This window comes from Leopardus geoffroyi, chromosome X, assembly GCF_018350155.1.
Source record: "Leopardus geoffroyi isolate Oge1 chromosome X, O.geoffroyi_Oge1_pat1.0, whole genome shotgun sequence".
Lineage (NCBI taxonomy): Eukaryota > Metazoa > Chordata > Mammalia > Carnivora > Felidae > Leopardus > Leopardus geoffroyi.
The window spans coordinates 112,949,458-113,443,008 of NC_059343.1; the positions used below are offsets into that span (position 1 = coordinate 112,949,458).

The window sequence follows — 493,551 nt, forward strand, 5'->3', positions numbered from 1 at the left end:
AAAAGTAGAATACATATTCTTTTCAAGTGCCCATGGAACATTCACCAAGAACATTCAGAAATTTGAGAAAATTCAAATCATACAGTGTGTGTTCTCCAGCCACAATGGAATCAAACCACAAACCAACTAGAAAGGAAGAACACAAAGATAAAAGGAAAATCCCCAGTGCTTGGAAACTAAGTAACACACTTCTAACTAATCTATGGGCCAAGAGGCTCAAGGAAACAAAATGATACATTCCAAGAAATGACAATGAGAGTACAACACATCCAAATTTGTGGGACACGACTACAGCAGTGCTGAAGGACAATTCACAGCACTAAGTTCACACATTAGAAAAGAGGAAATGTCCCAAGTCAATAATAAAAGTGCCCACTCAAATTGAAATGTGCATCCAACGGAAGATGCACTGTATACCCATCGTAATCAAGACAGCGTGGTAATTGGTGGAGAGATAGACACACAGACTGGTGTTTAGCTGGAGTGGGGCAGATATTGTCAAAAAGGTTTTCTCTTCTTGTGGGCCACCCTTCCTCTAGTCCTTTGGGTAGAAAGAGCAGGCCCTTCTTGGAGAGTTTTTCATCTATACCTGTTGGTTGTTCCAGGTTGCAGGCTTCTCCAGTGCCCATTCCAGATATATGGGCAGCAAAGGGAAACCCAGAGAACTCACTGCCGTGTCATTCCTGAGGTGTTGAGGTCCCTGGCCAAGTCTGCCTTCTTCTCTACACCTTTTAGAGTCTTCATATGTTTGTTTGTTCTGTTGTGTCCAGAGCTTTTTAGTTGCAATAGCTATCTTATTGGGACGGGAAGTCAGATTTCTTTTCAGGTTGTTTTCTTTTTTTTTTTTCCCCTAAGATTTTATTTATTTATTTATTCATTTTTTTTTTGAGAGAGAGAGAGAGAAAGATACATAACATAAGCAGGGGGCGGGAGGGCACAGAGAGAGGGAGACACAAAATCCGAAGCAGGCTCCAGGCTCTGAGCTGTCCACACAGAGCCCAACGCGGGCTTGACCCATGAACCATGAGATCATGACCTGAGCTGAAGTCAGATGCTTAACTAACTGAGCCATCCAGGCACCCCTAAGATTTTATTTTTAAGTAATCGCCAAACCCAACATGGGGCTCAAACTCACAACCCCGGGATCAAGAGTCGCATGCTCTCTTGACTGAGCCAGCCCAGTGCCCCTCAAGTCTTTCTGAAACCTGATTCTGTCATGCGAGGTATTTAACCATCCCTTGCAAGGTGTATGCTGCCTCCATATACAATTAATTTTCCCTCTAGTCTGAATTCCAGTTACTGATTAGAAACGTTGAGCAGGACAAGAGGATATGGAGTCTGCCCCATGTTTTCTTTCCCTTGTGGTTTATTCCCAGTCATCTCTGGCCTCTTCCAGTTTCCTGGCTGGTATCCCCAATTATATATATTGGTCTCAATTTGTCTGTTCCGTGATTATCCCATTTCTGTCAATTTATTCCTGGTGCACCAAAAAACATCCCTGCCAAGAACCCCTATTTACAGAGAAAGTATATGAAAGATCCCTTCTTTACATGAACATAGTCTGGCTACGTATATTCACATATGGGAACACATTTGACCTAGAAGATTTTTTTCTTCCTTCTCACCCCTTTCTTCTCTGAAGTCCGGTTAGGCCTGGAGCACGGAAGCAGCCCAGACTGCCGAAGAATACTCATCATTGGGATATATTTTTTTTTATTGATTTTTTTTCCCCAAATGCTGTCACTTGTGATGGATTACCGAATGCCAGACACCGTGCTAAGAACTTTGCATGTACTCTCTCTAATCCCCATTGTAGTGCTGGGAAGCAGAAACCAAATCTGAAACAATTCTGCAGAGAAGAAAACTAAGGCAGAGAGGAGATAAGTAACTTTTCCAAAGTAACACGGGCAGGATTTGAACCCAGGTCTCTGTAAGTGGAGATCCCAAACTGTTAGCCCTGATGTTACATTGCCTTCCCTGACCACTCTGCTATAAAGGAATTTATCCTTGACTTGGCATGGCCAACCGACCTAACTGGCTGTACCGATTCATACTAAGGCGTTGCCTCCCACTGCTACGCTAGCAAGAATTCTTTTTTCGGGTTAGGCCAAACATGGGGCAGGGCCATAGGGAACAGGGAGAAGGTTTGGGGAATCGATTATGAGGACCCAGGGAGGTTGGTGCCACCGGGATAGGAAAAGCCCGGACTATGATCCACAGTCCTGGGGGTGGTAGGCTCTATAGGGACAAGTGCAGACTGGGGATAAGCATGGGAAGAGGACTGAGCAGGGGTGAGCGGAGCTCAGTTTTCATCTCAGCTGTCAATAACAAGCTGTTTGACTTTGGGAGAATTGCTTGGCCTCTCTGAATCTCAAATTTGTTTTCTGTCATTGAGATGGTTGGAGTATCACAGGGTACATACACACAAAGCAGCAGATGTGTTGTGTTTGGGGAGCTCAGTGTTATTAAAAAAGGGGGGGGGCACCTGGGTGGCTCAGTCTGTTAAGCATCTGATTCTTGGTGTCAGCTCAGGTCATGATCTCGCAGTTCGTGAGTTCAAGCCATGCGTCGGGCTCCACACTGACAGTGCAGAGCCTGCTTGGGATTTTCTCTCTCCCTCTCTCTCTGCCCATCCCCTGCTCAGGCTCTCTATCTCTCTCTCTCAAAATAAGTAAATAAACATTTAAAAAAAATATTTTAAACACCTTTAGGCAAGATATGTTTTTTTTCCAGATCAACGCAGGCTCCATTCTGCTGTCTGTCTCACCCCCAGGCAGGGCTCTCTTTGTTCACCTGCCAACTCCTGAAGGCGTTTTGGGTCTTGACCACTGGCCTGGCTCCTCCATTTGACTTCCTGAAGAGATGGTCAGCCTTAATCTTCCATGGATGTTACATTCATTGCAAAATAAACTAAGTCTACCCTAGCAGTCCAAGTCTGGTAACATGGAACAAATACTGGCCTAGGAATCAGAAGGGTTCAAGAACTCCACCTAACACACACCACTGAGCGATCTCAGGATGGTCAGCTAACTTCTCTGCCTCTGTTTGCTCACCTCTGAGATAACACGCTCTGCTACGCTCACAGAGTCATTGAGGAAACCAAATAGTGTAAGTAATGTGAAAGAAAACTCTGAAGACCAGGAAACTTCTGGAACGGGATGGACTAATGACCAGTTACTACTGATTATGCCCATTCGGATGGGTTGGTACCTGCATCAGACCAGTTGTTAAATATTTTGAGTGTCGCCCCAGTGGCTGTCTGGAGTGACGGACGAGCACACGGTTGTCGAAATACAAACCTATTGGATTTACTTTCTGATACTTCAATGCAAGAATTCACACACACCTGATATTACCGTTTGCTTCCTCCTTTGTAGGATCTGAGGCATTTGAGAAAGACTGAGATTCAGGAGGAGTGTGGGGGCCCAAATGTGGTCGGGATGGTCATTGGAGGACTATGAATCTCTTAATGTCATGTCACCAGCTGTAGCGGGTTGAATGGTGCCCCCCCCCCCAAAAAAGATATGTCTACCTTCTAACTTTCAGAACCTGTGAGTGTGACCATATTTGGAAAAAAGACCTTCACAGATGTAATACGTTAAGGGTTCCGAGACGAGATCATCCTGGATTATCCAGGTGGACCCTGAATCCCATGACAAGTGTTTAAGACAGATGAGAAGCCACCGGGAACCGGAGGAGGCCAACCAGGACTCTGCCCCGAGAGACTTTGGCCCTGCCCGCCATCTTGGTATTGGACTCCCGGCCTCCAGAACAGAATAAATTTCAGTTCTCGTAGACCACCAAGTTTGTGGTCATTTGTCAAGGTAAGAACACCATGGCATCACGCTCCTGGTGTTTCTTGTACTTCTAAGTTTTAAACGGTATGCCGTGCCCTTTTTTATTTTTAACCATTCAAGCTATGCGAATGTTTCATTTCACTCCCCGAGTCAGGCCGTGGCATTATTCGGTACTGCTTTTCGGCTATAAGGATACATCCTGCAGTCAGACGGGCCCAAGTGCTGTTCCCCCCTGTCCTACCTATTATCTTAGTGACCTTTGGCAAATCACGTAGACTTAGTTGCTTCATGTGTACAATTGGGTTAACACCCCCTCCCTGGCAGGGTTATTGTGAGCATTAAAGATAATAAGCCCATGGCAGAGGTGAAGTAAACAACGGCTCTTAATACTCACGAAATGTTATTCTGTGTTGGGTGCTGAACATGCGTGAAGCTCCCTGTCTTCCCTAGTCCGTGACCTTTATTTTTTTTTTAATGTTTATTAATTTATTCTGTGAGAGAGAGAGAGTGTGTGTGTGTGTGTGTGTGAGCAGGGAAGGGGAGGAGAGAGAGGGAGAGAGAAAGAGAGAGAGAATCCCAAGACAATCCTCGTTGTCAGCGCAGAGCCCAACGTGGGGCCTGAACTCACGAACCAGGAGATCATGACCTGAGCTGAAATCAAGAATCAGACGCTTAACCGGCTGACCCACCCGGGCGCCCCAATCTTCTTTACTTTTGAAGGTTGTCCAACTCAAAGGCTCAGCAATGCCTCCCACCACCCTCCTTACTCATACTGCTCCAGCCACGCTGACTTCCACACGGTTCCTCAAAAATGCCCAGCACATTCTATTCTCATGGCGTCTGTGCTTGCTGTTCCCTCTGTCTAGAACACTCCAGGTACCTGCATGGCTTGGTCCCTTCCTTCCTTCAGTCCTCTGCCCAAACGTACCATCTTACCCAAGAGGCCTTTCCTCACCGCCCTCAATAGCACACCTCCCCGCCCCTCCCTATCGCCTTGACTTGATTTCTGTTTAAAGTCCTTATCATCACCTGATATTATGTATTTGTCTAGAGTGTGTCTCCCTCCATGAGAATGTAAGCTCCAAGGAAGCAGAAGCAGAACGTGTGCCTTTTGTGTTAACTGCCGTATCCCCGGTGCCTAGAACAGCAGGTGCTCAACAAATATTTGAGGAAATGAATAAATATATGAATAAGTGAATGAATGAGTACCTGGTCCAGCTGGGTAGACGAGTAAACATTCAGTCACAGTAGGGTGTAATCAGTGCGATGACATGTTTGCATAGAGTGTGGTGGGGGGCCCCTCGTCAGGCTGGGGGGGGCGGTGGACTGGGGGTAAGAATTATTAATGGAAGCTCTTTGGAGTATATGTCATCTCAGCGGAATCCTGCAGAAGGAATAGGGGTTTCCAGGTCTAGAAGGTAGGAAAACGATGGCCCAGGAAGGTGAAACAGTGTTGCAAAGTCCCACAGACCGGAGATTTCAGAAATTTCAGATAGTTCAGTGTGACAGAAAGAAAGAAATGAGGGAGAGAAGAAGGGACCGAAGGAGAGAGGGAGGAGAGAAGGGAGGAAGGAAGGAGGCCTATGCTTTTAAGGAGCTCACAATTTAGTACTAGGGAATAATAAACGCAATTAAAATGCAGTGTAATAAGACCGGTGGTAGAGAGAGCTTCAGGAGACTGTGGGAACCCATAAGAAGAGGTCCTCCCGGGGCGCCTGGGTGGCGCAGTCGGTTAAGCGTCCGACTTCAGCCAGGTCACGATCTCGCGGTCCGGGAGTTCGAGCCCCACGTCGGGCTCTGGGCTGATGGCTCGGAGCCTGGAGCCTGTTTCCGATTCTGTGTCTCCCTCTCTCTCTGCCCCTCCCCCGTTCATGCTCTGTCTCTCTCTGTCCCCAAAATAAATAAACGTTGAAAAAAAAAATTTAGAAGAGGTCCTCCCTCTGTGAAGGAGGCAGGAGCTGTGGAGAGAAGGAAAAGGCTTACCAAACTATCGCTCCCCAGGCGGAGGGGCAGAGGCCCCTTTGAAGAAGGACAAAAATGACTTGCAAAGACGTAGAGCTGGGAGAGAGCGCAGATTGTGGGGCGGCTGGGTTGCGGGGCTCACGTAGGAAAGAGCGCTGTTCAGAGGCTTGTAGGCATAAAGACCGATGGTGCCGCAGTACGGGATCTAGGTTGCATTCTAAGAACACTGGGCGCTCCTGGGAAAATGTAAGTGGAGAGAGACAAAGAGAATGTTACAGACCCAGGATTCACGGTAGTGAGATCGAGCCCCGTGTCGGGCTCTGCGCTGACAGTGTGGAGCCTGCTGGGGATTCTCTCTCTCTCTCTCTGCCCCTTCCCCACTCGCTCACGTGTCTCTCCCCCTCTCTCTTTCTCTCCCTCCCTCTCTCTCTCTCTCTCGCTCGCTCAAAATGGATAAATAAACTTTAAAAAAAAATGGAGAAGCATTCATTGTCCAAGACTAAACAAGGATGGACAGGAGAGCGTAGGTATGAGACAGCTATGAAGGTAGAAGTGACAGAATTTAGCATCAGATGTAGTGATCCCTTTTAAACGAATTCATTTCTCCATCTGCTGACATTTCCCCCTTTTCCATCAGCTAAGGCTCCAAGTGACCGCACACTCTCCTGGATTGGGTCCCCACCACAGCTGAGAAGCTGGCCTTCATTTTGGGTTTGGAGTTGTCTGTGGACAGAAAGTTGGTTTCTTTCCAGGAGTCACAGCAGATGGCCTCTTACGCAGCTCAAAATCAATAAAATGTAAGACAGAGCAGTGAAGGATAATCCCACACTTTTTTTTTTTGTTTTTGCCAAAGCAGATTTAGACTCCAGCTGTTTCAATAATTTCTTTAAATCTCCTCAAAGACAACAGTTGACTTTCATTTAAAAGCACTGGAGGGGAGGGAGGAATTGAATTACCTTGAGGAGTTTTGAAAGGGAAAATGTGATCTCTTTATTCCCGTGGCAAAGCAGAAAAGGCATCCTTGCTTTCATTGTGGACACGTATGTGAAAGTCAGGAGGTCATGGGCTCTACCAGTGCTGTTGAAAATGTGGGGAATGGTGAGTGGGTTGATGTGGACATCATTAAATAACAGAGGATCCAGAGAAGGTCCTTCCCCGTGAATAATAATTCCCACGTGTTATTTTTAGAAGGAAACTGACTTCACCCATGAGTCAATATGTTTATTCCTGTTAGATTGGGATGACAGTCACTTCAGCTGCTGACCTCTTGTTTCTCGGTCCTTTAGAAACTCCAAGGAAAGCTGTCAATGAAAAAACAAAACAAAACCAAACAAAGAGTGGCCGCCATTAGACCATGGTAGAAAAACATGGGACTCCTTACTGAGTAACTTTGTGTGAGGGGGAACTTATTCAGGCACTTAATCAGCAAATACTTGTTGAATGCCTCCCAGGTTCAAGGCATTGTGCTAAAAGGGCTCTTCGCTGCAATCAACAGAAACTGACTCTGGTTCACGGAAGGAGAAAAGGAATTTACTGGCAGGAAATCAGGTAGCAAACAGAACTGACAGGAAAACCAGTGAACCAGGCTTGGAAACAATCTGGGACTGAGCGGTCAGAGTCTCAGCCAAGCTCACACCACAAAAACAGCCTGGTTAGGTGCCTCTGGACTGGACACCAAATGCTGACACTGTCACCGCCAACCGCTGCCGGGGACCCCTTTGATGCCACAGCTGCTGCCATCAGGACGAATTCAAAATTGTCCCTTGCTTCTTTGTAACACTGGCTCCAGATTCAAAGTCCCCGACGGGAGTCCTAGGGCAGCTGAGCCTCGCTCACACATCCAGGCCCCGGCTGCGGGGGGTCAGGGAAAGTGAGTGTCTGGCAATTTCAGTTTCCCCGGTGGAAGTCAGGGCCTACCTCCTGACACACCGATGCCCCCAAACGTCTATGTCTTCCCGCCCCCCCCCCCCAATTTCTGTTTCTAGCCAACATCTGTACTGAGCTCCAGATTCATGTGTCTGCATGCCTGTGTGATGTTTCCATTCGAATGCCTAGTCGACAATTCCAATTTATCATGGCAAACAAGATATTCTTGACTTTAACTATTATATATAAACCATGAGCTATTGACCATTAAACCAAGGTATGAGCAGGCTTAAGAAAACAACCAAAAGGTCTGAAGCACCAGCAACCAGCACAGGAGCTTCAGCAACACAGCCACGGCCAGGACCTGGTTGAGGAAGAAAGGAAAGGGGGCAAGAAGAGTGACAATGAGGACCCCGATGTCTCCTCTCTACCTTCTGATCCCCTGCCGGTGCCTGCCATTGGCCAAACGCAACAAGAAACCAGCCAGCAAAGGAGCCCTGAAGATTCTATCTACGGGGTTCAGCGTTCAGGGTCAGAGAAGGCAGAGAAGGTAATGGGGTAAGAGGTGAAGAGGTTAAGGGGAAAAACCAGTGCAGCCTCTGACGGGTCACTTTGCTTCCACTCTTCCCAATCTACTCTCCACAGAGCAGCCGAAGCGATCCTTTGTTATGTAAGGCAGACCGTGGGCGTGTTTGGACCCCTCCAACGGCTTCGCATCCCACACAAAACAAAATCCAAGCTCTCCACCATGGCCCTACAGTTCTAGCCCAACCTCTTTGATGTCCTCTCCCACCACTTCTCCCTTGTTCACTAAGTTCCAGGCATGTGGCCAGATCATTTCTGTCTTAGAGTCTTTGCATTTGCTTGCCCTCTGTCTGGAACATTCTTTCCTCAGCTCGCTGCATGGCTTCCTAATTACCCAAACTAAAATAATCCCTTGTCCAGTCATCCTCCATCACATGACCTTATTTTATTCTCTTCATGGTGTCAAAGGATTTTGAGACTACCGTTCAATACCCGAGTTCCATTTGAGATGCCTGCGTAATCATCCAAGCAGTGCTGCCAATCGAATAGTTGGATAAAAGACGTGTTTTTGTGGCTGTTTCAGGCTCCGGGGCTTTATTTTTAATTTTAATTGCATTTTAATTTATACTTTTAATTAAATTTTAATTATACATTTGCAAAAATTCATTAATCTTAAGTTCAGTGAGTCTAGACAATTATAAACCTCTGTGTAACCAACGCCCCAATCAAGCCATAAAACATCTCCATCACGAGCACTGAATAAAGTATGGAATTGTCAAATCGCGATATTGTACACTTGAAACTAATATAACACCGCATGTTAGCTATATTGGAATTAAAATGAAAAACTTAATGAAAAAAATCAATAAAACATCTCCATCACTCTAGAAAGTTCTTTCATGCCCCTTACCCCCACCTATAGATTAGTTCTGTTTGTTCCTGGACTTCATATAAATGAACTCATAATGGTATACACTCTTATGTCTGGCTTCTTTTGTTCAACATTGTATTTTTGAGATTCATCCGTGCTGTTGCATGTATCAGGAGTTTGTTCTTTTTCCTGGTGACTGATACTCCAGGATATTGATTTACCACCGTTTGCCCTTTCTCCTGTGGATGTACATACGTTTTGGTCCTCTACTCCTGGTTTTCGACTACATGACTGACTAAGGCCACTGGGAGTCTTCTTATGTGAGCCTTTTTGTGGCCATAAGCTTACGTTTGTTTGGGATAGATGCCCAGGTGTGGAAGTGTTAGGTCACAGGCAAGATGTATGTTTCACTTTATAAGGATCTGCTCGACAGGTTTTCAAAATGGTTTACCATTTTATATTCCCCCCCAACATCGTGTGGGGTTTCCCGTTGCTCCACAACTTTGCTAACATTTTATGCTGTCAGTCTTTTTTATTGTAGCCATTCTAAATTTTTTTTTTCAACATTTATTTATTTTTGGGACAGAGAGAGACAGAGCATGAACGGGGGAGGGGCAGAGAGAGAGGGAGACACGGAATCGGAAACAGGCTCCAGGCTCGGAGCCATCAGCCCAGAGCCCGACGCGGGGCTCGAACTCACGGACCTCGAGATCGTGACCTGGCTGAAGTCGGACGCTTAACCGACTGCGCCACCCAGGCGCCCCTATTGTAGCCATTCTAAAGAGTGTGAAGAGGTATTTCGCTGCAGCTCTAGTGTGCATTGCCCTGATGACCAATAGTGTCAAGAACCTTCTCATAAGTTTATTGTGTTTCCTTTCTTTTTTTTTTTTAAGTTTTATTTACTTAAGCAATCTCTACACCTAACACGGGGCTTGATCTCACAACCCTGAGATCAAGAGTCAGATGCTCTTCTGCCAGAGCCAGCCAGGTGCCCCTATTGTGTGTATTTTCATCTATCTTCTTTTGTCAAGTGTCTGTTTAAGCCTTTTGCCCATGTTCCTATTGGGGTTTTTGTCTTCAGTCCTTTGTCAGTAATGTGTATGGTGAATTTTTTTTTTCCCAGTCTGTGACTTGATTGTCCATTTTCTTACTGGTGTCTTTTGATGAAAAGAAATTTTTAATTTTGATTAACATTTGATTTGTCTTTGTTTTTCTTTATGTCAGTGATTTCTTTTTTTAAAAAAAAATGTTTGTAACTTTTTTTTCTTTTATTTATTTCTTTTCTCTTTATTCTTCCTTTTAAAGGAATCTCTATACCCAACGTGGGGCTCAAACTCACAACCCCAAGATCAAGAGTTGCACGCTCTACTGACTGAGCCAACCAGGCACCCCGTGTCAGGGCTTTCTATATCTTGTCTAAGAAACTGTTGCCTTTCCCCGGTTCATGCAAATATTCTTCTAAAAGTTTTATAGTTTTAACTATACCTAACTGCATTTAGGTACATTATGCATCTGAGATTACTTTTTTTCTTTTTAATGTTTATTTATTTTTGAGAGAGAGTGAGACAGAGTGTGAGCGGGGGGAGGGCCAGAGAGAGGGAGACACAGAATCCGAAGCAGGCTCCAGGCTCCGAGCTGTCAGCACAGAGACCATCGCAGGGCTCGAACTCACAGACCGCGAGATCATGACCTGGGCCGAAGTCGGACGCTCAACCGACTGAGCCACCCAGGCGCCCCCTGAGATTACTTTTTAAGTAAGCAGTGAGGGGGTGGCAATGTTCATTTTTTTTTTTCCATAAGAATATCTAGCTGTTCCAAGTACCATTGGCTGAAAAGGCTATCTTTTCCCCATTTAATTGCCTTTGCACCTTTGTTGAAAACCAATTGAATATATATTTTTGGACTCCCTACATTTTCTATTTACCTGTCTGTTTTTATGCCAGTATCACACATTATTAGCTTTAGAATTAAGCATTAATTCAGATACTGTGCAACATCCACCGTTTTTCTTTTTTAAGATTGGTTTGGGGCGCCTGCGTGGCTCAGTCGGTTGAGCGTCCGACTTCGGCCCAGGTCATGATCTCGCGGTCTGTGAGTTCGAGCCCCGCGATGGGCTCTGTGCTGACAGCTCGGAGCCTGGAGCCTGCTTCGGATTCTGTGTCTCCCTCTCTCTCTGCCCCTCCCCAGCTCTCGATCTGCTTCCCTCTCTCTCTCTCAAATATGAACATTAAAAAAAAACTTTTTAAAGAAAGATTGTTTGGGCCAGATCTTTTGCATTTTCATATAAATTTTATAATCATCTTGTTAATCTCTACAAGAGGAATTTGCTGGGATTACAAATGGGACTGCAATAAATCCATAGATCTACCTGGGGAGAACTGACATCCTACCCTTATTGATACTTCCAGCCCATCAACATGATGTGTCTCTCCATTTATTTAGGTCTGTTTTAATTTCTTTTGGCGATGTGTTTTATTTTTCAATCTAGAGATCTTGAATGTCTTTTATTAGATTGTTTTCTGGGTTTTGAAGGCTTTTTTTTTTTTTTTTGATGCTATCACGAACAATAATGTGTTTTGATTTTTTATTTCCCGATTTCTCATTGCCAGTATATAGAAACACAATGAATTTGTATATTGATCTTATACCTGTGACCTTGCTTAATATGCTTATTACCGTAGTTGTTTTATTTTTGTAGATTCCTTAAATTTTTTTTCTATACACAATTATGGTATCTGAATAAAACTAACTTTTTTCCTCCCCAATTTGTATGCCTTCATTTCTTTTTCTTGACTCACTGCACTGGCTAGAACCTCCAGGATGGTGTTGAATAAAAGTGACAAGAGTAGGGGCGCCTGGCTGGCTCAGTCAGAAGAACATGCGACTCTCGTTCTCGGGTTGTGAGTTCGAGCCCCACATGGCACGTAGAGATCATTTAAATAAATAAAACTTTTTAAGTGTTTTATTTTTTAGGTTTATTTATTTATTTTGAGAGAGTGAGAGCAAGTGAGGGAGGGGCAGAGAGAGAAGGAGAGAGAGAATACCCAGAAGGCTCCACATGTGGGGCTCGAACTTACACTGTGAGATCATGACCTGAGCCGAAGTCTGACACTTAGCAGACTGAGCCACCCAGGGGCCCCAATAAAACTTTTTTTTTTTTTTTGACGAATACACTTATCATGATAAGCGCTGAGTAATGTATAGAATTGTTGAATCACTATATTGTACACTCAAAAGTAATAGAACACTGTATGTTAACAATACTGGGGTTTAAAAAAAGTGACCAGAGTAGACATTCTTGGGGCTCCTGGCTGGCTTAGTTAGTAGAGCAGGAGACTCTTGATCTCGGGGTCGTGAGTTCAAGCCCCATACTGGGCACAGAGTTTATTTAAAAAAAAAAAAAAGCAGATATTGTTGCCTTGTTACCAATCTTAGTTACTCAATATATCCACCAGTGAATATGATGATCTATAAGTCTCAAAAAGAATACTCTGGAGGTGCCCGGGTGGTTCAGTCATTTAAGAGTCCGACTCTTGATTTCGGCTCAGGTCATGATCTCACAGTCGGAAGGTCGAGCCCCACTTCAGGCTCTCGGCTGTCGGCACGGATCCCACTTCAGAGGCTGCTGGAGACTGTCTCTCCCTCCCACTCGGCCCTTCCCCTACTTGCATGCGCATGCTTGCTTTCTCTCTCTCTCTCTCTCTCTCTCTCTCTCTCTCTGTCAAAAAATATTCTGGCTACTGTGTGAAAAAAAGGGTTCAGTGGATAAGAAAGGCTAGAATTGGAAATTTGTGATTCATAATTAGGTGATGGCATTTAAAGCATGAGTCCTGAGGAACAACAAAATTCAGAGGTTGGATAATAACTTAAAATAAGCGTAAATCAATAGCAGGACTGGAAAAATGAAACAGATGACACAGGAACACTAGAAATAATAACACGTACCATTTATTGAGTGTTTACTATTTACCATGAACTTTTCTAAACACTTTCCATGCATTAGCGTATTAACTCTTTGCAAGAGCAGAGGAAGAGGGGGATTTAGCAAAAGGCACTGAAGGAGAAGCGTGATGAAAGCCAAGATGTGGGATGCCACCAAAACCAAGAAAAGAGATAGTCCTAGGAAAGAAGGATTGACGTCTGGATATTGCTGAGAGGCTACATAATAGGACAGAAGAATGTTCCTTTGCTTTGCCAGCGTGTAAATTGGCTGCCTCAGCAAGAGTGGTTTCAGTCAAGTAGAGAGTGAGGAAGACAGATCAGAGTGAGTTGAGGAGTGGATGGGGGCTGGGGACGAAGAGGCGATGTGAGGAGACGAATCTTTGGAGAAGTTGCGCTGCGAGGCAGGCAGAAAAGGAGAGTATCCGAGGGAGAAGGCTGTGGGGTCAACGGGGGAAGTTTCCTGCACCCGGCATTCCTGCTGCAGTCTCCTTCCCTTAGTTCTCCCCAACTTGCCTCTGTCCACGCTGTTCTTTTCACGTGCCAAGTTCTGTCCCCACCCTCCTCCACCCAAGACGCTCTTGTCCTTTAAGATCCATCCCGGGGCGCCTGGGTGGCGCAGTCGGTTAGGCGTCCGACTTCAGCCAGGTCACGATCTCGCGGTCCGGGAGTTCGAGCCCCGCGTCGGGCTCTGGGCTGATGGCTCAGAGCCTGGAGCCTGTTTCCGATTCTGTGTCTCCCTCTCTCTCTGCCCCTCCCCCGTTCATGCTCTGTCTCTCTCTGTCCCAAAAATAAATAAACGTTGAAAAAAAAAAAATTAAAAAAAAAAAAAAAAAAAGATCCATCCCAAATGTCCCCTCCTCTCCGAGGACTTCAGTAAGTCAAAGTAAGGTGAACCCCTTTCTCCACCGCATCTCTGGGCACCTCGTACACGCTTCTATTGGGGCCCTCAGCACATGGATGATAATGACACGGTTTTGCATTTTTGCTTGTCATCTGTCTCCTCTACTAGACTATGCTTTTCTCCAGTGCAGAGGATAGGTCTTGCCTATTTCTTTTTTTTTTTTTTTTTTCCGCATTTCTCGTTAAAAATCCTCCATCGGAGGGGTGCCTGGGTGGCTCAGTCGGTTAAGCGTCCGGTTCTCGACTTGAGCTCAGGTCACGATCTGACAGTGCGTGAGCTCGAGCCCCACGTCAGGCTCTGGGCTGGCTGTGTGGGACCTGCTTGGAATTCTCTCTCTCTCTCCCTCTCGCTGCCCCTCTCCCACTCACACTTTCTGTCTCTCTCAAAAGAAATAAACTTAAAAAAAAAATCTTCCGTTGGAAATGGCTAACTGGTTAGGCAGGTGTGGTCAGCTTGTGAAAATTCACCAAGCTATACACTTACACTCAACAAAAAAGTTGGTTTTTAAGGAAAAAAAAAAAACCAGGAAAATAATAACTCTTTCCCCACCCTAGCATCTTCGGGTTAAGACCTTCTGGCCTCTCTGTCCCTCTCCAGCTCTTAGTCTGTGCTGGCTGGAGTCTGGAGAGATCATAAAATGTCCTGGTCGAGGACTGTGGGCTCCAGAATGGTCAAATCCTTGCTTGACCATGTAGAATACTTTCCAAGGAGTGCAAAAAGGCCAGATAAACAAAAAGGATGAATTTATGAACATTTCGGTCTGCCGAATACACTTCTGTTAGTGTATTCTGGAAAATAACAAGGTCTTTTGCAATAATATCCTCATATGTCACATTGCGCTCTTGAGTGATCATCTATACATCCCCGTTGGACCAACGCGATGGTACTTTTCCCAAGTTCAAAAGAAAATGTTCGTATGCGTCTCCAAAAATGAAGAAGCAAACATCTTCTTTTTTTCATTTATAGCTTTGGAGTGTATTAGTCACAGTTAATCTGTGCTTAGCCATCTGACATGGGGCCTTAAGGGCGTTTGGATTCCTGGAGCCCTTTCACATTTCCGGACTTCAATGGAGTGAGATGTACACACTACAGGAGTAGCCATCTGTAAACAGGGAGAAATGAACCCATATTAAGCAATTCGAATCAGAATATGGCTTGGGTAGCAGTCCAGTTTTGAAGTCTAGCCCTGGCCAGATGTCTGCCTTCAGCTAAATTGTTCAGTTTCCCTGCTTTTAGGTTCTCCATCTTATCAAGTGGAACTAATACCGTAATCCTTAAGATTAGCAATTAGAAGGAATATGCTAACAATTATAGAGCTGTTTGCTAGGAGAAAGTACGATTACCCACGTGAATCACTTTATCTGAAGGAAAGATAATACTTTCCCCCGATTCCAAAACCTCCTTAGGTGTTCTTATGTAGAAGCCTTGCGGAAGACCCAGGGACACAGGCAACTGTCACACGTCACACAGGTGGATTTGAGGGCGCCTGGGTGGCTCAGTCGGTAAAGCATCCGACTCTCGATTTCGACTCAGGTCATGATCTCCCGGTTCATGAGATTGAGCCCTGCGTCGGGGCTCTGTGCTGATAGCTCGGAGCCTGGAGCCTGCTTCCGATTCTGTGTCTCCCTCTCTCTCTGCCCCTCCTCCGCTCATGCTTTCTCTCTCTCTTTCAAAATAAATAAATAAACTTCAAAAGAAAAAAAAAAAAAAAAACCCAGGGGAATTTGAGGGCTCCTGGCTGGCTTGGTCAATAGAGTGCAAATCTTGATCTTGGGGTTGTGAGCTCCAGCCCCATGTTGGGTGCAGATATTACGTAAAAAAATAAAATCTTAAAAAAAAAAAAAAAAAGTGAGAGGCGCCTGGGTGGCTCAGTGGGTTAAGTGTCTGACTTCGGCTCAGCTCCTGATCACGTGGTTTGTGGGTTCGAGGCCCATATGCTGCACAGTCAGCACAGAGCCTGCTTGGGATTCTCTCTCTCTCTCTGCCCCTCCCCCACTTGCGCTTTCTCTCTCTAAATAGATAAACTTTAAAAACTAAAATAAAATTTTAAAAAACAGGTGAATTTTGCGGTATGTAAATGATACCTCAATAAAGTTGCTTTAAAAAACAAACAAACAACATAGGTGCACCTGAGCAGTGTCCCCAGTCTAGAAGGACCCATGAGAGACATTTCTCTCAGGCTTCCATACCAGGAAAAGCTGCACTTATCTTGAGCAAAACTATGGTTTACCTTATAGACATTATGAATTTGGTCTTGCTTCCTTCTTTTATTCGTCTACCAGACAGCCCGTATCTAGGTTCGTGAACCACTTGTAGAATTCCAGCAAACTATTTTGACTTTCTTCCCGGTTTCATGTTTTTTTCCTACCCATATTTCCCCTTGGTCATGAACTTTATCTATCGATCAGTTTTGATCCTGTGGTAGTACATGGATTTATGCGACCCACTTCATATCCCCTTTGGAAGGAGGCAGTATGTTACTGACCAAACTGCTACTTCAGTTACTTACTAAGAGAGGAAAACGGTATGAACATAACAAATATCACTGCGTGTTAGAAACACTGTCCTTGCTAGCCATTTTATTAAGTTTATTTTTATTTATTTTGAGAGAGAGAAAACAGGCATGAGTACTGGGGCGGGGGCAAAGAGAGCTCTCTACCCTTGTCGGCACAGAGCCCAACGCGGGGCTCAAACCCACGAACCGTGGGATCATGACCTGAGCCGAAACCAAGAGTCGGCCGCTCAATGACAGAGCGCCACCCAGGCCCCCACCCCTGCTAGACATTTTAAAGAAAGTGAAGGGGGAAGAGACTCAAGCTTCACTTGGCTTACCAGGTTGCTGGCCATAATGGTCCAGAAGGATCGGTCTGCCTATAACCACTGTCTTTGAATATTCACTTGGATATCTATGGGCTGTTAAAGGCCAAGGCTAGCTTAGTCTGCTTTCAAACATTTCACATTTCTCACTGACAACCTGTGCCCACCTGCCCCATGAAAGTTTACAGAGAAAGAGCCAGTGTGGAACAGAAGGCCAAGGAACGGTACACTATAAGCGGCTTTTTCATTTTCTCAGTGCAGTTTGAACAAGAACCCCGCTCTTCACTGCGGGCTGGAGCTGGTCTTTGTGTAACTCTTCAACCTTGTTTCTTCCAGTCTGCCTTTTGTTCGCTAGGCCACACTGGTCTCCTTTCTGAAAATGACCTGCTTTCCCCCATCTTAAAGACTTCCAATTTTCTGTTCCCGCTGCTTGGAATGTTCTTTCCTCAGCTCTGGGCTCGTGGGTTCCTTCTCCCCCACGAGGCCTCAGCTGAATTAGCACCCCCTGGGAGAGACCTTCTCTGACCGCCCTTTGTTTCTTTGTTTGTTTCTTTTGTCATAACCCGCAATTAGGTTCTTTTTTTTTTTTTTTTTTTGGTCTACTTGTTTTTAGTCTGTCTCCCTCGCTAGACTGAAAAGTTCTCGGGGCAAGGCCATCATAACCAAAAGGAAAATGTTGAACCTCCATAATAGTCCTCCCCCACCACCGGTGACCCTTACCATACCTCCCTGTTTATGTCCGCCATAGCTCTGCTCACACCCTGAAATGCTCTCCCTTTGTTTTCTTGTTTCGGGTCTGTCTCTCCCTACTAGACTGTGAGCGTGATGAGAGCAGGGAAGAGACCTGCCTTGTCCACTCCCATAGCCCCAGGACCCAGCACAGGCCCCAACACTGGATGAATGACAGAACCTCAGCGTTTAGGACAAAACACCACACTCGCTTCTTCTTGAGCAAACCCTTCCTGCTTTGAACTGTCTGGTCTAGAATGGCGATGGTGTTGGCTCCCGGTTCCCAAGATGCCTTGGTCTGTTTGGGCTGCTAGAACAAAAGACCACAGACTGGGTGGCTCTGTGAACAGCAGAAATGTATTACTCACAGTTCTGGAGGCCGGAAGTCCAAGAGCAAGGTGTTGACAGATTCAGTGTCTGGCGAGAGCCCGCTTCCTGGTTCACAGACAGCCATCTTCTTGCTGTGTCCTCATATGGTGGAAAGGGTGAGGGAGCTCTCTGCGGTCTCTTTTATAAGGTCACTAAAGCCATCGTGGGGGCTCCACCTCATGACCTCATCACCTCCCAGAGGCCCACCTCTTAATACATCACATTGGGGGTGAGGCTCAAACATAAGAATGGAAGGGGGCACGAACATTCGGTCTATCGCAAAAAGGAATCAGAATAAATGGGAAATGATGTTTCCTGTTCCTATTGTGCACCTAAATCGTGGGGGACTTCAGCAGAACTTTTGAATGGTATCATGGGAATGCAGAGGCACATAAGCAAACATTTAGGAGACTGGGAACCTGGCTGCGTTACTTAGCAGCTGCAATGTTGAGAGACATGTTTTATGCCTTGTGCCCATGGTGAAAATACAAACGGTCTCTCATTCTTGAGCATTCTCCCAACTTCTAATTTAAAAAATATTTTTCAGGGGCATCTGGGTGGCTCAGTCGGTTAAGCGTCCGACTTCGACTCAGGTCATGATCTCACGGTTCGTGAGTTCGAGCCCCACATCAGGCTCTGTGCTCACCACTCGGAGCCTGGAGCCTGCTTCGGATTCTGTGTCTCCTTCTCTCTCTCTCTACCCCTCCCACTCACTCTCTCTCAAAAATAAATAAACGTTAAAAAAATTGTTTCAATTATTAAAAAAGTATTTTTCATATTCTAAAAGTAGCAATGAACCCAAACCATATAATACAAGCTGCATCGACTAGCTTAGAAATTCCAGAGATTAACAGGACTTAGCAGGGTTAACTGCTACAAGTTAGAGCAAACTGGGACGATCCCAAGTTTCAAGGGTGAAATTCTTTGAGGTGGAACAGCCCTTCAGGGTTGGGGCAGAGTGGACCTGGCTGGGATATTGAGAAATAGATGAGGGCAAGGGGGCAGGGAGGGATGGAAACCAAGCGCAGTCCGCACCCCGCACCCCAAAGCCACTGTCCTGATTCTCGTCTTCCTCCCCTGTAGCTGGCTTCTTGCCTCGGTAACTTGTCTTTGTGCAGCGAACAGATATTGTTTAGTCTGTACATACAATATCATGACACACTCAACTAATTAGACCCTAAACTTAAATGTCTAGGGATTTGCAGCCACCACACATGGCTGAATTCACTTAATCTATAACCTGCCTGGCGATTGCTCAGATGGCAGGGCTTACGTACAATCTAATCGTGCTGGCGTCTTTTACCATCAAAACCTCTGCTTCGAAGGGAAATCTTCAGAGTTCCAAGAGGACTCGGGAGGAGGGCTTGCAGACTAAATATACACTCGGTTGTGTGCAACCACGGGGTAACCAACATCTCTGTTTCTTATTTTTTTAATACTTTGATGCAGAGTTCCTTGGGCACTGCTTCTAGACGGTTGTATAACTCGATAGAATACTTCTCAGGCACTTAGCCTCTTGAACCATGGCTTTCTCAAATTCCGGGAAAGCTTGTGGGGCTCCTCTACACAATTCTATGAAAACACCCTGTTTGGAAATATCTGGATCTTCAATTCTGCATTTGATCAGAATCTATTTGCTGAAGATAAAGAGAATGGAATCTTGGGCAGCCTCCAGCTCTTGGGGGCAAATAGAACAAGGGTTATGCACCCTTGCCTGTAACCTTCTACCTGCGAGCTCACACATCGGCGTTACAGTTCTCTGCGCTCCTGAAGCCAGCTGTCACCCTGCTTTCTGTCAGATGAAATGGCTCCACCCTCTTTGGTCTTTTCTTGGGATAGGAGAGACGAGAGAGAGAACATTGTGATGAGACTCCTGACAGAAGAAGGTCTGGATGAGTGTGAATTGAACAAATCTGGTTGAACATTTGCTTGCCTAACCAGCCTAGTTCGGGCCCTTAATATCTCTCTCTCTCTCTCTTTTTTTTTTTTTTTTTTACATTTGTTTTTCAGAGACAGAGAGACAGAGCACTGGTTGGGGAGGGATCTTGAGAGAGGGAAACAGAATCCGAAGCAGGCTCCAGGCTCTGAGCTGTCAGCACAGAGCCCGACGCGGGGCTCGAACCCACCAACCGTGAGATCATGACCTGAGCCGAAGTCAGACGCTTAACTGACTGAGCCACCCAGGCGCCCCAGGCCCTTAGTATCTCTTGTCATGACTTTCATACTATCCTTCTCGTTAGGTTTCAACTGTCTCCAGGTGAAACTTCACAGCAGATCCACAGTTAGATTTTTTTTTTATAAACACATCATTTAAAATATCTGTTAATATATGAATACTACAAAAAATTAATTCAGAATCAAATATCACACAATGCAAAGCCACAGTTCCCCTACTCACCTTTTATCACACCCTAGTTCTGTTCCACAGAAGCAACCACTTAAATACCCTCTGCTCCTCCTTCTAGTAATTATGACCACATTTCTTTACAGTATGATTTTGTTGGTATTTCTGAGTTCATCGTTTTCAGACATCATCTATCGATTTCTTGTTATGCTACGAGAGGACTACATAGATGAAATCTAACAATCTTACACTATCTAGTTGTAAGTAATTATACTTTAAAATAAAACAAGTGTTGGGGCGCCTGGGTGGCTCAGTCAGTTGAGCATCCAACCTCAGCTCAGTTGAGCAACCCAACCTCATGAGATCAGGTCATGATCTCATGGTTTGTGAGTTCGAGCCCCGCATGGGGCTCGCTGCTGTCAGTGTGGAGCCTGCTTGGGATCCTCTGTCCCCTCCCTGTCTGCACCTCCCCTGCTCGCTCGCTCTCTCTCTCTCTCTCAAAAATAAATAAAACATTAAAAAATAAATACAAAATAAACTCAAAGAAGTGTCGGTGGCTCCCCAACAACGTAAAATAAACAACATAAAAAAACATAAAAAAACATTAAAAAACAACATAAAAGAAAATAAAATATAAAAGAAAATAAAATGAAAAAGGGTTTATACCATTACCACTATGTTAATATCGTTTACTGTGGAGTCAAGTAATATGATGTTTTTCTGTCTTGGAATGTATTTTTTCCTGGAACTTCTAATTACCTTTTGCTTCATTTTCTTTTACCTTATATATCATCCACATACCCTAAATTCCTCCTCTTGCAACCCACCCGTAGCTTCAGAGAAAGATACACGAGAGACAAACTATGCCTATTGTTCTGACCGTTCAGCTTCGTCTGTGCTGAGCCTGGTGTCGGGTCACAAGCCTCTCTAGTTCACTCGCTCAGATCTCTCGCTGGAGGACGAGATGTGCCGTTGACAATGTGTGATTCAGGGCGAGGGTGAGGGTGATTCAGGCTGGGGTGCAGGGAGTGTGGGGGGCAAGGGTAACCCCCCTGCTCAAAAGCCTTCGTGTTTCTCTCTTGCCCAGGGAGGCAAGTCCAAACCCGTGAGCGTGGCATTCAATGCTCTCCAGGATATGACCCAACCCGCCTGGGCTGCCTTAGGGTGTCACTACATCCCAGGTCTTACCTCCAGGTCGACTGGGATGCGTGACATCTCTTAAACACAATAGGTGCTTCTCATGTCCACTGTTCCTGCTGGGTGTTGCTACCCCCATCCCTGCCTCGCCACCCCACACACAGAATGCCTCTCCCACTGAACTATACCTGTCAAAATGCCACTACCCTTCAATACCCCAAGTGGTACCTCCACTAAGAATTTATCTTGGGGCGCCTAGGTGGCTCAGTCGGTTAAGCGTCTGACTTGATTTTTGGCTCAGGTCATGATCTCACAGGCTGTGGGATCAAGCCCCACGTCGGGCTCCCCACTGACAGCACGGAGCCTGGTTGGGATTCTCTCTCTCCCTCTTTCTCTCTCTCTCTCTCTCTCTCTCTCGGCCCCTGCCCCACTTGTGCGCACACTCTCTCTCTCAAAATAAACAGACTTAAAAAGGTTTTATAAATGAACTCAATAAACTCTTTATTTTAATTTATTTTGAGAGAGAGAGAGAGAACGAAGGACGGGCAGAGAGAGAGAGGGAGAGAGAGAATCCCAAACAGGCTTCATGCTGCCAGCATGGAGCCCAGCGTGGGGCTCGATCCCACAAACTGTGAGATGGTGACCTGAGCCGAAAATCAAGAGTCAGACGCTTAACCGACTGAGCCACCCGGGTGCCCTTAATTAAATAAACTTAAAAAAAAAAAAAAAAGAATGTATCTTACCCTCATCATAGCTTTTGGTATCTCTTTGGTTCCGTCTCCACTTTCTTCAATGCATTATAGTCACTGATGCCCACACATCCTGTACTGAAAGCTCTTTGAGACAGTCCAGATGTAAAATCTAGCTTTTTGCCTCGAAAGGCACCTCGCACAATGCAGGGCATATAGTAGGTGCTCCATCGATGTTTGTGAAATAAGTCTGTGATTTCTGTAGATGCGGCAGAAGATTTTCATGTTTTAATAGCTTTATTGGGATATCACCCACATACCAAGCAATTCGCCCAGTTAAAGTGTATACAGTTCGGTGGTTTTTAGTATAATCACGGAGTTGTGCAATCGTCACCACAATCAGTTTTAGAACGTTGTCATCACCACAAAAAAGAACGCTGCAGCCATTAGTAGATGCTCCCTATTCCCCCCCCCCCCCCAAACCCGCGCTCTAGGCAAACATTAATCTACCGTCTGTCTCTATAGATCAGCCTATTCTGGACATTTCATACTAATGGAACCGAAAGTATGAAAATATCACCTTTTACTTATCCATTCTGCACTTGAATAACGTTTAGTTTGTTTCCGCGTTTGACTGTTATGAACAATGTTGCTATGAACATTTTTATGGAGAAACACACGTTCTCGTTTCTCTTGGCTAGGTCCCTAGGGGTGAAATCGCTGGGACATATGATAACGCCACGTTTAATTTTTTGAGGAGCCACCAACCTGTTTTCCAAAGTGGTTGCACCATTTTACAGCCCATCGGTAATACACGAAGGTTCCAGTTCCTCCGCACCCTCGTGAATACTAGCTATTGTCTGTCTTTTTTATTATAGCTATCATAGTAGGTGTGAAGTGGCGTGTTTTTATGGTTGGTTTTTTTTTTTTTTTAAGTAAGCCCTGTGCCCAATGTGGGGCTTGAACTCACAACCCTGAGATCAAGACTCACATGTTGTACCAACCAAGCCAGCCAGGCGCCCCCAGGTCATTATGGTCTTGGTCCCCATTTCCCCAGTGGATGTTGAGCATCTTTTCACATGCTTATTGGCCATTTGTATATCTTCTTTGGAGAAATGTCTATTCAGATCCTTTGCCAATTTAAAAAAAAAAAATTGTTTCTAATTGTGTAAAATACACATAACAGAAAATTGGCCATCTTAACCACTTTTTAAAAAGCTTTTTTAATGTTTTTATTCACTTTTTGAGAGACAGAGAGATGTTAGGCTTTTTTGTGACTGGCTTATATCGCTTAGCATAATATCCTCAAGGTTCATCCAGGTTGTACGTGTATCACAATTTTGTTTCCATCTCTTGGCTATTGTGGCTAAAGCTGCTATGAACATACGTGTACAAGTATCTTTTCCAGAGCCCGCTTTGAATTCTTTTGGGTGTATACTTAGAAATGGGAGCGCTGGATCATATGGTAATTTTACATTTAATTTTTTCAGAAATTGTCTCTCTTCCACAGTGGTTACGTCACTTTTTACAGTCCCACCAACTGTGTACAAGGTTTCTAATTTCTCCGTATCCTTCTCTAGCATTTGTCATTTTCTTTTTTAGATGATTTTTCACTTTATTTTTTCCAGTTATCTTCAGATATAGTTGGCATATAACATTGTATTCGTTTAAGGCATATGACATAATGCTTTGATATATGTACACATTGCAGCATGATTAGCACAATGGGTTTAGTTGACATCCATTACCTCATGTAGTAACAATTTTTTTTTCCCTTGTGATGGGAATTTTTTTTAAGTTTATTTATTTAGGCAATCTCTACACCCAACATGGGACTCAAACTCATGACCTCAAGATCAAGAGCCACATGTTCTACTGACTGAGCAAGCCAGGCGCCCCAAGATGGAAATGTTTATGATCTCCCCTTTCATTGTGGTTTTGATTTGCATTCTCTTAATAATTAGTGATTTTGAGCATCTTTTTATGGGCTTATTGGCCATCTGTATGCCTTCTTTGGAGAAATGTCTATTCGAGTACTTTGTCAACTTTTTATTTGGATTGCCTTTTTATTATTGAGTTGTCAGTGTTCTTTATATGTTCTGTATACAAGCACCTTCTGAAGTATATGATTTGCAAATGTGTTCTTACATTTTGTTGGGTTGTTTTTTCACTTCCTTGATGGTGCCCTTTTGAAATACAAAAGTTGTTAGTTTTGATGAAGTCCAATTTATCTATTTTTTTTGTCACTTGTGCCTTTGGTGTCATATTTAAGAACGTTTTGCCTAATCCAAAGTCACCAAGATTTACTGCTATATTTTCTCCCAAGAGTTTTATAGTTTAGCTCTTATGTTTAGGTCTCTAATCCATTCTGAGTTAATATTTATATATGGTGTGAGGTAGGGGTCCAACTTCATCCTTTTGCATGTAGATATCCAGCAAAATGGTGGCTTCACCACCATTTGTTGAACAGACTATTCTTTCTCCACTGAATAATCTTGGCACCCTTGTAGAATATCAATCGATCATAGATGTATAGGTTAGTTTCTTAACACTCAATTTCATTTCGTTAGTCTATATGTCTACCCTTATGCCAGTACCCCACTGTTTCTGTGGCTAGAGCTTTGTAGTAAATTTTGATATTAGGAAGTGTTAGTATTCCAACTGTATTTTTTTTTTCAGTATTTTTTAAACTATTCAGGACCCCTGTGATTACATATGGATTTAAGAATGGGCTTTGCCATTTTTGCAAAAGAAAAAAAAAAGACTTGAAATTTTTTTTAATGCTTATTTTTGAGAGACAGTGAGAGAGACAGAGTATGAGTGGGGGAGGGGCAGAGAGAGAGAGGGAGACACAGAATCCGAAGCAGGCTCCAGACTCTGAGCTGTCAACACAGAGCCCAATGTGGGGCTTGAACCTATGAACCATGAGATCATGACCTGAGCTGAAGTCGGATGCTTAACTGTCCAAGCCACCCAGCTGCCCCAAGACTGTTGGGATTTTGATAGGGATTGCATTGAATTTGTAGATAAGTTGGGGCATGTTACCACTTAACAATATTAAGTCTTCTCCTTCCATGAATGTGGAATATCTTTCATTTATTTAGGTCTTCTTTAATTTGTACAGTGCTTTGTACTTTTCAGAGTACAAGTTTTATACCTCTTTTGTTAAATTTATTCCTAAGTATTTCGTTCCTTTTGATGTTATTTTAAATGGAATTTTTCTTTTTTAAATGATTTTTAAAAGTAGGCTTCTTGCCCAGCATGGAGCCCAAGGCAGGGCTTGAACGCACAACCCCAAGGTCAAGACCTGAGCTGAGATCAAGAGTTGGATGCTCAACCAGCTGAGCCACCCAGGCACCCTGTAAATGGATTTTTTCTTAATTTTATTTTCAAATTGTTACTGTCACATTTTTAACTTCTTTTTAATTTTAATTCCAGTATAGTTAACATACAGTGTTATGTCAGTTTCAAGTGGACAATATAGTGATTTCAACACTTCCATACATCACCCAGGGCTCATCATGACAAGTGCACTCTTTAATCCCCATCATCTATTTCACCCATCCCCCACCCACCTCCCCTCTGGTAACCATCAGTTTGTTTTCTACAGTTAAGAGTCTGTTTCTTGGTTTGTCTCTCTCTCTCTCTCTCTCTCTCTCTCTTTTCTTTGCTCATTTGTTTCTTAAGTTCCACATATGAATGAAATCCTATCGTATTTGTCTTTCTTTGACATTTTGCTTAGCATAATACTCTCTAGCTCCATCCACTTCATTGTAAATGGCAAGATTTCACTATTTTTGATGACTGAGTAATATTCCATTATATATATATATATATATATATATATATATATATATATATATATCTCACATCTTCTCTATCCATTCATCAGTTTATGGACCCTTGGGCCACTTCCATACGTTGCCTATTGTAAATAATGCTGCAATAGACATAGGGGTGCATGTATTGTTTCAAATTAACGTTTTTGTATTTGGGGGGTAAATACCCAGTAGTGCAATTACAGGATTATAGCATAGTTCTATTTTTAACTTTTTGAGGAACCTACATACTGTTTTCCTCTGTACCAGTTGGCATTTCCACCAGCAATGCACAAGAGTTCCTTTTTTTCCACATCTTCATCAATACTTGTTGTTTCTGTTACTGTGACATTTTGAATAAGAGGTTAAAAAATCACCACAATCAACCTCTAAGTTTAAAATCAAAGGTTGGTAATATGTTTAGGTTGCTGTTTTCAGGGGTCCCAATGTTTTGCAATCGTCTGCTGAGTAATAAAACTTTTTAAATTATCCTCTTAATGTGTTTCGGTAATAGGGAAACAATTGACTTCACTAATGGATTTAATATTATAAAAATTCTAAGCCAACCCCATCTTATCTGAGAAAAGTTAATGTGAAACTGCTTATTTGGTTCTTCTAGAAAGTTGTACGGTGATAGTTATTTAGTATACTTCTCAGACGAGTGGGTATTTCTATATCATTCTTCTAGAGGACATGGAAAATTCCTGGGTGCTGGTATTAATCTCCTCCTTTCTTTAATGAACCGAGAATCTGATCCAATGTGATTACAATTTTCTCAAAGACCAAGATCAAGACTCTGCAATTAAAGTTTTGGATAAATTTTGGGTTTTGCACTAAACATACATTTACACCAGCCTTTCACCTACCGAGCCTGGTCCCCATTTCTTCTTCATCTTGGCTTTAAGACATCTCAACTACTTTGTTTTCTTCTTTCGATCTAAAAAAAAAAAAAAGGTTCCTATGCTAATCAGGGTTTTAAGATGTTTACCCAGATTATGTGTCTTTAAAAAAGAAATTTCATGGGCTGGAGGCATTTGAGAAGTTGGAAGGAACTTTAGAAAGCCAGGGCAGGAGACCGTGAGCCAAGTTCAGCCTGTAGACATGTTTTATTTGGCCCCTGTGGTATTTTAAAACTATTTAGATTAGTTGCCAACATTGAAAAATCAAGCGGTTTCACCTAAAAAGCTGGATTTCTGGATTTTCTTGAAAAAAACAAACAAACAAAGGGGGAAAACCTGGCCGTGTCAGGCCTACACTGCTGCATGCATATACGGGGGCCGCAACTCCAATTTGTTGGAGGGGCGTCCCTGCAGGAGCTGCCTGTCCCCCACCGCCACCCCCCCACCCCACCCCCCACAGCAGGCCTTTGAGTCTGACTGTGGAGCACATTCAATCCTCTCCTGAGGTTTGGAGCAATCATCACTGCTCGAAATTAGCCAATAACTGATTAGTTTTCAATTTCTCAATTTGTTTTGACTCAAGTGCCAGACGTATTATTTATAAAACAGGGCTAATTATCCTAAAATTTCAAAAGCTTTTTTTTTTGTTCCATGGCATCCCCCTGATGTCTTTAGGCTTTTTAAATGTGATTAACTGACAGAGGAGCCACAGATAATCACATCGAAAAACAATAAAATGCGCTCTGAGTCGTCATTTTTTAAAACCTATCTCCCAGTTGAACTCTGACCTCCTCTTTATTGTTTTATTTTTTTTTATTTTTTTAAGTTTATTTGAGAGAGAGAGAGTGCGCGGGAGCAGCGGAGAAAGGCTGCAAGAGGGAGAGAGAGAGAGAGAGAGAGAGGTTGAATCTCAAGCAGACTCCACTCTCACCATGGAGCCCAACATGGGCCTCGGTCCACACGACCCTGGCATCATGACCTGAGCTGAAATCAGGAGTCTGATGCTCAACCCACTGAGCCACCCAGGGGCCCCTCTGACCTCCTATTTAAAATTTTCTTTCGTTTCTCTCCTTTTCTTCAGAACCCCTGTGATTTACTCACGTATCTGGGTAACAAGCAAGTTAGCGCTTTATCATTCAGTCATTCAATCAATGTTTATTTCAGCACTTGCTAGATGCCGGGTGCTGTTCTAGGTACTTGGGATAGCACAGAGAACAAAAGAGACAAAAATCCCTTGTGCAGCTCACATTCTCGTGGGAGAAAGAGACAATAAGCAAACGTTCAAGTCCACTTCCCATCGTTACAGACTCTGTGAAGATATAAAAGCAAGATCTGTGACAGTGACCTGGGGGTGGGTGCTATTGAGATAGGGTGGTTAGAGGAGACTTGATGGCAAGGAACGAGCCACATGAGATTGTGGAGGAAGATGGTTCTGGGCAGAGAGAAAAGCCAGCGCAAATGCCCTGAGGCAGAGATAAGCTGAGTGTGTTCAGTGAAGGAAAGGCCAGTGTAGCTGGAGCCCAGGAAGAGGGGGAGGCTGGTAGGTGCTGTAATGGGGAAGGGAGGAAAGGGCCAGGCATGCAAGGCCTTATAGGTCATGGCAGGAGGTTCAGATTTTATTCTGGTCTAGAAGCCAGTGGAGGGCTTTCCACTACATAGTCCTGCCTTAATTTCCTCAGAGTCTTTTGCAGCAGATTGCACAGTGCTAGGCATACAGTAGTAAATAAATACTAATTCATTGCCCAATTAATTATAATAATATTACAATATCATGTAGTGACTATACTTATCGGGTGAGGATTGAGGAATGCATAGAATTGATGAATCACGATGTATGCCAGGCTATGGTCAAAAATTCCCCCGAAATGATGATGTAAGTCAATGGCAAATCATGATCCAACACCTCTAAAACACATTATACACGATGGCGAGGAACACGAAAATGAAAAGAAGTCTATCTATGCCAGCGCAGTGGAGTCAGAGAGCCCAGCCTTGAATATTCAAAACCCCTCTTTTTAAAAATTTTTTTAATGTTTATTTATTTTTGAGACTGAGACAGACTGTGAGTGGGAGAGGGGCAGAGAGAGAGGGAGACACAGAATCCGAAGCAGGCTCCAGGCTCCGAGCTGTCAGCACAGTGCCTGATGCGGGGCTCGAACTGACAAACTGCGGGATCATGACCTGAGCCGAGGTCGGACGCTTAACTGACTGAGCCACCCAGGTGCCCCTCAAAACCCCTTAATGACTGTGTGACCCTTGGAAAGTTGTTTAACTTCTCTGAACCCCCAGTTTCATCATCTATGAAATAGGATAATATAGTACCTCCTGCATAGGATTACTGTAAAGTTTCAATGAGATTATACATGTAAAGTTCTTAAAACGATGCCAGACACAGGGGTGCCTGAGTGGTTCAGTCGGTTAAGCATTGGATTCTCTTTTTTTTTTTTTTTTTTAACATTTATTTATTTTTGAGAGACACAGAGAGACAGAGAATGAGTGGGGAAGGGGTAGAGGGAGAGGGAGACACAGAATCCAAAGCAGGCTCCAGGCTCTGAGCTGAGCTGTCAGCACAGAGCCTGACGCGGGACTCGAACTCACGAACCGTGAGACCATGACCTGAGCCAAAGTCGGACACTCAACCGACTGAGCCACCCAGGCGCCCCAAGCATTGGATTCTTGATGTCAACTTGGGTCATGATCTCATGGTTCGAGAGATCGAGCCCCATGTCGGGCTCTGCGCTCACAGTGTGGACCCTGCTTGGGATTCTCTCTCTGCCTCTCTCTCTCTCAAGATAAATAAATAAACAAACATTTAAAAAAATGCCAGAGTGGTCAACAAACACAAACTATTTTTATTTCTTTATTTCTGCCATGTTTAAAAAAAAAAACATAGAATTAAGACAGTTTCCATTTGTACTGAACTCACAGCAATTAACGATGTGCTGTCTGAGCAAGATATTGGGGGTGGGGGACCCAGAAAAGAAAAAATATGACCCAAACTAACGGTAACTTCAGTCACTGGCTTCCCCTTTGCGGCTGTCCTCGCGGTGAGCTTCACAGAGAATCACTTCTTACCCAATTCCCAAATATAGGCCTAATCTCGACCAAGAATGGCTCTCACTCCTAAACTATGCCAGTCTAGAAAACAAGTCAAGAATTCACTTGCCCGCATGTTCGTCCAATGTCGCCAAAACCATAAATCAATGCCCAACATAAATTACCTGGCTCTTTGGGATTCAGCTGCTTCATATTCAACTGACTCGAAGCTTGGGGAGCCCAGGCCAGGGGTACACATATTCGTACCATAAGCACACATGGTAGAGTCTGGACTAAGAAAACAATTACACTGATATGATTTAACCCCAGACAGAACAACCCTCCCAGGCCTAAGTTGGCTCTGCCTCAGTAGGTCTCTCTGGCTCCCCTTCGCCCTCAGCAATTCTAAAAAGGGAACGTTAGCCTCTGATGTGGGTGAGATCACATTTTGGGGGGAAAGGAGTGCAGTTATCAGTGGCTTCCCGTTCTGAAATGGCAGAAAAAGGGTTGACTCTTGCATTTAACTATTCTGAATAGGCATGCGCTTTTGGTTGGTGCTTTTTGCACAACGATATTGTTGGTGCTTAAACAGTGAACAACTGAAATATTAATGGCTGAAAAGTAATGTTTAATTAACTTGCTTTTATCAGACACTATGTCCACTGCTATATTTAGCAACTGAACTAATGCAGAAGGCTGCTGCAGAATTAGTCAGCACATCAGCCTGTTAAATATCAAAGAGCAGAGGAGGCCTTTTGTCTCAGCATTGAACCAGAGACTGAAAATGCCTCCAATTTTAACATTTCCAGAGAAGGATAAAAAGACATGAAACACAGCAATCAGGAAAAATGTCACGCACGGCGTCAGTACACATCGGTCAGCCAAGAAACGTTGGGAGGGTGGCCACAGAAGTAAGAGGTCTGCCCGGAAGCCAGAATTCACATCAGCAGTGAATTCCTTAAAATAATTTACCATTAAGGGGCGCCTGGGTGGCGCAGTCGGTTAGGCGTCCGACTTCAGCCAGGTCACGATCTCGCGGTCCGGGAGTTCGAGCCCCGCGTCGGGCTCTGGGCTGATGGCTCAGAGCCTGGAGCCTGTTTCCGATTCTGTGTCTCCCTCTCTCTCTGCCCTCCCCCGTTCATGCTCTGTCTCTCTCTGTCCCAAAAATAAATAAACGTTGAAAAAAAAAATGCTCTATGATTAAAAAAAAAAAAAAAAAAAAAGAAGTCAAGATCCCATCTACATAAGAGGTCCTGGGGAGTAATACAGAGTACTGAGTAGGTGGCAGGGTTTTTTGTGTTTTTGGTTTTGTTTTACAAAAAAAAAAAAAAAAAAATTCACGTGGTCCACTTTAGCATTTAAGGGCTCCTGGGCATCCAATGGGAGGATTTAAGGAATAAAGGAAAAGCTTTTCTTCTCGGGGTGAGTTTTTACTTTTTATAGAAATGCTTTGCTTTTTTTAAGGCTCATTTATTTTGAGAGACAGAGACAGAGACAGAGACAGAGTGCAAGTGGGGAAGAGGCAGAGAGAGAGAGAGAGGGAGGAAGAAAGAGAGAGAATCCCAAGCAGGCTCTGTACCACCAGTAGAGAGCCCGATGCGGAGCTCGAACCCACAAACCGCGCGATCATGACCTGAGCCGAAGTCGGACACTTAACCAGCTGAGCCACCCAGGTGCCCCTCTATAGAAATCCTTCTTATTTTGAGAGTGTATATCCAGGTAGAGGTGAGGGAGGAGGAGGCGGGTGAGGTGAGCACTCCTTCAAGAGATCCTAGCAATCCTAACATATTTGAAAGGTTTATTGGGTTATGAAGGCAAAGTGCACATTTTTTAATAAACAAAGCATAAAGAGAAAAAAAAAAAGAAAATGTGAGCTTTGATTACCTATGATAGTTTCAATTTATGCTGGTGTCCCAAGAATCCAGACCTGTTCCTGGCACATAGTGGGTCTCAATAAAGGTTCATCGAATCAATGAATGAATCGTTTCATGTCAAGATGGTGAAGCAAACATGCAAAATTCTCCCCGTGCTATTTCAAACACACGGGAATGATCCATAACGTCTTTAAAGGTGCATTCAGAAGTACATAAAGAGCAAATGTGAGAGGAAAATTGGCATGGACCAAAACAGAGAAAGAAACTACAGTGGTGAGCCGTGAGCAGTCGGGACTGGGGCTTCAAGTCCATGGGGCAACGGAGCCAGACTTGCTGAGTATGTGCTCCAGGGCTGGGACTGCAAAGGCTGGAAGAATTCTGCCTACCCCCCAGGATGGGGCCAGTATCTCCTGCCTGCTTGAGGCAACCGCTGAATAGAAAACTCTAACATGGCCCCTAAGTCTGGGTTTGTGCCGTGTGGGCATGGGCGTTAGCACTGTGAAATCTTGCAGGAAGTAGATGCAAATGAAATGCAAGAGAGGCTCCTGGGTGGCTCAGTCTGTGAAGTGTCTGACTCTTTTTTTTTGACTCAGGTCATGATCTCACAGATCATGGGTTCAAGCCCCGCATCGGGCTCTGCATTGCCAGTGAGGAGCCTGCTTGGGATTTTCTCTCTCCTTCTCTCTCTGCCTGTCCCCTGCCTCTCAAAAAATAAATACATAAACACATACATTTTTAAAAAAGGAAACAAATGGAATGCAAGAAAGGGCAATGGGACTTTTGGGAGTACGTGTTTGTATGTTTTTCTGTTTTATATTTATATATAAATTTTTATGTATTCCAAAAATTGAATTAATGTGAGGAAAAAGCTAAAATTCGACACAAACAAATAAATCAGCCTAACTGCACACCACATTGAAAATATAGCTACACGGCAGAATAAAACACAATTTAGTCCAATAACTTTTTTTTTTGTTAGTCCAATAACTTTTTGACACTCTCACTGTCCACGTTCAGTGGGATACGTTATACAAAGTTCAAATATAGCTGTAAAGTAATCTTGGAGATTTTCAGTAAGTTTATTATTGGCAATATATTGCTGTAACAATTCTGAAGCCATTTTGTGTGTGCCATTAGATGGAGCAAATAATTCAATACATTGTAAATGAGTACATACATTGGGAGTTAGGGTTCTCACCGTGAGTAAAAGTAAACACAAACTGTATTATGGGGAAAGGAAAGGAAGAACCATGTGATGCCGGATTGAACATAGATACTAGCGTGAACTCATGACTTAAAACTCCATATCTGTCTACTAAAAGGGGCTGGAAGCAATGACATCCCAGTTGCAATGGGCACACAGCACCGAGATCTTGGATGCTAAGTACCACGCACCTCGGGTTGGGTTCCCTGGAAACAATGCTGGGATGGAGTTTGAAGTCCAAGATATTTACTAGGGATCGGCAATGTATGAAAATGGAGGAGGAAGCAGGATTGAGAAGAGAAAGGAGATTCGGAGCTGAGAAAGCTTCCGTCATCCCAGCAGGGAGCTCTGGAGCTGCATTTTGCCCTAACAGAGTGACCTGCATCGGGTTGAAAAGCTGGGCCTTCCTACCCCTGTCTCCCTCAGTCATTGGATGTGGGTTGCCCCAGCGAAGGCGTGCACCTAGCTGGGGTGGTTCTGCATCTGAGGCAGACCCAGGAGGAGCTGACAGCTGGGGGCTGCTCACTGACCACACTCCCGGCAGCTGCACCGCACGTCCTTTCCCGAAGGGTGATCTGGACATCTCCACGTCTACCCCACTACCTCCTTGGAGAACAGACTCATCTATGTCCAGGGTGAGGAAAGAATGATGTGAAGACATCTACTTATGTCAGAAAGCGAGGAGATGCTCACTGTATCCACTGAGAGACTATGTACAAAAAAAAAAAAAAAGACACAGGAGGCAGCTAGAAGGGGGCCTCACTAGACATATTTGGGATCATTTGAGCCTCAAAATGAATAAGGATAGGGAGGTATTGTGACACACTGAATAATGATAAATAAAGGGCCCATGAGTCCGTACAGATACTGAAACAAGTTCAAAAACAGTCGGAGGAGAAGGGAGAGCTCTTATTTATAGGAGAGTTCTAGCTCAGAAATGTGGAAGAAAGAACAGAAATAAAAAATCGTCATTTTGTAATCACCACCATAATAAGTGATTCAAGTGAAATTCATCAATGGGTGCTGAAACTATCAAGTGAAAGCATGTTGAGGAATAGGGTGTTCACGCGCATTCTCAAAATATCACTTCACAGATTCCTTACTAATTACAAGGGGGAAAGGAACCCTTACAATGGAGAAGTCTGCTGGAAACCACTGGAACCAAGTGATCAGACCTCACATAACTACGGGACAAGCTGACATCGTGTGCCTTGTGATATGATGCACTAAGAAGGACACATGTTGTATACTTGCCCATATATAATCCAAATTGAAGGACTTTCTAGAAGAATAAGTGATTTGGACTCCTCAAAATGCCAACATCAGGAAAGCAAAAAAAAAAAAAAAAGGCTGGGGAATTATTCTAGATCAAAGCAGACTAAAGAGACACTACATGCAATGCTTAATTCTCAATTGGATTCTGATTTAAAAACAGCACCTACCTGGTTCAGTAGAGCATGTGACTCTTGATCTCAGGGTTGTAAGTTAGAGCCCCACATTGGATGTAGAGATTACTTAAAAATAAAATCTTTAAAAAAAAAATAGAAACAACTCTAAAGGATATTATTGGGAAAACTGGGGAAATGTGATTATGGATGCAAATTCAATGATTTAATATTAATGTTAAATTTCCCAAGTGTGATTATCATACTGAGGTTATGCAAGCATATGCCCTAGTTTCTAGGAAATGCATATTTATGGGTGAAGTGCCATTTCATCTGCAACTATAACTCTCAAATGGTTCAGATAGAGAAATAGATAGGACGGTATAGATATAGACCTCCATATACAGGTAAAGCAAATGTGGAAAGATATTAACAAGAGATGAACGTAGGTGAAGGGTAGATGGGTTTTCATGATGCCATTCTTGCAATTTTTCTAGAGGTTTGAAATATTTCAAAATAAAAAGTTGAGGAAAACAAAAATATAAACAAAAACACATAAATGTTCCAAAGATAAAGAAGGAAAATTAACGCATAAAATGTTAATCGATTATGAGGTAGGTATGTGCAATAAGAAATCAATTGAAAAAAAAAAGAAGAAACCAATTGGATACAGAAGAGAAAAACAATACAGCCAAATAAAAAGTCGTTTCTTTGAAAATATCAATATAATTCACAAGCCTTCTGTGAGACTGACCAACAGGAAAAGAGAGAAAACTCAATTTACTAAAATGAGAAAAGAAACAAGGCACATTAGTATTGATTTTATAGAAATTACAAGGAATAAGTGAGTACTGCTAACAAATATATACCAATAAATTAGATAATATAAATGAAATAGAAAAATTCCTAGAAAGATACAAACTACTGACACTGACTCAAGAAAAAAATAGGAAATCTGAATGGAGCTCTAACAAATAAAAAGACTGAATTAGTAATTTTTAAATTTTGCACAAAGAAAAGCCCAGAACCAGATGGCTTCACTGGTGAATTTGTTCAAACATTTAAAGAAGAATTAATATCAATTCTTCACAAACTCTTCCAAAAAACAGACCAGGAAACTCTCCCTAACTCATCTGTCAGGCCAGTGTACTGATACTGATGCCAAAGCCAAACAAAGACACCACAAGAAAACTATAATCAATATCGCTTATGAATGTAGGTGCAAAAATCCTCAGCATGATATGAGCAAACTGAATCTGGCAACATATAAACATATAAGAAGCATTATGCATCTGGGCAAGTGGGATTGATCCCAGGAATGCAAAGGTGATTTAACAACAGAAAAGCAACGTACTACAGCATATCAATCGAACTGATGTAGAATATCTATATCAATAGAATAAAGGACACATGGTCATGTCAATACACGCAGAGAAAGCATTTGACAAAATCCAGCATCCCTTCATGATAAAAACACTCCAGTGAGTAATAGAGAGGATCTGCCTGTGCAAAAATCCACAGCTAACCTTAAACTTAATGGTGAAAACCTGAAAGCTTTCCCTCTAAGTTCAGATATAGGACAAGGATGTCCATTTTTACCGCTTTCACTCCACATTGTTCTGGAGCTTCTAGCTGGTGTATCAGGCAAGGAAAAGAAATAAAAGACATCCCGATTAGGAAGAGAGAAGTAAAAGTATCTCTACTTGTGAATGACAGGATCTTGTAATACTAATAAATGAGGTCAACAAAGTTGCAGGTACAAGATCAATATGTAAAAGTCGACTGTAATTCTACACACTAATAATGAACAATCTGCTGTTGAAGTTAAGAAAACAATTCCATTTATAACAACATCAAAAGAATAAAGCACTCGGGAATAAATTTAACCAAAAAAGGTGTAAAACCTATGCTCTGGAAACTGAAAAAAATTGTTTAAAGAAGGCCTGTGAAGCACCTGGGTGGCTCAAGAGTCTGATTCTTGATCTCAGCTCAGGTCTTAATCTCAAGGTCGTGAGTTCAAGCCCCATGTTGGGCTACGTGCCAGGTGTGAAGCTTACTTAAAAAAATAGGAAGAGGGGCGCCTGGGTGGCGCAGTCTGTTAAGTGTCCGACTTCAGCCAGGTCACGATCTCGCGGTCCGGGAGTTCGAGCCCCGCGTCAGGCTCTGGGCTGATGGCTCAGAGCCTGGAGCCTGTTTCTGATTCTGTGTCTCCCTCTCTCTCTGCCCCTCCCCCGTTCATGCTCTGTCTCTCTCTGTCCCAAAAATAAATAAACGTTGAAAAAAAAATAGGAAGAAAGAAAGAAAGAAAGAAAGAAAGAAAGAAAAGAAACAGAGAGAAAGAATGAAAGAAAGAAAGAAGAAAGAAAGAAACAGAGACAGAGAAAGAATGAAAGAAGGCCTAAACACACTGAAAGACATCCCAAGTTTATGCATTAGAAGACTTAATTTGTAAGATGACAATATTCCCCAAATTGATCTACAAATTCAATGCAATCCCTATCAAAATCCCAGCTGGCTTTTTTGCAGAAATTGACAAATATCATTAGTCATGGGGGGGGGGGCGGGGAATGCAAAATCTACAATGAAATACCACTTCACACATACCAGCATGGTTATCCTAAAAAAGACAGGCAGTAACAAGTGTTGATGAAGATGTAGAGAAATTGGAACCCTTATACATTTCTGTTGGGAGTGTAAAATAGTGCAGCCCCTTTGGAAAACAATTTGGCAGTTCCCCAAAAGCCTAAACATATAGTTACCATTGGACCCAGCAATTCTGCTCCTAGGTATGTATTTGTTAACTTTAAAAATAAAACTGCCAATTATTTTACCAGCAAACATAGGTGTATTCAGGAACAGCACAGAGTTGCAATTCAGAACAAACAAGTTATGGCAAAACCATAAGCAACTTAGGAAAACAAAGGACAGATACTCTCTTTTACAGAGAAAGAGCGAAGCTGGGAGCGCGGTTATAAACAAGAGGTCCGTTGGAGTAAACTGGGAGTTCCAGGTATAGTGGCTTCTCATTGGCTGAGCTGTGACTGTCTCTCATTGGCTGAGCTGTGACTGTCTCTCATTGGCTGAGCTGTGACTGTCTCTCATTGGCTGGGCTGTTTCCCGGGCGAGGAGGAAGCCTTCCTTCCTCAGGCTGGGGTAGTAAGGTACTATCCATGTGCAGGGTCCTTCTCTTCTTGTTGGGTCTGCAACTGACAATAACAAATGACTCCATTCCAAACAAGGTTTCCATTATTAATTGTCACATATCCAAGAGCGCTGAAACATGTCCATACAAAAAATTATACACACATATTCATAGCAACATTATGCATGATAGCTAAAATGTGGAAACAACTCAAATGTCCTTCAACTGATACATCGACAAACAACATTTCCATACAATGGCCTGTTATTCAGCAATATAAAGGATGAACCTTGAAAATATTATGCTCAGTGAAAGAAGCCAGACAGAAAAGGCCACATATTGTATAATTTCATTTATATGAAACATCCAGAATAGGCAAATTCATGGGGAAAGAAAGTAGATGAATGGTTGCTGGGGCGAGGACGGGGGGGGGGGGGGGGGGGGGGGGGGGGGGGATTGGAAATGGTGGAGAAACTGACTGCTAGTGGGGTTTCTTTTGGATGATAAATGTCCTGGAATTAGATAGTAGTGATGGTTGCAAAACTCTGTAAATACACTAAAAACCAATGAACTGTACACTTAAGGGTGAATTTTATGGTAGGTGAATTGTTTCCCAATTTAAAAACAAACAGGCATTTGCTAAGGCTACACTGGCCATCGTGTTGCAATATATGAATGTATTAAATCGACATGTTGTACAAAAACAGAACAAAGAACTGGAACGAAAATCACAAACAACAAAAACACCAAAGCTGGGGGTGGGGCGGGGGGGAGGGCAGAAATTAGGAGAAGGATAGAGATACGGATTACATTGGACTAAATGATATAAATAGAATGTATAACTTCTAAAATGATGATGGTGGGGTAGAAGGAGCGGAATGTATAAAACCACCCACGATATTGAGTCAACTAGACAAACAAAAATAAGTTGCAGAATGAAATATACTAATGATACCACTAATGTACATTAATCATAAAATCATAAAACAAAACCAACTCATAATAGTGGCTGACGTAAGAGAGAGAAGGGGGTAGGACTGACATCAGTGGCCAATATTAAATATTTACCTATAATATTTAATTCCTTTGTGTCTCAAAAGAGAGACTTAGAGTAAATATAAACTGTTATCAGCTGTTAATTCTGAGTAATGGAAGCAGGAGTGTTCGTTATACTATTCTCTGTATTTTTCTTTTTAAAACTGTCTGAAACTTAAAAATAATACGCCGGGAAATATCCTGAATTGGATTTTCAGCCCACTTTTATTGATTTCATGTGTCATCTTGGCCACATGACATTTTTTAAACACACTTTCCAGGCTGTAAAAAAAAATGATTATCAGTTGTACTTGTGTAAAAATGGGCATGTCAAGGTGTAAGGGTGGGGAAGGAACCTAGTATTTGCTAAATATCTACTGTGTGTCTGACATCGTGCTACGTGCTGTACGTGTGGTGTGTCATTTAATTCCTTCCTCATATTAATCCTGTGATTTAGGTAACGCCAGTCCCAAACTGCAGATGTGGAAACTGGGATGAGGTCAAATAAGTCAAACTAGGTTGCGAATATCAATGGGCATACATGAAGAATTGCCCGGAGTCCCTGGGCACGTTCAGTTGTAAAGAAATCAATTTCTGGACTCGCAACTTCCTAAAATTGATCTCCTGAGAATACCGACTCTGCCAGGTGGATTCTCTTTCTCACCTCCTCTGGCCCAACAGCCTTTCTCCCATTTTACAAAAGAAAGACAATCATGCACCCACCCCCACCCCCACTCCCCTCTGTCACTAATCTGACTTTGGTGCATAGCACACCCCCCCCCCGGGGGCGGGGGGGGGAGGCAGAAACCTCTGGGTACAAACAATGAGACCAGCCAAAATCAGAGTGTTGGTGTGGAAAAGTGAATGACCCTAATCATCGCTTAACAAGACCTTTTGCAACACAGGTGGTTTCTAATTCTTTGTTTTCAACAAAACTGCCGAAGGCGCTAATGGAATTGTCAGCTAATAAATCATTAAAATTAACTTTTGATGATAGATCGCAATGGGATTTTTTGTACATAACTCAGAAGAAATGCAGAGAATTGTGTGACAATGCTGTGAGAAAAATTTTCATTTCATTCTACCTATTTCCGTTGAACAAAGCTTCTTAGCGTTTACATTTTTAAAAAGTAAAAAACAAAAGGATCAAAATCAAATTGATACTGAATTCTGTCTCATTCTAGCAATGTTTATCCACAAATGCATGAACTAATTGAAAAACACCTCATCCATCTCTGGAGATACACTTTCAAAGATATTTGTTCCATTGTATATTTAAATTATTTTTCAAATCTTATAAAATATTTATGTTCTTTTGATCAATTGTGCACTAAGGATAATTCTATCCAGAAAACTTTCTATTTTTAGTACATAGAGCTTTATGGTCATAGGAAAGTTTACAAATTAATTTCAACTGCCCTGGCTATATTGGTGAGAATGTAAATTGGTGCAGCCACTATGGAAAACAGAATGAAGGTTCCTCAAAAAAATTAAAAATAGAATTACCTTATGATTCAGTAATTCCACTTGTGGGTATTTAAATGAAAACACTAACTTGAAAAGATATCTGTACCGCCACATTCATTGCAACATTATTCACAATAGCGAAGACATGGAAACAAGCTAAGTGTCCATCAGCGGATGAATGGACAAAGAAAATGTGGTATAAAATGGAATATATGGAATAAAATGAAATATCATTTGGCTATAAAAAAAAAGGATGAAATCTTGCCATTTGTGACAACACAGATGGACCTTGAGGGCATTATGCTAAGTGAATAGGACAGAGAAAGACAAATACTGTATGATCTCTTTTACATGCAGAATCTAAACAAACAAAAAACACCCCAAGCCCATAGATACAGAGAACTGATTGGTGGTTGCCAGAGGTGGGGGTGGGGGAGTGGTGGAGATTTTAATTAATGGTCACATTTTTGTTGCCGAGAAGTATGTAGAGTGATCAAAATTAGACTTATAAGCAAAGAACAATACACTGATAAGCGTAAAATATATTACATTAGGACAACATTCTGTGGGAGAAGTGGAAAGGAGAAAAAGGGAACGATGTAAAATTTTCAAGATCTTGATCATGTAGTTTTAAAATAGCTGATGGTGGGTATGAAGTGGCTATTGTATTCAGATTCAGTTGGACAAGCTCAAAAAAGTAATGTAACCATTTTATTTTAGGATGTCGATATTTACTATATACTGAAAATAACTTCCTTTGTAACTAAACGTGGGATGAAAACTTTGCGATACCAATTTACAGTATGTGAGGGGATTAACAGGTTTTCAAAATTATTTTAGGGAACATGAAAGCAAAATGTTTTTTTGGGTTTTTTTTTGTTTTGTTATTTTCCGTTTTACTATAGTCACCAGAAAAAACTTTGAAGACCTCTGAATTTATAACTCGCTCTGGGCCACACAACCATTAGGTGGCCAAGCTCGAACTGGAACCCATGTCTGCAAGGTTCCAAAGCGTGTGGTCCTTTCACCGTACTCGAGGGAGACAAAGGATTCTATGAATGTTGGTCTTAATTAAAGTCCATTCAGTGTAGAAATAATTTATTTGGTTGTTTAATGTGAGCAAGGTGCTGTCCTTGGTGCCACTAGATACACAATAGTGATTAAGGTGTATTACTTAACTCATGGAGCTGAAAAAGTTACAGGAAGAGATAAGCTGTCTTCACAAAATCCTTAATACAAGATTAAATGTAATAAGAGCAACAGATATTTTGAAAAATGTTATGAGGCAAGAGAGAGATTACTTTTAGCTGGGGGAGCTTGAATAGATTCTGGCATCAGATAGATGAGTCTTTTAGTGAAGACGTGTTAGTGAGAGAAGGTAGGGAGGATTCATTCATTCGTTCATTCATTCCTTCATTCATTCATCCAAGAACCATTAACTACACACATCAATCAAATATAATAAATGAAGCTTTAAAAATGTCCTGGGTGGGGGGTTGCCTGGGTGGCTCAGTTGGTTGAGCGGCTGACTCTTGATTTTGGCTTGGGTCATTCATGATCTCACAGTTCATGAGATCGAGCCTTGGGTTGGGCTCTGCGCTAACAGTGTAGAGCCTGCTTGCGATTCTCTCTCTCTCTCTCTCTCTCTCTCTCTCTCTCTGCCCCTCCCCCACTCACACTCTGTCTCTCTCTCTCTCTCTCTCAAAATAAATAAATAAACATTAAAAAAATGTCGTGGTTGGAATAAATAAACTGTAGAACACATTTGGGAGACAGGTGGGGAATTCTGAATCTTGACTAGGTATTTATTGATAGTAAGGAATTTTAGTTCATTGCTTTGAGGTGTGATAATCATGTTGCACTTATGTTAAAAAACAAAGGAAGAAAGTTGGGGAGGCTGGCTGGCTCAGTGAGTGGAGCATGTGAGTCTTGGTCTTGGGGTTATAAGTTTGAACCCTACGTTGGATGTAGAGATTACTTAAAAATAAAACCTTAAAAAGAAAAGAAGACAGTCTCTGTCTTTTAGCAATGAATACTAAATTATTTCTGGATGGAATATGATGTGTTGCATTTGCTTTAAAATAGCCCACTGTGTGTGTGCCTTGGAGGGAATAGGTCGGGAATGTAAATGAAACCAAACTGGTTATGTGTTGACGATTGTTAAAGCTGGGTGCTGGGTACATGTAAGTTCATTACACTATTTTCTCTATTTGGTATATGTCTTCATTTTGTCATAATGAAATGATTTTTAAAATTAATATTAATTTAATGCCTACTGTGTTCCAAGAAACTGGAAGTATAAACAGGAAAGATACATTGTCTGCCCTCAAGACGTCTATGATCTGTTGGGGGAAACAGACCCCTTGAAAGCATCAGGACTGTACATGATTCCCTGCTATACTAACAGTATAAATCAATTCTGCCCGACCTCACAGTTTGTGAGATCCCATGTAGGGCTCTGTGCTGACAGCGCAGAGCCTGCTTAGGATTCTCTCTCTCCCTCTCTCTGCCTCTCCCCCACTTGCATGTGCCCCCACTCTCTCAAAATAAATACATAAACATTAAAAAAAAAAAAAAGACTGTTCTCTAGGGGTGCCTGGGTGGGTCAGTCAGTTAAGTGTCCGACTTTGGCTCAGGTCATGATCTCATAGTCCGTGAGTTCGAGCCCCACGTTGGGCTCTGTGCTGACAGCTCAGAGCCTGGAGCCTGCTTCGGATTCTGTGTCTCCCTCTCTCTCTGCCCCTCCCCTGCTCCTGCTCTGTCTCTCTCTGTCTCAAAAATAAATTTAAAAAACATTAAAAATTTTTTAAAAAAAAAAAGACTGTTCTCGGCAAAGGAACTGCAGTCAAGTTTTCCAGAGGGGAGTGCACAGGATGTCTTTCAAGTTCCCCCTAGACCCCAGGCTGATGGTCCATAGAGTCTGAGAGGGAAGAAGTGGGAGGCGAGTCTGGCCAGAGAGGTAGATGTGCTCCCTGGGAGACAGATGCACCAGATTCCACCGTTGCCACCGTGTGTGATGACCACGAAAGGGGGCAATTGTCTGTCAGCTTGAGGCCCCCGTGGAAGAAGATACTTGAACTTCATGGCTTCCACTGATAGGAAAAAGTCACTGAGATGAAGGACTAGGCAGCACTTTGGAAACAAGAATCATTCACCAGAAAGAATCGGCCACTTTGGATGACCATAGTAAAGGTGATTAACTCTCTCCTCTTTCGTTGTTTTGGAAGTGGCGTATACTGGCTTGGACTGGGGGCTCTGGAGCCATGCTGCTCGGTGTTAAATCCTGGCTCCAGAGTTGCTTAACCTCTTTGAGCCTCAGTCTTCTCATCTGTACAGTGGGGATGAGAATCTAACGTAAAGACTAAATAAAATGATGCATATAAACTGTCCTGCATAATACCACGCTGGTACACCAATATACTCTCGATAACTTTGCAATCGTGCTTTTGGAAGAGAAAGCAAAGGACTTGATTATTTTGTGTGCTGATATGCGCTTCATATTTCCTTCTAAAGGTGTTTTAAATTCTGTTGAAACCTAAGATTCTTCCCCTCATGCCTATATTTCCTTACTGAAACAGAAATGAAAAAGATCCGATCTGAGATCATACCATCTGATTTTAGTCTGTTTAATTTATTGCTGCTTCTTAATGCTGAAAACATTACCAGAATGTAGCGCATGAGTTCACAATGTGGGCAGCCTTTTTTGTTTTATCCGTTTTGCTTATTCTGCAACACAGTCCCCCCACATATTTTAAGTGGAACAATGTGTTTCCATGACCCACAGACGTCGAGTTCAAATCCAAGGAGATGAAGTGTTAAGAGGCAGACAGGACTGGCCTTGCGTGTAGACCAAGCTGGAGCAATGTGGGAGATCGTTGCCTCGTACCCGCTAGGAATATCTGTGGAAGGGAGGAAGGACGGAAGGAAGCGGTGGAGGTGGGGAAAGAAGGGGGAGCAGGAAGGGAGGGGAAGGAAAGAAGAAAAGATGGAGAAAAGAAGGGGGTGGAGAAAGGGGGCTTCTGAGAAATGAACCACAAATAACGCTGACTGAGCGCCGAAGAATGACCAGGAGGTTCCAGGGAGAGGGCCCTTCATTCAGAGCCTTCCATATTTGGGAGCCTCTTGGCTACTTTGGGGCTGGACGCTGGGCTAGTATTTTACTAGGGGAGTTAGTTGCCTGTTTATCAGAGGCTTCTGGGATCAGGGTAGGGCAGATGGGCTTCTTTTTCTAGCGAGTGTAAAGCCAGTCTCTTCTGCCATCCACAAAGACCAAACTTCAGTGCTTCTGAGGGCGTGGAGCGGGAAAAGGGAAGGCCCAAGGCCACTGGTGCCAGGAAGAGAGAAGGGAACTTTGCAAGGACTTATGGTTGCTCCAGAGGGAGGCCAGCACCCATTTTGTGCACCTCGAGAGAAAAGAGAAGTCATCAGACTGGATTGGCTTGATCTATACACACAGCCAGCTACCCCCACCTGGCACCCTGATCAGCATGTACATCCATGGTCTTACAGTGGAGAATGCCTTTTAGCAGGTGGAAGGCCCAACCTCTGCGTGAAATCGAGCTTTCATTTCATCTTGCCTAGGCAGGGACGTTAGGAGGCCTTTCTCTCTCATCAGCTAATCCTCCCTCCTGCTTATTCCTAAACATGCTCTCATCTCTCAAAATTCAAAAGAGAGGAGGGAACCTTCTCTTCTCCCTTCTTGTCCCTCTCATTCCACTCGACTTCAGTTGCCCTGTACACTGAAAGCTCTCAAAACAATTGTCCACGCTATACTGTCTCTACTCCAATTCCAATTTCCTCTTCGATCTGTTCCATCAAATCCCAAGCCAAGCGATCTTTAAAAATATGTTTCAGATGGGGGTGCCTGGGTGGCTCAGTTGGTTAAGTGGCCGACGGCATCTCAGGTCATGATGTCACAGTTCGTGAGTTCAAGCCCCACATCGGGCTCTCTGCTGTCAGCACAGAGCCTGCTTCGGATTCTCTGTCTCCCTCTCTCTCTGCCCCTCCCCTTGTCACTCTCTCTTTCTCTCTCAAAAATAAATAAGCATTAAATATATATATATATATTTATACAAATATTTATATGTACATATACATATATTTATACAAATATACATAAATATATTTATATAAATATATATATAAATATATAAATGTGTGTGTATGTGTGTGTGTATATACATATATATAAATACACACACACACATTTATATATTTATATATATAAATGAGATATATATACATATATATACATATATTATATATATCTGAGATATATATACATATATATGTATATATGTATATATATATATATATATATATATATATATATATATATATATATCTCAGACCCAGAATACTACTCAGCAATAAAAAAGAACTATGGATACACACAACAATTTGGATGTAGCTCAAGGGAATTAAGCTGAAGGCAAAAAGCCAATCTCCAAAGGCTACATACTGTATGATTCATTTACACAATATTCGAGAAAAAAATTATAGAAATGAAGGGCAGATTAATGGTTGTCAGTGGCCAAGGACCTGGAGGACTAGGGCAGTGGGTGTGGCTATAAAAGATCAACAGGCCGGATCCTTGTAATGATGGAACTATTTTGTATTTTGATTGTGGTGGTGGCTACATGAGCTTAGACGTGTGATCAAATCGTATAGAATTAAACACACACACGAGTACAAGTAAAACCAGCCAAATCTGAATAAGATTGGTCAGTATTTTGTGGTCTTGGGCTATAGTTCTGCAGTGGGGTAAGCTGGGTAAGGGGTACATAACCCCTCCCTGTATTAGTTCTTACAAATGTATGTGAATTTACAATTATTCCGAAGAAAAACAAATGTAAAAGAAATATAAATGAGATCATGCCATGCCCTGGGAGAAAGCCATTCATTCAATGGCCTCCCCTTGTTTTTGGAATAAAACGGTCTGCCCATCGCCTACGATGTAGTATGAGATCCAGTTCCTGCCAACCTGTCCAGCTTTATATTATGCTCTGCACCCGACCCCAGGCCCTGCTGGTGCCAATCACAATCACCACCTCTTAATTCCAAGGCATCAAGAGTTGCCTCCTCTTTCTGGCCTTCATACATCTGCTCCCTCTTTCTGGAATGCTTTTCCTTGGCTCTTTCCACGGTTGCTTCTGGCGTTAACTTTCAGGGCTCGGCTTAAATGTCACCTCCTCCTCTCCTAACCACAGAATTTGCACACTCTTCTTTTCCTGCACCGGCATTATCCCAAATTTGATTATTTTCTCACTTCTTTATCATCTGTCTCCTCCACTAGATTGCAAGCTCCCAGGGAAGGGTGGATGGTGATCCGCATGACTCCGCACTCTATCCCTAGCACCTGGCACGGTGCTTGGCACGTGGTGAGGGCTCAGGAAACCAAATGTTGAGTGAATGAGTGAGTAGCCACGTGCCGCTTTGCCATCATTGCTCTCCTGAGTGATGTAAAGCCCTCTGCATGGTGGTATTGGGATTACGGAGAGAGCTTCTTTCGCTCTCTCCGGCTTGCTACCAAGGGGAAGGGTCGCCGGTGGGTCCTTCGGCAGCGTTTCGGACCACGGGGTTCCGCAGTCGGGACCGAAACCCGGCGCACCCCGGGGCCCCTGCCGCTTTGCAGGGAGTGCGCAGGTTAGCGGAGGCCCCTGGTGAGGCCACCTTCGCTCGCTTGACTCTCTTTGTTGCTCCCACCCCCTGCCCTGGCCGCGGCTGCCTGCAGTGACTCGTGACTCCCCGCCGGCTTCGAGGGCTGCAGCACTGGGGGGGGGGGGGGACCGGGCGCCCCCAGCCCTCCCTCCCTTCGGTCTCCTGGCCAGAGCCGCCCCTCCCGGGGAGCCCTCGCCCCCGCCTCCCCGCGGCCACCTTCCCCGCGCACCCGCGCCGCGTCGGCAGCAGGGCCGCTCCCGAAGCGGGGGGCACGTGGCCGCGCTGGGTGCGTGACACCCCCGCCCCCGCGCCGGGCCGGCTCCCGCGCGCGCGCCGCGCCCCGCAGCCCCCGCGGGCAGAGCCCGGGCAGCGCGCGCCGCGCCCCGCCCCCGCGCGCGCGCCCGCCCCCTCCCCGCCTCCCCCGCGCGCCCCTCCCCTCGCGCCCCTCCCGCGCCCTACATCCAGCGCCCGGCCCAGGGGGCTCAGTCCGCAGCCGCCGCCGCCGCCGCCGCCGCGCCTCGGCCTCGGTGCAGGCAGCGGCCGCCGCCGAGACAGCTGCGCGGGCGAGCATCGCCAGGCAGTAAGCCCGCTTTCTCTCCGCGTGTGCGTGCGTGTGCGCCTCCCGCCCGCCGGCCCCGCGGCCCGGGGGAGCGGCCGCCCTCCTGCCCCGCCGCCGCCGCCCCGGCCGCCCGGCCTGCCGCGGTCGGTACCTGCGGCCTCGGGCCTCGGCGGGCCGGCCGGCCGGGGTGGGGGCCGCGGGGTCCCCGCGGGTGCGTGCCTCGGCCGCCCCGGGCTCGCGCCACCGGGGGTGGCGAGCGTGGGGGCGGGGGAGCGGGCGTGCCCAGGGGGCTCCCGGTGCGTCCTCCGCGGAATGGTGGGGAGCGGGGCGCGGGGTGGGGAAGGAGGAAGGGGCCCCTGATTTTCCCACCGAGGCTGGAGGGCGGTGGGGGCGGGGCGAGGTGGGGGCACCCCTGGGCGTTCTCGGCCGGGGTGGCTGTGGGGCGCGGGCGGGTGAGGCTGGGGCCCCCCTCGGCGTGCTCCTCCGGGGTGGCGGGGATGGGAAGGCGGCGAGGGGGGGAACCTGCCCGGCTTCGCACAACGGAGAGGGCGGGGGTGGGGACGCGCGGGCGTGGAGGTGAGCGGGCTCGCCGGGCTTTCTCGACGGGGATGCTGGGGGGGCGTTTGGAGGAGTTGGGGGTGGGGTGCAGAGGGAGTGAGGAGGGCCGGGAGGGCCCGCAGCGGTTCTTCCCTCTTGGGGGGATGGCGGGGGGAGGGGGGTTGGCGAATGGGGGTGGGGACAGTGGGGATTTCAGCTCCAGCGTGGAACCTGGAGAAGCCGGAGGAAGGTTCTGTCACGTGGGGTGAGCCTTAGAAGGTGGATTTTCAAAACTGCAGGGTGTGACCTTTCCGTATCAAAAAGCGTGAAATCGCTCCAAGGTGCTGTCTGTTCTAGGTGCTGGAAGAGAGGTTTCTGCTTTCGAAGTTTCTGGTTCTCTTCCACTCCTTCTCTTCCTTTTCCATTCCTCCTCTTTCTTTTCCATTCCTCCTCTTTCTCTTCCATTCCTCGCGGCCTCTTCTCAGCCGTCCAGGACTAGGTAGAGGTTTGAAAATCAGCAAGGGAAGACTGTGTGTGGTTCGTGTTCAGTGCGAGATCATTTTCTGCATTGGGAACCGTGCGAGTTCCTCAGGTTTGTTTGGATTGCCCTTTACTATAAAACCCTGTGCCAGGGAGGCCCCTTGGGGAAAGAAGGGACCGAGGTTTATAAAGGGGACTCCAGGTTTGGTTTTTTAATTTCCTGAAGGGCAAGGGATACGTCGTTGTAGCATTTAGTTTGGCTTTTAGAAGAGGGAGAAACAGAAAAAAACGTATGCCTTTGCTGGAAGTTCCCTATATTCGTTTCAATGATCCCATCGGGATTATCTGAGCCCCCTTTGATTTGAATTTGGAATGGATCCAGTTTTCCTAATTGGAGCCATCATTTTGTAATTGCCTGTAATTCTTCCCTGGGTTATCAAATCTATGGCAAGCTTATAGAGCAGTAGGAATAATTTTTTTTTTTTTTAGTTATCTTGATTAAGACGGTTTTAATGTAAATTTGATGTTGTTCCTTGGAAATGCGAACCTTTGCAGAATAGCAGAAGTTTAAATTATGAGTCCCTTGGAATTTTGTAAAGTCTTTCCCTCCCCAGCTCATCTTCTCTGGGAACAGAACCCTCCCCCACTCTTCACACTGAAGAAGCAAAGGCTTCTGGGATGGTAGCTTTGCCTTTGGAAACTCATGCTCATATTTGCTTGAAGAAGAATACATACTAGAAAGGCATATGCCTTTAATGTGGCGAGGCTATATGTGCTTTCCCATTTCGGTTACATAAGGTTCCAATCTACTTTTTACCTTCAGTCTTTAAAAATGGTTATTTAACATTTTTAAGAGCAAATATAATCTTTACGCAACAGGAAATTGGTTAGATAGGCCATGATTTGCGCAAACCGCCTCACAATAAGTATATAGTCTAAGGCTCCCATATAGGTTCTGTAACCATATATGGTTTTTGAAATTCTATGCTACCATACCCATATTGAATTTTTGGAGAAGAAAAGCTGTTTTTTTCGACCAAGTCTGGATTTTTGAGTGAAAGTTGAAAAGAAAATTTCGTATAAGATTTAAACTGGTAAAATTCCTCTTGGAGGATACCAATGCGTTGGAGCTAATTTAATGTCTACCAAAGGAATGGACCACTTAAATAATTACTTGATTTATTTACTGGAAATACTAAACTGGAAATGTTTAAGTGAAAATAGAGATTTTTGGTCTCAGGCAAAAATGCGTTTAAGTAAGCACTGTTCTGTGCAGCGTTTCTATGTTACTCCGATATACATCCTGTATGCTGGCGACAAAGAATCTAAAACGCGTGCATTTAGGAATACAATTTAAGTCTGATTGTTTTTTCTCTTATGAATAGACTGTTAGGAGTGGTCAAATCTTACAGAGGGAAATGTGTTGATGGGTAGTGGGGACTTAAGTTCCTGTAGACAAAAAGAGTAAATGGGTGTCTTTGCCCAGTTTTTGGAGAACGTGTTGTCTGCCCCACGGGACTGGTGGGGGCGGGGGGGAGGGAAGATGAAGAGATTTGAGCAATTAACAAAAATGGTCAAGTATCTTTCTGAGCACTCTTGAAGATTTTGCTTATAGCCATTTGAAGAATGAAGCCTTTGTGGAGGAAATTGACCCTCACTCCTAAAGTTTTGACATTAAAAGAAATACCAGTTTGTTGAGGGAGTGGAGGCTGACCTACCGAAGCTGAGCCCTGTTTCCCTGCTTTCCACCTCCGGGTTCCCTTCTGCCCTGAACCCCTCCCTTTCCCCCTTCGGTGCCAGCAGCATTGGGAGTTGAACAAATGTTTGTGCTTGCTTGAACTTTAGGCCTTATCTATTTGGCTGCTTTCCCCAACTTTTGCCTACAAAATTTTTTTGGTTCGTTGGACTCTCCAGTTGTTTGGATTTGGGGTAAAAGGGAGTAGACTAATTATTTTCTCTTGGAAGATCTTTTCTTTCAGCTCCTGTTGGGACAGGAGCAAAAAAAAAAAAAAAAAAAAAAAAAGTGGGTGTTTTTTTTTGGTTCTGTTTTGTTTTTGTCAACGGAGTACTTAATTAAGCAGAATATATGGGCATCCATTTATTCAGCCAACATTTACTGAGTTACCGCTTGTGCCAGAGGCTCTGTGCTAGGTTCATACCCAGTAGGTAAGAAATGGTTTCCACCTTCTGGGGGCAGTTACTAAAACAGAGAATAGACAATGAATTTGTGGTACATAATCAGGAGGTGGCCAGAGTCTTGGACATTAATATAGCACTTTGTATACATTAAACATGCTTTGACCACGCACACAGTGGAGTCGTTTCTTGCCAGGGCATTTATTCATTGTCTACACAGTACCTCCTCTTGCCAACTAAGACGCGCTTTTTTCATTTTGGGTAATATGGTTTGTAATTCGTCTTCAGGATCTTAAGGTCTACGGCCTTTTTAAAGAAGATACGTTTTATGTGAAGTACATAGGACACAGCGGACTTCCTGATATTTAAGTTGGGCATTTTATAGCACTGTGCGGAGTAGTGAGGACGCAGCGGCCGGGCCAGCAGTCCTTCCTGTGACTTAAAAGCATCTTCTGACGGCAAATGGGGCCAAACAAAATTACTGTTCTGTGGTCACCTTTGAATTATGGATGACGGATGATGAAGCCCAGAAGAGTGTGAATGATACTGAATAGTAGCTGGAGTAAACCCTCGCCCTCCTGCAGGGTTACCTCCTGAGATCTTTGCACGTCCCTCTGTTTGTGGATCGTGCCCGCCCAGTGGTTTTTAACTAGGGCAGTTTTGTCCCCCACGGGGCATTGAACAATGTCTGGAGACATTTTTGGCTGTCATGAATTGGGATGCGGCGTGCTGCTGGTGTGTAGCGGGTGGAGGCCACGGATTCTGCTTAAACATTCTCTCCACCACAGGCGGCAGGCCCCTGCAACAAAGAACGATCTGCCCCGAAATGTCAGTAGCGCTGAGGTTGACGTAATTCCCTCTACAAGATGCAGTAAAACGTAACCTCCGGAGACTAGAAAACAGGAACGGTGTCTTGATGTGATATTTCACGTTGGCTGAGCTCACTCGACTGGTCTACAAACAGATGAGTCCATTGACCTGAATAGTTAAAGACCAGCGAGAGCTACCATCTACGGTCCCTACTCTAATGCCAGGCACTGGTATACGTTCAGTATTCCCTTCATTTTATAAATGAGGAACCAGGCGCAGAGAGGCAATGTGACTTCTCGAGGCCTTACAGCTGGTCCGGGTTGGAGGCAGACATCAAAATTAAGATCATCTTACTCCTCAGAAGTTCGTGGGTTTTGAGCACACCGTCATACTGTCTCCCTTGTGGCAGGCTCCATTCACAATCTTACTTAACAAAATTAAAATTACTACATGTCCTATATACCATTGAGCTTGCTTGAGAGTAATTAAAGCCATGAACGTTAAATCTGATCATACTTGGAAGTAAGTGGCCAGGAGTAGGGGGAGAAAGGGAACTGACATTACTCGAAGGCCTGCTGTAGTTCTAGAAAATACACTAGTTGGACTCACAGCCGTTATGTAATTGGATCCTCACAGCAGCTCTGCAAAGTAACGGTGCACATCTCGCAGATGAGGTTAGCAAAGTAACCTAAGATTGCACAACTAAGTGGCCGAGTTGAGATTTGAACGTAAGTCCCATGACGAAGCCGGTGTCCCTTGCTGCTTTCTCTAAATTTTGGGGTTGGTGAAGGATGTGGGGCGGGCGGGAGTTGAGCAGGCTGCAAAAAGGTGAGTAACGGGTCCTGGATAACAAGTGATTTCAGAGGTCACATGTCATAGATGATGGGTTATACTCAGGTAGAGAATGGGGAGGTGAATCCTTGTACTTTCTTCCAGTGGGGAGAGCTGAGCTCGACTGAGAACTTGTGCTAGAGATCTCCCCAAACTAAGCCCTGTAGTGGTCATTTTGGAGAACTTTGTTTTCTGTCTTTCTTGAATTTTTCCAGGCACTGTTTCGATAACCATGAAATGGGAGGTTACCGAACTGTGTTTATATCTTTCTGCGTCTCATCCTTCTACCTTTCTTAGGACTTACTTAGTCCTAAGCTTAGTACTGACAGCATTCAGTTTTGTCACCTCCTTAAACAATTTAGACATTTGTTTTTGCTATGGAAATTGTTTTTAAATAAATGTCATCAAACTTATACTTGTGTTTTCCATATGGGGGGTGTGTTTTGTTTCAACAGCTAAATATTTATTTTAACTTTTGACGTGTTGTATTTTTGAGCATAACAAGAGGAAAAATAAAAACCAGCCCAATAGCAATCATATTTTGTCTGGCAAGCAATTTTGTGTGTGTGTGTGTGTGGGTAGAAGGAGGACTTCATGTTTCATTTCATTTACTTTAAATTGGAAAGGAATTTTAACCATGATTCTCAAGGGCCAAGATGCTAGGGGGAAAAAAAAAAAAGAAATGTTATTTAGATAAAATGCATGTTTTGATTTCCACATAGGTCTGGGAGCCATAGATTCTGAGTATAATAATTATGTCATGACTCCGCAGCAGTCAGCCCCTCGGGTGATCAACCACTGGGTATGGGCACGCATTGTGATACTGATTTTGGACCCTCCCCCCCAAATGATTTTAGAGTAGAACTGAGAGATCTGATGAAACTTGCAAGAATGCACTAATCCTTTCAAAAATCCAAGCTTTTAATGATAATAGTGGTACTTTCACATTGTTGGGGAAACTCAGAAAATACAGCAAAGCCTAAAGAATGTAAAAATCAGCTGTAACCCACCACCCAGAAATTGGTGACAGTGTTCTGTATGTCTTTTTAAAATGTAGTGTTGGTTTTGTTTTTTGTTTTTGTTTTTTTTTTTCCAATGGTGGACTCAAGTCCATTGCAAAATCTCCAGCTTCTAAATGTAGTCTAAGTTGTTTTTGTTTTTGTTTTTTTTTAACTTTACCAAAAGAGTTTCTGAATAATCGTTGCATCTCTAGAGAGAAGTCCTGGTCATAGAAATGAAATGGGAATAGTGCCGGGGAGTTAGAGAACTATCTGGTGGCCTCATCATGTGAGCTCTTTAACATGTCTCCTTCTCCAACTTGAGTAATAGAATTTCCACGCCAGAGGAGCACCTGGGTGACTCAGTCAGTTGAGAGTCCAACTTTGGTTCAGATCACGATCTCTATGGTTCGTGGGTTTGAGCGCCCACATCAGACTCACTGCTGTCAATGCAGAGCCCGCTTCGGAGCCTCTGTCCCACTTTCTGCCGCCTGCCCCCAAATCGATGAACATTAAAAAAATTGCCACACTATAAAGGGCTGTCAGGACCCACTCCCCTTCATTTTATGAGGCTCAAAGAGTTCAAGCATCTGCCCCTCAGGTCATATAACGTGTTAATGTTGGAGTTGCAGTTTGAAGCGTTAGGTCCTACATATGTAGGCAAGTTTTTATTTCCTAATTAAAAACCCTTCACAGTCACGAACTTTTTGTTGGCCTGTCCCTCAAACGAACAGACTTTTGGGGGTACCTGGGTGGCTCGGTCGTTTAAGCGTCTGACTTTGGCTCAAGTCATGATCTCCCGGTTCGTGAGTTCGAGCCCTGCATCAGGCTCTGTGCTGTCAGCACAGAGGCCCCTTGGGATCCTCGGTCTCCCTCTGTCTCCAACTCTCCCCTGTTCACGCTCTCTCTCTCCCTTCCCCCCCCTCTCAAAAATAAACATTTAAAAAATAGAGAACAGACTTTTATGGTGGAAGTATATTTACTATTCTAAAGGATACCAAAAAGGCCAAGTATTTCCTAATTTCATATCAAAACAGTTGAGAGAAGGGGCGCCTAGCTGGCTCAGTCGGCGGAGCATGTGACTCTTGATCTTGGGGTTGTAAGTTTGAGCCCCCCACAGAGTAGAAAGATTACTTAAAAAAATAAAATCTTTAAAAAAATAACCAGCTGGGAGTAGTACAGGAATTTGTCATCTCGTTTGCTTTATTGAAATTGAGCGTCAGTGGTGGGGAACCTCTTGCGTGCATCTAGCCCTCAGTTTAATTTCCCCTGGCCTGTGGGGCAAGTGGCAGGGCGTGTCAGACTGCCTGTGGTCACAGACACGAACAGTGGCTTTATAAGAATCTTTCCAAATGCTCGTCTGGAAGACCATGATCACAGCTATTGTTGCATATGAGTATTTTTTACTTCACAAACTGGGATACCTGTTAAAGTTTGGGGAAGGAAGTTTTAAAGACTGCATCTGCTTCCAAACTTCGGTAGGAAGTAAGCAAATTGTAGCAGATGCTGGCAGTATGGCGTCATTAAAACAATTTTAGTATATGTGCTGCCGAAGCGAGCACTGGCGTCATTAAAACAAAACACGCACACACGGTCATTCTCACCTGGCAACATTAGATAAATTCTTAAGCTTGTTTCTCTCTGCGCCCTTGTTCATTTCTTCATTCCTCGTTTCTTTGTGTGTCCGTTGCCTGTGTGTCTGTGTCACTGGCAGGGTCACTCTTCTCAGTCCAGTTGACTCTGCCCACATTCCTTTTTCTGGGCTCTGCGTGTATCCACATCATCACGTGCATCCGCCACCGTGTCTTCCCCTTACCCGGTTGGCCGGTGTTAGGGTTACCCCAGCCTGGACCGGGCCAGGTCTTTTCTGCCTGGCATGGGCAGGGAGGCTGCTTTCCAGAGCCCGTGTGGGGTATGGAGAGCTGGTGTTACTCGATAGAGAAGGGCCACCGGTAGAACAGAATTAAACAAGATAGGTTCAGAGACCACGTGGGCTGCATAGACGCGTAAACCCGTGAACACGACATCGTCCCTTCCCTACAGCCAGGGCCCCAGCAAAGCTAAAGCTACGTGAAACAATGAATATGGATACACATTGCCAAGGGCTTACCATCTGAACAAATGAGAAAATTGTACCCTTGCCTAGGGGTGTGTTCTTAAGTAGTCTTTGCTCCTGTTTCTTATTATCGCCTGCTAATGTCAGACAGCGGCCAGCTCTTCCTGGCTTCCTGCAGTATTCGGTCTCCCGAAAACCGGGCCTCCTGTGTATTTAAACTGGTGAGATTTGCTTGCACTTCATTTTTGATCTAGTAGAGCTATAAAATGCACAGAAGGTACACGTGTACTGGTTTTTAAACGCAGCGAAACCTAGAAAAAGAACCATCAAAATAAGTCTTTGTTGTCAGTGCTTCCCTGCTGTAGAAAGAATTCATGTTTTACGGGGGCGCCTGGGGGGCTCAGTCGGGTGAGCGTCTGACTGTCGATTTCGGCTCACGTCATGATCTCACGGTTTGTGGCATCGAGCCCTGTGCTGGGCTCTGTGCTGAAAGTGTGGAGCCTGCTTGGGATTCTCTCTCTCTCTCTCTCTCTCTCTCTCTCTCTCTGCCCTTCCTCCGCTTGTGCTCTCTCTTTCTCTCAAGATACGTAAATAAACTTAAAAAAAAAAAGAATTCATGTTTTATTTATCCACATAAAAACACTCCAGATCATATATATATATATATATATATATACACACACATTTATATATATGTTCATGTATATATATATAAATAAATATGTTTATATATATATATATATATATATATATATATATAAACATTAAAAAAGCCCTTCTGGATATTATAAATTCTTGTGATTATGCCTGTGTAACATTTCATGTCTTGGAATATATATATATATATATATATATATATTTTTTTTTTTTTTTTAATGTTTATTTATTTTTGAGAGAGAGAGAGAGCACGAGTCGGGGAGGGGCAGAGAGAGAGGGAGACACAGAATCCGAAGCAGGCTCCAGGCTCCGAGCTGTCCACACAGAGCCCGATATGGGGCTCGAACCCATAAATCATGAAATCATGACCTGAGCCAAAGTCGGATGCTCAACTGACTGAGCCACCCGGCCGCCCCTGTAATATCCATGGGGTTTTAAATTTATTTTTCAATACTAAGAAAATGATAGCTGGGCACACACAGGTTTTATCGTCAAGGTGATTTTGACGAGGATAGTACAAAACTAAATTTCTGTATTTGATCAATTAAGTCTTGTTATTCAGTTTCAGTTTTAGAGTGTGGATAAGATCGCTTGACTCCTGTCAAATTTGAAACGTGTGATTTATTAGGAAGACATCAAGGATTGGTTTTTCAGTGCCTCTCTGCCAGGTCTAGTTTTACACATCAGTCTTGTTCGTGAATCTGATTGCTCGTGTCTGCCTGGGCATAATCAGTCATCTGCACTTTCAGGTGTCTAGGCGAAGGGAAGTAATAGGTGTCCCCCCGCCCACCCCCACCCCCCGCCAGGTTTCTTAGAGACTACAGAGCACACACGGGCACACACATACACATCATGAAGTCTAAACATTTCTGTATCCCTGAGCTATAGTGGTGGATTTAGGCATTTGAATTAACACAATTTTATATTTTTCAACAGTTTCTAAGAAATAGCCTGTAAATAACTAGTTTCAAGTAATTAGAATGATAAGTTCCTCAGCAAATAGCTTGTGGAAGCTAAGGAGCCTTTTTAAACTCCTTGTCGATGATTCAACATCTCCACATGCCAGGCTCAATTCAAATTTTCAAATTCTAGGCCCTTTCCTTCTAGGCCACAAGAAACTCTGCCTCTTTTTTTTTTTTTTTTTTTTTTTTTTTAGTGTTTATTTTTGAGAGAGAGAAAAAGAGGTAGAGAGCAAGCAGGGGAGGGACAGAGAGAGAGGGAGACAGAATCCCAAGCAGGCTCCACACTGTCAGCATGGGGCCTGATGTGGGGCTCGATCTCACAAACCGTGAGGTTATAACCTGAGCTGAAACCAAGAGTTGGATGCTTAACCGACTGAGCCACCCAGGTGCCCCGAGAAGCTCTGCCTCCTTTAAGGAAGGAATTGGGAAGGAATTGTGCAGTGTAGTAAGCACACATAACCACACTAAGGAAAGAAACCGAGCAGCCAAACTAATAGGAGGTGAAAGTTTATACCCGCATCTACGGATAAAGCAGTGTGCCTTTGTTAGACCCCCTTTTTTTTTTTTAGCTAGAGCCCCCTTTTTAATATCCAAACTTTTCCTATTTTATTAAGGAATCATTAACAAATATAACTGTGAATGTTTAAAGAGTACATGATAATGTGATATACATGTGCATTGTGGAATGATCAAGATAATTTAAACTCCACTTCATTAAAATCCACTGTATTGAGAGGCACCTGGGTGGCTTAGTCGGTTAAGCATCCGACTTCAGTTCAGGTCATAATCTCGCAGTTTGCGGGTTCAAGCCCCACATCGGGCTCTGTGCTGACCGCTCAGAGCCTGGAGCCTGCTTCGGATTCTGTGTCTCCCTCTCTCTCTGCTCCTCCCCTGCTCATGCTCTGTGTGTCTCTCTCTCTCAAGAATAAATAAACATTTAAAAAATTTAAAATGAAATAAAATCCACTTTATTGAATATCATTTATATACGATAAATTGCATCCACTCAAGGCATATGGTTTGAGGAGTTTGGGCAGATGTACATGCCCATGGAACCACTGCCACCAGCAGGATGTAGGATATCATTATCACTCCCCCCGAGTTTCCTCATGCCCCTTTTACTGTACATTCTTCCCTGTGCCCCCGTCCTCAGGCAACCACTGGTCTGCTTTTGCACGAGAGCCACTTGGCAAGCTGACATTTGCAAGTTGGTGGATCCTTCTCTACCCAGAGACCAGATGTATATCTGAAACACAGTTTTCTTCTCATTTAAGATAAAATAATATTACAGAGCGATTCCAGGTCTGAGTTCTTAGAATGTTTTCCCAATTTCCTAAAAATGAGCACTTAAGAATTTTGCCTGCAAGTGAACGACAGCATCCTTATTAAATAGACTCCTTACATGTTTGGGTCAAAGGGAGATTCCAGCTAAGAGAGAAAGGATTCTGATGAAACAAATGATTCTGATGAACAGAAAAATGATTCTGGTGTTCTCCTGAAGTAGTTACAGTGAGATGTCAAATCCTCCAAGAACAGGACGCATCAAATCATTTGAGTTTTGCTTCACACTTATTCATAAAGTAAAAATGAAAAAGATGAGAGTATTTTGCATCTCACCATATTTATGCCTCTAGCTAGTGGGTGTATCTAATCATTATACAGGAGCAAAACCCTATCCCTTGAGCCTTCCAAAAGATTTGAAACAGGTTTCAGAGGGAATTTCCTGTGGGTGGAAGGTGTGCCATCTTTACACACTTATGTGCAAAGCAAGCTTTCCATATGCAAAATGGTGGTTTCCCGTTGACACGTTGAGTTGGAAGAATCATTCGGCAACTTAAGGGTCACGGTACTGAGATGGAATTTGGCCCTTCCTCACTTAGCCCCTCATAAAAAGTCCACCTCACTTTTCTCTTATGTGTAGCTGGCTGTCCATTGCAGTCGCTCTGTCCATCTCATCTCCGCATGCCACTCGTGATTGTGACGGTGCCTGCCCTGCCCCGTCTTCCTTTTCCCAATTTTCTTCTTCCTCGTCTTTTCTGTCTCCTGATGCTGCTTCTCTCACGCTGCTCTGCTGTCTCATGGCCACGCTGCTTTTATAAACCTCTCCAGTCTGAGTTGTCCGCAGACCGACCAATTGCAACTCGTCAGGTGTCTTTTTGGAGGTGGTTTTTCTTATTTTTCGCTTTGCGGTCCAGCAATTTCTTCAGACCCCTTTCAAGGTGGGAGGCGTGCTGGAGGTTTGAGAATCTCGAACGGTTGGTTTGCAGGTGATCAAAGTTGAATATGTTTGTGGGCTGTGAGGGAGCCGGTCTTTGAAACCAAGAATCATTAAAAACGATTTACATTATAATCCTACGAAACTTCCTTTTACAAAGCTAAAGCAGTTCGAATTGTCTTTTTTCTTAATTTAAAAAAAGAAATTTTTAATGTTTATTTTTGAGAGACAGAGAGAGGGACAGAGCACGAGCGGGTGAAGGACAGAGAGAGAGGGAGACACAGAATCCGAAGCAGGCTCCAGGCTCTGAGCTGTCAGCGCAGAGACCGATGCCGGGCTCGAACTCATGAACCGTGAGATCGTGACCTGAGCCAAAGTTGGACGTTCAACTGACTGAGCCACCCAGGCACCCCCAAAAGAAACCCATCTTTTTTTTTTAATTTTTTTAATGTTTTTATTTTATTTTATTTTATTTATTTTTTTTTTTTTAATTTTTTTTTCAACGTTTATTTATTTTTGGGACAGAGAGAGACAGAGCATGAACGGGGGAGGGGCAGAGAGAGAGGGAGACACAGAATCGGAAACAGGCTCCAGTCTCTGAGCCATCAGCCCAGAGCCTGACGCGGGGCTCGAACTCACGGACCGCAAGATCGTGACCTGGCTGAAGTCGGACGCCTAACCGACTGCGCCACCCAGGCGCCCCATGTTTTTATTTTTGAGACAGAGAGGCAGAGCATGAGCAGGGGAGGGGCAGAGAGAGAAGGAGACACAGAATCCGAAGCAGGCTCCAGGCTCTGCGCTGTCAGCACAGAGCCCGACGCGGGCCTTGAACGCACAGACAGTGAGACCATGACCTGAGCCCAAGTCGGACGCTCAACCGACTGAGCCACCTGGGTGCCCCAAACAGGCTTCAGGCTCTGAGCTGTCAGTGCAGAGCCAGATGCGGGGCTCAAACTCACAAACCATGAGATCATGACCTGAGCTGAAGTCAGACGCTCAACCGACTGAGCCACCCAGGCACTCCCTAGAATTGTCTTGAGGTAAGGTAACTTATTGCTCTTCAGCACGTACTGTAAAGGGGGAAAACCTTGGACGTTTGTTAAAATCTCCACAACACAGAGTGAACCCTGATGTGAACTGTGGACTTGAGTGAATAATAACTTATGAATATTGGCTCCTCCGTTGTAACAAATGTACTGCAGTGACCCAAGGAGTTCATAGAGAAAATCTGGAGGGGGATGTTGAGGAGGTATGTGGAAAATGTACCTTCTCATCAGTTTCTCTGCGAACCCCAAATTGCCAAAAAATCCATTTACAAACCCTTTAGGATTCAGAAATGTAAAGGATACATCAGGCACTTTTTATGACTTACTTGCAGATAAAAGTGCAGCGTTTGTTGTTAAGCACTGGTGAAATAAGAGAAGTGCTCTCCTTGAATGATGTAACTGGTACCCCGGGCCCCCTGAAAAGTGAAAGGGTGAGCTTCCGAGAGAGGCCCAGCTCTGCTAACCAATGTCTGGTTGCACAATAGTTACTGGGCAGGCCTGTGTGGGCATTGGGTTGGGGCTTTATTTATCTGCCACCGTTGGGGGGGGGGCATGCCATCTTTGTGGTGGAGTGGGGCCCCAGCCTTAATAAATCCCCAGCCCTATAATCCAGTGATACCTTGTGTTTATGGTGTCACTAGCAACAGTGACAATTGGCGAGCTGATACCAAGTCTTTGAGCCAGTACCCAGGTCAGAGTTTGATTGCTTTGGCCCAAAGGCTACTGCATGGCTCGTAGTAGCATAGACCTAACACTGGAACCTCCATGCAGTTATTCACTGTGGCCAGCTCTTCGGTAAACCCGTGTGAAAAGATCAGGCTTTTTAAGGTCTGATTGTAATTTGTTTCTATACATTGAAACTGGGTGATTATTATGAGCAACTGGAAGCATATGTTGCTTTCTTGAACTGGCTGTAAAAACAGAACATTCTAGGGGCACCTGGCTGACTCAGTTGGTAGAGCGTGTGACTCTTGATCGCAGGGTCATGAGTTCGAGCCCCACGTTGAGGGTAGAGTTTACTTAAAAAAGAAAAAAAACTCAAAACATTCTACGGTAGATGGTAGTAAGCAGAGGTGAGGGGATGGGTTCTGAGAGGGGCATTGTGACTGAGGGAGACAAAAGGAGAAAGAGAGACCAGAAGAGAAAAAAACAGATAAGACATCAAGGATTAGAACATAAATGAAGGTGGTCACCCAAGGAATGGATGCCTTGGGGGATATGGTGGTTCACAGGATGTGTCCCCTCGAGTCTGTGATTAGACCCAGGGTGAAAAACTCCAGAGTTACCTGAAAAAGTACGAATAAAGGGGGAGAGTTGGTTATAGAACTCACCTATTTAAAACTTACTTATTTTGTGTATCAGAAGGAATTTTTATGTATGGGTCTGTTATGGGTAGTCATCATTACACCTGTTACTAGATAAACCGTTACACATTTTTTTCTTGATTTCACTACTTAGTTTCACTGATCGACTATACCTGTGGTCCTACCTCTGCCAGAAATGGCAGATTTTAACAAGGGGGAGGGGACAGAAATAACCTCTCCCTTGAGTCACAGTCCATGTGGAGGCTTGGGGATTCCAGTTCAGTTGCTAAGATCACAGGGTACCCTCTGCCAGTGGCGAACCGGATGGAGGCACAGCCAATGCATTCCTTGTGGTCACCGTCCCAGTTGATACCGAGTTCTGCAGCTGACTCGATTGTACAGAAATCTCTGTCCATCGTAGAGATGGCAGAAGTAACCATCTGACCGCATCATAATGTATTTGCATCATAGGTATAGACAGGCTTGGTCAGTCGCGAGGCTAGTCTTGCTCCCCCTGCTCAAGCTGCTGGAAATAGCTGGAAGGCCTGGAAAGGCGTAGGTGGCGATGGCATGCGGGGCAGGTATGTGACATCCTCTTGCCCCTTACTGCTTACCCAGGTGCTTCTCGCAGCCTGTTGGCACTCCTTCTTCTTCCTCTCTGTTTCCTCTTTGCCCTTAAGTCAGTTACTTGTGAATTTTCCCCTAAGTAACAAGGCGGATGTCAGCACAAAAAAAAGTTGGGGGACTGTTGGCCTAAGCATTCAAACTACGAGAGCAATGTACTTTAGACTACCCTATCTGCCAGGTTTTTACTGCCACACTGGTTTGTTAGGTATAATAATGGAACTTCGAGGGACTTTGTGAATGTTTTCTGACGTACAAGTTGAAAGCTGAATTGTGGCACCTTATAAAGTTATCCGTCCACTTTTAAAGCCCCTATGATTTTTCTTTGTGTGTTCATTCTTGTCCCTGTAGCAGATTCCAGCAGAGTGCGTGCTGATGCGAAGGATTTACTCTGTGGCTAATTGATTGGAGCCAGGCTGCCCGGTTGCCCACGTGTAAGGAGACCGTTCACGGAGTGCCAGACACGGCTTAGAAAGTAGCAGTCATAAAATGAAATCAACAAACGTTTATTGAGTGCTTACTCTATGTGCGAGGCACTTTGCTAGGCTTGCTAGATGCCGTGAGGGGTTATTAAAAACAAAAGCGATCTCTTCAAGCAACGAACTTCCATTCTAATTGGAGAAGCTATTAAAGACACAGGAAGGGTGTGGTGGAGAGGCTTGAAGTGAGGGGGAGGAGGAGAGAGTTGGGAGTCTCGAATCCTAGCCCAAGTTTGCCTATAACCATCTGATCCCTTGGGTAAATCACTTTCCCTCTTGGGGTCTCGGGTTCGAAAAAGAGAACCAGACTAGATAGTCTCTAAGACAGTCTGTGGATTGGCTCATAAACAAATGTGTTAAAAAGTTGAACAAACAGTACAGAGCAATAGTAGAAGAGATTCCGGAAGATGGTACATTCTCTTTCACTAAATGAAGTGTACGTATGACGGTTACTGTTGTATGTATACGGTACGCATCTGTACCATATAATTATACTAATTCTAACTCTTGACCAGTGTTTCTCAAAGTGGGATCCTTGGGCCTGCAGCATCAGCATCACCTGGGAGCGTGTTAGAAATGCAGATTCCTGGGCCCGCCCCAGACCTACTGAATCAGAAACCCCGGGGCTGGGGGCCAACACCTCGTGTTTTAACAACTCCCGCTCTCCCAGGAGATTCTGATGCCCACTAAACTTTCACAGCCACGGACTGTAGGAATTTGGGGCAGTGGTTCTCAAATTTAGTTGTACATTAGATTCATCGTAGGGAATTTGGTTGTGGGGGGACACCCAGACATCACTAGTGGTTCTGGGTCTGCAGGTGCAGCCAGAGTTTGAGAATCACTGGTTTAGGGGAGGGTGGCATGAGCCGAAGCACCTGTTCTCCGGTGGTGACAAAGCCCAGAGGCCGGGAGTCAGCAAAAGCCAGAGTTGGGTATGGGGGAGGGTGAAACGTGGGTCTGATGGGGAAGGCCTTGGATGTCGTGCTAGAAACTTGGTCTTTAGATTGCAGTGGAGGAAGGTTTAGGGAAAAGTGAGTGATGCATCAAGGTGGCACATTTGAAAAATTAATCTGAGGGGAGCATGTGTGATGAAGTAATCTAGATGTGAAGTGATAATGGGTCAGATTGGGATGGCAAAAATGAGATTGTAAGGAAGAGAAGGTCTGGAGGCTCTTTTGCGGGACAAACGGACAGGATTTGGTGATGGTTATGGAGTGAGGGCAGTGTTAGAATGTCTTTGGCCCAGTACTGCCTCTCAAACTTCTGAGACAGCCAGCATGCTCTAGATGCTTCTGTCGGACTTGTCACATTCTCTGGATCTGTGCTCATCCTCTGTCCCTCATCACTTTGACTTAGGGAGCGGGTATTCCCCAGTGAGTTATGTAAAAATATACAGAACTGTAGTCACCCAGAAAGCTACCCACGGTCATCCTGGCAGGGGAAACAAATCCTGTTTCTTAACGAAAGAATGCTTGGAGTTGTGGGAAAGTTGTAAACTTGGCAATGACTAATTCGAGCCTATCAGTCAATTAAGTGGATTTTTATTTTATCATTTGTTTTAGTTGGGAGCTGTTGTACTAGTCATTGAAAGGACATCCATCTTCATATTTTTAAAACACAACAAAAATACCATTGAACATTAGGGCAAAGGACAAGAATTTTAAGGTTTTACCTTTTGACTTTAGCAAATATTTGCCACTCCATTTTTCTTGCTGGATTTCGCCATTTGTTTTGTTTTGTGTTCCCATTTGTTCCTAATGCCTGATAATTTTAGTTTCCTCTACACTGTTACTGATGGCTTTTTTTTGTTCTTAAGTATTCTTAAAGTTTTATTATGTTGTTTTCGTTTTCTACTTTATTCTCATAAAGCTCTTTTACCAGCAATTATGCAATGATATACATGGAAAAATAGCTCTAGTCTTTGTTTTTTTTTTTGTTTTTTAACCTTTCGACCCCCTTCCTTCCACCCCTGACCCTCTGCCTCTGGCAACCACCACTCTTTTCTCTGTATCTGTGAGCTTTTTCTGTTTGTTTGTTTAAGATTCCGCATATAAGTGAGATTGTTTGGTATTTGTCTTTCTCCGTCTGACTTATTTCACTCAGCATAATGCCCTCTGGGGCCATCCATGTCATTGCAAATGGCAAGATTCCATTCTTTTTAATGGCTGAGTAATATTTCACAGCATGTATAATAGCATCTCTTCTTTATGAATTCATCAGTCAGTGGACACTTAGGTGGTTTCCATGTCTTGGCTATTGTAAATAATGCTGCGGTGAACATGGGTGTGTATGTGTGTGTGTGGGGGGGGTGTATTGTGTTTTCAAGTTAGTGTTTTCCTTTTCTTTGGATAGATACCCAGAAGTGGGATTGCTGGATCATATGATAGTTCCGTTTTTAATTTTTTGAGGAACCTCTCTACTGTTTTCCGTACAGCCGCACCAGTTTACATCCCCACCCATAGTGCACAGGGGTGCCCTTTTTTCACATCCTCACCAACTCTCGTGTTCTCTTGTCTTTTTCATGATGGCCATTCTGACTGCTGTGAGGTAGAAACTCACTGTGGTCTTGATTTCCATTTCCCTGATGATGAATGACGTTGAGCATCTTTTCACGTACCTGCTGGCCACCTGTAATGTCTTCTTTGGGAAAATGTCCGTTGAGATCTTCTGCCCATCTCTTAATTAGATTGTTTGGTTTTGGCCATGGAGTTGTATGAGGGCTTTGTATATTGGATACTAGCCCCGTCGGATATATGATGTGCAGATATTTTCTCCCCATCCAGTAGGCTGCCTTTTCATTTTGTTGATGGTTTCCTTTGCCGTGCTCAAGCATTTTATAGTATGATGTAGTCCCACAACTTTTGTTGTTGTTGGAAAAGTATTCTTAACGTTTTACTACTCCAGCGAAAACATTTGTCAAGAGTAGTTTGACTTCTCCACGCTGCCAGCGCAGAGCCCGATGTGGGGCTCAAACTCCCAACCGTGAGATCATGACCTGAGCCCAAGTCGGACGCCTAACCGACTGAGCCACCCTGGCGCCTCTCATCTGTATTTATTTTTACCAGTAAATTATTTTGCTGAACGAGAGCCAGTTTATCAGTTCTGCTAAAGGTACAGAGACGGTGGCCAGCTCATCTGTATTTATCACATCTATGGTAACATTTAAAATGTGTTTTGAACGGTACATATGCCAATGTTTCTGACTACCATAGTAGTGTGAGCACTTGAATAAAAATAGGAAAAATGAGACTTGTGAGCCACCCGTTGCCATCCTAAGTGTACCTAATTAAGATATTTGGGGTTGGGGCGCCTGGGTGGCGCAGTCGGTTAAGCGTCCGACTTCAGCCAGGTCACGATCTCGCGGTCCGTGAGTTCGAGCCCCGCGTCAGGCTCTGGGCTGATGGCTCAGAGCCTGGAGCCTGTTTCCGATTCTGTGTCTCCCTCTCTCTCTGCCCCTCCCCCGTTCATGCTCTGTCTCTCTCTGTCCCAAAAATAAATAAACGTTGAAAAAAAAATTAAAACAAAACAAAAAAAAGATATTTGGGGTTCATAGGGGTGCCTGGGTGGCTCAGTCGGTTGTGTCCGACTTTGGCTCAGGTCATGATCTCGAGGTTCGTGGGTTCGAGCCCTGCATTGGGCTCTGTGCTGACAGCTCGGAGCGTGGAGCCTGCTTCGGATTCTGTGTCTCCCTCTCTCTCTGTCCCTCTCATGCTCATGCTCTCTCTCTCTCTCTCTCTCTCTCTCTCTCTCTGTCTGTCTCAAATGAAGAAATGTTAAAGAAAATTAAAATAAAAGATATTTGGGGTTCACTACTCTTTGGTTTCTTAGGTTGGAAAAGAAGATTCTGAAGGAAAAGAGTATCTTACTGAAGGAAAGAAGAATATCTTTTCTGAAGGAAAAGCATGATAAAGGAATGGTTACCATGACGATCACATTTCAGAGAATTTAGAGAAGACTGAATCTGTGGGGTTCATCCATTTTGATTGATTCAACTGGTCTTTTAGTTTCGTTCAGACAGCAGCTGTCTCTCGATTTTATTTTTCCACATAATTCACCCAATCGATCAGTGACTTGGGGGTCGTGTAAGCTTGGCTGTCAGTAGTGACAGGGTCACCAGTGTCTGTGGCCACGATACTGTTGCCAAACCTGAAGGAGGATGATTGTGTACGTTAAATGTCACTAGATCGTATGTAGCTCCTGGCTTCTTCTGCAGTCACACAAAAGGTTTGTCTAATTTGACTTATTCTGTCAGGGTGCGATAAGATTCACGTGATTTATTTTAAAGCATGGCTGACCGTAAAGTGTTTGGGTTTTACTTGGCTGTCATCACATTTTACCCAGTGTGTTTGGCTGCCGTTCGGTTTTTATACTTTGACTTGTGCAAAATTGTCGACACGGTGTGTGCCCCGTGTGGTCAGAGGCGCGGTTCCACGTGCACAACTGTCCCTGCACGAGTGTCTTCTTCCTCCCAGCCCCGACTGAGTGTGACGCGGGACGCACTGGCACCAACAGTAAAGTGGAGCTACAGGTGCTGCGGTGAAATCTCGCTGTACGTTTTTATCACTCTTGGTGGTCTAGTTCTTGACAGTGAAAGCATGAACCGTGGAGCTGACCTTGGCGGGGCCCCGGGTCGGACCCCCGTATGTGAGCTCCGCCCGCTCAGCCTTTGGGCCTTTCTCTCTTCTGCCCTCTGGAGGGTGTCTGGGGACATGACATGCAAGGGTTTCCTACGAAAAGGAGAGCCCCAGGGGTCTTGGTTTTGGTTACGAGAAGACCAGCCTCTTGCCCCTCCGCCCCAGCCCCTCGAAGTCTGAACTCGTAGAGGTGGGGCGCAGACAGGGAAGGCACGGAAGGCACTGGCAGGGTTGGGGTGTTAAGGGGGCTGCGATCCCGGTTCTTTGAGTACACAACTGATTCCTTCAAGTAGAGCCCGGTATGTACTGAACCCCACCTCCGGGAAAAATGATTTCCAGAAGGGGGAGCGAAGTGAAATAGCACGTTAAGGCTAGCGTGTGGCGGATTCAGGTTTGAAGGTTAAGCTGGATTGAATCTAAACGGGTGTGTTTGGTGCCAGAGTTTTGTGGCAGCACGTGAGCTCCTCCTCCGAGTGTGAGAACACTCACACTCTGCGCCTGCTGGAGTAAATGGTGATCTCTGTCTCTCTCTCCCATCTGGCGAGTACCTGCTGCATGTGGGGCACTGTGAAGTGCTCTGTTTGCGCCGCCCCCTTGTCACCTCACAGCCTGTCTGTGAAGTCGCTTACCATTGTGAGGCTCAGCTGACATGAGGCAGGGCCGGTGTTCGAACCCAGGCAGTCTGACTCTTGCTGTGAACATCTGTGCCGTGCCGCATTCGCACCACGGTTGCATGCCAGGGTGTGGCACCTTCTAGAAACAGTGAGTTCCGTGTGAATGGGTTGTGGGTAGTGGGAAAAGAGACCGGGCGAAACCTCTTATGTATACGTGCTGTGCTAAGTACTGTGAGGAAAGAAAGGCGGGATTTCCATCCCTGCCACCCAGACAAAGACACTTTAAGTTCTGTGGAACAAACGAGACGTAACATGAAACCAGTAATATGTATTCATAGGGCAGAATGTGAAAATATTATCTCTAGTTAAATAGGGGTGGGAAGAGGACGAGAAGGTGTTTCTTTGAAGTCTGTCACTTTTAGACGTTTGCCTTTGAAAGCTAGCTCTTCGCTGCTGGCACAGAGTCCCCTCCTCCGGGCTTTTGATCTGGCAGACAAGAACCTGTCTGTCCCTGTAGTCAGCACACTTGTCCATTTTGAGTTCGGAAGAGTTGTCTTGAACGTGACAGTTGTCATTAAGATCTCTAAACAGATGAACCCATTAGCCTATTGAGCTAACCGGACCAGCGATTTATTTTCCAGCACGTTAATATTAAAAAAAAAAAAAATCTCTAACCCCTGCTTGTTCGGCGATCAGCCCGGAAATGGTTGCTTGGGGGCGGAAGAGGGGCAGTTATGAGCCTGGTTAGAACCCATGGTTTAGGTTTGCCCTGCTTCACTCCATAGATACTTCTCGAGAGGCTCCTGTGTGGTAGTCAGGCACTGTTCTGGGCACAGGGATAGAGCAGTGAACAGAACAGATGGGGGCCCTCCTCACAGGGAGCGATCTTTCCCTCAGATTTCATTTGCTCGTGTACATTTCACAGCTGATATAAAAGTGCTCTTGGTATGAGTTTCAGGATTTCACACGCCTCCTTTCTCCCACCCAGCCCTTTGAATGGGGGGGGGGGGAGGGTAAGGCAGTGAGATGCCTCTGGGGAGGTTGCAAGGGCTCGAGGAGGGCGGCATGTCAGGGGACTGTCTCTGCTTGGGTGATGGGAACAGCACAGAGCACACCTGTTTCCTGGTGATGCTGAGCCCTCCGCCCCGGGCAGGGATGAGCCTGCCCGCCAGCCTGCATCCTGATGCTGTTGTTGATTGGAGATAACTTCAGTGGTCACACGGCACCTCGTCTCCATGGAAACACCTCTAAATATTCCTCTGGTGACTTGTGCTCTACGTTCTGCCTGGATCTGAGCCCTCCTGTGGCAAAATATTCTAAAGATGTTAAGAGAGAGGGAAAAAAAGGCTCAACTAATAAATCTATTCTAAACGACTGAGTCATTTGTTTTGATTACCCGGGTGATTGCCAAATGTTAATTTAAAACTGAAATAGGCCATGAGCTCACTGTGCTAACAATGCTGAGTGTTTGAGCTAAGGCAGCCTGATGATGAGGGGCTAGACCCGGTGCCGGCACAAATGTTGTAGGATAAACAGACACTGGGGAAGTATGCGGAACATCCTGGCGGTTTAACTTTTAAGGGTTGTAAATATAAAGTAGAATGTGTTACCGTGAGGCATTTCGAAGGAAGTAGGCTTTGGGTGGGTTTTTTTTTTTTGTTTTTTTTTTTTTTGGAATTTCTAACTTTTTTTCTGAAAAGGTAACTTTGCGTCTCGCTTCTCATTTTTTCCTAATTAGGCACGTTGGAAGTTGTTGTCCACCGTGTCCAGCCCTTGCTGAATACATCCCAGTCACCACACGTCCAGCGTGAGGTAAGTTTGACTGATGGCCACAAGTTCGTACACCGACCTTCAGCCTTCCAATTAGTGGTGTTGGGGTTGACACTGTGGAAAAAAAAAAAAAAAAAGCTTTATTTGTACAGTAGACTGAACAGGATTCATTTTAATTGACCCAGCAAATATCCCTGCTTATCCTAGATATCAGCTTTCTGGGGACTGGCTTTTCAAGGGGAAAAACCAGTCTCATTTGCTTTTAATTTGGGGGCATGAAAAGTGAAGGTGCCAAGCACAACAGAACTGTTAGAAGGTCTGCCCGAAGATAAAGATGTGCTCATGCCCCCGCGTGAACAGTAGGGAGCAGGAAAGCTACGCCGAGCAGCCGAGCAGTACTGGCATCGAGCAAGGAGACTGCGGGAGAAGGCGGGGCTGACCCAATCAGCTGTCGGGGAGGGATCTTTGTGCAAGATCTCGGGTAGGAACTCCAGAGAGGGCTTCCGTTGGGTTATGCCAGCGAGGGCCAGCCCGTTGTTTTCAGCTCAGAATCGAAGTTCAGAGTGTGGCTTCCCCCGGTGTGAACAGCCAGATCGAGCAACCCTTTCATTTAGCGCACATTGCACAGACGTCCTCGGTCGTCATTTAGCCACAGGGCTTATATACACTCCGTGATGAAGATTCAGGGTCACTCAGTGCTCTCCTTGAGAGACGGGACATTCAGCTTCGCAGATCTCAGAGAGGGTTCCTCCAGGCCCCGCGTAAGGGGCCCCAGTCTTGCTGCTCTCTGTGCCCCGCCATGCACACGTTTGCGGGAGGGGAGGTGACATTTGCCAGCTGCAGACCAGTCAGGATTCGCACTTCCGTCCATCAGAAGCTTGCTGCATTTTGGTGTATGCCCCGCCCCCCGCCCTCTGCCTCTGCTCAGTCTCGCTTTCGATGAGGGTCATTGCTTTCCGTTAGGGCAGATGCTCACTTAGCTGGCCAAAGTTGTCTCCGGTATCCCTGCTTGCTGCCACCTTCTTCACACATTTTAAAATACGTATATTGACACCGTAAAGAATAAAAAAAAAAAGGACAGACTTTTAGAAGTGTTTACTCGGAATTTTGTCAGTTTCCTCAAAGACATGGAAGCTGGAAGGTCTCCCCAGGGCCTGGGGCTTCGGACCGGCCCAGAGACCAAAGCCTTGGCCATTTGTCAGCTGTGAGAGACACACCCTGCTGGCTCGGTCTGGGCCCTGCCGTGGCTGTCATCCATAGCCTTTACCTAAAATGGTTGTTTTCAAACTTTTATTTGTTAACGATAGAAACCTGTCTTCAAATAAAATCTTAGGTCGTCCCCCACCAGAGCAGAACTATGACTCTCACTGTCCTCTGAGGAACCCGAGGGCGGCTTGCCTTTGTTTTCCCACAGCAACAGAGACTAGATGGTGGAAGGAGGTCCACAGAAGGGCATAGCCCGTCAGCCTGGTTAGAAACACTGGCTGGGGGTCGGGGGACCTGGGCTTGGGTTGCCCGTAGCCATCTGCAACCTTGGTACGCTTCATCAGTAGAAAACTTTGACGGAAGCTATGTGTATTCTTATAAATGAAACATTCTAATGGAAGGTTTTTGAATACATATCTGAAGTGGTTTTGTGATATTAAACCACTCCGGTGACATCTTTAATTTGACCAAAACTTAGCATCTTTGAGTTTCCTTTTAAGATTTTTTCTAGGGGCGCCTGAGTGGCTCAGTCGGTTGAGCCTCCGACTTCGGCTCAGGTCATGATCTCACGGTTCGTGAGTTCAAGCCGCGCGTCGGGCTCTGCGCTGATGGCTCGGAGCCTGGAGCCTGCTTCGGATTCTGTGTATCCCTCTCTCTGCCCCTCCCCTGCTCATCCTCTGTCTCTCTCTGTCTCTCAAAGATGAATAAACGTTAAAAAAATTTTTAATAAATAAAAAAATAAAAATTTTTTTAGTGCTCGCTTCAGCAGCACATACACTAAAATTGGAATGATTACAGAGATTACCACAGCCCCTGCCTAAGGATGGCACACAAATTCGTGAAGCATTCCATATTTAAAAAAAAATAAATACAATAAATTTTTTAAAGTTTATTTTGAAAGACAGAGCAGAGGAGGGAAAAGAGAGAGGGAGAGAGAGAATCCCAGGCAGGCTCTGTGCTGTCAGTGCAGAGCCCAGTGTGGGGCCCAAACTCACAAACTGTGATATCATGACCTGAGCCGAAGCCGAGAGTCGGACGCTTAACCGACTGAGCCACCCAGGTGCCCCATTTGGGTTTCCTTTTTAGAGCAGTGAGTTTCTCAACTTGATCAAATCTTTTTTTTCTTTTTAAATTTTTTTTTGATGTTTATTTTTGAGACAGAGAGAGACAGAATGCGAGTGGGGGAGGGGCAGAGAGAGAGGGAGACACAGAATCCGAAGTGGCTCCAGGCTCCAAGCCGTCAGCACAGAGCCCAACACGGGGCTCGAACCCACAAACCGTGAGATCATGACCTGAGCCGAAGTCGGACACTCAACCGACTGAGCCACCCAGGCACCCCACAACTTGATCAGATCTGTTAAATTCTGTGACTTAATCAAATCTGTTAAATTCTGTTGCACTGTGATGGAAATCTATAGGATTGATGTGAAGCAGTTCCAGTCACAATGTAGTTGTATCTTGTGATCTTTCTTCGCTTTTCTTATTGATGTCTTCATTCATTCAGCCCTACTACGTAGTAAGCCGGGAATGTAGGCGTGAACTAAAGAAAAAGGATAATACATTTTCATCTTGATCTTCTTCAACTGTGGGACATCCCTGGATGATTTTCCTTTTTGCAGATGGGGAAACTGAAAGTTGATTTTCCTTTTTTTTTTCTTTTAATTTTTTAATCTTTATTTTTGAGAGAGAGACAGAGTGCAAGCAGGGGAGGAACAGAGAGAGAGGGAGACACAGAATCTGAAGCAGGCTTCAGGCTCCGAGCTGTTAGCACAGAGCCCGACGTGGGGCTGGAACTCACAAACCGCGAGATCATGACCTGAGTCGAAGTTGGATGCTTAACCGACTGAGCCACCCAGGTGCCCCCGATTTTCCTTTTTACATTAAATTGCCCAGTATTGAGTAGGCCTGGATGGGTTCAGGGGTGCAGTTCAAAGTCCCTGTCTCCAGTCTGCTCTCTGAGACTGTGATGTCTGGCACCTCCAGGCAGGAATGCACAAGTAATGAAGTATACGGGCGTTGCTGGGGCACACCTGTGCCCAGAACCCAAGTGCCCCAAAGTGAAAGCAAATGTAAATTGTGTGTTTCGTACACCCAAATTATACACAAATTTGGTAAATTTGCTTAAAACACTTGAACACTTTAGGAAAGTAGTAAACTTTATCACAGGTGAACTTATCACAGGTAAACTTTATTTTCAAGAACCTGAAATTATTCCACTTGGCCACCTTTTCATTATAGAATTGTATGGAACAAAAACTTTTTTTAATGTTTGTTTATTTTTCTGAGACAGAGGGACAGAGTGTGAGCAGGGAAGGGGAAAAGAGAGAGAGGGAGAGGGAGACACAGAATCTGAAGGAGGCTCCAGGCTCTGAGCTGTCAGCACAGAGCCCGATGTGGGGTTCAAACTCACAAACCATGAGATTATGACCTGAGCCGAAGTCGGATGCTTAACCGACCGAGCCACCCTGGTGCCCTGGAACAAAAACTTGAACCCCACATAATTCTTTTTTTACTCTTTTTAAAGTTTTCATTCATTCATTCATTCATTCAAGCAACCTCTACACCCAACATGGGGCTCAAACTCACGACCCTGAGATCAAGAGTGGCACACTTCTCTGACTGAGCCCGCCAAGAGCCCTGAACCCAACATAATTCTTAACATACACATGAGCTGGGTACTCTTTGTATTTGTTTCTGTAGGAATGACAATGTTGTTAATTAAGAATTAAACATGTATTTCACATCTAGGAAATATTTGTATCACTGACATATGGTCACTTTAATTATTGATTTGGCAGTTTTTAATATTCACAAAACACAAATTTAAAGTATGGTAGTCATAGTGATTTGGTTTGTACCATTTATATCGATGTGACCTCTCTTCTTCGTGTACCAGCAAGAGAGCACGAGATTTAGCACAGATGGCTTCCACAAGCTTAAAGAATTTGGAAACCATCAGTCCAGAGCCAAGGTCTCAAACGGGTGGGCTGAATCTGGCACACAGAGGTGTTCTTTTAAAATTTTAAGTGAATTGCCAGCATTTAAAATTTGAGAGATTTCACATGTTTCAAAAATCCAGATTTTCAGCTTCTCTTGAAATATCAGAAGATCTGGCAACATTGAGCCTGTATTCCTTTTGGGCAACACTAGGCTGAACAGCCGGATAGCTCCCGTGCCTTTGGCTGGAGCGTGAACTCTGAAATTTGCCAGGGTCCCTACCACCCTCTCACCTCCTTGATACAAAGGACAGAGGTCCTTTATCTCAGTGTTTAATGTGGCCATTATCTGAATGTTTTACTCGTTTTTAAGACCTGCAGGGCTCTTTCAGGCAAGTGAGTTTTCAAGAAAGCTCATGTCTGGATGAAATTGAGGCTATAGACTGAGAGCCATCCTTTCTCTCAAAATACTAGCTTGTAATTTTCAGGTACATGATGTTTGGTGATACTCATTTTAATTTAAGGGCATGCATTAAAAGGGTTGAGAGTGCCTGGCTGGTTCAGTCAGTAGAGCATTCGACTCTTGATCTTGGGGCCGTGAGTTCGAGCCCCATATTGGGCGTAGAGGTTACTTTTTTAAGAAAGGGATGGGGATAAACATTTGAGGAAAGAGATACCTTCTGATGGTGTCTGATTAAGAGAAGGAGCATCGGCAGAATTTGGCAGGTTCCTGTGGTCTACCCCAGTGTTTCCTCAAACTTTCACTTGTGGATCCTAACACAGGAGGTCTGGGGTAGGGCCTGAGATTACACAACTCCAGTAAGCCCCAGATTGTACCACTGCTAGTCCGAGGACCTATGTCCCTTTGAGTAGCAAGGGGACTTGACCCTAAAGCAATCGTACGAAAAAGCAGTCATGCGGTGATGTTTTGACAAATCTTTTTCTTTGGCCTAAGAAAGAGAAAGAGATCTTAGGCAGGCTATTTGTGGTCAGATCTTCATAGATAAACCTGAGTTCACTTCTCATTGTGGTAGGATAACGTTTAAAAGCCAATTTAATTTTTTTTTATTTTTGAGAGAGAGAGAAACAGGATGTGAGTGGGAGAGGGTAGAGAGAGAGGGAAACACAGAATCCAAAGCAGGCTCCAGGCTTTGAGCTGTCAACACAGAGCCCATTATGGGGCTTGAACTCACGAACCGTGAGATCGTGACCTGAACTGAAGTCAGACGCTTAACCGACTGAGCCACCCAGGCTCCCTAAAGGAAGTTTTAAAATAAAAATTAAACTTCTCTTTTACACGGGCTATGTTGTATTAAAAATAATGGACTTTTGGGGGACGCCTGGGTGGCTCTCTCTCTGCCCCACCCCTGCTTGTGCTCTGTGTCTCTTTCTCAAAAATAAATAAACATTAAAAAAAAAAAAAACCCTGGCTTTAAGTACTTGTAGTAAAAAAGCTACATGTGGTAAAGCTCAGGAATCATGAAGTAGGGATTAGAGCTGTTAATTTTGTAATTATCGGAGAATATATTTATGAGACGCTTGGAAAATTTATGAATGAGACCATAGAAAATGGGACAGGTATCCAGTCCCTGGATAAATGATAACCTGCAAGCTATATAAAATGATAGAAGTAGTCAAGAAGAGATCAACAGACTCCAATCCATAAAAAATTTCCGAGGGAGTAGACCTTCAGTGCTCTCGCCACCCACACAGAAACGGGACGTCTCGGGTGGTGGGTGTGTTACCTAACTCGATTGTGGTAATGAACTCACAGAATGTACGTGTGTCAGATCATCCCGGTTACCTTCGATGATTGTACGATTTTCGTTAATTCAACCTCAGTAAAGCTGAGGAAAAAAATAATGAAAACATGCCAGGAAAGTTTGTGGCGGAGGTGATAAAATCATTCATTTCTATCTTCCGCACAGAGCCCACGTAGATTGTGAGGCCTGGCACGTGCCTGGCCTGTGGTAGGTGCTCCATAACCGTTGGCTGAATGAGTTCTCCGGTAGGTGGAGAGGCAAAAGACATGCGTGTCCTGTCAGAGTGAACAAGTGCATGGCAACATGCTCAGCCTCAGTGGCATCCAAGGATGAACCACGTCCCAACAGCAAGAAGGTATATTTTTTGCCTTTTAAGCCGACACAACAGAAAACACGTAGTGCTAATATGGTTGGTTACCTTGAAACTGAGAAGCGCTTACTGCTGGGAGCTCTGTAAGTTGGTCATAAGCCTTTTAGAACATTTTGTGGCACTTTGTGGCCCAAGTCACAGATTGGTACCCCTTGATCCAGTAATCCTATTTCGGGACGTGCGCTCCAAGAAGCAAATTGTTCTACGAGAAGTAAAGAAAAGCTGCATGTTGCGGGTATTCGTCACAGTGGTATTTGTATGGACAAAAAGTTAGAATCTAAACATTCGTGTGCTCAAGCAAGATTCTTGGTTAAGTAAGTAGGATACGTCCATGCAGGAGAATTCCATGAATCTGTTCAAAATTATAACCTTGATGCTTGCAGACCAATATGGAAGAATTTGTCTAATACGGCCGTTGTCTATGTGCTATGATGATAGCCTTGTAAAGTGCCAGCGTGCGTGTGGACGAGAGCTAGAAGTAACACTTCATTTGAGGTTTTATTCATATTACTTGTCCTGTTGTTTGCACATTTTACCCGAAGTCTACGGCTCGCTTAGAGGTCGAGACTCCTCAGCTTCTACCTTCTCGACCCCATGCCACAAGCCATTGGTGTTGTGTAAATGACCGTGGCTCGTGATGAGGACTCCCGCCTAGAGCCTAGACACGGGGCTGTCATGCTAGAACTCCTCCCTGCTGCTTCGTTCCATCACCCTGACCTCTCGGTTTTCTTCCTTTTTTCCTCTCTTTGCCCATGTTTCATCTGTTCTCTGCAGTTGGTCGAGAGGCCCCTTGGTGTCCCACGTGTTAAAGTAGAACTATTTGTCTCCGAGCTTTTCACTGCTGTGCGGCCAGGGAGCGACTCTTGATGTCTCAAGGCTCCCTGTCCACTTAAGCAGAACCTTAGCGCAGCCGTAGTGCAAGGGCAGTACCTGTTTCCCCTTCTGGTGGCATTTAGCTAAGTGACAAAAATCCCCTCTAGCGTCCCGAGCCTTCGTCCAGCATCCCCTCCCCTCCGGCTGTGCTCCCCGTGTCACATATACTTGTTTCCCTGCTGGAAGTGTGCGTTTCTCCTTTAATTAGGTCAGTTACTTCATGTCTGTTTTTCTTTTTTGACATGGTTTCCTCTGGCTTTAGCACCACATATTTTCCCCATATGTCATTGCCTCTGGAGCTCCATGTTGCAATCGCTTTTCAAGGGGAACAGAGAGCACATTACTAAGGGGGGTAGCTCTTGACTCCTTGCCTGCCCTTTGCCTGCATGAGCATTCCTATTTCTTTTGGGCCTAGTTCTGTTTGGTTTTGTCGTCTTCATCGTCAGTTATGTTTGGACTGAAAGATACTTAAGTAAAAATAATGGTAAGTCAGAGATATGTCTGGCAAAGGTGCAGCACATTTGTTAAGGTTACTGGTTTATTTATCTCCCCTGTCTCTATGGTGACTAAATCCGGGGCTGGGATTTAATGGACTTAATTTTGACCTCTTGTACATCTCCTAACTTTCCCAGCCTCCGAGATAGAAGGAATTCATTTTCACTGGAGGAGAGAAACTGCCTCACTTAGAGGAAGGGTCCTAACTGCACTCTTGGAAAGTGGAATTCCAGAGTCTGGGCTTCTTTCGGTCGTCTTCTATCAGAGTTCATATAGCACTTGGAGAGAAAGCTGGCAAGTCTTTTGGAGAAACACACACATGCGCACCACATTACTGATGGCCCCAGGAAATCATTTTCTTTTCAGTGAAATAAAGTATTGTGTAGTTAATGTGAATGAACTGTCTATAAGAAATTCTTATGAGGGAGCCATTTGTAAGAATATTACATCAGTGGGAACACTGATTGGATATTACACTTTTTTTTTTCTATTTTTAAAAAGTATCTTCGTCACAGGATTATAAGTTGGCACGCATATAAATGTCTAAACCATATTTCATATTTGAGCATATTAAACTGTGCCATGGAGGTCATAATAAAGGTTGGGTTTGATGAGGATTCCCATGGAAAAAGCCAGATTGTGCCACTGAAATGGAAGTCTAGCTTTCCACCTGTACCTGCTGGATGTGAAATGAAGACATGGGCTATCTGATCTCTAAGGTAGCTCGAGTCAAACCATCTGGGACTTCAGTTCGTTCAAATGACCCTTTAAAACTTTTTATCCTCTTCCATATGCTACTTTGAGACTTGGAAGGACACTCGGGTTTCAGAAAGTTTAATGATGTATCCAAAATCGAGTCAGAGTGCTTGACTTTATTTAAGGCTTGTGTATCCTGTGTTAGTTTTTCATGGAGAATTCACCTGTTGGCAAGTTCCTTCATCTTCTCTAGGGGCAGACTCATATATGTGAATTCTCTTTGAAACCACATCAGAGGAGGCGTTCCTGGGTGGCTCAGTTGGTTGAGGGTCCGACTCGATTCCAGCTCAGGTCATGATCTCGCGGTTGTGGGATCAAGCCCCGGCATCGGGCTCTGCACTGGCAGCACGGAGCCTGCTTGGGATTCCCTCTCTCCCTCTCTCTCTCTCTGCCCCTCCCTCCCGTTCTGTCTCTCAAAATAAATAAATAAATCTCAAAACCAAAGCAAAGGAGCCCATCAGTGATTAACAAGCATCGCACAGAGGCCGAGGAGAGAGGGGGACATGAGTGCGGCTGCACCCTTATTCACCAGTGAAATAACAGGGTTCGTTTCTGTTATCAAGTTTGGTTCAAGTCAAATAGGAACTTGTGAATACCTAATGTTTTTATGAAGTTCTTGTAACGTCATAAAACTCTGTGGATGTGGAAGTCGTTTTACGGCTTTCTCCATCATCACCTTGTCTATTAATAGGACGGAGACTTGAGAAGCCAACAGATGCTCGCCTGTAAAGAGATCCGTCCTTGGGAGATGAATGTTGGATAGTCACTAAGTCCTGGGTTTGAAACTTACTAGATTCAAGTCACAGCTTCACAGTGGAATCGTGTCCGTTTTTTCACGGTCCGTACAACAGGCACAGCTGAGGTCCCAGCTTTTGCAGACATCCAACCGTGAAGGCTGAAGCCCTTGACAATGCTTGCAAGAAAGAGTAGCACCCGCATCCTCCTTATGATCATTGTCACCGTCATTATCCTATCGTTATGGGCTGGGATCCCCGTGTGGAGAGCTGTGCTAATACTGGCCATAATTCATTTGATTTTTTTCTTTAATTGTTAATATCTCCATTTTGTTTAAACAGCTCTAGGCATCAAATCAATTCAACTAAAAAGGATGAAATCTGCGAAACGTATTTAGAACAGCGGCCCCCTTCTCCTATCCTATCAGCCAGATCAGCTTCACACTTGATACAGATACAGCATCTCTCACTGAGAGATTAAAGAAAAAATCAAATGAATTTCCGTACCACTTCTTCACCTACGTAGTAAAGCAGTGGCCCTTAGGTAGTTGGATGAGAATTTGTGGTCTTTGCGAGTCTGTCAACACCTCTCAAACCATGCGATACGTGTACGTGACGGGACCGTTTATATACGTTCTTCAGGACTGTGAATTAGTAATTTACTTAAGACATCCCAAGTGTCTCTTTTCCAGAACCAGTGGAGATTTTTCTGTGGATTCCGGTGATGGGTTTGTGCACGTGGTTGTCGGCATGTGTGTGCGTGCGTGTGGTAGGGCATTCACAATCAGTGGTGCCTTTTGCTCACTAAAGGGGTTCAGATGCTCACTGGTTGGAGAAGGTGAGTTCCACTCTTGGCTTGGGGCTCACATGACAGGTTTGAACCTGGAAACAATACAACGTGTTCCATTACTCTCAGCCCTTCCTTTAACGTTCCAAGCTGTGCCCTCTGTATCCTCAGTCCTTACAGACGTTCCACGGGCTCTTGGGCCAACTCCTTCGGTCCTCTCCAGGGTGTTTTCTGTTTTTATTACTGGGACAGTCGGAGGCACAGAGAGAGTCAAGCGTGTGGTTGGGGCCCCTGTCTTAAACTGGACAGTAGTTCCCCGTTACCTGTGCTTTCGCGTTCTGGGGTTTCTGTCACCGGTCAGCCGTGGTCTGGAAGCGGGTGGTCCTCCCGGTGTAGTGTCAAGATCAGAAGCCGCCTGATGCTGCGTCACAGTGCCTGCGTCATTCACCTCCCTGCGCCTCATCATGTAGGCATTTTGCCTCACATCATCGTTGCGAGAAGGAAGAGCGCATACACTAAGATATTGTGAGAGAGAGAGAGAGACCACACTCACATAACCTTCTAACAGGACGTTGTTATGATTGGTCTATTCTGCTAGTAGTTACTGTTGCTCATCTCCTGCGCCTGACCTATACGTTAAACTTTATCATAGGTGTGTGTGTAGAGGAAAAACCATAGTCTCTTGCAGGGTTCGGTGCTATCTGTGGCTTCAGGCATCCGCTGGGGGTCTTGGAACAGACCTGCGGGGGGGAAACAGACCTGTGGGGGAGGGGGCACGACCGTACTCTGCTTCCGCCGGGAAACTGGAACCTGTTTCGGAGCCGGAATACCGACCGATGTTTTCTGTGACGTCCTCCACATCGGTTACTAGTTAGTGGCAGCGGCTTTGCAAGCATTTACTAGAGAAACAGTTCATTGAATGAGAGGCATTTTATGAATTGGAACCCACAGATAGCATTACTGTGGTATTACCCAGGACTATCTGAGGATCTTTATCTGACTCCCTGTTCCTCTAACACCGGTGTTCCTGACATCGTTGGAGCATATTCTTGAACACAACAGGCCCTCCTGCCTCATCGCGGCACGGCATCGTGGTTTTGTAAGCATTGCATTATGCACGTTTCAGATAGGCAGAAAAGTTGAAGTTATGCAGTCAGTACTCACATCCCCACCACCCAGGTTCTACACTTAAACATTTCACTGCGTTTGCCACATCACATATCCGTCCGTGCGTTAGTCTACCTTCATTTTTGGATGCATTTCAAAGTAAACCGCCAGCATCCGTACACATAACCCCCCCAAACACTTGAGTGTGCACATCCTTCTGTGGTTTCAATTTTGACATTCTTAGAGCTGTTTTCAGATTTTTAAGGTTCTGGCATTTGTTTTGATGATGCCTAAGAAGAGATGGTAAGTTGAATGTGAAATGAGCTCCCTTCTCAGACTCTGGGGTGTTTGGTTTTGTAACTACAGCAAGCGTACAAACACGCACACATCACCGTCCTCTCTCCCCCATGTTACACGGTCACCCCATGTGTATTGTTGAGACTTGGAAGGCCAGCCAAGGACACAGAGTTGAGGGTCTTATTTATTTGAGGAAAACTGGCGAATTGGGGTTGAGGCTAGGAGGGCAAAAGGTTAGAGCTACGTGTGATAAGGGATGTGGAAAGCGGTTCAGAACCAGGAGGTTATGAGTGTGCTACCACTTACCCAAGGTCTGGGGAAGGTTTAGTGGCTGTTTATATTACCCAGGGGGAGGGGAGAGAGGGTCATAGATTTAATAAACACTAACAGTACAAATGCAGGATCCTTCCAGTTTTTTTTCTTTGTTCCAAGATTTTAAGTAATCTCTGCACTCAATGTGGGGCTCAAACTCATGACCCCGAGATCAAGAGTCATGCACCCCACCCACTGAGCCAGCCAGGTGGCCCATGGGTCCTTCCATTCTAATGGTTTTTCCATTATATCATGGGGAACCCTAGAATTCATAGAAATGTTGCAGAGCCTTCAACATTTGAATTAGATATTTCAGAGTGTGTTGAACTACTTAAGAAACTGACAAAAACCAATGGACACACTCCACCGTGTTTTGTGGTCAATTGAAACACACTGGACAACACTTAGCGATTGACTTGGAAATAAGTAAAGGTTATTAATGTCAACTCAAAATAAAATTTTGGATGACACCTATCTGTCATCCATCAAAGCCAGGGTAATATTCCTGTTATGGGAATAAAGACAAAAGGTCTTCAGCAAGACCGTTCCACTAAAGCCATGGTGTTAAGGTATCAGCCTGAGAAAGCTGAAGTTACAGTTTGGTTTTCAGTTACCGTGAGCGCTTAGCCATCTGTTATATTTAGATTTTTTTTTTTTTCTGGTACCTTTAGGAATCTGGAAACAGATGACTATATGCTTTCCACTCGAAACTGCCATAAAAGGGGAAAGGTAGTTCAGGGGTTGGAGGCTGGCTCCTGGGTCATCTCTCAGTTGGGGCCATGTCAATGGACTAGGGAACCTTCTAAAAGGTCTCTCTCTTGGCCCATAGCTCAGACTGCTCACCCGAAGTCTGAAGACATGTGTGTGCAATATTGCAGTTCGTTAGGAGATTTTTCGGGACTTCTTTGATTATGCCTGAGAAGCTTTACAATGGCTTTGGCAGATCTCTTTCAGATGGAGGCCGCAGTTCCTCACTTTCGTTCTGGATTGTACCACATTCTGTGTTCAGAGTCTAAAATGCCTTTTGGAAGCCAGCACCTGCTTGTGTGTGGCTTCAGTTTGTGTTTTAAAATGTTTGCTTAGCTATATTTTATTTTCCCCCAACATCTTATGATGAAGATTGTTAAAGTGGAAATGATTCCGTGGGGGAACACCTGTATACCCGTCATCTAGAGTCCATCATTAACATGTTATTTACTGTATCTGTTTGATCACCAGATCTACCCATCTCTCTATCCATAATTCCATATTATTTTTGGATGCATTTCAAACTAAATGCAGTAGATTTCACCAGTTAGGTAGCTTTATATATTTAACGCACTCGGAGTCTGGCTTTTTGAGCACCACACAAATGTGCAGGAATTGGCATAGAGTCCTATGCAAGATGTAAAATAAATGCTCAGTTTTACTGGGGGAAAAAAATTTGGAAGCCTTATTTTAAAAGTAACAGATTTTCTGGAATTCTGGCATGGAGTTGGAAAAGAATACTGGTGTATTTTTAAATCTGAACTTACTCGTGACTCAGACGATGCTGACCCCTAATAAGGGGGGGGGGTATCCTTGTAGGTTTTGTTTTCAGTTGTTGAGACAGGAGCCAAATAACTTCCACTTCTCATGGAGAGGCAGGCTCATCTTTAGAAGTGTTATAAACAGCAAGTGTTGGTCACTCCAACAAAATCTATTTTATTTGGAAAGCAGGGAGGAGCAGTTAACTGAGGACCAAATTGGTCTCTGCTGGATCCGATCCCGAACCATGGTGTCAAGGTGTTAAGTGCAACTTATAAAAAAAAAAAAAAAAAAAAAAAAAAAAAAGACATCCTCATTACAATTGGAACAGCGAGAGTGGGATGGAGGTGAAAGAGGTTAGTGCGTGGCTTCTGCCCCTCCGTACGGAAAGCGCTCTCTACCTTCTTGCAAAGCTGTGTTGTTGTTCCCTTCCTTCTCAATCCCCAGAATCATGTGCAAACACTCTCCCTTGGCCCAGGGGGTTGGCTGGGTATATTTCCTTCTGGAAGTCTTCACTTGCACTCTTGAGTTAGCTGGCAGATCCCTTAAAAGCCTTTCCAAGCAGCTTCTCCCCTTCCCCAGAGGGTAGAAGCAGGTCTCTGCCGTGTTTCCCATCTCCGACCTTCCAAGAGAGTGTACTACAGAAGACCGAAGAGTCAGGGCAGACGGTCTTTGGGAAAGGGAGTAGGTGTGGGATGTGGGCTGAACTGGGTGGTTAGATACATTTTAAATGTGTCCACAGAACACGACAACAAAATTCTGGAACACAACGACGTTACAGGGAGTTGTAGAAACTTTACCAGCCTCCTCAGATAGACGCGCTACCCTTTCAACCCCATAAAAAGTCCTCGGCACCCTCGAACTGTGTGTACTTTGGTCCTAGAAGAGACCGTTGGGTCGCAGAGGTCTTGATTCCTCTCTACCGCCGACTTGCTCTTTGATCTCAGAATGTGACTGGCCTGTTCCATGATGGTGGCGTAAGCACCAATAATACAGCTGATTAACTGCCCGTGGTCTGATAGGGCAGGTGAAAACTGTATCTGGCTTCCATTACAACTCAAGTGGTTGAGTTATTTCACTAACATTTAGGTATTACCATCAATCAGATTTAATTTTTGAAAAGAGGTGTTTTGCGTACACGAATACTTCATATTCCGTAGCCTGTATGTCTGGCACCGCCCGTAACTAAATATTTCCGTCGGTCCGCTTAGAAGATTCGTTCTCTCCCTGCAACACGTATGTTTAAAACACACAGAAATTGATTAGACTGTGTACTTATTGCTGGCAGGAAGGTGGACAGTTGTCTAGATTTATGGTCAGGACAGGTGACAGGACTTGCGTTTCTATTCTTAGTTTGACCTCGCCCCCCTCTCTTAAGGCGAGACACTTAATCTTTTTTAATGTCTCAGTTTATCCGTCTGGAACACCTGTAGCCTTCTTTCATGAAGACGGTACCTGGTTTATGTCTTGATGGCATTTGAGGATGTGCCACAGAACGTGGCAGGGGGGTTCAAATGACTGTGTAGAAACCATTTGAATGTCGAACGATGATCTTGACAAATTACTAATTACTACATTTAGAAAGTTACAGCTCTGGAGGGAATTGATATTTGATATTGTTGTCCTGTGTGTTCTAAGTTACCATCATAACAGTAGGAAAATAAACCCTGTCTTGGCTATGTTACAAAGGGATTAACTCACTTCTTCAAGTTGTTACTAAATCTCCAGCCCTTCCCACAACAGAAATAAAAAGTACTCCTTGTTTTCTTTAGTTTTTCTGGGATAGAAGTCTTCAAACTACTCTTGGCTTCAGGTTGTCTTCTGTTGGGTGTTTTCCAAATTATTCTCTTTGTGGAGACTGAAGGGTAAACTGTCAGTTACTTAAAGCAACTAAAATTGCCCTCTACCCGTGTGCAGAGGAGTATGCTTTTGATTTGTAGATCAAAGCGAAGAACCAAGAGTATGTGGGGCTTGCCTATTATACATTTGTCCCCAGCTCCTTGTGTCTCTGCAGAGAAATAGTAATGAAATACAAGAGGATTAAATACCTAGACCCTAAGTAAAAGCGAAAGACCCATATGACTGTTTCTAAATTCTCTCTCCTGGAACGTGTGGGCTGATGAGAGAGAGAATCCCTGTCACGGAGGTTGTCCGTCTTTTGCCAATGATCCGCTCCTAGATTTTATGATGCATGATAAATGGGCATATGTTTTTTGTGAAAATCGTGGGGTGTGAGTCATGCGAAGACTTGAAAAACGAGGACACCCTACCTGCTTCGGTACAAAGCCTGATATATGTATATATTTTTTTCTTCTTTTAGAAATCTTTATTTTGACATTACTTTTCAGTTCATACAGTGCCTGGGCACAGGTGACTTAATGTGGCTCCTAAAACAATCTGACAAGGAAAGCAGGGCAGGTATTAATGTCCCCATTGTATCGACAGGGAAGGAAAATGAACCAACAGAGCCTGGGACTCTTCGCTGGCATTTCTGACTCTATGTCTATTGCTCGTTCCTTGAGTTACGAAACAACAAAGTCGTCAAAACATTCCTGGTCTTTGCATTAAATGAAAGCTTACAATTAATTTTTTTTGTTTAATTTTTTTAACATTTATTTATTATTGAGAGACAGAGACAGGCCGTGAGCAGGGGAGGGGCAGAGAGAGAGGGAGACAACAGAATCCGAAGCAGGCTCCAGGCTCCGAGCTGTCAGCACCGAGCCCGACGCGGGGCTCGAACTCACGGACCGCGAGATCATGACCTGACCCGATGTCAGACGCTTAACCGACTGAGCCACCCAGGCGCCCCAAGCTTACAGTTAATTTAACTTGTATAGTGTTTTCTCCATTTTGACAAAGTTAGGTCGTAATTGGCTTTGAACTTGCTAAGCTCCTGAACTAATCTCTTCTCTGCTTGCTTCCTTGTCCACTGTGATCATTTATGTAGGCTTCAGCATTTATTTGTGAGGTTAAATGAGTAGACAGTTTGAAGTGAATTAAAATTAATGTGGTTTTGCGATATTTATAACGCTGCTGGTTTGCCACACTGAATCGCCACAACACTGTGATGGGGATCTCTGTTTTAACGTCGAACAAAAACAGCTGGTAGCCACACTTCCCATTCGATTTGCATATATGACGCCGAATTATTTTTTTTTTTTTAATTTTTTTTTTTTTTTCAACGTTTATTTATTTTTGGGACAGAGAGAGACAGAGCATGAATGGGGGAGGGGCAGAGAGAGAGGGAGACACAGAATCGGAAACAGGCTCCAGGCTCTGAGCCATCAGCCCAGAGCCTGACGCGGGGCTCGAACTCACGGATCGCGAGATCGTGACCTGGCTGAAGTCGGACGCTTAACCGACTGCGCCACCCAGGCGCCCCTTGATTTGCATATATGACGCCGAATTATAAACATCAGCCCCTTTTCCTGAAATCCAAAGAGTTGACTTTTGAAGTGTCTGCCGTGAGATGGGAGTGTGGTGCTGGTGACCTTTCTTTTTCTCGTTAGTCCATAGAAGCAGGGAGGTGCAATCTAAGTTGGTAAGTCAGTGATGAATAGAACACAAGCCACCTGGCCTTGGTTAGTTACGTGACCTCGGAAAAACCAGTGCCCATTTCAGAAAAGACCGACTTCTGAGACTGCAGATGACCAGCTACTCTTCTGCTGTCAAAAAGAAACACTCACAGGGTTAATGGACAACCCTGACACAGACAGAGTCGAGAAACCCCTAGCAGGTTTCTGTAAGGAAGGAAGATGGTGTTTTGTTTTCCCAGCAGGCCGTTTGAAGGTCAGACCTATGACTCAGAGCCGGGCACTTTGGTGGTGGCATGCATCAGTGACCTGTTGCCAGTCTAAGATCATCCAGCAGGGCTTGTGCCCAGGGCTTGTGCCCCTCCATTATAACCTCTAGCCGAGGCGCCACCTTTCGTCTTTAAGAATAGATAAAAAGGAGCACAGGAACATCTGAAAATCAGATACCATGTGGACCTTACAGCTTTTCAGCCTGCAGACTCGACGAACACGAAGTGCCTCCTTAATGTTGGGGCGTAGATCGTCCCTCGCCGCCAGTCTGCCACAGCGCGGCGCCGTGTGAACCTATATGCACTTCGTCCGGATAAGTGTTTTACTCAGTTTCTTGTTTTGTAATTCATCGCGAGGCGTTGTGGTTTGGTGCAAGGAGCACTAGACTTGGAATCAAAAGCCACTTCCTCCCTGGGTGGCTCATTGACGGAGGGTAGCCTTAGCATAGTTGGCACGGGATTTCCACGTGGTCTGTTCTCTGCCTGGACAAAACAAATGTGCCATTTCAGTGAGCTTTGGTGGGTGCTTGCCTGGGCCGCTTGAGATCCCTTCGTCCCTTTCCTTTTCCTCTCTCCCTTCTCCTGGGAGTCACGACTCTTTCATGCATCTGACCCTGCTGCCTGTCAGAGGAAGGCAATCGGATTAAATTAATTTACTGCTTTTACTAGTTGCTTCATTCCCTGGTGTTGAACTTTGCATATTTCTCACAGCGTCGTTTGTAATAACAGACTGGAAACAAATGTCTGTCGATAAGGGACTGATTAAGAAAATTGTAGTGCATCGGGGCGCCTGGGTGGCTCAGTCAGTTAAGCATCTGACTTCGGCTCAGGTCATGATCTCGCGGTTCGTGAGTTTGGGCCCCGCGTCGGGCTCTGGGCTGACGGCTCAGAGCCTGGAGCCTGCTTGCTTCAGATTCTGTGTCTCCCTCTCTCTCTGCCCTTCCCCTGCTTGCTCGCTCCCTCTGTCTGTCTCAAAAATAAACATTAAAAAATTACATATAAAAAAATTGGGGTATATCTACACAGTTGAATACTATATACGTCATAAAAGTGGATGCTCTTTCGGCACTAACAGGCAGAATTCGCTAAAATACGCAGAATAGAAAAGGCAAAGTATAGGAGAGTACGTGTAGCACATCACCATCGTGTTTTTAAAAAGGGAGAAAGAAACAATATAGACAGCTACATATTTTTCATATGCCCAGTGTCTCTGGAACCGTAAGGAGACACTGGGATCGTTGGTAACTAATGGAGAAGGGAAGTGCATGTTTGGGGACAGGCAGGAGAGGAAGACTTTTCAGTATGTAATCGTTTGCACCTTTAGAAAAAAACATTTTAATATTCTTTCAATGTTCATTTATTTTTGAGAGAGAGACAGAGTGAGGGGGGGAGGGCCAGAGAGAGAGGAAGACGCAGAATCTGAAGCAGGTTCCAGGCTCTGAGCTGTCAGCACAGAGCTGGATGCGGGGCTCAAAGTCACAAACCACGAGATCGTGACCTGAGCCGAAGTCGGACGCCTAACCGACTGAGCCACCCAGGCGCCCCAAAAACATTTTAATATTCAAAAAATAAAAGAAATGCATACACAAAAAAGAATGTTCAATAGTAGCATCATTCATAATGGCCGAAACGAAGAAACAGCTCGTGTCCGTCAGCAGGTGAGTGAACAAACACGGGGTGTATCCGTACGATGGAATACTATTCGGCAGTAAAATACAATGAAGTGCTGATTTATGCTACAGCATGGATGAAACTTGAAAACATGAGGTTTAATGAAAGAAGCCGGACACAAAAGATCACACATATTGTTTGATCCCCTTTATACAGAAGTGTCCAGAATGGGCAGACCCACAGACAGAAAGTAGATTAGTGGTTGCCGGGAGCCTGGAGGAAAGGGAGGGTCTAGGGAGTGACTGCTGATGGCCACAGGGTGTCTTTCTTTGTGAAGAAAATGTTCTGGAATCAGATGAGGGTGATGATTGCTCAACTTGATGAATATGCTAACAATCACTGGAGTGTGCGCCTTGAAAGGGTAAATTTTATGGTGTGTTAAGTTGTGTCTTAATACATAAAAGGAAAAAACAACTTGGAGTCAGGAACATGGAAACATGTTTTAAGAATCACTGTGAACACAGAAAACAAGAACCTTCTTACGTTTTCACCCATGAAATGTCTCCATTGGAAGATAGTTTACATAGGCTCACCGACAACACCAGAGGCCTTCATACCCTCTTAGCTACTTCCACAAACACGCGCCAGCGATCTTCCCATTTTGTCGGGGGATACCGTTAACCCAAAAGAAGGAAGGCTGGATTGATAGAATGTTCAGTATGTGCGATTGAGATGCTGTGGCTGTGGGCCTTTCCCGGTCCATGGCACTGGGAGAGACGGGTATGGTGGGTTTGGCCAGAGCCTCAGAGAATCCTTTGGACCAGCCCTTTCTCTCCTTGGAACTGGCCCCAGAGGGACCCCTGCCCCAGCACTGCCTGCCTCCTCCCGGGAGCCGCCCCCATTCCCTTTCTTTTATTTTCCTGGGTTGAGCTGAGTCACAGGGTTTCAGGAGCCCTTCCTGAAAGGAGGGAGACCGGTGGGCCTGACGGACAGACACAGTTCCTCTTCCAGGACCGCGTCACTGGCATATCGCAGGTGCCGTGGCCCCGTGAGCCGTCATCCAGCAGGACAGTGCCCACCGTCGCATCCGGCCTGTCCGTGGGCTGATCAGGTAACTGTTCTGTCAGTTCTCCCAACTCGGGTGCTTTAACCCGAATTCGTCTAGGGGTGGACGTGGGGGGATGACCACAGTGTGGTTTTGGGCAGCAGCGGGATAGACGATGCAGCTTTCAGTCGTGCTTCCCCTGAGACCTGACGCCTTCCTGTGCTTCGCTTAAGTCCAGTGTCCCCACAGGCAGTCTTCCCTCACGTCAGCTGCTGAGCCCTTCCTCTGCATGGCCTAGAAAGAGAGCTCTTTGAGATCCACGTCCTTGGCATTCATTCAGCATGAACTCACGTCAGGGGCGCCTCAGTGGCTCAGTCGGTTGAGCGTCCGACTTCGGCTCAGATCGTGATCTCACGGTGCGTGGGTTGGAGCCCCGCGTCGGGCTCCGTGCTGAGTGTTCGGAGCCTGGAGCCTGCTTCGGATTCTGTGTCTCCCTCTCTCCCCACCCCTCCCCTGCTCGCACTCTGTCTCTCTCTCTCTCTCAAAAATAAGAAACATTAGAAATAGTCACTAAATTCTTAGTGTAGTCTAATGCTTAACCAACGTGTAAAAACAAATCAACTCCCGTCATACATACAGAAGTAACCTACGCTCTGGCCAGAGCTACTGTTTCTGATGCTATAGGTAGTCTCTTTTCGTCGGTAGCCTTCTTGGGCCAAGTTGAGATCAGAGAGGCGGTCCACGGGTGGCCTGTCTCATTAAGGGCTTTCACCCAAGCAAGCCTTCATTTGTTGTGTCGGAAAGTGTAATCATCCATTGGGCTCACTAGGACCTTACTTGGTAGGAGGGATGTAGGAAAACTCCTTTCTCACCCCAAGTCTGAGCAGGTGACCTACACCTAGTGGGTCTTTTATTTTCACTAGAGGATCAAGAGAGCAGCCTTGTCTTTCCAAGGTGTCCCACCACCTGTCCCTAAACCGTCTACATCCATGTAGGATGTACAGCTGTCTTCTGGGCTGTTGTGCCTGCCAGAGGCTGATTCCTCTGAGGCCCTGGGACGTGTCAGATTGTCCTCCTGTTGACGCATCAGGCTCATAACCCTCACAGTTGGGCTGTTACCTGTTTTTCACGTGTGCCCTGTGAACTGGTAAATTCGAAAAGAAATTTTTCTTTTGCAGGAGTCTGCTGCTTGGGAATCCTCATTTTTAAAGCATAATTGAATAAATAGCAAAATGTGCCCACTGGGTGCCAGCCACCGTTGTGCAAGGGTTTAGCGCTTTATTTCTCACAGCAGCCCTATAAACCTAGGCACTCCTGTTATCCCCGTTCTGCACATGAGCAAATTGAGTCACAGAGACGTTAAGTAGAATTGGCTTGCACACAACCAGTAAGTGGTGGAGACCGGATTCGATGTGAGACGCTCTGGCTCCAGGGCCCGGGCCCTTTGCCGCTACGGAAGTCCCTTGAAACCGTATAAAATAGATCCACCCGTGTTAAACTCTGAGCACGCTCCACGTTGCTTGTCTTAGAACAGTGTTCGTTGTTCTGCCGATCGCCTATAAAATTAAGACTTGACTTTCTTCCGCGGAAGCCCTCCAAGATGGCCAGGGGCCCGGTGGACGCCATTTTGTCTGAATTCCACCGAATGCAGCGGAGCAGTCGGCCGCCCATTCCACACCTGAGACAGGCCGGTCTTCTTTACACGTGGTACATATTTACGTGTGTGTTCTCTTCGACCGTCACACTGCTTGAAAACGAACAAGAAACGTTGGGATTTGAGATAAATGTGATGTCCTCTTTCTGAGTGCGTGACCTTTGGTGGCTTCAGCCACTCTAGCTGCAGACTGCTTCTCGTGTTCTATTTGCTGGACTTCGTGTTCCTGTCATTCTATTCATGTACCCGCTGCCTGGCACGGCGCGCGTACTGCTTGACTTCCAGAGCTTTGGAACCGTTTGCTCGGGCTCCTTGGGCGTCAGCTGTTGTAGGAGGACCCTTTACCCCTCCATCAACCTGGACCTCCCCTCCCTTGCTCTGCGGCAGCTGCTGCGGCCCCACTGCCTCAGCTGAAGTTGATGGTATCTGAGGAGACTCTCGCCGTAGCAGGAGAGAATCTAGAGTGTTTTACCTGTCCCCTAGTGTCGAGGTCTGTGACCCGGACACCGGGCCTCTGCCTATTACTCTCTAAAGTCAAGGGACCATAAAGCACGGTCCCGACTCGTACGCTGCCGTGGGTCAAGAGCCGTCGCTGGAAGCAGCTTGATGTGGCACGAGGGACGGGACACTGGGGGTCCGGACCCTCTGGTTCTAGATCTGGAGCTGCTGATAATGCAGTGAAGCCGGTCATGTCCCATCTCTGGGCTTTAGTCTTCCCGTCTATGAAATGGGGTGGCCGGGCCGCTTGGTACCTAAGGTCGTTTGCAAATCTGCGTGACGACAGATGGGAAAACTAAAGCAGTCTTTGCGAAGGTGGCATCGCGCGTGGACCCCACCCGTTCTCCTCTGTCCCCACTGTGCACGGGTGGACAACACAAGCTATCGGTTGGGGCGGTCATGTCGTGGTAGGCCACCCACAAGATCACACTGGCCTTTACTCTGGTCTTCCTGTGGCGTTTTCACGGTATGATGCTCGTCCTTGCCAACAGAGTAGCTGTTCCCACAGAGAGCCATTCGCATTCGCGCTGTCAGACACGACTCCCTGGGGACCGCCACCCTCCTGGTCTGCCTGTGAGTGTGTGCCTCGAATCTGGCTTGTGACACTGCTCAGGCAGACAAATGATGGCCCTCGGAGCAACTTGGCAGGTGGGGACCGAGCGAGGCTTCCACCTTAATGTCGTTTCAATCCTCCAGAACCCTGGATTGCCCCCTCTCAGTCAGTCAGCCTATCACCTAACAAAATGGACACTTCCTGAGTGACCCCCAGACCACTGCTTTGTCTCCTTCCTCCTGTGCCCCCACTGCCAGCCTGTGCCCCACTCAACAAGGGTTTCTGACCTTTGCCCTGAATTCCACGGCCGAGCCGGGGCATAATAAGGCAGGGTATTAATTATAGTCTTTTGGTAAATGGAGACAGATTATATGTTACGAGGTGAGATCCCCCATCAGGAAGCAGGGCTCACGAGGCATTATGATGATGCCTCTGGTCAAGGCAGTCGATCCGTTAACAGCCTTAAGAATAAAGACTAGGGTCATGGAATGTTTAGCCCTCGAACATCTATCAGAGGCTTGAAATGTCCATAACAGGTGGGCTTGGTGAATGCCAGGACTTAGCATGATTGAAAGGGTGTTTTGAGTCACGGCACATGGCAACATGGAAATAAAACAGATCTATCACAAGTGGATGGTAGAAATAGACTGGAAGAGAATTCTAACACCTAAAATATGACAAAGATTTATCCCTACTAGCTTCTCGGTTTCATGAAACATTTATTTTCCTCTGATTGGAGATTCTGCATTTTTATTATATGTTTCCTTCTGAAACTCTTCCTGGTTTCTGTTTCTTTGTTCCTATCGTTTTTTTCTTTATTTTCTCTTTTTTAAGTGCCATTTCAATTTTTGTTTTTTTTTTTTTTAAATCTGAGATCACCATGGTGGCTTACTTTGAAAATCATTTGTTCAGCATTGTCCGCACTGGTGATTTCTGGTTAGAGGCTCAAAGATATCTATAGATAGCATGTGATTGGGATCATTCCCCCATCTTGGTGAGAGTCTAGGAACAGTATAAGAGGGGGCAGACTTTGGGGACAGGAGACCTTTGAAACTATTCCTGGGGTGCCTGGCTGCCTCGCTCAGTGGACCGTGTGACTCTTGATCTCAGGGTTGTGAGTTTGAGCCCCACGTTGGGTGTTGAGATTACTTAAAAATAAAATCTTTAGGGGCGACTGGGTGGCTCAGTCGGTTAAACATCGGGCTTTGGCTCAGGTCCTGACCTCACGGTTCATGGGATCTGTGCTGACAGCGCAGGAGCCTGCTTGGGATTCTCTCTCCCTCTCTCTGTGCCCCTCCCCACTCTCTCCCTCTTTCTCTCTGTCAAAATAAGTAAACTTCTAAAAAAACAAAAGCCAATGGGGGCGCCTGGGTGGCTCAGTCGGTTGAGCGTCCGACTTTGGCTCGGGTCATGATCTCACGGTCCATGAGTTCGATCCCCACGTCGGGCTCTGTGCTGTCAGCTCAGAGCCTGGAGCCTGCTTCGGGTTCTGTGTCTCCCTCTCTCTCTGCCCCTCCCCCACTCATGCTCTGTCTCTATCAAAAAATGAATAAACGTTAAACAATTTTTTTTAAAAAGCCAAAATCTTTAAGAAAATTTAAAAAATAAAACTATTCCTAATCACACAAGGACATTTTCCAAGATCCAATGGTAGAGGCCAAGGCACGTGTTTGAATTCTTAATCTAGGAGTATTACAAGGAACCCATCCAAGGTTAATCGTGAGATGCTGGTCTTCTCTGGAGTGAATTAGCATTTTCAAGGCACTTGACTGTTCGCAGGGCCCTCCATTTCCTGCATGTTCCCTCACTGGTGGCAGGCCCTCCCCTTTCGTGGGGCCCCTTTCCTTTGCTCTGCAATCCAGACACCCTCTGGGGAGGCACAGTTCTGGGGGCTCGCTTTCCTTTGGATCTTGCGCGATGAAATCGCCCCGCATGTGGTTCTAGGGGGGCTCCCTCAGCTGACTCCCTGACAGATACGCCCTGAATTGTGACATTTAAGCCATGACTTTGCACGATTTGCCTTGTCAGGAAGCAGAAGTACTCTTCCCACCCTAAAGATTAACAGGAACGTGAGATGGGCTGAAGCTGCACTGGCCGAGAAGTGCTCTGGAGGCCCGACGTGGACTCCCAGCATATCAGGGTGCATGACCGGGTGCCTTCGTCCCGCCGCTGGGGTCACTCAGTAAGATCGCTGGCCGGAGGGACGAGTAGCCGGGCAAAGTTCTGTTGAGGGGAAAAACCCTGCTGAGTGTATGACTTAGCGGCAGGTGAGGAGGGGGAGGAGGGTGGAGCGTGACCAAGATGAACCACAGGTGGGCCCACAAAGACTCCGTGGCACGTGCCCGTCAGGCCCTTGCCCCTGGCCGTGACTAAGGGCAGTAACTGAATAAGTTCGCAGCCATTTGGAAATTTCTTTGGTGAAAGAAAACTATGGGAAAGGGAGGAGGGTGACCACAAGCCAGGTGGCCGGGGCCGAGGAACCCCCGGGCATGGGCCAACTGGGTCACGGAACTTGCCGTGTCTGCCTCGTGCGTGAAGTGTGATCCTCCCGTGGGGTGCTCCTGAAGTAGAGCGTCTGGGACTGGGTTGCGGTGTGCGAGTGCCTGCACACGTGACTCCCCGGGGCCCTCGCAGTTTCGCCTGGTTCTCTCCTGTCGCGACAGCGACAGCCCGGGGCCGTCCCGTGAGACGGGGCGAGCCACTGACACCTCAGCAGAAGCTCCTCGTAACGGGCCAGATAAAGTTCCCCGTCATCGCCCTGATCGCTCAGATCCCCGACATCCAAGAGCCCGGCGGCTCCGTCCCCTCCGGTCCCGCCCCGCGGTGACCCTCGTGGCGCTAGCCGCCACCTGCGATCATTCGTTCGGCCTCCTCTGACGCCGGCAGGACCCTCGCGGGCTGTCTCCAGGCCCCCCGGACCCCCTTCCTCTGAGAGGCGCCCCTCTTACGGCCCAGTGGCCGTCCTTGTGGTGGCGTGCCCTTCCCTCCCGGTGTCACGTGTCCTGCTTCCCGCTCCCGGGCTCCCGCCCCCGCCAGGCCACGTGCTGCTTTGCTCACACCGCGCCTTTCCTCGGAAGGCCCCTCTTACCCGGCCTTCAGGGACCTGAGAGGTCACGTGTCATCACATCTGGCAGGTCTCACCAGCGCTCCCGGGCACACCCCTGCCTGCGATAAGGCTGGATGCCACCTTCCGTCTGCTGCGGTGACGGGTCATCTGTATATTGCTGCTGAGCCACTTGGAAGACAGAACCATATGGTACTCTGGACCATATGGTACCAGAAAAACCCCTTGGACCGCATAGTAGGACATCCGCCGTTTACCTTATAAAGTAAACGACGGCAGGGGATGGGGTCACGTACAGGTGGAGCCTACAAGCCGACTGCGGAATAGCTGGAAGACAAAAGCGGGTAGAGAGCCTCGGAAGCGAACGGTTCTCGGAGGGTTGCGTGCCAGAGGCAGCTTCGGGTTTTTGATGCCCGACACTCGCTGAAAAACCATCCTGACGCACGCCGCGCAGCGTGAGAGAATAGAAGGCCTGGAACATGGCCCTCAGACAGTAGAGAGACCGGTTCGCCGAACAGCGGCCAGCCCCCGGCCACGGTAGATGAAGGCGCTCTGTAAAAAACAGTGATTCTTGAGGAAACCACGAAACATCACGCTGTTACCGTGTAACGAACTTGGCTGAGACGCTCACGAGAGCCGCAGCTGCTGGGGCATCTGCTAAACGACCGCCAGGGTTTCTGGGCCACTGACCCCAGGCGGGGCCGGGTCACCGGCTCTCTTCGTGAGGGACGGTGTCTCACCTCATCCGGGGCCCCTTCTGCTCTGGTTTTCCGCAAGCTGCAGCTCTGGCACTCGAGGCCGTGGGCGGCGGGGGGACGCGTGTCAGAGCAGGCCGGGGTCAAGCCTCCTGAGGTTCGAGAAGGAAGGCGGGGCCGACCTGGGGTGGAGGTGCCGTCAGCCGCAGGCGGACTCGCTGCCGGGCTCCCGCCCGCCCGTGCTAGTCCTGCACCTGCAGATCAGAAAGGAATTCTCTGGGTTGTGTATTTTCTCCCGTGTTTTGGGCAAAATAGGTTTGTTTGCCAGCTGGATGAGGCCATCGGTGTGTCCATATTCTGTTGGGACGTTTCCAGATGCTAACTACTGCGCCTGCTGAGGGAACGCGCCCTCTCTTGCGGGGCTTGAAGCCAAAACTGGCTTCCTGGAGGAAGTCTCTACCTCGAAACGCACCTCGCTAAAATCTCGTTTCCGGTTCGTAACGGTCCATCATCTCCCACAAGACGCGCATGTCTGCCAGGAGACACATTGACCTTTATTTCAGGGGTGCGGCCGTTTCCCAAGTGGCCGGGCTCCCCGCAGCATTTCTCCAGGCCGCTGAGACAGGGGCCGGAGCGGGCTGGGGGGCACAGTGCCGCCCCCCCTTCTTGTCCCCGACCGACTCCTGGACCCAACACGTGATAAATTTGCCTGTAACATCCCGGCTTTTATTGTTCTGTCATTTTCCAGCTAACGAGAAGTTATAAGTTCAGCTGTTGGAATAACTGTTTCATTAAACGTTTGGAGAACGTAAGAATCGTAAAACTCGGCGCCTGCGTGGCTCAGTCGGTTAAACGTCTGACTTTGGCTCAGCTCACGGTCTCGCGGTTCATGAATGTGAGCCCTGCATCGGTTCTGATCCTCTGTCCTCCTCTCTCTCTCTGCCCCTCCCCCGCTCGTGGCGTGCACGTGTGTGTGTGTGTGTGTGTGTGTGTGTGTGTCTCTCAAAAATAAATAAACATTTTTAAAAAGAATTGTAAAACTCAGCCATTCAGATGCCTTCCTTGATGTTCAGTGGCCAAAGGCACTTTTGAGTTCCAGGTGGGGCCGTGTTGAGGTTTGATGGGCACGTTTTGCTTCTTTTAGTTCATTTTTCAACAGTTACTGTGGAGAATAAATCGAGGAAGGGGGTGGAGACAGGGGACAGGGAGCATGGTTGCAATTTGAAATAGGTCCAATGAGAGGCCACTGAAAGTGACTTGGAGCAAAAGCCTGGAAGGAGGTAGACAAGCAACTGTGAGAGGGCTCTGTGCGGGGGGGGGGGGGGGGGGGGGTTGCAGGGGACTGTGTCAGGGCCCGAGGCCGGGTGCGTCTGGAGGGTGTGGAGGCCAGCGAGGAGGCCAGCGTGAGGCTGGAGCGAAGGGCGCAGGGAGGGTGCCGGGGATAAGGCCAGGCAGGGAACGGGCGTGGGGTCACAGAGGGACTTACAGGCCATCCTCCAGCTGTTACAACACGTTAGGTTGCCCTCTTCCTTTTCATCCGTATTTTTACTTTTGTTGTCCCTGATGCCGAAAAGCAGATTTCATTTGTGGGACAAAAGTATCCTCCTCGTGTACTTGGCGGCTGTATATGTGTATGTCTCTCATCTGACATGAAGGAGATGTGTGGCTAGAATCGCACCTTCAGGATTCTGCTGGTCTCTGGTACATACCAAGGAGGACGTAGACAGGGCCCCTGACCTCTCTATTCCTAGTGTCCAACGCCTTTTAATGACACCGGTTAATATAAGTCTGTCTCTTACGGTTATTTCTGTCATTAGCAGCACAAAACACTTCGTAGGGCCCGAAGGAAGCTGTTTAGGCATATAAAGTGGATTAATAAGGGTGGCTCAGCGTTAAGCTATGCCAGAGCTGAGTCCAAATTTTATTCCGGTACAGGGATGACTTTCTATGTGGCCTCTCTGGCTCTGGAGCTAATTTGGATGCTGAGTAGCTCCACAGGTATTTATATGTAGTGTTTGGTATTTTTACTGGGTCCTATTCTTCTCCCTCGGATCACCTAAAATGGTTAAGAATTTTCTAGTGGGATTAAGGTTGTGATCTCTGGGGAGGGGTGGGCCATCTGCTCTCGGTTATTTTTGTGTTAGCCGCTTCCCCTTAAATGTATGTTCACAAATGAGCCACAGCCTTATCAGCTGAGGTCGAGGGAAGACTGGTCTAGGTGCCGCTCCTGAACTTGGTCTCTGAGCCATGGCTTCCCATAGACACTCAGGTAAAGCTTCATACTCTTTATCTTCCATCGAACACGGTTGTGTTAGGGCAGGGAATCCATCACTCGACTAAAAGATAGTTTTTGATGAACTGATTTTAGCCTTGTCTACATAATAAGTCCTGGCTGGTCTCTGCTCTGTCGCTGCCTTCTGCTGCTGTTTCCAACACTAAAGGCAGGTCGAGTGGCTTGTTCTTTAAAAATAGAAACTTATTACCATAGTTTACATGTTTTAGGACATCTTAGGAAACTGTAAAAGATAGTGTGAGGAACAATTTGGGGGGGGTTAGCAATTTTTATTATTTATAACATACAGATGTTCGTCGCGACTGCTTTAAATCGAATTTCAAGTGCTTAGAAAAGGTCAATTGAATATAGAGCTGAAGGGAGAAATACTGACAACTGAGAAAGTCCATAGTGACTTACCACCTCTTTCCTTTTCTGAACGATGTGCTTAGTCTTTCTGAAGAGAAGCAGCTATGATCCTTTGGATGTGACAAGTAGGGTGGTCATTGTTCTTATCAGAAAAAGGGGCAACGTTTCCGAACCTCTAGCCCGTCCTTAGCGTGAGAGTCGTCTTCTTGTTTTGTAACCTGGCACAAAGGAAGCCCTTCGGCCATGGACAGACACCCGGGGAACGGGCTGAAGGACTGAAGGACAGGCCGTCTCCCCAGAAAGCCCGGCTCTCTGAGGTCACCCGGCTGCCAGTCCCTCCTCCAAAGCCAAGAATGTCGCTGTGGCTCCTTTGCCCTCTGCCTAAGGAACGCTCCCCTTTCTTAGAGACAGGCACTGTGTCCTGTCTCCGGGCTTTCAGATTATAGGACAAGTTAATTTTGGGTGGCAGGAAAAACTCATTTTGAGAACTCGTAATTGCCCATCAGAATTTAAATAATGAGAATACTTTTAGAAAGTCTTCTTGGGTGTTTAAACACAAACACACTGCAATGGCATTCCCTGCTTTGGTGAATTAATATGCAGTGTTTTTCTTGTTCCCAAATGTTGAAGAGCTGTTTTGCCCCCCACCCCCCCAGGAGCCATTTTACAAACATGGCGCCACATGCCTGAGATTGTGGTAATTGGCCGCCACGTCCATTCTCCGGGTGCAGGCTGGCTATTCAGCTGTACTGGTTGTTCCGATGGGCCTTGAATGCATGTCAACTGGTAGAGTAACTCCCCATTTTCTTTACTTATTAAGTGACAGAATAGGAAAATACATTTAAAAGGTGACCTATTTACAGCACACCCAAGCCTCCAATTTTAAATTGCACAAAATCCTGACAGTATTCTTGCTTAAATAAATCTGGAGGCTATAACAGTGACTAAATGAGACAGATTATTGACACCTTTTAGGTGTTTTTTTATGTTTATTTTTGAGAGAGAGGGGGAGAGAGAGAGAGAGAGAGTGAGCGAGAGAGAGCATGAATGGCGGAGGGGCAGAGAAAGAGGGAGCCACAGAATCCAAAGCAGTCTCCAGGCTCTGAGCTTTCAGCACAGAGGCCGACGCGGGGCTGGAACTCAAGAACCGTGAGATCGTGACCTGAGCCGAAGTCAGACCCTTAACCGACTGAGCCACCCAGGCCTCCCCCACAAACGGTTTTTAAAACCAGGGACTATCATTTTGTATTGCATTTGATTTATAGGTCTGTGAAAGCAGAGAAGAGAGAGGTCCTCACAAAAAGAAAATCCACGTTGCCCCGAGATGGGCTTCGTATAGACAAATTAGAGGCTCAGGTAATTGGATCAGAATCCATTTTCAGTGGCCATCCATATACTGAGAGGACATTTTGAGGACAGGAATTTATATTTTTGTTATTGAACACTTTCAGTCTGCAAAGTTATGTAGATCAGTGCCTTTACCCTTGGCCTTTCGAGTTGAGGACCAGGCTGGGGGCGGGGGGGTGTGGATGGGGAGGGAAGTAAGGCCATCTGCCATATTATACAGCCACTAGTTCCCTTCACCGGCCACTGCCCAGTGGGTTGTACGTACTGCCCCAGGAGTCTTTTCTTGGGGCAGGGATGGAAAATGAAATGGTGGTGTGAGCGAGTAATCAAACTGGGTTGACTTCTTAAAATAACTGAAAATGGCAGCCAGAAGATTTGGTCAAGGGTGAAACTTGAACGTTGCATACTTGTCGTGACCACCAGACGACCGCCTGCTGCTTCCCCACCGCTAGGAAAACTGAAAACGCACATCCTGCTGCTGCCAGGTCGGAAGCACTCGTTTTCTGATACGCAAGCTGGAAGGTGCCCACATAACACGCGCAACATTAAGAAAAGCTTCGTATATGGACAGAGTAATGCTTGCATAGAATCTAGCCTGGTGGAAATCCAGGGGCACCTAGTTTTTGTTTAATAATCTCTATCCAACCCTCCTGTTACCGGGTATAATCTAAAACTGTTTATCAGTGACCCAAAGGAGATTTATGAGTTTTTCTCTGAATGTAGCGTACAAGTGAGGTTGCACATAGCATTGAATCGTTGCGTACGTGTTCTGTTTTTAAGGGAAAGGAACCCTTTCTGATTTTCTGTGAGATTCTATGAAAGACTGCTTTTCAGCCATGACTCATGAACTCCGTCTCATTGCAGCTAGTCAGGTATTTACTCCCAAACGTCTGACGACACCTCCAGGTGCGTTAGTGTGTCTGCCACACAAGCGTCCTATTCATCGGCCAAGGCTTCGCTCCATTTGTCAAACATTCTCAGGAAAGCGATGTATCCTTTCTTTAGAAGCCAGTATTTATACGCAGAGTGACTAACGGACTGGTATGTTGGACTTAGCAATTAACAGACCAGAAATAGCCCAATTTTTTTCTTCCATCCGGGTTGCTGTTCGTGGTTTACACTGTGCACCATACTCCTCAGGGAGAGCACATTGAAGAATGTTGCTTTGCTCGAAGATTCACGGTTTCCTTAAATCTTCCTATTTCGAACCACTCGGGCAGAAGGGGAACGATGGATATTAGCAAGAAATACATGAGAAAATACACCTAAAAACACAAGCAAGTGGGGCGCCTGGGTGGCGCAGTCGGTTAAGCGTCCGACTTCAGCCAGGTCAAGATCTCGCGGTCCGTGAGTTTGAGCCCCGCGTCGGGCTCTGGGCTGATGGCTCAGAGCCTGGAGCCTGTTTCCGATTCTGTGTCTCCCTCTCTCTCTGCCCCTCCCCCGTTCATGCTCTGTCTCTCTCTGTCCCAAAAATAAATAAACGTTGAAAAAAAAAAAAAAATTAAAAAAAAAAAAAAAAAAAAACACAAGCAAGATTATTAAGTACGAACTGAATCTTCTCTCATGAGAGGTTTATAGTTCTAGAAATGTCGCACCATCACGTTTCTCCTTCAATGTGCACACGAGGAAACCGAAAGCCAACACTTTTTTATTGAGATACTGAGGTTTATGTAGGCACCTCTTAGCATGTTGGCTGTAGTTCAGGAATTTTCTGGAAGAGGAAGCTTGTTGATTAAGGGAAGGATGATGTGTCTTTTTGAAGCAGGCATAGCAAGAAAGGCTACCATCTTGGAATAAGTATCTAAAATGGGATCACCCGGTCACAACTCCGATGCATTTGAACCCGCTGCATCCGTAAAGGACTGTGGGTCAGACATCAGCACCTTAGGGTGGCAAGAGCTGTGCCCTGATTTTTAAAAACAAATATTTGTTATAAAATGCTTTTGATAAAAGAGCTTTGGAGGAGCTTAGTGGCGGTGACTTGTCTCCCCCACCCGTCCATCCACAGGCACATACTTACTGTATGACGGGTGTACTCAGGGCCTGCGATTAGGTCCCCGGGACTCCTAGTACGTTTGGAACCTTCTTCTGTGATAGAGAAGCCTTGGCCCTGCCCTGCATATGCGCCCGGCTCACACCTCCACCTTAGGATCTGTCAGAGAGCTGCCGGAGGGCAAACGCGTGGTGACAAGGACAGGTGGGAAGGGAGGGAGCATTGTCATTCTGGGTATCCACTATTGCCAGTGATGACCCACGATGCCCTTTCCCAGATAACGGCAGGGGGTCCGGGGAGACAGCTCGGGATGCTGGGGAAGGGGAAGGTTAGGCGGCTTCATATTTCGCGGTCTGAGAAATGGCTAAGGGGATTAAAAACCGTATTCCCTATGAGATAAACGCCTTAAGTATATGCAATTCAGGAAGATTAAAGAGAGCCTCAAAGACCAGGTAAAACGCTACCCTCGTCCCCCCCCCCCACCCGTTATTTCTGACATCGGGGAAGGAAGGAAGGCGCCCAGCTTTTCCCGCCCCACGAAGTCGAGACTGCGCTGCGGCTTGTTTTGGTGGCGCCACGAACCCGGGCGCTCACGGTCTTTTAGGAGCCCGTGTGTGTGTCGGCGCTGTCGTCTGTACGCTGTTGTCTTAGAATCGGTAACTGCTCTGAAGATGAGTGGTAGCCACATCCCTCCCCGTTGCACACGTTCACATTTGACACAGAGTTACAACCTGGTACGTATCTCGTCGGCCGGAATCTAGTACTCCGACTTCCTCCTGGGCATGCTACGTGAAGGCTTGCCATAGTCTGGGACCAAATAATCCTAAATTGAGAAAAACATGAGGTAAGCTAATTCAGGTTGCCCGGAGTTCCACTTGATTGGAATTATTGCAAAAAAAAAAAAAAAAAAAAAAAAAAAAAAAGAACTAAAGTTCATGGGCTTGACATCGGCATTGCTAACATGCTTTAAGTATTTCCAGCCTGTTTACTTATTAGGCAATAAAGCCAACGCTCCCAGAAGTGCCTATTTTATCTTGACGAATACGTGTTTCCGCACACACGAAAAAGGCCCCAGTCCACTGTGGAAATCAGTTCTAAGAGGATATGCCCTTTGAAATATGTCCATGTGGGTGCAGCCTCTCTGGGTTTAAGTGTACGGGGGCGGGGAATGTAAGCTGACCCTGGGCTTCTCCTACGACAGGAAGGAAAACTAATAATAATGCCTAAAAGCCAGGACTCGAAAACACTAAGAAGCGGGACTCTCCATAGAGGCACCATTAACTTGGGGCGAGCTATTTCATGTTCCCTTTGCTTGGTTCAAGACCCTCTGCTATAGGGACGATAGCGTGGCGTGCAGCCGTGCGGACACGACTCCCATTTCCGACACACTCCGGCACCTTCCACGATCCGTGGTGAGCCATGGCTTATGTCATCGGCTGGATGCCTCGAAAGTGTGAGCCAGTCGTGTTCTAGAACTCTGAAAGTGAGCAGTGAAGAACTTGGCATTGGTAAGATGACAGGTTCTCAAAGTATGTGATTTTGAAGTGAGAAAGGCTTGGCCGGTATGCTCTCCCTGGTACCGTGAACCATAGTGGTTTCCCTTCTCTCCAAACCTCGGGCTGCCTGAACAGGACTCACTGTGTCGCCTGGTGTCTGTTTGCTGTGTGACGCCGGCGCCTTGATGTTTAGCTTAAAGCTAGGGCTCCGATATACCACCAGCCGGGGCGCCCGTCGGGAGGGACCCTATACGGGACTTAACGCTTAGAAGTATTTGGAGGTCATCTCCTCTTTGAAAGACATCGGAAGAGTGACAGGAAAATGAGTGCGGCCCAGAGTTGTCTTCTAAATAGAGACTTCGGTGAGGGAGGAGGAGGAGGGATGTTCAAATATGGTCCAGGAAGATAGTCTCCGAAGGGCTAACCCAGCCGTGAGTGCTCGCCGCGCAGGAAGCCAGTGCTGTCTAATCTTACAAATTCTAATTTCCTGCCAAATGGTATTTAGGAGCCACTGATAATTTAATTTCCTGGCATTACTGTTACTGGAGATTTATTTAGTTTCTCTGCTCAGCTCTTAACAAGAAAGTAAATGTTTGTCGGGTGCACGGTTTCAGTATGGAAGAGCTAACGACACAAGGGTTTTAGGGGACAGGTGAAGGGCCAGCAGGAATGAACGGAGGGTGACTGTCGGCGTGCGATCACTGTGACGGGCACTTTGTTTGCACGGAGGCCGATGGCAGTTTAAAAGCTACCTTACGTAAACGGTGCGCAGTTCAAGGAGACAGACTTTGGTTTCACTTGTGCCTCTACTTTTCGTTTCTAACCCAGTTTACGTAAGGGAACGTCCTGGTTTTCTTTGGGGGACAAGGTGCCAGTAAGAGCCATCCTCCGGTCCTGAGAAACCTCTGAACTGTGGCACAGCGGGCTCAAGCAACTGTCTTTGCCCCAGAATGCCTCCCGCTGGCCGCAGCGGCTCATTCCCAGGAGGCGAGGGGGTGTGTCCGAGGGTCGCGCGCGGGGGGGGGGGGGGGGGGGGGGGGGGGCTGAAGCCAGCCCCGAGCCGCCCCGCCCCGCCCCCCCCCCCCCCCCCCCCCCCCCCCCCCCCCCCCCCCCCCCCCCCCCCCCCCGGGCCCTGTGCCTCCCGGGCCGGCCGCGCGCTCCGCTTGGTTGGCCGCCTGGCTTCCGAAATGGACCCAGTTGTGAGTGAGAGTTCAGCAGCCTTCCCGAGGCGGCTCCGAGACGCAGGGTGTGGTTTCCTTAGCTCACTCTCTGCTATTTGGTTGCCGGTGGCAACAGGATCCAAACAACTCGGACATGTGTTTGTATAAAAAAACCTGGGACCGGGCCGCACAGTGGGAGTCTGGGGCCGCCGGGCCCGTGGAAGAGCTGCGGTGAGTACCGGGGCCTCCCGGCCGTCTTCCCTCAACTCGTCTCCAGATGACACTCTGCAGATGACACGGGGGCATTTGCTAGCACGGGAACCGCGCTTGTGGGGAGCTGGGAACAGCGTCTCCGTTCTGGTGTTTCCTGTGCGATTACATAACTGCTGTCTACGGAACCCACTTTCGTTCGGGCGGAGGGGGGAGATCGGCATATGTTTAAAGAAGTCGGGAGCTAATAGAAACCCCCATTTGGTACCTTTCTGGTGGCGGGACGAACAGAGCGCCTCGGCAGCGCCGCAGGCTTTGGTGGGGGGGGGGGCGCTGGGGGACTCGGGTGGCTGTTCCTGTGATGGCAGTGGGAGGGGTTCTTCGAATGATCGGGGCTTTGGTGGGGGGGGGGGCGCTGGGGGACTCGGGTGGCTGTTCCTGTGATGGCAGTGGGAGGGGTTCTTCGAATGATCGGCTTAACACTTTTTTTTAAGCGTGCCCCCCCACCGTAGATCCTCTTTTAAAGTTGCAGTTTTTAAAACAAATGTCCTAAGTCGCAAACTTGCTTGAACCAAGGGGGGAGTTGATGTGGGCACGCCCCAAACCGGCAGGTCACTGTGCCGAGTGTTCACAGTCGTAGACTTCGCCGGTCCGGGACGGAGAACGCCGCCGTTGTGAGAAGTCCGCTCTGGGGCCCCGGCTCGGGCCCCGGGGCCGTGAACTGCGGCAGACAGAACTCCTCGGGGTCCCTTCAGGGATTTAAAAGTGTTCTGGCGGATCTAAAGGAGGGAGCGAGGCCTCGGAGGCTGGCGAGGGAGGGCCTGGCGCGCCGTGGGCACCGCCACCAAGCAGCCCGCCTCCAGGATGCGGCCCGTATCCCCTCTTGTCCCCCCTACCCCCCCACCCGCGCCCCATCCGGCCCTCTCGTCCCGCCGGCAGGGCTCTCTCTCAAGGCGCCGGGGGCCGGTCTCTTCCCGGGTCCTAGTGAAGCGTGTGGGGTCACGGCGCCGCGCCCACCATCCTCCCGGGGCTCATTTGCCCGGCCCGTTGCCCCCGCAGGTCCCTCCAGCTACAAGGTGGGCACCATGACTGAGAAGTTCGACTGCCACTACTGCAGGGACAACCTGCAGGGGAAGAAGTACGTGCAGAAGGACGGCCACCACTGCTGCCTCAAGTGCTTCGACAAGTTCTGCGCCAACACCTGTGTGGACTGCCGGAAGCCCATTGGCGCCGACTCCAAGGTAACGGTGGCCCCGGCGGCGTGTGGGGGTTGGGAGGGGGGGTGGCCCGGACGGCAGTCCGAGGCAGGGCCTGCTTGTATTTCACAAACTCCTGGGCGCCCCTCGTGTTACTCACAGTGTTACTCACAGGAACGTTGGCCTCGGGCTGTCCCAGTCTCGGTGGGGGGCCACCGCCCCTGACACCCCCCCCCCCGGCCCCACCCCCCGGGCCCCCAGCACCACTCACGGCAGCCACCCCATCTGCTCGGTCCCCAGGAGGTGCACTATAAGAACCGCTACTGGCACGACACCTGCTTCCGCTGTGCCAAGTGCCTTCACCCCTTGGCCAACGAGACCTTTGTGGCCAAGGACAACAAGATCTTCTGCAACAAGTGCACCACTCGGGAGGACAACCCCAAGTGCAAGGGGTGCTTCAAGCCAATCGTGGCAGGTAGCGCCCCCTCTCCCTCCCCGGCAGCCAGGGAGGAGGCCCCGAGGGCGGAGATGATGCCGGGTGCTCGCGGTGGTGGGGTGATGCTGCTGCGAGCCGCGCTTAGATTTTAGCGTATATATGCACGCATATATATACACGTATATCTGCGTACACATATATGCTCGCACACACGCACACACTCGGCAACTAAAGAACACTGGAGAGAGCCGTCTGTGGCGAGAGAAAGAAGTGAAAAGTATGTAGCGCTTTCTCATTTGGGTAGAGTAAGTGATCAAAGCATGCGCCCTCCTGGGTGGAATTCTGGGCCAGCTGCCCCCTCTGCCCCTCCCCCCAGCGAGTCTCCAGGTCCAGTCCGCAAAGGCCGGCCGTGGGGGCGGGGCGGGGCGGGGATTCAGCCCCTCCCCCCATCCTGAAACACTGCTGCCGGGGTCCCCTTCCCCCGACCACGGGAGTCTGGGTCTGCACAACCCCAGCAGGACGGAGGGGAGAAGCCCTCCCCTCACCCCCCCACCCCCCGCCCCCCCCCCCCAGCCGTGGCTAGCACAGCTGGGGGCGAGCGTGAGGCCGGTAACTGTGCAGGGCCTGTGCGCCCTCCCCTCTGGAGGCCCTGGGGGGCGGGCTGAGCGGAAGCAGCCCCCTGCAGGGCCCTGTCAGCCGGGCTGTGGATGGCTTCCCCCGCAGGAGATCAGAACGTGGAGTACAAGAAGACCGTGTGGCACAAAGACTGCTTCACCTGCAGCAACTGCAAGCAAGTGATCGGGACCGGAAGCTTCTTCCCCAAAGGGGAGGACTTCTACTGCGTGACCTGCCACGAGACCAAATTCGCCAAGCACTGCGTGAAGTGCAACAAGGTACGCTGTCGAGGGAGCTCCGCGTTGACTCGTTTCTGGAAGTGTTTGACAGTTGGCAGAGCACTTGCACACACACTATCCCATTCCATCGTCACGACGGCCCTGCGACGTGGGAATTATTATTCCCGTGTTGCAGACGGGGACGCTGTGGCGGCAGAAAGCGGCGCCCGGGGCCAAGTCGGGCTGTCCGCGAGCGCCCTGGGGAGGCGCGGCGGCCCGGCTCTACAGGGCCCGCCTCCACCCCCTAATTGCCGTGTCACCCCACGCAGGGGCCCGCCTTCTCTGAGCCTCGGTGTCTTCGTCTGTAGCTCGGGGGTAATAATCGCACCTGCCTCCCATGGCCGTGGTGGCGATCAAATGAGATACTGTCTACCAGAGCGCCCAGCACAGTGCCTGGCACGTAGTAGGCATTCAACAAAATGGTTGTTGAATCTGAATCCGGTGCTACACTCCCTGGTCTAGGCCATCACATCTGGAGGAATCACTTACCAGGATCAGCCCTGGCATGCCGAGTGCTTTGTGTGTGTTACCTGCTCTAAGAAGCTGGCTGGGCAGCGTTTCACCGCTGTGGAGGACCAGTATTACTGCGTGGATTGCTACAAGAACTTTGTGGCCAAGAAGTGTGCTGGATGCAAGAACCCCATCACTGGTAGGCTAAAGAGTCCTTGCTAAGTCTGCCAGGCTAGGTCTTGCGCATGGTAACCATCTCTCATTTTCCTACGCCGTCGGTTTCATCCACAAAGGCCCCACAGAATGTCCTGTCCCCCTGCCATTGTGGTCCCGAAGGCCCCCCCCCCCCGAATAGTTTGGATTCTCCCCCAGGCCAGCTTAGCCTTTGCAATACAGAACACCTCCTGACTACTGCTGACTAACGACGCTGCCGGAGTTCACGAGCCTGAGACCCACGGCCATGGCCACGGGCAGGCAGGCACCGCGTGTGGCGGTGGGAGCGGGGTGGGGGGGTGGGGGGAGTCCGGCGGGGAAGGGAGAGGAAAGGGGGGCGGATCAGGCCGGCGGGAGTTGGGGGGGGAGGGGGGAGGGGAGGGGGGAGGGGGGGAGGCTGCGAGCGGCAGGCGGGGATTAGAGCGCCCCTAGCGGCAGGCTAGCTCAGAGGTGGCTGCGGGCAGCTGTTTGGCGATCAGAAGCAGAGCTGATCACTTCATTCCTCCTCACGCGGCCGCGATCCACGTGCCCCGGGCCCTTTCCCCGCCTCCAATTTTCCCATCTCCCCGGGGAGCCTTGAAATGTACATTTGAGAAGACTTTTGCCATCCTCAGGGAAAAGGACTGTGTCAAGAGTGAGCCACCCAGTCTCTAAAGCTAGGAAGCCCCCAGTGTGCCACGGGAAACGCTTGCCTCTCACCCTGTTTCCCAGCGCCAACCTCCGGGGCAGGCATCCGGGTGGAGAGAGGACTTGTCCCTCGTGGGTGGTGGTTCTTTATAGAAAAAATCGAAGCTTAGCAGCTCCTCGAGGCCCGGTAAGTGCACACCCCGCGAACAGCCCAAGTTTGCCTCCTGGTGGCCACTTTGATGCCATGGCCCTAAATCAAAGAAACTGGTTATGCTGGGAGGTCGGTGCGTGTCACAGGGCGATAGCGGTGGCATGGGAATGTGGGTTCGCGGCTGAGCTCTGGCATCTCCTCAGGTCCTCGCGAGCCGTAGCAGGGTGGCGGCGACGCGGGGGTCGGTGCGCGGCGGAGGGCGGCCGGGGGCCGGGCAGACGCTGCCCCCGCGTGCTTGTCGGCTCCGTGAACGGGCAAGGCGGCGCTCGGCCTCCCACCTGTGCCCACTCAGCGGCCTCCTTTGTTTTCTTTTGTCGTTTCCCCAGGGTTTGGTAAAGGCTCCAGTGTGGTGGCCTATGAAGGACAATCCTGGCACGACTACTGCTTCCACTGCAAAAAATGCTCCATGAATCTGGCCAACAAGCGCTTTGTTTTCCACCAGGAGCAAGTGTATTGCCCCGACTGTGCCAAAAAGCTGTAAAGCGACAGGGGCTCCTGTCCTGTAAAATGGAATCGAGTCTTGTTCTTGTGTCCTCGCCCTCTGCCCTGCACCACCCAGGGGGCCAGAGCGGCCTCTCACCTCTAAAGTTGCTTCCTCTGTCTTTGCTCCCATTTTACAGTATTACTCAGATACGGGCACGCAGTGGTCACACTAGGATGTCGCGGCGCGGCCACTTCTCCGCAGCTGCGGTGAAAACACACACACGTAGATAGGTTGACTCTTCTGCATGTTTATCATAGAGCAGAAACGTGCTCACCATTTAGCTGCTTAGTGACGTGAGCGAGAAGCGTAACACATAAAGCCCCCGCTGAGATGCGTCTCGTGGCTCAGCTGGGACCCACCGTGTCCTCAGGACACGCAAGAGTTGCGGCGGCTGCTCCAACTCGGCTGCTCACCTGTCTGTGAGCAGAGAGCGAACTTAACAAATTGCATGGTTGAACCTCCTCCTCGAAATCTTCCTGCTGTTCTTTTGTGCTCTCAAACGACTAATACGAATTTCCAGAAAGTTAACATTTGAACTTGGCTGTAACTCTAAACTGACCTTTCCCCCGTACTAACTTTCGATTTCCCCGTGTGGCGTGTTTTCTGAACGTTCCCACTTTCAAGCGGGGAACGTGCAGGTGATTTGGAAAGTGTAGGCAGACCTGAGAAAACGAGCCTGTTTCACAGGAACATCGTCACGGCGACTACTTCTGGACGCTTAACAAAACTAACCCAGCTGCCCTTTTTCTTTTTCTTTTTTAATACTCTCGTTTTAATTCATAGTAACGTAGTTTATGGGTTTGGAGACTTGCATGTCGATATTTTAGCCCCCTCAAACGTTCCTGCGGTTTTGAAATTCATCCTGCCGAAGTAATCATGACACTCTAGCGGGGGGTAGCTGAGCAGGCGCCAGGACTGTCATTGACACGGATAGGACATTTCCAAACAGCGGCTAGAGTGGAGTCCCTTGTAGCATAGTAGTTGTCTGCTCTTTGTCTGTGTGCTCAAGAGGCCCGCCAAGTCCCTTTTCTTGTGATTTTTAGGACTGTCCCTCAAGAGCTCAGCTGGATCTCTGGGGGAGCGGCTGCCACCCTCACAGGCACAAACGGATTTCCACGCAGTGCTTACCTGAGATGCAGGCTCACCTAACTTACCGTATTCTTATCAACATTGTTCTATTACATAGTATAATGAGACAGTATCAAAAGTAAACATGTAATGACAGTGCATATTAACATTCTCGTAGGAGTGGTTAGACAAGCCAATGCCTCATTTCTACATTTTGTCATTAGCTGTTATCCTAAAGTTTCAGTGTACCCTTACAGAAATAAAGCAGCATAAAAATAAACAACGCCTCGTCTCTTAATTCTGCCCATGGAGTTGCTGTAAGGGGACACCATTGCTCTCAGACCCTCGATGACCGCTTTCCTTCGAGCGCGTACTCTGTTCGGAGCAGTCGCACAGAACAGAGGAATTTAGAAGCAGACTGAAGCCCGCAGCGGCACTCGGGTCCAGTCAAAAACCACCACGCCCCACGCTGACCCAGAAGCAGCATTTCCCAGATGTTCACATCCCTTAAAAAGGGCCCTGTTTTCTTGGGCCAGGAGCAGGTGGGGTGAGAAGAGAACGACAGCTGAAGGGCTGTTGGGCTGTTCACAGCCCCCGTTCTGTTGGCCTCCCTCTCCGTGTGCCCTCTGGAGCACGGATCCACGTGGAAGGAACACTGTCAACCCCTGCTCCCTCCACCCTTGGGCCCGCGGGAGAAACCCGCTCCCCCTTGTGGCCACGGCTGAGCCAGCGGGGAGAGGGCATCGGGGCCTCGGTAATAAAAGCAAAGGGCGGGACCCCTGTGGAGCTACCCAGATCTTGTTAGCAGGGAACCCAAACCCGTCAGCAGGAAACCACGGGCGTTTTTATGAACAGGTGATAGTCCCCTGTGTCTGTTTCCCTAGAGAAATCGGCAGTTAAAACCACGAAGAGAGTGGTTGTCTGGGGCCCCGAGGGAGCAGGGGTGGGGTGGGGAACTGACACACCACCCCCTGGAAGCAGGCTGGGTTACTGAGATTGCGGCAAGGGACAGGGCCCAGAGGGGACGAGCCTGGGATGGAGAGGGGACTCCACTCAGGACTCCTCCTCAGGGAGAGACCACAGCACACTTCCAGTGCCCTCCACCCCAGCGGACTGTGGGCCTTTGGGCACCGTGGCTGCTCTCCTCTTCCCCTGCCACCCCAGATTCTGTGCTTGCCCTCCACCCTGTCACCCTTTGGCCTTCCTATCCCACTCGGCCTGCAAAACCCCAGCCCACACCAGGGCCGAGCTCTGCCGTAAAAAAAAAAAAAAAACAAACAAACAAAAAAAAAAACGCACCGCTAGCTGCAGCCACCAGCAACAAGAACTCCAGCCTCCACCCTGGCCAACTTGGCTTTGCCTTCCCTACGCCAGCACTCCCTGCCCCAGATACCTAATCCTCACAGTCAACACTGGCACTATCGTCCCCATTTTCCAGATGAGAGACGTTCAGAGAAGTTAAGAGGTCTACCTGAGGTCACACGGCTAACGAGTGACAAATCTCCAGCCTATCACTTATGACCCGACATTGCCATAGAAATGGTGAGCCCCCCAGGGTAGGGGCAGCGTCTGATGCATCACAGTGAGGAAACTGTCCGGTTTCTGCTCGGTATTTCATTTGAAGACTGACCCATTAAGACTCAGGAGGAAGGAGGGGAGATTCCTAGTTGACAACTTTTAATCAGAAAACGCTCTTCTCCCTCATAACCAGGGGGATCAGCATCTCCAGAATGCACCTACTTGTGGTCAACAGGGTGGGTTCTGGAGCAGACTGCCTGGGTTCGAATCCCAGCTGCTCTGCCATTTTCTATGCCACTGAGACCACAGGCAAGTTCACCTAACCTCACTCAGTTCGTTTCCTTGCCTGTAAAATGAGACCGAATTCCTACCTTCCAGAATCACACGCAGATTATACGGTAATAATACAAATGCCTAATAGGGCGATGGACACCTGGTCAAAGCACTCAAATAACGTTAGCAATTATTTTCATCTCCAGCCCCAAACGGCGTATTACCTACCATATGAACCACAAGACCCTTCCCACTCGCGAAGCAGGATGAGGTGTCGCCTCTACAATCAGCCTTGAATTTGGGCATCAGCTCTGCCTCTTCCTAGTTGTACGACATTGAACAAGTACCAATCTCCACAAGTCTGTGTCCTCCTAGGTAAAAATGGATACCCACCTTCACAGGGTTTTAAAAAAAATGCCTAATAAAGTACCTGGCATCATGGCACGCGTAAACGTAACTGCAGTTATTACAAGACTTGGGGAACCCTTGGATATACCCATCCAGGAACCCTGGAACTGGATTGGTGGAGAGGGAGACCAGCAGCAAGGTGGCCTCTCCAGGGCCTGCTTCAATGAGCCAGGTCTGCGGGGCCCGGGGCACCCAGCGGGCCACAGGGCACAGACCCCTGATGAAATGTGGCGGCCGGCCTGCCTCCAGGCTTCTGCTTCTTGGCACTGGCTCCTGCTCCTGTTCCTGCCTCGCCTCCTGATCCTCTGCCTCTTGCCCCAAGGCGTGATTCCACAGGACTAAAAGGGCACTCGGAGACCGCAGCACAAATTCACGTGAAAATGCACGCGAAGTCACACAGCAAGCTCACAGCCACCTCAGCTAAGACGCAGGACTTCGAGTCCATCTGCCACCCTCTGCAGCATCCCATACTGCACCGCGGTGGCTGCCAGGGGTCAGAGCTGTTCGAAGGCTTCGTACCTGTGCAAGATGACACGGGCGTAGGAGACATGCTCATACGTAGAACCCGCTGGCAGAAGTTAGGGACCTGTCTGTCAGGGAGAGAGATGCCAAGAGACTACCCAGAGAGGAAAGGAAACTTGAAGCAACCCTGTCCCCTAACAGGCCCGGGCACCAGCCCACGGCAAGGGGGTAAGGCTATGCCGGCGGCCACCACCTTGGAGCTGTAGACAGAGAGCTTTGGCCATGTTTCGGGTTGTGTGCACACCACACGACATCCTGCTTCAACAGCTCCGATGTGGAGCCCAACAATACGGAACGGGAAGTGGGGGTGGCTGCCACCATCTCCTAAGCGCCAGACCCCACAGACTGTAAACAAGGACCTCGCCCAATCAAAAAACCTAACAGACCAGAACGCGTTTCAAGATTGAAAACTAAACACTTACAGGCAGATCCGAACGTCCGTTTTAGCTGTGTACAGGAACAGCAAGGTCACGAACAGATGTGTAGAGAAGCACAATCACTGCCCGCGCGTGCACTCACTCAAAGATGTCAAGTGTTCCCCGCCATGGCAGGCACCAAAAGCGATGCCCCTGAAGGGGCTGGGGGAGAGGGGTGGGGAGTGAATGTTTAAAGGGTACAGGTTTTCTGAGGAGGAGATAAACGTTCTAGAACCAGGTACAGGTGGTGGTGGCACAACACCATGCATGCACTAAATGCCACCAGACTAGGACATGTTGTGAATTACACCACAGTAAACAGATGGTTGATAACTACTGGCCTCAAGTAGAAGAAAGAGCCACCACTGGCCAGAGTAACGAGCCCTGGAAATAGGTGCAGAATTTGAAAATTCACATCTAATGTCCCAGGAGTGGAGCTCTACCAAGTCACCAAGTGGCTGAAAAGGAGCATCAGAGGATTTGCTTACCTTTTATTGAACTGCCTCTTGCCCGTGTTCAAAGCTTGGTTAACAACTGGGGTCACCTTTACACCACGCAACAATATTTTTTTGTTATTATAATGAAAAGAAGACTTGCTTTATTTGCAAAGTTTATTTCACAGAGCACACATATGAACAGAAGAATAACGGAGTGTTCCAACATGTGACATTTGTGCAGAAAAATACCAGAAACTCATTTGTTAGGATGATTGTCTCTGCCTTCTTCATGAAAGAGCTAGTGTATAAAAATAGCTTTCAAATCTAAGGCACCGAGCTCTATCTGTAACACTGGTACAGTACACTGAATGGCAAAGAACTAAGGAATCGGAAAGAATAATTCTTTCCTTTAACTAATCCAAGACCGGTGGCTAGAAAGGAACATGGGCCTGCTTGAAACTTTGTGATTCACTACAAAACTCATCAGCAGTAGGACAACTATTGTGCTTCAAGTTTTAGTTGCTGGTTTAAGCAGAATTTGATGGATTTCAGGAAGCTATCCCAGTGTGCGTGTGTGTGCGCACATGCATGCAAACGTGTGTGCAAATGTGTACGTGTGTGTGTGCGCACGCGCATGCGCGCCTATCTATCACGGCAACCAAAGAAAGAATGGCCCTGCTCTTGTACTCACTTGCAGCCAGTGGTTAGAGAAGGCCGAGCAAGTCCGGCTCCACGTGTCAAGGCTGAGCGCAGACCGAAGGCAGGACTGGAGAGCACGAGGAGAAAAAGATGGCGCGCCAAAATCCACTGGGGGGATGACACGTGCCCCACCACACAACAGCCACATAGTGCTGCAGGCACAATAAAAACAGTGCACGTTTTTGGAAATAAACCCCCCCGTGCACTTCAAAAGGTAAGACTGATGATAAGCACGAAAGGTGCTAAACTGCCCCAAGACGACACTTTCTAGGACCCCTGGCTTTTGGGAGTGCCGGGGCCTGTGCACTCCGGTGATGGCAGAGCTAAAAACATACATAACATGGAACTTATAACTATATTTTGCAACCTCCCGTTCATTATAAACAATCTAGCAAAGCTCTTGTGAGCAATCCTGAGTTCCTCGCACCCCCCATCAAGTCGTCTATGAGATCAAATGTCAGCTTTGAATTGTTAAAGTAATGTAACTGTTAAACAGAATAAGCATTATTTTAAGAGAGAAAATTACTCCTTGGTTTAGAAACTCAAGAGTTACCACTTGATAAAAAGGCACCCTTGGTGTATACACTCACACATACCGGCTGGAAAACAAGAACAAGACAGCGGAGGTTTCTACAGACAAACAAAAACAGGTCTTTACTCAAAACCCTTGCTGTGGACAAGAATCAAGGTGGTATGCGCATCTTTTGAGACACGTGTTAAGGTGACTGATGTTTTTCTCCTTCTTGGATGGTCAGTTTCTTGGCCAGGTTCAAGTCAGAGGCAGAGAAATGTGGGGAGATGGGCCTAGCAATTGAAATCCAGAGCGGAGGATGAATCTTCCTCTGGGCTGCACGAGGTTTACATATCTGACCAGAGGGAAAAAGAAAAGAAAGATTAGTAGAGAAGATGCTGGTTGCACAGCCACTGGGCCTCAGCCTCCCTTCAGGGTGGGCCCCGGGACCCTTGGCAACCCCCTCCCCAATCCAAGTTGCTGACACACTGGTGCCCTTGTACTAAATATTCCCCATGACTCCAACTCCCAAATAGGCCCAAGCTGCCTCTCAATTTCAAAGACAGCTTCTTTTTTTCTTTTTTTTTTCTTTTTTTTTTTAATTTTTTTTTTCAACGTTTATTTATTTTTGGGACAGAGAGAGACGGAGCATGAACGGGGGAGGGGCAGAGAGAGAGGGAGACACAGAATCAGAAACGGGCTCCAGGCTCTGAGCCATCAGCCCAGAGCCTGACGCGGGGCTCGAACTCCCGGACCGCGAGATCGTGACCTGGCTGAAGTCGGACGCTTAACCGACTGCGCCACCCAGGCGCCCCTCAAAGACAGCTTCTTGAGGAAAGAAAAGCAAAGGCCTTTTGGTTTTGGAAATTCAGGGTGAGAGAGTGTCTAATTCCAAAGGCCTCACTAACCTCTGCCCTAAATGGTTACCTGTATGCTGTAAAGCAGCTTGTGGACTGGGGGCTGAAAAGAACCTATTTTATATGTCTGATAGGAAATTCAAGGCATAAAAACTAAAATCAAGTTATCTACCCTCTCAAAACCAACGTTTTAAGTTTTTAAGTATATTTATTTATTTTGAGAGAGAGAAAAAGTGCAAGTGGGGTAGGGGCAGAGAGAAAGAGAGTGGGAGAGAGGATCCCAAGCAGGCTCTACACTATCAGTGCAGAACCTGACATGGGGCTCGAACCCACGAACCGTGAGATCATGACCTAAGCCGAAGTCTGATGCTTAACCGACTGAGGCACCCAGGCACCCCATCTCTCAAAACCAACTTAATGGAAGCTCTTTGAGATCAACCTAGTGTTTGGATCCACCACGGTCTCCCGTCTCACCTCCGACGTTACAAGGTGCCAAGAAAGCCCTGGAAAAGCCAAAGCAGGAGGGTTCACGGCCAACTGCCTTTCAAACAATGTGAAGACAGGATGAGGCCTTACCCAATAGAGGAGGTACACATTTGTTTTTCTCGTCATCTAAAGGCATCTGGGGACTTTGATGGAATGTGATGGAACCTTTCAGGTGGTATTTTCGGCTATCAGGAGGGATACTGGACATGAGTGACTCTGCCTCATCTCTGATGTCAACAATCTTGTCACAGATCCACTCCTGTGCCTCTGGATGTACACTTTTGTTAGGTCCCACGGTGTTGCTGGTTTCACTTGCCTTTCTGGTTTTTGTTGCTCGGCTGCTCATTCTTTTGCTAGACGGTCTGGAAAGAGAGGTTTGGGTTAGAATCCTGACTGTCCCAGAACCAAGGCTGTGTCCTGAAAGCAGCTTTATCCTTTAATTAACTTCTAAGAAATGCCTTGGAAGTAACTTAACCTTCAGAATCCTGGAATAGGAAGGCTGGAAGGGACCCTGGAGATCACAGACCACACTGGTTTCCAAATTGTGTCCTGCAAAGTCCTAGGGTTCAGCAAACACTAAGCAGGGCTAAGAGCAGCTGCGTGTGCAGGGATGCAGAAGCCCCATCCCTACCTCACTCTGACCTGAGACACAACCATGCAGTGCAGTGAGGATGAACGTGGCTCTCCTAGCTCCAGCGCTCATGCTGGCCCGACACTGCGCCTCTCAGCCCATCGTGTTCCCACGGGCCCTGAAGGTTCAGTGTCTCTCTAGGGAATCCCCAGGGAGCCTTCCCTTCCAAGAATCTCTTCCCACTCTTCCAACCAAACTTCTGACCCTCAGTTTCCCCATATGTAAAATGACATCAATACTGAACTCAGAGTCACAATGAGAATTAAAATAAGCAGCAAAAGATGCCTGGTATGCAGCAGTCACTCAGTGCCCCCCCTTCCCTGATTTTATGAGAAAATGGTAACCAGTGTGCACAAAAGCACAGCTCAGAGTCAGATGTATCTAGTTTGAATGTGGGCTCTGCCCTTTAACGGTGGGATGTTGGGCAACTAAGACCTGTAATCTCTCCGTGCCTCAGTTTCCTCATCTGTAAAAGTGAAGATGATAACCCTTGCCTAGCAAGGCTGCCGTGGGGATTACTTTGTTTCTGGAAGTGCTTGGTACAAACTAAGACCTCAGTCACTAATCTCATGTAGGACTCCCACCGAGTGTATTCTGATAGGCTCACTGGACTCACCTGGTACCCTTCGCCTGAGTCAAAGGGTTTTTCGCACTTTTTTGTCTGAAGGTTTTCATGTCGCCATTAAAAAATGTTTTTGTCTCTCTATGGACTTGGCCAGAAGTGGCGTCTAAAAACACCAGCTTGGGAGTGTTCTTCTTCATGTTTTTAAAATGTGTTTTGAATTTTGTGGATGAATCCATGCCATTTATAAAGGCTTGGAAAAAGAAAGGAAGAAGATTAAAACTGGAGTTTCAACAATGCAGACAACAAGAGGCAAAGGCCATGATCCTGCCGGGCCAGAGTACGGCCGGCCACATAAAGGCAGGAGGAAGAGCCATGCAGCAGTATTCTGGGGTGTAAGCCGCCACCCGGCACACAGGCCCACTCTGGCCTCAAAGAACAAAGGGGCCACCTCTAAGGAACTTGCCCTCTTTCCTCTGCCGGGCAAGACAGGCCAGAGGGCAGAGGGCAGCAGGCAGCATGCTTCTTCCCCCTCCTCCTGACTGCCCACCTCGCCAACCCCGCCTGTTCTTTTAGTCTTGATGCCGGGGCTCCCTCTACCTTCAGCGCCCTGAGCCGACCCTACACCTGGCCCTGCTCCTACTGCTCACCGTATTCGGGCCGGCCAGCTTGTGGCAGGGTCACCGTCTGCTCCTACGTCTATCTCCCCACAGGCTCTCCTGGGGCCACACCTCCTCCTGTCTGTATCCCTGGTACCCAGAACGCCTGACTTGCATGTTCATATCCACTTGTGGGGTAAAACGTGGACAACAGTGTTCTCTCAAGTTCCTAGTACTGCTGCCATAAAGTGGTTCCTACTCAGAAGGGAATCAGCCATACATTTCAGAGAACACTCAGATCACGACAGGAATCCTATTTTTCTCAGTGAGGTGGAAAGTGGCATTCCACCTGTCATCAGTCACGGATGCCATGTGAGGCCCTGAGCTGTGACATGCTCGTAACCCTCACATTCAGTTACGAGCTACCACCTACACTGTAATGGCACAACCTGCAAAACAAGAACAGTCGCTGCTGTAGCAGCCTTTATTGCGAGTTTCCTACGTGTCAGGTGCTCTTAGCACTACATGGATTATCCCATTGCAGTCTCGTGCTACACTAGGAAGAGAACGTTCACTTCCCCTTTTTCAGGTAGGAAGACTGAGTACAGAGAGGTTCAGTAAGTTGCCCAAAGCCACACAGCTCAGAAGCAGAGGAGCCCCTGGATGAACCCAGGCAGTTAACTCTTAAATGGTGACGAACAGAACTCAAAAGGCAAGCAAACCTGATGGATGTAGGTCATCGAAGGAGTCATCGTCGCTTTCTGACTCGTCCTCATCATCTGCCTCGTCCTCCTCATATGTGTTGTCACCAAATGTTTCTGCAGCCTACGATGAGAAAAGAAGTCATGGTTACATCTAATCTTCCATTATCCTGACTTGGTTATTTCAAAGAAAACAGATTTCATGCCGGACTGCTGCCTAATTTTAATTAAGAGATAAAAAATCTAAACTCTTTGGCCCCAAAGAGTGGCCCTAGTTGTGGCCCTAGTTGTGTCTTTCAGTTAGGGAAAGACACTCGAGTGGGAGCCAAGGAACAATGCTTTGGGCTGGCATGTGGCCTCTCTGTGTGCTCCGAGCCCTAACTAAGCCAAGGAAGGGACGATTGATAAATAGCTAAAAAAAGTTCTTGGCTGCTGCTTGAGCCAGTGGGCTAAATGATCTTTCAGATGGTGACTCCCTGCACTTTCCAGAAATGACATTTCTATTCTGAATTTTCAGGATATGGATGACCATGCTGGGGAACTGTAAACAACCAAAATATCAATCTTGTTGCACAAAGGGTAAAGGGCACAGACTCTGGAGGAAAGGGGTCTTAGATGCATCAAAAGACAAGATGCTGGGGTATAGAGATAGACCCCCAAAAAGCATACCATAAATGAAAAAAATTACCATAAATGAAAAAAAAAAAACCACTGAATCTGAGCTCACTAAAATGAACTTCTGTTCAGCAAAAGGCATTCTGAGAGTACGAGGCGAACTACAGCAATACCTACACATTGACAGGGCTCATAACTCGAGCAGGTAAAAACTCCTACACATCAGTAAGAAAGAGGCCAGCCGCCAAACAGAAACATGGGCAAGGGACTTGATAAGGCGCTTCACCAAAGCAGATCTTCAAATGGCCAAAAAGCAGATGAAAAGGCACTCGACTCCATTAATCATCAAAAAATATTAATAGATTCAATAGTGTGCAAATTAAGAACTTCTATCCAATAGAAGACGGCATTAAGACACGCCACAAATAAACTGGGAGAAGATATATGCAGTCCATATAAGCAAGAAAGTAGTGGCATCCACATTTTAAGAACTACAAGTGAGAAAAAGACAAATCAACCCAAAAGTTTTGGGCAGAGACCTGAATAAGCATCTCACACAAGAAAAAACATGACAGCTAACTAAAGATAGGAGAACATGCTCAACCTCTTTAATATTTAATCAGAGACATGCGAGTGTGATACTTTAATTACCACCAGACTGGCAAGAATGAAAAAGTCGGCAAGAAGGTGAAGCAACAGGAATTCTTAGGCACCGCTGGCAGGAACGCATAGACTACCTGTGAGGTATTTGAATATGTCTTTCTTGTCCGCTTCATAATTTCCTCAATTCTCTAAAGGAAAATAAAAATTCAAACATGAAAACAGATTAAAAACAAAACAGTGGTCCTGAAGAAGTTGATTACTTCTGTTTCCCATAAGTGGACAGTGTCAGTTGACTGCTCCCAAGCCACAGACTTAGCAGACAAGAGACCCTACGGCGGCCACCAGAATCCTTCCAATCCCAGTTTCAGTCGGTCCAGAAAATGTCTTGAGTGGGTACTAGCTATCCTAACACACAGATCCAATGACTTCTCACTCCGAAGCTCATAGACTTAGACACCCATTACTTAAACTAAGCATGTATTGCTGCAAACCAGTGAGGAGTTTTTAATGTACTTTAGTCTGAATAGACCACGAGTGAAGCAGATACTAATGAAAAGATTGCACCCCACTGATGCGACACTATCAGAACTTTCTTGCTGGAAAGAGCACACACCCAGGAGGGAAATTTCTCCCTGGTGCACACTTCCTTCCCTGAAGGTGAGGAGAACTGTAGCTCTCTGGCCTCCTCAGGGCGACCTCCATCTCTCAACAGAGGCCTTGCAGCCTGGGCCGGGGCCTTCTCTGCTCCCAGATGAGCCAATTAAGTTGCACAAAGGGAGGCCCTACCTTACAAACAGCCTGTGTGTTGGCCTTTCAGAGAAGCCTGCACCCTTCGGTTTCCTTTGCTCAAGCTGCTGCAATTTCCAGCCTAGTTTAGAAGACACTAACTTCCATCAACCCCTCCCAATGACTGGAGTGATTCTATTCAAACGAACTCCATTTCCAGAGGTCAGTGAATATGGAGGTGTCACTGTAATGGTCACCAGTGGTCCATGATGGAGAGGTATGGTAAAAGAAGACCCTTCTATGCAGGAAGGGTGAGATCCTTGGATTAGACAGTTGTAGTGGGAAAACCACCAGAGGCTAGCGTACCACTTATTTGTGATTTTTGAAGAACACGTTTTGATATCATGTGCCCAACATTTTTCCAAAAAGAACCAAACTCCCAAAACAGAAAGAGTACCTTTTTTCTTTCTAATCTCTCCTGCAAATTCTGTAACATAATTCTCTCGTGCTCCTTCTTGCGTTTGTCAGCCTCCTCATCGGCTTTTATTTTGGTGTCCCCCTTCTAGAAAATTTGTATAAAAATACCATTTTGATCTCAATATATGAGTGATAACCAAGAACATCAGTTGAAAAAGTTATATAGTAAAATGTTATCTGGCATAAAAGAATGTAACCTTTTGACTGACAGTACCTATATGCACAACATTCATGAATTACCCATTTTCAAAGCATTAACTAAAATGCACAAAACTAGGATATTATCTTGAGGATTTAGAAGCCATGTCAGTCCCCTCCAGGACCCCACGGTTATCATTAGTGGTTACCAGGCCACTATAGTTTGAAAGTATGTGATTATGTAGCTATCCATGAACACGGCAACAGGAGTTGAAAAGTCTTACACCTTTCAAAAGCACCGAGAGGATCCTTAAAGGTAGTTCTTGAGGAATGCGAACGCACACAATCATTTATGTAACATATACCTGATTTTACTAAGGGATAGGCTAAAAATGGAATATAAAGTGGGCTATGTTAATAATTCAAACTGAGTACAGTCTGAGCTCAGTTTGTGGATTTATTTACCTAGTGATTTGAATTTGCATGGGTGAGACATTATTGGAGAATTGAAGGACTTTATTCTTTTCTAAATTTTGTTAAAGTTTATTTTGAGAGAGAGCATGCACTTGAGTGGGGGAGGGCAGAGAGCCAGGGAGTGAGAAAATCCCAAGCAGACTCCTCACTGTCAGTGTAGAGACCGACACGAGGCTCAATCCCATGAACCGTGAGATCAGGACCTGAGCTGAAATCGAGTTGGACATTTAACCCACTGAGCCACACAGGCGCCCCATGGAGGGCTTTGAACTTTTAGAGGTATTTGTACTGTTTATCATCTGTGCTGAAAGTGTGTCTGGAGTGCGGCTGTGAGTGTTGCCACAGAATGCAGGGTCAGAAAAACTCACTTAGGACATTTAATCTGTGAGCAATTTGATTTTCTGAAGCCAAGCTGCAATGTTGTTTATGTAGACAAAATAAAACACTACTAATCTATGATTTGCTGCTTTCTGCTTCAGTTGCACTGGGAGAATCTTCTAGGATTGTGCCAAGGGTGGCTGAGAATGACCTGCAGCAGCACCAAGCAACGGCTAGACTGTGCTGGAAAAATGCACCCAGAGAAGCCTGCATCTGGTCCTCCCTTTTCTTGGACAAAGGCTGCCTCAGGCTTCCACTGAATTTTAGAACCTGGTCACCCGCCGATAGAGTGGATACAGCAAACCTGTAGCAGCACTTTCTGGTCTTCCGGATCTGTACATCCTTTCTTCATTTCATCGCGTCTTTGTCCATCTTCGAGTTTTGAGAACTCTTCTCCTTGGGTGTCAACTCCTTTCTCTGCCATTTCCTTCACCTTCCTAATGACACAATATTTAAACAATTCTTAGTATTTGTCTCAGTCTCTACCACATAGAGGTTGCAGCAGTACATGCTTTTCAGTCACCTCTGTACCCAACGCAGGGCTTGAAATGACCCTGAAATTAAGAGTCACATGCTCCACCGAGTCAGCCAGGTGATCCTGGACATGCACTTTTATAGTGGAACTGCTTGTGTATAGGAACACAACTTACATTTTTACACCAGATTCGCTACATTTTCTGTGTTGTTACTGTACAAAATTTGCACAATTTCACCCTTTTTAAATGTGGGAAACCAGCTCTTGGGAGTAGAAAGATTTCTATCAAATAATGGGCCACTCTGCATTCTAAAATGAGAGAAAGAAAAACATTCCTTAACTATTTTAGACACATGGGACCCTCCAAAAGGCCTTATTTACACATATGTAATTTTTTTTTTTTAATTTTTTTTTTCAACGTTTATTTATTTTTGGGACAGAGAGAGACAGAGCATGAACGGGGGAGGGGCAGAGAGAGAGGGAGACACAGAATCCGAAACAGGCTCCAGGCTCTGAGCCATCAGCCCAGAGCCCGACGCGGGGCTCGAACTCACGGACCGCGAGATCGTGACCTGGCTGAAGTCGGACGCTTAACCGACTGCGCCACCCAGGCGCCCCTACACATATGTAATTTAAAGGAGGGTCTGATGGTGCCCAGGGGAAAGCCCCATCCACAATGACGGGTACGCAGGGGTTTTAAAACATTAAATTAGCTGTTTACATGAAGTGATGAATGATGGCCTTCCAGTTAACAGTTTTTGCTATTCACAACATCCCCTTCTCCTTTCTTCCAAACTCATTTAAAGTACACTGAAAGCATGTGACCGCATTTCAAATACTTATCACTTAAAAAACAACTCTGGACTGTAGTTATTCTTCGCAGGCAGTAGGCAGGTTTATATCCCCGAGCCCTAAATCAAGTGAGCTTCAAGAGTGAGGGTTGGGGTGCCTGGGTGGCTCAGTTGGTTGAGCATCTGACTCTTGCTTTTGGCTCAGGTCATGATCCCAGGGTCACAGGATCGAGCCCCACATCAGGCTCCACGCTGAGTATGGAGCCTGCTTAAGATTCTCTCCCTCTCTCCCTCTCCCTCTCTCTCTCTCTCTCTCTCCCTCCCTCTGCCCTTCCCCCTCTTGAGCTCTAAGACTGAGGGTAAAGAAACCTTGAGATGGAATCAGAATGAACACAACTATACATGAGGTTTGCTGCTCACAGGAAAGCCTTCCAGCAATGACTGAGGAGATTCAGGCGTCACAAAGGTCACTGGAAAGCACCTCTAGCAAAACATGAGGAAGTATACTTTCCAGGCTTACGAATTCTAAAGTTACAAGAGTTTTGAAACAAAGGGGTGGACTCCAATGAATGCCAACCGAAACAGTCTGGCGTGATCACCCAGGTGTTCCTGCCAAGATATGGGACCCCGACACAAGTTCTGGTCTCAAGCATCTTTACAGTACAACTTAATGACACATGATGCACAGATACTAAGGACAACTATACCATCTACCTACACACCAGCATCCTCTCTGCTAGACAGGCTTCCCACATTTGTTCTGAAGGCAAGGAGTCACTTCTGATTCATAGTAAAGAAAAAGTCAGTTACTCGTTGATTTTTCGTATTATTTATAATACATTTAACCTGAGGGTACCCACCTTTCCTCTGTTTCCTTTTGTAGTCTTTCTTCTTTTTCTCTTTGTTCACGAGCAAGGCGCCGTTTCTCTGCCAAAATTTTTGTTGCCTCCTCAGCATTCATAGTCCCTGGTGTGCTTTTACCACTAGGTTCTAGTTGAAATCAACACAACATGCAAAACAGTTAGCTTAGGGAACTTCATACCTCTAAGCCCAATAAAGAGGTGCGAGACAAGCAACAATATTAAAAACTCAATATATACATGGTCCAGATTTTATCAATAACATGCGATCTGTAAGTAAGTGATTAAAAGAACAGATTTTGTTCAAAACCCCAATCCCGTTCCCAATAACAGAAGTAGCAGTCTGTTTCTCTTTAACATCCCCTTGCTCCAAAATGAAATAATGTACTCCCACTTTGGTTTAGCTGTTTTGAGAGTGACCTGACTAAAATGACCCTATGGGAAAAAAGATTAAGACGCACTGAACACAGAGGAAGACAAACTTATGCCCAGTCTATATGAAGTATACAAATAGTTGACTAGACAAGAACATACCCAGCATACATTTTGAAATTTGTGCATAATTTTCACTAAATAACTACTGTTTAAATGAATGTTGGTAATAGTGAATTATTATATTTGATTGGTCATAAAGTGACTAACTACATAACCAAAGAAACCAAGACTATCAGTAAAATAAGGTGACCACATGGGGGCATGCTGTAATGTTTCAGTCCATGTGATGACTATTTTTTTTAATGTTTTTATTTATTTTTGAAGGAGAGAGACAGACAGAGCATGAGCGGGGGAGGAGCAGAGAGAGGGGGAGACACAGAATCGGAAGCAGGCTCCGAGCTGTCAGCACAGAGCCCGACGCGGGGCTCAAACCCACAAACTGTGAGATCATGACCTGAGCCGAAGCTGGACGCTCAACCAACTGAGCCACCCAGGTGCCCCATGTGATGACTATTTGAAATAAATCAATCACATATTGGGGTGTGCCTGGATGGATCAGTCAGTTATGCATCTCACTCTTGACTTCAGGTCAGGTCAAGATCTCGTGGTTCATGAGTTCAAGCCCCACATCGGGGCTTCTCTCGAATCCCCACATTGGGATTCTCTCTCTCTCCTTCTCTTTCTGCCCCTCCCAAGCGCTATCACTCTCTCAAAATAAATCACTTTAAAAATAAATAAGTAAATAACATATGAAAATGAGGATCTTAAGACATCAGGAATGAATAATTTGCAATAAAATTATTATTCCTGTCATAAAGAAATCACTGTGGAATTCCTTCAAAAAGCAAAATTTACTAGTGTACTTAAAATTAAATAATGGCAAAAAAAACAAAGTAAAATAAAATAAAATAAAGTAATGTCTATGGACATTAAGAACATGTCACAGGCAAAATGCCAATATGGGACTTTCAGGAACCCACGTACTGCTCAGACACGTTATGGTGTATGTGTGGAAACGGACCTTCAGCTCCTGATGGAAATCCACTCAGCCACATATGGCCAGATGTGCTCTCCCCAAAGATGGACAATACCTTAGGGCCATTCACAGAACCATCCACTATCAGAGCTGGAAGGGACCCCTAGGGATCACCTACAGCAATGCACTCATCTAATCAGTACTTTTAACATTAGTTCCAAAAATGGATTTTCTGCAACAAGGGGGGGGGGGGGGGGGAAGAAGCTCTGGCAAGGAAAAGTAAGCAGTGTGCCAATGATTGGCTAAATTCTCTTCATCAAAAGAAAGCTTACACCCTAAAGTTCTCAGAATTGGGGAATAAAACAAAGGTGACCGTTTCTGAACTACCTTAAGACTTCCCGTGTTGCCAAAATAAACTTCTCGGTGAAGGAACTTACCTTCGCAGACCGTCTGCTTTTGGCTCACAGCTTCAGAGCTGCTAGTGCTTTTAGAAACTGCTTCTCTTTTCTTTCCAAGAGTACCTAACGCATTTTGCGCAAGTAGGTTACGCTGAACAGGAGTTACTTTGTAAGAGAGAGAAGGTTGTGACTGTTTTGACGACCTGACGGGTGATGGGGACGGGGGGCGATTCTTCTGCATTTGCCTGCTGAGAAAAAGTAACCATTAATGGGGGAAGTTGGATATGGTTTTGTAGTAGATATGTGTACATATAAAGTAAACACATCAGTTTATACTGTGCCATTTCATAAAATATAATGTCTTGGTACTAGGAGATATTTTCTAACAGAAGTCAGTCCATTTTTGAAGATTTTTTCCTATTTACAATGCATACTACCATTATTTCCTTTATGAAACACTGATGTGACATTTATCCTGGTAAAACACCTATGAGGAACAGTTGCAATTACGCTACTTACTTAACACTGATGGGAGAGGGCGGGCGCCACCCACTTGCAGGAGAAGATGGCCATTTATAACATGGTATGTGTGACGATGGGCGCTTCTTTGTACCAGGGTTGGAGGCCTGTTTGTCCATTTCTGGTTTCTGAACAGAGCCAATACAGTCAGATTAAGAGATCAGCATTTGCCTTTCTGCAGCTGGCTTGCCTTTTTAAGACCAACATACCCTGAACATATAATACAATTTTAGCTCCTTAAAAGGAGCTTTTCAGGCATGAGAATTAGACACAGATATGTTCTTCTAGACGAACAATTCAGATTACGAATTTCAAGAAGTTCACAGAAATAATTAAAAACAAATCTTTCCCTTCAAAACCTGATTCTATTTCTAAATCCTAATTAAAGGTTTGTAATATTTCTTCTTGAACTTTTCTTCAGTTTAGAAATAGTTCCTGTAACAGTTATACTTCCTCCTTTCTACTAAAAACTAATATTCCAGGGGCGCCTGGGTGGCGCAGTCGGTTAAGCATCCGACTTCAGCCAGGTCACGATCTCGCGGTCCGTGAGTTCAAGCCCCGCGTCAGGCTCTGGGCTGATGGCTCAGAGCCTGGAGCCTCTTTCCGATTCTGTGTCTCCCTCTCTCTCTGCCCCTCCCCTGTTCATGCTCTGTCTCTCTCTGTCCCAAAAATAAATAAACGTTGAAAAAAAAAAAATTAAAAAAAAACCAAACTAATATTCCAGCTTTGAGGGGAAACTGGTACAACGAGTATCATCATTTTAAATCATTAAAGTGGCTTATCCTATGTAACTGATTTTATTGCAGAATACTATCTAAGAACTTGCTTATGTTGTGAAGCTTGACCTATCATGACCTACACAACTAAATACACAGATTTTAACAGAAAATTGGGCAATAAAAGGCACTTAATAAACCTGTGGAAAATCTCTCACTTTCACCTTGGAAGATGTTTCCACGCTCACCTCCAGGAAAGCCTCAAGGGATGCTTCCACACTCTCTTCGGGGAGCGTTTCCACACTAGCCTTGGGGGACGCTGCCATACCAGCCTTGGTAGATGCCTCCACGCTTGCTTCAGATGACAGTTGCAGGCTCCCATCAGGGGACGCATCCGTGCTCATCTCGAGAGACGAGTCCATGCTCACCTCGGGGGATGGGTCCACGCTCACCTCGAGGGACATGTCCACGCTCACTTGCGGGGATGTTTCCACGCTATCAGGGAGTGCTTCCGCACCTGCTTGAACTGATGCTTCCGCACTCCCTTCAGCGGACCCTTCCATGCTTGCCTGGGGGGTTGCTTCATTCACCTCGGGGGCCGCCTCCATGTTCGCCTCGGGGTCCACTTCCACACTCACCTTGGGGATCGCTCCCACATTCACACTGGAGGCCACTTCCATACTCGTGCTCGCCTTGGGGGGCGCCTCCACCTTCGCCTTGGGGAGTGCTCCCACTTTCTCCTGGGGAGGCACAGCCATTGCTGACTTGCGAAGCACTATGGTATTCTTCAATTCATCACTGCTATGGCCACGCAGAGGCGTGGTCACATACTGTAGTACAGGATAGCGGTTGCCTGTGGGTGAATGAGGACAGAATGAAATTCTCTACACTTAGCAACCTGACAACAAGGCAGAAACACACCTCGTTAACAGTAGAAGAACAGGAAGAGAGAAAAGAGACCGTGTTTATTAGGAAACTGCAGGGATTACGCCCAACACAGAAGCATTTAGTGAAATGGATTACAGACACAGGACAAAAGCATCACAAAGTTGGTACTTCAGAAGTGCCACCATCAAGAGGCGTCGTGAAAGCAACAGTCTACTATAGATGAAGAGGACGCGTCTCCCAAGTTGATGTTTGCAATTAGCTATTTATCTTTTTTTTTTTTTTTAAGTTTGAGAGCGAGAGCAAGAGTGAGAGCATGCGCGTGAGCAAGGGAGGGCCAGAGAGAGAGAAACCCAAGCAGGCTCCATGCTGTTAGCGTGGAGTCAGACGCGATGCTGGAACCCACGAACCGTGAGATCACGACCTGAACCGAAATCAAGAGTAGGATGCTTAACCGACTGAGCCACCCAGGCTCCCTGCCATTTCTCGTTTAATCATACTACGGTTGAGTGATTTTCATAAAACATTACAAGATGTTCAACACTTTTTAAAAGTAATCTAAAACAACTTAACCAGGGCCAGGGATCTTAACGATTACAAGCGATTATGCAAGAAATTCTATATATGGCTATTTTGGAATATAATATAAAAAGAGCATTTTCTCACCCATAATAAAAACTATAATAACACATTAATCAGAACGGGCTGGATTTTCAAGGTCTCTTCCAGCTTTCACAATCTAAATATTTTCTGCCTAATAAATGGATAAAAATGGTAATACTCGGTACCAGCAAAGAAAGTGGAAAGTGGTAATAGCAACGTTGGGAAAGAGGCAGCCCCACACTGCTGGTGAGGTCGTGGATTTGCACATGTTCCTGGTAGGGGGGGTTGGGGCAATAATGTATCAAAAGCCATTACAAAGTACATAGTCTTTGTTGCCACAATTTCACTTCTAGGTCTATCCTTAAGAAAAAAAATCAGATATGAAAATGTATGCAATAAGGGTTACTTATTATAGCATTCTTGATAATATTGAAATAATGAGAACTATAATCCAAATATTCAACAGGAAATTTAGATAATACTGACAGTCATTCAGAGTATTAATATACAATTTCTGGACATAGAAAAGGATATATATCCAGATTAAACAAGAGCAGATTATAACCCTATCTTGTGAAGAAAATATATAAACAAATATTCAGTCATGAGTGGGCTATTGGGATAATAGTAAATTATATTTAAAATTTTCTCTACACTAAATATGCATTGCTTGTATAATAAAGTAAATATTGTTTTTAAATTTTTTAGTTTGAGAGAGAGAGAGAGAGAGCATGAGCAGGGAAGGGGCAGAGAGAGGGAAAGAGAGAGAATCCCAAGCGGGGCTCAAAATTACAAACCATGAGATGATGACCAGAGCTGAAATCAAGAGTCAGATGCTTCAACCAACTGAGCTGCCCAGGCGCCCGCACCCCGAAAAGTAACTGTTTTTTAAAAAGTATTTGGTGATAGCTTTCTTAAGACTTGGTAAATCTGTCACTTCCTCTGTAAACTTTTACATGATCTCATCAAATAACCAAAATAGAACAAATTACCAAAGACTGACAACTCATGAATAAAAAATGTGACCAAGTTAAATGTTTTTAGGCCCTCATTTTGGTGGAAAAAGTATTATATTTACATATTGTATGTACCTAAACAGTCACATGATTTAACATTGACAGTTTGCACTAAGAAAATATATTAAATGTAATAACTAGATTTCTATTAGCTATAGAAATTTAAGATAAGATACTGCATTTTCAATGGAAGTAAAATATTAAACAAAAATAAAAGCAATAAAAGAAATATCTTACAGTAGACTGGAGGGAGACTGGCCGAAAATAATCTGACATCCTATAATGAGGCATAAACAAATTCAGAAATTGGAACCAAAAGAACTAAAGCTGCACTACCAGAAAGTCTGTGACAGCATTCTGATTTATTTTACTAATCATATGAATAACAACAGAAGAAAAAAAACAAAGGTTCTGGGGTAAATTCTGGGAAAAAAAAAAAAGTGGAGGAAAAAAGAAAGAAAAGAATGATGGGAACAGTGCATTTTACCCTCCACAGGCATGTCTGACACTTTACGTGACCTGCAAGTGAGAAAATCCACCTAAGCCTGAAGACTGTTCTTACTTTACTAACAATCTTTATGTCCTTAATTAAAAGCTAAAGAGCAGATCAGTGTTACTCTTCCATATTTTAGGAAAAAAAGTTGGGTGAGGTAGAAAACTTTCTCCCTCTATATTGTAAGTTTCCAGATACTTTTAACATCCAGTACTTCTGGATAAATAACTACTGTTTAAATGAATGTTGGTAATAGTGAATTATTATATTTGACTGGTCATAAAGTGGCTAACTACATAACCAAAGAAACCAAGACTATCAGTAAAATAAGGTGACCACATGGGGGCATGCTGTAATGTTTCAGTCCATGTGATGACTATTTTTTTTAATGTTTTTATTTATTTTTGAAGGAGAGAGACAGACAGAGCATGAGCGGGGGAGGAGCAGAGAGAGGGGGAGACACAGAATCGGAAGCAGGCTCCGAGCTGTCAGCACAGAGCCCGACGCGGGGCTCAAACCCACAAACTGTGAGATCATGACCTGAGCCGAAGCTGGACGCTCAACCAACTGAGCCACCCAGGTGCCCCATGTGATGACTATTTGAAATAAATCAATCACATATTGGGGTGTGCCTGGATGGATCAGTCAGTTATGCATCTCACTCTTGACTTCAGGTCAGGTCAAGATCTCGTGGTTCATGAGTTCAAGCCCCACATCGGGGCTTCTCTCGAATCCCCACATTGGGATTCTCTCTCTCTCCTTCTCTTTCTGCCCCTCCCAAGCGCTATCACTCTCTCAAAATAAATCACTTTAAAAATAAATAAGTAAATAACATATGAAAATGAGGATCTTAAGACATCAGGAATGAATAATTTGCAATAAAATTATTATTCCTGTCATAAAGAAATCACTGTGGAATTCCTTCAAAAAGCAAAATTTACTAGTGTACTTAAAATTAAATAATGGCAAAAAAAACAAAGTAAAATAAAATAAAATAAAGTAATGTCTATGGACATTAAGAACATGTCACAGGCAAAATGCCAATATGGGACTTTCAGGAACCCACGTACTGCTCAGACACGTTATGGTGTATGTGTGGAAACGGACCTTCAGCTCCTGATGGAAATCCACTCAGCCACATATGGCCAGATGTGCTCTCCCCAAAGATGGACAATACCTTAGGGCCATTCACAGAACCATCCACTATCAGAGCTGGAAGGGACCCCTAGGGATCACCTACAGCAATGCACTCATCTAATCAGTACTTTTAACATTAGTTCCAAAAATGGATTTTCTGCAACAAGGGGGGGGGGGGGGGAAGAAGCTCTGGCAAGGAAAAGTAAGCAGTGTGCCAATGATTGGCTAAATTCTCTTCATCAAAAGAAAGCTTACACCCTAAAGTTCTCAGAATTGGGGAATAAAACAAAGGTGACCGTTTCTGAACTACCTTAAGACTTCCCGTGTTGCCAAAATAAACTTCTCGGTGAAGGAACTTACCTTCGCAGACCGTCTGCTTTTGGCTCACAGCTTCAGAGCTGCTAGTGCTTTTAGAAACTGCTTCTCTTTTCTTTCCAAGAGTACCTAACGCATTTTGCGCAAGTAGGTTACGCTGAACAGGAGTTACTTTGTAAGAGAGAGAAGGTTGTGACTGTTTTGACGACCTGACGGGTGATGGGGACGGGGGGCGATTCTTCTGCATTTGCCTGCTGAGAAAAAGTAACCATTAATGGGGGAAGTTGGATATGGTTTTGTAGTAGATATGTGTACATATAAAGTAAACACATCAGTTTATACTGTGCCATTTCATAAAATATAATGTCTTGGTACTAGGAGATATTTTCTAACAGAAGTCAGTCCATTTTTGAAGATTTTTTCCTATTTACAATGCATACTACCATTATTTCCTTTATGAAACACTGATGTGACATTTATCCTGGTAAAACACCTATGAGGAACAGTTGCAATTACGCTACTTACTTAACACTGATGGGAGAGGGCGGGCGCCACCCACTTGCAGGAGAAGATGGCCATTTATAACATGGTATGTGTGACGATGGGCGCTTCTTTGTACCAGGGTTGGAGGCCTGTTTGTCCATTTCTGGTTTCTGAACAGAGCCAATACAGTCAGATTAAGAGATCAGCATTTACCTTTCTGCAGCTGGCTTGCCTTTTTAAGACCAACATACCCTGAACATATAATACAATTTTAGCTCCTTAAAAGGAGCTTTTCAGGCATGAGAATTAGACACAGATATGTTCTTCTAGACGAACAATTCAGATTACGAATTTCAAGAAGTTCACAGAAATAATTAAAAACAAATCTTTCCCTTCAAAACCTGATTCTATTTCTAAATCCTAATTAAAGGTTTGTAATATTTCTTCTTGAACTTTTCTTCAGTTTAGAAATAGTTCCTGTAACAGTTATACTTCCTCCTTTCTACTAAAAACTAATATTCCAGGGGCGCCTGGGTGGCGCAGTCGGTTAAGCATCCGACTTCAGCCAGGTCACGATCTCGCGGTCCGTGAGTTCAAGCCCCGCGTCAGGCTCTGGGCTGATGGCTCAGAGCCTGGAGCCTCTTTCCGATTCTGTGTCTCCCTCTCTCTCTGCCCCTCCCCTGTTCATGCTCTGTCTCTCTCTGTCCCAAAAATAAATAAACGTTGAAAAAAAAAAATTAAAAAAAAACCAAACTAATATTCCAGCTTTGAGGGGAAACTGGTACAACGAGTATCATCATTTTAAATCATTAAAGTGGCTTATCCTATGTAACTGATTTTATTGCAGAATACTATCTAAGAACTTGCTTATGTTGTGAAGCTTGACCTATCATGACCTACACAACTAAATACACAGATTTTAACAGAAAATTGGGCAATAAAAGGCACTTAATAAACCTGTGGAAAATCTCTCACTTTCACCTTGGAAGATGTTTCCACGCTCACCTCCAGGAAAGCCTCAAGGGATGCTTCCACACTCTCTTCGGGGAGCGTTTCCACACTAGCCTTGGGGGACGCTGCCATACCAGCCTTGGTAGATGCCTCCACGCTTGCTTCAGATGACAGTTGCAGGCTCCCATCAGGGGACGCATCCGTGCTCATCTCGAGAGACGAGTCCATGCTCACCTCGGGGGATGGGTCCACGCTCACCTCGAGGGACATGTCCACGCTCACTTGCGGGGATGTTTCCACGCTATCAGGGAGTGCTTCCGCACCTGCTTGAACTGATGCTTCCGCACTCCCTTCAGCGGACCCTTCCATGCTTGCCTGGGGGGTTGCTTCATTCACCTCGGGGGCCGCCTCCATGTTCGCCTCGGGGTCCACTTCCACACTCACCTTGGGGATCGCTCCCACATTCACACTGGAGGCCACTTCCATACTCGTGCTCGCCTTGGGGGGCGCCTCCACCTTCGCCTTGGGGAGTGCTCCCACTTTCTCCTGGGGAGGCACAGCCATTGCTGACTTGCGAAGCACTATGGTATTCTTCAATTCATCACTGCTATGGCCACGCAGAGGCGTGGTCACATACTGTAGTACAGGATAGCGGTTGCCTGTGGGTGAATGAGGACAGAATGAAATTCTCTACACTTAGCAACCTGACAACAAGGCAGAAACACACCTCGTTAACAGTAGAAGAACAGGAAGAGAGAAAAGAGACCGTGTTTATTAGGAAACTGCAGGGATTACGCCCAACACAGAAGCATTTAGTGAAATGGATTACAGACACAGGACAAAAGCATCACAAAGTTGGTACTTCAGAAGTGCCACCATCAAGAGGCGTCGTGAAAGCAACAGTCTACTATAGATGAAGAGGACGCGTCTCCCAAGTTGATGTTTGCAATTAGCTATTTATCTTTTTTTTTTTTTTTTAAGTTTGAGAGCGAGAGCAAGAGTGAGAGCATGCGCGTGAGCAAGGGAGGGCCAGAGAGAGAGAAACCCAAGCAGGCTCCATGCTGTTAGCGTGGAGTCAGACGCGATGCTGGAACCCACGAACCGTGAGATCACGACCTGAACCGAAATCAAGAGTAGGATGCTTAACCGACTGAGCCACCCAGGCTCCCTGCCATTTCTCGTTTAATCATACTACGGTTGAGTGATTTTCATAAAACATTACAAGATGTTCAACACTTTTTAAAAGTAATCTAAAACAACTTAACCAGGGCCAGGGATCTTAACGATTACAAGCGATTATGCAAGAAATTCTATATATGGCTATTTTGGAATATAATATAAAAAGAGCATTTTCTCACCCATAATAAAAACTATAATAACACATTAATCAGAACGGGCTGGATTTTCAAGGTCTCTTCCAGCTTTCACAATCTAAATATTTTCTGCCTAATAAATGGATAAAAATGGTAATACTCGGTACCAGCAAAGAAAGTGGAAAGTGGTAATAGCAACGTTGGGAAAGAGGCAGCCCCACACTGCTGGTGAGGTCGTGGATTTGCACATGTTCCTGGTAGGGGGGGTTGGGGCAATAATGTATCAAAAGCCATTACAAAGTACATAGTCTTTGTTGCCACAATTTCACTTCTAGGTCTATCCTTAAGAAAAAAAATCAGATATGAAAATGTATGCAATAAGGGTTACTTATTATAGCATTCTTGATAATATTGAAATAATGAGAACTATAATCCAAATATTCAACAGGAAATTTAGATAATACTGACAGTCATTCAGAGTATTAATATACAATTTCTGGACATAGAAAAGGATATATATCCAGATTAAACAAGAGCAGATTATAACCCTATCTTGTGAAGAAAATATATAAACAAATATTCAGTCATGAGTGGGCTATTGGGATAATAGTAAATTATATTTAAAATTTTCTCTACACTAAATATGCATTGCTTGTATAATAAAGTAAATATTGTTTTTAAATTTTTTAGTTTGAGAGAGAGAGAGAGAGAGCATGAGCAGGGAAGGGGCAGAGAGAGGGAAAGAGAGAGAATCCCAAGCGGGGCTCAAAATTACAAACCATGAGATGATGACCAGAGCTGAAATCAAGAGTCAGATGCTTCAACCAACTGAGCTGCCCAGGCGCCCGCACCCCGAAAAGTAACTGTTTTTTAAAAAGTATTTGGTGATAGCTTTCTTAAGACTTGGTAAATCTGTCACTTCCTCTGTAAACTTTTACATGATCTCATCAAATAACCAAAATAGAACAAATTACCAAAGACTGACAACTCATGAATAAAAAATGTGACCAAGTTAAATGTTTTTAGGCCCTCATTTTGGTGGAAAAAGTATTATATTTACATATTGTATGTACCTAAACAGTCACATGATTTAACATTGACAGTTTGCACTAAGAAAATATATTAAATGTAATAACTAGATTTCTATTAGCTATAGAAATTTAAGATAAGATACTGCATTTTCAATGGAAGTAAAATATTAAACAAAAATAAAAGCAATAAAAGAAATATCTTACAGTAGACTGGAGGGAGACTGGCCGAAAATAATCTGACATCCTATAATGAGGCATAAACAAATTCAGAAATTGGAACCAAAAGAACTAAAGCTGCACTACCAGAAAGTCTGTGACAGCATTCTGATTTATTTTACTAATCATATGAATAACAACAGAAGAAAAAAAACAAAGGTTCTGGGGTAAATTCTGGGAAAAAAAAAAAAGTGGAGGAAAAAAGAAAGAAAAGAATGATGGGAACAGTGCATTTTACCCTCCACAGGCATGTCTGACACTTTACGTGACCTGCAAGTGAGAAAATCCACCTAAGCCTGAAGACTGTTCTTACTTTACTAACAATCTTTATGTCCTTAATTAAAAGCTAAAGAGCAGATCAGTGTTACTCTTCCATATTTTAGGAAAAAAAGTTGGGTGAGGTAGAAAACTTTCTCCCTCTATATTGTAAGTTTCCAGATACTTTTAACATCCAGTACTTCTTACAGTGCTGTGACACATTTAAGCACAGGTTGAGAAACCCATAGAGCTTTTAAAGACTTAGGGGTGCCTGGCTGGCTCAGTTGGAAGAGCATGCCACCCTCGACCTCGGGGTTCTAAGTTCGAGCCCCCTATGTTGGGTGTAAAGATTACTTTTAAAAATCTTTTAAAAAATCATGTAAAAGTGTAACAACCACCATAATTACCTATCTCATCCTATAAATTACCCATTACCCAGATAACTAATCTACCAGGCTAGAAGGCATAAAATAAACATGCAATATAAAACTGTTGGATAAAATCAGTCATTTGGAAACCACTGATTCAAATTATTTTTATGCCTTACTGCAACCAATTAAATGATACAACCTGCTTTTTAAGTGCAAATACTAACACTTTCAGGCTTTCTGCCCTATGCCTATTACCTGGGGTTTCTTTTCCAGGGACCAACAATGAAGCAGCACTTTTGCTCCTGGCTATTGAAGCTTTTGTTGGGACCAGCAGGCGGCTGATTAAATTATTCTCCCAAAGACTGGTATGCTGGTGACGAGCTGAATGAGGAGAACAGACATAGTTGAGGTCTCACAAATAAATGCAAAGCAACAAAGAGCAATGTGAACTGCTGCAAAGGAGAACTTGCCCAGCCTGGAAGTAGAGGCAACGAGAGCAACACATCCAGAACGGGAATGAACACTGCCACCAGAGACTGCCTTGCTGGGGAAGAGAGCACTGAGTAAGGAACCAAAGGCCCCCAGGATACATAATAACCCCAGTGAAGAAAGCTAGGTAGCATACTTAACAGAGTCCTAACCAACATATGGAGTCTCTGCAGAGGAGCTCGCATATGTCTATCACGCAAAACGCCTTTGACATGGATTCCTACACATATCTGCCACTGACAATCCTACTCTGGTCAGATTCATTGCCAAAAGCTCCAAGGGACTGACTGAATTCTTCTGGTAAAAGTGCATCTTCTAAATATCTTGGTCCAATAAATTTTTATGTTCATAAATATCCCTGTGACAATGGCATTTGTTATAACGGGATTTGACCCTAATCAACAAACTGGAGAGCATTCTGTAAGTGAATGGTTTGGTAGAAACAAAAAGCAACAATTGTGTTTGACAGAGAAAAGGAGAGGAAAGGTATTAGAAAGAAACTTTAAATAAAGAAGTACTTCAGTAATAAGTATGAATTTTTTTGTATAATAATCAGCAGTTCAAACATGTACAAAGGTTAGATGTGAGTAATGCCATGAAGCAACAGAACAAAGCTTTTAAGTTCAAATTATGGCCAATACTTAGAACTTCTAAACGCAAACTCATGAAGTATTTGAAGAGCATCAAGTCCTCCGACACAAATCTATACCTACACCAACACTCTGCGATCTAGTCTCTCAGCTTCATTACAGACCTCCTGCTCAAATGATGGCAGAATTACATATTTCATTTAAAGACAGACTCTTGGCTTCAGCCAAATGTTAAGGGATATTTTGGCTTCCAGTTTTAGGAACAACTTCTCAAGCAACGAAATGTTGACATAAACAGATCTCTTTTAAGCCACTATTTAAGACTGGTACTTGGGAGCACCTGGGTGGCTCAGTCGGTTAAGTGTCTGACTTCGGCTCAGGTCATGATCTCGTGGTTGGTGAGTTCAAGCCTCACGTCGGGCTCTGTGCTGACAGCTCAGAGCCTGGAGCCTGCTTCGGATTCTGTCTCTCTGTCTCTGCCCCTTCCCTCCTCGTGCTCTGTCTGTCTGTCTCTCTCTCTCTCTCTCTCAGAAATAAATATTAAAAAAAAATTAAAAACAAAATAACTAACCACCTGGTTTTTCTTCTACTTTTTCTGTTTCCATAGGTGACTGCAGTTTGTTAGATCTTCTATTCAAAGACGAACTTCTCTTTTCTGTTGTTTCTGGAGATCAAGGGCAAAGGAAAATTATTTTTTATAAATTATTTAACTGTGTTATCTTAGGAGTCAACTCCTCTTTTCAAACATTTTTTATCTTCTTTACTCTTGCTTATAAGAATTTATTTAAATTTCAAATCTTATGTAGAAATTCTACATCCCCAACCTTAAAACTAATTTACTCTAAGTTATCTGAAATAAAAGTATTTAGAAAAAAAAACAGTAAAAATTAAGAGGAAAATGTCTAATACTACCTGACAAGATCAATATTCCCAAATTAGAAACATTCATTTTAAATTTTAGACACAATCCATGACATCTGTTACTAAAGTAATGTATACTTTAGTTATAACGATTATGGCTTTAAACTTTTTAAAAATGATCGTTAACATTTGGCATAGATGTCGCAATTTTAGCAACCTAATGAAAAACATGCTTTGTGTAGACACTTTTCCATTTCACTTGAAATGTTCTGGCTCAGAATACTGAGGAATGTCTGTTTAAAGAATAACTTCTTGGGTTTCCTGGGTGGCTCAGTCAGTTAACCATCTGACTCTTGGTTTTGGCTCAGGTCATGATCTCACGGTTTGTGGGTTCGAGTCCCGCATGGGGCTCTGTGCTGACAGCTCAGAGCCTGGAGCCTGCTTCGGATTCTGGGTCTCCCTCTCTCTCTGCCCCTCCCCTGTTGGTGCTCTGTCTCTCTCTCAGAAATAAACATTTTTTTTTTTTTAATTTTTTTTTTCAACGTTTATTTATTTTTGGGACAGAGAGAGACAGAGCATGAACAGGAGAGGGGCAGAGAGAGAGGGAGACACAGAATCGGAAACAGGCTCCAGGCTCTGAGCCATCAGCCCAGAGCCTGACGCGGGGCTCGAACTCACGGATCGCGAGATCGTGACCTGGCTGAAGTCGGACGCTTAACCGACTGCGCCACCCAGGCGCCCCTCAGAAATAAACATTTAAAAAATATTAAGAATACCTTCTCTTTTGGGAACCTGTAAACTAAATCGGGGACGTGTACATATTGACAACGTAGCATCATTTGAAAATCTGTGAACTGATAATGTAACTGAACAGCACGATCCAGAGGTATAATCAATTCAATCGTGTGATTAAATCACATACCCTTTACCATCATATCGCAAGAAATGACAAGATAGTGTGAACAGTTACTCAGCAAGTGGCAGAAGAAAAACAGACAATTTGAGTCAGCCAAGCTTTAAAACAGGGCTATTTAAAACATTACAGGTTATTACAGTATGAACTTAATTTGAGTTTGAAATGTTCATCTCTCTGGATCAAACAGATTTCATTCCAATCTGAAGAGATTTTTACAAAGGTAAGCCACCGCCAATACTGGGTTTATTTTCCCTGGCATCATTAATCACAACATTCATCATCTCAGAGTGTGCAATATACTGTACCTTTAAGTAAGTTATTTCACAAAAGTATCTTCTACACACACCTTCTTGTATTAAAAACTAGTAAAGAAATCATCTAAAAAGTTACTTGGAATTGCTCCTTCAGTGCGATTTAACTAATTATTACCTTGAAAGTCATCACCTGTTCCTCCTCATTACAAGTCTCATTGATACATCAAGTAAACCTATTAATGAAAGCATACTAGTGTTTGCACATATTAAAAATGGCATACGTGGGGGCGCCTGGGTGGCTCAGTCGGTTGAGCGTCCGACTTCGGCTCAGGTCATGATCTCACGGTCCGTGAGTTCGAGCCCCGTGTCGGGCTCTGTGCTGACTGCTCAGAGCCTGGAGCCTGTTTCAGATTCTGTGTCTCCCTCTCTCTCTGACCCTCCCCCGTTCATGCTCTGTCTCTGTCTCAAAAATAAATAAACGTTAAAAAAAAATGTAAAAAAAAATGGCATACGTGTCTGTGGAAGAAATATTTGCTAACTCCTCAGAGCAATTAGATAGTAAAACAGAGTCAATGCTTGTGAAACAATTAAGATATATTAAAATGAAAGTATATGACACTGCAATGATTGAACTAAGGAATAATAAATTTAGTATATGACGAGGAAGGTACTAGAGAAAACCTTCCCACGTTAATCTACAAATGAACCCAGGCTACACACAAGTGCTCTGGGAAAGCCTATCAAGAGTTAGGGTGTTAAGTGGATCAACTTTTGTTAGACCATTATGAGAGAAAATATGATAACCACAGACTGACAAACAACAAAAGATGTCTCAAGCTCATGGTTAGAAATTAGGAGTCCTAAAAGTATAAATAACATAATGTAAGTATGAACAAAACAAAAATCCTTTTCAACATTTTAAAACTGTAATATCTGGATAAAAATGGAAATCTTTTCCACTAGGTTAACTACTGCTACAATTAATTATACTTTAATGAGATCCAGAATCTTTTTGCTGTACTGGAATTTTATAGCATTGCTCAAAAATAGGTCAAGGTATCTAATAAAACAAAAGAAATTCAGACCATAATTATGCATTTTTTAAATTCATAAGGTACAAAAGTGGGAAGATGGAATATGTTTGCCATGTCTTTTTCCTGCCAAAGTCACTTCTGTTTCTGTCACTGGAAAGGATTTTTTTTTGATTGATGGGTATGGCTGCCTAATCCATTTCAATTATCAGTGAGGAGCACCATGTGCAACAAGCCAGAAATGGTCACTGACACACACTCGGGTAAGATTTGTTTAAAAGGAAAACACGAGAAGCAAAAGGTATTTGAAGTAGTCATACTAGATAACTTTGTTTTCTTTTAAAGAACACCACCTTAGCACTGCGAAGAGTTGTAAAGTGGAGCTTAGCAATGCTTCTCCCCTTAAACATGGGTATCACTTTATTTGCTTTGGAGGAAAACATGAGCTTATTATTGAAATGTACAATTTCAACATCATGATCCATCTATCAAAAGACCAAAATATAAACCATAAACAAGCATGATAGAGTGAAAAGCACTGAATTTCCTGGGGTATTAATTATAAAACCAGGAAGGTAATTATACTTGCCTGTCAAGTTTACAAGGTTGTCATGCATAACAAATATATGTGAAGCAGATCAACCTGTCTGTTGGAGTATATATGCTAACATTGTCCTTACACGAGGTGATATTCATGAAACTTAATGGAAAATGAATAACTAGTTTAGCTACTCTCTAGGAAAAACAATTTCATTTACTGGTTTGGCAGAATATGAATTACTTTTATAACAAATTATCGTGCCACTTACCGGCAATGTCTTTTAGTCAAAATATGTTGTAGTTTGGGCTACCTGAGACCAACAAAGCCATCTGACAATTCATATGTAAATCATGAAATAAGGATTAATACTGATGAAAATCCAAAACTGCAATGACCATCGCTATCTACTGTAAAACAAGGTGGTGCTCTTCTGAAATAAATTTAAATGTTCTACAGTCTAAAGGATAAGTAGTACTGTAAAAAAAATACATAAAGAATTGATTTCATTGGTTTAAAATTCTGTGGAACACGTGAAATAACTACTTACTCTTGGCAACAGAATTCTGAACACCTGCAGATGACATAGGCATTTGTTTGTGTAAACCGGAAATCTCTTGTTCAAGTTTTTCAGTAGATACAGAACGTTTATTAGCTGAGAAAAGATATAATATTTACCGTACTCAGATTTAAAAGAAGCATCATTAGCTGAAACAAAGTGAGTTCATGATGTAGTTCTATCGAGTATAGACGTGCATTAATTAGGTGCACAATATTCATGGTCATTCCTTATACATGATAGAGATTTAAGTTTTATGAAACTAAAATTATGCCCATTTTTAGGAAAATGTACAGTACCTTCAATAGTAAATGGGGCAATTTACTTTTAAAATATGCATTGGATAAAGTTGTATAAAGCTTTATTATTAATCATTTTTCCAGGAATAACAAATTTAAGTGGTAAGATTTTAGATATAATGGATAAAACGATAATGAAATTTCTTTTGCAATCTTACAATATAAATTTATTGTGCACACCAAAGAGTACATGGCAGTATTTTCATTTGGGATACAAAGTTCAAAATCTTGTTGTAAAGCCACCTTGTAGCAATAGCCAATATCCAAATATGAACCTGAATGAACTTCAAGTTTAACAGCTGTATTAATTACCATTTTTAGTCTCAGGGTTCATGGTTGTAGAGCCTTCCCACGACCATCTTTTTTGATGATCGACACGGCTGCTCCGTTCCAGTGTACGGTAAATAACAGCTTTGAATCTCTCCTATTTAAAATAAACACCAACAATTTTTTACGTATTATAAAACCATCCCATCACCAAATTTTTGTATCAAGCAAAATTTTAGGGGACATCAGGTAAAAGTTAAAAATATTGGGAGGGGCACCTAGGTGGCTTAGTCGGTTAAGCGTCCAACTCTTGATGTGGGCTCAGGTCATGATCTCACAGTCCCTGGGACTGAGCCCCACGTTGGCTTCTGTGCTGGCAAACCAGAGCCTGGTTAGGATTCTCTCCCCCCGCCGGCCCCCTGCCCCGACTCGTGCATACACACACTCTCTCTCAAAATAAATAAACTTAATTTAAAATATATATATAACCTTAAATTCTTTGTAGAATGAGGCAGAAAAAAAAATCAACTAATATACATATAAGTGAAATCTATGCCAGAGTCATCTATAATACCCACATTTCTAAGATCTTCAGTTCTAGTGTTAATCAATAGTTTTTTTTTAAGTGTATTTATTTTGAGAGAGCAAGGGAGAGGCAGAGAGAGAGGGAGAGGATCCCAAGCAGGCTCCGCACTGTCAGCACGGAGCCTGACGTGGTGCTTGAACTCACGAACCTTGAGATCATGACCTGAGCCAAAATCAAGAGTCGGATGCTTAACTGACTGAGCCACCCAGGCATCCCTCAATAAAGTTAAAAAAAGATAATCAAGGTGTTTGTCTGGACCTCAACTTTATTTTTCTTTATTTGAGTAATCTCTACACCCAATGTGGAGCTCATGCTCTTATGACTGAGCCAGCCAGGTGCCCCTTGACCTCAACTTTAATCGAGCTGCTCAGGAGAACAGCTTTTCAAATGTAAACACCACACTGTGACAAAACAACCCCACAGCCATGCATGGTTTTCCTTTCTCAGATAATTTTGTGCTGTAACAAACCATGGACTGTACTCAGGTAAACAAATCAACTGCAGGGCCAGGAGGCTTTGTATTATTCCCTGACAACAACCGTTTCATAGCAACATCATTCTTATAATGCCCCCACCGTTTCTCTGAGGGAAAAGACCAACATACTAGGAAAATGCAGACTCACCCACATCCCCTGAGGAGAAAAGCAATTGCAATTCTTAAAATGAAATGTATCTAGTGGCAATATTTTAAAATGATATTTTCTAACAGAAAATTGCCTCAAATTACCAGAAACCCAGAAAGTGTAATAAACACTAAAAACCATAATCCGTCTTGTATTATTCAAACATCACTGATTGTTGAGAATTCTATCCCCTGCTTCCAAAAGCACTAGCTCTCTGTGCTTTCAGGTTCCAGTTGCATCTGTGGCTCCTACTTAAGCTCCTGTCCTGGCTCCTATGTCTGTCCACACTTACCCCTCCTCAGCACCATGGAGTCTGGGTTTTCTCCCTGCTCTAAGGAATTATTCTCTTTTTCTACCTGCAGGCTGCTCACAGTGTCCAAGGGTTCCTTCTTGCTCTGTTCACGGGAACTGCCTCGCCACCCACCCCCTAACTAGTTTTGTGAGGTTGATTCTCTTTTGTCCCTTTTCTCCTGGTCCTTCCTCCTGTTTCCTCCTGCCACAGCTCTGGCTCCCTCCCCCTCTGCAGTGCCATTATGTTACATTCTCTTTTCTCTGGGATCTCTCTGAGGTTCCTCTTTCTCTAAGATGGTCTTTTTTTCTCTAAGTCCCTGGGAGTCTCTCTCCTCCAGGGACCCTCCCCCACTCTGCAGTTTTCTATTCTACCTTCTTTCAGTCTCTTAGCTCAAATCTATCCCTGTCCTTCCTTTTCTTTACCACAGAAGCAAATTAAGGAGCTCTTTCACAGAGAAAGATGGAGAGTGCTAGAAATTCTGAAGGAGAATTCATCAAATACTCTGGAATATGTAAAAAAGAGCATAAACAACCATAGAAAACAGTTCAGAAGACAGAGAAGTGGTAGTGAGTGGACCATGGATGGGGAAGAAATGGCACGGGAACAGTCCCAGAATAAGGAAGGTCCACAGATGGGGCAGGGGCTGAGGCATGTGAGAGCAACCTTGTGCTTGACAAGGAGGGAAAGTGAGCACCACAGAGAAGAAGCCTCATGGGGACAAATGGAACCAAAAAGAAAGGACAGAAAAAGAAAACTTTAAATTAGGGCAACAGAAGAAAAGAGGGGGAGATAAAAACACACATATTGAGAGAATAGGCAGAAAGCCCAAAGACAGGGAGAGAAAAAGAGAGAAAAGCTAAGACAAAGAAAGAGGAAAGAAAAGTGAGGCACCTCAGGCAGAAAAAGGTCAGATGGAGAACCAGAAGACAGACTAAGATTTAGGGACACTTGAGAATCACTGGAATAAAGAAAAAGAGAGAATGCCAGCAAGAAAAAGAATGGTTTCCCAGAGAACATGCCAGATTCACAAGAAGTCAAGGATCCTCAGAGTAAAGCAGTGGAGTGACCCTCCAGGAGAAAAATCAGATGTCAGAGAGAATCAGGCAGAACAAGACAGGTAGCCAGATGCCCAAGTATGGACAATAAAAGACAAATTGACTGAAGTGGGACAGAAGGGGAAATAGAGGGCATTACTAAGGCAATGACTCATACCCACAGGGTGCCAGACACCAAGAGTCCAGAAAGGTAAAGAGAGCAGCAGGACTACAGAATGGCAGGGGAAAGAGCGGGACTGTGGGGGACGCGTGATGAGGAAGGGGGGGGCACACAGGAGAAAAGACAGGGGAGGCCGGATGGGAAGTGTGCTCCCCTCTGACTGGCCTGCACTCAAGCAGTCAGAGGAGCCGCCATGAGAAGTACGATGGGGAGCCTATCAGGGCAAATTCCAGAGTCTCAGTGGAAGGAAGGGTCAGTCAGGGAGAGTGGAAGGGCTCTCTTCCCGGGCCTGCAAGGCTCCTCTTTTACATCAGCTAGTGGTTCTAAACTCAGGGGTCTGACACGACAGGGACAAGAGGCTCTACCACTGAAGGGAAGCAGCGAGAACTGGAGATGGTTCCTTTGGCAGGGGAGGGGGCAGTAAAGGCAGAAGGGCTAAGAAAAAAGTGGTCTGGTGCTGGGCAACACAGTGTGTCATCTGATTAACAGGCTACAAAAATACATACCTTTTCCTCCTGTAATTTTTGTTTCCTTTTTTCTTCTGCGGATATTCTCCGCTGTTCGTCCTTTTCTTTCTGTTCTTTCAGCTTTCGTTGTTTTTCCTCCATCAGTTTTTCATACTGGATCCTGGACTTCCTTTCTTTTTCAAGCAGTTGTGTTTCTTTGTTGGCTGAAATATTCCAAATACATTTTCAAGGTGTAAGAGCCAAGCAAATATTTAACTTTTCCACATTATACGCAAGAAAGAAAAAGGTAATATATCTCCTTCTCTTAAAAATAACATAACCTATGCTAATAACAAAAGATTATGTGAGTGTAAGAGAATGGCCACTAAAGTATTTGCCCTGGGTGTTCATTTAACTCCAGACAACTGAGATGGCTTAGATGACCACTCATATCCTGTCCAAACTAAGATTCCAAATTAAAAACAAATATTTTCTTTCATGTGGTATTTCTGCTGATTTGAGCCAAGGTTAAGCCCCACCAGATTAACCTGCTATATACATTAAAATAAGAAATAAAAAGAAAACACATAGGCAGAATGTTTTGTTCATTCTCTTAGGAAACTGCTTTCAAAGGCCTCATCTATGCAGACCACACTCAGCATGCCAGTTGTACAATCATGGATTTAGTCATGTACCACATTAGGAACAGCATGATGTTTTCCTACTTCAAATTTCCCATCACTAAAGCCTGGAGAGCATCTATGCAGTTCTAAAATATTCTTCTGAAGAGCTACAGGAAGAAACCGCTCCTCATTAAAACAAAGACAAATGATATCCATTTGAATGAAGCTGAGCACAAGTTTTGTCAGGGGATTTCAAAGATCAGAGAAAAATGCAGTTGAAAAAGCAGTCCCTTAAGTTGTAGAAGGATATTCTTTTAGATTCTAATTTACACTTAAGAAGTGTATGTTAGGATTATTAGCAACTTCATTTTCCTTTTTAGAGTCATTTTTATTGAAATCCCATTCCTCTGGTTTCTACAAATGTTGAAATTTTCATATTTTAGTTTTCAGAAAATTGGAGGTAACAGAATTTACTACTTCAAAAATTAAACAATTTAATCAAATATTTTTCTTGGGCCTTCTTTATCTTACTTAGTATAATCATTGAATCCAATATAATACATCCTAGGAAAAATGTAATCTATGATATAAACAGATCAGGAAAAGTAAGCAAAACCACTCTGGAAATACATAACCTTACAAGAAAATTCACTCATTCTGATTATTTTTTAAAAATCTAAAATATACCATCTTGTTGTCTTTTCTTTTCTTCTCGGCGCTCCTTCGCCAAATTCTGCCTTGTGTCGTTTTTAAGGACAGATCCATCTATGACTAAAAACAAAAAAAAAAAAGAGAGAAAAAAGTAAGACATTAATAGGATATCAAATTTTAATGACATGACACTTTGACATCTATCACAAAGCATTCTAGAAATTATACCTGGCTTGAATGATGATTTTATATTTGAGGATTGAGATGCAGAACTGAAACTACCTCGAATTCGTCTTTCTTCGGCTATGGCGTGAGCAGCCGCAACTAGAACACAGGAACATAAAGGGAAGGGATTAGATAATAAGAATACGGTTAATACAGGGGGAGGCAAACAAAGCACAGGCCGTCGTCTTTGATGATAAAGGATAGCATCTCATCTATAAGGCAAAATCATGATAGATTAATCCAGGTCAACAATACAGACATACTGAGTACCTATGACGTTCAACAACAGTTTAAGAATTAAAGCTGTTTACTGTGGATGTGCTGGCATACCAGTGGACATAAGGAGAGAGCTGTGAGTGGGAGTGGCAGCACAAGCTTGTGGATGAGTAGGAACTAATGATTAATAGCTTTCAAAAATGCATCAGGCAAGACATTACAGCAAGTACTAGAAAAAGTGAGCTGGCAAGGAATTGGAAAAACTGTTTTGCCATAAATTGGGAATTTAGAAAAGAGTTGGCATTTATGGTTCTGAATTTACAAGCAGAAGTGTCAACAGTGAGATCCTCAAAGATTGGGTCAATATTAAAGAAGTAAATTTATAAATTACCTACACGTGGGCTTCTCTACTGTGGCTGCACACTAGGGTTACCTAAGTTGCTTTAAAAATACATTAGCAATGGGGGCGCCTGGGTGGCTGAGTCAGTTAAGTGTTCGACTTCAGCTCAGGTCATGATCTCAGGGTTCGTGGGTTCGAGCCCCGTGTCAGGCTCTGTGCTGATAGTGCAGAGCCTGGAGCCTGCTTCAGATTCCGTGTCTCCCTTTCTTTCTTCCCCTCCCCCGCTAACGTGCGCTCTGTCTCTCTTGCCCTCAAAAAGTAAATAAACATTAAAAAAAATTTTTAAATACATTAAGCAATGTATTAGCAATGACTGCTTCTCCCCACCCCCAGTCTCTGGGGTGGGGGCCCAGGCATTATCAGTTGCTAAAAGGTCTATTCTAATGCACAGTGAAGGTGGAGAAGCACTGGAGGAATTTCCATTGAGATACTATTATTCTAGGTAGAAAAGTGTCAAGCAAAGATAAATTTACACATGCCTTGTAAAACAGGCCCAAAAGTAGTAAATAACTTCAATAAAGGTGAAATACAAGGTTAGGGGAGCACAATTTGAGGAGAGTAAGAAAAACTAAAATTCTAGGATGATACACCAATTACTATAGAGGATACCCTGAACCCTTTAATTCCACGTATGGCCATATCTAAAATGCCCCACAATGCTGGGCATCTTCAGGAAGGATATGGAGATTAACACTGAAAACTCTCTTCTACCCTTGTAAAAGCCTAGGAAATATGTCCCTGCGGCGATACTGCCTACAATTGTTTTCTACATATCAGGAAAAAATAGAACAGTGGAAGATGGACAGTTAAAATAATTAAAGGAATGGAGTGGCTGTCATTGCCCTCATAGAAAGAAGGGACTCTGAGATGTTCCTTGCCACTGAGGAAAGATATCCAGGAATCATTTTACAGAGTAACCTTGAAAGTGATGTCACAATTGCTGTCATAGTGCTATTTCAAAAGGGAAAAAGGATTTTTTTTTTTTTTTACCCCAGAGACCTAACAGCTCAGATAATCCATGATTTAGGTAAATTTGAAGATTAGATTCTTCTCAGCTTCCTTCCTAGTTCAACAACTAGCAATTTTATGTACCAGAAGTTATCCTCTGAATTTAAGTACTACAGTGCATTAAGAAAAATTCTTAAATATAGTCTATAAATTAATTAAACCCTCCTATACACTCCCTCCTATTTGTAACATGTCTATGTGAGCAGAGAAAAAACAACAGTTGGTTCTGCACATTCAGCTTTCCTGCTTAGAAGTAACAAAGAAAGTCCATATTTTGGCACAATTTAGCTGACCATAAGGGCAATTTCTCTCAAAATATACAATTTTACCAGACATAAAGACCTCATTAAACAGTAGTAACTTCAGAATTAGCTGTGGTGGGAATAATGAACTAAACCATAAAGGTCAATGTGGAAATAATATCGTCTGATTTTTAGAACTTTATATCCAAATTCTTACCAGCAAGAAATACATTTACCAAAAGGACAGGTTCTAGAAACCACTTAAAATGTTCAGGCAATGGGACAAAGGCTTTAGTCTGAGCTTAACAGAGTATTTTACTAAACTCCGTTGAATGAGGAAATTCACTTACCATTCATTTTAAGGTTACAGCAAGGTGCAGTTTAAGTCCTGTACTAATCCTGAATCCCAAATTAAAGTTAAAAGTTACCTTTTGCCTGGAGTTTAAGAAAATGTGTAGAGTTTATTAAAACTGAAATATGAACCTTAATCTATATTTATGGTACTTAACTAAAAATTGCTATAATAATGTATATTACCTCACCATTTACTTGATGGTGTGTCTCCGTCTCTCTCTCTGCCTCCCCCTGCTCATGCTCTGTCTCTGTCTCTCAAAAAAATGAATGCTAAAAAACTTTTAAGAAAAAAAAAAAAGAAAATACAGCAATGGTGGGGCACTTGGGTGGCTCAGTTGATTAAGCATCTGACTCTTGGTTTAGGCCTAGGTCATGATCTCACGGTTCATGAGTTCGAGCCCCCCATCAGAGCCTGCTTGGGACTGTCTCTCTATCCCTCTCTCTCTGCCCCTTCCCCAGTCGCTCTCTCTCTAAAAATAAATAAACTTAAAAACTAAAAAGGAAAATAAGCAATGGAAATATTTTAAAATAAAGCACTTAACTATTTTTCTAAAAGAAAGCACTATTATGCTTTGCTAAGAAAGGCCTGAATTTAGAAAAAACTTGTGAAAGACATTAGAAGAAAACCATTCTTGGGGCACCCGGGTGGCTCAGTCGGTTAAGCATCCCACTTGGGCTCAGCTCACAATCTCAGGATTGGTGAGTTTTGAGTCCCACCTCAGGGCTCTCTGGCTGTCAGCTTGGTGCCCGCTTTGGATCCTCTCTCTCCCTCTCTCTTTGCCTGTCCCTCAAAAACAAACATTTTTTATAAATTGGGGGGGGGGGTTAGAAAACCATTCTCCTCCTATAAGGGAAAACTTACAAACTCAATCATCCTGGATATCAAGCCCAGTAAAAGCCTCAGAATGCACTGAACCAAAAATAGCCACTACTAAGGATATCAAAGTTAAAGAATGCTTTAGATTTAATAGATTTTTTAAAGTTGTCATTGAAATTTTGAAGCCTCTTTTGGATATAAAGCGTTTTAGCTCATTACCAACTTCAATATAGTGGAAAGTTCCAGCTTCTCTTTGCCTGCCCCCCAAACACACACACAGGATCTGTGTCACTAGGGCAAACTAAATGCAAGAAAGGAAGAATACTTTTATGTGACAACTAGTTCAAGAATGGTAATAATCTTCCAAATGCTTAATCCCATGAGATGCCAATGATAAAATACTCATCCCAATACTTATTCGGCAATTCTAAGTTGTCTGCCACAGTTGCTGCTCCTGATATCACTCTCAGAATTCAACATAAAATCTGTAGCTCCTCCCCACCATGATCCTTCTTCCCCCAAATCCTTTCTTCTGTACTCATTAGAAATATTAGATCACACACACTACTATTTTTATTAGGTAGCAAAGGGGTAGATTGTAAAAAATGATTCAAAGGTTTTTTAATAAAAAAGGCTTTGAGTGTGGCAGAGAACCACCATACTGTGAAACTAATTGTTACAGATTAACAGATTTAGTGTTACTCACTGTTATTTGGAAAAGAGAATAAAACAAAGTAATTGCCACCAAGTCCTATCATGGGCTCCTGCTGGATGTAGTGCACTAGGGGGTCTAGCACTAGACAGTTCCAGCAGCTCAATCAATACCTGACCACTCCCACAGCTGCTGGCCCTGTGCTGGACCCACTACTACCCTGCACCTGAAAAAGTTATTTGTTTAGTACAATGTTTTAACTTTGGGAGCCAGGTTCCCAGCAGGAAATGAAATTGGCCAGATTAACAGATTTAGTGCAATTCAGTGTTGTTTGGGTAACAGAATAAAAAGTAACTGTCACAGTAGCATTTCATTTCACAAAGTAGCAAAACATTTCAAAGACTCCTTGCCCCTTTCAGGAAATCCATCAGGGCAAATCTAGTTAAGCTGGTACCCTGTGAAACTCTAACATGTAACATGTGATATTTTCAATTCCTCATATGAAATGGGCAGCAAGGTCAACTGCGGTTCTGGGTTAAGTCCTTTTTGCATGGCTTAGTTTTTGGTTTGAAATATACTGTGAATTCAAGCAACTGTCTCATTCAAACATTTAAAATACTTCACAACATTCAATATCCTTTCCAAAAATGCTTTTCTTGGGGGGGGGGGGGGGAGCGGTTTATCCAGAATGCTGGTTAATCTGAATCACTGCAATAAACCAATGGCAGAGAGCCTTAGGTGTCAACAAGCAATGAAACAATCCGAATTTACTGCAAACTCTCTAGGTGAAGCAGAATAAGCTAGAGACAGAAGGGGTTGACTTCCCAAGGAAAGGGTACTTGCTACTGATGCATTAGGGAGTTGATTCAAAGTATTCCGAAGGAAGGTAATTTAATTTTTCAAATGCAAATGAAAATATCCCTAAGGATTTCAATAAAATCAATTAAGATGGTTTTATTCAAGCTCATATAACAGGAAGCTGGCCTGAGAACAGCAAGCAACCTCCCACAAGCAAGAAATACCATTTCGCTCGCTCAGCTAGCGGAAGCAGCCTCCTGGGCTAAGCAACGCGCTGCCAAATTTTAGAAAATTAGCGATTTTAGGCGCGGGGGGCGGGGGGACATTTTGGCGACGGGACCGATTTAGGAGAAAGCGCTCTGAAGTGCTGATTTTCCCTTCGCTGCAGCCTAGGGTCGGGCAAGATGTCCCACGGAAGGTGACATCTTGGCGAAGTCATGTGCTACAGCAAGCAAATCAGGAGCAGAGAGGCAAGTTTCTTCCCAACTTTCAAAGCAACAGCCCCCCAAGGCTCCGTCCCCACCGGACCCTGACAGGGAGGGAGCGGGACATTAAGCACCTCTGGAGAAGCGAGGACTGCGACCGTGGGAGGCGATCGGAGCGCGAGCGCCGCGGCCAGAGGGAAAACTCCCGGCTCAGGGCTGCCCCGGCGCGCGGGGTCCCGGCCGGCGCTCGCACATCCCGGGCCGCGGCGCGTCCGTCGTTCCCCAACGGCAGGCGGAGCCCGGGACCGCCCGCGGGGTCCGGGGTCCCAGCGCGCCTCCCCCCATCCCCCGCCGCCCGCGCCCGTTAGTTCCCTCGCGCCCCGCCCGCGGGGCTCGACCGTTAGCCGCGGCAGTTGGGCCGCTGGCCACGGGACTTCGGCCGTCAGCGGTGCCGGCCGGCCGTCTCCTCACCCCGCCCCCGTCCCCCAACGGTTCCGCGTCCCGTCCTAGGGAACTCCCGGGCGGGTGAGGGGAGGACCGGACGGCGCGAGGCCACCTCAGAGAAAAGTTTTTGGCGACCGGCGCGCCACTCCAATGGTCCTTGGGGCCGCGAGCAGCCCGCCTCCCGCACGGGCCCGGACTCCCCCCGGAGCCGCCAGGCCGCTCACCCATCCGTTCGCGCAGTCCCCTGAGGGATGTGCCGCCACCGGTGCCGGCACGCTCCGCCATCTTCCGAGCCTCCGAGGTGGGAACCGCTGGCGGCGCTGGGGGCCCAGTGCGCAGTCTCCGACGCCGCCGTCTCGCCTGCCTTGGCCGCGACGCCAGGGGGCGTGGTGAAGCGGGGCGGGGCCAGAGGAGCCGCCGCGCCCACCTCGGATCCGCAAACTCTGCCGCGCCGCTCCCCACGCACCACGTCGTGGTCGTGACCTGTTGAGCCGCGACCTACTTGTCTAAAGAAACCCTCTCCTCTGTTGCGTGGGCCAGCCAATCATTGGCCGGGTGGGCCATCCAACATTCTTTTTTTACTTTCATCCAGTCTACCTAGCAACGCAGTAACATTCCTTCATTCATTCGTTCCTTTAGGGAGCATTATACTGAGTGCCTCATTGGTGCGCTTGCATCCGGAGTTTGCTAATCTTTGAAACACTACAGAAAGAAAGGCCCAAGTGGAGGAAAGAGGCCCAGAGACAGGCTGGGAGAGAGGTTCCTGTTAGGTCTCGAAGTTGCATGAATTGTCTTTAGGGTGTTTGTGGGTCTTTACAGTGAAGGAGAGGACTTAACTGACATTAATCTCTCTAGGTTTTGGAGGCGGCCCTTCAAGATCGCCTCCTGAAGCCAAGACTACACTGTATGTTAACTAACTTGAGAATAAATTAAAAAAAAAAAAAAGAAAGAAAAAATGATTGCGGAATGTTTTTCCCATTCACAAAGAAAAAACTTAATTCACCTCATACACCATTGAGGGGCAGGCATCACTTCCTGCGTGATTGCCTGTACGAGGTCAAGTCACCCCTGTGATTAGTGTGGTGTGGCACATGGTTGTAGGGAAGGGGTTTGTGATGCGGCCACAGGTAGGGGTCAGGAGATCACTTGTGAGATGTGCACTTTGATGAGCCCACTGTATCTCAAAATTACATGGGAGCTATAAAATGGAAGAAGCTAATAACAGCAAATATTTATTGACTCTTACTATGTACCACGCACTGTTCTAACTGCATTACATATATTAATTCATTTAATCCCCCTACTACCCGATAAAGTAGGTACCATTATCATTCCCATCTCATAGATAAGAAAAGGAAAGCAGAGAGAAATTCAATTATTCACAGTCACAGTTACTAACAGAACTGGAATTTGAACCCAAAATGTCTGACCAGTCTCCATGTGCTTAGTCTTCAGCGATACTGTTTCATGAGAGTGGAGATTTATAGATATACATATAGTTCATAAATTAGCATCAAGAATGCATAAAGATCTAAAAATATATAAGAAAAAGACAACCTCCACAAAGTGAGCAAAAGGCATAAGCAGGTCTTTCACAGGAGAAAAATCACAAGTGATCAATAAACATAAGATACGCAAACTCTAGCAGTCAGGAGAATACAAACAAAAACTGCAAGATACCATGTTACACCTACAGATTTAGCAAATTTAAAGAATGGCCAATAAGTGGCGGTGAGGTTGTAGCTTAACACTGGATATGGAGAAGAAAATACTGGTAGGGGAATAGGCGGGGGTGCAGTGGGAGTCGGGGGTGGGGTGGGGTGGGGGAAGTTTGGGATTATAAAGTACCCAAAGCCATGCTCCTCCGTGTATGCAGACCAATGTTTTGCATGATGCACATGATGGTAGCCATGATTATTAGTAAGACACGCATGTGATTAAGGCACGAGCAAGGCACATACACACAAATTCAGCTTTGAGGACTCTACCTAGAACTTCACAGACAATCTAGAAAAATGCAATACCACCTTTGTAGTTTCTTGCAAAAATGTTCAAAATGTTGAACCCATTATTAGATATTGAAACCCATCTAACCATCAGGAAACATTCAGATATATCCAGACTGTGGATATATTCTACGAAACAACGGGCTGGATGCTTCAAAATGTTAATAATGTCAGGAAAGATTAAAGACAAACATCAGGGAAGTGTTCCAGATCAGAGGAGACTACAGAGAGCAAATGTGAAACACAATGTGAAACAAGGTCCTTGATTAGAAACAAGATTGAAAAAAATAACTTTAAAGAGCATTCATTACTGGGCAACTGGATACATTTGAATATGAATGTGAATTGGATAATATTGTATCAAGGTCAGGTTTCATGGGCGTGAGAACGATATTGTGGTCACGTAGGAAAATGTCCTTTTTCAGAAAAAATAAATGCTGCAGAATTTAGGGAAAAATCATTATAATGTCTGAAACTTCCTGTCAAGCAGTTCAGAGGAAAAAAAAAACAGCAAACATCACAAAATGTTAAAAATTGGTGACTCTAGATGGGCCTATAGATGTTTGTTTTATTGTTCTTTCAATTCTTCTGTGGGTGTGAAACTTTTCAAAATACAAAAACGGGAGAATTTTTAAAATCTAGAATGTGTGTCTTCAGCTGTCTTGTAAACACCACCACTTTGAATAAAAACAAAATTTGATTTGAAATCACATACTGGGGAAGAACCCTCCCTAATCTTTCGAGCATTGTAGAGCCTTTAAAGGCCTTAATCCCGCCCAGGTGTGGAGGGTGGGGGGGAGGAGGTTTACCAAAAATCAAACGCAGGCAGGGTTTGCTGGGAGCTGGGTGAGTAATTAAAGTGTGTTCCAAGAGCTCAGAGGGATGAGAGTCAGATGCCTAACTGACTGAGCCATCCAGGCGTGCCTGGAAATCTGGATTTTAATGTAAAATCTCTTAGATGACGGCATTCAAAGTTTTGAAAAACATGGTGCAGGGCAAATAAAATGATCTGCTACCTCATCAGTGTTCAGTTTTCTCAACTGTCTTATTTTTTATGTTTGAATAAAAATCCAAACAAGGCGGGGGGGGGGGCACCTGGGTGGCTCAGTCGGGTAAGCATCTGATGTTGGCTCAGGTCACGCTCTCATGGTTTGTGAGGTTCGTGAGTTTGAGCCCCACGTGGGGCTCTGCACTCTCAGCACGGAGCTTGCTTCGGATCCTCTGTCTCCCTCTCTCTCTCTGCCCCTCCCTCACTCGTGATGAGCTCTCTCTCTCTCAAAAATCAACATTTAAAAAAAGTCCAAACAAGGTTCACACACGGCATGGTTATACCTTTTAAGTCTCTTTTAATCTATAGATAACCCTTCTTTTTCAGGACTCTCTTTGATAGACCACCGTGAAGTTTAGCATGCATTCATTAATTCCAAAGGCAGAGTCACTCAAACTTCTTGGCCACCCACTCTGAGCCTGGCAGACTGGGGAGAAAGAGGCAGGGAAGGAGCCCTGCCCTCCAATGATTCTATGCTGATTATGAGACGTCAGGGCCCCCCCCCCCCTCCTTGGAGGTTTCCTTGCAGCTAGAGCAGCTCCCTGAGAAGCCCCCATGAAACTGTATATCTCTCCGAAAAATACTGGAAGTAAAGACTGCCAGCTTGGGTAGAATGAGTCTATTCCTCTGGAGCCAACCCAGACTCATCTGGGAAAGAACCCAGGCAGCTCCTCTCCTCCTGTGTTTGGAAAGCATACGTTCCCCAGTGAGCAAAAAAGAACTGGAATCCTGCTCACTTTTTTTCCCACTTAGCTATATTTTTCCCTTAGACCTGACACCAGCAGGAAGAACGTTCAGAAACCACAGCCACAATAGGTCTCGGATTTGTCACCTTTTTTTTTTTTTTTCTATTAAGCGGTAAATTTTTTTTAAAACTGAGTTCACATGTCATATAAACACTCGGTGGACTCACCACGTCTAACACATTTGCATCAAAACTGCCACGACCACGGCACTGTACTGTGACTTTGAAGCTTCACAGCCCTGAGCTGGTTCTTCCTGTCCATCCCGGAACTACCTGTCAGATTCAGCCAGTGGTGCACACGGTGTAGGCAGGGATCTGGTTTTGAGTTCCTTCGCCTCTCATTTCTGACTCTTCCCTCCCATCTGCTGCAGCCCGGCTGTGATGCAGGGGGAAGAGTGAGGTTTCATTCTGGACTCATGTCTTGCCAAATCTACTCACATTTTCCTTTCTTTCCCCAAATCTGCACTTTTCTTCCCTCCTACGTTACAGGCTTACCTCAGGCTCTGGTAATTTCTCAAAGCTTTGCCAGCTCTGGAATTCCTACCCCAGCAGTCTCCACCCCCCTCCCGCCCCCCCATGCTAAAACCCTTCACACCCACCCCCCACCCCTTCCCCACCTAGTCTTTGCTTGGAGAACCAGGGTGGCCTTGTTCTCTGTGCCCTCTCTTTTTAGGGACTCCCTGGCTTTCTGGGGTGGTCTGGGGGCTGATCATCCTGGCCTGAGCTCACCACAGTGGGGCCAGTGAGCTTTTGAGGAAAGGAAGAAAAGACCACCACCACTGGTTTCGGGGGGGGGGGGGATATTTCCCTCCAAACTGGAAATTCGGACAAACCTCAGAGGGGAAGGGTGTGGTGGCCGCAGTGGCCATCTGCTGGGAGTAGTAGGTACATCTTGGATACTTAGGGCAGATAGTAAGAGGTGCTATTTGTCCAGTGCCTACCCAATGGCAGGCGCAGTGCAAGGGGCTTTGCATGGATTATTTCACAGGAGCCTCACCGCAATTTTATGAGGTAGCTTCTATGCTTATCCTCATTTTACAGATGACGCAACAGGCACGGGGAGGTTGCCTAACCTGTCCATGGTTAGCACAGCTAGGAAGTGGCAGGGCCTGGACTCAAGCCGACGTATGTGTGTCTAATAATCCTTCCACTGTGTCTCCCAGTTTACCAGGTGGCAATCTCCAGTCCACTCTTAACTCCTAACCCGTGGCTTCCGGTCAACTGAGCCTTCTCAAGCTGCACTTTCTATAATGGTAAAGTCTTCCTACAACTATATCGCCCAACCCCAAGTGTCTGTAGCTGTGTCTTAAGCCTTTACTAGAATTGACTCCAAGTGTTGAATAAGAAACCATTGAAAATGTGTATTTAATATATGCCTTGCCGTGGAGATAAATATGATTCCTCTTAAGCAGCTTTCTTCTAGAAAGGCTGAGCAGAATCAATCAATGCTCAGTACTCAGGACTGAGTTCAACATGCAGATGTCAAGGAAAAAGTGTCACCTCTATTGCAGTTTATCCTGCAAGGCATGTTTGTTGAATGAATGAGAGAGAGTACTACCAGCCTCTGCAGTACTGAAGGAGGAAGAAATGAAAATATTTTGGGTGGCCACTGGGGGGTTCAAAAGGTCTAGACTGAAAATTATTGTTAAAGGGCAAGAAAATGTCCTCATTTTTTCCCTCTTGGCTTTAAATAAAGTAGAGCAAACATGGGCTGGGCCTTCTCATTCGAAATACAGGTCTGGAATACAAAGGAAGCTTCAGAGGATACCAAAAGCATGAAATATCAAGAAGTGCCCTTTACAGACACTTTGGAATTTCTAATAGAGCTAAAACTTGGTGAAATCCAGATGGGAGAAAATGAGGAGAAAAGAGGAGTCGGGATTGTTTGTTAAAATGCAGATTGCTGGGCCCCATTCCCACAGTTTCTGATTCTATAAGTGTTATTAGCTGTATAACATATATCTCACATATATGCTTTGATGGTGATAAATATGAAAATTCTTATATAGATCTAGTGTTTAGTACTTCCTGATACTTAACGCTTTTTTTGTTACTAAGGGCACGCAGCTGCTTTACCCTACTAGGGTGGATTGAAAGCCAACGCATCAAGGTGTCGCCTGGGAGCATCACACACGGGAAAGGGCATCACAGAGGAGGCAGGGCATCACACTCAGGGAGGTGCAGCAGGGGAGCCTGAAAGCATTTTGTACCACAGTGTCCCATGCCAGAGTCTGATACGACACACAACATACTTGGTTTTCCTTCTCTTTCCCTCCACCACACATAGGCACCTACATTTTCAAAGGAGATAGTTGGATGATCTGAGGGGGAAACTTCCAGATCACACACAGGAAGTGCAATGCGAAAGAAACTCCTCTCCTGGAGAGAGAGAGACAGACAGACGGTCGGAGGGGCAGAGACATTTCCCAGGGAGCTGTGGTCAGATTTGGGGTAGATCCTGTCCCTTTCTTTACCTGCTACACTCAGCCTCTAGTTTATCATATGGTAAACTGAGGCCTCTGCAGCAGAAGGAATGGGTTGTTGCTTTGGGGTTGGTCTAGATGTTTGAAGACTGTGTAGATGGACAGCATCTGATCCATATTTATATAGTGCACTTCATGAATCATCAAGTTCTATCTGGTACCACGTACGGTTCTAAAAACTCTTAGGTCTTTAAAACGTTGAGACTTGGGGCGCCTGGCAGGCTCAGTCAGTAGAGGATGTGACTATAGATCACAGGGTTGTGGGTTCAAGCCCCACGTTGGGTGTGGAAATTACTTTAAAATTTTAAAAATCTATGGGGCGCCTGGGTGGCTCAGTCGGTTAAGCGTCCGACTTCAGCTCAGGTCACAATCTCACGGTCCGTGAGTCCGTGAGTTCGAGCCCCGCGTCGGGCTCTGGGCTGATGGCTCAGAGCCTGGAGCCTGCTTCCGATATTCTGTGTCTCCCTCTCTCTCTGCCCCTCCCCCGTTCATGCTCTGTCTCTCTCTGTCCCAAAAATAAAATAAACGTTGAAAAAAAAATATTAAAAAAAAAATAAATTGAAAACCCTCAATATCTTTAAAAAAAAAAAAAAAAAAGCCTGCACTATAAACTCCATTGTTCCTTCAGGGCCAACTGGCAGATCTATTTAGAGAATGTGTACTTTCAGGAAAGAAAAAACGGCCCCAGAGTACAAGGGGACCTGTGTGTACACTCCCCAGGGCACGTGGGTCTAGAGGAATGCACACTTGGGCAGCCAAGAGCCTAAGCAAGTTTTGCCAATGGGTTCTCATCCCTGTGTGCGGCCAGGGTGAAGGACTCAGCAACACAGAGCAAAACTTCCCACAGTCAGATTCGCCCAAGAGCCAGCTCCTCCGGGCCCCGGAGGAGTGTTTTCAGATAAGACTCTTGGGGTGGATGGGCGGAGAAGAGAAAAAGCACAGGTTATTCCTGAGACCAGTGGGAAAATAGACGATAGATCTCTGCTCTCGTGAAAGACACATACCCTTGGCTTTGCTCTTCTTCAGATTCTAGATATTACTGAGACAATCACAGAAGGTGAGAGCTAGGAGTGACTGTCAAGGCCACGAACTTCAGTCCTTCATTTTGACTCACATTCCCACAGCTGGAACCCCACCTAATGCTCTTTTCTCTGCACACACGTGAAAGACTCTCCAAATCGTCTTTTGGAAGAAAAAGAAGTGAGCATTGCTGATGGGGTGCTGGGAACCATTATGTAATCCAGCTGGAATTTGACCCATATCCTCCCAATGAAACAGAAAAGCGAGATGGGAGGGAAATAGATTGAGATACAGCCACATTGGCAAAGGCATGCTTAAAAGATGTTGAACAACCATGATTTTTGCGAGGGGTCCAACGAGTTGGCCCCTCTCTGACTCAATTCTCATTACCTCCTCCGGGAACGCTTTTCTGCGGGCGCAAAACCAGGCAAACGCCTTGGTTCCTGCGTGCCGCTTTACTCCTCCCCACCACACAGAGGCAGGATTCAAGTTCAGGATAAACTGAGTCCAGAGTTCTGGAGCTTTCCAGAGAGGTTCGAGGAGCCAGAGCAAGTGAGGGCCGCTAAAAACAGTGCGTGGCAGCCTACACCAAGGGTAAGAAGAGTAGCAAGATCCCAATTGCTATTTGAATCTGGGGGTGGGCGTGGGAATGGGGGAAGTGACCAAGCAGCAGCGTAACCCGAGAGGCTTCCTGGAAGAAGCAGCTCTTACCACCCGGCTGCATAAACGGTTGCTATTTATCGGATGGTAAATTTTCACACGTGTTATCCTCAGAACTCCGCACGGTGTTCCGTAGCGGGTTTGTGTTGTTGGTGGTGATATTTATTATTATGCCTGGGGATGATTAATTCAACTGAGACATACCCAGGAGGAACTGTTCAGTCTCCTGGAACTAACCAGTTCTTTTTTTCTGGGAGGAGGAGGGTGTGTGTGCCAAATTCTGGTTCCTTCTGGATGTGTGTACGGTGGGATACTGCAGATGAGTCTGACTTCAGAAGGAAGGCGTGACAAATAAAACACTGATTTCAATTTTAGTTCTGTAGAAATATTTGGGAAGCCTGCTCGGCAGCGTTTGCATGATTAAAAATGACCCAGTGTGCGCGCTTGACAGGAACATGGGCCACAGCAGGCCTGACATCTCCATATGTCATTTATATCTTAATCCACAGCCTGCTGGGGAAACTCTGGGTAAGATTGCACTTTGGGGACCACTGTCAGTTAGTCTCATGCAATTTTCTTCGCCTATGGCATTCACACATCCTCCACTATGAGCTAGCATTTGGCCCCAGGCCTGTGGCATTGCCATAGGGCTGACTGCAGGGGAAAGAAAATTCAAAATGTGAAATGACTTTGTTCAAATGTGAGTCAGGGATGTGCGCAGCCTGTTTATAGAAGGAGGAAATGACATTTGAAGAAAATTGGTGCTGGGAGAAATGCTGTCATTATATAAGCTTTCAAAATTTAGTAACTGACTGGCTAGGAGAGTAACAGATTGGCTAACTTGTTGAGTCCCCAAACATTCCCCTTTCCCCAGTATGGTGTGGTGGCCTAGGGTCCAGCCTCAGCTCAGGTCATGATCTCGCGGCAAGTTCGAGCCCCATGTCGGGCTCTGTGCCGACAGCTCAGAGCCTGGAGCCTGCTTCGGATTCTGTGTCTCCCTCTCTCTCTGCCCCTCCTCCACTTACACTCTGTCTCTCAAAAATTAATAAACGTTAAAAAAAATAAAATAAAATACTACCTATTAAAAAAACCCGTTTTGTTGATATCAAGGATCAGGTTCCATTCTCGATGTACACTGAGTTACATGCTTTTTTCACACTGTCTCACTTATGCTTGCCAATTACGCCATGAGGCCAGTAGAATTATCCCCTAACATGCCGAATGCTATTAACAATGATAATGTAGCACACGGTGCAGATTGGAATAGGTAATTCGACGCTTTCTTCATTTGAAGAAAATTGGTGCTGGGAGAAATGCTGTCATTATATAAGTTTTTGTTTGTGGCCAGAGGGCTAGAGATGTTTCACAAGGTGATAGGATAATAAAGACGAGGAGACCAAGAGAATAAGCATTTTGGAGCTCAGATGCTGGAAGAGGGGTTTGCAGTCAGAGACAAGAGATCAAGTTTTCATGCAAAGAATAATAATTGTGCTTAACTGTCTAACAAAGAGGCTTGTTTGGGGGGAGACGAACACAGGAATCATTCATATACTTGAAATCTTGTAAACCAGAATACTGAAGCCTCACAGAATCACTAGGCTTTGTGTCGCTGCTCCCCACCCTCCTTTCTTCTCTGCTTCCCCCTGCTGTACGGGAGGAGAAGGCCTGTTTCAGAAGGGGACAGGGTAGGGTCTGTTCCCTCTTGCAGTCACAGACCCTGTCCCCTGCCTGCAGGCACACGTCTTCCTAGGGAAGGCACAAGGCAGGAGTAGCTATAGCCCAAACATAGATTGTAGCCAGTAGGATCCTCGCACTCTCCTCATTTCTTGCAAATGGACACGGCCTTATTAGATCTTGCAAGAAGAAAATGGTTCTCTCTTTTTTTTCTTAATATTTATTTTGAGAGAGAGGGGAAAAGCGTGGGTGGGGGAGGGGCAAAGAGAGAGAGGGAGAGAGAGAATCCCAAGCAGGCTCAGCGCTGTCAATGTAGAGCCTGACGCGGGGCTTGATCTCACCCCCAGCGTGCTCTCTCTCTCTCTCAAAATAAACTTAAAAAAATAGGTACCGCATTAAAAAAAAAGAAAAGAAAGAGTCAGATGCTTAACCAACTGAACCGCCCAGGTGCCCTGAAGAGAACAGTTCTCTTAGGAGAAAGACAAGGGCCTTGAAGAACCTCAGGTCTGTTGGGGCTAACCCAGGTCATGTGGTTCAACACTGCACTCCACCCAGCCCCGAAGGACAGCTCGCACTTAGGGGACATAGTTCCTCCACCATAAGGTTGTTTGAACGCTAACTGAAACCAAAGCAGATTCAAGTTTCCCTTCAGCCTTGGGGATGTCACAGCACAGAATTTCAACATTTTTCACTTACACTATCTGTGCATGGTTCCAAATTCTTTCTCAGTACATTTCCCACTCCCCGTCATCTCTGCCAATTCTCTGGGTGTGGTAGAAAGGAAGCACTTTCAGTATGGTCTCCAAAATTCATGGTACTATGAATGATAGTAACATAATATTTTGAATTGTGTATTGTTTTAAAATAGGAAAAGTCAGTTATATTTTTCTCCGGTGGCATTTTGCACCATACCTTTCAAAACAAGCTAAGGAATACTTTGGAGTGAGCATGCTGAGCTGGGATTCTCAGAAGCACCAGAAAGAGAAAAACTCAAAACCGTGACTTATTTGAGAGCTCAAAGACACTCGATTTTGAGAGGGTGAGATTTAAAACTTAGCTTCCGGGGTGCCTGGGTGGCTCAGTTGGTTGAGCATCTGACTCCTGATTTCCACTCAGGTCATGATCTCACGGCTCACGGGGTCTGGACTGAGAGTTTGAGCCTGCTTGGGAATCTCTCTCTCCGCTCTGCTCCTTCCCTGCATGTGCGCATGTGTTCTCTCTCTCCCAAAAATAAAGAAAAGAAAATAAACATTTAAAAAGTAATAAAAAAGGGGGCACCTGGTTGGCTCAGTTGGTTAAGCATGCAACTCTTGGTTTCAGCTCAGGCGATGATCTCACAGCCTGAGGCTGGCAGCGCAGAGCCTGCTTGAGATTCTCTCTCCCTCCCTCTCTCTCTGCCCCTCCCCCACTTGCACGGTCTTTGTCTCTCTCAAAATAAATAAACTTCGAAAACAGTAATTTAAAAAATGCCATCATGGGGCACCTGGCTGGCGCAGTCGGTTAAGCGTCCGACTTCAGCCAGGTCACGATCCCGCGGTCCGGGAGTTCGAGCCCCGCGTCAGGCTCTGGGCTGAGGGCTCAGAGCCTGGAGCCTGTTTCCGATTCTGTGTCTCCCTCTCTCTCTGCCCCTCCCCCGTTCATGCGCTGTCTCTCTGTGTCCCCCCAAAAATAAATAAACGTTGAAAAAAAATTTAAAAAAAAATGCCATCATAACACAATCCGGATGAGAATCCTGGCACAGGGTGGGGCGTTGTTGTGTGTGGAAATTGACAAGATGATTAGTTGCCATGAAGATCAAACCAGACAAGGTCTATAAAGTGGCAAGAGCTATACACAACTGAATGAACACGTTCTAGCCACTAAACATTTTCCTTCTTTTATATTCACGTCCATGTTATACTTCAGGTTTACATAGTTGTAACATTTGTGTCTATACCACATTGTCATCTCCTTTTTTCACTTAACACAGACCCAGTACTTACCCTTTTACTGCCCAAAGAACATTCCATCTGGTCAGTAGACTCTACTTCTTTTTTAGATACTTTGCCCCATTATTGAACATGTGGGTTGTTTTCAGTGTGTCATCATTATAAACAGTGGGGCTTGGAAAATCTTCCATAGCTTACCACCCTCCCACCCTCACGCCCCTTTTGGGGTGGTTTCCTTGGAATATGTTCTCAAAAATGGAAGGAAACACAGAAAGAGCTCTCAAACCAGATTGCTTTCCAGAGAAATACCACCAGTTGACTGTGTTTGTGTGTCCCCAGTGATGAGAGGCTATATCATCGGGAAAATAAGTGTTTAAGTGTTCTGTCGAGGCATAGAAGAGGAACTTGGGACTCTTGCCTGAAACTTCCTTTCCCACCCCTTGCCAGAGTTAGTCCTTTCCTGGCCCTTTTCTGACTTCCTCCTCCTACTCAATGTCTTGGAGCAGAAGTGACCATGACAATACAGAACAGGACGAACAGTTTCTGTGTTAAAATCTAACAAAGCCTCACATGGGGTGTGACTGTCCCAAGCACTTCACCAAATAAAATGCTGGGGATTCACTTGTGAATTTCCCATCATGAACAAAAAGGCGATTTGGGCTTTGAAGAAAAGCCTGCCATTTCACAAAGAAAAATCTAACTGTAGATCTATGTGTCTGCGTGCTTGAATTTGAACGTTTGGCCCACTGGGCTTGGGGTGCCTGTTCTGATTTCTGTCGCCAACAAACTGTCGCTGATTGAAGAAAGATAAGGGACATTTTTGACTCAAGACCCTTTGCCTCCATGCATCATGCATCATCTCATTTAATCCTCACGACAACCCTTGAAGTGGACGCTGTTATCATCCCCATTTTGTGGATGAGGAAGTTGGGGCTTAGAAATATTTTTATCTTAAAAAAAAGAAATATTTTTATCTTGCCCAGAGGCACACAGCGATATGAATTCGTGTGTGTTTGATTTCAATGATCTTTGTGCTTGATCTTGTCCTGCCTCTCAAACTCTCATTTATGATATGGTAACTTATCTGCCACGCTGACTCCAGTGTTGTTTCCAGGATCAAAGGAGACCACAATCCCAAAGTGCTTTGTGAAGAGTAGACAAAACATTGTATAAACGTGTAGACACTTTATCAACGTCAGGCATTATCATCGTTTGGATTTAATTTAGCTCCAGTCACTCTCTAGGACTCTAACAGGCCACACATGACCCAGCCCGGCCCTAGGCTCTCTGGAGAGACTCAATAGTGTGTATCCTAAGAACAATTTCACTATATTTACAAATGCAGTGCTCTCGCCCCCAATCAGTGGCGCTGGAAGGAGAAAGTTGAGGCTTACCTGTGTTGATGGCCTCGGATCTGATAGTCTTCTGCATGTTTCAAACGGAGTCGGATGAACTAGATTGGGTGTGGTACTCAGAGATTCGTCTTGTGAGCAAGCCCCTGCGCCACTGTCGCAGGTCTTACCGGTGTCTTACCGTAGCGGGTGAGTGATGGAGGTGAAGGTAATAACCGAAGCAGCAGCCGCCTCGTCCTTCTTTCCCTATGGGAGAGACTGGAGTTAGACACAGTTCACCTCCATACCGGAATCAGAGACTGTTGGGAGACGGTTAGCTTTGAAAGAGGCCTTGAATATCCTCTCCCATTCCTGATTTCCTGAGGCTAGCTTTATTGCTTTATGTTAAAAAATGCATGCGCTGGGGCACCTGGGTGGCTCAGTCCAGTCGGTTAAGTGTCCGACTTCGGCTCAGGTCATGATCTTGCGGTTTGTGAGTTCGAGCCCCGCGTCGGGCTGTGTGCTGACAGCTCAGAGCCTGGAGCCTGCTTCGGATTCTGTGTCTCCCTCTATCTCTGCCCCTCCGCCACTCATGCTCTGTCTCTCTCCCACTCAAAAATAAACATTAATTTTTTTTTTTTAATGCACGCACTGCCCTGTGTGGGGAGAAGGAAAACTGTGTACATAGTGTGTTGTATCAGGCTCCGCTGTGGGAAATTGTGGAACAAAATGTCTTCAGGCATACCTGTGTGTGACACACCTGCCTGTGATACATCTCCCTGAGTGTGACGTGCTTCTCTGTCCCTTCCACACATGGTCTGTAATTCCTTTTTTTAAAATTTCCTTATGTAATCTCTACACCCAATTTGTGGCTTCAACTCACAACCCTGAGATCAACAGCCACATGCTCCACCGACTGAGGCAGCCAGGCACTCCTGGTCCCTAATTCTTGTAAAATCCTCGGAAGTAGATACTATTATTACGGCCTTATTACAGATGAGGAACTCCTTCCAGGTCCAGAGAGGTTCACCAATCTGCCTCAGGGCATACAGTTGCTAAATGAAACCATTGGGCATATTTACCTCCCCAAAGAAGGAGCGTGGAAGAGATTGGGATTGAGACTTAAGTGACCGGAGTTCTAGTTCCTAGTCTGCCACTTCACCTACCGTAGGACCTTGGCCAGAGCTGTTTCACCCTGTACAAATTAAAGGGTCCTACTCAGTTACCGCTTTGGTTCTTTTCTGGCTTTCCTCCTGAAATCGGTCCCATTATTTTCAATTACTAGCTGTTCAGGAAAATACAAACAGAAATCGAAACGAAAGGCGTGGGGATGCTCCCCAATCAAACATGAGATGATTGAGCTAGTCCTACAAGGGACAACGGACCCTTTTTCTATCGGGCAAAGCTAAGTGTTGCTGCCACCTAGTGAGGAAAGGGAGCATGGCCTCTGGGTAAGGTCTGGTCCCTCTGTGGAGGGCCTAGGGAAAAAGTACCAGAAATCATGTTAGTGATCAGATAATATACGGGATTTCACAGATACGTTAAATCTTGCGATGTTTCTGCAGGCCAATCTCTCCCTTTGCCTAAAATGAGGTTAGGAGAACAGCTTCTCTGGGCAGTATTATTAAGTACACGTGAGCCATCTCGGGCCTCCTTCAAATTGTGCCTGTGCGTGTCCTTTTCCACGCTCTCCCCTCCCCGACTGGAATCCTAGAACCCTGGAAGGTCTCAGCAGGAAGGAACCAGCCTCAGAGAATTTCTAGGGCAACCCATTTCATAGTACAGAGGACCAGTGTTTTGACCAAGGTCACACAGGTAGTTAACGTAGGCAGCGGTGACAGTAGACGGGTCCCACCCAGAATTCCGAAAGCTGGTCTGATAAAGTCCACCCAGAATGGATGAGGTTACATTATTTGCAAAATCACCTTCCGAAGAGAATAGCTCCCAGGCCGGGAGCAAGGTTTGGAGGTGTAATGAGTGATATTTACAAATTTAAAGGAAGCCTGAGTAATTCCGGTGGGGAAGAGAGGGTGGTCTGACCGGAAACCGGGAGGAGCGGACGCTTACCCGCTTCCCGGAGCTTTAAGCTCCGTGCTGAATGAAGTGCTCATCGGGACCCCCTGAGGCTCCCAGCGAGGGAATCTCAATTTCCGGAGAGACATTCCCACCCTTGGGGGCGTGGCCCGGGCTCCCAGGGCACCAGGTGTAATCTTACCTTTTCCTCTGCCGGCCAGGGTTATCAGAATGAGAATGAAAGCAAAGGTTATTGCGGGGTAACCTGCATCTGCTAGAATGTGTTTTCAACGATCAGAAGTTTTTAGTACGATTGTAATAAATCACCTGCAGCAAGCTCACAGCTCCTAGTTGAGGGGATCCATTTACTCTTGTAATAATTGTTCTTGGCACAGTCAATAATAATAATGATAATGATAATGATAAAACGGCTGACGTCACCAGGGGCTTTGCATTATCTCATTGACGTCTGACAAAAGGTCAATGAGGTATTCGTTGTGATCCCCATTCACAACTAAGTAAGCTGAGGCTCAGGGAGCAGTTTACCCAGAGTCCCACAGCTCCCCCTGACTTTCCCAGCCCTTGATCACTACCCGGTCCCGCCTCCTCCCTTGGCCTCCCGGATGCGCCAGTACCGGAAGCAGGAGGTGCGCGGGTGCACGCTGGCCAGTGGACGTGCCCATTTCCAGCTAGAGGAAGAGTCGCTCCTCGCCAGCCCCCCACCGACCCCGCCCGAAACGAGTGTAGGAGCCTCTCCTCGGGGAACTGATCGACCAGTTTGGTAGGCTAGTTGCCTGTAGGGGGAGAGATTACCCCGGGAAAACATTTTCCCTGGTTCACAACAAAAAACGTTTGCTGGGCGCGGGCGGAGGGGGAGACAGACTGTAGGAGGACAGGTGACTAATTAAGGAGAAGAATTTTTGATTATCTGTTGTTTCAGCTTATCAGAGCAATTGCTTCCCTCTGTTAACATGGATAATTAAGAACTGACTGTGTAGGTAAGTGATTCAAACCTTCCTCGCTCACATGAAGTTCTCTTCAGTAATACACAAGCATGCACAGAATTATTCACTGGAAGGGATGGACATCCTTCCAGTGTTTGCTGTCAAATATAATCTTGTCCAACTTCCATTAAATTATCGATTAGGTGGAGAGCTCCCTTAAACAAGAGCATCTATCTGTCATCGATCTCTCATCTGTTAGGTACATAGTTCTGTAAGTTGAACAAAATATTCACAATAGTAATGTTACCCTTGCCCCACCTCTCCCCACCCTTTTGACTTCTTTAGGTTCTTTAGGCTAAGAATACAGGCTAAGGCTTATATAACATTTTATGCTGTCTCCCTGTAGTTCTTGATAAGGCAGAGAATAAGAAACAAGGCCGTTTGGAAAATGTGAACAGGAAATAGTTAAACACAAGCACAGAATGCTGTTGCAATGAGGAAGTGAGTCGGGGACTAAAGGAAACTTTGTTCAGAGGGTCATCAAAAAAAGAAAAAGGCCTACTTTTTTTTTTTTTTTTTTTTTTTAAGGAGCCTTGCCTCATGCCTCGGCCCCATGTACCAAGCGTGGACGACCAGCAGAATTTTCCGCTGTTTCCTGAAATAAGCCCAAGGTATACTGACCACAGGTTGCCCTCCTGGGGTTGAGATTAGATCCATATTTCATGAAACCCCCCCCCCAGCTGTCTAGCCTAGTTTTAGCATGTTTTAGATACTCAATAAATATTGAGTGAGTCAAAATGTAATCAGGTTCCAGGCTTCAAGAATCAAGTTGCTTTTTTCTTGTTAAACAGCAAAAGAAATGAGAAACTATAGAGACTTGATTTCAGAGTGTGAAGGGAGGCTGTAAAGATAGTAAATGTTCTCATCTCATTTGATATGAATCATAACTGTAATAACGCAGCCAGCCCGGCATGGGCAGTTCTGGTTACAAGCCACCTTCCAATCCAGCTGACGGAAACAACTGTTTAATTAAAAAGAGAAAACTGCGCGCGCGTGTGTGCGTGTGCGTGTGTGCGTGTGTGTGTGTGTGTGTGTGTGTGTGTGTGTGTGTGTGTGTTTAATCCAGAGAAGCTAGAATTGGGAAGAACTTTTAGTACTGAAAAGAACTTTTAGAATTAGGACAGTTCTTACTACCAGCAGTCTGTGCTCCCTTACAAGGTGTGGTGTTTGAGAACTTCCCAGAGACACCCCTTTGTCTCTCTGGCTCCCCAAGGCCTTCCTCCTACAGCACGTGACAGCTACTTAAAACCCCCAGCGGGGAGGTAAGATCTGGTCTCTTGATGGCCTCTGTTAAAAATCGCGCATTTGGGAAGAAGAGGGTAGAAACCACCTGAAATCTTGGCAGGTAGCAATTATTATGTGTCAGGCATAATGCTGGTAAATACGCATATGAAAAGATGCTTGACCCCATTAGTCATGAGGGAAATGCAAATTAAAGCCACAGTGAGATACCACCGCATACCGGATCGGGATGGTTCAAATAGAAACAAAGCAAAAACAAAACTGATACTATCAAAATGCTGGCAAGGATGCAGGCTATTTGCACCTCTCCTACATTGCTGGTGAGAGGAGAAATCTTCAAGGACAGCAGGATGAAAATGTGTACTAATTTGGTCTCTTGTCTAGAATGGACTTTTTCTTGTCCAGGGTGAAAGAAAGTATTGTTATAAGCAGGGTCCTGACCGGGGCAATAGCTAAAAACAGTAGTGACCACGTGTCATGTAGTGACTAAATCATTCCAGAATGAAATGAACTCTGGAGAAACACTTAAGTTCCTGGTCTCAGCCTGAAGCCTGGTCCAAAGGTGGGGAGTTTATTTGACATTCTTTCTATTAGAATTACATACTTTAGAAACCTACTTTTTTTTTTTTAAAGATTTTATTTTTAAGTAATCTCTACACAGAACAAGGGGCTCAAACCCACAACCCCTGAGATTAAGAGTCGCATGCTGTACCAACTGAGCCCGCCAGGTGCCCCTCTGGAGAATACATGTCTCCTTTCAATTTTAAGAAATTGATCACTTTTGTAGATTGTTTTTAGTAGGGAGGACTTTGTGAAATTGGCGGGGCAGGGTGGGGGGGGTAGGAAGAGGGAGAGAGAGACAGAGGGAGAGACCTTGTGACCATTTGGTGTAATTCTCCTCCTTTTGCAGAGCCTCTGGGAGCCAGGTCGAATTCAATGGTCCCTCTAATGACTGCATCATGCAGCCTTTTAAGTCCTCAGGTTTATGTACAGATTTACCGAGTTCCAAATTAGTCACGACAATCTGAGCTTCCTGGGATTGGTGACCCTTGGAAACCATCTCCTGATAAGGGGATGCACGTGGTCCCAGGATTTACTGTACCTTTCTCAATCAATACTAATTACTTCCCCACATTAATGGCTTCTGCTTTCAGCAAGAATAGGGCACCTCCCCAGGTCTGCCATTTCCCTGACAACTATGAATTACAGTCAAGGTTACGCTCTTATCTCCACCTGACTCAAATCACCCTCCTGGCTCGTGAGCTCTGGGCAGCTTTCTAGACAGAGGTTGCCATGGTTCTGTTTGCCTGACTACCTGCCAATTTGGTTAATGTAGGTAAATAAACTTCTGCTGTCTTTTACCTCTAGAGGGGACCTGTCTGGAGTTAATTGAAATAGAGAACACCAAATAATCTGAATAAATATACATTGTGTTACACAGGGCAACTAAATCAAGCTGAAGGGTAATCCAAAGCGATGACTACGGTACATAAGCAAGAGTCTGTGTTGTTATTACATGCCTGAATTGTTCATGTGAAGGTCATTTTTTTGGACTAGAAAAATGACCGATGATTGTACAATCAATGGGATTGCCAGCTGGTTGATTTCATTCCGGTTAGTTTGGCCGAATACCATCGACCAGAAAACAATCCATCTGACTGGGATCATTTCTAATTGCTCTGACAGAATTGATTGAGGACTTTTTCACCCATGGAAACAGACTTGTTTTTGTATGGTTTTGATATTTAGGAACTTGGAGCCCTTTCCCTCTATAAATGATTCGAAGGTTCCATTCTGTTTCTTAGATGAGACACACATCTGCCCAAAGGCTGCAAGTTGATAATATGTCACCTATTACTTATATAATTAAATCAGTAAACACTCTGGAGATGACCTTCCTCTTTGTTCCAAGTCCTGCATCCTCTTGAGGGTGACTTTCATATCTATATCTCTCTCCATCTAGAACACTCTGACTCCCAGCATCTCCCAGCACTTACAGGGGCCTATTCAGATGAGGAGCCCTAAAGCTGACCCGAAGCTTCATGAGCTGCTTCACCTTTATGGTAAAAAGGTGAGCACCTTTTTAGGAGCACCTATCTTAGTTTGGAGTTGTTAAATCATTAACATGTCAATTTTATTAATATCTTCCTCCCCTAGTAGACTGTGTTCTGTGAGATCAGGGACCATGTCTAACTTTGCCAATCATGAAATCTTTCGTGTTTAGTGTGGTGCCCGAGATGGGATAGGTGCTCGATAAATATTTCTTTGCCTAGCACAGTGCCTGACAGGGTTCAGTGTTGGGCTGAATGGAACAGATAGAAGCCCTACCCTTCCCTCACTTTCTGTAGGCAGAATGCCAACCTCCAAATAGTCAATGTAAGCAAAGCTGTCTGGGATAACTTATGAAAGGGAGGAACGGAGAAGGAAGCAAATGGTTTGCTTGGGGTGGGCCTAGACTGGCTTAGACCGGGAAGCTGGGGGTGTTAGTGTGAGTGGTGCTGGCACTGCCATACTTTAGTGCCTCCCATTCCCCCTCTAAGCGTCGTGGGGGATGGGCAGGAGGCTGCGCATAACAGCAAACTGAAGGGAAAAGGTGCAGGAAATCAGAAAGCAGTCAGCGAACATCATTAGAATGAGCCAGTAATAATCATGATAACAGTCATTTACCACGTTTTAGGCCCTGAGCTCCATACTTTCCCATACATTATCTCATATCTTGCTCACAATGAGTCTGTGAGAGAGATATTATCTCCATTTCATGCTGTGGAAACTAGGACTCACGTTGGTACAGAACTTGGCAGTGTTCCCATGGAAGTCCAAGGCACTCCAACCCTGCTCTTTCTGAGTTCTGAGGCAGAATTCCCTTTCAACCTGTGTACTATTAGCTGGAAGAAGAGTCTAGAAACAGGCAGAGCCTCCTGTGAGTGGGGGTCAAAGCACTTCCAGGGTGCACCTTGGTCAGTTGCTAGAGAGCCAGACAGAAGAAGGGATTTATTGGCCACTGGGCAGGGGACCTGTGGGAGCAGGATTTGGCTTGAGCCATGACTAGGTTGGAAGTAGGGTGGGACCAGGAAGGATGAGACCAATGACGATGAAAGGTGAACATCCAGCACCTAGGAGAGCTCCAGGTTCGCTTCTCCTGGGTGGGGCAAAGCTGGACCTGGCAATGCTATTGGCCCTCTCTTTTGCCCACGGAGCTCCCCCAGGTCAAGCCATCTATTCATCGGTGTGACTGGGTGGCACGCACTGCCTGCGGGCAGCTCACAACACTTGTGAGCTGCGTGTTAAGCAGAGGAGATGTATGCCAGACTTCTAGGTTGTAGCCCAGCTACGTCCCAGAACCCAGACCCTGCCCTGAATTCTTGAGCAGTGGAAACAGCAGTGACAGCTGTGAAAACAAGCAGCCTTGCTCATCTTGGCATTGACTTATAGAGCACATCGCCATTATAGAGGGAATCAGTAACATCTGTCTTTCCTGGCCCTTATTTAACTTATTCTACTTAGGAAGCCTCTCCCTGTTCCCACTCTGTAACTACTGTAAATGATGCAAAAGAGCAGCAAGAGACAGAGACACAAAGAGTGAGGGAGAATTAATTTACCACTGGGTGAAATGAAAATGTACTGAAGTGTAATGGAATTTCATTAACTTCGGAAATGATGATGAATGCTGTCCAAATAATTCTTACTAATGCATAATTCACAGCTGAAAATAGAGCCAAACTCTCCTAAAAAGCACATCCATTTATGCCCCCAAATTAATTTGGTGTGTTATTCAGGATGGTTGACAGGATAAAAGATCTACTATGAAATGTAATCATCTATTAAGATTGGGAATCTATGAGTCTTTCTAGTTTAGTAGATGAGGGTAGCTGATAACAAGTGGCATCTTGAGAGGCAGACACCCACAGTCCTCATTCTCATAATTTGAATCTCCCCAAAGACATAATTTCAGACATAACCACGGAGAAGTTAGGATGAGCTTTGAGATCTCCATAGCAACCACGACCCAGTTCATATATATATCCCAAAAGGAAATTAAAATCCCTTTCAACAGATTCAAATGGGGTCAGGAAAAGACCCATACCTTTTCTGACTGGCAATGTTTTTACATTATATGTTTATATAATATATAAATTATATAGATCATATATTATATACATTTACATATAATTAGGTGGAAAGGTTTAAAAATTACTTTCCCATTTTGTGCAATACTGTCTTTCCTACTCCACAAACTCTCAGCGACATTTATCACTTAATGTCTCAAGATATAATAATCCCTTCATTAAAACCCACTTAGGCTTTTTGTATACTCAGGGGAGTGGTAATGGGGGAGAGACCTTTTCACCTTTAGATCTGACACAAACCCCCACTGTGGTTGGCAGAGAGACTCTATTATTAAGTAGGAGGGTAGCTATTGGCTCAGCTTCTACCAATGGGAATATGTAATCAGAGGCCAGTCAACACCCTACAGTGGAGGCATCCTGGCTCTTACCCCTGATTGGTCCCTTCAGCCAATTAGAGAGAACCTTGGTCAGACATGTGAATAGTAATGTTAGGGATGACTTCAGGAATCCTCTGAATTCCTTCCCCAGGGCGGATTGTACTGTGTGGAGGTGGAGGTGTCATGGGGGGAGCATTGCCTTCCAAGGCGACCTCTATTTGTCTAAATGGCCAGACCTTATGATTTGAGGTGCTGGGGTGGTAAACAAGCACACTGGCTGCTGATACAGGGGATATGATGCAGGGGGAGGCAGCCCTTGGGAAGAATCCACCAATGGGAAGCCTTAGTTGCAGGACCATCAACACCCAACAATGGAGGCATCATGGCCCCTCCCCACCATGGATCCCTCCGCCACTCAGAGAGTACCCTGTTGCTGACATATGAATAGTGATATCAGGGATGACAAATGCTACCCGTGCAGGTCTTTTACCAAAGATGAGGTCTAGTTGGTGGAAATGGGACTACTACCTTCCAAGACCACCCCTATTCCTCTTAATGGCTTGACCCTATGATTTGGAAAGCATCTGGTGGTGAGGAGCACATTGGTTGCTGATAGTGTTGGTGACAAAGTAGAAGGGCAGCCAATAGGCCAGCTTCCACCAATGGTAGACCTTAGTTTTCTGGGTCATCATCACGTCACAAAGGAGGCATCATGCCTCCACACCCCCTCCCCTGTGGCGCCAAGAGCCCCTCAGGGAGCACCTTGTGCTCACCTGTGAATAGTGATGTCAGGGATGACTTCTGCCACCCTGCATTGCCTCCCCTAGAGCAGGATTCAGTGTGTGAGTTCACTGTGATAGGGGGAACCCTACCTTCCAGGGCCATCCTGACCCTTTAACAGTCCTGCCCTGTACTATGGGTGGTGATGTGACAAGCCAGCACATTGGCTGCTTCTACTGAGGATGTGATCGAGAAGGAGGCAGCCATTGGCCAGCTTCCACCAATGGGAGTCCTTCATTTCCTAGGTCATCAACACATCACAAAGGAGGCATCATGGCTCCTCCCCACCCCTCCCCTTGGGTCCCTGAACCACTCAGGGAGCACTTTGTGCTGACGTGTGCATAGTGCTATCAGGGATGACTTCTGCCACCCTACGTTGCATCCCCTAGAGCAGGATTTAGTGTTGGAGTTCGAAATGTTTTACAGGGAACACTATTTTGAGGGCCATCCAGATTACTCTTAAGAGTCCTCCCCTGTACTATGGGTGCTGAGGTGGGAATCAAGCACATTGGCTGCTTCTGCTGAGGATGTGATTGAGAAGGAGGCAGCCATTGGCCAACTTCCACCAATGGGAGTCCTTCATTTCCTAGGTCATCAACACATCACAAAGGAGGCGTCATGGCTCCCCCCTGCCCCATGAGCCACTCAGGGAGCACCTTGTGCTGACGTGTGAATAGTGATGTCAGGGATTTCTGCCACCCTGTATTGCTTCCCCTAGAGTCGGATTTAGTGTGTGAGTTCGAAATGTTATACAGGGAACAATATTTCGAGGGCCATCCAGATTCCTCTTAACCGTCCTGCCCTATACTATGGGTGCTGTGGTGAGAATCAAGCACACTGGGTGCTTCTACTGAGGATGTGATTGAGAAGGAGGCAGCCATTGGCCAATTCCACCAATGGGAGTCCTTAGTTTCCTAAGTCACCAACACGTCACAAAGGAGGCATCATGGCTCCACCCCCCCTCCCCTGTGTGTCCCAGAGCCCCTCAATGAGCACCTTGTGCTGATGTTTGAATAGCGATGTCAGGGATTTCTGCCACCCTGCATTTCCTCCCCTAGAGCAGGATTCAGTGTGTGAGTTCTCTGTGATAGGGTGAACGCTACCTTCTAGGGCCATCCTGAACTCTTAACAGTCCTGCACTGTACTATGGGTGCTGATGTGACAAGCCAGCACATTGGCTGCTTCTACTGAGGATCTGATTAAGAAGGAGGCAGCCATTGGCCAGCTTCCACCAGTGGCAGTCCTTAGTTTTCTTGGTCATCAACACAGCACAAAGGAGGCCCTTGGCTCCTCCCCCATCTTGGGTCCCAGAGGCCCTCAGGGAGCACCTTGTGCTGACGTGTAAATAGTGATGTCAGGAATGACTTCTGCCACCCTGCATTACCTTCCCCAGAGCAGGATTCAGTGTGTGAGTTCGAAATACTATAGGGGGAACACTACTTTCGAGGGCAATCCCTATTCCTCTTAACAGTCCTCCCCTATACTATGGGTGCTGAGGTGGGAATCAAGCAGGTTGGCTGCTTCTACTCAGGATGTGATTGAGAAGGAGGCAGCCATTGGCCAGCTTCCACCAATGGGAGTCCTTAGTTTCCTAGGTCATCAACACGTCACAAAGGAGGCATCATAGTTCCGCCCCTGCCCCCTCCGCCCCCCGCCCCCCATGGCTCCGTGAGCCACTCAGGGAGCACCTTGTGCTGATGTGTGAATAGTGATGTCAGGGATGACTTCTGCCACCCTGCATTGCCTCCCCTAGAGCAGGATTCAGTGTGTGAGCTCTCTGTGGTAGGGGGAACCCTACCTTCTAGGGCCATCCCGATCCTCTTAACAGTCCTGCCTGTACTATGGGTGGTGATGTGACAAGCCAGCACATTGGCTGTTTCTATTGAGGATGTGATTGAGAAGGAGGCAGCCATTGGCCAGCTTCCACCAATGGGAGTCCCTAGTTTTCTAGGTCATCAAGACGTCACAAAGGAGGCATCATGGCTCCTCCCCACCCCTCCCCTTGGGCCCCTGAACCACTCAGGAAGCACTTTGTGCTGACGTGTGCATAGTGCTATCAGGGATGACTTCTGCCACCCTACGTTGCATCCCCTAGAGCAGGATTTAGTGTTGGAGTTCGAAATGTTTTACAGGGAACACTATTTCGAGGGCCATCCAGACTCCTCTTAACCGTCCTCCCCTATACTGTGGGTGCCCGAGGTGGGAATCAAGCACGATGGCTCTTGTACCGAGGATGTGTTAAGAAGGAGGCAGCCATTGGCCAGCTTCCACCAATGGGAGTCCTTAGTTTGTTAGGTCATCAACGCCTCACAGTGGAAGCATCATGGCTCCTTCCTCCCATGGGTTCCTGATCCACTCTGAGAGTACCTTGTGCTGACACATGAATGTAATGTCAGGGAACGTATCTCTCCCTCTGAAAACCTTCCCTGGCAGCACAGGTGCAAATAAAAAGGGCCATTATTAACTAGGAGCTTCCTGAAGTCTTTCTTGCCCTGGTACCTCTATGTAGTTTCCTTTTTCCTATTCTGTGGTGTCACAGACTTCTTACATCACAGTAACCAGGTAACCCTTGTTAAAGACACTTATCTCTGTTCCCATACCTAGGGATTTAGATGTAGTCACATTGAGATGCATCATTTACCTTATTCAACACATTTTCTAAGGCATATCTCAGCTTTTCACACTTTAGGGCCTGTGTAAACTGCTGAGCCTTTGCAATGGAGCCCAGTCCTGCTCCTTTGGGGGCGTTCAGGACCCCATGTGGCTTGCTAAGTCCCCTCCAGCCCCATTCAATCCCCAAGGCTCCTCCCCACCATGTGTGCTCTAGGCACGAAGGTATCAGTGCTCACCCTGGCCCGAAATATTGTTAGTTCATCCCCCCTCATACAAGTGCCACTTTCCCTTCCAAGCCCAGGCCCACCGTCTCGTTTGAAACCCTCTCTCCCCTAGTTTAAATGCTCCCTTTTGCTGCTAGTTTGTCCTGAGACCCAGTGTCAGAACTGGATCTTTACCTGGCTTCTGGACTAGCTTAACTGCTCAGTACCCTTATCCGTTGGCCCTCTATGTATTTCTTTAAGATTCTTTTAGATTACTATATTGAATGAGTCCTTGTAAGCTATCTCCAGTTCATTTTGGCACAAATAGGCTAAATGAATCAAGAGATAGTAAAGAAATAGTCTTCTTCAGAGAGTTTCACCTCTAAGCCCTAGCTCGGTGATCACTCTTACTTGTTCTGTGTGTCTCATCCACCCCACCTCCCATTACCTTGTTCTTCTGACTGGACTGCTTGCGTGGTGGGTGAATGCACATTGGTAATCCTCCGTATCGGAGCCTCGCCATGAAGGTGGGTTTCCGATGTCTTCACCTAGGCTCTTCTCTGGTGTCTGAGCTGTCCCAGGCAGTAAGCCTGTATATATACCCAGGCCCCACCCAGACTGCCCTATTTTGTGCTCATCAACCCACTATGACCCGGCCTGAACTATGACATAGGTAGACCAGGACTAGGTGATACCTGAATATATTTCAATGATCAAATATTTTTCAAGGTAGAAGAAACAAATTTATGTATAAGCACAAAGACCTACATAACAACGTTATCACAAAATTGTTCAGAATTCTAGATTCACAATCCCACCTCTCCTTTTGTTCATAAAAAGCATGACTAGGCCCCCCCCCCGGGTCCTGCTGTACGAGCTCCTCCTCCGAGATCCTCATCAGAGGCCCATGGCTTATTTTGGTCTTTCGTCAGACCCAGCAGCCACGCCTGCTTTAACATCCCCCTGGTTTAAGAGCTGTAACAGCAGCAGGTAAACATGTGGAAACTTCAGCGAGGCTAGTTCTAACTAAACTTCAGAGCTCTTCATGCTTTGTATTAAAAAAAAAAAAAAATGCTCACCACCTTTTGGCCCGTTACCTACCTCTCGTAAGGTTGCTGCAACGCTATGAACCCGGCCTCCTTCCTTTGCCTGAGAAAGGAAACCCCATAACGGTTGGCTTCTGTTAAACAAGCAGACAAAAAACAGCAAGCACCTATCCATACGCTGCCCAGACCTTGTAGAGGCTCCCTTGAGGAACGCTGATTCAACTACGTTCGTTAATTGTTCATCCGTGAGAAACAAAAACCCAAACTGACAAGCTGGATATGCTCTCACAGGCTTAAATTTACTCTTAAAATGGAAACTTATCACAGAAATTAAATCAGCTCAGATGGCCTCATTGGTCGTCTGCACCTAGATTTACCAAATGCCAAAAGATAAAGGTGTCAAAACGTGCCGTACCAGCTAACGGCACCATCTTGGTTAAAGTGTCAAGTGGGTCATTGACACGACCCAAAGCCTGGAGGGCCTTTTGAACACCTCCAAATAGGCTTTATACAAATGTCTCCTCAATGGGCTATAAATATGCCCGGTTATTGTTTGTTTTCAGGGTGGTTAAAGCGTTTCCTCTCAGAGAGTGCAGCCCTGTATTAGCGGGCTAGGGCTGCTGTGATGGAGTACCACAGATTGGGTAGCTTGGATGACAGAAATGGGTCGGTCTCATGGCTGTAGAGGCACGACATCCGAAATCAAGATGAAGGCAGGGTTGGTTTCTTCTTCTTCTTTACTTACTTATTGATTGATTGATTTAAGGAAGCTCTACGCCCAACATGGGGCTCGAACCCACCACCCTGAGATCAAGGGTCCCGGGCTCTACTCACTGAGGCAGCCCGGTACCCCAGGTTGCTTTCTTCTGAAGCTGTAAGGGAAGGGTCTGTTCCAGGCCTCTCTCCTTGACTTGTAGATGGCTGCCTTTCCCTGTGTTTCTTCGCATTAGTTTCCCTGTCTGTGTCTGAATTTCTCCTTTTTGTAAGGACACTATAGTCATATTGGATTAGGGCCTACCCTGATGACCTCATCTTAACTGAACCAGTTGTATCTGCAAAGGTCCTGTCTCCAAAGAAAATCACATTCTGAGGTCCTGGGGGCGAGGACTTCAACATATGAATTTGGGGGCACACGATTCAACACATAACAGGCCCTAAATGTGGCAAAAATATAATCTTGATTTCATTTTTTTTCCCAGTCTGGGGCATTCCAACTTATCTCTCTAGCGACAGAGAAACTCATTTACCGGCACTGTTATTAAGGAGCTCTGTAAACGTCTCTCTTTTACCCAGAACACTGTCCTTATCATCCAGAGTCCTCATGAAAAGTAAAGAGAATAAATGGAACTCCGATTGTAGAACTAACAAAGCTCTCGGAAACCTTAAAACTTTCTATAGCTTAAAGTATTACCGCTAGCTTTCATGTCTGTAAGGTCAACCCCTCTCAGTCTGGCGAGTTATCTCATGAATTAGTAAGGATTAATGAGGGGGTGCCCTGGTGGCTCAGTCGGCTAAGCATCTGACTGTTGGTTTCAGCTCAGATCATGATCTCAAGGTTCGTGAGTTTGAGCCCCGTGTCAGGCTCTCCGCTGACTGTGGAGCCTGCTTGGGATCCTGTCTCTCCCTCTCTCTCCTCCTTCCCCGCCCGCTCGCTATCTCAAAAATAACTAAATAAACTTTAAAAAGTGATTAGTGAAATAATAAGCCCTAAGTGTTTGGGAAATTCACCCCTTGTCCCCCCCCCCCCCCGCCCCAACCTTAGATTCTACCCTTATTATAAGCAGGTATGATTAACTCATGCGAGACATTCATACCATCCCTCCGGCTTTATCGCCAACAGGTGCAAGCCACATTTCCAAATATCTACCCAAACAGCCTCTGCATGCTCTGCAAGCTGGGTATTTTGTCTTCTGGAAAAGGCTGGAGAAAAACTGCTCTTGAGCCTTCACAGAAGGGACCTTATCGGCTACCGTTAACAGCTGTCATAGCAGTAGAGCTCCAAGGTATTGATCCCTGAGTTCATGATTTCCACCTTAAAAGATGTATGTCACTTCATCCTGATTCGCAGACATCCATTCCACCTGGAGATCGTAAGCCTGGGATTCTTAGGAATCCTCCAGAAGCTGCTGACTTCAGAGGTGGGCAGCTTCTGCCCAAGACGACAGAACAAGATTCATTTTCTGATTCTTCAGCACTCATTTTGTTCCTTCATTCTTCTACGCATCTTGCTTATTATTCTATTTTGATGCCCTCTAGAACACTAATGTGACATCCCTCGTCTCCATCCGATTATTTTTGCCTCCTCAGGTCTCCTTCTACCTCTTAAGAAAAACACCAAACCGTCTTATGTGTTTTTTTCTGTAACCACTGCCCTGAATTGAACTGACTGCTGGCTCTGTTACCCCCTACCTATCCCTGCTGACAAAAATTTAATAGCTGTTCTTTTCAACACCTCAGGAGGTAGATTCCCTTTTACAGGTCCCTTCTGGTACTTGTTTCCTTCCCAGTGTGAACCCCGACCGGCAGTCTTATAAAAACTGGACCTTGGCCTCACATCAACAAAACGCTGCTGCTGAAGCCCTTATAATCTTATCCGCAAGTCCTAGTCAATCAAGAGTGGGCCCTGATATTGAGGATCTTCTGGTTGCAATGGTCTGTCCTCTTCAAAAGTTCCTGCTTTGCACGGACTGTTTAACTCCACTAAAGGGACTTGTCTACCTCGAGAGACACAAATTGGCTTATTCCTATAGTGGTAAATAGTAGTTTTATTGCTAATATAATCTGTGCTTCACTAGAGTCCTACTTCTTATGCAGCTATCAGCCTGATACCTTGAGAAAGACACCGAGAAGCCTCCCAAACGAGGCAAAGATAGGTTATTCAAGAGAACTCGCAAGAGGGATAATTGATTCCCTTGTTACGCCTACACGTGCAGCTGCAGTTCCATAATGGGGGTAACGCAGCCCGACAGGTGGCCCCAAACTTGTCTCTGCCACTCGTAGAAGTCATAAATGACACACTTCTGCTCTGGAAGCCCAACAAAGTCGTCTAGATTCATTAGCTAGTGTTGTCACAGACAGTTGCCTAGCCCTTGATTCCCTCCTAGCCAGCCAAGGGAGAGTTTGTGCTACAGCAAATATTACTTGTTACACTCATGTCGATAATAATACAGAGCAAGCGGAAGAGTTTGCGACTAAGCTGAAGGAAAAAGCCACCTGCTTGTCTAGAACGGACTTGATTGGATCCTGGGACATGATTTTGTTCGCTGGGTTTCCTAGTCTAGGCCCCTGACTTTAAGACCTGCTACTGATACTTGTTTCTGGTAATGGCTTGTGTTACGTTGGCCGATGCAAACCTCCCCGTCTTTCTAGATTGACCTCTTCCTGTGCGGTCACTTGCATATCAGAGAATGCAACAGTTCACCCTGCAGCAAGCAGGAGGGACTAACCCCCGCCCGGCTACAGACTGTGTTTTCTAAACAACCATCTTGATGGCTAGTAGGGAAATCTGGGTATCATGGGGTAATGTCCTGTAGCTGGACTTCATGTGTCCTTGGCCAAAGGGGAAAGAAAGGAAGCAGCCCCTGTCACCCAGGAAGCGGTCTGAGGCTCGCAGCTGAGCCGGAGTACAAGCTGGCTTGGTACGCACAGGTAGACTCTGTTATTCTCCTGTTGGGCATGAACAATCTTACGGAACATCAGTGTTTGCCAAGGTTACCCTAAGACCAGGATGAGTAAGATCGAAGAAGGCTGCTTCATAATTTTGTCTAAGTGCAGACAAAACCAAGATCACGGTGTAACCCACAAAATGCCAAACATCTCCCTCTCCTGGCTACTGTGAGTGACTGCTGCCTCTCTATGAATCACAGTACCGGTGTCTCTCCTCATCCTCAGTTCTGCTTTCCACAGTTTGTTACCCATGGTCAACTACAGTCTAGAGGCACGTGATCCCTCCTGACGAATCCTGACAAGATCAGTAGCCCCCAACACCGGGTAGCAACGCCTACATCGTTTACCTCACTGCGTCTCATCACTAGGCATTTAATTATCTCACGTCATCACAAGAAGAAGGGTGAGGGGCCCCTGGGTGGCTCAGTCGGTCGAACGTCCGCCTCCTGATTGCAGCTCAGGTCACGATCTCACGGTTCGCGGGTTTGAGCCCCGCATCGGGCTCTGTGCTGGCAGCACGGAACCTGCTCGGGATTCTCTCTCTCTTCCCCTCTCTCTGCTCCTCCCCCACTTGTGCTCGCTCGCTCTCTCAAAACAAAGAAATAAACATTTCTAAAAAAAAAATTATAAAAGATTTGGTGGCCACTTAGGGAAAGGGTATAGTCTTACAGATGCCCCCAAACTCAACTGAGTTGTATCTTTTCGTTAACTAAGCCTGTCTCCCACTTCCCTGTGCCCCAGGCTCCTTTGAATTCTGGCCTACCTATATCCCCGGGGTGGTCTGAGCAAGCCTCGGCTCTCCTGGAAATCCTACTACCACTGTTAAGTCCCAAGGATTCCAGCACTGGGCCCCCACTGGGATTAGGAGAGCTTATAAAACAGATCCCCGAGGCCTTCCTCATTCCTCCTGCCATGGAAGGAGAAGATGGCCATCTATGAACCATAAGGTGGGCCCTCCCCAGACATTGAACTGGCCGGTGTCTTCATCTTGGACTTCCCAGTTTCTCGAACTGTGATAAACAAATGTCTGTTGTTTATAAGTCACCCAGTCTGTGGTATTTTGTTACAGCAGCCCCAAAAGAAGGAGGGACAGGATATTTACACAGACTCTAAGTATTTTTCCACACATCACTGACGAATTCCAAGTGGAGAAATTATAACTTTCCAGTGGAGGAAACTGGCAAATGCCATCTTAACCAAGTTATCAAAGTTAACATTCTCAGTAACGGGACAGAGTGACATCCTGTGTGTCCTGATGCGATGTCCCTCGGGCACAACAGCACTTCTGCGCTATTCCTGCCAAAAACACATAGCCTGAACTCTGAGGAAAGATTAGACAGACCCAAATTGAAGGGCATTCAGTGAAATAGCACGCGCATACACTTCAAAAAAATGTCGATGTAATGAAAGTCAACGTAAGGCTGAGGAATATTTCCAGATTAAAGGAGACTAAAAAATAATGGCAGCGAAAGCAGCTTGTCATCCTAGATTGCTCCCGGATCAGAGGGGGAGACCATGAAAGATGGCATTAGTGAGACGGTTGGCTAAATGTGAACGTGGACCATATAGGAGGTAATATTACCTCAAGGTAAATTGCCCAATTTTGATAATTATACCGTGGTTATGTAAGAAGCCATTGTTACTCTCAGGAAAATGCCAGCCGAGGTGTTCAGGGTAAAGGGGCACCATGGCTGCAATTTACTCTTAAGTATTTCAGAAATAAACGTAAAAAGGGATGTGGCAAATGTGGCAAAATGTTAACAACCGATTTTTCTGACAACTCTTCTGCAAGGTTGATGTTATTTTGAAGTCACAAGTTTTGAAACACTCTGCACGGGTTGCCTCCCCATTTCTCCAGGGTAAAGCCAAAGTTCTGGAAATGGCCCACCAGAGCGTGTGTGATTTGGCCCTCCATTATGTCCCTTGCTTCTTTGCTCTTTGTTGTCCCCTTGGCTCGCTCTGCTCCTGGCACGCTGACCACAGCGCTGTTGCTGGAACACCTGCACGTCAACTTTGTGAGGGGGGACAGGTCATCTGTTTGGGTCACTGCTGAAGCCCCAGCATCTTACAACCGCCAAGCGTTCTTGACTAAACGAATACTGTTGAGCTTGAAAAGCAAGGTGCAGGAGAAAAGCGAATAAGAGCCAATACTTATAAATTTATTATGTGCCATGCAGTGCTTTACAGATATGATCTCGTCTATACCATAAAAACACTAGACATGGACACCCCCGTCATCGTCATCATCACCATGTTGCCCACACGTGTGGCAAACGTACGAAGGTAGGGTGGGAATGAGAGCCAGCAGGGAGTCAGCTGGATGGTAGCGTGTAAGGTAGCAAGTCCCCAACACAGATGATTTCTTCCCCGAGCAGCGGATCCTGAACTCAATAGCTGGTTTGCGGGTGGGGGCCGTGTTGTATGGAAATTTCCAGAGAAATTTCCAGTTGAGAAATTGGCCTGGTGGGATGCTCACCCCAGGAAGGGAAGAGGGGATGGTGACAACGGGGACCTTCACCAGAGTAAAGGTCTCTTCCAGTGTCAGAAACGGGGACAGAGTCTCATAAGCTCAGCCATCTCTCTCTGTGGGAGGACGAGTAAATCAGTAAAGCCATATGAGCTGTCTAGACCTTTGAGTTTCTGGGTATGGATGGCTCATCACATCTTGTGGCAGGCCTTTTCTGGTGTTTACCAACTCCTATCAGCAGTAACTAGTTCTTTACGTTTAACTCACACCTCCCACTGCAATTTCAGTCCGTTTCCTATTTCTCTCTGTACATTCAGAGAACAGATGCTCAACTTTCTCCTTCTAATCTTCCAGAGGATGGAAAATACCCACTGAAAGCCTCCCTCCTCAGGCGACAGTTTTTTTTCTCAACCAAAGGGCTCCAGCCTCTTCATTTCTCTGCACGTTTCATTTTCCGGTCAATCATTTCAGTCGCACTACATCAGATTTTTCAGTGAGCTCTACTCCCAACATGCAGCTCGAATTCACAACCCCAAGATCAAGAGTCGCATGCTCTACTCACTGAGCCAGCCAGGTGCCCTGCACCATGTTGGATTTAAAAAAATAAATAAATAAACATAGTATTTTTTTTTTTTGAAAAAGTAACACTTGCAAATGATGAAAATTTGAACAGAAGAAAAGCATATCCAGAGAAATGTAAGTTTCTCTCCCATCCAAGACCTCTCAGTCTCCTTTTCTAGAATCAACCCTTCTCACCAGGGTCTCCTTCCAGAGAATTTATTTAAGTCTATTAATCTATTTGGAGAGAGAGAGCGAGCAAGCAAGGGGTGGAGGAGCAGAGAGAGAATCCCATGCAGGCTCCATGCTGCCAGAGCAGAGCCCGACATAGGGCTCAATCCCCCCGAACCTCGAGATCACATCCTGAGCCACAATCCAGACTTGGACGCTCAACCGACTGAGCCACCCAGGCACCCCCAGAGAATTTTCTTACCATATCCAAGTACATAAGAATAAGTTTTCCTCTAAATTCTTTTTCAGTTTCAACAAATGTGCACGAAGCATCTACTAAGTGCCGGGCGCTGTGCCAACTCCTGGGGCAGGGCACGAGGAGAACAGAGATGTGATTCCCTGTCCCCCAGTAAGCACACGCTTGAGTAGGGGAGAAAGGCATAGTCACACATTCAGTGATTTATCACATATTGAATGAGCGCTCTCTATGTGCCAGGCAGCGTGTGAGCCACTGAGTAACACGGAGTTACTGTCCTTCCAGAGCTCATCGGGTTATGGGGGTAGGGGGGAGGCAGACCAATGAGCGGGCCTGACGTGAAAAAGAAATCAGTGCCAAGGAAGTGCTAAGATGACACTTGACAATTGCCCCACGCTCCCTTGTAAGCTGTGTGGACCATGTGGGGAGCAGGCCACAAAAGCTTAGCCTCGTGCACGGTGGGAAGAGAAGACAGTGGCATTCTAGGTAGGAGCAGGGGCACCGGGACCCCTGCCAGGCTCTGGGCTAAGCCCTTGGCACCGAATGTCCTATGTAATCTTCACAGGGATATGAGGTGAGTGGCATTAGCCACCTTTGACAAATGAGGACACTTTTTGGCTCCAGAGAAGTTAAGAGCCTGGCTCTCTGTCACACAACTGAGAATCAAACACTAATCTATCTTTCAGGAAAGCCTGGGCTCTCATCCGCCGTACCACGAACAGGTTCTGGGCCGGGGGGTGAGTGATGGATAATTCTGATACACTGCCTCCTTCCCCGTTCCCCTGCGGAGAGCCACTGGCCTGAAGATAGCAGGCTGACTCAGTCTGTTAGCAAACTGAATTTTTCCATTTGAGGTGTGAGAGGGAGAGGACCGTGCATTGGCCTGGGAGCCAGGAGCGCTCCGTCGTCGTAACTCCTGCTCTGCCTCTCATCATCCCTATGACTTTGAGCAAGTCATTGTGTCATTGTACCCTCTGAACTTAGGGCCCTGACCTTGGAAGTGCAGAGCCTGGCGGGGATCATCCCTGGAAGCCTGATGGGATTTGCTGGTATTTCCATCATTCCAAAGCGCTGTAATGACACCTTCTGGAGCACAAAACTACATCCCTCTCTTGAGAAGGCCACAAAACCAGTTCTGTACATCTCTTTTCAAAGCACTTTGAAGAATGGATCCGTGGTGAGGGTTAAAAAGCTGGCCCCGTCGTCCTGACGGGGTGAGATGTGAACATGTTAATCCTTGCCTGGCCTCTGATTTCTGCTCACCGGTCTGAACACCACCCCCCCACCCCCAAGTTCTCAATAAAGTGAAATGAGCCTTAGTTAAGTGAGCAAATACCGGTTTAATACACCCAACTTAATTAAAGTGATAATCAACTAGCAACTGAAGATAATCCTTGGTGAGCCCTGGGAGAGGGCCCTCACATTAATGGGTAATTGCAGGTATGTAATAACCTGAGAACTTTGCTCGGGCTGATTTCATGCTCGGGAAAGCAGCCCCGTGACATACTGCAAGCCACAGAAAGAGGATCTGCCCTGGTCAGTAAGCCCCATAAAGCTAAGAGCAGACAGGCTGAGTTGATCTAGAAAGAAAAAAAAAAAAAGGTGACTGAGGCATGGCCAGCAGATAATGAGCCTTCCTGCGTTTTGCTCTTTCCATTTCACATCAAACGTAGGGATTTGGAGACCAGATCTGGTCATTCGTGAAGCAAATTCTCCTTCTGGACCCCACAGTGACACGGGGTGGGAAGTTGGAGGAATCCAGCTCTCAGGTAAGCGTCTTTCTTCCTTTCTTCCACCCTCCCTTCCTTCTGCCCTACTTCCCTCCTTCCTTCCTTCTCTCCCTCCTTTCTTCCTGCCTTTCAATTTCTTTTAAATGATGAAAACAACACCTATTAAGCACAAAAGAACCACATTGCATGTAACTGTAAGAGGTCTAAAACACAGGTCCTTAATCTCTACCCTCTCTCTCTTTCTCTCTTTCTCTTCTTTTCCTCCTTCCCATCTGTCTTTCCATTTTGTAAAATTATACGAGGCATGCAGGCTCAGTATGAAATACTCAAACAGTACAGAATGGTATTAGGCATAGAGGAAACCTACTCAGTATCCATTCTTCCTTCCTATCTTGTCTTCTTCCTCTCTCCCTCCCTCCCTTCCTGTCTCCTTTCCTTCAATTTTAAAAATTACATAGGTAATGTATGATGATCGTAGAAAAGCCGAGCAGCTCAGAATTGCATTGTATATAAAGGAAAGTCCTCAGGGCCCATCCCGTATCCCCACCCGCCTTTTCATAACTGACAGACAGAGAGACTTACTTGACTCCTTTTAATGGCTGCATAGTATTCTGTACTGTGTCCCATGATTTATTTATTGGGTGCCAGGTAAGTTTCTGAAACATACATTGGAATTGTTATAAAAGTTTAGAGGAAATGCAAGAAAGATATAAATTGGATTGTTTGCTACTGAAAATTCCATTTTATAGATAGCAATCATATCCATTTCTATAGCACTTTATACTTTGAAAATTGCCTCTGAAATATCACCTTATTTGATCCTCTTGTATAGCAGCTCTGGGAAATAGGCAGATTATTATCTCCATTTTTACAGATAAGGAAACTGAGGCCCAGGGAAATGAAGGAACAGAAATACGGGCCCACAGCTAGTTATGGATTCTCAGTCTGGTCCTCCTTACAGCGCTGTGAATTTAAGCTGCATTTCATCTCACAAGTCGTAAGAGATTTAGACATTCCCCCACTTCTAAGTTTGTGGTGTAGAAAATCCATCCAAGTCATACAAATTCCCTTCTTATTCGCACTTAGAAGGGGAAGAAAGACAATATGTTGCATTATCCTATAGGAAAAGAAATGTTTAAATCTGTAAGTCATTCAGAAGTTCATTTCATTTAAAATCAGAAAAGGCCCATCAGCACCCTACTGCCAAACTTCTGTAATATGTTCTGTAAGGTTTGTAGTTTTAACACTGCTTTGGCTGGAGAAGGGGGCTTTCCGGGGTATTCCCCAAATAAGCAGCTTTAATGACACTTTTTTTTTTTTTTTAAGGAGAAAAGCTGGGTGAATGAAGGAGGTGATCAGGTCTCTCTAAACAGATCTGCTCTCAAAATAGAAATGATTTCAGGAGTTACCTTGGCCATTTCTTCCAAATGTTTCGGATCATTACAATTGCAAGTTGTTGGGTTGAAGATGTGCACATTAAGGTTGAGTGCGGCCCCATTTTGTAATTAACGCATTCCATGTGTGTCTTCCCCTCTGGGCTAACTTGTCTTCCCAGCACTGTTATTCCCAGCGTTGTAACACAGGCTCTGGCCCATGTAGGCACTCGGTACGATTTGTTGGAAGGATATGCAAATAAACCAATCAGTGAGGTTTCAGCCAGGCTGCGTAACTCAGGCAAGCGTCTATACTGCGGCTGGTAGACATGGCTTTAAGCAACAGGAAAAAGCCTTGCATTGGACGGGAGGGAGAAGTATGGTCACATACACTTGGAAATAAACCCCCCCTTTTTTTTTTTTTTTTTTTTTGGAAATAAACCTTTTGTTCTGAATCTCAGCTGGGCATATTTCTGACTTTTTGAACACAGGTTTACACAATGAAAGAACACATCACATGTCAGAAGTTTTACGGATTGATTCTCATGTTGAGCGGTACCTTTCTCTCAGGTAAGAAAATGTACTTTTGTGATTTCTTTCAATGTCTTATATACAGTAGGTGAAATGAACCATTTGCAAAGTCATGGGGCTGCCTCTCAACGGCTTCCTTTGGGTCAGTATGGCTGCAGGACAAGTTGAAACTTGAGTAAATGCATCCATTCACTCAGGATTGTGTAAGACTGATAGAAAACCGGCTTCAAGTACCCAGTAGTTTGGATGATTGTCTTTGACATTTCATTTTCTTTTTTTTCCTAAATAAAGTAGCCTCCACACCCAACATGGGGCTTGAACTCACAACTCTGAGGTCAACAGTTGTGTGTTCTACCAACTGAGCCAGGCAGGCGCTGTCTTTGACATTTCTTAATGCAGCTCTGAAATGCCATTTGATGGCTAATGCACACTTAAAAGAAGCTTTCAGGTTTCTTTTGGGCTGTTTTCTCTCATGCAAAATGTTGTATTTAAAGTTCCCCGCAGCAGGATAAGATCATCTTCCTTTCTTTTAAGATATGTATTTTAGGGGCGCCTGGGTGGCTCAGTCAGTTAAGCATCTGACTTTGGCTCAGGTCATGATCTCACGGTTTGTGGGTTTGAGTCACGCACCAGGCTCTGTGCTGACAGCTCAGAGCCTGGGGCCTGCTTCAGATTCTGTGCCTCCCTGTCTCTCTCTCTGCCCCTTCCCCACTTATACTCTCTCTGTCTCTCTAAAATAAGTAACATTAAAAAACTTTTTAAAAATACAATATGTATTTTAAATCCAACAGTTGTTTTTTTTTTTCAACGTTTATTTATTTTTGGGACAGAGAGAGACAGAGCATGAACGGGGGAGGGGCAGAGAGAGAGGGAGACACAGAATCGGAAACAGGCTCCAGGCTCCGAGCCATCAGCCCAGAGCCCGACGCGGGGCTCGAACTCACGGACCGTGAGATCGTGACCTGGCTGAAGTCGGACGCTCAACCGACTGCGCCACCCAGGCGCCCCAATCCAACAGTTTTTAAAATTGTTTTATACGGTCATTATTCTTTTCTTTTACTTTATTTTATTATGTATATATTGTGTATTTATTTATTTTATTTTATTATGATATCACCTTTATCTCCTTTACATGGCAACAATCAATCATAGAATATAGATGGGGAAACTGAGGTGTGCCAAAAGCTGGTCACTGATCCACGGTGACAAACAGGCATCTGTTCTGGGGTGGCCCAGACCTTGCCTAGGCTCTGTGGCAGGACTGGAGATAGATTCTGTCTTTGTTTTTATTCTGCAGTGAGTAGATGATTAAGACAATTGAACTGAAGTAGCTGGTAATTTGGAGACTTTCGGGGAAAACGTTGTCTTGGAAGGCTGCGACTTTGTCCATATCAAGTAAATTCAGCTGATAACATTGTTCACTTAGCACATCAGTCTTTAGCTAAAAGGTCATGCATGCCAGTGAGTGACAATTCTTGATGAAATAGACCTGGGGTTTAATTTGAATAGCCCTCAGATTGAGTGCTAATCTTCTGGAAAAACACCAAATCATCATCACCATCAACAACAAACACTGACTGGCCTGATGGGAAACCATGTTTCTCATAATAAAGCTTGAAATGGGACCTATGGGGCACAGTGGCGACTCTGTCACCTGGCCTTGACTACCTGCTAAGATGTTGATTTATCTTTCTCTGCCTGTTTCCTCAAAGGCCAGAAGCTGTTTTCTCCATTTCTCTATCCAAAACATACAGCATAGGACTTGACCCACAGGTTAGGCATTAGGTACCTATTTGCTGATTCACTAAGTTTGTTTTATTTAATAAATTAATGCAACTTGAAATCACACATTTTTGAACTCCTGTTTGGTGATGCTATATGTGACACAGACTCTACGTGGGTTTTTTTTTTTTTTTTTTGAGGGGTCACGGGGCACGAAATAGAGGGATCTAGGAACAGAGGGATCTGGAAGTCTTTACTGTAGTCATGAAAGAAAAAGTGGAAGAATGTGTTGTCCTGGAAAATGAGAATGAGTTTGTGAGGAATGTCACTGGTCAATGAACTTATGATGGATAGGCAGATTTTCAACCTGAAGAAGTCATTTTAAAGCATTCACAAGGTTTTCCAGACTAAGTCTCAAAACCATGGGTCAAGACAATGATTTTTTTTTGAGGTTATCAAATAATTAATTCTAATTGTTCTTCAACTGGCGAGAAGCTCATCGTTTTCTTCCTGGGGGGTGGGGGAGGATTCTGTCCTTGAAACAATGGCATAACTAAGGTTCGGTTCCCTTCAGGCTCCGGATGAGTCACCAGCTTCCCAACTGTGAGGGTCATTGTAGGATAGAGGGCTAAGGGCAACACTGGGCACAAGACTCAGATGCTCTAAATGGATGGAGCCAGAGTGTGGAAAAAAGCCATGTTCCTAGAAGAACACCAAGGGTCAAAAAGAAGAAACCAAGTCTGTCCTAAGGTCTAAGGGTTGAGAGCCGAGCCAGCAAGAATGGATGAAGACAGGTCAGGGACTGAATAGTTGCAGAATGGAGTAGGAGATGAGGAATAAACCTGAAATAGACTCCTCGCTGGTCTTCCTGCTTCTACTCGTGCTCTGCTATAGCCCATTCTCCACACCACGGCCAGAGCAATCCTTTAACGTGTCAAGTCAGAGCTTGTCACTTTTTTTTTTTTTTTTTTTTTTACTCAAAACCTGCTAATACATTTCCATGACAATTGGAATACAATCGCAATTCTTTTTTAAAGATAAACTGCAGATCCTTTTATGTAAGTTTATTTATTCATTTTGCGACAGGAAGAGAGAGAAGCAGGGGAGGGGCAGGGGGAGAGGGAGACAGAGAGAATCCCAAGGAGGCTCCGCTCTGTTAAGCGAGGAGCCCGATGTGGGGCTCGAACTCACGAGCCATGAGATCATGACCTGAGCTGAGATCAAGAGCTGGATGCTCAACTAACGGAGCCACCCAGGTACCCCAGTCCAAATTCTTTAATAAGACCTAAAAAGCACTGCGTGATCTGGTCTCCCACTGCTTCTTGGGCCTCTTTTCCTACCATGCTGCCTCTCTCACTCCACCCCAGACGTGCTGGCTTCCTTCCTATTCCTTGAACATGTCAAGCACAGTCTTACTTCAGGGCCTTTGTATATGCTATTACCCATGTCTGGGTCACTCTTACTCCACATTTTTGTAGCCCTGGCTGTTTTTAGTCTCCTAGAACTGGGTGGAAACGACTCTTCTCTCAGAGGGGTCTTCCCAAACTATCCTGTCTAATGTAGATATTCCCATTCGCCTTATCCCCATTAGCTAACTCATCAGCTTATTCATGTCCTTCAGAGCACTTTTCACAATTTGTAATTCTTTTTTTTTTTTTAAGATTTTATTTTTAAGTAATCTCTACACCCAACATGAGGCTCAAACTCACAACCCCGAGATCAAGAGCACAAGCTCTACCGACTGAGCCAGCCAGGCACCCCACAAGTTGTAATTTTTTTTTTTTCTTTTTTAAATGTAATTTGTTGTCAAACTAGCTAACATACAGAGTATACGGTGTGCTCTTGGCTTCGGGAGTGGATTCCCATGATTCACCGCTAATTTGTGATTCTTATATTTACTTGTTTATCGACTACCTCTCTCTCTGGAATGTAAGCCGATTAGGGCCAAGGACCTGAGGTGAATATGAGTTCACTCTAGCACTGATACATAGTTGAGTAGATGAATTCTCCAGGGTTCTTCTGGCTTTCTGAGTAAAGGCATCCATTTTGTTGGGTAAGACATGGGCCTTGGACCCAAAATTTGAAGGAACAATCACGTTACCTATGTGGGGGTGATTCTTCTGCTTCCTATTTTGGGAAGAATTCTTGACAGGCCCCATATGTGGTCAGCGTCCTGTGGCCTGGAAGAGCAGGTGTGTTGGAAAACTCTGTGGTTAGTGACTGGTGACAGAAATGAGGCTCAAAGGTGGATGCTTTTACATCTGACAGATCTGGCTTATCCACAGGTTAGCCGGTTACTCACAAGACCAGCGGGAAGTGTAGGCAGTGGGTATCAGGCAGTAACTCCCATGCTCTGTGGCTGTTCACGTGATGACCATGGTGTTGTGGGTAACGGAGCTCCCCAGTATCAAGCACCTATCCATAGATCAACTCAGACAGCCACGGATCTGCTAGAACTCAGACCTGGTCTACAAGAGTTTTCCATGCTCCTGAACATTCATTTGCGAGAGCTTGTGATACTCAGAGCCAGAAGGTCCTGTGTGCAGGTATAGGTTTCGCATACTACGGAAATGAGGGTCTGCCCACTCCGCTTTTAGGAGCGAGTGCTGACATTTCCCAGTTGAGGCAGGCATGGTGTACCCTTGCGGAATGCCCGTCCTCGGGGTGGCCAGATTTTCCAGGGTATAAAAGCAGCCGATGCCTCTGGTGGGTCCCTTCCCTAAAATTTGCTCTGCCTTGTCTCCCCCTTCTGGTAGGAGGTATTTCCAGGTGGTTAGCTGGGCCTTGAGCCTTATGCAGTGTTATGAATTGAATTGTGTCCCCCCCCAAATTCATATGTTGAGGTCCTCTCCCTCAGCACCTCAGAATGTAATCACATTTGGGAGTAGGGTCAATGCAAACGTAATTAGTTAAGTAAAGTTGGGGTCATACTGGAGTAGGGTGGGCCCCTAATCTGAGATGACTGGTGTCCTTATAAAAGGAGAAAATTTGCACACAGACACGCATACAGGGAGAGGGCCATGTGGAGACAAAGGTGGAGGTTGGGGAGATCAAAAGAAGTCACAAAACACCAAATGTTGCCAGCAAACCAGAACCTAGCAGAGAGACAAGGCACAGGTTTTGCCCCTCAGAGCCCTTAGAAGGAAAGGACGCTGCCGACACTTTGATCTCAGCTGGTAGCCTCCGGAGCTGTGGGACAATAAATGTCTGTGGTTCGACCCACTGGTCTGTGGTAGTTTGTTACAGCACCCAAACGACTGCTCAGTAAGGCTCTCTGGATTGGAAATCTTGAGTAAAATAGAGGAGAGCGGGTCACCTCATCGGGGGAGAAACAGAGACCAGGCCATGCCTATGGTGCCAGACTGTGATGAGCTTCATTCGTCCACTCCCCCTAAGATGGTTCAAGGCAGTGTATCTAGAATCTCAGGCCCCTAAGTTTTGAAACACTTTAACATTTCAAGGAGAAACTTGGCCTAGAGAGGACAGGGAAACAAACACAGGATATATCTGATGATTGCTTAATGCTGTCTGCAGAAAATTAAGGGGTGGTGCAGAAAAAGAATCATTTGGATTGCTTGTCTCTTAGAATTCTAAGCCTTTTACTCCGTGACTTTTAAAATGAATGTATTTGTGACTTTTGGGGTCCGATAGGAAGAGGAAACTTTACAGTTCAGAACTTCTCATTCTATGTCAGATACTTCGCTCACATCTCTGATGCCTTTGCACAAGGAACGGCCCTCTATCTGCCATCCATTAGACTCCAACTCAGTGCCCTAATAGTGGGCAAACCATTTCTCAGAAAATAGCTATAAAGGACCTACTATGTACCAGCCATGATGCTGGGCACTGGAAACTGGCAGTAGACGGCCAAGACTCTGGAAAAATCAGCCAATACAAGAGTTGGAGCATTCTGGGAAAAAGTGGCGTTATTTCATGCTCAGTGAATTCAGTTCTGCTTCAAAATTGTGTAAACATGGCATCACCAGGCAGAGCAGCTTTGGAACTTAGCGAAAAGCAAAATAAAATTACGTACTGAGTAATCATTATAGCAAGAGTTTTATTCCCCCCCCCCCCCCCCAGGATCTGCCAGAGACAGACCTGGGACACAATCGTTTGCTCTATCAATCTGGTAGAGAGTTAAAAAAAATGGTAGCTGGCAGACATAGGCACCACAAGAAAAGAAAAATACCGACCAATATCCCTTATGGGTATAGATGCAAAATTCTTTCTTTTAAAGATTTAAAAAATTGTTAAGTCATCTCTACATCCAACATGAGGCTTGAACCCACAAACCCCGAGACCAAAGTCACATGCTCATCTGACTGAGCCAGCCAGGTGCCCCTGAAAATTTCTTTTTTTTTTTCTTTTAAGTAAGCTTTACATCTAATATGGGTCTTTAACTCACGACTCTGAGGTTAAGAGTCTCATGCTCTACCCATTGAGCCAGCCAGGTTCCCCTAGACACAAAAATTCTTTTTTTTTTTTTTTTCAACGTTTATTTATTTTTGGGACAGAGAGAGACAGAGCATGAACGGGGGAGGGGCAGAGAGAGAGGGAGACACAGAATCGGAAACAGGCTCCAGGCTCTGAGCCATCAGCCCAGAGCCCGACGCGGGGCTCGAACTCACGGACCGCGAGATCGTGACCTGGCTGAAGTCGGACGCTTAACTGACTGCGCCACCCAGGCGCCCCCAAAAATTCTTAACAAAATACTAGCAGACTGAATCCAGCAATATATTGAGAGGATTATATACCTTGACCAAGTGAAATTTATCCCACGAATGAATGCAAAGGTGGTTCAACATGTAAAAATTGATCAATTAACGTAATACAACACATTTCTAGCCTGAAGGGGGGAAAACCACAGGATCGTCTCAATTGATGCAGGAAAAAAGTTTGACAAAAATCCAACACCTTTTCATGACTAAAACACTTGCCACACTAGAAATGGAAGGGAACTTCCTCCACCTTATAAGACCATCTAGCTAAGGCCCACAGTAAACATTATACTTAATGATGAAAAGCAGAAAACTTTCCCCTCAGATCAGGAACAAGACCAGAATACCCACTTTTACCACTTGTATTCAACATTACCGGAAGTTCTAGCCAGAGAACTTGGGCAAGAAAAAGATGTAAAAGGCATCCAAACTGGAAAGAAAAAGTAAAACCATCTCTATTTGCAGATGATTACATGTTCTTACATATAGAACGCCCTACAGAATCTGCAAAAAAAAAAAAAAAAAAAAAAAGACATTTAAGTTAATAAACACATTCAGCCAAGTTGCAAGACACAAGATCCACACAAAAATTTAGTGGTATTTCTATGTACTAGTAAGGCACAATCTGAAACAAAGTTACAAAAATAATTTCATTTACAATAGCATATAAAAGAGTAACATACCTATGGGGCGGCTGGGTGGCTCAGTCGGTTAAGTGTCCGACTTCAGCTCAGGTCATAATCTTGTGGCTTGTGGGTTCGGGCCCCGCGGCCGGCTCTGTGCTGACAGCTCAGAGCCTGGAGCCTGCTTTAGATTCTGTGTCTCCCTCTCTCTCTCTCCGCCCCTCCTCCACTCACGCTCTGTCTTTCTCTCTCTCTCTCTCTAAAAAATAAATAAACATTTTTAAAAATTAAAAAAAAGAATAAAATACCTAGGAATAAATTTAATCAAGTAGTTGAAAGACTTCTACATTCCAACTGCAAACATTGCTGAAAGAAATTAAAGGAGACCTAAATAAATGGAAAAGATCCCACGTTCACGGATTTAATATTAAGGTAACATGATTTTGGGGTGCCTGGCTGGCTCAGTCAGTAGAGCTATTTGACTCTTGATCTTGGGTTTATTGGGCATACAGCTTACTTTAAAAAAAGATAACAGGATTTAATATTAAAATGTCAATATTCCCCGGAGAGATCTACAAATTAATTGCAAATCTTATCAAAATCCAAGGGCTTTTTTTTTTTTTTTTTTTTACAGATAAGGAAAAGATGATTGTGCAATTCATATGGAATTGCAAGGGACCCTGAATAGCCAAAACGATCTTGAAAAAGAACAAAGTGGGGCGCCTGGGTGGCGCAGTCGGTTAAGCGTCCGACTTCAGCCAGGTCACGATCTCGCGGTCCGTGAGTTCGAGCCCCGCGTCGGGCTCTGGGCTGATGGCTCGGAGCCTGGAGCCTGTTTCCGATTCTGTGTCTCCCTCTCTCTCTGCCCCTCCCCCGTTCATGCTCTGTCTCTCTCTGTCCCAAAAATAAATAAACGTTGAAAAAAAAAAAAAAAAAAAAAAAAGAAAAAGAACAAAGTTGGAGAATTCACACATCCCAGTTTCAAAACTTACTACAAGGTTATGGTGATCAAAACAGTATGTTATTGGCATCAGAACAGATATAGGTTAATGGCACAGAATGGAAAGTCCAGAAAGAAACCCATGCATATATGTATGGTCAGTTAATTTTTCACAAGGGGGCCAAGAGCATTCAATGGGGAAAAGTAGTCTCTTCAACAAATGGTGCTAGCCCAACTGGACATGTAAACTTATACATATACATATAAACACATAAAAAGAATGAAGTTGGACTCCCTCTTCACACCATGTACAAAAATTAAGTCAAAGTAGATGAAAGACCAAACGTAAGAACAACTATAAAAAACGGAAGAAATCTTCATGACCTTGGTTTTGGCAATAGAGTCTTAGAACCGACACCAAAAGAATGAGCAGTGGGGCGCCTGGGTGGCTCAGTCAGTTAAGCATCTGACGCTTGATTTTAGCTCAGGTCGTGATCTCATGGTTCGTACATTCGAGCCCTGTGTCAGGCTCCTTGCCGACGGTGCGGAGCCTGCTTGGGATTCTTTCTCTCTCTCTCTCTCTCTGCCCCTCCCCTGCTCTCTCTCTCTCTCAAAATAAATAAACAACAACAACAAAAGAATAAGCAGGAAAAGAAAAAATGGATAAATTGGATTTCATCTGAATTAAAAATTTATGCATCAAAGGACACTATCAAGAAACTGAGAAAACAAACTAGAGAATGGGAGAAAATGTTTTCCAGTCACACATCTCATAAGGTCCTAGGATCTAGAATATATATCGGAGCGCCTGGGTGACTCAGTCCATTGAGCGTCCAACTTTGGCTCCGGTCATCTTGCGGTTTGTGAGTTTGAGCCCCCGCATCGGGCTCACTGCTGTCAGCTTTGGATCCTCTGTCCCCGTCTCTCTACCTGTTCCCCAGTTGTGCTCTGTCTCTTTCAAAAATAAATAATAAAACATTTTTTAAAAAATAGAACAGGGGCGCCTGGGTGGCTCAGTCGGTTGGGTGACAAACTTCGGCTCAGGTCATGATCTGACAGTTTGTGAGTTCGAGCCCCACGTTGGGCTCTGTGCTGACAGCTCAGAGCCTGGAGCCTGCTTCGGATTCTACCTCTCTCTACCCCTCCCCTGCTCATTCTCTGTGTCTCTCTGTTTCTCAATAATAAATAATCATTGAAAAATTAAAAAAAAAATAGAACATATAAAGAGTGCTTACAATTCAACAACAAAAAAGACAAATGACACAACTTAAAAATGGGCAAAGGGCTTGAACAGACATTTCTCCAAAGAAGATATGCACATGGCCAACAAGCACATGAAAAGATGCTCAATGTCATTAGTCATTAGGGAAATGTAAACCAAAACCATGGGGAGACACCACTCCACGCCCTCTGTGATGGTTATAATACTAATTTAAAGAAATGGAAAATAGCAAATGTTGGTGATGAAGTAGAGAAATTAGAACCCTTATAAACTGCTGGAGGGAATATGAAGTGGCTGCTGTGGAAACCAGTGGCTGTTACTCAGTAAGTTAAACATAGAATTACTACATGACCCATCCTAGATATGTACCCAAAAGCAACGAAGGCATGTTCACACAAAACAAATGACATGAGTGTCCACAGAGGCACTGTTCATAATAGTTAAAAGGTAGAAACAACGCAAAAGTCCATTAACAGATGAGTCAGTAAACAAAATGTAGTATATCCCTACAGTGGAATGTCATTCCACCATCAAGAATAATGATGTATTGGGGCGCCTGGCTGGTTCGGTTGGAAATGCGTGTGACTCTTGATCTCGGAGTTGTGAGTTCGAGCCCCACGTTGTGTGTAGAGATTACTTAAAAAAAAATAAGGTCTTAAAAAAAAAATAATGATGTACTGATGCGTGCTAAAACATGGATGGATTTGGAAACATTATGCGGAGTGCAAGAAACTAGAAACTAGAAAGGTCACTTGGATGTTTCTATTTATATGAAATGTCCAGAATAGTCAAATCCATACAGACAGAAAGTAGATTAGTGGTTGCCAGCAGGACGGAGGAGGGAAGGGTCATTGACTGCTTGACGGATATGGGGTTTCCTTTTGGGAGGCTGAGGATGTTCTAGAACTAGATAATGGTGATGGTCATATCCCATCACGAATGTACTGACTGCCACTGAACTGTACACTTTAAAACGATTCATATGGTGAATTTTGTAGTATGTGAATTTTCTCAATGTAAATAAAATGGTGCCTGGCACTCCCAGGGCTGTAACAGAGCCATTTAAACGAGGCTCATAAGTTTTTCCTAACATGGGAGATACTTATGTCATCATGTTACGTGAGAAAAGCAGGGTACCAAATTTTCCATACAGTATGATCTCAGCCACGTAGAAATAAACAAAACTCGTGCACGGAAGAAAAGGAACGCCAAAGGAAATTTGCCAACATGTTGTCTCCGGGTGGTAGGGCTCTGGCTGACTTTGTTCTCATCTTTTTACTTTTCTAATGCTTTCCATTTTTTCTTTTAAAAAGCATGCACAGTATCACTTCTATAATGGAAGAAGCAGGGTTTTTCTTTTAAGTGAGGAAAACAATAAATGTAATTGAAAATAAAAGGAAACAGGATAGGGGCGAGGAGACACAGAGGAGCCAAATCAAGAGGGAACACGCTTCGGGGGAGCAATCATGCAATTTGGGCTTGAAAATTGCCAGGGAACAGATGGCAGCGTCCAAGCAGACATCTGCAATGGATAGTTAAATCATATGCAAAGGCACAAGTGGCCTTTGAAGCAGGCCCTGGAGAGGCCCAGCTGAGAACGCTGCTCGCCAGTCCAAACAGAAGGGCAAAGCCCTTGTCCCGCCTCGGCACAGCCTGGTCCCCTCTGAGCCCCAGCTGGGGGCCCGGGGGGCTGCAGCAGGGCTCCGTGCAGACGCTCTTGCCTGTGTGAGGGTACAAAAGAGGTTTGGGAGAAGAAAGAGACTTCTAGTAATGACAGTGGTGAACATGGCAGCTGACATTTACACGGGGCTTCACAGTTTATAAACATTTCATACATAAAACCTAAATGGCACTTACCACTGCGCCATCTCTCATAATGGCCCTGTGAGGACGGTAATTATTATTCCTATCTTACCATGGAGGAATGAGACACAAAGAAGTGACGTAGGTGTATTTAACATTCATACGGTGCTCACTAAATGCCACTGTCCTAAAAGCTTTCTCGTGCGTTAATCGTCCACGTTCATGCAGCGAGTAAGGGGCAGACCTAGGACTCAGAGCTGGTTCTTTGGACTCCATTACACCAACTTCTGCTCATATCCAGGTAGACCTTACCTCTGCCCCCAGAAACACAGAGTCTCAAGTATGGCTACAAGTGGTTCTATCGATCGATCCATCCATCCATCCATCCATCTTTATTTTTCTGATTATAAATTTAACACTTGATTGTATAAAAAGTGCGAATATCGGGGCACTTCGGTGGCTTAGTCCATTAAGTGTCTGAGTTTGGCTCAGGTCGTAATCTCATCATTTGTGAGTTTGAGCCCCGCATCGGACTCTCTGCTGACAGCACAGAGCCCGCTTCGGTTCCTCTGTTCCCCTCTCTCTCTGCCCCTCTCTCTCTCACACACTCTCTCTCAAAAATAAATAAATAAATAAATAAATAAATAAATAAATAAATAAATAAATAAACATTAAGGGGCCCCTGGGTGGCTCAGTTGTTTCAGCGTCATGATCTCATGGCTCGTGAGTTCAAGCCCCATGTCAGGCTCTATGCCGACAGCTCAGAGCCTGGAGCCTGCTTCGGATTCTGTGTCTCCCTCTCTCTCTCTGCCCCTCCCCCATGCACGCTCTGTCTCTTTCTCTCTATCAAAAAATAAATAAAATTTTGAAAAATTCTATAAAAAGTAAACATTAAAAACAAAAAAATAAAAAGTGCAAATATTACTGAAATAAGTGACATAAAAAGTAAAAGTCCCCCTAAATCTCACACCTAAAGATACTCATTCTTAACTGCTTGGTGTGTGTTTTTCTGGCTTTTCTTCTATGCTAAGGCACATATTTTTCTCTTATTTTAAGCAGTAGGATAATATTCTGTCTATACTTATGTAACTCACATTTCATATAATATGGAGCCTTGGAAATCTCTCCATGATTGTATTGATCTACCTTGTTTGCTTTAATTGTCCATTATACAGAGGTAACAGTTGCTTAACTAGTCACTTATGGACTGACATACAAATATTCTTACTTTTTCTCAATTACAAACAATACCGCAATAAATATCCTGGTACTTGCATTGTTGTATACATGTACATTTGTCTAGAATAAATTGATAGAAATGGAATTGATGGGTCAAAAGTATATACACAGCTATACACAATGAAAGTGCTCATAGATATTGGCAAATTGCCCATCAGGAAAAAAGACTGTATTGGGGAGCCTGGCTGGCTCAGTCAGCAGAGCTATGTAACTCTTGATCTCCAGATCATGAGTTCCAGCCCCAAGTTGAGAGTAGAGTTTACAAAAAAAAAAAAAAAAAAAAAAAAGACTGAATTATTGTGCCGGTTGAACATCTTTGTGAATATGCTAAAAAACATTGATCCTCCTCCAGGAGCCTTCTTTTTCTTTGTAAAGATTTTTAAAAAAATGTTTGTTTATTTTTGAGAGAGAGAGCAAGTATGAGCAAGGGAGGGGCAGAGAGAGAGGGAGGCAGAGGAGCTGAAGCAGGTTCTGTGCCGACAGCAGAGAGCCTGATGTGGGGCTCGAACTCGTGAACCATGAGATCATGACCTCAGCCAAAGTCAGACACTTAGCTGAGCCACCCAGGTGCCCCTAAAGATTTTATTTTTTTTTAATTTTTTAATGTTTATTAATTTTTTGAGAGACAGAGAAAGACAGAGCGAGAGTGGGGCGGGGGGGGGGGCGGGGGGCAGAGAGAGAGGGAGACCCAGGATCCGAAGCAGGCTCCAGGCTCTGAGCTGGCAGCACAGAGCCCGATGCGGGGCTCGAGCTCACAAACCGTGAGATCATAACCTGAGCCGAAGCTGGACGCTTAACTGACTGAGCCACCCAGGCGCCCCAAGATTTAATTTTTTAAAAGTAATCTCTGTACCCAATGTGTTGCTCGAACTTATAAATAACCCTAAGATCAAGAGCCACATGCTTGGGACGCCTGGCGGGCTCAGTCAGTGGAACATGCGACTCTTGATCTCAGGGTTGTGAGTTGGAGCCCCACGTTGGATGTAGAGATTACTAAAAAATAACTAAACTTAAAGAAATAGATCGTACTAATTGGTGCTCCCACGACAGTGTATTAAAATGACTTGTTTCCTCACAAGCTTGTCAATGCTGGCTATTCTCAGTGTAAAGTGCTATCATTTCAAAAGGTAAAAATGGTTATCTCCTTGTTGTAACTTGTGTTTCAAAAATAGCGAGGGGCCATCTTCTTATATTTCTGATGTAGTTATGTTGCATGTTTGTGTCCTTTGGCAACTGGCTTTATATGAGTATACTGCAGAGAGGAGGGGCCCTGTAGATAATATGGGATTATGATACATTCTCCTTTAAAGGACAAATGAGCCTTGGAGATTTATGCTCATCATAAAACCTGTTCTTAAACGTTGTATTTGACGTCATTTGGGGGGGTTGAACAGAAAAGCAGTTAACCAACCATAATCGAGATTTGGGTTTCATAGTGATTATCGCCTTGTGGGATGACCTCTAGATTTATTAGCCACATGAAAGATGATAAGATAATATAATCACATAAGCCAGGGATAGAAATAAACATTTGCTCATCCACCATGGACAGTTCAGAAATAGCTCACTGGCAGGTGGATGGTATGGGTTCCGGCACATGGCGGGAGGCGGGGGTGGGGGTGGGGGGGTGGGGTGTGTGTGCACGTGTGTGCGCATGCGTGCGTGTGGGCAGGCACGTACTTGTTTGCCTTTGAAAGACATCAGTGGAGGAATGGAGGGCGAGAGAATATTGTAGGGCTGGAGAATACCTAGAAGCTTTCATCTGGGGACATCTTCCAGAAGCAGGGAAGCGGTCACTTCCTGCCAGCCTTTGTAGTGTGCTGTTCTGGCAGGACACTGTCAGTTGTAGAGTGGCGGTCCCAGTGTCACATTCCCTAATGCAGAGAGAGGTTGGAATTCTGTTCTGTCATAAAGCTCTTTTTGGTGTGTCAGGTACCGTGCTGGGGCTGGAATTAGGTTGATATTTGCCAATTCTCAGATATTTGCCTCGCGGCCTGGGGTGTGAGGTTTGTAACGCTGATACTGTCACCATTCACCAATGGCTTCCTGTGAAGCAAAGGGCATGCTCAAGTTTAAATTTTCATAGATATTGCCAGATCGACCACGAAATGACTGTACCGATGGCCATGTTCTTCAGCAATGTTTGAGAGGGCTTGGCATGCATCATCTCACTTAATCTTCAAGCTTGTAAGGTCACTAGATAGGGGTATTATCTGGTGTAGATTATAATGTGAGTGGTGGGCCCGAGTTGTGCCTGCATACTGGGGCCCTGACTCCCCATTTTATTGAGGCAAACGTTGAGGCATGGGGAGGTTAAGGTACATGTCCAAAGTTACACAGCTGATGAATGTCAGAGCTGAGATTCCAACCCAGGCTCGTTGACTCCAGAGCCAGTGGTAACTGGGTCCATGGCCCCCTGGAACCTCTTAAAGATGCGCAGCTCCCTTGGTGAGGAGCTGGAAGGGGGGAATTGGGGTACATTCAAGGCAGTGCCATTTATCTTATTTCTGAGTGCAGACAGAAGCCTTGAAGCCTCGGTATTGTCCGCCTGGTCACCCTCCGGGCCCCTGTCGGTGCCTTCGGCGAGACGCAGTCTCCAGAGACAGAATAAATCAAGTAATTTGGCTCAGGAAAAAGCATTGGAGAAATAAATTGCTGTTGCACCATGAATATAATAAGGCAGTTAGGTAGATGGAAATAGCTATCTTTTGATTACACGAGCGAAGATTATGTGCAGCAAATTTTAAGTCCAAGCTGCCTTTTCTTTGGCCTCTTCCCTGCCAACTACTTACATACTTCTAGCTGCCTCCCCGAAATGTCCAGCTGGTGTGTGCTCTGGGAACACTAATCTGACTTTTCATATTAGCGCAGGCAAAATATAATTAGGAAGAAACTCTTCTGCCAAAAAATGTCACATGCCAATGTCAAACAGAGATGATTTGTGTATCTCCATTATTTGGGCTGTTTTGCAGCAGTATTGACTCATAATGGTATTGTGGAACCTGGATATGACTATGTGGCCAAAGATGATAAAATTGAATTTTTGTTACTGAAATTTCATTTGCTTTCTCTTTCCCCCACCCCCACATTTGGACAGATGCACTTTCACTGAAAGGAAAAAGACTGGATTTTTATGGAAGAGCTGACGCGTACGTGAGCCTGACCAACACGGTTCCTGAACTCAGTCGATTCACAGCATGCATTGACCTGGTATTCGTGGATGACAAATCAAGCGATTGGATGGCCTTCTCCTACATTACTAATAACACCTTCCTGGGCAGAGAAGACATAGACCTTGGACTTGCAGGAGACCATCAGCAGCTAATACTGTCCAACTTGGGGAGGACTTTTTATATCCGTTACCAACTGCCTCCGTTTCAGTGGCATACAATCTGCTTGATATGGGATGGTGTCAAGGGCAGATTAGAGCTCTTCCTGAACACAGAAAGGATACTGGTAGTGATGGACCAACCACAAAGCCTGACACCTAATGGGACTCTGATTCTAGGACATTTTCTCAAGAACTGGGACAGCCAGGTTAAAAGCCCACTGCCTGGCTTCGCTGGCAGCTTGTACTACTTTCAACTCTGGGACCACGTCCTGGAAAATGAGGACTTTATGAAGTGTTTGGGTGGAAACGTAGTTAGTTGGGAAGAAGATGTTTGGCTCATCAACAAGATCATCCCAACTGTTGACATGAGACTGCGCTGCTGTGAGTAACTTCTGAATTGTCCTCCTAGGCAAGGGTTGTGCTGATGCAGTCGTCTGCTTGCTGCTCTGGATGACCCACTCTTGGCCAAGGCTCTGTTTTCTTCAGAGGGGCCCACGGTTGCCACCATTTTGTCATCTTTTTTTTTTTTTTTAATGTAGGACAAATACTATTTTCTTTCCTTTTTTGTGTGTGTTTTATTTTGATATGATTTCAAGCTTGCAGAAAAATTACAACAGGACAGAGAACTTCAATATGTTCTTTACCCACATTCACTGTTATATTTTCCCCATGTTTTATTCTTCTTTTTCCTTCTCTTTCTTCCTCCATTCACACACACACACACACACACACACACACACACACACGCACGCACACACGCACACACACTGTTTCTTAATCATTTGAGAGTAAGTTGCGGACATAATGCCTCATTACCCCTAAATGTCTCAAAATATCTCAGTGTGTACTTCTTTAGAATGAGGACATTCTCTTTGTGGAACACCGATACAGCACGAATATCTAATTCATACTCCATATTCAAATTTAACCAATTATCCTACTAATTTCTCTTATAGCTATTTTTTGCTTGGTCCAGGATCCAATTCAAGATCATGCATTGCAGTTAGTTACCACGTCTCGTTAGATGAATCTGGAACAGATCCTTAGTCCTTTCCTGTCTTTCATGATGCCAATTTTTCCCATTACTGGCGATGATCATTTGATTCTGACAATGATTCTAGATTTCTCCACTGGGCAGTTCCTATTTTCCCCCTTGTAATTAACTAATTTCCGGGGGGAATATCTGGAGGCTATGTAAACATCCCATTATTATCAAACTTTCACCCAGTAGTTTTACATCTATTGATGATTCTTGCCTCAGTGACTTGGTTGCAAAGTGATGATTTTTAAAACTCCATTGTTTTTCAGCATGTATTAGTTCGTATTTTATTGTAAGGGAGAGTGTTTTCTTCTTCCACATTTACTTATATATTCCTTCCGTTGTTTATGTGTTTATACCAACACGAACTCATGGATTCTTCCCTTATTCGATGGGTTACAATCTGTTGCTATCATCTATTTTGATGTTCAAATTGGCCCTCTTTTGGCCAGTGGGAGTCCTTCCATCTGGCTCTTGTGTCCTTTTGACATGTTCCCAGCTTTTTTTTTTTTTTTTTTTTTTTGAGTATTTCCTTAGTTTCAGCACAACAGGATGTTATAGGCTCATCTTGTACTTTTTCTGCTAAGCTCAAGAATCAGCCATTTTACCAAGGAGTCCTGGGTCCTTTTTAGCAAGCAATGGGATTTATAAACCAATTCATTTTTCTCTTGTGAGCAATGATGATGTTAGAGAACTGTTTGGGATGGAGTTCTTGTAAGAAAACTGGCTTTTTGGAATGACGCATGTTATTTTTCTCCTTCTTTCCAATTTCAATGAGAAAATATAGGGTTGCTTTTCTCTGTACAACCCCATTCTCCCCTCAAATCCAATCTTTTCCACCCTCAGCAGTAGCAGGTCCTGAGTGTGGGTAAAGTCAGTGATAACAACATCCAGATGGGATTTTTTTTTTCCTCATTTCCTGAAATGTTCACTCATTTTTAGGTTTTATTGACGATTCTTATGGATTTGGGGGAGAGGTATCAAGGGAACGAGGGCTAGACCCATGCTTAATAGGCTCTCACAGATTATATAGATATGTTTTCACCAGTGGTCTGGGTACTGTTTGAATTAATGGCAGAGGCGCATTCCAGAGGGTTTCTGTGTTTCTTGGAGATCAGACTAAAGCAAAGGAACAGGAATGCTATTCCTTTGGGTGACTACCTGAAGGCATTTGGTTTTTCTCTTTTCTGAAGCCTTGGAAATAAAAGAGAATAGTCCTAGCTGGCTCTGATTACAAAAAGGAGCTAAGGACTAGCAGGTTAAGCCTGAACAGCTCACCCAAAGCAGTTTAAAGTAACTTTATCTTTGATCTAAAGAACCGGAAGTATGGCTCTATTAAATCCGTATGCTCAGGAGTGGTTTTTGAAAACCTAATCTGGCTAGTGAATTGCCATGACCTTTTCTACCACTTTGCTGGTAAATTGCTAAATCTAACTGATGCGTTAAAGTGCTAGACAACCCCCATTTACTTTGCTCTGTTGTACACTCTTTAATGTACAATCTATCTTCTTGGTCTGATTGAGTCCCGATAGGCATAATACACAAATAATCCAACACAACAAAAAGGAAAAGAAGACACAATCTGAAATGACAACCAGCAAAAGGAGTAGAAAAGATTATTTCTACTATTCAGGTTTCTTCAAATATTCTTTCTAAACCTTAGACCAGGGGTCCAGAGGTCCAGAATGGCCTCGATGGGTGGGCAAAGCCCTTGAAACTGCATGCAACATACTAAAAATGCAAGATGGATTCTTTTTTCCTGAGGACGAAGTCTATAGTTTCCATCATATTCAAAAGTATTTTGATAAATTGCTACATTTTACAAAGTTCTTTCCCTGTACCAGGCATGTTACAGATGAGGAAAGAGAGGCTCAAAGAGGTTAAGTAAGTTGCTTGATGTCACCAATTAAATTAGCGGAGCTGAGATGTGAGCAAAGATTTGTCCTGTTGCAAAGCTCGTGTTCTTTCACCCCCGCACCGTGCAGGCCTATGTCTAGGGGTCTGTGGCCCCCAAAAGATTATGACCACTGTTTTACAAGCTTCTTTTGAAGGGATTTGCTGGTGCTAATAACCCACCTGGGGCAATTCGGCTACTGGCGGCAGCTCACCACAGAAGGAGCTGTAACACCACAGAATTTCTACCTCCGTCCTGGCCACATGACATATGGGGAAAAGGGGGCAATTACATGAATAAATAGGAGTGATTACAACATGCCTAGCTTCAGCTTTTGCCTAATAAACTGGTATTTATGGTCCATAGAAGGATGATGACCTTTAACAAATAAATTTTAATGAGCACATTGCTAGGTTACAAATCTCAATAAATCTATTGACACATAAATTATATATGTATATATTTATATATTCATGAGAACAAGGCTTTTGGGGAACATTTCCTGAAAACCACGAACCCTACCTGGACTTAATAAGCAAGTATTCACTATAGTTGGAGATGTCTCTGGAATATTTAGACAACACAGTGATAAATAATAACAACAGCAAGTTGCCAGTCATTAGTAACTTAATTTTGGAGTTGTTTTTAAGCATCTTTTCTTCGGTTTTAGAAATTACAAATGCAGGTGGTGCCTGGCTGGCTCAGTTGGTAGAGCATGTGACTCTTGATCTCAGGGTTGTGAGTTCAATCCCCACGTTGGGCATGGAGCCTACTTCGAAGAAGAAAAAATAGGGGTGCCTGGGTGGCTTAGCCGGTTAAGCGTCTGACTTCAGCTTAGGTCATGATCTCAGTTTGTGAGTTCAAGCCCACTTTGGGTGAGCCCCACTTCTCTCTCCCCCGCCAACCCTCTCTCTCCCTCCCTCTCTCTACCCCTTGTGGGATTCTCTCTCTCCCTCTCTATGCCCCTCACTCACTTGAGCCCTCTCTCTCTCAAAAAAAAAAAAAAAAAAAAAAGAAAAAGAAAACAAAGAAAAACTTAAAAAAATTACAAATGCAATACATTATGGTTGTTTATTATATGGAGTTTACTATAATATAAACTCAAACAAGACAAAGTACATGAATATAAAGTAAAACCTACTCCACACCCTCCCCACAGAGGTATCTATTCTTTTAGATTTTTTTCTATAGATTAATAATGTGTGCTTGTGCGTGTGTGTTTTGTTTTCAAAAAAAAACCAAAAATAATATATGCGTACATACATATTATTTTATCATTTGATGTATTTTAACTTAATATTATCATGGATGTATCAGTACATTTAGATCAACCTCATCTGTTTTTAGGGCTGCATTTATCCATTGTATAGATGTACTATGATTTATTTAACTCACTACTGATGGACATTTAAGTTGCTTCCAATTTTTTGCAGTTACAAATAATGCTGTAATAAATTTCCTTGTACGTACATCTAGGTATACGTGGGCTAGCAATTTCATAGGGCACATTAGTAAGAGTAGAATTGCAAGGGAAAAGAACATAAGCTTTAGCAATTTAAATTGATTTACCATTTTTACTAGCTATTTTATTAATTTAACTATTCATTAAGATGGGTTTCTTTTGGGGCGCCTGGGTGGCTCAGTCGGTTGGGCGTTCGGCTTCGGCTGAGGTCATGATCTCATAGTCAGTGAGTTCGAGCCCCGCGTCGGGCTCTGTGCTGACAGTGCAGAGCCTGGAGGCTGCTTCGGATTCTGTGTCTCCCTCTCTCTCTGCCCCTCCGCCACTCGTGTTTTGTCTCTCTCAAAAAGAAATAAACATTACAAAAATTTTTAATTTTTATTTCTATTTTATTTTATTTTTTTATTAAGCAGCAAAAATTTTTTTTTATTTTTTCATTTTATTTTTTATTTTTTAAAGTTTACATCCAAAAAAAAAAAAATTTACATCCAAATTAGTTAGCATCTAGTGCCACAATGATTTCAGGAGTAGATTCCTTAGTGCCCCTGACCCATTTAGCCCATTCCCCCTCCCACAACCCCTCCAGCAACCCCCAGTTTGCTCTCCACATCTATGAGTCTCCTCTGTTTTGTCCCCCTCCCTGTCCCCATATCATTTTTGCTTCCCTTCCCTTATGCCCATCTTCCCTGTCTCCCAAAGTCCTCATATGAGTGAAGTCATATGATCTCCGTCTTTCTCTGACTGACTGACTTCACTCAGCACAATACCCTCCAGTTCCATCCACATAGTTGCAAACGGCAAGATTTCCTTCCCTTTGACTGCCGAGTAATACTCCATTGTATATATATACCACATTTTCTGTATCCATTCATCCATTGATGGACATTTGGGCTCTTTCCATACTTTGGCCATTGTTGATAGTGCTGCTATAAACATGGGGGCGCATGTGTCCCTTTGAGACAGCACACCTGTATCCCGTGGATAAATGCCTAGTAGTGCAATCGCTGGGTCGTAGGGTAGTTCTATTTTTAGTTTTGTGAGGCACCTTCATACTGTTTTCCAGAGTGGCTGCACCAGCTTGCATTCCCACAAAATTTTTTTAAAAGATGGATTTATTTTTTAAAGTAAAAGCAATAGATACACTGGTAAAAATTCAAACAATGAGTAAGGACATAAATTAAAAGTAAAAGCCTCCCTCTGGGCTGATGGCTCAGAGCCTGGAGCCTGCTTCCTCTCTCTCTGCCCCTCCCCCGTTCATGCTCTGTCTCTCTCTGTCCCAAAAATAAATAAACGTTAAAAAAAAATTAAAAAAAAATAAATTAAAAAAAAAAAAGTAAAAGCCTCCTTTCTCGTCAACCTCTTGCCTTAAGTGCCTCTCCCTGAAAGTGATGAATGTTAACAATGTCTTATGTATCCTTGCAGACACAATGTAAAGCTTGGTTTACCTGTAAATAGTCTTTGTTTTTCTTTTTCACAGTTGGGATCATCATTATGTGCATAGTCTTCGTATCTGTTTTAAAAATCCATTTAATCATATATTTTGGAGGCATTCCCATATCAGAAAATACAGAACATAGAGCTGCCTGATTATTTGGGAGGAGGGTGTGGGTTAGTATGAGAGAGTAAGGGTCTCCTATAATTTATTCGACGACCTCTCTTTGAAGGACTTTGAAGTTATTTCCAGGTTTCAGCTGTGACAAAGTCTACAGTGTTTTAAAAAGGAATGGTTGGTGACAGGAATTTCTTGAGGTGACCATTAGGGACTGAGCACAACCTGAATTTCCTCTCCAGGTTATGTTGAGTATAATTGCCTAATCTTATGGGGCGCCTGGGTGGCTCAGTCGGTTGGGCGTCCGACTTCGGCTCAGGTCATGATCTCACAGCCCGTGAGTTCGAGGCCCGCGTCGGGCTCTGTGCTGACAGCTCAGAGCCTGGAGCCTGGTTCGGATTCTGTGTCTCCCTCTCTCTCTCTGCCCCTCCCCTGTTCATAATCTGTCTCTCTCTGTCTCAAAAATAAATAAAAACATTAAAAAAATTAAAAAAAAAAATAATTGCCTAATCTTAGCTCAGACACATGATCCGGCAAAGGATTTGTTCTGAGTTGTGAATGTACGAAGACGAAGAGTCTTCCCAAAGGCGCTCAGATGAAATGAGCCCCTGGTTATGGAGTTGAGAAATCCCCTTGGAAAAGAGTGGAATAACATGAACCAAGCCCATCCCGGGAAAGCTGCAGTGTATCGAAACTCAGAGCCCCTGTATCGGTGGAGCTATTGATTTGCTCAGGTTTATTAAGAGATCTAATGCTCCAGCTGCTTTAGAATTACTATGAACTAACCATTCTTAGAATATGCAGAGATTGAGTATATCATTCATGCACTTTCTGAGGCCTTTGTTTGGCCCACTATTTTTTTTTTTTAAATTTTTTTTTTCAACGTTTATTTATTTTTTTGGGGACAGAGAGAGACAGAGCATGAACGGGAGAGGGGCAGAGAGAGAGGGAGACACAGAATCGGAAACAGGCTCCAGGCTCTGAGCCATCAGCCCAGAGCCCGACGCGGGGCTCGAACTCACGGACCGCGAGATCGTGACCTGGCTGAAGTCGGACGCTTAACCGACTGCGCCACCCAGGCGCCCCTGTTTGGCCCACTATTAAGCCCGCTAAGCAATTATCAGCTCTGATAGGAAAGGTTCCATAGCGATGGGTTCTACTAGCTAAAAGGCAATTTGGTTTGGCCCTTGTATATCAAGTCTCTGGGCTATCCTCGTTTTTTATCACGAAAGGTAAGCAGAGGCTGTTTGTAGTTTCCTTGAACTTCCTGATTTGTATTCCCCTGCACAGGGTGACGTTCTCCTATAGATTCAGAGATAGAAGGTTTCACCTGTCTCTCTCCCTGTCTCAGGATTCATTTTTCATGTCCTTTCCTGGAAACTGAATAGAGACACCATTTTGAAACATGTATATCTTTGTCATCATCTTAAAGATGCTCGTTTTGTATTTCTTCTGCCCCATGGGCAGATCTGTCTGTAGCAGTTTCTGGTCACTATTATCTCTCACAAATCTAATAAACACATTCTGAATTATATTTCCAAAGGTCGTGATTGGAAGAAAAAGCCAGATGCAATAGGTAGGCTAGAAAACCACAAAGATTTAATATGAGGTGATATACCCAAATCATAAGCAGAATTTGGTACCTTAGCAAATGTTCTACTTAATATTCTGTTGGCAGGTACACCTGCAACAAAATGCCTCATAAATATTCAGCTACTCTATACCTCTGTTCTCTAGCTCCCAATGATTACAATAATACAATTTTGTCTAGAGTGAAGGAGCAAATGGCAATTAAGCCCACAGGCCCCTGTGAATTAGCGTGGATTATCCCCACTTTAATACAGAAATACCAAAGCTCATGCAAATCATTTGTGCAAATGATCACTTGTTCACAAGTGGAAACAGAATGAATGTGGCAAAACATGTTTGCAAGCCCTTCAAAGATGGAGGCCAGACTCCATGGCTTCTGTGGTCCTTCCAGTAGGAATGGACCTTCAGTTATCACTCAACTACCTGCACGGTGTGGGCTTTTGCATTTGCCTTTTTTTTTTTTTTTTCAATTGAGATACCTGTAGAGTCACATGCAGCTGGAGATCCCTTGTACAATTTGCTCTGTTTTCCCCAAGAGTAACCTTTTACAAAGCTATAGCATAACGACCAGAATATGGATGTCGATACAACTCGCTAACCGTATTCAGATTTCTCTAGTTTAATACTTGTACCCATTTGCGTGTATTAAGTTCTACATAATTCTATCCCCTGTGTTGATTTGTGCATCTAGCACCACAGTCAAGGCAGGGAACACTTTCAATACTGCAGGGATCCCTCCTGTTGCCCTTTAGAAACACACCCACTTCTCGCCTGCCTTTCTCCCCACTTCCCTCTGCTCCCCACCTCCCTAACCCTTGAAAACCCCTCATCTGTCCACCATTTCTAAAAGTTTGTCATTTCAAAAATGTTAATAAATGGAATCAGATGGAATCAGACAGTGTGTAACCTTTTGGCATTGGCTCTGCCCCCCCCCCCCCCGCCATCAGCATTATTCCCTTGAGTTTCCTCCAGGTTGTGTGTATCCATAGTTTGTTCCTTTCTATTGCTGGGTAGGATTCCATGGTATGGATTTTCCACAGTTTGTTTAGACATTCACCCATTAAAGGGCATTTGGACTGAGTCCAGGTTTTGGCTATAGCCACCCCTCAAAAAACCCCCACCACACCCTGCTACAGTCTTTGTGTACAGGTTTTTGTGTAAACACAAATTTTCCTTTCTCTGGGACAAATGCCCAGTAGCGTCATTGCTGAGCCGTATGGTAGTTGCACGTTTAGTTTTCTATGAAACTGTCAGGCTGTTTTCCAAAGTGCCAGTACCTTCTTATATTCCTACCAGCAATGGATGAGTTATGCATTTTCCCTCCATACTTGCCAGCATTTGGTGTTGTCACTATTTATTATTTTAGCCATTCTGGTAGTGTGTAGTGATGTTTCGTTATGGTTTTAATTTACATGTCCCTGGTGCCTTATGATGTTGAACACCTTTTTCTACGGTTATTTGCCATCTGTACATCCTCTTCAGTGAGCTATTCATGTCTTTTGCCTAGTTTTAAAAATTGGATTTGTTTTACTGTTGAGTCTTGAGAATTCTTTATATATTCTAGTCCTTAGTTGGATATATGTTTTGCAAATATTTTCTCCTAGTCTGTAGATTGCTTTTTATGATCCTTTTTACACGGGCTCTCATGGAGCAAAAGCTTCTAGTTTTGATGAAGTCCAATTTATCGGTTTTTCTTTTTGTGGATCATGCTTTTGGTGTCAAGTCTAAGAACTCTTGGCTTAGTGCTCATTTTGTACCATCCAGCCTTGCTGAACTCACTTCTAAGTTTCAAGAGTTTTTTGTTTTTGTTTTTTTTTTAAAGATTCCTTGGGATTTTCAACATGGACAATCATGTAATCTTCAATGACTTAATTTTTTTTATTAAGTAAACTCTACCCCCCAACATGGGGCTCAAACTCACAACCCTGAGATTAAGAGTTGCATGCTCTACTGAGTCAGCCAGGCGTTCCTGCAATGCCTTTTTATTTCTTTCTCTTCTTACTGGAATGTCTCTGCTTCCAATAGTATGTTGACTAGAAGTGGTGAGAGCAGACATTCTTGCCTTGTTCCCAGTCTTGGAGGGAAGACATTCAGTCTTTCACCATTATGGTTGATTTTATATGTAAGTTTCTTGGTTATGTTCTTTATCAGGTTGATATAAATGCTGTCCGTTCCTAACTTGCCAAGGGATTTTATCATGGATGGACGTGCGATTTTGTCAAATGCTTTTTCTGTATCAGTTGAACATCTCTGCTAACCCACTGTAATTCACTGGCAGACTTGGGGTTTGAAATAATCTTTAATTCCTATAAATCTTGGTTAAAAAGCTATTGACGTTTGATTGGACTGCCTTTATTTGGAATATGAATGATTCTTCAAGGCAGGTATTGTTTCAGGGCATGGCTATAATTTGGGACCCCCATTGAGTTTCAATGCCCAGGCCTGCAAGGGCGCCTTTCTGTTTTGGTTTAGCACAGTGATACTCTCTTCTAAGGTTTATGTCTCATTATTTTGGATGATTGCTTATTGTTGAGCTATTCAGCATGTGCAGAACTTGGCTTTTATTATCTAAGTTTGTCTTTCCTTGTTTTTTTTTAAGGTAGAGTCTCTTCATTCTCCTAGGCTTGTGGTGGTTCTGTGTGAATTGAGGGCATGCGCTTATGGGTACTAGATAATTGAAACACTGACATGTACTGTCTTACTTCTCTACTTTTTCCATCTGTGGAAATCTCATCCTGTCAGCACTGTACCTCTCTGGGCCTCATATCTAAATGAAGTGGTTGAATACAGTCTCCAAGACTTAGTTCTAGGATTGTGTGATTTGGAGGTGCCTGGGTGCTTCAGTCAGTGAAGCATCTGACTCTTCATATCAGCTCAGGTCAGGATCTTGCGGTGACGTGATCAAGCCCCGAGTGGGGCTCCGTGCCGAGTGTGGAGCTTGCTCTGGATTCTGTCTCTGAATCCCTCTCTGCCCCTCCCCTGCTCACGTGCTCTCTCTCAAAATAGGTGAACATTAAAAAAAAAAGATTCTGTGATTTTAATTAAGGAAGACTTGAGTATTTGTTAATAAAGACACTAGAGGAAAAACTTGGTACACTAATCCCTCTGGGAAAAAAACTCTCATCTCAAAGATTCAATGGGAGGTTTGCTGAAATATAAATCCAGGCTTCGGATTCAAGTGAAGTGATGTAAGTTGCATTATTTTCCAAGAGATACCTGGTACTTAAAATGCCACCTGCTTGACAATTTTGTTCACTTCATCTGTTTTTCCTTTTCTAAGTTTTATGCTTCTTTTGAGATGCTTACTGGAAGTGTTAATAACAATTAACATCTATAGCTCAGCCCTCTTCCGATAAAAATATCATACCTAACTCCCATCCTCTGTGTTCTGAAAGAGTTTCCTGTTACTCATCAGGACTCCTGTAACGGTGCTTTTTGAATATTGCATCAAAGAAGATAACTTGGACTTTTGCGGATTTCAGTATTTTATTGTTTTCCTAAAAAGTAAATGCAGCTCCATCATGAATCATTTGTAAAGAACTGGAAATTGTGTGCTCTTCCTCAACAATTAGTGTATTCACAGAGAGTGATTCAGGCTCTGGGATGCCACACTCCTCAAATGTGATATAAGTGACCCTTTAACGGCTTTGCTAAGCCAGTTGGCTGTGGTAAAGCCATCTGCAAAAATGGAAACCAAAAAACCCTGACAATTCTCCCTCTGCTTGTAGTTATGGACAAATTCGAAGGCAGAAAGCTTGAAATAAATATGGTGCTGTAGAAGTGTAGCAGTTTCTCGACGGGGCCTAACAGAATGCGAATCTCTGATCATCGAAACAATGTTGGAAAATTAAGTGGGAGAGTGCTTTTTATGTCACGTAGACTTTTCCCCTTATACATGTGTGTGGTGACTTTATACACGTGTGACTTTTGTCGACTCTGACTGTACAGTCAGTTGCAGACTTCCGATTGCCATTCACTCCACTTGCTAATGACCACAAAATCCTAAAGAACATCCTACACACATCTCAGAATTTCTATATATGCAAATTAAAGGTAATTTTAATGCTCAAGACAGTGAGACAAGTTAGTAGATTGTCTGCCCCACCATAGTTATTTCTACATCATAAGTAATAGGCTTCCCAGGTGGATAAATTCAAAATGCTAACTTCCCAACGGCAAATATGCATGATTTCATTCTGGGTGATCTGAACCAGAGAAAAATTATGACTCAGTCTTGAATTTTACTATGCACCATTTTCACGTGGATGTTCTTCACCCCAAATTCCACTTACCCAAGTCAGAACTGCATATTTTTCTTCTGAGAGAGGCTGCCTTCCCGATTTTCCTCTTTTCTATGAGTATCACTGCTCTTCTCCAAGTTGCCCAAAAGCAAAATTTGGGTTCTCTGAGATTTCCGTCCTCTTCATCTCGTAAGCTTCTTCGTTACTCTAACCTGTCAATTCTTCCTTTAGGGATCCCAACGTGACTTATTTCATTCCAACCCCTCGTCGTCCACTTGTTCAGTTAGCCTGCAAATATTTACTGGACACCTGCCATGTGACAGGCCCTATGCCAGGCACTAAGGTTACACTGGTGAGCAAAGAAAGAGGCGGTCCTTGCCCACATGGTGTAGTGGGGAAGACAGACAGTAGTGGTAAGTACACACCAGTGTAAAACTGCAGATGTGACAACTACTGTGAAAGAGAAGTACGGGCTGTCACAAGAGCCTAGAATAGATTGGTTTAATCCAGTCCTGGAGGCGAAGGGAGGTAGCAGTCTTCCCTGAGGAAGTGATGCATGAGCTCGGATCTGAAGGACGAAGAGAAGTTCATCGAATGAAGAAGGATGGGAAGAACATTCCAAGTACAGGGAGCAGCACAGGGGGTGGTCTCGTGGTGGGAAAGAGAATGCCAAACACTGGAGGACCAAAACGAGGCTGGTGGGCCAAAGCCCAAGAAACAAAGGAGAAACGTCCTGCAAAGTGAGGCTGGACAGGTAGGTGGGGGCCAAACTGTGCCTAGCTTTATAAGCTCTATTAAGAAACACATTTGTCTTTAATCCTAGGAGTAATGGAAGGCCACTAAAGGGAGCTAAATGTGTGTGTGTGTGTGTGTGTGTGTGAGAGAGAGAGAGAGAGAGAGAGATGATCAAATCTGCATTTCAAAAAAGATCACCCTGATTTTCTTATGGAAGAGACTGGAGGGGCACCAAGAGCAGAAGCAGAGATCAGGTGGGAGGCTGTGCAGTCGTCCGGGTGAGAGGCCAATGGGGGTTTGGTCAGGCGAGAGAGAAAAAGAAGGAGACAGAGGGAGAGGATTTTGCCTTGTGCAACTGAACGCATGATGATGCCATTCACTGAGGGAGTCCTGACGGAGGACCCGGTTTGGAGAGAAGACCGAGTTCAAATTGGGGCATATTGAGTTGGAAGGGTTAATGAGATAGCCAACAGATGTCAAGTAAGCAATTGGGTATACAGACGTGGAGCTCAGAACAGAGATCCGGTCGAGAGATACAACTTTGTCATTCATCTGTGTATAGGTATAAACTGGAATATGGAGGTGTGTGAAGAAACCATAGGGTGAGGGGGCGCCTGGGTGGTTTAGTCGGTTGGGTGTCTGACTTCAGCTCAGGTCATGATCTCGCAGTTTGTGAGTTCGAGCCCCACGTCGGGCTCTGTGCTGACCGCTCGGGGCCTGGAGCCAGCTTCGGATTCTGCGTCTCCCTCTCTCTCTCTGCCCCTCCACAGCTCACGTTCTGTCTCTCTCTCTCTCAAAAATAAATATTTTTAAAAAAAGAAAGAAAGAAACCACAGGGTGAGAAGAGAAGAGGTGCTTGGACCAAGCTTTGAGGAACTCTAATGTTTAATGACTGGGTTAAATAGGATGGGTCTGCAAAAGAGATAGAAAAGGAGTGGCCAGAGAAGTAGGAGAAAGCCCAAGAGCATGTTATGTCACGGAAATCAATGAAAGGAGTATTTTAAGAAGAAGGGAGTGGTCAACATTGTCCAATACTGTTGAGAGGTAAAGTAAGATGAAGACTGAAAAAGTATCCATAGTATTTGTCCTTATGGAAGCCATTGGTGGCCTTAGTGGGTGTTGTGCAGTGGAATGATGACAAAAAACCCAGTTCAGTGTGGGCTAAAGAAAGGAGCCGGGGAGGGTGGAGACAGCCAGTATAGATAAACTTTCTTTAAAGTGGATGTGATGGGGAAGAAGGAGACAGGGCAGTACCCGTAGAGGGATGTGGGGCTTTTATTATTTTTAATGTTTATTTATTTATTTTGAGAGACAGAGGGAGAGAGAGGGAGAGACAGAGAGAGGGAGGAAGGGGAAGAGGGAGAGGGAGAGAGAGAATCCCAGGTAGGCTCCTCGCTGTTAGTGCAGAGCCCGATGCGGGGCTCGATCCCACGAACTGTGAGATCATGACCTGAGCCGAAATCAAGAGTCGAACACTTCACCGACTGAACTACCCAGGCGCCCCCGATGTAGGGCTTTTATTTTGTATTACAAGAGACTGGAATATGTTTTAAATCAGGAAGGAAAGGCTCCTTAAGAAAAGGAGCCATACCTGCCGGTGAGGGATAACTGAGACAGTGGCACAGCTGAGTTTCTGATCACTTCAATTATTTTGTCCTATGAAGTAAGGGGCACAGTTACGGAATAAACACGGGGCGAGGGGGCAGAGTTTGGTAATGAGGAAGGCTTCAAATAGTTATTGTAGAGAGTAGTAGCAAAAATTGAGCAGAGAAAATAGTAGGGTGGCTGGGCAGTGTGAGAGGCTTATTTGGGGTTGGTGATCAGGAATTTATAGAAACACTAATTCATCCCCTTGTGTGACCACGGCCAGCAGTGCTTGACCTCTCAAGTGCAAGTATGGAGGCGATGGATAGTCGGGTTGGCTCAGAGTTGATGGGAGTGAGGTGAGGAATAGGACCCTACCAGCCTCCTATAGAATCTCCTTGCTTTCAGTGCCTTCCTGTTCCTACCCATCCTGTACACTGCCACGAAAGTCATTTGCTTTAAAGAGTACTTTTAGGGGTGCCTGGGTGGCTCAGTCGGGTGAGCGTCCGACTTCGGCTCAGGTCACGATCTCACGGTCCGTGAGTTCGAGCCCCGCGTCGGGCTCTGGGCTGATGGCTCAGAGCCTGGAGCCTGCTTCCGATTCTGTGTCTCCCTCTCTCTCTGCCCCTTCCCCGTTCATGCTCTGTCTCTCTCTGTCTCAAAAATAAATAAACGTTAAAGACTACTTTTATTCATTTCATTCTCCTCACTCAAGAATCTACATCCTTTCCAAGGGTGGAGTGCTTAAGAGCATGGATGACAGACCTTGGTCTGAACTGTGAACTTGAGCAATTCGTGTAAAGTTGCCAATACTCTGTTTCTTCGCCTCTAAAGTGGGAGCAATGGTAATATCCACCTTATAAGGTTGTTAGGTGTATTAAACGAGATAGCATGGGCTGCCTGGCTGGCTCATTTGGAAGAGCACACAACTCTTGATCTCGGGGTCATGAGTTTGAGCCCCACGTTGGATGTAGAGATTACTAAGAAAAATAAATAAACTTAAGAAAACTACTAAAAAAGAAATGGGATAGCATTTAGTACAGTGCTTGGCTCATAGTGAGTGTGTGGAAGTTGCTACGTTATCTTCTGTTACGTGTTTCTCCACCCTCCCCTTCAAGTTACATCCTAGTCTGACATTCTTTCCCAGCCCTACCCAACATACTCCTTCCTAGCTAGACTGATCTTCCGCTGCCTCCACATTCATTGCCACGTGCCTTTGATTCTCTACCCAAACCCCATCATTCCTCAAAGGCCAACATCTTCTAGAAGAAAGCTTCCTCATTAGTTTGAAGCCTGTGTTGATCTCTCACTGCACCGATCTCCCACTGCAATTCAGAGACATTTGGAACCTGGTTATATTCCATTGTTCACTTTATTTATTTATTTACTAAAATTTTTTCCCCATTTATTTATTTTTGAGAGATGCAGAGAGACAGAACATGAGTTGGGGAGGAACAGAGAGAGGGAGACACAGGATCTGAAACAGGCTCCAGGCTCCGAGCTGTCAGCACAGCCTGACACGGGGCTCGAACTCACAATCTGTGAGATCATGACCTGAGCTGAAGTCGGATTTTTAACCGGCTGAGCCACCCAGGCACACCTTATTTATTTATTTTTAAAGTAGGCTTCATGCCCCGTGCAAAACCCAACACGGGACTTGAACTCACGACCCTAAGATCAAGACCTGAGCTGAGATCAAGAGTTGGACACTTAACTGACTGAGCCACCCAGGCGCCCCAAATTGTTCACTTTATTATACACTGTACTATTATTTTTTTATTGTTTTCAGTGTTTTGTTTAAAAATGTTATGTTATATTTTGTCTAAAAACATTTCAGTAATATAAGACTTTTCTTTCTTTTTTTTTTTTTTCCAACGTTTATTTTTTTATTTTTGGGACAGAGAGAGACAGAGCATGAACGGGGGAGGGGCAGAGAGAGAGGGAGACACAGAGTCGGAAACAGGCTCCAGGCTCCGAGCCATCAGCCCAGAGCCCGGTGCGGGGCTCGAACTCATGGACCGCGAGATCGTGACCTGGCTGAAGTCGGACGCTTAACCGACTGCGCCCCCCAGGCGCCCCAATATAAGACTTTTCTCATGCAAGTGTGAGCGCTTTGAGGGAAGGAATCATGCTGTGAGAGCTGTATACTTCCTTCTCACACGACCCAGAATAGCATTCATAATACTTGTTAAATTTAATTCACTTGAATTGAGATAAAGTCGAGGCCCCAGTGGTCTTCAAAGTGAGGTACACAATTCTAGGGGGGCACACAGACAGTACATCAGAGTGCAGGAAGAAGAGATTATAAAGCTTCTATTTCTATTTATTTTTATCATATCCTTTTGACATTTCTATTTTTGTGTATGCTTGTAATGTACATAATACAAATTTATTATATATATGTACACACATTATTGACAAATGTGTGTGTGTGTGTGTGTGTGTGTGTGTGTGTGTGTAGTGCATGTTCAAGAAGTTTAAGCTTGAGGTTCCGGATCAAATCATCTTTAATCTATACAGCTTAGAAGAGTAATAGAAATTTGACCAAGTCTGAAACTTTCCTTTATGGCAGTTAAATTTCTTTTTGAACACTTACCGTGTGCCAGGTGCTAGACTAAGTGTTTTATATGCATTAGCTCAGTTCTCAAACCAATTTTATAAGGTAGGTGTTAGTTTTTCACATTAGAGAGGAGGAAATTGCAGCACAGAGAGGTTAGGCAATTCGTTCAGGGTTACATAAGGAAAAATGATGGCACCAGGACTTAAAACGACATCTATTTGAATCCAAAGCTGTCCCTCCTTTTCGGAAGACTTTTTTTTTTTTTTTTTTTTAATTTTTTTTCTTTTTCAACGTTTATTTATTTTTGGGACAGAGAGAGACAGAGCATGAACGGGGGCGGGGCAGAGAGAGAGCGAGACACAGAATCGGAAACAGGCTCCAGGCTCTGAGCCATCAGCCCAGAGCCCGACGCGGGGCTCGAACTCACGGACCGCGAGATCGTGACCTGGCCGAAGTCGGACGCTTAACCGACTGCGCCACCCAGGCGCCCCTCGGAAGACTTTTAACTCCACAGTACAACTTCTCTGATAGATATGGGACTATTCAAGTTACCTATTTCTTCTTAAGTGAGTCTCGATCACTTGTGTCTTTCAAGAAATTGGTGCATTTCCCAGCGCGAAACCTCTTAATCAGCACGTGACTCTAGCATTCCATCCCTCCTTCAGCGGTGCCTCCAATTTTTAATGGAGACACTATGAAATGGGTGTCCTTCTACTTGTTACTTAACCAGGGCATTTTGAGAACAATATAGAGATTTTAGAAAGTAGAAAATTATCTTAAGAAAAACCAAGTAGTCAAGTGGTTTGATTATATCAGATGTTTATCTCCTCTTAAAAATATAAGAAAAAATTACAGAGCTCTTTCTAACAGAATTGTCTCTGATTTCCAAAGCCGAATCCAAAGTAATACGTGCTCTCTCATTTTTCAGTTGTTTATGAAAATATAACAACTCAAGAAATGAGTACGACTCTTTCTCAGCAAAGAGATGTGACAACTCCATCCCAAGTTACTGGACTAAAACCGCAAGAGACACTATATTCTTCTACAATGATGTTTAAAAGCATGCCTGTATTTGCAACTGATTATGCAACCGTATCATATTCCAATACAACGTCTCCACTTCTGGAAACAGTGACTGCCCCCAAATTATTAAGGACATCCGTAGCGGGGACTGCTAGATTCACGGCAGACAGTTTGTCAACTTCAGCAGCCATCACTCTGCCTACCAAGGGTACCTCCACAGGCGCTACCGCCAATTCCGTGAAAAGAACTAAATCCCCATCTTCAGAGAGCATCGGGACAACGAAAATGGCCGAAGCCATTGCTACTGAGACATTTCCTCAAACTGCAGCTACTAATTTTCCGTACACATCTGGATTTACCAAGGATTCAATTATACCCAACACTTCAGTGACTGGATCTCAGTCGGCCATTATGAAGACAACATCTGTATTCTCATCTGTTGAGTCAACACCCGTATCTACAACACCTTGGCCCAAGCAGAAATCCACAGGTATTGAGGCACTTTCTATCTTCACAGCTAGCCAGCAGTTTCTTACATCTACAGATGCTGGAACAGTGCCTCGGTCCACGGTGGAACAGACTTCGGCTACAGCTACTCATGTTGGGACTGTATCCACATTCCCACCCGGGTCTGTGCTCATCTCCACAGTTGCTCCAGTGCATTCTGTATTTCCTAGAAATCAGACAGCATCGACACTGGCAATAACTGACACAGAAATAACATCTACAGTTCATTCAAAACCACTCCCAACGAGGCCCGTTGAGATGATGCCTGTGCTAAGAACAGCTGAGGCAGAATTGACATCTATAGATTTCCAGGACGTCTCTTCACCCAGAGTGGAGGATACGATATCTACTTTCATACCAGAAAAGGCCTCTTCTATGGCCCTTTCTTTCGGGACATCCTCTCCATTCACCGGAGCTCAGGATGTACAGACAGTTAGTGATGCTGAGACGACGCATCCGGCCCCGACTCCTGGAGTCACGCCTGCCGCCACGGTGGCTGAAACTGTGCGTCCCCCCACAACACCTGGGCCGACACATACCCAGAATACACCCACAGATGGTGGAAACATGCCCTCTTTGAATTCTACTAGATCAGCTTCCACAGTCAAGGCGTATGAGTCTGGTCCCACATCCATAACTGATGATGGTGCCCAACTACTCTCCACCGGTGAAGCCACTTGGGCCTCCAGGCCAGACCAGACCCTGCCGACACTAGCATTCCATGGGAGTGCTTCTAATGCAGAACGTTCGTCCACAACTAGTCCTATTGGTATCCCACCAGAAGCACCCTCAGAAAGTGAGGCTACCCCTGTCGCCGATGCTATTATTACCGCTGATGGTACCACAGGCAGATACACAACAGCTCTATCCAACTCGACAGCTTCGTGGTTGTTTGCTAACTTCTCCACAGTTTCAAGACCCGCGTCTGTAACCACACTGCCTGAGTTTAAACTTACCACCTTCCTACAAAAAACTACCCCTATGTCTACAGCAGCTGGAAGTGAGGTTCTTTCAACGCCAAGGGAGACAGTTGCTCCCCCAGTAGATGCATCTACCGTTGCTGACACTGAACCGAATTTTTCTACTGAGGAGAGCGCTTCTGAGACCGTCCTAACAGAGACAAGTGGTGCGATTGCATGTGGAGGGACAACGGCCCCCGTAGCAGAGTCTGCAAAAACACAAAGATATGAGGCTACTGTGACAAGGAAAGAAACAACTGCCCATTGTCTTGAGGGAAAATCAACTATAGCAGTGACAACTGAGCGTTCTCCGTCTGCAACAATGCCGGAAGCAACGGATGAATCTGCACAAAGGGTAACAGCTTCTGTCGCCATTTCCCCTTTTCCCGATATAGAAAAGTTGACTACCCCATTGGAGAACAGAACTGCAACTACTGAGGTGAGAGGAAGTTGGCTTTCTACAAAATCGATGAAGACCACACCTAAGAGTTCATATGATGGGACCACAGAAATCTTTCATTCCACCCACACCTACACAGCACATTGGACTTCAGAGGCTCCGCCTGAGGGGAATCCAACCCCATCTCCCATTTCTGGGAGCGCACAGACATTCCCTGAACTCTTGGGCGCTTCCACCAGAAGGATTTTGGGGACCAGTCTTGCCACTATCCCTACAGGCATGATAGCTATGTCCTTGCCTGCTGGCATCTTGCCTCCGCGGCCTACAGCTACCCATTCCTCAGCAACCCCTGTGCCATCGGCTCCTGCGACCACAGCATCAGTGTCACCTTTGGGTCAGACTGCTTCGGCAACCAGCCACGGCATGCCTACACACGGACGCTCGATTCACACCACTTCAGAAGCCACAGTGATCTCCGTCGGTAAAACACCTGCGACAGTCCTCTCTCTGACAGAACGTCCAGTCTCCTCGTGGAGACCTCCCACTCCCGTGGCAACTAAGGCTGAGACCACCCATCGCCTCACCTCGGCTGACACAGTAACCCCATTTACACCCGCTCTTGTCTGCTCTAAGTCTGTCTCTGACAACATTCCTGTTGTGTCCTCCACCCGTGTGATCTCAACTCGGTTTACACCAGTGACGACCCGACCTGTATCTCAAGTGGAGGAGACTTCCACCCACGCTCTCAGCTTCCTGCACACTCTCAGCAGTAGTGGGGATGTTGTTAGCTTGGCGACCGGCACCACAGAAACCTCTGTTGTTGACGAGACCATGTCCTCAGACACGTCTGCCCATAAGGCTAGTACTTCAGTAGATGATCACATTTCTCAGTCTTCAGCGCATCTTGGAAACACACTGGTCCCCACCCTATTAGTGACTGACGTTTCTACCTTGCCTTCTGACAAAGAGCAGATGACCACGTCCCTGGGAAACGCCTCTAGAACTATGGAGGTGACAGAAATGTCCCCAGCAGAGAATCCTTTTATTTCAGACTCCCAGAGTACTTCATCCTTGGAAATGACAGATACAGGAGCTGCTGAGAGCCCAGCAATTTCCACCCATCAAACACGTTCACCTTCAGACTTCCCACCTGGAACTCCACCTGACAGGATTGCAGCTTCACCTCCCGCTTCTGGGACTATACAGACTACATCTACCTCTCTCTCAAGCCACACAGGAGATGCTCACATCCCAGAAATGTCTACCGTCACTTCCGGGACAACCAGAGTATCGAATCCTGTAGACATCAACACATCTCTTTCAAACTTGCTTCCCCCTAAGACTCAAACGGAGCTGACTTCAGGCGCCTCTCCCGTTTCTGAAAGCACACAGACCTCCCCTGAGTTCCTGTCTCTTTCTACAACTGGACCATCTGGTGCCACTGTTACACTCGTCTCTACTGATGGGGTCACTACAGCCCTTTCTGCTCCAAATGTACCAACGGTACTTCTTGGGAAAACCTCTATGGCAACGTCCATTCCTACCTACCGGATGTCCTCACTGCCAGTTGGCGTCACTGCCTTTGCCTCCAAAAGAGTTTCTGCAACTCCCACGACACTAGTAACTAACTCTTCTAAAACAACACACCCAGATTGTCCGAAAAGTCCCTCCACAGCCACTTCCGTGCCTATGTCTGAGATGTCCTCAATGTCAGTGAGTGGCTCTGCTTTCTCACCTCCAGCTGCCTCTTTTGACACTTCCGCAGCAGCTGGGTCGTTCTCTTCATTATTGTCTTCGATTACCCCTAGGACTACCGTGACCGTACCGGCATCTACACTGGATGTCGCACCCAGGCCTGCTTCAAAAAGCACGCTGTTTTCCTCTGCTTTCGTTACTTCAGAAGTGACAGAGGTGTCCTCCAGGATCACTCCTACATCCTCTTCCTCTCCGACAGAGTCAACTTTTCCCTCCGTGAAAACCATCCCAACCACTATCGTGGCGGGGATAGCACCTCCATCTGTAGGCACCACTGCCTCCTCTCTACTCAGTTCTAGGAACACGGAAGCGATTTCTTCCATTCCAAAGACCACATTTTCACCCTTTCTAGCAACAACCCATCAGTCATCACAAAATGAGACGGCAACTCTGGGCATATTACCTGGGACTACCAAGGACTCCCTGTCTCCTGTAAGCAGTAGTACAGTAACAGCTCTCACGAATACCTCTTCTGGAACTGATGCCCTGGAAAGTGTGTTTTCATCTACTCCGTCAGGTCATCCCCATACTTCCTCGAGTATTCAGGTGTCCCCGTCTTTCACTAGCTTTAAGAGCACTCCTGGACACACAAAAAGGGTCAAAGCCACCACTTACCTTTCTTCAAACACAGAAAAGAAGACCTCCTGGTCAGAAAATACTTCAACAGCTGAGCCAACAAAAGGTGCCACATCTGTGAAGACCCCTGTTTCGTACTCTCCGTGGACTCCATCCATTGCAACTCCACCCTCTTTGACATCACTTCTTTTTTCACCTCATCGTACAGAAGCCAAATTCTCCACTCCAAAGACTTTTCTTCCTCTGACATCCCAAATGGTTGAATTTCCAGTTCTGGGAACAAGAACCACACCTAGTAACACCCAACCTCTGCTTATGACTTCCTGGAACGCACCCACAGCTAAAGGTTCTCAATTTCCAATTTTTACCCGTACTCACGTACCTACACCCCACAAGACGGAAACGGAGATTCCATACCTTGTTCCTGGGTCTTTGTCAACATTTGCAGCCCCTCAGACTGGTCTTATATCTGGAGATGTTACGGCAAAGCCATCGATTTCCACGTCAGGATTTCTTCCCACCTTGGGGATGTCTGACAGCCCTTCATCAATATCTTCAAGATCTACCCCTATCACTTTGGCTGATACTAAGCACACGTTTGAGAAAACAGCGACATCCGTAACTCTTGGGACCACACTCCCATCGAATCATTCTGGTGCTACTTCAGGATCCATACTTTCAAAGGCTACTAGTTCACCCACGCTGGCTTGGATTTTATCCACTCTCCCTTCGGGTTCTCCACTGTCAACTGTATCCAGTACTCCTCACATTGTAACTTCTTCTACAGTAAAGCTGTCAGAGTCCACATCTCTGACTTCTGACAGGACGTCGACACGCTCGTTCACTAACTTTACAACACCATCCTTTGCTGCTGTACGCACCGCACTCCCCGAAAGCACCCCTACGCCTGCAGTGGGCAGCATCAGCACTGGCTTCCCAACTTCTCTCCCTGTGTCTGTTAAACTCACAGATAACAGCCTATACGCTTCCAAATCCCCTGAGGCATCTTCCAGAACCACTGCGACTGCCCACTCCAAGACTGTGTCTCAACCTCTACCCTCTAGCAAAATGAGTAGCTCACCTCCCGCAGCTGACCACACCCGGTCTATTAGTTCCATGCTTCTGCCCGGCCACGCCGTGACATCTGCCTGGAGCAGAATCCCAGCTGTATCAGCATCCTCTACACTGGACTCCCTTCCAGATATAACTGCCAATACATCTACTGCTACTGGAGGCTCACTTCCACTCACATCCACTGGAGTAACACCCCTTCCTCCAGCAACTGTGCCTTCACTACTCTCTTCCTCTCCTGAGACAATCTGGCTAGACTCCACACCTTCTTTTAGGTCTATGGAAACCTCGACTTCACTTATTGCCACTGAGTCCACAGGTCTGTTCTAGAATATGTGCAGCGTATCGCTGACAGCATACATGGGCACTGGGTCATGTGTCCTCTAAGGTGGCCGTTCCCTGAAGGCAGAAAAGGATAAAGAAGGGTACAGGTGTTTCTGCTCTCCTTCAGACAGTGGGTGCAGGGGGCAGCTGGCTGGCTCGGTCGGTGGAGCATGTGACTCTTGATCTCAGGGTTGTGAGTTCGAACCCCACACTGGGTGTGGAAATTGCTATAAAAAGACAGTGGGTACAGTGGTACCTTGTCCAAACACAGAATTCTCTAGCCATCTTGCTTATCTTTGCTTTATTGAAATATAGTGCAAATGTATCTTTTCATTCGGTATGACCTCTCTAAGCATGCTTTCCATCCATTCTGTTCCTGATACTCTGTCTCTGCCAATGTGAACATCATCAGGAACTTCACGCTCTCCCAGTGTAGAATTATATGGCCTTAGGTCTGACATGATGACTGCAAACCATCCAATTCCAGGAGATATTCTAGCCTGCCTTTTTAAATTCCTCTTACATAGGCCTCAGCTTCTCCAGTCTCCACCTCCAGCTGGCTTGGAATGCTTATCTATGGCCAGGGAGTATTTGGCTTCCATATCATGCAAATCTGGGATGTCCCTTCAACTTTTTTTTTTTTTTAAAGTTTATTTATTTTTGGGACAGAGAGAGACAGAGCATGAATGGGGGAGGGGCAGAGAGAGAACGGGAGACACAGAATCGGAAACAGGCTCCAGGCTCTGAGCCATCAGCCCAGAGTCCGATGCGGGGCTCGAACTCACGGACCGCGAGATCGTGACCTGGCTGAAGTCGGACGCTTAACCGACTGCGCCACCCAGGCGCCCCGTCCCTTCAACTTTTAACACTCAAAAATTGAAATTTGAAAGGACAGACAAGAGAAAGAGGGATACAGAGACAAATCTGAAATAGAAAGAAAAGTATAGGGAGAAATAAATATTTTCTCAGTGCAAATGATCTTGTGAGATAATGTTCAGCTTGACCATTAAATGGACTGGAAATGTGTTGGCTACAGAAAATTGAGGATTTGGAGGATTTGCAGAGTGTCCATCAACTGTGTAGCAATCAGGAAACTGCCGAAATAATTAAAACAAAAATGTGATGGTACATCTGTTTTGCTTTTGGATATGGAGCCCAAGTGTTGGCTCTTGACCTTGGAGTTAAATTAAGCAAAATTTAAGAACGAGACTTCATTGTTGGTCTCTCTAAAATGACAAGCAATGTTGACCAAATTTATGGAAGTTAAATTTCTTGGGCTAAATGAGTGAAATTAATCTCGTTTTTAATTACAGTCTCCTTCTACAATATTGAAATGAGTTTCTCTGTCTTTGATGAAGACCCAAGGATCCCGGTTATCAGCGTTGTCAAAGAATTTGCAGAAAATTGGGTAAAATAATCTTTTAAATATTTATGGTACATATAAAATCTGTGAATATATGTATGTGCATATATATATGATGGACGGAGTAGCTTAAAAGTAGGCTTTAACTTCTTTCTACCCATAATACATTTCACAGCTAATTGGTTTTGATTTTTTGCTGCAAATTTATCTACTGTGTGAATAACACTGTAAGGACGTACGGTGTCAATGCTGAAAGCTTTAATGGGATGTCATTATTTTAATTTGTTTAGAACTTCCCCTTCGCCGACACAAATTCTGGGCTTCTGCCAAATTTTCCTAATTGGAGAAAGCGGGGAGGCAGCGATAACAAAGCCTATGCTATTGTATTTAAATATGTTTATTTTCTGCAGTTTTATTTTTTCTCTCCTACGCGATGTTTTCTTTATCCTCACATTTTTTTCTGAAAATAAAAGTAATACATTCTCTCTGTAAAAAAAAAAAAAAAATCCAGAGACTGAAATCCGAGCCCCAGAAAGTAAATGTCTTCCCTCAGAAAGTAAATGTCTTCCCTCATACTGCTTGTATTGAATCCTCTTATCAGTCTGGGGTATCTTCATTGAGGTTTTTTTTTTTTTTTCCCTTATACCCGTGGTAACACTGATGCATGTATGTTCTTTTACAAAAATAATTGGAATCATACAATTATCCTACTCTGCAGCTTGCTTTTTCTCACTTGACCATATATCTTTGAGCATATTCATATTGCAAATATACATCTACCTCATATACTTTAACAGATACAAAGGATTTCACTGGATGGTTGTAATATAGTATTTTTTTTTTTTTTAATTCAGACACCCAGCGGTGGACATTTAGGTCACTTTTATTTTTTTCTCTATTTGGAAGCAATGCTGACGATATGCCCTTGCAATAAATTTGGGGGGCACTTGAGGTTTTCTAGAGGATAAATTCCCAGAGCTGGAATTGCTGGATCAAAGCACATGAACATTGAACATTTAAAAAAAATAAGTTTATTTATGTATTCTGAGACAGAGAGAGAGAGAGAGCTTAGAAGTGGGGGAGAAGCAGAGTGAGAGAGAGAGAGAGCACACAAGTAGGAGAGGAAGAGAGAGAATCCCAAGCAGGCCCGGTACTGACAGCACAGAGCTCGATGCAGGCCTGCAACTCACAAACGGACAGATCATGACCCGAGTGAAAATCAACAGTCGGTTAACCGACTGAGCCCCGCTTGGGCCCCACATTTCACATGCTAACATAAAGCTAGGTGGCCTCCCAGACAGGCGATATCCATTTGCACCCCACCAACAGTAAATGATCATGTCTGTTTCCTCTCTTTCCCCATCAGCATTTCTTTTGCCGTGGGTATAGCATGATTGTAAGTGCTTGAAAACGGGCGCTTGTATTTGTCTCTTAGGGCCGCCATAACAAAATACAAGGCACGGGGGGGGGGGGGGGGGCGGGCTTACACCACAGACATTTCTTCTCTCACAGTTCCGAAGGCTGGAAGTCCAAGATCAAGGCGCCTGGAGGGTGGGTTTCTTCAGAGGACTCTCTCCTTGGCTTCCAGAGGGCCACCTTCTCACTGTGTCCTCCCATAGCCTTTTCTGCGTGTGCGCGCGCACACACACATGCGCACACGCACGCACACACGCGCACGCGCGCGGCAGGTACAGAGAGAGAGAGAGAGAGAGAGAGAAAGAGAGAGAGACACACGCACACATACATATCTGGTGTCTCTCTTCTTTCAGGGACTGCCAGTCCTACCAGATTAAGGCTCCACCTTCTGACTATATTGAGCCTTCGTCGCCTCCTTAAAGGGCCTACACCCAAATATAGTCACATGAGGGAGTTAGGACTTCAACGGATCGATTGGAGGGGACGCTATTCAGCCCCTGGCAGTAGGTAAAATGTAAATTAAAGAACTGAGTGGAGCAGATGGAAATGTTGATCTCACTGGAATAATAAATGCAGCTTAATGATGACATTGTCTCAGGTAACTTCCCTGGCTTGATAGAGGAGTGGGAATACTAAAATCGATCTGTTTTGTCTCTTACAGTTGAATTCTATATTTCAGGACAGTGAATTTGCTGTTGCTAATCTGGCCATGCAAATTAAAAGCAGGTATGGGGGTATCATCTATTGTGGGTCGAAGGCAGTTTGGGGGCATTCTGGGTATGTTCCTATCCCGGGGGCGGGGGAGGGCGGATTTCGTTTTGTTTTTTTCCGTCTGAGATTTAGGGTCGGCATTTTGAGTTACATCTTCCCTTCTGAGTGTAGGTTCTCTTTGGAATACGAGAAAAATGTGTATTATCACTGTAGGGTGTAAAGCCAATGGGAGAACAAAACAGAGGAATATAAATCAGGGAAACAGTGGAATTAGATTCAGTTGCCTTTAATGTCCCTCTTGGCTTTAAAATGCTCTGTGACTTTGAGGGGAAAAATCATGCCTTAAAGGGATGAAAGGCTAGGGATGGCCAATGCGTGAAGATTTATAAGACTCTTTATTTTCTGATTAACGCACTTTCAGGAGGTAGAATATTCCAAAGGGAACCTGAAATGTGTAAGGCGAGGAGTGCTGACTAGTCTAAGACTTGCCTGGGGTGCAGATTTGGGGAGGTGATGACAGTGCAATGGGCAGGTGCTGAGAATTCTCGAGGAGCCGAGATCAAAGAGAAAACCCGCCTTTCCCCACCCTCTCCAATATCTGGTTTGCAGCTTATTTTCTACATACTCCTAGATTTGGAGCCATACGTTTATTAAGAGGACAGGATTCTACTCTACGTGCTGTTTTACACCTTTCTTTTCTTGCTTCAGAATTCATCATGTACATCTTAGCGGGCCAACACATACAGATTTAGCTTCTTCCTTTTAATGACTGCATGGGATCCTTTTGCATGGGTGTGCAATGGTGTATTTATCCGATTACCTAGTGATGGACATTTCAGTTATTTCCACTCTTGTACGTATATCTGTATGCGCCCTTGTTGGTACTGTTATGGGACAGATTCCTGGGAGTGGGGTTGCTCAAAGACTTACCACCATTTGGGTACTCAGATAATGACCAAGCTCTTTTGAAGTGTCTCCTTAGAGCCCTAGTGTTTGAATTCCAAGCTGGGAGATTCTACTGTTCTGCCTCACAGTTGTCTTTCTCCTGAACTTGAGTCCTCATGTATTGGACACTATATTTCATTTGCGTGTGTGTGTGTGTGTGTGTGTCTATATATATATATATTTATGCTTTTGATACAGAGACACTTCTGAGGGAGAAATAACCATGGATCAAACTGCAGTAAGTAATTTTTCAAAATGACTTGTAACCCATCCTGTACCTGAGTAGATATAAGTAAATTAGTGCTTCTACCCACGTGTATGTCAAGCAAAGCTCAATTATGGCCGTTGAGGGTCAAATGACATTACTTTCTTTGGCATCTGCACAGCGACCCAGTAGGAAGACCATCCTCTGCTTTTCTGAACTCTCTGTGGGGCAGTTTTTTTGAGGTACCTTTTGTGTGGGCTATGGGAGCATGGAAGGACTTGAGGATTGTAAATAATAAATCTGCCTTTTATGTGTATAGGTTTGAAGTCAGAGTGTGACAAAACTACCTCCCATCCTCCTTGCCCCGATTCTCAGTACTTATCCCAGTGCCTCAAAATTTTACCACGTCAGACTCCAAAAGGATTGGTATGCAATGCAGCTCGTAAGGTTTTTAAACATGAGAGAAATATTTTGCTTAGACAAAATAAAATCAAGCCTGCAGTGCCATCCAAATGATCTGCCATCATTTATTTTTTAAACTTAAAAATTGTTTATTTCTGAGAAAGAGAGAGAGAGAGAGAGCCAAGCACACGAGTGAACGGAGAAGAGCAGACAGAGAGGGAGAGAGAGAACCCCAAGCAGGCTCTGTGTTGTCAGTGCAGAGTCTGATGCGGGGCTCGAACCTTGAGATCATGAAACCGTGAGGTCATGACCTGAGCTGAAATCAAGAGTTGGATGCTTGGGGCACCTAGGTGGCTCAGCTGGTTAAGCATCTGACTTTGGCTCAGATCATGATCTCACAGTTCGTGGGTTCGAGCCCAGCATCAGGCTCCGCGCTGACAATGTGGAGCCTGTTTGGGATTCTCTGTCTCTCCTCTCTCTCTGCCCCTCCCTGACTTGTGCTTTCTCTCTCAAAATAAATACATAAACTGGAAAAAAAAAAAAAAGAAATACTTAAAAAAAAAAGACACTTAGCTGACTGAGCCACCCGGGGGGCCTCCTATCTGTCATCATTTAAAATACTTTCTGTAAAGAGCAGAGTCTGAATTTTTTAATTTAATAGATAACATAACCTAAGTGAAATTGCTCTCAAATAATAGGTGTAAAAAGCCTTTTGGCGACACTGTGGTCCCCAGAGCAGGCTGCCTGGGTTAGAACCCCTGATCTTGCACTTCCTGAATGGGAGACCTTGGACAACCTAATTGAACGCTCTGTGCCTCAGTTTCCTCATCTGTAAAATGGGGATAACCATACTACCGTTCCCCACAGGGATGTTGTGAAGGTGGAATGAGATGATTCATGTAAAGTGCTTAGCACAGGACGTAGTAAATGCTTGGTAGTGTTTACTCTTGTCATCACCATGTCAGGATCTAGATCCGGAAGTCTCAGCTTCTGCTCCCAGTGCTGTGATTCGTCAGCTGTGTGACACTGGGCAGATCACTTACCTTCTCTGAGACCTAGCTTTCTCATCGAGAAAATGGGGTGACTTTCCCTGCGTTGTCCACACCACAGGGATGATATGAGGACTAGATGCATTGACTTTTTTGAGACTGATTTGCAAACGGCAATGGGTTACATAAATGTAAAGCATAATGATGATTGCTGTTGTCAATAAGCCCTATGCTCAATTGTAACATTTGTTTAAAGATTTCGGAGACAATGTACTTTTCTTTTGCATTATTTTGAAACAGAGGGAAGGGCAAGGAATGGCTACAATTTCCTATGTACCATACAGGTAAGAACTGAGTTTATTCATAGCTGGTACATTTAGTTCTGATTTTCCTTCCATTTAATTCTGTATTTGCAGCCTCTGGGTCGGAGTTATCAGAAGGAGATCAAAGTACCCGGTGGTTATTTTACAGATGCTGTAATTGGGCTCTTGCCTTCATGAAATAAGTTGTTTCAGTTGGTCATGGCACAGCCTCGCAAAGAGCCTGCTGCCTCTTTGTAGTGAAAAGAAAATGGGGTCCAAAGTGGTCATAATTTGGAGATGGGGGGATAAAGCGTTTGTTGCCGTCAAGAAAAGTCCACAGAATACTCAGCAGGGAAGTGGAACATACTAGGTATTTGTGACCTTGGCTAAGTCTCAGTTCCCTCATCTGTGGAATGGGGCTAATAATAGCACTATTCGCGAGGCTGTTGTGAAGATAACATGAGTAGCAAGACGAGGGGAGCAAGAGTGCTACAAATGTTAGCCACTATCATTATCATTATCTCCATTATTACTATTGCAGAAATAGGCCTTCCGCAGAACACATCTTTACAGACTAATTGAGCATGTGCCATTTGCCTCATTGCAGTAATGATGGATAAATTGGAGACCAGAAGGATAAAAGGTTTTCTCCCGAGTAATAAATCCTGAGTACTCCATCTTCTCTATTAATTAGCACAAACTCCCAGCGAACGCATGGCTAGTTGATTTTAATAGAATGCGAATGTTTCTGACTGTTCTTTTGCAAATGGGCTTTGAGTTGTTTATTTGGCAGACGAGAAAATTTATGAGAAGATTTCGATGGGCTGTCTTCCATTATGTCTTAAGGCTTGCCACTTGACGTAAAATGTTGGGTGTTTATGGGCTCTCAATTAAACCAACCTGTGTAAAATCTCAGCGCCGCAGGCTAAGTTGTACCCTGTTGACATAACTGCGACATTGTTCTTTTGTCTCTGCTTTTTAGCTGTGTTTGTCAGGTCATCCTAAAAGCCAACTCTTCTTTAGCAGCCAGCGAATTGATTAGCAGGATCGAAAGGAAAATACATGGCAACCTCACACATGGAAACTTCACGCAAGGTCAACTGATGTTGTTAGTTGCATCGGAACACATTGCAGTGGAAAAACTAGGTAATTTGGGGTGGGGGGTATTCCATATGCATCCATTCCCCTTATTATATTCCCTATATATATATATATATATTATAATATAATTTATTGTCCACTTGGTTTCTACACAACACCCAGTGCTCATCCCAACAGGTGCCCTCCTCGATGCCCATCAGCCACTTTCCTCTCATTCCCCTTATTATAAAGCTCATAATGCATGCATAGGAAGACGTCCTGAGTTCTGAAGGGGAGAGGAGTTGTCTTCACGTCCCTTTCCTCATCCACAGTGCTCACTCCCCCTGAGAACCTTTCTGCCTGTAAGAGCTTATAAACAATACAGGGGGACTACCGGAGACCATTGCTCAGCTCTGGACATCAGCAGTGGCCCGTCCATCAACGGAGCTGGAGAATTGTCTTTCTTGCCTAAATACCCGGAGGGTGGGGGAGCTTCCTCGTCCCACACTAGAGCTGCCTGATAGATGCTTGCTGATTTATTGATTGATATAGCCAGGCTGTTCATCTCGGAAAGTGATCTGGGAACAGTCGGGCCTTTCTCTCATGGGCATTTCTTCCCTTACTCCCTGCCATTGCTGCTATAGCTCTCTTACTTTTCCCCAAGAGACTGCGGCAAAATAGATTGCGGGCTAACCCGGATACCACACATCCGCGTTAGAACACACAATCCTCGGCGACAAGCTAATCAGGTAGCAGAGGGCGGGCTGTGGTCCCAAGTGACAGATGAGTGGCAGGCAGAGAAGGGTAGGAGCCACAGGCAGAGCTTACAGGAGACTGGGATGGCTGGACCATTCTGTCAACACACGAGGGGGAAGATTTCTGGAACCAGGGTCATGAGCCCAGTGGGTGGTCAGTGGAAACAGGGGACTGACCACGCACACTTAGCCTGGGTCACTTCTCCCTTAATGTGACCACACTTGGCAGCAAAACCTTGCCCTCAGCATCGACATCAGAGCAGGGCTCCCGTGTCTAATACTGGCGACGGTCGGTAGGTGGAGTTGACTAAAACCAAATCCACCCCAGAACCCCTGAAGAAGGGAGGAAGCATCCAGAAGGAGAAGTCAGTCTTTAGTCTCCCATCATTGACAGTGGGTACCTCTGAAGGAGGGCAACCGGCAGGTGAGGGCTTTTGGTTTTTGTGTGGGTGGCTTGAACTATTAGTCAATGCAAATGTAACACTTTTAAACACCAAGACAAAAAGCTGTCCTGTCAGTTTGTGCTTTTAATGAAAAGGACTAAATGTGAGGTTTTGCTGGGAGGCTTAATTTAAGAAAGGGCTGCATTTCACGTATTTTCCGTGAAGCCTGCTTTAAAGGGCCTGGTAGAAAAGGTTTCCTCTTTTATTTGCTGGTGTTTACAGGCAGGATAATAATGATGGGTCATAATGGCTGTTCATGATTCTTCTAAGTGCCTTTTGCCCTTTAAAATGTGCATACATTTTCTCTGTAGAGCCTGGAAGGTGCGAAGCCCAAGAAACAGTCTCTAAATACAAAGGGACCTATAAGTGGCTCTTAACCAACCCTACCGAGACAGCCCAAACTAGATGCATAAAGAATAGGGATGGAAACGCCACTAGAGTCTGGTATGTATTGGCCAAGTTCTAACTGCCAGTTCAGATACCCAAAGGTCCCCTTAACTGGGGCCACGCTTCTGAGCAGGCTCCCTCCCTCCCCCTCCACCCTTGTCTTGCCTTCTTTTACCCTTCGGTCCTACTTAAGCATGCGCGTGCAACATAATCACATTCCAAAAGAATGTTCAAGAAGACAAAAGGGAAAACATCACCCATAATCCCACCATCGGAACACAGCTGTTTTTTAGGCTGGTGTGTTTTTTCATCTCGCTGTTCCCGGTGTGCCTTTAAGTTTTATGTAGCTTTTTTTGTAGTGGCAATCACCACCCTCCTATTAGCAATGTGATTTACCTTTTCACTCAATAGTTGATCAAACATTTTCTGTGGTTTACATTCTTCTTTATGACCATTTCGAAAAATTGCCTCCGAAGCTACCTCGTTGATGGGCCATAATAATTTACTAAATCACCCTCCTATTGTTGCCTTATCATTTTCCTTCTTTACATCATCAGCCCCTCTTCTCTGACTCTCTGCTGTTAATGGTTTATGCCATTAACTTAAGTAGGCAGCCCAGAAGGGCAGCAGGGTTTGACAGAGGCTTAAAAGCTTTTTTTTTGGAAGGCAACATCTTAGACTGGGTCCTACTCTCTTCATACATTTAATCAGGTTATCAAATCATGCTGGTTTTGTGATCACAATCAGAGCTCACATGAAGCCTTTGCTTTCCGACTCCACCACCGCGACCCCCGTGCAGGTCCTTACCATTGTCCCTCAGCTACTATTAAAACAGGCCCCTTGCCTTCCCCTGCTCTGGTTCCACATCGCCTCGGGTATTAAGTCTGAGCTCTTAAAGATAGTACTCAAGACCTGTGGGCTCCCTTTTTTTTTTTTTTTTTTTACCATGCATTCCAGCCTAGGAGGGCCATTTGCCACTGTGGACTCGGGTGGGTGCCTCCTCGGGTCTCTTTCTCTGCTTGTGCTATTTGCTCTGCTTCGGGGCAGGGGGGCCCTCCTCCGTGTCTGTCCTTTTAGCATCCAGCTCAGCTCAGAGCTTGCAGATAAGCTCTCCTCGCTTGGTGGTTTTGATAGAGTCCGTTTTGTTGATAGAGTTTTTCGTCTCACAACTTGCCTCCTAAACGTAGTTACATTTACAGACTCAAACCACCAAGTTACAACACGCTCCTGCCGGGACCAGACCCTGCTGTGTTTGTCTGCACTATCAGAGGTCCGAGAACACAGTGGGTGCTCAATAAATGTGTCAGCTCATTTGAAATGAACTGTATTGAATATGGGAGGGTGGATGGTGGGGGCAAAGAGCAGCAGAGGGTGCCATACCAATTGCCTTTGGGGAATGATATGCTGACACGGGGACAGATTCTAAAATGAATTTCCTTTTAAAATGGGGGTAAGAAAGGAAAGTGAGGGTAAGGAGCCACGTCCAGAGGGGCAAAAATCTGTGCCCCGGCTCTTGCTCTGCTGGACATTGCCATGCTTCATCTCAGACTCTCTTGCCTATTTATACCTCCTGCATGGGGACCCTAGATTCGCTTGTTCCCCAAGAGCAAAGTTTTCTTCACTTTACAAACACTGGGCTCCTGCCTTTGCTATCTCAGCCAGGAGAGCCCAGTGTTTGTAAGTGGGAGTGGGCAAAAGGAAGAGGCATGCCAAAGATACACCGTGTTCCTTCTTTGTTTGCTTTAAGACTATTCTGGCCTCATCGTCCAACGAGAAAGCTCTTTGTCCCTCTCTCCTCTCTTTCTCAGCTCAATCAACATGGAGACTGGCAAATCTCAGTGGGAAAAACCGAAGTTAAAACAGTGCAAACTGCTTCAAGGACTTCCTGATAAGATTGTGGATCTCGCTAACATTACTATAAGTGATGGTAAGACTGTTCTGTACACATTAGTGAAATAATGGAACCTCAGTTGGTCTGCTTGACCTGAGACCAGAGAGGGTATAGGCTAGCCCCATGTGGGAAAATCCACCTTACAACGATCCAATTTTAGAAACTAGGTAGTTCGCGTTGGTGGTAGAGGTGGGAGCGAGGTATGCTAAGCTAGGACTCTCAGTGGGTTTTTTTGGCTTTATAGTGTTTTTTATTTTATAATTTGTAGCTAATTATTACTTTTCACTTTAAAATAGTTTTAAGGGGTGCCTGGGTAGCTCAGTCGGTTGAGCGTCCGACTCTTGATTTCAGCTCAGGTCATGATCCCAGGGTCGTGGGATTGAGCCTTGCATCGGACTCTGGATTGGGGGCGCCGAGCCTGCTTGGGACCATCTCTCTCCCTTTCTCTTTGCCCCTCCCCCACTTGTGCTCTCTCTCAAGCTCTCTCAAAATAAATAAATAAACTTAAAAAACAGTTTTAATAGGTAATTCTTCACATAGTTCAATATTGCAAAAACAGAAAGGCTATACAGCGAAACATCTTCCCACTGCTGACCCCTGCCATTCAATAAATATCCACAGAGATGTTTTATGTATCTACAAGGAAAATTACACACACACACACACACACACACACACACACCATACATATGCATATATGTGTATATTCTCCCTCCCTCTTTGTACACAAAGTGGAGCATGCTATCCATGCCGTTCTGCATATTGCTTTTTTCTCTTCACAATATGTTGCAGAAATTTATTGTTTTGGTATATGGAGAGCTTCCTCGTGCTTTTTATCACTGCATTATATTATACCACATGCACGGGCCATAATTTATTTCTTTCACCTGTTTCCTATGGACGGGCATTTAAGCTGTCAATAACATTTTGTTTTTACGAAACTGTTGTAATGGATATTGTACATATGTCATTTTGCCTAAGTGGGATATACTTGAAAGATAAATTCCTAAAAGTAGAATTGCCGGGCTACTCATACTTTCGATGGTGTTAAAGTGCTGTCTGTAATGGTTGTACCAGTTCGTACTCCCACTTGCAAGATGTGAAAGTGCCTGTCTTGGGGCACCTGGGTGGCTCAGTCAGTTGAGCGGCTGACCTCAGCTCAGGTCATGATCTCGCGGTTCGTGAGTTCGAGCCCCACACTACAGATCCTCTGTCCCCCTCTCCCTCTGCCCCTCCCCTGCTTGTGCTCTCTCAAAAATAAATAAACATTAATGGGGCGCCTGGGTGGCTCAATCGGTTAAGGGTGCGACTTCAGCTCAGGTCATGATCTCGCGTTTCGTGGGTTCCAGCCCCACGTCGGGCTCTGTGCTGACAGCTCGGAGCCTGGAGCCTGTCTTCGGATTCTGTGTCTCCCTTTCTCTCTGCCCCTCCCTGGCTCAATCTCTGTCTTTCTCTCTTTCTCTCTCAAAAAAGAAAAAAATTAAAAAAAAAAACCTTTTAAATCTCCAGTCATTTGATAAACAGAAATCGATATCTTGTAGTTGAAAAAGATGTTTATCAAGATATTCACATATAAAATTTTACACATTTAATGGGTACAATTCCATGTTTTTTAGCATATTCACTAGAGTGTGCAACAGTCACCACTAGTTCCAGAACATTTTGATCATTCCAAAAAGAAACCCCACACACATTAGCAGTCATTCCCTTCCCCTCATCCTTGCAATGCCTGGAAACCTCTAATCTACTTTCTTTCTTTTTTAAATTTTATTTTATTGTAGTAAGAACGCTTAACACGAGATCTACCCTCTTGACAAAATTTTTTTTTTTTTTTTTTTAAGTAGGCTCCGTGCCCAGCGTGGAGCTCAATGTGGGGCTTGAACTCACGACCCTGAGATCAAGAGTTGGACACTTAACTGACCGGGACACCCAGGCAGTTCCTCCACTTGACAAATTCTTAAATGTATAGTATATTCCTACTGACTATGGGTACAATGTTGTGTAACAGATCTCCAGAACTTACTCGTCTTGCTTAACTGAAACTTTATGCCTGTTGATGAGCAACTCCCCATTTCCCCTCCCCCAGCCCCTGGCCACCACCATTCTACTCTGTGCTCTTGTGACTTCGACTGTGTTAGATTCCCCCACATAAATGAGATCATGCTAGTGCCTGGGTGACTCCGTCGGTTAAGCGTCTGACTTCGGCTCAGGTCCTAATCTCGCGGTTTGTGGGTTCTAGCCCCACGTCGGACTCTGTGCTGACAGCTCAGAGCCTGGAGCTTGCTTCCGATGCTGTGTCTCTGTCTCTCTCTGCCGCTCCCCCACTCACTCTCTCTCTCCAAAATAAGTAAACATTAAAAACATTAAAAAAGATAAATGAGCTCATGCAATATTTGCCATTCTGTGTCTGGCTTATTTCACTTAGCCTAATGTCTCCAGGTTTATCCGTGTTGTTGCAAATGACAGGATTTCCTTCTTTTTAAAGGTGAATATTATTCCTGTGTGTGTGTGTGTGTGTGTGTGTGTGTGTGTGTGTCTGTGACATTTTCTTTATCCATTCATCTCTAGATGGACACTTGTATTATTTTCATACCTTGACTATTGTGAATAATGTTGTAATGAACACGTTACTGTAGATATCTCTGTGAGATAGTGATTTTCGTCCTTTGGATATACAGACACAAGCGAGATGGCTGGATCATATGGTAGTTCTATTTTTGATTTGTGAGGAACCTCCATACTGTTTTCCATGGTGACTGTGCCAGTTTACATCCCCACCCACAGTGTACCAGGGTACCCTTTTCTCTACACCCTGGACGACACTTGTTGTCTCTTGATTTCTGATAATAGCTACCCTGACAGTTGTGACGTGATGTCTCAGTGTGGTTTTGCTTTCCATTTGTCTGATGATGATGGATGTTGAATGCCTTTTCATGTATCTATTGACCTTTTTTATGTCTTTTGAGAAGTGGCTATTTGAGTCCTTAGCCCATTTTTAATCAGGTTATTTGTTCACTATTGAGTTATAAAAAGTCTTTTTTTTAAATTTATCTTTTAAGGTAGGCTCCATGCTCACTGTGGGGCTTGAACTCGTGACCCTCAGATCAAGAGTCACATGCTCTACTGACTGAGCCAGCCAGGTACCCCATGAATTATAGAAATTCTTTGTATATTTTGGAGATTAGCTCCTTATCAAATATGTGGTTTGCAGATATTTTTTTTCACCATTTGGTAGGTTGTCTTTTCATTCTGTTGATTATTTCTCTTGTTGTGAGAAACTTTTTATATGTTGCGGTCCCATGTGTTTATTTTTGTTTCTGTTGCCTGTGCTTCTGGTGCCACATCCATGGAATTGTTGCCAAGATCAATGTCATGAAGTTTTCCCGTTATGTTTTCTTCTAGGAGTTTTTGAGTTTCAACTCTTGCATTTAAGTCCTGAATCAGTATGAGTTGATTTTTGTGTACGATGTAATAGAAGGGCCAATTTCATTCTTTTGCATCTGAATTTTCAGTTTTCCCAGCTTGTAGACAAGATTATCCTTTCCTTATTGTGTGTTTTTTTTTCCACTCTTGTTGAAGATCAGTTGATGGTATATGTGTGGATTTGTTTCTGGGCTCTCTATTCTGTTCCATTGGTTTACAGGTCTGCCTTTACACAGTACCGTGCTGTTTGATTACTGTAGCTTTGTATTATATTTTGATATCAAGGAGTGTAATGCCTTTGTTCTACTTTCTCAAGATTGATTTGGCTATTTGTGTGTGTGGAGGGGTTCCATATGAATTTTAGAATTTTTTTTCCTATTTCTGTAAAAAAAAAAAAATACCATTGGCTCGCTAATTTAGTGAAGTCTTTGTTCCCTGCAGTATATACATCTGATGCTTCTCATTAGAAGATGCAGCCTTAGGCTTGTCCACGTTCTCCGTGACTACCAGGGATGACTGGTTCTAGCTGGGTTGTGATTGTTTCTTTTTTTGGTAATGTTTGTCTATTTATTTATTTATTTATTTATTTATTTATTTATTTATTTAGAGAGACAGAGGGCAGGCAGGGGAGGGGCAGAGAGAGAGGGAAACAGAAAATCCCAAGCCGGCTCCGGAGGTGTCAGCACAAGAGCCCGATGCGGGCCTTGAACCCACACACCGTGCCATCCTGACCTGACCCGAAACCAAGAGTTTTTGTGGGATGATGACTGGGTCCTTCACAAAATGCTTCACCAGGGTTTCCCCTCTGGAGCGGGAGCTGTGCGTGTTATTGACGGGAAGGGGGACTTGTTGCTGGCATTCAGCTGTTACCGCTGCCCGGCGTGGCTCTTCCACAGACCGGAGTCAGAAATATGGGAACCGCCAATGCTCGCTGCCTGTCAAATGCCACTCACAATGGCTCTTCTACCCAGGGACCACTCAGCTGCCTAAGTCAATGGAGCCACACGGCAGAGCTGCGGGACGTGGCCTCCCACCGTACCGACCAAACGTCCATAGATTTTGTTGATGAAATGCATCTCGATTTGTTGTGAGATCGCTCATCAATCTCCAGAGACCTGGAATGATGGTCTTGGCTAATTTTGACCAGCATAACAGACGTCGCTCTTGGTGAACTTTTCCCCTGCTTCTCCTTACGGTACTATTCTTAAAGCCCTGTCTCTCCTTATCGGGGGTTTTGAGGCGTGCATAAGTTTTCCCATCGGCAGAGCTCTACTGTGTGAAGGGGGGGGGGGCGTCCCAGAACACCTAGATGAAAATTAAGGCACAGGCATCCCAGTGCCTTATAGGGGAGCCAGAGAATTGCCTTGAGGCAGTGAACGCCTCAGACTTGTCTGCCTTGGAAATTTGAGATCCTTGCCAAGGAATATCTAGAAGAGTTAGAATGGTAAGCACAGCTCTGATGGTGTCGATGTCTGAAATGGTGAGTCAGGGCAATAGAGAGGGCTGCGGCTTGAAGTGCGTGGGTGGAGAGGTAGGGAGGTTTGTACTTCATGCTGACCTGCGACACATTTTTCTTAGACATGCTAATAGAATTTTCTCCATAGGAGAAAACGTTAAACAACCACAACAATGAGAAAAGCCCTGCATTAAAAAAAAAAAAAAGAAAGAAAGAAAGAAAGAAAAGCATTGCATTGGGTTGGGATCTTTAGAAAATTAACTGTCAGAAGTCACTTTACTAAAAAAAAAAAAAAAAACCTGCAGAGGATGAGAAGAGTTGAGTGGTGGCTGTAATATATATAACGGAGAATAAATTATCAAATTTATTAGCTTTGGAGGAATCCTTTTCCTTGTAAATGAGGCGCTTCATTAAAAAAAATGAGTACAATGTAAAGGAAAGGAAATGCGCTCACGCTGAAATAATGTTTCTTTAGCTTTCTATCTTGCTGACAAGCATTGGATGTCTTGGTTGGAGAAAACCTTGTCAGTTCCCCCCGTTCAATGCTCGTGTCATGTCACCCCTTAATATCACAGAGTTAGAAAAGGTACCGTTATTTCGGAAGTCTGTGGCTTCTTTGCTTGGCCCGGTTTTTGTTACCCCCAAGGTACTGAAGATGTATCACACTCTAATGAAGTGTGTCCTGTGTGTGCGTCCATCCTCTGTCAGGACAGGATAGTGCATGGTGGAGAGAGAACAATATAATTCCCAGGATGTCAGAGAGAAGAACTGCAGTGAACCAACCCCCAACCGTGGAGAAGAGGGACAAAGCCGCGGATGCTGGGGTAGAAAGTGATGTTGAAAAGCACTAGCTTTGGAATCAAACAGCACTGGACCAAACTCTGGGTTAGAACTTTGTGTCGTAATGTCTTAATCTGTATAGAGGGAATTAGTACCCACCACACAGGGCTGTTTGTGAGGATTCAATTGGAAAGCGTATGTCTAATGCCTGGTGGGATCTCGTCTCCAAAATGCCCACCATCGATTCGTTCCCTCCTTGTCAACTGGGAGTTGCTTTGGGATTGCCTTTTTTTTTTTTTTTTTTTTTTAATGTTTACTTCTGAGAGAGACAGAGTGAGAGAGGGGGAGGTGCCGAGAGAGAGAGAGGGAGACACAGAATCCGAAGCAGGCTCTGGGCTCCGAGCTGGCAGCACAGAGCCCGACGCGGGGCTCGAACCCACGGACCGTGAGATCATGACCTGAGCCGAAGTTGAATGCTTAACTGACTGAGCCTCCCTGGCGCCCCACTTCTGGACTGCCTTGTGACTACTTAGCCCAGCAGAATTTGGCAGTAGTGATGCTGTGCCAATCACAGGACTCACTTTTAAGGGCACTGGAAATCCCTGCTTCCTTTCTCTTGCACACTGTCATTTGGGATCCTTCCTTTCAGAACCCAGACACCATGCAGTAAGAAGCCCAAACAGCGGTGTGCTGGAAAACGTGTAACAACCCGCTCTGCCCCAAAAGGTGCTTTGGTAGCGTTCGCCGATTTCCTTGATGTAAATACTCTCTGATGGCTGAATATAAACTGCAACATGCAATTACTGAACACGAAGTTGGTAAGAGATGTGCAACACGGAGACAGTAGGTAAAAATAAACACCGAAGGACAGATTATTGACATGTAGGAAAGTAATTGGGAAGTGATGACTTTTGAGTATCACCACTGTTTTTAATATGATTGATTTCATAAAAGTTTCTGTAGTTTAATTGTTCATAATGGCTGTGTTTAACCAGCTCACAAAACTCCTGAAAATTTAACAATTAGTTCTGACAAGTTGATACCAGCTGGATCCAGCATACCACTGAGCCTAAGCCACTGGGAGAGGCCGTGTCGGGAACAGCCTCAGGTGACCGCCAAAGGACAAAGCCCCAACTGACCAGTTCAACAGCCCCAACTGGCCAGTCCATGAGAGTGAGCCATCTTGGACTTGCAGTCACATCCAGTCTCCAGATGACTCTGGTTCCAGCTGTCATCTCATAGTACCCTCATGAGAGCCCCTAAATGAGAACCACTCAGCTGAAACTGGTCAACACACAGAACCATGAGGGATAATGATGAATTGTTTTAAGTCGTTCCATTTGGGGTGGCTTGTAATGCAGTTGCAGACAACAATACCGGCTTGTAGAAATTGCTCAATAAATAACAGATATATTACTGTTTTGATTGCGCAATTACTGTCAGATTAGTTGTAACTACTTCAAGCAAGGGGGGATCCATGTATTTAAAATTTTTTTTTTAATTTTTAATGTTTATTTATTTTTTAAAGAGAAAGAATGAGCGAGGGGAAGGCAGAGAGAGAGGGAGACACAGAATCCGAAGCAGGCTCCAAGCTCTGAGCTGACAGCTCAGAGCCCGATGCAGGGCTCGAACCCACGGTCCGTGAGATCGTGACCTGAGCCGATGTCGGACGCTCAATGGACTGAACCCCCCAGGCCCCCCGGACCGATTTATTTTACAACAAACAAGGGAGGATTCCTTCCACTGCTTTCGCTCAAGGACTTAGCATTTTTTATGCAAAGAGTGTGATGTGTCCTGCATTTGACTTAAAAACTGGATGACTCTAGGTGAAAAGCCTGTGATTACTTTCCACAGTGTAGTCAGTCTCCCATTGGCCAGTTGTTTACTTTCCTTCTGTGACAGCAGGGACTGCATGGACTGAAGTCACGCCACTGAGGCCCAAAGAATGACTCTGGGTAGGCGGCGCTGGCTATCCCACTTACAACAAAAGCCTGAAAATTTACTAAGAGCAATAGAAAAATCTGTGAATGAGCACATCGTACGTTTCCCCCCATCTCAGTCTTATTATTTTCTCAAGTTTCTTTAACAGACCAGAAGATAGATGTGACAAGGACAAAATATTAATTTAGAAGTAATTACAACCTTGTTCAAGCTCCCCCTTTCTGCCACCTCCATTGTTGGGCAGATTGTGGTCATGGTTAAGGGGGGGGGGGCAGGGTGGAAATTGAGAGAATCTCGGGTAAGATTGCTTAATTTACATTGACAAGGACAGAGAGTTGTTTGCAGAGAGAGAGGGAGAGAGGCAGAGAGAGAAAGAGAGAGAGAGAGAGAGGGTGGTGTTTTTGCTAATTTGTCTTCCCAAACAGACTTGGTTATTTGCAGCGTAACCTGGGTTAAGCGTTGTGAGTGTAATCTCTCTCCGGACTTCTCTCAAGGGATTGTATGTTTCGATTGTTTTCCATTATATTTTGGTTATTGGACTTAAATGGGAGTTTAAAGTAGCAGGGCACCACCACAAGGAGCTCAGCTTTATAGGGGTTATATTGAACGAAAATCTAATTCGTGTTGTATTTGTTTAACAAATACCGGCATTATGGTTATGACAAACAGGTCTTTGGTTTTAGAGATGCGTACTGAAGTATTTATGGGTGCAATGATATTTCTGGGATTTACTTTAAAATAATCTGGGGTTGAGGAAGGTGGGTGAGAGTGTAGAGAAACTATGATTAGCTCTTCATTGACACTTGTTGAAGCTAGGTGATTCATGAGGTACATGGGGAGTCATTATACTATTCTTTCTACTTTTGTGCGTGTTTGAAAATTTCCATAAGAAAAAGTGAAGAAAAAAGTGGGCGAATTAATATCTATTGTTCTTACCCTTTAAAAAAAATCTAAATTAAGTTGCTCTTTACTATATATTGGTCCATAGTTGCTTTTTTCCTGTGCTTGCTGGTTCTTGACAGAAAAAATATCATTGCCATCTTTGATTATGAAAACACAGACTGAGAATGTTTGCTGATATTTTAGTACAGGTGGGATCTACTTAACTCGATCCAATACTCAGAGTCTTAACTTAATTAGAATCTAATTGCGAGCTAATCTTCAGTGCCAAAAAAGGTTTCCCTGGTGTATTTTAAAAAGGATTTAATGAATAAAAACTTGACTTCTGTGCTACTTGCTGGGACTCCGTCTGTTATAGAAATTGAGGTCCAGGCCTCCTGGGTGGCTCAGTCGGTGAAGCGTCCGACTTCGGCTCAGGTCACGATCTCGCGGTCCGTGAGTTCGAGCCCCGCGTGGGGCTCTGGGCTGATGGCTCAGAGCCTGGAGCCTGTTTCCGATTCTGTGTCTCCCTCTCTCTCTGCCCCTCCCCTGTTCATGCTCTGTCTCTCTCTGTCTCAAAAATAAATAAACGTTAAAAAAGAAAGAAAGAAATTGAGGTCCAGCATTGTATTTACTGTAAATTTTGCTACCTTGGTATGTATTTCTATTTCACTGCCTTTACTTTAAAAAAAAAATGTTTGGGGCGCCTGGGTGGCGCAGTCGGTTAAGCGTCCGACTTCACCCAGGTCACGATCTCGCAGTCCGTGAGTTCGAGCCCCGCGTCAGGCTCTGGGCTGATGGCTCAGAGCCTGGAGCCTGTTTCCGATTCTGTGTCTCCCTCTCTCTCTGCCCCTCCCCCGTTCATGCTCTGTCTCTCTCTGTCCCAAAAATAAACGTTGAAAAAAAAAATTTAAAAAAAAATGTTTATTTATTTTGAGAGAGAGAGCGCATGCGCGCGCACACAAGTGCGGGAGGGGTAGAGAGAGAGAGGGAGACAGACAATCTGAAGCAGGCTCCACGCTGTCAGCACAGAGCCTGACTCAGGGCTCGAACTCATGAACTGTGAGACCATGACCTGGGCTGAAATCAAGAGCTGGACGCCACCACAGGCATCCTCACTGCCTTTACTTTTGAAAGGGAAGGAAGCAGACCGGCATTTCCCAAAACGAAGTGATGCAGGTTTTACCTTTCGATTTTCTTTCCCCAGAGAATGCAGGTGATGCTGCACAGCACATTTTAAACTTAATAAATGAATCCCCCACTCTGGATGAAGACGAGACAAAGATTATTGTTTCTAAAGTATCTGACATTTCACAATGTCATGAGATAAGTATGAATCTAACCCAGATGATACTACAAATAATCAGTGCTGTTTTGGGAAAGCAAAACAATTCAGCATCTGATCTGCATGAAGTGAGAAATGAGTAAGTACTAATATTTTGGTAAAATAAATTATTGCATGATATTCACAATATTTATAATTCATTCCTTTGTATGCAGTTATCACCAGTTTTCAAGGTCAGGAAGCTATGCATCCAAAGCCGTGTTTGTGTGATGCAAGGGGGTCATCGCACTCACGTCCCAATTGTGAAGGAATGCATGGCAAATTCTAACTCAACTTTAATCGTAGCAGCTTTTCGAATAAATAGCTACCCCAAACCAAGCCTCCAATCTATTTTCCCAGCCCCGGGGCTCCCCCAATTTCTATAAAATGCATCCACCCAGTGCTCAAGCAAAAAGCTTGAGAATAATACTAGTTACCTCCCTCTACCTTATGGCCGATCAGTAACCAAGTCTTGTAGGAGGCACCGTACGTGATGTTTTTAATCCCCCAAATATTCCTGCCGGTGCTTTTATTCAGTAATTCCTAAACAATGTAAAAGCCAGAGATTAAAACTGAAGGAAAGGTCTTACATTGAGGAAATCCTGTAAGGAGAATGGGTTTTATATTAAAGAGGTAGTAATGCTCTTCTCTACTTGTGGTTCCTTGCAGAATTCTGAGGATAATTGAGCGTGCTGGTCACAAGATGGAGTTTTTTGGGAGGACAGCAAATCTGACAGCAGCCAGCCTGGCTTTGGCCATCCTGCGGGTAGACCACACATTTGAAGGCATGGCCTTCAGCATTCGCTCCTACAACGAAGGCGCAGACCCTGAGGTGAGTACAGTTCGGGGAACTGAGAGCCAATCAGGCAAGCACTGTTCCAAGTCTTCGTTCATTTACTCCTTGGGAGGGAGAGGGGATACTTTTGTTTTTTTTAAAGGTCTTAGTCTTCAGAGGACCTTATGGAAGTACACATATCCCAGGGAAGATTCAGATAGAGCCCTTAGTAGATGAATATCTTGGTTGGAACGGTGTCCACGAGATGTGCAATGACGCCATCTTTGGCCCCATGACCCGAAATCATCTCACATGTTATTTTGTTATTAGCTACTATTTATGGAGTACTTATTATGTGTTGGGGGCACTATGCTACTGTCTGTACAGATAAGGAAACAGAGCAGTTAAGTAACTTGCCCAAGGACACACAACCTAATGGCCAAGCCGGGGTTCAAACTTATGTCTGTTTGGCTTTAAATTCTGGGCCCTTTCGGGGCACCTGGGTGGCTCAGTCGGTTAAGCATCCGACTTAGGCTCAGGTCATGATCTCGTGGTTCGTGAGTTCAAGCCCCGTGTCGGGCTCTGTGCTGACAGCTCGGAGCCTGGATCCTGCTTCGGATTCTGTGTCTCCTTTTCTCTCTGCCCCTCCCCCCACTTGCTCTCTCTCTCTCTCTCTCTCTCTCTCTCCCTCTCTCTGTCAAAAAAGAAATAAACATTAAAAAAAATTTAAAGCCTGGGCCCTTTCCACCACACCACACCACCTCAGGCCACAGGCTGCCAACCCTTGCTCAAGACAATTTGGGAGGGCACCATTTTTAAAAAAAATATATACAGGTTGAAAAATTATAAAACTTACTTATGGGGAAATACACAAATTCTAAGTATACATTCGCCGAATTCTAACAGAAGTGTGCATCTGTGTAACTCCAAACCCATATCAAGATATAGAACATTACTGTCATCCCTCAAATTCCCCTCCTGCTCCTTCCCAGTCAATCCCTGTAGCTACTACATCCACTGGCAGCCACCGTTCTGGTATTTTTCCACCATAGTTTTGCCTGTTCTGGAACTTTATATAAATGGAATCATATAATATAGCTTTTTTTTTGTTTCTATAGTTTGTCCTTTTTTATTGCTGTATAATGTTCCACTGTATGGACATACCAAACATTGTTCTCCTGTTGATGGACGTTGGGATTGTTTCCAGTTTGGGCCTATTATGAACAATAAATCCTGCATTGAACATTCATGGAAAAGTCTTTGTGTCGACATATGTTTTCATGTATCTAGAGTGAATACCTAGGAGTGATAAGTTTAAATTTGTAAGAACCTATCATGCTGGCTCCTAAGTGGATTGTGGAGTGATTGTTTCATTTTTTAAAAATTGAACGACAGTTGATATGCAGTGTCACACTAGTTTGATTTTTCAATTTTGTATTGGCCATTTGGGTATCTTCTTTGGTGACGTATCTGTTAAAATCGTTTGCCCCTTTTTAACTTGGGTTGTCTGTCTTCTTACTGAGTCGTAAGTATTTTTTGTATATTCTGGATACAAGGCATTTATCAGATACATGTCTTGAAAATGTTTTCTCTGTGGCTTGCCTATTCATTTCCTCAGTGGTGTCTTTTGATGAGGATAAGTTTTAACGTTGATGAGGTATAACTTATCAGTTGTTTTCTTTTATGAGCAACACCCTGTGACTTGTCTAAGAAATCTTTGCCTGCCATCAGGTCATGAAGATATTCTCCCATGCTTTCCTTTAAGAGATTTATGGTTGTAGCTTTAATGGTTAGCACTATAAACCCCATTGAATTAAGTTTTATGTGTGGTGTGAGAAGGTGTGGTGTAGCATATGGTTTGGAGGTCATTTTGGTCCATATAGATACCCAGTTATTCCAATGCCATTTATTGAAGACTTTTCTTTCCCCATTGGCTTGCTTTGACATCTTTGACCAAAAAAAAAAAAAAAAAAAAAAAATCGAATACTCATGCAGATGTGGGTCTATTTCTGAGCGTTCAATTCTGTTCCTTTAATTTTTTTATGGATTCTTATGCCATTATCACACTGTCTTGATTCTTGTAGTCTTGAAATCCTTCAACTTCAAGGTAGTGTGAGTCCTTCAACTTTGTTCTTTTTCAAGATAGCTTTGGTTACTCTAGGCCTTTCCTGTGTCCGTATGAATTTTCGAAGGTGCTTATCAATTTGTACCAAAAAAAAAAAAAAAAGTGTTGAGAGTGACTGAGATTGACTCGATGCTGTTGATCAATTTTGGGGAGAATTGATTTCTTAATAATATTGAGTCTTCTCATCCAAGAACATTTACTCAGGTCGATTTTAATTTCCCTCAACAATGTTTTGTGGTTTGTTTATTTATTTATTTATTATTTTAAGTTTTTATTTTCATTCCAGTTAGCTAACATACAGTGTCATATTAGGTTCAGGTGTATAATATAGTGGTTCAACACTTTCATACAGTATCTGGTGCTCATCACAAGTGCCCTCCTAGATGATAGATAGAGATAGACATAGAATGTCAACTGTTTTTATATACTTGCAGCAAATAATTAGAAAATTAAATTTAAAAAATTCCACTTGCAACAACACCAGAAAACATAAAATATTTAGGAATAAATTTATGCTTTCTAGTTTTAAGCAGAGCAGTAGCACAATGTTTTGTAGTTTTTTTGTTTTGTTTTGTTTTGTTTGTTTTTAAGTAGGCTTCATACCCAGCATGGAACCCAACATGGGGCTTGAATTCCTGACCCTGCGATCAAGACCTGAGCTGATATCAAGGGTTGGATGCTTAACCAACTGAGCCACCTAGGTGCCCCAATGTTTTGTAGTTTTAAGTGGAGTAGTTTCATATGTCTTTTGTTAGGTTTATTCCTAAATATTTTATGTCTTCTGATGCTGTTGCAAATGGAATTTTTTAAAATTTAATTTTCCAATTATTTGCTGCAAGTATACAAAAATAAAGTTGATATTCTCTGTATCCATCTATCTATCTATCTCTAGTTTTCTATCCTATGAACTTGCTAAATTCACATGTTAGTTGTAGCAGTTGTTTTAGAGATTCCTTTTTTAAAAAGTATTTGTGGGGTTTTTTTAAGTTTATTTTGAGAGAGACAGAGAGTGCAAGTGGGGGAGGGGCAGAGAGAGAGGGGGGGACAGAGGATCTGAAGTGGGCTCCGTGCTGACAGCAGACAGCCCAGTGAGGGGCTTGAACTCATGAATTGTGAGATCATGACCTGAGGCACAGTCAGATGCTTGACCATCCAAGCCACCCAGGTGCCTGCTATAGAGATGCCTTAGGACATTCTTTGTAATGTCATCTGGCAATAGAAACAATTTAATGTTTTCCTTATTGATTTTTATTCCTTTTATTCCTTTCTTTTGATTTTAGTGCTTCCAATAAAATGTTGGATTGAAATGGTTAAATTGACATCCTTGTCTTGTTCCTGATATCAGAAGAAATGTGTTCACTGTTTTACCATTACTCTGATGTTAGCCATGTTTTTGTTTTGTTTTGTTTTTAGATCCCCTTTATTTGATTGAGGAAATTACCTTCTGTTCCTAGATTGCTGAAAAATTTTATTGTGAATGGCTGTTGAATTTTGTCAAATGTTTTTTTCTGTACCTCTTGAAATAATTGTTTGGCTTTTCTCCTTTATTCTTCTAATATGGTGGATTACATTGATTTTAGGATGTTAAACCAATCTCGTATTCCTGGAAGAAAAGCTACTGGTCACAATGTATTATCATTTTTTTATATACAGCTGTTTTCAACTTACTTATATTTTAAGTATTTTTGTATTTATGTTCATGAAGGATGTTGGTCTGGGATTTTTTCTCATTTTTAAAATAATATTTTATTTCTAATTATTTTTTTATCTTCTAATTTTTAATTCTATTTTTATTTAGTTAGATTAGGGTTGTGCCAACTTTCTAACAGTGAGTTGGGAAATAGTCCCTGTTCTACTTCTGGAAAATATTTGTAACATTGGTGTTATTGCTTCATCAAATGCTTGATAGGGTTCACTAGGGAACTCTCTGGATCTGGAATTTCTGTGTGGGAAGTATTTTGATAGCAAACCCAATGAATTTAATGGATATAGAGCCATTTATATGTTTTGATTCATCTTGTGTGTTTTGGTTAGTTATATATTTCTAAGAATTTATTTCATCTAACTCATGAAGCTTGTTGACAATAGTTGTTCATAGTATTTCCTATTTCTTTTTTTAATGTTTATTCATTTTGAGAAAGAGAAAGACAGAGAGAGAGAGAGAGAGAGAGAGAGGAGAGAGAGAGAGAGAGCACGTGCACGAGCAGAAGAGGGACACAGAGAGAGGAGAGATAGAATCCCAAGCAGGCTTTGCACTGTCAGTGCAGAGCCCATTGCAGGGCTGGAGCTCACAAACTGTGAGTTGAGCTGAACTCACGAACTCATAACCTGAGCTGAAGTCAAGAGTTGGATGCTTAATGGACTGAGCCACCCAGGTTCCCTTTTCCTATTTCTTAATGTCTATAGAATTTATAGGGATGGTTAGCAAAGTTTTTCTGTAAAAGGCAGTAAATATTTTAGGCTTTGTAAGTCACAGGTGGTCTCTGATAAAATTTTTATTTTCTTTCTCTCTTTTTCTTCCTCCCTTCCTCCCTTCCTCTCTCTCTCTCTCTCCCCCCCCCCTTTCCTTTCCTTTCCTTTCCTTCCTCACATTCTTTTAAAAATGAAACGTAAAAGCCATTCTTAGCTTGAGATATATGAAAACAAGCCATAGGTAAGATTGACCTGCTGACCAATTTGTCAATCTCTTGTCTATAGTAATAATCCCTCTTTAATTCTTGATAGTGTTGATTTCTTTTCTTGTTCTTTTTTTCTTGGACAGTATAGCCAGAGATTTTTCAATTTTGTTGATCCTTTTTAAGAACCAACTTTTGGCTTTGTTAATTTTCTTTATTGAGTGTTTTTTATTTTGTTACTATCTGCTCTTATCTTTAGTATTTCCTTTCACGTACTTAATTTTGTGTTTATTTTGCTCTCCTTTATCTGGTTTCTTAAGGTGGATCCATAGGCCATTGATTTTAGGTACTTCTTTTCTAGTAAATCATAAAAAGCTATAAATATCTCCCTAAGCACTGTTTAGCTGCAGTCTGCACATTTTGATATGTTGTATTTTCACGAGCAGTCAGTTCAAAATATTTCCTGCTTTCTTCTTTGATGCGTGGATTATTCAGGAATGCATTCTTTAAGTCCCAAATATTTGGGGAACACCCAACACATATTGTTGTTTTAGATTTCTTGTTTATTTCGTATGGGTCACAGAGTGTACTTGGGATCATTTCAATCCATTTAAATGTGTTGGGGCTTGTTTCACACACTTGAAACACTTGGTGTGTTCTACTTGTTGCATTTGTTGTACTTTAAATATCAGACCTCAAGGTGGTCGATAATGTTGTTTAGGTCATCTGTGTCTTTACTGATTTTTTTACTAGCTGTTTCCTAATTTAGAGGGGTGTTAAAATCTCTGACTCTGTGAAATTCTCTCTTTCTCCCTTTAGCTGTGTCAAATGTTGCCTTACTTATTTTGGGGCTCTGTTATAATATGACATAAATATAATATCCATTTGTGTTGTTGTGTCTTCCCCATAATAACTCTATTCTTACTTGTTTCTGGTAATGTTCTTTGTCTTATGGTCTATTTTATCTGATTTTAATATGGTCATTGCAGTTTTTTCATGCTTACTATTCCATATACATTTGTTTTTACTTCATATTCAAAGTGCACTTCAAAAAAAAAAAAGTGCGCTTCTTGTTGATAGCATACAGCTTGTGTTTCACGTTTTTTATCCATCCTGAAAATATCTGCCTTTTAATTGGAGTGTGTAGTCCTTTAACATTTAATGTAATGTTTGATCTGGTTGGATCTAGGATTACCATTTTATTCTATTTTCTATCTGTCCCTTTGGTTTTTGATACTCTTTTCCTGATGCTTTTTGGTTAATTTTTTTAATATGTATTACAACTGAATTTTCATTTTTTACTGACTTTTTAGTTACATCTGTTTGCATTATTTTCGTGATGGTTGCTCTAGAAATTACAATATGCATCCTTATATTTTGCAATATACTTAGAGGAGATATTGTACTACTTCATGTAAAACACTTTGACCATCCATATCCATTTTCACCTCTGTCTTTTATGTTATAATTCTCATATATATTATATCTAAGTAGATCAGAAACTCCACAAGACAGTGTTATAATTATTGCTTTAAAGAGTCTTATGCAATCGAGAGAAAAAATAGTCTTTTATATTTATGTATATATTTATAATTTTCAGTGCTCTTCATTCTTACCTGAAGGCCAGAGTTCCATTTGGTAACATTTCCCCTTCAACTTAAGGAAATTTATTTAGTATTTCTTGTAGTACAGGTCTGATGGTGATGAATTTTCTTGGTTTCAGTTTATCTGAAAATGACTCTATTTTGCCTTTATTCTTGAAGGATATTTTTGTTTACCATAGAATTCTGAATTCCCTTGGCAGCATTTTCCCCCTAGCATTTTGAACATAGTCTACTCTCTTCTGGGTTCCACATTTTCTGATCAGAAGTCAGTAATCATTTGAATTTTTGTTTCTCTGTATCTGATGTATAAAAGGTCATTTTTCGCTGGTTGCTTTCAATATTTTCTTTGTTTTTTCACAGTTTGGTATTATGTGTGTAAGTGTGTTTTTCCTTGCATTTAGGTTTTCTGAGGTTTTCTGAAAACCTGCTTGAGGTTTTCTGAGATTCTTGAATCTGTAAACTTATGTCTTGAATCTGTAAATTTATCAAATTTGGGGAAATTTCCATCATTATCTCTTTAAATATTACCTCTTCACTGTTCTCTCTCTCCTCTCCTTTTGGGACTCCAATTACATGTATGTAAGATTTTTGGATGTCACCCCACAGGTCCCTGAGGTTAAGTTCATGTTTTTAATCATTTTACTATCTATTTTTCTGATAGTATAACTTCTGATTTCTCTTCAAGTCCAGTGATCTCTATCATCTTTATGTTACTCTTAAACCCATCCAGTGCAATTAAAACATTTTTGCTATTGTATTTTTGGTTCTAGAGTTTCCATTTTGTCCCTTCTTTTGCTTGTTTCTCTGCTTTTATTTCTTCTTTTTGCATTAATTGCAAGTATATTTTCTTTTAAATACCTGAGCATAGTTACATGAGGTGCTTAAGAATCCTTGTCTCCTGACTCCAACATCTGGGTCATCTCCAGTTTGATCTCCGTTGATTGTCTTTTCACTTGAAAATGGGTGATATTTGGGGGCACCTGGGTGGCTCAGTCATTAGGGCATCTGGCACTTGATAGCAGCTCAGGTCTTGATCTCAGGGCCCTGAGTTCAAACCCCATGTTGGGCTCACACCCAGTGTGGAACCTACCTTAAAAAGAAAAAGAGAAAGTGGGTCACATTCATTCTTCCTTCACACGTGGGGTAATTGTGAATTATGTCCTGGGTACTGCGAATGTTATATAATGGAGTTTCTGGGTTCTAGTATATTCTTCAGAAAACTATTGACTTTTTTTTTATACCAGGCAAATAACTCAGTTGGAATTGAACTGTGGATTCCATCTTTGGGATGGCAGCATAAATCTCAGTTAAGTTCCTTTATTCTTCGTTGGAGTCCGTCCTGTACATTAGTGGTTCAGAGGCCAGGCAGAGTTTATACTCGGGATTTTGGCTCTTCTTCTCTAGCTTTCTCCTTTCCGTGATTCACCCCGGTCCCCGCCCCGACCTTCCAGTGACAGACTGTGGTTACCCTGGGCTTTGTTTTATGATTCTTCATGCCGCCAAGACTGCGAGTTTGCTATCAGAATTTTGAGTGGTGTTCACAGCATTAGTTTCACCTTGCCATCAGGTTAAGAGCTGTAAAAACAGGTAACTAACTCACTTTGTAATGTTACCTTTTTCCACGTGTCTACTCTTGTCCAGAATCTGCCTGCTTTTGTTCATTTTCCAGTGCTTTCGAGTCGTGGTATTTTGTATAGTTATGTGCAGGGGGATCGAGTCCATTCCGAGCTACTCCGCTACGCCGGAGGCAGATGTTGACTTCCCGTTGTATCTGGGCTACATACGGGGCTTTCTATTATAGACTTTGGTGGAGAAACAAATCAACCAACCTCAATCACATTCTGGGTACCAAACTGCTTACACATTGAAGCTAAATCATAACTTCTCCATGGTACTTCATTGCCCTAGCAGAGTTCATTTGTGCGGGAGAAGAACCGTATGGCTTTGGGGTTCACAAATAATTTTTAGAAATATTATAAACTCTCATCTCCCCATGATACAGCTAGCTAGATAATAGTTCCTTGACGGGCAGCATGGATAATGGGGAAAATGTAGGCCCAAATGACAAATATCTTCATTCAATTACATCCCAGCTGTGTGACCCTAGACAAGTAATTTAATCTCCCTGAGCCTCTTGATATCATAATACAACATATATTTCAGAGCTGATAAAGGTATTAAATGAGCAAATTCATGTAAAGGTGCCCATATACCCTGTTTTGCCTGGGATTGTCCAGGTTTACCAATTGTGGTCCCAGTTGATTGGTTCTTTTCACTCTCAAAAATGTTCTAGTACTTATAAAATACTATTACCAAATCAAATCAGCAAATTCTTCTAGTAGTGAGCCCCTAGAAGAATTCCTAAGGCCTAATGCCTCACTTCCCTGCCTTGCTTTTTAACAAAAGCATCGCCCAGTGACATTTGGGGCAAGTGCCTAATGCTCCTATTGTGTTGGTTTTTTGTTCTGGGTTGTTTTTTTTTTTTTTCCCCTCTCAGAAATGTATGGGCAAAGAGGGCCTGCTTTCAAAGACTTCCTGATTCTCAGCAATCAATCAGGCAAATCACCTGATTCATCATTCCCCTTTCCACGTCTGTGCATACCCAGGTGGAAGTAGACCAGAAGGAGAGAAAGTCAGACATAAGTTGGGAAAGAAAAAAGTCGTGTGTGTGTGTGTGTGTGTCTATGTCTGTGTGCACCCTGGTCATGTCTTTCCCTGTGATCTGAGAGAGAGAGAGAGAGAGAGAGAGAGAGCGAGCTTGTATGTGTGCTTGTGTCCATGCATAAAAGGATAGCTTGTCAGCCTCACAGCGGGATCCTCCAGGGTGGTGGCTGTGGCTGGGGTGGGAGGTCAGGAGGGCTTCAGGTTCATGAGTGATGATTCCAGTTTGTATTTCTGGCTTGTCTTGGCAGATTTATCTGGGTGAAGTCCCTCTGGGAAGGATTTTGGCTTCCGTATATTTGCCTAAATCACTGAGGGAGAGAATTCCTCTTAGCAGCTTACACACCATCTTGTTTAATTTTTTTGGCCAAACTTCACTCTTTAAGGTAGGTTCTTGCCTCTGGTAACTGTCACGAGGTGACATACGGTGACTCATTGTAATTATGAACTCTTGCTATTTTCATGATGTTCTGTTTATTTTAGAATACGCTCTCTGATTTATTCTGTGAGTCTCCTGGCACAAACCCTGGCCCTCAGAATGAGTCAACATCTTCTTTAATGATGTTCCACAGTGTTTAATTTTCACAGCCTCTCAGTGTTGGAAGGAACCTTAAGGATTATCTGGTGACCAAACAGAGGCCTCAAGATGTTTTCAAACCAGAAAAGAACAGCAAGTTCTCCTGCTGCAATGCTGCTTCAGCTGGCCTGTGCTTTCCCCCCGAATCTGCCCTGGCTCCTCGAAGCCTCACATGCCCACTCTTGGGGGCCAATTTATTCGCAGCTGAGTGGTGTCCAGCAAGACCCTTGCCTTCAAGCACTTTTTGCCCCTTCCTACCCCCTCCACAGAACCTTTTCTGAGGGCTCCTGTCCCACCGGTCATTAAAGAAAGAGGCAGTACGATGTGGTAGTCATGAGCACAGATTCTGGGGCCAGACCGGCAGAATTTAAAGTCAGCTCTGCGTTGCTATTATTATTGGCCTGTTTGGGGGGCTCAGTCTAACAACAGGTTCATTTGTTTGGCCCACTCTGCCCCATCTAGCTGTTGGGAAGACAGCACCCAGAGCTGGCATGAAATAGTTGATGATCACTATTAACTGTTAACATTCACACTTTATTATCTCATTTGCTTATGAGAAACCTTGACCCAAAGAGTGCTGTGGTCTGAATGCTGTGTCCCCCAGAATTCATGCGTTAACACCCTAACCCCCAAGATGATGGTATTAGGAGGTGGAGCCTTTGGGAGGGGATGAGGTCCTGAGGGTGCAGCCGTCATAATGGGATCAGTTATCTTATGCAAGAGGCTCCAGAGAGCTTGCTTGACTCTTCCATCATGTGAGGACCCAGCAAGAAGACGCCATCTAGCAACCAGAAAGCAAGCCTTCACCAGAACTTGACCATGTAGGCACCCTGATCTTGGACTTCCAATGTCGACAGCTGTGACAAATAAGTTTCTGTTGTTGATAAGCCACTCAATCTGATATTTTGTTCTAACAGCTTGGATGGACTAAAACAAAGAGGCTGAGTGATTTTGCTCAAGGTCACACGGCTAGGAAGTGGCATAACTAGTAATCCAATCCAGGCTGTCTGACTCCAAAGTTCAAGTATTTAAGAGATCCATACATTAACAGTCAAGTATGTTTTCATTTCCTAGAGAGGCTATCCAAAGGAATGAATTTATAATGGTCAAATATTCACAGAGTCATTGCAGGGAGATTGTACTGGGCCAGCTTAAATATACCACATACCCATACCACATACCAACTCAAATATAATACATCGTCTCCAGCTACATCTGTAGGGTGTTCTGTTCTCTTGGAATTCTCTAGTGGCTCCCATTTCTTTCTATCTAAATCCTATTTGTTCTTGTGGATTTAGCTCAAATCCCACGCAGAAAGCCTGCCTGGAGTTCATGAGCCCCTGCTTTCCTCCTCACCCCCTGCTTGCATTCTTGTCTTACACTTCCATCTAGTTTCTGGTCTGGTTTCCCGAAGTAGATTGTCGCATATGTCATGGGTCAGACATGTTTTATTTTCGTGGATCCTAGCACAGGGCTAGGTACCCAACATGTTTTCAGTAGATACATATTTATTAAGGCTTGTCTTTAAAAAACAAGGAAAAAAACTGGTTAGGTCTGAGACAAGAGAGCTAATGAACAAAGACTTTAATAAAAATTAAGAATGTGGCTCACAGCACTCTGACCCTTTTGGTAAGCTTGAAATTTCCCCGTATCATCTGACATGCCATTATTTTTGTCTTAATTTCTCTCCTTTCTGTAGAGGGCTGTGTTTGTCTCATAGAACAGAAGATAAATTTATGTTGCATAGATTCCACCCCTAATCAGTAATTTTTATTCACTGACACCTTCCATTGAAGGGGATTAAAGATCTTTGCCAAAATTAGCCTACAGACGTCATGGTGCCATCACTTTCAGAACTGGAAGGGCCCTTGTGACTCACAGTGGCCCATCTCCTTTTACCAATGAGGGTATTGAGGGGAAGGGACCTGCTAGAGATGACACAGTGTATTCATTTGGTCACACAATTATTATTCAGTCAGCAAATATTTATCAAATTCCTACTGTGTGTCTTGTGTGGTGCTGGATGCTGGGGATACAACAGCAAGCAAGAGAGACCTGGTGCCTGCCCTCATAGAGCTTACAGTCCGATGGGAGAACAGAAGCCTAAAGATTATAACTTTGAAGGGGATGACCTGAGCCAGGGGCCTGTGCCCCTGATTGTTGGGGGGGCTACTTAGAAGCCCCCGGGTCCCGAGCCTCACGGCCTTGCTTTGATGCAGCTTCCTCTAACATCTTTTGATCAAAATCTTAACTGCCATTACACCCTATTACTTTAAAAATTGTTGCTAAGGTAGGGGCACTTGTACCCCAATGTTTAGAGCAGCACTCTCAACAATAGCCAAATTGTGGAAAGAGCCTAAATGTCCATCAACTGATGAGTGGATAAAGAAATTGTGGTTTATATACACGATGGAGTACTTAACGTGGCAATGAGAAAGAACGAAATCTGGCCCTTTGTAGCAACGTGCATGGAACTGGAGAGTGTGATGCTAAGTGAAATAAGCCATACAGAGAAAGACAGATACCATATGTTTTCACTCTTATGTGGATCCTGAGAAACTTAACAGGAACCCATGGGGGAGGGGAAGGAGAAAAAAAAAAAGAGGTTAGAGTGGGAGAGAGCCAAAGCATAAGAGATTGTTAAAAACTGAGAACAAACTGAGGGTTGATGGGGGGTGGGAGGGAGGGGAGGGTGGGTGATGGGTATTGAGGAGGGCACCTGTTGGGAGGAGCACTGGGTGTTGTATGGAAACCAATTTGACAATCAATTTCATATATTAAAAAAAAATTGTTGCTAAGACACCCCTCTTGGAAAACACGCACCTCCTCCTCCACTAGTGGCAGTTCTCTAGGAGAAGGACGGAGCATTAGGCAAGTACAATATGGCACAGGGGCTCTGGGAGCATAGAAGAGAACACCTACCCTTGTCCGGGAGATCAGGAAAGGCCTACAGAGGTGTTGGCTGAAACCCGGGGTTGAGTAGAAGCTAGGAGATGAAAGGGGGCAGGGAGAAGGATGGAGGAGTGCTTTGGGCAGAGGGAACAACTTCTCTAAAAGGTTCAGAAGTGGCTTCAGGGCTCAGAAATGTGGCATCTTCCGAAAGTGCCCCAAGTGTCAGGATTCAGAGAGTTATCAAAGTCGGGAATAGTTTCACTTTGTTCCTAGTGCGGTACTGAGTTGTAGGTAACAACAAAATATTAACAAAGCCAATGCTTTTTTTTTTTTTTAATAGATATTTGGGTATGTGGCTGGGATTAGTGAATTGTTTTAGCTGGGTAAAATTGAGACCTTATGTGAAGACAGGAGGTGAGCTAAATGACCTCTAAAAATTTCTTCTCAGGGGCACCCGGCCGGCTCAGTCATTAGAGCACGCGACTCTGGGCCTTGGGGTCGTGAGTTTGAGCCCAATGTTGGGGGCAGAGTTTACTCTGAAAATAAATAAAATCTTTAAAAAATTAAAAAATAAATAAAAAATAAAGATTTCTTCTCAGCTTGTGAATTTCTTTTCTATATTTCTGTACCTAGCGCCATGCATTAATAATTCTGAGTCGATTAACGGGCAAGAAATTGGAAATTTAGGACCTGAACCCCTCTTCCTTATATGTTTCATCTACAGACCAAAAATGTCACTAAAGCATTAACTACCTTTGTGGTGAGTGCCAGCGTTTCACATACATCAATTCAAAACTTGGCTGACCCAGTGGTTATTTCTCTGCAGCATGTTGGAGGAAACCAGGTAACATACCCATTTTCACCTCGGAATAGAAAGGCCTCAGAACCCCTCGTGAATTTCTTGTTAAACATAATTGGCTACTTAACATATGTGATTCTAAGACTCCATGAAGATCGTCCCATTCCAGGTAGTAGAGATGTGTTGTAATGGAGGCCTTCTAGAAATAATGCCATAGCTTCAGGGGATAACTAAGTAATGGTGGGCTCCTAGCACTATGACAGATCGGCAGAGAGGACTGACTAGGGCGGGTGGGTCTTTCAGTTGTCCCATCACACTAAATGATATTTAATTCCATTTGTTTTTGAGTGAGGCAAGCAATTTAAAATAATTGGACATTTTTATCCTTTTGAATTGCCATGGAGAGCATCAAAATATGTATTAATTATCACCAAAGGATTAAAGCCATAGTCATATGGCATAACATACGGTATATATTACTAAATGATCAAATTTAGCTGTAGTATAAGAATGAACTACTATTCCATTCTTTGATGTTAATGTATGTCCAGTGTGAAGTCTTAATAGTTTCCTTTATTCCCAATCTAGAAGACCATATGGCACAGCATATTTTTCACAGGTCTTAATTCTAGAGGGGAAGAAGGAAGAGTGGGAGAGGGAAGTAATAAAAAACAGATACCAAATGGAACATGTTAGATGGGTAAGAGCTCTCAATTCCAGCAGGGGCCCCAGCTCTCCAGGCATCCACCAATAACCAATTTCTCATTGTCTCCAGCTCCCTGGACATTCTAGGAGCTGGTGAGGCCCCAGCAATGCCCGCTGGGTCTAATAACCATGCAGCTCAACTTGGTATCCATAAGGCTTGATCTCAGCTGTGAGCTCCAAATTCCAAAGTCCCATCAGGAACACCTACCCCACATCAAACCTGCACTGACCATCCAGAGGCTCCTTCTGGGTCTTGCACCAGGAGAGTGTGACAAATTCCTGTGTTACTATATATGTATATGTGTATATATATATATATATATATATATATATATATATGTGTGTATGTATATTGTGTGTGTGTGTGTACATGTTTAGTTTTACTGTAACAAAGCCACTTGTACACTTTTAACAAATTGAGCATCATCTGAGCATCATCGTTCCTTTCCAGTGAAACAAAAAGAAAATTTAAACATAAATAGAAACAAAATTACAATAACGCATGTCAATTCCAAATATGATCCTACAGGTTCTGCTGATTCTCCCATTGAGTGGCTGGGCTCAAGTCATTATTAGGAGAGAATGTCATTTTATCAAAGTGTCATCTTCAACTGCAAGGATGTCCGTTAAACATCACAACTAAACGTGCCAGAGGAGAAGCTATGTTGTCAGAATGCCCACTTACCCCACCCAAACATCTCAAACCCAACCCTTGGCTGACCTTCTATTTAAAAAAAAAAATTTCTTGATTTTGAGAGATAGAGCATGAGCAGGGAAGGGGAAGAGAGAGAGAGGGAGAGAGAGAATCCCAAGCAGGCGCTGCGCTGTCAGTGCAGAGCCCAACACAGGGCTCGATCTCACGAACCATGAGATCACAACCTCAGCCGAAATCAAGAGTCGGACACTTAACTGACTGAGCCAGGCAGGCGCCCCTGCTGACCTTCTATAACCCCATTTTTTAAAGGTTTTTTGTTTGTTTTAAACAAGAGAAAGTGGACAGGTACACGTGGGTAGTGCTAACTGTTCATATTCCCATAGGAACACTGTAATCTCTGAGCCCAATATACAGAGAAAGTAGGGAAAAAGCTAGAATTATATGTCCTCCTACACAGGGGCTAGCACCCTCCAGACTCCAGCGGAACTAGGGGGGCAGAAAGTTTTTCTGTTTTCCCACAGAGCACAGTGGTGTTGACTCCATCAAGTTTTGTTGAGACAGGAAGGGATAAAAGTTCATTTGGAACAGAAAGGGCTAGAGATTATTTTCCCACTGTATGATGCTCAGGTATTTCCCCCCCCCCCCACAATAAGTTGAGAACCATGATATAAAAGGGGAGAAGAGAGGCTTCAAAAAACAGGGTGAATGAGCACAAGAGGAGGGGGAAAAGAAAGAGACCTACTTGCTCTCAGGGACGAGGAAATTTCAAAAGAAAGGTTGGAATCCATGTGTGTTCCATTAGTCAGCTTTTCCTTCCTCCTCCTCCTCTCCTTCCTCCCCCTCATTGTTCACGTTCATCTTCCTCACCTTCATCGTCACCCCCTTCATCAATATCTTCCAATCCTCCTTCATTTTCATCATCATCATCTTCTTCCTCCCCTCCTCCTCCTTCATCATCCGTTTTGGGAACGAAATAGCGCTGTCACAGATTTGGCCAAATACTGTCTTTGGTGACCCCTCCAAACTCATCTGCATCAGAATGGTCAGTAAAGCAGGTGAAGAAGCTCTCTGATGCCTCACGCTGTCTCTTCCTACTGGCTCTATCCTGTGTTTGACTGGAACATTTCATCAGATCCCCTCTGGATTTCCACTTGATTTCAGTGCACTTGGAAGAGGGAATGCCATTCTTGTCCTGATGAAATTCTGTGGAAAGAACTTTATTTTTGAAGTAAGGGTTTCCATCACAGTAAAAATCTATTCTGTAACCTGATTGAATATCTTCAAATTCTGTCACTTCAACTCGTCAGATAACGCAGCCCCCTTTCCGGGGCACCTGGGTGGCTCAGTTAAGCGTCCAACTCTTGATCTCAGCTTCAGGTCTTGATCTCCAGGTTGTGAGTTGAAGCCCCATGCTGGGTGTGAAGCCTACTGAAAAACATTAAAAGAAAAATAATGCAGGGTCTCTTCACCCTCCTCCCCAGGCAGTGCAGACACTGTGGATGGTTGACAAATGCTGTTACCCCCAAATCTGGGATTTTGGCGATCAATTCCAACCTTTTCTGAAAAAATGGTTGGCAGAATTTGTTATATTCCTGTTGTACTTTCAAAATGTCCTCACTGGCTCATGCATAAGTCTGTCTATTTCATTTTGTACTTCATCAATATGTTCAGCTCCTTCTTGCTGCTCTTTTTTCCCCCCCTCGGCAAGTGTTGACAAGTTGACGCCTCCTTCAGCTCAGGGGCAGGAGACAGTCTCTTTTTCTTCCTGTGAGGCGGGAGGGAAGACTGGCTTTGAGAGCCATGCTGTGAGGAAGGTCCATGAAATAAGGGCAGATGCACATCTGCAAGAAGCTCTGATTACTCCTCTTTACCAAATATTTTAAAGGGCACACACCAGACCATCGTTCGGTAACATGCCATTTTCTCACTTGTAAACCCCAAGTCACCCGGGGTTAGTCTTAAAACCAACTAGCGAATGATTTAAGTATGTGTGTCTCTACTGTTTGAAAAAAACATGAAGAAGAAACATGTTTCTCGTGTGTAGTTGTCATCGTGTGGAAAGTATCACAAGGAAAGATGTTTACCTCCGATTTGTCTTTTTTTTTTTTTTTTTTTCTAGAATTACGATCAAGTTCACTGTGCGTTTTGGGACTTTGGGAGTAACGGTAAGTATTTTTCTTAGCAAGCTTTGTCTTCGGCTCTCAGTGAGACTTTGCCCCTGACCATTTTTCTAGTTGGCCGTTGGATGACTTGGAACCATGCTGTCTTACCAGACCCTACAGAGAACTCTGACGGACCAAGATACGAATATCAGTTTTACACCTAGTTAGGGCATGGCAGGTTAAAAAAAGAAGCCCTTTCTTCTTGATAAGAGACTTATTTGGGGGATTAGAAAAAAATCATATAGCTCGGGAATAAGGAAAATTGAAAGACCAGGTGCAGAGTGGCTTTGAGCTGTTTGAAGCAAGTTGAGAAACGAACACCTGGCTTTTCATCTGTGTTTTCCCATGGAGATTTGCAACATCTACTATCTTCTTTATTCCCCTCATCTCTTCTAGACTGACTGTGTGACCTTGGGTAGTCCATTGACTCTCTTGGGGCCCCAATCTTTTTATCTTTTCATTGAGGGGGTAAGGCTTCCTGGGGGGTCTCAAATGGCCCTTCCTGTTTGGCTAGGTATGAGTCATTGGGGACAGTAAGAGAAGGAATTGGGCTTGGGGATTGCTAAAGGGGCTCTTCCTAGGCTTGCCTTCTCCCTTGGAATCTCCAGGGATATTGCCAAATCTCAAAGGATTCCCACCCAGAATCCATTTTCCCTGGAATGCCAAGAATGACTATGTGCCCCTCTGCCTGGGAACTTTTCCCTTTTCAGTCTCCCTGAAATTCTGGAAGAAAAAGGAAATTCTCCTCCGGCTTGACTCCCTGGGATGTGGGACTACCAGTCCTTTCCTACAACAGGGATAGCATGTCCTTTCCTGGTCTTCTCCAAGTCTCCCAGGATAAGATTCTTGTACAATGATGAGCCTTGACCCCCACAGCCTCAGTAAGTTAATCTGCATGCTCACCAATGCCAGTTGCCAGACTTCTCCCGGGTCACCCTTTGCCCCCCACCCTCTGTCCATGGATCCAGAACCTCTGGAATCTATGGAGTTATCCTGGATGGACAAATTTTAATGACACTTAGCTGCCTATTTTATGATAACCTCTCTGGTCTAGTGCTACACTGGACGTTTTACTCTAGATCTGGCCTAGTATCTGAGATCTACAGGTTATGGGGGTGCGAGGGCTGGTTTTAAAACCCCTAAACAAGCTCAGGAGTGAGAAACTAGGCAAGTGTCAAGTAAACCAGAGACTCTAATTGGCCCTGAGGAGTGACAGACCATGATCTGGCTTGAACTGGTTGTTTCAGATGTCTATTCTGGGGCCACCAAGCAGGCCACAATGTCAGCCCATATTCCATAGCTCATGTCCTTCAGAAAGTTCTAGATCTACCTGTTTTCTATTTGTGCTACTTAAGAAAACAGTTCTTACTCTGTCACTCCAGCATGGTGGCATAACTGTCGTTCGTGATTACAGTCTGTCCTCATCTCTGGCATGAAGTTCCCAAAAAGTCAATTTCACCTACTAGACTTAATTTCATTTCAATGTTCAACTATACTTCTATCTGATTCTCTTAACAAAGAATACTAATTATAACACACGCTCGGAAGGTGCCCATAATGAAAAGTTAAACATTTCTGAGAAAAACAAAATTGCTTTGAAATTCCCTTCTGTCTCCTGCAGATGGGCAAGGTGGATGGAACTCGTCAGGCTGTAAAGTAAAGGAAACAGACGTAAATCACACAATCTGTCAGTGTGACCACCTCACCCATTTTGGAGTCTTAATGGTGAGTTGTCTCTTAATCGCTCCTTGATAGAATTTGGACAACTATTATTAGGTTACAGACCAGAAACATATGTGTGAACTCTTATGGAAAAGTGGCATGCAAGGGGGGGAAAGCCCCCTCTTCGTCCATCCGAAGTAAGGCAGATTGAAATAAATATTTATTTTTTCTCCTTGTAAAAGTAATGTCTGCTTCTCAAAATTCAAACATGACAGAAAAGGTCCCTATAATCCCCCTCCCAAGAGATCACCACCTTTTTTTAAAGTTTATTTATTTATTTTTGAGGGGGGGGGGAGGGCAGGTGGGGGGAGAGAGAGACAGAGAGACAGAGAGACACAGAGACAGAGACAGAGAATCCCAAGTAGGCTCTGTGCTGTCAGCATGGAGCTGGACACGGGGCTTTATCTCATGATGTGAGATCATGACCTGAACTAAAATCAGGAGCCAGATGCTTAAAAACTGACTGAGCCATTAGGCACCCCAAGATCACCACCTTTAACACCTTTATATGCGTTCTTTCACATTCCCTTCCTATGTGTATATTAACACGTTGTTATTTTATAAAAATGGGATCAAAGTATTCACCCTCTTTTTGCCACTGGCCTTGCACTAAACAATACAATGGGACACCTTTCGGGCAAATACATGTCCATCTACTTCAATTTTCACAACATCTTTATAGAATTCTCTTGTGTGGATTTAACACAGTGAATTTAACCAGTCCCCAATAGACAGGCGTTTTAGTTGTTGCTGTTTTCCTCCATCATGAGCAATGCTGTAAGACACATTTTTACTCATTTTATCTTCTAACACTGGTGTAACTATTTCTGTAGGATAGATTGATGGCAGTAGAATTGCTGGGCCAAAGGGTATCGTCATTAAAATTTTTAATTGTCAGGCTGCAAGGAGCCTCATTAGTTAGTTAACCCTACCATCTCTTTAGTTCCCTATAGCCCTCCCTGACATCAGGACTTGCTGAGGTTTCCTCCAAAATGGCTCTCAAAGGGGCGTCTGGGTGGCTCAGTTGGCATGCCACTCTTGATCTTGGGCTTATGAGTTTGAGCCCCATGGTGCACGTAGAGTTTACTTAAAAAAAAAAAAAAAAGGAAGGAAGGAAGACGATGGCTCTAAAATGTATTTCTTCTTCTCGACCCCTTTCTGAGTACTTTCTTAGTTTTCTTAACTTACTTTATTATATATATGATATACTGTTATCTAAATGTGTTGTGCACGAGTTGTTTCTCCTACTAATGGTAGGCTCCTTGAGGGCCGAGTGTCTGTTTTATATTCCTTTTCTTTTCTTTTTTAACCATGTTTATTCAACAAAGGAGAGGCACTCCGTTGATACTTACTGAATTGTAGGAATTACGTTTGAGTTCTCTCCAAGTTGGTAGGGGGTCAAAAGACCAGGGCTCACATCCCAGATCTGTCACTAACTACCTATCTGATCTTGATCAGGTTGGTTCACTTGTTTGGACCTTAGATTTGTCTTCTGAAACATGAAAGGTGGGAGTAGACCGAGATTTCTTAACCTTGGCACTAATGATATTCTGAACCAAAGAATTCTTTACGGTGGGGACTGTTCTCTGCATTGCAGGGTGTTGAGCAACATCCCTGGCCTCGGCCCACTAGATGCCAGTAGCACCTTCCCCAGTTATGGCAACCAAAAATGTTTCCAGACATTGCCAATGTCCCTGGGAGAAGGGCAATATCGCTTCCGGTTGGGAACTACCGGGGGGACCAGTGCTTCTTAACCTTTTATAATTCATAAATCTCTATAAGTATCTGAGGAAAACTGCGGACCTTGTGTCCAGAACAAGGCACACACAGATTCCTATGACTCTGCATGCCATTTCAGGTTTCCTATGGTCCTCAGGTTAAGACATTTCTGGATTATGTGATCCCTACAGCCCATTTTGTCTCTTAATTTCATGAAAGTTATTTAAAGTCTAAAGAAAAGGAACATTTTTTAATGTTCTGTGTAGTGTTTGGGGACGCTTAGTTCAAATAATGATTCACTTTGCATCCCAAATTCACCTCTATTAGTTTGGTTATATTTTAAGTGTGGAACATGTTAATGACAATAAAACCAAGGACTAAATGTTCTTCCAGTGCTGTTGATGACTCTTCATGACCTGTACACAGTAAGTTGCACTAGGCATACTCAAAAAAACAACACACAGTCTTATCGTATACCCATCCACGTACCCCGGTTTTGTAAGAGCTATAGCTGAGATGCCATATATCCTGAGAACCTGCCGCTAGTGATCCCTGGAAGGCTTTTACCATAAACTTGCTCTGGAAAATGTATCAAATACAACATATTGCATTTCCTAGGATTTATCCAGGTCTGCAGTGGATGCAGTGAATGAACGGATATTAGTGCTTATAACATACATTGGATGTGGAATCTCCTCCATTTTCCTGGGAGTTGCAATGGTGACATACATAGCTTTTCAGTAAGTTGATAAAGTCCTGCTCTGAGTAGGTTTAATTTGGTTTGATGAATGCTGTTGTCACTGTAACCATGTTAATTTCGTAAAATGTTCCTATTCATCACAATAAGAAGAGGTCAAATCCATTAGATTATGAAGTGCATAGATGAAAAACTAACAACCCAGGCTCCTCTAAAGAGAGGGGGGGGGAGTTGTAATTGGATTTTTAAAAAGCAATACAAAAACACTAAACATAAAAGGAAAAGTTGATAAATTGGATTTCATTGAATTTAAGAACTTCTTTTATCAAAAGACACCATTGAGGTGCCTGGGTGGCTCAGTTGGTTAATCATCCAACTTCGGCTCAGGTCATGATCTCATGTGTCATGGGTTTGAGCACCATATGGGGCTCTGGTGCTGACAGCTCAGGGCCTGGAGCCTGCTTCAGATTCCGTGTCTCTCTCTTTCTCTTTCTCTCTCTCTCTGCCCCTCCCCGACTCACACTCTGTCTCTCTGTCTCTCTCTCTCTCTCTCTCAAAAATAAACATTAAAAAAAATTTTTTTTTTTAAAAAGACACCATTAAGATAGTGAAAAGGCAAACCACAAATTGGGAGAAGATATTTACAATGCATATTGTAATGCATATATCTGACAAAGGACTTTTTTGTAGGATGCATATGAGTGTGTGTATGTATATACACACAAACACACACACACATATATATACACACACACATATATATACATATATATATACATATATATATATACATATATATATATATGTATATATATATATATATATATATATATATATATATACATACTCCTACAGATGAAAGATAGACAATACAATTAAAAGTAGGCAAAGGTGGCACAAAAACAGACACTCAGATCAATGGAACAGAATAGAGAACCCAGAAATGGACCCACAAACGTATGGCCAACTAATCTTTGACAAAGCAAGAAAGAATATCCAATGGAATAAAGACACTCCCTTCAGGAAGTGGTGCTGAGAAAACTGGACAGCGACACGCAGAAGAATGAACCTGGACCACTTTCCTATACCAGACACAAAAATAAACTCAAAATGGATGAAAGACCGAAACATAAGACAGGAAGCCATCAAAATCCTCAAGGAGAAAGCAGGCAAAAACCTCTTTGACCTTGGCCGCAGCAACTTCTTACTCAACACGTCTCCAGAGGCGAGGGAAACAAACACAAAAATGAACTATTGGGACCTCATCAAAACAAAAAGCTTCTGCACAGCAAAGGAAACAATCAGCAAAACTAAAAGGCAACTGACGGAATGGGAGAAGATATTTGCAAATGACATATCAGATAAAGGGTTAGTATCCAAAATCTCTAAAGAACGTATCAAACTCAACACCCAGAAAACAAATAATCCAGTGAAGAAATGGGCAAAAGACATGAATAGACACTTCTCCAAAGAAGACATCCAGATGGCCAACTGACACATGAAAAAATGCGCAGCATCACTCATCATCAGGGAGATACAAATCAAAACCACAATGAGATACCACCTCACACCTGTCAGAATGGCTAACATTAACAACTCAGGCAATAGCAGATGTTGGCAAGGGTGCGGGGAAAGAGGATTTCTTTTGTATTGTTGGTGGGAATGCAAGCTGGTGCAGCCACTCTGGAAAACAGTATGGAGGTTCCTCAAAAAACTAACAATAGAACTACCTTGTGACCCAGTAATTGCACTACTAGGTATTTATCCACGGGATACAGGGGTGCTGTTTTGAAGGGGCACAGGCACCCCCATGTTTATAGCAGCACTATCGACAATAGCCAAAGTATGGACGGGGCCCAAATGTCCATCGATGGATGAATGGAAAAATAACATGTAGTATATATATATGTATACACACACACACACACACACACACACACACACACACACACAATGGAGTATTACTCGGCGATCAAAAAGAATGAAATCTTGCCATTTGCAACTATGCGGGTGGAACTAGAGGGTATCATGGTAAGCAAAATTAATTAGAGAAAGACAAATATCATATGACTTCACTCATATGAGGACTTTAAGAGACAAAACAGATGAACATAAGGGAAGAGAAACAAAAATAATATAAAAACAGGGAGGGAGACAAAACAGAAGAGACTCATAAATATGGAGAATAAACAGAGGGTTACTGGAGGGATTGTGGGAGGGGAGATGGGCTAAATGGGTCAGGGGCATTAAGGAATCTACTCCTGAAATCATTGCTGCACTATGTGCTAACTAACTTGGATGTAAATTAAAAAAATAAAATAAATAAAATAATAAAAATAAATAAAAATTAAAAAATGAAGTACAAATGTTTAATTTAAAAAAGTAGGCAAAGGACTTGAGCAGGCACCTCACAAAAGAGGATATCCATGTGTAACCCTAACCTTTACTCATATGGCTAATAGCCATGTGACAAGGTTCTCAACATCATTATTCATCAGTGAAATGCTAATTAAAACCACAGTTATATTTCTGTGTACCTACCAGAATGGCTAAAATTAAAAATACTGGCCAGAGCAAATGCCCAAAGGGGCGTGGAACAGCTGGAACTCTTTTCTAAAAATTTTGCAAATGTTTATTTATTTTGAGAGGGTGAGACAGAGTGAGAGAGAAAGAGAGAGAGTGTGCACAAACCAGGGAGGGGCAGAGAGAGGGAGAGAGAGAATTCCAGGCAGGCTCTGCACTCCACGGGGCTTGATCCCACGAACCATGAAATCATGACCTGAGCTGAAATCAAGAGTCGGACTTAACCAACCGAGCCACCCAAGCGCCCCTCAAATGGAACTCTTATACGTTACTGGTAGGGATGCAAAATGGCACAGATGCTTTAGAAAATTCTTTGGCGATACGTACTGGAGATGAATATATAGCTAGCTGTTGACCCGGAAACTTTACTATTCGAGAGAAATGTGGACATGTGTCCACCAAAGGATATACACAAGAATATTCACAGCAGCTTCATTCATAGTGGCCCCAAATTGGAAACAACCCCAATGTACATTAACAGGTGACTGGATGAATAAATTGTGGTATGCTCATAAAACGGAATGCTTCACAGCAGTACAAAAAGAATGAACTGCTTCTGAACAATACAACATAATATCAAACGCTCATAGACACAGAGTTGGGCCAAAAGGAAGCCAGAAAAAAAGGAAAGCATACTGCATGGTTCCATTTACATGAAGTACTAAGTACAGGCCCAACTAAACCTGTGGGGACAAAAGCTAAAATATTGGTTACTTCTACTGTATGTGTCGGGGGGAGGTGGGAGTTGTTATTGAATGGGAGAAGGAACGAAGGAGCCTTCTGAGATTTGAAAATATTCTACCTCTAGCGTAGATGTTTGCAAATGACATATCTGATAAAGGGTTAGTATCTAAAATATATAAAAAATATATATATAAAAAAATATATATATAAAATATATATATATATAAAATATATAAAAAAAAGGGTTAGTATCTAAAATATATAAAAATATATATATATAAAATATATATATATATAAAATATATTTTAAAAAAGGGTTAGTATCTAAAATATATAAAAAACCTTCTGAGATTTGAAAATATTCTACCTCTAGCGTAGATGTTTGCAAATGACATATCTGATAAAGGGTTAGTATCTAAAATATATAAAAAATATATATATAAAAAATATATATATAAAATATATATATATATAAAATATATAAAAAAAGGGTTAGTATCTAAAATATATAAAAATATATATATAAAATATATATATATAAAATATATATATATAAAATATATTTTAAAAAAGGGTTAGTATCTAAAATATATAAAAAACCTTCTGAGATTTGAAAATATTCTACCTCTAGCGTAGATGTTTGCAAATGACATATCTGATAAAGCGTTAGTATCTAAAATATATAAAATATATATATATATAAAATATATATATATAAAATATATATATAAAATATATTAAAAAAAGGGTTAGTATCTAAAATATATAAAAAACTGGGGCACTGACTGGCTCAGTCGGAAGAGTGTGTGACTCCTGATCTCAGGGTCGTGAGTTCGAGGCTCACATTGGGTGTAGAGATTCCTAAAAAAATAAATAAATAAACTTCTAAAACGTGTACAATGCAATGGTTTAAACAATATGTAAGAAAACTGATACAACTGACTACCCCCCAAAAACAAATAATTCGATTAAAAATGGGCCGAAGACATGATCAGACATTTCTCGAAAGAAGACATCCAGATGGCCAACAGACACACAAAAAGATGCTCCACATCACTCATCATCAGGGAAATGCAGATCAAAACCACAATGAGATACCACCTCACCCCTGTCAGGGTGGCTAAAATCAACAGCACAAGAAGTAACAAGTAGATCAAGCTTTGAGGCTGCTGAAGGAGTGATGATAGAATGGCAGTATTCAGGAAACGCCTCCCTCCCCTCTCCCCAAGAGCAAAAGACAAGGAGAAAGTAAAAGAAAAGCAAAAGGGGGCTGCTTAGCTGCCTGAGGTTAGTATTATTCCTGTTAGTAAAGGGCACCGTATTTAGGATACTTTGACTACCTGGAAAGAGGGTGGGGAGCTCAAAAATCCAGACGTGTAAGGCAGAACGAGCAAGTTCAACAGTCACTTCTTTTGTTCTTTCACTTATTAGGCAGATCGGATGTGGCAATGCTTGATTCAAACCAGAGACCCTACCTAACTAAACAGTGTGTCTTTTCTTTTAGCAAACTTCGAAAAGATCATCCTTCCAAAATCCTGATCAACCTGTGCACAGCACTACTGATGCTAAACCTGGCATTTCTGGTCAATTCCTGGTCCGCGTCATTTCAGAAGGCAGGACTGTGTATCACAGCCGCAGGGGCGCTTCATTACTTCCTGATCGTTTCTTTGACTTGGATGGGCCTGGAGGGGGTCCACATGTATATCTCTCTGGTCCGAGTCTTCAACATCTACGTTCCCAATTATATCCTTAAATTTTGTCTAGTTGGTTGGGGTAAGTATATCTGCCATTGGCCTTGATGTCTCTGTTTGAAGCCTTGTGCGTATTTCTAATTCAAGCTTCATCAGACGCATTATTCAGCACCAAATTCTGGTATTAGCATCAGTAAGGGATTAAGGATTGGCTCACTGGTGTTTGGCTGTGTGTCTCTCTTTCTGCCTGTATTGCTCTATAAATTCAACGTTTTTTTTAAAAAAATTAAGTTTATTTTCTTTGTTTTGAGAGAAAGGGAGAGAGAGAGAGAGAGAGAGAGAGAGAGAGAGAGAGAGAATCCCAAGCAGGCTCTGCATTGTCAACACGAGCCCCATGCAGGGCTCGAACCCACAAACCGTGAGATCATGCCCAAAACCAGAGTCAGGTGCGTAACCAACTGAGCCCCCCCCCAGGTGCCCCTAAATTCAATTTTTCACCTCTATGGTGAGGAATTGGCCCACAAATATTTATTGAGCACCTGCTGTGTACTGTGCTAAATGGAGGATCTACCGCGGTGAACCTGTCAGATTCTATCCTTCTCTCTACAGAAGTTAAAACCCAACAAACACTTACTGATGTAATAGCCAACACTTACACGTATGGTAGTACTTCTGTAGGTGGCACTTACGCGTGCCAGACACTGTTCTAAGTGTTTTGCAAACTTAGTTAGCACTCCTTATATCTCTGTGAGAAAGATTTCATCGTCATAACCACTTACTGGCGAGGACACTGAGGCACAAGGACGTTAGGTGATTTGCCAAAATGCACACAGCTGGTAAGTGGCAGAGCTAGGATTTAGAGCCGATATCTGGCTCCGGAGTTTGGACATGTAACCTCTGTGACCTAGCCCTGCCGTTGAAGGGACAGAGCGCTTGCAATGTGGGGAGGGGTGCGGGGTCAGACACGCCCCGATTCCCCCTATACCTCCTGGCGGTCACTGCTCCTCTATGGAAAAAGCCAGGAACGGAACCCAGCATGACCATTCCCTCTTTTAAAGGTTTTTTAATTGGTTTGCCGCCCTGTATTTCTGACACGGTCAGGCCAGCTCCTGTCCCTTCGCTTTGCCTATTCAAACCAGAGTTTGACTTCAGAGAATGTGTTGGATACACAGAAGATGTATATTAAGTGGGATGCCTCGGATCCACGTGAGGATAGATTTTATCTTCCGCCGCCCTTGTAAAGACAATAGCTTCCCAATTAGCTACTCATGCTTTTAATGAGCTCATTAACATAGCACACACACTTTCATTGGATACACAGTGCTATTATCCATGCTAATGTCGGGGGGCAGAGACAGGCAAATATTAAGCAAAGCATCATCTACGATTGTTTTAGTACATGTTAGAGTCCATCAGGAACGTGGAGCTAAAAGCAGTCAGTATACTTCTCCTGTGCCTGGAAGTCTTCATCTCAAGTCAACCAAGGGATTGAAAACTGATGTGGAAGGGGCTTCATGGATAACCCCCCACGCAGATAACCCACAGATGGCTAACAGTAAACGGGCTGTAGAAAGCACTCGGTCCCGGCTTTTCTTCTCTCTCGTCGTCATCCTCAGCTTCCTTTTCAGCCCCTTCCTGCTTCACCTGCTCCTTAAGTGTTGCTCTCCAGAGCTCACTTCTCTCTCCGATCTTCTCGGCCCACACACACTTGCTGGTGTACCGGGAGAAGCAGGAAAGGCTAAATAAGACTCGGTACTTGGAGGCAGGATACATTTCGGGAGCGTCAAGTACACACCCAAGCCAAGGCCACGGCCTGACTGGCTCGACCCGTCAAGGTGCTAGAAGCTGCTTCCACATTCAGCTGATCACTTACATAGACGGTGGACGGAAGAGGAGCTAAAGGTGCCAGCTCCCAAGGCCTCGTCCCGCTCGCTATGAAAGAAGGACAAAAGGGAACAGATGGCTACCACACGAGTTGAGGGATTCCCTGTCGCTGAAGAGCCAGCTCTGAGCTGAGGCTATGCGGTTCTATATCCTGCAGCTCTGTTCTGAGGGGGCAGGGCGCAAAGCCCCACACCTCCTCCGAACCTGGGAGGGATGAGAAAATGTTTCGTGACAGACCCCACTCAGGAGATAAAGAGGCGGGTAAGGGATGGCCTCAGAGCACCTCCTCACAGGCCTGCGCCTGCGGTCTTCTCAAAGTTGTGCGGGCTCACGGGGTGTGCCGCCCAGATTCAGATCGGCTTCCTGCCCTGCAACCTGTTGACAAGGTTTTACTCCTGTATTTAAATCCCTGTCCAAGGCAGCAGATCGGTCCACATTTGTTAACAACCAGTCGGGATCTATTTGTTTGTTAATCGGTACTTTATTAACTTGTTAATTACCGAAATGTAAACACAGCTTGGGGACCACCTCCCAACTTCCATCGTGAGCGTGAGAGCTCCCTCCATCCCTCCTTTCTGGCCTCTCACAGATTAAAAACATTTTTTTAATTGCAGTATAGTGGACACTCAGTGTCACATGAGTTTCAGGTGTACAACCTAGCGATCGGACGAGTCTATGCCGTGCCTTCCAGCCCTGTGACTTATTCATCCCATAACCGGAAGCCTGTTCTTCCTCCTCTCCTTCCCCCAAGTTGCTCATCCCCCATTCTCTCCCCCCCCCCCCCCCCCCCGCCCTGGCAACCATTAGTTTGTTCCTCGTATTTACGGGTCTGTTCCTGTGGGGTTTTTTCCCCAACAGGTGTTTTTGTAAATATCTACATCATGCTAGGCACTGCGCTAAGTGTGTGATACACCGATCAAAAGGGACTGTCCCGTTTCTCACAGAATCGGACAGTGGAGGGTTTTTCAAGATGCCTACTTAGCACTCTGGGGTTTAGAACAGCCTTGCAAAGTATCTCACAAAAACCCCTAAAATGTGTGCAGGTGTAATGCTCTTAGTTTAGGAGAAATACATTGTTAGAAATAAAGAGATCATTTAAATTTTGCAAATGTACCTGAAATTGGATTTCTCGATCCTGTGTCCACACTCGGGTCACGTTTGACCACTTTGACTGAACTGATTGCTTTATTATAGTCTGGCCGAATTGACTGGTCGTTAACTGGTTGATCTAGTCAAAATGTCAAATAGTAACGAGTGTGGAAACAGCTCCCCTGTCAGAAAGCACCGAAGGCTGCAGCTGATTGCTTGCACCGTTCCTCCAAGGTGACCTAGACAAAAAGGTCCCGGGAAGTCAGGGGCTCTATGGAAAAGGAGAAAAAAATCGGCAGCCCATCATCTGAGAAGAAGTGCTTGATATGAACCTGCATTCCGCACTAGATACTTCTATTGCCAAGTTGATTTTTTGGCGCTTGAGCTATTTTTAATAACCAGTGGGCGTTGTATTGGAGCCTTTGGCATGCTGTTTAGTTTAGCAGATTGGAGAACTCCTAGAAATGTTTAACTTGGAAGACTTCACAAACATTTTGCAAACAATGGTATTTTGATGCCCGCACATCTGTGGCTCATTTAAACAGTGTCTTGGTGTATCAGGGCCCACGGTCCATGATCAGGACCGCTCCTTGCTTCCTAATGGAATGCCTTTGGCTTGCTTCCCCACTCTAGGAATCCCAGGGATCATGGTGGCGATCATGCTCAGTGTGAAAAAAGATCTCTACGGAACCCTAAGCTCAACGACTCCATTGTAAGTACCAGGCGATGATGCTCTTGTCCATCAGGGTGTGCGGGGAGGTGTTCTGACCTGCGGCTCAGTCTTGATGCTGGCTTCAGTGCGGGGTAGGGGTGCGGGGGACTCAGCCTCAGCCTCAGCCTTTTTGGCTTAAACGCAGTCACAGGCGCACTCACATAATGGCTAGGTGCCTGCTCTCTGTGTGACCTCCGGCAACTTACTTTACCTCTTCCTTCCATTTCCTCCACTGGAAAATGGGAACAATAATGTTTGCTGTCAATGTAGCGTGCAAATTAAGATGACATCATGTAAGTAAAGTGCTCAGCATGGGGCCTGTTCCATAGTAAGGGCTACTTGACCGGCAGCAATTATGATTAGAAAGCTCACAGAACTTGGAAGGAGTTATCGTGGCCACTGTAAGGAAATTTTCCACCTTTCCACAAAGGCCTCCCCTGAAAAACACTCCACTGCTTTCCTTTGTAAATTGGCTCAGATTTGTTGTCCTGTTTTTCTTTTCTTCTTTTCTCTCTTTTTTTTTAAATATTTATTTATTTATTTATGTATTTATTTATTTATTATTTATTTTGAGTACCGTAGACCCACTACATTACATTAGTTTCAGGTGTACAGCTTAGTGATTTGATGAGTCTATACATCATGCTGTGTTCATCATCTTTTGTTTTCTTCTTACTGTATCAGCCCAATCTCTTTGATGCTCTCATCCACAGCCCCAAGAAGGTAGCCATTTACGTTTCCAGAACCTTCTTTTATAGGCACATAGCTAGTTACCATGTGGTTCTTTAGACTGCACGATTTCATTTCATGCTTCTGATTGTTTTGTTTTTTTTTTAATGTTTATTTATTTTTGAAAGAGTGAGAGAGAACGCGAGTGGGGAAAGGGCAGAGAGAGAGAGAGGGAGACAGAAGATCTGACGCAGGCTCTGTACTGACAGCAAAGAGTCCAGTGTGGGGCTCAAACTCACGAACCATGAGATCATGACCTGAGCCAAAGTCAGATGCTCAACCGACTGAACCAGCCAGGCACTATTGCTTTTTACTTATGCAGATTCATTGTCTTCATTGTTGCCTCTCAAGTTGGTTTTGTTTTGTTTTTGTTTTTGTTTTTGTTTTTGTTTTTACTACAGATTTCCTCTCCCACTGGACTTGAATCAAAAGTAGGAGGTCTGGACCCCCAGACTCCCCCATCTTTCCTATTGAGACGACAGTTTCCAGAGGGTCAGAATTGTATTGTCCTCTTCAGCAGATGCCTTCCAGTTCTAATTTCTTGTTACCCTTCCTTTCTCTCCCTTTTCCCCTCCCTTCCTTCTCGTCTCCTCCTTTGTCCTTCCTCCTTGCCTGTTCCATGGCTTAAAGGGTCCCCAGTGTCTACCTAATGGAGATTCTTCTTCAAAGATCAAAAGCAAAAGCAAAAACCAGAACAAAACCAACTCCACTCCTGAAAAGAGCTCTTTCATATGTGAATTGGTTAGTAAGAGGCAGAGTGCTCTGAGAGCTTTTTTTATAATTATATTTTGAAGAAGTAATACATGCACACGCTACAAAATTCAAACGTACAAAAGGATAGAGGATGAAAAGTAAGCCCCGCTCCCAACCTCCAGCCACACGGTCTCTCTCCCTTGATGCATCTCTTATTACCAGCAATCAGATCTGTGTAGATATTCTCTTGCCCACTCTGTTATGGTAGACGTACTCTGTTTGGTACTTAACAATATGCCTTAGAGATGATTCTGTATCCAAACATGTAGCGCTGCCCCTTTTCAAATGTCTTCGGTAGCCTCATTTAAGGCTGAAGATGATGTTCAGGCAACCCTAAGTATCAGACTCCATTAGGGAAATCAAATGTTTTCTCCCCTCCCTCCCTCCAAACACGCACAAACACACACAAACTCACATACGTGAAAATATCCACACCAACGCGAACGATATCATCACAAAGGATTTTCCTGGTTCTGGAAAAGAGATCTCGGCTAAGTTGACACACAGTTAAATTAGTAAAGCTTGTCCGTGTTCAACAACCCGAGATACCGCCTCTAGTAATTGGAAATGTTAATTAGCCGAAGTATCTGTTCTTATGAATCGTCATATAGTTCTTCTTTAATAGAAACAGTAGAGCCATTCATTAATCAATCCCAGCGGCCAGTGTTCCCTTTTGTCGACCAAACCTGAGACTGCGGAGAGAGGTTTAACATATACATCACATTTGAAAGCAATGCGACCGGAGCTGCTCTCCTTTTGTTGCATTTTCATTAACACTGAGGATCTCGTCATTGTTTGATATAACATTCAGAAAAGCAGTCATTGCTCATGTCCTTTTACTGTGATATTTATCATGCAAAGCAGAATCCATCCTGCAAATAAAAGCTTAGGTGTAAGGTGGAGGGGGAGGGCGTGGGGGGTGGGGTGGTGGTGGAAAGCCACTTTGGAAGAAAATAAGAAATCTGTTTTTCTGCTGCTGAGGAACAGAGTAGCCTCCTGGAGATTTGGACTGAGAAGTTCCTGCAAAGCCTCTAGGATGTCTGGCGCTGGAAACAACCTTGGGCCGGGGGCTGAGGAGGTTGGGGTTCCAGCCCCACTGTGTCCCCAGTGAGTGAACTCCTGCCAGACCGGTTCCCCTCTCCAGGGGCAGATGCTCTCAGGTGAAATAAAACCGATGAGGTGATCTTCAGATTCTCACCACAAAATGCAAGTTTGTGTTTCTCTACCTGACAATGGCCCTCTCTTCTTTGTCTCTTACAGTTGTTGGATTAAAGATGACTCTATCTTTTACACCTCAGTTGTGGCCTATTTTTGCCTCATATTTCTAATGAATCTCTCCATGTTCTGCACTGTTCTCGCTCAACTGAATTCCATGAACTCCCAAAGCCAGAGGACCCGGCGGAAGATAATCCTGCGTGACCTCAAAGGCACAACAAGCCTGACCTTCTTACTTGGCCTCACCTGGGGGTTTGCCTTCTTTGCCTGGGGACCTGTGAGGATCTTTTTCTTATATCTTTTTGCCATTTTCAACACGTTGCAAGGTAACGTCTGCTTCTTTGTACTTTCTCTGGCTAGCCAGACCTCCACCAAAGCTTTGCTGGTTGGGAAAATAATCTCACCTTTTGGGGGTTGAAAGGGGGAAAAGAATTGACAGGCAGCCATTGGAAACATTAGCTAGCTATCGTGACTTCATTGAGTGAGCTCCCTCTTGGGGATATAAAGAAAAGCCCAGAGAGCTAATTCAACCCCAGCTAGCTGGTGATGTTTATATCAAACACCGACTGGTAATACTTTCTACAGTCTTCGTTGCATCAACACATTGTGCGTAAGTGTACAGACCCACACTTGCATCGACATTTTTTTTTTTTAACGTTTCTTTATTTTTGAGACAGAGAGAGACAGAGCATGAACGGGGGAGGGTCAGAGAGAGGGAGACACAGAATCCAAAACAGGCTCCAGGCTCCGAGCTGTCAGCACAGAGCCCGACGCGGGGCTCGAACTCACGGACCGCGAGATGGCCACCTGAGCCGAAGTCGGCCGCTCAACCGACTGAGCCACCCAGGTGCCCCCGCATTGACATTCTTGAGTGCGCGATCCAGTGCGCAACGCCAATTACTGGACAGTAGAAATATTAAACTTTTGACCCCCTAAGCTCTGGCTACATCAGAGATCCTAATCTTGTGGGAAGGAGCCAGGCTAGGAAAGTGGACAGTCACGAAGGAATGCAGGTGAGGTGCAAACAGCAGTGGGCCAAGGTGAGAGGTCAAGGTTCTGGTATTGCTGCACATTGACCTTGAAAAAGTCACCACGACTGGTTGAATTAGATGACCCCAAGCTAGTGTTTCTATAGCTCTTTAATTTCACTCCGATTTTCTGGTGAATGGAGCAAATGGTAATGAAGTGATTAAATGGGAGGCCACACCAGGGATCTGGTTAACATACCCTTGAGTAACTGTCGATGTTCATTTTAACCTGACCTGGCCTATTAAAACTCTTGGGGGCAAGAGGCACGCAGAGTGGTTTCCTGGGCCTCTCAAAACTCTGCTCTGTGTTCTTATTCTCAAGTTTGGCCCAGTTCGTTTGAGCTACTGGGGCAGCTGTGAGTGAACTTGGGCAGCGTGTTGAGTTAGGGTCTCGCCTACTGCTCCTATTTATCTGTTTAATAAGCCCCTTTACCGAACTCCAGTCCGTGGGTGGTCCATAGGATCCTCCAGCAAGAGAAGAGTTCTGTGGCCAAAGAAGTTTGGGTAGTGCAGAAAACTATATTCTCCCATTCTTAAAATGGCACAATACAAGTTTTTACCTTTATCAAGGTAAAAACTTCTGAGAAATTCTGCTGGGGGGGGGGGACTTTAAAATTTATTTTAACCTAGCATTTAAATAACTTCGGAACACTTTGTCGTCTGATTCTTAACCCCTGAGGAATCTTCGGAAATATGAATTGGTACGTAGTGGCTCTATGCCAGGCATTTGCAAGGTGCTTCAGGGAGACCGGGGAGCAATCTAGAATAAGGCACAATTTTTGCTCTCACGTCTTACAATTCAAGAAACCATCTCATTTTAGAGCAATGAAGTGTATCCGCTGAGACTTTCTGTCCCACCAGAATCTTCCAAGCACGTTCTGATCGAGACGTAAGAAGACGCAAAATGCCTCGGTGTAGAATGTGTACAGAAGTGGGTTAGGAACCAGATGCCGGGGCGGATGTCTCCCTCGGCAATCACCCCACCCACTAGTTCTGAGGAGAGACACACACTCACCGTTTGGAAAGAGGGGTTAACGGGGAAGCTGAGAAAAGAATGAGAAAGCAAAGGAAGGAGGGGTGTTTTCAAACCAGCAAGTGTTCCATTCCTGCGGTGGAAAGAGAAAGTAGTATCTAAGCAGGAAGTCTCCATGGCTTAGAAGCAGAATCCAACTGGGGATCTCCTGAGGACTAAATCCAAAGTCCCACAGATCCAGCGTCAACAGAGTCAAGCTGTCTCTGTCTGTCAGGTGCGCTTCATGTCAATCAAGCACCAAGTGTCTCCAGTTCCTAGTCCTGCCTCACAAGATAGAATGTGCCATCTTGCAGAGGAGGGGGTTGCAGAGCCCTGAGTTTCAAATTCAAGTTGCACACACACACGCACGCACGCACACACACACACACACACACACACCCGGAACAAGAATGCAGTGAAACAAGTGAACAAATTAGCCATTTTACAAGACAGATGGCAAGTTTGCAATTCTGGCTGAAGGGGGTTGCCCTCTGGTCCGGCGTGAAAAAATTATGCGCCTGATGAGCCATTTCTGAAGGAGGGATGCACAAATAAAACTGCAGGTGACAAAAACCTGACATCTTCCCTCATGCCTGTGTTCTAGTGAGTAAGCAGATGAATCTGTTATTGGAAAGAAAAGGGAAGGCTGTCAGGCAGAGAGGGAGAGCTGGCAGGCAGCTCATTGGAATTCACGTAATAACCTTTAAGACTGAGAACAAACTAAACGCCACGCAGGAAATCAGAACGGTAATAGGTGCTTCCTGTCACTGTTGCCCCTCGTTTGTGCTGGAGCTGGAGGAGTTTTACCTGCTCCGAGACTGGGCTTTGCTCTCACCAGCTTGCCGCAGCGCCTTCCAGGTGGTTGCTGCTCAGAAAGGGTGAACGCTGCTCGATTCGTCACCACCGTTGTTTGGTTACATGGAGATAAAGCCCTCAGGGGAGTTGGTGAGACGTGTCTTTCCATTTAGCCTCCAGATTGCTGCCTCCCACCTGGACTCAGAGAGTCTCAGGGCTGGGGCTGGGGACCCGAGATCTTCCCCATCCAACTTCCCTTTGAGTGACAGGAAGCCACGTGCCTCCCCCCGGAAACTTTCCAGGGACCGAGAGCTCACCGTTCCATAAAGCAGAGCCTTCAATCCTTCTCTTTTTTTTAATTGAAATATACTTGACATTTAAAGCTGTGTAAATGTGAGGCGTGCAACATGTTGATTTGATACACTGATATATTGTAATATGATTACCACTGAAGCTTCTGATCGGCTCCACATCTCACCCGGTCGCCCTTTCTTGAGGGTGGTATCCATAGGGCCGTGGTTAAGACCTGGGGCTCTGCAGCCAGACTGCCTGTATTTGGTCTAGACACGGCCACCTTCGTATTAGCCCTGTGACTGGGTCAAATGTACTAGACTTCTTGGACTGTGGGGTCTCTCATCTGTAAAAACAAGACGAATAGCATAATGGCTACGATTACACTACTCAGTAAAGATTAGCTGGGATGTGCTACTGCGTGGTTGTTCCGTGGCTCCCTCCCACTGCTCCCAGTTCTGACCTGGCCACCACACAGAACACGCCTAATTTGTTCTTTTCGTGATAGCCCCTTCACATCTGTAGCTATAGCTACCATCTCTCCCTGCCCTGTGTTCCCACTCCAAGATTTCTCTATTCTTGAGTACTTCGATTTGTTGTCATCCGTCTCAAAACAAAGCCGCCCAAACTGAATACGGTGCTGGTGGGAGAAAGGTCGAAACGAGGGCAAGATGGCAGGAGACTCTCACCCACCTCAGCCAAGATACTTTTTCTTTTTTTCAATATATGAAATTTATTGTCAAATTGGTTTCCATACAACACCCAGTGCTCATCCCAAAAGGTGCCCTCCTCAATGCCCATCACCCACCCTCCCCTCCCTCCCACCCCCCATCAACCCTCAGTTTGTTCTCAGTTTTTAAGAGTCTCTTATGCTTTGGCTCTCTCCCACTCTAACCTCTTTTTTTTTCCTTCCCCTCCCCCATGGTCTTCTGTTAAGTTTCTCAGGATCCACATAAGAGTGAAAACATATGGTATCTGTCTTTCTCTGTATGGCTTATTTCACTTAGCATAACACTCTCCGGTTCCATCCACGTTGCTACAAAGGGCCATATTTCATTCTTTCTCATTGCCACTCTGGAAAACAGTGTGGAGGTTCCTCAAAAAATTAAAAATAGATCTACCCTATGACCCAGCAATAGCACTGCTAGGAATTTACCCAAGGGATACAGGAGTACTGATGCATAGGGGCACCTGTACCCCAATGTTTATAGCAGCACTCTCAACAATAACCAAATTATGGAAAGAGCCTAAATGTCCATCAACTGATGAATGGATAAAGAAATTGTGGTTTATGTACACAATGGAGTACTACGTGGCAATGAGAAAGATTCTTGACTTCCACTAAATGCTATAGCTGAAGCGAGCTTTGGGGGCATTTACCATTGGCTCATGCTCAACTTGCAACGAGTCGAGACAGATTCAATCCGTCACCGATCATTTACTTCAGCACAACTGGCCAGTGAGGGGGCAAGTCAAACCTTGTGTAGCGAGCAAAGGGTGGCAACCTGCACTTGGGACAAAAGAAAGATTCTGAGGCCCAGGAAGGTATTACGAAGGTTGCGGAAAACTGTTGAGAGTTTGCGTATCGAGTGCCCTGGAGGCCAAGTCAACAAACATCTATCTGCTGGGCTGCCACACATAGTACTGGAGGCAAAGGGAGATGTGATATGAAGATGAAAAGACTTTACAGCTGGGTGGAGAGATGGACAATCCGTGGGGAAAGTGGCCACATGTGGCAAACTGTGTTAAGAAACGGAGTGTTATGGGAGCTCAGAAATGAAAAGGATGAGTTCCAGTTTGAGGCAGGTGGAAAGGCTTGGTGGATAAAAAGACACTTAGCCTGGGCCACAAACAAACATCAGGCTGACGATGGGAGTTATTTCTGCCAATTCCGCCTCCAAACTTCAGGAAATCCAATTGGCCCTCCAGAGCATTTGCCGTCAGGATAATCTCAAGTCCTACTTTTCTCTCCCAAGGAGGTATTTTATTTTATTATTTTTTTAATCTTTATTTATTTTTGAGACCGAGAGAGACAGAGCATGAACGGGGGAGGGTCAGAGAGAGAGGGAGACACAGAATCGGAAACAGGCTCCAGGCTCTGAGCAGTCAGCACAGAGCCTGACGCGGGGCTCAAACTCACGGACCACGAGATCGTGACCTGAGCTGAAGTCGGACGCTTCACCGACTGAGCCACCCAGGCGCCCCACGAGGAGGTATTTTCGAGGATGGGGGTGAGAAATTGCCAACACTGCTGGTGGATACCATCAGCTTCTCTCTGTCTATCCCACTTTCAGGGCAAAATCACGGTTGGCAGTGAAAAATGACGGCATCCAAATGTATGGTTTCCACGTGGTGTAATTGTGCCGAAGAGCATGTGTTTTAGTTATTTATCGCTGTGTAACAAAGCGCTCCCAAGTTTTAGCAGCCTAAAACAACAGTGCTTATCATCTTACCCAGTTTCTGTGTATCAGGGATTCAGGAGCTGCTTAGCTGGGTGCTTCTGGCTCAGGGACTCATGAAGTTGCAATCAAGCTGTCAGTCAAGGCTGTAGTAATGTGGAGACTTGACTGGCTCTGGAGAATCCGCTTCCAGGAAGCCTCACTCACATGGCTGTGGACTGGAAGCCTCAATTCCTCACTATGTGGGCCTCTCCACAGGACCGCAGGGTGTCCTTAAGATATAACACTGGGATTCCTTTGGAGGGAGTAATCAGAGATCGAAAGAAGCCACAATGTACTTTATAACCTATTCTTGGAAGTGACATGCCATCACTTCTGCCATATTCTATTGATACAGTGTGGGAAGAGACTACACAAGGATACAAATGCCGGCACGTAGGGATCATTGAGAGCCATCTTGGAGGGTGGCTACCATTGCAGAGCTGATGTCTCAAGCTCTAGGATAGACAGCAGCCCAAGACGAAAACTGTGGTTGATATGAAGTCTTGATAGAGGCCTTCTTACCATCACTGCCTTTGAAAGGGAAGCTCGAAATATGAGCTCGGAAAGCCAGAATGGCCCTGGGGTTCCTCGGGAGGAGTATCTATGGTGACAAGAGTAGACCTGGGTCTGGGTGTTGGTGACAGCTAGTGAAAGAAACTGAAGAGGACTGGCCTTCTTCTTTTGATGTAGGATTCCTCATTTTCGTGTTTTACTGCCTGATGAAGGAGAGCGTGCGGGAGCAGTGGCAGACACATCTCTGTTGTGGGTGGTTACGACTGGATAACTCTTCTGGTAAGATGCCCGTTTGGGTGAAGTTTTGAATTTTATAGGTTTTATATAACTGATCCGATTAACTTGTCACCTGACTTGAGTTTATAGAGTATCAGCATCAAAATGGCGGCTATATCCATGTCATGAAAATGATTTGTACTTTCGTGCCGAGATGAATGAAGTCAAGCGAAGAATGCGACTTGGACCATATTTTAACTTAGTGAACCTTGTCTTTTGGCCCAGATTCCTTGGATTGCTTGTCCTTGCTGTCACCTCAATCTCAATTCAATTCAAAGAATGTTGACTGAGTGCCCTACTGTGTTCCAGGCCCCGGATCACAGGGGCTCTCTGGCCCATAGCCAACAGTGGGTTGAGTGGATGTGGGAAGCAAGGAGTGATAGTGGAGGCAGGAGAAGCCAGGCTGGGTGGAGCGATGGCCCATCCTGTACAGCGCGACATGTGGTGGACCCTGATGTTGCCTCTGAGAATATCTCCAGTCCAGGACAACTGATTTTCTATGTATCAAAAGGCTCTTCCATCCGATTCAGACAGCTTCTCTCAGTCTCAATGCAAAGCCCAGTGTGTTTCTTTTAGGGAAGGAAAGTGCTTGGACTCAAAGGTTCTGTAAGTAGCAGCACAGAGGTCTCCCTCTTTGTTTTTTTTTTTTTGTTTGTTTGTTTGTTTTGTTTTTTAATTTTTTTTAACGTTTATTTATTTTTGAGACAGAGAGAGACAGAGCATGAATGGGGGAGGGTCAGAGAGAGAGGGAGACACAGAATCCGAAACAGGCTCCAGGCTCTGAGCTGTCAGCACAGAACCCGACACGGGGCTCAAACTCACGGACCATGAGATCATGACCTGAGCTGAAGTCAGACGCTCAACCGACTGAGCCACCCAGGCACCCGTAGGTCTCCCTCTTTGTACTGGGCATGTCGGTAACCCGCTGGTCCCTGTACCGGGCTCTAGGGAAAGCAGGCATCCTTGGTAAGTGAATGGGCCTGCCTGTACCACACATTACAGTATAAACTTACTTCTCACAACTTCATAGAAAAGCTGACTCCTTGAGGTGCCTAGAACAGACACTCTGTGCATTGAACTTTACGTTTTTAAGAGGATTATTGAGGTACAATTTACACACCATACAAATCACCCATGTGAAGTGTAGAATTTGGTGAGTTTTATGTTTTTAACTTTTCTGGTTTCATTTCAGATGGGGACAGCAGGTGTGGACTAAATGTTAGGCACAAACAAGAGAGACTGAAGAAAACCTTCCAGCACAAAGTATTGACACCATCCTTCGAGTCAACTGCGACTAGTTCTACTTTCAAATCTTTAGGCTCCGCACAATGCGTTCCTTCAGAAATAAGCTTCCCAAATGGTGAGAGAAAAAGGCATGTTGTCTACACTTACATTCCAGAAATATTGAATTAGTGACCACATACATGGTCTTGGGAAACACTTCTTCCTTAAAACTAAAGGCACACGTGCATGTATATACCTGGGCTTATTCCTGGCTGAGAAAGTGTGTATAGAAGCACCTAGCGAGGGATGCCTGGGTGGCTCAGTTGGTTGAGCGTCCGACTCTTGAATTCAGCCCAGGTTATGATCCCAGGGTCATGGGATTGAACCCTGCATAGGGCTCCACACCGAACGTGGAGCCTGCTCGAGATTCTCTTTCTCACTCCCTCTCTCTACTCCTCCCCCTCTGCTCGTGCTCTCTCTTTCTCTCAGATAAAAAGTAAATAAAAAAGGAAGCACTTAGTGAACTTAGTATGTGCAAATCTGGTGGGTTATTAGATTAAGACAGGAGGGAAGAGACAGAAGGTCAAAACAGATTCATGTGTAATTCAAAACAATTGTCAGAATAGCCCAAGAATGGAAAGAGCCCAAATGGCCATCAACTGGTGAATAAAGAAGACGTGGTATGTATGTACGTATGTACACACACACACACACACACACACACACACACACACACAATGGAATATTACTTGGCGATCAAAAAGAATGAAATCTTGCCATTTGCAACAATGTGGATGGTACTGGAACGTATATAATGTGAAGTGAAATAAGAGAAAGACAAATACACGATTTCACTCATATGTGGAATTTAAGAAACAAAACAGATGAACACAAGGGAAGGGAAGCAAAAATAAGATAAAACCAGAGAGGGAGGCAAACCATAAAAGACTCTTAAATACAGAGAACAAACTGAGCGTTGCTGGAGGGGCGTTGGGTGAGAGGATGGGCTAAATGGGTGAGGGGCGTTAAGGAGGGCACTTGCTGGAAAGAGCACGGGGTGTTATAAGTCAGTGATGAACCACTAAATCTATGCCTAACATCGTTATTACGCCGTATGTTAACTAACTTGGATTAAAAATAATAATAATTGTCAGAGACTATTAAAGCCAGAAGGAACCTTCGGCATTGTCTAGTGTGATCCCCTCATTTTCCAGATGAGGAACCTTAAGCAGGGAAAGAAAAATGCCTTATAGACACTCACTCGCCATCAGCAGCAGAACTGGGGCCAGAACTCAGGTCGCCTGGCTCTCAGACTAGCGCACATCGCACACCACCAAGAATGCCCACTGAGCGGCGCTACACTCTTAGATGCTCAGCTTCTTCCCCAGGAAGCCAAATTTCTAGGTCCAGAGAGAGTTTTTGAGGTGGAGACGGGTATTGGGAGGAATCGATCCAGAGGCCCAAAGCGAGGAGAAAGACCAAGGGAGCAAGGACTTAGGTACTCGGGCTGCTGCCGTGACCACTCTGTGCTTCTAGTTGGACAATGGTGCAATGACATTTGCTTGCCTTCCTTGAGGACCGAAGGAGATGCCAGTTCACATACCCAGAACACCTTTGGAGGCCTGGCCGTAGCCCTCCTCCCACCTTCTCGGTGCTGGTTATAGACCCGCCTGGTCCACTTGCATTTTTCATCGTGTTGGCTCCACACAGCAGATTTATTCCCAGAGGCTAAAGTGAATCTGGAGTCAGTATGGTGGGTAAAAAAATAAATAAATGAAGGCACCAAGGCGTGCCCGGCTGGCTCAGTTGTAAGAACGTGTGAATCTTGATCTCGGGATGGTGAGTTTGAGCCCTGCGTTGGGTATAGAAATCACTTAAACATAAATAAATAAATAAATAAATAAATAAATAAATAAATAAATTTGAAAAAGTAAAATAAAAACACCAAACTTGGAGTCAAAAGGCTTTCGTTCAAGGCCCAGCTCGGTCACTAACCCTGTGACCTCAGGCACATCCCTCCTCTACTCAGAGCTATATTCTCTCTACCTTAAATACGAGGAGGCTCGGAGAGATAATCTCGAAAGCGCCTGCCAGCTTCAGGACTGTATGGGGCAGCTTTGTTTTCCAGTTTAGGCCGGTTGACTAGCTAGTGTACAATCTCAGTCTCCATCTCTGTACGAGAAAGTTGGTCATAGGAAACAACTCTTTCCGTGCTCACGAGGGTCCATCACTCTGGCAAGCGAATGTGCAAATACGTCCCGGGGCTCATATGGAGGCACTGGGGAGCCATAGCATATAGAGGGCAGGAGCGGTGGAAGCTGCTTAGTAGCTAATAGTTGAGGCTGACAGGGAAACATCATTTTTGTAAAAGAGTTAATTAGTATTGGCTCTCCTGCTGTCCCTGGGGGATATTGTTTCATTGGCAAATATATGGCTCAAATGTACATGTCTCTACTATCCCGCCACGTCCAGGATTTGGGGGTTGTTTTTAATACCATGTCCAGGATCTTAATGTTGTACCAAGCAATAGATCCAGGGAGCCAAGGGGCCTGGAGTTGCAATAGTAACTCATCTGGTGGGGCAGATAGTGTACCTCTCGGGCCACATGTTCTAAATCTGCGGAATGGATGTTGCCATCAGTCAGAGCCAGCAGCTTAACTTCCATTAGCACAGAGGGAAATTATGCCTCGGGCTTGAGAAACCGCTAAACCTTCCGGGTAAGAATTTCAGGGGACGTAGGTATGTGTGTGTTACCATTTTATGTTGTCTCTTCCTGAAGACCTTCAAGGTTTGTGCATGAATTTCCTCCCCCCAGGTTAAGGTTACCATGAAGAACACAGCCTGTTCTTCTCGATGCACGACGAACACATGCATTTGTAATTGCCTCAACAGTACTGGCAGGATGAATTATTTTGCCCTGAATCTGTATGAACTATCCAAGGGAAGCGCCATTACCTTGACTTCCTTTCTAATTCCTCTATATGCTCCTTTGTTCGGTAAAAAACGTCTTATGCTTCTACTGTGTGCAAAGTCCCCAATGCCATGGCTGAAAATGTCCTTTGTTTCTTTAATGCAGGTGACTTTGATGAAGATCCCTAGTGTTTCTCTCCCTGGGGTTGTGAAGTTGTGTCTAATTATGTGAAAAGAATATTACCTGTGGACGTCCAAATGAATTCCACTCACAAGGATTTCTTCAATAATTCCCAGCAGAGATACCCGCCCCCCCCCACCCCCAGATTAGGGAAAAATGTTGGGTTTGTGAAGCCATCTGCTCCAACTTTGTACTCTAAATATTATTTTGGAAGGAGCAGAATCAAATAGCATTTAGTGGATATTAAAGTCAGCATAATTCTCCTATTCATTGTTGTAGCTGTTTCTTTTTCTAGATAAGATTTGAGCCTGTATTTATGACATATTAGGGGAGAAATGTCTACAGCACTGGAGATTTGGTTTCAAAAACTCTAAGTGTCCCATCGTGCAAGAAAAAAAAAAATCGAGATCAGGGTCCTTACTGCACTGGGAGTGGAACGGTTTCGGGTGGCCAAAGTTCTCTGACACCCAGTTGGCTTGACACCCACAGGGGAAGTAGGAAGAGTCAGATTGGAAAAAACAATATCCTGTTGGCCTGTCATGACAAAGTATCTGAAGTCCCCATTATTCAAGTCACTCTTTGATTGAATCCTCTTGTTGAAGTGGAAACATGTTTTGTGAAAAAGGTGCCTCATCAATCCACAGACGCCCAAGAACTCCTTAGTGGGGATGAATTTCTCAGCCAAGACAGCCCCTGGGGCGGGGGGTGCGTAGCGAGTAGGGTTCTGAGGAATGTCACAGAGCAGGAGCTGTTTGAAGCGGGTGGTTCTCTCTAGTGAGGAGAGGACAAGTCAGGGTGAGTAAGAAAGTACAGGGATGGGGGTGGAGAGAGTCACCCAAAGGCAACAGAGTGAGCACCGAGGATGAATTCTGCCTGCTTTTTGCTCTGTGGCTAAGCACGATGTGTGGCCTTTTTAATCCTGTTCCAAACATTGCCACTGGGGCTTCCGAGCCAAGCAGCCTGCTCACATCTGACCTTGGGTTAGGAAGGAGTGAGGAGGTGAACGTTTTGGAGCGATGCACAGCAGCTGCCATCAGTGGTTGCCTTCAGGAAGGGGAGCCGGGTATTTGGGAAGAAGGAAGACCTACTTTTCACCCTATCCCTCTTTTGAATGTTGCGCTGGGAGACTGTATTACTCTTTAGGCAATAAATGAATGAATACATAAATAAGGACGACTGGACCTTTCCAATGAGGAAGAAAGATAGACTCCTGGGTTTCAATAGTATAAATCAAGTCCCCCATCATCCTTGGGAATATGTATGGTGTCGCGGGCTGTGGAGACAGCAGAGCTGGGTTCGAATCGCAGCTCTGTTGCTTCCCAGAGTTGAGACCCAGGGAAATAACGGCAATAGTACATTCATCGTAGAGTTCAAGTGAGACTTAAACGAGATGACGTCTACAAATTTTCTAGCACCCGCGTGCCTCTCAGCCCCTCATGGCCCACCCGCCATATCGGCCCCATTAAAGGCACTACATCGGATCCCGTAGGCAAGAGTTAATGCTGACTGCTACGTAGACTGGAACACTGGTGCCAGTCACCGGTATAAAGCTCCTAGATTCCCCTTTGCCCCCTTTGCCGTCTGAAGTAACGTAAAGATGTAGGTAGGCCCTTAGGCCCTGCGTACCTGCCTCAGAGTCAGCCCCCTTGCCTATGGACTTTTGCTCTTGAGGCAATCCCACAACCATTGTTCTCTATAGGTCTTTATGTGCACTTTGTGTAGGGGAAGGCGAGTGTGAGTGTGCGTGCACGTGTGCACGTGCGTGCGAAAGGACTAATATAAACAATGAACGAAATGTCTTGAATGTTGGAAAATATCTTTGAACTGACAATATTGTCAGCTTCATTCAAAAACAAATTTAGGGACAGGACTTGGGTATAATTAGCAAATCTACAAAAATACGCGTTCTGCAAATGCTTTGACTTGGGGGATCATTTTGGCTGTGAAAATGCCCATGATTGTTCTGCTGCGGCTGGAGTCATGAATGTACAGCCCGTCTCGAATGACCTGATATGCTGTCAAGCAAAAGAAACATTATTTTATAGAAAAGTTCATGATTTCTGGGGCGCCTGGGTGGCTCAGTCGGCTAAGCGCCGGACTTTAGCTCAGGTCATGATCTTGCGGCCCGTGAGTTCGAGCCCCGCGTCGGGCTCTGGGCTGCCAGCTCAGAGCCCGGAGCCTGCTTCGGATTCTGTGTCTCCCTCTCTCTCTGACCCTCCCCCACTCATGCTCTGTCTCTCTCTGTCTCAAAAATAAATAAACGTTAAAAGAAAAAAAAAAAGAATTAAAAAAAAAAAGAAAAGTTCATGATTCCTGTCATGGCTCCTCCTACTCATTAGTGAAAATATGGGTTTTCTGCAAATTAGATGACAGCTGGAAATTATGGGGAAAACACCGATTAAACATCTTTCAGGCATCCTTTGGTTTGCTCTTTCTGGGCCCACAAAATGGCTGACCCTCGTGTGAAGGCAGGCCCATGTGGCTATGGAAAAGAGGCCCTAGAACCTTTGTGTTGCTTTCAATCAACAATCTACCCCACTGAGCCCTGACATGAAGAGAGAGATTCAGACGTGTCATCCGTAGGTCACTACCTCCAACAGCTTAATGTCCACCTGGGGAGACCAGATACACATATTGGAATAGTCAATGGTTTAAGCAGCAAGGGTATGACGGGAAGAGTCGTGCTTCACAGGCAGGAAATTGCACAGTCTTTGGGCAAGCTGAAGGTGGGATGTTCTAGGTTTGGAGTGGGGCAGCTTGGGTAAGGCAGGATTTCATTTCTCAATACCACAGGCAAATGTTCTTTATGAAGTCCCAAAGGTGACGGTGACCGTCTGTGATGGTCCACCTCCCCTGAACCTAGAAATACGGGAAGGTGGGCTGTTGAAAGGGTAAGAGGAGGTAAGCCTTGTATCTTCCAAAAGTTCAGACCTAAGGTTAATTGATGGTCTTTCTGGTCTTGAATCTCAAGCCTTTAGGGGACATGATGAGTTTGGTGCAATGGAGGAAAGACCTAGTCACATACTTCTGTTGATCAGACAAAACAAACGAAATGGATTCAATTCATTCTTACGATGTCTGGCACCTCATAGGCCCTCCATAAATATTCAACACGTGCATGAATGAATGAATAATCTAAAATACAGAGTCTATGAAAGCAATGGCTGACTTCCTTATCTCAGGTTTCTTAGTGCTGAGTAAACCTGTGTTACCCACTAATATGTAAGCTTCATGAGGGCAGAATCGACATCTGTCTTGTTGATTGTTGTACAATCAGTGCCTGGCACAATGTTTCAGTCAAGGTTCTTCGGTTGCCAGCGACAGAAACAAAATGCCTTTAAATGGACAATATTGTCAGTTCTGGTTACCCAAGGAAAAAGGAGTTGGTTAAAAAGGTTTGGGGAACTCAAATAATTAATGGGAAGGTTAAAGAATAGGGCTAAAAAAAAAAAGAGACCTACAAATCAGGAACCATAGGGGTAACTTTCTAGCCACGAAAAGTCTTGAAATGACATCAATCCTGGGAAAAGTAAAGAGCAATTTCTTCTATCTTCATGTTATGAGCTTACGATTCAGAGTCTCCTGAGACTGCTTCTGATCAGCCGAGCTTAAATTCTGTGCTGTACTAAGCAGTCAGATAAGGGATGTGGCAGAAGAAACCTTCAGGGAGCCTTTTGGTTTTGCTAATGGTAGCGCAGGAGCTTGGATTTACCATCCTGCCGGGAAAACCCACACCAGGAAAGAAGTCATTCTGCAAAAAGAAATGAGACTACTGTTAAGAATGCACAAGTAGGGGGCACCCGGGTGGGTCAGTCAGTTAAGTGTCTGACTCTCGATTTCAGCTCAGGTTGTGATCTCACGCTTTGCGAGATCAAGCCCCACGTCAGGCTCTGCGCTGACAGTGTGGAGTCTGCTTGAGATTCTCTCTCTCCCTCTCTCTCTGACCCTCCCACACTCGTGCGCGTGCTCTCTCTCTCTCTCTCTCTCTCAAAATAAATAAATAAATAAACATTGAAAAAAAAAAAAAAAGAATGGACAGATAGGCGAGGGGAAAGTCTCACATTTGCCCACGACACACGACATAGGACTGAATGTATTTTGGGAGAGGAGGTTCCACCCATGCCTTATTCACAAATTCACTTGTTTTTTAAAGGCTAGGGTATATCAGGACGTTTTGAGAGAGCTGAAGAGTTCCAAATAAGCATCCCCGAATGATGGAGAAGAATGCTGTTATCAGTGATGATTTTGAGATCTTGGGTACACAGGTTGACCTTACTCCAAGGAAAATCAATATATGAAAATGAGCTTAATTGTCTGTGGCGTTCCCACATCTGCCCTGAAGACTTCACAACTGATTACAGTCTTTTGTGAAGCTGTTTCACCACACGGCTTTCTAAAAGTTCCCCCAGGGGCGCCTGGGTGGCTCAGTCTGTTGAGTGCCTGGCTTTCGATTTCGGCTCAGGTCATGATCTCATGAACGTGACACTGAGCCCCTCGTCGGATCCTGTGTGGGGCCCTAAGTCAGGCTCTGTGCTGAGCATGGAGCCTGCTTGAGATTCTCTCTCTCTTTCTCTTTCTGCCCCTCCCCCACTCTCTCGTTCTCTCTAAAAAATAAATAAATAAATAAATAATTTTAAAATGGAAAAGTTCCCCCAAATATCTGAAAAAATATTTTCTTTTTTGAAAAATCTTTATTCATTGTTGAGAGACAGAGAGGCAGCATGAGCGGGGAAGGGACAGAAAGAGAGGGGGACAGAGAATCCAAAGTGGACTCTGGGCTGACAGCTCTGCACTGGGGCTTGAACATGTGGCTCCAACTCATGAACCATGAGATCATGACCTGAGCCGAAGTTGGACACTCAACTGACTGAGCCACCCACGCTCCCCTGAAAATATATTTTCACCCCAACTTCTAGGACCCTTCAGCTCTGACTCGGGAGGGCTTGGTTGTCTGAGAAGAAAACGGGAAGCAATGCTGCTTACATTCTCCAGTTCACCATGCTATTGGCATGATATTCACAAAGTGAGATTCATAAAAATGGGGGAGGCATATGGCATTCAGGGCCCTGCATTGGAGGACTCTGGTGTGAGTATATATAAAAAAAAAAAAGACCCAAAAGAAATTAGTAAGTGATAACTTCGAATATTGAAAAAATTCATCTCATCTAAATATATAAGAAAACTACAGATGTTTCCTTAACATATGCAGTCCTATGCAAATGATTATGTAAATTAAACAAAAAGTTGGGACTGGCAAATTCCCAAGTTTCCAAGATTTACTTATGTTAACCTAGTATTCATCATAGAAACAAGGTTGAGGATTTTTGCTTACACCCCGTAGCACTTAAATGGGGCGGGGGAGGCAAGACTGAAGGATATGTTACCTTAACAGGGTTGGATGGATGGGTGGATAGATAGATAGATAGATGATAGATAAATGATAGACGATAGATAGATACATGATAGATAGATAGATAGATAGATAGATGATAGATAGGTTGATAGATCGATAGATAGATGATAGTTTTTCCTTTCAAAATGTTAGCCAGCTCATCCATCATGCTTAGTTGGTTGTGGGCAGCAATGGGACTAGAAATGGAAATGAATCTGAGTTGCAGTGAATTTTGATGAAGGCCTGGTTCATGCAAGAAAGATTTGTTAAAAAATCCTCAGCCCACAAATTCCCAGAGGAATGGAACACTGTAGAGGCAGCTACAGGGGAAGAGTGAAGGCCTAGTGTACCAGGCTCCATGAAACCTTCAGGCACTGGCCCTTTCAGGGGTAGAGACAGAGGGGAGGACTTTGTCGTGGGTCAGACTTCCCCCAGCCCACATCATCCGGGTCTTTCGCGGACCTAAGTAATCAGGTGAACTGGATTAAACTCTAGCTGTTTCTTCCGTCCAGAAAAGATTCTTCGCAGTTCCTCTCCCCGGTTCTCTCCCCTCTCCCCAGTCTGGGAAGTTCCTCTTCCCAGTTCTCTCCTACCATTAACTGCAAATGGGAGAATGATTGACATACTTTTCTGCGCCTTGACTTCCTTGTTGTTTTACATTTAACAATATATCGGGACTTAAAGAGCTGCCTTTTTTAACGGCTGCGTTGTAGGCCGATGTATGGCTCTGCCATAGCTTTGTAAACAGATTCCCTAATGATGGTTTCCAAACTTCTGCTCTTTCAAATAAAGGCTGCAACACTTAGCCTTGTACCTGTGGGAAAAACTCCCAGGAACCAGGTTGTGGACCTGAGGCTTGGGGGATATTTCCTAGTATCGGGGCCAGTAGCTATGCGGCTAATGACCGGTCAGGAAAATCAAGTTTTGAGGAAGGCCTGACATTCTTTTAATCTGTTATCTAAGCAAGTACTACACGCTGGGCATTATAGGGCACTTCGTCTGTGCTCAACTCTATGCCATAGAAGATATGACAGTGAATAGGCCACAGTTCTACCCATAACGAACTGGGACCATTCTTGGGGTAATAAAACATCCACACCTGCAACAGTTTGTCCACAGTGACGTGTGTTACCTCTTCAAATTGTGCGTTGGAGTCCTGTAGGCCTAATAAACAGTAGCCACTTGATTATAAATCTAATTCCACGAACACTCATTGAGCATCCACTATGATCGGGGTGCTGAACAAGACAGACACAGTCCCTACAAGCACAACACACTGTGCGAGAGTATCGTTTTCGTAGCTCCTAATAAAAAATTCAGCATACCTTATGACCCAGCGATTCCACTCCTAGAAAAATGCAGACAATATGACTGCAAAAAGACTTGTACACAAATATTCAGAGCCGCTTTAGTCAATTACAGCCAAGAAAGGGGAAACAAGTGAACTGACTCACCACCAGGTGAGTGGACAAATGGCGAAATGCCCGTACGGTGCCATGCTGCCCGACAGCGACAAAAGAATGAACTCTGGCTACGCACAACATGCATAAATATAAACAATATGTTGAGTCACAGAAGCCGGACACAAAAGAGTACATGCTGCACGATTTTATTTGCAAAGGCAAAAATAACTGATGGTTACACGAGTCGGAATAGCGCTGGTCTCCGGGGGAGGGCTACGTGCTGGGAAGGAGCAAGGGGGAAACTTCTGGGGTGCTAGAAATGGTGTGTATCTTGATCTGCGTGGTGGTGGCACAGGCATGCGTGCATAGGAGGGTGCATGCAGTTGCACCCCTAAAATAGAGCACTTTATGCATTTACCGTGCGTAGGCTACGTCTCAATGCAAAAAGCGGAGGAGGAAAGCCATCCAGTTTTTTTGACAGCGGTATCCGTCAAGCGTAGATGCACATATACGTACCCATTTCCAATGTTCTACCCAGCACAGGAATACAAAGATTTATGGACAAAGGTGGGTGTTTTTGTTTTATTTTTTTATCCGCTCCCCTTTTAATTTTTTTTGATTGAATACAGTCAACATACAACGTTATTATGAGTTTCAGGTGTGCAACGTAGTGAGTCAACAATTCTATATATTATTCAGTGCTCACCATGACAGGTGTAGTCGCCATCTGTCACCACACAATGTTATTACAAATTATTCGCTGTATTCCCTCTGTTCCCATCTCCGCGACTTGCTTAGTTTATAACCGGAAGTTTGTACCTCTCAATCCCCTTTATCTATTTTGTCCGTGGGCAAAGTTATTTACTGCGACCCTGGAAGAGTGAAAATTGGGAACAAAGTCCAGCAATATCACAATAGTTAAATAAATGTGGCCCATGCATAATTTGAGATAATATACAGCTAATAAAAGGAGTAAGTTATATCAATGTGATTAAAAACGTAAAGATACCCACAGTGTTTTATGCTAAAGAGCAAGTTGCCAAATAGTACATATAGTATAATAAGGTGTGTGTAAAAACAAAACTCTGTTGTATGCCTACCCATATATATGCAGCAAAAGAAGTCTATAAGGATACTCACCCCCTTGTTTATAGTGGCTTCCCTCTTGCGTGAGTGATTGGTAGGGACTTTCATTTTTTATTTTGTATACTTACGGATGGTTCTAATTTTTATAACAAGCATTTCTATCTTTTGTCATTTAAAATTTTCATAATGATCAAAATATATGCAATGCTGTGAGTTTCCCTGGCTTGGGAAATCAAATGGCTGATGATGCCATTAACTCACCGAGACAGTAATAGCGGAGGTGATCAAAGCAGGGGTTGGTGAGAAAGATGATAAATTCAGTCTTGAACATCTGATTTTGAGATGCCTGTGGGACACTCAGGTGGTGACGTCTAGAAGAGAGGTGATGTGTGCTCCCCTGGGACAGAGGGGAGCGATTAGGGATGGAGCTGGAGATTTGGGGATATGGATGGCAATCAAAACCACTCTAGGAATGAATGAGGTTATAAAGGGATAGTATGGAGACGAATGAGGAGAGCATAGAGACCCAGAAATGAGGAACCCCAAGGAGCAGACAGAAGGAATGGCTAGAGAGGTAGGAAGAAAAATCAGGAGTATGAGGTGTCACGCAAGCCAAGGGGACAGAGGTTCGTGACGGACAAAGTACTCCATGGTGACAAATGCTGGGGCGAATGGACATACAATACAGAGAGAAAAGTTTGTCCTGGATTTAGTGACAAGAAAGCTTTGGTGAGACCCAGGAGGTTGTGTGTGAATGGGGGCAAATGTAGCTCTTTCAATAAATTGAGTTGCTAAATTGCGGGAGTTGCTGGTGGGGGGGACGGTCACTGGAAGGGACCGAGGCTGAGAGAGGTTTTTTTACATAACTTTTTAAGATTTTATTTTTAAGCAATGTCTGCACCCAACGAGGGGCTCAAACTTACAACCCCGAGATCAAGAGTCGCACGCTCTACTGACTGAGCCAGCCAGGCTCCCCGAGAGAGATTTTCAAAATATAGTCTTCAAATCAGGAAGACTTGAACACGCGGACACGGTGATGGAAAGTAGCTGGGAGAACCGTGGAGACTGAAATATTGAGGGGGAGAGGGAGTCACTTAGCCACCGGAGCAAGGAAGGTGGGGATGGGATCCACAGGAAGGAAGGAGAGGGTGGGTGTCGGTGCAGGCAAACTGATAGAGTTGGGAAAAGGAATTCAAGGGCGCTCTCATCTGATAGCTACTATTTTCTCTACGAAGTAGGAGGTGATAGAACCTGCTGAGAGTGTGAGGAGAAGTGACAAGATGGAGAAGAGGAGGAGGCCCTAGGAGGGAAACAGAAGAATGTGTAGGCCTCCTTAAAGCTCCCCTTGTAGGCAAGGACCATGGGCTGCATCATTTGGGGATTGTGGGAGGCCATCTCTGGGGAGTAAGGGGAGAGGTGGAGGGTCAGCACAACGTCAAAATCTCTGACCCACTGGGGTAATGGAGTCACCACGACTGGCCCAGTTCTGATTACTGCCCCAGCTGAAGCATCCGGCACTCATCCCCCCCCCCCCGCCCCCCGCCCCTGCCACCCGAGGCTCTCCCAGTGGCATGTTGGAGCAAAGGAGACCCCCCAAGGGTAGCGCCTTGGCACTCTGGTCACAGCTCAGAAACACCCCTTTCTTAGTCATGCCCACATCTATAGTTCTTTTCTAAACTGGAGCGCTCCTTACTGCAGCATTATTTACGGTGACGGCAAAGTCGGAGGCAATCTGGCCTTCGTCACCAAGAGAGTGGAGAGGCAAACTGTGGCGGAGACACAGTTTTGCACGATGAGGACCAGGGGATTAGACGTACATAGAGCCACGTGGATGGGCTTTTCGAACATAACGCTGAGTAAAAAAAAAAAAAAAAAAAAAAAAAAAAAAGCAAGAGACAGAATAATATACATAGTAATATCATTTACAGAAATTAAAAAGGCATTTACTGAAAATGACAATACACACTTTGTAAGAACACATACAAACAAAACTGTAGCGATCAAACAGAACAGCACGGTTGCCAATGAGGGAGAGAGAGGAGAATGTGAATGGGGCGTAGGGGTGACAGGGAATAAATCAATTAAGCCAGAGACCCATGATGATAAATGTGTCATGAGCTGGCTTTGATTAACTCAACCCTCTGCACCTAAGGCACTAACTAAATGCGGTAAAGAAATGAATTGAGGGGCGCCTGGGAGGCTCAGTCAGTTAATCATCCGACTCTTGATTTTGGCTCAGGTCACGATCTCACTGTTTGTGAGTTCTAGCCCCGCACTGGGGTCTACACCGACAGTGCGGAGCCTGCTTGGGATTCTCTCTCTCCCTCTCTCTCTGCTCCTCCCTTGCTCTCTCTCTCTCTCTCTCTCTCTCTCAAAATCAATAAATAAACTTTAAGGAAAAAAAAGAGATGAATTGAAACACTTCCGAGCCTCTTGAAGATTTTGTTTCAAGCAACACCTTTATCTCCAACCCAGAAGAATGGGCTCACACAGGATCAAGCTGGAGGAGTGCCTGTGCCTCACCCCAGCACTTATTTTAGGGATGTGGCAACTGAGGCCCTGAGAAGAGAAATGACCAAGCCAAAGTCACGTGCTCAGTTGCAAAGCTTAGACTAGACCCAGGCCGCCTGTGCCCAGGACTCGCTTCTCCTGACCATGTATATCCACCGAGGACGATTCTCCCTTGTTCTGTTGTTTGCTTCTTCAATGCATTCGACTCCATCCCCTGGTTTCTGCTTCCTTCAGATTTGTTTCTTTAACTTAAAAATAAAAGCAGGGAAAAAAGTGTACTGCCCTGACCTGCCTACATATAAAGCCAGTGAAACTTAGCTAATTGCAAGAGTTCTCAACTATTCTTTTTTAATTTACGGCATACTGTTGAAAACTAGAATTTTTGACAGCATGCTTCAAGGGGTTTCAAAAGTTTACTAAACAAGTCAGTAATAATAACAATGCAGTCCTTTCTGCATTATAACAATGCCTCACGGGGCCTGAGGAGGCGTAATGATTTTGATCGATGTGCTTATCAACACATGTCAACTTTGTGCGACAGTTTGAGTAGAACAGTTTCCTGTCCTGACCACCCTCACATATATACCCATGAGGCAAGTGAACAGGAAAGCTTTCTGGGGGAGTCTACTGTTCTGCAACATTTGTTTGCTGTTGTTTCATGTTGCCCTACGCCTCGTCCCCCTTGCAACAAATTGAATTCGGGTCTATTCTAAACTGCATATAGACCTACTCGACTCAATGTTTCCTGGGCCAATCATCATTGTAACATATTGTATGCTCGGTTGTAGCAAAACTCACCTGCTGAGAACCTCTGCTCCCGGCTGCAATGAGAGGTAGCGGAAAGGAGGTGTCAAGGGCATGGGCTTTAGTATCAGAGACTCCAGAGTTTAAACGCGAGACCTATGGCTGTGTAACCAGCCTTTGGCAAGATACTTAGGCTTTTTCATTTGATCCAACAGACATTGATGGGTCTGCTCTATGCAAGGTACTGTTCTAGGTGCTTGAGGGTATGGTAGCAAACCAAACAGATGAAAAGCCCTGCCCTCACGGAGCCGACATTCTAATAGGGGGAAATAGACAACAAGTAAGTCATGTAATAAATAAGTAAATTATGTGATGTGGTAGAAAGTGGTAAGTGTCACGGGCTAAAGAAAAAGGTGAGGCGGACACTTGGGCGTTGGGTTGCCAGGGAGAGGGTGCAGGTGGCAATATTAAATAGGGTGATCAGGGTAGGTCTTATAGAGAAGGTGATATCTTAACAAAGAGAACAAGGGAGTTAGCCTCTGTGGTCGGCAGAGGTATCCCTCTCAAGATCAAGGAGCAGGCAGGTAGTATTGGAGGTAGCAGTGAGAAATGATTGAATTCCGGATATATTTTGAACATGGATCCATCCTGATTTCATGACAGATGGGGTATGGTGATCGAGAAAAAGAAAGATGGCAAGAATTGCCCCAAGGTTTTTGGCCTGAATAACGAGAAGAATGGAGATGCAGCCTACATCCGATAAAGGGTATTGTTTGGAGCGGGTTCTTTTTTCTTACTTTTTCATCAGGAGCAGTGTTTTGGACAGTCCCCGGCTTGCCCTCTCCCAAAAATAAATAAACATTAAAAAAAGAAAACAAAAAGAAATCCTAGTGGGGATGATGTTCAGTAGGAAGTTGGACACACAAGTTCAAGGGGGAAAACTGGGCTAGAGGTATACGTTTGGGAATCACGGCTATAGAGATTACTTTGAGGCTAGATGCGAGCACCCGAGGAGTGAGTGGAAATAAGGGAGGAGCTCCAAGGACAGAGTCCTGAGGCCCCACAGCATACAGAAGTCAGAGGAGGGGCACGACCGGAAAAGGAGACTAAGTGTCCCCCATAAGACTAGTGTGATGTCCTGAAAGCCAAGGGAAGGAAGTGCGTCAAGGAAGAGGGGGTGACCCACTGTCTTAAACACTGCTGATGGACCAAGAAAGATTATGACTGACAGTTGACCTGGGGACTGGAACTGTGCAGGTTATCGGTGACTTAACCAGAGCAGGTTCTGTGGAATAGCAGAGGCACGAACCTAACTGCAGTGGCTCTAAGAAAAAAAATTAGAGACAGGGAATAGAGACAACTCTTTAATGATGTGTGCTGTGAATGGGAACAAAGAGATGGGTGGTAGCCGAGAGGACGCCCTAGCATTCTCCTCTGTAAAAAACGGTTAATAGCCTTGCCTGTCTCTCGGTGTTCCTGAAAAAATTGAGATTCGATAAAAAGATTTTGCATACTGAGATAGTATACGTAACATATCTATCACATAGTAGGCACTCAATAAATGGTAGCTATTATGTTTATGTTGTCTACACTAGAATCAAAAGCATGCTCTGACACCCTTTAATTTTTTATATTTGCGAGAGAGAGAGCATGCATATGCAAGAGAGAGAGAGCAGGGGTGGAGCAGAGGGAGGGAGAGAGAAAGAGAGAGAGAGAGAGAGCGCATGCACATCGTAAGTAGGCTCTGTGCTGAGCGTGGGGCCCGATGCAGGGCTGGATCCCACAACCCTGGGATAATGACCTGAGCCAAAATCAAGAGTTGGATGCCCAGCTGACTGAGCCACCCAGGCACCCCCACCTTTTAGAATAATACAGATTTTAATGTCTCAGACCAATGCCTTAGATGAGTCGTTGTATGAGGGAAACAAAAACAAAAACAAAATCTCGGAATAAGTTTTGCTGTAATGCACATCAAACCACATCTCACAAGATGACCTCCAAAGAACACATCTGCTAAGTTTTCATCAAATTTGTGTTCCCTAGGATATCGTAATTATATGTAACTACCGGAGGCCTTATGCAAAAAAAAAAAAAAAAAAAAGCTTCTTTCGAAAACACAATCTTCTCTCAAAATGGGACAAGCATCTCCATTATCGAGCATGTCTCGAGTGTAACAAGGCCGAAGCTACAAGTTATAAAGACTGAGAGTCCCGAAGAGAGTTTAGTCATGAAACAAAGTATAACTGGAGACAAAGTTACCCTGACAAGTATGTATTGGTATACGGAACAGTTAGGGTGCAGTAGGTTAATGAGGACGAACTGGAGAGCTGTTGGCATCAGTGATTCAAATTAGGTATTCGTTTAGACAGCCAAGTCTGATTGCATCTTAACTCTGTTAATTTTCCAGGCACCAAAGTTTCTTCTTTTTTTTTTTAAGTGTATTTATTTATTTGGGGAGGGACAGAGACAGCGCTAGTGGGGGAGGGGCAGAGAAAGGGAGACAAAGAATCTCAGGCAGGCTCTGGGCGGCCAGCACCGAGGTCAACTCCTCAGCTCTGGGCTTGAACTCGCCAAACTACGAGGTCATGACCTGAGGGGAAATCTAGAGTCCGAGGCTTCACCGACTGAGCCACCCAGGCGCCCCCAGGCACTCATGTTTCTATTGATCATGAGGGTGTGTCCCCAAACACCACATTCTATTGTGTTTCTTTGTTAATTCCTTCCTGTTTCAAAGAAGAGGAGTTCTTCCTTTCTAACACACACCCCCCCATCCCCTCCTCAGCGACCTACCTCCACCTGTGACACAAGTCTGTCCCTCTCTGCTCACAATGCCCGAACCTCTGGCGCACTAAACTTCCTTCCCCAGACCCTGACCCCTCCTCAAGCCACCACCCCATCTTCTTTCTGCCAACACCAAACCCCTCACCGTCTCCCACTCTTCTGTCTCTTGCACCACTGAAACTGCTCTGGCAAAGATCACCAGGGACCTACTGGTTGGCCAGTCTGATGACTTCCTCTCAGAACTTTATCCCCTCCAACCTCTTGTAGCATTCCAAATTAGTGATGACCCCTCCATGCGGCAATTTCGTTCTCCCTCAGCTTCCATGACACTATTCTGTCCTGGCTCTCGGCTTTCCCAGGGTCCTCTCCTTTGTTTTGTCCTCTTGCTTTGTGTATTCTCCCTGGGAGAGAGGCTTCACTTCCGGGGCTCTTGGTATCAATAACATGCTTGTAACTTTCATGTTTGTGTCTGCAGCCCAAAGGTCTCTACTGAACTCCGGCCCTGTATTTCCAACTTTCATCGGCCAACTGTACCCAAATGACTCATAGACACCTCAAACTACACGTGTTCCCATCCATACTTACTAGCTTCAATCCCTTTGCCCCAGCCTGTGCCATTGCCCAAACTGGAAAGCTGGGAGTCTGTCTCCGTTCTCTCCAATGTCTGGACACCCACATTTAATTTGTTCCCAGGTCTGAAATGACTCTGGAATCCTCACTTCCCTCTTCTCCCTTACCCCGTACCACGGGCTTGGTTCAGGGTCTCTACACCTTTCACATGAAGTCCCTCTTGCCCCTCCCACCGCCCCCAGACTCTACTGACTTGAACTACACTCGACTACATAGCCCTTCCCCGAATGTCTGATGATCTTTTACACTAAGGAGCAGAGTCTAACTTACTTACATTTCTGCAATGTATTTCTTACGCTGTAGAAAATGCCATCTGTGTTCAGCCTACAGTAAATGCAGTCTCCAAGCCAATTATGCTACATAAGTGCATATTCCGTGCAAGGAGGCTCTGCGGCTGGTGGGCTGCAATGTGCTTTGTTGCACTAACAGGGCCCCCTGAGGAGCCAGCCCCTTTGGGTCAGCGGCCCCGGGGACCACCTCCCGGTGCCCCTCCCTGGAAGTATTATGCAGATTATAAAAGAAAGACTAATGACTGGACTTCATTGAGGTGGAGGGGGGGTTGCCTTGTTCTGTGCCACGGACATGTGTGAAAAGAAAATGCCCATCCTCTCACCCCATGCAAAAGGGAACCCCACGGCGAGCTGGAAAAAGCAGGTCTAATTCCTGACAGCATTCTTTCCCAGTGCCCTCCACTCAAACCATTCGGAGAGAATGATTCTGATTGCGGTTCACTCAGCTCATTGTTAAGGAGTATTCAGATTTAACAAAGGTGCATTTTAGAAGTGTCTTTGTCTCGCTGTTACATTTTTCTTTCCAGCCCGAGATCGTAGCACAGCACAGTATTTCTTAGCTCTTTCCCTCGCTTCTCCGGCCATCACCCCGATGGAGATCTTAATTACTGCACTCCTGGGCAATTATAAGTTCTCTCCACCTCCCGTGTTTGCCGGGGTCCTCCTTCCAAAGCCATTCGCTCATCTATTCAGTCGGCCTGTCTATTAACAAGGTTAACAAGCACTAATTGAGTAACAGCTGCGCGTTGACCACCCTGCAAGGCCCGGAAATTGGGGAAGGGGAGGGACGTATCCGTAGAGCGAGTGCCCACAAAAGCTCTAGAGTCCACTGGGGGAGTGAGACACCTCGGCCTGGAGAGACGCCCTTCTCTGCCCAGGCAATCCCTTGAGTTTCTACACCCCACTCAGAGGTCACAGGCAGAGGTATTAGCCGCCCCTCCGTGCTCTCCCAGTGCTTGGTGTCCACTTCACCAGGCTGCTGGTTGCATTGGATTGGACATTCCCTCCTGTCTCCGGACAGTGACCTCCTTGAGGACAGGGACTAGGACACGCCGAGCTTCAGACGTGCAGGGCTGAGCGCGCCAGAGATGGCTCAGGTGGCGGCCAATGCAGTGTCTCAAGAAGTCAAGCCGGTGGGGCACCGGGGGTGGGGGTGGGGGAGCTCAGCCCGTTCGGCTTCCGCCTTGGGCTCCGGTCACGATCTCGCGGTTCACGAGTTCGTGTACAACCGGGTACAGTTGTGCAGCGATGCGCCGTACCGAGGGACCCAGCCAAGGAGGATAGTGAGGGTTGAAATCTGAACCCTGGCCACCAAGCCCCGCACCCTGGCACCGGCCACCCCTGCTGCCAGGAAGGGGCACTTTCCCTCCTTTGTTTCTGTGTCCCACCGAGGCTCCGTGAGCGACGCACACCCCCAGGACTGCGCCCGTCAGAAGCAAGCAGCTTCTCTCTAATTCATACAAAAGTGCCCTATGGCCTAGCGGCCGCGGCCGTGGGCGATGCCCCAGCCCACTGCACCCTTTATCCTTTGCTCCTTTCTGACTGATCGCCCGGGTTGGTGACTCTGTGCAAAACCGGCCTTTGTTCTGCCGCTAGGATGTGTGCCCCTGCATTTGTTGGAAGAGGCCTCGGGATGTAAAAGAGCGCTGTACTCTCCGTCACAGAACACGGCTCCTTTTTTCACTCACTTCATGACTTCGGGCAGGGCGCATAAACCCTCCGAGCCTTGGTTCCTCATTTATCACAGTGATAACCTAGGGGAAAGCCCTTTGTAAATTGCAAGGTTCTGTACAAATGTTAAGGATTATTACGAAGGGGTTAGGTGGCGAATCTTTAAATCCCTTTGTAATTCTCCCCGCCCGTGGTGGCTTCAGAGCTCACTACTGGTTGACCGACAGCAGGAGCGGGCCCGTCTCCACGTTGTTTCTAACGAAGCCCAGCTCACCTTGGCCGACGGCGCTGCGTGCCGACTTGTAAAGCGGCTGCCACTCAGCTCTACAAGTCGGCACGCAGCGCCGTTAGCCAACATCTGGAGCACGGCCCCGGTGGCTTCCCGAGAAGTAGGCAGCAGAGAAGCACCGAGCTAAAGACACCAAGCTCCAAAGAGATGGTTTTAAGGGCAATCTTTCACTGAGAATTTTTTCTCAAATTTGGAAGGTTGACTCACATGTTTATATGCTAAAAAGAACCCCGTTATTTTGATTTCTGAACACTTTCTCTCTTCGTAGTCAAACTTATTATGGAATAAAACATTTTGATAATTGCTTTTTAATATGATGAAAGGTTGGAACCTTTTCCAATGACAAGGAAACGAGAGAATATAATGGAATGATGTCTTGTAATTTTTATAACTTCCAAATAGCAAATGAGAGAGTCGTTCATTTATTCACTGAAGTTTCCTTCCAGAATCACAGAATTACTCCTACACGGCAATTAGGAGGGGGAGATGAGTAACTTGTCTTTCTGGGGAGGAGGGGATTAGTTTTAAGCTGCTGGCAATGGAGAAAGTTAATGAAGAAATAGAAAATGTTAGTTATGACTTCTCTGTATTCTGAGAAGGTTTTCTAAATGGAGAAATGCAATAAACCATCGCCGTGATTTTTCAAGAGTTTGTTTAAAAACGGAAGCCAAGGTAAATAATCTAAATGTGTGTGTGTGAAATATTCATCTTTGCTTTAAAAATGTGCTTCTTCAGGGGTATGCTTCTTATCTACCACTTGTCAAAGTCCGTGGCTGGGCAGCTCAGTGGGTGGGAAGCGTGACGCCAACAACGTGCGGTCCCTTGTAGGCCTCCTGGCTTCCCCCCAGCCCCCGAGATCACAGCCGACGCTGGCAGTGTGTGTCACAGCCCACAAAGGGCACTGGCCAAGGTGGGGGAGGGCTTCAAACACAGCCAACCTCACCCTGGGGTTGGGCGGGTGGGGGGCGGCGGGGAATAGCTCAGAGTTGATGAGTCTCCGTGCCACATTTTCTTTAGACAAGGAGAGATTTGTAGCCCGTTGTGAATTATTGTCTTGATTGCCAGGAAAGCCAGCACAAGTTCAGCTTTTAGTTGCAGTAACTTCCCTCCCTTCAGCCCTGACTCCATTCCTCCTTTCCTGATGGAGTTGCTGAGTTTTCCTTCTTCTCCTTTAACTGATCCCAATATATGTTGTCTGTATGTGTGTGTCTGTCTCTGTGTCTGTCTCTGTCTGTCTGTCTCTCTTTCTCTCTCTCACACACACACACACACACACACACACAATAAGTCCCTTCAAATCATCTACACACACACACACACACACACACACACACAGTAAGCCCCTTCAAATCTTCTTTGGACGTTGGTTTAAGTTAAGTTGGTTTTGAAGTTAGGTTAGAGCCAGCTGACTCACTCAACAGCATATCCCAGCGGGCAAAGGTTACTCCATCTCCTCGAGTCTTTCTTTCTTTCTGACACTTCCCTTCTTCATGGCTACTTGCCATTTGTTTTCTCACCTATGTGCTCTACCAGTTAGCTCTCAGAAAGGAATCACAAAAACTTAATGAAAAGGGCAACGTGTGTTCACGTCCTGCCTATCCGAGCGGACCGTCGTGTGCCTCTACCAAGAGTGAAAGAGCAGAAAATGGGATTCTGAACACGGAGTTTTATTTCTTACTGTTAAAGCAGGAGATTCGTTGTTACAACAAAATCACTCACTTGCTCTCTTCTTCAGCAATGTCCTAATTGGATATTTGTCCTGATCTAAATATACATGATTTGCAAGCTACGTCAAATTCTTTTTTTAAGTTTTTTTTTTTTTTTTTGATATTGATTTCTGTTTGAGAGAGGGAGAGACAGAGCAGGAGCAGGGGAGGGGCAGAGAGAGAGGGAGACACAGAATCGGAAGCAGGCTCCAGGCTCTGAGCTATCAGCACAGAGCCCGAAGCAGGGCTCGAGCTCATAAACCGTGAGATCATGACCTGGGCTGGAGTCGGAGGCTTAACTGAGCCACCCAGGCACCCCTATGTCAAATTCTTTTTGGAAGAAAGATGTGTGTAAAGAAAGCAAGTTTGTGTTTTGGGGGGTTTTTTTGGTCTTGTTTGTTGTTTCAGTGTTTTCACACGCCATGGTTTGTCTCCAACATTCATTTATTAGCTCATCATTCAATAGCCTTTCATTCGATAAACATTTAGCAAGAGCCTCATTTTGTGCCAGGTCCTTTGCCAGGCCCTGGGGACACAAAGACAAACAGGATCAAGATGTAAAGTTCCTGCTGGGGCTCCTGGGTGGCTCAGTCATTGGAGCCTCTGACCTTGGCTCCGGTCATGATCTCGCAGTTCGTGAGTTCCAGCCCTGCATCTGGCTCGCTGCTGTCAGCTCAGAGCCTGCTTCAGATCCTCTGTCCCCTCCTCTCTCTGCCCCTCCCTCTCTCTCTCTCTCTCTGTCTCTCTCTCTTAAAAATAAAAATAAAACATTTTTAAAAAGCCCCTGTACTCAAGGAGCTGGGTATAAAGGAGAAACAAAGTACCCTTGGGGAGCTTACATATTAGTAAGAGACACAGACATGTCCACAATAACTGCAATATCCCATATGATGTGTATGCTGTGAAGGATACAATTAAAGTTGATGATGGCAGATGCGGGGCAGTCGTGACTAATTCTTAGTTGAGGAGGATGGGGTGGGCTTCACAGAGGAGGCGGCTTTTAAGTAGACTCTTGAAAGATGATCGGGTTTATTTGGACCGAGGTGTGGAAGAAAGGTATTCCAGGTTGAGGGAACAGCCTACAGAAAGCCTAAGAGGAGCCGAAGTGCTTGCTGGGTTCCTGCGGTTAGGCGAGGGGAGGAAGGGGAGGGAGGAGATGGAAAGGAACTTGGAGCCCCTAGAATGCCCAACTAAGGTGTTTGTAAGCACTACTCAGCCCTTGGAGACCTTCTCGATTGGCTCCTGGCCTTCTTTCCATTCTGTTCCGGCTCCCGGATTCCTCCCCTCTCTGCTAGTGGTCTACAATGACTGCACCCTCTTCCCTAGTCTGATTCTCAGGACCCATTTCAGACTTGTACTTTCTACTCCTGGCCACCTTGGAGAATTCCCTGTCTTAGCTCCCAGCCCTTGGGATCCAAGTCCAACCATTGATCCTCTGCCCACATTCCCAACTTTCCTACTGGCAAGGAGGGACAGAGAGCAACGTGTTCAGACAGGAAGACAAAGAGGTCCAGAGATCCCGCAGATTGAAGCAGGTGTAAGGGTCACTGGTCATCCCTGTTTAGAAGTTCACTACTGTCACTGACATCTGTTAGAGAACAGCCGTTGACCATCTAGTTCCCATTTATTTCTTTGATATTATCCCCAAGAGATGATCCAGGAGTGATGGATGCCCAAAGATATCAATGATGTGTCCCCAAACTTTCCCCCACCCCCTCTATACCTAAAAAGCTCAGGACAAGTATACTCTAGACTTAAATAGGAAATACCTGTTTCATTGGCCAGAGTTACTTAAGTAACCTCTTAAGGCCCTGTAGTTTCAAGGGAGCTGTCACTATACCCCTTGGATTTCTGCACAAAAGGTTGGTTCTCTATCGTATTCTCATCTAAGAGCGCCTGCAATGACTTTTGTCTGATACAGCTGCTTCTCTGTCTTAAGGAAACCAATTTGGCCCAGGTGATTGGTCCCTAGATAAAATTACAGAAACCTCCTAGACTCAAAAATATCCATTTTAAAAATCACAAGCCACTGGTGAGAATGGCGATCTAATTATATCTGGCTTTGCAAACTAATGGGCAAAATGTACTGACTCATATAACTATTTTTTACCAACTGACCATATCCCTTTAATTTTTCTCAAGTGAATAATGATTGCAAAGTGACTGACATTCTCTTCTATTCATAAGTAGTGCCGGGCAAGTAGAGAGAAACGCTTCTTGCAAGATAGAGTGCGACACAGATTTTGCCCCTCCCTCCCTCATGTCAATATCCTGAAAGGCACCAAGCACAAGATACATAGTAGTGACGGCTATCTTCTACGGCATCTAGAGTCCCAAAGCTACACCGCACGGCTTCCCAGTGGGAAAAGAGGTCTCTCTTCTCTTTTGGTTCTGTTGTTTCAGCCTATCAGAGGGGGACTTTAGAGCTAGTGAGCCCCAAATGCCTTCCGAAGGCTCTCATTGACACGTAGATGGTCGCTAAAGCCATGGGGCCGGATAATGTCACGCTAGTCAAAGAGTGTACATAGGGAGACAGGGCCTAGGTCCAAACTCTGAGGAATTGCAACATTTAGAGGTCGGGCGCTGAGAAGGGATGACCAGTAAGAGAGGAGAGAAAGCAGAAAGTCTGGTTTCACTCACAGACGTCATGAACAGGGAGAGTTTCAAGGAGTGAATAGTCAATGGTCTCAAACACTGCTGGCGGGTCAAGCGACGGGAGGCCTCTAAAGTGCCCATTGAATTCGGGAACGTGAAGATTGTTGCCCAAATTATTCAGGGCTGTCTCAGTGGAGTGATGGGAAAAGAAGCCAGGTTGGAGGGAGCTGGGGTGGGGAGTGGATGGGAGGTCAGGAAGTAGAGACAGCACAACATGTGAAGACAACTCTCAAGGACTCGTAGCACAAAGAGGAGCGGGGAAATCTTGGAGGGGGTGTGGAGTTATATGATGGTTCTGAGGAGGCAGAGAATAGAGGATGTTCGAATGCCGAATGGGAATGTTCTAGAGATGGAGAGACAGAAGATGTGGACTAGAGCGGGATAGGTAGAGGAACCCAAGCCTTGACGGGGTGGGAAGACTTGAGGTACAGGTCCCACACTTGAGCTTGGTCTTTGTTAGGAAGACGGAGATGGCTTTCATCATATCAGGAGGAAGGAGGGGGGTCGCAGATTAGAATAGTGGATTCGGTCATGAGGAGACTCAATCATTCAATGAACACATACCAGGCGCTCTTTTAGGCTCTATCTGAGGATGCTGTGAAATAGACAAAGATACTCCTCTCACGTCATGGAGTTTTCATTTGAAGGGAGAAGACGTATAATGAAGAATTAAAAACACATAGTATGTAACAGAATTTCCGAGAGAGCAGCGCGATGAGACGCCAGAAAATAAGCCAAGGGAGTGAGTGGGTACTTGTGCGTATGGGGCAGCAAAGCGGTTCTTTCCTCTTTTGTAAAGATGGTTCTACAGTTTATTTTGAGAGACAGCCAGCACGAGTGGAGGAGGGGCAGAGAGACAGGCAGAGAGAGAATCCCAAATAGGCTCCACACCGCCAGCACAGAGCCCGACACGGGGCTTGAACCCATGAGGCCGCGAGATCGTGACCTGAGCCGAAACCAAGAGTTGGATGTTTACCCAACTGAGCCACCCAGGTGCTCAAAGTGATTCTTTTTTAAAGGGGAACCAAAGAAGGCCTCTCTGAGGAGCAGAGACCTAAAACAATATGAGGGAAGAATGGTTCAGGATGGCTTCTATTATCTCAATGAAATATAAAGTGAGGTCACCAGTTGAGAAGGAGGTGTCTCGGAGGGTTGAGGAGACAGAGGAGAAGATATGACATAATTGTTCTGGAGAGTGAGAACATGAATTTACCCGGGACATGTACGAAGATGGCCCGGTGGTGATAAGTGGCGTTTGATCTTGGTGATCATGACTTTAAAGTGAAGGCAAGCGCCCCGATTCTGTGATTATTTCCAGAATCATCTAGTGGCTCAGGTGTTGAGTTCAATCAGAGTTGGGATTTTGTCGGGTGAATACTATGGTGGCAGGAGAGGAGAGGAGAGGAGAGAGAAAGAGAGAGAGAGAGACCAGGGAGGTTGAGAGGAAGGTGAACAGTGGATTACAGGTCTCAACGAGGTCAAAGAATGTAGACGTGTCTGAGTCCTCACTTAGATTCAAACCCGAATGACCCTCCCCGCACATGCATCCCACCGACAGAGCCAAATCCTACCATCTACCCAGCCGATCGGATCCATTGGTGCAGCAATTGATGGTTAAGACATTCCTACAATGGTTGATACAGTGTAATGTTTTACACTCACTGGATAGTTTCACAGCCTCTGGCTTTTCCTTTGCTGTATACCCACAAGTATGAAAGACCTCAAGACCTCCTCAAGTCCATGAAGGGTCAAGTTTACTCAGGTGTTGTAATCACGGCTTCCTAATGTCCCACCAAACTTTAGGACATTCACAAAATTGAGCTCTGAGTGCTTGCAGTTTTGCTCCTGAAACTGCAAGCCCCCCCCCCACCCCCCCCCACCCCCGTTCCCTGCTTTGCTGTGTAGTCTGTGGAAGAACGAGTTCCTCTAGGATCTGGGCAGAGAGCATTTGACCGAGACCACTTTGGATCACAAATGCATTCTCTGATGACTTCAGATTCAAGATCCAAAGCACCGTAAGTATGTTTTCTCACTTGCTTTTTTTCTCTTTTCCCTTAGAGTAAATCCTCTGTCATCCTGGGGCATGACCCCACTCCACTAGAGGGAAGGGCATTCTTCACCTTCCTGCTTTAACCCAGAATTTTAATCCTCGTTCGGGAGACTGTCAATTTCTAAATCCCTTTTGTGATTTCTCTCAAGAGGCCGGAGATCATTATAGATGGGAATCCTTATGTTCCAGCTGGGCAGCTCAGAGTTTCTGATGTGACTTTGTAGATTACTTGCCGCACTTTTTAAAAGCAATCAAAAGACCAAGCGATTCCTTTTAAGCCAGTTCACTGCAACTGTATGTTCGCCAGTTAATTGGTTATAAAGTCCTTACAAGGAAAGCAGCATAACAGGAGTTAGCACGTGAACTCTGCGAGAAGACAGATCCGGGTTCTGTGTGACCTCTGCTAAGCACCTAACCTCTCCAAGTGTCAGTTTTCTCGTCCATACAGTAGGGCTCATGACTGCTGTGAAGAGTAAAAGAGACAACCCTGGGATGCCGGGGTGGCTCAGCCGGTTAAGCATCCGACTCTTGATTTCAGCTCGTCATGATCCCACAGTTTGTGAGTTTGAGCCCCGCATCGGGGTCTGCACTGATGGGGCGGAGCCTGCTTGGGATTCTCTCTCTCTCTCCTTCTCTCTCTGCCCATGCTCCCTCTCTCAATCTCTCTCTCTCTCTCTCAAATAAATAAACTTAAAAAAAAATTTTTTTTTAAATAAATAAATAAGACGACCCATATAAATGATGTAGCACAATATAAGCCACGGGGTCATTGCTCTACAAGCATTTGTCAGCATCATTATTGCACTCCACTAGAATGTCAGCACCACAAGAACAGGGATTTCTGTTTTGTTCACCGCTGTATCTCCAGCGCCTGAAACACAGTTTGGTACATAGTAGATACTCATTAACTGTTTGTTGAATGAATAACTGTGTGTCTTCTATTGTCTTTTGTCATTGTCAGTGTTAGAGACATGTAAATGTCTCTCTTTTTTTGTTAATTTTTTAAACATTTTTATTTATTTTTGAGAGAGAGAGAGAGAGAGAGAGAGAGCAGGAGTGGGGGAGGGGCAGAGAGAGAGGGAGACACAGAATCAGAAGCAGGTTCCAGGCTGTGAGCTGTCAGCACAGAGCCCTACGTGGGGCTCGAACTCACGAACCACGAGATCATGACCTGAGCCAAAGTCAGACACTCAACCAACTGAGCAACCCAGGCACCCCTGTAAATGTTTCCTAAAGCCAAGAATCCTGGGGCGCCTGGGTGGTTCAGTCGGTTAAGAGCCCGACTCTTGGTTTTGACTCAGGTCATGATCTCACGGTTTGTGAATTTGAGCCCCACATTAGACTCTGCGCTGACAGTGTGGAGTCTGCTTGGGATTCTCTCTCTCTCTCTCTCTCTCCCTCTCTCCCTCTCTCTGCCCCTCCCACACCCCCCCCAAAATAAATAAATAAACCTAAAAAAAGAACCAAGAATCCTGGAACAATAATTATGGCTATAAGAACCTGAGAGATCAAGACCATCATTTTCATTTTACAGATAAGGAGGACCCTGAGGTTCAGGGAGATTGAGTGAGTGGTCCAAAGTCACAGAAACAGTTAAAGGCCATACTGATGGCGAAGAGCCTAGTCTCCAAAGCCAAATGATGTAGGTTCAAATCCCTACGAGCACTCACTAGCTGTGTGATTTGAGCAAGTTACTTCACTTCTCGGCACCTCAGTTCCTCACGTGTGGAGTGGGGGTGCATGGGGAATATAGGCTATAACATTGCAATAATGTTGTTGGGTGACAGATGGGGACCACACTTATTGTGGGGAGCACCCAGCAATGTAGGGGATTGGTGAGTCACTATGTTGCATGCCGGAAACAAATGTAACATTGTATGTTAATTACACTTCGGTTAAAAGAGCCCCGAACTCCTAGGGTTGTTCTGCGCATTGGGTGAGTTCGTACGTGATGTGAGCCTGGCGCAGAATACACGCCGTATGAGTTAGCTATTATTATTATTAGTGGCAGAGTTAAGAGCCTCCCTACTTTTGGTCCCAGGCGCTTCCCAGGACATTGGTCAGTTGAGTCTGTAGTTCTCAACGAATGTAGCTGGAATGAACGACATTTTCCAGGTTTCTAGAAAGTATATAACTGCGTCTGTGAGGGGCAGAGCAGATGAGTCTGCCTCGGATCCCCATCCTCTGTCTGGTGGCTTTTCGCTGTAACATTTAGATTTCAAACGCGGCATTGTTTACTTTGTCATCTGAAATGAGAATATGTACCTCCTTTGGTGCGGAAAGTATGTCTTGAACAAACACCATTCAGGGTCTCTGTCATCTTTTAATTCCAAGTGTCTGGCACATTTTCGAGTTCGGTTAAATATTCGTTGTTTGTTGAGTGAAATGTACCCTCCTTCGGATCCTTAGTCATAGGATCGTGTAGAAATAGCAGGAGTCAGTGAAGTTTTTCTGTAAAGGGCCAGGTAGCAAGTATTTTTGGCTTGTGGACCACGCGGTCTCTGTCACAGCTACTCAGCTCTGCTGTGAAAGCAGCCCCAGACAAAAGTCAATGGTTGTGTCTGTGTTCCCCTAAAACTTTATTTACAAAAACAGGTGACCGGCCCATGCGTGCCTGGGTCCTAGTTGGCCAACTTCTGGTTGATAGAGTGGCAAGAGCCTTAGAGATAAAAATGAACGCAAGCAGTAAATCCAGTTAGAAGCAAGTACTCGAATGCATTTGAAGCATTTAATTTCCACTAAACTGATGAGCAGAGGTTTGCTCCGTAAACAACTTCGTCTGAGTTCTAAGCTTTTCTGTTGGATGTTGCCTGGCTCTGGTGAATGAGTCGAGCAGCAAAAACCAGAGCAAAATTATCAAGGCACAAATTAGCGTGGGAGCCAAGAGTGCAATGGTTCAAACTTAGGGCCTATTTATTCTTCGGGGTTCTTCTACCCGATTCTTTTCGAGTGCTCGTAGTCGCGATATGACTTAGGATGTAGTTGGTCAGTGGCTCTTAAGGACAGGGAAGCACTCCTGGGGAGTCCCGCCTGCCCTCTGCCTAGTACTTTTACCCCCAAACCGACACAATAGAGTCTCTACTCTCGCTTTTAAAAATGTGGCAGGAAACAACAGGGAGGGGATATTTATCCATTCATCCAACAACGGACTGAACATCTACTCCACGACAACAATGATGGGAGCCTAGAGGAGGAAGCAGAAAGAATGAGAAAATGCACTCATTCCTGCTCTCACAAGCTAGGAGGGGAGACAGACCAGCAAAACCGGAAACAAGAGGGTGTGATGTTGTTAGTGTCCTAGGAAAGCATGGGCTAGTCCTAGCGTTTTGGAACTCTGTACTCTATTATTTGGATACTGGAGGTTTACACTGGACCTGGAAGAAGTTCACCCCTAGTTTTAGTGTAAGTAAAGTCAATTACGATGATAAGAGTTCATTTTATTTATTTATTTTTCCAACGTTTTTATTTATTTTTGGGACAGAGAGAGACAGAGCATGAACGGGGGAGGGGCAGAGAGAGAGGGAGACACAGAATCGGAAACAGGCTCCAGGCTCTGAGCCATCAGCCCAGAGCCCGACGCGGGGCTCGAACCCACGGACCGCGAGATCGTGACCTGGCTGAAGTCGGACGCTTAACCAACTGCGCCACCCAGGCGCCCCGATAAGAGTTCATTTTATATGCAGATAGATGAGCTTTCAACCAAATCCCATCCTTAAAAAAAAAAAAAAAAACACTCAGAGAAGAAAGAGTTTTTCTCATTTCATTAGCTCATGCAGTAGCCATTAATGATCCCAATTTGTTTGCTATTTGTCTGGAAGGATAACAAACCAAACAGACCTGGGGAAATGCAGAACCCCTCGTTTTCATGGTCAATACTGGGCTTCACAGAACAGGGTGCAGAAAATAAGGAAGAAATATCACTCGTTATAGATATGTCATGATTAAACCCTATCTGATGTATCTGGCATAGGAGAATAATTGGAAATTCTATTTATGGTGCTATTTACACTTCTATTGTCAAAATTAATGATTCACTATAAGTGAGAGGTTTGGCCTGTATTCATTGCCATCAGGGCCTGCGACTAAATGAAGATATGTTTATATTTTCACAAGCCTTGATTTTCTTTGCGAAGCCCCAGACACAATTTTTATGTGCTAACATTTATGACCAATAGCCTATAGTCTTCCCTACATTAACAAATCCTCACCCTTCAAAAGAGACATTTATTTTTAACAGGCTTTATTAACTACTGAATCGATAGAAATGTATAGCATAGGTATAAGGAATGGAAAACAAACCCGCAAGTATACACACATGCTTTAAAAGTTAAATTTAGTTTCGTGTAAGTAATGCCTCACGTGGTACAAATTCCAAATTTATAAAAGTTGATACATGGAAAACTCTATCCTTTTTCCTGTCCCTGGTCTGTAAAGCACTCCCTTATTCTTTTTAATGGCTGCCAAATATTGTATCGTATGGATGTAACATCAATTTATTTAACCTGTCACTTACTGGTGTATGTTTTGGTCGTTTCTAATATTTTGCTGCTATAAAAAATGCTGCACCTTGTATGTAAATTATACACACACACACACATATATACATATATATATATGCTAGGTTCACTGGATGAGTTCAGTCAAAAGGCATGTGTATTTTTACGTAGAGAAAATTTACATTTCCACCAACAACGCATGAGAGTACTTGTTTCCTCAGAGCTTTGTCAATGAAATGTACCATTACGCGTCATCAGTGTCAGAGCTGAAAATGATACCTTGGTGGAATTTAAATTTCCATTCGTCTTGGGGCGCCTGGGTGGCTCAGTCGGTTCAGCGTCCGACTTCGGCTCAGGTCATGATCTCACGGTGCATGAGTTTGAGCCCCACCTGGGGTTCTGTGCTGACAGCTCAGAGCCTGGAGCCTGCTTCCGATTCTGTGTCTCCCTCCCTGTCTCTTCCCCTCCTCTGCTCATGCTCTGTCTCTCTCTCTTTTTCAAAAGTAAATAAAAATAAATAAATAAATAAATAAATAAATAAATAAATAAATAAAAATTTGCATTTGTCTTGTTATTACTGAGGCTGAACACCTTTTCATGTGTCAATAGCCATTTGTATTAGATATTGTGAGCTGTGAGCTTCTGTGAGCCGCCTTCTCATCTTCGCCTATCTTTCTATCAGGATTGTGGGTCTTTTTTCACATTAACTTGTAAAGGCTATTCTTTTGGCGAAATCTGCTCTTTGTCTAATGTTAACCCCCTCTCCCCCCGGTTTGTTTGTCTTTTTATTTTGTTTCGGTGGTTTTGGCCATGCAGGAAATTCTTTCCTATTGTGTGGTCAAATGCTTCCATTTGTGTGTGTGGGTGTGTGGTTTTGGGTTTTCTGACATATTTAGAAAGGTCTTCTTTACTCTAAGAGTGAAATTCTGGGTTAAGCACTTGCCGAATAAAGATGAAAGAAAAAGAATGTGGGAGATAGGTATGTTTAAAAATATGGGAGTGGGGGTGTGTGTGAAGGGGAGAGTGGTGTGTAGGGTAAGGGGTATGGAAAAGTGAAGGTTGAAAGTAGACCTAATTGGCCTTTCTCGGCCTCCGTATTGGGTCACTGATGTTCTTGTTAATGTCGAGCAGGGATCAGCCTGCTTCAGATGGAAAGGATCAGATAGTAAATATTTTCAGCTTTACAACTCCTTAATTCTGCTTGAACAATGAGAGTCGATGTTCCAACGTAACTTTATTTAAGGACACTGAAATGTGAATTTCTTTAAAAAAAATTTTTTTAACGTTTATTTATTTTTGAGACAGAGAGAGACAGAGCATGAACGCGGGAGGGTCAGAGAGAGAGGGAGATACAGAATCTGAAACAGGCTCCAGGCTCCGAGCTGTTGGCACAGAGCCCAACGTGGAGCTCGAACTCACAGACCGTGAGATCATGACCTGAGCTGAAGTCAGACCCTTAACCAACTGAGCCACCCAGGTGCCCCTGAAATGTGAATTTCAATGTAATTTTCATGTGTTGTGAAATACTGCTCTTTTATCTTTAGACAATTTTTCCAAGCATTAAAAAAAATATATTTAGGGGCGCCTGGGTGGCGCAGTCGGTTAAGCGTCCGACTTCAGCCAGGTCACGATCTCGCGGTCCGTGAGTTCGAGCCCCGCGTCGGGCTCTGGGCTGATGGCTCAGAGCCTGGAGCCTGTTTCCGATTCTGTGTCTCCCTCTCTCTCTGCCCCTCCCCCGTTCATGCTCTGTCTCTCTCTGTCCCCAAAATAAATAAACGTTGGAAAAAAAAAATTAAAAAAAATATATATTTGAACACACTCTCAGCTTGAAAACCATACAGAAAACAGAGGGCAGTGTCAAATTTGACCCCTGGGTCATAGTTTACCAACCGCTGATATAAAAGAACCACTGTCAAATTCTGTCCTGGGAGCAAAGTTGATTTTAGAGACACCTATCAATTGTTGAAAACCTCACAAGTAACTCTAAATCCGTCACTTTATTTTTAAGTTTTGCAAGAGGACTCTGGAGGCAGTGAATGGGGAAGCGGTGAATATGTTACCCACTGCTGCTCAGCTAAACACTGCTTTAAGGTGGAAAGAATAGAGTTCTTTGAATCAAATTCACTGATTCCTTCTGTTACACTGCCTTTCACCTAATATTTCATCAGAGAATCTAGAAACTATGGTGATTGATGCCATAGAAACACACAGCGAGCGAGCAGGGTGATGAGCTTGTGAATTGTGGCATGGCTGAGAGGCAAAAAAGCTTTTTAGCTGCCAATCTAGAGGCAAGGTAATAGAACAAAATGCAATGCAGCTAGCATGCGGCGAACTTTACTGTTTACAGAGCACTTTTCACATAGATTTTCACCTTTAATTTTACTCAACACGCACAATAACCCTGTGTGGTAGGCATTTTTATGGTTTCACAGATAAGGATCTGACTTTTCTTCCAGCACATTCACACTGCCCTGCGTGTGAGGACCAGATGACCCTCGATGCTAAGGGTGAGACCACGGTCAGTGAAAAATGTTGAAGATGATGAGAGTAAAAAACGTGTGAATCACCGGATGTTGGTTACGTTCCAGACACAGAGCTAGGCACTTGACATATGAGGTTTCATTTTGGCCTCACAACCGCCCAAAGACGGAGTCATTATGGCATCATGTTTTTGATCACAAGCTTTGGAGTTAGATAGACCTAGACACAAGACTGAGTTCTTGCCAATTATAACTCTTGTGATCTGGGGCGAGTTACCGAACTTCTCTGATTTCCAGTTTCCTGATCTGTAAAAGGCAGATGACGTAATTCTACCTACTTCTTCCAGCTTTGGCGTAGATCAAATGGGATGATGAGTGTAAAAGGCTCAGTACAGTGGCTCACCCATACTAAGTGGTCAATAAATCTTTATTATTACCACACAGAACGTGTAATACCTCTGATCACCCTGCTAAAGATGATTACAGTACTTTGATAGAATCCACACACCTAGAATGCAGACCTTTAAAAAAAAAAACAGCCTTTTTTTAAAGATAAATTTAATGTTTATTTTGTTTGTTTGAGAGAGAGAATCAGAGCGTGAACGGGGAGGGGGCAGAGAGAGGGAGACACCGAATCCAAAGCAGGCTCCAGGCTCTGAGCTGCCAGCACAGAGCCCGACACGGGGCTCAAACCCACGGACCGCGAAATCATGACCTGAGCCGAAGTTGGACACTTAACCAACTGAACCACCCAGGTGCCCTTAAAAAAAATGTTTTTAAAAAATGTTTGTTTGTTTGTTTGTTTGTTTTGAAAGAGAGTGTGGGGGGGGAGGGGGAGAGAGAGAGAGAGAGAGAGAGAGAGAGAGAATCCCAAGCAGGCTCCACACTGTCAGCACACAGCCCGACACAGGGCTTGATCTCAGGAACCATGAGATCATGACCTGAGCTGAAATCAAGAGTTGGATGCTTAACTGACTGAGCCATCCAGGTGCTCCTAAAAAAACCTTTTACTTTGAAATAATTATAGACTCACAGGAAGTTGCAAAAGCAGCAGAAAGATCTGAGTACCCTCCACCAACTTCCCCCAATGGTGACATCGTACATAACCAAATCAGAAAATTGATGTTGCTATACTAACATTAACTAGATTAAAGCCTTCATTCAGTTTTTGCAATTTTTGAACCTGAATTCATTTATGTGTGCATTTTCCCCCAAGTGTAGATTCCTGCAACCACTGCCACAAAGATACAGAACTGTTTCCGTTAACACAAAATAACTCCCTGAAGCTTCCTCTTTGGAAGCTTCCTCTCAGCTCATCCCCATCTCTGTCCCATGACAACCACTAGTCTGTTCTCCATCTCTTAAGTTTTGTTTCAAAATGTTATATAAATGGAACCAGACAGAATATAACCTTTTGAGATTGATTTTTTTTTCACTAAACATAATACTGCTATATGGATAGACTAGAATTTGTGCCACCATCACCCCGAAGAACATTTGAACATTTCCAATATTTGGTGATTACACACAAAGCTGCGATGAATAATAATGCACACTTCGTGGGGAGCCTGGGGGGCTCAGTGGGTTAAGCGTCCAACTTCGGCTCAGGTCACGATCTCATGGCGCGTGAGTTCGAGCCCCACGTCGGGCTCTGTGCCGACAGCTCGGAGCCTGGAGCCTGCTTCGGATTCCGTGTCTCCCTCTCTCTCTCTCACTCTGTCTCACACTGTCTCTCTCAAAAATAAAATAAAAACATGAAAAAAAACGCACACTTTGCATGTGTGTGTGTGTGTGTGTGTGTAGATATAAGGTTCCACTTATTTAGGCCCAGGGGTGTGATTACTGGATCATATGGTTTAAGTGTATGTTTAAATTTAGGAGAAATCAATAACCTGTTTTCCAGAGTGTCCGCACCATTTTGCATTTCCACCAGCAGTGCATGAGTCGTCCAACTTCTCCACATCCTCACCAGCATTTAGTATTATCACTATTTTGTGTTCACTATTTTTAGGAATAAAAAAATCCTAATAGATGTGTAGTGATAATGCCTTGTGGTTTTAATCTGTGTTTCCCAGGTGGCTAATAATGTTGAACATCTTTTTCCTGTGTTTATTTGCCATATATGTCTCTTCGTTGGTGAAATATCTGTTGGTGTCTTTTGCCCGTTTTGTAACTGGGTGGCTTACATTTTTACTCTTGAGTTTTGAAAATTCTTTATACATCGTGACTATAAGGCCGTTGTTGAATGTATGGTTTGTGTTGTGGGCCTAAATGTGTTCCCTGAAAAGATATGTTCAAGTCTTAAACCCCCGATACCTATGAATGTGACCTTATTTGGAAGGAGGGTCTTTGCAGACATGATCAAGTCAAAACGAGGTCATGCTGGGTTAGGATGGGCCCAATCAAATAACCGGTGTCCTTATAAGAAAAGGGGAGTTTGGGGGTGCCTGGGTGGCTTAGTCAGTTAAGTGTCCTACTCTTGATCTCAGCTCAGGTCTTGATCTCAGGGTTGTAAGTTCAAGGCCCTCATTGGGCTCTATGCTGGGCATGAGGCCCTACACACGGAGAACATCATGTGACAAAGGAAGCCGGGATTGGAGTGATGTGTCTACAGCCAAGGAGTGCCAGCAACCACCAGAAGCCAGGAAGAGGCAAGGAAGAATCCTTCACTTACAGCCTTCGGAGAAAGTTGCCGGGACCTCTGTCTTGAACGCCTGGCCTCCAGAACCGGAACACGATAAACCTCTGTTGTCTTAAGCCACCAAGTCTGCGGTGATTTGTTGTGGCAACTTTAAGAAAAGAGACCAGTGTGTGAATATTTTCTCCCAGTCTGTATCTGGTCTTTTCACTCTCTTGGCAGGATCTTTCCAGAAAAAAAGGTTTAATTTTGAGGAAGTCCGATTTATTAAGTTTTTTTCTTTTCTGGATCATGCTTTTATCATCATGTCTAAGAACTCTTTGTCTATTAGCCCTAGACCCCAAAGATTTTTTCCCCTGCGGTTTCTTCTAAAAATGTTTTTATTGGGGCCCCTGGGTCGCTCAGTTGGCTAAGCATCCGACTTCAGCTCAGGTCATGATCTCGAGGTTTGTGAGTTGGAGCCCCATATTGGGCTCTCTGCTGTCAGTGCAGAGCCCGCTTTGGGTCCTCTGTCCCCCTCTCTCTCTGCCCCTCCCCTGCCTGTGCTCTCGCTCGCTCTCTCTCTCTCAAAAATAAACATTAAAAAATGTTTTTATTTATTTTAATTTTTTTTCCTAGACAGAGAGAGTGGGGAAAGGGTAGAGGGAGAGAGAGAGAGAGAGAGAGAGAGAGAGAATCTCAAGCAGGCTCAACACTCAGCACGGAGCCTGACTCAGGACTCGATCCCACGACCCTGGGATCATGACCTGAGCTACAATCAAGAGTCGGGTGCTCAACTGACTGAGCCACCCAGGCGCTCCTCTTCTAAAAATGTTTGAAGCTTATGTTTTTGGGTTTTTAAAAAAATTTTTTTTTAATGTTTATTTATTTCTGAGACAGAGAGAGACAGAGCATGAGTGGGGGAGGGGTAGAGAGAGAGAGGGACGCAGAATCCGACGCAGGCCCCAGGCTCCGAGCTGTCAGCCCAGAGCCCGGCGCAGGGCTTGAACTCACAGACAGGGAGATCATGACCTGAGCCGAAACCGGACGCTCAACCGACTGAGCCACCCAGACGCCCCTTACGTTTTTATCTAAATCTTTAATTTTGAATTAAATTTTGTGTGACATGAGGTTTATGTTGAGATTCATTTCGTTTTTGTGTATGGACTTCCAATTGTCCTTTCCCCGTTGGATTGCTTTTGCATCTTTGTAAAAAAAAAAAAATCAATTGGTTGTATTGGAGTTCATCTACTCTAGGGTCCTTATTCTGTTCCAGTTATCTATGTGTCTATTTCTTTGCCGAAGTCCTAACATGAGGTCGAATGATTCCATCCACTTGATTCTTTTTGAGAATGAATCCAGCTGGTCGAGCTCCTTTGCTTCTCCATATAGATTTTTGAAATAATCTTGTCTATATCTACAAAACATCTTGCTGGGCCTTTGATAAGAAATGCATTAAGCCTATAGACCAACTGGGGGAAATTTTACATTTTTACTATGTTGGGTCTCCCAATCCATGAACAAGGTATGTCTATCTATTTAAATCTTTCATTTCTTATATCAGCACTTCATAATTTTCAGAGCAGAGGTCCTACGCGCATTTATACCTGAGTATTACCTTTTCTTTGGGGTGACTAAAACGGTATTATATTGTTAATTTTCGTTCCACATGCGTGTTGCTACTATATAAAGCGGTGATGGAATCTTGCGGGTTGTGTCCTGCAACGTTGCTAACTCAACAATTTTGCAAGCCTTTTTCATCAATTCCTCGGTGTTTTCTCTAGACTATGACCCAAGTATTTTTCCAATAATCCGTCTTCTGAAGGTGGCAGCGCACATGAGAATTCTTAGTTACAATAACTTACTTTTAAGTTAACATTAACTCTCTGACAGAAAGACAAGAGACCTGCCTCACACGTATGCATCGCTAAACTAGTATATGTCTTAGCAGCTAAGCTCCGTTCCATTGACCAGTGTGGGAAGCCATGTTCATTTCATTCATTCATTCATTCATTCATTCATTCAACAAATAATTACTGAGAACCTACTCTGTGTAAGTCAGTGGAATTGATGCTGTGGACCCAGAAATAAACAAGATAGATATATTCTCAAATGCATTTGCCAAGCAACATCTTGAGCTCAAAGTAGAAATTTAAAAAAAGTATGTTTGTGCTGCTTCTAATTTCCTGAAGATTGAATTATGCATTCCATTAACCAGTGGATTCCCAAAGTATCTTCTGCTATGGCATTTCCACTGGGAAAAGCATGAGAAAAACCACCGTGGCTAGAGTTCTCTTGACACAATGTTCTATCTCACAAGGAAATGAAAGGAAAGGGAACACCCAACGGTTTGATTAACGTGGTCACTTACCATCCCCCCGACCCCTACTTTTGAAGGTTCTGACTCACTCCCAGGGCTGCAGGACTGCCTTCTTCCTAGGCTATGATAATTTGACCACCAGCTAGAGACTTAGCAATATCTGCAGGCCCTAACGTTGATCTTGACCCTTGCTGCACGTTAGGAATCACTGTGAGGTTTTAAAAAATACACCTGCTAGGGATCTAGACCAGACCACTTGATTCAGGGCTTCTGAGGCTGGGGCCTAGGCATAGGTATCTCTTAAAAGCTCCCCAGGTGATTCTGGGGGCATAGTGAGAACTAAGAACCACTGTAAATCTAGCCCAATCTGCTTATCGTGGTGGTGTAAGTCTACTCTTTGTGGACCAAACTGTATAATTGGATTTTGTTAAGGTTCTACCTTCCTCCCGCCAGGCACTGTAGTAAGTACTTTACACACATTGTTATTTTGACTTGTCCAAGATCACACAGCGAGTAGAGCTGAAGCTATTTCTGTCCACCAGCGGCACAAGTGTTGGGACCGTCCCGTCTTAACTGTCACTGTATGTCCAACACCTAGCTCAGCACCTGTACCCGGCACATGACAGATGCCCTGGAAGCATGGAAAGGCTGCAAAATCATCCTCTGCCTCTCTGTCCCAAGGTCCAGGCTTTTCTTGTCCCTTGTCCTAGACACTGGACCTAAGCCTGAGGCTGGTGTTCCGCCAGTGACTCTGGGCATCAAGGTCTAACCCAGCTCATCGCCGGGTGTGCTGTTCCCTCCTGCTTAAAGGTATTGGATGTCAAAATACACTACACCAGAGCCAGTGATCTCAAGTAATTCAAAGGTTTATTGTTATATGTAAGTCCCCAGAACCAGTGCTCATGTTCTCTCTCTCTCTCCCCCCCTCCCCACCTCGCCCCCAGCTCCACCTAGGGATTCCCCTGGCTCTTGCCTGTTGCTGGGTGAGAAGACCCACTGGTTAGAAGACCCTGTGATGTTCAGGCAGAGGAAGAAAGAGTGTCTGGCCCTGGGGACACACACACACACACACACACACACACACGGGACAGGAGCCTACCTACTGAATAATGCTGGGGCAGTCATTCTGGTGTGGGGCAGGGATGGGGGGCAAATCAAAAGAATCAGGTTATCTTATAAGGCTCTTCTTGGGCACCGTGGGTACAGCTGAGCGTTCTGAGTTTCTGACCTGACAGGCGCAAATGGTTTGGTGAGATGGCATCTCCTAGGAGTGACTTACCGCGTTCAACCCACCGTTCACCCTTGGAAGTGTGCTTACACGTGCATGGCGCTGGTTTGCCAGGCCTGGCTCAACATGTAAGCCCACCCGTCAGCGGGAGGGACCCCGGAACAAGATGCACGGCCAGCCACCCCAGGGTGCAGGCGTCACCCAAGAGAAAAGGTCCGTGTGAGCTCAAGGCACCTCGCGTGAAATTGTAGTCGTATCGTCAACTGGGGTGGGCGGTGCGTCTGTCAGGCAACGTGTGTGGCCAATTCTGAGGTGGTCGTTACTGAGATTTAGTGGTCGGGGGAGCCTACATTTCTAAGTTTCTGGAACCAGTGCGTCTGCCGGAAGTCCTACAATTTTGGTCCCAGAAGCCCTTATTGGTGCCTTACTTCAAAGGGCTTCCTTTGCACTTGCATTAGATAGATTGAGGTATAGGGACAGCCTCGTGGCCACCTGCACCTCTAATCCCTTGAGGGTCCCTTTTCCAGCTGCTGCTTACCTAATTAGGAGAAGCAAGAACCCCATATTATTCTGCTCAACAGCTGTCTGCCTTCTTCTAATGAGGTCTGGTTAGTAAGGGTACTTGGTACTGAGTACCACCACGGTGAGTTGGGGTGGGCTCTCAGGCCATGAAAACCCCACGTAGGAGAGGGATCGAGAAGGTCCCCCTTTAGGGAACATCGGGTTCTGGATGAGGCCCCTCCCCCGCCCCTTTTTTCTTTTCTCTCTCTCTCTCTTTTAATTTCAAAGTGATCTTGGATTCATCTTCTTCACTCGTCTGGCCTTTTCGTCAAGCCCGACACGTAAAGAAAACACAGACGCTTGCATCAAACGTTTCCAAGTGTCTCCGGCTCCGGACGGTCTCTGGCCTTACCTGCTCCCGCTGTGTCCCCCCTCACGGTGCTCCTCGGACCCTCACAGCTCAGGACAGCTAAAGCACACCCAGAGAGTCGGCACACGCCAGGCCTTACGAGACTCTCCCACCCCCTCCCCTGCTCCTTGCGACGTCGGCACCAAGTCTGGGAACAGGAAGTGTTCCTGAAGAAGCCAGACAGGGAAGGCCCCCTTTAAAGCAGAAAGGCCCTACCCACCCACAGGAGGTCCCTCTCGGCTCGGTGACCAGACCACCAGCCACGCAGCCAACAGGAGCTAAAGGCAGACCGCACACCTACCCTTACCAGGGAAAGTGAGCCGCTGTCCTGAGGCCCCTGGGCCCCTGGCAAGGCACCAAAGCCTAATCCCGAGCCACAGCCTGTTCAGCTAGGAGGGTCAGCCTCGCAGACCTGAAGAGGGAGGAAAGAAGGCAGAGAGGGAAGGAGAGTGGTAGGAAGGGAGAGGGGAGCAAGGAGAGGGAGAGGTCAGCCACGGAATGTGAGGTACCAAGAGGTACCAGCCCTTCTATCAGATATAGTCCGTGGAGGCTGGGGTTCGTCCCTGAGAAGAAGAGGCCGAGTACCTCTCATGGAAGGGGGCGGGGCACGGGGCAAACCTGAAGGCAGGAGGGTCCCCAGAGGCTAGTCCCTGAGCCAGATCCCATGGTGCCCCGCGTGAATGCTCCCCTTCCTGCTCCCCAAAGCTTTAACGTGGAGGGAGGCAAGAATGGGTGTGGGGTGAGGTTAGGGAAGGGAGACCTCGCCCCTGGCCCCTAGGCCACACCTCCTTCCAAGTAGGAATAGCTTCATAGTGGGAGCCACCTATCAGAAAGGGTTGGGGGGGGGTGGGGGAGTAGTGTAGGGGAGGGCAGGGGAGGGTCCTCGCAGGGCTTTCCCCAGCAACCAGAGACTAGGTTCTGAGCAGCGCGGCCCTCTCCCTCTTGATTGGTTTTAGTTTCAGAGACTCTCTGATAAAACGGGACGGGGTGAGAGTGTAGGGAAGCACGGCCACCCCTCCACACGGCCGGCGTCGGAAAGAGTTGTGGCCTCTGTGGGTTCCGGGGAGGCGGGCTTTGAGAAGACTTCTGTGCACGGCGGATCGACCACACCTTCACCGCCTGTCCACACTTGGATTCCACCGCTGCCGATTCAGTCCTGAGCTACACCCTCAAGTATCCCCGGGCTCCTGCCTCCCTTGGGCCCCTTCGAAAGCCTTAGAAGAAGTCATCTGCCAAGCGATCCACTTCCCTTGTGAAGCAACACACAGAAAAGGGCATTAGGTGTTCCAGGGCCCTGCGTCTATAGGGCCAAAACCCAGCTGAGCTGGTAAAATGAGCAAGCTAGGCAGGGGTCGAGTGAGCGGGTCTACTGGCTCGTTAGAAGTCTTCCGGAAAGGAGGCGTTAGTGGGGACAGGGCCACAACTCTTTTTCCAGAGGCCCCTGCACAGGACCAGCCCCCGGCACACCAGCCCCCGAGCTGTCTTGCAGCCCACCGCACAAGGCAAGGATCACTACTGATGCAAATCTCCTAGCACACATCACCACCCACACGTATCCCGTCCACACAGCTACCGCTCAAAGATGATAGAAACGCTGTGAGTAATTCCGGGCACCTGCCTCTGTAAAGACAAGAACGCAGCTGCTGCCTCCCAGAAAGGGGGTCTCCGCGCCCGCTGGTCCAAAGCTGAAATGTGTTCTCCGTCGTGCCTACCATACCCTGCACGGCCAATATCAGAGCTCCCTGCATGGATCTTTCCCACCGAGCCCCCCTCTTATGGGGGCAACACCTATGAAGGGGGAGTTAGCGTGCACGGGGCAGCGAATTTGTCTCTGCCCCTCCACCATTTTTTTTTTTTTCTGGACCGAATCTCCCCGTCTGGGTCGTTCAGCCGTCTCCCTCTGGGCTTCCTGTTAGCCGCCTAGCAAGGGGAGGGTGTATCTTGATCCGTCCCCCCCCCCCCCTTAATCAGTGCACAACTGCTTCCGATGGAAATAGATCGGGCTCTGGGAACACGGGAAAGCTGATGGTATTTTCTGCCCATGAAGCAAGGGGAGAATGACTTTAAAAAAAAAATTTTTTTTTTAATGTTTATTTATTTTTGAGAGAGAAAGAGAGACAGAGTGTGAGCAGGGGAGGGGCAGAGAGAGAGAGGGAGACACAGAATCCGAAGCGGGCTCCAGGCTCCAAGCTGTCGGCACAGAGGCCGACGCGGGGCTCGATCTCACGAACTGCGAGATCATGACCTGAGCCAAAGTCGGCCGCTCAACCGACTGAGCCACCCAGGCGCCCCTGGGGAGGATGACTCTTTATCCAGCGCCCTGATGTCAGACTCCCTCCACGGAAAATAGGCCAGGGTCTCGGGAAATGGAAACGTTGCCGGTGTCTCTACTGCCCAGCTTCTGTGAAGACACAAGTGGCAGCTAAAGAACCCCCGTCTATCCAAGGGAGACCAGAAAGGAGCCCGAAGTCTACACTGAACAGGGCAGAGAGAAAACAGAATGCAGGAGAGTGTGTAGACAGTGTGTTGATCCTTGGGGAAAGAGGATCAGTCAGGTTAGGAGAAGTCTGAATCCTTGATTTCTGGCTTCTGCTTCTATCCTCCTGAAACTCGTGACCACGTCTTTCATGTTGACACTCCATCGAGTCACTGCCAAAGATGCAAAAATTCATCCTGGCTCATTCATGTTAGAAACCAAGCGAGATAGGGTCCACTTGTCCATAGTCGACTGGGCAGAAAGAGGAAATCGTTACCTAAATCCTTCACTCTAGCTCAGCAAAGCCCCGAACACCACTCCTTTTATTTATATACTCGTGATTGTTGTAATCACACAATCTTTTTCACAGTCTTCCGAGAGATCATCTTCGAGATGATGTAAGTAACCGTGCATATTGATGTGCACGCCAACGTGTGTATGAGAGGGATTTATAAAACAGTTCATTACCCTCGTACAAAAATTACTAAGGCAGGCTTATCACAAGCTCTAGAAGACAGGGAAATTGGAAGTGGGGGCGTGGTGGGGAGTTGCGTCTTGCCCGGGCAGCCTTTTTCTGACCCCGCCTCTGTTAACCAATCTCGGGTTAATCCGGGGACGTTGGTTCCCCAACCTCGTGTCCACCGTGGACCCCTAGTTAGTTAGCTAAGGGCCGTGAGGCTCGGGTTGGTGATGAAATACAGTGCAGCCATGCCGAGGGGCAGCCGGAACGCAGATCGGTCCCATGCCACTTCAAGGAGCGGGCCCGGCCAACTTGAATCCCAACCAGGAAGGAAGAATGAACACTTGGGTCTGCCTCACAAAGCACCCTGGGAAGCCAGGTCCCCGGTGAGGTGGGCTTTGGATGGTAAAGGCCAGGAGAGCGCTGAGCCGCCAGCCTGGCCGAGCCCTCCCTAACCTGCTGGTGCGGGGGGCCGTGCGCTCTCCCCTGGGGATGGGAAGGGGGCCGGGTCCCTTTGCGTTTACACAGCCGAGTGGTACAGAGAAGCTATTTACCACAGCATTCTGCTGGAAAGAAAGTGGATGGCGCGCGATCGGGGAGGAATGGCATCTTACAACTAACAAAAGAAAGAAAATGGAAGCATGATCACCAATTCGCAAAGCCAAACAATTTGATTTGCTTCTCAGGAGTCCGTGGTTCACTGGTGGTTAGGTATGTGCATTCTCCCGAGCTTCAAGCCAGCTTTAGCGCTCGCGACTATTATCTCAGCTCATCTACCTGTTTACTTTCCCAGGATTGGTATTTGTTTCTTCTCACGGTACGTGACGTTTTATTATTCAGGTCCTGTGTACCTCTACTCAGCGGTAAAGACACCATGGGCATCGCGCCTCGATGTCCCTCTTCTGAGACAGGGATGTTCTGGGAGTACACACTGCCCACGGAAGTCTGTTTCTTGCACCTGACTCTCTAGTGGTTCTTGTGGCCCGTGAGAAGGGAATAGCAGATCCTGTCACATTCTTAGACTGTTCCTGGGACCGTGCCCCCCCCCCCCCCCCCCGCGTGCATTCAGTTCACAAGAGCAGTACTGGCTTTGAGGCAAAGCTCCAGGCCAGCGTTCTGGGCTCGGCCTCAAGCTTCTTTTCTCACTGCTGTGGCTCCGCCTTTGTGTTTAATTTAGATGACCCCAGGGGTGCCTGGGTGGCTCAGTCAGTTAAGTGTCCGACGTCGGCTCAGGTCATGATCTCGTGGTCTGTGAGTTGGAGCCCCACGCCGGGCCCCGCGCTGACAGCTCAGAGCCTGGAGCCCGCTTTGGATTCTGTGTCTCCTTCTCTCTCTGTCCTTCCCCCCGCTCATGTTCTGCCTCTCTCTCAAAAATCAATAAACATTAAAAAATATAATTTAGATAACCTCAACGTTTCTCAACATGGGACCCAATCCTGCTCTTGGGTAATTTATCAAGTACCTTTCATTTTCCTTCCTCCATGGGAGTTCTCTTGTTTCTTGGTGGGGGGGGGGGGGTGGAGGTGGGTGAATCATAGGTTTGAAATGTTACTATGAGGTTCTGGAAGAATCCCTGAAATAGCTCTGGATCACCAGTCCTCATCCTCCCCCTTTTATGTACCCCATCTTCTCTGACATACACAACTCTCCTTCCTCCTAGAGTCGATGAAGAAGCATTCGTTGCTTGTAGCTTTATCATCTACCTGTTTCCCCAATTATGAGCCCAACTCAGAGAAGCCAGGTCAGATACAGCTCTCAAAACTTCCCACAAGGGACTGAGGGTCCCAAGACAGTGCCAAAGGAATGTCAGTTAAAGACCATTCGGGTCACTACTCACAAAGCAGGATCCTAGAGGGGGTGCCTGGGTGGCTCAGTCACTTAAGCATCTGACTTCAGCTCAGGTCATAAGCTCATGGTTTGTGAGTTCAAGCCCCGCGTCGGCTCAGGTCATGATCTCACAGTGCGTGGGTTTGAGCCCCGCATCAGCGTCTGTGCTGACAGCTCAGAGCCTGGAGCCTGCTTCCGATTCTGTGTCTCCCTCTCTCTCTCTAAACATTAAAAAATTTAAAAAAAAAGAAAATAGACTTTCATACTAGCAGGCTCTGGATTGAAAGTCTGGCTTTTCCACTTACAAATGTGTGTGACCTTAAGCAACTATCTCTACCTTATAAGCCTTAGTTTCTGCACCGCTGAAGCAGAAGCATATCATCTACCTCTCAAAGCCGTCTCTGGATCAAAAGAGATAACATATGCGAAGAATACATTATAGCGCCAAGCATACAGTAGGTGCTTAAGTGCACGGCGGCTGTCATTTCACCTGAGATCAAACCACCTAATGTAAGGCTCGCTGTGGTCAAATAAGAGGACAAAGGAAACGCATATTCTGTTCTTTGTATTTTTACCTAGTGGCTCTTTTTGTTTTCGCTAGAACACTTTCCTCCACAATTATATGGGTTCTCCCCGCCACCGTCAGCTCCAGCAAATGGGCTTTTCTGTGTTTCGGTGTGGCCTAAGGAACCCCCTTTGAAGCGTCTCCTGACGTCCAGCCCTTCACTGTGTGGCAACAAGCACTGCTTGTGCTGAGTGGACCCAGAAAAAGGGAAACTGGAAAAGCAAAACGAGACTACATCTTAAAACCAAGTAAGGAGACAGTGCGGTCAAAGATAAGATGATGCACGGGCAGGTCAAGGTGATGTTCAAAAGTGATGCCAGGGGGGCAGTGGCTGCCTCAGTTGGTAGAGCATGAGACTCTTGATCTCAAAGTCACGACTTCAAGCCCCACGTTGGGTGTAGAGATTACGGAAAAAAATTAAATCTTAAGAAAAAAAAAATAATTCCGGGGACACAACCGCTCTGCCACAGTATACCCCTTAGGTACAGTTCAGTGCACTTAAAAAAAAAAATTAAGGGGGCGCCTGGGTGGCGCAGTCGGTGAAGCGTCCGACTTCAGCCAGGTCACGATCTCGCGGTCCGTGGGTTCGAGCCCCGCGTCGGGCTCTGGGCTGATGGCTCAGAGCCTGGAGCCTGTTTCCGATTCCGTGTCTCCCTCTCTCTCTGCCCCTCCCCCGTTCATGCTCTGTCTCTCTCTGTCCCAAAAATAAAGAAACGTTGAAAAAAAAATTAAAAAAAAAAATTAAGTTTATTTATTTTGAGAGAGAGCATGACCAGGGAACAGGCAGAGAGAGAGAGGGAGAGGGAGAATCCCAAGCGGGCTCCACACGGCCAGCGCACAGCCCCACGTGGGGGCCATCTCACTCATGCACCATGGGATCCTGACCCGACACGAAATCAAGAGTCGGACACTTAACTGACTGAGTCACCTAGGTGCCCCCAGTTTAGTGCACTTCTTGAGGGACAAGGTATGCCTTGTATTTTTTTTTAAGTTTTTTTTTTTTTTTAAGTAGTCTCTACATTCAACGTGGACTCGAACCCACAACCCCAAGATCAAGAGTCACATGCTCGGGGCACCTGGGGGGGTTCAGCCGGTTACACAACCGACTCTTGATTTTGGCCTCAGGTTCATGGTCTCAGGCTTGTGAGACTGAGCCTCGCATCAGGCTCTGTGCCGAGTGTGGAGCCTGCTTAAGATTCTCTCTCCCCCGGGGCGCCTGGGTGGCTCAGTCTGTTGAGCGGCCGACTTCAGCGCAGGTCATGATCTCGCGGTTTGTGGGTTCGAGCCCCGCGTCGGGCTCTGTGCTGACAGCTCAGAGCCTCGAGCCTGCCTCGGATTCTGTGTCTCCCTCTCTCTCCCCTTCCCCACTTGCGCTCTGTCTCTCAAAAGTGAATAAACGCTTAAAAAAAATTTTTTTTAAAGATTCTCTCTCTCCCTCTCTCTCTCTACACCCCCCCCACCTCTCTCTCAAATAAATGAAGAAATAAACAAGCAAAAAATCTTTAAATAAAAGAGTCCCATGCTCTACCTACTGAGCCATCCAGGTGCCCCCACCTTATGTGTTTTTAGAGAAGCCAAGATCGTCCAGATACCCCCTTGAATGTGCCCAACTGCACAGCCCAGCCACAAGTGTAGTGTGGCTGCTGTATCCCTCATTTGCTAACCAAGAATCTACGAGAATGCCCCCGGGGTATCTGGTCTGAGATTGTGGAGAGGGCGCCCGAAATACCTTCTTTTTTTATTTTTTTATAAATTTTTTTTTTCAACGTTTATTTATTTTTGGGACAGAGAGAGACAGAGCATGAATGGGGGAGGGGCAGAGAGAGAGGGAGACACAGAATCGGAAACAGGCTCCAGGCTCTGAGCCATCAGCCCAGAGCCTGACGCGGGGCTCGAACTCCCAGACCGCGAGATCGTGACCTGGCTGAAGTCGGACGCTTACCCGACTGCGCCACCCAGGCGCCCCCCGAAATACCTTCTTATTGCCTATTGAATTAAGTGCAGCCTCAGCCCACGGCATTCGGGTGTTTCCCACTGGTTAACGTCAACCTGCTTGCCGGGTTTATCCACCCTGCTTTCCCATTCACACCCACGTTTCAACCACACTGGACTGTTTACTCCCCAAACCCGCCCCCATGCGTTCCCACGCCAGTGTCTTTGCTGTTTATTTTTAAAGGCCAAGTCTGAGGAAGCAGTGAGTTGAGGTACACTACGGCAGCCCTCATCTGAATCTGTCCCCAGCCCAGCCTCCCTGGATGCACGTCCGTGTCCTAGCCAGGCACCTGTTTGCATCCAGGAAGGAGTCTCGTGGTGGCAAAGGGAATGAGATCCTGACTCTTCCTAATACAGCCCGCTTAGGTCCAAAGGCGTTAACGATGTCTAATGGCCTGGGAGAGTCCCAAATGAGGCCAAATTCCAGAGAAGGACCAAGGAGGGTCCTCTGAGGGGAGACTTGCCATTGAAAGAGAATGTGGTTGGGTGAGCCACACTGGTAACCAGAGTCCAGCTGGGGGTAGTGGTTAGGAACACTGACTCTGGAACCAGGGACCTGGCTTCAACAGCTTGGCTCCTAAGTAGTGGGGATAATTGAATCAGCGGACTGGATTGAACAAATAAAGGACTGATGTGTGCCTACGTGGACGCGACTGTAGAGATTCTTGGGTCTGTTTAAGGAGGAGAACTGTGAAAATTCTTTCTACCAAAACTGAGTGTGTAGAGAGGGATGTTGAAAGACAAGAGATGTTGTGTTTTTTTTTTAAATGAGGTGTCATTGACATAGAACATTATATCAGCTTCGGGTGTACCACATAATGATTCAATATTTGTATATATTGAAAAATGATCACCAAAAGAAGCCTAATGGGATCAATAAGTCACAGGGAGTAGGGGTACAGCATAGGGAATATAGTCAATGGTATCGCGATAGTGTTGTATGGTGACAGATGGCAGGTACGTTTGTGTGGGCACAGCGTAACATGTAGACTTGTGAAGTCACGATGTTGTACATTTAAAAATTTTTTTTTTCAACATTTATTTATTTTTGGGACAGAGAGAGACAGAGCATGAACGGGGGGGAGGGGCAGAGACAGAGGGAGACACAGAATCGGAAACAGGCTCCAGGCTCTGAGCCATCAGCCCAGAGCCTGACGCGGGGCTCGAACTCACGGACCGCGAGATCGTGACCTGGCTGAAGTCGGACGCTTAACCGACTGCGCCACCCAGGCGCCCCGATGTTGTACATTTTAAAAAATAAATAAATAAAAGGGGAAAAAGGATTTTAAAAAAGAAAAAAATGTCTAGTTAACATTCGTGACCACAGATAGTTACGAAACATTTTTTTTTTTTCAAAGATTTAAAAGATTTTTAGACTAATCTCTATACCCGGTGTGGGGCTTGAACTCACAAACCATGACATCATAACCAGAGCCAAAATCAAGAGTCGGAAGCTTAACCGACTGAGCCGCCCAGGCGCCCCAAAACATTTTTTTCTTGTGATGTGAACTTTTAAGATTTAAAGAGACCTTGGGGCGCCTGGGTGGCTCAGTCGGTTAAGCGTCTGGCTTCAACTCAGGTCATGATCTCACAGTCTGTGAGCTCGAGCCCAGCGTCAGGCTCTATGCTGACAGCTTGGAGCCTGGAGCCTGCTTTGGATTCTGTGTCTCCTTCTCTCTCTCTGCCCCTCCCCTGCTCATGCTTTCTCTCTCTCTCAAAAATAAATAAACATTAAAAAAAATTTTAAGTTCCATCATGACAAGAATTAGCTTTGACAAGAAATTCCATTTAAAAGAGCCAATTGGAATTTCTATTTTTTGTAGAGCCTAGCAGTGCATAAGTTGTGTTTATTCTACCTAGTCTTTGCAAAGTTCCTTCTGAAGAACAGTGTCCCCTTCAAATATGAAACTGGACCAAGAAAGTTTCGAAGCAAGAAATTTTGAGGGAGAACAGAGAACTATGACCACAGGAATCACTATTGCGGAGATCCAAATACATCTACAAGTCAAATTGTGTCCTCTTAAAATGGATCTAGCCCAGTTAATTAATAACAAGGAATTCCATCCTGTTATCCAGCATAAGACTAGTTTTTAAACTTTTTAAAAAAGCTTAGCCATTTATTTTGAGAAAAAGAGAGAGAGTGTGCATACGGGAGAGGCAGGGAGAGAGGGAGAGAGAGAATCCCAAGTAGGTTTTGTGCTGTTAGCACGGAGCCAGACGAGGGGCTTGATCTCATGACCTGAGCTGAAGTCAAGACTCGGAGGCTTAACCTGCTGAGCCACCCAGGCGCCCGAGCATAAGACTAGTTTTTAAAAAGGAGTCTCTGTGATTAGAGACTTACGGGCTGAGAATTCTGGTTATTCATGTGTCAGTTCTTAAATACACAAACTGTGCTTGAGTACTCAGCAAAGAGTTTATCCACTTCATCTTTCTCCAAGTGGGAAGAATCACCCCAAGTCCTTTTGGGTGACTTGGAAATAGGTAGTCAAGAGCTCAGGAACTCTGGCTTACCAGGGACTGAGAGATGGAGGCAGGCTTATTTATTTAAAAAAATTTTTTTTTTCATTTTTTTTAACGTTTTATTTTATTTGTTGAGAAGAGAGAGAGCATGAGCAGAGGAGGAGAGAGAAATAGGGAGACACAGAATCTGAAACAGGCTTCAGGCTCTGAGCTGTCGGCACAGAGTCCGACACGGGGCTGGAACTCACAGACCGTGAGATCATGACCTGAGCCGAAGTCGGATGCTTAACCAACTGAGTCACCCAGGTGCCCCTAAAAACTAATTTTTTTTAACGTGTATTTATTTTTGGGAGGCAGAGAGAGAGCACGGGAGGAACAGAGAGAGGGCGAGACACAGACTCCAAAGCAGGCTCCAGGTTCTGAGCTGTCAGCACAGAGCCCGACGCGGGGCTCGAACCCACGAACCGTGAGATCATGACCTGAGCCGAAGTCGGACGCCCCACCAACTGAGTCACCCAGGCGCCCCTATCCAGGCAGGCTTGTTGAAGTATTCATCACTTTGCAGATCCCCTTGCCTTTAATGAAGACCCACAGAAATAGGTCTCTGACCTCAGTATCAGGAAAAGCCATACTTCTCTTGAACAGCTGGCTTATTCTTGTTCTGCATCAGTGGTTCTGAGAGTGTAGTCCCTGACCAACAGCACCAGTAATCCTCTGGGAACTTGTTAGAAATGCAAATATTCAGGGCGCCTGGCTGTTTCAGTCAGCACAGCATGCAACTCTTGATCTCGGCGTTGTGAGTTTGAGCCCCACGTTGGGTGTGGAGATTACTTAAAAATAAAATCTTAAAAAAATAAAACAAAGAAACGCAAATATTCAGGCCCCACCCCAGACTTACCCAAATTAGAATCTCTGGAGGTGAGATCCAGCAATGTGCTTCGATAAGCCTTCCTGGTGATTTTGGACACAAGACAAAATTTGAAAACCACTGTCCTGCTCGACTGATGCCTGAGAACATCGGAGCCGAAACTGCAGACTATCTCCAGCAACTGTTTTTTAATCCCTCTCCCACCACCTTAGAGGCAGAGAAGAGTTCTGCAGCACCCTTGGATTCCCAGATCCGTGGAGACTAAAAAAAAAAAAAAAAAAAAGATTTTAGCAACACTAACTGAATTGGGCTGAACCAGGAAACCCCAGCTTCAGAAAACTGGCAACGTATTTGCTCAATGTCCAACATTTACTTTGAGTTAAAAGGCGACATTAGGATCGTATTGCAGTGGCTTCGTCTCCAACAAGTAGTCGGATCTGAAAAACTTGGATGATTATATTGACCAAGTATGCACTAAACACAAACAACAAAGGATTTCGCCCTTTTGCAGAGGCTAAGTGCCCTGCAACTTTAGGAACAATTAATTAGACATTGCCATGGTTGGTGGGTGAACTGTAAGCTACTGAGTACTTGTGTGACCCCTCGCGTGAGATACTTTTCCCCTCTGAACCTCAATTCTCCTGAGAAAACTAGCGGACTTGATTTCCTCATTGCCAAGGTTGCTCCCGTCTCTGACATCCTGGAATTCTGGAATTCTAGAGATCCAAGAACACCACTGCTCCAGCAGTGCCCCCAACACCACTACTGTCTCCGAACCTCTCCCGACCAGGAAGAAGAAAGGCACGCTGGTAGCTGAAGCCTCCTGAAAGCACGCCTGAGATGTGTGGAACTCAGATAATTTTGGAAATCACACGCCAAGAGTTTGTTTCTTACTACCCAGTGCCGTGTGGCCATCAGCCAAGGTGTGAATTGGAAGATAGTTTGCTCTTTGCCACATGACACACAGGAATCCCAGAGAGATTCTGTCATTGGCTTGTGAGAACCAGATAATGGACCAACTGTGTAGAGCCAGCCCAGCGCATGACATTACTTGTGTGTATTCTTAAAAGCTAAGGGGGTTGGGTTTATCCAAACACTTCCCCTCCCCCACTGCCATCAGAAACAGTTATTTGGCTGAGTAAGTCAAGCTGTGGAGGTAATTTCACAAAGGGCGGGGGGATTGGTGTGGTTTGGGGGGCCCAAATTAACCAGATAATTGGTTCAATTCACCCGGTTCGCTTTCCCTGTAGGATTTATTGCACGTACTCTGTCAGGTATAAAGAGCAATCCTGACTTGCCCCTCCTGATCACTGGCTAGCCAAATACTTTGCTGTTTTTCATTTCACTTCCCGGACTACCTCTGATATGGACATATTTATAAAAACCTCGCTACACAGAGTTTTCTCGTAGCTGAGAGATCATCCTTTGCACTGGATCATTTCAGAGACGATTTCTCAGCAGGTGATATATTAAATGACTTCAAATGGCTGGCCTCCCACTACCAAACACCCACCCCCCCCACCCCACATACACACACGGAAATCACATACTTACATTGTCTGCAACGAGGGGCTTTTCTTACTGGTACTAAGGTGATTGCCTTAATTTTCTTCTTCCTCTAGCTGATGGAAACATCATCTACCTGCCTGTCATCTCTGGAGCAACCCACAGCATTCCTACATTTGAAATGAATGAGTCTCATTCTTACAAGTCCTTTTGTGTCAGGACCTCTGAGCAGCGTCCTGTATTACTCCGTTTTGCAACAAGGCAGGTTCATTATGACCATTTCTGAAGAGAGAACCCCTCAACAGCATTTACAAACGTATGGGGCATTAAAACAGACAGTCAAACAGCTAAAGCTGTTTGATTAGGACATTTAGAGACAAAGCAACTGGTGGTTTGCCTGGGTTTTTCGTCTCTAAAAGGTTGCGTGGATATTCTGTGGCACGGCCCCCGTAATGTGCACGGTGGGGGATTACTGTGTGTCAGAGCTGGGCGATAACTAGGGTCGCCTGAATGATTCCTGCTTGCAAATGACATCAGCCCTGTCAAAGTGGGAATGATTTGTTGCTTCAGCGCCTCTCTGATATTAAATCTAGAGGGGTGGATTCAAGTTAGTGCTTCAGAGGACACTGAAGCACCTATTTCTCACGTAAAGGAACATGCAGTAGACCATCTTCTGATTGCAGAGAAATGAATGAGTCCGGGGAGAAAATGGACGACGCCCATGTAGATTTTCGTGGCCAGACATGGAAACAAGGTGATTCTAATAAACAATAAGTATTATTTTATAATATCTAATTATTCATAAGATTCCCCAACAGGGAAGAACAAGCAACTGCAGAGCATTTCCCCAACCCCCCTCCCTCTGTCACGGAAACGCCAATAAAACTCCTCCACCTCCCACCCTTCAATGCCAGATCGGTAAGCATTTAGCCAAGCATGCTGGGAGACACAGAACAACTGAAGGAAAGGAGTATCCGGGTGTCTTGAATTTGCTTGCCATTCTGCTCTGTTCTACCATCTCGTTACTAGACGTAGGCATTAGACGTGACAATCAGCCACATTTAAACTGAGCAGAAGAAATATCAAAGGCAGAGCCCTCAGAAGAAATGTCTCAAAGACAGCTTCAGTCACCTAATCAGACTTTAATTCCAATCACAAATGACACAGACTCATCAAGCTCTGTTGTTCCTAATGATACCACAAATAAAGGACGGACCGGAGACAACTCTCCAGGAATAGAAGCTTTGTGTGCTATCTACATCACTTATGCTGTGATCATTTCAGTGGGCATCCTTGGAAATGCTATTCTCATCAAAGTCTTTTTCAAGACTAAATCCATGCAAACAGTTCCAAATATTTTCATCACCAGCCTGGCTTTTGGAGATCTTTTACTTCTGCTAACTTGTGTGCCGGTGGATGCAACACACTACCTTGCGGAAGGATGGCTGTTCGGAAGAATTGGCTGTAAGGTGCTTTCTTTCATCCGGCTCACTTCTGTCGGTGTATCAGTGTTCACGTTAACAATTCTCAGCGCTGACAGGTGGGTTTCTTTTCTCAGTTTTATTTGCTAGGATGTGAAATTAACCAAAAAAAAAAAAAAAAAAAAAAAAGAAGAAGAAGAAAGAAAGGAAAGCTTGTACTCAGCATTCATCGGCTACTGTTCTGCTTTTCTTACAGTCTGTAACGTAGATGTAAGATTGGAAAACCGGGGAGTGGGGGGGGGGGCAATTAAAATAAAAGTTGGTGTGAGAAGGTTAGAATTCCTGGGTTAGCATCGGAGGAAAGGCTGGAATTGTATGCTTTGGGAATAATTTATTCTCTTTGGAGTGTAATTGTTTGCTTGAAACAATACTGAACCGTGTGTGTTTCCACCGCCCCCCCCCCATTCAGTTTATTTATTAAGTAAGGCAAATTGTTCCAGGTGGAAAAGAAAAACAATTAATGCTTTATACATTAGTGCAGCCTAGTGGTACAATATGGTCAACATTAAAACATCAGCATAGGTGTGAAATTGACCACATAGACATGCATCTAATTTACTTGAAATTCATCAAATTAACCAATGGCAGAAAAACGGTGAGGTTTTCGGCTGCCCGGTAACTTAATGTAATGTCACCACCTAATTGTATTTGTTTTCTCTATAGGCATTCACTGACATTCTTGTTTCCGGAGAAATAAATTAATCCGGTTGACTTTTAGAGCTCTGTGGATAGAGCGTGTGAGAACCTCCGGCAGTCAGGGTATTCCGGCTCCGTTAGGATATTTTCAGTCTAAGTACTGTGTTTTTCTGTGTTCCTATTGTAGAATAACTGTGAAAGCATGAAAAAATTTTTGAGGCTCCAAATGTTCAGATTCTGGAATCAGAGAAGAGGAAAAGCTTTCCCTGTGTCTTTTATGGATTTTTGCTTTGACTGTTTTTATATCCTATTCAAGTGCAGATTTACTTAAAGGCTGTAGATTTTAAGGCGAATTTGTCAGCATAAAGACATCTTTGCATGGGCACGGGGTGTCCAATTTCACCCTTGCCTTGCTCTAAATTTACCTACAGATCGGCTCGGGCAACAAATTAGCACGTATGAACAGGGGAGAAATTAACCCTCTTCTCTTTACCGCACAAACTCATGGAATTCTTTCCTAGGAAGGTTGATGACTGCTCACTCACGAAGGAAGGAGAATTAGGTTTAACCTCAGTCACTTATACAAAAAGGAAATCTTTTAGAACCCATAAGGTGATACACAGGTAATGAGTTACTCTCAATCATACAAAGAAATCATGCTGAAAAAAATGTATTCATCCTAAATAGAGGATCTACACACAAAATTATAAAATTGCAAATCTGAAATAGTTCCTCTTAGTGAATAAGAGAAAAGATGATCGGCAGAAACATAAAATCCTGGGGTGTATTGTGTATTAGTTATTGAAATCATAACTCATTCAGTTGCTTAATGTTGACCTGGTTATATACATGTGTATAGGAGGCAGAACTGGATGGCCACCGAGATCACTTTTAGCCCTAAGACTCTGTAGTTTTGATATGTATTTTGACCTTTGCCTATGGTTATTTGTTTCCAGATACAAGGCAGTCGTGAAGCCCCTAGAGCGACAGCCCTCCAATGCCATTCTGAAGACCTGTGCCAAAGCTGGCTGCGTCTGGATCGTGTCCATGATCATTGCTCTACCAGAGGCTATATTTTCAAACGTGTATACTTTTCAAGATCCCAACAAAAATATGTCACTTGAAGCGTGTACCTCCTATCCTGTTTCTGAGAAGCTCATGCAAGAGATACATTCTCTGCTGTGCTTCTTGGTGTTCTACATTATCCCACTCTCAATTATCTCTGTCTATTATTCTCTGATTGCTAGGACCCTTTACAAAAGCACCCTGAACATACCTACTGAGGAACAAAGCCATGCCCGCAAGCAGGTATGTATTAATCAGGACGCATGCATGAATTTAGAAATGAAATTCCTACTTTTGCACCTGTGAGCAATAACTACGATAGCGGGATAGTAATTTTGCTATGGTCACAGACTCTGGAGTCTGTCAGACAGTCTGTCTGTCATTCTGGCTCTGTCACGTACTAGCTGTGCAGTCTTGGGCAGGTGACTTAACCTCTCGGAGCCTCGGTTTCCTTGCCTGTGAAATGAAGATGGGGGCTGGGTGAAGTCTACGAAATACTTAGCATAGTTCCCGGTGCACCGTAAGCAGTCGATAAGTGGTGGGATTGCTATTGTTAGACAGGGGCCAGCTGAAGTTTGGGAGCTGTCAAAATTATTTGCACCATCGAGTAGTGATGAACAGCACACAAGGTGAGACTATGAAGTGAAGCATCTTTTGCTTTAGAAAGTGGAACAGAGTGACAAAAACACAGGATGTAGAACTGGCAAGGAGCCCTGATATTATTCGATGCAAACCACTTGCAAACCAACCGGCTTATTCAGATGAGCAAGCCGAGGGCTCAAGGGACGAGGTAAGTGCCAGTGGCAAGAGAACATAGTGACTCACAGAAGTTTGATTAAGACCATTGCAAGAGCCAGTGTGCCCTCCTTCCCTAGAGATGAACAGAATAAAAAGAATGTTGCCAAAACATTGTTCCATTTGATTAAAAACACACCAACAGGATTTCTATTTTTCCTGGGCGGGGGGGGAGGGGGGGGGAGGCTATTCTTGACCAGTCCATTCAGTTGGTTCAACAGGGGTGCTCATGAGGCTGAAGTTGCATATTTGGTGCCCGTGTGAACAGTTCTCTTTACTCTGTGACCACAGGGACTTAACCTGGTTCATTTCCTTCATTAACAGGTGGAGGCAGCATACTTTTCACAGGTATAGGTAGGATGACACATTGGTTCTCATTCCTTTGACTGTAGGGTCAGAATTCCTACAGATTACAAATAATTTTTGGCAACTTTCATAAACCCCGGAAGAACACCCTAACCTAGCCAGCCTCTGCTGAGGCAGTGAAAGCAGTTTCGTATAGCATCTCTCTGTTTTTAATTAAATTAAAATTTCAAGAATTCCATGACGCTCCTTGAGATAATCGGAGACGACCTAGAGTATCTCAAAACTGGGGCTGGGAGTCTCTGAATTAGAGCTAATGAGACCAAGATCATGGGTTACCATGCCAATTAACTGGCTGGATTCGATAGGCACGGGCTGCCTTCCCACAGATCCCAACCAACGCGTTATTTCACAAACGCATGCTCCAAGGGATGCCAGCCTGTTAACTGTTCATGTCTATGTAAATCTAGAGCGGGGCTCGTTAAAATCTCTGCCAGCTAAATGATCTTTTTTTTTTCCCCCTGTGGTCGTTTTTCTTCCCCCCTACAGATTGAGTCCCGGAAGAGAATTGCCAAAACTGTTTTGGTGCTGGTGGCCCTGTTTGCTCTCTGCTGGTTGCCGAATCACCTCTTGTATCTCTACCACTCATTCACTTATCAAACCTACGTGGACCCCTCTGCCATTCATTTCATTGTCACCATTTTCTCTCGGGTTCTGGCTTTCAGCAATTCCTGTGTAAACCCCTTCGCTCTGTACTGGCTGAGCAAAACCTTCCAGCGGCATTTCAAAGCTCAGTTATTCTGTTGCAAGGCAGGGCTGCCCGACCCTCCTCCTGCCGAGACCCCTCTTAACAACCTGGCAGTGATGGGAAGGGTCCCCGGCGCTCCAAGCACGCAGGTGTCTGAAATTAGCGTGACCTTGTTCACTGGGTGTAGTGCGAAGAAGGAAGATGACAGAGTCTAGCTTTTCAATTAAAAATGGTATTTTTCCTCCCAGCATGAGTATCCGACTCTGAGCTGTGAGTAGGTGGATGGTGTCAGGATTTTTGTTGTTTGTGCATTGCGCTGAAATCCTAGGAGTGAGAGATCCTTATAAAGGAAAGGACAAACCATGATATATTTTTTTTTTCAATGTACAAACGTTAACGTTACCGGGCTTTCCAAATAAAATGAAGCCCCACTAGGTGTCAAAAGACACGTTTGTATGTCGGCAGGTCCTACAGGACCTCGGATGGGAGAGAAGGTGAAATAAACGGGATGACACTGGAAAATCCAACGTGTTCCCATCACATCTACGCTTCTCATTTCTCGTATACTCCTGTGATTTGCATAACACTGTGTCTGTGTTCAGTATGTGGTGCAAATCTAGAGATTCTGCTTTGTGTATGAAAAGGGGATCAGATAGAAATAAAACGTCTGCAGTTTTCTTGCAAAACAAAGTCCTTAAAAAATAAAGCTTCGCAGGTGTTTTTGACTGCTCTTTTCCATTAATCTCTGTCCCATCGTAACTAAAACTCTGCGATTCCAGTGAAAATGTTTTGGGGTCAGTGACTATAACGTACCGAGTAAGGATCTGGGGCAGGGTGTTTGACTGGGTCAACACTTACTGACTTAATAGTTCCACTTACAACCAGCATCGATCGATAATGGAGCACATGTCTCTCACAAATATTGTGAAGAACTCGCCGTACTCACGGGCAGGATAAGTGGCCACGCTTATTGTCATCGGAAGGCCCCAGAGAAGGACCCCTGTCGAAAACCCCGTGGACCAGCCAGTGTCTGAAATTCTTCCTTTAAGGAAATTCATTTCTCTCTGGTAAGCAGTGCCCTCTTTCTAAAAAATGGAGAAGTACCACGCGAAATCCTTTACATCTGGGCGTGCAGTTGTTCCCAGATCACCTTCCTGCTTGACTTCTTTAAACCCGATGGGTGCCTGAGTCCTGTAAGAGCGTGGCCTGATTAACCTCTGCCCTTGGAAATCAGATAGAAGGTTCTGGATTTCTGTCCTCTGCTCCTACTTGCTAACGCTTTAAGCTTAAGAATTGTTATTTCAAACAAACTGTTGTCAATAGATGTGTCAGATTTAGATTTGTGGTTTTAGAAAATGTTTTCTTGGGGCAAATTAAAGGATATGTTTGGCGCTTTAGTTAAATCCGTATCTCCAAAGCCTTGATTGTGGAGTGTGCTTTTGGTAGTTTTGAGCTTTCTGTAAATGGCTCGTGTAGTTGTGAACTTTTGCTGATGATGTGGCTCCAAAAAGGGAACGCGTTATCAACACTAAACTTTACATGTGTGTAACGTTGTTTTACTTGGGGGGGGGGGGGTGCCAATATTGTGTTAGTGTTAAGTTGGACATCGTAATAAATGTTGGGAAATAAATATCAAATAAAGTTTTAAATGACTCTGTGTAAGTTTATATTTTAAAAACAATAGTTCTGACAGGGGCACGCGGGTGGCTCAGTGGATTAAGCATCCGCCTCTTGATTTCGGCTCAGGTCATGATCTCGCAGTCTGTGAGTGCAAGCCCCATGTCGGGCTCTGCGCTGGCAGTGTGGACCCTATTTGGGATTCTCTCTCTCTCCCTCTCAAATAAACTTAAAAAACAAAATACAAATAAGAAAAAACAATAGTTCTGGAGGAATATAACTGAGAACCCATTTTAATTAGAAAATTTAAGTTATTTGCATGTCACAAAACTCCCAGATGTTTTACGATTTCCTCACTCTTGAGTAAAAACTACGTCTTTAGTCTTCCAAGCATGGCATTTTAGAAATAACTGATAAAAGTACCAGATAACAAAAGCCAAGAAAGCTGTTTAGCAGTTGGTGAAACTAGAACTCAAAGAACGTTCATTTTCCTCACTCTTAGTAATTCAGAGGTGACTCAGGGATCTGATATAAAATAATTCCCTAAATGGTTTTATAGGGCATCGCCCCCCATCCAGAGTTGGGGAATTGAGATTAAAATCCATGGCTTTGTTTTGATTTTTTTTTTTTTTTTTTTTGGAGGGGGTGGCCTCCCTCTCTCTCTCTCTGTTTCTAACAGATGATCCTTATCAGAGCTAACCTTTTAAGTAGGTCCCAATAGCCACAATTTCTTTCACACTGCCTATTGTGGTTCCAGGAATGTTACTATGGAAGACTTCATTTCTCCGGAGAGGGTCCCAAATGGGGAAAAGCTTGGGGTACATGAAAAACAAATTCTGTATACTTCCCAGTTTTGCTCAGGGTGAGCCCTGACCCGAGACTTTGAATAAACAACCATAATAATACGCTACAAAGCAGGAAAACAAAGTCACAACGTAGGTATAACCAAAAGGTGCAATGGTAAGTCTTTGTCTTTGACGTTGGAAGTGCCAGAAAACATTTAACACTGGCATACCCACCGAAGGTAGCAAATTTGGGTTAGAAGGATTTCTGCAGTGTCAACCATCTCAGGTCAGGGATCCATCACTCTTTTTGTCAAAAGGAGTTCCTTTTATTTCCACTGTATGTTGAGATTACAGGAAGCAGGGACAGGAAAACTCCTGAAGAGAGCGAGCTTGAAGAGGCCGTTAAAAAATATGGATATAGTTTGGTACAGGCCAGTAATTTTCCAGAGTTCCTGAGCCAGGTAGGAGATTTCTCCGGCTGAGAAGTCTGCTTTTACAAATTAATGTATTCTTATCCACCAAGAAGGCCATGACCTATTAGGCCAAGAGCGTAGCACAGATCGCCCCTAAAAAGATGAAGAAGACGTTCAGAGAGAAGCTGGCTGTCTGGGTCCTGAGAACTGGCTCAGCTTCCTGGGTCCAGCAGCTTCTTCCTGGTTCCCTCGTGAGACCCCGCTACATTCCCATCCTGGAACTTCAGGAGCTATCCTCCTCCTCATCATAGATCGGTATTTTTTGCTTGTTACCTTGAGTGTTTCTATGACTTGCCAGAAAAAACTTGAAAAGGACGGGTCACAAACACAGAGATGCTTACAGATTCCCTCAGTTACCAGGGAGTCAATTCTACGGGCACACAGGGAAGTAAGAACCAGGAACCAGGCCTCATAGAGACAACGGCGTGGTTAAAACGAAACAAGACAACGGTCAGGTCTCGTGGTCGAACAGAAGGCCACTGTAGGTACAAGGGTGCGTGCCTCCCAACACCACTGCTCCACTATCGCGGTCACCCGGTGAGCCTGTGTCACTGCCTCAGCTTCTCCTCCCGCTCCTGGGGAACTTCACAGCAGGCCCCTGTGCCATTACCTTCCCTGTGTGGGCCTCCCGCCCTCCGTGTTACTCTGACCGTGTCCCTGCCCGTTCCGGACTCGTTCCTGTCCCTGGGAGAGGTTGTTATCGGCTCATACGGCCAAATTCGGTCTAGAATGCAGGGCTCCCCTGCCAGGTCACCGGGCAGCCTGGGGGCCATGCTGGCTGGGTCACAGCGGACCCAGGCCTAAGGGACCATTTTGGCCACCTGTTCAGAGGGGCCCATGGATACAGCAGGCATCCAGAGGGTCACGTGCGGGAGCAGGGCTGTGTAGCATATTATCACCTATGCTGTGAACTCAGGAATGAAATCGGACCCCAATAACACATTGCTGAAAACAGCTGTACACTATTTTGGGATCCAGGAAGAAATACTTAGCAACGCTTAAATAAGTGAGCCTAATAAAACTCATGTTGTCTATATCATAAAAACACAAGCGACTCCAGTTCTCCGATGGTCCCCAACAGCACGAGAACTTCATGAAAAAGAAATGTAACTGGAAAAAAACCAAACCAAAACAAAACAAAACAAAAAACAACCCACCCTAACCCAAGCTACTGTTTAAAAATCACCGTTTATGGTTGAAACCATGTCCTCACAGCTGGTATTTGGGGAGTTAGGATTTTCTAGAGCCCATGCGCAACTGCTATATTTAGAATCAAAAGGTCACTGGAAGAGCAGAAATAATTTCTTCTGGTAAGCTTTTCCCCACCCTCAGGTCTGGTTTATAAAATTTTATGTGTACACATAATGAGTTTATTGCTGTTGTTCTTAAAGGAATTAATAAAAACTTTTAAACGGTTGCTTTTCGTGCAACAAATACTGATTAAGAATCATCTACATAAACAAGGGTGTCTCTCGCGATTTGAGCCTGTCTTGTTGACTGCTGGCTCGCCAGAGCCTAGCAGTCCCTGGTACCTGGTGGCTCAACAAGTATCTGCCCAATAAGAAGAGAGAGAGAGAGAGAGAGAGAGAGAGAGGGAGCGCTCTTTATTTTCTACGGTAAATATGTCATTTCTGCGAAAAAGCTGTACGGAGGAAAAAACATTCTGTGCTTTTCTAACAGGCAAAAAACAAAACAAAACAAAACAACGAAGTTAGTGGGCCAGTAAAGTTGGTGCTTACACTTGGCTGTTTAAGGTTTGGAGCTGAGCATCTCTGAATCCCGGTGGACAAGGGGCAGGGATCTACTCCCCGCCTTCCCTTTCCATAGAGACGACCTCCAGCCTGGGAAGGTACCGGAGAGATTAAAGGAGGGGCCTGAGGCTGGGAAAAGAAGGTTGGTCCCCATCCATCGTACGTTCGTACGTTCGTTCGTTCATTCATTCATTCATTCGCTCACTCATTCAATACGCACTAGACACCACACCCCGTGCTAGGATAGCTTAGGCTACGAAAGATGAACCAGAGCCGGCGTCGATCCCGGGGAAATCATAAAGAAACGAGCCAAAGCCACGTTTCCCACGCGGAAGAGGGGAAGGAGGCCCGTCTTCTTGGCAGCAACGCGGAGCCGCCCCGCCCGCCCCATCCACTCTCCCAAGATGGCGCCCGCCGAGGGGGGACGTTCTCACGCCTCCTGCTACCGCCCGCCACGGCCCCCGCGGAGCCCAAGGTCCCGAGGCGCCGCGGCCCCCCGCAGTCCCCGCGCCGCCAGCCCAGGAGGCCCGGGTGGGCAGCGGGGCGGGACGGCTGCGCGCCTGACGCCCCGCCTCCGGGGCCCCTGAGCCACCTGCCCGCGCGCCCGCCCTCCCGCCCGCGTCGGCGGTTTCTGACGCCACCGGAGGCGTGTCGGCGCGACCCGCGACGTCGCGACGCGCCAACAATGGCGACTGCGTCAGCCTGAGCGGGCCCCAGTCGGCCGGCCAGCTCCAGACCGTGCCGAGCGAGCCGCGGGGGCCGCGAGCGCCTCGGACCGGGTCGGCGGCGAAGGCGACGGCGGCGCGCGTGCGCGTGCGCGCTCCTGCCACAGCCGGGGTCGAGCCGCGGCGCCGAGGCCCCGCGGAGCGAGTCAGGTGGGCGGCGGCGCGGCCAGGCGGCCACCAAGCGGCGCGCTCAGCGGGCGGGAGGCGAGGGGGGCGGTGCGGGCGCCGGGCGGCCCCGATCTCCCGGGGGCTGCTGGGGCGCCGCGGGGAGGCGTGCCGGGGGGCGGCGGGCGCGGGCCGAGCGCGGCCGACCCTGCCTTTCTCTGTAGCCTCCGGCAGCATCTGGGCCTCCACGCTCGCCGGGACCGTCCCTTTCCTAAGTCGGCAACATGAGCGGCAACAACTTGGATGGGAACGACGAGTTTGACGAGCAGTTGCGAATGCAGGAACTGTACGGCGATGCCAAGGACGCTGACACCCAGAAGGAACCCGACGGACAGCCCGATTCTTTCGGGCAGCAGCCGGCTGACACCCCGTACGAGTGGGACCTGGACAAGAAGGCTTGGTTCCCCAAGGTAGGAGCGTGGCGCGGGCGCCACTGCAGAGCGGGCCCTCCTGGCCGGCCCTCGCGGGGCGTCCCTTTTCCGTTTTCGTTGCTGAGGTCCCGAGTTAGCGCCCCCGCCCCCCCCCCCCCTCCCGCCACGGGTCGCGACGTTTCTTTTTGTCGTGTCTGTTGAAGAACCGGTGTGTAGAGAAACGTAAATCGGTACGAGATGCCTTAAATGCAATTTAATTCTTAAGGCTCTTCTATGCCTTATGAATTTTGTCTGTGAAGGTCACAGTTGGTTATTGCATCGGTGACTGCTTTTTATTGCAAAGAGGAAACACACCAAGAGCAAATTTAATAGTTGTTAATGTAACATAGGCAACCTCACTTACCCTAGGAAATTGGGATGTTTGTTCAGCTGATGTACTGTGTGCGAAATGCAGCTTCTTGGTTTTGGGTGGCGGCGGGGGTGGGGAAGTGGCCATTTGTATCTCTTTTTGGAGTCAACTTTGTAACTCTCCTTCCTATTGAATTGTGTCCTTAGGCGTGTGTGTTTGAACTGAATAGCCACAGGAATAGGACTAGAGGGGCAAAGAATAGTTACCGAGATCTGTGTCGATTTGTGTAGAGTGCTTGGAAATTAAGTATCTTATCCCAGCTTGGAAGTAACATAACTGGTGTTAACTTTGTTCTGTAAACTTTTCGGTGGAAGTATCCTGTTAATCAAAGTCTCCTAGGGGTGGAAAAAGATACCAGAAGCACACGAATCAGCTTGCAGGCTGGTAATATAAACCGTGTCTCCACTGTGTAATTTGACGGTTATTCTTAAAATTACTTATTTCAACTTTTTTATTTTCCATTTTGTATTTGTGTATATATATTCCATTCCCTCAACCTTGTTGAATTTCTCATCTTGCTTGTATTGCGGTGCCAACGCCAGTGCAGATTTGGTTTCTGAGTACTTTTCACAATAGTCTGATCATGGATTCATTTGTGACTCTGTCTCTTTATGTTATGGAAGCCCATACCTCTTCAAACTTGGAGTTTTAAATGTGCATAACATTGATCAGAATGAAGATAGAACTCTCATTTCTTTCGTTGTGCGCCTGTGCTTCCCCCCCCCCCCCCACCCCCCTAAAAGCCAGGAGGGTAGATGTGAGCTGAATTTGTTCTTAATTTGTTCTGGCACTAAATGATCGTGTGATTTCATTAGTGAAAGAGTTAAAATAAGCATTTGGTTTTATAATTGTTAGCTTTATTCTCTGTGTAGCGAATCAGTCCCATTCTGCGTCCTCTCTGCGCGCAGATACTCAGATATTTGGTGTGCGTACACTTCTGTGTATCTCTGTAGCAAAAGAAAACTGGGTTCCGTTGTTAGATTCTTAGTTGACGGTTGGTTTTTGTTCTGTTTTATTGTTATCTGGTCCTTCCTTTGTTGTATGTACTTTAGCCTTCGGCAAGTAGACCGTAGAGAGGTGGTGATTTATAAATGAAACAACTAGAAACCGGGCCAACATCACTTAAAATGCCAGTAGCGTCTCAGAGTTTCGTGTCGATAACCCAAGTGCCCGTGTCTTTGTTTGTTTGTTTTTTTAATCATTTTAGGCTCCTTTTCTGTGTAAGGTGACTCTTCTTGTATTTACACTGTAATCACTACAGCCGTTATCTGCAGAAACACTTCTGGGTCCAGTCGTATAACCATGTGGCCATTTAACACAATGTTAAACTTTTTCTGGGAAGAAAACATTTTTGAATTTCTGTATGTGTGTGTGCTGAATTTTTTGTTTAGATCACTGAAGATTTCATTGCTACGTATCAGGCCAACTATGGCTTTTCTAACGATGGGGCGTCTAGCTCCACTGCAAATGCACAAGAAGCCACTGCCAGGACTGCAGAAGAACCTCCTCAAAGAAAAACCCCTGAACCCAGTGATCCCAAAAAGAGGGGAGAAAAGAGAAAGGCCGAATCAGGCAAGTGGATTTAACTTGCAAAACAGGAATGTGAAAATTTTTGATGTTAGTTATGTGCATATATAGTTACTGTTGGGAGAATAATACCAGCTTGAAGGAGGCATAAGATGAGGGCTTTTTAATGATACGATTATTTGGGTTCATATATTGGCTCTCGCACTAACTCGTGGGCATGGGGTAGGCTGTTGCAGTTCTGTGCCTCAGTTTCCTCCTCTGCAAACTAGAGCTATCGCTAGGGGATTAGCAAAGGTTTTGCTTGTAAGGTAATTTTGTTACACGTTTTGAGTTAAATTGAACTCAAGGCAATTTTGTCTCAGCTTGGCCGTGTCTAACACAGTAGATTGGAGTCAGAAGCAACTTACACATGCCCCAGCCTAAAGTCAGCTCAAGAATGAGTGTCTTTTTAAGGCAGTATGAGAAGCATAAAGAACCGAGATAACGAGCCATACTTTTTTAGACAGGGTTCTGAAACTGTGTGTCAAAAGATCCAGTACTTTGAAAGCTGGACAGTGATTTGAGTCAGTCTCTCTTGTGCTAAGGATAAGAAAAGAGTCCTGGAAGTTTCAAGAAACTGCCACATTGTCCTGGTTTCATAGCGTGACTCTTACCTTTTCTTGATGTGTTCTTTTTTTTTTTTTTTTTTTTTTTTCATTTTTAGGATGGTTTCATGTTGAAGAAGACAGAAATACAAATGTATATGTGTCTGGTACGTATACCCTCAACAAAGTTAGCAAAGAAAATACCTGGTTTTGAGATTTTTTTTTTTTTTCAAAAAGTGCTCTTTAGTTTTCTGCTTTTCTAAAATCTGTTGGTTTTTTTTATCATTGTGTCACTTTTTTGTTCGACTGCTTGCGTTTGTGAGGAATTTGGCTTTTGTTAGTTACAGAGCTGAGAAAAATTAAGTTGTGTGTAACTTTGCATGCTTTGGGTCTGCTTTACGTAACTTACGACAGTTTGCCCCGTCAGTGATACAAGGCTTAAGCAAACCGTGATTTTAATGTATATTTGAATACATGAAAACATGAAATTTCCTCAATTCTGTAGCTGGGAGATTTTTTACATGCGTTTAGAAAATCAAAATTGTGGGGTGTCCGGGTGGCTCAGTCGGTGAAGCGTCTGACTCTTGGTTTCAGCTCGGGTCATGATCCCCAGGGTCATGGGATGGGAGCCCCGCATCGGGCACTGCTGACTATGGAGCCTGCTTGAGATTCTCTCTCTCTTTCCCCCTGTGCCCCTCTCCCTGGCCCACTCTCGCTTTCGCTCTTTCCAAAAAAAAAAAAAAAAATGGAAATTATGTTCATCTGAGTTGTAGATTTCTTTTTTCTTTCTTTCTTTTTTCTTTTTTTTTTTTTGAGTTGTAGATTTCTAGCTGGTGGAATGCTTACATAGCCCTCACTGTCATTGTACATGCCTTTGTAATTTTTTCCCCTCATGTTACAGGTTTGCCTCCAGACATTACAGTGGATGAATTTATACAGCTCATGTCCAAGTTTGGCATTATTATGAGAGATCCTCAAACAGAAGAATTTAAGGTCAAGCTTTACAAAGATAACCAAGGAAATCTTAAAGGAGATGGTCTTTGCTGTTATTTGAAGGTTAGTTATGTGGTCAAGTTTCTCGTCGTTCCATGTGTAACTCAGGAACCAGGCCTGAGAACTATTCAAAACAGGATGCGAAAGAAAACTGAAATTTCAGATTGCGCCTGTGTGTATCGTGTCAGTGAGGTTATTGTTCTTTTAGGAAAGTACGTTACCAGGTCAAGGTGTTAACGTAAGTCCTGTGACTGAAGTGCTACTTTTGTCTTGAAAGGATTCTCACTGCAGAGATCTCTCTAAGAGTATAGGCATAAAGTCTGCTCAGAACACATTTTAAAAATCCACAAAGAGGGGCGCCTGGGTGGCGCAGTCGGTTAAGCGTCCAACTTCAGCCAGGTCACGATCTCGCAGTCTGTGAGTTCGAGCCCCGCGTCAGGCTCTGGGCTGATGGCTCAGAGCCTGGAGCCTGTTTCCGATTCTGTGTCTCCCTCTCTCTCTGCCCCTCCCCCGTTCATGCTCTGTCTCTCTCTGTCCCAAAAAAAAATAAACGTTGAAAAAAAATTTTTTTTAATAAAAAAAAAAGAAAATCCACAAAGAAAAGAAAGCCAGTAACATTTTATTTGCCCCCTGGAATGAATTGGACCAAGGTTTGGCAGACTCCAGCCCCACTGCCTGTTTCTGTAAATAAAGTCTTACTGGGACGTGGCCACATTCATTCATTCGTTTTCCTCATTTGTCTGTGGCTGCCTTCGGGCTCCAGCGGCAGAGTTGAGTGGTTGAGGCACACAGCACGTGGCCCACAAAGGCTAAAATATCGACCAGCTGGCCCTTTGCAGAAGTCTTCTGAGCCCTGAATTAGACCCTAAAGGAGATGGTGGGGTCTGCCTACTGCTTGGAAATGCATTTTCGATGGGAGCGAAGAGAGGGCGGTATTGATAGAAACTTGGAGAACTTGATGTGTCCGTGGTAGCATAAATTGCACAGGGAAAGCCCCAAGTCAAAGGTAGTCATTGTTTCTGGAACGCCTCTCACCTTCTGCATGACTGCAGGGTACAGAAGCAGTGGGCACATTGATGACCGGTACCCATGTCATGGAAGGGGAAAAATAACACAGTAAAATCGTAGTGACCCAACAACAGTATCAACACCACACGTGTGTTGCGAGTGTGCAACATTTCAGTGAAATCAGACGGGGGGGGGGGGGGGGGGGGGGAGAGGGGGAGGGTTAAGCTGACAGCTCTCCGGAAGATAGGTTTTGGGTCTGGTTCTTGAACGTGATGGGGTCATACGTGAGTATGACCGTTATAGGCAGTTATTAATTTTCAAATACAAGGAGAGCTGAGGGTTTTACGAGTTCTTCAAGGGTTATTAAAAATCTGTAAATAGATTCTTAGAGTTTGGATTTTCTTAAAAAATTTTTTTTTTAATTTATTTCTTTACTTCGAGAGAGACAGAGACAGCACGAGTGGGGGAGGGGCAGAGAGAGGGGGGGAGAGAAAATCCCTCTCTCTGCGCTGGCAGCCCGGAGCCCGACGTGGGGTTCAAAACCACGAAACCGCAAGATCGCGACCTGAGCTGAAACCAACAGTCATAAGCTTAACTGACCGAACCACCCAGGCGCCCCAGTTGGATTGGATTTTTCATTTTTTTTTTTTTTTAAGAGAAAAACGAGGTTTTGAGTAACTTTGTATATACAGTTTTAGGATCCGTAACAGCGCAAGGTTGGCCAACCAGTAAATTAAGCTCCAAAAAAATCACTGTTCTGGGATCCGCACTTGATTGTGTGGCCGAGTTCAGTTACTTTTCATGTCCTCCTCAGGTCCTCAGATCTTGGACTCTGTGTAGGGCTGCCGGCCGCCCCCTTTGCCCAGAACCCGCAAACGTATTCAATGTCCAAGCTGTCAGATAATCACCTTCACACTGTCTCACAGACCTCCATTTTAACTGGTGAACAAAAAAAGTAACGGCTGGCTGTGCTCTTCCCAGTTCTTGAGGCATCTAGCCTTTTTTTTTTATTTTTTTTTTTTTTTAAATTTTTTTTTTCAACGTTTATTTATTTTTGGGACAGAGAGAGACAGAGCATGAACGGGGGAGGGGCAGAGAGAGAGGGAGACACAGAATCGGAAACAGGCTCCAGACTCCGAGCCATCAGCCCAGAGCCTGACGCGGGGCTCGAACTCACGGACCGCGAGATCGTGACCTGGCTGAAGTCGGACGCTTAACCGACTGCGCCACCCAGGCGCCCCGAGGCATCTAGCCTTTTAAGGAGGACTGTTTTAGCATTTTTTTTTTTCAACATTTATTTATTTTTGGGACAGAGAGAGACAGAGCATGAACGGGGGAGGGGCAGAGAGAGAGGGAGACACAGAATCGGAAACAGGCTCCAGGCTCCGAGCCATCAGCCCAGAGCCTGACGCGGGGCTCGAACTCACGGACCGCGAGATCGTGACCTGGCTGAAGTCGGACGCTTAACCGACTGCGCCACCCAGGCGCCCCGCATCTAGCCTTTTAAGGAGGACTGTTTTAGCATTTTAAAACTGGAAGGTGCCTTAGAAGTCACGCGAGTCCATTTGCCTCATTGAGACATTGAGACTCCACAGGACAACCCTACTTATTATTCCAATAACGACGTGATTCATCGAGCACCCACTCCATGCCAGTCCCTGTCTCTTATGTGCATTCTTCCTCTTAATTTTATCAAGCACCCTGCCAAGAAGGCATTTCTCTTCCCATTTTACAGATGAAGAAATTGAATACCTTGCCCAAGTTCACATAGCTGGTTGGGGGACAGCCGCGTCCAGAGTGCAGGTTTCCTCATACGGCATTCTCTCTGCTTCTTTACCTCAAAGGAGGTAGTTAGTGATGAAACCTTGATTGTGTGTGTAGTCCTCATTCCCCAAGAAAAGCTCCCAGAGGTTTCGGGTGAGTGTGCAAATTCCTGACTGTCTCATTTTACCTTTATAAAGAGGGAGTCCGTGGATCTCGCATTAAAACTTTTGGATGAAGATGAAATTCGAGGCTACAAGCTACATGTCGAAGTGGCAACGTTTCAGCTGAAGGGGGAATATGATGCCTCAAAGAAGAAGAAGAAATGCAAAGACTACAAGAAAAAGCTGTCTCTGCAGCAAAAGTTTGTGGTTTTGTTTTCCTTTTTGAAAGATTTCTTGTAAATATCCGAGAGCACGTTTTTGGTAGAGCCGCCTAGTTTTCTTCCATCAAATACGCCTTTGAATTATTGCTTAATTAGATTGTCAGAGGGCTTCGGTGATCTGTGCGGTGGGATGATCTGGCCGTGTTTTTATCTTCTGGTGTGTTTATCCGTAATATGACGTGGGCTTGAGTGAGACTCTTTGGAAGAAGTTGAACATCGGATTAAATAAAGCAGTCGAGGTTGCTATTATCAGAGCCAGTAGTTCACTTTTGGTGCGAATGGACATCAGCTACACTAGGAGGTAACGCGGTATGTGTAGGCTATGGGCTCGTTGATAGGCGTTGGAAATTAGAAACGATGGCTTTCTAAAAAAAATGTTTTTAATGTTTATTTTTGAGAGAGACACACAGAGCAGAGGAGGGGCAGAGAGAGAGGGAGACACAGAATCCGAAGCAGGCTCCAGGCTCTGAGCTGTCAGCACAGAGCCCGTCACAGGGCTCGAACTCACGAACCGTGAGATCATGACCTGAGCCAAAGTCGGACGCTCAACTGACTGAGCCACCCAGGCACCCCAGGAAACAATAACTTTTATCACTATATTTACTGTGTGGTTGTCTGTGGTGTATACGTGATGTCATCAAATTTCTACCACTCCAATTGGCTGGGTAGCGTGCTTTTTGAAATCTGCTAGTTTTAAGAAGTTAGCCAAAAGGATAAGTGCTTTGTTTTCTCAGAGTGAGTTCCGATAACACTTCTAACACTACGCTCAAACCAGCGGTAAAAGGATCAAGAAAGCATTTAGTTGTGATGTCCTATCGTTTTTACAGGAACGGGTGGACTAAATACCTACCAATTTTATAAAAACTGTCAATAAAATTTAAGGTTGTAACAGATTTTATGTTCACATATTTCAATGCATTTTGTTCTTCGCAATCATAAAACGGCTAAAAACCAATACGATTTGAACACGTTTCTTGCCCTCAGAGCATAGTCGTAAATACTGGATAGTTATAAATGCTAAATAGCCAGCACTTTTACGGGAGTCTCAATGGAATGTTTGTGACCAGACAGCAGTTCTGAAAAAAAAGATACGTCCTGGGGATTTCAAGACACTGGGTCCGTCTTTGACCCACCCGTTATTTTTACTTTAGAGAGTTCTCTGAATAGGACTGTTGTTGTGGAATCACATCTTTAACGTCCTTAAATACTCTGTAGAGGATTACTGTAACAAGTCCTCGTCTTCTCTCCCACAAGTACGAAACAAAATTTCGTACGAGTTTCTCGTATGAAACAAAATTGAGTTTCTTGTTACTGCTTTGTTGCACCAGGCAGCTGGACTGGAGACCCGAGAGAACAGCTGGCCCGTCCCGAATGCGCCACGAACGAGTTGTCATCATCAAGAATATGTTCCATCCGATGGATTTTGAGGTAGGAGGCGGTATTCTCACTGACGGAGACGCTGGTTGTGCTGTTTGTCCCCAAGGGAACCCAGAGCTCCCCTCGCCCCGTCTGTCTCGTGCCGCGCCCTCCGCGTCCACGCGGTCGGCAAGGTAGGAAGACGGAGCCAAGAGTCCCCCGCAATGTTGGGATTTTCCCGTGGTTAGCCTAGGGCTCCCTTAGCTGTCTCCCAGGGGACGCCCACACTGCGGCTGCAGGTGGCAGCTCCCTGCTTACGGGAAATCATTAAAAATATAATCACGGAAAGATTTCCGGGCGCTGCTTGTAGATTCTGAGCGCCGTCCGGCAAGTGCGGGCTGCTCTGGGTGGGGCGTCATTTCACACCCGGAAATGAGCACCTGCCTCGCTTTGGTCCCGGAAGTCTGATCCTTCAAGAAACGTCAGGTTAAGGAAGTACAGCTCCTGGTGTTGACGTAGGGAAGGTTTGTTCTTCCAGACGCAACTCAGACAGAATTGTTCCGTGGCCGTCAGGAGGACTTTGCAATACCTAACGCCCGCGTGCAATTCTAAGAGCTGCAAATAAACATAGCCTCGCCAACCGGGCCGCCTCGTGCCGCGTCCCGCCTCCTGTTCTCGTCGTCTCCTTGCGTAGACCCGTGGGCGCATTCGTGAAAGAACTTTTCTTCATTCCCTGCCTGGGTTCTGAAATTCATGATAACCAGTTACACATAAGGTAGAGAAAGGTGACAGGTAAAAAGGTAAGCAAACGGAAAGATAACAAGCTACAGAAGAAGAAAAAAAAAAAACGTTCATAACGTAAAATTCCAGGTTGACAAATGATCCAGTTGCAACCAAAGCCCTTCTGTGCATTTAAACAGAATGGCCCTTTCATTGTAGCCCCCTCCGAGAGGACCCCGGAATGGTCTGTCGAGCTCCAGCCCAGCCGATGGCGATGGGACGGGGTTCACTGTGCACCTGTGGTGTCTGCGTATCTTTTGAGATCATTCGGGAGACACACGTGGTCAATACGTAACGTTCGATGTCTCTTCTGAGTAGAATTCTGGAGAAGCTTGAAAGAGAGCAGAACTGCTTCAGGCTTGCAGTGATAATGGCGAATGTTTAAAAACCACACGTGTACACATGCACGCTCTTCGAAACACTCTGCCTAAAAAATACTCTTTGGTATCAGGGTGAACAACGTGAAGACTAAGATATTTAACGTAACTTCAGAGGGTCTCCGGTATTTTATTCAAAGCCTTATTTATTTATTTATTGGTTTGTTTTTTCCAAAGCCTTATTTAAAAATGCATGTCTGGAGGCACCTGGCTGGCTCAGTCAGAAGAGCGTGTGACTCTTGAGCTCCGTGTGGTGGGTTTGAGGCCCCACGTTGGATGTAGACATTACGGAAAAATAGATAGATAGATAGATAGATAGATAGATAGATAGATAGATAGATAGAGGCACCTGGGCGGCTCCGTTGGTTAAGTGTCTGACTCTTGATTTCAGCCTAGGTCATAACCTCATGGTTCGTGAGTTCGAGCCCCACATCAGGCTCCGTGCTGACAGTGTGGATCCTGCTTGGGATTCTCTGTCTCTCTCCTCTCTCTGCCCCTCCCCTGCTCACACACGCTCACTCACTCTCTCTCTCAAAAAATAAATAAGTAAATAAATAAATGCCTGGCAAATTTGAATACGAGGAGATGACGAGTCAAAATCTCGATGCAGATGTAAGTTTCTCATTATGTATACCAGCGCTGTCCAGTAGAAATAGAATGTGAGCCACATGTGTGATTTAAATTTTTCTGGTAGCCACAGTTAAGATATAACATGAGGGGCGCTTGGGTGGCTCAGTCGGTTGAGCGTCCCGACTTCAGCTCAGGTCATGAACTCGCAGTTTGTGAGTTCGAGCCCCACATCGGGCTCTGTGCTGACAGCTTGGAGCCTGCTTCAGATTCTGTGTCTCCCTCTCTCTCTGCCCCTCCCCTGCTCACGCTCTGTGTCTCTCTGTCTCTCAAAAATAAATAAATGTTAAAAAAAAAGATATAACACGAGATAGGGGAAATTAATTTTAATGATGAATTTATTTAACCCGATATATCCAAAATATTTTTAATTTCAACATGTTATGTAAAATATCAATGGGTTACGTTGTGCGGTTTTTTCTTCCCCCTTTAGTGGCAAATCTTCAAAATCTGCTGTTCATTTCAGACTTGGAACACACCTCAGTTTGAACTAGCCACATTTTAAGTGCTCGGTAGCCACATGTGATTAGTGGCCACCGTCTTGGCCAGTGTAGGTTTAGATTGGAAATATGGTTTATTTCTTCCTGGGAAAACAAAACACCACCCTGGGAAAAAGTTAGGAGAGTCGTGCAGAAGGTTTCAGTGCATCAGTCTGATTTTTTAGTCTCCAGCCCATTGCCTGCCAAGCATGGTCTTTTGAAAATTTCCATTTTCAGCTCTGTTAAAGAGTTTTCCTACGGGAGGGAACTGTTCTCTTTAAGCTTCAGGATACTACACAGTGGTGAGGATATATTCATTTTTCAAGCTGGTATAAATGAAAAGGGAGATACAGGAAGATTTTGGCTCAAATTTGATATCCTCGTAGGAAAGGCCCGAGACTTTGCTACAGAAATAAAGAAAAGGATGCTACTCCCCCCCCACCCCGCCCCTACCCCCAACAGTGGAATCCCGCCTAAATGTATTAAATATTTTGAACCAGTTTTTGTATGTTTTTACTAGAATCCTGATTTCCCTTGGTCAGTAAAGTAGAGGCATTGGTCCAGCTGTCTTAAAAGTGGGCCGGCCTGAGGTGGCATTTGACTTGTTAGAATTTTGTAGACCTTAGACAAGAATAGCTAATTTTACGCAAAACCTCTTTTTGTTTGTTTGTTTGTTGGCTGGTCAGAGCGAGAAATTCGATTCTCAGGATGTGTACTTACAGAAGGGGGCAAGCCCGTTTTAATCGCGTGTGTTTCTTGCAGGACGATCCACTGGTGCTGAACGAGATCAGAGAAGACCTTCGAGTGGAGTGCGCAAAGTTCGGACAAATTAGGAAGCTCCTTCTCTTTGATGTAAGTCCTTTGGGTTTAGTAAGTTATTCCCAGAGGTCAGCGGGCCCCAAATCTTCGACTCGTGGCTGCCATCTAGTGGTGGTCATCTGTTAGCAATAATTAGATGAGCTTGGATTGCAAGGCAGGGCTTCACTGGATGGTCAGATACTGTCAGATGAAAGAAAGCACGAGAAAGATGTGTGAGACCTGGTGGTTTCCTGTTTGCCCGCATTTCCGCCTCTTTGCGAATTATTCTCCTCCATATTCGAAGAGCAATCCAGCAAAATATTTTTCGGTATGTTCCCCTTGTTACCCGTTTCTTACGTCCAAGAGTGACACAGAATAATGAAAAGAGTCACCATTTATCGATTGCACACGAGTTACGTTACATGTTGCCTCGCCTAATCCCTCATGATCCTTTGAGGTAGATGCGTGATAGGTGCTAGATCGAGCACCTTGCTCAAGGTCACTCAGCTGCTAAGTGGCAGAGCCCCACTGGAGCTATTTGACTTGAGAGTCTACACTCGTTAACAGCTCTGCCATCTTGCCTCTCTTTAGACAGGGTTGTCAGTAGAAACATTTCCAAGGCCATCCTGCTCGGTTCTTGATAGACAAGATTAAGCTAAAGCAGCCGCTAGCTTCAGGTCACTGGCTGGGGTCCAAAGGAAGAAAGCCTTCGTACAGAAAACGTTTAAGCTCAGGTTATCAGAACACCACCACTACGCGCCTGTTTTGTCAAACGTGTGCGTTTTATTTTTAATTGTCTCATTCCTTCTCTTGTCTTTCTAGAGACACCCAGATGGTGTGGCCTCCGTGTCCTTCAGAGATCCAGAGGAAGCTGATTATTGTATTCAGACTCTCGATGGAAGGTGGTTTGGCGGCCGTCAAATCACTGCGCAAGCGTGGGATGGGACTACAGATTATCAGGTAAATTCCGTAACTGTCAAGGGCACAGCAGTGGTTTCATTACCAACAAATACTGGGCTGGTGGTCCTTTGGGTTCCGTTGAATCTGTTTAATGTAACAGTACTTCTTCTAAATAATACTTTGCATTCAGAGCCTCGAAAGAAAAACGTTTTAGTCTTTCAGTTTAGAGGCCTAAAATTTGGAGGCGTGCTCAGAAGAGTGATAAGTAAAGTACAGGCAGAGTTCAAATATTACCGGTTTCGTTGATGAGACATCTCTGGAGTACTGTGGTGTTGGGCATTTATTGAAGCGATGTTAAAATCAACTCTAGTTAATCAAGATGCTAAAGTTTTGCAAACCGGAGATAGAGGAATGCTCTGGTTTCCTAAGAAGAGACGCCTTATAAAATCAGGCACTTGCGGGGGCGCCTGGGTGGCGCAGTCGGTTAGGCGTCCGACTTCAGCCAGGTCACGATCTCACGGTCCGTGAGTTCGAGCCCTGCATCAGGCTCTGGGCTGATGGCTCAGAGCCTGGAGCCTGTTTCCGATTCTGTGTCTCCCTCTCTCTCTGCCCCTCCCCCGTTCATGCTCTGTCTCTCTCTGTCCCCAAAATGAATAAACGTTGAAAAGAAAATTTTAAAAAAATCAGGCACTTGCGTCACTATCAGAAGCATGCAGAGAGATTGTCACTTCTTTTTGCCTAAAACTTATTTTGATGGCAGTTCCCATTTCTCCACAGGTGGAAGAGACCACAAGAGAAAGGGAGGAAAGGCTGAGAGGATGGGAGGCTTTCCTCAATGCTCCCGAGGCCAACCGAGGCCTTCGGCGTTCAAATTCCATCTGTGCTTCGGAAAGGGCAGGGCCTTCCAGAGTAAGGCATTTTTCAGAGCACCCTAGCACGTCTAAGATGAATGTGCAAGAGGCCACCACTGAAATGGCATTTGAAGAGCCTCTAGATGAAAAGAAGTTTGAAAAAACCGAAGATGGGGGAGAATTTGAAGGAGATGCTTCTGAGAAAGGTGCCAAAGAAAGTGGCCCCGAAAAAGAGGCCGAAGGCTGCCCCCAGAAAGAATCTGAAGAAAGCTGCCTCAAAACAGGGTCTGAGGAAGGCTGTCCCAAGAGAGAGCGTGAGGAAGACTACCCCGAAAGAGAGTCTGGAGAAGGCAGTCCTGAAAAGGAGTTTGAAGAGGGTAGTCCCAAGACAGAGTCTAAAGAGAATGGCCCCGAACAGGAATCCAAAAAGAAGAGGCTCAAAAATGATTACGAAGAGAATGGCCTTGAAAAGGAGTCCGATCAAGATGGCCCCAGCAAGGAGGGTGAGGAGGAGGAGAGCCTCCAAAAGGAGTCTGAAGAAGACGACTCCGAAAGGGAATCCGAAGAAGACTGCTCTGAAAAGCAGTTTGAAGATGGCTCCGAAAAAGAATTTGAAGAGAATGGCCTCGAGAAGGATTTCGAAGAGGATGGCTCCGACAAGGAATTTGGTGAAAACATTCTCGACAGGGAGTTCGAAGACAATGACTCTGACAAATCGGAATTTGGAGATAGCAGCTCTGAAAGAGTGTTCGACGAGGAAGTCTCTGAGAGAGAGTTTGACGAAGAGTCCGATGAAAAGGAAGAAGGGGAAGACACCTATGAGAAGGTCTTTGACGACGAGTCCGACGAAAAAGAGGACGAGGAATACGCCGACGAAAAGGGCCTCGAAGACGCCGACGAGAAGATGTTTGAAGATTCAGACGACAAAGAGGACGAGGAGGGCGTAGAGGCAAAGGAAGATGAAGACGTGGATGAAAAGATGTTCGAAGAGGATGATTCCAACGGGAAACTCTTTGAAGATGAAGATTCCAACGAGAAGCTGTTCGACGATTCTGACGAGAGAGGGACAGTGAGGGGCTTGGGGAACGCAAAGGAGGAGGGGCCCCTGTCCACAGGCAGCAGCTTTGTCCTCAGTAGCGACGACGACGTCGAAGACGACATTTAATCCTTTACACTTGCTTTGTAGGGAGCTTCCCCTGGCTCCATTCTGCCTGTGCTCCAGGGCAGTTGCTAGTAGTGTTACATGCACACGTGCCTCGTGGTAGGATGCCATCAGAGTAATGCAGTGACGTTTTCATCGTACCTGTACTCAATGATTTTAAATCTGTGTTCATTGGCCGTTGAGTTAAAACTTCATAATATAACGCAAGTAAGCTGGGTACTTTGTCCTTTGTCTGATTTGTTAATTGCATGCAGAATAATGTTTTTTAAACTATTCTGATTGAAGTTTGTGATACTCAAAAATAAAAATGAGTTGTTAATATGCTGAAACTGATAAGAGGACTCGGCGTTACATTGCATTTGAAATTCTCGCTATTGCTTAATTCTTACTAAAGTGTGGTTTTTGTGAGGATTTGAAAAAGCCCGTAGGAGTCGTCTTGCTTCCCGCTTATGCTAGAACTTATGTCCCCACTTCCCCTCCCTAAACCAGAACATGTTACTACTAAACTTATAAAGCAGATAACACTCTGGAGTTTTTCCCTGCCGGGTCCTTGCAAGTTACTTTGATAATTGTTTTCCGTTTTCACCCTCTTCCCCCGGAAATTGACTCGTAGATGGGCAAAAATGAATTTCCTGAGGCCCACAGCTTCCATTCATTGGAAATACGGAGGAGGTTAGAAATCTGTGTACTGTTGGGGCCCCTTTAGAAGTTGATTAGAGTTATGAGACCTTTCCCCAGAAAAATGTATGCACACACTACACGGCTTTTTTTGTATACACTTTTCAGAGGTTTATGGATCCCCTGGAGTTTAAGATCTACTTTTGTCATGCATACTTCGGCTTTTTGTTCTACATTCATGGTGGCTAGTACTGTGTTCAGTTGTGTAGTCCCAATAAAAATTGGAGTCTTTCTTCGTTGTGCTTTCCGGATTCGGTATTGATGAATTGACTTCTGATGTAGTATTAAGAAGTTACTCTCGTGAATTAGAAGCATTAAAATAAACTGCCTTGGTGCTTTTTCATTATACCGTCTGTAAGTGTAATCATTACCCTCTTGAGACCAAAAAAAAAAAAAAAAGTTCTGTTTCAAGCCAAAGCTGAGAATTTTGTAGTTGATGTCTGGGATTTCTTTCTTTCTTTCTTTCTTTCTTTCTTTCTTTCTTTCTTTCTTTCTTTCTTTCTTTCTTTCTTTCTTTCTTTCTTTTTTAATGTCTGGGATTTCTTAAATCTCAGGATTTTCACCAGGGATAAATCAGTAAAAGAGCTCAAGAAATTTACTGGGGCGCCTGGGGAGCCCAGTCGGTTGAGCATTGGACTCTTGATTTTGCCTCAGGTCATGATCTTGTGGCTTACAGGATCAAGTCCTTCCTCGGGCTCTGTGCTGACACTGGAGCCTGCTTGGGATTCTCTCCCTCCCTCTCTCTGCCCCTCCCCCAGTCGTGCTCCCTGGCCCTCTCAAAATAAATAAATACAAATTAGCAACATTTAAAAATAAAAGTAACTTAACAACAAGAGCTAAAGAAACAAGTCTAGGAAAGTTGCAAGCCATAATAGTGTTTCCTTTAAAGGTAAGCCAGAAGCATTTAACACTATATTTACCGGTTTCCTGAACGGACAGGTCACGTTTATCTTCCATACACAATGGTTGGAACGCGGAACTACAACACAGACCAGCTCCAAGGCCATTAGAAGGGGACCATTTTCTTTCTGACTTCTTCTCCCCTGCTCATTAATTTGGCCGATAACAAATATGCTCATTTTATTTGAACACCCTGGAAGCAAAAGTCACAAATAGCTGTAAAATGGTAAGTCATTTGCGAGATGGTGTCGGCAAACACATGAAAAAGCATGAAGCATATACACACAGTCGCCAGTTCACTAAATAGTTGGACCAAGACGATGGAGTTTGATTGTGAGGCAACAACATGTCCTGGTAGCAAAAGAAAAGAACGATATAGGGGTGGGTTTTAAGCACAGTAGGGCTCCACGATCACCTGGCAACGTCTAAGCTTAATGTTCCTTCGGACTGCGTAGCTTACGTGAATCTCAAGTAGTGTACTTAACCCTGAATGTGTGAACCAGAAGTGGCTTCGGGGATGCCTTCAAGTCTCTAATGATAAACTTGAAACTCCATGTTAGAAGATAAAGGTACTAGGGGTCTTGGCAATATTCACAAGATACTTGAAATTCTTAACTGCTTTCTGCAAAAGAAACCTGATAAGGGCAAAATCGGAGTAATATGTTCCAGAGGTCTCTTGTTTTCCTCCTCCATTCATGATAACTGTGGGCTCTTCCTGAAGCCCCGAGCGGCCAAATCTGGTCGATTTAGAAGCCACTGCCTCTTTTAAGAAGGGAATCTAGGGGCGCCTGGGTGGCACAGTCAGTTAAGCGTCCGACTTCGGCTCAGGTCATGATCTCATGTTCCGTGAGTTCGAGCCCCACGTCGGGCTCTGTGCTGACAGCTCAGAGCCTGGTGCCTGTTTCGGATTCTGTGTCTCCCTCTTTCTCTGTCCCTCCCCTGCTCATGCTCTGTCTCTCTCGCTCTTAAAAAAAATAAATAGGGGCGCCTGGGTGGCGCAGTCGGTTAAGCGTCCGACTTCAGCCAGGTCACAATCTCGCGGTCCGTGAGTTCGAGCCCCGCGTCGGGCTCTGGGCTGATGGCTCAGAGCCTGGAGCCTGTTTCCGATTCTGTGTCTCCCTCTCTCTCTGCCCCTCCCCCGTTCATGCTCTGTCTCTCTCTGTCCCAAAAATAAATAAACGTTGAAAAAAAAAATTTAAAAAGAAGGGAATCTATTTTTCTGGTATGAATTATTTGGGAATTCTGAGGCTTGGAGAAGAGGTAGGAGTTAGCTGATTTTCTGAATACGACTTTCCCGATGTGAATCTTACTTTTTTTTTTTTTTTTTTTTTTTGGAAAGTAAACTTTCCAGTGTAATGCTGAGAAGTGCTCTTAATTCATTTGAGCAAAGCCATGGCTTGGGTAACAGGAAAAGGCTTATAAATATGTCCCTTGTAAGGATTTGTCAGTATTCTTAGAGATGGTTTTTTCCTTATTGAGTCTCTGATACAAACCACGTGCCTTTTTTTTTTTTTTTCAACGTTTATTTATTTTTGGGACAGAGAGAGACAGAGCATGAACGGGGGAGGGGCAGAGAGAGAGGGAGACACAGAATCGGAAACAGGCTCCAGGCTCTGAGCCATCAGCCCAGAGCCCGACGCGGGGCTCGAACTCAAGGACCGCGAGATCGTGACCTGGCTGAAGTCGGACGCTTAAGCGATTGCGCCACCCAGGCGCCCCTCAAACCACGTGCCTTTTTATTTTTTATTTTTATTTTTATTTTTATTTTTTTTACCACGTGCCTTTTTAAAAGACAGTCACATCATTTAAAATCCGACTGATGATTTTTGCCTCTACCCACACCTCATTTACATGTCTGGCTAATTCATACCCAAATAAAATACTAACCTGACGTAAGAAAAAAAAAAAAAACGTTACATTTAGTCCTTTCTAAAATCACAAAAGCAGTCACTGCAAATAAATAGGCTAAATTCTTAGACACCAGGTGTCCTAGGGATCAATTGCTGGAGAAAAAAAAAAAAAAAAACCTTCATGGTCTCACGTTTACTTTCAGATGTTCAGAGTCGCACGGGTTTGTCTCTTCACTCGGAACCGAGAGGGTTGTGATGCTATGGGAGGTCACACGCGTTACACGCACGTAGAAAGCAAAAAGCAGGGCAGCTTGTGACTAGTTTTCTGTAGAACTTCCAGACTATGACGCTAAGGTTCAGTCCTGGTCCCGGGCTGGGTAAGGGAAACTAGACCAGCAGTGGCACGGAGGTGGCTTTGCTGCTGCCAGGGTTTGACGCCACACCACTTCCTAGTGCCTCTGCTGAAATAGCCATGATGACGTGAGAAGACTAAGGCTCTAAGCAGCAAGCGTTGCTCCACACCTGTCAGAGTGGCTAAAACCAACCCCACAAGAAGGAACAGGTGTCGGTGAGGACGTGGAGACAAAGGAACCCTCCCACACGGTTGGTGGCAATGCAAACCCGTGCAGCCACCATAGCAAACAACACAGAGGTTCCTCAAAAAAATTCAAAATAGAACTTACCTTATGATCCAGAGCCTAGAGCCTGCTTCGGGTTCTCTCTCTCTCTCTCTCTGTCTTTCTCTCTCTGCCCATCCCACACGCACACTCTTTCTCTCCCTCTCTCAAAAGTAAACAAACATTTAAAAAAAATTTTTAAGAGGTGGCATATATATACTGTGGAATATTCTTCAACCATAAAAAGGAATGAAATCTTCCCATTTACAATGACGTGGATGGAGCTAGAGAGCAGAATGCTAAGCGAAATTGGTCAGAGAAAGACAAATACCCCATGATTTCACTCATACGTGGAATTTAACAGACCAAAAAAAAAAAAAAAAAAAATGAGCAAAGGAAAAAAAGAGAGACACAGCAAGAAACAGACTCTTAACTACAGAGAACACACTGATGGTTACCAGAGGGGAGGTGGGGGTGTGTGTGTGGCTGAAACAGGTGATGGGGACTAAGGAGGGCACTTGTGATGAGCCCCGGGTACTGGATGCAAGTGTTGAATCACCATATTGTACGCCCGAAGCTAATACAACACAGTATGCTGACTACACTGGAATTAAAAGCTTAAAAGAAAAGTAATAAAATCTGGGGACACCTGGCTGGCACAAGTCGCAGGGGCACGCAAGTCTTGATCTCGGGGTCCCAAGTTCAAGTACTATGCTGGGTGTAGCGATCACTCAAAAACATAAATACACTTAGAGAAAAAATAAAGGTCGTTAAAAAATAAAAGAAGAAATAGATTTAAAGAGAAAGCATGTTTTCATTTGCCATTTCCAACTTATTCATAGAATTTAGATTTAAATAAAAGTGATGATAAATCTGCATCATCAGTGTCAAATTTCTAGACTCAACTGTATGTCTCAAGTTTGAAAATGTGATAACTTGACCTCTCTTTTTCTTGAAGTATTTTTTACCGCCCTTGTTTTTTTATTAAGTAATCTACACCCAACGTGGGGCTCGAACTCAGGACCCCAAGATCAAGAGTCACACACTCTGCTGGTTGAGCCAGCCAGGTGCCCCATGAGCTTGGTTTTTGGTGATTGATTCTTTTTATTATTATTATTATTATTAATGTTTATTTTTGAGAGGGAGAGAGCGTGGGGGGGGGGGTCAGAGAGAGGGAGGCAGAGGATCCAAAGCCAGCTCTGTGATAACAGCAAAGAGCCCCATGTGGGGCTGGAGCTCATAAACCGTGAGATCATGACCTGAGCTGAAGTTGGACGCTTAACCGACGGAGCCACCCAGGTGCCCCTGATTCTTTTTTTTTAAGTTTATTATTTTGAGAGAGAGATAGAGAGAGGCAGAGAGAGAGAGGGAGAGAGAGAATCTTAGGCTCCACGCTCAGCGTGGAGCCCGATGCAGGGCTCGACCTCACAGATCATAAGACAATGACTTGAGCCGAAATTAAGAGCCTGGAACCTGCTTTGGATTCTGTGTTTCCCTCTCTCTCTCTCTCTGCCCCTCCCCCACTCACACTCTGTCTCTCTCTCAAAAGTAAACATTAAAAAAAAATTTCACTGCCTGAAATGCCCTGACAGTGTACTATGACTGTCGTCCAATAGCACTTAGAATAGAATCCAAACTCCTTGCTGTGACCTGCCCACGGAGCTGGGAATGGCCTTGCTTGCCTCTCCAGACTCATAGCAGACTGCCTCCTCCCAGTGCACCACTCTTCAGTCACACGGGCATTACTTGTTTCTCATCCTGATCTCAGGACCTTTGCACGTGCCTTGGCCTGGGATGCTCCTTCCCCAGCCAAGCTGCACCTTTGTAATCCTTCAGAATGCTTCAGTATCGCCTACTGAGAATTCCTGACCATCTTAACCATGGTACAATGCCCCTCCTCCCTACCCAGCCGTCCTTCCATGCCTTCATCCCGGAGCCTTCTTCAGAGCAATGATGCACTCTAACACTATCTTGGGTTTGTGCGTTTGCTTGTCTTGTCCCCACCCTCCCCACCCAGCAGTGCACAAGCTCCGTAACAGCCAGGCTTTCTCCTGGTCTCTGCTGTCTCTCCAATGCTTAGAGCAGTGACTGGCACGTGATAAACAAATACTTTTTCGGGACTGGGAAGAATCATCCAAAGGTGTCGTATTCTGTGAAGAACTCCATATTTTTAGCGAAACGCGCGGAACTTAAAGTAGGACAAGGGAAGGGGGAGTAATGACAGTTATCTGTAATATAAAACCAAGGAGATAATATTTTGCAACTACAAGGCTCACAGGTAGAGTTAATCTCTGTTTGGGGACATAAAAATTATATTATTGCAGTTTTATCACATCCTTGCCCATTATCGTCATGGGGAACTGGACTTGAATTATAGTAAAAAGGCCTTGGTAAGATATGTTAAACTTTCTTAAATGAATTATGTCAAATTTCCTTGGGAAAACACCTTGATTTGATTTCTTCTTTTCCTTAATTTTTCTTAATGTTTATTTATTTTTGAGAGAAAGAAACAGAGCGTGAGCAGGGGAGGAGCAGAGAGAGAGGGAGACACAGAATCTGAAACAGGCTCCAGGCTCTGAGCCGTCAGCACAGAGCCCGACGCGGGGCTCGAACTCACGAACCTTGAGATCATGACCTGAGTCGAAGTCGGACGCTCAACTGACTGAGCCACCCAGGCACCCCCGCCTTGATTTGATTTCTAATATGACTTGTTCTCTGACTTCCCTACACTCTTCTTCCCTGTCATTTATTCTCTCTACCTGCTCTGCAAACAACTGGAAAAGTTTACCAAAATTGTGTGTCTTTAAATTTTTTTTTTTCAACGTTTATTTATTTTTGGGACAGAGAGAGACAGAGCATGAACGGGGGAGGGGCAGAGAGAGAGGGAGACACAGAATCGGAAACAGGCTCCAGGCTCCGAGCCATCAGCCCAGAGCCCGATGCGGGGCTCGAACTCACGGACCACGAGATCGTGACCTGGCTGAAGTCGGACGCTTAACCGACTGCGCCACCCAGGCGCCCCAAATTGTGTGTCTTTACAAACGTGTTTGGGTCCCTTCCAATCTGACGAGACACGGTCCCATTAACCATTCGAATGATCTCCATCTTTGATGACAAGGAAGAAATGAGAGCCGGATTCAAATGCAGATGTCAGCACCCCTGTAGGGATTTGGACCAGTTGGCATGAAGACTGTATTTCGTGTATGTATTTACCGATATTTCTGTTACAAATTCAGTCTTAACACCAAGGCCAGTTCTAGTTGGGTGTGGAAATCACCCAGAATGATGGTAGCAGGGATAATGGTGAAGTCAGTACACCTCTTCAAATGAATCAGCGGGAGCGTGCGAGTATAGCCATGGAATACGAGAACAGGTCTGCAAGTCTTAGACTTTTTCTATCTGCATCCCATGCCATTGGGAGTTTGTTTATCGAACTTTCTGAAGCGGGGCCCCTGGCTGGCTCAGTCGGTGCAGCACATGACTCTTGACCTCGGGGTTGTGAGTTCGAGCCCCCACATTAGGTATAGAGATTACTTGAAAAGAAAATCTTTTTTTTTTTTAATTTTTTTTTAACGTTTATTTATTTTTGAGACAGAGAGAGAGACAGCATGAACGGGGGAGGGTCAGAGAGAGGGAGACACAGAATCCGAAACAGGCTCCAGGCTCCAAGCTGTCAGCACAGAGCCCGATGTGGGGCTTGAACTCATGGACCGCAAAATCATCACCTGAGCTGAAGTCACTTACCTGGCTGAGCCACCCAGGTGCCCCTTTCTTTTCTTCTTTTAAAGATTTTATTTTTAGGGGTGTCTGGGTGGCGCAGTCGGTTAAGCGTCCGACTTCAGCCAGGTCACGATCTTGCGGTCCGTGAGTTCGAGCCCCGCGTCAGGCTCTGGGCTGATGGCTCAGAGCCTGGAGCCTGTTTCCGATTCTGTGTCTCCCTCTCTCTCTGCCCCTCCCCCGTTCATGCTCTGTCTCTCTCTGTCCCAAAAATAAATAAACGTTGGGGCGCCTGGGTGGCGCAGTCGGTTGAGCGTCCGACTTCAGCCAGGTCACGATCTCGCGGTCCGTGAGTTCGAGCCCCGCGTCGGGCTCTGGGCTGATGGCTCAGAGCCTGGAGCCTGCTTCCGGTTCTGTATCTCCCTCTCTCTCTGCCCCTCCCCCGTTCACACTCTGTCTCTCTCTGTCCCAAAAATAAATAAACGTTGAAAAAAAAAAAAAAAAGATTTTATTTTTAAATGATCTCCACACCCAATGTGGGGCTCAACCCCACAACCCCGAGATCAAGGGTCGGATGCTCCATCAACTGAGCCAGCCAGCATCCCCTGGTGTCCCCAAAACTTAACTACTTACTAATTGCCTCCTGTTGACTGGAAACCTTGCCGATAAAATAGTCAATTAACGCACATTTTGTATGGTATATATCTTATAAACTGTATTCTTACAATAAAGTAAAGCTAGAGAGAAGAAAATGTTATTAAGAAACTCACAAGGAAGAGAAAATGCATTACATTCCAGGAATGTACTGTATTTATTGCAAAGAATCTATGTATTAGTGGCCCCGTGCTGTTCAAACCCGCGTTCAAGAGTGAAGTTTCCTTCCTCCAGGTCAGTTAGGCTCTGATAAAAACCGGGCTAGCTCATTTCTCTTGAAGGCAGACCTTGTGAAGAAAAACAGAATGCTCTGGTGTGTTCCCAGTGGTTCGTTTCCCCCATTCGCCCTGCCAGAAACACGAGGGGGCATTTTTCTCGGATATTCAGTGTGAGAATCTGGCCAAGCTCCTAGAGCTAAAACTCACAAAGCTGTGGGGAGCCACCAGTGATCGGGTCCCCCTGGAGTCTTCAGTGTCTCAGACGTGTCCACGCTGAGCCTCCAGCAATGCGTCAGTTACACGTCCGGTGTTGCGCCCAGCCCTGCTTCTCTCTTTCTCTGTCTCAAAATATTCAAAAGACTCTGGGGCCAGTTCACCCGGACGGATGCAATCAGGCGGCCTTTGGCTGCGTAATTTGATGGATCGCTGCGAGTTGTCTGGCACAACATTGTGTCCGGCAGTTTCCCCAACCTCATCCTACCGGGACCAAACACATTCCGTACTCGTGCTCGCTTTGGGAAATGGGCTAGCTTTTAAGTGCATTGCGCAGAACTGTCTGCTTAAAAGTCGCCTATTCAGTAGCAGCGGAAATCAGGCACACTGCAGAGGTGAGCGGAAGCCCTGATCGGTTCTGGAGCACGTGTGAACACGCCCTCGGGACCCCCAGAAATACTCGGGGGCGGGGGCGGGGGGGAGGGGCAGGAAGCGGACCCGAAAAGGACTTAGGAGTCCTGCGAATGTAGGTGATCAACGGAGCTCGGATCATTTGAGCACTAAATGTCAATGTGATCTCATTCGTACGCAGGGACCCAAGAGGCTCTGGTGACGTGCTCCTAGGGTGGTGCTTCTTAAACATTAGCAGGTCTGGGCCTCAGATTCAGTAGGTCTGGGGTAGAGTCTGAGATTCTGCCATTGCTAACAAGCTCCCAGGTGGCTACTGTCGCTGCTGGTCTCCATAGGAGTCTGGCCTCGGAGAAGTGGGGCACAGAGAGGCTGATTCCTTCTCAGTGGAGGAGGTCAGGAAAGGCTTCATAGGAAGGGTATGCGAGCTGCAAAGATGCATGGATGTAAAGATGTGTTGGGCCTGCCAACAACAGGAGCTGTCGAAGGGCACTCGTTTTTCATGGTGGTGACAGCTCCAGCTAACTTGATCATGTGGCAATTGACATTGTTAACACAACTGTAACGAACACATCTGCTGTGCTGGCGACCATTCCAAGGAAATACTGACCTCAGGTAATGCAATCCTAATGGATGTGTTAATTTCAGTAAATAAATATGATGGGGAAAGATTTGAATGACCCTTGGCTCTTTCCGAACTGCAAATTTAGATTATGGGAATCCTAATTCCTTTATAACACTTAAAAAAAAAAAGTTTAGTTATTTATTTTTTTAGTAATCTTTACACCCAATGTGGGGCTCGAATTTAATGACCCTGAGATCCAAACCACATGTTCTTCCGACTGAGCCAGCCAGGCACCCCTAATTCACTTATAAAAGAGGAGAAGAAGGGACATGAGTGTTTCGTTTCCTGCCATAACATATAATAAAGTTTTAATAAATACTTTAGATAAATATCCACCTTACCTCCTCCAGACATCCTTTGCTTATTTCATAGCTGCAGCCTCTACCCATGTGATGAAGAGAGAATTTTAGTGTACTTCCTTATAGACTGACATTCTTTAGTTCTGTTTTTGTTCTGTTTTTCTTCTGTTGTTGTTGTTGCTGTTGTTCTGTTTTTGAACTAAGCAAAAACCAAGAGCATTACCAGTCCCTCTGGAGGCTTGTGCAGATGAACAGTCTTCATGTTGAAACCTCGCCGTTGCCTTGTAATGATCTTGTTAAAAATCAGAAATCTGCTTTTGGAGCACCTGGCTGACTCCGTCAGTAGAGCATGTGACTCTTGATCTCAAGATCGTCAGTTCAAGCCCCATGTTAGCGATGGTGGCTACTTAACAAAAAAATATATATATATATGAAACAATAAAATAAAAAATCTGTTTTGTTAAATGCAGGTTTATTTTTACATATCTTTTAGTATTTCTTTAAGATAGACTTTATAGGGGCGCCTGGGTGGCTCAGTCAGTTAGGCATCCAACTTCGGCTCAGGTCATGATCTCGAGGTCCTTGAGTTTGAGCCCCAGATGGGGCTCTGTGCTGACAGCTCGGAGTCTGGAGCCTGCTTCGGATTCTGTGTCTCCCTCTCTCTCTGCCCCTCCCCACTCACGCTCTGTCTCTCTCTCTCAAAAAATGAATAAATGTTAAAAAAATTTTTTTGAGGGGCGCCTGGGTGGCACAGTCGGTTAAGCGTCCGACTTCAGCCAGGTCACGATCTCGCGGTCCGTGAGTTCGAGCCCCGCGTCGGGCTCTGGGCTGATGGCTCAGAGCCTGGAGCCTGTTTCCGATTCTGTGTCTCCCTCTCTCTCTGCCCCTCCCCCGTTCATGCTCTGTCTCTCTCTGTCCCAAAAATAAATAAACGTTGAAAAAAAAAATTAAAAAAAAAAATAAATAAATAAAAATTTTTTTTGAAAAGATAGACTTCATAAAGGGGCACCTGGGTGGCTCATTTGGTTAAGGGTCCAACTTTGGCTCAGGTCATGATCTCGCAGTTCGTGAGTTCTAACCCCGCATCGGGCTCTATGCTGACAACTCAGAACCCACTCCGTTTCAGATCTTCTGTCTGAGAATCCCAAGCAGGCTCTGCAGTGTCAGCACAGAGCCCAACGTGGGGCTCGAATCCACGTGAGATCATGACCCGAGCCGAGATCGACAGTCAGACGCTTCACTGAGCCAGCCAAGCACCCCTGTTATTTACCTGTCTTATTTCAGCAATTACGTTATCATTTTGTGAAAACTCTTCTTCTCCGATCACCTTTTTTTTCATAGCAGACTGATTTTGTCCTATGGATGCAAGATTCTCTTGGAATGCTGATTCGAAGTTTTGAAACGTTTTCCACATTAACTTTCCCCTCCAAAGTCAGTTCGTTTGCTTGTTCATGTTAGTGTTTCTCTGTCACGCTGTTGGTTTTGCTCCAACGTCTGGTGATTGGCCATTCATCTGAAGGACTAGATGACTACAGGTTGGCGCCGGGTTTGGGGTCCTCTGCAGTTGTGAAAGGCACTGTTCACCTGATGGGTTTTCTCTCTGAAAGCGACAGAGCGGCGCAAGTGAAACTTTTGGGGGGGGGGGGACGGGTGTGCCCACAGCAGGGTTCCCATTTGTGAAGCGTGCATAGGAAAGAGGTTGCCATCGGTGTCGGACCGGACGTATCGAGTTTCAGGGGATGTTCTGCCAAGATGCCTTTTGTCTCTACATTCTCATGGCTGACCCCCCAGTTACCTGGGCACTCCCTACTGTCTCCGACCACAAAAGTCCAAGTGGGGCTCCGTCTCTGGGCACAAGAAGTGCTTTATTTTTTTTTTTTTTTACTTTTTTTTTTTTTTCAACGTTTATTTATTTTGGGGACAGAGAGAGACAGAGCATGAACGGGGGAGGGGCAGAGAGAGAGGGAGACACAGAACCGGAAACAGGCTCCAGGCTCTGAGCCATCAGCCCAGAGCCCGGCGCGGGGCTCGAACTCACGGACCGCGAGATCACGACCTGGCTGAAGTCGGACGCCTAACCGACTGCGCCACCCAGGCGCCCCAAGAAGTGCTTTATTTAGAAAGCTGTTCTCACTGGCTGTAGCCAGGGGTGGACACTACAGGAAGACACTGCACAGAGTTGGAGAACGGCCCATCTGCCTTCTGCTCCATGACTCGCTCTAGCCTCTACTAATTCAGAGCTTTTCCTGGGGCTCTGTTTGAAAGATTGTCAATCGTTTCTCCCATATTCCTTCTCTCATCCCTGTGTTAGCAGGGTGTGGGTTCCACGTTATAACTTCCAGAAGTTGCTTTATTGTTCCTGAAAGGTCACACAACCGTGGTTTAGCGCACCGGCTCTAGAGTCAGACGGCTTGGCTGGGACGAGCTCTTAACCTCTCTGTGGCTCTGTTTGCTAACTGTTTTTCCAGTGTTAAAGTCTAGTTTATTGATATTGCCTTATTGGGCTAGCCCAAGAATCAGCAAACAGTTTTTCTTTTTAAATTGTTTTTGATGTTTATTTATTTTTGAGAGACAGAGAGAGAGAGAGAGAGACACGAAGTGCCAGGGGGGGAGGGGCAGAGAGGGAGGGAGACACAGAATCCGAAGCCGGCTCCAGGCTCCGAGCCGTCAGCACAGAGCCCGACCCGGGGCTTGAACTCACAAACCGTGAGATCATGACCTGAGCCGAAGTGAGACGCTCAACCGACTGAGCCACCCAGACGCCCCTTCTTTTTCTTTTTTATTGAAATGTAGTTGACATGAGAATGTATTCGTTTCAGGTGGACAACATAGTGATTCATTTATATACATTATGAAGTGATCGCTGAGATAAATCTAGCTGCCATCTGTCACCATCCGGTGTTGTTACAATATTATTAACTATATTCCCTATGCCATACTTTACAGCCCTGCGACTTACTTATTTTGTAACTGGAAGTGTGTACCTTTTAAAGCCCTTGCCCTTTTCACCCATTCCCCCTCTGTTTACTCATCTTTCAATTTAGATAATAATTGTAACTTTTCTGGTTTTTTGTCCTTCTTTTTATATTTCTTCTGGCATTTTCTCAGGATTTTGGAAGGACGACGAGATTAAATATGTGAACTCTGTCCATCACCTTGAACTGGAAGGGAGCACTTGCATTTGAAAACAATAAAAATGGACGTTCTAGGTGGTTACTTTTCTACCATTTTGAATTTCACAATATCTTAGTTTACTTAGAATAGCACAGCCACAGGAAATCCTAGAGACCCTCTAATGGAGTACTCAGTCTTTAAAAATGAGCAAAGACTGGGGCGCCTGGGTGGCTCAGTTGGTTGAGCGTCTCACGATCTCATCGGGCTCTGTGCTGTCGGCACAGAACCTGCTTTGGATCCTCTGTCCCCCTCTCTCTCTGCCCCTCCCCTGCTGGTTCTCTCTCTCTCTCTCTCTCTCTCAAAAATAAACAAAGAAACATTGAAAAATAAAATGACATCTTTAAAGAAAAGAAAAAGGAACAACAAACTTATTGGACCCCCTCCCGTACCTCCAGACTCTGCTCGATCTCTCCTCCCCTTTTCACTTCCAAATTCCTGCCAAATACCGTTCTTGTTGCCAGTCTTTTCCTCTTGTCCCACCCCACTCGCATCTGCCTCTGGCCACATCCCTCCTTAAGATCACATGTGATCTCCATGCCACAAAATCCAGCAGAAAATTCTCGGGCCCCAGACTCTTGCAGTTCTCAGCAGCGTTGGCCCCAGGTGACCGGCTCTGTCATCTTGAAACATGTCCTTTGGGCTTTAGGACGCTAACACCCTCCTGTGTTTTATCCCGCTTCCTTGCCCGCTCCTTCTGGGGGTAACGTTTGCTGGCTCGTGGCGACTACCCTGCCTCGGACCTCTCTCCTCACTGACCAGTGTCGTGTCTTCTCGGACGGCTCAAAGACTCCTCAAAATCAACACGTTCAAACAGCAATCTTTCTTTTCTCTCCCAAAGAAAGACACTCTTGCAATGTTTCATAGCTCAGTGAGAGGCACACCAATCGATCAAGTGATGCACTAGCCAGACCCAGCAGTTGTCTTTGGTCCCCTTCCCCCTCTGGATCCAATTCAGCACCAAATCTATTTTATTTTCTCAATACGTCTTGAATCCATTCACTTCTCTCTGCATCCACCTCCTTCCCCCCAACCCCCAGATGCAGCTATCACCATACCTCCCCCAGACTACTTGAGCAGCGCTCTGACCGGTAGTCCGTCCGTGTCGCCTTGATCCTGCAACAGTTTTCTCTACGTCACAGCCAGACGGATGGCTTCAGCACACCTCTGATTGGGTCCCTTCCCCTCCCCCCACTCCCCCCACACCCCTCCACACAGACCTCCACCAAATCCTTTAATAGCTTCTTTTTATTCCTAGGAAAAAATGCAAACTATCTCAACGCGGCCTGCAAAGCGCAGCTTGGCGCGGACCCCTGCTCAGCATTCCACTTCGTCTGGCACCTGGTGCTCCCCCTACTGTCTCCATTGCGAACCCTGCTGCCCTTTCCCCTTTCCCTCTATTTGCCAGGCCGCTCCCACCACAGGGCCTTTGCACTAGCTATGACCACCCCCCAACCCCCCTCAGCCCCGCTTTGGGTGGTTTGCTGTTTCTCAGCCTGTCAGACCTCAGGTCCGGTGTTAGTTCCCCAGGGAAGACAGTGTTCCCTGATGAAGTCAGAGCTGCTTATCAGTGGCGCTTCTGTGCCCCGACATTGGCTTATTACCATTGCAGATGTGCGTTCATTTGGTGCATACTTGAATCATTTCTCTCTCCCCCGCCACTCATTCCTTCATCCGGCAGATATTCACTGAGCCCCTACTGTATACCGGACATTATTTTAGAAGGGGAGGCAAACCGTAAACAAATAAATATGCAACATGACGTCAAGCAGCAAAAAGTGCTATGAAGAACTGAGAAATGGGCTAATAGGACAGAGAATATGGGACGCTGCTGACGTGGGATAGGGCACTTCCAGAAGCCTTCTCAAAGTGACCGAGTGGGGGCGCCTGGGTGGCTCAGTTGGTCAAACCCCAGACTCTTGATTTTGGCCCGGGTCCTGATCTCACGGTGTGTGACAGTGCGGAGCCTGCTTAAGATTCTCTCTCCCTCTCTCTCCCCCCTCCCATACTTGTGCTCTCTCTGTCTCTCTCAACGTAAAAAAAAAAAATAAAAAGTAACAAAGTGAGCGGAGAGGTAAGGAGAGGGCAAGTCCCGAGGGCGTGTGGGGGATGGGCATCCCAGGGAGAGGATGTTGACCCCATTCAAGGAAAGGCCGGGAACCCTGCAGGGCTGGAGCTTAAGGGAGGGGAGGGTGGGGAGAGAGGCCGAGAACAGGGGTGGGGGCAGTTCCTTCCCTTGGGCCCTTGTCACCGGGACGTGGGAAGAGAAGCCAGTAGAAGCTTCCAAACAAGGAGTGACTCGATTCTACGCATGGTCTAAAATGATCCCTGGTGCTGTCTTGAGGTGTTTGGACCAAGAAGGGCCACGGGTGGAAGGAGGGAGCCCCGTTAGGCTCTGGGGCGGTGCTGAGGAGAAAGGGTGGGCGCTCAGACCTGGGCGAGCCTGGGGGAGGTGGTGGGAAAGCGATGCATTTTGAAGGCAGAACTCGCGGGAGTCGTTGATGTGTTTTTCTCCAAACCCTCCAGTGGGTTTCCTTTTCACTTGGCGCAAAAGTCAAAGCCTAGGCGTGGCCCGTGGGGCCCTCTGATCTGGCCCCGTCTCCCTCGCCTCCCTCCTTCTCCAGCCCCGCTGGCCTCCTCGCCCTTCTGCGAACAGACCAAGCACGAGTCCCCCCTTTCTGCCTTTGGTTTCCCTCGGATATCAGGGAAAGCGGAAATGCACACGGTGTGCCCCCTCAGGGTTCTGCTCCAATGTCACTTTGTCGGAGAATCCTGTCTCCGTGGTCCCGTACGTCCCCCTTCCCTGCTTCCTTTTCCCGGCTCACTGCTCTTTGCGGCACTGACTGCCGTCTAACATACACACGCCGCACACGTGTCTGTGAACACCCCGGCGTGTAAGCTGGGTGTGTATTCCTTCCATGACGGCGGAGATGTGGTCTCCCTCTGGGGCCCACGGAAGCCCGCGACACGTCCGGAATTCTCGGGGTGGGGGCTCCCCTCTTCTTCCCTCGGGGAGAGAGAGGGAGAACGCTGGGATGGGCCGAACACACTTTCCCTGTCCCTGAGAGTGAAGGTGACTGATGTTCTAGACGCCGGTGACTCTGTGTGTGGTTTCCGGCAAACAACTGGCCGCCTCCTTTAAGAGACAATATCACTAAGTGCTTTTTTTTAATGCAAAAAGAAAGAAATAAAAAAGAGCTCCCTCTGTTCCTCATTCCTGCAGGTGCCCAACCCGAAGGACTTGTCGGAGTGCATTTTCTGCATTCTTAATAGATAGCCAGCAGGAAATGCCTCTTATAGCCCGGGCTGGAGGGGTAGAAAGTAGCGAGGGGAGGGTACAAAATCCCCAGCCCCTGCTTCCGCAAGCCCTGAGCTGCTCCAAAGTGGGCCAGGCGACTCTGACCACCCCTACGCACCTTCGCCCAGCCCTGGGATCTTGCTGTCTCAGTTTGATGGTCAGGAGTTAAGGTAAGAGAAGCTGGTGACTTTGGGGGGGCGGGGGGGGGGGTGGTGGTGGCAAGGAGTGATGGAAATTCAACCATGAAGGAATCGGGGCAGGGAAGCGGTGAGCATCCCACGCTTTGCTCACTGATAGACGATCTGGTCCCTTTGGGGCTTTCGTGCCAAGTGGCGACCTCTCTGACACGACACCCCACCCCCCACCCGAGGTGCCTGGTACCATTCTGCAGACGGGTGGGAACCGCGTCCCTGCAGGCAGACTGCTGGCATTGGAGTCCGTGTTGGAGTATTTGTGCAGAAGTTTGGCCATTATTTCGAGGTCGAGTTGGAGCGCTTGGCGCCTTTGTCGTTTCCGTGCTGGGGACATCGCAAGCGACCAGGGTACTTTTGTGATTATGCTATTCTAGCCGCACAGCTGGCAAAGCTTGACCTTAGGGTTTTGTCTGCAAGAGGCTTTTGCTACAAGCCGGGGACTGGGACCGGGCCGTCTCCCGGGAGGTCCCACCCTCTCTCCGCCTCGCTGCTCTTTCCTGGGTTCCAGCTTTGCAGTATCCCCTTCTCTTCAGCCAGACCCCAGTTCACTCCTGGAGTCATTCGGGGATGGAACTGCCCGTGTTCCTCCCCAGGTGCCGTGAGATGCAGCTTTGCAAAGGCTGTAGATGGTAACATTTCTCTGAATTTCATAGCCCTCCGAGGGGGCTACGAACCTTCCCACCGAGGTATGGGTGCCGGCCGGACGCTTGGCCTGGAGCTAGATGCAGAGACGTAACCCATGGTTTCCCTTGGGGACGTGCGTCCGTGTGTTTGGGGAGGACGAGATAGGGCAGAGGTAGCAGTTGTGGCTTGTTCAAGATCCCACTTGCGTAAGGTCTGACCCTTCCAAGGTGATGGGGATGAGGCGTTGCCTCTGGCTCTCTCTCTAACCTTTCCTGGCTGTGGCCAGCGGCCTGTGGTCTCTGTGCTCTTTACCCGAGGAGACGAGGGCCATGCTCCAGGGCCCTGATGTCCTCAAGGGTCCAGCCGGCTGTGGCTTCAGGGAGACTCCGCAAAGACAGATTTGCAAGCTGTGTCAAGGCTGAGCTGAGATCAGTGGCCACTGGCATTTCCAGGGGTAAAGCCGTGAGTCCTGCAAAGGTGCGAAGCAGCCCTCGCAAGTAGCGGCTTTACGGAGGCGCCTGGAAGGGGTGCACAGATGTTCTTCTGCCTGTATCCCCCAAAGGAAACCAGGTGGCTGCTTTAGGGCCTGGCTCCAGGTTCCCTAGATATCAGAAGCCAAGCCTTTACGTTTGGTAGACTGGGGCGGACGGAGGCTCATAGAAGGGGACTGTTAGTCCCACCAGGTAAGGGACGGTGGGGAAAGGACAGACACTGAAGCCAGAGAGGGTTCAAATCCCAGCTCTGCCTGCCACACGCCTAGCTGTGCGGCCCGACTAGTTCATTTCCCCTTCTGGGCCCCCATATTGCTCATCTGCAAAATGGGGTAATAGTACCTGCGCCGAGGGCTGTAAAGACTGGAGAGAAATATCCATGTAGCTTCAGGCACCGAGGAGGTATTTCGTAAACCACAGCTTTAGAAAAAGCGCTGCCTCCCAACATTTATCATGACCTTATGCTTCTTAACAGCTTTGCTTTCCTTTTTTTTTTTTCTTTTGCTGTTTTCACACAACTGTGTCCATTTAAGGTGTTCCGTGTTAATTTGATAAATGTATACATTGTTATAGGATGGCCCCTCTAGTGATCATGCGTAACCTCACATAGTTACTTTCTATTCGGCAGCTGGAATAGTTTAGTTCTAGTCTCTGCAAATCGGAGGATTATACTGCGATAGGGTTGTGTGTGCGTTCTCTGTATGGTCTTAGGTCTTTGGGGTTTATTTACTCCTTATAACTTTGTATCCTAAACAAGACTTGCCCGGTTCCCTACCCCTCCCCCCCCAGCCGCTTGTAATCATCACTTTAATCTCTGTTTCTATGAGTTTGGCTTTTTAAAATTCCGCACACTAGTGATATTATACAGTACACTTGGCTTTTGAACTACAAGGGTTTGAACTGCGCGGGTCCACTTATGCAGTCTTTTTTTTTTTTTTTTTTTACAGTGCAGCACTTTAAATGTATTTTCTCTTCCTTACGATTTTCTTCACGTTTCTTTTCTCTGACTTTACTGTAAGAATGCAGCTCATAATACATATACAAAATATGCGTTAAGTGACTGTTTACGTTACCAGTAAGACTTCCGGTCAACAGTGGGCTATTCGTAGTCAGCATCCCAAACTCATAATGTGCTCAAGGATAACACCTTTGTTTTATTTCTGCAATGCTGAGTATCTGGATATAGCACGTGCTTTAAAAAAATTTTTTTTTAATGTTTATTTTTGAGACAGAGAGAGACAGAGCATGAGCGGGGGAGGGGCAGAGGGAGAGGGAGACACAGAATCGGAAGCAGGCTCCAGGCTCTGAGCCATCAGCCCAGAGCCTGACGCGGGGCTCGAACTCGTGGACCGTGAGATCGTGACCTGAGCTGAAAAGTCAGGATGCTTAACCGACTGAGCCACCCAGGCCCCCCGCATGTGCTTTTTTTTTTTTTTTTTTTTTTTTTTATCGAGGAATAATTTACCTTTAGTGAAATGCGCAGATCTTAAGCGTACCATCTGATGGATTTTGACACACCCGCATAGGACATTCACCCTCAAGATGTAGGACCTTTCGAACACCCGTGAGAGTTCCTATGCCCCTTCCCGATTTCCACCCTACAGCCAGCCACTATTCTGATTTCTACCCCCACAGGTTATTTCTGCCAGTCTCGTGTAAGTGGAATCATACAATATGTGGTCTTTTGTGTCTGGGTTTTTTTTTTTTTTTTTTTTTTTTTTTCACGCAACATAGTATTTTTGTGATTCTCCATGCTGTTGCGTGGATGGGTAGTTTTTTCCTTTTTCATTGTTGAATGACATTCCATTATACGATAGTGTCACAGCTAGTTTATTTATAATCCTGGTGATGGGCATTTGGCTCATTTCCACTTTTTGGCTATTATAAATAAAGCCGCTATGAATATCCTATACAAGTCTTTGTACGGACATATGTTTTCATTTCTCCTGGCTCTATGTATCTAGAAGTAGGATTGCTGGGTCATATATATAGCAAGCATATGTTCAACTTTATAAGAAACTGCCGAACACTGTTTCAGAGTGGTTGTTGGCGTGGGTTTTGTTTTTGTTTTTGTTTTTTGGAATAAGGATACAAAGGATTCATTTTTCAGGTCGGGCCTGGTGATGCTTACTTAGCGTGGCTGTCCACCAGGGCGAAACAGAACGATGTGCTCAATTGAAAGCTGTGTTGTTATGAAGGCTTCATGACGGCAGAGCCCAGTTATGACTGGGGCCAGAATGAGTCGGAAAGGAGAACTTTTTGGAAGGGTCCCCTGCTCATCACAATCGATTGACACTGGAAACCTAAAAGAATGGGCTGCAAAATTCATCGTCTCCAACCTCTTAATTTTACCCACGAGGAATCTGCATCCCAGAGAGGCTATGTGCCTCCCCCCAAATCACACAGCTGAGGAAAACCCCAGGTCTTCTGACTCCTAATTGGTATGATTGCCTTGCGTTGTGCTTTCTCTGCGTGACATGGCATTCAGGCCCTCGGCCATTGTTTAGTGACTAGAGAAGAACACGGAACATAGCTATTGAACTGGAATCATTTCCATCATATTCACAAGAATGAATAAAAGTGCTTTTAGCCAGGGCACCTTGGCAAGTGGGGTTGGGGGGGGCCAAAGGTTAAGAAGCACAGGCTACTTCTCTAGGAAAGCAAGGCCACGCAGGAGGTCTTGAGTGCCCACTGTGTGCCCAGTCCTGGCTTTAGTGCGAGAGGACAGTCTCTGCTCCAAAGGAGCTCACGGTTAGGATACAATGATGGAAGCCAAGTTGAAGGCAATTCGGCAAAGGGCTATCGAGCTTCTACCGCGTCCCGGGCATTGTTCTAGGTGTGGAGCATCTGGCGGCCAACGGGGTTGACATCCTGGCAATCTTTCAAAAGCTTTTCACCAACGTTGCCATATATAGTAGTGTAAAGCATGTTCATTCTTGAGATATGTATTTGGTTCAGAATTTATGTGTCCGGAGGCCTTAGGACCGGTGCTGTTTTGTTTTTGTTTTTGTTTTTGTTTTTTAACTCCCTGCTGTTCTTGTAGTGGGAGTTGCCAGATCGTTCTCATCTGAGGCTCTTGAGGACCCCTTCAGCGCTTTGTAGACTCTTGGTCCCTGCACGTTGATCACACAGGGCTCCTCGCCTGGTGCTCAGACCAGCGCAGCAGGGTGGACGAGCTCCCAGGCGCTGCTCGGGCTCAGCGTTCCCTGGAAGCATCGTGAGAGCTTTTGGGGTGCTTGCCCCCCGGGGGCCCCTCATCCAAACGATAGCCAAGCCGCTCGGAAAAATGGTGCCAGTCACGTTTTGTGTTCGATCTGCAGCTGTCATCTGCGTCCCTCACGATGGAAGAAACGGGGAAGACCGCTGTCCAGCTGCAGAGACCCATAAAGACCGAGTGGAATTCTCAGTGCATCCTTTTCACCTATTTCCAAGGGGACATCGGCAGCGTAGTGGACGAACACTTCTCCAGGGCTCTGAGCAGTGTCAAGAGGCCCCAGCGACTGAGCCCCTCGAGCCAGAGTGCAGATGTGATCCTGAGGAACGGTGAGCAGGCTGGGTGGGAGGACGCTGGAAGTTTCTATCAAGGCTGTCACGGAAAGACCGGTTCTGCGATGCCTTTGTGCTCACACGCGTGTATTTGCTGCAGGCGAGTCACACTGTCAATGAGAAACCGCACCCGTTTCTTAGAAGTTTCTTGTCAAAATCGGGACACCTGGGTGGCTCAGTCGGTTGAGCGTCCGACCTCGGCTCGGGTCGTGATCTCGCGGTTCGTGAGTTCGAGCTCGTGAGTTCGAGCCGACTGAGCCACAGCAGGCGCCCCTGCTGTTTGTTTCTTTTTGAGAGAGAGAGACAGACCCAGTGTGAGTGGGGGAGGGGAGGTGGGCAGAGAAAGGGGGAGCACGGAGCTCGACGTGGGGCTCGATTGAACCCATGAACTGCGAGATCGTGACCTGAGCCGAAGTCAGACGCTTAACCGACCGAGGCACCCAGGCGCCCCCCTCCAAACCCCATTCTGAAATGTGCAGTGGGCCAGGGCCTGGTTGATTTTAAAAACTCTCTGTTGGGGGGAGGGGGAGGAACTCTCTACTGTACTTGCCCAGCACCCACATCGAATGCCCGGCCCCCCCTTGGGCCTTGGTTGCTTGTTTTGTGCAAAGCTGCCAAGTGGGGCCTCTGCCCGCGGGGGAAGATGTCTCCTCTTTGCAGAATCCATCACTCTGGCTTTGCTCTTTGGGCCTGGACGCTGTTGCCGTGGGCGCGAAGGGCAGGGGGCGGGGAGTGGGGAGTGCCGTCCAACAGTGTGATGACTACTTAGAGGCGGACCCGGAATGAGTGTGACCAGTCATCCGCGGCACTTGGTTGCCCCCTCTTTCACAGGGCACCCAGGTGGCTCAGTCAGTTGAGCGTCCAACTCTTATTTTCAGCTCTCAGATCAGGATCTCACAGCCCGCTTCGGATTCTGCGTCTCCCTCTCTCTCTCGGCCCCTCCCCCGCTCGAGCTCTCTCTCAAAATAAATAAATAAACTTCTAAAAAAAAAAAAAAGATTCCCTCCCTCTGCCCCTTCCCCCGCTCGAGCTCTCTAAAATAAAAAATAATTAGAAAAAACCTCCTTCATTTGGATTCCTTAACATCACACTCTCTTGGTTTTCCTCCTTCCTCTCTGGTTACTACTCCTTAAAAAAAAAAAAAAAAGAGGTTTATTTATTTTTGAGAGAGAGAGAGAGAGTGTGTACCAGTAGGGGAGGGGCAGAGAGAGAGGGAGAGACGCAGAATCGGAAACACGCTCCAGGCTCCGAGCTGTCAGCACAGAGCCCGACGCGGGGCTCGAACCCACAAACGGCGAGATCATGACCTGAGCCGAAGTCGGACACTTAACTGACTGAACCACCCAGGTGCCCCCAAATTCTGTCAGTTTTACCTTCAAAATATATCCAAGTTCTGGGGCTCCTGGGTGGCTCAGTCAGTTGAGTGTCAGACTCTTGATTTCGGCTCAGGTCACGATCTCACAGTTTCCGTGGGATCGAGCCCCATGTTGGGCTCTGAACTGGGGCTGCAGAGCCTTCTTGGGATCCTCTCTCTCTCTCTCTCTGCCCGTCTCCCGCTCACGTGCACATATGTATGAGCTCTTTCTCCCAAAATAAATAAACATGAAAAACAGTATATATCCAAGTTCTGACCACTTCTCCCCACCTCTGCTGCTATGATGCCATCATCTCACCCCTGGATTTTTGCTTCCCGATTGCTCTCCCTGCTTCCACCATTGCTCCCCTTCAGTCTGTTCTCAAGGTAGCCATCAGAATGGTATCACTAAAACGACAATCTCCTCCTATCTCTCTTCTGTCCAGAAGCTTCTAGTAGCTTCCTGTGTCTTGGAATCAAACCCAAAGTCTTGAATGGGGCCCCACTCTCTTCCTGATTTCATCTCCTCCCACTTCCTACTTCACTCAATCCAATCTAGCCTCCTGGCTATTTGTAGGATGTGCCAAGTACAATCCTGCCTCAGGCCCTTTGCACTTCCTTTCCCCTCTCCCTGAAATGCTCTTTCCTCAGATAACTGCCTGACTTCCCCTTTTCTTCATTCAGGTCTCCCCTGGAACGTCACCTCTTCGTCCAGGCCTTCTCTGCACAATCTCTTTAAAAAATAGAAGCCCCCCCCCCCAACCCGTCAACCTCTGTCATCTTACACTATCTTATTTTTTATATTTTATTTTTGGTATATGTTTTCTTTCTTGTCTCCTCCCATCCTCTAGACTCTGAATTCCGTGGCAGCAAGGACTCTGTGTTAATTGCTGCTTCCCAAGTAGCTAGCCCAATGCCTGACACATGGAAGGTGGTCAGTAAATATCGCTTGAATGAATGAAATTGTGATTTGGATCATAGGCTACTGATGTCCGCCATAGAAGGCGCCACTCAAGAGAGTGAACACCATGTGATGTATGGCTTTAGAACCAGATAGCCTGGGGCCCAGGCCAGCTCCACCATTGATTGACAACGTGATCTCCGGTCACATCACTCCCTCTATCTGTGCCTCGGTTTCCTCATCTCTACAATTGAGTATTATTGAACTATAGAAGGAGTCAGTGACATAATGCATATCCACTGGCACATATTCAAAGCATTAAGACCACAGAGCAGCAGGCCCCACCCGGAAGCCTGCACGTTTTCTAGGGACTTCTGGGCCCTCTGTGGCGGCTGTACGGTTTCCTATGCCTTCTGACTTCACTTATTCTGTGACACCCCTGTGCGTGAAGGGAACTTGGGCGTGGCCCTGTTCCTTGTCCAAACCAACCTTCCCAGGTCAACCAGAGAGGCAGCCATCTTCCCCACTACCTTCCCGGTTGCGTTTTCCCTGTGAGAATCTCCCAGAGCCCTCGCCTGTCAAGATGTCTTCCACACAGACCGTGGGGTGGGCTAGGCAAATGTTGGCCCAGCTGACTGAGCCAAGGAGGGCCCGTCGTCCTCAAGGCCTCTCCTTGCTGTGAGGAGTCAAGTGTTTCACCAGCTTTGCTGCCTCAGGGGAGGCCCCGTGGAAAAAGGGCGGCCCCCCAGTGGTTCTCACAAGAGGTGTTGTGTGAGAGACAGGCAGCTTCGGAAGTGGTGGCAAATCCATAAAGTGGCCTTTCATGACTGACCGTTAGCAGTGTTTCAGCCCCTGCGGGCCAGGCCCAGGCTGCCCGGCTCTGGCTGAACCATGGCCGACAGAACAGGCGTCCATTCACAGGCTCTCACTACCAACCCGGCCGCTTTCTAAGGGTGCTCTGTCAAGCCAAGTATGCAAAGCCCAAACACGGAGACCCACGTGGCTAGGAAATGCCATCAAATTTCCTGGCTGCTTTTCCCAAATCAAACTTGTTTTAATTTACCTATGTATATTTTTATACTGGCCGTACTTCAGAAAAGAAAACGCAGGGTGAAGTTATTTTTGAATGATCCCCCTTTTAAAAGGACTCTTGGGCTTCAGAGTCGGTAACCGGAGAAGCTTCAGTAGTTAACCACTTCCGGGGCGGGAGACACGGTCCCGGGGCACGTCCCGCTCCGTATTCTTCCCGTCCCAGTTCCAGCCCCAGGCCGGGCGATGTTGCTCAGGGGCTGCTGAGAGGTGAGTGGGTGTATACCTGAGCACCCAAAGGCCTTGGGAGCCAGACCCAAAAGATCCCACCTTCTTCTCTCTCCCCTCAACCATAATCCACTGGGAAGGAAACTGAGGCTCAGAGAGCCACGTGATCACTAGTGTCTATTTGAAACCAGGCTGATCTGACACAGATCCTGAGCTCTTAGCCACTTGCAAATACTGCCCACGTTCTGTGTTTCATTTTCATTTTCACCAGGGAAAAGGTTCTGGATAACCCGCCAAAGACTAGGAACCCCAGGGAGGCGACGGTAAGGCGGAGAGTGGGACTGAGCAGGTCGCCTCAGAGGCCTGGAGCAGAATCGTGTCCTGTAAGCTGTCCCTGGTGTTGTTTCAACCTCGGCTAATACAAACAATATCCTCTTTGTTTCTGGGGAGAATGAATAAGAGACCAGCGCCACTAGCCAAGAAGGCAGAGAAGGGAGCGTCCATGCGTACAGATCGGACAGGGCCAGAGGTTGGACTTTTCGTGGTGCAAGACGTGTGTGCTGGGAGGGCGCTTCGTTTTAACTTCTTCAGAAAGCAGGATTTGTATTAAAGGTGGAGACAGAGGGGCGCCTGGGTGGCTCAGTCGGTTAAGCGTCCGACTTCGGCTCGGGTCATGATCTCGCGGTCCATGAGTTCGAGCCCCGCGTCGGGCTCTGTGCAACAGCTTGGAGCCTGGAGCCTGCTTCGGATTCTGTGTCTCCCTCTCTCTCTGCCCCTCCCCTGCTCATGCTGTCTCTGTCTCTCATAAATAAAGGCGGAGACAGAAAGGGGAAGAGGAAGAGAAGAAAGGATGGACAGAAGGAAATCTGGCAGTTATGGATCAATCTTTTACAACTGTGACTCGAATTCTTTGGGTCACGTGGTTTCCCTAGTTTTTACTTAAAATAACTTTTTCTAATCACAAAAGTACTGTTATCTTTTCAAAATGAGCATCTACGCACCCTGCTACGTTTTATAGCATATCATCATTTTGGACATAAATCGCGTATCTCTCTCTCCCATGCCGTTACATGTTCTGCTACATCATTTTAATGGCTCAAGCGTATGCATTTTAGGGCGCCTGGGTGACTCAGTCATTAATCATCTGACTTTGGCTCAGGTCATGATCTCACAGTTGGTGAGTTCGAGCCCTGCTCCGGGTGAACACAAGCCCCGGGTGAGCCCCACTTCTCTCTCTCTCTCTCTCTCTCTCTCCCCTCCCCTTTCTCTCTTTCTGCCCCTCTCTCGCTTGTGTCCTCTCTCTTTCTCTCAAAAACAAAGGAGTATGCTTTTTAAAGACCTATGGAATCTTAGAATTTTTGGACACTGGATTGTTGTCAGTTTTTCGCCGTATTCTAAATATCACTTTGCATATCTTTGTAGCTACATTTTTGCACCCATCATTGATTTTATCCCCAAATCGCCCTAAGGGCAATGACTGGATCAAAGGGTGCATACAAATCCCACAGAGATATTATGCCCGCCTGCCACCCTTCCAACGCCAGTAGTTCGTGAAAACGCCCAGCTCCTTCTGTTCTTTGGAATATTGTGGAGACATAGCTGCTTAGGGCACGAGTTTGGCAATCAGACCGCTTAGCGCCATCGTGGCATCTGGCTTGCTGTGCGGGTCACATGAGATCACGCACACAGAGTGCTAAGCAAGGTGCCTGGCCCATAATAAGTGCTCAATAAACAAAACTGTTCCAGGGCTGCCCGGGCGGCTCTGTCAGTCGAGCGTCCGACTGTTGATCTTAGCTCAGGTCATGACCCCGGGGTCGTGGGATCGAGCCCCGTGCCGGGCTCTGCGCTGAGCACGGAGCCTACTTACGACTGTCTCTCTCCCTCTGCCCCTCTCCTCCTTCTCTCTCCTACTAAGAAAAAAATTGCTTTAAAACCGTTCTGGATTCACAGTTGCTCCTGCCCACCCCTGATGTATTATTCCTTGGAAATGGATACACAACGAGCAATGGCTTCTGAAAATTCTCTCCACAGCCACTGTCTACGCCCATCCTCCACATTGAACATGCACCTGCTTCTGCTTCCCTGGCACCAGGTGGCCAACGGCAGGGGGCGGGGGGTACCCTCAAGCCTCATGCCGTTACCATTGTGCTTTCCCCTGGGTGGATCTATGTGGAGAGTTCCACACCAGGAAAGAAGCGTGTGAATGTGAGCCCCCAATAACAATTGGTAATAATCAACAACAGCCACAGCCAGGTGCTATGCAAGTCCTTGAGGGTGTGATGGTGAACAAAAGAGAAATGGTTTCCGTGTTCCTTTTTTTTTAGATGTTTATTTATTCTTGAGAGAGAGAGAGAGAGAGACAGAGCATGAGTGGGGGCGAGGCAGAGAGACAAGGAGAGACACAGAATCCAAAGCAGGCTCCGGGCTCCGAGCTGTCAGCACAGAGTCCGACGCGGGGCTCGAACTCATGAACTGTGAGATCATGACCTGAGCTGGAGTTCAAGGCTTAACCAACCAAGCCACCCAAGCGCTCCCGTGTTCTTTTTTTTTTTTTTTTATGTTTATTTATTTATTTTGAGGGACAGAGACAATGAGTGGGGTGGGGGCAGAGAGAGAGGGAGAGAGAATCTCAAGCAGGCTTGGGGCTCGATCCCAGGAACTGTGAGATCATGGCCTACGCCAAAATTAAGAGTCAGATGTTTAACCGACTGAGCCACCCAGGCGCCCTGATCTCTGTGTTCTCCAAGCTTCCTGGCTAGTGGGGAGGACCAAGTGTGAGCGAGTGAGTGAGTGAGTGGAGACATTGCAGATGAGGGTTACTGCTAAAAAGTGTCCCAGAACCAACCTGTCCCTTGACTGGTCTCTGCTTGCGAATGTAGTTTGGGGTTATATAAAACTTCAGTCTTCCTTGGCGCTCCCTCTCTCATCTCTAGAGGTAACTGGTGGGGGGACCTCGGGTAAGAAACTGTCACCAGGGTCACTTGTAGCAGCAGCAGCAGCAGCAACCTTGAGTCAGTCAGGACTGTGGTTCAGGATGCCTTCCCGGGTCACAGGGTAGGGGGCTGTGGCTGCTGGAAAGAGTGGCTCATTAAAATTCAGGGTCTCAACTCCGTGGGACACCAGCACCCATGCCTGCTCTAGAAAGGCGGCTTTCCCCGGGCTCCCAAGGCCCACTGTGGGGCTGCTGTGAATGTGGGATTTGGGACACATTGTGTGCCTCCCCACACGCTGCCATCCAAACTGAGCACAGTGACCAAGCGGGCCTGCTCCTGGGTGGCTCCCTTGGTTGAGCGTCCAACTCTTTACTTTCAGCTCGGGTCATGATCTCAGTCGTGGGATCGAGCCCCTCATTGGGCTCCATGCTGGGCGTGGGGACTGCTTGAGATTCTCTCCCTTTCTCTCTCTCTCTCTCTCTCTCTTTCTCAAAATATTCCAAAGACCCTGGGGCCCTGCCTTGCACATTTCAAGCATTCAGTGCCTAGGTCAGATGCGAGACCTTATTCCACACCAAGCACACAGAGCGATGATACCAAGTCAGCTTAATCTTTCTCTATTTGTGCCATGCGGGATCCTGAACCGCGGCTGGTCTGCAGATATCAATTTTCAAAAGTGGCGTTCATCCCCAAGAACAAATCTTAATACGTCCCCTTGCCCTTGGTTTCGCTGAAAGGCCAACCGTCGGGCCGTTGCTCACGGTGAGCGGTGCGAAACGTTGGGTAGAATGTCTGCGCCGCGTTAAGTTAGGGCTTATTTTGCTCTTGCCTATATTACATGAAAAGCTAGGATGGGAGGAGGGGGGAGGCTCCAGTGTCACTGCACAGACCACTCAGCTGTTTTTGTCTTGTACACAATCCAGGCAAGTGGAACATTCAGGAGAGCTGGGAGAGGCACATGTGCAGGGGGGCGGGGAGGAGGAGAGAAGGGGACCAGACAGTCTCCCCAGCCCTCCGATCTTCCTTTGTCTCACGCCCACGCCCCCCTTCATTATCTTGGCTAGATGAGTGCCAGACCTCTCTCCCTCCTCCCCTCTCGCCTGAGTGGGTGTTGCGAATAGAGAAAACATCCATCCGTGTCATGAGCCGTCCTAGACTTTTTGAGCACTCAGATTCAGCTGCTACCATAGGAACAGTTAGAACAGTGTCTCTGAGACCGAAGGAGCCTCCGGCCTCGTTAGCTGGTCCGCAAGAACTTTGCAAGAAGACACCGAGTCACCCCTTGACCTTGAGCATTTTGCTTCTGCGGGAAGAGAGGCAAACAACCATTTCTGTACCCATCACTTGTGGCTCCAGCTCGGATCCCTGCTTGGCTAATCTGCTCCGCTCACTTGGTCCAGTCTTAACATCCCCATGCCCCAGATCCCTCTAGAAAATGGGGTTTCAACGCCTCGACTTCTTCGAGTGACTTACACAGGCAAATGTTAAACCCTTCATAAAGTTCTGTGGGGTCCTTCTGTTTGGTGCATTCAAACCAACAGCTGTAAAATAAAGCCAGCCGGCAACAACCAAACAGACATCACCTTTAATCAAGCAATTCTACTTCTAGAAAAGTTACCCGGAGGGGCTCTTTGGTCATAGATGCAAAGATGTATATACAAAGATGTTCCACCACGGGTGCGATTGAGATCATTGAAACGATGGAAATAACTGAGTTGCCCACAAATACCATGTCCGTTGGCCACATTAGTAGTGTCTCAGGAGGGAATACTGGGCAGCTATTGAAAAGGCTGGTGTTGGCTCCGTTGGTCGCTATGGGAGGATATCTGGGATGTGTTTAGTGATGCAAAAGCAGCCTTCAAAATCATACGTGGTGTGAAAGCCGCGTGGGCCTGGATGGAAACAAATCCCAGGAAGAAGGCGGATGATGGTCTGTGGTGATGATGGTTAAGCTGGGCTTTGTGGGTTCACTTTTTCTACATTTTCTTCAGATCAGAAAAGAGTACGTATTAACCAGGAAAAAAGTGAAGCTCCTTCCACGTCGCGAACAATGAAGGCCTAACATGTCTTACGAATCTTTCCTTCCCAGATGGTGACATGCCTCCGAATCGGTGGCGTTTCTCTTCTCAGTGGACAAAGCCAGAGCCCGGAGCATCTTTTGCATACGGTGCCACCGACTGCAGCTTCCACGGGCCCGGTCTCATGACTATGGATCACTACCCGGTGCCCCTGGCGGGGAGCCCCTCCGTTCCATCTGGCGAGCCGTGGCCTTACCCCTCCCCGGCCAGCCCCAGCTCCTCGGAGCCTGGCTACTGTCACGCCTACTCTGGCGGGCACGTGCCGTCCGAGCCCCAGCCTGATGGGAAGTATGAGCCTTTCCTAAGCCTCCTCCAGCAGGACCGATACCTAGCCCCTCCTCAGGAAGCTGCGGTGTGGGAGGATTGCAGCTCTGCTCCGACAGCCGGAAGCACGGGATTGACCTTCAACTTGCCTGCCGGCTCAGCCCACTGTAAGGAAACGCCTCCGGACGCTCGGGGGATGGCTTCCGATTGGTCGCAGTTGAGAGGGAGTGGGCATGAGATGGGGTGCTAGGACTCATTGCTCCCACTCCAGACGTGGGGCTCCTGAGGGATGGGACGTTGTGCTCGAACGTTCCGTAGAGCTAAGTCTAAGTGAACTTGCTAAGCTTCACTGAGGGTCACAGCTTAATGATTCAGGGTTACCCAGGGAGCCAGCCAGATGGGCTTGGCCCCGAATATTGACCCCAGTCTGTTGACTCGGGACTTATCCTAGAAAAATGATTTCGGCGGCGCCCTAAAAAAATCACAGGGTCCTGCATTCACCTCGTTGTAAGCCGCCAAAGAATCCGGCTGTAAAACGGAGCTCTGTGGCATACCTACGGGCTCCAACTCCCTCCTCCAAACAGGCTGGCAACTCGCAGTGACGCCCGGTTCCCGGGCAAAACCAAGGGCCATCTATACCAACCATCTGCTCCAAACATTAAAATTCAAAGCCACTGGAGAGCCCGGCGGTCCGTGGCTTGTGCTTTGCACGCTGGGCCCCAACCTGATCGGTTTCCCTTGGGTTCCCGCTCCCTGGCCACCACCCCTCCCCCTGAACTAAAACCCCCTTAAGGCTCCTTCGCTTCTTCGGTCACTCTTTCTCCCGACAAATATTTCATTAGTGCCTACGAGACGTAAAGCACCTACTCCAGAACCAAGACTCCCTTCTTTTTTTTTTTTTTTTTTAAATTTTTTTTTAATGTTTATTTTTGAGACAGAGAGAGACAAAGCATGAATGGGGGAGGGGCAGAGAGAGAGGAAGACACAGAATCGGAAGCAGGCTCCAGGTTCTGAGCCATCAGCCCAGAGCCTGATGCGGGGCTCGAACTCACGAACCGCGAGATCGTGACCTGAGCTGAAGTCGGACGCTCAACCGACTGAGCCACCCAGGCGCCCCAAGACTCCCTTCTTTGTAAAAGGCTGAGGGAGAATTGGCCCGAAGTATACTTTCAGCCACAAGACAACCCAACCTGCTACAAAATTTGCCTTTCAGGGTAAATACTGGTAATAACATATATTTGATAGTTTCATGGGGCCAAGTCTGCATCCTCTGGCCTTCTGTACTCTGGACGAATTTTCTTTTACAGCCCCGTAGTCCATACCTATCTGTAGTTCCAGTGTCCCACGCCCCAGAGGAATTGCTAGAAGCCGCCTTTACCCTGAACTACACATACAGGGCACAAAGGGCCTGTTCAGCGTAGCCAACCTAAGTCAGGCCCTGGGTTGCAGCCTAACGTCGAAAATACATTTCCCGTTAAAATAACCACTCTGTCGCTTCTAGAGTTTGAGTACGAATGTACCGGATTCAGAGGAAGAATTAGGCCGACTGCGTTTGTACGTATGCCTGTGCGTACACACAGCAGAGCCCTGTTTCAGCAGTTAGTGAGAGCACGGCTCGCGCAAATCCTCGCCTCCCAAACATAACAACTAGTTATTGTCAAGTCTGACGATAACTGCAAACTCCACACTCTCCTCCAAACGTTGACGTCAGTGGTATTCCTTGGCCCGATGGTCTAGGATCTGCTGGGGAAGTCAGGAATGCTCCCTGTAAGATGGGAGCAAGGCCCAAGGTCCCTTCCAAACAGAAGCTTCTCTGTTGTTTGTTTTTTTGTAACTTCTGATAAAAGGGAAAATATGCCCCTTGTCTGTACGCTGAGGGGCAGACCATCTGGGGTCCCTGGAGCTTTGTTGTCTAATCAATGCCCTCCTTGCAAGTGAAAGTATGTCTCTGGTTCTGCCTTTGTTTGAAACACACTATCAAACTCAAGTTTGTTCTTTGTATCTTTTTTTTTTTTTTCCCAACATTTATTTAAACACACTATCAAACTCAAGTTTGTTCTTTGTATCTTGAGAACAAACTTGAGAGGGCTGGAGTGTGCAAACTAGGCTCTTCAGCTGAAAAGATCTTCATTTCTATTATTATTTTCAGAGCCGGAATTTGTTTCGTCTTTGTCTCAAGGAACCCATGCTCTGGTTACCTCATGAACTGTCTTGACCATTTTCTTTTAATTTTTTTATTTTTGAGAGAGAAAGGGAGACACAGAATCGGAAGGAGGCTCCGGGCTCTGAGCTGTCTTGACCATTTTCTTATGCTGCTATCCTCCCAGCTCGCTTGAGTTCTTTTACCTGAGCTTGATTCAACCCAGGTGACTCAGCAAAATGAAGAAATTCATGAGGATTAGTTTGCTTTGTACCAGATGTTCAGTGTTCAGGCTAGAACATAAGGCCACCCCAGGACTCTGCAGACCAAGAAAATGCCACCTGGGGCCAAAGGCCAAGACTCTGGGCTCCACACTCAGTTTTTTTTAAGCACCATTTAAGTTTATTTATTTATTTTGAGAGACACAGAGAAAGCACAAGCAAGGGAGGGGCGGGGGGGGGGGGATCCCAAGGAGGCTCTCTGCCCTATCAGCTCAGAGCCCGATGCAGGGCTCCGAACCCACTAGCCGCGAGATCATGACCTGAGCCCAAGTCAGATGTTTAGCCGACGGAGCCACCCAGGCTGCCTTCCATGCTCAAGTTGAAAGTAGTGTCAGGGGCATCTGGCTGGCTCAGTCCGTAGAACATGTGACTCTTGATTGCAGGGTTGTAAGTTTGAGCCCCACGTTGGGTGTAGGGATGATGTGAAAATAAAAAGTCTTAAAAAAAAAAAAATGCTGTCAGTAGGAACATCCAAATGGGCACAATCGGTGGAAAAGCATGGGTTCCCATTACTTACTAGCTTCAGAAACTTGGTCACATTTCTTAACCCCTCCATTCTTCGGCTCATTTGCAAAATGAGGATTAAAATAGCGTGAGCCCCATTGAGTTTCTGTGAGGATTAAACGAAATAATATATGTAAATGCTTAGGATTTACATTCCAATGTAAATTAGCCACAGTGAAGGGGGCGGTGGGGGAAAGCAAGCCACCAAACCCACAGCGGGCCATCAAAGAGTGACTTCTGGGAAGAGTGCCTCAGGCTGTGCTCCGGGCTGTGTGTGTGTGTGTGTGTGTGTGTGTGTGTGGAAAGGCTCCCACAGTCCCAGTTGTCAAGTTCTTTACAATCTAGCGAGGAGTGGGGTGAGGGCAGTAGTAGACCGTGCTAGAATGTTCGCTCCTTGAGGGCCAAGACTTTGAAGTGTGTACCCCCACATCCTAGCACCTGCAACCGAGCTGGCCCAGAGGTCAATACGTATTTGTTGAATGAGTGACTGAATGCTAGAAACCACAGAACATTAATTCATGAACGTCAGGATTATAAAGTCTCCTAAGTACTTGTTAATAGTGTATATCTGTATTGAGGAGGGCACCTTTTGGGGTGAGCACTGGGTGTTGTATGGAAACCAATTTGACAATAAATTTCATATTAAAAAATAGTGTGTATATATATATATATATATATATATATTTAATGTCAAGCCTTAGAATTACTGAAAACTTGATGCTTTAAATTGTTCATAGGCCAAAACTAACAGCAACATGTATAGATGGGGACTACGAGCCAGATCTTTTTTTTTTTTTTTTAATTTTTTTTTTCAACGTTTATTTATTTTTGGGACAGAGAGAGACAGAGCATGAACGGGGGAGGGGCAGAGAGAGAGGGAGACACAGAATCGGAAACAGGCTCCAGGCTCTGAGCCATCAGCCCAGAGCCTGACGCGGGGCTCGAACTCCCGGACCGCGAGATCGTGACCTGGCTGAAGTCGGACGCTCAACCGACTGCGCCACCCAGGCGCCCCCGAGCCAGATCTTAAACACATCATCCTGCTCCGGCCCCACAGTGACCTTGTGAATTGTGTACGTGCCTTACGCAACAAGTATTCGGTAAACAGGGATTGACTGAATGAGTAAACAGTCTTATTTTATGGCTGAGGAGAGTGAGTCTCAAACAGGTGAAAGGGCTTGCCTTAAGATCACCCAGCGGAAGGGGCACCGGGTGGCTCCGTCGGTCGGTTAAGCGTCCGACTTTGGCTCAGGGCATGATCTCGCAGTTCGTGAGTTCTAACCCCGCATCGGGCTCTGTGCTATTAGCTCTGGGCAGAGGGGGGCGGCAAGGCATGGGGACTGGGAAGGAGGTAACTCCCAGGAACCCCAGCAAAGCCCCTGCTCTTGAGCACGCCGCCCGGCTCCCAGTCTTGGCTGATGCTGAGTAGCACAGGAGAGCTTGTGAAATGCGCAGATTCTCCGCCCTCGCTTCCTGTTTTGTAAGATTTGGCACGGAACCCAGTCGCCTGTATACATTTGGTTCTTTGTATATTTTATATTAACCTGGTTTCAAAGTGAACTGGATGAATCTTTCAGTAGGAATTTCAGTAGTTCTGAAAGATTTCCTGTGTGAAGGCCCACATAAATATTTATCAAAGGAAGGAAGGCAGGGTCTCTTCCTGGCCCTCCAATACGGGCCCGGTCCCCTTGGGCTGCCCATCACACACCTGTGGGGGTGAGTCCCAAAGCACTTTGGTGCCAAAATTTTTAGGGAATTTGATGGGGGGAGGGGCGTTGTAGAAATAGACACTGTGCGTTCCTTTAATGTCTACCGGATAACGATACGTTGATCTCGTTCATTGATAATGCAATTTGTCAGACACGGTGCTATGGTACACATGTATGATATAATAGTGAATGAAACTATCTCTGTCCCTGCCCCCGTAGAGTTAATAATCTAGCGGGGGAAGGCAGGACCTCACGTCCCGAAAAAGGGAAAAAACATTTGCAACTTATAAGTGCCAAGAAGGAAATATATAGGGTGTTGAAATAGGGGTAAAGTGGGGACCAACTTTGGACAAGGCAGTCAGAGGGGGGCTTCTCTGAAGCACTGATATGTGAGCAGGGGCCTGAATAAAGGGGGGTGAGCCAGCTTTAGGAAGAGTTGGCATGGAAATGGAGGGGGTGGGGGAGGCCTGTGAGGAACGGAGAAAGATCAGTGCGGCCAGAGCGCAGGGGGCAACAGAGCCACGTGACATGGGGTCTCATGGGTCGTGTTGGGAGTTTGGATTTTATGTTGTGAGTGACTTGGTAGGCCATGGGAGGATTTTAAAGGTGATCCACTTTGAACTTAACTAAGGTCACCTCAGCCGTCATGGACGGGATACCCTGGAGGAAGGCAAGAAGGAAAACAGATCAGTAAGGAGACAAGAAGCATGAAAAGATGGCGGCTTGCTCTAGGTGGCTGCAGTGGCTCAGTCAGTTACGCGTCTGACTCTTGATCGCAGCTCACGTTTTGACCTCAGGATCGTGAGTTCAGGATCGCTCTCACTCTCTCTTTTTTTTCTCGTTTTCTAAAATTTATTTCTTTAAATTCAAGGTAGTTAACATACGTTGTGTGATGTTGGTTTCAGGAGTAGAACTCAGCGATTCGTCACTTGCAGATGACACCCAGGGCTCATCCCAACAAGCGCCCTCCTTAAGGCACCTCAACCATTTACCCCATCCCCCCCCCAGCAGCCCTCAGTTTGTTCTCTGTATTCAAGAGTCTCTTATGGTTTGCTTCCCTCTCTGTTTTTATATTATTTTTCCGTTCCCCTCCCTCAGTTCATCTGTTTAGTTTCTTCGATTCCACCTATGAGTGAAATCGTATGATACTTCTCTTTCTCTGACTGACTTATTTCACTTAGGATCATACGCTCTAGTTCCCGAGTGGATAGATGTCGGAAACAGTTGTGTATGTAAGCGAGGAGTTCAGAAGGGAACCCCAAGGAAAACTTTGAGGTGGGTCAGTGTGTAAATGACAGTATTTAGATGCCCGAGGCAGAGGGTGTAGATAGAAGGGCGGAGGACAGTGTCCGGGAGCGTGCCGATGTTCAGAGGTTGGGGCCAAGGGGAAGCAGCAGAGGGGAGCGGTCAGCGTGGTGGGAGGAGAACCGAAAGAAACCAGTAGGAGCGAATGTGTCAAAACAGGGAGTGATCCGCTGGGTCAGAGGCTTCCGGGAGACCGAAGAAACGCAGGAAATTTCTATCGGATGCGGCATCAAAGTTTGGTAACCTTGTTAAGAGCAGTCTCCCCTGAGACACCTGGGTGGCTCAGTCAGTTGAGCGTCCAACTTCGGCTCAGGTCATGATCTCGTGATTCTTGAAAGTTTCACGGGGGAGCTCATTGAGCCCATAGAAGGGACACGTGGACATAAGGACACGTGCTAGGAGGAGGGAGGTCGTAACATGGAAAGTGCACAGAAGAAGAATAGGGGACACAGATGCGAATCGGTCGGCTGGTTTGTTTGTTGGGGAGTCAGAAGAGTATGGATCGAACGATCTGTTTCCTCCATCAACTCTGGGGCGAGAGCGCGAATGCCGGTGTCGAAAAGTGGGGAAGTATCAAAGTCGTCAGTCAGCCTCCTGAACGCCCAGCGGAAGTCCGAGGTCAGGAGTCGCAGGTCGAACCAGCCGGGTCGTGTGATTGTCCTCAGTGCCGTTTGGCTAGGGCCATGCACAGAGGGCAAATGGTAACGTTCATCTGGAGGGAGGCTTTGGCGGGCGAGCGAGAAGGATGGGGAGGGAGGAAAAGGGGCTAAGGTATCTGCAAATGGAGTGACTGTAACAGCGGGGCCTGGTCTCTGACCTGCACAAAACAGGAAATGGAGGCCGATGGAGGGGGACGGGGTAGAGGTGGAGGCTGACGGACCGGAGGATTAGGTTATGGAAACATGTGCTGATAAGACTACTTACGCCAACGACACGGGAGGTGGTGGGTGGAGAGTCGGTGTTTGAAGTTGAAATGGCAAGGGTGCTACCTGTGTAGGTGACGACAGAGTCTAGCGCATGACCACGGGAATGGCTGGCTGAGGCAGAAGGAAGTGAAAGGTCATTAGAGATGAGAAGAATGATAAGGGTCACGGAGGTGAAGCAAAATAAGAACCAGTAGCGACCTACAGGGTAGGCGCTATTTTTATCCTCACTCACAGGATGGGAAAATTGCAGTTTCGGGAGGTTAAATCATTGGCCCAAAGTCAAGGTGAGTGAGTGCCAGAGTCTGCCTGCTCTGACTCCAAAGTCCTGTGCTTCCCTACGAGGCTAATTCTACTCTGCGACGTACAATGACCCTGCCTCTTTAACAAGATAGTAGTTAATATTTACGGAGCAGATATGTGCCAGGCACTGTGAGAAGGAGCTTTATGTGGGTTTAACTCACTTAATCCTTTCCAGAATCTTAAGAGGGAGGTATCGCTTGTAGCCCCATTCAACAGATGAGACAGTGGGGCTCAGATAGGCTAGGTAACTCGCCCAAGGTCACACAACTAGGCAGTGATGGAGGCAGGATTCAAACCTGGGCTCATTTGACCCCAGAACCAGCTTCTTCCTCATCGTGCTTATCTTGTTTTTCAGAAAGCCAGTCTCCAGAGAGAAGAAATGTGGTTTTTTTTGTTTTTTTTTTTTTTGGTTTTTTTTTTTTTTTTTATTGAATTTCAGTCGGAAGAAGAGAATTCCTTTTTCCAAACCTGCCCGTGATTTTCTACTGTGAATCCTGAGGGTCTAGAGACTGCACCGTCCTTTTCCCTTTCCGTCACTGGACAGCATTGCACCAGGAGCAAGTTTCTGTTCTCCCTAAAATTCTACACTTCCCTTCCTTGGCACCTATGTCCTGTGGCTGGAGTTCTCAAACTTCAGTGACTCCCCAGCATATGAAATGTTTAAAAGAGCAGTTCAGGGACGGGGACCATAGAGGCTCATCCCACCCTCCCTGCCCCCAACTGCTCTCCTCCTTAGAAATCATAGCGCCCTCACCCTCTACCAGCAGGGTCTTTGGTATCTTATGGGGTCGCCCCTTTTGCCAACCGAATGGAGGAGATCCGAGGAACAGCCTGAAGCTTTCTAGCCTCACCCAGACTGTGGGCCACTGCACTCCGGCCTCTGCCAAAAGCAAAATGAACGCGCTCTCCTGAATGAAGTACTTTCTTTTTAATGTTTTCTTTATTTTTGAGAGAGCGTGTGAGCGAGAGAAGGGGGCAGGATCCGAAGCGAGCCCTGCAGTGAGAGCCGTAGGCCCGATGTGAGTCTCGAACGCACAAACTGTGACATCGTGACCCGAGCCGAAGTCAGACAATCAACTGACTGAGCCCCATCCCAAGCGGAACCCGGAGTCAGTTCTGTGCCAAGAGCGTTTGTCAGTTGCAGTTCCAGGAGTTTCTTCCTGCCCTCACTCCGAGGATGAGGGTTCTGGCATCTGACGCCCCACAGGTGTCCCCCTGGACCTTGGTGACACCTTACAGCCTGCCACGGGGCCCACCTGGCTTCCCCAAACAATGAGACCTTCTCTTCGGCTCTTCCACTGGTAGGGACATCTGGGAAGTATGATCTGTCTTTTCAGTACAGAGCCGCTGGGGCCACCCATGGGGATACCCACGGCGTCTTAGACACATTGGTGGGGAAAGACAAGGCTTGGGCCAAGCCATGGCAGCAGGACCTCCCTGCAGATTGTTCCAGATAAAGTGACAAATTTCTCCCAACTCATTCATCTCATCTCTCTAGTCTACCAGACGCCCCTGCGGCCAGCGTGAGCTTGGCAGTTAGCCTGTGACGACCCCAGAAGGCCTTGCTGTCCGTGTTCCCCGTCCACGCAGCCCCCACTTGCTCCTGTGTAATAGCTCAGGGGGTGAATAATAAAACTACTTTTTCGGATCACGCTGTTCTCCGTTCCACGTTCTTTCACATCCGTGGTCTCAGGCCAACTTCCCGGCAACCCTGGGACTGGCATTATTACCTCCATGTAATATGTGGGTACTGAGGCTTAGGGCTGCCAAATGACCTGCCCACGGTGTCCCCACCGCACTACATCGGGGTGGCTCTTCCATATTTTTCCTCCCATCTGCTCTGTGAAGAAAGACCACAGCTCTTGCATGAGTGAATGACACTCATTCTCCTGTCTCGAACGGTTTTTTTTTTTTCCAGTGTGTTACATGTGTTTCCTACATCTGGGGAGAGAAAGGAAACTTGGCCAGTACAATTCGTCCAAGTTATTTACCTTCAAAAGCCATGCTCTTTTTTAGGGGTGATGCATGATTATGCAAGTGTGTGTTCCTTGGCTCACGCCAGGAAGATTCATCAGTGTTCAAAGATAATATGTACCACTAGGATTGAACTCCTAATGTACTGTTTAAGGAAAAAGAAATGATCCCCAGAAGGCTGGCATCTTCCGTAGCCTGGTAAAATCGGATAACGTTTCCTGAACAAATTCCTCAGCCCGAAGCTCTATCTTGAATAAAGCTGAAAGCAGTAATCGATTTTCCCACTTTAATAAAGAGGGAAGACCAGGCCTCCTTCCTCAGAGACCCCAGCTCCTCGGACGGACCGGTAAATCCCCACCCAGGTCAACTCCTACATAATCCCAGACTTCGATTTCCGGTTTTCTCTACCCATTCTTTGTTTCTTTTCCCGCCTCACTTCCAAAAGGCTAACTTGAAAAGCACCTCTTCAACTTACTTTTGGCATTTGACTCTTGGAATTAAAAATGCACACCAGATGGGGGCCACCCTTCACACACAAAGGTGGGGTGGCTGGCCCCGTCAGAAGTTGATAATCTTCTGAGATGCGAGTTTGGGGGGTGAGGGGTGTAGAATTAGCAGATTGATCAAGGTCCGAAACTGGAGGGGCACCTGGGTGGCTCAGTCGGTGAAGCGTCCGACTTCAGCTCAGGGCGTGATCTCACAGTTGGTGGGTTCGAGCCCCCAGTGGGGCTCCGTGCTGACACTGAAATTAGTTATCCCTCCACAAACAAATGCTAACTGGAATATAACAGTTCTCTCTCTCCCATACAAACAATCTCTGCCCTTTCAATAATGGTCTCCCTCTTGATATAATTAATTGAAAATAATCTAGGAAGCCATTTTGTATTTCCAAATGTGCAGTAATAATGCGATGGCCCATTTCAATTCCTTTACTGCGTAAGCGTTTAAAACCGTACGTCCCTGTGAATTTTTGTAGGATGGTGGTTTTATCGCAATTTTTAAAATAAATTTAATTAAGATGAAATGAAGCCTCAAAGATCTTCTCAAAGTGAAGTCTGGTTATTTATTTTTGTCCTTTTAATCATTCTGTATGCTTTGAAGCAAGTCGAGTCTATTAATTTACAGCAGTTACGGTTACTGTTTTGGTAAAAACTGACCCTCCACCAATCTTTCCAAATAAGTAGCCTTATTTATTTATTTATTTGTATTTTTTAATGTTTATTCATCTTTGAGAGAGAGAGACAGAACGTGAGTGGAGTAGGGGCAGAGAGAGAAGGAGACACAGAATCCGAAGCAGGCTCCAGACGCTCAGCGGTCAGCGCAGAGCCCAACATGGGGCTCGAACTCACAAACTGTGAGATCCTGACCTGAGCCGAAGCCAGATGCTCAACCAACTGATCCACCGAGGCGCCTATTTATTTATTTGTTTGTTTGTTTGTTTATTCACGAGACAGTAAGAGCAGGGGAAGAGCAGAGAGAGAAGAGGACAGAGAGAGGATCTGTAGTAACCTTTGTGCTGACAGCACAGAGCCTGATGCGGGGCTCGAACTCACGAAACACGGGAACCGAGCACGACCTGAGCCGAAGTCAGGCCTTCAACCGACTGAGCCACCCAGGCACCCAGAGCAGCCTTTTCTTGATGCTACTGGGAACATAGCCTTCATTGGAGGCTGCAGGTCTGCCCTTCGGCAGCAGGGAGTGCGGATCCCCGAGTGAGTGCCTCCGCAGGCCGGAGCCTTAGCCTCTGCTGTTTGTGGGCAGTCCCCAGCCAGTGACTGAGCGTTATAGGGGTACGAGGGCCTGGCCATTTCTGCCCACCGTGGGGCTCCTCTAAGGGGCAATATTTGTTCCAGGTTCCCGTTGAAGGGGCTGAGACTTTGTCAGATCCCCATCACGGTCTGCGTCTCTCCCTGTTCACCTCTGCTTCCTCCCCCCTTGTATCTTTCACAGGTTGGAGGCCCCCCCCCCCCCAACCCCTAAGTTCACACCACTAGCCCTTTCTCAGTGCCTGCTTCCTCTTCCAGGGTCAAAGATCCTCTCGATTAAGTTGGGCACCAGATAATCAGGATAATCCCCCTGGTTTAAGTTAAGCTGATTAGCAACCTTAATTCCATCTACACCCTTAGTTCCCCTTTGCCGTGTTACAGAACACATTCCCAGGTTCCGGGGATTAGCCCGCGGGCCTCCCTGGGGCTGTTATCCTGCAGGCCACATCAGGTCTGAAAACAACCTACCTATCCGATGTAAAGGTTTCCCCCTGAGGCCATCATATCTGAGGACCTCTGTTTAGCAAATCTGCATATCAGATACATTTATACGCACTGATATGGAAAGCTGTATCATTAATTGAGAAAGGCAGTTACAAAATAGCCACTTTGGTATTATCCCCTCGTGCTTTTTGGAAAGGGAGTAACGTGTTAGTGTGTGTTGGGGTCGGAGGGAGGTTGTTGCTTTGCACAATGCCACAAAATTCCAGGGGTACCAGTCACATTCTATCACGATATTCTTTTTTATTTTAAATTTTTTTAACGTTTATTTTTGAGAGAGGGAAGCGGAGGGGCAGAGAGAGAGGGAGACACAGAATCTGAAACAAGCTCCAGGTTCTGCACAGATTCCGACGTGGAGCTCGAACTCACAAACTGTGAGATCACGATCATGATCTGAGCTGAAGTCAGACACTCAAACGACTGAGTCACCCAGGCGCCCCTATCACCATATTCTATGTGACTAAGGCTCTCTCCAAAACCCAGGTGTATGTATGTATATGTATATGCGTGTGTGTGTGTGTGTGTGTGTGTATCCAGCATATGCGTATTTGTACATGCCTAGGAAATGCAGAGATACTGGGAGAATCTCAGGCAATCCAGCAACAGTGATTTCCTTTGAGGGGTGGGTTTGGGGAGCTGATGTGGGGTGTCGTGTGTATTTGGTGATGTGAAGAAAATTTTACTTTTCACGTTACACCCTTTGGGGCCGTTTGACCTTTTTACAAGCATGGATTATTTTCATGAGAAAATAGTTTTCCCATGTGTCTTATGCAGGAAATTTTTAGAAAACGAACAGGGGTTATCTCCGAGTGGAGTGATAATTGTGAAACTGCAAAATAGGTTCTGTTCTTTCAAAGCTTGTCTGATAACAGAGACCAATCCTCTTTCTGAGTCCCATTCCTTGTTCCTTTTGTGAGCCTGGAAGAAAGTAGTTAACACCCCTTGGGGCAGACAGAGCCTTCAGATGCATACATTATTTAAGGGATTCAAGATAAATCATTGCCTATCAGGAAACTATTAATAACCTTCCTCGAGAAATACTAATGACCTGTGTTCAATGAGTATTTTCTCTCTTGATTACTTACAACTCTGTAGACAGAAAAATGAATTTTTAACAACATCTATCGTCTGTTCCGAAGTTACCGTCACGTGCCCTGCCGCATGTTGAACCTCACAGCGACTTGTGCAATCGACAGACAAGGAAACTGAGGCTCAGGGAGGTGTAAACATATTGCCAAAATGGGAGAGGGGAGGGAATGAGCGTTTACGTGCCGGTCACAGTAGGTGCTTATGAAGGTGTTGTTATCCCCACCTTGCAGATGGGGAAACTGAGGCTGTCCGAGTTTCGGTTATTTCCCTCAAGGCCACGGTCTTACTCCATTCGGGGTGCCATGGCGAATTACCACACAGACCCGGCGGCTTATAAACAACAGAAACTGTTGTAGCTATTCTTTGCCGGGTCCTGGGGGGGGGGGGGGGGGGGGGGGGGGGAAGGGGCGGGGACGTTGTTCCCTGGAGTGCCTTCCACTGGAGCCCTTCCCATTCTGGAGGGCTCCACCCTTGGGACCTAATCACCTCCCAAAGGCCTCACCTCCAAATGCCATCACTAAATATTTTAACCCCTTATTTTGACAGAATCCTGCGTTTAAAGGTCTCCAAACTCACTCTCCCAGCCCTCGGGGAGCAAGGGTGGTTGGCCGGCAGGACCTCAGCTCAGAGATTTGGTTAGCAAAAGATAAGGCGACACTATTTCAGAATCCTTCTTTTGTTACCTAAGTAGTAGGCTGGGAAAAGGAGAAGGCCATTTGTCTTTGTGGGAATGACTGCTTGTTCGTGACAATTACTTATCGTTTACCTCGTTATATATAATATATATAATATATATTATATATAATTACATATTATATATAATATATATTATATATATTATAATATATAATATATATATATATATATTCGCTTAACACCACTGAACTGCACACTTGGAAATGGTTCAGACAGCCAATTTTATGTTATGTGCTTTGTACCACAGGAAAAAAAATTGGTTGAAAAACCTCTGAGAGGGGCGCCTGGCTGGGTCCGTCGGTAGGGTGTCGGACTCTTGATCTCAGGGTCATGAGTTCCAGCCCCACATGGGGCGTGGAGCCTCCCCCCAAAAATAAAAACAGGGGCGCCCGGGTGGCTCAGTCGGTGAAGCGTCCGACTTTGGCTCAGGTCATGATCTTACAGTTTGTGGGTTCGAGCCCCACGTCGGGCTCTGGCTGACAGCTCAGAGCCTGGAGCCCGCTTCGGATTCTGTGTCTCCTTCTCTCTCAGCCCCTCTCCCGCGCTCTCTCTCTCTCTGTCTCTCTTTACCTCTCTCTCAAGAATAAACATTTACAAAATTACAAAAGAATAATAAAAAAATAAAAATAAAAACCTCTTAGAGAGTTCTGGGAACTTTAAAACAATGTTCTCCTCGCACACATGACCTATGTGTGAAACAACCCACCGATCTGAGCCCTCAGAGATTCTCTTAAAGAACCGTTAACTTAAAAAACATGTACGCGTCAGCTGTATTTGGACGCACCACTAGATGGTACAAAAACCTAGATTTCTGGTAGTGATTTGCTCATGGTGTGAAGGCAACAGCAGAGTATTTAATTTGAAACCCTCGGAGTGCGTCCTTTATGAAGCTGGAAAGTGAAGTAACATCTGGAAAAAACAGCATCACATTCTCATTTTCTGTTAGTTTCCTTTCCGCCAGCTAATGACAAAAAAAAAAAAAAAAAAAAAAAGGCACTTTGGGAAAACAGTTGGGATCTGTTTTCAAAATTTTCCAACCCCTTGGCTGGGATTCTGTGTCTCAAAACCTAACTGCGTTGGCGATGTGTCCACTCTAACTGGCTTAACCTCAGCAGCTTCTAAAATTAGTGAAATTATGAAACAAGCATTTCCTTCCATTTCGAGGTCGGCAGACCTCGGTACCTTGAAAGTATATTGTCATTTGCACTGAGAAGAAATACTTTGGAGTTCCAAAAGGGGAAGTAGCAGGATTCCATTTCTCTTCAGTTAAAAAAAAACAACAACAACAGCAAAAAACAAAAAACACGACAGCCAGGCGGAACAAATCTATGGTGTAAAATGTCAAGGTTCTAAAAGCAGAAAAGACAGACCTCCGTCTGCTCGTACCGCTGACACTGAGCTTGATTTCACCCTCAAAAGCCGAAGGTCAGTCTTCAAGACTCCACTGGCGAATGCCATGACCTACAGCCATGCCAGGAGGTTCTGGAAATTCGGGTGCACTTCCCTACGTGCGAACCAACGCGTTTTGTGTTGCCAGCAGAACAAATAATCAGTGGATGTTTCAGCCAGGCAGAAATCTGGCCGAGGAAACCTTCAGACGTAGTTGCCGTTACATCGCATTACCTGGTGCTCATCGGGTTGGTGATTCTGGACAAATTGGAAGGCATCCCTGCCACCCCTTCTGAAAGAAAAGAGCCAACTTTGGGAAGGGCGATACTCATGTCTGAGTCATCTTTGTTTGATCATGCCTCGCACAGTGCCTCGTCCCGTAAGTTTTTGTTCAATAAACAAATGAATGAGAATAGCACTGTGCCACTGACCAATCGCCATTACCGTCGGCTGGCTGACGAGGACAGCAAATGAACTTTATGGATCCTTCTTGGACCCCCGGTCCTCACCCCCGCCCAAGGATCCCACAGCTCCCTGGACTTCCCTTATCACGGCAAAGGCGACTCCTTGTTTATCCGAGACGGCTTGTTTCCTTGTCTGTGTTCCTCACCAGACAGCGAGCTGCGGGTGACCTGACCATCACCACACCCCCCAGCGCCATGTCTCCAGATGACAGCATGCATGCAATATTAATTGTACTCTATGGTACAGAAGTACGAGGTCAAGGCTAAGAAATGATGGATTTAGCACTCCTTCGTCAGGTTTCCTTGCTCAGCCAACTGTGTGACATTAGACAAGCAACTTGGCTTCTGGGAGCCGGCCTCGGTCAGAGTGCTTGGTTTGGGGACAGCTCGTCAAGGGGGCTCAGGGCATTGTCTTACCCCAGGGCTCGGAGAGATCTAAGGCTGGAGGAAAGAAGAGATTGTCCCTCTAGAACAAAGTTGACAGAGGAGGCTCGCTTCTAGCAAGTAGGAGTAAGGCCTTGTTTCTTTACCGGGGTTTGTTGTGAGCATCTCACCCCTGCCATTGACTAACCTCAAGGTGAATTCATAATTGTGGATGTGTGTGTGTGTGTGTGTGTGTGTGTGTGTGTGTGTGTTTACAATTCCTAAAATGTTTGAGGAATAAGCACCGCGATTTACCGAGTGCTCATCGCCTCCCAGGCTCCGGGCTAAGTGCTTTAGATGCATCATCTCATTTGATCGTCACAATAACCCTTCCCGTGGGGAATCAGAGTCACTCTTTTGCAGGCAGGGAAAATAAAACTCGGAGTGCTGAAGTGAATGACCCAGCCCACGCAGGTGGTAAGTTGCAACAATGGGATTCAAGCCTTGTTTTGTGTGACTCCAAAGCCCATTCTCTGAGCCCCTCCACTCAGCTGCTGTAGAGTAATTAAGGGGCATTAAGGTGGAACCCTGTAAAAGCCAGAGAATAAGGTAAATAAATAGAAAGCTTTTGCCTTCTCTTGAAAGGCCATTAGTTCCAGCAAGCTCTTGGTGTCAAATGGAAAAAATAATAAGCTGGGCCCATCACTTAGCAGAAGCAGGCAGCCCACTTTACCAGGATGCTGGGCCCTTCCTCCTACTGCTAGCTAAAATAATTACCATCTATTCAACCACTTTAATGACTCCCTACCTGGGCTTGTGCGGCTTTCATTTGGCTCTCTACTTCGCTCTGGAACATCAAATTATATGTAGATAGGCGGCCCTCCCTAAGGGACCTTTGAAAGCACGATTAAAAAAAAAAAAAAAAAAAAGAAAAGAAAAAGCAGAAGTCTCCAGTTCTCCATCTTCTTCTTTTTATTATTAAATATAATTCATCGTCCAACTGGTTTCCATACGACACCCAGCGCTCATGCCAACAGGTGCCCTCCTCGATGCCCATCACCCGCTTCCCCCTCTCCCCACTCCCCCCCCCCCCCGCCCCCATCAACCCTCAGTTTGTTCTGAGTATTTAAGAGTCTCTTACGGCTTGCCTCCCTCCCTAATTCTCAAATCTTCCAAAGCCAGGAACTCTTTCCAAATTCTGTGAGACCTTTTGTCAAACGCATTCAAGGGGTAAGCTGTCCTCCCCTCCCCTCCTCCCACCCCTCCCCCCCCCCCCCCCCCCCCCCGCGCCCCCCGGGAGAGTTTCGGACCTCATGGATGCTGCGCCTAAAGTTAACACTGGGAATGGCCTTGGTGACTTCCGGTTGCCCTAGTTTTCAGGCCGAAATTTGCAAACTGCTTAGGTTGGGGGAAAACATTTTAGTCAAACCGGGCGCGATTTCCACCCCTTTGGAGAGAAGCCAAATGCGGTGCAAGGTTAGAGATGGAAGGAGGCCCGGCCCGGATGCGGAGGGGGCTGGACTCGGGGGTCTCTGCTGCCCTCTGCTGGCCGCAGGCCGGTGCCGTAGGCGCCGAGGAAGTGACTTGGCCGTGCGGTCCCGAGGCTGGGCGGCGCCCGGAGCGCTGTGACTTCCACCAACTCTGCCATTTTGCGAGAGGTCCCGAGCGAGGTGCCACGGAGACAGAGAGGACAAGTTCTCGTCCTTGTCCTTGGAAAACTCGGTGTCGCGGGGAAGGCAGATTCCCAGGGAATTACAATGAAGTGCGTAGTGTCACAGGAGAGCGACGAACCGGATCTCTGTGTTCTTTTAACCGGCGGCACTGAGCTCCCACTCTGCGTCAACTGCCAAGCGACGTTCTGGGCACAGAGCTTCCTTGTTGTCGCGGTCCTCTTAGCGCCCATCTCATTTGGGCGGCACAACAAACTGGCGAAGGGATGCAGAGCCAAGGGGAGTATCCCCATTACATGGATTAGGAAACCGAGGCGCAGATGGGTTGCACGTGTCGCCAGATGGAACGGAGCCGGCTGGCAGGGCACAGAGCTCGCACTTAACTGTGACTTCCCACCCACTCCCTTTGCTGTGGCACACAGCTTCATGCTGCTTACCGAGAGCTCAGAGGAGTACCGGTGAAGGCCAAGGGCTCCGGCGTCCTCCCACTGCCTAGCTGTGTGGCCTCAGGCAAATTACTTCTCTTCGCCTCATTTCCCCCATCTTTTAAATGGGAAGAAAATAGCAGAGGTCACCTCTCCGGGGCAGAATTCGTTCCTCCAGGCTCCGTAGGCAGGGGGGGGGGGCACCGCCAGGGGGAATGGGACTTGTAAAATATTCTTGTTAAAAACAATGTTGGGGCGCCTGGGTGGCTCAGTCAGTTAAGCATCCGAGTTCAGCTCAGGTCGTGATCTCGCAGTCCGTGAGTTCGAGCCCCGCGTCGGGCTCTGGGCTGACAGCTCGGAGCCTGGAGCCTGCTTCGGATTCTGCGTCTCCCTCTCTCTCTGCCCCTCCCCCGTTCATGCTCTGTCTCTCTCTGCCTCAAAAATAAATACACGTTAAAAAAATTAAAAAGAAATAAAAATAGTGTCTTCAGCGAGTGGGTGATGTGTCGGTACTGCTCTGGACTCACCAGTGAGGAATCGCATGACATTCACGTCAAGGACCGGACTTACACATTCGTTTGTGTAATGATATTAGTTTGTTTCAATTATATTTTAAGAGACAAAGATGCTTCAGATACATTTGAATACGAAGGGTTGGCTCCGGTTGACAGGATATGTGTCCAAGAAGGTCCGTGTGATGCGCACACACATAGGCAGCTGGAGAATTTTATCTGGCTGGGAATAAATGCGTTTTGGAGCAAAAGGGGGGAAAAAAGAATGAAAAGCCCCTGAGAAATTCTCACGCGAGGCTTTTAAATCATAGACCATTTGTCATCGGACAAAATTCATCTGATCCGTACCTGCAAAACGAGGTCGTTAGAAGCTGGTCCTGGGAATGCGGGGCGAGGACTGAATTCTCTGGATCCCATGACAACCCATCCTCCCAGTTTCCTCCTCTCCTCAAATCTCTCCGAGGCTCCTCTTTGGCGCCTTCATGAACCTCTCTTTCTCTTCCATCCCCTAAGTGTTTGCGCTCCCCAGGGATTTCTCCTTGGCCAAGGCTCTCACACACTATACCCTCTTCCTACATGCATCCTTTTCCATAACAGCAATGACCTCTGATGACTGAGTTGATTGCTCCTAAGTCGATTAGGCGTCTGACCCCGGATTTCGGCTCAGGTCATGATCTCACACTTTGTGAGATCAAGCCCCACGTCGGGCTCTGGGTTGTCAATGAGGAGCCTGCTTGGGATTCTCTCCCTCCCTCTCTCTCTGCCCCTCCCTCGCTGCTTGGGCACTCCCTCTCTCTCTCTCTCTTTCTCAAAATAAATAAATAGACTTAAAATAAAATTGAGATATAAGTTGCATATCCACCCTTTTAAAGTGTTCAGTTCAGTACTTTTTAGTAAACTCGCAATTGTGCAACTGGCCCCACAATCGAGTTTCAGGACACTTCATCACCCCCCAAAAGATCCCTCTTACCCGTTAGCAGTCACTCCCCATTCCCAGCTCCTCCCACCCTTGAAAACGACTAATCTGCTTTCTGTCTCTTTGGATTGTGCCCCTTCTGGGTTTTTCATATAAATGGGATCATAAAATACGTGGTCTTTTGTGTCTCACTTCTCTCACGTAGCGTAACGTTTGCAAGCTTCAACCATGTTGTTGCATGAATCCGGATTTCATTCTGTTTTATGGCTGAACGGTATTCCATTGTATGGACATACCACATTTGATGTCTCCATTCGTCAGTTGATGGACACTTGTGTGGCCACGTATTTCCGGTTTTCTTTTTTTTTTTTTTTTTTCAACGTTTATTTATTTTTGGGACAGAGAGAGACAGAGCATGAACGGGGGAGGGGCAGAGAGAGAGGGAGACACAGAATCGGAAACAGGCTCCAGGCTCTGAGTCATCAGCCCAGAGCCTGACCCGGGGCTCGAACTCACGGAGCGCGAGATCGTGACCTGGCTGAAGTCGGACGCTTAACCGACTGCGCCACCCAGGCGCCCCTTTCCGGTTTTCTTGAGTGCATATTTAGAAGTGGAATTTCCGAGTCATACGATAATCTATCTTTAGGTTTTTAAGGAACTGCCGAAGCATTTTCCAAAGTGAATGAATATGCTGTGTTACACCCCACCAGTCACATATTTCCGGGAGGGTCGAATTTCTTTGGGACTCAGTCTTGATTCCTCCCTGTCCCTGAGCTCACACGGCCAATCAGTCACCGAAGTCTTGGCAATTTAACAAGCTAAACATCTCTCACAACTGTATCTTCGTCTCCTGTCCTATCGCTATCGCTTTGGTCCATCCTACATCATCTCTGGCCTGGACCATTGCAATTGCCTCCAAACTGGTTCTTGCCTCTGCCTTCTGTCCTCCACTTGCTGTCACAATGGGCTCTAGTAAACAGGTGCCTAACACCATCATGGTCCTGCTTGAAACCCTTTAATGCAGTGGCTCTCAACCCTAGCTGCACAGCAGAATCACCTGGAGAGATTTCTTTTTTTTTTTTAATGTTTATTTATTTTTGAGAGAGAGAGAGAGCATGGGAGGGGCGGGGGAGGAGTGTGGAGACACAGAATCGAAGCAGGCTCCAGGCTGTGAGCTGTCAGCACAGAGCCCAAAGCAGGGCTGGAACCCATGAACTGCGAGATCATGACCTGAGTGGAAATCAGACACTCAACGGACCGAGCCACCCAGGCGCCCCCACCTGGACAGATTTCTAATATCCTCATGCCCACGTTGCACCCAAGGCCAATTAAATGGGAATCTTGGGGGTTGGGAATCCAGGCATCAAGCCCTCCAGGTGATTCTAATATGTAGCCAAATTGGAGAAACGCTGCTTTTGTGGCTCCCTGTTGCTCATAGGCTAGAGTTCCAGGTCGTTAACATCATCCTCAGATTCTTCACCATCTGACCCACCCCCCAGCACCTCTTCATCTGAATCTCTTACCCCTCCCGGCCTCACATGGAAAACCCCAGCCAATGTCGACATGGCCAATGTTATGATTCTGACTCAGTCTTAGAATGTCCCCGAACCTGGACTTCCTCTTATGCCCAGGACCACAGAGGTTACTTGGCTGGACACAATCCAGACCACCTCCACTGCGTTTCGTTCCCCTCAGGCCTTTAAGAGTTCCCTCCTGGCCCCCCGCCCCCTCCCGCCCCGCCAGTGGCTCTGTCGGTTAAGCGTCCGACTTCAGCTCAGCTCACGATCTCATGGTTTATGGGTTCGAGCCCTGCTGGTGGTGCAGAGCCTGCTTGGGATTCTCTCTCCTTCTCTCTCTGCCCCTGCCCCACTCGTGCACTCTCTCAAAATAAGTAAATAAACTTAAAAAAAAAAACAGCCTATTCCCCATTATTCCACCTCTTTTGGCAAAGGAGCCCGAAACCCACTCTTCTTTGCAGCTTGGCCTTTTAAAATCAGCCCTTCACTGGGGCGCCTGGGTGGCGCAGTCGGTTAAGCGTCCGACTTCAGCCAGGTCACGATCTCGCGGTCCGTGAGTTCGAGCCCCGCGTCAGGCTCTGGGCTGATGGCTCGGAGCCTGGAGCCTGTTTCCGATTCTGTGTCTCCCTCTCTCTCTGCCCCTCCCCCGTTCATGCTCTGTCTCTCTCTGTCCCAAAAATAAATAAATGTTGAAAAAAAAAATTTTTTTAAAAAATAAAATCAGCCCTTCAGGCTTTAATTTTTGGCTCGTTGTTTCTGTGTCCAAACTGAAAGCCCACAGGGAGAGAAACCCATGCCGCAGAGTGACTCACGGGGTGGGGGGGTGCCAAAGAACCTTACAACGCCCACTTTCCAATCGAGGGTGACTAAATTGTGAACTAGCACCGTCCCCGCCCCCTCCTTTTTAGTTCCTCACTTGCCTGCTATCACCTATTTTATAATTAGTAGTCGATTAGCATGAAAAAGATCTCCCTTCCTGAATGCGGCCTCACAATTGGGTTTTTCAACTTCTGACCCAAATTGCCGGACACTTTAGGGTTGTTGTTTGTGTGCCTGCTTGCCTTTTTTTTTTTTTTTTTTTTCCCCACTTGCCAAATCCCTGAAACACATTTTGAACAAAGCAGCTTCAAGGCAGAGTTGGGCTGTTTCTGCACGCGAACAGAAGAGCACCTAAGTTTGTGTTTCCACCGGGGGTAGAAAAACGACCTTTTCCTTCTGTGGGAAACGGGATTCAGTTTTGCACATGACACCGAGTTTGTATTCCAAGGTCAGGACTTGCCAAATCAGGGCTGTCTTGTTTTCGGGGAGGGTGGGGATTCCACACAGCGGGTCTTTAGGGTGCCCTTGATGCGTGGCACTGCCGCTTTCTCCTCGAGAAGGTTCCTCTCGCAAAGCACCCCACTTCCTGTGCAAAATTTACTAATTTCGCTCATCAGCAAAAAAAAAAAAAAAAAAAAAAGAAAATGTCTTTTTCACTTCTTTGTGATCATCTCCCCAGCTCAGCAACTTAATGGCCCTCTGTCACTTTGATTTATTCAAATGATGCGAAATGTCAACCTATTGAGATCTGGAGAGGACCGTGGGTAGTGTCACCAGTGCCCTGAAAAGCCAGAGAGCTGAAATCCGTTGGCTTTTCAGGGCACTGGAAGAGGGTCAAAGCTGAGCCCGCGGGACCTCTTCCTCCCAGGCTTCTCAGTGGAGTGACTCCGGCCAGTGTGAATGGCGCCATCCTGGAGACAAGGAAAACGGTCACGGAGACCACGAAGCAGAACCTGTCCATCCCAACCAGTCTGATCTCACTGGATGGGCAAACACAGAGGCGATCTCAACGACGGTGCCAGCGGTTGAGGACTTTAGGTGAGGCCTCATGAATCGGTCTGCAGAGATGGCCTCTCACGGTGCTTGGCACCGAGGTAGGAAGCACCCATTGCACGTTGGCATTTGCTCTGATTAATGCAAGTTCACGTCCCCAGGGTGCCACCGATGGCCGATTTGGCCCCAAACACCCTGTGAGTGTTCCCGCGGTTGTCTCCTGCCGGCGGCCGGCCTGGCGCTCCGGGGTGGTCAAAAGCACCCCCGGAAACCTCAGGGAAAAGGCCTACATTCTCCAGAGAGCGCTGGAATCCAGTGAGCTCTGCTGGCTCCCGAAATAACTGGATTCGTGTCTGAGGCCTGGAAAGGCGAGAATTCTCTTTTGCTCTACGGGAAATTTGGTGCGGATTTCGCAGTAAGACCAGACCTATGCCGCCTTGCCCTGTTGTCAACAGGGAGCAGCACTTTAGCTCAGTGTGAAGGAAGTTGGTCATGCGGTGCTATATATAACAGGGCTCTGACCTTGTTCTTAGCTGAGGTCACATCGGCTTCCTCCAGAGCCTTTGCCAAGTGGCCTTTGTGGTTGAAGAGCACACCGAGCTCTCTCTGAACTTCTTTGTAGGGAGGACAAAAGGATCGATTTTTGCCTGGCTGGCTGCAGTGAACGTTAGGGAGTGTCCTCTGTGCTCGGTCGCTGGACAGTCCCAGCCTAAGTCCTCACCAAATTCACACTCGAGTTGGGGACACAGATGGTTACAGGCTGTAGCCAACTCCTGCTGGGGCCTGAGATTTGATAAATGTTCAGGAACATTGCAAACAGACTGTGAAACGCATCATTATGACAAGTAAAATTATGCAGACTGACTGTTAAATAAAACATAATTAAAACAAAGGTCATAGGGGCGCCGGGGTGGCTCCATCGGTGGAGCGTCCGACTTTGGCTCAGGTCACGATCTCACGGTTGGTGAGTTCGAGCCCCGCGTGGGGCTCTGTGCCGACAGCTCGGAGCCTGCAGCCTGCTTCCGATTCTGTGTCTCCCTCTCTCCCCGCCCCTCCCCTGCCTGTGCTCTGTCTCTCTCTGTCTCTCAAAAATAAACATAAAAAAAAAAATTAAACAAACAAAAACCAAAGGTAATAAGTCCTCAAAGCTTATCACTTCTTAACCATTTTTTTTTTTTTTGCCTTTTATTAGTCTCCCTGCTCTTGAGGCAATCTACTGCTACTGTATCTGTATGGTGGAAATAATATATATAATATAATAATATATAATAATATATAATGCGGTGCCGCTGGCATATCTTCCCAGCTTTAGTGCTGCGTGGCCTCACCCTGGTAGCCCGAGATTGGCCACGGTAGGTGTATTTATATCCTGGAAATTGGCAGTCATTATAAACTAGGATTTTTTTTTTTTCCCCAGGAAACAAGTTATTAAACATTTACCAGCACAGCACCAGAGAGAGACTAGCAAATAGGTGGTCACAGTAAATCCAGCGGACCCATGGGATTTCAGTGCAGGATGGGGGAGTGTGACGAAGTTATCACAGAAGGCTTCACGGAGGAAGTAGTGCTTAAGCAAGACCCTGAAGGATAATTAGGATGAAGGCCCAGAAGCAAGATAGAGCAGAAGTGATGGGACGGATAAGATGTGTTCCTAGCCCTCGGGGAGCTCTCAGTCCAGTGGGAGAGGCAAAGGAAGAAACAGATGGAAGGAAATGCAGGGTCGAGTGCCCTGTTGGGACCTGCTGGGGCTGCTCTTGAAGCACAGAGGAGGGCGCCCTGTTATTGGGGGTAAAGGAAGGCTTCCTGGAGGAGGTGATATGATTTCTTTTTCAAAAAATAATTTCTTTAATTTTGCCGAACTTTTTCCTTTGTTTTTGTTTTTTTTTTAATTTTGTTTTACCGGTGATTTATTTTTTAGAGAGAGAGACAGAGTGCGAGCAGAGGAGGGGCAGAGAGAGGGAGACACAGAATCCAAAGCAGGCTCCCCACTGTCAGCAGAGGCCAATGCGAGGCTTGAACTCATGAACCGTGAGATCATGACCTGAGCCGAAACCAAGAGTCAGATGCTCAACTGACTGAGCCACGCAGGCGCCCTGCTGAACTACTTTTTTTAAGTTTATTTATTTTCTTAGTAATCTGTACATCCAACGTGGGGCCCCAACTCACGACCCTGAGATCAAAGCTCACATGCCAAGGCACCTGGCTGGCTCAGTTGGCGGAGCATGCGACTCTTGATCTCAGAGTTGCAATGTGAACCCCACGTTGGGTGTAGAGATCAAATAAAAATAAAATTTTAGAGGTACCTGCGTGGCTCTGTTGGTTGAGTGTCTGACTCTTGACTTCAGCTCAGGTCATGATCCCAGTGTCATGGGATCGAGCCCCACATCAGGCTCCATCCATGCTGAGCATGGAGCCTGCTTAAGGTTCTCTCTCTCTCCTTCTGCTCCTCTCCCGTGCTTTCTCTCTCTCTCTACAAATATAAAATAAAATAAGGGGCGTCTGGGTGACTCGGTTTAGCATCCAACTCTTGATTGCGGCTCTGGTCATGATCTCACGGTTTGTGAGATCGAGCCCCGCGTCGGGCTCTGAGCTGACATCACGGAGCCTTCTTGGGGTTCTGTCTCCCAATCTCTCTCTGCTCCTCCCCCGCTCATGCTCTCTTGATTTCTCTCTGTAAATAAATAAATAGATAAGCTTAAAGATAAATAAAATCTCGTTTTAATATGATTTACAGTCACATTGGTTTCCATACAACGCCCGATGCTCATCCCGACAAGTGCCCTCCTCAACACCCGTCACCCACTTTCCCCTCTCCCCCAGCCCCCATCAACCCTCAGTTTGTTCTCTGTACTTGAGAGTCTCTTATGGTTTGCCTCCCTCCCTCTCTGTTTGTAAGTCTCTCTTCCCCTTCCCCTCCCCCATGGTCCTCTGTTAAGTTTCTCAAGATCCCCAAATGAGTGAAAACATATGGTATCTGTCTTTCTCTGACTGACTTATTTTGCTCAGCATAATTAATACCTTCCAGTTCCATCCACATTGCTGCAAATGTTGCCAGATTTCATTCTTCCTCATTGCCAAGTAGTATTCCACTGTATATATAAACCACATCTTCTTTATCCATTCATCAGTTGATGGACGTTTAGGCTCTTTCCATAATATGGCTATTGTTGAAAACCCCGCTATAAACGTTGGGGTACAAGTGCCCCTATGCATCAGCACTCTGGGATCCCTTGGGCAAATTCCTAGCAGTGCTATTGCTGGGTCACAGGGTAAAAAAAAAAAAAAAAAATGTCACAAGCTCCTCTGAGTGAGCCAGTCACGTGCCTCCATGATGTGATATCTGAGATCAAAAGATAATTAGGAGTAGCCATCTCTCTTGGAAACGGAGGTAGAAAAGTAATGTCTTCTTACATGTTAAAATATGTTACCAACATATTCTGCATAGGAATACCAGAGTAATTATTGTTCTCCCACCCGATATACGGCTTTGCTTTATGTCAGGTCTGACCGAAGGCTTCCAGCTTCTGCCTGAATGTGGGCAGAGGGCGGAGCTGGGGAAATTGGGTGCGTCTGTTGAATTCTGACCTAAATGGGACCAATTCCCTTGTTTAGGGGAGTATATACTAAATCCCATATTCAAAGCTCTGGTGTTTGCTAAGCCCTTGGATTTCACGGACAAAGCATAAGTCACGCCATAATATACATTCTTATAAACACCGCAACCTAACTTTAACAAGCAAAATTGGCCCAGGGATAAGGATGGAGAAGATTCTGGCATATGTGTGAGGGTCAGGCACCTTGAATTGTGAACGGGTCCCAACTACAGAGAATCTAAGAAATGATGTTGTGTCACTTTGGTAATAAATGTCACTTGGGGAAAATACCTACTGTCTCTTTGCATTTGGTGCCTTAAAAAAGAAAAAAAAAAAACTAAAGGTCAGATTAGCACCCGAAAAATTAAAGTAGAATGGAGGCGAGGCAAGGGAAATTGAATTCATCCGGGCATCGGCTGTATGCCAGGTTCTGAGCGAGGAGTCCCTGATAAGCAGTGACTAGGATGGGACACGGCCCCCGTCCTCAGAGACGATATCGTCTAGCAGAAAAAGCAAGCACTAAACTCACAATGACACACCTTGTTATGGAACCGTTAAGTGTGAACTGCCCTCTGAAGGAAAGGACGGGAGACTGTGAGATCCCAGAGGGCCCAACCTAGTGGGACTGGAGGAAGGGGTCAAAGAAAACTCCCCTAAGGAAGTGATATTTATCACTTCATAATGTATGTCAATGTTGAATCACCATATCGTACACCTGAAGCCAACATAATATCGCATGTCAACTACACTTCAATAAAAAAAAAAGTGATATTTGGAAACACTTAGGAGTTTGCTTTCAATTGTGATGAAGGAGGCACGTCTGGTCCAAACTCAGCATGAAAATTGAAAAATTAAAACTCAGAAACGGTGTCGAAAAATAATCCTCCAGGGGCGCCTGGGTGGCGCAGTCAGTTAAGCGTCCGACTTCAGCCAGGTCACGATCTCGCGGTCCGGGAGTTCGAGCCCCGCGTCCGGCTCTGGGCTGATGGCTCAGAGCCTGGAGCCTGTTTCCGATTCTGTGTCTCCCTCTCTCTCTGCCCCTCCCCCGTTCATGCTCTGTCTCTCTCTGTCCCAAAAATAAATAAACGTTAAAAAAAAAAAATTAAAAAAAAAAAAAAAAGAAAAAAAAAGAAAAATAATCCTCCAAATCTATTTTGCACTTGCCGGATCCTTGGACAAGACTGCTCAGTTATGTTCCCGGATCTTCCATTTCCCCAGGGGGTTATTCCTTGGCTACTCCTGACAGAACGCGGTTTATTTTTTTATTTTTTATTTTTTTATTTTTTCCAACGTGTATTTATTTTTGGGACAGAGAGAGACAGAGCATGAACGGGGGAGGGGCAGAGAGAGAGGGAGACCCAGAATCCAAAGCAGGCTCCAGGCTCCGAGCCGTCAGCCCAGAGCCCGACGCGGGGCTCGAACTCACGGACCGCGAGATCGTGACCTGGCTGAAGTCGGACGCTTAACCGACGGCGCCACCCAGGCGCCCCCAGAACGCGGTTTAGCAGGGCATCTCAAATGTGTGCAGGTATAGCACTGTACCCAGCCGGCAACCCAGAAACGAATTGTCGTTGGTGAATGGATGGCCTTAGTCATGGGAATGATAGGACCCAACGGTTGTGGGAGGGCTAATTATTATTATTATTTTTTTAATTTTTATTTTGGGGTGATGTTTATTTATTTTTGAGAGAGAGACAGAAAGAGCGCAAGTGGGGGAGGGGCCGAGGGAGAAGGAGACGGAATCTGAAACAAGCTTCAGGCCCTGAGCTGTCAGCGCAGAGCTCGACGCGCGGGGCTCGAACCTGCAAACCTCGAGACCATGACCTGAGCGGGAGTCAGACGCTGAACCGACCGAGCCACCCAGGGGCCCCGGGAGTGCTAATTATTTACACAGGACGTTATGGGATTTAAAACTCAATCCTCCGCCTTCACAAACAGCGGTCTTGGTCCATTCGGGCTGCTCTACCAGAATACCTTCCACGGGGTGGCTCAAACAACTGAGGTTTCTCTCTCAGAGTTCTGGAGACCGTGAAGTCCAAAATCAAGTTACTAGCAAATGCGGTGTCTGGTGAGAGCCCCTTTCTTGGTGAGAGCACGTGTTGCCGTGTCCTCACGCGGTGGGAGGGGTGAGGGGTCCCTTTTACAAAGGCACTAACCCCGTTCGTGAGGGCCCCACCTCGGGACTTCGTGACCTCTCAAAGGCTCCATTTCCTACTATCATCCTATTTGGGGGTCAGGGTTCAACATATACATTTGGGGAGTGGGGACCACACATGCAGTCCATTTGCAACAACCGTTTATTTTCCTAGGGCTGTAAAACTGATATCGCCATTGTCTTGGGTTTCATACTTTACGTGGCAGGTATCGTGTGCTTTTGAGAGGGCTACCATGTTTCTGGAGTTACTTGCCATCTCAGAAGTTGGAGGGAAGGCATTTATTTGCATTGAGCCCCACCCACACCATCCACCTTGCCTCTGAGAGCGACTAAGAACAACCTCCTGAAGGTGATTCGATGCCTCAGCAGACGCCGAGCCGCTGAGCAGGATCCCAATTTTCCCTTCCTTACAGCCATCTCTCTGTCACCCCCTCGGGACAACACCTGGGTAGAGGAGGAGGCCCCTTCTCTCCCCTCAGCTAGTTCTCTCCCAGAGACAACAGAGTGGTCTAACCTAAGAAAGCCAACTGACCTCAGCTTTGTGCAAAACTCAGCACTTTCCATTTTGCAGAAACTGTTGTTCAGTTACATTTGCATAAAGAGGGCCTTTTCCTCTTTACATTTCACTTTGAATTCCACCTTTGGCTGAACCCAAATAGCAGAGTGAAACTCCGCCAAAACCACAGTGTAGACCCCAAAGAAGAAAAGGTTTACTTGAAACCTGAAGGTTTTCTCAAAAGTTTTTGAGGGGGCGCAGTTAGAAAGGACCAGCCTTACTCAGATTTACAATAAGGAGTGAAATCTAAAACCATAGGTTCTCAGGCCTTGGCTACCACTAAGGGTGGGTGGTGAAAGAGTGATAATGGTGCTCCATTATTATTTTTTTTTTAATTTTTTTTTTCAACGTTTATTCATTTTTGGGACAGAGAGAGACAGAGCATGAACGGGGGAGGGGCAGAGAGAGAGGGAGACACAGAATCGGAAACAGGCTCCAGGCTCTGAGCCATCAGCCCAGAGCCTGATGCGGGGCTTGAACTCACGGACCGCGAGATCGTGACCTGGCTGAAGTCGGACGCTTAACCGACTGCGCCACCCAGGCGCCCCAATGGCGCTCCATTATTAATGGACTCCTGGCAGCACCACTGCGAATTGGGCTTTTACTATTTGCCCAGGAGATGTCATGCGAAGCATTTTTATTACCTCGTTGGCTCGTGCAAGCAACCGTCTGGGGTAGTTATGATCAGGACCCCACTTTACAGGTGAGGAGACGAGGCTTAGAGAAGTCAGCACAAATGGCTCACATTCTCACAGCCCGTGAGTGTCAGAGCTGGGATTTGGACGCACATTTACCTTGGCAATGCCTGTGCTCTCAACCGGGGTCAGCTAGAGTGGGAAATATTTGAACTCGTGATAAGCTCATTGCCAAAGCAAAGGAGCAGAGGGTCATCGTGTCTGGATTCCTGTAAATTAATGCCAAGGATCATACCTCTTATATATACAAATCATATATACATATATACTCTCTAACGTTTAGGATGCTGGCACTCTTGTTAACTCTCGTTCCGACTAGACATGAAGTCCACCCTTAGGCAAGTGCTTCTTACTGTGTTCATAAAAATGTGTTTTCTTGCTCATCTTGGTAGCAAGGAAGGACGAGGGGGAGGCAGCCTGATAGAGGACCCCATGATGTAGCCAGGTTGAAAAAATAATTTTGGTTTTCCTTGGGTTGACCACAGTGGGCAAAGCCGCTCACTTTGGCAATATTACTTGGGGCTGTTATACATGGGGACAAGTTTGGATCAGGAAGGTAGGTAACAATAGCACTAGTAAAGATCATATATTACACACCTTCTCAGTTGATGGACTTCATATACGGAGTCTCTCATTTGGTCTCCAAATGTTTTTTGTAACATCTTATCTTGAAATAATTATAAATTCCCAGAAGGTTGCAAAGAAATGCCCAAGAAAATCTTAAGGAGCCTTCTCCTAGCTTCCTTTAATGTTGATGTCTGATATAACTCTAAAAAAATATCAGTCAAGAAATTGACATTGGTAAAGTCCACAGAGCTTATTCCAATTCTGCTGGTTGTACACACGCATTCGAGTGTGTGTGTGTGTGTGTGTGTGTAGCTCTATGCAATTTTATCACACGTCAAGATTTATACAACCACCACGACAATCGAGACACTCAACTATACTATCCTCACAAAGCTCTCCTGTTTTACACGGTAGCCACAGCCATTCCCCTCCCTCGTCCCTGGCAAGCACTAGTCTGTTCTCCCTCATTACAATTTTGCCATGCTGGGTATGTTATGTAAATGGACTCACACAGTAGCTACTCTTTTGAATTTTTTCAAGTTTATTTATTTCGAGAGAGACAGAGACAGTGCAAGCAGGGAAGGAACAGACAGAGAGGGACAGAGAGAGAATCCCAAGCAGGCTCTGCACACTTAGTGCAGAGCCTGATGCAGGGATCAAGATCACGAAACCGTGAGATCATGACCTGAGCCAAAACCAAGAGTCGGATGTTTAACCAACTGAGCCACCCAGGTGCCCCTAGGTACTCTTTGGAGATTGGCTTTTTCTCCCTCAGCGTAATTCCCTAGAGACTCACCCAAGTTGTCGCATTTACAACTTGGTGCATTACCTTTGTATTGCTGAGTACTCTTCCATAGGGTGGATGTATCATAGTCTGTATAACCAGTCACCTACTGAAGGATGTTTGGGTGGTTTTCGGTTTGGGCTATTATGAATAAAGATGTTACCAACATTTGTGTACAAGTCCTTGCATGAGGATTTAGAACCATAAAGTTGTTTGTGGTATTCCTTTATTATCCTTTGCAGCATCTGCTGTGATATCCTTATCACATTCCTGATATTGGTGATTTGTGTGTTTTATTGTTTTTCTTTTTCTTTACTTTGAGAGAGAGCATGAGTGGAGGAGGGGCAGAGAGAGAGGGAGAGAGAGAATTGCAAGCAGACTCTGTACCGTCTGCATGGAGCCCAATGTGGGGCTCAAACTCACGAACCTTGAGATCATATAACGGAGCAGAAACCAAGAGCTGGAGGCTTAGCCAACTGAGCCACCCAGGTGTCCCACTGATGTTGATGATTTGTATCCCTTCTCTTTTTACCTTTTCAAACTTGCTAGTGGTTTATCAATTTTATTGAGTTTTTTTTTTTTTTGGAAGAATCAGCTGTTTGTTTCATTAATTTTCTCTACTGATTCCCTGTTTTCAATGTCATAGATTTCTGTTCCTGTCACCATTATTTCCTTCTTTTTAATGTTTATTTATTTTTGAGAGAGAGACAGAGACAGAGACAGAGAGAAACACCATGAGTGGGGGAGGGGGAGAGAGAGCGGAAGACACAGAATCCAAAGCAGACTTCAGGCTCTGAACTGTCAGCACAGAGCCCGATATGGGGCTAGAACTCACAGATCGCGAGATTATGACCAAAGCCCAAGTTGGGCGCTTAACTGACTGAGCGACCCAGGAGCCCCTGAGACTTTTGTCCTTTTTTAATTATAAACACTTAATGCTATGAATTTCCCTTTCAGCACTGCTTTAAATGCATCTCATACATGTTGATATGTTTAGTCAGTTCTGTTAATTTTAAAATTTCTTTTGAGACCGCCTCTTTGACTCATGGATTGTTAAGTACATTGCTTAGTTTCCAAGTGTTTGGAGATTTTCTTTTTATCTTTCTGTTATTGCTTTCTAGTTTGACTTTGGTCAAAGAACAAACTCTACATGATTTAAATTCTTTTAAATTTGTTAAGGTTTTTTTAATGATGCCAGATATAGTTATCTTGGTGTATGTCCCATGAGTGCTTGAAAAAGAATGTGTATTCTGTTGTAGATAGTTGTGATGTTTTATATACGTCATTTAGATCTTGTTGATTAATCGTGTTAAAATCTTTGATACCTGGGGCACCTTGGTGGGTCGGTCAGTTGAGCGTCTGACTCTTGATTTCGGTTCATGTCATGATCTCATGGTCATGAGATTGAGCCCTGTGTCTATCGCCATGCTCAGCATGGAGCCTGCTTAAGATTCTCTCTCTCTCTCTCTCTCTCTCCCCCCCTGCCCTGCTTGCTCTCTCAATAAATAAATAAATAAATAAATAAAACCTTCAATATCCTTGCTGATTATCTCACAGTTTTATCAGTTGTTAAGAGTGGGGTATTGATGTCTCCAACTTTTATTGTGGATTTGTCTCTTTCTTCTTCATATCTGTGGGTTTTACTCACATATTTTGCAGCTGTGTTGTTTGGTGGTCTTCTCAATGGGTTGACCCTTTTATCATTATATAATATCCCTCTTTGTCTCTAGCAATTTACTTTGTCTGAAGTTTACTTTATCTGATGTTATCGCTGTTCTGCTTTTTTTCTTTTTTAAAGTAGGCTCCACGCCCAGTGTGGGGTTTGAACTCACGACCCTGAGGTCAAGAGTTGTACACTCTACCAAGTGCGACAGCCGGACACCCCTAATTTATTTTTTAGTTTTTGTTTATTTATTTGTTTTTAAGTAATCTCTACACCCCACAAGGCGCTCTGACTCACAACCCCACAATCAAGAGTTGCATGCTCTACCGACTGAGCCACCCAGGCACCCCCCACCCAATCTCTTTTAATTGGTGAATTTAGACAATTTACATTTAAAGTAATTATTAAATTGTTAGGGTTTAAGTCCGTCATTTTAATATTTGTTTTCTGTTTTTCCCTATTTCTTGCTCCCCTTTTTCTTTTCTTCTTTCTTTCATGTGAGTTGCTTAACATTTTTAGAGTTTCATATTATTTATTTACAATGCTTTTGAGTAATTTGCTTTGTATAGTTTTCTTAGTAGTTGCTCTGAGCATTACCGCACACATATACACATTATCACAGATTACTAATGTTGATATTTTACTACTTTGAGTGAAGTATGGAAACCTTAATTCCATTTGGATCCTTTTACCCTCCCTGATTTTCAAATATCATTGTCTTAAATACTTTCTCTACGTGCATCGAGCTCCATATCAGATGGTGTTGTATCATTTTTCAGCAATAAAATATTATTAAAGAAACTCATGAAGTGAAGGATAGTCTATAATGTTTACTTCTATTTTTACCCATTCCATGTTCTGCTTTCCTTTCTGAAGTTTCCAGCCTTCTTCTGTTATCATTTTTTTCTCTTTAGAGAACTTTCTTCAGCTATACTCTCAGGGTAAGTGTACAAGTGGCAAGTTCTCTTAGTTCTCCGTTATCTGAGAATGTCTTGATTTCGCCTTCATTCCTCAAGGAGAGTTTCAATGGATAGAGGATTTGTGACTCCCAGGTCTTTTCTTTCAGTACTTGAAAGCTGTTATGACACTTCTTTTTGGCCTCCATGATGTCATCTGAGAAACCTACCATAATTCAAATAGGATGTTCCCTATAGAATGTTCCCTATAGAATTACCTACAATTTTGTGGTTCTCTTTGGCTGCTTTCAAGACTTTTTCTTTGTCTTCACTTTTCAGAAGTTTTCCTGATGCCGTGTCCTGGTGTGAATTTGTGGGGGGTGGGGGGGGCGGGGGGGGGGGGCGGGGGGCTCTACTTCCTGAATCTGTAGGTTTATGTCTTTTGTCAGTTTGGAGGAGTTTTCATCTATTATTACTTTGAATGTTTTTTCAGTCCCACTTTCTCTGTCTTCTCTTTCTGGGACTCATACAATATGAATGTTTTTTATGTGTTTCAAGATAATTTGTACATTCAAGAGAATTTTTAATAGATTGTTGAAGCATTTTTATGACATCTGCTTTAAAATTCTTATCAGATAATTCCAACGTACAATCCATCTCAGTATTGGTATCAGTTGACTGTAGAGTTTTTTTTTTTTTTCACTCAGATTTTAGTTTTCTTGGATTTGGTATGACAGGTGATTTTTTTTATTGCATCCTGTACATTTTGACTATTATGCTAGGACACTCTTAATTTTATTTAAGTCTTCTATTTTACCATGTATTACCCTACTTAGTTTACGTGTGGGTTCTGGCTTACGTATGTGGGCTCCAGTGCCAATAAAAAGTAAGTTTCCTAAACCTTTGGAAGCCATCATCCTGTAGGCATGTGTTCTGGGTTTAGGCCATCTCTCAAGATTTTAGAAACTCCTGAAGTGGGGCGCCTGGGTGGCTCAGTTGGTTAAGCGGCCGACTTCAGCTCAGGTCATGATCTCGCGGTCTGTGGGTTCAAGCCCCGCGTCGGGCTCTGTGCTGACAGCTCAGAGCCTGGAGCCTGTTTCCGATTCTGTGTCTCCCTCTCTCTGACCCTCCCCCGTTCATGCTCTGTCTCTCTCTGTCTCAAAAATAAACGTTAAAAAAATTAAAAAAAAAAATAGAAACTCCTGAAGAAAACTGATTAGTGTTCCAAGCTTCTATGAAGTCCAGGGGTTTCTATTCAACTAGAATTTTCTAAGACCATAGAGATATAGCTCAAAACCCACTTTTCTGATGCTATAGCTGCCAGTATTTCAGTAAATAATGTTAACAAAAGAGGATTTTCTCACATTAATTGTGATATTTTTGTCCATTCTACTTAAAGTTGGTCTATGCTGAAAAGTATACCTTCCTACATGTCATGTGTATCCTTTTTCCCTACTAAGAGATTTTCTTGCAGAATTTGCTCTGAAACAGTTATCCCTCTGTCAACTTCATGAAATGATGGTAGTTCATCTTGAATATTTATTGTAAACAAATACATCTTAACCTCAAAAATTTTCAAGGATAATCTTTCTGATGGAGTAAGAGGAACAATACTATATAACTTTTCCATACTCTCGTTTTTAAAAATTACTTTGTTCTCCATCATAAGCAAAATGGTGGGTGCAATTTTACAGAGGACAGTCAAGGAAGGCCATCTCTGAAGAAGGTAACATTTGAACTGAGATGATACAATGAAAAGAGAGCTATGTAAACACCTGGGAGAATAGCCTCTAAGGCAAAGAAAACAGAAGTGCCAAGGCTCTGAGATGGGAACAAGGGTGTTTGAGGAACAACAAAGAAATCAGTGTGTCTGCAGCAGCATGAACAACGAGACAAGTCAGAAGAGATGAGATCCAAGAGAATACAAGGAGATGGTACTAGAGGGCCCTACAGGCCATAATTGGGACTTTGGATTTCATTATAAGGGAGTCCACGCAGCTAGGTAGCAAGGCATTGGAGAACTTCAAAAAGATTTTGAAAGACATGATCTGATTTACATTGTAGAATGATCATTCTGGATGCGATGTACAGAATGAATTGGAATGTAGCCAAGAATTGAGTCAGGGAGAGCAATGAGGATGTTATTACAGTGGCCCAAACGAGGATGACTAGTTTCTCTGGACCATACTTGAACTAGGGGGGTGGGTAATGGTGGAGATGATGAAGAGTGGTCAAATTTTGATATACTTTTTAGATACAGTCTATTGGAATTTTTGAGGGTTTGAATGTAAGGGATGAAGAGAAACTGAAGATCAAGAATGACTCTTGGGTTTTTGCTTGAATGACTATTGGACTCTTGTGCCATTAACTGAGATAGGGAAAGATGTGAGAGGATCATGTTTGTGAGGATGGGGGGGAAGATAGCGAATCAGGTGTCCTTTGGCCATGTTAAGTTTGAGATGTCTGTTATACATCTAAAAGAACTGGGTAAGCAGGAGGTAGTGTATATGAATGTGGAGCTCAGAGAGGAGGTCTGGACTGAAGATAAAGACTCTGGAGTCATCAACATACATAGATAATATATAAAGCCATGGGATTGGATGAAATCATTTAGAAATCATAGGTAGATGAAAGAGTTCAAGGTCAAACTCGAGAACACTCCAACACTTATAGATGGGATTAAAGGGAAAGCCCGGGAACAACATTGAAGGAAACAAGCATTTTAGATTGGAAAATATGGTGTCACTGAAATCAGGAGAAGCAGTTATTTCAAAAAAGAAGGAGTGTTCAATCATGTTGAATGCTTAAGAGTTTGAATAATACCAGAATAGCAAAGTGACTGTTGAATTAAGTAACGTAGAAGTCGTTAATGACTTTGACAAATGTATTTTCAGAGAAGTGGCGGGAACGAAAGCCCAGTTAGACCATATTGAAGAATAGATGGGTCAGTTGATGAATGGATAAGCAAAATGTGGAATATCTGTAAAATGGAGAGTTATTCAGCCATGAAATACTAATCCATGCTACAACATGGATGAATCTCGAAACATGATGCTAAATGAAAGTAACCAGGCACAAGAGACCCCATATTATATGATTCCATTTATGTGAAGTGTCCAGAATAGGCAATTCTACAGAGACAGAAAGCAGATGAGAGGTTACTTAGGGCTTGGTAAGATGAGAGGGGTTTAGAGTGTGATAGGAAAGGGTATAGAATTCTTTCTGAAGCTGAAATGTTCCAACTCCAAGACTATACTAAAAACCATTGTACTGTACATTTAAAATGGGTAAGTTGTACGATATGTGAATTATATCTTTAATAAAGCTGTTTTTTTTTTTTTAAAAGACTGAGGGGTGCCTGGGTGGCTCAGTTGGTGAGTGTCTGATTTTGGCTCAGGTCATGATCTCATGGTTTGTGAGTTCAAGCCCCACAATGGGTTCACTGATGTCAGCGCAGAGCCCACTTTGGATCCTCTCTCTCTCTCTCTCTCTCTCTCTGTCTCGGCCCCTCCCATGCTCACACACTCTCTCAAAAATAATAAAATATTAAAAAAAACAGTGAATGGAAAATGAAAGAGAGTATAGACAATTGTTTGCAAACATTCCTTGCAAAAGTTTTGCTTTGAGGGGGAACCGCAAGTGGGACATATAGGATCAAAAGAGAATTGTTTAAAGACAGGAACTATTAGAGTATGTTTGTTCAAGGCCTTGATGCAGTAGAAAGGGAGAGACTGGTGATGCATTGAAGAGGGAATCTCCATAGATATTTCCAACTACCTGCAGGATAGCTCCACCTGGAGGTCCTACTGGCTGTAACTCAAAATTTTATCCCACGTGCATTCAGTTCTCTCCACCTCCACGCTACCACCTTGGCCCAAGCCATCAGCATCGCTCCCTAGACTCTTGTAAAAACCTCGTAATCTGGTCTCTCTGCGGCCACTCTCGGTGTTCTCAAATCCATTCCTTAGCCTGAAGCCAGAGTGATCTTCCTAAACGGTTAATCTGATCTTCATGCCCCTACTGAAAGCCATTCAGTGATTCCCCATTGCTCTTACAATGTAGTCTGCACTCCTTAACTTGGCCTATAAGACTCTCCAAGATCTGATCCTAAGTTTATATCCTCATCCTTGACCCTTACACATTAGATTGCAGGCATAGTGACTTTCTTTCTGTTCCTGGAATTCTTCGTCATGCTCTTTCTCACCTCTGCACCTTTGCACGTGGATATTCTCTCTTCTCCCAATTCGCTTCTCACCTCATCCCCCAGTGACATGCCTCACTTCTCCTCATTCCTTAGGACATTTTTTCTAGGTGGTCTTCTCTGCCCACCTATATTAAATTAGGCCCCTCTGTATGTAGTCCCATAAACCCCTGGGCTCTTGCTCTCACAACGTATGGCATACATTTTTGTATCTGTCCGATTATCTCTCTCCCTCACTAAAGTATAAGCTCCATGAGGCAGAATCTAGATTTTCTTTGTTCATTACTTGTATTACTTTGCTAAGGCTACTGTTACTAGGTACCACACACTGGGTGACTTAAACAACCGAAGGTCATTGTCTCACAGTTCTGGCGACTAGAAGTCTCAGATCAAGGTGTAGGCAGTGTTGATCCTTCTGAGGGCTGGGAGGAAGAATCTGCTCCAGGTCTCTCCCCAGCTTCTGGAAGCTTGCAGGCAATCTTTGGCATTCCTTGGCTTGTACATGCATCATACAGATCTTTGTGTCCATGCTCACATGGTGTTCTCCTTGTGAGCGTATCTCCGTGTCCCAATTCCCCTTTTTATAAGAGAATCTGTCGTGTTAGATTAGGACCCATCCTAATGACTTAATCTTAACAGTCATCTCTTCAAGACCCTACTTCCAATTAAGGCCACATTCTGAGATAGTAGGGGTAGTAGGAGTATTGCTCAGTGTATCTTCCATAAGGGGGACACGGTTCAACGCATAACACGGCTCTATCTCTAACACCCTGCACAGTCCTTGGCTCTGGGTCTCCAACTCCCCTTATGAATACTGAATGAACAAATGAATGAATCCGTGGATGGATTTTAAAGCATCTGCACAATGGTAAGAAATATTGTGTGTGTGTGTGTGTGTGTGTGCACGCGTGCACGTGCACATGTGCATCTGCGTCCCTACGTTTCTCTGGAGAGTGGGCTCCTAGCCTTCCATCAGATTCTCAGTAATTTGTGGCCCGACAAGTGCTAAGACTCACTAGTTTATAGCGTAAATGCTGCTCCTTGGCTACGATACAGCAGCCCTTCACCCTATGACGCTACCTAGCTCTGCAGCCTGAGTTTTTAAACCTCCAACACGCGGTCTCCAGTCGCACTAAACGATCTGTGCTTCCCTTCAGGAGCCATTCTCTTGCTGAGCCTTTGTATATGCTGGTGTCCCCTCTGCCTGATCAAGAATCCATCCTAGTTCATCCGGCAGATTCTTAATCATCTTTTTAAAAATCAGTTCTAGGGTTAGCTCCTCTAGGACAACTTGTTTGACCTCTCTGGAGAGAGGTAAGCATTTCTACTTTGGGGCTCCCTTGTTCACACCTTCACTAAAGAACACACCATCGACAGATATGTCTGTGTCTTCCATTGGACGCTGATATCCTGGAGCATGAGGACCGTGTCTTACCTCTGAATCCCCCTATGCTAGATGACTGGCATTCACAGACCAGGCCCTCAAGGGTGAGCTAAAAAAAAAAGAATGGCTGACCTGAGGAAGACAGGTTCCAACTTAAAGGATGAGTTGCTCACTCCAACAATAAAATGGGTTGCTTAGTGAACTAAATAGTGCTTAGTCTCTCGATGCTGCATGGCCACTCATTATGAGTGATATTCTAGAAAGAGGATATGCACAGGTGGGAGGTTGGCCTGCATCTGGCCACAGAGTCCTCTTCCAAATCTGAAGAGTTTCTGATTCTATGAAAGCTTGACTTTCATCTTTAGTTTCCTTCTTGGCTGGAATGGGGCTGCTGAACTGGATGGCATGCATCTTTGAACTGACTTACTAGGCTAGGGTTAGAAAAGGTACTTTCCAGAAGTTCACCATCCCAGGCAGACCCACAGTGCCGGGCTTTGCCTTCTCAGCACCTCTGACTTCCCATCTGAAAACTGACTAATACTTGCTAATTGTATGTTCTGAAATCCTTTGATGAAAATGCCATACTATGTAAGTATCAAGTCGTGTTATGAATAGTAAAAAATGGATGAAGTTTCTATTGCTTACTCCCTGAGTGGCACTCTAAAAAAAAAAATGGATGTCTCTTTCAAAATTACAGGTCATTATCTGCATTGGAGAAAAGAGGCTGGTAAAGCATATTCAATCCTTCAGCCCTTTGAATTCAATGTAGAAATGTATTTTCTTTTCTAAGAGCCTTCTGTCTTAGTCCATTCCATGTGCTCTAGCAAATTACCATAGACTGGGTGACTTATAACCAATAGAAACTTATTTCTCACAGTTCCAGGGACTGGGAAGTCCAAAATTAAGGGCCTGGAAGATTTGGAATCTGGTGAGAGCCCACTTCCTGGTTCGTAAATGGCCGTCTTCTTGCTGTGTCCTCCCATGGCTAAAGGGTGGGAGATGTCTCTGGGGTCTCTGATGAGAGCACTGATCCCATTCATGAGGGCTACGTGCTTATGACCTAAACCCCTCCCAAAGGCCCCACCTTCTAATACCATCACATCAAGGGGTGGGATTTCAAGGTAAGAATTTTGAGGGGGACACAAACATTCAGTCCATAGCATCTCCTGATTATAAAAATGCCATAGAACCTTTCAGTGTCATGGTGGGTCGTGCTCAGCAGACCTCCACCAAAGGCCATGGAGCTTCACTGCCGTGGTTGTCCGGTGTTCTGTCTACTCAGAGCAGCACTCCCCCTTCTGGGAAATGCTCCCTTCTCCACTCCAACCACCCACTTGAAGGACCACAGCTATGTTCTTAGAGAACTCTGTTACCTGGACACAGCGATTGGCGTAGACACGGGCACGGGATCTAAGGTGGGCCAAGCCTTCCTGGGATCTCTTAATACTCGGCATTAGAAAGAGTAAGTAGAAATTCCTCTGTGGCAGGAACTCTGGGAGGTGTGAGCACAGAACTGACCGGCCGCCATGCATCCAGCCGTGAGGAAGAAATGTCTGCGAGAACGAAGCTGCCAGAGAGGCAGAGATGGGAGTCGGAAAAAGAAAGGGAGAGGAGCAGGGAAACAGAGAATCCTGTCAGTTTTGTGAGTCCTTTGTCCCAGTTGTCCCTGCCCTTCCCATGGCTCGGTGACATGAGCCAGTAAGTCTCTCTTTTTCCCAGAAGCAAAATGGCAGCTGGGGTTAAGTCACCGATCACCATAAGAATCCTGAGTAATATCCCCATGGATGGGCTAGCGGCTCTGGAAATGAGTGAGGACCCTCACGGTCGCCAAGGACTTTCAGCCCAAGATGAGGTACTTTTTTTTTTTTCTTTTTCAAACCACTTTATTGAGATATGATTCACATATGAAGAGCTGTCCATTAAATATCAACATATAAGACTTGATGAGTTTGGAGATAAGTACACCCCCGTGAAACGATCATCATGATCTTTCTTTTTAAAAGCTTATTTATTTAAGTAATCCCTACACCCACTGTGGGGCTCCAATTCATGACTCCAAGATCAAGAGTCACATGCTTCTCCGACTGAGCCAGCCGGGCGCCCCCCCCCCCCCATAATCTTTGCCATAAACATATCCATCACCTTCAAAGTTTCCTCCTACCTTCTTTATGATTATCGTCATTATTATTATATTTTGTGGTAAGGACACTTAAACATAAGATCACCCTCTTAGCAAAAATTTCAGTATACAATATGGTATTGTTAACTACAGGCGCTGTGCTGAACCATAGATCTCTAGGACTTATTCATCTTACAACTGAAACTTAGTGCCTTTGACTAATATCTCCCTGTTTCACCATCCCCCCCTCCGCCCCCGGCAACCAACATTCTACTCTCTGCTTCTATGAGTTTGACTATTTTACACTCGTCATTCAAGTGGGATCATGTAGTATTTGTCCTTCTGTGTGTCTGGCTTATTTCACTTTACATAATGTCTTCCAGGTTCATGAGACGCTGCATTTACTAGCAAAGAGACTTTTCTCAAGAACATCCACTCCTCCTCCTATGGCAATAACCTGGGGGATAAAAGGAAAGAGAAGGAGCTGACTGGCACACGAAAGGGGCTTTGCAGATCACGTGGTCAAACCTTCCTCATACAGTTGGGGAAACGGGGCTCCAGAGAGGGAAAGACAGATGATGCTCCCAAAGTCACACAGTAAATTAGCGACGTACGCATCGGCTTCCGGTCCCATTCATTCTATCCCTTCAAGTTAACGACTATGTAAAATGTCAAGAATTTCAAGCTCTGTATCTGCTCGAAAGTTATGGCCACGACGCTCGCAATGTCAGTTCTACAAACTACGTTGGTTAATATCCAATTCTCAACTTGGGCATGAAAGCCTAATGAAGGGATCAGGTCCTTCGTCTTTTTATTTTTCCTCGTATAAAACTACTTGCTATATTTGGCCTTTTAAAAAAATGATGGAACCAGCTTTCGTTTAGGTAATTGTGTCCTCAAGACTTTCACAAACTGATGGCACTGTCATTGCTGTGAAATGATCCCGCAGCCATGGAGAAAATATAATAGCTATTTTGGAAATGATGATGAGATTCACATCATTGTCAGGCCCTTAAATATTTCTTCGGAGGGAAAGGTGCACAAGTAAGATATTGCTGGCTATAGATCACTTGGTTGATGGATCAATCAATCATTTGGTGTCTAGGAGGTACCTAGCACTGCTCTAGTTGGGGAACAAAACAAGTAAGGCCCTTGAGACACTTAAAATATATTGCTCCAGATGCATTTTCCATCTGAAATGCTCAGCAGCTTTCCCATGGTGGTTTGCTCTCCTGACACTAGGAAGCCACATGAAGGCTGGAAAGAGCCTGGGCTCCGGAATCAGGCAGTAGTGGAATTAAATGAACTTTACTAATTGTGCAAACCTGGAGACGTTACAGCCGACCGCTGCCCCTCACTCTATTCATCTGTAAAGTTATTATAATAAACCATACATGGAAGGGGCACCTTGGTGGCTCAGTCGGTTAAACGTCCGACTTCGGCTCAGGTCATGATCTCGTGGTTCGAGCCCAGCATCGGGCTCTGTGCTGACGGCTCAGAGCCCGGAGCCTGCTTCGGATTCTGTATCTCCCTCTCTCTCTGCCCTCCCCTGCTCGCACTCTGTCTCTGTCTCTCAAAAATGAATAGATGTAAAAAAAATTTTTAATCAGCAATACATGTATTAATAACACTATTAATAAATAACACCGGCATTTTAAGTGAGAGTTAAAATTCACACTGTCAGTTAGTACTCAACATCAGCGTCATTAATTAATGTGAATATTACTAATCAATATTGTTAATAATTAATACTAACGTTAATAATTAGCACTAATTGATATTGATATTTGTTATGACAAAGAAATATTATTATTATTATTATTATAGCCATTATATCTACCAGGTAGGGTTTGGGGGACAATTTAAGGTGATACCAGCCGGGACGAATTTAGCACGGTGCATTCGCTCGTCGGTGAGGTTGTCCACATCTGTGCTGTAGAGACACTGCGACCGCTTTTTAAATCACTGTTATTTAGATGACATTTTCTTTCACAGGAACAACTGACCCCACTCCTTATTTTCCTCTGCTTTTGTCATAAGGGCTGAAAATAACATCGACATACAGAGACTTAAGGATTACTTTTAAAAAGCACTTAAAGATTTCAAGATGACACATCAGAGTTCCAGAAGTCTATTATTTTTCAGAGCGAGAGATAACAGATCTTCAGCAGAAACTTTTCTAGATACTAATGTAATTAAGTCATCTCCTGTTTGGGGTACTTGCAGAGAAGAGGCACACGGTAAATGTACAAAAATGTTTACAATGAAGTAAAATTAATCTTTTAGGTACTCTGCCATTGCGTATAACGAATATCATGCAAATCCAGCCGCTAAAATAGTTCTAAAGGAAAGAGAAGACAGTCAACAGATTGTGCCGTTTCAAATGCTTTTTGTAAAAACAAAAAAACAAGTTAAGCGTTTTTACTGCATTAAAACTCTTAGAGTTGATTTTCTAAAGGAAACGCATTTTTTAAAACAAAGCAAAAAGATTGCACTGGACAAAACAGAAGAGACTCTGAAATATGGAGAACAAACAGAGGGTCGCTGGAGGGGTGGTGGGAGGGGGGATGGGCTAAATGGGTCAGGGGCATGAAGGAATCTACTCCTGAAATCATTGTGGCACTATAGGCTAACTAATTTGGAGGTAAATGTAAGAAGTTAATTAATTAAGTAAGTCAAAAAACAAAGATTGCACGGGCTGCAGCGTCAGGCAGGAAGCCGAAGAGAGAAAACATTCATGGACTATCGGCCACATCACGTGATCGCACTTAATCCTACAACAGCCCCATGAGGTGGACCCTTCTGTTATTTACCCCCATTTTACAGAGGAGAAGACAGGCCCAGCAACACGAAGTGCCTTGTTCTAGAGCACACAGCGAATCAGTGATCCAAACCTGGGTCTGTTTACTTCCAAACTCCATGTTTGTTCCAGATCTGACCCTTTGCGTTGCCCCCTGTGACCTGTGTCATTTTGGTTTATCTGCGTCTTGTTGCTTAAGCTGCTTTTGGCTTCATGCAGTAGCGTAACTAACGTCAGTTTTAAAATTTCTTTTTTTCAACGTTTATTTATTTTTGGGACAGAGAGAGACAGAGCATGAACGGGGGAGGGGCAGAGAGAGAGGGAGACACAGAATCGGAAACAGGCTCCAGGCTCTGAGCCATCAGCCCAGAGCCCGACGCGGGGCTCGAACCCACAGACCGCGAGATCGTGACCTGGCTGAAGTCGGATGCTCAACCGACTGCGCCACCCAGGCGCCCCACTAACGTCAGTTTAAACAACAAATTTCATTTTCCCACATAATAAAAACTTTGGAGATAGATAGTTCAAGAAAAGGGACTGCAGCTCAAGCCCCCAGTTCGCTCTCTCTTTCCACCCCGCCACCTTCAGTGGGCAAGTGGGTAAGCAAAGTCTCCCGCTCAGCAGCGTTCTCGCCAGCTCCTGGCAACACGTCATCACCCGACAACTTCCAGAAGCAGGAAGTGGGTGCAGGGAGGGGACTTTCTCTCAACATAAGCCTCTCTCTTCGATCCGAGAGGAAAACCCTTCCCCGAAGCTCCCCCCACCATCGGACATCTCCTTTGTCGCATTCACCAAACTAGGCCACGTTGCCACCTGTAAATGTCGCAAAAGAAAGGGGATTGCCGCGCTTGGCTCGGTAATGACGGTGGTTAGGGACACGTTCCCTGAGATCGAGAGCTCTTGGCTCAACCAATGGGCAAGTTATTCCGAGCCACTTCCCAGTGGGATGGAGAAGAAGGCTCTAGCTACAGTTAAACAACAAAATGAAGCAAAAACCTGAGACATATAAATACACCAAATCAACATATGCTCTGTGCACTCAAGCCCTTGGACGCCGCCCTTTCTCCATCCCTCAGACTATGCTGGTCTTTTGTGAGGTCTTCTCCCCATCGAAGCTGACCTTGACATTCTTTTTCTTTCTTTCTTTTTAAATGTTTTTTTAAAATGTATTTTTGAGAGAGAGGGAGAGAACACGAGCAGGGAAGGGGCAGAGAGAAAGGCAGAGACAGAATTCCAAGCAGGCTCCACGCTGTCAGCACAGAGCCTGATTTCACAAACCGTGAGGTCATGACCTGAGCCAAAATCCGGAGTTGGACGCTTCACTGACTGAGCCACCCAGGTGCCCCTTGACATTCTTTTTAAACCAGTTCGTACAGATGGTTGTCCTAGGGGTGGGAGGGGATCGATAGGGCTTTGTCCTTCCTTGGCCTCCCTCCTCCCTCCACCCTATCATCCTAACATCTGATCACCATCAATGTGGGTTTAGGAACTTGTCCTGTCCCAAGAGAGGAAGAAAGAAAGAAAGAAAGAAAGAAAGAAAGAAAGAAAGAGAAAAAGAAAAAATACAGTGGAATAGTCCATTGGCTAGCATACTAGATCCAGAACAGATCAGTTTTCTGTTCGATTTCTTAGTGAATTCTATTTCTCAATTGGAAAACTTTCCATCACATTTTATATTGTGCTTTAAAAAAGTCAACAGTTGTTGTCATATTTTCTTTAAAAGCACCTGTCAGATTTAATCTTGTAACAGCTTAGTGACTTAAAGCACCTCCCCAAAATGATTTAGAGATTTAAACATTTCAACATTTAAAAAAAAAAATTTTAAACAGCAGGATATTCTAATCACATCCCTGCTCCTTCCCTACAACTTGATGTCCCTCTTGTACGGCTTATGTCTGATGATATATCACTATATTCTCAGGTCCCCCTGGCTAAGGAAACTCAAAGTCTTTTCTTTTTTAACTCTTCCCCCTTCGCCTTTTTTTTTTTTAATTTTTTTTTTCAACGTTTATTTATTTTTTTGGGGGACAGAGAGAGACAGAGCATGAATGGGGGAGGGGCAGAGAGAGAGGGAGACACAGAATCGGAAACAGGCTCCAGGCTCTGAGCCATCAGCCCAGAGCCCGACGCGGGGCTCGAACTCACGGACCGCGAGATCGTGACCTGGCTGAAGTCGGACGCTTAACCGACTGCGCCACCCAGGCGCCCCTCCCCTTCGCCTTTTGATAATATCCACTAAGCAATTAATCAACAAAGCCTCATAGTGCTACAAGCGCATCTTTGAAATCCAACATCACACCCCCTATGGTTACTTCCTTATTTTTTAATTTTTAAGTTTATTTATTTATTTATTTATTTATTTAGAGACAGAAAGAGAGGGAGACACAGAATCCGAAGCAGGCTCCAGGCTCCGAGCCGTCAGCATAGAGCCAGACGCGGGACTCGAACCCACGAACCGTGAGATCATGACCTGAGCTGAAGTTGGACGCTTAACTGAGCCACCCAGGTGCCACCCCATTGCTACTTCTTAAGTTTAGTCCCCGTCTTTTTTTTTTTTTTTTTTTTTGCTTGAGTGCAAGTCTTCCTCATGCTTTTTTCAAAATGTAATCAAGTAGAAGAAAAACACAACAGCAACTGAGTAGCCCTCCTCCTGCAGAAAGCCTGTAGTTTTGCTTTATTTTTGGCGGAGGCACATGGTAAATTGTGTGAGGGGTGGCTCCAATCCAGGCAGGGTGAACACAGAGTGGAAGGTGACACTGAAGGTCCCGTGGCACACATGTTTTTGTTCACCCAGATTCATGCACAACAGGAATGCGGGGCTTCCTGACATCCTGTGTCTGTGGGATGATCACAAACGTCAAGGGAGTGTGGCCCTCCCCTCGGAATCCTTGACAGCAGAATCCCCGTGAAACCCTGAACAACTCTAAGCTCAATAGAAATTCAAAAATCGAGTTGCCTAAATGGGAGGGCCCAGGTGGAGAATGCATGCCCAGTGCAACAGCACTACTAGGAATTGACCCAAGGGATCCGGGAGTGCTGATGCATAGGGGCACTTGTACCCCAATGTTGATAGTGGCGCTTCCAACAATAGCCATATTATGGAAAGAGCCCAAATGTGCATCAACTGATGATTGGATAAAGAAGATGTGGGTTATATACACAATGGAATACTACTTGGCGATGAGAAAGAATGAAATCCTGCCATTTGCAGCAACGTGGATGGAACTGGAGAGTGTGATGCTGAGTGAAATAAGTCAGTCAGAGAAAGACAGATACCATATGTTTTCATTCATATGTGAATCTTGAGAAACTGAACAGAAGACCATGGGGGAAGGGAAAGAGAAAAATAGTTTCAAACAGAGAGGGAGGAAGGCAAACCATAAGAGACTCTTAAATACAGAGAACAAACTGAAGGTTGATGGGGAGGCAGAGGAGGGGGGAAATGGGGGATGGGCATTGAGGAGGGCACTTGTTTATTTTTTATTAAAATTTTTTTTTAACATTTATTTATTTTTGAGAGACAGAGCGAGACAGAGCACGAGCAGAGGAAGGGCAGAGAGAGAGGGAGACACAGAATCCAAAGCAGGCTCCAGGCTCTGAGCTGGCAGCACAGAGCCCGACGCGGGGCTCAAACTCACGGACCACGAGATCACGATCTGAGCCGAAGTCGGACTCTTAACAGACTGAGCCACCCAGGCGCCCCAAGGAAGGGACTTGTTGGGATGAACACTGGGTGTCGTATGTAAGCGATCAATCACAGGAATCTACCCCCCAAACCAAGAGCACAATGTAAACACTGTATGTTAGCTAACTTGACAATAAGTTGTATATATATATATAAAAATAAGTCCCAATGCAAAGCACGCTGCCTGGGTCTTTGCCCTCATTTGTACATTGAATAAAGATGTACTCACTTAAAAAAAACCCAGCAGAACATCAGATGAGTGCAGAAATGAGATCAGGGTAAGGTTGAAGTGGCTTGTTCATCAGGCATCAGTATTCCCCCCCCCCAACACCTCCCCCAACCATATGCATTAGTTTCCTAGGGTTTTCACAATAAATTACCACGAAATGGGTGGCTCAAAACAACAGAAATGGATTCTCTTACACTTCCGGAGGCCAGAAGTCTGATAGCACAGTTAGCAGGGAGCCTTCTTTTGTTGTCGTTGTTAAGTTTTTATTTATTTGTTTGTTTGTTTCTTTAGAGGCAGGGTGAGTGGGGGAGGGACAGTGAGAGGGAGAGAGAGAGGATCCCAAGCAGGCTCCATACTGTCAGCACAGAGCCTGACGTGGGGCACCACCTCCCGAACCCTGGGATCATGACCTGAGCTGAAATCAAGAGTCGGGCGCTTAACCGAATGAGCCACCCAGGCGTCCCAGCAGGGGGGCTTGTTTCGGAGGTGCTGAGGGAGAAATCAGGCCCGTGCCTGTCTCTCAGCTTCCGGTGCTGGCTGGCAACTCTTGGCCTTCCTTGGCTTGTGCCTGCATCACGCATCACCTTCCCTGTGTGCGTCTGTGTCCTCACATGAGCTTCTTCTCAGGGGACGCCACTCCTGAGATCCAGGGCCCCACCCTAATCCAGTATGACCTCATCTTATTTTAACGAATTACTCCTGCACATACCCTGACCAAAGTGGGGAATGTGTTGACAGCTTCCCATTAGGAGATCGTGTGAGTGATTCTTCCTGGAGTCAGCTAGTCGATTCTCGAGACATTTCGGGGTTGCCCCCTCCCCACCTTTTGCCTTTCTACCCAACCACATAGTAACATACCAGCCGGCTGCCGGCAACATCAGCCTGGGAATCATCGTCATTTCAAGGGAAACGTAGCTGATCTCATCAACTGGGGAAGAAGACTCTTGGAAGCAAATACCATGGCACAACTCAATCAATGAATCGAATAATCATAGTAATTACCAATTATTGACACAATTCCAGTGCCCATCTTATTTGCATGGTCATTGGTTAGGACTGTTATGAATCCTGTAGGCTGAGACCAGCTGATGTGGGGTTCTCTGAATAGGCTACCGATTCCAAGCCTGCCCCATCCTGTGGCTCCTTGAAAGTCCATGAGGCCAGGTGAAGATTGCACAGCTCTGCTACCGAAGGAGCCAAGCCTTCTTACCATTGCTTTCATCTTTGACATGGAAACCTCGAGAAAGAGACAGCTGTTTGTGGTGGGAAATATAGCAAAGGCCCCCATCTTGGGTAAAGTAGGGGTGATGGGAGTTTAAAATCATATTCTGATGATGAAAACGTGGGCCCCTTAGCTCATCTGGAGAACTTCTTTCTGTTCAGGATTATCTGTTTTGTTTGCCTCGTGATAACAAAAAAAATCTGTCACCATATCCCAAGGAGAAGGCTGGGAGACATTCAGGCAAGTGTTGAAACGTTTCTGTCTGCTCAAGTTCTGGTGTGGAGGGAAAATTCTATTATCAGTAATTAAAAAACAAAACAAAACCTAAGCACATCCAGTTTGTTCTGCCCAAATTTACCAATCAGATAAATCACTTCACTGAATAAGGAACGAGCTTACGAGTAATTCCTGGGCAAAGTTTTGTACCGACAATTATTTCAAACCTATTTCTCCCCTGTCACCAGACAGATTAGGGTTCGTACAAAAATACGCCAGGCGAGAAAACAGAAAATCATTTGTTTTTGGTGGTTTGTGATTGTTTATTTCATTGACTGAAACGATTTACTTTTTTGCTGTGACACCAATCTGAGTATCCCCACTCTGAATCACCCTACCTTGCCTGTGTCCCCTCAAACAACTAGTAGAACTCAAAAATAAGCCCCGAGCACCACTCAGAGGGACCTACCATGTCCCCAAAATTCAGATATACATAATAAACATGCTGATGAAGTCAAGGGAGGGACTATGGTTCATTCCATCCCTTTTCGTTGGTCTTTATTTTTTTTTTAAAATTTTTTTTCAACGTTTATTTATTTTTGGGACAGAGAGAGACAGAGCATGAACGGGGGAGGGGCAGAGAGAGAGGGAGACACAGAATCGGAAACAGGCTCCAGGCTCTGAGCCATCAGCCCAGAGCCCGACGCGGGGCTCGAACTCCCGGACCGCGAGATCGTGACCTGGCTGAAGTCGGACACTTAACCGACTGCGCCACCCAGGCGCCCCTTCGTTGGTCTTTAAATAAACATTTATGTTTTTACTACCCTTCCATTTGGGGCAATTTTTTTCCCTGTCATTTGCTGGGCGGGGTGGGGAGGGGGGGGCGGGGCGCGGAATATAACTTCATGCAGCACATTTTGCTACAAAATGTAAGCTTGCAAAACAGCACAAATGTCTAATGTGTGTGTGTGTGTGTGTGTTTGCTTGCTTGCTTTTTTTTCATAATGGACAATTACACTGTAGCATATTTAAAGTGTACAGGGTCGCCTGGGTGGCTCAGCCGGTTAGGCATCCGACTTCAGCTCAGGCCATGATCTCGCAGTTCGTGGGTTCAAGCCCCGCACCAGGCTCCCTGCTGTCAGCAAGGAGTGTGCTTCAAATCCTTTGTCCTCCCCTCCCTCTGCCTCTCCCCTGCTCGTGCTCTCTTTCTCCCTCTCTCAAAAAGAAGTAAACATTAAAAAAGATTAAAGTGTACAACATGGTGATTCGATATACATTGTGAAAGGAGTTTCACCATCATGTCAATCAACGCATTCATCACCTCACATAGTGATTTTTTTTTTTTTGCAATAACACTTAAGTATTACCCTTAGCAAATTTCAATGCAGTGTTATCAGCTATAGTCACCATCCTCAGAACTTATTCATCTTATAACTGGAAGTTTGAACCCTCTTGCCAACCCTTCCCAATTTCCCCCACTTCCCAGCTCCTGGCAACCACCAACTCTAATCTCTGTTTCTAGGAGTCTGACTTTTTTTCTTTTTTTCTTCTGTTTCGATTCCACGTATGAGTGATACCAAGTAGTATTTACAGGGTTTCCTTCTTTTTATTTTATTATTTTTTTAAGTTTATTTATTTTTCAGAGAGAGAGAAAGAGAGAGAGCGAGAGCATGTGTGAGCATGCAAGGGGGAAGGGCAGAAAAGGAGAGAGAGAGAGAGAGAGAGAATACCAAGAGATTGTGGGGCTCGATCTCACGACCGTGAGATCATGACCTGAACTGAAATCAAGAGTCGGATGCTTAGCTGGCTGAGCCACCCAGGCGCCCCAGGATTTCCTTCTTTTTAAAGAGTGAATAATATTCCCTTATATCTGTATATATGCCATGTTTTCTTTATCCGTTCATCCATTAAGTACCATTCAGGTACTTAAGTTGTTTCCGTACCTTGGCTATTGTAAATAATGCTGCAATGAACACGGGTGTGCAGATAACTCTTCTAGATAATGGATTCATTTCTTCATTTCCTTGGGACATATACTTGAAAAGTAGGGTTGCTGGATCACCTGGTAATTCTATTTTTAATTTTTTGAAAGGTCTCCATACTGTTTCCCATAGTGGTTACACCAATTTGCATTCTCACCAACAGTGCGCAAGGGTACTCACCAGGAGCCTCACTGGCATTTGTTGTTTGTTTGTTTATGTATTTATTTATGTATTTATGTATTTATTTATTTTTTTTCTCTTTGATAATAGTCATCTTAACAAGTATGAGGTGATATCTCATCGTGGGTTTGACTTGCATTTTCCTGATGAGCAGTGATGTTGAGTATCTTTGCGTGTCCTTGTTGGCCATTTGTACGTCCTCTTTGGAAGGGTCCTTTGCCCACTTTTAAATTGGGTTATTTGGGTTTTTTTGCCGTTAGGTGGTCAGAGTTCCCTGTATATTTTGGATATTAACCCTTGATCAGACATGGGGTTTGCAAATATTATCTCCAATTCTCTAGGTTGCCTTTTCTGTTGACTGTTACCTTTGCTGTGCAAAAGCTTTTTAGTTTGATGTTGTCTCACTTGTTTATTTTTGTTTTTGCTGTCAAATAAAAAAAATCATTCCCTAGACCAATGTCAAGGAGCTTATCCTATGTTTTCTTCCAGGGGTTCTATGTTTCAGGTCTTAGGTTCAAGTTTTTAATCCATTTTGCATGTAGCTGCCCAGTTTTCCCAACACCATTTACTGAGGAATCTGTCTTTTCCCCATTGTATCGTCTTAACTCCTTTGTCAAAAATGAATTGACCAAAGATGCGTGGGTCTATTTCTGGGCTTTGTCTCCTGTTCCATTGATCTATGTGTCTATTTTTATGCCAGTATCATATGGCTTTGATTATGACAGCTTCGTACTATAGTTTGAAATCGGGACGTCTGATGCCTCCAGCTTTCTTCTTTTTTCTAAAAGTCGAGTTAGCTAATCAGAGTCTTTTGTGGTTTCATACAAATTTGAGGATTATTTGTTCTAGCTCTATGAAAAATACCATTGGAATTTTGACAGGAATTGCATTGACTCTATAGATTGCTTTGGATAGTACGGACATTATTGCAATATTAATTCTCCCAGTCCATGAGCATGGAATGTCTTTCCATTTATTTGTGTCCTCCTCAATTTCTTTCATTGGTGTCTTATAGTTTTCAGTGTACAGATCTTTCACCTCCTGGGCTAAATGTATTCCTAGGTATTTTAATCTTTTTGAAGGTATTATAAATGATATTGTTTTCTTAATTTCATTTTCTGACAGTTTGTTGTTGGTGTATAGAAACACAACTGATTTTTTGTATATTGATTTTTAAAAATTTATTTTTTTAAATTCAAGTTAGTTAACATACAGTATAGTATTGGTTTTAGAGGTAGAATCTAGTGATTCATCACTTACCTATAACACCCAGTGCTCACCTTGACAGGTGCCCTCCTTGGGGCGCCTGGGTGGCGCAGTCGGTTAAGCGTCCGACTTCAGCCAGGTCACGATCTCGTGGTCCGTGAGTTCGAGCCCCGCATCAGGCTCTGGGCTGATGGCTCAGAGCCTGGAGCCTGTTTCCGATTCTGTGTCTCCCTCCCTCTCTGCCCCTCCCTCGTTCATGCTCTGTCTCTCTCTGTCCCCCCCAAAAAATAAATAAAAACATTGAAAAAAAAATTAAAAAAAAAAAAAGAAAGGTGCCCTCCTTAACACCCATCACCCATTTAACCCATCCCTCCACCAACCACCCCTCAGTTTGTTCTCTGTATTTAAGAGTCTCTTATGGTTTGCCTCTCTCTCTGTTTTTATCTTAATTTTCCTTCCCTTCCCCTGTGTTCATCTGTTGTGTTTCTTAAATTCCACATATGAGTGAAATCCGATGATACTTGTCTATCTCTGACTGACGTATTTGTGTATTGATTTTGTATCCTGCTACTTTATTAAGTGTCTTTATTAGTTCCAACAGTTTTTTTTTTGACTGTAATCTTTAGGGTTTTCCATGTATAATATCACGTCTTCTACAAATAGAGACAATTTTACTTCTTTACTTTTCATTTTACTTCTTACTACTTCTTTGGATGCCTTCAATTTCTTTTTCTTGCCTTATTGCTCTGGCTAGGACTTCCAGTACTCTGTTGAATAAAAGTGGCGGGAATGGCACCTGCATCAGAATTACCCGTGATGTTTCTTTAAAAATTACAGACTCTTGGGCCCCTTAGATTCCCTTTGTCTTTTTTTGCATTGGAGTGCCCCAGCCTCAACCTCTGCTTTCTACCTTTACTTATTTCCCTGCTACTATTCTCATTTTTTATAGTCTATTCTCAACACAGCAGCCAGAGTGATCCCTTAACACTTTTAAGTTAGATCATGCCTTCTTCTCTTCTCCTCAAAACTCTCTCATGGCTGGAGTCACAGGGTCCCTCCTCCATAGCTCCAGTTCGCGTGGGGCTCCTGTAATGTTGCTTTCTTTCCCTGTAGCTTCAGGCCTAGGAATCACCTGCCACTACCTCATCCCTGTGATCTCTGTGACCTTGTCTCTTATCGTCCTCCCCCTGGGATCACTCTATTCCAGCCAGCAAGCCTCCTTGATGCTTCTCAGGTCTGTTTCTGCCTCCGCCCTTCATTTTTGACCCAGATAACCATATCGGTTACTTGCTCACTTTTTTAAGGGCCCTACCCAAATGTCACCTTCCCTAAGAGTCCTTCTTTCTGTGTAAAATAGCGACTCCCTCTACACCCTTCGAGGCACTCCCCAGCTCTCTAACCCTGTCTTATTTTCTCCCTATCGTCACCTAGCATATTGTAGATCCATTGTTAGTTTGTTTCCTGCCTGTCTCCTTGCACTAAGATGTAAGCTCCAACAAGGAAGAGATTTTGTTGTTGTTTCTTCACAGCCCCAGCCCTGGTGTCTAGCCTGGCCCACAGGAGGCTCTAAGGGAACATTTTTTTGAACAAATGAATGAATGAATGAGTGAACCATATATAGGCATGTAAACGCATGAATGAGGATAGATACACACTAAACTGGCATAGTGGTACCTCTGGGGAGTGGGGTTATGGAAAGGCGACTTACATTTTGTACATCAGCTTCCCTGTTGTTTGAATTTTTATAGCAATCAAGCACGCATTACGCGTGCAATTAGAAAAATAGAAACAATAGCGGTTTTAAAAAGAAAACGAGCTGTACAGAGCCAAAAAAAACCCGCTTAGGAGATCAGGTTGGGCAGCAGGTGGCAGGGTTGTTTCAACTTCTTCTCTCTGCCAGGCTGGTGAACATCAGAGCCCACAGGCATGTGGCCTGGTGCTGGCACAACGCCAGGGAGAGTGGTGTGAATACGGAAAAAAAAAAAAAAAAAGGCTGCAATTAACACACAGCATGATGTGACCAGTGACTATATCTGGCAGTGAGGTTACGGCAGATATTTTTTTTAATCTTCCTTGCACTTTTGTGTATAGTTTGATTTTTTTTTTTCCATGATGAACACGTAGTACTCGTGGAATAGGGGGAAAGAGGAGCATTTAATCTTTTAAAACGAAAATGTTTAAAGGTGTCAAGTCTTACGTCCCCAAGCAGGAGGCTGCCCCGGCTCTAGATTGTAGAAGGCTTCTATAGCATTTCTCTGCCCGCGAGAGCCCCAAGGAAATGCCGCCAGCTAACTATGGGACAATAAACTGGACAAACTTACCAACGTCCGTAGATTGTGGAATCACCTCTGCCTCAGGTGACCGAGAGTTTCCCAGCTGAGGAGTTTGGCGTTCCCGTGTCGAGGCTTTAAAAGGTTCACAACTGCCGTCTCTATAAAACGACATCTCTATAGGTACAGAGTCAAAGAAAATTCTAGAAAAAGAATTTTCATCCAACACTTTTCCCTTCCCCAGACCCCCCAAGCTTTTTTCTGCTTTATAGCAGCTGCTCTCACCAGGGGCATTTTGAAGCAGGATTCTTTTGTCCTTGCCCACATAAACCAGTGATTGACGAAAGGGGCAGCCAGCTGAGCATGACCGTCCCTTGTGCCACTTGGCCTCTAGGATCTACGTGCGTATCTCACCTTTGGGTTATGATTTTGCTGTTAGTGCCCCTGCCCGCACCTGCCACACGCAAACGTACGCGTGTGTTCACGTGCATGCATGCACACGCACACACATCCAGCTCCGGACAGGAAGCTCACGAGACCCCTCTGGGCCCTCTGTATTTCACCCTGTCACCAGGTGCCTCTTCCTTCACCCCACCCGTGCTGCTCCCCACCCATTGACGGGTGCGGCCTGGCCCACGTCCACCATCCTGCTGGACATCTGCTTCCCCGACACTCCTACGTTTTCACTCCCGGCTCCCAACTCTCTACCGACCCTGCGTGTATGTCAGTCAAAGCTCCATTATGCAAGGAACAGAGACCCGCTCAAGCTGGTTCGACAACAAAGTGTGTAAGGGGACAGGAGAGTGGGGCACTGGCCGTTGTAAGGAGATGGAGGTCTTATGGCGTGCCCAAGAGAGCCACAGCAGCGGCACCCGGAACGGGCAGTGTGGCAGCTACAATTTCTGGCACTCCCTCCAAAGGCCCGGGATCTCTCTCCGTATCTCTGATCGGCTCTGCATATCTGCCCCATCCTCCTCTCTCTGTTGGCTGGTTTCCTCTTAACTTTTGCTCATAGACGGTCCCTCATATTTGACCCAACCCCATCTGTCTTAATTTTTTTTTTTCAACGTTTATTTATTTTTGGGACAGAGAGAGACAGAGCATGAACGGGGGAGGAGCAGAGAGAGAGGGAGACACAGAATCGGAAACAGGCTCCAGGCTCTGAGCCATCAGCCCAGAGCCCGACGCGGGGCTCGAACTCACGGACCGCGAGATCGTGACCTGGCTGAAGTCGGACGCTTAACCGACTGTGCCACCCAGGCGCTCCTACCATCTGTCTTATAGCCTTTCACTTTCATCTCAGATTGTGGCTCAGACCCTCGGCTTCCTTATACCATATTCCCAAGAGAGGAATCTGATTGCTCAAGTTTACCTTCTTAAGCCAGGCCACAGGAGTTCTCCAAAGAGCGCTAACCTCCCTATGAAACAGCCACCGTTGGTCAAACGCCCAAATGCTGCCATCAGACACCACTGGGAAGGGTTGGGGTCTCAGGGACGTTTCGGATCACGGAAGCCACGTGCAGATCCCTGTGGAAGCACAGGCAAATTATAAGCATCTCTGGTACGGCAGGCCTGGAAACTGTGGTCTGATTAAAAACCCAGACCAAAGGGCTCTGTCTACCTATAAGGACTTACAAATCCTACATGATATTCATGTGTCTCGTCTATTCGCAGAGACTCCCAGAATTTTCAGGTCTTCAGGTTCATTCAGCCTACTAACACCTGTCCTGGTCCCTGCTCCCTGGTCCCCACTGCCTGTATTTAAGTCCCTTCATTGAAACGAAATGTGGTGTATTCATAATATGGAATGTCACCCCGCCGTGCAAAGGAATGACGTACTCGAACATGCTAAACACAGAGGAGCCTTGGAAACATGTTAAGGGGAAGAAGCCAGTCACGAAAGACCACATACTATATGATTCCGTTCATATGGATGTCCAGAATAGAGACATCTATAGAGACAGAAAGAAGATTAGTGGCTGCTTAAGACTGGAGGTGGGGACGGGGTAGGGAAGTGATGACTAAAGGGTACAGAGTTTCTTTCTCAGGTTATGAGAATTCTCAATTTCGAAAACTAACTCTGGTAAAAAAAAAAAAAAGAAAAAAAGAAAAGAAAAGAATGAAGAAACCTGTGGTGATCGTTGCATATATCTGCAAATATCCTAAAATCCACATCTCTCAGAAACTCAAAATGGCAGAAATGCAAAAATCCTTTGTCTCAGACTAGTGAAAAACCGCTCAAGTGGAGGAAAAATACGAGACACTCTAACTTCCAATTAATTTTGCCTCATCGTGAGATGAGTCATGGCACACGCAGAGATACAAACCCCAACAGAGGTGGTCAAGCGTGGCAGTGAAATTCTAACCCAGGGCGCCCGATTCTCCCACACTCGTCTTAAGGATAACAGCACGAGGGGATGCATGTGTGGGTGATGGTATTAGACTTTTGCAAGGAGTCGTTACAGCTAACAGAGCAATTGCTTCCACTTGTGGGAAGTGTTGCATTTATTTTTTTAAAAATTTTTTATGTTTTTATTTATTTTTGAGAGCCAGAGAGAGATAGAGCACGAGTGGGGGAGGGGCAGAGAGAGAGGGAGACACAGAATCCGAAGCAGGCTCCGGGCTCCGAGCGGTCAGCACCGAGCCCCACGCGGGGCTCGAACTCACGGACCGTGAGATCGTGACCTGAGCCGAAGTCGGACGCTTACGGGACTGAGCCACCCAGGCGCCCCCATCTCAAAGTAGTTTTAAAGGTACGCAGAGCAGTGTGTGTTTCCAAAACTAATAACAGGAAAGAAATATAGGCGAATAGACCAGGGCAGACAGGGTGTGTCACGGAGGAAAGAACCAACCGTGGAGTAAACTTTTTCAAGTCTGACCTCCAGGGAAGCTAACTTATGTTACTTAGCTCTCAGTTTAGAAGGTCAGCGTCCCTGTTAGACGTTTTTAAATGTGTTTAACCGCTAAGTATTTAAGAAATTATAGCCGATTGCTAGCACACCGACATGGGCTCACTGAGAGCTCAAATAACAAAAAGCAAAACGTGGTTTTCACAATTAGGTGGTGCTAAAAAAAAAAAAAAAAAAAAAAAAACGGCCAAGCTATGATTCATTTGCTTATTTAGCCTTCATTGCAGAATTTTAAAATAGCGAATTAAGTCACTTTAATTGACACTAAAAAGTACAACACAGAGCAAGGTAAAGCAATTCATATTTACATTTTTCTATAAAATATGATATGTATCACAAAACATTTAAGAATGAGAACAGTGAGGTGTTCTTTCTAAAAAAAAAAAAAAAAAAACTTCCCCTTAGGGGCACCTGGGTGGCTCAGTCAGTTGAGCATCTGACTCCTGATTTCGGCTCAGGTCATGATCCCAGGGACGTGGGATTGAGCCCTGCATCGGGCTCCTTGCTGAGTGTGGAGCCTGCTTAAGATTCTCTCTCTCTCGCTCTCTCTCTCTCTCTCTGTCTCTTTCTCTCCCTCTGCCCCTCTCCCTCACTTACACTTTCTCTCTCTAAAAATAAAAAATAAAATAGATGAGTCTGACTTTGGCTCAGGTCATGATCTCAAGGTTCGTGAGTTCGAGCCCTGCATCGGGCTCTCTGCTGTCAGCACAGAGCCCGCTTCAGATCTTCTGTCCCCCTCTCTCTTCCCCTCCCCCGCTGGTTCTCTCTCTCTCTATCAAAATAAATAAACTTAAAAACTTTTTTTAAATGAAAATAAATAAATAAATAAATAACTCCCCTACGACACTCACTTTATATTAGGAATGAAGTTTCCTGATCTCTATGCCAGAGGTAGTATTAAGTTTATCTCTTTTTTTAAAATTTCTTTTTTTTTTATAGTTTATTTATTTATTTTGAGAGAAAGAGTGTGTGCACAGGACAGGTGGGGGGTCGGGGGGGCGGAGAGAAGGAGAGAGAGAATCCCAAGCAGGCTCCGAACCCTGGGATCATGACCTGAGCCAAAATCAAAAGTTGGACGCTTAACCAACTGAGCCACCCAGGCACCCCTTACGTTTATTTCTTAACTTGCTTTTTCTTACCTGATGATACGAAAATCCCGTTTTACAAGGGTCTGTGTTGCAAAAGGAAAAAGACACAGTGCACGGTTGGCAGTGTTTGGAGACTCTAAAACTCATGAATTATTTGATATTCTACAGCTGTCTTCCCCCGATTTCTAGAAATGGGGTTGGGCTAGGCCATCTTCACTTTGAAGTAGTCTGGCTTCTTGCTTGCTTGATGCAGACCCAGTTTGAAGACCTAAATCTGTGTTTCTGGTGTCAAACTTCTTCCTTTCTGTCACAAGCTCATAGGAAATGAGCGGATGAAATATACACATGAAATAGACAAGCTATGATAAATAATAATCCCAAGTCCGTGGAACCAGAAAGACAACCGTTGCCCATTTCCTCGCCTTTTCACCCCAGAGACGGTGCTAAGCACAGAATTAGTAAATCCTTACCCAGTCTCCCTTTTCTGAGATTGCAGGGGGTGGCCCTGCACTAGAAGTTGACGTAGCCTCCAAAATAAAGCAAGAGATTTTCTACTAGAAAGCTTCTGTGAGCTCCTGGGGCAGGAGGCTCTGTGATCAGTTTACTTCATATGCCTCTGGAGCACAGTGGGAAAACAGGAGAAACAAAACACTGTCACTCGTTTTTGCCATAACAGTACAACTTGACAGGGCCAGCCTGGCAGGTGTTCTGACCCTTTGGGAAGTCTTTCTATTCCTTGCTTTGGATTGGACCGGACAGCCCTTAATAATTAATGGGTCCCCATGGGAGACGTGTTGATCTCCGAGGATCAGATCATGTCCTAAACGTATAGGTCCCTGAGTCAGCCTGCTTAGGTTCACATTTACCATTTTCTATCTGTGGGACTTTGAGCAACCTTAACATCACTAGCTGGGTAACCCCTCTGAGCCTCAAATACATCATCTGTAAAACTACTGATAAAAATAGTCCCTCCATGGGCACCTGGCTGGCTCAGTTGGTGGAGCATGTGACTCTTTAAAAAAAAAATTTTTTTTTAAATTTATTTATTTCTGAGAGATAGAGCGAGACAAAGCACGAGCCGGGGAGGGGCAGAGAGAGAGGGAGACACAGAATGTGAAGCAGGCTCCAGGCTCTGAGCTGTCAGCCCAGAGCCCGATGCCGGGCTCGAACCCATGAACTGTGAGATCATGACCCGAGCCGAAGTTGGACGCTTAACCAACTGAGCCACCCAGGCACCCGGCATGTGACTCTTGATCTTGGGGTTGTAAGTTTGAGCCCCATATCGGGTGTAGAGGTTACTTCAAAAGCACATCCTAAAAAAAAAAAAAAAAAAAAAAAAGTCTCTTGATGACGGAGTTGTGAGGATTAAATTGCCATATCTCATTGAATCTAAGATGATCTAAGACATCGTCGACTGTAGGATAGACCATTATTTTATGTACCTCTCAAAAAGAAAAGACAAGTTACCCCTTGAGCTCCATACATCTTGATGTTGACACATCCTGGCTTCAGAAATGTTAAAATACTAAATGTGCACGTTTCCTAATCAATGAAATGCCGTAGTTAATATTGATACGGCACTTAGAGCAATGCATGACATATAGTGAATGCTTAGAGTCTGCTATTTTGAGGTAGGCTTTCCCGAAAGGAAGGTAGTGGTCCCCACCTTGAAAATGGAGACCTTACTGAGAAGAGAAGTCCACAGCCTTCAATAGGAGAGAGTGAGGCCAGGAACCCGATGTGTCCACAGAAGACCCTTGTGTACGAGTTAATTCTTTCATGCTTTTTTGTTGCACAACATAAAGGCAAAGCCACATTTATTTAAAAAAAAATTTTTTTTTAATGTTTATTTTTGAGAGAGAGAGGGAGACACAGAGTGTGAGCGGGGGAAGGGCAGAGAGAAAGAGGGAGACACTGAATCCGAAGCAGGCTCCAGGCTCCGAGCTGCCAGCACAGAGCCCGGCGCGGGGCTTGAACCCATGAACCGTGAGATCATGACCTGAGCTGAAGTCGGACGCTTCACCGACTGAGCCACCCAGGGCCACATTTAATGTACGGTTTGCATCCTCTGTCCTTCATTGAAATTCTCTCCAGTTGCCCTTACCCCACCCCTCCAATAAAGTCTGAAACTCCCATAAGACTCTGCGTGCTGGAGTTTGAGACGACTGCCCAGCTTGGAGCTGATGCCCACGCAGAGATGCAGCAGCACGCTGGGAAGGACCATTGTGCAGGAGCTCCATGTGGTGACAAGGTCGGCCATGAGCGGGGGCCTGTATGGAAGAATCTCAGAGAATGGCCTGGAGGGAATCCAACCCAGAGAAGTGGCTGCCCCAGAACACCTGACCGAGAGGTAAAATACGAGGGGGCAAAACCTCCTTTCCCCAGGATTTTAGAGAAAGAGAGACCCTACAAAGACCCTTGGGGTGGCAGAAGTGACTAACGTTTAGGTCACATCAACGATGCTAATGCTTAGGTCACATGGATGACGAAATTATAAAACAACCCACAGCATCCATACCAGCAGCCATGGAATTGGATCGCTATCTTTACTGTGTTTCTTCACTTTAAAAAAGGCACGTGTTGGGGGGCGCCCGGTTGGCTCAGTCAGTCAGGCACGTGACTCTAGATCTCGGCTGAGGTCATGGTCTCACGGTTCGTGAGATCGAGCCCCGAGTCAGGCTCTGTGCTGACAGCATGGAGTCTGCTTGTGATTCTCTCCTTTCCTTTCTGCTCCTCCCCCACCCGCACACATGCGTGCACACTCTCTCCCTCGCAAAATAAATAGACTTCTTAAAAAAGAACATTCTTCACCCTTGATTATTGTTGAAATCAAGGTGTATAATTATGGTGGAGGCGATGAGGAGAATAATAACAATATAATATAATAGAGCTAGCCAGGTGTCCCTCTAAGTCCCTTATCTGTAACAACTTATTCATAACCCTATGAATTAGGTAGAGGGATGATCCCCTGTTTGAGAGCTGAGGAAACCGAAGCACAAAAAAGGTGAAGTACGTCTTGCAAGGTGTCACATATGCGCGCACCTATTGAGAGGCAGAGGTGTGCCGAGTCGTGACCCTAACCATGACCCTGGCATCCGGTTTGCCAGAACCCTGGGATTAGTGTTCTCTCCCGAAGCTATCTCTAAACCAACGGTGTGCCTTACATCCCCAGTGCTATTTTAGAATCGAGGAAATCCAACGGGTGGTGAAACAGTACCCACAGTCCAATCTCAGTCTCCCCAGACCATGTTCATCTCTCGTTTGACTTCCGGGAGTGCTCCGATGAAGGGCCTTCCCCTCGGCGGTTAGTGAAGGGGGTGGTGCTTATGCAGTGAAGACTAGCACCTTTGGACGGCGCCAGCCCTCAGCTGGCTCAAGCTTTCTAGACTCTTCTCAGTGCTTTAGAGCACAGAGCGGCCTAACAAGGCCGCCATTTGCCCGGAGAACCCTGGCAACCGCAAACCGGGCACAACTTTGTGGCAGCTGGGAATGGGTAACATTTGCTAACTGAGACTGGAAAACCACGTCTAGGTTTTTGTTTCACGTCGCTCAACTTTTTTGAATATCTCAAACCTGACCCGGGTTTGCGGGAAGCCCGGAAAGACTTCGTTAGGAAAAGCAAACACTCAAGCAAACAAAAATCAGATACTGCCGGGCGCCTGGGTGGCTCAGTCGGTTAGCAGGCTGACTCTGGCTTCTTCCTCAGGTCATGATCTCACAGTGGATGGATTAGTGAGATCGAGCCCTGCCTCCGAATGGAATGCACGCTGCCAGCGGGGAGACTGCTTGGGATTTTCTCTCTCCCTCTGTCTCCGCCCTTCCAACACTGGTGGAGGAACATACTCTCTCTCTCAAAATAAATTAAAAAAAAAAAAAACTTTAAAAAGTCAGGCACTGCCATCTCGAAGCAGTGGATGGCCATGTGCCAAGGAGCACGCTGGAAATTAACGATTCAAGTGCTAAAGTGAGACCTAATTAACGAGCGGAGAGGGTGTTGGGCAACTTAACTGTCAGCTTATGTCCTCTTGTTCTCTCTGTGGAAAAGAAAGTAAGCTTTTAATCCCCCCCTAGGCAAAAGCAACCCTTTTAATGGGTTATTAGCACGGGATCAGTGAATTTTAAAAAGGGGCTTGAGAAGGGGCGCCTGGGTGGCTCAGTTGGTTCAGCGTCTGACTCTTGGTTTCAGCGCGGGTCATGATCTCCCGGTTCGTGGGCTCGGGCTCTGTGCTGTTGGGATTCTCTCTCTCCCCCTCTCGCTGCCCCTCCCCCCACTTGCTCATGCTCTCTCTCTCAAAATAAATAAACATTAAAACAATCTTTTAAAGTAAGAAACGAAGGGGTTTGAGAAGAAAAGTGTAGTCGAGAGGGGAGACAAAACCGCCGGATGACCTGAGTGGTGAGAGATCTCTGTGGAGGAAGGGGGAAAAGAATCTGAGGCTGCACGCTTGTCTTTTATGGGAGCCATCTTGAAACTGAGCCATGAATTACGGTACAGAAGTACAAATCTGGCACCTAGCTTCCTGACGCCATTTTGTCTCATTCCTCTGGGAACGTGCCTGGATCTTTGGTTTGAAGATTTCAGGTTGTCCCCCTCAGCATGTGTCCCGAGGGGCAAGACGCAAACCATAGCCAACCACCACAGCAAACTCCTCTTGCTATAAGCACACTGCTTCAACCAGCCAACTAGGCACAACTAAGCCAAGTAAGCAAGCAACACAACCGCTCTCCACAAGGGCCCCAGACAGGATTTCTCGCGGTATATAATAACCAAACCCTGGTCCCCCATCCCGATATTCAGCCTGGCTCTGGGTCTGAAAAGGAAATCAGTCATCTCTGAAGTCGAATATCCGCCAGGGCCATCTCTGGGCATGGGGCCCCCCAACTCATAGTTTCCAGATAATACCATGGTGCTCATTTGGGCTTTAGAAGTTCACAGCCCTGATTCTCTGAGGAAGGCACAGGTACGAAAAACACTTGGGGGGAATGTGTGTGGGTAACTAGTTATAAGCCAGCTGGTGAACGTTTGGTGACCTACTGTCCTTCTTTTAAAGATTTTTTTTTCTTTCTTTTATTTGTTTTAGAGAGAGAGTGAGCAGGGGGGAGAGGCAAAGAGGGAGAGAAAGAAAGAATCCCAAGGAGGATCCACGCTCAACACGGAGCCCAACACAGGGTTTGATCCCATGACCCTGGGATCGTGATCTGAGCCGAAATCAAGAGTCCAAAATCAGTTCATCCGACTGGGCCACCTAGTCTCCCGGCGAACCAGTGTTCCTTAGAACCCACTTATGGGTTGAACCCTCAGGGGCTAAGTCACTACCTCCCATCTTTTCTGGAAGCAGTGGAGAGGAGATAATCCATGGAATGAACAGCAGGGGCAGAGATTAAGGAAACACACAGAGCAGCCAAAAACACTGAGAGCTGGGTACCACTTGTCACAGGCAGTGGACAGAACAGGAATAGCATAATGAATTTTGTTTTAACGTTTCTTTATTTTTGAGAGACAGAGAAAGAGCATGAGCAGAGGAGGGGCAGAGAGAGAGGGAGACCCAGGATCTGAAGCAGGCCCCAAGCTGTCAGCACAGAGACGTGGGGCTCGAACTCACAAACCTCGAGATCATGACCCGAGCCGAAGTCGGACGCTTAACCACTGAGCCACCCAGGTGCCCCAGGAATAGCATAAGGATTAAGAGACAGACAGAGGAAGTGGGCTGCCTAGACTTAAACCTGCCATGCCATTCCAGAGCTGGGTGAGTGAATTAACCTCCTTGGGCCTCAGTCTCCTAATCTATAAAAAGGAGATAATAGCAGGATAGCTACCTCAGGGGGTTCGTGCGACAGTATATGGGTTGTTAAATAGACAATTATAACAGCACGCCTAAGCACATGCCAAGCGCTCTATATTATCGTTTCTGAGTTCTAAATGTTTCTAGAATGTTCTACCAACCTCAGCTGCCATGCCAGTTTGGTGAGCAGCCGTTAAGGATGGGGCAATTCAAAGGTGGGTGAGAGGACAGCTGCTATGAGGAAAACTTCCAAGTTCAGGTCATCAATTACCTCCCGCAAAGTCTAGTCCTTTTACACACCCACCTTTGGGGGGGGGGGCAGGGGAAAGTGGGAGCGTTTCCACATAGACATGAAAGATTGAAATTGCTTATTTCGGGAAAAGCAAAAGCAAACACTATGGAGATACAATGGGGGCCGTCCCCACCTACTTCCTAGGCGACTTCATAGGAAGCTGGCATTGGCCCTTTGAGCCGTGCGGGGTCATCTGGGCCTGGTTCTGTCACACACCTACTCTTTTCTATTCCACCATGTAACAAAGAACCAAGTCACCGTTCTTTGGTTACCCAGCACTTTGATGAGTGCAACTCTTCATTTCCTAGTAACCGTTTCCTTCCTCATTACTAAGCCCTACCAACCGAAGGCCTCTGAGCCCTTCCACTCTGACTCAGAACAAGAGGCCCGCATGGCAAGCCCGACGCCATGAATCAGAGCTTTTCCAGTGTTTGTTGATAGGAAGGGAAGAACGCAGATATGGCAACAGCGATCACAAGAGCTACAGCTTTGGAAACCTCGCAAACCAATTTCTAGTCACTCGTCATCTAAAGATTTTTCCTCAGGGGTAAAGCACCTTGATGTGAAGGCGGAAACGATGACACAGAAAGTGCAAAGGTCTCCCTCTCCACCCCACCTCATCCTATGCTCCACTCCGTCCCGCGGCCCACAGGTGTTTCATCGCTCAGGATGGGGAGGAAAGGGTTTGACACCGAATTCACATCAAGGTGTTAGCAGTCGTGAGTGTGACCCCTCTAGGTAGTATTTCTAGGTAGTAGGTGCAACTGTGAAGGGAGTCCCAGGTAGGGTAACAAATCTCTAAGTGGCGGACATCCCAGCCCTGTGACTTCTAGGCCCCAGGCCCCAGCATAACTGGTCCGGATGAGACTTTTCTCAAGTATCCCAACTAAACCACTTCTCCCCCACTGGTCAGTCTCCCAGCAATGACCCCCTTTGGTTTTCTTTATAAGCCTTATCACGATCTGGAATGGTCTTGTCAGTTTCTCTATGTATCTGATGATTGTCGGCCCACCCTCCTGAGAATGTAATGTACATTAGGACCGGGGCTGTGTCTGGTTCATTCGCTCCTGTATCTTTTAGGGCCAAACACAGTGTCTGTCACATAATAAATAGGTGCTCAATAAATACTTGTGAAGTGAATGAAGGAGTAATGAACTGAAGTGATTTTTTTTTTTTTTTTTTTTTTTTTTTTTGGCACGAGATAGCACGGGGCTGTGGCAGTGTTAGGAGGCATCGGTCATTTTGTCCCTCAAAGGATGTTGGGCAAGGGGTAAGGAGGAATTCAGGCTGCCAGAGGCCAGAACGCTCTCCTCGGGTTGTTTACACCAGCCTGGGGCAAGATGGGAACACTTCACCTTAATCGAAGCGCTGAAGAGGAGATTGAAAGGCGAAGAGAACAGGTCTCCAGGCGATAACCCCACAGCCCCGAAAGTTCAAAGGTTTCTACTTCGTTAGATGTACATCTTCCAACGACTCCTCGCTCTCCATGGCATTTGCCTACGATAACCCTCACGACAGTGAAGGGGTCTGGGACGGGCCCCCCCACCCCGGCGCCCCCAGGATGTGCCACTCTGGCGTGCAGGATTCTTTTGAGCTGAAGGCAAATCGAGACCCTGTGGGCTCAAGAGAAACTCTTGCGCCTCCCTTAGCTGCATAGAAGAATCTAAGTTGGAGGGTCTTTCCAGAACAAGGGGTATTAGCGGAGGTACATTTTATCCGAGTGACCCATCTGTACGGCAGGCACACATCTAACTACCAACATCTGCTCTTCTTATCGCCCTGTGAGGTACTTTTCTTCCCTCTGAAGTCCCAGACCCCTACCCCCTTGTCCATAGTTCGGGATGACACATACATCTCCCTTTGCCTGTCTTTGGAATTTCCACGTCCGCGTGGAGTCCCTGTACGTATGGTATTAAATTCGGCTTTCTCCTGTTCATCTGTCTCCTGCCAATGGCTTCTTAGTCCAGCTAGAAGGACCCTTGAAGGGGACAGGAGTCTTTGCTCCCCGACAACAGCAGGAAGGTGCGTGGGTGGCAAGTATCATTAGGCCTCCGTGCAGGTGGAGAAAGTGAGACACAGCAAAGGTGGGTGAGGTGAACCGACGACGTGACCTATTGTGTATTCCGTTCAAGGCGCCACTCCCCGAGTGCCTGGTCTCGGTCGGCCTCGTTTTGAAGCCGTGTCAACCAATAGCCCACGTTAGTTTTGTCACTCACGTAGGCCCGGCTTTGCTTAGCTCGGGACTGGGAGTCTTCTCCGATGGCCTGGAGGCCGCCCCTGAGCCCACAGTCACAAATGAACTGGGCTGGGAGGACCAGAGCCTCTGTGGTGACAGTGCTTAAGAGCGCTGGGTTTCCTGTAGAGAACGAAAGGGGCCTTCCGATTGGCTCGCGATCACAAGGCTCAGTCTGGGGCCAGGCACTGTGCTTCCCTCGTGTTATCTCACTGTGCTCTCATAACCCTCCAGGTAGGAAGTCTCTTTATCCCCCTTTTATAGATGAGGAAACGGAAGCTCCCTGACCTGCCCAAGGTCACGCAGCTAATAAGCGGCAGAGCCACTTGAACACGAGTCACCTGGGTCCACCTCGCCGTGGGGTCAACCGCAAGGCATCTGTCCCTCCAGCGGAAGACGTACCCACCAGCACCGGAACAGAGCACTGGGGATCTGTCATCCCACACACAGTAGAAAGCTCATGCAGCCAGAGCCCCACGCAATCGCCACTGACATCTAGAGCGACATAACGGCACAGGCTCTCAGTGAGGGTGCAGCCAAGGCACTGGTCATGTTAGTAACGAAGCCATTGCGTCTTTCAGGAAGGGGCACCGCGTGTGTAGAGTCTGTCTTTTAGAAAGATTTCTCTCCGACAACACTGTAATGTGTAAGTGCCCACCCGTAAAGGGCCGGCCCTCAGTTACATGGGAAATGGGCTTCTCTGGAAGAGTCTTGCCCCTGTCGGTTCTGGGTAGCTGGGCTTGCCTGCCCCGACTGTCCTCCCTTGCCACGCAGCGACGACGCGGCAGTCAGCTGCGGCGATTGGGAGCACAGGCTCTGAAGTCAGACTGCTGGGGTTCTAATCTTGGCTCCGTCACTTGTTAGCACTATGATCTCAGGCAAGCCACTTCGTCTTTGTGCCCCCATTTCCTCACCTGTCACTCATTAAATGCGTTATTATTTGTAAGGCACTTAAAACGGAACCCGGCGTAAACACTGCATGGGCTGCCGTGCTGCTTCAAGTAAGAAATGACCCCGTGATGACAAACTGGCTCGTGGACAGGCCACCAAATAGACAAAGTACAAGCAGCCAGTTGAAGGCGAAGCCTGGAAGGTAAAACTTCCGTGCACCAAAGACTTCTGTCCTCTTCCCGCTGTTTGTTGTTGGGCTCCAGGGTAGTTAGACCGTGGCCCGCCAGAAGCCACACTCTGTGACCACCGACACTCAGAATTGCCCACCTCTGTCTTCTAGCAATTCTGCGTAGGTGACTCAGCGCTCACTTTCTAATTCCCCCTTAGCACTGAAGCCCGAGGCGAGCCCGAACCACAACAGCCTATGATATTGTCAGTATACATTGGGCGGCCCCTCTCGCTCCTTCCTTCGGAGTCTCCCTCCTCCAATCTCCCAGGCACTCTGGGCCTTTAGTAGGAGCCCTGGCCGGGCAGGACTCCTTGCAGAGACATCCCACAGGTTATTGGCCTGGGGCTCCAGTCCTTCCCTGTACGGGATTCTGATTGAGTACAGCCTACACCCGAGTAGCTAGCTGGATTCGAATGGCCTAAGCCCTCATTCGCAAAACAGATACACTCCATCCGTAATAGCTCCCTAATCTTTATTAGTGATCTGCAGGACTGATCCAAGGTGGCTTGGTGTTTCCATCTACCTCAGGATGTCCTCCCTCCTCTTGCCAGGCCACCCTTGATAGCTAGGACCTCTCCTTTTCTCAAAGTCGGCCATAGCAAACCACATCTTGGGAGCATCAGAATAGGTCTATAGCATCTCTACTTATGTCCTCGGTAGGGAAATGTTGGATGACTTTGTATCTCTTTTAAAATTTCTGAGGTCATCTATTAACTATTTTCCTCTGAGAGTTAAGCGATTTGGGCAACTTTATACTTAGAGAAATCTCCAAAAGATCAAAGGCATGATTGCCCCTTTTTTTATTCAGAAGAGCACATTTTATCAGTAAAATATAAGATCAATTCATGCATGCAGAGAGTTTTCATGAAACATTCATCCGTCCTTATGAAATGTTGGATTTTATGCAAATGGAAGTATATGGGACATGACTTTGGCAATGAGTTGATGGCAATGCCTCCCTGATATCTGACTTCTCTTACTGAACAAACACTTTTCCCTTCATTCGGCAGCCCTACGCTTAGGTTTCTTTCCACTTTTCTGCTCCTCTCCACCCCTTCCTCCCTACCCATCCCACCCCATCTCTATTTATTACAGAAATGAACAAAGACAACATGTTATGGGTTGAGTTGTGTCCTTCAAAATCCAACTGTTGAGGGGCACCTGGCTGGCTCGGTCACTGGAGCATGCGACTCTTGATCGCAGGGTCCTGAGTTCGAGTCCCATGTGTGGTGTAGAGTTTACACAGTTTAAGGAATTAATAAGATTAAAACAAATAATGATAAAAAAAGTAAAAATTCAAATGTTGAAACCCCAACCCCCAGTGCCTCAGAATATGACTGTATTTGGAGATTGAGTCTTCAAAGAGGTGATTAAGCTAGAAGAGGTCACAGAGGTGGGTCTTAATCCAATACGACTGGTGTCCTTACAAGAAGAGGAGATCAGAACACAGAGACAAACAGAGGGAAGATGGAATGAAGACACAGGGAGAAAGCAGGCATCTATAAGCCAAGGAGAAAGGCCTCAGATGAAACCACCCCTTGGACCTCTAACCTTCAGAACTGTTAGACCTTAAATTTCTATTGTTTAAGCCACCCAATACGTGGTATTTTGTTACATCAGTGTTAGCAAACGAATACACTGTGTTGCACAGGCAATTAATACTACTCTTTCTGTATACTTAAGGTGATCAAGCATGCAAGTCTTTAATAACCTGTATATGCCAAAGGGCCGTGTATCCTGGGGGAAGTCCTCAACAGGACAGATATATTCCAGAGCTCAGGGTCACCGATGTGAAAGAGCTGGCTGGCTTAACCAACAGTGACTATAGACTTCAGCACTTTGTCCTTACAGTCTGGCATTCTGGCACCAGGAGAGCCTGTGTCACAGTTCGCTCTGTTTATGGGGGAACAACCAAGCTAAGGGGGCCAGATCCACTTTGTGGATGCCCCTCCGCTAAGATCACAGCCCACGCAGTCTGAGGCCTGTCGTGAAAAGAGCTACCAGCCCCAACTTGAAACAATAGGGCTGACTGTCTTGGTCATTGGCATAGGCTCAGGTGGTGAGCACAGAAGGAAAAAGAACTCACTCTTGAACCATAGCAGAAGGGGAAAGGCCCTGGGTTGCAAAACCTGGCTTCTTGATCTGAGTCTCAAGGATTCTAAGTTACTTAGCCTCTCAAGGTCTTTTTTACACCTGTAAAATGAATGAGTTGCACCCCCTTCCCGCTGAGACAGAGGTTCTCAAGGTGGGATCAACATGAACCACCTATAGCACAATCATCTGGGATACTTGTCGCCCGTGAAATCCTGGGCCCTACCCCAGACCCACTAAATCAGAATCTCCTACCTCGGGGCCTCGGAATCTGCATTTCGAGAAACTTTGTTGCTCCAAGCTCTCTTCCAACTCAACATCTCATGAGCCTATGACCTTTTGTCCACTCTGCCTCTCCTTGGCATCTGTTTAGAACTAGGATCACTTTCTTGCTTGGACCCCTTGCTACTCTTAGCTGCTGGTTTGATCCTTAGTGCAGCTGGTGATGTCCTCAAGTGCTATCAGCTACAGAAGCCCTATTTGTACTTTTTTTTTTTCCAACGTTTATTTATTTTTTTGGGACAGAGAGAGACAGAGCATGAACGGGGGAGGGGCAGAGAGAGAGGGAGACACAGAATCGGAAACAGGCTCCAGGCTCTGAGCCATCAGCCCAGAGCCCGACGCGGGGCTCGAACTCACGGACCGCGAGATCGTGACCTGGCTGAAGTCGGACGCTCAACCGACGGCGCCACCCAGGCGCCCCCCTATTTGTACTTTTAAGTGAGGAGAAAAGTAAAACTAACAGTTTGGTGGGAATTAAGTTTGAAACTACTAGTTTAATATAAACTTTTGATACTGTGTTGCTTTTGATCCTCCAGAACTTGTTTGTCTCTCATGGACACAAATACTCAGTGGGTAACCTCACTGAAAATTTCCTTGAACTGGTTCCTTTGACCAACCAACCAACCAACCAACAAAAAAACAACGGCGGAGAGAAGGGTTCACTAATCACTTGAGTTCTACCAAACATCGCATAATGGTTTTGCATATCACTGTTTTGGCCTTTCCTGCTAAAGGTCTTTCCTTGGGTTTGCAAACAGGAGTTTGACAAGAGTCCTGGTACTGACTGAGCTTTCTTGGTAATGTCACAACATTTCCAACCACAAAGTTGGTCTGCATTTGAGTCAGAGCCATTAGAGGAAGATTAATGTCTGTGGACAAAACTACTGAAATCTTTTATGGAGGAAGCCAACTAGGTAATTACATTGAGAAAATGTCTTTTTACAATGGTGAGGTACAATCTGCCACCTCTTAGCAGAGAAATGCCCAGAAGATATTCTTAAAGAAGAGGAGAGGGGCGCCTGGGTGGCTCCATTGGTTAGGCGTCCGACTCTTGATTTCAGCTCAGGTCATGATCTCAGAGTTCGTGGGATGAGCCCTGCGGGGGCTCTGTGCTGACAGTGCAGAGCCTGCTGAGGATTCTCTCTCTTTCTCTCTCTCTCTCTCTCTCTCTGCCCCTCCCCTGCTCTCTCTTTTTCTCAATAAATAAATAAACTTTTGAAAAGAGAGGAGACAATATGAATATTTGAGACTCTCTCCCACAGGCTGTAGGGAATGGCATTGAAGGATGACTTCCTGGGCTTTTCTCTGACATCTGTTTTCACAATCTTCCTGTAACTCAGGGCTTCCTCCTTTATTTCCAGATGATCTGGGTTGGTGTCTCAAGGAAAGCCTTGTTTCAACTAGTCCCACATTGACGTCAACGTCAATGGGAAGTTCACAGACACACGTGATCTTGGGTTGAGCATAAATACGGACCGTGGAAATGGTTGGAAAAGTCATTTTTAGAAAAGCTGAGTATTGGCTAAAAGAGCGGTACCCTATATAGAAGTCAGGATAGGTAAAGCCACCAAATGTTCAAATGGCTCTTTTCACTTGAGAATACACTGGCCCTGGTAGCTTTATTTCCTGAGCATTGGCAGTCAATGATGAAGATTTTCTTGTATCAAGATCATGCTTTCTTCTAATGGAATCCGGGATAATAAAGAGAGTCTATACTTATAAAAGAAGCTCACAGTGCAAACGATTTGGATTGATAATGCTTGTGCAAATCAACAAAGACAAATTATGGATTGTAAACATTTCCAAACATTCACGGGGCCCTAAGTAAAGCTCAGGGTTAGAACTTTTCAGCAGTGTGACAAGATGCAGGAACCCCCATCCGGACTCTAGAGTCTGGGTAACACCTCCGTCAGCTGAGCCACTTAGAACCAGAAAGATTCTGCTTATTACCTTAGGATTTCATCTGATGCCTTCCAAGATGCTAGAATCTTCTCACTTGGTTACCACGGAGGTAAGGTGTAAACCCATCCGGGTACACTCTCCATCAAACCAACCAACCAGATTAAAAGGGTGTGGGAGAGGCCTCCACATGTGCAGCCTCCACATCAAGGCCACTGAAACATGACATTAGCTAGCAGTAGGTGAGACAGGTGCCAATACAGAATCTGAGTTTGAGGGTGGTAAACTTGAGCCGCTGAAAATGACTCATCCGATTGCTCCCATACGTGGTCCATTGCTCACGGAGGGGTATCTGTTTAGACAGTCCTCAGTTGGAGGCGCCTGGGTGGCTCAGTCGGTTGAGCGTCCGGCTTCGGCTCGGGTCATGATCTCGCGGTCTGTGAGTTCGAGCCCCGCGTCGGGCTCTGTGCCGACAGCTCAGAGCCTGGAGCCTGCTTCGGATTCTGTGTCTCCCTCTCTCTCTGCTCCCCCCATTCCATTCATGCTCTGTCTCTCTCTGTCTGAAAAATAAACATTAAAAAAAATTTCTGGACAGTCCTCAGTTTGATGCTACTCATGCTTGGTGGCTCCAACTTAAGGGTCTTTGAAGAAATGACTGTCTTCCCCAAATAGAATAACAGCTCTTTGGGGGCACCAGCCACATCTCCAACCTCTTAACCTTGTGCCTTTTGCAGACAAGCAGGAGAAAAACCGCCATATGACAGTGATGCAATGTTATTAAAAAGAAAGCACCCGGGGGGCTCAGTGGGTTAAGCACCCAGCTACTGATTTCGGCTCAAGTCATGATCTCACGGTTCGTGGGATCCAGCCCCGCATCAGGCTCTGTGCTGATGGCTCAGAGCCTGCTTGAGATTCTCTCCCTCTCTCCGCGCCTCCCCACCTCAAAATAAATACATAAACACTTAAAAAATTCTGTTATGTTGCCTTTTAAAACAGTGGCTACTAGAACGTAGAGCAATGTCAGATGCTTAGTAGAAAAGGCTAAGTGGAGATAACTGTGAGATGATGGATGTGGTCATTAACTCAATGGGGGCATCTTTCCACGGCACGTATGTACATCAAATCACCACGATGTACACTTTAAATACCTTACCGTTTTATTTGTTAATGATACCTCGATAAAGCTGAAGGAAAGCTAAGCGAGAAAAAAAAGCATGATACAATCATTACCTCGATCCTATAATCACAACTATGAAAAGGTTTATGTGAGGGAAAGACCAGAAAGAGATGTAACAACGAAGGTTATGCTAGAAAGGTAAGTTTACGGGCAATTTTGTTGCTTTTCTCTCTGTTTGGCAACATCATTAAATAACACTTTTCCAGAATTGTATTTCAAAGAGGGCTTTCTGTTCAGTTACAAGTTTCCAAGTTGAAAGCATGAATTGATTTTTTTTCCCCCTTGCCTAACCCAATCTTCCAGAAACTGAGACTCAATGGGGTGAGCCATTCTTCATCCTAAAGAGATTGCCCAGGAGAGGGGCTCCGCTGGGCTCTTCGCTTCAGTAAGTAAGCCCAGAGAAACTCTGAGTCATCCCAGAAAAAGAGCCAGCAGCCTCATTTCTGACCGTCCTTTCAAATCGAGGCCTTCACGTAGCCCATTCTTATGCGTGCCTACCAGAGTGGTTTCAGAAAGCTGAGTCTCAAGGTGGATCAAGGGCAGCTGGAAAGCCCTGATTTTGGCTCAGTGTGGACGGGCCCGGAACTTGGGAAAGGGAAGTGGAGCATGCTGGGTACAAGATGGGGCCTCCTCTCCCTTGGAAGGAAGATGACCTTTGTGGCCAAGTTTGCCACTGAAGAACTTTCCCTGTCCCCACAGATCATCAAGTGAATCACCAGGTTCACCGAAATATTTTGGGGGGATGGCTGCTTACTACCTTGACACACACACACACACACACACACACACACACTATATCAAAACCACATTTGAATCAATCCCGCAATTTTTTTTTTTTTTTTTTGAAAATGGGGAGTGAAGCTTAATACGTAGTGTTTGTTGAGGAGACAAAAAACAGTTAAGTGCCAGCATCTGGTGCTACATAAGTAAGTACAACGTGAATGGAAGACCACTCCGAGGCTACTAGAACGAACTCCAAGTTACTCTGCCACCTTCTAGGCTCCGGAGCTGTTTGCCTTGATTAGGATTTGCTATTTAATAGTGATGGAACGTGCTTCTGAGAACCAGCGCTAAAATCATCTTATTCGTTTACAAAACCAGTTCCCAATAGGGATGAATGGGGGGGGGGGAACTTAAGTAGAAAAGTGCTCACTCCACCCAGTGTTCAGGGGAGAGTGAACGAAGTTGTATGGCCGGTATGAATCCAGTGATGCAAAAGGTATGTATATTTATTTCTTTATTGAGAGAGAGTGCATGCAAGGCAGTGAGCCTAGAAGGAAATACTCCAAAATGTTATCAGTGTTTATCTTTGGGTTGTGGGTGCTTTTTGTTTCCTTCTTTATATTTTTCTGCATTTTAAAGTTTCCCACAACGAGCACTTATCACTTTTCTCATCAGAAAACCAGAGCTCCAGCAGGCATTGGTGGGTGAAGCATTCTAAAACACAGGGCCCTACGTGACAATAATAAAATGGGTTTAACTGAGAACAAACTGAGGGTTGATGGGGGGTGGGAGGGAGGAGAGGGTGGGTAATGGGTATTGAGGAGGGCACCTTTTGGGATGAGCACTGGGTGTTGTATGGAAACCAATTTGACAATAAATTTCATATATTAAAAATAAAATAAAATAAAATAAAATATCCTCTCAACCCCTATATAGATAGGAAAAAAGGAAGCTAGCTGCAGACCAATTATGGAAGAAGCTTAACCTTGGCAGAAATGCATGCTCTTCAATTATAATTAGTATTGTGCATTCAAAAGCATTTTCAAGGTTTGCAATTATTTTTAAGAGTTGAAGTGTCATCAATATTTGTCTGCATGGTAATATTCTAGTTATTTGATTGTGATGTTGATAAGGCCAAGTTCAGGTGGCAATTAGGCTGGTTAGTTTCACACTAAAAACCATTACCTAGAGGACACAATTCACTGCATCGCTACTGACCGTGTTGTGCCTTTGGGCACCAAGGATATCTTGAAAAGCAGACCTCAGGGAAATCACTTCACAGAGACACTGGAAAAACTAAATTTAATTTTCATGTCTTACCAACAGTCATTTGTGTTGCTGTCATATAGATAAAGTAGGACTTCAAAGAAAATCAACTCTGTGTTATCCATTACTAACACCTGAATTAAATAAAATGAAATTCAGAAAAATCAAAATAAAATAAAATAAAATAAAATGGGTTTAAGAACGATTTTAGAGAAATCTTTGGCTAAGTGAAAATGAATTCTTCGCAGAAATTAAAGCCTCTTCGAGGTAAACTTTTTTTCTGCTGAGATCTAATGCGGCAGCCATCCCCCCTCCCCAAACACACACACACATACACAAACTTGCCCTAATATCTCAGCATCTCGCCCCATCATCCAGGGCCCGAGCAAGAGGGAGCTGAGGGCCTACGGTACGGCCAGCATTGCACCATGGGGCTGCAGGGATCTCTCCTCTCTGTTGTGAGTGAGCTCAGCCCCCATTAGCTACGAGAGAAATTTGGATTTCATCTGCCCATGCCCCCTCCAGCGTCCCTTACCGTAGCGGGAGCCCTCGTAGAACAGAGGTTAAAAGCACAACACAGGAATCAGGCTCGGATTTCCATGATTCTCGATGTTGCTTACTCGCCTGGCCAATAACTTGACCCTTCCCAGCTTCCGTTCTACCTCACAGGCTACCGTTGGGAGCCTCCGGGCAGATAAAGCGTACGAAATCTTTGGCAGGGACCGGGCATATCGTCAGTGCCCAAACGATGCTGGTCCCATCCTGTGCCCTTCCCAACGTCACCTCAAGTTCTGAAGTATTGTGGCATCTTGCCAGGTGTCGAGCAGGAAAGAACCACAGAAACAGCCATACAAGGCACTGGGTGGACAAAAGGGGCTGGTGATGTGGGAGGCAGTGCAAACATTTCGTGCCATTCCTAGCCACCCACGAGAAGTACAGACTTTCTCTCTAGAAGGAAGGGCCGCGTTGCGTGGTAGATGGTTTGGTTGCCGCAGGAGCTTGGATAAAAGAGAGACTCCTCTGGGGCTTCCTGGAGAGACGGGTGTGGGGAGGTACAAAGGAGTGGAAGGGGTTGCAGGGAAGGTGAATGGAAGGGGAGGCGTAACGGACGCCGTAAGAATGCTGGGCTGTTGACCTAAACTCATACCGTGCTGGCATCAGTAGTTTGTGAGCAGAACAGCAAGGTCCCTCAGGGAACGTTTTACGGTCCAATCCCCTCATTGGACATCTAAAAAAACGGAGACCCAGAAGGGGAAGGCGACATAGTCACACAGCTGTTCAACAGCACAGCCAGGGCTAGGAACTCAGTCTTCTGCCTGCCCAGAGCGCAGCGATGTAGCACAAGACTGGGAGAGCCTTGGGGGAAGGGTCCTGCCTTTGTCAGACTTGAGTGGGGATGGGAGGGCGGGGAGGAGGGCACGACCGCAAAAGGGGATGTTCCAGAAGTGGATCGTGGTGATGTTGGCACAACTCTGCGAATATGCTAAAAAGCCATTGAAATGTATACTTTAAACGGAAGAATTCTGGGATTTACGTCTTGATAAAAGTGTTGTAAAAAGTACCGAGGGCCCCAGGGCCCATCCTGGGTCCTGGCCCAGATCAGGGGCCCAGGTGCTAGGAGACGAGCGGGGCAGGTGAGCGGCAGTCATGAACCGTTGAGCTCAGACGGGGCCCCTTGTGTTAGAAGTGCCAACTGTTAGGTTCCGGGTGCTGGCAAAGAGCTAGCTGGGTGGGTGTGTGGAGACCTGTGGTTTGGGAAGTGCTCGGGCCAGCAGAGGCCCCAGGCAGCGTCCCCACTGCCTCTGGTAACATGACAAGCACCAAACAGGGGTGTGGCTTTGATGCCTACCTGGTTTGTATGTTCCACGGCTTTCCAGAACCTTTTGTGAAGCTGTAAGGGGTCCCTCGACTTCTTGAACATAATGGTCAGGCTTTCGATGAATCGAAACACACATAGCCACAACTGTTTCCCCTTCATTCATGCCAAAAACCAGGAATGGCCCGTGCCCTTGTGGACGTCGTGATCCAGTGCGAGAGACGGTAATCAAATAGGCACTGTGGTAGGCAGAATTCTAAGATGGTTCCCGAGATTCCTACACCCTGATGTGCATACCTTGTACCGTCCCCTCCCCTGGCAGGTGGGCAGGACCCATGAGTATGATGGGGATATTACTCCTGTGATTCGGTTACATAGTATGGCCAAGGGGAGGGGACCCTGTAGATGTGCTTAAGGTCCCAAATCAGTTGGCTTTGAGTTACTCAAAAGGGAGATTCTGCCGGTGGAGCTGACTTAAAAAGCAAAAAAAAAAAAAAAAAAAAAAAAAGTGGGAGATGACCATTGGCACAAACATTACAGAAAGGGAATGTGGGGTGCTAAGAAGGTCTGCAAAGGAGATATATATATATATATATATATATATATATATACATACATTTGTATATATATACGACAATAGCTAACACTCAACATAATATGTCCTATTTTCCAGGTGCTGTTTTTTTAAGTTTATCTTTTATTTTAAAATTTATTTTATTATTTATTTTCGAGAGAGAAAGTGCGAGGGGGGGAGGGGCAAGAGGGAGAGAGAGAGAGAGAGAGAGAGAGAGAATCTTAAGCAGGCTCCACACTCATCGTGGAGCCCGCCACAGGGGCTTGACGTGGGGCTCGATCCCACGACCCTGGGATCATGACCGGAGCTGAAATCGAGAGTCGGACGCTCAACCCACCAAGCCACCCAGGTGCCCCATCTCCGGGTGCTGTTCTGGGTGCCTGTTTAGGGCTCACTATAGTCCTAGGAGCAGAGGCCATTGTCCTCTTTTGTAGCTGATGAGCTAGAGATGCGGCAAATTTACTGACTTCTGTGATGTTGTGGGCTTGGAGAATGGTGAAATTGGGAAGCTGGGCAGTGTGGTTCTGATGCTGACGGTCAGTCCTAGCTGATTAGCACAGAAAAAGCCTTCCTTGGGTGGGGAGGCGGGCAGTGCTCCAGGGGAAACCAGAAGGATGGGCTTAGTTCTTTTGCATCTTTCCCCCTCTTTGGTTTCTATGCTATCACCCAGTCCTGATTCTCTGTTCTTTTGACCCCTCCTTGCTTCTCTTTTCCCTTTTACCTCATTTTGAGACTCTCCCAAGGTCTGGCTACTTCCTCTCTGCCTCCTCCTTTCTGAAAGTGCACTTACTCTAATGGGTGGTCTTTTAGGGTATTAGGGAGTTGTTTGATCAAGCGTCAGTAATGAATCACAACTAATTTCAGAATCAAATGGCATGCATGTCAATTTGTGTAAAACGGAGAGAAAGTACTCGGAGAGAAATGGCTACTGCGCCAGTTGGCAATTCCAGCTACCCAGCAGAAGCACGTGAGAAAGCTGCTCAGGTGATTCTCATGTGTAGCCAGCACTGGGAACCCTTGGGCTAATGCCAATAAAGCCAACGAATACAGTCTTCCTTTAAGGGGGTCTAAGGAGTAAGGACGGAGGGGTGTGCGCTGTTGCTTTGCTGACGAGACCATGCATGAGTCAACACAAGCTAGAGCAGCAGGAAGAACATCCTACAGCCACCGGTGCAAATTTTACAAATCAGGAAAAAAGAAAAATGGTGGTACATCCTTGTCCTTGGTGTACTCCACATGAGACTGATGATAGGCAGTTTAATTTTTTATGCTCTTTTTCGGGTTTTTACATTTTATTTTATCATCGTAAGAACACCTGAGATCCAGCCACTTAACAAACTTTTCAGTACACAATGCACTGTTGTGGATATAGGTACGATGCTGTATGGCCGATCTCTCAACCTTATTCATCTTGCTCAAACTGGGAATTTACACCTGTTTAGAATTCCCCATTTCCCGGGCGCCTGGGTGGCGCAGTCGGTTAAGCGTCTGACTTCAGCCAGGTCACGATCTCGCGGTCCGTGAGTTCGAGCCCCGCGTCGGGCTCTGGGCTGATGGCTCAGAGCCTGGAGCCTGTTTCCGATTCTGTGTCTCCCTCTCTCTCTGCCCCTCCCCCGTTCATGCTCTGTCTCTCTCTGTCCCCAAAATAAATAAACGTTGAAAAAAAAAAAGAATTCCCCATTTCCCCCATCCCAGCCCTTGGCAAACACCATTGCAGTCTTTTGCTTCTATGAATTTGACTATTTTAGATACCTTACCTAAGTGGAATCATGCAGGGGTTGTCTGTGTTTTCATGACTGACTTAGTTCATTCAGCATACTCTCCTCCAGGTTCACCCACCCTTCTTTTTAAAGGCTGAATAGTATTCCATTCGATGTATATACTACATTTTCTCGATCCAATCTTCTGGCGATAGACATTTGAGTTGTTTCCACATCTAGGCTATTGCTGCAATGAACACAGCAGTGCTCCTATCTCTTTAAGATACTGATTTCAATTCTTTTGGATAAATACCCAGACGTGGGATTGCTGGATCACATAATAGTTCTATTTTTAATTTTTTGAGGAATTTCCATACTGTTTTCCACAGTGGCTGCACCATTTTGAATTCCTATCAACAGGTGCAAGGGTTCTAATCTCTCAATGTTCTCATCAACACTTGTCGCCTTTTTTTTATATATATAGTAGCAGTCATGACAGGTGTGAGGTGATGTCTCATTGTGGTTTTGATTTGCATTTCCCTGATGATTAGCGACATTGAACATTTTTTTATATATCTGTTGGCCATTTATTTCTATGTCTTCTTTGGAGAAGTGTCTATTTGAGTCCTTGGTCCATTTTTAAATTGGGTTGTTAGTTGTTTTTTTTTTAACTATGAGTTGTACAAGTTCCTTATATATTTCAGAGACTAACCCCTAATCAGATGTATGGTTTGCATATATTTTCTCCCTTTCTGTAGGTTGCCTTTTCATTCTGTTGAATGTTTCCCTTGCCGTGCAGAAGCTTTTAGTTTGATGTAGTCTCGTTTGTTTATTTTTGGTTTTGTTGCCTATGCTTTTGGTGTCATATCCATGAAATCATTACCAAGACCAATACCATGAGACTTTCCCCTAAATGTTCTTCTAGGAATTTTATGGTTTCACGTCTATTGTCTAAGTCTTAAATTCATTTTGAGTTGATTTTTGTGTATGGTAGAAGATAAGGGTCCCATTTCATTCTTTTTGCGTGTGGATGTCCAGTTTACCTAATAGCATTTGTTAGAGAGACTGTCCCATTCCTGCTGTGAATTCTTGGCACTCTTGTGACTCAGTTGATGGTATACATGTGGACTTCCTTCCGGGGTCCCTATTCATTTGCTATCCACAATCCTTCGTTGTTTCACATGATATTTAGGATTTTTTTTTCTATTTCTGTAAATAGTACCATTGGAATTTTGTTAGCGCTGCATCGAATCTGTAGATTGCGTTGGGCACTATGGGCATTTTTACATTATTAAGTCTTTTGATCTATGAACATGCAATGTCTTTCCATTTGCTTTTATCTTGCTTAATTTTTTCATCAGTGTTTTGTAGTTTTCAGTAGACAAGACTTATACCTTCTTATTTGAATTGGTTCCCGAGTATGTTATTCTTTTGGGTGCTATTTATGAATGGAATGGTTTTCCTGATTTCCTTTTCAGAGAGTTTGTCATTAGTGTATAGGAACGCAACTGATTTTTGTACATTGATTTTGTGTCCTACAACTTTACTGAATTCGTTTATTAGTATTAGCAGGTTTTTAAAAGGACTCTTTAGGGTTTCCTGTATATAAAATCATGTCATCTGTAAACAGGGACAATTTTACTTCTTTTCTGATTTGGATGCCTTTTCTTTCTTTTTCTTGCCTGATTACTCTGGCTAGAACATCCAGTTCAATGGCGAATAGAAGGGGCAAGAGTGGACATCATTGCCTTGCTCCTGATCTTAGGGGAAAAACTTTCAGTTTTCCACCATTGAGCATGATAGCAGCTCCGGGCTCGTTGTGTATGGCCTTTATTATGTTGAGGTACTTTCCTTCTATTCCCAGTTAGCTGAGAGTTTTTATCCTGAAAAGGTGTTGGATTTTGTGAAATGCTTTTTCTGCATCCATTGAGATGATCATGTGATTTTTAGCCTTTATTCTGTGAATGTGGAGTATCCCATTGGTTGATTTGTGTATATTCAACCATCTTTGCATCCTAGGGATAAATCTCACTCGGTCGTGGTGTTTGAGCCTTTTAATGAGCTGTTGAAACCAGTTTGCTAGTATTTTGTTGAGGATTTTTGCTTCTATATTCATTGGGGATACTGACCTACAGTCTCCTTGTGGTGTCTTTGTCTGGCTTTGGTATCAGGTATCATTGTGCAGACATCCCAGAATGAGTTTGCAAGTGTTCCTTTCTCTTTCTTTTGTTTTTGGGAAAGTTTGAGAATGAATAGTACTGATTCTGCTTTAATGTTTGGTACAATTTTCAAGCCATCCAGTTCTGGGCTTTTCTTTCTTGGGAGGTTTTTCATTACTGATTCCATCTCCTTACTCATATTGGTCTGTTCAGATTTTCGATTTCTTCATGATTCATTCTTAGTAGCTTGTATGTTTCTAGGGATGTATCCATTTCTTTTAGTTTGTCGAGTGTGTTGGTGTGTACTTCCTCATATTAGTCTTGTGTGATCTTTTTTATCTCTGTGGCATGAGTTGTATTGTCCCTTCTTTCATTTCTGATTTTATTTGAGTCTTCTCCCTCTCCCTCTTTTTTTAGTTAGTCTAGCTAAGGTTCATCAATTTTGTTTACCTTTTCAAGACGTTAACTTAGTGTTGTTGATTTTTTTTAATCGATTTTCCATTTCACTTATTTCTTCTCTAATCTGTGTGATTTCCTCCTTTCTGCTAGCATTTGCAGGCAACTTTTGAGTTAAGAATGTTCTGGACCTCCTGAGACTGACATTAATTTTTCTGCTGTTTCCTTCTACTTCCTTTTCCCCATTTATTGACTCAGATCCCCTGTGCTAGGGGAGGAGACTAAAGAGAGTGGAAAACGATCAGAAACTTTCACTGGGAATTAGATTTTCCCTGCCTCCCCCCTCCTACCCCAAAAGGCCTACATTTCTTCCGGGCCATGGTTTGAGCCTGCCAGTCTAGAATGTTCCATAATGCAACGATTACTTTCCTGCAGAGGTCATGAAATGTAGAGTTTTGGCTTTCCGGTCTTGCTCAAAGATCGTCTTCATTTCAGTGAAATACCAGTCCAGAAGCTACCTCATTTGAAAAGTGTCATATGCCGTCCCCAGCCTCGGTTTAGGAATCATTTGTGCAAAAGCCACAATTGCTCTCCTTTACAAAACCTCTACTGTGGTTTTCGCACATCACTGCTACCTTGAGCACAGTCTTTCCTCTTTCTTACAGGAGTAAGAGAAAGTATTAGTACTAAGTCAGCTCTGCACACATTTCCGGTTTCAGAGGGGCGAACTCCGAAGATGCAGTCATCTTCGCCGTTCACCGACCTTGTGAAGGATACCCCCCAAACCCACCTCACTGATAGAAAATTCTCTGGAGCCCTAAGCTGCAAATGAACATTTTGCTCTGAGGTGGGAGTAGATTTTGAGATAGGTCTTTGCTAAGAATTATGAAAATAGGAACATCAGTCATTGGCAAGATGTATGAATTCCCAGGTGCAGCCCACACATAGCCAGGAAGTTGCCTTAAAAAGGAAAGCTCGCATTTCTGTGTCCAGGTAGCTCAAAGGCCTGGAAGACGTCCTTTCCCAGAATGCATGTGGCTCTACCTGGACACAGAAATGTGGCCTCTCTCAAAATCTTTTGCTATCAAACCTGCACCCTCTCCTTGTCTAGCAAATTAGCCGGTAAGGGTCCTTAATTAAGATAGTGGTGTGAGCTTTCCTTTTTAAGGCAACTTCCTTCCCTACAATTAATTGGCCCATAACCCTCCTTAAGCTTGCCCTTCCTGTCCCGGGGGGTGTGGAAAAGGCCAGGAAAGGGAAGAATTATGAAATCCTACGGGGTCTCCTCACCCCAGTGCTCAGAGGCCCCTGACCCTCCCTCCTTTTCTCCAATCTCTTGGCTGGCTTCCCAACTTCCAGAGACCCAATCCTTGGCACTGAGAGTAGCCACACGGCCCCCAGCACCCCCACGCAGGGCATGGGGTAACTTTAAAGCTTCCTGGGAAATTGGACTTGAAAGGAAGACCTGGGTACAAAGCTTGCCCTCTGGGAGAACCTCCCCACCCCCGCAAGAGGGCCCAGTGGGAATGGTGGGAAGGTGTCACCTGCATGGGGGATGGGGGGATATTCTTAGGAGAAGGCGTGAGAACTGGAGGTTGGGCTAGGGTGACAGCCAGGGATGGAGGTACCTTCTGCCTGCCCCACCCCACTTCCTTTTTCCTATTTGTTTCAACAAGTCTTCCTTTTTGATTGACTTTTAGACATTTTCTGTCCTTCTCATGTTCTGTTCCTGACCTGAGACCTTTCTCCAACCACTTTGCTGCCATTCTCTCTCTCCGTCTGTCTCTGTGTCTCTTGATGTATCCTGGCCCCGTCCCAGAACCAAATAAATCATTCTGCTGTTGATAAGCCCACCAACCTGCAGAGCCTGCCCTCCCCTTGACCCTGGATCTGTTTTTCCTGGGTGGTGCTATTTTTGGACAAGGAGCCCTATTTAGTATGTATGTATTTAAAAGATTTTCTTTTTCAGTAATCTCTATACCCAGCGTGGAGCTTGAACCCACAACCCCAAGATCAAGAGTCATACGCACTGCTGACTGAGCCAGCCGGGTGCCCAAGGAGCTCTTTTTATTTAAAAAGGTTTTTTGAAGTTTATTTATTTATTTTGAAAGAGAGAGAGAGAGAGAACGTGAAGGGGAGGGGCAGAGAAACAGAGAGCGAATCCCAAGCACGATCTGTGCGATCAGCGCAGAGCCCGATGTGGGCCTCAATCCCATAAACCATGAGATCAGGACCTGAGCCAGAATCAAGAGCCAGACACTTGAACTAAGCCACCCCGATGCCCCATAAGGAGCTCTTTTTAGACTCACCTTGTATGAGGTGAACGTTATAACCACTGTACTGTGGAAACTGACTTTTCAGACTCACCTTGAATTGTACCACATAGGAGCCTCCTTGTAGGCGATATGAGAGGTCATCTCCAGAAATTAGCTATCCTTTGCCTGGGGAGTGGGAGATGGAGGAGAAGGCTGTAGAAGGACAGAGACTGAGAAGAGAGAGGAACCCCTTCAGCAGTCCTGCTGCTTTTTGCAGAGCCCAACAGCTTGGCTTGGATAAAAATATCCCTAATAGCAGAAAATTCTTCTAGGGAGAAGCTTGCATTTGTCACATTCATTCAATAAAACGTACCGATGACCTACTGTATGCCAGGCACCATTCTAAATGCTGGAGATATAAGTGCTTGGGGAACACGACAGACAGAAAGTGCTATCCTTATGGATCTTACATTCTAGAAACTTCTACCGGGCCAGGTGTCAGAACCATGAGTGCTAGTCACAGCCCCATGAATTCTTAGCGATGAGACCCGGGAGGAGTTCTTTAACAACTCTTCGAGCCTGAGAATTCTTATCAATCAGAAGGGTATAAGTTTGAATGGGTCGATGGATACGGAAGGGTGCTCTCTGAAGAGTGTCAAATACCATATAAATATATGGTTTTGTTTTTGTCTACCCTCACTCCTTCCAGGGTTTTTAGAGAGTAGGTTTTTAGGGAGGACACCATGGGCCTACAAGAAATGAAGGCACCCTGGGACTCTTTCACTTAGAAGGATTCTGTGAGTGCACGAGAGTACTAGTAATCAAAGATAGGTAGATGGATAAATGATGAAAGGTAGACAGAGACACAGATTTTTTAAGTTTATCTTAGAGAGGGAGAGAGAGAGAGAGAGAAGGGGGGCACAGAGATCTCAAGAACCGTGAGATCATGACATGAGCTCAAATCAAGTCAGACACGCTGAACCGACTGAGCCCCCCAGGTGCCCTGAGACACATATATTTTACAAAAGTCACACATACCCCTCGTAGGAAACTTAGAAAATACAGACAAGTTGAAGCAAACAGAGAGAAATGTTCCAGAATTTATCACTCAGAGGTAAGTCTTCTGGTACCTTCCAGGCTTATTTCTCTAGAGCAGTGTACAGCATAATCGGAGGGGCCGCCCAGTCCTTATGCTTGAGGGCGCGTCCTCTGGGGAGGAGCATCTTTCTTTTCATGTCACAACTGGAGCAGCCTTTCATAAGATGGGGCCAACTTTTTCCATATAAGTGTTGTATTTGTTTCCAGTGGCTTCCATAACCCTACAGCAAGCTTACACACTCCACACATATGCTACCACAAACCAGGTAGCTTGAAACAACAGAAGGTTATTCTCACACAGTTCTGGAGGCCAGAAGTTCAAGATCAAGGTGTCAGCAGGGCCACAGTCCCTCTGAAGGCTCTAAGGAAGAATCAATCTTTCCTTGCCTCTCCCAGCCTCTGGCGGTTGCCAACAATCCTTGATGCCACTTGGCTTCTGGCAGCATCGGTGTATGTCTGTGGCCAAACTGTCCTCTTCTTATAAGGACACCAGTCATTGGATTGGAGCCCACCCTAATTCAGTATAGCCTCATCTGGATTTAACTAATATCTGCAAAGATTCTATTTCCAGATAAAGTCACATTCACAGATTCCCGTGGACAAGAATTTTGGGTGGATGCTATTCGACCGTGTACAAGTGTCACCCCCCATTATTTACTGGAACATGCTTCAGATATGATTGGTTCTCCCAATTTGGGAGAAAGGTATCCAGGCACCCATGACCTTGTCACAATAGGGGGTGTCAGGGCTTCCTGCCCTTCCGGGTCAGAAGGCATCTTGACGTCAAAATCCTTGGTTGGAAGGGCACCTGGTTGGCTCAGTCGGTGGAGCGTGCAACTCTTGATATCAAGGTTGTGAGTTCAAGCCCCACGTTGGGCATAGAGATTACTTTAAAAAAAAATCCTTGAGGATTAGATGTTGGATGAGATATAGATGTGCTCTGGTGGAAGCTGTTCTAAGTCTACACTTAGCAAGATGGCACCGTTCACTGTGGGACATTGTGAAGGAGAAAAGTTCTCAACTCCATTTATTGGCAGGTGAATGCTTGAGCCCCAGCAGATCTCAAAGGTTGTGGTAATTGTTTCCAGCTACCAACCTGTAGATAAAAATTAACATGGGTGCAGAGAATGGAGAGGAACATACAGCTCATTTCTAATTAGTACTCATAGGCACTTTGGAGACACTCTCACCTTCCTTTTACTTTGCAGCCTTAAGTGGAACTATGGAAACATTCTATTTTTGCCATGACATTTGTACTAACAGTGCATCACAGGGGTCCCTCTACACCAGTAACTCTACTTTGGTACCAAAATGTATTTAACTACTAATCCCAAATCCTTTGATACAGCCCTTCTCCTCCTCACCCCACCCCTACCGTGGTCCCTGACATCTTACCATTTAATTGAATCTCTTCATCTCCTTCTGTACCCTCCACTCTGCCAGGAAAAAGAAATGCTTCCTGCCCCTGGCATTTCCTCAATTGAATGCAGACATGGTTGGATGTTCTTTGCGAGGCTGCTGAGTCAGAAGCCTGGACGGGCCAGCTGCAGTCTTAATGAACTGACTCAGGAAGGAAGTGCTTACAGAGATGGTGTACCGTGCAGTCAGTGGGTGGGAGCAAATGTCGGCTAGAAGACCTGAGCCTTGTGAAGGGGCGGCCTGATTCCCGGGGAAGAGCATTGGCTGGAAGTCTGGAGGCCTGGGCTAGTCTCTGCTCTGCCACTAACTTGCTGCATGACTTTGGTAAGTCGTCCCCTCTCTCCGAGCCTCAATTTCCCCATTTACGAAACCATGGGGCCGGCCCCAGGAGACCCTGTGGGAGCACCAGAGGTTCTCTGAGTGGGGTCCCCACCAAGAAGACAGTCTCCTGTGAGGATATTAGGAAATGAGTGGGGAGCAGGAGTGCTGTTTCAGAAAAAGCCCCAGGAGTGAACCACAGGACGGGGCAGAGGGACTGCTGGAGCCCAGGGTCGGGACTAACGAGGGCAGCCTGGAGAGTAGTAGTTAGAAGTTGGGGAGAGACAGAATGAGAAAGTCAGGAGAGAACCCTGAACCTGTGAAGTCAAGAAGAAGGATTGGGTAGGGGTAAATTAAGAGGGGCCCAAGGAAAGGCTGTGTGGTGGGGGGTCTCGGTGCATAGGAGCTTGGGGCCAGCCTACCAGGGCTCTGGAGCTCTAAGGGAGGTATAGAAGGCAAGCTGAGACCAGAAAGAAGGAGGTTAAGGGTGGGCTTCAACCACACAGACAAGCCTTATATGTTCATATCAGGCTGATTTCTCAAGGAAAACGAGTGCCAATAACATACCCACCTAGGGTGTACTTGATCCCTGATCTTCACTCTGGAGCAGAGGGGATTTTGTCTACCTATAAAGCCCTAATAGCCTGTGCTCCACCTTAAGGGCCCATTGGAAGAAGCTGGGGTGCTATGCAGAGCCCGGAGCAAGGCTTTGGTCCCAAGCATGCAGCCTCACAGGAAGAAAGATGCTCGGTCTCCGGGTCTTTGCGTGTGTTATTTCCTGTACCTGGAGGGCACCCAGAAAATTCCCTCAGGGTTCTAACATTACCTCCTCCAGGAACCTGCCCTGGCCCTGTCACACTTCACCCCCACTCCTCCTGCGTGCTCCCACAACCCCATCTACTTGCCTTGTTCTGATGCTTCCCCAGTGCACTGCGGTTGACTCCTTGCTTTCCTATCTCCTTAACTAGTAGCTCTTTCTTCTTCGTTTTAGTTCCCCAGACCTGTCAGAGAGCCCAGCGCTTGCTAAGTGCCGAGCCAATATTTGCTACATGGATGTTGACCACTTGGTGTCAGCCACAAGGCACCTCAGGCAGTCCTGCCATAGGAGACATCAATGGGAAGACCTTTGTGAATTATACAGAAAGAGTCCACGGGACTTGTGTCTTTCTGTTAGACGCACAGCAGGAGGTGTTAAACTCATACGAGGGACGCAGCAGCTTCCAACAGCCCAGTTGTGACTAGAAATTTCTTCTAGAATTTTCCTTGTGCTGGTTGGGGGTGGGGAGCACAGCAGGGAGTGAGGGGACAGAATCCTGCATCCAGAACACAACTCTGAAGGGTTTTTTTTTTTTTTTTCCCTTAGAGCCAGAAAAAGAGGGATCACTCACCCATTCTCCGTCAGATACTAAGCTGCTGACTGCCTCAAGGACGACCTTCTCTCCCTTGTCTTTCCAGGCTTGGCCAGATAGGTAGAGAGAACATGGACGAACATTTACCGTGTCAGGCATGGAGCAGATTGCCTTATATAATTTTCTCATCTAATTCTCAGGACCACCCTCTGAAGCAGGAACTATTGTTACCTCTGCTTTATAAACAAAGCGACCTAAGGAACCAAAAGGTTAAATAGTTTACCCAAGATCTCACAGCAAGCAGAGTAGTCTGTAATGTCTGCTACCGAATTCTGGCTATTCCCACCCCCATATCCGCCCCTCAGAAGGATTGTTACACTTAAAGACCCCTAGTCAAGTTAGTGGCATTAGTATTTTCAAGCAATTGTTTTACATGACCACGTTCTATATTTTTGTTGTTTTAAATGATCGCGTTCTATGTTTTTGAAAGATGCTAGCAACAAAGAGGACATATGGGTGGCAAATGAGCACATACAAAGATGTTCAACGTCATTAGCCATCAGGGAAATACAAATCAAAATTCTAATGAGATAATATTACAGACCTATTAAATAATACAGACGGTACCAAGTGCTAGCAAGGATAAGAAGCAACTAGAACTCCCGGCCAGAGCTATCTTTGGTGACAGAAGGCAGCACAGCGGTTACCTTTGTGAGAAGTAGAGGTGACCGAGAAGGGGGGTTTCAGAGGCAAAGGTCTACATCTGGGTGATGATTCCGACGGGCGTGTTCACTTCATGAAAATTCATTAAGCTTATGAGTTGTGCGCTTTTCTGTCTGTAAAGGTTTATTTAAGTAAAAAGTTTATGGAAAAGTAAATTATTACAGGGGCACCTGGGTGGCTCGGTCGGTTAGGCGTCCGACTTCGGCTCAGGTCATCATCTCCCGGCTTGTGGGTTCGAGCCCCGCGTCGGGCTCTGGGCTGATGGCTCGGAGCCTGGAGCCTGCTTTGGATTCTGTGTCTCCCTCTCTGTCTGCCCCTTCCACACCTGTGCTCTATCTCTGTCTCTCAAAAACAAATAAATGTAAAAAAAATTTTTTTAATAAAAAAATTTAAAAACAAATTTTTTTTAAAAGTTATTACAAAAGCAAAATACGTTCATTGTAAACATCATGCCAGCCTCCAGTTATACCCCCCAGTGGCAATCGGTGTTACCTGTGTGCCTTTTCCATCTAGGCATATAGATAAATATAGCTTTATTTTTCTTACACAAATGGGGCACGGAGGTAAAGTGCCTCCCAAGTCAGAAACAAGGAGCAAGCATTTGCCAACAAAATTCACTTTGGGGATCTGGGAGGGAGATAGGCAGCTGGTAAGAAGAGAGATTGAGGATTACGGTCACGCTGGCAAAACTAATACCTACAACCAGGCCAACCTTCCAAGTATCCCTGTCCCCAACATCATTTGTCAATGCTGATTATCCCGAACCCCCTCCTACCTTACTCCTCCTGAGCCTTTGGAGTGTCAGAGTCAATATAGTCAACTAGAAGATGGCTGCACAATGAAAAAGGATAGGAGGTTCTGGATTAGAAAAGCCAAGGACAGTAGATGGATGTTGAACGCTGGGATTTGTCAGTGGAGTGCTAGAAGCCAGGATACAAAGCGATGGCAGGGATCTCTCCTCCTAGCGAAGCTCCTCTGATATTCTTTCTATTCCAGCCCTCTGGCTGGGTAGGTACTCCTCCTTAATGTTCCCACAGCAGTCTGTGTTCCCCTCTACTGTGGCACTTCTCACTTTGTTTTATGTTTGTCTGCTCCTGTACTGGTTGGCTTCTCTGAACTGGGAGCTCCTGGCAAGGTAGGGACCACCATTATTTTATTTTACTTTATTTTATTTTAGAGAGAGAGAGAGAGCACGAGGCGGGGAGAGGAGCAGAGGGAGAGAGAGAGAATCTTAAGCAGGCTCCATGCTCCGGGCAGAGCCCGATGCAGGGCTCAATCCCACGATGCTGGGATCACGATCTGAGCTGAAATCAAGAGTCAGACGCTCCACTGACTGAGCCACCCAGGTGCCCTGGCACTATCATCTCTATCCTTGTCTCCCCAGCATCCAGTTCAGCACCTGGCCCGCAGCAGACACTCAGTGAATGTTGATTTGAGCAAATGAACTAATAGAAAGAAATGTCTCCTGTAATTGCTTCTTACCAATCTAGCCAACAACGGCAGCATTGTGGATGGAGGCACCAGAGAACACATCATCTCTGGCTTTTTGCTGCAGACCTACATGGAGAACCACACATGGGGCAACAAAGATTCTCAAGGCCAGGTAGGGCTTTGCATTGGAAGCTTGAAAATGCAATGTCTGGCTTTGAAGAAGACGTGTACCGCAAATAATTTGCTATGCGTCGATCACGGAAACTTTCATTTTCCATTGGCTAATAGAAAATAAACAATGACTTTTAAATTATCTTCCTTTTAGTGTGATGTGTTTAGGTCAACATGTTGATTGTTTAATGTTTTAAAAAGTGTGATTTCTTTTTGCCTTCCAGATCCCACAGAAATGTCTGAAAGGAAACTTTAAAAAATGAATACGTACGGGTTTTTTGTTGTTGTTGCTGTTGCCGCATTGTCTAATATCATATGACTGGAAACAACCTAAATGTTCGTCAATAGGGAACTAGTTAAATAAGTTATGGTATATCATCATACAGTGGAATACTATGCAGTTGTAAAAAAAAAAAAAAAAGAAAGAAAGAATAAAGAAGCATTTGCTGACGTGGAATGATCTCCAAAATATATTGTTAAATGAAAAAACAAAGACGTAGAACAATGTATTGTATACTACTGTGTGTAAAATAAGGGTGGAGGAGAATATCTATGTACTTGCTTGAATGCACGCAAAGGCATCTCTGCAAGAGATCTAAGAGACGACACTGGGTGACAATGGAGGACTGGGAGAAAGCAGTCGACGGGAGACTTTACGTTGCACATTCGTTCTCTTACGCCATTTACCTTTGTAACCATGTGAATGTATTATGTGGCCAAAAATAAATGTAAAAAGAACGAAATCACAGCAACCATGGGGAACAAGAAAAAGTGAAATACATTTTGAGAAATCCGAACAAGTAAGAAAGGCAATGACTTTGGGCTAGCAGACAGATGAGAGCATTGCACTGCAATGCAAGAACTCGGAGGCGAGAGTGGGTTTTCCCAAGGAAACATCAAGCTCAGAGACAGTAAATGCAAAGAGCAGGGGTAGGCTGAGAGGTAACCATCATGGTAACTCATTAAAGAGCTGCGGCAGAAACAGCTGGGACAGGTGGGCTCTTTCCCCCTTCTCCCTCTTCCCCCATGAACCCTTAGCAGCAGCATTTGGCCTTTGCCCTCAGGCTAAAGTTGCCCCAGGAGGGCTCTGGGGAGGGTGCTAAGACCTCCACGAAAGACAGGAAAAAGAAAACAAAAGAAAAACCAGCATCAGTTAAGAGTGAAACCCTCTACAGGGCTTCACCCCAGAGAAAAGCCCTCCTGGTTTCATCGGTTGTGGGGGTCCCTGGCCTTCCTGCCTCTCCACCCACATAACCTAAAGGGAAGCCTGCCTGTTGACAGGCTCTACCCACTGAAACAGAACCCGCAGCCAGCCCTCCCATTCCGGAGAAGGGTTTGTGGGGGGAAACAGATCAATGCAATTTGCAGAGGAAACCCATGCCGTCTGCCCATAAAAATGAACATAGTTTTTCATTCATAAATATGACCAGACAACTAAGGGTCATCAGGCATTTGAGGAGAACTTCCAACATGAAAGAGAAGAACCAAAAGAAACGAGTGGCACTGACCCCAGAGGAAAGAAAGATAACTAAAGGAATAGAAGAAAACTTAAATATATTATGACTTCTATCACCAGAGAAGCTCGCCAGTGCTATTCTATCAGATTAGATAGAACGTTGAACAACTCCCCTTTCTATGCCCTTAAAAAAAAATTCAGTAGATTGGCAGGGATTCACTAATTCCTTGCCATGGGTCAGGAAGCAAGGGTTCTGAGCTTTGAGTTTTGAATGGTCTCTTTGCTCTAGGAGCCAATGGCAGGGAAATCAGATGAGTCAGTCATGAGGCGACATGGCACGTGCAATGATAGATTAAGCACAGAAGATAGATTAAGACGGAGTAAACTTTCCACATTGTCTGCTGGGAGGGGATATTTCAGAAGGGGTGTCTCCTCCTCGACCTTAATGGATAAGGGCAGAGGGAGTCAGCATGCGCGCAGGGAACAGCTTAAGCAGGAACAGCACGTTTAGGGGGATAAACCTGGCTTGACGTGGCAGGGGACAGGTCGTGTTTTGGGCTAAGAATTGAGATGCCGTGCCCTAGGCTAGGGTTTTCCAGACATGTTCAGGGCAAAGAGTCCGCGTGAGGCCCTTTGTAGAACAAACAAAACGCTGATACATTTAACTCTTTCATATGTACTGGAAATAATTTTCCTAGCAGAAACTATGACGGTGTTCTAGGTTATCAATATAAAATCGCAACCACAAGCATACTCACACCCAAGACAAACTGTTGAGGTATGATCCATTGTTTTCTGAGTTTTTCCCTTGGTACTTATTTGCGGCAATGCAGTCACTAGTTAGCAGGACAGCGGCAGTGAAACAAGGGGACAGAGATTTAAGAAAAGTTTGCATAAGAAAAACTGAAAAGTGACCCAACCTATTAACTTAACGCTCTCTGTGAATTCAGAAAAAGATGGCTATTACTTGACCTCGGTTGTAGGCACTTTCGCGCGCTCCAGAGGTCTACGGATCTCTTGGAAACTAAGTTTAAGAATCACTTCTGGATGCATTAGGCGGCGGGAGAATTTTTTTTAATGTGTACTTATTCTGAGAGAGAGGGAGGGAGAGAGAGAATCCCAAGCAGGCTCCACGCTGTCAACGCGGAGCCTGACGCGGGGCTTGAACCCATGAACCGGGAGATCACGACCTGAGCTGAAATCGAGAGTCGGACGCTTAACTGACTGAGCCACCCGGGCGTCCCTAGGCAGCCGAAGAGTTTTAAAGGGGGCCAACACCAGGGCAAGGCCGCTCTTTCTGGGAGGAGAGACGGGTGTGGGATGTCCCGACACAAAGGACAAATGGATACAGAATCAGAAATCAGAAACTAGAGCTCAAGTTTGGAAGTCGGAAAGGCAGCCAGTTGTTGTGGAGGACCAGGCAGAAGAAGGACGAAAGAAAGAGGAGGCTTCCAGGATTGACAGGCAAGCAAGCTATTCTGGAGCTAATCCCATCCATGTTGAACATGCCAGGGCACTGCCAATCTGTTTCCCCGGGTCTGGGGCAGGGTCTGAGGGAGTGGGGTCAGATGAGATGAGATGGTCAGTTACAAGATTCAGAATTAACGTTCTGCTGGCAGTATGAAGGGTCGGTGGGGCAGGGCAGGAAGGGAAGCAAGGAGATACATTAGGAGAATGCAAGGCAGTAATCTCGGAGGGAGGGGGCGTGGGACTAGACTCAGGTGTTGACAGGAAAAGAGTAACGGCTACCGAGAAGCTTTGGGGAAGAAGAAGCCACTGCGATTGGGGAGGAATCTGGGCGAGAGGTAGGGGAGAGTCGTGGCTGGCGTCCAGGTCTCTGACCCAGGCAGTTAGGTGGGGGTAGCAGCACTCTTCCCCAAGATAGGAAGAACCTTGAGGGAGAACGGGGCTGGGCCAGGAAGTGGAGTCAAGGGTAGGGGTGTGCAAATGTGAGGCGGCTTTGGGATGCCCAAGTGGAGACGTTGAGCGGTAGCTATACTTACAAATCTGAGATTCAAGGCCATGGTGATAGACTTGGGATTTATCACAGTGAGGGTCATAGTGAAAACCCTGAGGGTGGATGGGAATCGCCCAAGGAAAACGTGTAGAGTGAGAGGTGCGGAGGGCAGGCGCAGGGAGGAGAGGAGGGTAAGGATAGGGAATACCAAAGTTTTTTTGTTTTTTAATTTTTTTTTTAATGTTTATTTATTTCTGAGACAGAGAGAGACAGAGCATGAACGGGGGAGGGGCAGAGAGAGAGGGAGACACAGAATCGGAAACAGGCTCCAGGCTCTGAGCGGTCAGCCCAGAGCCCGACGCGGGGCTCGAACTCACGGACCGCGAGATCGTGACCTGAGCCGAAGCCGGACGCCTAACCGCCTGAGCCCCCCAGGCGCCCCGGGAATACCAAAGTTTTAAGGGGAACAAAGAAACAAAGGGGATCACACAAAGAAGTATTCTGAGAGGCAAGTGGGCAACGCTAGAAGGGTGACAACAGAATCGTAGGTCAACGGACTAATAGAAAGGTCACGCAAAATGCACTCCAAGAAAGGACTCGGCCCAAACGGTTGGGCTAACAGTGGTGTGGGTAGTTCCCGGGGAATGTTGGGGGTGAAAGTCAGACTGCAGGGGGCTGAAGTTGAGAAAGCAGGAAGCAGGGAGATCGGACAACTTTTTCTTAAAGGCGGTCACGTGAAATGAAGCCTGCCGTTGCCCCCATCTCTGAGGTCCCTTCGGCGTCCTGTCCCTGGGCGGTTGGCCGAGCTGATCTTGGCAGGGCCCTCGCCGTTCTGGCATTCTGTGATCTGGTAACCATACGAAACTGGCTTTGGAGAAGTCCCCGAGCCCCTCTCTTGGCGCCCGTGATCGTTTTCCTTCAGTGGAACGGAGGTTACTTGTCTAAGAACTGAAGCCTCTGACCTGACGGATGGAAGTTTATCATGTGCATCGAAGCCACCTACTTGGCAGATGCAGTGAGGAGCTGCACAGATCTGGGCCCGGGACAGGATGCTGACGCGTGGGAGGAGAAGAGAGCAGGTGCTAACTATACAGAGAGTGCGCCTGCCGGAGCACTTTGTTACATTTCCTATTTGTCTCTCAAAACAATTTTATAGGAATCACCAAAGTGATCTCATCATGGTTTCTTGACCAGGTTGGGATGTGGGGTAGGGATTTCCACAGCTGCTTTTATTTTGAAGGCAATCTGATAAGACGACACAAAAACCATTGAGAAATGCATAATCCTACACCCCTCAATGATTCAATGTGTTGTCAAAACTTTGGGTGTTTTTGATGTTGTTGTTCTCTTGGTTTTTACTAGCGTGTAAGGAGGTAACAATTATTTCGAAAGCTCACTCTCTTCGGCTAAACCAATTCCCCCAAATTCAGGGCGACTTGTTTGTCTATTGCTTAACACGTCTCAAAGATCTTTTGTGCACATTTTTTAAAGTGTTTTTTTTTTTTTAATTTTTTTTTTTCAACGTTTATTTATTTTTGGGACAGAGAGAGACAGAGCATGGACGGGGGAGGGGCAGAGAGAGAGGGAGACACAGAATCGGAAACAGGCTCCAGGCTCTGAGCCATCAGCCCAGAGCCCGACGCGGGGCTCGAACTCCCGGACCGCGAGATCGTGACCTGGCTGAAGTCGGACGCTTAACTGACTGCGCCACCCAGGCGCCCCTAAAGTTTTTTTTTAACGTTTATTTATTTTTGAGACAGAGCATGAACAGGGGAGGGGCAGAGAGAGAGGGAGACACAGAATCCGAAACAGGCTCCAGGCTCCGAGCTGTCAGCGCAGAGCCCGACGCGGGGCTCGAACCCGCGAGCTGTGAGATCATGACCTGAGCCGAAGTCGGACGCTTAACCGATGGAGCCACCCGGGCGCCCCTGTGCACGTTTTTATTTGATCTTCACAACAGCCTGTAGGCTAGGCTAGGCAGCTCTTTGGAGATGGGGAAACTGAGACCTGGAGAGGTCAAGTGATTTGTCTGAGGTCCATAGCGATTTGTTGGTGGAGCAAGGACTAGAATTCAGGTCTCTTAACTGGAGCCTATTGTCTCTATTCCGAGCCATTATCTGACAGATTAGAACAGCGTAGACAAGCAATCTGGCTAAGTCAAGCCAAGATTCCCACTTTAACCTCGATCCCAGAGCTTGGGACTGATTTCTTTCAAGACCCTACTCCTCTTGGCCTTGGAGAAATTTATTTTTCTCGAATTACCTTTCCAGCTAAATTCTATTTAATAATTGTCAGCCCTCCTTTGTGCTTTATGCCATGCAGACCCGACTTGACAAGCTTCTGGGATTTCGTTGGGTTTTAAGGATGAAAGGAGTCTCGAGGAGCAATTCGCCAGTGGCCCAGCAGCCACAAAATCAATCCAAACTTTTGTTGACGTTTGTTTCTTTCCCCATACGCCAGGTTCCTGGGTGGTATTAGTAAGATTGAAATTGAAATAAGTCGGTTGCTGGTGGATGAATTTGTCACTTTCCTTGAAACTGGTGAACCCAGAAAGTTAG

At 45.5% G+C, this 493,551-nt stretch overlaps 9 protein-coding genes, 1 long non-coding RNA gene, 2 other non-coding genes and 1 pseudogene across 28 annotated transcripts; 10 read left to right on the forward strand and 3 right to left on the reverse strand.

The window, feature by feature from the left end:
- The first annotated feature begins 46,927 nt into the window (after nucleotides 1-46,927).
- Nucleotides 46,928-109,950, forward strand: FHL1 (four and a half LIM domains 1). 8 transcript variants are annotated; one of them, XM_045472054.1, is made up of 8 exons: nucleotides 46,928-47,049; nucleotides 69,150-69,223; nucleotides 105,152-105,333; nucleotides 105,589-105,763; nucleotides 106,448-106,617; nucleotides 107,080-107,266; nucleotides 107,895-108,094; nucleotides 108,445-109,950. In XM_045472054.1, the coding sequence occupies exons 3-8, from the start codon at nucleotides 105,178-105,180 to the stop codon at nucleotides 108,526-108,528; spliced, it is 972 nt and encodes a 323-aa protein (XP_045328010.1). In that variant the 5' UTR covers nucleotides 46,928-47,049; nucleotides 69,150-69,223; nucleotides 105,152-105,177; the 3' UTR covers nucleotides 108,529-109,950. The 8 variants fall into 8 exon arrangements, with proteins under 8 accessions (XP_045328010.1, XP_045328011.1, XP_045328008.1 ...); XM_045472055.1 differs by lacking the exon at nucleotides 46,928-47,049 and adding an exon at nucleotides 67,543-67,559; XM_045472052.1 differs by lacking the exons at nucleotides 46,928-47,049; nucleotides 69,150-69,223 and adding an exon at nucleotides 97,384-97,514.
- Nucleotides 71,141-71,245, forward strand: LOC123595514. The gene has a single exon (XR_006711214.1). It is a non-coding gene; the product is annotated as a U6 spliceosomal RNA (small nuclear RNA).
- Nucleotides 109,951-113,404: 3,454 nt separating the features above from the next.
- On the reverse strand, nucleotides 113,405-127,751 carry MAP7D3 (MAP7 domain containing 3). The gene is made up of 11 exons (XM_045472051.1): nucleotides 127,120-127,751; nucleotides 126,156-126,283; nucleotides 125,676-125,881; nucleotides 123,828-123,957; nucleotides 122,006-122,138; nucleotides 120,692-120,796; nucleotides 119,643-119,696; nucleotides 118,312-118,414; nucleotides 117,045-117,243; nucleotides 115,888-116,159; nucleotides 113,405-114,809 (listed from the first exon to the last, which is right to left on the reverse strand). The coding sequence occupies exons 1-11, from the start codon at nucleotides 127,627-127,629 to the stop codon at nucleotides 114,802-114,804; spliced, it is 1,848 nt and encodes a 615-aa protein (XP_045328007.1). The 5' UTR covers nucleotides 127,630-127,751; the 3' UTR covers nucleotides 113,405-114,801.
- Nucleotides 127,752-130,945: 3,194 nt separating this feature from the next.
- Nucleotides 130,946-177,516, reverse strand: LOC123594974 (MAP7 domain-containing protein 3-like). Of its 6 annotated transcripts, XM_045472048.1 has the most exons (12): nucleotides 177,407-177,516; nucleotides 164,723-164,926; nucleotides 146,412-146,507; nucleotides 146,220-146,303; nucleotides 144,970-145,133; nucleotides 141,793-141,904; nucleotides 141,173-141,277; nucleotides 137,594-137,686; nucleotides 136,199-136,324; nucleotides 132,785-133,413; nucleotides 131,846-131,973; nucleotides 131,054-131,574 (listed from the first exon to the last, which is right to left on the reverse strand). In XM_045472048.1, the coding sequence occupies exons 2-12, from the start codon at nucleotides 164,757-164,759 to the stop codon at nucleotides 131,142-131,144; spliced, it is 2,007 nt and encodes a 668-aa protein (XP_045328004.1). In that variant the 5' UTR covers nucleotides 164,760-164,926; nucleotides 177,407-177,516; the 3' UTR covers nucleotides 131,054-131,141. The 6 variants fall into 6 exon arrangements, with proteins under 6 accessions (XP_045328001.1, XP_045328004.1, XP_045328006.1 ...); XM_045472045.1 differs by lacking the exons at nucleotides 164,723-164,926; nucleotides 177,407-177,516 and adding an exon at nucleotides 151,989-152,118 and having other exon boundaries at nucleotides 130,946-131,571; XM_045472050.1 differs by lacking the exons at nucleotides 164,723-164,926; nucleotides 177,407-177,516 and adding an exon at nucleotides 151,989-152,119 and having other exon boundaries at nucleotides 131,064-131,574.
- LOC123594977 (adhesion G-protein coupled receptor G4-like) lies at nucleotides 167,318-208,050 on the forward strand. Of its 3 annotated transcripts, XM_045472061.1 has the most exons (7): nucleotides 167,318-167,453; nucleotides 167,613-167,670; nucleotides 168,023-168,117; nucleotides 168,205-168,287; nucleotides 170,882-170,989; nucleotides 188,717-188,795; nucleotides 204,121-208,050. In XM_045472061.1, exons 5-7 carry the CDS (start codon nucleotides 170,930-170,932, stop codon nucleotides 204,741-204,743), a joined length of 762 nt encoding a protein of 253 aa, XP_045328017.1. In that variant the 5' UTR covers nucleotides 167,318-167,453; nucleotides 167,613-167,670; nucleotides 168,023-168,117; nucleotides 168,205-168,287; nucleotides 170,882-170,929; the 3' UTR covers nucleotides 204,744-208,050. The 3 variants fall into 3 exon arrangements, with proteins under 3 accessions (XP_045328017.1, XP_045328019.1, XP_045328018.1); XM_045472063.1 differs by lacking the exon at nucleotides 168,023-168,117; XM_045472062.1 differs by lacking the exons at nucleotides 167,613-167,670; nucleotides 168,023-168,117.
- TRNAK-CUU lies at nucleotides 207,978-208,050 on the forward strand. The gene has a single exon. It is a non-coding gene; the product is annotated as a tRNA-Lys (tRNA).
- An 8,628-nt stretch (nucleotides 208,051-216,678) lies between these two features.
- Nucleotides 216,679-228,226, forward strand: ADGRG4 (adhesion G protein-coupled receptor G4). Its single transcript, XM_045471196.1, has 2 exons — nucleotides 216,679-216,748; nucleotides 221,934-228,226. Exons 1-2 carry the CDS (start codon nucleotides 216,679-216,681, stop codon nucleotides 227,624-227,626), a joined length of 5,763 nt encoding a protein of 1,920 aa, XP_045327152.1. The 3' UTR covers nucleotides 227,627-228,226.
- Nucleotides 228,227-228,562: 336 nt separating this feature from the next.
- Nucleotides 228,563-292,297, forward strand: LOC123594973 (adhesion G-protein coupled receptor G4-like). The gene is made up of 17 exons (XM_045472043.1): nucleotides 228,563-229,028; nucleotides 231,061-231,125; nucleotides 234,936-235,099; nucleotides 236,543-236,675; nucleotides 238,427-238,545; nucleotides 248,196-248,412; nucleotides 248,982-249,144; nucleotides 258,344-258,478; nucleotides 262,286-262,405; nucleotides 265,840-265,885; nucleotides 267,504-267,607; nucleotides 269,942-270,063; nucleotides 274,792-275,060; nucleotides 278,585-278,663; nucleotides 281,406-281,686; nucleotides 287,618-287,719; nucleotides 292,017-292,297. The coding sequence occupies exons 1-17, from the start codon at nucleotides 228,954-228,956 to the stop codon at nucleotides 292,037-292,039; spliced, it is 2,217 nt and encodes a 738-aa protein (XP_045327999.1). The 5' UTR covers nucleotides 228,563-228,953; the 3' UTR covers nucleotides 292,040-292,297.
- Nucleotides 264,519-265,622, reverse strand: LOC123595184 (annotated as a pseudogene).
- Nucleotides 292,298-342,474: 50,177 nt separating the features above from the next.
- On the forward strand, nucleotides 342,475-348,124 carry BRS3 (bombesin receptor subtype 3). The gene is made up of 3 exons (XM_045471489.1): nucleotides 342,475-342,984; nucleotides 344,518-344,869; nucleotides 346,274-348,124. The coding sequence occupies exons 1-3, from the start codon at nucleotides 342,551-342,553 to the stop codon at nucleotides 346,685-346,687; spliced, it is 1,200 nt and encodes a 399-aa protein (XP_045327445.1). The 5' UTR covers nucleotides 342,475-342,550; the 3' UTR covers nucleotides 346,688-348,124.
- Nucleotides 348,125-351,856: 3,732 nt separating this feature from the next.
- HTATSF1 (HIV-1 Tat specific factor 1) lies at nucleotides 351,857-367,380 on the forward strand. Of its 2 annotated transcripts, XM_045470756.1 has the most exons (10): nucleotides 351,857-351,973; nucleotides 352,153-352,398; nucleotides 354,160-354,340; nucleotides 354,999-355,046; nucleotides 355,781-355,935; nucleotides 358,842-359,005; nucleotides 360,355-360,454; nucleotides 363,408-363,497; nucleotides 364,266-364,403; nucleotides 365,121-367,380. In XM_045470756.1, exons 2-10 carry the CDS (start codon nucleotides 352,213-352,215, stop codon nucleotides 366,357-366,359), a joined length of 2,301 nt encoding a protein of 766 aa, XP_045326712.1. In that variant the 5' UTR covers nucleotides 351,857-351,973; nucleotides 352,153-352,212; the 3' UTR covers nucleotides 366,360-367,380. The 2 variants fall into 2 exon arrangements, with proteins under 2 accessions (XP_045326712.1, XP_045326713.1); XM_045470757.1 differs by lacking the exon at nucleotides 351,857-351,973 and having other exon boundaries at nucleotides 352,066-352,398.
- A 15,584-nt stretch (nucleotides 367,381-382,964) lies between these two features.
- On the forward strand, nucleotides 382,965-404,386 carry VGLL1 (vestigial like family member 1). Its single transcript, XM_045471805.1, has 4 exons — nucleotides 382,965-383,174; nucleotides 387,634-387,856; nucleotides 396,394-396,813; nucleotides 404,167-404,386. Coding segments are annotated over exons 2-4 (624 nt in total). The 5' UTR covers nucleotides 382,965-383,174; nucleotides 387,634-387,654; the 3' UTR covers nucleotides 404,169-404,386.
- A 79,284-nt stretch (nucleotides 404,387-483,670) lies between these two features.
- LOC123594893 lies at nucleotides 483,671-488,377 on the forward strand. Of its 2 annotated transcripts, none has more exons than XR_006710926.1 (4): nucleotides 483,671-483,912; nucleotides 485,270-485,524; nucleotides 487,363-487,581; nucleotides 487,805-488,377. It is a non-coding gene; the product is annotated as an uncharacterized LOC123594893 (long non-coding RNA). The 2 variants fall into 2 exon arrangements; XR_006710927.1 differs by having other exon boundaries at nucleotides 487,469-487,581.
- The last annotated feature ends 5,174 nt before the right edge of the window (nucleotides 488,378-493,551 follow it).

Excerpts from the sequence above, each read along its gene's own strand:
- FHL1 (XM_045472052.1), top strand. The coding sequence starts at position 97,493 with ATGGCTTCCCATAGACACTCAG. Across the intron at positions 106,618-107,079 it reads ACTGCGTGAAGTGCAACAAG|GCCATCACATCTGGAGGAAT; the intron begins GTACGCTGTCGA and ends TCCCTGGTCTAG. Across the intron at positions 107,267-107,894 it reads ATGCAAGAACCCCATCACTG|GGAAAAGGACTGTGTCAAGA; the intron begins GTAGGCTAAAGA and ends TGCCATCCTCAG.
- MAP7D3 (XM_045472051.1), bottom strand. The coding sequence starts at position 127,629 with ATGGCTGTGCCTCCCCAGGAGAAAGTGGGAGCACTCCCCAAGGCGAAG. Across the intron at positions 118,415-119,642 it reads CATATTCAAATACCTCACAG|GCTGCAGAAACATTTGGTGA; the intron begins GTAGTCTATGCG and ends TTCTCATCGTAG. Across the intron at positions 116,160-117,044 it reads ACTCAGGCGAAGGGTACCAG|ACCGTCTAGCAAAAGAATGA; the intron begins GTGAGTCCAGTG and ends CTCTCTTTCCAG.
- LOC123594974 (XM_045472050.1), bottom strand. The coding sequence starts at position 152,049 with ATGGCGGAGCGTGCCGGCACCGGTGGCGGCACATCCCTCAGGGGACTG. Across the intron at positions 146,304-146,411 it reads AAAATCATCATTCAAGCCAG|TCATAGATGGATCTGTCCTT; the intron begins GTATAATTTCTA and ends TTTTGTTTTTAG. Across the intron at positions 141,278-141,792 it reads GAACCCTGAGACTAAAAATG|CTAATAAACGTTCTGTATCT; the intron begins GTAATTAATACA and ends ATCTTTTCTCAG.
- LOC123594977 (XM_045472061.1), top strand. The coding sequence starts at position 170,930 with ATGAGGAGCCCTAAAGCTGACCCGAAGCTTCATGAGCTGCTTCACCTT. Across the intron at positions 170,990-188,716 it reads TTCACCTTTATGGTAAAAAG|GTTTACACAATGAAAGAACA; the intron begins GTGAGCACCTTT and ends TTTTGAACACAG. Across the intron at positions 188,796-204,120 it reads GAGCGGTACCTTTCTCTCAG|ATGCACTTTCACTGAAAGGA; the intron begins GTAAGAAAATGT and ends ACATTTGGACAG.
- ADGRG4 (XM_045471196.1), top strand. The coding sequence starts at position 216,679 with ATGCATGAGCTCGGATCTGAAGGACGAAGAGAAGTTCATCGAATGAAG. Across the intron at positions 216,749-221,933 it reads GGATGGGAAGAACATTCCAA|TTGTTTATGAAAATATAACA; the intron begins GTACAGGGAGCA and ends CTCATTTTTCAG.
- LOC123594973 (XM_045472043.1), top strand. The coding sequence starts at position 228,954 with ATGAGTTTCTCTGTCTTTGATGAAGACCCAAGGATCCCGGTTATCAGC. Across the intron at positions 248,413-248,981 it reads CTGCATGAAGTGAGAAATGA|AATTCTGAGGATAATTGAGC; the intron begins GTAAGTACTAAT and ends GGTTCCTTGCAG. Across the intron at positions 270,064-274,791 it reads GTGACATACATAGCTTTTCA|CAAACTTCGAAAAGATCATC; the intron begins GTAAGTTGATAA and ends CTTTTCTTTTAG.
- BRS3 (XM_045471489.1), top strand. The coding sequence starts at position 342,551 with ATGTCTCAAAGACAGCTTCAGTCACCTAATCAGACTTTAATTCCAATC. Across the intron at positions 342,985-344,517 it reads ACAATTCTCAGCGCTGACAG|ATACAAGGCAGTCGTGAAGC; the intron begins GTGGGTTTCTTT and ends ATTTGTTTCCAG. Across the intron at positions 344,870-346,273 it reads AAAGCCATGCCCGCAAGCAG|ATTGAGTCCCGGAAGAGAAT; the intron begins GTATGTATTAAT and ends TCCCCCCTACAG.
- HTATSF1 (XM_045470756.1), top strand. The coding sequence starts at position 352,213 with ATGAGCGGCAACAACTTGGATGGGAACGACGAGTTTGACGAGCAGTTG. Across the intron at positions 354,341-354,998 it reads AAAGAGAAAGGCCGAATCAG|GATGGTTTCATGTTGAAGAA; the intron begins GCAAGTGGATTT and ends TTTCATTTTTAG. Across the intron at positions 364,404-365,120 it reads ATGGGACTACAGATTATCAG|GTGGAAGAGACCACAAGAGA; the intron begins GTAAATTCCGTA and ends ATTTCTCCACAG.
- VGLL1 (XM_045471805.1), top strand. The coding sequence starts at position 387,655 with ATGGAAGAAACGGGGAAGACCGCTGTCCAGCTGCAGAGACCCATAAAG. Across the intron at positions 387,857-396,393 it reads AGATGTGATCCTGAGGAACG|ATGGTGACATGCCTCCGAAT; the intron begins GTGAGCAGGCTG and ends TTTCCTTCCCAG.